This window comes from Somniosus microcephalus, chromosome 5 (assembly GCF_052327205.1).
Source record: "Somniosus microcephalus isolate GS21.2 chromosome 5, FLI_Smic_1.0, whole genome shotgun sequence".
Taxonomy (NCBI): domain Eukaryota; kingdom Metazoa; phylum Chordata; class Chondrichthyes; order Squaliformes; family Somniosidae; genus Somniosus; species Somniosus microcephalus.
The window spans coordinates 71,285,303-71,703,770 of record NC_140991.1 but is presented as its reverse complement, the minus strand read 5'-3'; the positions used below and the strand labels follow the sequence as shown (position 1 = coordinate 71,703,770).

Here is a 418,468-nt window from a genome sequence, read left to right as displayed (position 1 = left end):
GCTCCCAAACTGACCCGACTCCAACCGGTGGGACAGGTAGTTAAGGCAGTTACGAGCCTGTTAACTGCCTTGATAATACTATTTTGCTAGAGGTTTCCCATTTTCATTCCTCTGGCTCCTGTTTTCCGTCATGTCAGAAACAGTCCAGCTGCGAGGAGACGAGTTGGTGGAGGACATGATCTGTAGTCATTATTGGTGCAGAACTTTAAAAGCACTCCTGTAACATGGCTGGCATTCAAATGCAACAACTTTGTTGGAGGTTTGGGATAAGATTTTGCAAATCTACTGACCTTGTGACTGGTCAAGCTGACACACATCTGCTGTTTGAACTGATTGGAATAATTTCAGGCCACTTTGAGTGTGTGCTTGCAAGCTTCTTGCCTCAACTGAAATCTATAGCAATGGGATGGGAACCATTTACATCCTCTCATCCTGGTCGTCAGATTCGGAGGAAGAGCAGCGCGGCTTAGTACTGCCGGATGAACAAGTGACCCAGCACACAGGCTCCTTGGAGGAAGATGAAGAGGACGAGGAGGAGGATGAGTAGGAGGATGGAGAGCGACACCTTGCGGGGCCGGATGTGGCCAATCCAGTAGCAGGCGACCACATTGATGGCCATCAGGCAAGGAATGCACTCATCACATAAGCTAACGCTTCAACCACAGGTGGCTGGCACATGGAGATGAATATAAGTCCGACAGTCTCAAACCCCAGGCATCATCTGTCCAATAAATGGTGCTTTGCGCTCAGTGTCACCACCAACATTCTGCATGGAGATCGCCCTGAGCCCTCACTTTTGAACTTCCATGTCCCACAACACAGAGGCCACACTTTAGGTGATCTCAGTAGATCATTAAACCTTTTTCGACACTAAACCCATGTGTGTCTGCACACAGACCTCGAGCTCACCTCCTCAGCAATTTGCAGTCAAGCTGTCTTGGTTTGCTGAGGAGGCCTCCTCCTTCCATTTCCAGGGAAGAGAAGCTCCTGACGTCCTCTAACTCCCTCAACAAGAGCATGGAGAGAGCCCTCATTGAACCTGGATGCAGCCTTAGCTTTTGGGGCTGCCATTCCTGCAGCTCCCACCACCTTTAAGAGAAAAAAGCATTAATATTACTAAGCAAATGATTGGAACAGATCTGGCATCTTTTTCATTTCATAGTCAGATAATAAAGTCATATATCAAAACATCATGAATCTCTTTCTGCAATAATATGACCAGCAATATCATTCCTTAAATTTTGCTCAGAACAGATGCTGTCAACTCCCCTTTCAAGATAATAAGGCACCAAGCCATGCCAATGACATTTGTATGCAAAGGGGACATGGCCCCTTTAAATTTTCAAACAAACAACGCGCCATCAGACGCGAGAAACTGATATCCTGCAAGTAATTGCCTGGAGGGACCCGCATGTCGGCCGTAATGGAGCCAAAATCAGAAGTGCTGGGAGGCGGCAGCCAGGTGCGGGTCCGAAAGCTGCCGAACAGCGGGCCCGCCCTCAACCCGCATCTGTTATTAAAATTGAGCCCCTAGTCTCAGTCGTTTTGTCTGAGCTGAGAGCAGACAGAGATTGAACTAGCCTTATTAAGTTAATTGAAACAGAATTTTTCTTTAATTTGATGAATTTGACATATCTTTGTTGGGATTAGGGTAAAATTAGAAAAGAAAGCTGCACAGTAAAGACAGAAAATACTACCTATTATCCAGTTTACTTCAAAAAATTACCAGAGGGCTTGCATCTGCTGCCTGTAATTTGCAGACAGAACTGATTATTTTTCCTAAATAACAACAGAAAAGGCTGGAAATACTCAGCAGGCCAGGCAACATCCGTGGAGAGAGAAACAGAGTTAACGGGGTAGATTTTCCTGGAGCCGTCAGGCGGGGTTTCAGGCGTGTGGGGGAGGGGGAAATCCCGAATTCGGGTGTCCCGACACCATCCCACCCAAAACCCGCCTCCACGTAAGTTTCACAGGAGGCGGGTACCTGGCCCACACTGGGACCTGCCGACCCGAGGCGGGAAGGGATTAGTGCCAATTAACTGCCTGTTAACAGGTAGTTAACAGGCAGTTTTTAGCCTAATCCCTATTTTGAGGGGTGTCATGTGGGATTCCCGACGGCTCCAAACCACGCCAGGTTAGAGCAGTCGGGCCATCGGGTTGAAGGAGTTGGAGGGGTCGCGATGTCGGTGCTCAGGTGAGTGATGGGTGCATAAGTGCAAAGGTAAGTGTGTTTGGTGTGTCTAAAGTTTGTGAAGAAGTTTAAATTACCTGTACTTACCTTAACAGCCTTTCTTCCTCTAGGTTTCGGGAGTCCATCATTCAGCCGGCACTGAAAGCAAAATGGCTGCGATCTGTCAAAAGTGACAGCCTTCAGCTTTCATTGCCGGTGAGAGTTCTAACTGAGTCTGTGTAGAAGGACTCAGGTTAGAAGTCAGACTGTCAGTGTTTGACAGCTTCAAGCAGCTGTGAAACACTGATTTTCATCTGTCAAGAACTCTTGACAGATGAAATTTCAGTCTGTGATGTCACCTGTTGCCGGGTGGCCCTTAATTGGCCTGCTGAGCCCGCTAGGCGGGCTCAACAAGGTCAATCAAGGGAAAATCGCGCGGATTGGCCGGACGTCGATGTAGGCGGGACTAAAACCCGAAAGTTGTAGTCCCGCCTCCTTCCCGACAGCTTAAGGAAAATCGACCCCAACGTTTCAGGTCGAAACCCTTCTTCAGAACTGAGAAAAAAGCAGGAATTGAAACAGATTAAAAAGCAAGTTAGGGGGCTGGGAAATGGGGGAGGGGGTGAAAGAACAAAAGGGAAGTACTGTGAGAGGTGACAAGACATTAAGAGATATTCAAGGCGAGATGAGATGGTAATAGGACAGGTAAAGAGACAAAGGATGGCTCTAGATGAAGTGTGAAATGCGCTGGCAGAATGAAAGACAGCTGCCATGTGAGAGAGAAAAAAAAAGGAAAAGGAAATGTGTTTTTTTATTTAGAATTACTGTACACAAAAATGCTCTAAGGTATTAAGATAAATTTTATAGCAGCAAAATGGGAGTTTTATTACACAAAAATTAACTTCACAATGAATCATAAAATAGTATGCAACATATTTTGGGTGTCATAGAGTCATGGGGGGAATTTTGCCGGCGCTCAGGGGGCGGGTTTGGAGGCGGGACCGGTGGCGAAATTGCAAAGATTGACAGCGGGTCACAAACCCGCTGTCAAGCAGCCTCCAAACAATCTTCCCGGATGTCAGGTCCCCGATTTGCACATGGACCTGACACCTAGCAGTGGGAAGAGGATTATAGGCACTTAACTGCTCATTAACAGGTTGCTAACAGGCATTTAAGAGGCTTTTTCCAATTTTGACAGGTCTACTGTGGGCTTCCCGATGTCCGGACACCACGCCAGGGTAAGTGTGGCGTGCTGTGGATGTAGTGTAATGTTTCTTCATTGATGACAGCTGCAGAAGTGGTGTGAAGGATCCAATGGTACACTGTTGAGGTTCAGAGGTAAGAAAATGTTGGGAAAATCATTTTTAATGTATTTAGTCTTGTCTGCAGGTAACAAGTTTTGAAGTGATTATGTAGTCCCACCTCATTGGGAGAACCTCTTTCACCAGTGACAGATCGCTTCTGCAACCTCACCAGCAGCTGCCATCTGTTCTAGCCTAAGGAGGGAGTCACTGGAGAGCCTGGGGGCAAGGGCTCACCTTTGTACAGTGATTGTCAGTGTTTGCAGCACCTCAATGCAGTCAGACACTGAAAAATCACCTTTCAAAAAAAATTGTGTGTGGCCCCTTTAAGAAAACCGGCAGATGACGTGTCATCAACTGATGTCATCTGACATCGGCTTTCTCTTAATTGGCCGGCAAGCCCACAGGGCGGGCTTAACCAGGCCAATTGATGCAAAATATCGTCTGTGCGTTGGACGTCGTTGGGGGGGGGGGGATCAGAAATGGAATGCAGCTGTCCCACCACCAAGCCGCATCGAAAGGGAAAATCCAGCCCATAGAGTCATACGGCAGAGAAGGAGGCCATTCGGCCCATCGAGTCCATGCCAGCTCTCTGTAGAGCAATCCAGTCAGTCCCATTCCCCCGCTCCATCCCCGTAGCCTGCAAGTTTATTTCCCTCAAGTGCCTATCCAGTCTCCCCTTGAAAACATTGAGTGTCTCCGCTTCCACCACTTCCGTCAGCAGCGAGTTCCAGGTCCTCACCACTCGCTTTGTAAATAAGCTTTTCCCTCTTATCCCCCCTGTATCTCTTGCCCAAAACTGTAAATCTGTGTCCCCTAGTCCTTGTACCATCAACTAATGGGAACAGCCATTCCCAGTCTAGCCCATCCAAACCAGTCATAATCTTGTACACCTCTATCAAATCACCCCTCAACCTTCTTTGCTCTAATGAAAACAAATCCAGCTTCTCCAAACTGTCCTTGTAGCTAAGATCCCCCATCCCCGGAATCATTCTGCTAAATCTCCTCTGCACCCTCTCAAGGGCCTTCATATCCTTCCTAAAGTGTGGTGACCAGAACTGGATGCAATACTCCAGTTGTGGCCTAACCAGTGCTTTATAAAGGTTCAGCATAACTTCTATACTTTTGTACTTAATACCTCTATTTATGAAGCCCAAGATCCCATATGCTTTGTTAACCACTCTCTCAATATGTCCTGCCACCTTCAGGGACCTATGCACGTTAACTCCCAGGTCCCTCTGTCCCTGCACACTCTTTAAAGCTGTGCCATTAAGTGTATATTGCCTCTCCCTGTTCCTTCTGCCAAAATGCATCATCTCATAATTCTCTGTATTAGATTCCATCTGCCACCTGTCTGCCCACTCAGCTAGCCTTTCTATATCCTGCTGCAGTCGATTGGTATCATCCTCAGTTTGCCACACCCCCAAGTTTGGTGTCATCGGCAAATTTAGAAATTCTACTCTGTATTCCAATATCCAGGTCATTTATTTATATCAAAAAAAGCAGTGGCCCCAGCACTGACCCTTGGGGAACACCACTGTCTACCATCCTCCAGTCTGAAAAACAGCCATTTACCACAACTCGCTGTTTTCTGTCATTAAGCCAATTCCTTACCCAAGCTGCCACTGATCCACATATTGCATGAGCCTCAATTTTGTTAACCAGCCTTCTATGTGGTACTTTGTCAAACGCCTTCCATATAGACAATGGTTTCACCACAGACCCAATTCACGTACGGACCGGGATCAAGCAAAGCTGTGTCATTGCACCAACGCTCTTCTCGATCTTCCTTGCTGCAATGCTCCATCTCACCCTCAATAAGCTCCCCACTGGAGTGGAGCTAATTTACAGAACAAACGGGAAACTTTAAACCTCCGTTACCTCCAGTCCAGATCCAAGGTAGTCCCATCCTCTTGTCGTCGAATTACAGTATGCAGACGATGCTTGCGTCTGCGCTAACTCGGAGGTCGAACTCCAAACCATCGTCACACCTTCACCGAAGCGTACGAGAGAATGGGCCTTACACTAAACATCTGTAAGACAAAGGTCCTCTACCAACCTGGCCCGACCACACAGTACTGCCCCCCGATTATCAAAATTCAAGATGAGGCCTTGGACAACGTGGACCACTTTCCATACCTCGGGAGCCAACAAGGGCAGACATCGATGACGAAGTCCAACACTGCCTTCAGTGTGCCAGTGCAGCCTTCGGTTGCCTGAGGAAGAGATTGTTTGAAGACCAGGACCTCAAATCTGGCACTAAGCTCACAGTCTACAGAGCAGCAGTGATACCCGCCCTGCTGTATGCCTCAGAGACATGGACCATGTACAGCAGGCACCTCAAAGCACTGGAGAGGTACCACCAATGCTGCCTCCGCAAGATCCTGCAAATCCATTGGCAGGATAGGCGCACCAACGTCAGTGTTCTTGCTCAGGCCACATCCTCAATATCGAAGCTTTGACCACGCTCGATCAGCTCCGATAGACGGGTCCCATCGTCTGCTTGCCTGATACGAGACTCCCAAAACAAGCGCTCTACTTGGAGCTCCGGCACGGTAAGAGAGCCCCAGGTGGGCAGAGGAAACACTTCAAGGACACCCTCAAAGCCTCCTTGAAAAAGTGCAACATCCCCACTGACCCCTGTGAATCCCTGGCCGAAGATTGCACAAAGTGGAGGAGAAGCATCCGGGAAGGTGCCGAACACCTCGAGTCTCTTCGCCGGGAGCAAGCGGAAGCCAAGTGCAAGCAGTGCAAGGAGCGCATGTCAACCCAAGCACCCCACCCACCCGCCCCTTCAACCACCGTCTGCCCCACCTGTGACAAAAACTGTAGGTCCCACATTGGACTCATCAGTCACCTGAGAACTCATTTTTAATGTGGAAGCAAGTCATCCACGGTTCCGAGGGACTGCCTAAGAAGAAGAAGAGACAACATCCATTGCATTCCCTTCATCAGTCCTAACTTAACATAATTAATGTAAGTAGAGAAAAAGTACTAGAGAAGCTAATGGGACTAAAAGCCGACAAATCCCTTGGACCTGATGGCCTACATCTAAAAGAGGTGGCTGAGGAGATAGTGGATGCATTGGTTTTGATCTTCCAAAATTCCCTAGATTCTGGAATGGTCCCAGCGGATTGGAAGGTCACAAATGTAACACCGCTATTCAAGAAAGGAGGGAGAGAAAACAGGGAACTACAGGCCAGTTAGCCTGACTTCAGTCGTCGGGAAAATGCTGGAATCCATTGTTAAGGAAGTGGTGTCAAGTCACTTACAAAATCATAACATGATTAGGTAGAGTCAACATGGTTTTTTAAAGGGAAATCGTGTTTGACAAATTTATTAGAGCTTTTTGAGGATGTAACTAGCAGGGTAGATAAACGGGAACCAGTGGATGTAGTATATTTGGATTTCCAAAAGGCATTCGATAAGGTGCCACATAAAATGTTATTACACAAGATTAGGGCTCATGGGGTTAGGGTTAATATAGCAGCGTGGATATAGGATTGGTTAATGGACAGAAAACAGAGAGTAGGGATAAATGGATCTTTTTCAGGTTGGCAGGCTGTAACTAGTGGGGTGCTGCAAGGATCAGTGTTGGGGCCTCAGCTATTTGCAATCTATATTAATGACCTAGATGAAGGGACCGAGTGTAATGTATTCAAGTTTGCTGATGATACAAAGCTAGGTGGGACAGTAAGCTGTGAGGAGAACACAAAGAGTCTGCAAAGGGATATAGATAGACTAAGTGAGTGGGCAGTAAGGTGGCAGATGGAGTATAATGTAGGGAAATGTAAGTTATCCACTTTGGTAGGAAGATTAGAAAAACAGAATATTTTTTAAATGGTGAGAAACTTTCAAATGTTGACGTTCAGAGAGATTCGGGTGTCCTCGTGCAAGAAACATAGAAGATAGGAGCAGGAGTAGACCTTTCGGCCTCTCGAGCCTGCTCCGCCAACCAATGCGATCGTGGCTGATCATCCAAATTCAGTACCCTGTTCCTGCTTTCTCCCCATATTCCATGATCCCCTTAGCCTTAAGAAATATATCTAACTCCTTCTTGAATATATTTAATGAATTGGCCTCAACTGTCTTCTGTGGTAGAGAATTCCACAGGTTCACCACTCTCTGGGTGAAGAAATTCCTCCTCATCTCAGTCCTAAATGGCTTACCCCTTATCCTTAGACTGTGACCCCTGGTTCTGGACTCCCCCGCCATCGGCAACAGCCTTCCTGCATCTAGTTTGTTTAGTCCTGTTAGAATTTTATAAGTTTCAATGAGATCCCCTCTCATTCTTCTAAACTGTAGCGAATATAAGCCTAATCGACCCAATTCTCTTCATACGCCATTCCTGCCATCCCAGGTATCAGTCTGGTGAATCTTCGCTGCACTCCCTCCATGGCAAGAACATCCTTCCTCAGATAAGGCGACCAAAACTGCACACAATACTCAAGGTCTGGTCTCACCAAGGCCCTGTACAACTGCAGCAAGACATCCTTGCTCCTGTACTCGAATCCTCTCGCTATGAAGGCCAGCATACCATTTGCCTTCTTAACCGCCTGCTGCAAGTGCATGCTTACCTTCAGCGACTGGTGCACAAGGACACCCAAGTCTCGTTGCACTTCCCCTTCTCCCAATCTATTGCCGTTCAGATAATAGTCTGCCTTCCTATTTTTGCCACCAAAGTGGATAACATCGCATTTATCCACATTATACTGCATCTGCCATGCATCTGCCCAATCGCCCAACCTGTCCAAATTGTATTGGAGTTTCTCTGCATCCTCCTCACAGTACACACGCCCGCCCAGCTTGGTGTCGTCTGCAAATTTGGAGATATTACATCTAGTTACCTCGTCTAGATCATTAATATATAGTGTGAATAACTGCGGTCCTAGCACCGATCCCTACAGTACCCTACTAGTAACTGCCTTCCACTTGGAAAAAGACCCGTTTATTCCAACTCTTTGCTTTCTGTCTGCCAACCAGTTTTCTATCCAAGTCAGTGCCTTACCCCCAATCCCATGTGCTTTAACTTTGCACGCTAGTCTCTTATGCAGGACCTTATCAAAAGCCTTCTGAAAGTCCAAATACACCACATCCACTGGTTCTCCCTTATCTATTCTACCAGTTACATCCTCAAAAGATTCCAGTAGATTAGTCAAGCATGATTTACCTTTTGTAAATCCATGTTGACTTTGTCCGATCCTATCACTGTTTTCCAAGTGCTCTGCTATTAAATCTTTTATAATGGGCTCTAGCATTTTCCCCACTACCGATGTCAGGCTTACTGGTCTATAATTCCCTGTTTTTTCTCTACCACCTTTTTTAAATAGTGGGGTTATATTAGCTACCCTCCAATCCATGGGAACTGTTCCAGAGCCTGTAGAATTTTGGAAGATGACCAACAATGCATCTACTATTTCTAGGGCCAATTCCTTATAACCCTAGGACGTAGATTATCAGGCCCTGGTGATTTATTGGCCTTCAATCCCATCAATTTCCCTATCACCATTTCCCTACAAATACTGATTTCATTCAGGTCCTCCCTCTCATTAGACCCTATGTTCCCCGACATCTCTGGGAGTTTATTTGTGTCCTCCTTTGTGAAGACAGAACCAAAGTATGTATTTAATTGGTCTGCCATGTCTTTGTTCACCATTATAATTCCCCTGATTCTGATTGCAAGGGACCTGCCCTTGACTTTACCAATCTTTTTCTCTTCACATATCTATAGAAGCTTTTACAGTCAGGTTTTATGTTCCCTGAAAGCTTACTCTCATATTCTATTTTCCCCCTCTTAATTAATCCCTTTGTCACATTTGCTGAATCCTAAACTGCTCCCAATCATCAGGTTTGCTGCTTTTTCTGGCCAATTTATATGTCCACTCCTTGCATCTTATGCTATCCCTAATTTCCCTTTTTAACCACGGTTGAGTCACCTTTTTTGTTTTATTTTTATGCCAAACAGGGATGAACAAATTCTGTAGTTCATCCATGCGATTTTTAAATGTTTGCCATTGCCTATTCACCGTCAACCCTTTAAGTAAAATTCCCCAATCCATCCTACCCAACTCGCGCCTCATACCATCATAGTTTCCTTTATTTAAATTCAGTACCCAAGTCTCAGAATCAACTACTTCACTCTCCATTTTAATGAAGAATTCATATTATAATCGCTCCTCCCCAAGGGGCCTTGCACAACAAGATTGCTAATTAATCCTTTCTCATTACATAATACCCAGTCTAAGGTGGCCTGATCTCTAGTTGGTTCCTCGACATATTGGTCCAGGAAACCATTTCGTATACACTCTAGGAATTCCTCTTCCACAGTATTGTTACTAATTTGGTTAGACCAATCTATATGTAAATTAAAGTCACCCATGATAACTGCTGTGCCCTTATTGCATGCATCTCTAATTTCCCATTTAATGCCATCCCCAACCTCAGCATTACTGTTTGGGGGTCTGTATACAACTCCCACCAATGTTTTCTGCCCCTTGGTATTTCTCAGCTCTACCCATACAGATCCCACATCATCAGAGCTAATATCCTTCCTTACTATTGTGTTAATCTCCTCTTTAACCAGCAATGCTACCCCGCCGCCTTTTCCTTTTTGCCTGTCCTTCCTGAATATTGAATACCCCTGGATGTTGAATTCCCAGCCTTGGCCATCCTGGAGCCATGTCTCCGTAATCCCAATTATATCACATCCGTTCACATCTATTTGCGCAGCTAATTCATCCACCTTATTATGAATGCTCCTCGCATTAAGACACAAAGCCTTCAGGCTTGTTTTTTTAACACTCTTAGACCTTTTAGAATTATTGTTTATAGCGGCCATGTTTGATTACACTCTTGATTTCTCTGACTTCCACTTTTGCTTTTCTCCTTCCTGTCTTTTGCTTCTATCCTTGCTCCCCTTTCATCTGTCTCCATGCACAGGATCCCAACCCCCTGCCATTTTAGTTTAAACCCTCCCCAACAGCACTAGCAAACATTCCCCCTAGGACATCGGTCCCAATCCTGCCCAGGTGCAAACTGTCCAGTTTGTACTGGTCCCACCTCCCCCAGAACCAGTTCCAATGTCCCAGGAATTTGAATCCCTCCCCCTTGCACCATTCTTCTAGCCACGTATTCATCTGAAATATCCTTCTATTTCTACTCTGACTAGCACATGGCACTGGTAGCAATCCTGAGATTACTACCTTTGAGGTCCTATTTTTTAATTTACCTCCTAACTCCCTATATTCAGCTTCTAGAACCTCATCCCATTTTTTATCTATATTGTTGGTACCTATATGCACCACGACAACTGGCTGTTCACCCTCGCCCACCAGAATGCCCTGCAGCCGCTCTGAGACATCCTTGACCCTTGCACCAGGGAGGCAACATACCATCCTGGAGTCTCATTTGCGGCCGCAGAAATGCCTATCTATTCCCCTTACAATAGAATCCCCTATCCCCTATCACTATAGCTCTCCCACTCTTTTTCCTCCCGTCCCATGCAGCAGAACCACCCATGGTGCCAGGATGTTGGTTGCTGTTACCTTCCCCCGATAAGGCATCCTCCCCAACAATATCCAAAGCAGTATATCTGTTTGAGAGGGGTATGTATCCATTCACAGCTCCAGCGCCACAATGCGGTCTGCCAGTAGCTGTAGCTGGATACACTTCCCGCGCACATTGTCGTCAGGGACACAGGAAGAGTCCCTGATTTCCCACATAGTGCAGGAGGAGCATGCCATGGGGCCGAGCTTTGCTGCCATGACTTACCCTTTAATTAATTTAAATTAAATCAATACCACCAATTATACTACAATTAAATGATATACTCAAGGGCCCTTGTTTCCTAGCACTCCCTGCTACACAACAGAGACCTTAGAAACTATAACCGCAAAATTAAGACCTTCTAAACTTTATAAACTATGAACCTTAACTGTCAAACTATAGAGTAGTATAAGTACTCACCCAATCAGCTGCTTTCTCCTGCCCGTGTCACGTTTTGAATCGTGACGTGGCTCTGGAACGCCGCCGCCGGTCTGTGAGATTGGTAAGTCTCTGTAAAAAAGTCCACGAAAGTGAGTTTAAATACTCACTGAACCTCCGCTCTCACTGCTCCCAACACTGGCCTCTGAAACACAGAAAGCTAGCATGCAGGTACAGCAAGCAATAAGGAAGGCAAATGGCACGTCGGCCTTTATTGCAAGGGGGTTGGAGTATAAGAGTAAGGAAGCCTTGCTACAATTGTACAGGGCCTTGGTGAGACCACACCTGAAGTACTGTGCACAGTTTTGATCTCCTTATCTAAGGAAGGATATACTTGCCTTGGAGGCAGTGCAACGAAGGTTCACTAGATTGATTCCTGGGATGAGACGGCTCTCCTATGATGAGAGATTGTGTAGAATGGGCTTATACTCTCTGGAGTTTAGGAGAATGAGAGGTGATCTCATTAAAACATACAAGATTCTGAAGGGGATTGACAGGGTAGACGCTGAGAGGTTGTTCCCCCTGGCTGGAGAGTCTAGAACTAGGGGGCATAGTCTCAGGATAAGGGGTTGGCCATTTAAGACTGAGATGAGGAAGAATTTCTTTACTCAGTGGGTTGTGAATCTTTGGAATTCTCTGCCCCAGAGAGTTGTGAATGCTGAGTCTTTGAGTATATTCAAGGCTGAGATAGATAGATTTTTGGACTCTAGGGGAATGGGGCAGGAAAGTGGAGTTGAGGTTGATGATCAGCCATGATCTTATTGAATGGCGGAGCAGGCTCGAGGGGCTATATGGCCTACTCCTGCTCTTATTTCTTATGTTCTTATGTTCTAATCCTCTCTGTTACTTCATCAAAAAATTCAATTAGATTAGTCAAACACGATCTGCCTTTTACAAATCCGTGTTGGCTCTCCGTAAATTAGCTTAAATCTCTCCAAGTGCCCGTTAATTTTTTCCTTGATTATTGTTTCTAAAACTTTACCCACCACTGATGTTAAACTGACCGGCCTATAGTTACTAGGATTGTCCTTACACCCTTTCTTGAACAATGGTGTCACATTTGCCACTATCCAATCCTTAGGCACCTCCCCCACATCTAGGGAAGATTGGAAAATTATGGCAAGCCCTTCCGCTATCTCCTCCCCCAATTCCCTTAGCAACCTGGGATGCAAGCCATCTGGACCAGGCAACTTGTCCACTCTATGCATACTCAGCCTTTCTAGTACATCCTGTCTATCAATTTTCACCCCTTCCATTGTTTCTACCTTTTCCACTTCTATCGATATTTTGTCAGCATCCACCTCCTTATAAACACCGATACAAAGTACTTGACAAAGTGTTTTGACCTGAAACGTTGACTCTATTTCTCTCTCCACAGATGTTGCCTGGCCTGCTGAGTTTTTCCAGCATTTTCTGTTGTTATTTTGGATTTCCAGCATCTGCAGTATTTTGCTATCGATACAATGTACTCATTGAATATTCTAGCCTTGCTCTGTGTCTCTAAGCACATATCACCTTCTTTGTCTCTAATAGGCCCCACCCCGCCTCTTACTACCCGCTTACTGTTTACATGCCGGTAGAAGATTTTTGGGTTCCCTTTTATGTTAACCGCCATTCTCTCTTTGCCAATCTTATTTTCATCTTCACTTCCCCTCTCAACTTATTGTATTTGCTCTGGTTCTCCCTTGAAGAATCCACCTGACATGCATCATACACCCTCTTTTTTTGTTTCATCATCTTCTCTATCTCCCTCGTCATCCAAGGAGGCCTTGCTTTGGTTCCCTTACCCTTCCCTCTTGTTGGAATGTATCTAGCCTGTACTTGAAACATCTCCTTAAAGATCACCCATTGTTCCGTTACAGTTTTTCCTGTCAGTCTTTGGTTCCATTTTACCCTGGCTAGATCCTTTCATATCCCATTGAAGTTAGCCCTATTCCAGTTTAGAAGTTCCACTCTAGATTGTTTCTTCCTCCTCTCCATTGCTAATCTAAATCTTATGATACAATGATCACTCGTACCCAAGTATTCTCCCACAGACACTTGGTCGACCTGGCCCACCTCATTCCCCAGCACCAGCTCTAGCAATGCCTCCTTCCTAGTTGGGCCAAGAACATATCGGTCAAGGAAATTCTCCTGAACACATTCCAGAAATTCCACCCCCCCTCCTTTCCCTTTACCCTAGCATTATCCCAATCGATATTTGGGTAATTAAAGTCCCCCAATATCACCAGTCTATAGGTCTTGCATATCTCTGTGGTTTCCCTGCAAATTTGCTCCTCTACCTCCCTCTCACTATTTGGAGGCCTGTAGAATACCCCAACAGCGTGATCATACCCTTTTTACTCCTCAACTCTAACCAAATTCATACTGTCCTTGTCCCCTCAAGAACATCCTCCCTTTCCAACACTGCAATGTCTTCCTTAATCAGCACTGGCACCCCACCTCCCTTTTTTCCTTCCCTATCTTTTCTGAATACCTTGTACCCTTGAATATTAAGTGCCTAGTCCTCACCATTTTTAAGCCACGTTTCCGTTATTGCCACAACATCATTTTGCCACATGACTAATTGTGCTTGTAGCTCACCAACCTTATTCACCACACTTTGTGCGTTTACGTACATGCATTCTAAACCCATTTATGCAACTTATTCCTCTTTTCTACTCCTATATGTTGGTGCCCATCCCCCTGCCAAGCTAGTTTAAACCCTCCCTAACAGCACTAGCAAACCTCCCTGCAAGAATATTGGTCCCGGCTCTGCTACACATTGGATATTTAAGGAGTTAATTAGTCTTCACATCAAACTAGGTCAAGTTTGAAGATTCTTACAGAATTCAGTCACACCTTTATATTTTGTTTAGTGCAAACCTATTACATTATACTTAATTGTTTTCAAACCTTGTTAATATGTGTTTTTGCATTCATAGCAACCTACATTTTATAGTACCTTTAATGTAATTACATGACACACAGCTCTTCACATAGGAGAGCAAGGACATCAAGCAGGAAATAAAGACCTAGAAGAGATGACTGAATGCATGTTTAAAAAGATGAGGAGACTTTTAAAAGCAGGAAAACAAAACTAGCAAGAGTTTTAAGGAGGGAATTCCAGAGAGTAGGACCGAGATCGCTGAAGGCTCTGGCATGAAAGAGCTGTGGCAAAAGAGGGGATGCACACAGGAGGCCAGAGTGAGAGGACCATAGGACACAGTTTGGCTGCAAGTTATAGAGGTAGGGAAGTATGATGCCATGAAGGTGAAGGATTTTGAGCTATTTGATATGGACTTTTTGGTGCCTGCTCTTAAGGAAGATTGAGTAAGGCGTAATTTTTTAAAATTCGTTCTTGGGATGTGGGCGTCGCTGGCAAGGCCTGCATTTATTGTCCATCCCTAATTGCCCTTGAGAAGGTGGTGGTGAGCTGCCTTCTTCAACCGCTGCAGTCCATGTGGTGAAGGTACTCCCACAGTGCTGTTAGGGAGGGAGTTCCAGGATTTTGACCCAGCGACAATGAAGGAGCGGTGATATATTTCCAAGTCAGGATGGTGTGTGACTTGGAGGGGAACTTGGAGGTGATGGTGTTCATATGCACCTGCTGCTCTTATCCTTCTAGGTGGTAGAGATCACAGTTTTGGGAGGTGCTGCCAAAGAAGCCTTGACGAGTTGCTGCAGTGCATCTTGTAGATGGTACACATTGCAGCCACGGTGTGCCGGTGGTAGAGGGAGTGAATGTCTAAGGTGGTGGATGGGGTCCCAATCAATTGTTGGAGCTGCATTCATCCAGACAAGTGGAGAGTATTCCATCACACTCCTGACTTGTGCTTTGTGGAAAGGCTTTGGGGAGTCAGGAGGTGAGACACTCGTCATAGAATACCCCACCTCTGACCTGTTCTTGCAGCCACAGTATTTATATTGAAGGGATAATTACAAGTCCTAGCCCTGTTCGGGCTACCCCAGATCAGGCGTACTCCGCAGACGTTCACCTTCAACTAAAGTTAGAGATAGCCAAATTCTATAAGATGCTTAATTGGGTCTAAAGGTCCAGGCTATCTCTCCCTAAAGGAAAGGAATGAACTGAAGATATTACCGTTCTCCAGATAGCACTTTTAATAAGTTTAACTAGAGTGTAACCTTCCAGATATTATGAGGGTCCGGAATACCCCCCAGAACTCTGCAACTCTTCACCAAAGAACGTACAGAGATTTGAGTTTGTGAGTTTATACAGAAATACTTTGTGAGACAATTCTAAAGATATATAACTTTATTAAAGAACCGACATGTAGTTAACAGCTGGTGAGTCCATCGCAACACTACAGTTCAAAAACAAGTAGCTTATATTTCTTATTTCTCAGAGATCCTTATTTTCAAATCTTAACTTTGTTACACTTCTACATTTCTTACTTATTTCTACATCCAGATTATCCACCAAAATCAAATTGTAGTACCGTTTGATCCCCGAGACTCAAAGTTAAAAACTTACAGATGGTGCCTGTGAAGTTGAGAAACGCTTGGCCTGTTCAGCGACTTCTGACTTTCTGTTTGAAAATGTCTATTTTTTATACCCTTTTTGCAGTGGTTTATTCTTTGAAGTTCTCTGCTAAGCTAATTGTCTTTATTAATACCGCTGTTGAATGCTTTCTATCTTACTGTCAGTTCAACTATTGCATGCATAATTATGTCTCTACCTTTAGGTGTTCCAAAAACTATCACAAAAACAATATCACAGCAATGGTTTCTGTTTGATGCCATTCTTACAAAATGCTTTTATTCAATTCTTAATATTGGCTTAACTGGTTTTTAGCAGATGTTGAGTCTCCTTACTGCTCCAAGTTCAATACAAACACAATGGGGTCGATTTTCATTGACCTGTGGAGTCGGGATTGGAAGCATGCGGGGGGTTAAAGTCCTGAATTCGGGGGTCCCGACACCATCCCGCTCCCAACCCACCTCCATGTAAATTTCAAAGGAGGCGGGTACCCACCCCACATTGGGACCCACCTACCCGAGGCTGGAAGGGATTAGTGCCAATTAACTGCCTGTTAACAGGTAGTTAACAGGCAGTTTTTAGCTTAATCCCTATTTTAAAGCTTGAAGTGTGGGATTTCCAATGGCTCCAAACCACGCCAAGTTAGAGGAGTCAGGCCGTCGGGTTGAAGGACTTGGAGGGGTCGAGATGTCAGTGTTCAGGTGAGTGATGGGTGCATGAGTGCAAAGGTAAGTGTGTTTGGTGTGTCTAAAGTGTGTAAAGAAGTTTAAATTACTTGTACTTACCTTTTCAGCCTTTCTTCCTCTAGGTTTTGGGAGTCCATCATCTAACCAGCACAGAAAGCAGAATGGCTGCGAACTGTCAAAAGTGACCGCCTGCAGCTTTCTGTGCTGGTGAGATTTCTAACTGAGTCTGTGTAGAAGGACTCAGGTTAGAAGTAAGACTGTCAGTGTTTGACAGCTGTGAAACACTGATATTTCATCTGTCAAAACGTCTTGACAGATGAAATTTCAGTCTGTGACGTCACCTGTTGCCGGGTGGCCCTTAATTGGCCTGCTGAGCCCGCTGGGTGGGCTCAACAAGGTCAATCAAGTTAAAATCGCGTGGATTGGTTGCATCTCGATGGAGGCGGGACTACAACCCCGAAAGTTGTAGTCCCGCCTCCTTCCCGACTTCTGAATGAAAATCACCCCCAATGTAATTGCTTGGTGTATCTATTGAAGTCATATCTTCAAAGTGTTCTTGTTGGTATCATATTTACTATGTATATATTAAAGACACTTTGACTGAGTGTTTACTTGTTTTCTAGCTATCTCAATTGGTTGCATATGTAATCTTATGTTTCCTGTCTTCCAAGTTTAACATAAAAACTATTTGACCATCAGGTGTTTCTTTTACTTGATGTCATCTTTTCAAAGGCACATGCCTCTTTTAATGTTTGTGTTTCTGTTCAATGTGTTAGCTTATAACACCTGGGTCTTCCATTGTGTTATTCCCAAACTCCAGACCCTCTGGAATCGCCAAACTGCCATTTCAATAGGGTCATTGTTTTAGTATATTTAACTAATTGCCATTTCAAAGCTTGTTTGGTTTTTATAACTTTGTTATCAAACCATCCCATCTCAGAAGCCTGTTTTCAGTTTGCAGCCTGTGTATATCATGTATTAATAAATACAACCCAGTATATCATGTATTAATAAATATCAGAATTCTGTTCATATTATGGTGTATCTTTCTGAAATATGGCTTGTTCCCTCACAATATGACTGGTTCAGTTAAGTTTCTGGTCAATGGTGACCCCTAGGATGTTGATGGTGGGGGTTTCGGCAGTCGTAATGACGTTGAACATCAAGGGGCAGTAGTTAGACTCTCTCTTGTTGGAGATAGTCATTGCCTGGAAGAGCAGAAACTGTCTGCATGATGCTTGCCCAGGAACCATAAAATAGATAAAGAAATGAACTTCAAATCTTGAATTAGCAGGGTGAATGCTTGGTAAAAGAGCATATTTGATTAATAAGTGCCTTGGGACATTTTATTACGTTGAAGGCGCTACATAAGTACAAGTTGTTGTTAAAAGTATGAACAGCAAATGAGGGATAACTCATACAGCCAATATAATCCAAACAAAATTACAGGTAAACTAAATTGGGATCGATTGCCTACCACGGAACAGATCACTGTATCCAGATACCAATTGAGGACCATAATTGTTATGCTTGGCCAAAATCAGAAAGGATGCTGGAGCTTGTTATTGCTCAAAGCTGCTTTGAGAGAGAATGCACTGTATACTCCAAGGACATTTACTCATTCTGCTGACAATGAGAGAAAACTAAGGGAAAAAGATAAAATAGCTGTCTGCTGGACCAAGAGAACTGAGAGGAAAACAATAAGCTATTCTGCACAGTAACAGACCTTAGAAACGAAGGATATAAAACACACATGCTCACAGCAAATAGTAGGAGACCACAGAAGCGTTCAAAGAAGTAGTCGACGAAGAATTACTACAGTAACAATTCAATTGTCACCTGTTTGCAAAAGCATTTTGGAATACAATGGACCAAGTAATCAGCCACAGGGTTGCATTAATCCATTGATGTCCGTACTGACAACCCATCTAGGTCCTGTACTGTATTCCAAAATGCTGTTGCAAACAGGTGACAATTGAATTGTTACATTAGCAATCAGGTAGGACAGGATAGTTTGGCAGTGTGTTCAATTCCTATGCATCCTTTTTGAAATACGTTTCATTAGCAGCTGTATTTTGTGAGGGTAAACATTATTTTGAATTCTATGAAGGGTGTACAGTCTAATGCAGTTACAAATTACATTCTTTATAATCTTTAGTTCCAATATATCTTCTAAGGATTTTGTGTATTAAATGGCCTGCCAATTTTCTGTAAGAGAACCTGAGTATCTAATCCCACATGTATATAATGATAAAAAGGAGAAAGAGATAATACAGGTTGAGCATCCAAAATCCGGAGTTTCGGAATCCAGCATGTTCCGGAATCCGGAATCCGGGACGATTGGTGGCAGGGTCATCCGGAATCTGTAAAATGTTCAGGAATCCGCACACCCTGTCAAACCATTTCCGCCGCCAGCCGGGCCCAGTGAAAAGTCAAAAAATGAAATCCAACTACTGTACAGTGACAAATATTGCAAGAATAAAAACACCAATCCTACCTATTCCAGGCCAGGTCTTCACAGTCACCGCACCGCTGCTCCTGGGTCCACAGCAACTCTGCACAGCACACAAGTCGCTTTGGCCAGACTCAACCCCAGGTGACCCACTTACATCCCATGATTAGACCCCACCCAACCTGACTCCATTGCTGTGGTGTTTTTCCCGATTTAAAGATCTGCGCAGGTAAAGATTGTGAATTTGTGTTGTCATTGCAAACATGTCAAAAAGGCCAACAGATACCCCAATGGGTTCAGATAAAGGAAAGAGGAAGCATAGTTCACTTTCAATTGCCAAGAAGGTTGAGTTACTTCAGAGATTAGATAGAGGTGCTTCAGTGAGAAGATTGAGTGAGGAGTATGGTGTTGGACTCTCCACCATCTATGATATTAGAAAACAGAAAGAACAGCTCATGAAGTTTTATGCGGAAAGTGTTGTTCATAAGGAAATGAGTAAGAGGAAAAGTATGCATAAGCCGAAATGTGACCATCGCATGGAAGCTGGCCTTGAGGAAAACTGCAAAATATACTTGTTGCTAGACCATTGCTCAGCACATTTCGATTTTGAGCTTTTGGTAAAGGATAATGTCCATGGAATCTACTTACCTCCAAATGTTACATCACTGATACAGCCAATGGACCAAGGAATTTTGAGATCGATGAAGTGTCTGTACAAAAACGAGTTTATGAGGTGTTTACTTAATGCTGTGAACACAGGCATGGGAATAAAAGCATTCTCAAAAACTTTCTCTATCAAGGACGCCATATGGACAGCTGCGGATGCATGGACCTTGGTAACTGCAAACACCTTGGTCAATGCTTGGCATAACATTTGGCCATCAACTATGTTTGCTGACGATGATGCTGATGATGCTCCTCAGGACTTTCAAGGCTTTCGTGTGTCCAGGGAGAAAGCAATGATTGCTCAACTTTTAGATTATGCAAGAGGGCTGACTTGCAAAGCTGCGCAGGAATTGAATGAGGACGATGTCGCAGAAGTCATGGACATAGACAACGATGCTCCCATTGTGCATGCAGTGACAGATGAAGAAATCACGCAGAGGGTTTCCATCCAGAAGAAAAGGATGATAGCAGTGAGGATGATGATGATGCCTGTGATCAAGTCAAAAAAGTGCCGATTGACAAAGCAATCAATCTTTGTCAAGAATTAATTCATGCCTTAGAGCAACGAAGCTTCATAAGTGAAGAAGAAATACTGCAGGTCTACAGAATTCAAGAAAGATTAGTGAAAGAAAAGCCCAAATTATTTAAACAAACAACAATATTAAATATCTTTCAAAAGATGTCGCAACAGAAGGCCCAAGATCTACAGCGTGCAACTATACCAGTAATTTCCACATTTGATAATCCTATTGCTGGCCCATCATCAGCCCCAGACATCATAGCTGAGCCCTCTACCTCAAACACAACCTCCAGCCAATTGTAAATGTACCTGTTTATTTTTACTCTGTTTAACAAATAAAAGCCTTCATTTACTGTATTATATTTCATAACTTAACTGTTTTACAACTAAAAACCTTTAGTATATTTCATGCTTTGAGTACTGTACATTCCTTTTCAAATTTGAAGATGCTAGCAAAAGATACAGGCCGGGAAGCTCACATTAAGTACAGTTACAGAATACTGCAAAAACAAGAGAGGGAGGCTTACCGTGTGTTGCGAAGAAGTGAGGACTACAAGGCCTGCGAGTAGAAGAACTACAAGGTGACGTCCAAAAACCGAAAATATCGCAACCTGGGCCCAGGCATTTCTGGACTCGGAACGTGTTTCTGATGTCCGAAGTCCAGAAACGCAGAAGTCCGGAAAAACACGAAAACCGGCTCGGCCTCGGTCCCAAGGTTGCTGGATTCAGGACACTCACCCTGTACACCATAGTCAAAAATACTCTATTTTTGTTGCAGTCAGGTCAAAACTTTGGATGTTTTTGCTGCAAAGTATAATTGGAGTGAATATTGTTTATTCAATAACAGCAACAACAACTTGCATTTATATAGCACTTTTAAAGTAGGAAACATCCTAAAGCACTTCACAGAAATGTAATCAAACAATGGACATTGAAATAAAGAAGTAAATATTCAAAGTGTGACCAGGAATCCAAAACTAATCCTACGGGCCTGCCGCTGACTGTACCATCTACTTCAATTAGCTATCCAATTTTCCCTTAAAAGATGCAATGGTTGCTGTCACAACCATTACCTGTGGCAAAGTATTCCATATTCCAGCAACACTCTGTGTAAAGACATTTTTGCCTAACCTCTCTCCTCACTCTCAGTGACAATATTTAATAGATAATCATCACTGACTCCCCAAGCAGAGGAAATAGCCTTTCCTTATTCACTTTATCAAAATCTTTCAGAATTTTAAAAACTTCTATTAACTCTCCTCTTAGTCTTCTCTGTACCAATGTAAATAGTCCCAATATCTCAAGTCTCTTATCATAACTCTTCATAACTAGTTTCCTATCCCTGGTATCATCCTGGTGAATCTATACTGTACACTCTGTATGGCTTTAGTATGTTTTCTATATCTTTTCTATAACTGCATAAGGTACTCTAACTGCAAGCTAACCAATATTTTGTACAATTTTATTATCACTTCTTTATTCGTACTCTATTTATAAAGTCCAAAATGCTGTTTGCCTTCTTATGACTTTATCTACCTCGACTCACATGTCAGGGAATGGTATATTTGAACCCCTAGGTCTCTTTGTTCATGCACACACTTCAGTGTCTTTCTATTTAGTGTACACTCCCATTCCTTGGTTTTACCCCCAAAATGTATTAGCCTATGCTTCTCCACATTAAGTTGCATCTGCCCTCTGTCTGCCCATTCCACTAACCTGTCTGTTTCCTCCTGAAGTCTTTTATAATCCTCCTCGTGGTTTGCAAAGCTCCTACTTTTGCGTTGTTAGCAAATTTTGAGATTCTGGTCCCTGTGTTCAAGTTCAAATCATCTATATATACCGAGGACAAAAGTTGGCCCAGCACTGATCCCTGGTGTACACCACTTTCAACTATTCTTCAATCCAAACAAAACCTATTGACCCTGCTTGTTTCCTGTTAATCGACCAATTTATCCACATTGCTATACTTCCTCTTATAGCATACACCTGAATCTTTCTAAGATGTACCTTACTGAACACCTTCTGAAAATCCATATATCACATCTACTGTATTCCCTGTATCTATCAAGTTGATTGTTTCTTCAAAAAAACTCGACTCAATTTATCGAACAGTATTTGCCTTTACCAAATGTGGATTGACTCCTGGATCAACCTATGCACTTCTAAATCTCTTCTGTACCCTCTCCAGAGCCTTTATGTCCTTCCTAAAGTGTGGTGCCCAGAATTGGACACAATACTCCAGCTGGGGCCGAACAAATGTTTTATATAGGTTTAGCATAACTTCCTGGCTTTTGTACTCACTGGGCTCGATTTTACCAGGCCCGAGGAGGAGGGTTTGGAGGCGTGTGAGTTGTCAAAATCGCAAAAAATGGTGGGTGGGTCCAATCCCACCTCCAGCCTGCCTCTGAGCAATTTTCCCACATTCGTGGCTTCAGACCCCGTTTCCATCCCGCCTCCAAGAGGCGGGATAGTCCCTTAAGGTCCTTAACAACCAGTTAATTGCCTCTATAATCCTATTTTGAGAGGCCTTTCTGATTTTAACACATTTCCCCCATCCTGCACATCTCCTTTGGAACATGGCAGTTAATCCTGGCAGCCTCGCAAGTGGATTGCTTACTAACAGCTGCAGCTACATCAGTAAAAAGGAGTTTTCACCAATGATCATTTGCAGGTGGCAGAACTTTGTTGTCTCAGGCCTAGGGAACTTTTAGTAGGTCTACTCATTGTTGTGGAAGTTTGGAGCCTGACACCCATCTCCAGTGTGACCTCCTGGGAAACTCCATCTCCCCACCTTGATTGAGCGCTTCCTCAACTGAATTATATACCAGAAGCATGGGAACCATTTATTTCCTTTCCCCCTGGACATCAGATTTGGATGAAGACCAGCCGCGGCAGCAGCAGAACCATGAACAACAGCAGCACCAACAGCAGGAGCAACAACAAAAGTGCCAAGCTGCTGCTCACCCACCTGAAGCTGCAGAGGCCAGAAGGTGCCAGCGCGCGACCACATTGCTGCCCGGGATGCAAGGGAGGCACTCATGTTGGCCAGATTTGCTTAGCCTGCACAATTAAACACTTTTGCCTTGCACCTTCTTACCAGAGCATCGACAATGGACAAGAACCTGCCGATTCCTACCACTCTGACCACCATACTGACAATTGCAAGTCACCCTAAGCCCTCAATGTGGAAGTCCCATTTGCGAAATGACACAGGCCACAACTGCAACAGTTTGCCATCAAATCTATTTATCATCACATTTCAAGGATGGCTTGTCAAAAATCACTACAACAGAACACCCAAGTGACTACCCTTGTGACTACTTGTGCTTTATATTCCTCTTACACGTGCTCCTACGTGGTGTTTCTCCTGTGGCTTCAGCAGATGTGGAGCCCCTTGCTCACTTTCTTGCTGCTCCTGCCTCGACACCTTTAGCAGCCGTCCTCTGGGGTTGCGAACCTGTGAGGGCTCAGCAACAGTCTATTGCTCCTGCGGTTGTGCAGGGGCTGAGATGCCCATCTCAGTTGGGTGAGGACTCTGGTGGGGCTCTGACCGAGGGCTTTGCAGTGGCATGGTCGTGTGAGCGCTTGGAGAGGAGCCCCCACTTACTTGTTGTCTGCCATGGGTCAGCCCCACTTCAGAGCTAGCAAGTGACTTGACAGCACCTTGCTGCACTTCAGGGGGGCCATGAGGACCTGTTTCTGCACTGGAAGTCCTGCTCCAGAGGACTTCCATGAAGGTCTGGTTTCTATGCTCAATAGCTGACCATCGCTCCTCAAAAGATGTCAGTCTATTCTGAACAATGACCATGTTTCCAATACCCTGGCAACTAAGCTCCTCCATGGCCATAGCCATCCTCTCCTCTACTGTAGCCATCCTCTCCTCTACGGTAGCCAGCATTACCACGGAGGTAGCCATCCTTTCCACGGAGGTTGCCATCCTTTCCGTGGTGATGCATTCATGCGCCAATGCCTCCACAAATGCTCAGCTCATGTTCATGATGGACTCCTGCATTCGCTCCACACTCACACCGAACCTGGAGACAAAACCCGCCAAAGACTCCTGCACCTGTTCCTGGAGTTCCAGCACCGCTCTCCTTCTGGATGGACCCAGAGGCACAGGGTCCACATGCAGCTGAGCCAAGCTGGCAGAGTCCTGTGCCCTCCGACGAGGACTCTCCACTGCTCCGCCATCTGCTGATGCTCACTTGTGCTTTGTGATACACCAGGTGACAACACTACTCTATCTCGCAAAGGTCCCACCGAGGTGTGAGTGTCTGCGTTGGTGCTGGGTGCGCTGAATTCTGCTGACGCAGCGCCCTCAGAGGTTGCACCTTCCTCTGAGGAGTCTTGAGGCTCAGGCTGTTCCTCCTGGACAGTGGGGACGGGGGCACTCGATGGTCCTGTGGGGGAGTAAAGGAAAGAGTTAGAGATGTGAGGTAAAGGTTGCATGCACATTGAATTGTGCAGATGATCATAAGTCAATCTGTTAGAGAATCAGAATCATTATCAGTCACTCATGCAATGTCAATGAGAGAGATGCAAAGCTATTCTGTCACCAGCTTGCTGTGATGCACCCGTCTGTCCGTCCCCCACTTGCGTCCGGCAATCTCCAGCGACGCCTCCGCTGAAGTGGTGAGCTGGGCTACTGAGGGTGGCCCTTCTCCTGTCATGGCTCTTTCCCTCTTATTGCGGGCTCTCTTTTCCTGCAATGAGGGACACAAGTGGAGTTTGAGTGAGAATGATAGGGAGTGTGAGGGCTGCATGGTCGAATAGTTAAGTGAATGTGACCAGAGAGAGAGAGGGAATGGGTAAGGGTGCAGGGATATAAGGGTCAAGTGGAATGTGGAGGAAGAGGTTGGCAAAGCAGAGTGCTGGTGATGAGAGGCAATGGGGATCCGATTGAGGCTGATGGGAAAGTCATACTCACTTTTCCTGTGCGGAGAAGGGCATGAAACCTCTTCCTGCACTGCAGCCAGGTTCTGCTGCACATAGAAATTGCTTTTACCTCTTGGGCCACTTGCAGCCACAAAACCTTAGTGCGCTGGGGAGGCTTTTTCCTCCCTGAGGAAGGGAAGAGCACCTCCTTATTTGCTCTTGCTCCCTCCGCCAGAGCGTGGAGGGAGGCCTCATCGAATCTTGGAGCACACTTTGGTCTATTGGTGGACATAAATGCTGAAGGAAGCGCTCAGAACAATGGGCATAAAGTTTAAAGGCTGAAAAAGAAGCAAGGCTGCTTGCAGGCCTTAAAGCCAGCAGCATTGATGACATCATCATAGGCGACTTCCTGTATGAAAAGGCTCATTGGGCCAGGGGTTTCCACACGCTGGAAATCAAGTGCCCAATTGGGGCAAAATCGCACTTTTGTCCCACTTCACATTGAAGTCGGGATCCTGACGCGACAACCACCTGACACGCCCCCAGCCTGTCTCCAATGGCAAAATCGAGCCCTATGCCTCTATTTATCAAGCCCAGGATCCCATATGCTTTATTAACTGCTTTGTTAACCTGTCCTGCCACCTTCAAAGATTTGTGCACAAGCACCCCCAAGTTTCTCTGTTCTTGTAACCCTTTAAAATTGTACCATTTAGTGTGTACGGTCTCTCCCCATTCTTCCTACTCAAATATATCACCTCACACTTCTCTGTATTGAATTTCATCTGCCATGTGTCTGCCCATTCCACCAGCCTGTCTATGTCTTCTTGAAGTCTATTACTAGCTTCCTCACTGTTTACTACACTTCCAAGTTTCGTGTCATCTACAAATTTCGAAATTGTGCCCTGCACATAGAAACATAGAAACATAGAAGATAGGAGCAGGAGTAGGCCATTCGGCCCCTCGAGCCTGCTCTGCCATTCAATGCGATCATGGCTGATCATCCGGATTCAGTACCCGGTCCCTGCTTTCTCCCCATATCCCTTGATCTCTTTAGCCTTAAGAAATATATCCAACTCCTTCTTGAATATATTTAATGAACTGGCCTCCACCGCCTTCTGTGGTAGAGAATTCCACAGGTTCACCACTCTCTGGGTGAAGAAATTCATCCTCATTTCTGTCCTAAATGGCCTACCCTTTATCCTTAGATTGTGTCCCTTGGTTCTGGACTCCCCGACCATTGGGAACATCCTTCCTGCATCTAGTCTGTCCAGTCCTGTCAGAATTTTATAAGTTTCAATGAGATCACCTCTCATTCTTCTAAATTCCAGCGAGTACAAGCCCAATCGACCCAATCTCTCCTCATACTTCATTCCTGCCATCCCAGGTATCAGCCTGGTGAATCTTCGCTGAACTCCTTACATGGCAAGAACATCCTTCCTCAGATAAGGCGACCAAAACTGCACACAATACTCAAGATGTGGTCTCACCAAGGCCCTGTACAACTGCAGCAAGACATCCTTGTTCCTGTACTCAAACCCTCTCGCAACGAAGGCCAACATACCATTTGCCTTCTTAACCGCCTGCTGCACCTGCATGCTTACCTTCAGCAACTGGTGCACAAGGACACCCAGGTCTCGTTGCACTTCCCCTTCTCCCAATCTATTGTCATTTAGATAATAATCTGCCTTCCTATTTTTGCCACCAAAGTGGACAACCTCACATTTATTCACGTTATATTGCATCTGCCATGTTTCTGCCCAATCACCCAACATGTCCAAATCATCCTGGAGTTTCCCGATATCCTCCTCACAGCACACACGCCCACCCAGCTTTGTGTCGTCTGCAAATTTGGAGATGTTACATCTAGTTCCCTTGTCTAGATCATTAATATATATTGTGAATAGCTGGGGTCCAAGGACCGATCCCTGTGGCACCCCACTAGCCACTGCCTGCCACTCGGAAAAAGACCCGTTTATTCTAACTCTTTGCTTTCTGTCTGCCAACCAGTTCTCTATCCAAGTCAATACCTTGCCCCCAATCCCATGTGCCTTAACTTTACACGCTAATCTCTTATGTGGGACCTTATCGAAGGCCTTCTGAAAGTCCAGATACACCACATCCACTGGTTCTCCCTTATCTATTTTACCAGTTACATCCTCAAAAAATTCCAGTAGATTAGTCAAGCACAATTTACCTTTTGTGAATCCATGTTGACTTTGTCCGATCCTGTCACTGTTTTCCAAGTGCTCTGCTATTACATCTTTTATAATGGACTCTAGCATTTTCCCCACTACCGATGTCTGGCTGTAATTCCCCGTTTTCTCTCTACCACCTTTTTTGAATAGTGGGGTAACATTAGCTACCCTCCAATCCATGGGTACTGTTCCAGATTCCATCGAATGTTGGAAGATGATCAGCAATGCATCTACTATTTCTAGGGCCACTTCCTTAAGCACCCTAGGATGTAGATTATCAGGCCCTGGGGATTTATTGGCCTTCAATCCAATCAATTTCCCTAACACCACTTCCCTACAAATACTGATTTCTGTCAGTTCCTCCCTTTTTTCAGACCCTATGTTCCCCGGCATCTCTGGGAGATTATTTGTTTCCTCCTTTGTGAAGACAGAACCAATATATGTATTTAGTTGGTCTGCCATTTCTTTGTTCCCCATTATAAATTCCCCTGTTTCTGACTGCAAGGGACCTACGCTTGACTTCACCAATCTTTTTCTCTTCACATATCTATAGAAGCTTTTACAGTCAGTTTTTATGTTCCCTGCAAGCTTACTCTCATATTCTATTTTCCCCATCTTAATTAATCCCTTTGTCCTCCTTTGTTGCATCCTAAATTGCTCCCAATCCTCAGGATTATTGCTTTTTCTGGCCAATTTATATGTCCTCTCCTTGGATCTTATGCTATCCCTAATTTCCCTTGTTAGCCACGGTTGAGTCACCTTTTTTGTTTTATTTTTATGCCAAACAGGGATGAACAAATTCTGTAGTTCATCCATGCAGAATGTTTGCCATTGCCTATCCACCGTCAACCCTTTGAGTGACATTCCCCAATCAATCCTACCCAACTCGCGCCTCAGACCATCGTAGTTTCCTTTATTTAAATTCAGGACCCTAGTCTCTGAGTCAACTACTTCATTCTCCATCTTAATGAAGAATTCGATCATATTATGATCGCTCCGACCCAAGGGGCCTCGTACAACAAGATTGCTAATTAATCCTTTCTTATTACACAATACCCAGTCTAAGATGGCCTGATCTCTGGTTGGTTCCTCGACATATTGGTCCAGGAAACCATCCCATAAACATTCCAGGAATTCCTCCTCCACAGTATTGTTACTAATTTGGTTAGCCCAATCTATATGTAGATTAAAGTCACCCATGATGACTGCTGTGCCCTTATTGCACGCTTCTTTAATTTCCCTTTTAATGCCATCCCCAACCTCCACCTTACTGTTTGGAGGTCTATATACCACTCCCACTAACGTTTTCTGCCCCTTGGTATTTCTCAATTCTACCCATAGAGATTCCACATCATCAGAGCTAATATCCTTTCTTACAATTGTGTTAATCCCTTCTTTAACCACCAAGTCCAAGTCATAAATGTATATCAGAAACAGTAGTGGTCCTAGTACTGAATCTTGGGGAACGCCACTGTATAGCTCCCTCAAGTTCCAGTCCAAAAAACAGCCATTCACCACAACTCTGTTTTCTATCCCTTAGCCAATTTTATATCCATGCTGCTACTGCCCCTTTTATTCCATGGGCTTCAATTTTACTAACAAGACTCATATGTGATACTTTATCAAAGGCCTTTTGAAAGTCCATATACACAACATCAACTGCGCTGCCCTCATCCACCCTCTCTGTTACCTCATCAAAATACTCAATCATATGCTGATCTAGCTTCTCCTTAATTGCATCTATACTATTCACCTCAACCATTCCCTATGGTAGCAAGTTCCACATTTTCACCACTCTCTGGGTAAAGAAGTTTCTTTGAATTCCCTATTTGATTTCTTGGTGCCAACTTATATTGATGACCTCTAGCTTTGCTCTTCCCCATAAGTGGAAACACTCTTTTTCTGTCTACTCTATCAAAACCTTTCATAATTTTAAAGATGTCTATTAGGTCACCCCTCAGCCTTCTCTTTTCAAGAGAAAAGAGACCCAGGCTGTTCATCCTTTCTTGATAGATATAACCTCGCAGTTCTGGTATTATCCTTGTAAATTTTTTTGCACCTTCTCGAGTGCCTCTATATCATTTTTATAATATGATGACCAGAACTGTACACAGTACTCCAAGTGTGGTTTAACCAAGTTCAATCTGGAACTCTTCTCATTGGAGAGAAGGAGACTGGGAGAAGATGTAATTGTATACATCCTTCAGCCTTATTAATTCAGGCAGGATGTAAGATAACATTACTTTATTGAGAGAGAATATTATGGAATTAATGTATAGGGGCAAATAGTTTATATCTCTTTAAGGTAATTTTGGAAATGTATCTTAAAGAAAAGAATTACCAGATAAAACTGCTAGTACAGCAGGAGACAGACTAATTGGACTCTGGTCTCTTCTAGCGTGACTTTTTCTATGTTTCTGTTACTACTGCTATGGTAATACTCCTTTGAGGGAAGCATTTTAATTACAAGAACTGTGAAAATTATCAGCTGCTTCTAAAGTGTTGCTCACTGATGATTTTTTCAGTTTTGAAAATGTCTCCGTGGGTCAGGCTATATTCCTCCCTCCTTCCTTGCCCTATAAGGATTTCATTTGGCAAAGCACTCCCTATGGCTGAGAGGGCAGGCCATCATTTTTAGGAGGTCCGTGATTACATTCTACTTGCAGAGGTATTCCCCTCCTGTTCGGAGCTGTCTCAACTCTACTTGACACCACACACAGCAGCATGGGTCAGATCAGAACTCAACCAAGGGAGAGAATTGAAGCTGTGCCCCTCCACTCTATAGCATTGCCCGTTAGTGCTCCAAATTACTGTACCTAAACATGCTGCATCTTGCTGAAAATAAATGCAAGTTTCTGCTATCACTGTACCATCTAATATCCAGCAGTCATTAGTATCACCTTTCACTGCTCAACAACACATTAAAAAGTAAACACTGAAAATATCTTTAATAGCTCTTATAGAAATCCCTCCAGTTTGTGACAGATAAAATACATTTGCACTGATGAACTTTCCATTTTTCCAGATAAGAACGATGACGCCAGTGTAATGAAACTAGGTCCATCCAATTTCAAACTACAAGAGTTTCGATATCGTATAGCTTCATATGAATTTGTAGATATATCTATGTGCTGGGATTTTTTAAATGGTAACCATGATGCTGCTTTGTTAAGTATTCCTTAACAAGTGACTTTCAGGATCATCAATCCATTTGAGGGATAATCCACAACAGGTTCGAATCCGGCCTCGGGTGACTGTCTGTGTGGAGTTTGCACATTCTCCCCGTGTTTGCGTGGGTTTCCTCCGGGTGCTCCGGTTTCCTCCCACAGTCCAAAGATGTGCGGGTTAGGTTGATTGGCTATGATAAAAAATTGACCCTTAGTGTTAGGGGGATTAAATACGTGGGGTTACGGAGATAGGGTGGGATATGTGTTGGTGTAGGGGTTAAGGGGATCGGGTGCAAGCTCGATGGGCCGAAATGGCCTCTATCTGCACTGTGGGGTTTCTGTGATTCTGTGATTCTGTGAGAAGACTGTTTTCCATAGATTGGCAATATGTATGCAATAAATTTGCAATGTGATTTGTAAGTTATACTGCACATATTGGGATTGATTTTGACTTCTGAGCAACCGACCAATGATGCACGCTGGCCAGCCTCCCGCATTCGAAGTAAAGAGGCGGCCGCGATTTTGAGGCCCTGGCCTCATTTACGTCAGGCCAGCAAGCAGCGGGCACCAAATCTTTAGAAGTTATCGTTCAGGTAACTGTTAAGACATTGCTAGATATAGTAACAAAAGCAAGATACTGCAGATGCTGGAAATCTGAAACCAAAACACAAAGTGCTGGAAACACAGCAGATCAGTCAGCATCTGTGGAAAGAGCAGAACGTCATAAAGATAGGCATTCCTGGAACAGAAGTGGCACTGAATTAAATAATAGGAACAAAAAGCAGGTTCCACACCCGGAACTTTAACTTGTCTATTCATTCCACAAATACCGTGTGACCTGCTGAGTGTTTCCAGTATTTACTGATTTTTTGTTCCAATCATAATATGATGGTTTGGTTAGGTGGACACCACAATATAATAGATATTCTAAGGTTTGGTAATAAAATATTTCACATTTTATTGTAAATCTTTCTAATATTTGCTTGTGCTGAGATCATTGAACAATAAATTCTTCAGTTTTCTAACTAAACTTGTCGTCTTACATGTGAACAGTCATTGATTTATTTGAAGTCTGTTGTCTTTTTGTCACCAGAGATAAACCAAACTCTTTCTCTGGATCAGCGGTCAGATCAACTCAGTTATGAGAATTATACACCAACCCTTTATGGTCTTTTGTCCTTACAGATGCTGACTGACCTGCATTTCCAACATTTGCATTATTTTCTTTTTATTTGACAGGTCGAGAATATGTACTCAAGGATTGGTCAGAAACATCCATTCAGATTGAACTCTCAGCCAGAACCTCCAATGCCCATCTGTTACAATTTTGTTCCTCCCTAGCCTTATTTATTGGGCCGTATATTCCGATCCCTATGGGTGTGTACGCGCTGTGTACACACCTGTCGTGATATCGGAAATGCCGGTTTTAGGCATGCCAAGCGCATGCGCTGAAAACCGGCATTTCCGATCTGTCAAGAATCCTCTTGACAGATCAGACGCCTGCCCTGGAGAAGGGCCTCTGCGGACGGAGTGTTCCGCTTTCTGGAGAACCTCCGCCCACAGAAAACCCTTAGAAATCTTATGCCTGGTAAAAGCAGGTGTAACGCCTGCTTTTACCAGCATAAGATTTGAAAAAAAGTAAAAAATCAATTTTTTTTCACTCATTTATCATTTAAAAATACTTTAAAAAGGGTAAGTTTATTTTTAGCTCTGTAAAAAACTTTAATTATTTTTTTTGAAAAATTAAATTTTTGTTTAAAATATAAAATTTTTTGTAATTTCAACTAATTTTAAAAATGTGATTAAAAAATGTATTTAATGTTTTACAGTGTTTTTGAGGTGATCTCCATTCATATATTTGACAGGTCTATCTGTCAAGTGTATGAAGGGAGATTCCCTCTTTGATTGGCTCCCCATGGCCCACGTGATCCCAGGGACACTTGCGAACCGCATGGGCCTCGAGGATACGTGGGCCCTGCACATTTTGAGTTGGAGAGGCCCAGGAGCTGAAGTGTCCGGACCTCGGGAGGCCTCAGGTAAGTCCGTAGATTTTTTCCAGATCGGAGCCCTCCGCATGCGGGAAGCCTCCGATTGGAAAATATGGCCCATTATGTTGATCTTCCACTACAGGTGAGCTAAAATTAAAAGTAAAGTGACTAAAACAAAACAAAAAAAACATGAAATTTGAAGGTATACACTTGTTTTATTTTATTTTAGGCCAATTGAAGCTTTTAAGACCGCAATAGATAGATTTTTATTAAGTACGCATATCAAGGGATATAGAGCAAAGATGGGTAAATGGAGTTGAGGTGCAGCTTAGCCATGATCTAATTGAATGGCAGAGCAAACTGGAGGGGCTGAGTGGCCTGCACCTGTTCCTAACACCAAAATGGAAGTCTCTATCATTTAGAGTAAATACAGTCACAAATAAGTCGAATATGCAATTCAGGAGAAATCTCTTTACCCAAAGAGTGGTAAGAATGTGAAACGTGCTACAAGGAGGATTTGAGGCGAATAGCATAGATGCATTTAAAGGGAAGCTAGATAAGTACATGAGGGAGAAAGGAATAGAAGGATATGCTGATAGGGTTAAGAACATAAGAACATAAGAATTAGGAGCAGGAGTAGGCCATTTGGCCCTTCGAGGCTGCTCCGCCATTCAATAAGATCATGGCTGACCTTCTATCTCATCTCCACTTTGCTGAACTATCCCCATATCTGTTGATTCCCTGAATATTCAAAAATCTATCGATCTCTATCTTGAATATACTCAACGACTGAGCCTCCACAGCCCTCTGGGGTAGAGAATTCCAAAGAATCACCACCCTCTGAGTGAAGAAATTTCTCCTCATCTCAGTCCTAAATGGCCGTCCTCTTATTCTGGGATATAGTGTCCGGCGATAAGTCAGGGGGTGCTACCGAAGATTGCGGCCGGGGCATGAGTGGGACGCTGCGCACGGCAGTGATGTTGTGGCAAAGCCACCAAGAGACTCTTGCAGTAATGTATATAATTGCCTTTAACATGGACTTGTTACCTTTAAGTGTTTGCTCTGTATAAACAGCGTGGGTTCGGTAAAATGGCGATCCAACGCGATGACATCATCACGCAGGTCACGTGACGTTCCCAACGGGGGGAAATGTGATGACGTCATGACGTCAGAGGGGAGAGACGTTCCCCCTCAGTCCTCGTGGAACCAGTTGGTGTACAGACCTGTATAGAGTTTCTCCTGCGTTTTTGTTTGTAACTTTTACTAGTGCATTAAACCACGTTTGGTTAACTGCTAGTTTCAGTCTCAGTACTTTCGTTAGGAGTTCAAGCACTCCTACATTGGTGACCCCGAATCCTCACGGACGTTCTTCGCGGCGGAAACAGAACGCAGAGCCATGATGGAAGCCAACGCAGTGGCTTTGAAGCTCCCCCAATTTTGGGAACAACAGGCGGCCTCCTGGTTCGTACAAGCGGAGGCGCAGTTCGAGCTCCGCAATGTCGTGCAGGATCAGACCCGTTATCTTTACGTGGTCTCCACACTCGACAGCTCGACGGCGTCGAGGATCATCAGCCTACTGGAGAACCCCCCGGCCACCAACAAGTATGTCGCCATTAAGGCACGGCTAATGCAGGTATTCGGCCTTACAAAGGCAGAGCGCGCACGCCGCCTACTCACGCTGCCCGGGTTAGGAGACTCCAGACCTTCAGAGTTGATGAGCCAGATGCTCACACTCTTGGGGTCTGAACCGCAATGTTTCCTGTTCCGCGAACTGTTCCTCAGTCAACTGCCCGAACAGGTGCAGGTGGCCCTCGCCAGATCGAACGCCGGGGATGGCATAGCGCTCGCCGAAGAGACGGATAAAATATACGCGGCCCGACAACAAAACTGCGTCATCGCGAGACGCCCCGCCCCAAAGGGCCTGCCTCGACGCCTCCAACAACCGGTTTCTGTTATTACCACGCTCGGTTTGGCGTGAAGGCCAGAAGCTGCCGTCCGCCTTGCAGTTTCATGCCCAAAACACCTAACAAGCAACTGCGCGTCAAGAACACCAACTCCGGGGCGTGCCCCGCGGCCACGATGGCGATCGGCGATTCCGGGAAACTACTTTACTTAACCGACTCCATCTCGGGCCGTCATTTTTTGTGTGACACAGGGGCGCAGTGCAGCATCCTTCCCGCGTCAGTCCTCGACCTTTGGTCCGGCAGGCGTGGTTCTCCCCTCCAAGCTGCCAACGGGGGTGCGATTCGTACTTGCGGGACACGGCGGGTCCAGGTCTGCTTCAGTGGTCAACGCTTTATATGGGACTTCGTCACCGCCAAAATTTCACAGGCACTCCTAGGCACCAACTTTTTATGCGCCAACGGCCTGTTGGTTGATTAAAAAAATCGTCGGCTCATTCACGCCGCCACGTTCGACTGTATTCCATGTGCGCGCGGCACAGTTGCACCGCACTCGGTCTCCTATGCTCGGCCACCCCCCGATGTTTTCTCCCGCCTCCTCGGGGACTTTCCAGAGCTGACTAAGCCCACATTCTCGGCTTCGACCGCCAAACATAGGGTGGAGCACCATATAACGACGACCAGCTCTCCCGCCTACGCCAGGGCACGGCGGCTAGAGCCCAGCAAGCTCACGGCTGCTAAGGCGGAGTTCGCCGTCATGGAAAAGTTGGGGATTATTCGCCGGTCGAATAGTCCCTGGTCTTCGCCTCTCCACATCGTCCCTAAGCCCGGGGGTGGATGGCGGCCCTGCGGTGACTACCGCCACCTCAATGATGTCACGACCCCCAACCGGTACCCCATACCGCACATACAGGATTTCTCCGCACACTTGGCGGGGAATTCGATCTTCTCCAAGGTCGACCTCATCCATGGGTACCATCAGGTACTGGTGCATCCCCAGGACGTCCAAAAGACGTTGGAGTTCCTCCGCATGCCTTTCAGACTTAAAAACGCGGCGCAGGCATTCCAACGCCTAATGGATTCGGTGCTGCAGGATCTCAAATTTTTGTTCGTCTATCTGGATGACATACTGATCACCAGCGCCACAAAGGAGGACCATCTCAAGCATCTGCGCATTCTCTTTCGTCGCCTTCAGCAGCACGGCCTCATTGTCAACCCGGCCAAATGCCACTTCGGCCTGCAGCAAATCGACTTCTTAGGCCACCGCATCACTTCAGAGGGGGCAATGCCGCTTCGGGCTAAGGTGGAGGTGATCGCCGCATTCCCGCGGCCGCTGTCCGTGAAGGCACTCCAGGAGTTCCTGGGTATGGTAAATTTTTACCATCGTTTTGTTCCCAGGGCTGCACAGCTCATGCGGCTGCTCTATGAGGCCCTCAGAGGGAAGCCGAGAAAGGAGCCCGTAGTTTGGACGCTGGAATTGGACCGCGCTTTCGGGGACATGAAGACCGCCCTAGTGAATGCGACAATGTTGGCACACCCCCTGCCAGGAGCCACCATCGCTCTCGCGACTGACGCGTCGGACTACGCCATAGGGGCTGATGTGCCTTCAATAACCACAAAACTAGAAGTTATAGACTTTAACAAGTTGGCTTTTAATCACTAAGATCAGAGCTAACATCTCAACACACTGACTGGCTCACAGGAATGAGTCATACAGATCCTGGGATCTTTAAGTAAGTCAGGGAAGAGGAAGTGAAACTATACACCGTGTGGGGGAGGGTAATATACATGAGTGCAAAACGAATACAGGCAAGACAAGCAGATTTCATTACAGGGGCCGTCCAAGAGCAATGGGTCGACGGCACGTGGCAACCACTGGCGTTTTTTAGCCGCCAGCTGCGACGGCACGAATGCCAGTACAGTACCTTCGACAGGGAGCTGTTGGCATTGTTTTTGGCCATTCGCCATTTTCATTTTCTGCTTGAAGGGTGCCACTTCACTGCGTTTGTCGACCACAAACCGCTGACATTCGCGATGGCCAAGACTGCCGAACCGTGGTCGGCTCGACAGCAGCGACAGCTTACATTTATTTCTGAATTTACAACCGACATCCGGCACATGGCCGGCAAGGACAACGTGGTAGCGGATTGCCTTTACCGCGCCACCATCCAAGCCGTGCAATTGGGGATCGATTATGCGAGAATGGCGGCCGACCAAGCTGCCGACCCGGACACTCAAGCCTTTCATTCTGACTCCGCCAGCCTTCAACTGAAGAATGTGCCGTTCCATTCGGCGGGCACCACTTTACTCTGTGACGTCTCCTTGGGAGACCCCCGTCCGATTGTTCCGTCCACCTGGCGTTGGAAAGTTTTTGACGCCATACACGGACTTTTGCATCCTGGTGTGAGGGCATCGCAGAAGTTGCTAGCATCCAAATTCGTCTGGAGAGGGCTGCGCAAGGACATCATCGACTGGGCGAACACATGTGTGGTTTGTCAACGAGCCAAAGTACAACGACACGTCAGGGCCCCCTTGGCCACCTTCGAGGTACCGGAGCGTTGGTTCGACCACGTCCACGTCGACGTTGTGGGGCCACTCCCACCATCGCGGGGTTTCACACACCTCCTGGCGATGGTGGATCACACCACGAGATGGCCAGAGGTGGTTCCCCTGACGTCTACCACCTCTGCGGATGTCGCTCGAGCCTTTATCTCGTCATGGGTAGCACGCTTTGGGGTTCCGATGGATATTTCGTCCGACCGCGGCCCACAATTCTCATCTGAGCTTTGGAACGCGGTGGCCTCAGCCTTAGGCACCAAACTCCATTGCACCACGGCCTACCACCCGCAGGCGAATGGGCTGTGTGAGCGTTTTCATCGTTCATTGAAGGCGTCGCTCAGGGCCAGCCTCCTGGACGCGGCATGGGTCGATAAACTGCCTTATGCTGGGGTTGCACATGGCGCCAAAGGAGGACCTGCAGGCTTTGGCCGCGGAAATGGTTTACGGCCAGCCACTCCGGGTACCAGGCGAATTCGTGCCATCCCCTACACAGCCATGGTCCACAGCCAGTCAGCGGGAAGCCCACCGGGAAGCGGCCCAGTGCTTCAGGCCAGTTCTGATGTCGCAACGTGGTTTTCCTGCCTCCCACATTCCAGTGGGGTTGATGAAGGCCAAATTCGTGTTCGTTTGTCAAGACGCCTATCGCAGCCCGCTCCAGCCTCCGTATACGGGTCCTTTCCGGGTTTTACAGACAGGGGCTAAGACTTTTTTGGTCGACCTCGGGGGCAGGCCAGACCACATCTCCATCGATCGCCTCAAGCCCGCGCACTTGGACCTTGAACAGCCAGTCGAGCCCACTCAGCCACCGCGTAGGGGTCGACCGCAGGCTGCTGCACCTGACCAGGCCGCTATACCCTCCAGCTCACCAGCTGCTCAGCGTTTTCCTCTCCGGGAATTTAGGAGTCGTTCAAACAGGCTTGTCCGGCCTCCTCTGCGATTGACTTTCCTTATTAAAGACAATTCTGGGGGGGCGTATGTGGCAAAGCCACCAAGAGACTCTTGCAGTAATGTATATAATTGCCTTTAACAGGGGCTTGTTACCTTTAAGTGTTTGCTCTGCATAAACAGCGCAGGTTCAGTAAAATGGCAATCCAGCACGATGACGTCATTGCGCAGGTCACGTGACGTTCCCAACGGCGGGAAACGTGATGACGTCATGACGTCAGAGAGGAGAGGCGTTCCCCCTCAGTCCTCGTACAACCAGTTGGTGTACAGACCTGTATAGAGTTTCTCCTGCGTTTTTCTTTGTAACTTTTACTAGTGCATTAAACCACGTTTGGTTAACTGCTAGTTTCAGTCTCAGTACTTTCGTTAGGAGTTCAAGCACTCCTACAACGTCATCTCCGGAGGCGCAGCGCTGCGGGCGCTATTGGTTACTGCCGCCACTAATCACCTGCTGAATTACACGTATGGTTACTGTATTGCCCTTGTTACAAGTGCCTCTAATTTCCTGATTTATACTCTGCCTTACATTACAACTGTTTGGAGGCCTATAAACAACTCCCGCCAATGTTTTCTGCCCTTCGCTGTTTCTTAGCTCCACCCAAACTGATTCTGCTTCTTGGTTTTCGGAGCTAAGATCCTTTCTCCCTACTGACTTTATCCCATCCTTTATTATCAGGGTTACCCCTCCTCCTTTTCCATTTTGCCTAAAAGTTATGTATCCTGGTTAGACAAAGAGGGTGAGAGGAGGTGATTGTGGAGCATAAACATCGTCATATGCCAATTGGGCCGAATGGCCTATTTCTGTGCTGTAGACTGGATGTAATATGGAATTTTGATGTAAAAAGGTAGCATATTGCAATGCACCTCTCAGTCTGAAAATACACCGCTTCATGTGTTTAAATGGGGAAAGCCACCAGTCTCACTTTTTTAAAACATTTCTGATGGTTAATCTGCCTGCCAACATTCCCTGGATGTAAAGAGCCGAAGGGATCAATTTTCCCTCGCCACGCTCCTCTCTCCAACCCTCCCTTTCTGCTTTCACTTCACGAAATGGGCCACGTGGAAGAGGCTGTTCACGTGACCGGCTCGCGGTCTGTTTTCCCCATCGCCTAGCAACCGCCCAGGGGCCTCAGTGTTGGGAGTCAAGATTCGAGGGAAGCCTTCGCAGCCGGGTCAGTGTCCGCAGGGAAGGCTCAGTACCCGCGGAGAGCCCGTCCGGTGCCCGCAGAGGCGGCGATCAATGCGTAATTGATTCATTTATTCTCGGATGATTCCTTCTTGCCGCACGGTAGGACACGTCTGGTGCCGGTGCCGAGGCCTTTGACGGAGCCTGCGGCGATGGCGGTGCTCAGTCGGTCAGTGATGCTGGCCTGCCGCGGGCTGTCACTCTAAAACGAGGAGCAATCAGCTTCTACTAAAGAGTCATTCGTGGGACGAAAATTTCATTTCTTGCGAATGTTCCCGTTATTATAAAGATAAAGTTGTCCGAACAAGTCGCCGAGAACAATCGTTAGTTTTAAGAAAAATATTCACCCATAATGTGTAGGGTTGCTGTCGCGTTACTGAGAAAATCAGCAATACAATTAGATAACATTTTGTGTAGCCTAAGGTTGCAGGTCCTCCAGATAAATTAATTCATAGAACTTGATGAAGGATTGTTGTTGGCTACCAATATACAGTAGATTTTTTTTTGAAAGAATTGAAATGGGAATTAAACTAAAGCCACGGATATATTTACACGCTAATATCGCTGTTAAAAACCCCATAAAAAGTTAAGCCTTTTTGAATGAGGTGCAACTAGGTTTTTAACAGTGTTCAGAGCAATAACTACTGCTGAACAACCGTCTGGTCCTGAAAAACTAATTTTATAGTTGTGGAATGAATTTTCTCTATTATGATAAAAATTACTAGATTTTTAAAATGCTAACAAATGTGTTTTTTAAGTTTGTTTATGACATTTCAGCTTCTACTTTAACCTAATGTGAAGTCCCAGTCTTTATTTTGCTCCCTGTAAAATTTAAAAAAGTGAATTGAATCAGTGCTTTTTATTTCCTGGTTTGCTGTCTGTGAGAATTCTTCAATATTTAGCCAGCTGGATGACATCGCTGCTGCTGTACACTGGAGATTCCCTATAGACAGTGCTACAATCAAATTAACGTTAAAGTTTTCCCCACAGAGATTGCAAGATCTTTGTGGGCAGCTTTCTTTGGGATCAGCAGCAATCGCCATCGCTTCCCCGCTGACCGCGAATTCCAGGCCATTGAAATCACAAATAAATGGGTTCTGCTTTGAATCTGGGCTGGTAGATGTGAACGCAACGCCACCAGGACAAACACCACTAACAACTAAATGGACAAGATATAAAACAGTGATCATTGTTAGTGCGCACAACGTGGGAATAGCAATTTGGAATTTCTTTATCCTGCATTAGGCACATATATTTCAGAATATTGATCGCAACAATTTTTTGATATCTTAATGTTAGAGTTAAACAGTGGTTTTGACGATACTTGTATAAAATCAATTTTTTGCCCCCTTTAAAAAAAAAAAATCTTTTTGTTAAATTTTCTGCTCACCAAGGTAAGTGTGTCAGTGCTGGAGAATGAAACACTTTGGGGCTAAATTGGATATGTGATGCAAGCGGTACACCAATTTTGTGCTGCCTGCTCATTACCATGATTGCATGATTGTAGCGTGCAGCCAGCGCTAACCACTTTGTTGAGTAGATGTATGCCTCAGCAAGGGGCCCAAAATTGTGAGAGGCTAGCATGAGTTAAAACTAGCTTGCACTACTTAAATCTAGCCTGCACCTCTTAAAGGGGAGGCGCATTGTGGCTGGAGCAGGTGGTGGAAGACCTTGTACAAGTCACCCTGATGTGGAAAAAGACTGAATAATGGCACAACATGGGAGATAGCGTGCTCCAAAGTTCTAACATGCTGCACTGGAGGCCTTAGTGGAGGAGGTGGAAAGGAGGAGAGAAGTGTTGTATCCACAGGGTGCCAGGAGGCCCTTCAGACAAATATTCAGAAGACAATGGGAGCAGATAGCCATGGCGGTCAATGCCAGGAGTCAGATCCCAAGGACCTGGATGCAGTAGCGCAAAAAGTTCAATGACCTCACACGTGTGATCAAGGTCAGTGAATTCATCTTCAAATGCCATACCCCACCAACTGCACCACTAGCCTCAGACACTGCTCAATGCACCACACCCCCATTACTCATCCAGCAACAATCTCTATCAATCAGGACTCATACCTAACATTCATAGCTGCACCTCACCCTCACACACTTAGCACTGCTGCAAGCCTCAAACCCACATCTCACAGCTTGCACATACTGCCAGCTTTTCAACCATGACAGCCACATCACCCAAACAGATTGCACCACACTCACTGACATACTTCCCTCTCTCTTGCAGGGCAAGGTGGCGCACAACTGGAGGCAGCAGGTGCTAACCAGCAGAGGGACAGTGCGCCTGCATGTCCTTACCTCCATGGAGGAGACGGAGCTCACCATCATTGGAGCAGCCATAGCTGAGGCCATGGCCAACGGCGGGGCTGAAACCATAGAAGATGATGGTATCCTCATACCTAATCCTCCTTCTCACATCCCACTTCCCTCTCATCCCACAATCTCTTCTGATTTACAAGCTGCAGATGGTGTAAGCATGCACCTCTTGCTTCCCCCAACTCCCTCTCCCCTCACCAGCAATTCCCTTTAAGGGCCACGCAGCTGTCTCGAGGTCCTGCACAGCCGGTGAGCAGGTTTCCCAATGCAAAAGACTGTGCATGCATGGAAGTTTAAATGGACCGCGCAGCCCCAAATAAAATTGGGTGGAACATTGCTCACCACAACCTTACCCTTGTGCCTTTCTCCTTTCACATACCCAAGAAATGCCACCTGGCCAGGCAGTGATGGAAGAGCAACAGGTGGAAGAGCAACAAGACACTGCTGATGAAGAAACACCGTCACTTGATTTCACACTCGCAGCCACCAGCTCAGATATTGACACTGTGCATAATTTAGAGGTTAGCATAGAGGCGGAATCTGCATGTGGTGAGACATCGGGCATGATAGCAGCCAGGACAGGGGCAAGCGTTGTGCCGGTGCCAGCTCGCCGGAGGGTTCAAAGAGGCATGCAGGGTGTCACAGCAGTTCAGCAATTTGCCCTCCAACAGATTACTAGGATTGCTAAGGTGTCGCCCCTGGGTGGGGTGGGGGGCGGCAGATGGGGTAGGTGGCAGTGGTTCCGTGGAGCATGAACCTGCTGTCCTCTTTCAGGATGACAGCTTTTGTTGCCTAACCACTGCCCCTCTCCAGTGCCCTTGCTGTTGCCTGTCAGCCAGCCAGTCCAGTCTGCTGCCACCCATGCTGAGATGGTGAAGTACGAAGCTGGGCCTTCTAGGCCCAGAGCTGCTTGAGGTGGTCATCCAAGGCCATCTGCAGTCTCCCCCACTGAAAGCACTGCATAGGAACACTAGGACAGGCAAAGGCACATGAAAGACAGGCACTAAGAGAATGCACAAGGGTGATTAGTTTACATTTGTATGCAATATGGCATGCTTTGGTTTATAAATTTGGTTTTGAATGTTTATTTTGTGTTGGCTTTTACTTTTGCTTTGTGGCCAAGCAGATGCTGTGTTGGTCAGCGACAGAGGGAAGTTAAGGTGTGGGACTGTTGGTGAATGGGGAATTGGGGTTGTGTTTACTGGTATCGCAGTCGGATGAGTTGTTCAAGGACAGACTGGCCAAAAAGGGCCTGTCTTGGCTGCCTCCTCCCTGCCTCTTTCTCCTCCTCCTCCTCCTCCTCCTGTTTTTCCACTGCTCGCTGTATAGCTGTTGGCAAGGGCAGTGCCCTCATGGTGGCGAGGTTGTGGATCATGCAGCAGACCACCACGAATCCTGCCGGGCTCCTCCAGAGCGGTCCAGGTAGTGGACGCGTTGTTTCAGCACGCCAATGGTCTGCTCTATTGCATTTTGTGTGGCAGCTTGGGTTTCATTGTATGCATGCTGCCCACGTGTGCATGGCATGCGCACCAGAGTCATAAGCCAAATCGTCAGTGGATAGCCCTTGTCGCCCAGTAGCCACCCTTTGGTTTTCCATGGTGGCTCAAATGCAGATGGCACAGTGGACTACCACAGAATGAAGGCATTATGACTGCTGCCAGATACTGGGAATTGACCTGCATGATTCACTACCCACTACCTATGATCGCACACCAGCTGGACACTGAGGGAGTGGAATCCCTTTCAATTGTGGTACATCTCAGAGTTGACAAGGTGGCCGCAAAGTGACGTGTGTGCAATCGTCGCAAAGCTGCGTGCCTGCTCCGCCTGTTGGTCTCTGGCAAGAGAGAATGAAATGTAGTCAGCTCTCTTTGAATACAGGCCCTCAGTGACCTCCCTTATGCAACAGTGGATGGCAAACTGTGAGATGTTTGTGCAGAGTTCATGGCCAGGGTCACCTTCACAGCCACTGGCAATGCGGCCCTCGCCCTCTTCTGAGCTTGCAGTTGTGGCTGCAGCAGGTGGCAGATTTCAGTGAGGACGCCCTTACTGAAGCACAGACATCTCGCACACTGTTCCTCACTGAGGTTCAGGTAGGAGAATTGCTCCCTGAATACCCTGGGCGGATATGGCCTCCTGCTAAGAGCCCTTCTCGGCCTCCTCCTCTTCCCTCTTCTAGCAGGTTGTCCTGCTCTGCTTGGCCTCTGCTCATTCTCCCAGTCATGCCGTATTCCAAGGGGAATGCTTACTACTGCACCTGTGTCTGGGAGCAGCTGGTTTGTGCAGAAGCCTTGAAGTCAAGACAAAATCCTTCAGCACATTCACTCCCTCCACCACTGGTGTACCGTGCCTGCAGCAACTCGTCAAGGCTTCTTCGGCAGCACTTCCCAAACCCGCGACCTCTTCCACCTAGAAGGACAAGGGCAGCAGGCACATGGGAACACCACCACATCCAAGTTCCCCTCCAAGTCACACGCCATCCTGACTTGGAAGTATATCACCGTTCCTTCATCGTCGCTGGGTCAAAAGCCTGGAACTCCCTCCCTAACAGCACTGTGGGAGTACCTTCAGCACATGGACTACAGCGGTTCAAGAGGCGGCTCACCACCATCTTCTCAAGGGCATTTAGGGATGGGCAGTAAATGCTGGCCTTACCAGCGGCGTCTACATCCCATGAATGAATTAAAAAAAATGTCACGCCACTCTGTGTAGACTTTAGCAAATTTGAAGAACTCTAGAAAGCACCAAACACTTGTACAATCATAGCAACAGCCTGCAGAAATCAGTCAGCAACTACGCTGAAAGTAGTTGATGATCCCTTTACAAGCGCTGGTGGGAAGTCCTTCCTGCTTCTGAACACATGTTCAGATCTGCAAGCTTAAGAGAGGGCATTAGCTGGAGCATTGAGCTCCAAAATGGCAGCGCTGGCATCAAATCAGTGTTACTTCTTCTTAGGCGGTCCCTCGGAACCAAGGATGACTTGCTTCCACACTAAAAATGAGTTCGCAGGTGACTGATGAGTCCAATGCGGGACCTACAATCTCTGTCACAGGTGGGGCAGATGGTGGTCGAAGGGGCAGGTGGGTGGGGTGCTTGAGTTGACGTGCACTCCTTCCGCTGTTTGCGCTTGGCTTCCGCTTGCTCCCGGCGAAGAGACTCGAGGTGTTCGGCGCCTTCCTGGATGCTTCTCCTCCACTTTGTGCGATCTTGGGCCAGGGACTCCCAGGTGTCGGTGGGGATGTTGCACTTTTTCAAGGAGGCTTTGAGGGTGTCCTTGAAGTGTTTCCTCTGCCCACCTGGGGCTCTCTTGCCGTGTCGGAGCTCTGAGTAGAGCGCTTATTTTGGAAGTCTCGTATCAGGCATGCGGACAATGTGGGCCGTCCATCGGAGCTGGTCGAGCGTGGTGAAAGCTTCGACGCTAGGGATGTTGGCCTGAGCGAGAACTCTGACGTTGGTGCGCCTATCCTGCCAATGGATTTGCAGGATCTTGCGGAGGCAGCATTGGTGGTATTTCTCCAGTGCTTTGAGGTGCCTGCTGTACATGGCCCATGCCTCTGAAGAATACAGGAGGGCGGGTATCGCTACTGCTCGGTAGATCATGAGCTTGGTGCTGGGTTTGAGGTCCTGGTCTTCAAACACTCTCTTCCTCAGGCCACCGAAGGCTGCACTGGCACACTGAAGGTGGTGTTGGACTTCGTAATTGACGTCTGCCTTGTTGACAGTAGGCTCCCGAGGTATGGAAAGTGGTCTACATTGTCCAAGGCCTCGTCATGGATTTTGATAATCGGGGGCAGTACTGTGTGGCAGGGGCAGGTTGGTAGAGGACCTTTGTCTTACGGATGTTTAGTGTAAGGCCCATGCTCTCGTACACTTCGGTGAAGGTGTTGATGATGGTTTGGAGTTCGGCCTCAGAGTGTGCGCAGACGCAAGCGTCATCTGCATACTGTAATTCGATGCCAGCAGATGGGACTGAAAGGATTGTTACTAGTCCTAGCCCCTTTCAGGCTACCCCAGATCAGGCGTATTCCCCAGACGTACACCTTCAACTAAAGTTAGAGGTAGCCAAATCCTAAAGACGCTTAATTGGGTCTAAAGGTTCAGACTATCTCTCCCTAAAGGAAAGGAACGACCTGAAGATGTTACCATCCTCCAGATAGCACTTTTAATAAGTTTAACTAGACTGTAACCTTCCGGATATTATGAGGGTCCTGAAAACTCCTCCAGAATTCTGCAACTCCTCACCAAAGAGTGTACAGATATTGAGTTCGCGAGTTTGATACAGAAGTACTATGTGAGACAATTCTAAAAAAATATAGATTTATTAAAGAACCGACATGTAACTTACAGCTGATGATTCAGTTGCAACATTAACAGTTCCAAATACAAATAGCTTACAATTCTTAATATCAGAGATCCTTATTCTCAAATCTTAACTTTGTTACATTTTTACATTTCTTAGTCTTATCCCAGAATATCCACCAAAATCAAATACCTTTGATATCCGAGATGCAAAGAGTTAAAAACTTACAGAGCCTGTCTCTGAAGCGTGAGAATCGCTTTGCCTTTTTCAGCGAATCTAGCTTGCCATTTGAAAGTTCTATATTTTTACCCTTTTTGCAGTGGTATATCCTTTGAAGTTTTCTGCTGATGTAAGCTAATTATCTCTAGTCATTTTTCTGTTGACTCCTTCTATTCTTACAGTCAGTTCAGCTTGTAGCTTGCAGAATTATGTCTGCTGTGTAGGTGTCTCAAGCTTATCATAAAAACAATGTGACAGCAGTGGTTCTATTTGATGTCATTTTTATCAAAGTCTCCTGTTTGTATCTTTTGCATTTAGAACAACTCAAGTGGTTGTACCACAGACTCGTCTCTCCATGTTTTATTTGATGTCATTTTTACAAAGGCACATGTTTCTTAAATCTTTCTGTGTTTCTTTCCGAAGTGTTGGTTTATAACACTTAAACTGGGTATGGCTATTGCGTTCTTTCCAAACTGCAGACTTCCTGGAACCTCCAACCTGCTGCTTCAATAAGGCTATTGTTTAGAAACATAGAAGATAGGAGCAGGAGTAGGCCATTCGGCCCCTCGAGCCTACTCCGCCATTCAATGCGATCATGGCTGATCATCCAAATTCAGGACCCTGTCCCTGCTTTCTCCTCATATCCCTTGATCCCCTTAGCCTTAGAAATATATCTAACTCCTTCTTGAATATATTTAATGAATTGGCCTCAACTGTCTTCTGTGGTAGAGAATTTCACAGGTTCACCACTCTCTGGGTGAAGAAATTCCTCCTCATCTTAGTTCTAATTGGCTTACCCCTTATCCTTAGACTGTGGCCCCTGGTTCTGGAATCCCTCACCATCGGGAACAGCCTTCCTGCATCTAGTCTGTCTCGTCCTGTTAGAATTTTATAAGTTTCAATGAGATCCCCTCTCATTCTTCTAAACTCTAGCGAATATAAGCCTAATCGACCCAATCGCTCTTCATACGCCATTCCTGCCATCCCAGGTATCAGTCTGGTGAATCTTTGCTGCACTTCCTCCATGGCAAGAACATCCTATCTCAGATAAGGCGACCAAAACTGCACACAGTACTCAAGGTGTGGTCTCACCAAGGCCCTGTACAACTGCAGCAAGACATCCTTGCTCCTGTACTTGAATCCTCTCGCTATGAAGGCCAGCATACCATTTGCCTTCTGAACCACCTGCTGCACGTGCATGCTCACCTTCAGCGACTGGTGCACAAGGACACCCAGGTCTCGTTGCACTTCCCCTTTTCCCAATTTATTGCCGTTCAGATAATAATCTGCCTTCCTGTTTATGCCACCAAAGTGGATAACCTCGCATTTATCCACATTATACTGCATCTGCCATGCATCTGCCCAATCGCCCAACCTATCTTATCTCAGAAGCCTGTATGCTGTTTACATCTTTTGATTGTTAAGGCTTCCAGACTTCCAGACCCAGTATGTCATGTTTTAATAAAGTCAAAATTCTGTTCATAGGATGGTGTATTTTTCTGAATATGGCTATTCCTTCACAGGGCAACCTTGGATCTGGACTGGAGGCGACGGAGGTTGAACAGTTTCCCGTTTGTTCTGTTGATTAGCTCCACTCCAGCGGGGAGCTTACTGAGGGTGAAATAGAGCATTGCAGCCAGGAAGATCGAGAAGAGTGTTGGTGCGATGACACAGCCTTGCTTGACCCCGGTCCGTACATGAATTGGGTCTGTGGTGGATCCGTTGGTCAGGATCACGGCTTGCATGTCATCATGAAACAGGTGGAGGATGGTGACAAACTTTTGAGGGCAGCCGAATTTGAGGAGGACACTCCATAATCCCTCACGGTTGACGGTGTCGAAGGCCTTTGTGAGGTCAACATAGAAACATAGAAAAATAGAAGATAGGAGCAGGAGTAGGCCATTCGGCCCTTCGAGCCTGCTCCGCCATTCAATGAGATCATGGCTGATCATCCAAATTCAGTACCCTGTCCCTGCCTTCTCCCCATATCCCTTGATCCCTTTAGCCTCAAGAAATATATCCAACTCTTTCTTGAATATTTTAATGAACTGGCCTCCACCGCCCTCTGTGGCAGAGAATTCCACAGGTTCACCACTCTCTGGGTGAAGAAATTCCTCCTCATTTCAGTCCTAAATGGCTTACCCCTTATCCTTAGCCTGTGACCCCTGGTTCTGGACTCCCCGGCCATCATAAACATCCTTCCTGCATCTAGTCTGTCCAGGCCTGACAGAATTTTATAAGTTTCGATGAGATCCCCTCTCAATCTTCTAAACTCCAGTGAGTATAAGCCCAATCGACACAATCTCTCCTCGTACGTCATTCCTGCCATCCCAGGTATCAGCCTGGTGAATCTTCGCTGCACTCCTTCCATGGCAAGAACGTCCTTCCTCAGGTAAGGCGACCAAAACTGCACACAATACTCAAGCTGCAGTCTCACCAAGGCCCTGTACAACTGTAGCAAGACATCCTTGTTCCTGTACTCGAACCCTCTTGCTACGAAGGCCAACATACCATTTGCCTTCTTAACCGCCTGCTGCACCTGCATGCTTACCTTCAGCGACTGGTGCACAAGAACACCCAGGTCTCTTTGCACTTCCCCTTCTCCCAATCTATTGCCATTCAAATAATAATCTGCCTTCCTGTTTTTGCCACCAAAGTGGATAACCTCACATTTATCCACATTATAGTGCATTTGCCATGTTTCTGCCCAATCACCCAATCTGTCCAAATCGTACTGGAGTTTCACGACATCCTCCTCACAGCTTACCCTCCCACCCAGCTTTGTGTCGTCTGCAAATTTGGAGATATTACATCCAATTCCCTCGTCCAGATCATTAATATATATTGTGAACAGCTGGGGTCCTAGGACCGATCCTTGCGGTACCCCACTAGTCACTGCCTGCCACTCGGAAAATGACCCGTTTATTCCAACTCTTTGCTTTCTGTCCGCCAACCAGTTCTCTATCCAAGTCAATACCTTGCCCCCAATCCCATGTGCCTTAATTTTGCACGCTAATCTCTTATGTGGGACCTTATCAAAGAAGGCCACGTACAGCGGTTGGTGCTGTTCCCTGCATTTCTCTTATAGTTGATGCACGGTGAAGATCATGTCCATTGTGCCCCTTAGTGGGTGGAATCCGAATTGTGACTCGGGGAGGAGCTCTTCAGCCACTGGGAGAAGGCGATTGAGGAGGATTCTTGCGATGACTTTCCCTGTGGCAGACAGCAGGGAGACTCCTCTGTAATTACCGCAATCAAACTTGTCACCTTTCTTGAAGATGGTCACGATTACGGCGTCTCTGAGATCCCTTGGCATGCTCTCATCCTTCTAAATAAGAGAAATGAGTTCATGTATTCACGCCAATAGTGCTTCTCCACCATGTTTTAGTGCCTCAGCGGGGATTCCATCTGCTCCTGAGACCATGTTGTTCTTCAGTTGTCGGATGGCCTTTCAGCCTCATGCCGGGCTGGGGTTGTGCTGAGGTGGTGGCAGGTAGCATGCTGTGGGATGGAGTTTAGGACAGTCGCGTCGAAGACAGAGTCTCGGTCAAGGAGATCTTCGAAGTGCTCCTTCTAGTGGGCACTGACTGCCTCTCTATTCTTTATGAGTACCTCTCTGTTCTTGGCCCGCAGTGGGGTAGGACCTTGGGTGCTTGGGCCGTAGGTTGTCTTGACTGTGCTAAAGAATCCACGCACGTCGTGGTTGTCGGCTAGCTGCTGGATCTCCTGCGCTTTCTCCACCCACCATCTGTTCTTTGGGTCGCGAGTTTTTTGTTGGACCTCGGCGTTCAGGCATCTGTAGAGCTGCTTTCTTGCTCTCGAGTTCTGTTGAGGTTTCCAGATCAGGAATGCCTTGCACTTGCGGCTTATTAGCTCCTGGTTGTTCTCGTTGAACCAGTCTTGGTGTTTCCTGGTCGAGTGACCCAGCGTTTCATCACAGGTGCTGATTATGGAGGCCTTGAGTGCAGACCAGGCGCTGTGGACACTCTGGGCAGGATTTTCATTGGGCCGTGGAGGCGGGATTGGAGGCGTGTGGGGGGGTTAAAATCTAGAAATCGGGGGGCACGAACCCATCCCGCCCCAACCCACCGCCATGCCAGTTTCAAAGGAGGCGGATACCCGACCTGTGCTGGGACCCGCCTCCCCGAGGCGGGAAGGGGATTAGTGCCAATTAACTGCCTGTTAACAGGTAGTTAACAGGCAGTTTTTAGCCTAATCTCTATTTTTATTGCTGAAGTGTGGGATTCCCGACGGCTCCAAACCACGCCAAGGTAGCGAGGCGGACTGTCGGGCTGAAGGGCTTGGAGGGTTCGAGATGTCCGGTGTTCAGGTGAGTGATGGGTGCATGAGTGCAAAGGCAAGTGTGTTTGGTGTGTGTAAAGTGTTTAAAAAAGTTTTACTTACCTTTACTTACCTTTATAGCCTTCCTTCCTTCAGGTCCCGGGAGTCCCTCATCTCACCGGCACAGAAAGCAGAATGGCCGCGAGCTGTCAAAAGTTGCAGCATTCAGCTTTCTGTTCTGGAGAGATATCTAAATCAGCCTGAGAGGAAGGAATTAACTTGGAGTACAGATTGTCAGTGTGTTTCAGCTTCAAAGAGCTGTCAAACACTGATATTTCATCTGTCAAAAGTTCTTGAGAGATGAAATGTCAATCTGTGACGTTGCCAGGTGGCCCTTAATTGGCCTGCTGAGCCCGCTGGGCGGGCTCAACAAGGCCAATCAAGTGAAAATCGCGTGGGTTGGCCAAACTCGATGGAGGCGGGACTACAACCCCGAAAGTTGTAGTCCCGCCTCCATCACGCCTCCAGTATCAAAATCCAGCCCTTTAAGTCAGCATGTGACGTCACCACTCCTCCATTTTTCTTTGCAGGGCGTTACTACTTAACTGCTACTGGGCTCACAAAAATGGAGGATGCTGCAGGACCCGGTACCAGCTGGTGGAAGAGCGGTGGCCGCCACTTTCTCGACATTACGCCGTGCTAACGGGTGGCGCAAACCACCCAAATTTCTAAGCCACTGCTTTTTGTGGGAGTGATTTCCACACTTCTACCACCCTTTTGCGTGAAGAACTGTTTCTTGAAGTTGAACAGCATGGAGACAGTTGTGGGATCATGGGAGATGGTGGAGCAACAGAGTTGGACATCATCAACATACATTGGAATCTATTCCCATGCCTGTGGATGACGTATTTGAGGGGTACTATGTAAATGAGGAAAAGGATGGGCAGAGGATAGAACTTTGAGGCCAGCAGAGGATTATGGTGCTGAGATGGGAGGAGACGCCATTGCTAGAGATGCTCTGACTTTGTTTGGATATGTAGGAATGGAATCATGAAAAAGTAAGTCCACAGAGCTGGATAATGGAGGATGATGGTATAGTTGGCTGTATTAAATACTGCAAGGACAAGGAGGGCTAATCCACCACAGTCAAGGTCACAGAGGATGACATTTGTGACTTTGGCCAGGGCTGTCTCGTTGCAGAATGTGGAACATAATGGAATGAAAATACATAAAGTGCAACTGCCAACTCTCAGTTTGGACTTCTGCTATGCAAAGGAATTTTTGCCCCCATCAATATTGTGTGTATCTGTGTCCCCAGGCCAAATTGGGTCCGTTGAGTATAAAACAGAGATATTCATTGAGCTCAATCCTTTTATCAACTCTTGTTCTCATAGGGTTATTGAAAGTGATCGGCAATATCAACCTTGATTGATAATTTGTTAAAAATGGGAAAACTGAGTTCCCCATATCACCTAGTGGATAAAGACACCAGTTTTAAAAGCTGTTACATTGGTCATGTCACTTTGTCTCAATGCCTCTCATCACATTGGCATCCACTTCATAAATGAATAAGGAAGAAATTTACGAGCATTTTTGAACTAATATTCAACAACAACCTGCATTTATATAGCTGCTGCCCTTGTCCTTCTAGGCGGTAGAGGTCGCGGGTTTGGGAGGTGCTGCCGAAGAAGCCTTGGCGAGTTGCTGCAGTGCATCTTGTAGATGGTACACACTGCAGCCACGGTAAACCGGTGGTGGAGGGAGTGAATGTTTAAAGTGGTGGATGGGGTGCCAATCAAGCGGGCTGCTTTGTCCTGGATGGTGTCGAGCTTCTTATTCCTTCAGTTATTATGCCAGAGTTTACTGTAGCGGTGTTAGTTAATTTGCCCTTGCCCTATGACCTTTTGCACTGGAAGTTGCTGTAAATTAGGGATCCAAACAACGCGGCGCCCTCCACAGAGCATGTGGGACCTGTGTGAACAGCGCAAGCAACTGTGTGTCTCATTAACCAATCAGATTGATGTATTGTTAATGAACAGGGCAGTCTGAACCAGGAAGTTAGAATAATGAATTCAGTGTCAAATCGGGTACAGAAAGTGAAACAGACAAGGAAAGAAAGATTGGATTAATAGAGAGAGAAAGAAAGAAACAGAAAGAAAACGTTTTTAAAAATTATTGCTTGTAACTTTCCAATTTTGTTTTGAATGCCTTGTGCACGTTTTCTCTTTATTGGAATAACTGCATAGAAAGGTAAATGTGTAAGGATAAAAAAAACCTCCATTTTTGTTGTATTTGGAGACATCGGGGCAAGGTCTATTGTGGCAACATCACCAGTGTAATAATGTTCTGTTCTCATTTGATAGTTCTCAATGATTTTAAATGGGTTTAATTTATCTGATGTTTTAGACACACTGTCAAGATTCCATAACCTTCCCACTGGCATCCTTTCTCCTTCCCACCTACATGCAATGTTTGGGTTTCCCCCAATCCCACTTGTGTAGGGAATCTCCTATTTCCTAGCTGACGCTCTCATCGTAGCACAATGGAAACCATCTGCCACAATAAACTATTTATGCCAAATATGCATTACTGAATATTCTGATTTTGTGAGATTGTATATACTGCACGATTCTGCCTTTTACAGTGAATCATGGACCTGGTGCTTTGAATATTTCCAATTGATTAAGTGGGTGGAGAAATACTAGCAGCGAATGGGCGACCGAGCGAATTTTATCCTTGGCATCATGTTTTAGGGGTGAAACAGTTTTATGTATATAGCCGCTTAAACAAAAGTACAGTGACATTTCTATGACACACTTTCTACAATGACAAATCAAATACAATGATTATAGAGGTTTTGTGTTTTACCGAATGCTCCCTTTTAGCTTTATGTGACTGTTTTGCAATACAAATTAATTGTATTCTTACAGGATCAGTATTTGCTCTTTAAATCCATGTCCACTGAATTTCCATGCAAAAGCATGCCACAAATCAAGTAATATATATTTGTTTTATATGGTTATAATCTATAATAGTGAAATCTAGCATAGGTATTATTAAGAAAAAAGACATGCATATATATAGCACCTTTCACAACCTCAGGACGTCCCAAAGCACTTTACAGCCAATTAAGTACCCTTTGAAGTGTAGTGATTGTTGTAATAAGAACATAAGAACATAAGAAATAGGAGCAGGAGTAGGCCAATCGGCCCCTCGAGCCTGCTCCGCCATTCAATAAGATCATGGCTGATCTGATCCTAACCGCCAATTTACTGTCACAGAACCATCTCCTGAATCTAACAGAATTAGACACACGAAATAGGAGCAGGATCAGGCTACACGGCCCCTGGGCCCGCTCCGCTACCCACAGGGCCATGTCCGATCTGAACCTAGACTCATGTCCAAATTCCTGCCCGCTCCCCGTAACCCTTAATTCCCTTTACTTCTAGGAAACTGTCTATTTCTGTTTTAAATTTGTGTAATGATGTAGCTTCTACAGCTTTTTGGGGCAGCATATTCCATGGACCTACCACCCTCTGAGTGAAGTAGTTCATCCTCAGTTTTGAAAGAGCAGCCCCTTATTCTAAGACTATGCCCCCTAGTTCTAGTTTCACCCATCATCGGGAACATCCTCCCCGCATCCACCCGATCCAACCCCTTCACAATCTTATATGTTTCAATAAGATCGCCTCTCATTCTTCTGAACTCCAATGAGTAGAGTCCCAATCTACTCAACCTCTCCTCATATGTCCATCCCCTCATTCCCGGGATTAACTGAGTGAACCTTCTTTGTACTGACTCGAGAGCAAGTATGTCTTTTCTTAAGTATGGACACCAAAACTGTATGCAGTATTCCAGGTGCGGTGTCACCAATACCTTGTACAACTGAAGCAATACCTCCCTATTTTTATATTCTATCCCCCTAGCAATGAAAGCCAACATTCCATTGGCCTTCTTAATCACTTGCTGCACCTGCATACTAACCTTTTGGGTTTCGTGCACCAGGACCCCCAGATCCCTTTGTACTTCAATACTTTCCAGTTTCCTGCCATTAAGATAATAACTTGCTCTACGATTTTTCCTGCCAAAGTGCATAACCTCACACTTTCCAGTATTGTATTCCATCTGCCAAATCTCTGCCCACTTACTTAGCCTGTCTATGTCCCCTTGCAGGTTTTTTATGTCCTCCTCACTCACTACTTTCCCTCCCATCTTAGTATCATCTGCAAACTTTGATATGTTACACTCGGTCCCCTCCTCCAAATCGTTAATATAGATTGTAAAGAGTTGGGGACCCAGCACTGACCCCTGCGGAACACCACTAGTTACTGATTGCCAGTCTGAGAATGAACCATTTATCCCAACTCTCTGCCTTCTGTTAGATAGCCAATCCTCTATCCATGCCAGAATATTACCCCCAATCCCGTGATTTTTTTATCTTAAGCAATAATCTTTTGTGTGGCACCTTGTCAAATGCCTTTTGGAAGTCTAAATACACTACATCCACTGGTTCCCCTTTATCCACCCTATATGTTACTTCCTCAAAGAACTCCAGCAAATTTGTCAAACATGACTTCCCCTTCATAAAACCATGCTGACTTTGTCCTATTAAATTATGATTATCCAAATGTCCTGTTACTGTCTCCTTAATAATGGACTCCAAAATTTTACCTACCACAGATGTTAGGCTAACCGGTCTATAGTTTCCAGCCTTCTGTCTACTGCCCTTTTTAAATAAGGGTGTTACATTAGCAGTTTTCCAGTCTGCCGGGACCTTTGCTGAGTCCAGGGAGTTTTGGAAAATTATTACCAATGCATCCACAATCCCTACCGCCACTTCCCTCAAGACCCTAGGATGTAAGCCATCAGGTCCAGGTGATTTATCCACCTTGAGTCCCATTATTTTACCGAGTACCACTTCCTTAGTGATTTTGATCGTGTTTAGCTCCTCCCCCCCTATAGCCCCCTGTTTGTCCAGTGTTGGGATATTCTTAGTGTCCTCTACTGTAAAGACTGATACAAAATATTCATTCAGTGTTTTTGCCATCTCCATATTTCCCACCATTAATTTCCCGGCCTCATCCTCTAAGGGACCAACATTTACTTTAGCCACCCTTTTTCTTTTTATATAACTGTAAAAACTCTTACTATCTGTTTTTATATTTTTTGCTAATTTACTTTCATAATCTATCTTCCCTTTCTTAATCAATCTTTTTGTTATTTTTTGCTGTCTTTTAAAGTTTTCCCAATCCTCTATCCTCCCACTAGATTTGGCTACCTTATATGCCCTTGTTTTTATTCAAATACTATCCTTAATTTCTTTACTTAGCCACGGATGGCTGTCTTTTCTTTTACACCCTTTTCTTCTCAGTGGAATATATATTTTTTGGAAGTTGTAAATTAACTCCTTAAATGTACACCACTGATCATGTATCGTCTTACCCTTTAATCTATTTTCCCAATCCACTCTACTCAATTCCACTCTCATACCTTCATAGTCTCCTTTATTCAAGCTTAGCACGCTTGTTTGAGATCCAACCTTCTCACCCTCTAATTGAATATGGAATTCAACCATGTTATGGTCACTCACTCCAAGGGGATCCTTTACTAGGACATTTTTAATTAATCCTGTCTCATTACACAGGACCAGATCTAAGGTTGCTTGCCCCCTGGTCGGTTCAGTTACATACTGCTCAAGAAACCCGTCCCTAATACACTCAATGAACTCATCCTCAAGGCAGCCCTGCTCAATTTGATTTGTCCAATTAATATGATAGTTAAAATCCCCCATAATTTTAGATGTTCCCTTATTACAAGCCTCAACTATTTCCTGATTGATACTCCGTCCAACAGAGTTGCAACTGTTCGGAGGCCTATAGACTACGCCTACTAGTGTTTTTTTCCCCTTATTATTCCTTACCTCCACCCAAACTGTTTCATTATCCTGATCTTTTGACCCAATATAATTTCTCTGTATTACAGTGATTCCTTCCTTTATTAACATAGCCACCCCACCTCCCCTTCCTTCCTGCCTGTCCTTCCTGATCGTTAAATAACCTGGTATGTTTAATTCCCAGGCATTGTCACCCTGCAGCCATGTTTCTGTAATGGCCACAAGATCATACCCATATGTAGTTATTTGTGCCATTAACTCGTCTATTTTGTTACGAATGCTACGTGCATTCAGATAGAGAACTTTCAAATATGTTTTGTGACACTTAGTTCCTGCTTTTGCCCTTTTTATTACTTTACCTTTTACTCCATACCTTCTGCCCCTTCCTGACACACTCTGGTTTTTAATTTCCCCACTGCTACCTAATTCTATGACCTCTGTTGTCATTTTTATTATTTGCTCTCTCGGAACCTCCCCCCCACTAGTTAGTTTAAAGCCCTCTCTACAGCCCTAGTTATATGATCCGCCAGGACTCTAGTCCCAGCACTGGCCAAGTGAAGCCCGTCCCAACGGAACAGCTCCCTCCTGCCCCAGTACTGGTGCCAGTGTCCCAGGAAGCAAAACCCATTTCTCCCACACCAGTCTTTGAGCCACGCATTTAACTCTAATTTTATTTGTCCTAGCCAAATTCGCTCGTGGCTCAGGTAATAATCCAGAGATTATTACCCTTGAGGTTCTGTTTTTTAATTTGACCCCTAGCTGCTCATACTCCTTTAACAGAACTGGCTTCCTGGTCCTATCTACGTCGTTTGTACCAACATGGACCACGACAACTGGATCCACCCCCTCCCACTGCAAGTTTCTTTCCAGCCCAGAGGAGATGTCCTTAACCCTGGCACCAGGTAGGCAACACAGCCTTCGGGACTCTCGCTCTCGGCTGCAGAGAACTCTATCTATCCCCCTAATAATACTATCCCCTACCACTACAACATTTCTATTTACTCCCCCCTCTTGAATTGCCCCCCGTTCCACGGTGCTGTGGCCAGGTTGCTCATCCTCCCTGCAGTCCCTGCTCCTGTCCCCACAGGGAGTAAGAACCTCGAACCTGTTGGACAAGAACAAGGGCTGTGGCTCCTCCAGCTCTACCTCCTGGATCCCCGTACCTGCCTCACTCGTAGTCACACCGTCCTGTCCCTGACCATGGGCTACATCTGAATTAATTAACTTCATAGATGTGACCACCTCCTGATACACAGATTCCAGGTACTTCTCCCCCTCCTTGATGTGTCGCAGTGTCTGAAGCTCAGACTCCAGCTCATCAACACGGAGCTGGAGTTCCTGTAGCAGCAGACACTTGTCACAGACGTAATCACCGTGAGCCTCAATGGGGTTCACCGGCTCCCACATCTCGCAACAGTAACACATCACCTGCTCCATTCTATGTAATTCATGAAATTTTTTATTGTTAGTTATGGACACCCTCTGCCCGATTTTAGATGCTAGTATCGCCTTTAATTAATTGGATTTAAATTAAATCAATCCCTCTAGTTACACCAGTTAAATGGTTTACCAACAGTCACTCTGCACCAGAAAGGCCTTATTAACTACAACCCACAGAGTTAAAGTTTGAAAAGAGCACCTAACACCCCACTTACCCTAATTCACACATACCCAAACTCACAGCACTCTTTGATGACTCGCACTCAGTGCTTGCTCGCACTAGGACTGGTCTTTTTATACTGTTTGTTTGTTTACAGCCAAATGAGTCACCCCTGCTGATTGGTTAGAAAACTGGTTTCCACTGCCTGCTGTGCCAATTTACTCCTACTGCAGTGTAACCTTGTTTTACTCTTCTTAAACCAACAGAATCCCAAATATTTAACTTTTCCCCTTTACTTAAACTGCTTAAGTAATCTTATCAAGAATGATTTAAAGAGAAATAACAATTAAAGAACTCTCACACTTACCCAAACTCAGAGCACTCTTTGATGACTCGCACTCAATGTAGGAAATGTGGCAGCCAATGTGGCAGCCAATCTGCTCAGAGCAAGGTCCTACAAACTGTGATGTGATAATGACCAGATAATCTGTTTTAATGATGTTGGTTGAGGGATAAATATCGGGCGGGACACCGGGAACACTCCCCTGCTCTTCTTCGAAATGGAATCATAGAATGATACAGCACAGAAGGAGGCCATTTGGCCCATTGTGCCTGTGGCAGCTCTTTGAAAGAACTATTCAATTAGTTACACTCCGCTGCTCTTTCCCCATAGCCCTGCAATTTTTCCCCTTCAAGTTCCAATTCCCTTTTGAAAGTTATTAATGAATCTGCTTTCACCACCCTTTCAGTGCATTCCAGATCAGAAACAACTTGCTGCATAAAATTTTTTTCCCGCATCTTACCTCTAGTTCTTTTGCCAATCAGCTTAAATCTGTGTTCTCTGGTTACCAACCCTTCTCAGTGGAAACAGTTTCTCCTTATTTACTCGATCAAAACCCAGTGCCATGGGATCTTTTACATCCCATGGTGGGCAGATGCGACCTCAGTTTAATGAGTCATCTGAAAGACAGCACCTCAGTACTGCGCTGAGGTGTTAGCCTAGATTTTGTGCTCAAGTCTCTGGCGTGGGACTTGAACGCACAACCTTCTGATTCAGAGGCGAGAGTGCTACTGCTGTGCCATAACTGACACCTGATATTAGTAGAATGCTTGTGTTTCTATTTATAATGCTGACCACTGCATACTTGCAGCAATTATTCGTTAATTATAGGATGATCTCATGCATTGAAAGAAAAATACGAATACAACATTTTCCCATTATAATTGTATCAAAGCTTTAATATTTCAAGGTGTAGCAGCACGGTGGCATAGTGGTTAGCACTGTTGCCTCACAGCGCCAGGGACCCGGGTTCGAATCCGGCCTCGGATGACTGTCTGTGTGGAGTTTGCACATTCTCCCCGTGTTTGCGTGGGTTTACTCCGGGTGCTCCGGTTTCCTCCCACAGTCCAAAGATGTGCAGGTTAGGTTGATTGGCTATGATAAATTGACCCTTAGTGTTAGGGGGATTAAATACGTGGGGTTACGGGGATAGGGTGGGATATGTGTCGGTGCAGGCTCGATGGGCCGAAATGGCCTCTATCTGCACTGTGGGTTTCTGTGATTCTGTGTGCACTCGTTTTCATTTATGAATATCAGAATCCATGTAGAACTCCATGTCACTAGCCCTTAAACAGAGGTTTTTTCCATTTACATTATGGGGACTTTTATGAAGTACTCTTCATGTATCGAATAGATTGAAAATTAAAAATTTAAGACATACTGCATCTGTGTAAATTCTCTGAAGCCTATCTGTATTTTTCTTTTACATAGGATGGGTAAGAAACAAAAGAAGGAAGTTGAGCCATCTCCAAAAGAGACAGTAAGTTACAGTCTTAAATATAAAAGCCTGCAAATAATCATTAGCCACTCAGTGAAATATTTCATATTGTGACTATTTGTTTAAAACTTTTCACTGACTGATACCTGAGACGAGAATATGATAAACGTAGATCCACATTTATTTGAATTTTGTTTTCTACAAAAGCCAAATTACAGATGATTATTTGCCCTATCAGTAAACAAATGGTTGCAGTTATTATTTAGAGAACTGGACAAACTCACTGAGCCATCAGGGAAATTTCTTCTTATATTTATGAATGGTGTAAACAGCAAGAGACTCAATAGATATTTATAGAACACCACTCCTCATTTCTCCAGCTGGAAAGAGTTTTTTCCAATTATTCTCAACTTTGTGTCTATTCCATGCATGTTAATTTCTTTTTAAAAGCCTCATGTGGAACTTTATTAAATACCTTCAAATTATACCTATTAGATAACCCCCATTCCATTACTTCACAACCTACTCAAATAATTCATATGGCGAGCCCCATTATTTCTAAATCATCACTGCACGAGTTCCTCAGGGAAGTGTACTCAGCCCAACCATCTTCAGCTGCTTCAGTTGCACCAGCACTCATAAAGCTTGACACTATCCAAGACAGAGCAGTAGGTTTGAATGGTGCCCCACTACTGGACTCAATATCCATCTCCTCCACAGTAACACCATGGCTACAGTATGTATGAGCTACAGGATGCAGTGTAATAACTCTTCAAGATTGCTTCGACAACACCTCCCTGCTCTGTGACCTCTACCACCAAGAAGAACAAGAGCAGCAAAGTTGTTCTCAAGCACCATCACGTTCAAGTTTCCCTCCAAGCCACGCACCATTCTCACTAGGGCATATATCGCTGTTCCTTCATCAGCTTTGGGTCAGAATCTTGGCATTCCCTATCTAATACCATTGTGGGATTACAAGCAGATTGGCCACCATTACCTTCTGAGGGCAACTAGGAATGGGGCATAAATAGGCCTTTTCAACATCGCCCAGATCCCAAGAACACAGTTGGGTTTTGAGGAGGTATTTAAAGGGGGAGAAAGATGGAGGGGTTTAGGGAGGGATTTCCAAAGAGTAGAATGGCTGAGTGCTGTGCTGCCAATAGTTGGCTGGAGGAGAAGGGAGCGATTGGGGAAAGCACAAGAAGCTGGAGTCAGAGAAATTGAGAATTTTGGGTGAAAGTTAGGGTAGGGCAAGGCCATGGAAGGATTTAAATACATGGATGAGGATTTTAAATTTCCTGTGTTGGAAAACAGGGAGCCAGTGTAGTTGAGTGAGGACATGGATGATGGACAAGCGGCACTAGTGTGGGACAGGATATGTGTGGTAGAGTTTCTGACAAACTGGAGTTTATGGAGGGTGGAGGATGGGAGGCCAGTAAGCAAGTGTTAGGGGTGATCGAGTCTGGAGACAATGAAGGCATGTTTGAGAGTTTCAACAATGGAGTTACTGAGGTAAGTAGGGAGGGAGGCTGGCAATTTTGCAAAGGTGTGCAGTATGCAGTCTTTGTGAAGGTCATGATATGGAATCTAAAGCTCAGCTCAAGGTCAAACAGAACTCTTAAGTTGCAAATAGTGAGGTTCAGTCTGAAAGAGTAGCTATAGAGGGGGATGGAATCTGTGGCAAAGGAGTGGAGTTTGTGATGGAGACTGAATACGATAGCTTTGGTCTTCCTACTGTTGAGCTGGAGGAAGTTGTGATTCATCCAGGACTGATGACCAGATCATCAGTTTGACAACACAGAGCTAGTTGTGGGGGTGGGTGGGAGGGGGTGGGGGCTAAAGGAAGTGGTGAAGAGGTAGAGGTAGATGGATGTCATTTGCATACTTGTGGAAGCTGACCCCATCTCTGCAGATGCCACTGAGGGTAACATGTAGATGAGGAAGAGGAGGGGCCAAGGTTAGATCATGGAGACTCTGGAGGTGACTGTGCAGGTTTGGGAAGAGAAGCCATTCCTAGAGATGCTTTGGTTACGTTCAAATAATTAGGACTACCAAGTGAGGGTAGAACACAAGGTCCTTGGTTCCATTCCCTGCAGGGCCAAGTTAGCTGACCTCAGTTGGGGCAAAAATAAAGGTGCTAAAATTGGTCTTGGCGTCCCTGGGCTAGGGTCAGTGGGGCAGAGAAGGAGGAGGAGGAATCACTTATTGTTCCCTCTTCTGATACTAGCGCTCTGCTGGAAAATAGGCTTGGATATAATTATATGCATAGTCAAAAAGCTCAATAACATTCACTGTCCAAGCTCTCACAAAATGGGCGAAGTACTAGAAGGCTGCCAATGCCTGTGGAACTGTATTCTAGGAAGAATAAGCTCCTTCAAGAGAGAAGGGGAAAATATTGGAGAGGAAAAACATTCTGGAGAGATTAATCAGTAAAGAGAACAACTTCACACTGATTAGAACCAGAATAGCACTAAGCTTGCTTAGCCACACATAGGTATTGTGATAAGACAAATATCCATTTATCATGATCGAACGTTTGTATTCTCTGAGGAATAGCTTATAATTGATTCCAGATAAGAATATTTGACTGAAGCATAATGTCAATCCAAGCACAGAATCTTAATATGCCTAGCTGCTTGTTCCCATTGTATAGAGTTTCATGATATATAGGATCCAGTTATGTTTTTTAAATGATCAGCATGATGCACTTTGTGAACTTACTGCCAAAGTTTACTTAGAGACACCAGCACATTTTCAAAATGTTTGCTTCCATTCAAATATGGGCTATTTTTTTCATTTATAAAGATTTTTAAGGTGGATAAATGTTTAGGTTTTAGAAATTTAGGTTTATATTTCTTGCTGGCAAACTACTTCATTTATCACAAATGCCAGGATTAAACTATAGCAACATTTAAAATTTTTGCACAGGAAACAGAATAAAACATTTCATTCTCTGCATTGTTTTAGTTTTGCTATAAAACATCAGAGGTTACAGAAATAATTTTTACTGATTTTTCTGTGCATTTTGGAAATTATAATGAAAATTGTAAAAGAGCTAGGGGGAAAAATTCAGTTGGTTTGCGCCTCCTGTTAGCGCCTTAAGAGGGCGCGGCAATGTTTGCGCCACTCGCGAAATTAACGGCAGATCGTGACGTCAGTCGAGTGCGCAACGCCCTGGTAGTGCCCCGGACCAGATATTGAATGGCGCCCCCTGCCTTACCGCCTGCTGCTAGCAACGACAGGTTGAGGGGAGTGTTTTGCAGTCAGAAAGGGACTGGCTATTTAAAAGCGACCGCTTCCTGCCTTTTTTTGTTGGTGACATTTTTGCACCACGCATTCTGAGAGAGAGAGAGAGAGATATCTGGAGAGATTCAACGCTTTGTGAAGGAGTTTTGGGTACTGAGCAGCACTTTGCAGGTTCATTTTGATTTGCCCTTGTATCGATTTAGAAGAGACTGTGGGGGCTGCACTCTGAGCTCTTTCCCTGGGGGTCTCTATTGTTCTTTCCAGCAGATTTGATGTACAGGTCTCTCCAGGCCAAGATTCAAGGCTGCAATGAGCAGGATATGGATGGAGAGCAAAATCAATCCTCCCCTTTAAGATAAAAACAGAAAATGCTGGAGAAACTCAGCAGGTCAAGCAGCATCTGTGAAGAGAGAAACAGAGTTAATGTTTCAGGTCGATCACCTTTCGTCAGAACTCCCCTTTAAGAACTGGCCGGCGCCATTGTGTCTGTGTTCCATTGCTGACTGACATCACATGAGCTTCGCCAGCGCTCTGAGGTAGCGCCTCGCTCCTCGGCCTTTGCGCCTTAAGACAGGTGTGAAGCACCTGATTTAGCACTCCAATCACCTCCAGGGGCGATAAAAACCAAGTTTGCCGTCAGAGGCAATAATTAGCGCCAGGCGCTAAACTTTGCGCACGGCCGATAATGGCGCCCCAAACGGGGCGATACTGATTTTTTTCCCCCACAGTGTTATCCAGTAGCTCTGATTCATTTTGAACTAATCCTATTTGCTCATGGATGCCATTCTGAACAGGAAAATATGAATTAAATTGACAGGTTATATCTTCTAATCTTCTACTACACATCTTACTGAAATGATTTTTAGCATATACAGTAATAAGGCATCTAAATCAAGATTTTCATCTGATAGATGCTTTAAACATGTGTTTTAGTTTTAGTGGATGATGGATAATATTACACCAAACATGTTTATTCACTTCTTCAAGTATTATTAAAAACTACACAAAATATGAACTCTGCTCTCTTCCACAGTTTAATTCGCTTATTATCGAAAGCAAAAACGTACACACAGTTGTGCTTATGCTGGATTCACCAGAGGATGAAATTTTGCTTAAAGCCTGTGAAGCCATATACAAATTTGCCGAAAAAGGTTGGTTTGTTTTCATTGACGTTTGTCTTATTGAATGTTGATACTGCAAGACATTCACCATGTAACAGTCCATGTTACAGTTTTGAATACTTACTTTATCATTGCATTCCTTTTTGCATTGAATTTATAGAAATAAACTTAAATTAAATATATGCTTTAATTTGGATGTTTTGGTATTTTTTTAAGGAAAATACTTGCAAGTATTTCCTACCTGGTGGCATTTTCAAATGATTTTCCTTTTTTAAATCCACTATATATTTTATATTTTTGTAAGTTAAAATGTAATTTAAAATCAAATTCCAAATGAGGTAATACTGCAGCTAGAAGCTCTCCATGAAAAGTGGAAGGCGTTCTGGTCTTCCTAGTGGATGAAAGTTTGAGGCTGGCAGTTGCCATTTTACTTTTTGTGGGCTGAGAAAAATAAGATTTTGCATAATAATCAATAGTGGCAAAATTTATTTTAAAAAGAATTTATATGGATTACTGCTACATAATTTAGAAAGTAGGAAACTTATTACACAATTATTTGAGTTGCAGAAGCATTATATAAAAATACAGAGAGGCCAGGGATGGGTAACTATTGATTTTTAGGGTATGATTAATCAGGGATAACAGATGCTCAAGCAGGGCTTGCTACTTTAACATTCCCTCTCATTTCTACTCTGACCTCTCCAACTTTGGGCTCCTGTAATGGTGTGCTAACCCCCCCACTCCCGCGCCCCTAAGCTTACCTGCTTCTCTGAGATCGGACTCACCCCCGCCCCCTTGCACAGAAATGAAGAATTGGTTACAGTAGTATAAGAGGATTTTGATCTTTATCCCCAAAACAACAACAACTTGCATTTATACGGAGCCTTTAATGTAGTAAAATGTCCCAAGGCGTTTCACAGGAGCATTAGCAAACAAAATTTGACACCATGCCAGATATTAGGGCAGATGACCAAAAGCTTGGTCAAAGAGGTAGGTTTTAAGGAGCATCTTGAAGGAGGACAGAGAGGTAGAGAGGCAGAGAAGATTAGGGAGCGAATTCCAGAGCTTTAGGCCCAGGCAGCTGAAGGCACGGCCGCCAATGGTGGAGCAATTAAAATCGGAGATGCTCAAGAGGCCAGAATTGGAGGAGCGCAGAGATCTCGGAGGGTTGTAGGGCTGGAGGACATTACAGAGAGGGAGGTGCAAGGCCAAGGAGGTATTTGAAAACAAGGATGAAAATTTTAAAATGGAGGCTTTGCTGGACCGGGAACGAGCACAGGGCTGATGGGTAAATGGTACTTGGTGCGAGTTAGGAGCAGCAGAGTTTTGGATGAGCTCAACTTTATCAAGTGCTCCACTTCCTTCTTAGAGCACTAACCCTGAATATTGGGGCGCTGCGTTCTGCCGTGCTACGCACTGGGCCACAGAGCGCACTGTAAAGAGGGCAAGTAAGGGTTTGCACAAGGGTCATTAGTTAATATTTTTATTGTAGATATGTGGTTACTGATTGTGTATAAATTTATTATTGGAATGTTGCAGAAATGGTGCTGTGTCTCATTCAGCTTTGGGGTGTGGTATGGAATGAGAAATTGATGGGATGATGGGGACTGGATGAGCAACTGGGAAGTGGTCTCGAATTCATTGGAACCGCAGTCTGATGAGGTGGTCACAAGGCCGATGGAGTGGCTGGATCCTCCGTCGCTGCTGTTCATGCTCCTGTTCCTCCTCCTCTTCCTCGTTCTCCTTCTCCTCTTCCTCATCCTGAGGTGTGGAGATGCCGGTGTTGGACTGGGGTGGACAAATGTAAGAAGTCACACAACACCAGGTTATAGTCCAACAGTTTTATTTGAAATCACAAGCTTTCGGAGCGCTGCTCCTTCGTCAGGTGAAGTGGAGCGATGCATAAAGACACAGCTTATATAGTCAGAGAATAATGCCAGATGATTACAGGTAATCTTTCTAACTGCCATTTATCACACCTCGGCAGAGAGATAATCACAGCAATCAAAGGTGTGAATGGTGTCCAAACAGGTCAGTCAGGAAAACATTACATCAAAGAACAATGAGGTGGGGTCACAAGGGGTCAAATGTTGCAGATGCTGGGGTCTGTATGAAAAACAAAAAACAGACAAAAAACATTTTTTTTGCTGGAAATCACAGCAGGTCCGGCCGCATCTGTGTAGAGAGAACCAGCCAACGACAACTCGAGTCTGGATGACCCTATGTCAGGTGGGGTTACATGTAGTGTGACATGAACCCAAGATCCCGGTTGAGGCCGTCCTCATGAGTGCGGAACTTGGCTATCAGTTTCTGCTCTACGATTTTGCGTTGTCGTGTGTCTCGAAGGCTGCCTTGGAGAATGCTTACCCGAAGATCGGAGGCTGAATGTCCTTGACTGCTGAAGTGTTCCCTGACTGGGAGGGAACACTTCTGCCTGGCGATTGTTGCGCGGTGTCCGTTCATCCGTTGTCGCAGTGTCTGCATGGTCTCACCGACGTACCATGCTCCGGGGCATCCTTTCCTGCAACGTATGAGGTAGACAACGTTGGCCAAGTCGCATGAGTATGTACCATGTACCTGGTGGGTGGTGTCCTCACGTGTGATGATGGTATCTGTGTTGATGATCTGGCATGTCTTGCAGAGGTTGCCATGGCAGTGTTGTGTGGTGTCGTGGTCGCTGTTCTCCTGAAAGCTGGGTAATTTGCTGCGAACGATGGTCTGTTTGAGGTTAGGTGGCTGTTTGAAGGTGAGTAGTGGAGGCATGGGGATGGCCTTAGCGAGGTGTTCGTCGTCATCGATGACATGTTGAAGGCTGCGAAGAACATGGCGTAGTTTCTCCGCTCCGGGGAAGTACTGGACGACGAAGGGTACTCTGTTGGTTATGTCCCGTGTTTGTCTTCTGAGGAGGTCTATGCGATTTTTTGCTGTGGCCCGTCGCTGAAAGATGGGCCGTCGGAACTGTCGATCAATGAGTCGAGCATCATATCCCGTTCTTACGAGGGCGTCTTTCAGTGACGGGCCACAGCAAAAAATCGCATAGACCTCCTCAGAAGACAAACACGGGACACAACCAACAGAGTACCCTTCGTCATCCAGTACTTCCCCGGAGCGGAGAAACTACGCCATGTTCTTCGCAGCCTTCAACATGTCATCGATGACGACGAACACCTCACTAAGGCCATCCCCATGCCTCCACTACTCGCCTTCAAACAGCCGCCTAACCTCAAACAGACCATCGTTTGCAGCAAATTACCCAGCTTTCAGGAGAACAGCGACCACGACACCACACAACCCTGCCACAGCAACCTCTGCAAGACATGCCAGATCATCAACACAGATACCATCATCACACGTGAGGACACCACCCACCAGGTACATGGCACATACTCATGTGACTCGGCCAACGTTGTCTACCTCATACGTTGCAGGAAAGGATGCCCCGGAGCATGGTACATCGGCGAGACCATGCAGACACTACGACAACGGATGAACGGACACCGTGCAACAATCGCCAGGCAGGAGTGTTCCCTCCCAGTCGGGGAACACTTCAGCAGTCAAGGACATTCAGCCTCCGATCTTCGGGTAAGCATTCTCCAAGGAGGCCTTCGAGACACACGACAACGCAAAATCGTAGAGCAGAAACTGATAGCCAAGTTCCGCACTCATGAGGACGGCCTCAACCGGGATCTTGGGTTCATGTCACGCTACATGTAACCCCACCTAACATAGGGTCATCCAGACTCGAGTCGTCATTGGCTGGTTCTCTCTACACAGATGCGGCCAGACCTGCTGTGATTTCCAGCAAAAAAAATGTTTTTTTGTCTGTTTTTTGTTTTTCATACAGACCCCAGCATCTGCAACATTTGACCCCTTGTGACCCCACCTCATTGTTCTTTGATGTAATGTTTTCCTGACTGACCTGTTTGGACACCATTCACACCTTTGATTGCTGTGATTATCTCTCTGCCGAGGTGTGATAAATGGCAGTTAGAAAGATTACCTGTAATCATCTGGCATTATTCTCTGACTATATAAGCTGTGTCTTTATGCATCGCTCCACTTCACCTGACGAAGGAGCAGCGCTCCGAAAGCTTGTGATTTCAAATAAAACTGTTGGACTATAACCTGGTGTTGTGTGACTTCTTACATTCTTCCTGAGGTGGTGTGGCTATGCCTGGTGGCAATGGCTGCACCCTCGTGATGGCCAAGTTGTGCAGCATGCAGCAAACAACGATGTAAAGGGATACCCGCTCAACCGAGTACTGGAGGGCTCCTCCTGAACGGTCAAGGCAGCGAAACCGTTGCTTGAGCACTCCGATAGTCTGCTCAGTGATGTTCCTGGTGGCAGCATGCCTCTCATTGTATGAGTGTTGGGCACGAGTTCTGGGGTTGCGGAGGGGAGTCATGAGCCAGGTGGAGAGCGGCTACCCTTCATCTCCCAGAAGCCATCCGCAAGCTTGATGTGGTGGCTGGAAGAGTGCTGGCACAGGATGAAGGCATCGTGGCTGCTGCCATTGACGGTGAGGATGCGCTTGTGTGGTCGCACACCAACTGCACCTTAAGTGAGTGGTAGCCTTTGCGGTTACGGAATACCTCAGGATTGTTATGAGGTGCCTGCAAAGCGTCATGGGTGCAATCAATGGTGCCGTGCACCATGGGGACGCCCGCTATCCTGGAAAAGCCACATGCATGCTCGCGCTGCTTGTGGGAGATCCAGGAGCTAATAAGCCGCAAGCGCAAGGCATTCCTGATCTGGAAACAGCAACAGAGCTCGAGAGCAAGAAAGCAGCTCTACAGACTCCTGAAGGCCGAGGTCCAACAAAAAACTCGCGACCTAAAGAACAGATGGTGGGTGGAGAAAGCGCAGGAGATCCAGCAGCTAGCCGACAACCACGACGTGCGTGGATTCTTTAGCGCAGTCAAGACCACCTATGACCCAAGCACCCAAGGTCCTACCCCACTGCAGGCCAAGAACGGAGAGGTACTCATCAAGGATAGAGAGGCAGTCAGTGCCCGCTGGAAGGACCACTTCAAAGATCTCCTTAACCGAACCTCTGTCTTCGACGTGAGTGTCCGCAACTCCGTCCTGCAGCATGCTACCCGCCACCACCTCAGCACAACCCCAGCCCGGCATGAGGTTGAAAAGGCCATCTGACAACTGAAGAACAACAAGGCCTCAGGAGCAGATGGAATCGCCACCGAGGCGCTAAAACATGGCGGAGAATAAATGAACTCATTTCTCTTATTTGGAAGGAGGAGAGCATGCCAGGGGATCTCAGAGATGCCGTAATCGTGACCATCTTCACGAAAGGTGACAAGTTCGATTGTGGTAATTACATAGGAGTCTACCTGCTGTCTGCCACAGGGAAAGTCATCGCAAGAATCCTCCTCAATCGCCTTCTCCCAGTGGCTGAAGAGCTCCTCCCAGAGTCGCAATGCGGATTCCGCCCACTAAGGGGCACAATGGACATGATCTTCACCACGCGTCAACTACAAGAGAAATGCAGGGAATAGCACCAACCGCTGTACATGGCCTTCTTTGACCTCACAAAGGCCTTCGACACCATCAACCGTGAGGGATTATGGAGTGTCCTCCTCAAATTCGGCTGCCCTCAAAAGTTTGTCACCATCCTCCGCCTGATTCACGACGACATGCAAGTCGTGATCTTGACCAACGGATCCACCATAGACCCAATTCACGTACGGACCAGGGTCAAGCAAGGCTGTGTCATCGCACCAACGCTCTTCTTGATCTTCCTGGCTGCATTGCTCCATCGCACCCTCAGTAAGCTCCCCACTGGAGTGGAGCTAATCTACAGAGCAAATGGGAAACTGTTCAACCTCCGTCACCTCCAGTCCAGATCCAAGGTCGACCCATCCTCTGTCATCGAATTACAGTATGCAGACAACGCTTGCCTCTGCGCACACTCTGAACTCCAAACCATCGTCAACACCTTCACCGAAACGTACGAGAGCATGGGCCTTACACTAAACATCCGTAAGACAAAGGTCCTCTACCAACCTGCCCCCGTCACACAGTACTGCTTCCCAATTATCAAAATCCACCACGAGGCCTTGGACAACATAGACCACTTTCCATACCTCGGGAGCCTACTGTCAACAAGGGCAGACATCAATGACGAAGTCCAACACCGCCTTCAGTGTGCCAGTGCAACATTCGGCCGCCTGAGGAAGAGTGCGTTTGAAGACCAGGACCTCAAACCCAGCACCAAGCTCATGGTCTACAGAGCAGTAGTGATACGTGCCCTCCTGAATGCTTCAGAGACATGAACCATGTACAGCAGGCACCTCAAAGCACTGGAGAGGTACCACCAATGCTGCCTCCGCAAGATCCTGCAAATCGAACGTCAGTGTTCTCGCTCAGGCCAACATCCCCAGCACTGAAGCTTTGACCACGCTCGATCAGCTCCGATGGACGGGCCACATCGCCCGCATGCCTGATACGAGACTCCCAAAACAAGCACTCTCCTCGGAGCTCCGACACGGCAAGAGAGCCCCAGGTGGGCAGAGGAAACGCTTCAAGGACACCCTCAAAGCCTCCTTGAAAAAGTGCAACATCCCCACCGACACCTGGGAATCCCTGGCCCAAGACCGCACAAAGTGGAGGAGAAGCATCTGGGAAGGCGCCAAACACCTCGAGTCTCTTCACTGGGAGCAAGCGGAAGCCAAGCACAAACAGCGCAAGGAGCGCATGTCAACCCAAGCACCCCACCCACCCGCCCCTTCAACCACCATCTGCCCCACCTGTGACAGAGACTGTAGGTCCCGCATTGGACTCATCAGTCACCTGAGAACTCATTTTTAGTGTGGAAGCAAGTCATCCTTGGTTCCGAGGGACTGCCTAAGAAGAAGAAGAAGACTCAGATGGTCTACTCAGTCATGTTCCTGGTGGCAGCATGTCTCTCATTGTATGAGTGTTAAGCGGAATGGAGTCATGAGCCAGGTGGAGAGCAGATACCTCTCATCTCCCAGAAGCCATCCGCAAGCTTGATGTGGTGGCTGGAAGAGAGCTGGCACACCGGTCTGGCGCAGGATGAAGGCATTGTGGCTGATGCCAGGATAGCGGACATTGACGGTGAAGATGCACTGTGTGTGGTCGCACACCAACTGCACCTTAAGTGAGTAGTAGCCTTTGCGGTTACGGAATACCTCAGGATTGTTATGAAGTGCCTGCAAAGCGATGTGGGTACAGTCAATGGCGCCCTGCACCATGGGGAAGCCCGCTATCCTGGCAAAGCCACATGCACGCTCGCGCTGCTTCTCTCTGATCATGGGGAAGGAAATGTAGTCCCTTCTTCTTCTGTAGAGAGCATCTGTGACCTCACAGATGCAGCAATGGACAGCGAACTGTGATATGTTAGATATGTCTCCTGTTGTACACTGGAAGGATCTGCTGGCATAGATATTGAGGGCGACGGTGACCTTGACTGCCACTGAGAGAGACGTGCTCCTGATGTGAGGCTCGAGGTCTGGCAGCAGGAGGTGGCAGAGCTCTGTGACCACGCCCTTGGTGAAGCGGAGCCTTCTAAGACACTGCTCCTCAGTGAGATTGATGTAGGAGAAATGCTGCTGGAATACCCTGAGAGAGTAAGGCCTCCTGTTGAGAGCCCTGTTGGCCCTCCTTCCTCTGGCCACATTTTTCAATCTTTTTCGCTGCCTCCGATGGTGACGCTGGCGGGTGAGGTCCAGTACCAGTACAGCCCCCATTAAATGATGGAAATGTTGCACTATCAAATGTAACCCAACTGAAAGTGATAATTTTTCTCAGCCAGAATACTCCTTCAAGTTGAGAACGCTCAGATTGCTCAAAATGCCTGTTTGCTTTTGTCAAACTGACAAGGCAGCATTCTTTGCCATCTAAAAAAAAAGGAAGTTGCCTCCTTTATATCGTGCTCCTCCAGCGCTCATCCAACTACATTCCGGCTCCTCTACCTGTTGTTGCTAATGGCAGGCACTCAGGCAGGGGTTGAGAGTGAATTTCAGAGCCGGGATGCTGCGCCCCCGGATGACGTCATGATCTCCGGGCGCAGGAGATCGTGGCGCTAGTGATTACTGCCGCCGCAAACCTCCACCTCAATTTTGTGGTGGGCGTCGGTACTATCGCTGCACCCGGTCGCAAAGCTGGTAGCACCCCGTTAGTGCCCCCCCCGTAGGGGTTAACGGGGGGCGCTAAGGTGCCCAATTTCTCCCCTGATGTGTCCACTTGCAGGCTAGACCAGAACTTTGTATAGGTGCCATAAATATAAGATAGTGACTAATAAATCCAATAAGAAATTCAGGAGAAACTTCTTTACCCAGAGGGTGGTTAGAATGTGGAACTCGCTACCACAGGGAGTAGTTGAGACGAATAGCGTAGTGCATTTAAGGGGAACCTAGATAAACACATGAAGGAGAAAGGAATAGAAGGATATGTTGATGGGGTTAGATGAATAAGGGTGGAAGGAGGCTCGTATGGAGCATAAACACTGGCATGGACCCATTGAGCTGAATGGCCTGTTTCTCTACTGTAAATACTATGTAAAACTATGCTTTTTGTTTTGGACGGGTGCTAAGGCCATGTACAGGGTACAGAAGAGAATCATTAAGATGATACTAGGAATAAGAGCCTTAGTTATGAGAAGAGACTAGAGAAACTGTGGCTTTTTTCATTAGAACAGAGAATGTTAGGAGAAATCTGTAGGTAACTGGCCTATTTAAATCATTGTTAGCAATTTCAATCAAAATGTTCTTCATTTAACAAAGCAGCCAGTGGTTTGTCATTGATTGTTCAGCATTGTCCAAAGATGTGCAGGTTAGGTTGATTTGGGTTGATTTGGCTATGATAAATTGACCCTTAGTGTTAGGGGATTAAATACGTGGGGTTACGGGGATAGGGTGGGATATGTGTCGGTGCAGGCTCGATGGGCCGAAATGGCCTCTATCTGCACTGTGAGGATTCTGTGATTCTGTGATTGACTAATGGCATGTGTGAATACACCTACAGGAAAAAAGAGAAAATAAAATAAAAGATTAAAAGTGGGAAGAAAATTAAAAGTAAGGTACATTACATGCTGAGATGAGACTTGCCTCATTGACATACTGTATTCCACAGACAGAAGAACCTTTTGCTGACCAATTGTTCAAAACTAATGTTTTCATTTAGTCAATATTACAGTTGCAAATAAAAGTAACCACCTCAACATAAAAATGTTAATTTTCTTTGTCAATAAAATTGATGTTTACAGCTTGATATTTTAAGTATGATGACCAGGTTCTAAAGTGCCAATTTGAATTAAACTACTTCATCATCTAATCATTCGACACTGCAGAGTAGAGTAGATTAAAGCATATAAACAATAAAACAGTAATCGCCTCCTACCTCCAGCACCCCCCGCCCCCCCCCCCCCCGGCCTCGTGTCCTCTCCACTTCTCCCCATCTCACCTGAAGGAGGTAACGGATAGTGGGGATCAGTTCCGTGAGTACTGACAGTGCTCTGATGTCTCATCCAACAACAACAGCTTGCATTTATATAACACCTTTAACATAGTAAAACATCCCAAGGCGCTTCACAGGAGCGTTGTCAAACAAAATTTGACACCGAGCCACATAAGGAGATATTAGGCCAGGTAACCAATAGTTTAGTCAAAGAGGTAGGTTTTAAGGAGTACTTTAAAGGAGGAGAGAGGGGAAGAGAAACAGATAGGTTTAGGGAGGGAATTCCTGAGCTTAGGGCCTAGATAGCAGAAGGCACAGCCGCCAATGGTAAAGCATTTAAAATTGGGGAAGCTCAAGAGGCCACAATTAGTGGAGCGTAGAGATCTTGGAGGGTTGTAGAGCTGCAGAAGGTTACTGAGATAGCGAGGGGCAAGACCATGAAGGCATTTGAAAACAAGGGTGAGAATTTTTAAATTGAGGTGCTGCCGGATCGGGAGCCAATGTAAGTTAGCGAGCACAGAGGTGATGGGTGAAGGGGACTTGGTGCGAGTTAGTATATGGGCAGCAGAGTTTTGTATGAGCTAAATTTTACGGAGGGTGCAGGCTGGGAGGTCAGCCAGGCAAACATTGGAATAGTCATGTCTAGAGGTAACAAAGACATTGATGAGAGTTTCAATGGCAGGTTACCTGAGGCAGGGGCAGAGACGCCCATTCTTCATGTGTGACCCTGAACAGAGAGTCTTGAAAGGTTATTTTACCATAGGGGGCATTAAGTCTAAATGCCAAATTATGCCAATATGTAGAAACAACAGGGCTGATTTTCCTTCTCCCTTCTCTCTATATTGGGTGCCAGACAGGCGCAGCATTCTTGAAGTGTACTGCACCTGCGAAGGTCACGGATTACTCAGATATCTTGCTTTAGACCATTCCAAAATATCTTGGCACACCCCCTGGGAACTGGGGGGTGAAACAGGAGTGCAACTGCAGGCTTGAGTGGGCTGCAGCTATGCTTCTAGCCACCAACCTTAAGACCTTGGATCTGAATATCCTGCCGGAAGGAAAAGAACAGGAACTTGCCAGCTGTTGATGTCCTCTTTGGGTTTCTCTTGGGCCATCTCAAACACTCCGGTGTGAGGAGATCTCTGCACAAGTCCCATCTTCAGCACCCATGTGTTTGGGTGACCACGGATGGACATAGAGGAAAGTGCGGCATGAGTACTGGAGTGCACCTTCTCACGCAGGCCAAGTTATGGCCATTTGAAAAAGCTGTGGAAATCGTGGGGCAGCACAGCGGGGGGGAGACCTGATGGCTTTTCCTTTACATAATTTCTGCGACCTGACCTCAGAATCAGCAATGAGGAAAATAACCCCATATAATTTCATATATTAATGTTTAGACTGGTAAACATTTAAAAGACAGAATATGCTTGAATCTTGCCAAATCACTTCACAGGCTGTTTTTAATTATAATATATTTATTAGTATATTTAAATTGGTAGAATTAAATTGTTAATTTTTAACATTGACACAATGGATAATGATGATGGTGCTTTTTGTTATAGGGGATGAAAACAAAATAAACCTCCTGGCGCTTGGAGCTATTCCAAGATTGGCGAAATTAATACCCCACGATGACAAACAAATCCATATGTATGCTACCATGGCATTTGGAGTGATGGCTACTCATAGTAAGTATCTATAACCAGTTTTAATGTTTTTAATAAAGGGAAAACAAGGTAATGAACCAAAGCCCACAGTGCAGGGCACCACCAAAATTGAAAAAAGTGAAAGAGAAGACAAGCTAAATCAGGAAATAGCAACTAGATGATGCCAAGCTTGGCTTTAAAATCCCAAAGATTGTAGGAGAAAGGAAAGACTGTTAGAGGTAAGTAGTTCTACAGTTTTGGGTCCAGAGAAAGAATGATTGAGTAGAAGACTGTACGATGAATCTTGATTCTGTCACAGTTATGATGTAGGTAGGAGGCATAATTTTAGTTTAGAATAAACAAAAAAGAAGGCTGAGAGAAGCACTGAACATAGTAATATTGTTATAATAGAAAGGAAGAGATGCAGGAAAAGTAGAGAGATAGAGGAGGCAAGATGTGATAGAGGAATTGCCTATCAGACAACAAGTTTTTTGTGAGAGATGCTAGTTGATCAGGGTTTAAGTCATGAACGAACTTCAGCTTAATGAGAGTTGAGTGTTATTGAGAGGAAACGAACACCCTGAAATTGCATGATTTGGGGTGGAGCAAATAATTGTCATACAATCCTGACAGAACCCATATCCATCAGGTTTTTGCCCCTCATGACTTATGGGACAAATTGTGCTGCAATTTACCCAGGTGGATTGATCACCTTAACCAAGCTGCCCCTGTTTTCGGCAAGGGGAATCCAAAAAATTACGGCATCAGTATTCTTCGGTTCAATTTATGCTTTGGGATTTTACTTTCGGAGCAGTAAGGTGCCGCCCTGACTTCCACTACCTCAACAAGGCAGAACTCCCCGTTGCACCTCTACAGGCATGGGCACACACTCTGAATATTCTAATACACTGTCCCCAGGATTTAGGATTAGTAGCAGGCCACAGTGGTGGGTGGAACCCACCCCGCCACCGCCCCCCCGCCTTCCACACTTCTGTCCCCGGGAGCTGCATTGCAGGATTTCAGTCCCAGAAGTGTTTGACATCAAAAAGCAAAAACGAGGTGCATGGAGGCAGTAAGGAGATATTGGAGTTCTATTTGAGGTCAGAGGAATGAATGAGGCCAATAATGTTAGTTAATGAAAAAACTAAGGGGGCAAAATTGGGTCGCACCCCCTTTGGGGCGCTAACTTCGCTGGGGTGCTACGGAAAAGTTGGCGCCCCGCGCCCAAAATTCACTGGTAGCGCACCAAGAGGGAGGCGGGACGCTACTGGAAGCGCCCCGCCTCCCTCTTGGGGCGCTGCGAGTGAATACGTGCGGTACTGCAGGCTTTCCTCCTCTTATTAAAGGGGCGGGGCCTAGCGCAACGCGACCCGGGGCCCAGCTGGGCCACCAGGGATCAGAGTGCCGGTAAAAGAGCCCGGCACTCAGGAGGACTGCCAGGCTCACGGACCGCAGCCAGCACCCCGCGGGGCTTCACAGAAGGCCGGGGACAGCAACGGGGGCAGGTGCTGGCAGGCAGCCAGCAACAAAAATGGCCGCCCGGCACCTCCCCTTTAATTTGCGCTGTCCCGGCCGCAGGTAGGCCCCCTTGACTCTGTCGGACATAGCATCCGGCGGTAAGTCGGGGCGCTACCGAAGATCGCGGCCAGGGCGCGAGTGGGGTGCTAATGGTTACCGCCGCCGCTAACCTCCCGCTGAATTTCACAGGAGGCGTTAGCGGCGCCGTGCTCAGGCGCTAGTTGCTTTGCGCCCCGTTAGTGCCCTAGGGCGCTAATGGGAGGCGCAAATCAACCGAATTTTCCCCCCTAAGGCTGTAGCCATCAAAGGTAAGAGGTGGTAGTCATTGGTTAGCCTTGTGAGAGACATGAGAATATTGAAAAACTGAAGAAAGAAGAATTTCATGGTTGCATTGAAGGACACGGAGAAGACCACAATATATATAGTGATTCAGCTACTACACTGAGAGGACTGAAGTTTGTGTGCATTGAGGATTTGCAATTTGAAGGAAGTTCATGAATGTAGAGTAAAATCATTAGCAAAAGGGTAGCAGGGTTGGGATATGATATGAAGAAGGAACAGATAGATTGGGAGAGAATGCAGAGCCATAAGAATCTAAGTGCTGAACAAAGAGTAAGAGAATGAACCATTAATGAGCACCCTAGGTGTAGTGTATGTACTTTGCAGAAGGAACTATATTCTGCAGCCCCTGTATACTGCAGTACCAATAGTGACCACCCCGGTATATAAGCCTGTGTAGTAACTTTTGCATAGTAGTTCCCGTTTGTCTCCACTCAGTAAAGACCTGTTAAAGCCAACTCCTGCAGTCCGTGTCTCAATTACACACGGAGATAATACTGGCGACGAGCAGACCCGAACTTACCTACAGTCTGCACCACCTCATGGGGATCCATCCCTGAAGCGAAGTTGCCAGAGGTCGAGGCCAGAAGGAAGAAAGAAAAAAACCAAACAGAAGAAACGGGCGTCGACCGTGGGCAACTGCCTCTGATTCATTGGAGTTGAAGATTTGCAGGAGAGGCTGTCGAGAGCGGGGCTTGGTTATCCTGTCGATGGTGTTACAGCTAATCGGGCTGGTGGCAGGTAGTACACTGATCCTTCCTGGGCTGCGGCGGGCTAGAGCTCGATCGGGTGGCTTTTCAACGGGGCCGAGCAGCGTTGTCGGGAAGAGGAGAGAGAGAGAGAGGGTGGAGCACACAGGGCGCGGCCGGTACTACGAAGCCGGGCAGTGTACAGACCCGAGAAGAGGGAGGAAAGTGTCCCATAGGGTTGCTCCGACGATGGGGAAGATAAAAGAAATTAGAAGCGCAGAAAGCCGCGAGGAGCTGCAGTTTGCCACGGGAACCGCGGAGAGCGGCGTTAGCAGCAGCGCGGGGGGGAAGTGCGCGAAGACCATAGGGCGTCGCCATCAAGGCATAAAACGCCAGCAACAGCGCTAGCAGCGGCGGAGAAGACGGAAAGCGCAGGAGGCGCCATTTTGTTAAATCGGGGAAAAAGGCAAAGCGCGGGAGGCGCCATCTTAGATTTCCAAGATGCCGAAGACTGGCAATATCACTGCCTTCGATAATGCAATAGAAGACTGGACCACGTATGTGGAAAGAGTCGAAGTATATTGCGAGGCAAACGAAGTAGCCGATGAGAAAAAGGCATCGGTACTGCTAAACTTAATGGGCGCATGAACATACGGCCTATTGCGGAACCTGATTACTCCAGCCAAACCGATGGCGAAGAGTTTTAACGAAATTGTTGATATCCTAGAGGAACACCTAAATCCTACACCGCTGCTGATAGCAGAAAGATTTAAATTCCACAGGAGAAATCAGCATAAAGATGAGAGCAATGCTGATTACCTTATGGAACTACGCAAGCTATCAAAGCACTGCCAGTTCAGAGCAGGACTGACAGATACTCTACGGGACAAATTTTCTGTGGACTCCTGAGTGAAGGAATCCAGAAGAGGTTACTCTCAGAGAAAGAGCTGACGTTAGATAAGGCTTTCAGCGTGGCAGTATCGTACAAAGCAGCAGCAAGGGGAGCTGCGGAAATACAGCAAAAGCCACAGGATATCGGCACCCATGAAATGACACGGGGATTTGAAAAATGTTATCGCTGCGGCAGAACAACCCATGACCAGAAGGACTGCTGGTCCAAGGACAAAATATGCAGGCAATGCGGAAAGATGGGACACATTGCACGAGTTTGCAGGTCTGGGAAGAAGACTAATGACAACAAAAAGGCTACTAAGGAACAGTACAGGAAAGTACAAAAGATGACGGACAGTAGTTCCGAAGACCAGATGAGCGATAGTGAATCCGGGAACAAGAGACTAAGCTGTCTCAAACTTCACAACGTAATCGCAAAAGAGGATCACCGAACCATTTGGGTCACCCTCACGATAGCAGGGTCCCAAGTCAAAATGGAATTGGATACAGGATCAGCCCTGACCGCCATGAATCGACGAGACTACGAGCGGCTATTCTCACACATACCCTTGAAAGAGACATCCATTGTCTTGAAGACGTATACGGGGCAAAAAGTATACCCTAGAGGGAAAATAAGGGTGCCTGTCGAATACAACGGCAAGTAAATACAGAAATTGTATCTGTACATACTGCAAGATGGTGGACCACCGTTATTAGGACGTGAATGGATCAGAAAGATAAGTTTAGACTGGCACTCCATTCAGGCACTGACGGTGGCTGGTAAAAAGGACGACGACGGCACACCTGGACGATTGTCAAAAATCTTAGCTAACGCCAAAGAGGTATTTCAACAAGAACTGGGAACTCTTAAAGGCGTAACCGCCTCGATAAAAATAGAAGAGAATGCAATTCCCAAGTTTTTCAAAGCAAGACCGGTACCATATGCAATTCGCCCAGCTGTCGAGGCAGAGCTGGAGAATCTGGAGAATGCAGGCGTGTTATCTAAGGTAGACTGGAGCGAGTGGGTGACACCCATCGTTCCTGTCATGAAGAAAACGTTAAACAATAAGTCTGAGGAGCCAAGGAAGGTTCGCATCTGTGGGGGCTTCAAGGTGACGGTGAACCCAGTCCTTCACACAGTACAATATCCTCTCCCGAGGATAGAAGATATTTTTGCCTCACTATCTGGAGGGAAGCGTTTTACAAAAATTGACCTAGCACAAGCATATTTGCAGATGGAGGTTGAAGAATCCTCTCGGAAGTATCTCACGATAAACACTCACAAAGGTCTTTACCAGTATAATCGACTGGTATTCGGAGTAGCATCAGCTCCGGCGATATGGCAAAGAGCGATGGAACAAGTCCTGCAAGGGATTCCGGGGACTCAGTGTTACTTGGACGACATCCTAGTGACAGGTGAAGATGACAGTGAACACCTTGCCAACCTAGAGCAGGTGCTCACTAGACTAAGAGAACATGGGCTACGAGCCAATCGCCCCAAGTGCGAGTTTTTTAAGAAACAGATATCGTATTGTGGCCACGTGATTGATGAAGAGGGGTTACATAAGTCCCCTGACAAAATTGAAGCGGTAGTTAAGGCTCCAGCGCCTGAAAATGTGTCGCAACTGAGGTCATTCCTCGGATTGGTGAATTACCACCATAAGTTTTTGCCGAATTTGTCCACAATTCTGCACCCACTGAACGCCCTACTACAAACTGGAGTAGCATGGAAATGGAGCGATGAATGTAAGCGGGCCTTTCAGAAGAGTAAAGACCTAATCACTTCAAGAGAAGTATTGGCTCACTACAACCCATCACTACCGATAAGACTGGCGTGTGATGCGTCTCCCTATGGCGTTGGAGCGGTACTGTCACATAAATTCCTTGATGGTTCAGAGAGGCCGATAGCTTTTGCGTCACGCTCGTTAACTTCAGCCGAGCGTAACTACGCCCAGATTGACAGAGAGGGCCTCAGCCTGGTGTGGGGGGTGAAGAAGTTCAATCACTACCTGCACGGTCAGAAATTTACTCTACTAACTGATCATCAACCTCTTGTCTCCATTTTCAACCCTCAGAAGGGCATCCCGTTTCCCGTTCGCCATCCCCTGCCCGGACATGACCAGTGCCACGGTCATTAAATGTCTGAACGACCTCTTCACCCTGTTCGGTTTCCCCAGCTATATCCATAGCGACCGGGGCTCATCGTTTATGAGCGACGAACTCCGTCAGTACCTGCTAACTAGGGGTATTGCCACAAGCAGGACCACCAGTTACAACCCCCGGGGGAACGGACAGGTGGAAAGAGAAAATGCGACAGTTTGGAAGGCCGCCCTGCTAGCCTTAAAGTCTAGGGGCCTTCCAACCTCCCGCTGGCAGGATGTGCTCCCCGATGCGCTCCACTCTATTCGGTCACTGCTCTGCACTGCCACTAACGCCACCCCTCATGAGAAAATGTTTGTCTTCCCAAGGAAGTCCACATCGGGGACATCGCTACCGCCATGGCTGACGTCCCCAGGGCCGGTCCTACTGAGAAGGCACGTGAGGACCCATAAAACGGACCCCCTGGTCGAGAGGGTCGACCTCCTCCACGCCAACCCCCAGTATGCTTACATTGCATACCCGGACGGGCGGGAGGACACAGTCTCCATAAGAGACCTTGCACCCTCGGGGGCCGCAGTAACCCACTACTCACTACCACCCCCCCCCCACGATCCGATATCCAGCCCCAGCAGACGGCAGGCCTGGGCCCAGCGACCCGCTCGCCAGCTACGAGGACAACACGCCTGTGCCACAGCCTACGCGGGACTCGACGCCGGAAGCTCCACTACCCCTGCCGTCGCCACGCCGATCACAGCGGCAGACAAGACCTCCGGAGAGACTCCAATACACTGGCCTAGAAATTGAGTTGACGCCGCGCCAGGGCTTTAGCGCCAGAAATTTAGCGCCGGCGCTAATTCCCTTGCGCGCGCCAAAAATTCAGTAGCGCCGCGCCCAGACGGCTGCCGGCGCTACTGGCGGGCGTGAGCGCCTCCCAATGGGCGCTGACTGCCGCATTGCGGCGCTAATCCGGCGCTGCGGGACCCGATGCGGTGCGGCAGGCTGGGGAAGTGCAGGCCTCCTCCTTCAGTTAAGGAGGAGCTGCCTGCACCCGCCTGCTGTCCGTTCAAATATTGAAAAAAATGAGCCCGGCACCTCGGACAAGTGCCGGGCTTGCAGGCCAGACGCATCTGTTCCGCGGGGGGGGGGTGGAGGAGTCCGGGGAGGGAGGTGCGGGCAGGCGGCCGGCGGGAAAGCGGCCGGCCGCCGCGCGACCTTAATGCGCCGGCGCTAACTCGGGGAAGACTCGGTTGCCAGAGTCTTAGTTGCGGCTGCCACGGGCGAGGCGGCCGCAACTGAATTTCGGCGCTGGGGCCCGTCGGCATGGCAACCGGGACGCTGCGCACACCGATGACGTCATCGGTGCCGGCGCAGCGCTACCGGCTTAACGCCGACGGAAGGGCCCCACTCAATTTCCCAACTGGCCATAACTCCGGCGCTAGGCCCTCTAGCGCCTCAAATGCGGCGCTAAGGCTACTCAATTTCTAGGCCACTAACTTTTAATACACTTCACCCCGCCGGACTCAATTTTAAACAAGGGGTGAATGTGGTAAACCACTGTTTGTATTCCACTGTGTAGATGCCTGGACATGCCTCGGCTGACTCCTCCCACAAGTCCTAGTATAAAGGTGACTGCTCCCCAGCCCCCTTTGTATTCTGGACCGGTCGACCACTCGAGGCAGACCTTCATTCTTTTGTTAATAAAAGCCTTTAGTTACTCTCTTAACTCTCAGTCTTTTATGAGTAATTGATAGCGCATCACCGATAATGACAACACAACGGCTACAGAGGTGGTCCCTTTTCCTAGGGGCACACCAATATGACATCGAGTACAAAGGAACTAAACAGCATGGGAATGCTGATGGATTGTCGCGCCTACCGTTGCCGACGGTGGAAGAAGCACCTGCAGTGGATCCAGTGGAGATATTCCACTCGACCATAGTCGAATGTCTACCTGTGACGAATGCAAACATAGAAAAGGAAACACGAAATGACCCGACACTCTCCTGGGTCTATGATTTAACGGTGAAGGGATGGCCATCACATGGCGAACCACTGTTGCCAGCATTCTCGCCGAGAAGAGAACAGCTGTCAGTGTGCAGAGGAACCTTGATGGGTGGATCCAGAGTAGTAATTCCACCCAAATTGAAGGATAGAGTGCTCAATGAGCTTCATGAGGGTCATCTGGGAGGGGTAAAAATGAAGAACCTAGCCAGGGCGTTCGTGTGGTGGCCGGGAATCGATAGAGAAATCGAAGAGATGACCAAGAGCTGTACAGGATGCCAGAAGGTCCAAAACGCCCCACCACAAGCCCTTCTACATCCATGGGAGTGGCCCTCATCTCCATGGCAAAGGGTGCACATTGATTTTGCTGGTCCATTTATGGACTCGATGTTTTTAATCAAATCAAAAAATCAAATCAAATCAACTTTTATTGTCATTGTTAGTGCACAAGTGCAGTACAACGAAATGTAGGCTTGCGGCTCCCGAGAGTGTACATTTGGATTAAGACATTTGAACATTCAACATACATTTGGCTTGTAGTATATTAACATAAATATGACCATAATAAAGTGCATTGGCAGATGTGCAGGCTTTAGAGTTTATTTGTGGAGTTCAGTAGGATGACAGCCCTGGGAAAGAAGCTGTTCCTAAATCTGGTCGTACGGGTGCGAATGCATCTGTAGCGTCTCCCAGATGGTAGGAGGGTGAACAGACTGTGGCTGGGGTGGTAGGGTCTTTGATGATGGACCGTGACCTCCATAGACAGCGTTTCTGGTATATGTGCTCTATGGTCGGTAGCCGGGTGCCGGTAATGCGTTGGGCAGTTTTGACTACCCACTGCAGGGCTTTCCGGTCATAGTAGCTACAGCTGCCATACCATACTGTGATACAGTTTGTCAGGATGCTCTCTATAGTGCAGCGGTAAAAGTTAGAGAGGATCAGGGGTGACAGATTACATCCCTTCAGCCTCCTTAAGAAATATAGGCGCTGCTGGGCCTTCTTCACCAGAGAGGAGGTGTTGAGGGACCATGAGAGGTCTTCCGTGATGTGGATGCACATTCAAAGTGGCCAGAGGTAATAAAAATGTGACCACACACGGCAAATCCTGACTGTCAATGCCCGCTATCCTGGCAGCAGCCACGATGCCTTCATCTTGCGCCAGACCGGTGTGCCAGATCTATTCCAGCCACCACATCAAGCTTGCGGCTGGCTGCTGGGAGACAAGGGCTATCCGCTCTCCTCCTGGCTCATGACTCCCCTCTACAACCCCAACGCTCCTGCCCAGCATTCATATAATGAGAGCCATGCCACCACCAGGAACATTGTTGAGCAGACCATTGGAGTGCTCAAGCAACGGTTCCGCTGCCTTGACCGCTCGAGAGGAGCCCTCCAGTACTCGGCTGAGCGGGTGTCACTTTTCATCATCGCCTGCTGCATGCTGCACAACTTGGCCATTATGAGAGCACAGCCATTGCCACTAGGCATAACTCCGCCACCTCAGGAGGAAGAGGACGAGGAGGAGGAGGAGGAACAGGAGGACGAACAGCAGCGACGGAGGAGGCAGCCACTCAATCGGCGTTTTGTAAGGTCGGTCCGTAATTGCCTCATCAGACTTAGTTTCCAGTGACTTTGAGTCCTCTTTCCTGTTGCTGAGCACGTCGCCATCTTTCCATCGCTTTGTGATTCTATACCACTGCAACATTCCATTAATAAATTTATCAAAAGCCATTAACCACATATATACAACAACAATATTGACTAACCACACTTGTGCAAAGCCTTGCCTCCCCACTTTACAGTCGCTTTTCCTAATCTAGTGCTCCTACGTAGTGTCTCCCCAGTGGCTGCAGCAGGGCTGGTGGAAGGCTGCTGAGTGTCAGTGCCAGAGACTACAGATGGCCTTGCAGAATGCCCTCGACCAGCTCTGGGCCTGGAAGGCCCGGCTGTACACTGTAGCGCCTCAGGCTGGGCGGCGGCAGTCTGGGCTGGCTTGTTGACAGGCAGCGACAAGTGCAATGGCGGAGTGGCAATGGTGGGATTAGGAATGCTGTCATCCTGAGAGAGGACAGCAGGTTCCTGCTCCACTGAACCGCTCCCACTCCCCCGGGGCAGCACCTCAGCATCCCTACCAATCTGCTGGAGTACAGATTGCTGGCCTGCTGCGATACCGTGAGATCCCTAGTGGACTGTGGCGGACCCAGCGACAATGGCAGCAGTCAGAGCTTTTGTGGCATCAAGATGAGACTGCATGAGAGCAGTCTGAGATTCAATGGCAGCAACCATTGACTGCATTACAGCACTAAGACGTTGCATCACTTCCGCCTGTGCTGCAATGGAAGCTGCCACATCGCCCATAACACGCGTCATGAGGTCTGGATTTGCACGGTCTCTCTGTGAGTCCACTATCCTCTGCACAGTGGAAATGATGGGCTCCATGGTGTGCACAGGACTCTGTGCAATGTTGGAAGCGGACTCCTCCACGCTCTTTACCATTGTCAAGAGACGCTTGGGCACCCTTGCCATCGCACCAATCATCTTGGTGTGCATGGCCATCACCCTTCTTGTGAATGCCTCTCCATCGAGGTCCTCATCGGAGTCCTCTGTAGCAGAATTCGTGTGTGAACTCGCCCTACCAAGCTACCCTTTTCTCCTGGCCTTGCTGCAGCCCGCTCATCCCTGGTGCATCACCCAGTGCAGACCCCTCTACTAAACTTGCACCTAAAGTGTGCGTAGTGCCAGTATGAGGTGATGCAGTGCTTTGCTCCTTCTACTCTTCTCCTTCCTCACTCTCACTGTGGGGCTCAGGGATAGGCTCGTCATCTGGTTGATTATCTGAAAGCATAAAGGTACAACACTTGCGTTAAGGCGAGGGCAGGGGGCAGGAATGGAGCAAGGAATGCAGACATTCTCAGGAGGTGGAAAGTGAGAAAGGTTTGTGGTGTGTAGGGTAAGTGGGATGAGAGTAGGAGAGGGGCTGAAGATACCGTTTTTGCCCCCAACGGGGTCGACGTCGCCGACGGCCACGGTGCCCACCACCTGCTGCTCAATGAGTCGCAGCACTTGCTCAAGGTCTGAGAGCTGCTGGAGCTGCGCATCACCCCCGTCTGTTCTCTGCTGCTCCCTCCTATTGTGAGCCATCTTGGCCTGCAAGAGAAGCAAATGTGTTTGAGTCAGAGTCCAGCTATGTGTTTGGGAGATATGCCTGCTGTCGATGCATAGCTGTGATTGTAGGTAAGGTGTGATTGGAGTCAAGGCGTGAGATAGAAACATAGAAACATAGAAGATAGGAGCAGGAGTAGGCCATTCGGCCCTTCGAGCCTGCTCCGCCATTCAATGAGATCATGGCTGATCATCCAAATTCAGTACCCTGTCCCTGCCTTCTCCCCATATCCCTTGATCCCTTTGGCCTTAAGAAATATATCCAACTCTTTTTTGAATATATTTAATGAACTGGCCTCCAGCGCCCTCTGTGGCAGAGAATTCCACAGGTTCACCACTCTCTGGGTGAAGAAATTCCTCCTCATTTCAGTCCTAAATGGCTTACCCCTTATCCTTAGACTATGACCCCTGGTCCTGGACTCCCCGGCCATCATAAACATCCTTCCTGCATCTAGTCTGTCCAGGCCTGACAGAATTTTATAGGTTTCGATGAGATCCCCTCTCAATCTTCTAAACTCCAGTGAGTATAATCCCAATCGACACAATCTCTCCTCATACGTCATTCCTGCCATCCCAGGTATCAGCCTGGTGAATCTTCGCTGCACTCCTTCCATGGCAAGAACGTCCTTCCTCAGGTAAGGCGACCAAAACTGCACACAATACTCAAGGTGCGGTCTCACCAAGGCCCTGTACAACTGTAGCAAGACATCCTTGTTCCTGTACTCGAACCCTCTTGCTACGAAGGCCAACATACCATTTGCCTTCTTAACCGCCTGCTGCACCTGCATGCTTCAGCGACTGGTGCACAAGACCACCCAGGTCTCTTTGCACTTCCCCTTCTCCCAATCTATTGCCATTCAAATAATCTGCCTTCCTGTTTTTGCCACCAAAGTGGATAACCTCACATTTCTGATGCGCTATCAATTACTCATAAAAGACTGAGAGTTAGAAGAGTAACTAAAGGCTTTTATTAACAACAGAATGGAGGTCTGCCTCGCGTGGTCGACCGGTCCAGGATACAAAGGGCTGGGGAGCAGTCACCTTTATACTAGGACCTGTGGGAGGAGTCAGCCGAGGCATGTCCAGGCATGTACACAGTGGAATACAAACAGGACAAACAGGAATACAAACAGTGGTTTACCACATTCACCCCTTGTTTAAAATTGAGTCCGGCGGGGTGAAGTGTATTAAAAGTTAGTGTATTGGAGTCTCTCCGGAGGTCTTGTCTGCCGCTGTGATCGGCGTGGCGACGGCAGGGGTAGTGAAGCTTCCGGCGTCGAGTCCAGCGTAGGCTGTGGCACAGGCGTGTCGTCCTCGTAGATGTCGAGCGGGTCGCGGGGCCCAGGCCTGCCGTCTGCTGGGGCTGGATATCGGATCGTGGGGGGGGGGTGGTAGTGGGTAGTGGGTTACTGCGGCCCCCGAGGGTGCAAGGTCTCTTATGGAGACTGTGTCCTCCCGCCCGTCCGGGTATGCGATGTAAGCATACTGGGGGTTGGCGTGGAGGAGGTCGACCCCCTCGACCAGGGGGTCCGTTTTATGGGTCCTCACGTGTCTTCTCAGTAGGACCGGCCCTGGGGACGTCAGCCATGGCGGTAGCGATGTCCCCGATGTGGACTTCCTTGGGAAGACAAACATTTTCTCATGAGGGGTGGCGTTAGTGGCAGTGCAGAGCAGTGACCGAATAGAGTGGAGCGCATCGGGGAGCACATCCTGCCAGCGGGAGGTTGGAAGGCCCCTAGACTTTAAGGCTAGCAGGACGGCCTTCCAAACTGTCGCATTTTCTCTTTCCACCTGTCCGTTCCCCCGGGGGTTGTAACTGGTGGTCCTGCTTGTGGCAATACCCCTAGTTAGCAGGTACTGGCAGAGTTCGTCGCTCATAAACGATGAGCCCCGGTCGCTATGGATATAGCTGGGGAAGCCGAACAGGGTGAAGAGGTTGTTCAGACATTTAATGACCGTGGCACTGGTCATGTCCAGGCAGGGGAAGGCGAACGGGAAACGGGAGTACTCATCAATAATATTGAGGAAGTACACATTGCGGTCGGAGGAGGGGAGAGGCCCTTTAAAACCAACGCTCAGGCGCTCGAAGGGGCGAGTGGCTTTTATCAGGTGGGCCCTGTCTGGTCTATAAAAGTGCAGTTTGCACTCAGCGCAGACTTGGCAGTTCCTGGTCATGGTCCTGACCTCCTCAATAGAGTAAGGCAGGTTGCGGGCCTTGATGAGGTGGAAGAACCTGGTGACCCCCGGGTGGCAGAGGTCATTGTGGAGGGCCCGCAGTCTATCGATCTGCGCGCTGGCGCAGGTGCCACGCGATAGTGCATCCGGGGGTTCATTTAGCTTCCCGGGCCGGTACAAGATCTCGTAGTTGTAGGTGGAAAGTTCGATTCTCCACCTCAAGATCTTGTCATTTTTGATTTTGCCCCTCTGCTTGTTGTTAAACATAAAAGCAACTGAACGCTGGTCAGTGAGCAGGGTAAATCGTTTTCCGGCCAGGTAGTGCCTCCAATGACGCACAGCCTCCACAATCGTCTGGGCCTCCTTCTCAACAGCGGAGTGTCTGGTCTCCGGGCCTTGGAGGGTTCGTGAAAAGAAGGCCACGGGTCTCCCCGCCTGATTGAGGGTAGCGGCCAGGGCAAAGTCGGACGCGTCGCTTTCCACCTGGAAGGGGATGGATTCGTCCACTGCGTGCATGGTGGCTTTGGCAATGTCCTCCTTGATACGGTGGAAGGCTAAGCGGGCCTCTGCCGTCAAGGGAAAAGAGGTGGACTTGATCAGCGGACGGGCCTTGTCCGCATAGTAGGGGACCCACTGGGCGTAATAGGAGAAAAACCCTAGGCACCTCTTCAGGGCCTTGAGGCAGTGGGGCAGTGGAAGTTCCATAAGGGGACGCATCCGGTCGGGGTCGGGGCCGATGACTCCGTGTTCCACAACACAGCCAAGGATGGCGAGGCGGTTTGTGTGGAATATGCACTTCTCCTTGTTATATGTCAGGTTTAGGAGTTGGGCGGTGCGGAGGAATTTTTCGAGGTTTGCGTCATGGTCCTGCAAGTCACGGCCGCAGATGGTCACATTGTCCAGATATGGGAAAGTGGCCTGCAACGCATTTTGATCTACCATCCGGTCCATCTCCCTTTGGAAGACGGAGACCCCGTTGGTGACGCCAAAGGGAACCCTAAGGAAGTGATAGAGGCGGCCGTTTGCCTCAAAGGCAGTGTACTGGCGGTCCTCAGGGCGGATGGGGAGCTGGTGGTACGCTGATTTCAGGTCAATGGTCGAGAAGACGCGGTACTGCGCGATCTGGTTGACCATATCAGCTATACGGGGGAGTGGGTAGGCGTCCAGCAGGGTGTAGCGATTTATTGTCTGGCTGTAGTCGATGACCAGGCGCTGCTTCTCGCCGGTCTTAACGACCACAACCTGGGCTCGCCAGGGGCTGGTGCTGCCCTCAATAATCCCTTCTTTCAGGAGCCGCTCCACTTCGGTTTTAATGAAAACCCTGTCCCCGGCACTGTATCGCCTGCTCTTTGTGGCGATGGGCTTACAGTCGGGGGTGAGGTTAGCAAACAGTGGTGGGGGGGTGACTCTGAGTGTGGAGAGGTTGCACCTGGTGCGCGGCGGGCAATTTGGAAGCTGCTGGCTGCGGACTGTGAGTGGGGGTAGGGGTCCACCGTACGCCATCGTAACACTTTTAAGGTGGCACTGAAAATCTAACCCCAGCAGGACGGCAGCGCAGAGGTCAGGCAGGACCAGAAGTTTAAAATGATCGTACATGGTCCCGTCTACTACGAGTGTCACCACGCAGTAGCCGCCGATGTCCGCCGACTGGGACTCGGAGGCCATAGAAATCCGCTGTTGCGCAGGCAGGACTGGGAGAGAGCAACGCCGCACCGTGTCGGGGTGGATGAAGCTCTCCGTGCTCCCAGAGTCAAAAAGGCAGATTGTATCGTGACCATTTACCTTAATGTCCATTGTGGAACTGGCCAGTTGGTGCGGTCTCGCTTGGTCCAGTGTAACGGATGCCAGCGTAGGGGTCGGTGTGTCGCTGCGGGTATCAGATGAGGCGGTGTCGGGGGCCTGCTGCGTCCCGGCTGTCGTCCAAGATGGCGGCGTCCATGATGCCCATGTGGCTGGAGGCGTCCAAAATGGCTGCTGTACCGGTGATTCGCACACGGCCGGGGAGGTCCAAGATGGCGGCCTGCATGGCCCACACGCGGCGCTGCTGGGGTTCGGGGTGGCTTTGGCCCTGCAGACGCTAGCGTAGTGTCCCTTCTTCCCGCAGCCCGAGCAGATCGCGTTTTTCGCCGGGCAGCGCGCTCTGGGGTGTTTTGCCTGGCCACAGAAGTAGCATTTCTGGCCTTGGGGCACTGCCGTCTGGCCTTGGGACACTGCTGCGGTAGTTGGGCTGTTGGGGTGTGGCTGGGGTGGCACGGCGCTATGAGGCGGTCCTACCGTGTCCCAGGCTGTCATTCCCCGCGGCGTCCACGGTGCAGAGGAGTAGGCATCCATGCCCTGGTAGGTTGCATCCAACGATAGTGCGAGTTCAGAGGCCTTGTTGAGGTCGAGGTTACTCTGCTCCAACAGTCGCTGTCGGGTGTAATTGGATCTGTGGCCCGCTACAAAAGCGTCCCGGATAAGTTCCTCTGTGTACACGGCGGCCTTTACATCCTTACAACCACAGGCCCGGCCAAGCACAGACAGTGCCTGAAGGTATTCCACGGTCGATTCCCCAGGTTGTTGTTTACGACTCCCCAGGAGGTGCCTGGCGTACACTTCGTTCACTGGGCGCGTGTACTGGTCCTTGAGGAGCTTGATAGCGTCCGCGTACGAGGTCGCGTCTTGGATGACCGATTACACTCGGTGGTTCACTTTGGAGGTCAGGACATCCAGTTTGTCCTCGTCCGATTTGATTGCTTCGGAGGCGGTCAGGAATTTTTCGAAACACTTAAGCCAGTGAGTAAACTTGGTGGATGAGTCCGCCTCCCGATGATCTAAGTCCAGGCATGCTGGTGTGAGGATCTTCTCCATTATAAAAATGTTGTTAATAAAATTGATGTGCTATCAATTACTCATAAAAAACTGAGAGTTAGAAGAGTAACTGAAGGCTTTTATTAACAACAGAATGGAGGTCTGCCTCGCGTGGTCGACCGGTCCAGGATACAAAGGGCTGGGGAGCAGTCACCTTTATACTAGGACCTGTGGGAGGAGTCAGCCGAGGCATGTCCAGGCATGTACACAGTGGAATACAAACAGGACAAACAGGAATACAAACAGTGGTTTACCACATCCACATTATAGTGCATTTGCCATGTTTCTGCCCAATCACCCAATCTGTCCAAATCGTACTGGAGTTTCACGACATCCTCCTCACAGCTTACCCTCCCACCCAGCTTTGTATCGTCTGCAAATTTGGAGATATTACATCCAATTCCCTCGTCCAGATCATTAATATATATTGTGAACAGCTGGGGTCCTAGGACCGATCCTTGCGGTACCCCACTAGTCACTGCCTGCCACTCGGAAAACGACCCGTTTATTCCAACTCTTTGCTTTCTGTCCGCCAACCAGTTCCCTATCCAAGTCAATACCTTGCCCCCAATCCCATGTGCCTTAATTTTGCACGGTAATCTCTTATGTGGGACCTTATCGAAAGCCTTCTGAAAGTCCAAATACACTGGTTCTCCCTTATCTATTTTACCAGTTACAGCCTCAAAAAATTCCAGTAGATTAGTCAAGCATGATTTTCCTTTTGTAAATCCATGTTGACTTTGTCCGATCCTGTCACTGCTTACCAAGTGCTCTGCTATTACATCTTTTATAATAGATTCTAGCATTTTCCCCACTACCGATGTCAGGCTTACCGGTCTATAATTCCCTGCTTTTTCTCTACCACCTTTTTTGAATAGTGGGGTAACATTTGCTACCCTCCAATCCATGGGTACTGTTCCAGAGTCTATCGAGTTCTGGAAGATGACCAGCAATTAGGGTTGCAAAATTCTGGGAATTTTTAAAAGAGGAAACTTTCCATGGGAATTTTCGGGAATTTATAGGAATTTTGGGAATTTATGGGAATTTTGAGTTTTTTTGCACACTGATGGTTTTTGTCTCTGACCCTTATATTATCTTTGTCATCAAAATAGACATACTGTTCCATACAAATAAAAACAGGCTTTCAAAACTTTATTTAGGTTATAATTTTGAACTTTATTGAACCCCCACAAAAAAGACCCATCTAAAATCAAATAAAAAGAGCGTCAGCTTATTTAGCCTGTAATTTGTCCTTATTTTGTCCCTTTGAGTCTTCTACTCATGAGCCTTCTGAGTCTTCTACTCCTCATTGCTCCTCCTGATTCTCTGACTCTGGCTCTGACGTGTCCATTTCCTCCTCTGTGTCAGTGTCTAGCTGTGTGGTGGACACTTCTGTATCTGGCTCAATAAGTTGTAGGTTCGCCCGGATAGCCACCAGCTTCTCCACTCTCTTGTTAGTCAGCCTGTTGCGCACCTTTGTATGCGTATTCCCAAAAAGTGACCAGTTTCGTTCAGAGGCCGCTGATGAAGGTGGGATTTGGAGTATCACCGATGCAATAGGTGACAGGGCCTCAGATGCACAAAGTCCCTTCCACCAGGTATGTGCACTGATATGCTTGCATGATTCCCATATCCCATCCCCATTCCAAAGACCTTGCTTGGTAGAGAACTTTGCCAGACTTCCCAGAACTTTGCCCACATCCAGATTGAGATGGTGTGAGAGGGTAGAAATCACACTGTAAGCGCTGTTGATCTGTTCTCCAGAAAGTATTGGTCTCCCAACATGCTTTGGGTCCAGCATGTATGCTGCAGCATGAATCGGCTTGACTCAAAATTCTTGACGCGTCTGTATGAATTGAACAATTGCCTTCTCCTCTGCTTTGAGCAGCAGGGATGTGGGTAGGGCAATGCTGATTTGTTCTTTTAAATCAGTAAAAAGCCTGAGAACATCTGACAAGACAGCGTCATCTCCTTCAATCTGAGCAATTGCAGATGCTACTGGTGAGAGTAGTTTAAGGCTGCTAACCACTCTCTCCCAAAACACATCATCCAGCAGTATTTTCTTGATGGTGGTTTCCATATCCCCAGACTGGGATATTGCCATTTCTTGCAGCGACTCCTTACCCCCCAGAAGGCTGTTGTACATTATGACAACACCACCCCATCTAGTGTTGTTGGGCAGCTTCAGTGTGGTGTTCTTGTTCTTTGTCATTTGCTTGGAGTTGTAGGTTGCTGCAACTACCTGTTTTCCCCTGACATACTTAACAACTTGCTTGGCTCTCTTGTACAGTGCTTCCATGGTTCTCAAACCCATGATGTCCTTGAGGAGCAGGTTAAGCCCATGAGCTGCGCACCCAATAAACGTAATATGAGGGTAGGCCTCCTCCACTTGAGCCCAAGCAGCCTTCATATTCGCAGCATTGTCAGTAACTACTGCAAAGACCTTTTGTGATCCAAGATCGTTGGATAAATGCTGCTGCATCTTTGTGGCATTCTTTACATATGGCTTTCTACAGTGTTTGCACATGTACACAGTCTTTCCATCTTTAATGCCTGGGGTAAAATGCTTCCACACATCCGACGGTAAACGTGGCATTGTTCTATGCAGAGAAATAAAGGGCATTCATCTCTGTGTCGAACTGCGGTCGATCAGCACGATTGCAACAGGGTGAGTACATTTTTGCTGATGCTCCATGTGATGGAAGCATGACCTGCCCTGTACACACACGACGCGACATCACCAATAGTGTATTATTTTGTATATTTTAAATTGAAGGACAACAGAGTTCAACAAGTAACTGGTTTATTTGGTGTAAAGTCTGATTTACTTACTGCATCATCACAACATCAGCAGAAAACAAAGTGACTTCCCTCAGGACCCCTAACCTGGATCTTAAAAAAACTATAGCAGTCTTACAGATGCCTGCAGGCCAATCACAATTCAATATGCAAATATTACAAATAGAGGGAGCGAGTCGCTCATCCACTCATCCAACCAATCAGGACACATTTGTTCACAGTCACACACAAAACTTGTAATTATTAAAACAAGCCAAGTAAGAAGATAAACATATATTGATTAAGAAATTCCTTAATAATTAAGATTCCATCTCTGTTAGTAATTTTAAGAGAGGACCTGTGGGGAAAAAAAAGAAAGAAATACAAAAAAAACAATATTATGCTAGCATGTGCTTTTTTGGTCAAAATTCCCAAAATTCCCAAGCTAAACTTCCCGTGGAAAATTTCCGGAAATTTACCGGAAATTTACCGGAAACTTTCCACCCCTTTGCAACCCTACCAGCAATGCATCTACTATTTCTAGGGCCACTTCCTTAAGTACCCTGGGATGTAGATTATCAGGCCCTGGGGATTTATCGGCCTTCAGTCCCATCAATTTTCCTAACACCATTTCCCTACAAATACTGATTTCTTTCAGTTCCACCCTTTCATCAGGCCCTATGTTCCCCGGCATCACTGGGAGGTTATTTGTGTCCTCCTTTGTGAAGACAGAACCAAAGTATGAATTTAGTTGGTCTGCCATTTCTTTGTTTCCCATTATAAATTCCCCTGATTCTGACTGTAAGGGACCTACGCTTGACTTCACCAATCTTTTTCTCTTCACATATCTATAAAAGCTTTTACAGTCAGTTTTTATGTTCCATGCTAGCTTACTCTCATATTCTATTTTCCCTTTCTTAATTAATCCCTTTGTCCTCCTTTGTTGAATCCTAAACTGCTCCCAATCCTCAGGATTATTGCTTTTTCTGGCCAATTTATATGTCGTCTCCTTGGATCTTATGCTATCCCTAATTTCCCTTGTTAGCCACGGTTGAGTCACCTTTTTTGTTTTATTTTTATGCCAAACTGGGATGAACAAATTCTGTAGCTCATCCATTCGGTCTTTGAATGTTTGCCATTGCCTATCCACCGTCAACCCTTTGAGTGCCATTCCCCAATCAATCCTACCCAACTCGCTCCTCAGACCATCGTAGTTTCCTTTATTTACGTTGAGGACCCTAGTCTCTGAGTCATCTACTTCATTCTCCATCTTAATGAAGAATTCTATCATATTATGATCGCTCAGACCCAAGGGGCCTCGTACAACAAGATTGCTAATTAATCCTTTCTCGTTACATAATACCCAGTCTAAGATGGCCTGATCTCTGGTTGGTTCCTCGACATATTGGTCCAGGAAACCATCCCGTACACACTCCAGGAATTCCTCCTCCACAGTGTTGTTACTAATTTGGTTGGCCCAATCTATATGTAGATTAAAGTCACCCATGATGACTGCTGTGCCCTTATTGCACGCTTCTTTAATTTCCCTTTTAATGCCACCCCAACCTCTGCCTTACTGTTTGGAGGTCTATATACCACTCCCACTAATGTTTTTTTCCCCTTAGTATTTCTCAGTTCTACCCATACAGATTCCACATCATCAGAGCTAATATCCTTCATTACAATTGTATTAATCCCTTCTTTAACCAGTAATGCTACCCCACCTCCCTTTCCTTTTTGCCTATCTTTCCTGAATATCGAATACCCCTGGATGTTGAGTTCCCAGTCTTGGCCTTCCTTGAGCCACGTTTCCGTAATCCCAACCAAATCATATTCGTTTACCTCTATTTGCGCAGCCAATTCGTCCACCTTATTACAAATGCTCCTCGCATTAAGACACAAAGCCTTCAGGCTTGTTTTTTTAACGCTCTTAGACCTATTAGAATTATTATTTACTGTGGCCATGTTTGATTTAAACCGTTGATTTCTCTGACTGCCACTTTTGTTTTTCTCCTTCCTATCTTTTGCTTTTATCCCTGTTTCCCTTTCCTCTGTCTCCCTGCTCAGGTTCCCAACCCCCTGCCATTTTAGTTTAAACCCCCCTGAACAGTGCCAGCAAACCTCCCCGCAAGGATATTTGTCCCGCTCTGGTTCAGGTGCAACCCGTCCGACTTGTACAAGTCCCACCTTCCCCAGAAGCAGGCCCAGTGATCCAGGAAACTAAAGCCCTCCCTCCTGCACCAACTCTTTAGCCACGCATTCATCTGCTCTATCCTCCTATTCCTATACTCACTAGCACGTGGCACCAGGAGTAATCCAGAGATTACAACCTTTGAGGTCCTGCTCTTTAATCTGCTACCTAGCTCCCTAAATTCTTGCTGCAGGACCTCATCCCTCTTCCTACCCATGTCATTGGTCCCAATGTGAACCACGACCTCTGCCTGTTCACCCTCCCCCTTCAGAATGCCCTGCAGCCGTTCAGTGACATCCTTGACCCTGGCACCAGGGAGGCAACAAACCATCCTGGAGTCACGTCTACGGCCACAGAAACGCCTATCTGTTCCCCTTACGATAGAATCCCCTACCACTATTACTCTCCCACTCTTTTTCCTCCCTTGATGTGAGTTTGAGTAAGTGAAGATGTTTGGTGGGTGTGTGTTGGTGGTGTGGTTGGTTGCGCAGACTGAGGTTCAGATGCTGATATGTAGGAGCTGTTGAAGCATGTACTCACCTTGACCACCCGACTGAAGTCGTTGAATTTCTTGCGGCACTGTGTCAGGCTGCGTTCCACCACATTACTGGCCAAGACCTCCTGGGCCACTTCCCTCCACATTGCCCTGAACACTTGAGGCGATGGCCTCCTTCCAGTGGCTGGGAACAGCATTGCCCTCCTTCACTCCACTCCAGCCACCAATGCCTCCAATGCCACGTCTGTGAACCGACGAGCTCTCTCCTTGGGAATGGGAACAGCCACACCCATCGGGGGATTCACTTGCTCACAGGTCTCCTCAAAGCCAGCAATGCGGAAATTGAGCATCTTCACAATCCCCTTTAAGAGCTGGAAGGAACCAGTGTGAAGGATCATTGCTGAATGCATTGCACCTGAAACTCATTAGCGCTCTGCTGTTAGCACCCCTGTAGTGCCCTACTGAGATCATTAGCGCTTGATTTAGCACCCCACTCCATTCCGTGGGGCGCTAACACTCAATTTAGTAGAAGTTCAGAATCCTTAGCGCCTGGTGCTAAATTTTCAAAATTTCAAAAGTTAGCACCCCAAACGGAGCGATACCCAATTTCACCCCCCTAGTTTCTACATGGGATTCCCAAAGAATCTCACGCCCTTTCGGTGCAGCCAGTCCACCCCTGGTCTTATGTGCACATTTAGAACCAATTTTTGCGAGACAAAGAATTTTTAAAAAACAACACACTAATAGGTTATACGAAATAACAACAAAAAATGCTGGAAACACTCAGCAGGCCAGGCAGCATCCATGGAGAGAGAAACAGAGTTAACGTTTCACGTCGATGACCCTTCGTCAGAACTGGAAAAAGTTGGAGATGTAACAGGTTTTAAGCAGGTGCAGAGGCAGGGAAAGGGGGGGAGGGGAGGAAGGAATTAAAGGCACAGTCTGTGCTAGGATTGAAGGCAGGAGAGATTAAATGTTGCAAATGGGGATGGCAGAATCAACAGCTGCCACCTGAAAAAATGGGGGGGTTATAGTCTGAAATTGTTGAACTCAGTGTTGAGTCCAGAAGGCTGTAAAGTGCCTAACCGAGAGATGAGGTGCTGTTCCTCGAGCTTACGTTGAGCTTCATTGGAACAGTGTAAAAGGCCGAGGACAGTGAGGTCTGAGTGGGAGTGGAGCGGAGAATTAAAGTGACAGGTGACCGGAAGCTCATGGTCACCCTTACCGACTGAATGGAGGTGTTCCGCAAATGTAGAGGAGACCGCATCGTGAGTAGCGAATACAGTATACTAAATTGCAAGAAGTACAAGTAAATTGCTGTTTCACCTGGAAGGGGTGTTTGGAGCCCTGGACAGTGGGAAGGGAGGAGATAAAAGGGCAGGTGTTGCATCTCCTGCACTTGCATGGGAAGGTGCCGTGGGGAGGGGAGGGGCTGTTGGGGGTGATTGAGGAGTGGACCTGGGTGTTGCGGAGGGAGCGGTCCCTTCGGAATGCTGAAAGGGGAGGTGAGGGGAAGATGCATTTGGTGGTGGGATCACTTTGGAGGTGATGGAAATGGCGGAGGATGATCGTTGAATGTGGAGGCTGGTGGGGTGAAAGGTGAGGACAAGAGGAACCCTATCGTGGTTCTGGGAGGGAGAAAGGAGTGAGAGCAGAAGTGCGGGTAATGTAACGGACACAGTCGAGCCCCATGCCCACCATGGTAGAGGGGACTCCTCGGTTGAGAAAATAGGGAGACATATCGGTATGGCAGGTGGCATCATCAGAACAGATGCGGCGGAGACGGAGAAACTGGGAGAATGGAATAGAGTTCTTACAGGAAGTGGGGTGGGAGGAAGTGTAGTCCAGGTAGCTGTGGGAGTCAGTAGGCTTGTAGTGGATGTTTGTCGATAGCCTATCGCCAGAAATGGAGACAGAGAAGTCAAGGAAGGGAAGAGAAGAGTCGGAGATGGACCATGTGAAGGTGAGGGAAGGTTGGAAATTGGAAGCAAAGTGAATGAAATTTTCCAGTTCAGGGCGAGAGCAGGAAACGGCACCAATACAGTCATCAATGTACCGGAAAAAGAGGTGAGGGAGGGGACCTGAGTAGGACTGGAACAAAGAATGTTCCACATATCCCACGAAAAGGCAGGCATAGCTTGGGCCCATGCGGGTTCCCATAGCAACACCTTTAATTTGGAGGAAGTGAGTGGAGTCAAAGGAGAAGTTGTTCAATGTGAGAACAAGTTCAGCCAGGTGGAGGAGGGTGGTGGTAGATGGGGACTGGTTGGGCCTCTGTTCAAGGAAGAAGCGGCGCGCCCTCAGGCCGTCCTGGTGGGGGATGGAGGTGTAGAGGGCTTGGACGTCCATAGTGAAAAGGAGACGGTTGGGGCCGGGAAACTGGAAACTGTTAAAGTGGCGGAGGGCGTCAGAAGAGTCGCGAATGTAGGTGGGAAGAGACTGGACAAAGGGAGAAAAAATAGAGTCGAGATAGGAAGAAATCAGTTCCGTGGGGCAAGAACAGGCTGAAACGATGGGTCTGCCAAGGCAGCCCTGTTTGTGGATCTTGGGAAGGAGGTAGAAGCGGGCTGTGCGGGGTTTGGGGACTATGAGCTTGACAGCCATGGAGGGAAGATCTCCAGAGGAGATGAGGTCAGTGACAGTCTTGGAAACAATGGCTTGATGTTTGGTAGTGAGGTCATGGTCCAGGGGGAGGTAGGAGGAGGCGTCAGAGAGTTGGCGTTCAGCCTCCGCACGGTAGAAGTCGGTTCACCAAACAACAATGGCACCACCCTTGTCAGCAGGTTTAATGACAATGTTAGGGTTGGATTGGAGAAAACGGAATGCTGCAAGTTCAGAGGGAGGTAGGTTGGAGTGAGTGAGAGGAGCAGAGAAATTGAGACAGCCGATGTCACGCCGGCAGTTAACAATGAAAAGATCTAGAGAGGGTAAGAGGCCAGATGAAGGGGTCCAGGTAGAACGAGAATTCTGAAAGCGGGAGAAAGGGTCAGCCGTGCGGGGGGAAGACTCCTGGCCAAAGAAGTGGGCACGGAGACGAAGGCGATGGAAAAAGAGCTCAGCATCGTGCCGAGCTCGAAATTCATTGAGATGGGGGCGTAAGGGGATGAAGCTCAGGCCTTTGCTGAGGACTGAACGTTCGGGGTCAGAGAGGGGAAGGTCAGAGGGGATAGTGAAAACACGACATAGGGTGAGATTGGAAGAAGGGATGGGGTCAGAGGAAAGTGAAGGGGAAAAAGGCTCCGTAGGTGTGTTGGTGTCCAAGAGCTGTCGAAGCCTGCGATCCTTGACATCTGAAAGGAAGAAAAAATGTTTTTTGTTGAAGCGCCGGATGAGTCGAAGGATGAAATGGAACTGTGGACCAGGACAGCTTTGGGATAGAGTGCATCAGTGCTGTTAAAGAGAGAAGTCGAGAGTGTTCATGTGGCGGCGCATGGCGTTGAGCGTGGATCTCAGGATGCGGCGAGAGCAGCAGCTCGAGGAACGCTGAATATCTTGGCGATATTTGTAATCCTGGGTGGATCCGAAACATGAGGGGTGGAATTTCAGTTGGAATCCACGTGGAATAAGTCGGAACCGGAGACAGTTGCTGAGGAAAGAGATGTACAGTGTCCTATTATATATTCCATTTGTTTAGCACATTAGATGTAACACCCTAGAAGTGCATTGTCTTATAGTAGAAGGGATAGTCAACTGGTCTGTGATATTACTAGAGGGTTCTGTGAAAGAGCTCAAAGGCTAACTAATTAGGTGTTGTGAAATCATAGAATCATAGAATAGTACAGCACAAAAGGAGACTGTTATAAATCTCATCATTCATCAAGAAACTACTCGTGAAATAACTCTGGACGGCCAGCTGGTGGCGTCGTCCAAGGAGTATAACTCCTCGGGCATCGGCCCCATCTTGCCAGGGACATTTTGTAAGACAAGGAACTAGTGAAGTACAACTAGAACTCCATGTTCTGAAACAAGTTGATTAAAGCCTTGCTTTATGCTCAAACCAAGTGCGTAGTGAGTTTTATTACGTCAATTTAATCAACTTGATATCGACTCCGCGCTTTGGGTGATTCGGGAACAGCCAGCTACGACTCGAACCGTAAAAGGGAACTCAGACAAGTAATCGATCCATCATGGAGAAACTACTCAGACCTGCCCGTCTCAACCTGGACCCGAATTCACTTACAGCTGCTAAGGTATGGAAACACTGGTATCATACCTTTAGCAACTTCCTTGAGGAGTGTGGTGAGAATGTTCCTAACAAGTTACGAATGCTTGCTAATTATGTATCCCCTCATGTGTTTGATTATATCGAAGACTGTGTAGACTATGATGCCGCTATCCAAATACTACAGCAGCTATATGTCAAGTCCCCAAATGAAATTTTTGCTCTGCATCTACTGGTCACAACTCGACAACAACCCAGGGAATCACTTGACGAATTCCTTCAGAAACTTCGCAGGCTCAGCAAGGATTGTAATCTTAAAGCTGTTACAGCTGAGCAGTACCAGGAGCAGTTAATTTGTGATTCCTTTATTAATGGGATTAAGTCTCCCTTCATACGTCAGCATCTGTGGGAGAATAAAACCCTCAAGTTACAGGCTGCCTATGACTAGGCATTTTCTCTGGACTTAGCAAAGAGGAATGCAGACACCTGTCTTTCAGCACGTGCACGGGCTGCTGCTATCACTTTTAGTGACTCTTTCGACAGGCCTCCGGCGGAAGCCCTCATGGATGACGACTCCAACCCGGCTGATGACAACCCTACCCTAGAAACCTACACTGATGACGACCCCGCCCTAGTGGCATCTTGGCAATCTGGAAGGAAGTGTTTCTTCTGTGGAGGTGCGTTCCATTATAGGAAATTTTGTCCTGCTCGTAATGCGACCTGCAATCATTGCAGCAAGAAAGGTCACTTTTCTAAGGTATGCCAGTCAAGAGCCGCTGTTAGTAAGAAAGGCCACTTTTCTAAGGTATACCGGTCGAGAGCTCCTGTTAGTTTTGCAGCTACTATCTATAAAACTGCTCCTCCCCCAAGAGCCACTACTAAGGTTACAGCTGCAATCTATAAAACTGCTCCTCCCCCAAGAACCACTACTAAGGTTACAGCTGTCAAGGATAAAACTGCCCCTCCTCCCATCACAGCTGTTTTCCCCCAAAGTCTGTCCCATGCAGCCACGAAGGTTTTGGTAAATGGACACATTTTGAGTGCACTAATCGACTCATGCAGCTCTGACAGCTTCATTAGTGAGCGGGCTGTCAGTAAGTTAAAACTGCGTATTTACCACTTGGACAGGGAAATTGCAATGGCTCTGATGACACTGACCACCAATTCTTCCGGCTTTTGTCTTGTCGACCTTATTCTCAATGGCCGCACTTATTTCTCCACCCGGCTCGGGGTGCTCAAGAACCTATGCAGTGATGTGCTGCTGGGACAGGATTTCCAGAACAACACAAAAGACTCACTTTCGAGTTTGGAGGGTCAAAGCCGGAGCTTACTATTTCCAAAGTACCGTTTTGTGCACTTTCGGCGGCTTCGCTCAAGAGTCCTCCTTGTTTGCCAATCTTTCCCCCCGATGTAAGCCCATAGTCACTAAATCACGACGTTTCAGCCAAGATGATCGATCCTTTATTGAGACAGAAATCTCTCGCCTTCTAGCTGACGGTATCATTGAGCCATGTTCATATTCCTGGCAGCCTCAATTCGTCATTGTTAAAAATCCTCTGAAGCAACACAAGAAACGTCTTTGCATCGATTACTCGCAAACTATTAACCAGTATACCGACCTGGATGCCTACCCACTACCACGCATCGATGACATGGTCAATAACCTTGCCAACTACAAGATATTTTCAACTTTTGATTTAAAGAGCGGATACCAATGGTCGGCTTTACCAGTTTTGTCGCCTTCCATTTGGGGTCACCAACGGGGTGGCCGTCTTTCAACGGGCAATGGATAGCCTAGTCAAACAGGAGAACTTAACGGACACTTTTCCATATCTGGATAATATCACCATTGCTGGTCATGACCAGAAGGAGCATGATGCCAACCTCCGGAAATTTTTTGACGTTCTCCGTCGTCGCAACTTAACCAAATCTGTGAAATCAGTACCATCAGTCAACATCCTTGGCTACTGGGTGGGCAACGGTGTCATCAAACCGGATCCGGAGCGACTTCGTCCGATTCAGGAGCTCCCTCCCCCTACGAATCTCGGCTCTCCCAGTCGGGCACTCGGCATGTTCGCCTATTATGCGAAATGGATACCCCACTTCTCCGACAAGATCCAGCTCCTGCTTCACGCAAAGTCATTTCCATTAGAGGCAACGGCTATTTCAGATTTCAACCTCCTCAAGCGACAACTGGAAAAAGCCATGCTTCGTTCCATTGATGAAAATCTTCCTTTCGTGCTCGAGTGCGATGCATCGGATGTGGCGATCTCTGCTACCTTGAATCAAGGTGGTCGACCCGTTGCATTTCTGTCCAGAACTTTGCAGGGTAGCGAGCTCCATTACCTTCCTGTCGAGAAGGAGGCTACGGCCATCATCGAAGCGGTACGTAAATGGAGTCATTTTCTCGCTCGTTGCCATTTCACACTTATAACCGATCAGTGCTCCGTGGCCTTTATGCTGGATAACCGGAAACGCACTAAGATCAAGAATAACAAAATACAACTCTGGAGGATAGAATTGGCCGCCTTTGGATACACCATACATTATCGACCCGGCAAAGAGAATGTGGCCCCGGATACCCTCACGCGGGCATTCTGCTCTTCTATGTCAACTTCGACTCTGGCAGATCTTCATACTGACTTATGCTATCCTGGCGTTACCTGTATGTTGCACTTTGTGCGATCTAAAAATCTCCCATTTTCTACGGAAGATGTGAAAAGAATGTGCTCCTCCTGTAGAATTTGTGCGGAATTAAAACCGCAATTCTTCCGTCCATCGGATGGCTCGCTCATACACGCTATGCAGCCTATGCAGTGACTCAGCATTAACTTTAAAGGGCCATTGCCTTTCTCAACGTGAAACACCTACTTACTGACTATGGTGGACGAATATTCACGCTTTCCCTTTGCTTTCCCCTGTCCCAATATGCTTACTTCCACAGTGATCAAATGCCTTGATCAAGTCTTTTCCCTTTGCGGTACGGCCAATTTCATCCACTCTGATCGGGGTCCCTCCTTCATGTCAAGCGAACTCAAAAGTTATCTCTCCCAACGGGGAATCGCCACAAGTAAAACAACACCATACCATACCATCGCTAACGGACAGGTTGAGAGATACAACGCTATCATTTGGAACGCTGTTCGTCTTGCGCTGAGGTCACGCAACCTACCAGACCAGCAGTGGGAAACTATGCTCCCTGACATGTTGCATTCCATCAGGTCTCTCCTTTCTACGTCTACGAATGTCACACCTCACGAGCGATTCTTCAGCTTCCAGCATCGCTCCACCCATGGGACGTCTCTACCGTCACGGTTGGCAGCTCCCGGCCCCGTGCTGCTCCGAAGATTCATCCGTTCATCTATAACCAATCCTCTCGTCAACGAGATAGAACTCACGGTCGTCAACCCCACGTACGCGCACGTGCGGTACCCTGATGGCCGGGAGCCCACCGTTTCGCTCCGGGACCTGGCTCCCTGTCTGGCCGGTTCTACGGACCCAACCGATAGAGGGACCCACGGGGATGATGCCGACACTCTGCGCTCCCCCGAAGATGACGCTCTACCTGGAGCATCGAGAGATCTGCCAGCTGCCCCACCGGATCCACTCGGAGAGCAGAACGCTCCCCGTGGGATGGCCACCCGAGGCCAGGACGCCGGTCAATCCCCGGCTATCCAACAGGATGAAGCCAGTTCTGCGCCTGTGGGGACCCGCACCCGGAGTCACCGATCTCCCCAGCCTCCCTCAGGTCGATCGGAGCAACACAGCCCCTGTCGATCCACCGGTACGGATCAAGCGGCCCAGGGACCAAGGCACGGTCTGGGGAGACGTGCCTTCTAGCCATAAAGAAAAATCTAAAAGACTGCGGCTATTTGTGGTCCGCCGGATCCGCTAAGAGGAAGTCGTCGGACTTCCAAATCTTTTAGGTAGGAAGAATGTTATAAATCTCATCATTCATCAAGAAACTGCTCATGAAATAACGCTGGATGGCCAGCTGGTGGCGCCGTCCAAGGAGTATAAATACTCAGGCATCGGCCCCAGCTTGCCAGGGACATTTTGTAAGACAAGGAACTAGTGAAGTACAACTAGACCGCCAAGTTCTGAAACAAGTTGATTATAGCCTTGCTTTATGCTTAAACCAAGTGCGTAGTGAGTTTTATTACGTCAGAGACCATTTGGCCCATCACGTCTGTGCCGGCTCTTTCGAGGAGCAATCCAGTTAGTCCCACTCCCCTGCTCTTTTCCCATATTCCTGTAATTTTTTCTCCTTCAAGTAGTTATCCAATTCCTTTCTGAAGGCTACTGTTGAATCTGTATCCGCCACCCTACCAGGCAATGCATTCCAAATCTTAACCACTCGTTACATTAAAAAAGTTTTTCCTAATGCCACCTCTGGTTCTTTTGCCAATCACCTTAAATCTGTGCCCTCTCACTATCGACCCTTCAGCCATTGGAAACCATTTCATAAGATCATAACATAAGAATATAACATAAGAAATAGGAGCAGGAATAGGCCACTTGGGCCCTCGAGCCTACTCTGCCATTCAGTAAGATCATGGCTGATCTTGGGCTCAAAGCCACTTCCCTGCCTGCTCCCCATAACCCTTCACTCCCTTATCTTGCAAAAATCTGTCTATCTCCACCTTAAATGTATTTAATGACCCAGCCTCCACAGCTCCCTGCGGCAGAGAATTCCACAGATTTATGACCCTCTGAGAGAAGAAATTCCTCCTCATCTCAGTTCTAAAAGGGTGACCCTTTATTATGAAACTATGCCCCCGAGTTCTAGATTTCCCCATGAGGGGAAACATCCTCTCTGCATCTACCTTGTCGAGCCCCCTCAGTATCTTATATATTTCAATAAGATAACCTCGCATTCTTCTAAATTCCAATGAGTATAGGCCCAACCTGCTCAACCTTTCCTCATAAGTCAACCCCCTCATCTCTGGAATTAACCTAGTGAATCATCTCTGAACTGCCTCCAATGCAAGTATATTCTTCCTTAAATAAGGAGACCAAAACTGTACGCAGTGCTCAAGGTGTAGCAGGACTTCCCTGCTTTTATACTCCAACCCCCTTGCAATAAAGGCCAACATTCCATTTGCCTTTTTGATTACTTGCTGTACCTGCATGCTAACTTTTTGTGTTGCATGCACAAGGACCTCCAGGTCCCTCTGAACTGTAGCATTTTGTAATCTCCATTTAAATAATAATTTGCTTTTTTATTTGTCCTGCCAAAGTGGATAACCTCGCACTTTCCCACATTATACTCCACCTGCCAAATGTTTGCCCACTCACTTAGCCTGTCTATATCCCTTTGCAGATTATTTGCGTCCTCTGCACAACTCCACCCATCTTTGTATCATCTGCAAACTTGGCTACATTACACTCGGTCCCTTCATCCAAGTCATTAATATAGATTGTAAATAGTTGAGGCCCCAGCACCCATCCCTGTGGCAGCCCACTAGTTGCTGTTTGCCAACCGGTAAATGACCCATTTATCCCGACTCTCTGCTTTCTGTTAGTTAGCCAATTCTCTATCCATGCTAATATGTTACCCCCAACTCCGTGAACTCTTATCTTGTGCAGTAAACTTTTATGTGGCACCTTATCGAATGCCTTCTGGAAATCCAAATACACCACACCCACTGGCTCACCTTTGTCCACCCTGCTCGTTACATCCTCAAAGAGCTCCAGCAAATTTGTTAAACATGATTTTCCTTTCGTAAAACTCTTTATTTACTCTATCGTTTTTGCAATAATTCAATTGGCAGTGGTGTAAACTAGACCCAGTGGTGGTTAAATGTCACTATTGATTCAGACAAGTACCAATATAACTTGCCAGCAGGTGTGATGTTGAACCCCACCCAATTGCAGCCCCTCCCCATACCTAGCGCAGCTACCTCACTCAATTGTTGCTTTGTTTCAATTCAGCAAATTACTCAATGGAGGAAATTGCATGTACGGATATCGCCCCAGTAAGATCTCCCAGTTATACTGCTCAATGCTGCCTGGGTGGATTCAATACATTATCGGCAGATTATGGTGCCAGATCTCAGTATAACCATGGCATTCATTTTATAGAGCTTGTGGGCAGTCTAGCGATTGTGTCTAAAATAGTGTTTTTGTATTACAGGTCCTGTCCACCAGTAATGTATAATTTTGGCATCTACCTAAATTGATAAGAATTTACATTAAAAAATCTACACCCTTGAAAAAAAGTAAGAGGATCAACACAGGTCATTATTTCAAAGTGAATCAGGAAACTGAGTCCAGAAAATGTAAATGAGAAATATTAGCCCAGATTTGAACTTGGGTCCCACAGAAATGGTCCCCAGCAAGGTAAATCAGGAATGGAGAAGGGGAAATCGGTAAAAGTTTACAATTTTGGTGGGGGGTGGGGAGTGAGCCTGGGGCTGGGGAGCCTAGGAGCAGGAGTAGGCCATTCAGTCCCTCAAGCCAGCTCTGCCATTCACTTAGAACTTGGCTAATCTACACCTCAACTCCATTTACCTGCCTTGTTCCATATCCCTTAATACCCTTACCCAACAAAAAATCTAGGTGAAAAAATTGTGGGGGAGGGGAACTTATTGGATTGGTCTTCGAAAGATCCGGTGCAAACTCAATGGGCTGAATGGCCTCCTTCTGTGCTGTACTATCCTATCTTAATCCTCCATGATTTTAAACTACTCTATCAAATCTCCTCAGCCTTCTCTGCTCCAAGGAGCACAACCCCGGCTGCTCTAGTCTATCCACGTAACTGTAATCCCTCATCCCTGGAGCCATTCTAGTAAATCCCTTCTGTATCCTCTCCAAAGCATTCACGTCCTTCCTAAAGTGTGGGGCCCAGAATTGGACACAATACTCCAGCGAGGTCGAACAAGTGCTTTATATAGGTTTAGCATAACTTCCTGGCTTTTGTACTCTATGCCTCTATTTATGAAGCCCAGGATCCCATATTCTTTATTAACTGCTTTGTTAACCTGTCTTGCCACCTTCAAAGATTTGTGCACAAGTACCCCCAGGTCTCCCTGTTCTTGCACCCCCTTCAAAATTATACCTTTTAATGTCTATGGTCTCTCTTCATTCTTACCAAAATATATCACCTCTGTGTTGACTTTCATCTGCCATGTGTGCGCCCATTCCACCAGTCTGTCTATGTATTCTTGAAGCCTATGAGTATCTTCCTCGTTTTATTACACTTCCAAGTTTCGTGTCATCTGCAAATTTCTAAATAACCCCAAGTCAAGTCATTAATGTATATCAAAAACAGCAGTGGTCCCAGTACTGAACCTTGGGGAATGCTACTGTATACCTCCCTCCAATCTGTTTTCTATCCCTTAGCTATTTTGTATCCATGCTGCTATCAAGGGATATGGGGATAGGGCAGGAAAGTGGGGTTGAAGTCGAAGATCAGCCATGATCTTATTGAATGGCGGAGCAGGCTCGAGGGGCTGTATGGCCTACTCCTGCTCCTAATTCTTATGTTCTTATGCTACTGTCCCTTTTATCCCATGGGCTTCAATTTTGCTAAAAAAACTAAGATGTGGAACTTTATCAAATGCTTTTTAAAAGTCCATATACACATCAACTTCACTGCCCTAATCCACCGTCTCTGTTACCTTATCAAAAAACTCAATCAAGTTAGTCAAACACGATTTCCCCTTAAAAAATCCATGCTTTATTAGTCCATGCTTGTCCAAATGGCTGTTAATTTTCTCCCGGATTATTGTTTCTGAAGGCTTCCCCACCATCGACATTAAACTGACAGGCCTGTAATTGCCAGGTTTATCCTTCTCCCTATTTTGAACAAGGGTGTAACATTTGCAATCCTCCAGTCCTTTGGCACCACTCCAGTATCTAAGGAGGATTGGAAGATTGCAGCCAGCACCTCTGCAATTTCTACCTTTACTTCTTTCAGCAACCTAGGATGCATCCCACCCAGACCAGGAGACATAGCCACTTTAATTACCGCCAGCCTGTCTAGTACCTCCTCTTTATCTATTTTCATCTCATCCAGTATCCCAGCAACCTCCTCGTTTATCATAGCTTTGGCAAGGTCCTCTTCCTTGGTAAACACTGATGCAAAGTACTCATTTAGTACCTCAGCCATGCCTTCTGCCTCCACCAATAGTTCCCCATTTATTGAAATTATATTGATTTTTTTAAAGTATGTGTCAAAAAGAATTGTTGGTTCTGTTTTTGCTATATCTTGTGTTTATTTAAGGTACTCCCCAGTTTACAGAATATCTAAAATTTGGGTAAAAATATTTTTCTTTGTAGGAGATGCCCTGGTTTTCAATGTTGATTTCTCCCTCTCTTTTCCGACCATGAAACACTGGGTCTCCCCACACATCAGGAAGTTACTTTGATGTTGGTTACAGGTGTGCCAGGAATCAATTTCATATAGAAACCTGGAAATCAGCATCCAGATCCTGGATATTGGCCTAGATGCCTTTAAGCCAGCAAAAGCTAGTACCAGCTAAGTGTACACACCAGTAAAGGGAAGTGTAGGCAGCTTAATAGGTGTGTAGGCAAGTTAAAAGTTACTAGCATTTGTACAGTAAAGTCCATTGTTCATTTTGTTTATCCTATAGTGGTAATTTAGAAAAAATCATTTGGCTTTCATTATCTAGTAACTTTTTAAAAAATCTATCTTTAAGAGCTTTCTTTGAAATTGTGCTAATGTCCTATATTTAGGTGGTATGCAATTATAGTTAGGTTAGTATTAATTATGCACACTCGCACTCTTTGGCCCTGATATTAACTTCAAGGTGCATTAGGGGCGGGGAGGGGGTGGTGGTGGTCTGATATCGCGTGGGAAACCTGGAAGTAATTTCAGTGTGCCTGTCTGTGAATCTTAATGCAGGCAAATATAATTTTACTTCCAGGTTTGGTGTTGAATGCACAGCAGCGGGCGTGGTATGGACCCACATGATGCAATTTCAATTGAGTATTTAAAGGGCCAATCCAAAGATGGAAGTTGGAGGAGTTGGGAGGTTTGGCACAGAGACAGTAATTGCAAAATAAGGATCGGGACAGTCAAAGGCTGTGCCCTGCTTTAATGATGCTGCCTTGATGTACTGCTGGGGGCATTAAAGAGTTGGAGAGAGATACTCTTGCTGAGCAATGGGAGGAAGAAAATTGCTGCTGCTACAAAGAAGGCATGGCTGGAGATGGCGCTGGAGATCAGTAGCAGGAGCATTGTGCCATGCTCCTGACTTCAGTGCAGCAAGCACTTTAATGACCTAACCAGGTCAGGAAAGGTGAGTACAGTTAAACATTCACAATTCACAATTCACAATTCAAATCGCTTTATTGGCATGATAAGTTACATCTTATGTTGCCAAAGCATCAAAATACATTTATGGTTTAGCACATAAACGCAGTTCTATTCATACAGTGTATAAACAGGTATATCCCTGAGTGTATAAATATACATTCGCATTGTTTATATATATTCTTTTCTTAGTTTACTGGTTGTCCCTCTGTTCATGGCAAGCTGTAACATAGTGTGCCGCCAGTGTTACACAGCTTCTCTCCTCTCCCAGTAGGAATGGGAGTTTTTGGTTGTCATTCAGATTTCTGAAATCAGGGCATATTTGTGAGAATTTTTGGTAGAAATTCTCCCTGATGCCCTGATATTTTCCGCAGGCTGTGAGGAAGTGCATCTCTGTCTCCACTACTCCCTGACTGCAGTGAGAGCATATCCTGTCTTCTCTTGGCAGCCTGGTCTGCCTGTGTCTGCCTTTTTCGATCGCTAGGCTATGTTCGCTAAGTCTGTACCTTGTCAAGGTTCTTCTCAGTTTGTTATCCTTTACCATGGTCAGGTAATCAGCTATGTTGTATTGTCTGTTTAGGGACAAGTAGCAATTGAGTTTGCTTTGGGTTTTTGTTGTTTCTGCCCAATATGTCAGATATTTTTCCTTTTGCTTAGCGACGATTGTGTTGGGTCGAATTCTTTGTGTTACCCTGTCACTGTCCTGGGGCTACATCCTGCTGTGCGCATCACCAACACTCCCCCCTCCCCCACCACTCTGCCTTGTCAAGCCTATTCCATCACATCACTCCTAATACCCACTTACCTTGCAAGCACACCCATCCTTCTCTTTCTATGCACTTCCTCACATCCCCATCTGTAAATCCACCACTGCCACTCATCCTGATCCTTATGCATTTTAATGCCTCTCCCTCACCCTCACCAAATGCACTGCATCCATCAGGTGAAATACATGCCATTACAGCCACTCTTTCCTGTTGCAGGAGAAGAGAGCTCAAAACACGAAGGAGAGGGAGAGAATAGGAGGTGGTCCTCCACAGATCTCACTGCTGACAACTGCAGAGGAGGAAGTCTGGAGATCAGTAGTGTCTCAGCGTCCCTGACCATCGGAGATGGGGACTTCCCAGCTACCTGGTGACAGAATTAAATGTTATCGACCCACATGTCATATAACACTCGGTCATGTTGACTTGATTTCAGCAGCGAGTAAAATATGATCATCTTCATACTGCTAAGTTGCAATAATCTTACCTAGCCAGTACTAATTCATATTTTTTCTCTTCACCAGGGCCTTCATGCATGCAGCAGCCATCGGTGGACCTCGCAGATGACGATTCCTCAGAGGAGCTGATTCCTTCTGAGGTTGCACCGGCACAGGACTCATGCCTACCATGCACCAGCACAGATACTCGCACTTCGGAGGGTCCAGTTAGACAGATATTTGGAATTTCACCTGGTGACTCACAACTCACAAGTTAACAAGAGCAGACAGTGGTGACAGAGAAAACTATGGAGATTCCGTGTCAGAGGGCACAGCCCTCGCCAAGCCTGGCTCAGCTGGACACAGATGCTATATCCCGGGGACCGTCGATGATAGGATAATCATTGAGCAGCAGCAGAAAATCTGCGATGTACTGACGGGCCTTCCACGCACACTGTCCACGATTGCAGAGAGAATGGAGGAGTTCACCTCAAGCATGAGTGGGTTGATGTCACAGGGCATAGCTAGAATGACCAGCTCTGTGGAACATCAATCGTGACAATCAAATGAATCCATGCAGCCTTTGACCATGGCCTTGCAGATTCTAGATGCCAACATGTCTGGCGCCTTAAATAGATTGACAGGCTCCTTAGCCTTGGCCTTACAGTGCGTCACTGATCTGCATCAAGCTGGTCTCCAGCAGAATGGTAGGAGTGAATTACAGCTGGCCCATGAGAGGGATAATGGCGAAAGGGGACATGAAATAGGGAACTCCACTCAAAGCACCCTCACTTCTTACCCGTTGTGCACCCCTCAGTCAGTACCCGACATGCTTCCTCCTCTCCAGATGGCCAAGTCTGCACAGGTGCAGGTGGAGCAGTCTTTGGCGGGGCTCTCATGGGCTCCAAAACCCAGAGTCTCAGCAGTCACATCAGGTATCTAAGGAGCCTGCTTCTACCTCTGCTGATGCCATGGGGGTTGCATTACATAGGAGCGTTAGGGAAAAGGAAGACTAAAGTTTTGTAGTTGCACAAGGTTATGCACATGGATGTATGAGAAAATGTTATGTTGTGAAGTCTCCATACTTCGGTAGAATCGCAAAAAATGTATTACTTTGCACCATTTTACTGTATTGCCCATTCTTGGTTGCTGGGTGGCAACTCGCCTTTTCAGTTGTTTGTTGATGAATGCGAAGACATGAATTGACGGGGACCAATGGGGGTTGTGGAATAAGTGGTTGGTAGCAGGACTGCTTTGTGTCAGTGGGATTGGGGGTTGTAACGATCAATAACATGTCATTCTATAGTGGACACTAGGTGGAGCCGTAGAGCTGTGTAGAGCTGGATATAGCTGTATGTATAAGACTACACTACCCAGCTGTATATATATTAAGACTACATTACCCATGAGGCACTAGGCTACCCACAAGGCAACAGTCAAGATGGAAGCCTCCACAGATACTGTACCAGTCCACATGGCTCAATAAAGTAACTAGCAAAAGCTAGCTGTGTTCATAATAAGAATGTCTAGTTATTAATGAACATAACATGGTACCAGGGTGGTGAAGATCTGCTGAAAATTGTGAAAAGCGACATGGAGAATTTGAATCTCACAGAAAAAATCGACTACAACTGGCAGACTTTTAAACAGCAATTCGAACTCTACATTGCAGCCATCGGATTCGGTACGAAGCCAGACGCAAGGAAGATAGCGTTGCTGCTTACGGTTGCAGGCCCACAGGCGATAGAGGTATTTAGTACATTTGTATTTAATCCAGAGGAGAACAGAGAAAAATTAGAAGATGTGCTAAAAAAAATTTGATGCACATTGCTCTCCCAAAAAGAATGAGACCTATGAAAGATACATCTTCTGTTCTCGGACACAGCAGCAAAATGAGACTTTTGATAGCTTTATAACTGATCTGAAACTGAAAGCACAGACATGTAATTTCTCTGAGCTCAAAGCATCCATGATTCGTGACCAGATTGTGTTTGGTATTCATGATAAAAAAAGTCAGGGAACGTCTGTTGAGAGAAACCGAACTAAATTTGGAAAATGCGGTGAAAATATGCCAAGCCAGCGAGCTAGCTCGAAATCACGCGAAGACTTTCAGTGAAATCAATAATGATGCGAATGTAATGAGTGATAATGCTGCTGTCGGTGCTGTGTCCTACAAGGGGAAGAAACGTGGGCAGAACAGAAATGAAAAGCAATCGGAGGATGAAATTTTTAATTGTAAACGCTGTGGTTACAAACACCAGTTAAGACAATGCCCAGCGTTTGGAAAAATGTGCACAAAGTGTAATGGAAAGAATCACTTTGCCAAACAATGCTTTTCAAAAGTAAAAACAACGAAAGGGCAACAAGTTAATGTGATTGAGGACACTGATTTAAGTGAGACATTTTTTGTAGGAATGGTGTCATGTGACGATATCAAAAAAGATACAGAAAATGTGCAGCCCTCAGAAATGGACAATGCTGAACATAAAGTCAATGCAGTAAAAGTGGACAAATGGATGATCCCACTGCAGATAAATGGAGCATTAGTTACATTGAAACTGGACACTGGGGCAAAAGCAAACTTAATCAGTATGAGTGACATAAAAAATATGAAAGAAAAGCCCAAAATACAGAAAAAGTCAGTACTACTGAAGAGCTATAATGGACAGAAAATAGATAGCTTAGGTGTATGCAGACTTAAAGTGACAGTCAAAGACAAAGTGCATCATCTCATGTTTTCTGTTGTGGCTGAAAGACTTGATTCGATACTAGGTGACAAAGCTTGTGAAGACTTAGAACTGGTCAAGAGAGTCTACCATATAAACTGTGCCATAAGCAGACCAGATGACTCAGGTGATGAAGCAGAGAGCCCATCAAGGATGAAAAGGCCAAAGGGTATCCATGTCTTCAAAAAGCCTAGTTTCTCCAAGAAGAAAGAAAAAGACTTTAAGGTCAAAGAGAAGCCAAAGGAAGAAAAGCACAAAGAGGAAAAACACAAGGAGAAAAAGTCCAAAGATATAACCGCAGCAGATGTTGTTAAGCAGTGGAAAGAGAAAAAGAAAAAGAAGAAGCCTGCACCAGAGCAGGAAGCAGTTCCGGTGGATACTCCGTCTTTCCTCAGGCCAATCTTTGGTGTTCCATTAGCCGAGGCTGCTGAGAGGACTATGCTGTATGATGGGATCCAGCTGCCAGCAGTTTTTCGAGAGTGCATTGACTACATTGAGAGTTATGGCATGAAGAGTGAAGGAAACACTGAAACCCTCTCCAAGCAAAGATCGCAAGGAGACCTCGATCTATACAAGAGCAGATCGATGACAATGCCGCAACTGCATCTTGTCATTCACCGCCAGAACAATCTCATGAAGACACATCAGACTTACCCATGTTCAGAAGATCCACACGTGAAGTAAAAAAGCCTGATAGACTTAATCTTTGAGTACAATGTAAAGCTTTGAAAATGTGTTGACTGTTTTGAAAATGTTTATGTTTATAGAGCACTAACAAAAGTGTTACTGATATTATCTTTATTGTTTTCTTGAAAGTTGATTGATATTGATTTTGTTACACCTCAAAGAAAGGGGGATGTAACGATCAATAACATGTCATTCTATAGTGGACACTAGGTGGAGCCGTAGAGCTGTGTAGAGCTGGATATAGCTGTATGTATAAGACTACACTACCCAGCTGTATATATATTAAAACTACATTACCCATGAGGCACTAGGCTACCCACAAGGCAACAGTCAAGATGGAAGCCTCTACAGATACTGTACCTAGTCCACATGGCTCAATAAAGTAACTAGCAAAAGCTAGCTGTGTTCATAATAAGAATGTCTAGTTATTAATTAACATAACGGGTGGGGGTATGAGAGTGGCCATTGGATGTGGTTGTTACATGGGTCCAGTACCGGTAACTAACTGAACCTTACAGCTATAAGGGAATTCCTGGCATCCCGGGCAACAATGTGAGTGGCTGGTGCTGCAATGGGGGGCGCCATCTTCCTCCTCCTTCTCTTGCTCTTCCTCCTCTTTGGATTCATCCACAGACGATATGTGCTCAGCATCTTGTTCCTCCTGCAGGTCCAACCCTCGATGCTGTGCAATGTTGTGCAGAGTGTAGCACACTACCTGGCTGGTGAGTACTGAAGGGTGCCTCCAGATCTGTCCAGGAACCTGAAGCGCATCTTGAGCATGCTGATCATTTGCTCAATGACACATTTGGTTGTCAACTGACTTTTGTTGTACCACTCTTGGACTTCATTAGTTGGGTTTTTCATGGATGTCATCAGCCAAGTTTGAAGTGTGTATCCTTTGTCTCCTCGCAGGCACCCCTTAAGTCTGCTTGCAGATCCAGAGGTCAGGGAGCTTGGACTGCAGCAGGATGAAAGCCTCATGACAGCTCCCCGGGAATCTGGTGCACACCTGCTTAAACTTTTTCTTGTGGTTGCACACCAGCTGCACATTGATGGGGTGGAACCCCTTGCGGTTTATGAATACTCTTGGTTGATCTTGGGGTGTGCAGACTGCCATGTGTGTGCAGTCGATGATGCCCTGCATCTGCGGGAAGCCATCTAGAGACGCAAACCCAAGCGTTGACTAATTCTGACTGGCATTATCACAGGCTAAGTTGACATAATTGCTGGACCTGGCAAACATCCCATCAGTGACCTGCCTTATGCATTTGTGTGCAGCGAACTGGGAGATACTGAACATGTCTCTGGTCGTGTCCTAGAAGGATTTGGAGGCAAAAGATTGAGGGCAGTGGTCACTTTCACAGCCACTGGTAATGCATGGCCAGCAGGGAGCAGGTCTTCTAGGAGGCTGCAGATGTCTGCTACCACCTGAAGCAACACCTATGCCTACAGAAGCACTGCTCTTCCGGGAGGTCTAGGAAGCTAAGCCTCTGCCTGTACACCCTGTTACGTGGGTATTGCATCCTGCGAGCTCAATCTCTCTGCTGCTCCCCTCTCTGCTCAGCACCTGCAGGTCTCTCAACATCTGGCTGTTGCTGCTGCTAATGGTCACCTTGCTCATCGGCCGAGGTCCAATCTAAGGCAGCCAAGGCGCCATGCATCCTGATCTGAGCCTGAAAACCTCCAAAGTGTAGACACTAACCTCTCACCACAAGTACCCTGAACAAACCCTTTCTCAGTAGTAGGTAAGAAAGCAGCTGTGAGCACCGAGTATTTATTGCAGTATTTGCCTGATTTTTAATAAGCCCCATGAATTATCATTTTGTTCTCACATTGGTTTCAATGGCTAGTTTCATGAAGCCCGGGAAACCCATGGAAGCGCCGTTAAATTCAATTCTATGTTGAAATATCGCTACAATGGAGCGATTAACATATTTAAATTAGTAACCTCCCTCTCTGGAGGGGGTTACATGCAACCTGCCGAACGAGCCTGTATTAAACCCGGAAGTCAACGTGTCGGAGCTGGTTTCCAGACGCGATCACATTTTTGGCCACTTTAACCCGGCACCTAAACCCATGGGCTGCTTCACATTAAAATTCCCCCCTTTGTCTCTTTTTGATCATTTGTAACACCTTTGAGTAAAGTAGCCTTTGTTTGCAGCAGTTCTGCTTTGGTAAAGTGAGCAAAAATACTTAAAGCAGTTCATGCATTTTTCTCCATGCTGATGTTTTTATTTTTTTTCAGGTGAAGTTCGAAAATCAATGAGGCAGCTGGATTTTCTACCATCAATTATTGCATGTCTAGCTCCAGATGGTAATTTTAAATTTCACTTATTATTAGGAATCCACAAATAGCATAATTCTGAGAAATAACATTCCAAAGAGAAAGAATGTGGTTCTGTCTAGATAATTGCTTACATTAACTAACCTATGCTCTGCCAGCAAAAACATCTTGACATCAACTACAAAATTATAATCTAGACTGCTTTTGTTACTAATTAGTACTTTTTGACTACAAAACTCATTTTAAACAGATTCTACTCAATGTTTTAAAAGAAGTTATAGTCAAAGCTATATAATTATCAACCTCCAAAGTTTTTATAATGCCCATATTTTTATTTATATGGATCCTCCGTGTAGCCTTTCATTCCACTTGTTGATGCAGGGTAGACTGGAGTGGAGTTACTAAAATGACATACGAGAAGATAAGGAATAATCAAAGATGAGGAAAGGCCAGTCAGCCCATCAAGCTTGTCCTTCTCGTATTTTAACTTGACCAGTCTAGCATCCGGCTGTGTCTTGAACTCCTGAATGGTTTTTATTGTACTTGGCAGATCATTCCAAATGTTTATCACCCCTGGCGTAAAGAAATTTTTCTAAGACCTGTTTTAAATTTACTATTCAATAAGATTAGTTAAGGCAATAAATCTAAATTGAAGTAATATTACCTTTTTATATAGTTAATATACATTGTTACAATATTAACTCGGAGACACGTTGGGAGCGTTTGTGTGGGAAACCCGGAAGAAAGTTCAGTGCGCCTGTCAGTAGCTTTTTCACTCAGCCAGCTCGTTAGAATTTTACTACCGGGTTTGGCGTCCAGTGTGCAGCAGCAGGCGTGATGAGCACCTACATGACGTGATCTCAACTCCAGTATTTAAAGGGCCAATCGAAAGATGGAATTTGGAGGAATTGGAGTTGGATACAACAGAAGAAGAAGTTTAAGAATGCATTCCAGATGGGCAAAGGCTGCACTGATGCCTCGCTTGATGTGCTGCTGGGGTCAGGGAAGAGCCAGAGAGAGATACTGTTCCCCAGCAATGGGAGGAAGAAACCTGTTGCTGACACCAAGAAGACATGGCTCAAGGTGGCCCTGGAGATCAGCAGCAGGAGCGCTGTGCCATGCTCATGGATTCAGTGCAGGCAGCGCTTTAATGACCTAACCAGGTCTGGAAAGGTGAGTACAGTTGCACATTTTCCTACATCCTGCTGTGCACATCACCCCACCCTCTCACTCTGCCTTGTCCAGCCTACTCCATCACATCATTCCTCACACCCACTTACAGTGCAAGCACACCCATCCTTCTCTTTCTATGCACTTTCTCACATCCCCATCTATCCCTCCACCACTGCCACTCACCCTGATCCTTATGCAATGTGATGCCTCTCCCTGATAGTCACCCTCACCAAATGCACTGCATCCATCAGGTGAACACACGCCATTACAGTCAGTCATAGATCTGTTCTTTCCCTTGTTGCAGGAGAAGAGACCACAGAACACGAGGGAACGGGAAAGAACCAGAGGTGGGCCTCCACAGATTTTCCAGCTCACAAATGCAGAAGACAGGACATCGCGCTGGAGACCAGTGGAGTTATGATGTTCCTGGCCGTTGGAGATGGGGAGACGGGGACCTACCAGCTACTTGGTGACACAATTAAATATCAATGACCCACATGTCATACGGCACTAACTAGTAAAATTGAAGTCAATGGGAATCGGGGAAAACTGTCCACTGGCTGGAGTCATACCTAGCAAAAAGGAAGATGGTTGTGGTTGTTGGAGGCCAATCACCTCAGCCCAGGACATCGCTGCAGGAGTTCCTCGGGGCAGTGTCTTAGGCTCAACCATCTTCAGCTGCTTCATCAATGACCTTCCCTCCATCATAATGTCAGAAGTGGGGATGTTCGCTGATGATTGCACAGTGTTCAGTTCCATTCGCAACTCCTCAGATAATGAAGCAGTCCATGCCTGCATGTAGCAAGACCTGGACGACATTCAGACTTGGGGTGATAAGTGGCAAGTAACATTTGTGCCAGGCAACGACAATCTCCAACAAGAGAAAGCCTAACCACCTGCCCTTGACATTCAATGGCATTACCATTGCCGAATTCCCTACCATCAACATCCTGGAGGTCACAATTGACCAGAGCTTAACTGGACTGAGATAGTTAGATTTTTGGCCTCTAGTGGAAACAAGGGATATGGAGATCGGGTGGCAAAGTGAAGTTGAGGTCTAAGATCAGCCATGATCTTATTGAATGCCGGAGCAGGCTCAAAGGGCCATATGGCCTACTCCTGCTCCTATTTCTTATGTTCTTATGGACCAGCCACATAAATACTATGGCTACAAAAGCAGGTCAGAGGCTGGGTATTCTGTGACGAGTGACTCACCTCAACTATAAGAAAAGATATACTTGCTCTCGAGGCAGTTCAGAGAAGGTTCACTCGGTTGATTCCGGAGATGAGGGGGTTGACGTATGAGGAAAGGTTAAGTAGGTTGGGTCTCTACTCATTGGAGTTCAGAAGAATGAGAGGCGATCTTATCGAAACATATAAGATTGTGAGGGGGCTTGATCGGGTGGATTCGGTGAGGATGTTTCCACTGATGGGTGAGACTAGAACTAGGGGGCATAATCTTAGAATAAGGGGCTGCCGTTTCAAAACTGAGATGAGGAGAAACTTCTTCACTCAGAGGGTAGTAAATCTATGGAATTTGCTACCCCAGAGAGCTGTGGAAGCTGCAACATTAAATACATTTAAAACGGAGATAGACAGTTACCTAGCAGATAAGGGAATTAGGGGTTACGGGGAGAGGGCAGGGAAGTGGACGTGAGTCTAGGTTCGGATCAGCCATGATCCTATTGAATGGCGGAGCAGGCCCGAGGGGCCGTATGGCCCACTCCTGCTCCTACTTCTTATGTTCTTATATTCTTACTGACTCCCTAAACCTTTCCACCATCTACAAGGCGCAAGTCAGGAGTGTGATGGAATATTCTCCACTTGCCTGGATGAGTGCAGCTCCAACAACACTCAAGAAGCTCGACAACATCCAGGACAAAGCAGCCTGCTTGATTGGCACCCCATCCACCACCTTAAACATTCATTCCCTCCACCACCAGTGCACCTTGATGGCAGTGTGTACCATCTACAAGATGCACTGCAGTAGCTCGCCAAGGCTTCTTCAACAGCACCTTCCAAACCTGCAAACTCTACTACCTAGAAGGCCAAGGACAGCAGGCGCATGGGAATACCACCGCTTCCAAGTTCCCCTCCAAGTCACACAACAAATTAACTTAGAAATATATCGCCGTTCCTTCATCGTCGCTGGGTCAAAATCCTGGAACTCCATCCCTAACAGCACTGTGGGAGTACCTTCACCACACGGACTGCAACGGTTCAAGAAGGTGGCTCACCACCACCTTCTCGAGGGCAATTAGGGATGGACAATAAATGCTGGCCTTGCCAGCGACGCCCACATCCGATGAACGAATTAAAAAAAATTTGGGGCACACACTTTAGGAAGGATGTCATGGCCTTACAGAGGCTGCAGAAGAGATTTACTAGAACGGTACCATGGATGGGGGACTTCAGTTATGTGGAGGCGCTGGAGAGACTGGGATTGTTCTCATAAGAGCAGATTTGATAGAGGTGTTAAAAATAATGAAGGATTTGATATAAAGAGAAATTGTTTCCTGTGGTAGAAGGGTTGATAACCAGATGACATAGATTTAAGGTGATTGGCAAAAGAACTAGAGGCGACATGAGGAAACATTTTTTTACACGGCGAGTTGTTGTGATCTGGAATGCACTTCCTGAAACGGTGGTGGATGCAGATTTAATAGTAACATTCAAAAGGGAATTGGATAAATACTTGAAGGGAAAACATTTATGGGGCTATGGGGAAAGAGCAGGGGAGTGGGATTAATTGGATAGCTCTTCGAAAGAGCAGGCACAGGCACGATGGGCTGAATCACCTCCTGTGCTGCATCATTCTGTCATTCTATGATTTATTATCCAAGCAGTGTGCGGCCTCCTTATTCTTCCTACCAAAATGCACCACCTCACACTTATCTATATTGAAATTCATTTGCCAATTACATGCCTATTCTGCAAGTTTATTAATGTCTTTTTGTGATTTGTCACAATCTTCCTCAGTATTAACTATACTCCCCAATTTGTTGCCGTCCTATACTCCCCAATTTGTTGCCGTCAGCAAAGTTTGCGACTCCCAAGACCAAATCGTTAATGTAAATTGTGAACAACAGTGGTCCCAGCACCGAGCTCTGTGGAACACCACTTTCCATTTTCTTCCAGTCTGAGTAGCTACGCTTAACCCCTAATCTGTTTTCTGTTTTGTAGCCAGCTTTCTATTCATTCTGCTACTTGTCCCCTGACTCCAACTTAGTCATGTGTCTACTATGCGGTCCTTATTGAAGACCTTTTGAAAATCCAAGTATATTACATCTGCATTATCCTTGTCTGCCCTTTCTGTTACTTTTTCAAAGAATTCAGTAAGGTTGGTCAAGCATGACCTTCCCTTTTGAAATCTGTGCTGACTACTCTTCATTATATTTTCAGTTTTTCTATCACATCTTTGAGTAAAGATTCCATTATCTTTCCTCCCACTGACATTAAGCTAAATGGTATATAATTCTCGGGACTTGTTCAATCTCCAGTTTTAAATAAAGGAATAACATTCTTCTTCTTCTTAGGCAGTCCCTTGGAACCGAGGATGACTTGCTTCCACATTAAAAATGAGTTTGCAGGTGACTGATTAGTCCAATGCGGGACCTACAGTCTCTGTCACAGGTGGGGCAGACGGTGGTTGAAGGGGCGGGTGGGTGGGGTGCTTGGGTTGACGTGCGCTCCTTGCGCTGCCTGCGTTTGGCTTCTGCTTGCTCGCAGCGAAGAGACTCGAGGTGTTCGGTGCCTTCCCGGATGCTTCTCCTCCCAGGTGTCAGTGGGGATGTTACACTTTTTCAAGGAGGCTTTGAGGGTGTCCTTGAAGCGTTTCCTCTGCCCACCTAGGGCTCTCTTGCCGTGCCGGAGCTCCGAGTAGAGCGCTTGTTTTGGGAGTCTCATATCGGGCATGCAGACAATGTGACCCGTCCATCGGAGCTGATTGGGCGTGGTCAAAGCTTCGATGCTGGGGATGTTGGCCTGAGCAAGAACACTGACATTGGTGCGCCTATCCTGCCAATGGATTTGCAGGATCTTGCGGAGGCAGCGTTGGTGGTACCTCTCCAGTGCTTTGAGGTGCCTGCTGTACATGGTCCATGTCTCTGAGGCATACAACAGGGCGGGTATCACTGCTGCCCTGTAGACCATGAGCTTAGTGCCGGGTTTGAGGTCCTGGTCTTCAAACACTCTCTTCCTCAGGCGGCTGAAGGCTGCACTGGCACACTGAAGGTGGTGTTGGACTTCGTCGTCGACGTCTGCCCTTGTTGACAGTAGGCTCCCGAGGTATGGAAAGTGGTCCAATTTGTCCAAGGCCTTGTCGTGGATTTTGATAAAGGAATAACATTAGCTGTCTGCCAGTCCTCTGGCACTATTAGGCAAACTAACTATTCAATACTTCTGCCATTCGTTGTCATTATCTGTGAGTTTATCTTGTACATCCCTTAGTGATCCTATCCCTATCCTGATTTTTCTTTTGTTATTTATGCATCTGTAGAATACTTTACTATTTCTTTTTATATTCATTGATAATGTAATTTTGTAGTTCCTCTTTGCTTTCCTAATTTCTTTTTTACTTCTTCCTATCCTTTTCATATTGCCTTTTATCATCCTCTCCTTTATTGTCTATGTACTTTTCTTTAGTTTCAATTTTGCCCTTATGTCTTTATTCATCCATGTTATTTCATAGTGTCATAGAGTTATACAGCACAGAAAGAGGCCCTTCGGCCCATCGTGCCTGCGCCAGCCATCAAGCCCTGTCTATTCTAATCCCATTTTCCAGCACTTGGTCCGTAGCCTTGTATGCTATGGCGTTTGAAGTGCCCATCTAAATGCTTCTTGAATGTTGTGAGGGCTCCTGCCTCTACCACCCTTTCAGGCAGTGAGTTCCAGACTCCAACCACCCTCTGGATGAAGAAGTTTTTCCTCAAATCCCCTCTAAACCTCCTGCCCCTTACCTTGAAACTATGCCCCCTGGTTACTGACCCTTCTACTAAGGGGAAAAGTTCCTTTCTATCTACGCTATCTATGCCCCTCATAATTTTGTATACCTCAATCAGGTCCCCCCTCAGCCTTCTCTGCTCTAAGGAAAACAACCCCAGCCTGTCCAGTCTCTCTTCATAGCTGAAATGCTCCAGCCCAGGTAACATCTTGGTGAATCTCCTCTGCACCCTCTCCAATGCAATCACATCCTTCCTATAGTGTGGCGACCAGAACTGCACACAGTATTCCAGCTGTGGCCTAACTAGCATTTTGTACAGCTCCATCATAACCTCCCTGCTCTTATATTCTATGCCTCGGCTAATGAAGGCAAGTATCCCATATGCCTTTTTAACCACCTTATCTACTTGTCCTGCTGCCTTCAGGGATCTATGTACATGCACACCAAGGTCCCTCTGATCCTCTGTCCTTCCTAGGGTCGTGCCATTCATTGTCTTGCCTTGTTAGTCCTCCCAAAATGCATCACCTCACACTTTTCAGGTTTAAATTCCATTTGCCACTGTTCTGCCCATCTGACCAACCGTCTATATCGTCCTGTAGCCTGAGGCTTCCCTCCACCAATTTTTGTGTCATCTGTGAACTTACTGATCATACCTCCTACATTCATATCTAAATCATTAATGTACACTACAAACAGAAAGGGACCCAGCACCGATCCCTGCAGTACACCACTGGACACAGACTTCCAGTCACAAAAACAAACTTCGACCATCACCCTTTGCCTCCTGCCACTAAGCCAATTTTGGATCCAATGTGCCAAATTGCCCTGGATCCCTTGGGCCCTTCTTACCTTCTTGACCAGTCTCCCATGCGGGACTTTGTCAAAAACCTTACTGAAGTCGATGTAGACTACATCAACTGCACTACCCTCATCCACACACCTAGTCACCCCGTCGAAAAATTCAGTCAAATTGGTTAGACATGATCTCCCCCTGACAAAGCCATGCTGACTATCCTTGATTAATCCTTGCCTCTCCAAGTGGAGACTAATTCTGTCACTCAGAATTTTTTCCAATAATTTCCCTACCACTGATGTTAGGCTCACTGGCCTGTAATTCCCTGGTTTATCCCTACTACCCTTCTTGAATAATGGTACTACGTTAGCTGTCCTCCAGTCCTCTGGCACCTCCCCTGTGGCCAGAGAGGTTCTGAAAATTTGTGTCAGAGCCCCTGCAATCTCCTCCCTTGCCTCACACAGCAGCCTGGGATACATCTCGTCTTGGCCTGGGGATTTATCCACTTTTAAGCCCACTAAAACCGCTAGTACCTCCTCCCTCTTAATACTAATTTGTTCAAGTATATCACAATCCCCCTGCCTGATTTCTATGCCTACATCGTCCTGCTCCATATTGAACACAGATGCAAAATATTAATTTAAAACCTCACCTACATCTTCCGGCTCTACACACAGATTGCCACTTTGGTCCCTAATGGGCCCTACTCTTTCCCTGGTTATCCTCTTGCCCTTAATATACTTATAAAACACCTTGGGATTTTCCTTTATTTTACCCGCCAATGTTTTTTCATGCCCCCTCTTCGCTCTCCTAATTTCTTTTTTAAGTACCCCCCTGCACTTTCTATGCTCCTCTAGGGCTTCTACTGTTTTTAGTCCTTTGTATCTGCCAAACGCCTCCTTTTTTTCCCTAATCCATTCTTGTATATCCCTGGACATCCAGGGTTCTCTTGACTTGTTGGTCCCACCCTTGACCTTTACGGGAACATGTTGGCGCTGTACTCTCTCTATTTCCTTTCTGAATGACTCACACTGCTCTGATGTGGATTTTCCTACAAGTAGCTGATCCCAGTCCACTTTGGCCAGATCCTGCCTTATATTAAAGTCGGCCTTCCCCCAATTTAGAACCTTTATTTCCGGTCCATCTTTGTCCTTTTCCATGACTACCTTAAATCTCACCGAATTATGGTCACTGCCACCAAAATGCTCTCCTACTGACAGTTCTACCACTTGCCCGGCTACATTCCCTAGAATTATGTCCAGTACTGCCCCCTCTCTTGTAGGACTTTCTACATGCTGGCTCAAAAAGCTCTCCTGGATGCACTTTAAGAATTCTGCACCCTCTAAGCCTTTCACACTCTGACTATCCCAGTTAATATTGGGGAAGTTGAAATCCCCTACTATTATTACCCTATTATTTCTACACTTCTCTGAGATTTGCCTACATATCTGTTCCTCTATCTCCCCCTGATTGTTTGGGGCCTATAGTACACTCCCAGCAAAGTGCTTGCCCCCTTTTTGTTTTTAAGTTCTACCCATGTGGCCTCATTAGAGGAACCTGCTAAGATATCATCCCTCCTTACTGCAGTAATTGACTCCTTGATTAATATTGCGACACCCCCTCCTCTTTTACACTTCCCTCTGTCTTGCCTGAAGATTCTATACCCTGGAATATTGAGCTGCCAGTTCTGCCCCTCCCTCAACCATGTCTCTGTATTAGGAACAATATCATACTCCCATGTGTTCATCAACACCTTCAATTCACCTGCCTTACTCGCAAGACTCCTTGCATTGAAATAAATGCCATTATTGGCTAGTTTGTTCTTAGTTTTTCGAGGAATATATGTCGCCTGAACCCTATTGATCAACATTTTAAATATTTCACACTGCTGTTCTGTCTCTTTGTTTGTCAACAATTTTTTCCAGTTTACCTTCCATTTACTGAGATCCCTTCTCATCTCAAAATTAGCTTTTTTCCAATATATTACTTTGGTCTTTGTCTTACTTATGTTTTTCTTAATCATTATTTTTAACCTTATTACGTTATGATCGCTGTTGCCTAGATGTTTCCCTACGCTTACTTCTCTTATCTGCTCTGGTTTACTTTGCATTGCTAGATCCAGCTGTGATTCCTCTCTGGTTGGGCTTCTTACATGTTGATAAGAAAGGAGTCCTGAAACACTTTAAAAACTTAATTCCCTTTTCCCCTTTCCCTACCTCTTTACAGTTCATTTGGGGGTAGTTGAAATCTCCCATGATCATTATACTATGGGGGGAAATTGGCTCATGCCCTCTTTGGTGCGATAACTTAGCCGGGGCGCTACTTTTACGGCCTCAATAAAATTCAATGGCAGCGCCCCAAGCAGGAGGCGGGGCGCTACTGGAATTGCTCCCCCCTCCCTCTTGGGGCGCTCCCATGGAATATCGCGGCACTATGTGCAGCAGTACCACGTGCCTCCCTCCCCTGACTAAAGGGGAAGGGCCTAACGCAGCACGCCCCGGGGACCTGCTGGCCCACCAGGGAGTGGGGTGCCAGCAAAAGAGCCCGGCACACAAGAGGAGCGCCAGGCTGACGGATTGTGGCCGGCACCCCGCAGTAGGAGGCCAGGGGGGCAGGTGCTGGCAGGTGGCCCTAAAGAAAAATGTCCGCCCAGCACCTGCCCTTTAATTATCGCCGCCCCGGCCGCCAAAACGTCCCCCTGACCCTGTCGGACATAGAGTCCGGCGGTAGCTTAGGAGCCACAAGCCAAGTTTGCGGCCGGGCTGCAAGCGGGGCGCTGCGCACAGCGATGATGTCATCGATGAATTTTGCGGGAGGCATTAGCGGCGCCGCGCCCAGGCGCTAGTTGCTTTGCGCTCCGTTAGCGCCCCTAACGGGAGGCACAAAGCAACCGAATTTTTCCCCCTATGCTTTTTACTCCTTTCAAAGATTTGTTTACATATTTCTTCCTCCACTATTCCATCACCCCCGACACCATCTCACCTTCTCCCGGCACCTTCTCACATAAGCGCAGGTGATGCAACACCTGTCCTTTCACCTCCTCCCTGCCCACCATCCAGGGTCCCAAACACTCCTTCCAGGTGAAACAGTGATCTACTTGTACTTCTTCCAGCTTAGTATACTGTATTTGCCACTCACTATGTAGTCTCCTCTATACTGGGGAGACCAAACGCAGATTGGGTGACACTTTGCATAACACCTCCGTTCAGTCCACAAACGGGACCCTGAGCTTTCGGTCACTTACCACTTTAATTCTCCATCCCATTCCCACTCTGACCTCTCTTTCCTCTGGCTCCTACATTGTTTCAATGAAGCTCAATGCAAGCTCGAGGTACAGCACCTCCATCTTTCGATTAGGGGCTTTATAGCCTTTGGGCCTAAACATTGAATTGAACAACTTTAGATCATAACCACTGCTCCCATTTTCTCAGACAGCAGATGCTGGTAATGGTTCTGTGGTTACCAATTACACCTCCTCTAGACCTATCTTTGTTTCTTTATTATCCCATTCCGGGGTACAGAATCTTCAGGCGAGACAGAGGGGGAGGTATAAGAGGCGGGGGTGTCGCAATATTAATTAAGGAGTCAATTACTGCAGTAAGGAGGGATGATATATTAGCAGGTTCCTCTAATGAGGCCATATGGGTGGAGCTTAAAAACAAAAAGGGGGCAAGCACTTTGCTGGGAGTGTACTATAGGCCTCCAAATAGTCAGGGGGAGATAGAGGAACAGATATGTAGGCAAATCTCAGAGAAATGTGCAAATAATAGGGTAATAATAATGGGGGATTTCAACTTCCCCAATATTAACTGGGATAGTCAGAGTGTGAAAGGCTCAGAGGGTGTAGAATTCTTAAAGTGCATCCAGGAGAGCTTTTTGAGCCAGCATGTAGAAAGTCCTACAAGAGAGGGGGCGGTACTGGACCTAATTCTAGGGAATGTGGCCGGCCAAGTGGAAAAAGTGCTAGTAGGTGAGCACTTTGGTGACAGTGACCATAATATGGTAAGATTTAAGGTGGTCATGGAAAAGGACAGGGATGGGCCGGAAATAAAGGTTCTAAATTGGGGGAAGGCCGATTTTAATAGGATAAGGCAGGATCTGGCCAAAATGGACTGGGATCAGCTACTTGTAGGAAAATCCGCATCGGAGCAATGGGAGGCTTTCAGAAGGGAGATTGAGATCATACAATGGCAACATGTTCCCGTAAAGGTCAAGGGTGGTTCCAAAAACCACAGGGAACCTTGGATGTCAGGGGATATACGAGAATGGATTAGGAAAAAAAGGAGGGCTTTTGGCAGATACGAAAGGCTAAAGACGGAGGAAGCCCTAGAGGAGTACAAAAAGTGCAGGGGGATACTTAAAAAAGAAATTAGGAGATCAAGGAGGGGCCATGAAATAACACTGGCGAGCAAAATAAAGGAAAATCCTAAGATGTTTTATAAGTATATTAAGGGTAAGAGGATAACTAGGGAAAAAATAGGGCTCATTAGGGACAAAAGTGGCAATCTGTGTGTGGAGCCGGAAGATGTAGGAGGGGTTCTAAATGAATTTTTTGCATCTGTTTTCACTATGGAGAAGGACGATGTAGACATAGAAATAGGGCGGGGGGACTGTGATATGCTCGAACATATTAACATCGAGAGGGAGGAGGTATTGGCGGTTTTAGCTGGCCTAAAAATGGATAAATCCCCAGGCCCGGATGAAATGTATCCCAGGCTGCTGTGTGAGGCAAAGGAAGAGATTGCGGGGGCTCTAACACATATATTCAGGACCTCTCTGGCCACAGGGGATGTGCCAGAGGACTGGAGAACCGCTAATGTAGTACCATTATTCAAGAAGGGTAGTAGGGAAAAACCGGAGAACTACAGGCCAGTGAGCCTAACATCAGCGGTAGGAAAATTATTGGAAAAAATTCTGAGGGACAAAATTTGTCTCCACTTGGAGAGGCAAGGATTAATCAGGGATAGTCAACATGGCTTTGTCAAGGGAAGATCATGTCTGACTAATTTGATTGAATTTTTTGAGGGGGTGACTAGGTGTGTGGATGAGGGTAACGCAGTGGATGTGGTATACATGGATTTCAGTAAGGCCTTCGATAAAGTCCCGCACAGGAGACTGGTCAAGAAGGTAAGAGCCCATGGAATCCAGGGTGCCTTGGCACATTGGATACAAAACTGGCTTAGTGGCAGAAGGCAGAGGGTGATGGTCGAAGGTTGTTTTTGTGACTGGAAGCCTGTGGCCAGTGGGGTACCACAGGGATCGGTGCTGGGTCCCTTGCTGTTTGTGGTCTACATTAATGACTTGGATATGAATGTAAAAGGTATGATCAGTAAGTTCACGGATGATACAAAAATTGGTAGGGTGGTAAATAGCGAGGAGGGTAGCCTCAGTCTGCAGGACGATATAGATGGGTTGGTCAGATGGGCGGAACAGTGGCAAATGGAATTCAACCCAGAAAAGTGCGAGGTGATGCACTTTGGGGGGACTAACAAGGCAAGGGAATACACAATGAATGGAAAGACCCTAGGCAAGACGGAGGGTCAGAGGGATCTGGGTGTGCAAGTACACAGATCCCTGAAGGCGGCGGAACAGGTGGATAAGGTGGTAAAAAAGGCATATGGGATACTTGCCTTCATTAGCCGAGGCATTGAATATAAGAGCAAGGAGGTTATGATGGAGCTGTATAAAACACTGGTTAGGCCACAGCTGGAATACTGTGTGCAATTCTGGTCGCCACACTACAGGAAGGATGTGATCGCGTTAGAGAGGGTGCAGAGGAGGTTCACCAGGATGTTACCAGGGCTGGAGCGCTTCAGCTATGAAGAGAGATTGGGCAGATTGGGTTTGTTTTCCTTGGAGCAGAGGAGGCTGAGGGGGGACATGATTGAGGTGTACAAAATTATGAGGGGCATAGATAGGATGGATGCTGAGGAGCTTTTTCCCTTAGTAGAGGGGTCAATAACTAGGGGGCATAGATTCAAGGTAAAGGGCGGGAGGTTTAGAGGGGATTTGAGAAAGAACTTTTTCACCCAGAGGGTGGTTGGAGTCTGGAACTCACTGCCTGAAAGGATTGTGGAGGCAGGAACCCTCACAACATTTAAGCAGCATTTGGATGAGCACTTGAAATGCCATAGCATACAAGGCTATGGACCAAATGCTGGAATATGGGATTAGATTAGACAGGGCTTGATGGCCGGCGCGGACACGATGGGCCTCTATCCGTGCTGTATAACTCTATGACTCTATGACTCTATTACCATCTTCCTTTTGCCTTGCATTGTCTCCGTTTTGTCATTTAATCACTCCTGCCCTCCATCCTATCACAGAACTTCACTTATATTCTTTCCTCCCCCTCACCCGCTACCCGCACCTATTTTTCCCTGGCTCTGTGCTTGCTTATAAACTGTTAAATCTCTAACTTCTTCCAGTTCTGATGAAAGGTCATCGACCTGAAATGTTGGGCTCAATTTTAACTCAGCTGTCAGGCGGGCTTTGAGGCGTGTGGGGGGTTAAAATCGCAAAACCTGGGGGTCGGGACCCCCCCGCCTGGTTCCCGACACCTAGCTATTTTAACCCAGGCGTGTCTGATAGTCCCGAAATAGTCCCGGTCTTTTGGGCCCTTAAACAGCACTAATTGGCCTTTATAATCCCATTTTAACAGGCCCTTGCCTGTTTAACCCTTTTCCCACATAAAACATGCCTGGTGGGGATCACGCCTGTGAAACCTGGCGTGAGCACTATTAGCTTGCTGACTATCAGCTGCAGGTCAACCATTAAAGAGGGGATTTGATCAGTCATCATTTGCAGGTGGCAGGACTTTGTTGTCTCAGGACTGGGGCAACTTTTACCAGGCTTAACCACACCTGTGGAAGGTTGGAGCCTCACACACTTCTCCAGTGTGACCTCCTGCGAAACCCCTCTCGCCACCCTCACTCAGCGCTTCCTCAACTGAGGCATCTACCAGAAGCATGGGAGGCCTTTTTTTCCTTCCCTTCTTGGCATTAGAGGACCTCCAGCACCAGGTGCAGCAGCAGCAGAACCAGGAACAACAGCAGCACCAGCAACAGCAGCAGCAACAGGAGCGACAAGCTGCTGCTCAACCACCTGAGGCAGCACAGGCCAGAAGGGGCCAGCGCATGGAAGCCCGTCGGCGCAGGAGATACCCCACAAACAGAGTCTACAGACACAGGGTCAGCTACCTCAACATGACTGAGCAGCAGTGCCAAAGGCGGCTCCGACTTTCGTGACAGGTAGTGACTGACATCTGCACAATGATACAGCAAGACCTGCTGCCCAGAGGACCAGGTGGACACTCCTTACCAGTGGCCATCAAAGTCACCACCGCACTCAACTTTTTTGCCTCAGGCTCATTCCAGGGATCATCAGCAGACATCAGTGGCATCTCCCAGTCGGCCGCACACACTTGCATCCCGCAGGTAGCTGATGCCCTCTTTGCCCTCACGCACAATCACATCCATTTCACCAGGGATCGCGCAAATGTGACGGTGCGAGCGGTTGGATTAGCTCATCTGGCAGACTTTCCAAGAGTGTAGGGCATCATTGACTGCACACATGTGGCCCTTAGGGCACCCCATCGCAATCCAGGTATTTTTGTCAACCGCAAGGGCTTCCACTCCCTTAACGTTCAGCTGGTGTGTGACCACAAGAAGGAGATTTTGCATGTTTGTGCCAAGTACCCTGGCAGTTGCCATGACTCCTTCATACTGCGCCAGTCTAGTGTGCCTCCGCTATTCAGGCCACCAGACCAACTTCACGGATGGCTACTTGGAGACAAGGGCTATCCCCTGAGGACTTGGCTAATGACGCTGTTGAGGAGGCCAGCCAACGAAGCTGAGGAGCGCTACAACTCCAGCCACATTTCCACCAGATCCAGAATCGAGCAAACCATTAGCTCGCTGAAGATGCGCTTCAGATGCCTGGATAGATCAGGTGGAGCCCTACAGTACACAGCAGCCAGGGTCTCCAGAATCGTCGTGGTTTGCTGTGCACTCCACAACATGGCACAGTGTCATGGCTTGCAGATTCCTGAGGACCAAGTGGCTCCTCACATACCCTCCTCAGATGATGATGAGGAGGAGGAGGAGGGCGAAAACGAGCATTCTGCAGAGGCCCATCAACCAGCGGCAGCATTACACGAGAACATTGCTGCCCAGGATGCAAGGAACGCAGTCATCCTGGCCAGATTTGCTTAGCCTAGTAAATCAAACTCTTTTGCCTCGCAGCTTCTTACCTGAGTATCGACAATGGCCAAACCACGCGGATTCCGAGCTATTTGACCAGCATCCTGACAACTGCAAGTAATCCTAAGCCCTCAATGTGAAAGCTCCATTCACGAAATGACACACGCCAGAACTGCAGCAGTTGCCATCAGAATTTTTATGCAAAACAAACAACTGATGGCATTTTTACAAAATACACAACATTTCACCCAAGTGACTACCCTTGTGACTATTTGTGCTTTATTTTCCTCTTGCGCGTGCTCCTACGTAGTGGTTCCCCTGTGGCTTCAGCAGATGTGGAGGCCCCTTGCTCACTTTCCTGCTGCTCTTGTCTCGACACCTTTGGCGGGCGTCCTCTGGGGTGGCGAGCCTGTGAGGGCTCGTCAGCAGTCTGCTGCTCCTGCGGCTGTGCAGGGGTTGAGACGTCTATCTCACTTGGGTGTGGACTCCGGCGGGGCTCTGACCGAGGGCTCTGCAGTGGCATGGAAGTGTGAGCGCTTGGAGAGGAGCCCCCACTTCCTTGAGGTCTGCCACTAACCTCCCTTTCATGGGTCAGGTCCCCCTCAGTGCCTGCAAGTGGCTTGAGAGCACCTTGCTGCACATTAGGGGGGCCATGGGGACCCGTATCTGCAATGGCAGTCCTACTCAGAAGGACTTCTATGAAGGTCTGGTTTCTCTGTTCAATAGATGCCCATCGCTCCTCAAGAGATGTCATTCTATTCTGAACACTAACCATGTTTTCCATACCCTGGCGACTAACCTCCTCCATGGCCGTAGCCCTCCTCTCCTCTACCGTAGCCATTCTCTCCTCTACGGTAACCAGCCTTACCACGGAGGCAGCAATCATTTCCACGTAGGTAGCCATCCTTTCCGTGTTGATGCGTTCATGCGCCACTGACTCCACAAAGGCTCTGCTCATGTTCACTCTGGACTCCTCCATTCACTCCACACTCGCAGCAACCCTGGAGACAAAACCTGCCAGAGACTCCTGCATCTGTGCATGGAGTTCCATCACCTCTGATCTTACGGATGGACCCAGAGGCACAGGGTCGACATGCAGCTGAGCCGAACTGGCAGAATCCTGTGCCCTCCGACGAGGACTCTCCACTGCTGTCCCTGTCTCCACAATCTGCTGATGCTCACTTGTGAGCTGTGATATACCAGATGACAACTCTACTCTATGTCCCGAAGGTCCCACCGAGATGTGAGTGTCTGCGCTGGTGCTGGGTGTGCTTATTTCTGCTGACGCGCCCTCAGAGGTTGCAGATTCCTCTGAGGAGTCTGGCATCTCAGGCTCTTTCTCCTGCAGAGTGGGGACGGGGGCTCTCGATGGTCCTGTGGGGGAGTCAAGGAAAAAGTTAGAGATGTGATGCCAAGGTTACATGCACATTGCATTTTGCAGATGATCATAAGTCCATATGATGTAGCTTCAGAATCATTATCGGAGACTCATGCAATGCCAATGAGAGAGATGGAAAACTATTCTGTCACCAGCTTGCGGGGATGCAGCTGTCTGTCCTTCCCTAACTTCCGCATCTCTGTCAGCCCCGACAATCTCCAGGACGCCTTCCTCCCAGGGGGTGAGCTGGGCTAATGAGGGTGGCCCTTCTCCTGTCCTGGCTCGCTCTCTCCTGTTGTGAGCTCTCTTCTCCTGCAATGAGGGAGACACGTGGAGGTTGAGTGAGAATAAAGGAGTGAGTGTAGAGATTGCATAGCATAGATACTTAGAAGGAGACAAAGCTGGAGTGAGGTTGCAAGATAAGGGCCCTCCCTGTGTGTTGTCAGTTGTGTTCAAAGCATCAGAGTGAGAGGGAGTGTGAGGGCTGCATGATCGAGTAGTTAGGTGAATGTGAGCATAGAGAGAGAGGGAATGGCTAAGGGTGCATGGATGTGAGTGTCAAGTGGGATGTGGAGGAAGAGATTGCTAAAGCTGAGTGCTGGTGAGGAAAGGCAATGGGGATCAGATTGAGGGTGATGGAAACTTCATACTTTTCCAGTGCGATGAAGGTCATGGAATCTTTTCCTGCACTACATCCAGGTGCGCCATGTGAGCCCCAATGAGTTGACTTCCCCAGCCACCTGTAGCCACACAGCCTTGGTCTGACTGGGAGGCCTCTTCCTCCCTGAAGAAGGGAACAGGACCTCCCTGTGGGCCCTAGCACCATCCAGCAATGCCTGGAGTGAAGCCTCATCAAATTTTGGGGCAGCTCTTGCCCTCCCGCTGGCCATTGCTCCTGCAGGCTCCCGTGCCATCTTAATGGTAAAGTTTGGAAGCCTGCAGAGGATGCAGGGCTTGCTGTGGACCTTAAAAGCAGCAGCAATGATGACGTCATATTCTGCGACTTTCTGACTGGAAATACTCAATTGCCAAGGGTTCCCACACGTTGGAAATCAATTGGCCAATTGAGTTAAAATTGCATCAATCTCACAGACCCATTTAGATTTGTGTGGGAAACACTAAATTCGGGGAACCCGATAATTCCCCGCACCTGAGTTAAAATTGACCCCGTTAACTTTGTTTCTCTAGCCACAGATGCTGCCTGACCTGCTGCATCTTTCCAGCATTTTCTGTTTTTATTTCAGATTTCCACACATCTGCAGTATTTTGCTTTTGTTAAGCTATTCTAATCTTTCCTTATAGTTCATTCCCTTTACAGGTGGCATCATTCTTTCTGTATTTCTTCCCGCTCTAACTAATGCATGTGTATTCCTTTTGAAATGTGGCAACCAGAAATGCATGCAGTATTGCAAGTGAGGTCTGACTAGTGCATTGTAAACCTTACCATAACCTCTGTTGTGCTGCATTGTTCTAGCTATCTATCCCCAAAACTCTATTTGCTTCTGTACATTGTCTTGACATTGAAAGTGATTAATCTACTATCACTCCCAGGTCCTTTTCTAAGTTTTCGTGTGCTATTTCCCCCCCCCCCCCCCCAATATTGTAGTAAACAACTGCTTATATTTTCTTCCAAAATGCGATACTTTACATTTGTCAATAGGAAATGTAATTTGCCATTTATCTGTCCCATTACATAACTGAGCTAAATCCTTCTGCAGCAATCTACACAGCATTCCCTATTTTAATGCTGTCTGGAAGTTTAACAAGCTTATAATTGGTTTCTGTATCCACGTTATTTATTATGTACATAAGGAACAAGAAATGGCTATTCACTGCCTGCTGCAGAACTCTATCTAGTACCTCCCCCCACTGTGACATTGTGCCTAACCGAATCTAACAGGATTTCCTTACAACTAAATTACTCAACATCATTATTAGTAGTCTTAAAGACCAGTCATGAACTGGATGTTTTGTTATTTTTTAATGTGTCTGTTGAGTATTTCCAACTGTTAGCAAGTATTCACTGGCAATAGAGAGAGAGAGAGGAAGCCACATCAGATCTCAAAATTTACTTCTGGACTGCTTGTTTGACATCCAGGATTCTGAAGGAACTAGATAATGCAGACAAGCTGTTTCATCTTGTATAGAACAGTAGAACCAGAGGAACAGGCTTCCTAGGGAGCCAGTGAAAGCTGATAGTGTTGATTCATTCAAATGCAAATTAGATAGATTGCTTTCAGAAAATAATATTTTGGGATGCAGTATGTGAATAATTTCAGATATGACATATGGTAAGTGTAGAATGCTTGGAAGGAGAAGACAATTTTGGATCTCTGGTTGCCAAAGCTTTCCACACAGGGGATTTCCTCACCTCATGTCTGGGTCTGTTGTAGACTAATTGATGGAGATTGATTGCATTAATCAACAGCTCCATTATTGTTGTATCATGTGATTACTAGGAGAGTAGAACACGGACTAGAATACGCCCTGTTCCTGGGACTAGGGACAGGGTCACTGGCAAGGCTTGGAAGCTAAGCAGAGCCAGGCCTGGTTAGTACCTGGAGGGGTGACCATCAGGGAAGACCAGGTGCAGAAGGTCACGGAAGGAACCCCGAGGAGGGGTGGTTGGTGAGAAAGTCACAGGAGGGGCGGCTGGTGAGCAGGCCCGGGTGTTGGGCTGAAGATTGTCGGACAGGAGGAATGGTGGAAATGGAATGGCGGCGCGCACAGACGCAGCAGCTTTGCTTCTCCCAGGACAGTGCTATTTACGTTTAATGTTAATGTTATTTGTACTGGACTCATGGGAGCTTGCAAGATCACATTTCGTTGTGCATTGTACAATGACAATAAAGTTGAATTATTATTATAGATTGACCCTGTTCTTTTTTTTATATAGCAATTCGTATGTTCCTATCCAGTATTGGATGAGTCTTCTTCCAGTTAAACATTGGAAAGATAGAATTCATCATCTTCAGCCCCCACCAAAAACTCTGCTTCCTTGCCACTGATTTAATCTCCTTCCCTGGCTACTGTCTTGGGCTGAACCAGACTGTTTGCAACCTTGGTGTCCTGTTCAACTCTGAGTTAAGCTTCCAACTCAGTATCCTCTCCAATAGCATTGCCCACCTCTGCCCTCTCACAGCCCAGCTCCCATGCAAACCTTCATACATGCTTTTATTACTTCCAGACTTGATTACACCAATGTTCTCCTTGCTGGTTTCCTATGCTTCAGCCTCCATAAACTTAAGCTTGTCTTGTGGGCAAGTGTAATGTCATCCACTTTGGACCCAAGAAAGATAAATTGTCGTATTTTCTAGATTGTGAGAAACTAGCAGTTGTAGAGGATTTGGGAGTACTGTATTCAGTTTTGGCCACCGCACCTCAGAAAGTATATATTGGCTTTGGAGGAGGTGCAGCGCAGAACGAGCCAGTGCTTAGAGGGTTAAATTATGAGGAAAGGTTGCATAAATTTGGCTTCTATTCCCTTGAGTATAGAAGATTGAGGTGTTTAAAATGTTAAAAGGCTTTGATAGGGTAGACACAAAGGGGTCGATTTTCGTTCAGGTGCGGGGAATTGGCGGTTTCCCCGAATATAGTGATTCTGACACGATTGTAAATGGGTCTGTGAGATTGATGCAAATTTAACACAATTGGTCAATTGATTTCCAGCGTGTGGGAAGCCTTGGCAATTGAGTATTTCCAGTCAGAAAGTCGCAGAATATGACGTCATCATTGCTGCTGCTTTTAGGGTTCACAGCAAGCCTTGCTTCCTCTGCAGGCTTCCAACCTTCCACATTAAGATGGCACAGGAGCCTGCAGGAGGAACGGCCAGCAGGAGGGCCAGATCTGCACCCAAGTTTGATGAGGCTTCACTACAGGCATTATTGGATGGTGCTAGGGCCCACAGGGAGGTCCTCTTCCCTTCTTGAAGGAGGAAGAGGCCTCCCAGCCAGACCAAGGCTGTGTGGCTAGAGGTGGCAGGTCAAGTCAACTCATTGGGGCTAACACGAAGAACGTGGTTGCAGTGCAGGAAAAGATTCCATGACCTTCTTCGCACTGGAAAAGTAAGTACTGTATGATGTTTCCATCACCCTCAATCTGATCCCCATTGCCTTTCCTCACCAGCACTCAGCTTTAGCAATCTCTTCCTGCACATCCCACTAGACACTCACATCCATGCACCCTTAGCCATTCCCTCTCTCTCTATGCTCACATTCACAGAACTATGCCACCATGCAGCCCTCACACTCCCTCTCACTCTGATGCTTTGAACACAACTGACAACACACAGGGAGGGCCCTTGGTCTTGCAACCTCACTCCATCTTTGTCTCCTTCTAAGTATCTATGCTATGCAATCTCTGCACTCATTCCTCCATTCTCGCTCAACCTCCACTTATCTCCCTCATTGGAGGAGAAGAGAGCTCACAACAGGAGAGAGCGAGCCAGGACAGGAGGAGGGCCGCCCTCATTAGCCCAGCTCACCCCCTGGGAGGAAGGCGTCTTGGAGATTGCCGGGGCTGACTGAGATGTGGACGTTGGGGAAGGACAGGCAGGAGCATCCCCACAAGCTGGTGACAGAATAGTTTTCCATCTCATTGGCATTGCATGAGTCGCTGATAATGATTCTGAAGCTACATCATATGGACTTATGATCATAGAAACATAGAAGATAGGAGCAGGAGTAGGCCATTCGGCCCCTCGAGCCTGCTCTGCCATTCAATGCGATCATGGCTGATCATCCAAATTCAGTACGATAGCAAAATACTGCAGATGTTGGAAATCCGAAATAACAACAGAAAATGCTGGAAAAACTCAGCAGGTCAGGCAACATCCGTGGAGAGAAATTTGAGTTGACGTTTCGGGTTGGACCCTTCTTCAAAACTGGAAAGAAAAGAAACTAGATCGGAGGCAGGGCTGCGATCGGACAAAAGAATAAAAGAAACAAAAGAAGTAAAAGAGATTAGAAGCTAGACGAGATGGTAATAGGCTGGGATTAGATGTAAAGTGTACTGGCAGGGCAAAAGATAGCTGCCAGGTGTGAGAGAGAAACAAAAGGAAAGGGGGGGGGGAAAAGGAGTGGAACAATTACAAGAGAAAATGAAATGGGGGCCGAGCTTATGATCTGAAATTGTTGAACTCGATATTGAGTCCGGAGGGGCGTTGGTGTCCAAGAGTTGATGAAGCTTGCGATCCTTGACATCGGAAAGGAAGAAGAAAAGTTTTTTGTTGAAGCGTCGGATGAGTCGAAGGATGAAATGGAACTGTGGACCCGGACAGCTTTGAGATAGAGTGCGCCGGTGTTGCTGAAGAGAGAAGTCGAGTGTGTTCATGTGGCGCCGCATGGCGTTGAGCGTGGATCTCAGGATGCGGCGAGAGCAGTAGTTCGAGGAACGATGAATATCTTGGAGATATTTGGAATCCTGGGTGGATCCGAAGCACGAAGGGTGGAAGTTTAGTTGGAATCCACGTGGAGTAAGTCGGAACCGGAGACAGTTGCTGAGGAAAATGATGTGGCTGTGAAACCGAGTCTTGGCAGATACCTGATCAAACATGAGAAGGGAAACTGAAAGTAATGAAGATGAACAAGGTTGAAGAGCCAAACGGAGATCCCGTCGAAGAGAAGATCTCAACGCCCCTCCGGAACCTTCTTCCCCTTCACTTTCCTCTGACCCCCCTTCTCCCAATCCCACCCCCTGCCGCGTTTTCACTATCCCCTCTGACCTTCCACTCTCTGACCCTGAACGATCAGTCCTCAGCAAAGGCCTGAGCTTCATCCCCTTACGCCCCCACCTCAATGAATTTCGAGCTCGGCACGATGTTGAGCTCTTTTTCCGCCGCCTTCGTCTCCGTGCCCACTTCACTGGCCAGGAGTCTTCCCCCCGCACAACTGACCCTTTCTCCCGCTTGCAGAATTCCCGTTCTACCTGGACCCCTCCCCCTGGCCTCTTACCCTCTCTAGATCTTTTCATCGCTAACTGCCGCCGTGACATCGGCCGTCTCCATTTCTCTGCTCCCCTCACTCACTCCAACCTACCTCCCTCTGAACTTGCAGCACTCCATTCTCTTAGATCCAACCCTGACATTGTCATTAAACCCGCTGACAAGGGTGGTGCTGTTGTTGTTTGGCGTACTGACCTCGACCTAGCGGAAGCTGAACGCCAACTCTCCGACACCTCCTCCTACCTCCACCTGGACCATGACCCCACTACCGAACATCAAACCACCGTTTCCAAGACTGTCACTGACCTCATCTCCTCTGGAGATCTTCCCCCTGCTGCCACCAACCTCATAGTTCCCCAACCCCGCACAGCCCGCTTCTACCTCCTTCCCAAGATCCACAAACAGGACTGCCCTGGTAGACCCATCGTTTCAGCCTGTTCTTGCCCTACAGAACTTATCTCTTCCTATCTTGACTCTATCTTTTCTCCCCTTGTCCAGTCTCTTCCCACCTACATCCGCGACTCTTCGGACGCCCTCCGCCACTTTAACAGTTTCCAGTTTCCTGGCCCCAACCGCTTCCTTTTCACCATGGACGTACAATCCCTCTACACCTCCATCCCCCACCCGGATGGCCTGAGGGCGCTCCGCTTCTTCCTTGAACAGAGGCCCGACCAGTCCCCATCCACCACGACCCTCCTCCGCCTGGCTGAACTTGTTCTCACATTGAACAACTTCTCCTTTAACTCCACTCATTTCCTCCAAATCAAAGGTGTTGCCATGGGTACCCGCATGGGTCCTAGCTATGCCTGCCTTTTCGTGGGCTATGTGGAACAATCTTTGTTCCAGTCCTACTCGGGTCCCCTCCCTCACCTCTTTTTCCGATACATTGATGACTGTATCGGTGCCGTTTCCTGCTCTCGCCCCGAACTTGACAATTTCATTCACTTTGCCTCCAATTTCCACCCTTCCCTCACCTTCACATGGTCCATCTCGGACTCTTCCCTTCCCTTCCTCGACTTCTCCGTCTCCATCTCTGGGGATAGGTTATCGACCAATATTTACTACAAGCCCACTGACTCCCACAGCTACCTGGACTACACTTCCTCCCACCCCGCTTCCTGTAAGGACTCTATTCCATTCTCCCAGTTTCTCCGCCTCCGCCGTATCTGCTCCGACGACGCCACCTTCCACACCAGTGCTTCAGACATGTCTTCCTTTTTCCGCAACCGAGGATTCCCCTCTACTGTGGTTGACACTGCCCTCGACCGTGTCAGTTCTATCTCCCGCACTTCTGCCCTCACCCCTGCCCCTCCCTCCCGGAACCACGATAGGGTTCCCCTTGTCCTCACCTTTCACCCCACCAGCCTCCACATTCAACGGATCATCCTCCGGCATTTCCGCTACCTCCAAAGTGATCCCACCACCAAACGTATCTTCCCCTCCCCTCCCCTTTCAGCATTCCGCAGGGACCGCTCCCTCCGAGACACCCTAGTCCACTCCTCTATCACCCCAAACAGCCCTTCCTCTTCGCCTGGCACCTTCCCGTGCAAGCGGAGGAGATGTAACACCTGCCCCTATACCTCCCCCCTTCCCACTGTCCAGGGCCCCAAACACCCCTTCCAGGTGAAACAGCGATTTACTTGTACTTCTCGCAATCTAGTATACTGTATTCGCTGCTCACGATGCGGTCTCCTCTACATTGGGGAGACCAAACGCAGATTGGGTGACCGCTTTGCGGAACACCTCCGTTCAGTCCATAAGGGTGACCCCGAGCTTCCGGTCGCCTGTCATTTTAATTCACCGCTCCATTCCCACTCGGACCTCACCGTCCTTGGCCTCTTGTATTGTTCCACGGAAGCTCAACGTAAACTCGAGGAACAGCACCTCATCTTCCGATTAGGCAGTCTGCAGCCTTCCGGACTCAATATCGAGTTCAACAATTTCAGATCATAAGCTCGGCCCCCATTTCATTTTCTCTTGTAATTGTTCCACTCCTTTTCCCCCTCCCCCCCTTTCCTTTTGTTTCTCTCTCACACCTGGCAGCTATCTTTTGCCCTGCCAGTACACTTTACACCTAATCCCAGCCTATTACCATCTCGTCGAGCTTCTAATCTCTTTTACTTCTTTTGTTTCTTTTATTCTTTTGTCCGATCGCAGCCCTGCCTCCGATCTAGTTTCTTTTCTTTCCAGTTTTGAAGAACGGTCCAACCCGAAACGTCAACTCAAATTTCTCTCCACGGATGTTGCCTGACCTGCTGAGTTTTTCCAGCATTTTCTGTTGTTAATCCAAATTCAGTACCCTGTCCTTGCTTTCTCCCCATATCCCTTGATCCCTTTAGCCTTAAGAAATATATCCAACTCCTTCTTGAATATATTTAATGAATTGGCCTCTACTGCCTTCTGTGGTAGAGAATTCCACAGGTTCACCACTCTCTGGGTGAAGAAATTCCTCCTCATTTCTGCCCTAAATGGCTTACCCCTTATCCTTAGACTATGACCCCCCTGGTTCTGGACTCCCCGACCATCGGGAACATCCTTCCTGCATCTAGTCTGTCCAGTCCTGTCAGAATTTTATAAGTTTCAATGAGATCCCCTCTCATTCTTCTAAACTCCAGCGAGTATAAGCCCAATCGACCCAATCTCTCCTCATACGTCATCCCTGCCATCCCAGGTATCAGCCTGGTGAATCTTCGCTGAACTCCCTCCATGGCAAGAACATCCTTCCTCAGATAAGGTGACCAAAACTGCACACAATACTCAAGATGTGGTCTCACCAAGGCCCTGTACAACTGCAGCAAGACATCCTTGTTCCTGTACTCAAACTCTCTCGCTACGAAGGCCAACATACCATTGGCCTTCTTAACCGCCTGCTGCACCTGCATGCTTACCTTCAGCGACTGGTGCACAAGGACACCCAGGTCTCATTGCACTTCCCCTTCTCCCAATCTATTGCCATTCAGATAATAATCTGCCTTCCTGTTTTTGACACCAAAGTGGATAACCTCGCCTTTATCCACGTTATATTGCATTTGCCATGCTTCTGCCCAATCACCCAACCTGTCCAAATCATACTGGAGTTTCTCGGCATCCTCCTCACAGCACACACGCCCACCCAGCTTTGTGTCGTCTGCAAACTTGGAGATATTACATCTAGTTCCCTTGTCCAGATCATTACTATATATTGTGAACAGCTGGGGTCCAAGGACCGATCCCTGCGGTACCCCACTAGTCACTGCCTGCCACTCTTTGCTTTCTGTCTGCTAACCAGTTCTCTATCCAAGTCAATACCTTGCCCCCAATCCCATGTGCCTCAACTTTACATGGTAATCTCTTATGCGGGACCTTATCGAAAGCCTTTTGAAAGTCCAAATACACCACATCCACTGGTTCTCCCTTATCTGTTTTACCAGCTACATCCTCAAAAAATTCCAGTAAATTAGTCAAGCATGATTTACCTTTTGTAAATCCATGTTGACTTTGTCCGATCCTGTCAGTGTTTTCCAAGTGCTCTGCTATTACATCTTTTATAATGGACTCTAGCATTTTCCCCACTACCGATGTCAGGCTTACCGGTCTATAATTCCCCATTTTTTCTCTACCACCATTTTTAAATAGTGGGGTAACATTAGCTACCCTCCAATCCATGGGTACTGTTCCAGATTCCATTGAATGTTGGAAGATGATCAGCAATGCATCTACTATTTCTAGGGCTACTTCCTTAAGTACCCTAGGATGTAGATTATCAGTCCCTGGGGATTTATCGGCCTTCAATCCCGTCAATTTCCCTAACACCATTTCCCTACAAATACTGATTTATTTCAGTTCCTCCCTTTCATCAGACCCCATGTTCCCCGACATCTCTGGGAGGTTATTTGTGTCCTCCTTTGTTCCCCATTATAAATTCCCCTGATTCTGACTGCAAGGGACCTACACTTGACTTCACCAATCTTTTTCTCTTCGCACATCTATAAAAGCTTTTACAGTCAGTTTTTATGTTCCCTGAAAGCTGACACTCATATTCTATTTTCCCCTTCTTAATTAATCCCTTTGTCCTCCTTTGTTGAATCCTAAACTGCTCCCAATCCTCAGGTTTACTGCTTTTTCTGGCCAATTTATATGTCCTCTCCTTGGATCTTATGCTATCCCTAATTTCCCTTGTTAGCCACGGTTGAGTCACCTTTTTTGTTTTATTTTTATGCCAAACTGGGATGAACAAATTCTGTAGTTCATCCATGCGGTCTTTGAATGTTTGCCATTGCCTATCCACCATCAACCCTTTGAGTGACATTCCCCAATCAATCCTACCCAACTCGCGCCTCATACCATCGTAGTTTCCTTTATTTAAATTCAGGACCCTAGTCTCTGAGTCAACTACTTCACTCTCCATCTTAATGAAGAATTCTATCATATTATGATCGCTCCGACCCAAGGGGCCTCGTACAACAAGATTGCTAATTAATCCTTTCTCATTACATAATACCCAGTCTAAGATGGCCTGATCTCTAGTTGGTTCCTTGACATATTGGTCCAGGAAACCACCCCGTAAACACTCCAGGAATTCCTCCTCCACAGTATTGTTACTAATATGGTTAGCCCAATCTATATGTAGATTAAAGTCACCCATGATGATTGCTGTGCCCTTATTGCACGCTTCTCTAGTTTCCCTTTTAATGCCATCCCCAACCTCCGCATTACTGTTTGGAGATCTATTTACCACTCCCACTAACGTTTTCTGCCCCTTGGTATTTCTCAGTTCTACCATTACAGATTCCACATCATCAGAGCTAATATCCTTCCTTACAATTGTGTTAATCCCCTCTTTAACCAGCAATGCTACCCCACCTCCATTTCCTTTTTGCCTATCTTTCCTGAATATTGAATACCCCTGGCCACCCTGGAGCCATGTTTCCGTAATCCCAATCAAATCATATTCGTTTACCTCTATTTGCGCGGCTAATTCATCCACCTTATTACGAATGCTCCTCGCATTAAGACACAAAGCCTTCAGGCTTGTTTTTTAACGCCCTTAGACTTATTAGAATTATTATTTACTGTGGCCTTGTTTGATTTAAACCGTTGATTTCTCTGACTGCCACTTTTGTTTTTCTCCTTCCTATCTTTTGCTTTTATCCTTGATTCCCTTTCCTCTGTCTCCCCGCTCAGGTTCCCAACCCCCTGCCATTTTAGTTTAAATCCTCCCCCAGAGCACTAGCAAACACTCCCCCTAGGACATCGGTCCTGGCCCTACCCAGGTGCAAACCGTCCGGTTTGTACTGGTCCCACCTCCCCCAGAACCGGTTCCAATGTCCCAGGAATTTGAATCCCTGCCCCTTGCACCATTCCTCTAGCCACGTATTCAGCTGAAATATCCTTCTATTTCTATTCTGACTAGCATGTGGCACTGGTAGCAATCCTGAGATTACTACCTTTGAGGTCCTATTTTTTAATTTACCTCCTAACTCCCTATATTCAGCTTTTAGGACCTCATCCCGTTTTTTACCTATATCGTTGGTACCTATATGCACCACGACAACTGGCTGTTCACCCTCCCCTTCTAAAATGTTCTGCAGCCGCTCTGAGACATCCTTGACCCTTGCACCAGGGAGGCAACACACCATTCCGGAGTCTCGTTTGCGGCCGCAGAAACGCCTATCTATTCCCCTTACAATAGAATCGCCTATTACTATAGCTCTACCCCTCTTTTCCCTCCCATCCTGTGCAGCAGAACTACCCCTGGTGCCAGGAAGTTGGCTGCTGCTGCCTTCCTCTGATAAACATAAGAACATAAGAAATAGGAGCAGGAGTAGGCCAATCGGCCCCTCGAGCCTGCTCCGCCATTCAATAAGATCATGGCTGATCTGATCCTAACCGCCAATCTACTATCACAGAACCATCTCCTGAATCGAACAGAATTAGACACATGAAATAGGAGCAGGATCAGGCTACACGGCCCCTGGGCCCGCTCCGCTACCCACAGGGCCATGTCCGATCCGAACCTAGACTCATGTCCAAATTCCTGCCCGCTCCCCGTAACCCTTAATTCCCTTTACTTCTAGGAAACTGTCTATTTCTGTTTTAAATTTATGTAATGATGTAGCTTCTACAGCTTTTTGGGGCAGCATATTCCATGGACCCACCACCCTCTGAGTGAAGTAGTTCCTCCTCATCTCAGTTTTGAAAGAGCAGCCCCTTATTCTAAGACTATGCCCCCTAGTTCTAGTTTCACCCATCATCGGGAACATCCTCCCCGCATCCACCCGATCCAACCCCTTCACAATCTTATATGTTTCAATAAGATCACCTCTCATTCTTCTGAACTCCAATGAGTAGAGTCCCAATCTACTCAACCTCTCCTCATATGTCCATCCCCTCATCCCCGGGATTAACCGAGTGAACCTTCTTTGTACTGACTCGAGAGCAAGTATGTCCTTTCTTAAGTATGGACACCAAAACTGTACGCAGTATTCCAGGTGCGGTCTCACCAATACCTTGTACAACTGAAGCAATACCTCCCTATTTTTATATTCTATCCCCCTAGCAATGAAAGCCAACATTCCATTGGCCTTCTTAATCACTTGCTGCACCTGCATACTAACCTTTTGAGTTTTGTGCACCAGGACCCCCAGATCCCTTTGTACTTCAGTACTTTCCAGTTTCTTGCCATTAAGATAATAACTTGCTCTACGATTTTCCCTGCCAAAGTGCATAACCTCACACTTTGCAGTATTGTATTCCATCTGCCAAATCTCTGCCCACTTACTTAGCCTGTCTATGTCCCCTTGCAGGTTTTTTATGTCCTCCTCACTCACTACTTTCCCTCCCATCTTAGTATCATCTGCAAACTTTGATATGTTACACTCGGTCCCCTCCTCCAAATCATTAATAGAGATTGTAAAGAGTTGGGGACCCAGCACTAACCCCTGCGGAACACCACTAGTTACTGATTGCCAGTCTGAGAATGAACCATTTATCCCAACTCTCTGCCTTCTGTTAGATAGCCAATCCTCTATCCATGCCAGAATATTACCCCCAATTCCGTGATTTTTTATCTTAAGCAATAATCTTTTGTGTGGCACCTTGTCAAATGCCTTTTGGAAGTCTAAATACACTACGTCCACTGGTTTCCCTTTATCCACCCTATATGTTACTTCCTCAAAGAACTCCAGCAAATTTGTCAAACATGACTTCCCCTTCATAAAACCATGCTGACTTTGTCCTATTAAATTATGATTATCCAAATGTCCTGTTACTGTCTCCTTAATAATGGACTCCAAAATTTTACCTACCACAGATGTTAGGCTAACTGGTCTATAGTTTCCAGCCTTTTGTCTACTGCCCTTTTTAAATAAGGGTGTTACATTAGCAGTTTTCCAGTCTGCCGGGACCTTTGCTGAGTCCAGGGAGTTTTGGAAAATTATTACTAATGCATCCACAATCCCTACCGCCACTTCCCTCAAGACCCTAGGATGTAAGCCATCAGGTCCAGGTGATTTATCCGCCTTGAGTCCCATTATTTTACCGAGTACCACTTCCTTAGTGATTTTGATCGTGTTTAGCTCCTCCCCCCCTATAGCCCCCTGTTTGTCCAGTGTTGGGATATTCTTAGTGTCCTCTATTGTAAAGACTGATACAAAATATTCATTCAGTGTTTTTGCCATCTCCATATTTCCCACCATTAATTTCCCGGCCTCATCCTCTAAGGGACCAACATTTACTTTAGCCACCCTTTTTCTTTTTATATAACTGTAAAAACTCTTACTATCTGTTTTTATATTTTTTGCTAATTTACTTTCATAATCTATCTTCCCTTTCTTAATTAATCTTTTTGTTATTTTTTGCTGTCTTTTAAAGTTTTCCCAATCCTCTATCCTCCCACTAGATTTGGCTACCTTATATGCCCTTGTTTTTAGTCGAATACTATCCTTAATTTCTTTACTTAGCCACGGATGGCTGTCTTTTCTTTTACACCCTTTTCTTCTCAGTGGAATATATTTTTTTTGGAAGTTGTAAAATAATTCCTTAAATGTACACCACTGATCATGTATCGTCTTACCCTTTAATCTATTTTCCCAATCCACTCTACTCAATTCCGCTCTCATACCTTCATAGTCTCCTTTATTCAGGCTTAGCATGCTTGTTTGAGATCCAACCTTCTCACCCTCTAATTGAATATGGAATTCAACCATGTTATGGTCACTCATTCCAAGGGGATCCTTTACTAGGACATTTTTAATTAATCCTGTCTCGTTACACAGGACCAGATCTAAGGTTGCTTGCCCCCTGGTCGGTTCAGTTACATACTGCTCAAGAAACCCATCCCTAATACACTAAATGAACTCATCCTCAAGGCAGCCCTGCCCAATTTGATTTGTCCAATTAATATGATAGTTAAAATCCCCCATAATTATAGATGTTCCCTTATTACAAGCCTCAACTATTTCCTGATTGATACTCCATCCAACAGAGTTGCAACTGTTCGGAGGCCTATAGACTACGCCCACTAGTGTTTTTTTCCCCTTATTATTCCTTATCTCCACCCAAACTGTTTCATTATCCTGATCTTTTGACCCAATATCATTTCTCTGTATTACAGTGATTCCTTCCTTTATTAACAGAGCCACCCCACCTCCCCTTCCTTCCTGCCTGTCCTTCCTGATCGTTAAATAACCTGGTATGTTTAATTCCCAGGCATTGTCACCCTGCAGCCATGTTTCTGTAATGGCCACAAGATCATACCCATATGTAGTTATTTGTGCCATTAACTCGTCTATTTTGTTACGAATGCTACGTGCATTCAGATAGAGAACTTTCAAAGATGTTTTGTGACACTTAGTTCCTGCTTTTGCCCTTTTTATTACTTTACCTTTTACTCCGTACCTTCTGCCCCTTCCTGACACGCTCTGGTTTTTAATTTCCCCACTGCTACCTAAGTCTATGACCTTCTCTGTTGTCATTTTTATTATTTGCTCTCTAGGAACCTCCCCCCCACTAGTTAGTTTAAAGCCCTCTCTACAGCCCTAGTTATATGATCCGCCAGGACTCTAGCCCCAGCACTGGCCAAGTGAAGCCCATCCCAACGGAACAGCTCCCTCCTGCCCCAGTACTGGTGCCAGTGTCCCAGGAAGCAAAACCCATTTCTCCCACACCAGTCTTTGAGCCACGCATTTAACTCTCTAATTTTATTTGTCCTAGCCAAATTCGCTCGTGGCTCAGGTAATAATCCAGAGATTATTACCCTTGAGGTTCTGTCTTTTAATTTGACCCCTAGCTGCTCATACTCCTTTAACAGAACCGGCTTCCTAGTCCTATCTATGTCGTTTGTACCAACATGGACCACGACAACTGGATCCACCCCCTCCCACTGCAAGTTTCTTTCCAGCCCAGAGGAGATGTCCTTAACCCTGGCACCGGGTAGGCAACACAGCCTACGGGACTCTCGCTCTCGGCTGCAGAGAACTCTATCTATCCCCCTAATAATACTATCCCCTACCACTACAACATTTCTATTTACTCCCCCCTCTTGAATGGCCCCCCGTTCCACGGTGCTGTGGCCAGGTTGCTCATCCTCCCTGCAGTCCCTGCTCCTGTCCCCACAGGGAGTAAGAACCTCGAACCTTTTGGACAAGAGCAAGGGCTGCGGCTCCTCCAACACTACCTCCTGGATCCCCGTACCTGCCTCACTCGTAGTCACACCGTCCTGGCCATTCCCCTCAACAGTATTCAAAGTGGTATATCTGTTTGAGAGGGGATGTCCACATGGGACTCCTGCACTACCTGCCTGCGACTACTACTCTGCCTGTTTGTCACCCATTCCCTTTCTGCCTGTGCAACCTTTGCCTGCGGTGTGACCAACTGCTTAAACGTGATATCCACGACGTCCTCAGCATCGCGAATGGTCCAGTATGTATCCAATCGCAGCTCCAGCGCTGCAATGCGGTCTGCCAATAGCTGCAGCTGGACACACTTCCTGCACACATGGTTGTCAGGGACACAGGAAGTGTCCCTGAGTTCCCACATAGCACAGGAGGAGCATACCACAGGGCCGAGTTCTCCTGCCATGACTTACCCTTTAATTAATTCAAATTAAATTAAATCAAATCAATCCCACCAATTACACTACAGTTAAATGATATAATTAAGGGCCCTGGTTTACCAACAGTCCCCTCTACACCATAGAGAACTTAGAAACTATAAACCACAGAGTTTAAGTTTAAAAAAGAGAGAAATACTCACCAACCAATCACTTACCTGCTTTCTGGTGATGTCACGCTTCGATTACTTTTTACTTCTCTCCCTCCCTCTGAGATTGGTAAGCCTACCTGGTCCTCGCCACCTCTTTTAAGCCTCGCCGCCGCCTCATTTCCCGCAGGTCCGCTGCCGCCGCTCTGAGGCCTACCTGGTCCTCGCCGCCTCTTTTAAGCCTCATCGCCGCCTCGTTTCCCGCAGGTCTGGCTCCGCCGCTCTGAGGCCTACCTGGTCCTCGCCGCCTCTTTTAAGCCTCGCCGCCGCCTCATTTCCCGCTGGTCCGCCGCCGCCGCTCATCTGCAGAATGCAATGTGCATGTAACCTTGGCATCACATCTCGAACTTTTCCCTTCACTCCCCCACAGGACCATCGAGAGCCCCCGTCCCCACTCTGCAGGAGGAAGAGCCTGAGCAGCCAGACTCCTCAGAGGAATCTGCAACCTCTGAGGGCGCAGCATCATCAGCAATAAGCGCACCCAGCACCAGCGCAGACACTCACACCTCGGCGGGACCTTCGGGACATAGAGTAGAGTTGTCACCTGGTGTATCACAGCTCACAAGTGAGCATCAGCAGATTGTGGAGACAGGGACAGCAGTGGAGCGTCCTCATCGGAGGGCGCAGGACTCTGCCAGCTCGGCTCAGCTGCATGTCGACCCTCTGCCTCTGGGTCCATCCGTAAGATCAGAGGTGATGGAACTCCATGCACAGATGCAGGAGTCTCTGGCAGGTTTTGTCTCTAGGGTCGCTGCGAGTGTGGAGCGAATGGAGGAATCCACAGCGAACATGAGCAGAGCCTTTGTGGAGTCATAGGCGCATGAATGCATCACCACGGAAAGGATGGCAACCTATGTGGAAAGGATGGCTACAGTAGAGGAGAGGATGGCTACGGCCATGGAGGAGCTAAGTCGCCAGAGTGTTGAAAACATGGTGAGTGTTCAGAATAGACTGACATCTCTGGAGGAGCGATGGTGAGCTATTGAACAGAGAAACCAGACCTTCATGGCAGGCCCTCTGAGTGGGACTGCCATTGTAGAAACGGGTCCCCATGGCCCCCCTGATGTGCAGCAAGCTGCTCTCAAGCCACTTGCAGGCAGTGAGGGGGACCTGACCCATGAGAGGGAGGTTGGTGGCAGACTTCAAGGAAGTGGGGGCTCCTCTCCAAGTGCTCACACTTCCATGCCACTGCAGAGCCCTCGGTCAGAGCCCCGCTGGAGTCCATACCCAACGGTGATAGAGGTCTCAACCCCTGCATAGCCGCAGGAGCAGCAGACTGCTGGTGAGCCCTCACAGGCTCGCCATCCCAGAGGACGCCCGCCAAAGGTGTTGAGACAGGAGCAGCAGGAAAGTGAGCAAGGGGCCTCCACATCTGCTGAAGCCACAGGGGAACCACTACGTAGGAGCACGCGTAAGAGGAAAATAAAGCACTAATAGTCACAAGGGTAGTCACTTGGGTGAAATGTGTTTATTTTAAAAATGCCATCAGTTGGTTATTGTAAATAAAATTGCTGATGGCAACTTCTGCAGTTGTGGCGTGTGTCATTTCGCGAATGGGGCTGGAGGTCCTCTAATGCCAAGAGGGGAAGGAAAAAAAGGCCTCCCATTATTATGTCCGTGTATAATTGAGACACGGACTGCAGGAGTTGATTATAACAAGTCTTTACTGAATGGAGACAACCTGGAAACTGAAACTACAGAAGCCTGCTAGGGCCTTTTATACAGGGGTGGTGACTGCCGGTACTGCAGTCTGAGACCAGTTATTCCCTTAAAGGTACATACACAACAATTCCTCCCCTTTTAGATAAACAGTACATAACATTCATTTAACAACTAAATAATAACTAATTACAATTACAATTACGGTTGCTAGATACATTGGTTGAAGTTAAGCAATTATAAGTTCAGTCTTTGAGGAGGCTTCCTGATTCTGTCTGGATAACGCCTCTTTGGGATATCAGGTTCTTCTGGCAAGGTTGCGTCGGGATCAATGTCATTGTTTGGTTCGTCTGCTTCCAATATCACCGATTCTGCGGTAGATGCAATTGGTACTTCGGTTTCATCGCCAGGTGTATCAGATCGTGGTGTGGAGTTGACGTTTTCCAGTGACTCTAGAATCTGGTCAGCATGGCGTCTTACAATGCTCTCTCCAACGTCCACGGTATACATTAGAGGTCCTTGCCGTGTACAGATCGTTCCTGGCTGCCATTTCTCTGTGCGGTAGTCCCGGTCCAAAACTGGTTGACCTATCTAAAAACTCCTGGTCGGCCTTTCATTCATATTCTGAAACTGCCTGTTCTCCACATCTCTTCTGACGTTTGGCTTAACCAAATCCAAGCGGCATCGTAGTCTTCGATTGAAGAACATCATGGCTGGAGTTTGGTTGGTAACCGCATGTGTCGCATTCCGGTAGGCAAACAAGAAGTTATCCACCTTGTGTTGTAGGGGTATATCTTCATTACACATTGCCTTGATAGCCTTCTTGAATGTTTGAACAAACCTCTCGGCCAATCCATTAGTGGCTGGATGATATGGGGCGGATGTGTAATGCTTAACACCATTGTTCTTTAAGAACCTCCGGAACTCTTCAGACACAAACTGTGGTCCATTGTCAGAGCAAATCTGTTCAGGCAGCCCATTCCTGGCGAATATGGTTCGTAAGACTGTGATAGTTTTTTCTGTGGTGGCTGAGGACATTTTTATTACCTCTGGCCACTTTGAATGTGCATCCACCGCAATTAAAAACATCGAGTCCATAAAGGGACCCGCAAAATCAATGTGCACCCTTTGCCATGGAGATGAGGGCCACTCCCATGGATGTAGAGGGGCTTGTGGTGGGGCGTTTTGGACCTTCTGGCATCCTGTACAGCTCTTGGTCATCTCTTCGATTTCTCTATCGATTCCCGGCCACCACACAAACGCTCTGGCTAAGTTCTTCATTTTTACCCCTCCCAGATGACCTTCATGAAGCTCATTGAGCACTCTGACCTTCAATTTGGGTGGAATTACTACTCTGGATCCACACATCAAGGTTCCTCTGCACACTGACAGCTGTTCTCTTCTCGGCGAGAATGCTGGCAGCAGTGGTTTGCCATGTGCTGGCCATCCCTTCACCGTTAAATCATAGACCCAGGAGAGTGTCGGGTCATTTCGTGTTTCCTTTTCTATGTTTGCATTCGTCACAGGGAGACATTCGACTATAGTCGAGTGGAATAACTCCACTGGATCCACTGCCAGTTCTTCTTCCACCGTCGGCAACGGTAGGCGCGACAATCCATCAGCATTCCCATGCTGTTTAGTTCCTTTGTACTCGATGTCATATTGGTGTGCCCCTAGGAAAAGGGACCACCTCTGTAGCCGTTGTGCCGTCATTATCGGTACGCCCTTCTGAGGGTTGAAAATGGAGACGAGAGGTTGATGATCAGTTAGTAGAGTAAATTTCTGACCGTGCAGGTAGTGATTGAACTTCTTCACCCCCCACACCAGGCTGAGGGCCTCTCTGTCAATCTGGGCGTAGTTACACTCGGCTGAAGTTAACGAGCGTGACGCAAAAGCTATCGGCCTCTCTGAACCATCAAGGAATTTATGTGACAGTACCGCCCCAACACCGTAGGGAGACGCATCACACGCCAGTCTTATCGGTAGCGATGGGTTGTAGTGAGCCAATACTTCTCTTGAAGTGATTAGGTCCTTACTCTTCTGAAAGGCCCGCTTACATTCATCGCTCCATTTCCATGCTACTCCCGTTCGTAGTAGGGCGTTCAGTGGATGCAGAATTGTGGACAAATTCGGCAAAAACTTATGGTAGTAATTCACCAATCCGAGGAATGACCTCAGTTGCGACACATTTTCAGGCGTTGGAGCCTTAACTACCGCTTCAATTTTGTCAGGGGACTTATGCAACCCCTCTTCATCAATCACGTGGCCACAATACGATATCTGTTACTTAAAAAACTCACACTTAGGGCGATTGGCTCGTAGCCCATGTTCACGTAGTCTAGTGAGCACCTGCTCTAGGTTGGCAAGGTGTTCACTGTCATCTTCACCTGTCACTAGGATGTCGTCCAAGTAACACTGAGTCCCCGGAATCCCTTGCAGGACTTGTTCCATCGCTCTTTGCCATATCGCCGGAGCTGATGCTACTCCGAATACCAGTCGATTATACTGGTAAAGACCTTTGTGAGTGTTTATCGTGAGATACTTCCTAGAGGATTCTTCAACCTCCATCTGCAAATATGCTTGTGCTAGGTCAATTTTTGTAAAACGCTTCCCTCCAGATAGTGAGGCGAAGATATCTTCTATCCTTGGAAGAGGATATTGTACTGTGTGAAGGACTGGGTTCACCGTCACCTTGAAGTCCACAGAGATGCGAACCTTCCTTGGCTCCCCAGACTTATTGTTTAACGTTTTCTTCATGACAGGAACGATGGGTGTCGCCCACTCGCTCCAGTCTACCTTAGATAACACGCCTGCCTTCTCCAGATTCTCTAGCTCTGCCTCGATGGCTGGGCGAATTGCATATGGTACCGGTCTTGCTTTGAAAAACTTGGGAATTGCATTCTCTTCTATTTTTATCGAGGCGGTTAAGCCTTTAAGAGTGCCCAGTTCTTGTTGAAATACCTCTTTGGCGTCAGCTAAGATTGTTGACAATCGTCCAGGAGTGACGTCGTCATCCTTTTTACCAGCCACCGTCAGTGCCTGAATGGAGTGCCAGTCTAAACTTATCTTTCTGATCCATTCACATCCCAATAACGGTGGTCCACCATCTTGCAGAATGTAGAGATACAATTTCCGTATTTTCTTGCCGTTGTATTCGACAGGCACCCTTATTTTCCCTCTGGGGTATACTTTTTGCCCCATATACGTCCTCAAGACAATGGATGTCTCTCTCAAGGGTATGTGTGAGAATAGCCACTCGTAGTCTCGTCGATTCATGACGGTTAGAGCTGATCCTGTATCCAATTCCATTTTGACTTGGGACCCTGCTATCGTGAGGGTGACCCAAATGGTTCGGTGATCCTCTTTTGTGATTACGTTTTGAAGTTTGAGACAGCTTAGTCTCTTGTTCCCGGATTCACTATCGCTCATCTGGTCTTCATAACTACTGTCCGTCATCTTTTGTACTTTCCTGTACGGTTCCTTAGTAGCCTTTTTGTTGTCGTTGGTCTTCTTCCCAGACCTGCAAACTCGTGCAATGTGTCCCATCTTTCCGCATTGCCTGCATATTTTGTCCTTGGACCAGCAGTCCTTCTGGTCATGGTTTGTTCTGCCGCAGCGATAACATTTTGCAAATCCCCGTGTCATTTCGTGGGTGCCGTATTCCTGTGGCTTTTGTTGTATTTCCGCAGCTCCCCTTGCTGCTGCTTCGTACAATACTGCCACGCTGAAAGCCTTATCTAGCGTCAGCTCTTTCTCTGAGAGTAACCTCTTCTGGGTTCCTTCACTCAGGAGTCCACAGACAAATTTGTCCCGTAAGGTATCTGCCAGTCCTGCTCCGAACTGGCAGTGCTTTGATAGCTTGCGTAGTTCCGTAAGGTAATCAACATTGCTCTCATTTTTATGCTGATTTCTCCTGTGGAATTTAAATCTTTCTGCTATCAGCAGCGGTGTAGGATTTAGGTGTTCCTGTAGGATAGCAACAATTTCGTTAAAACTCTTCGCCTTCGGTTTGGCTGGAGTAATCAGGTCCCGCAATAGGCCGTATGTTCTTGCGCCCATTAAATTTAGCAATACCGATGCCTTTTTCTCATCGGCTATTTCATTTGCCTCGCAATATACCTCGACTCTTTCCACATACGTGGTCCAGTCTTCTATTGCATTATCGAAGGCAGTGCTATCACCAGTCTTTGGCATCTTGAAAATCTAAGATGGCGTCTCCCGCACTTTTCCTTCTTCCCCGCCGAGTTAAGATGGCGCCTCCCGCGCTTTCCCGCCGCTGCCGCTGGTGCCAACGCTGTTGGTGGCGATTATATTTATTTTACTATCGTGTAATGGCGACGCCCTATGGTCTTCGCGCCTCCCCGATCGCTGCTGCCAACGCCGCTCTCCGCGGTATTTTTATTTTTCTATCGCGCTTCAATATTTGCTCCGTTAATTGAAGAACCGTTCCCGTCGTGGAGCGGACCCTCTGGGACACTTCCCTCCCTCTTCTTAGGTCCGAACGCTGCCCGGCTGCGAAGCACCGGCCGCGCCCTGTGTGCTCCACCCTCTCTCTCTCTCTTTGCTTCCCGACTCGCTGCCCAGCCCCGTTGCAGAGCCACCCGATCGAGCTCTAGCCCGCCGCAGCCCAGGAAGGATCAGTGCACTACCTGCCACCAGCCCGATTAGCTGGGAAACCACAGACTGGAGACCAAGCCTGGCTCTCGACAGTCTCTCCTGCACTTTTCAATTCGATGATTTGGAGGGCGGTTGCCCACGGTCGACGCCCGTTTCTCAAGTTTCTTTGGATTTTTTTTTTTTCTTTCTTCTGGCTTCGACCTTCAATAACGTCGTCTGAGGTGCTGCCGAGTTGCAGGTAAGTTCGTTTCTTACTCGTCGCCAGTATTATGTCCGTGTATAATTGAGACACGGACTGCAGGAGTTGATTATAACAAGTCTTTACTGAATGGAGACAACCTGGAAACTGAAACTACAGAAGCCTGCTAGGGCCTTTTATACAGGGGTGGTGACTGCCGGTACTGCAGTCTGAGACCAGTTATTCCCTTAAAGGTACATACACAACACCCATGCTTCTGGTAGGTGCCTCAGTTGAGGAAGCGCTGAGTGAGGGTGGCGAGAGGGGTCTTGCAGGAGGTCACATTGGAGAAGTGTGTGAGGCTCCAAACTTCCACAGCTGTGGTTATGCCTTCTAAAAGTTCCCCCAGGCCTGAGACAGCAAAGTCCTGCCACCTGCAAATGATGACTGATCAAATATCCTCTTTAATGTTGGACCTGCAGCTGATAGTCAGCAAGCCAATAGTGTTCACGCCAGGTTTCACAGGCGTCATCCCCACCAGGTGCGTTTTGCATGGGAAAAGGGTTAAACAGGCAAGGGCCTGTTAAAATGGGATTATAAAGGCCAGTCAGTGCTGCTTAAGGGCCCTAAGGACCAATCCCGCCTGTTGCAGGCGAGACTGATTCAGGTCAATCAGACACACCTAGGTTAAAATGGCGTGGAGGTTGGAACCAGGCGGGGGGGGGGTCGCGACCCCTAAGTTTTGCGATTTTAACCCCCCGCACGCCTAAAAGCCTGCCTCACGGCCCAATGAAAATCAAGGCCAAAGGAACTACAGGAAACTTTGTGATATCCAGCACCGACGGGACCGGCGTGTTGCCGATCTATCAAAACTGCCGGACATACAAAGTTAATGTTGAAGCAAACGGAGGTTTTTATCTCCGTATCTGACAACAAACACTGTTGCTTAGCAACCGCTTCTAAAGAGTCGGCTGCAGCTGCAAGCATCTCTAGCTGAAGCTGTTGCTCTAGCTACAGACCTTGTAGTGGCTGACTGGGAAATAAAAAGAACGAGATCTAAAAAAACTTACAGAAAACGGTTCCTGATTTTTGCCGTTAGATCGAGTATTCCGGACATACAACCTCCGGATAAACCAAAGTTTCCTGTATTTCCTCTGGTGAGGTAATCAAGGACAAGGGGACAATCTTAAAATTATAGCTAGGGCTTTCATGACCAAAGTCAAGAAGCAGTCTTTCACACAAAGTGTAGAAGAAATCTGGAATTCTCTCCCCCAAATGGCTGTGGATGCCGGGACAATTGGAACTTTCAAGACTGAGATAGATAGATTTTTGTTAGGGAAGTGTATCAAGGGATATGGAGAAAAAGCAGGTAAATTAAGTTGAGTTACATATCAGCCATGATCTAATTGAATGATGGAGCAGGCTCGAGGGGCTGAATCACCTACACCTGTTCCTGATGTTCCTGAACTCTGATGCTAATATCGTATTCCCCCCACTCTTGTCATTGCTGACCGATATTGGCGCCCTGTCTCCAAAGGCCTTCAATTTAAAATTCATAGCCTTGTGTTTAAATACCTCCATGGCCTCTCCCCTCCCTATTTTGTAACCTCCACCACCCTCTCTGTTCCTCAGAGTTCAGCCCCTTGTGTTTCTCCCTTCTTGCATCCCACCACTAGTGGCCACACCTTCAGCTACCTAAGTTTCCACTCCCTGAAATTCCCTTCTTAAAACCCTCTTTGACAAAGATTTTGGTCATCCCTCCTAATATCTTCTTTGATTTATTGTCTGTTTTTCTCATGCCTCTATGAAGCTCCTTGGAATTTTTTTCTACACTAAAAATGCTGTATGAATGCAAATTATTTTGTTGCATGGAACAGATGCAATACAAAGAAATTCCCTTCGTTGACGTCGTTCTGGCCCCCTTGCACCTCCAGCACACACTATCCCTCTGTGTTGCACAAAATGTACAACCCCGGTTAACACATTCAGTAGCTGTTGAAGAAATCCATGATTGGAATACATGAATATCCCCAGAAATGAAATGCATGCTAATAGGCTCACTACTGACTGACAGTCCTGAATGGTAGTGGGCGTTTGACATGGGTTTTAGTGATGATATTGTCATCCAGGAGTGAGAAGGATGCTGATACAAATTATGGACATCAGAAAGCATGGAGTAATATATTTTTTAAAACATTCAGCCCACACCTTCCACAGACCATTTGCAAATTTTCCTACAATGGACTCCTGAGAGAAAATACTACATTGGTACTGATCCCCAAATATAATCAAATAAAATTCTCCATGATTTCAGTCACCCCTTGGCTCCCAGGCTCCCCGCCTCCCCCACATATACAATCGACCATGGAGCATTTTATCATCTCAGTATGTACCTAACTGATTTTGCTGGATTTCTGTTCCATATACAGGGTATGAGAAAAAGAAATGCTTCTAATCTCTGATTTCATTCGTTTCTCAGTAATGATATGTCATCAAAATAGAAATATTTCATCTGGATGGGTCTCTTCTGATGGGGAGACCTGACATTTTAGAAACATAGAAACATAGAAGATAGGAGCAGGAGTAGGCCATTCGGACCCTCGAGCCTGCTACGCCATTCAGTGAGATCATGGCTGATTTTGTGCCTCCTTTAGTTGTTTTCAGACATCTCAAAACAACATATTGAGTAATTTTAGTAACATTCTTGTGAGGGAGACATGTTGGTGAGTCAGCACAGAGAGCTTTACTTTGCACTTGACCTATACTATACCAGATGTGGAAATATCAATGTTAATGCTTGGTCCCAAGTGTGGAAACTGTGGGTTAGAAATTCATCTACTTACTGCCACTCTGTAGCGCCATGAAATGGTGGGAGCGACACTGTTGGCAGTGATGGCCTTGGTGATGTGGTCCCACATCGTTCTTCCTGGCCTCTGGGTAGATAATCTCACTTGCAGTGTTGACCCCCTGCGCAAAGCTGGAGTACTGCATGTGAGACCCTGGGTGCTCCTTCCTTGGCTTGTTGCTGAGCCATTTGTGTTAGTGCTGAAGCACTTTTACCATTTTTTTAGGTGTGGAAGTCAATTCAGATTTAAGAGCTGAAGACTGCCATTTGGGAATTATTTTTAATGTCTATGTTTTTTTTGAAAGGCAGTAATTGCTAAAAAATGTATTTTTTCAATTGATTTTAATTTTTATTAGTTTTGATTGCATTGCCTCTTTAATTCATAGCCCATTTAATTGCTCACAGCCTCGCTCACAGAGGCTGTAAGAAGCAGCAAAGCCAACTGGATGGGTAATTCAGGTTGGAGGCCTCCATTAATGCCATCAGGAGGATGTTGAATGGTAAATTAGTGCTGCACTCCACATCGCCAACCTCCTGAGCCAATTTTTCAATGGCAGCGATTTTTTCCCCCTGTATCTCTCTTCAGCACTGACATATCCCATCTTGAGTGCTAGAAATCATCTAGACTATAATGAAGAAAATGAAATATGCACACGTGGCATTGCTCACGGGTAGCCTGAGGTCTGGAACATAGTTGTGATATTTAGCTGTTAGATTTGGCCTCCCTGTAAGGTCACTGCTCCGTGGAAAAAGTAGCCTAAAAAAGCAAATCCAGGTAATCGTAGCTCTTTTAAACTCTTGCGGTCAATCAGAGGGCAATTTTAACTGCTGTTAAATTTCTGGCTCCAGGTCAGAAGAACTCATCATGAATGAGTAAGATTCTATTTTATTCAGATTTTTAAGTTTAAGATGTTTTTGCATCTGTAACAAAGTGTGACACTTTGAACTGTGACAGACAGAGGGAGAGAGAAAGATTTGTTATTGTTTCTTTTGCCTTTTCTACAGAAGATATTGTTGTCCATGAACTTGCTACACTGTGCCTAGCTTCCATGTCTATCGATTTCACCAGTAAAGTGGAAATTTATGAGAAAGGTGGAATGGAACCACTCATTAATCTTCTTTCAAGCCCTGATCCTGATGTTCAAAAGAATTCCATTGAGTGTATTTCAAATTTGGTTAAGGTAGTATCTCTTTTTCTCCATTTATGATTGATAAGTATATTCTCAGACTTAAAGCTATATCACTGATTTTCTTAATTCAACAAATATAATCAATATATGAAACCACTTAAAAAATTCAAATGTCATGAGGGTTACTATTATGACTATTTGCAAAGTAATCCCAAACCAAGCCAATCCGAACTCATCTAATTTAAGTTATGGTATGGATTAATAAGGAAGACATCTATTGATCAGATTCTAGTAATTATTTCAACATAACATATTTTTGCAAAGTTTGAGTTGCTTAAAAAAACAGCTATCTTTATTAGCATTTTCTGCAGTTCATGGATGCATTTTTTTTTTAAAGAGTGACTGGTAAATATCCTCAATGAATCGCAGGTTGCTCCATTTTATGCCAGGCACAAGCCTGTTTCATTTCAATACTGTTGTATATTCCTCTGCTGTCACTTGCAGAATGATGATGTCTGAATTGCAGAATTCAAAAGAGTCTCAAGTCCAAATGTTGCTTCCAGATATACCATGCTCTGCATAAAGTAATCTCAAACTATCAAATATGACCAACAAGAGTCCAGCATAATAAACACAGATTGAAGAGAGCCAAACTGGTTATAAAAATGGTAGATTACATAGGGAAGAGTTAAATGCATTTAACTTTTTACTCGTATAACAAATCTCATTGGATGCCAAATCAGGCTCATTTTACAAATAAAAACCACTCCTGAGATTATCGCTGCCAATGACCTCTGGTTGCAGAGGAGAACTGAGCCTTTAAATAGTGACTGGGAAATTGTGTCACGCAGGTGGGCAGCACACCCGCAGATGTGTCAATATGATGAGGATCCCGGCAGCTTCATTTAAATGACACCTGGCAGTTAAAATCGGCCAGGTTTCTATGTCTAATGGCACATTCCCATCTCGGGTAAAAATCGGAGCCCAGGTATCAAAATTAGAAAAATATTAGTAAATGACCTAGACACTGGATTGTGCCTGAAAACTGGCATGCAGTGGGTGGAGCGTGGACTGGCACCAGTTACTATCAATGCAGGCAGTGTCTGTGCTGCCTGCTAATTACAATCATTCATGCGTGCAGCCAACGCTACCCACGCTATTTGCTGCATGCCTATCAGGAAGGGGGGGGTGCGATATTGGGAGTTCAGGATGCTACTTAAAGGAAGCCAGCACCTCTTAAAAGGGAGGTGCATTTTGGCTGCAAAGACTGGAACAAGTTGAGGAAGAAATGGCTGAAGGAGTGAGCGAGTGAGTGGACATCATGGTTCTCTTATGCAGCACTGGTGCAGGTAGGGGAGAGAAGGAGGGACTTCATTTTTACCCCAGGATTCAGGTAACTCGCCTTGCAGAAAAAAATCAATGATTTAACCAGGGTTGTTAAGGAAAGAAGACTGTTAAAATACTTTCTGATCACAGCTGCACCACTCACAGCCTCATTAATTACAACACTGCCCTCCCCTACTATCTTGCACTGTCCTGCAAACACTGCACCAAACTTCTCTAGATTTCCTTTTCCTCATGTGTGCACACTTGGTTGGTTCCGGGGATGGGGGATCTTAGCTACAAGGACAGGTTGGAGAAGCTGGATTTGTTTTCATTAGAGCAAAGGAGGTTGAGGGGTGATTTGATAGAGGTGTACAAGCTTATGACGGGTTTGGATAGGCTAGTCGGGGAAAGGCTGTTCCCACTAGTTGATGGTACAAGGACTAGGGGACACAGATTTAAGGTTTGGGATACAGGGGGATGTGAGGGAAAACTTTTTTACGCAGCGAGTGGTGAGGACCTGGAACTCGCTGCTGACAGAAGTGGTGGAAGCGGAGACACTCAGGGCTAGATTTTCAGTTGCTAGCGCCAGCAGTTAGCGCCTTAAGAGAAGTGATTTTCGGGCGCTATGCGTGTAGCGCCCGTGCGCAGCGCAGTTTGCGCCCCGCCCCAAATTAAGTTGCCCGTTAGCGCCGGCGCAAAGTTTAGCGCCCGCCCGGATGCGCGCGCAGAAAATGACGTCACATCCTCGTGCAACGCCCTTTGGCCGCCCCGATTCCAAACTTCAGTCGGACCGCCCCATTGTGCGGCTGGCGGCCGGAGCGTTTGGAAAAAGGAACGCAACACAACCAGCGCGGGCCCCGGGGGGCGCAAATTAAAGGGGACGTGCTCTCCAGTATAAAGGCCAGCCTTTTTTCAGAAAACACTCTTGTGCAACGCATTTCTGGAGACACAACAAGGAGGATAGCTAACTGGTTTCAAGCAGCAAGAGCTCAGGTATTTTTGGACTCAGGCCAGAGTGCTGCAAGTGGCCTTTTGGAAATTTGAGTGTTTGCCAGGATTTGATGGGGGTTGCATGGGGTGCCAACGCGGAGCTGCAGCTCCATGTCCGTAGGGCTCGCAGACGCATTGTGAGAGGGGCAGCCCTAGCTAGAGGCAGAGGGGGCTACAGGCGTCGGCCACGTAGGCCTTACCCAGTCAGGCTATACCGCCAGCAGCGCTCCTACCTAAACATGAGTGCCGCGCGATGTGTTAAAAGGCTCCGATTCCGAAAGGAGGTGATTGCAGAGATCTGCCACCTGCTTCGCCGAGATCTGCGGCCAAAGCTCAGGTGCAGGACGTCTCTGTCGGTGGAAGTGAAGGTGACGGTGGCATTGAACTTCTATGCCACCGGCTCCTTCCAATACGCTGCTGGGGACATAGCAAACATCTCCCAGTACGGCACGCATCGCTGCATCCGCCAGGTGACCGAAGCACTGTTCAGAAGGAGAAGCCAATTCATCTCCTTCCCCATGGCCCTGGAGAGCCAGCATCAGCGCGCATTGGGATTTTCCAGACTCGGGGAATTCCCGTTGGTGCAGGGCGCCATTGACTGTACGCATGTGGCTTTGCGGGCCCCTCTGGAGCATGGCGAGCAGTATCGCAACAGGAAGGGCTACCATTCTCTGAATGTGCAGCTGGTGTGTGACCACAAGCAGCGCATCATGGCAGTCAATGCCAGCTTCCCAGGCAGCAGCCACGATGCCTTTATCCTGCGGCAGAGTACTGTGCATGACATGTTCCAGGCACAGCCTCCCCCAAGAGGATGGCTACTCGGGGACAAAGGCTATCCTTTGTGCACCTGGCTCATGACCCCGCTCCGCGCGCCCAGGACCGCTGCTGAAGAGGCCTACAACGAGAGCCATCAAACCACCCGCAACATCATCGAGCAAACTATTGGGGTCCTCAAGCAGCGGTTCCGCTGCCTTGATCGCTCCGGAGGAGCTCTCCAGTATTCGCCGGACCGGGTCTCCCAATTTGTGGTGGTTTGCTGCATGCTACACAACCTGGCTATCCGCAGGACTCAGGCACTGCCACCTGACGTTGGACCAGCACCTCAGGAGGAGGAGCAGGAGGAGCATGAGGAGGAGGAGGAGGAGGAGCAGGAGTACGTTCCCAGGAGGGAGCGACCAGGGCCAAGGGCCGCACGACGCCACCTTATTACACGGTACTTCTAAGCCCCCTGTCAGGGAATGGCCAGGGGCCATGAGGGAAGATGAATGCAGCCGCTCCGCAAGCCCTCAGCCGGCGAAGCCAACAAACACTAAGAAGAACAACCATGGAGACTGCATGAATAAAGATAATTTTTTATTACACAAAAATGAAAAGCCCTTCCCACATGAATCCCCAAAAACAATAAACGGGCCCCACAAAAAGCCCAACAAACGACTCACTCCCACAAACTGGGGAGGAGTCACTCCACCTTTCTTCAAACCGGGCCTCAACGTCGGCCTAACGCAAAAAATAAGCCCTCCAACAACACAACCATGGGCAAAATAAAGATGGCCACCGCCATATAAAAGGAAAGCTGGCCACACCCTCTACTGAGTGGCCCGCGAGGGCGAGACCTTGCCCAGCCTTTTGCCTCCCCTGCCCGGCCTGCTGCTCCTTCGCAAGCTCTGCCCAGTGGCTGCTGCGAGGCTGGGGGAAGGCGCCTGAGGCTCAGATGCCCTTCCGCCAGATGCCGCTGGGGGGCGGCCTACACGGCGTTTGGGCCTCGAGGGGCCGTCTGCTGAGTGGTGCACCTGAGCCTGGCCACCATCAGCTGCAGCCGCTTGCCCTTGACGCCCCAGTGGGGGAATGGCGGCGACGGATGGCGCAATGTGGGCCAGCTGGCGTCTGGGATGCGCTGGCTGGTGCTGTGGCGCGGTGGCACTCGGCCGGGCCCGCACTGCAGGATCCGCAACAATCAGCCGAGGGGCGGCTTGCTGGGATGGTCCAGCGCGGCGGCTGCCCTGGCGATGCCTGCCTGAGACAGCGCGTGTGGCAGCAGTGAGTGCCCCTGTTGTCCTGGTGTGCGCGCGCATCACATCCGCCAGGGTCTTGACGGCATCAGTCAGCATGCGGCCACTCGCGGCAGTTGCTGCCCCGAACTCGCGCACACTGGTCGCCAGCGACTCGATGGCCTCAGGCATGCGCCCCACCACGCTCATGAGCTCCGTGTGGCGCCGGTCCGAATCCTCGGTCATCTTATCCAGCTTCCGCACCTCCTCCGAGGTGAAGGTGTCCGGACTGGAGTCGCGACTCTCCCGCTGGGGAGGAGGGGGCCGAACTAGGGGACCCTTGCCACGTTGGTGGCGGCGAGTGTGCCGATCAGCAGCACTCCCCTCTGATCCTTCCCCCCTTTGGGGGGAAGGCCGCGGGCCACGCGCACGGCTCCTGGGTGGCTGGACGCCACTGGTCCCAGAAGCTGCATTGCCCTGCGACAGTTCCTCCAGGCACTCGTCCAGTGAGGAGGTGTCAAGCATTTCCTCCTCTCCTGCGGGACGTGACTGTTCCCCCGATGGTCCGGCTTGCTCCTCCTCCTCCTCCTGGTCGGAGGTGCTGTCACTGGCAGCTTCAGGGTCCTGGTCGTCACCAGCTGAAAGCAGGAATGCACAAGAGTAGCTTCAGAGTGTGGAGACGGCATCAGCGAGGGAGTTAGGACTGGTGGCATTCAGCGCATTGGTGGGACAGTGGCAAAGGAGGTAGCTCGGATGGGCCAGTGCGACGCGAGAGGGCCAAAAGGCGAGGTCCTTACCATTGCCGGGCAGTGGAGGGTCGGATACTCCGCACGCTGTGGGGACGATCACACGGGCTCCCATGAGCACACACACGCGCTCCTCCAGCCGAGTGAGCTTCTGCAGCTTGGCGCGGCCACCCCTGGCACGGGCCTGGCGATTAAAGGCTACTTTAGCCTGCAAGAGAAAGGACGGGCTGTAAGTGCGCAGTGTAGCCCTGATGTAGTGTGCACTGCCTCCCATGGTGGAATAGCTTGGCCAGAGTGAAGCCCTGATGTAGTGTGCACTGCCTCCCATGGTGGAATAGCTTGGCCAGAGTGAAGCCCTGATGTAGTGTGCACTGCCTCCCATGGTGGAATAGCTTGGACAGAGTGAAGCCCTGATGTAGTGTGCACTGCCTCCCATGGTGGAATAGCTTGGACAGAGTGAAGCCCTGATGTAGTGTGCACAGCCTCCCATGGTGGAATAGCTTGGCCAGCGTGTAGAGTGCCGAATGGCCAATTGATGCTCATGACTGTCCCAATGCTGCTGGCTGAGGGCTGGCCAATAGGACTTTCAGCTCCCTTTGCCCATCATGTCAGGTGTACGTGCAAGAATGAGGAGGAGACTGGAAAGGGTACTCACCCTGACAATCCTGGTCAGGTCGTTGTATTTTTTACGACATTGTTTGTGGGTTCTGGGGGCATCACCGGTGAACGTCACCCTCTGGGCGATCTGCTTCCAGGCTTTGGTGTAGTCGTGGTGGGTTGGATTCCTCCCACTTTCTGGGAACAAGATCTTGCGCCTCACCTCCAGAGCTGTGACCATTATGTCCAGATCACCCTCTGAGAAGCGCAGGGCACGCTGACGGGCCTTCTCTGGCGTTGCCATGACTCCCTGGGGCTGAGCAGCAGTGTTGAGGCCTCTTTGCAAGGCTGCAGTGTGCAGGGCGTGGCAGCAGACCAATTCGTCCCTTCCCCCTTTAAGAGCTGGTCGGCGCCACGGGGTCTGCTGTCAGTCCAAAAATGACCGCACCCGCGCTGCGCCCCGCCTGGGCGCTATCCCTCTGGACCGCCGGCTTAGCGCCTAAAGATAGTAGTGGAACGCCTCTTTTAGCGCTCCACCAACCTCTTAGGGCGAAGCCACTGAATTCCCGGCAACGGGGCGCTACTTTGGGGCGGGCGCTAACTTCGGGCGGGCGCTAAGGTTAGCGCCCCAAAACTGCCTATACTGAAAATCTAGCCCTCAGTGTTTTCAAGGGGAGACTGGATAGGCACTTGAGGGAAATAAACTTGCAGGGCGATGGGGATAGATCGGGGGAATTGGACTGACTGATCGCTCCACAGTGAGCCGGCACGGACTCAATGGGCTGAATGGCTTCCTTCTGTGCCGTTATGACTCTATGACTTACCACTATTGCAACTCTCAGTTACCAACAACTTATACACAGATTAGCGGCTATTTCACCATGACAGCTACATTCTCCAAACACCTCACAAGAGTCTCACTAACACACTACCTCGTTATTGCAGCAGGTCTCGCACAGTACAGGGCAACAGGTTGCCACCGTAGGAGGAAGAGCCCATCTGCACACCATCTCTTCCCACCCCTGCTTAAGACAGCGTCCTGGCCATCATGAGAAGGGGCAGAATGGAGTCCGTGGTCACTGGCAATGCTGGAGTAGCAGGGTTACTTTATATTCTTTGGGGGGAAAATTAGGTTGATTTGCGCCTCGGGACGCAAAGCAACTAGTGCCTGGGCGCAGCGCCGCCAATGCCTCCCGCGAAATTCAGCAGGAGGCTAGCGGTGGCGGTAACCGTTAGCACCCCATGGCACTGCGCCTCCGGCGATGACCTCATCGCCGTGCGCAGCGCCCCACTCACGCCCCGGCTGCAAACTTTGGTAGCGCCGCCTGACGCTATGTCCGACAGGGTCAGGGGGGCCTACCTGCGGCCGGGGCGGCGCAGATTAAAGGGGAGGTGCCGGGCGGCCATTTTTGTTACTGGCCCCCTGCCAGCACCTCCCCCAGTTGCTGTCCCCGGCCTTCTGTGCTGCCCCACCGCGGGGTGCCGGCTGCGCTCCGTGAGCCCGGCACTCTGAATCCCTGGTGGCCCAGCTGGGCCCCGGGTTGCGCTACGCAAGGCCCCTCCCCTTTAATAAGGGGAGAAAGGCCTGCAGTACCGCGGTGATATTCACTCGCAACGCCCCAAGAGGGAGGCGGGGCACTTCCAGTAGAGCCCCGCCTCCCTCTTAGGGTGCTACCGGTGAATTTCGGGCAAGGCAGTGCTAATTTTTTCAGGGCGTTAAAAGTAGCGAAGTTAACGCCCCAAAGGGAGCGCGACCCAATTTTTCCCCCTTTGTCTCTTCTGACTTCTCACTCACCCCACGCACTCTGCATGACAAGCTGCACATGCTTTCAACAGCCACTTCTCTATCTTTCTGTTCTCCCTCACACCACAATCTAATCCTTGTCCCTTTCTTTCATTTCAACTGCTGAGAATGTTAACTCGGCTCACCCAGTGGACGAGGAGCACAGTGTTCCTGAAGATGTACTTTCACTTGATCTAACTCTCACAAGTGCCAGCTCAGATACTGACACCACACGTACTTTAGAAGCTAGGTTAGAGAAGGGATTTGCACGTGGTGACTCACCAGGCACATGTGCGCAGAACCTAGGGCAGGGGGATAGGATGCCACAGGTGCCAGCTCGCCAAAGAGCGAGGTTGCATACTAGTTCTGCTGCAGAGGACTCATGCTGACTTTGAGGGCCCAGGCTATCGAAGAAGGCTCATGGACATACACCAGGAAATGCTAGATGCATGGGAGAGGCACCTCCTGTCCTCTCTCAGGATGACAGCATGCCTGTACCTCCGCCAGTGCCCTTGCTGGTGCCTTTCAGCTAGCCAGCCCAGACTGCTGCAGCCCACGCCTAGGCCCAGAGTTGCTCGAGGTTGTCCTCCAAGGCCATTTGAAGTGTCCTCAATGGAAGCTCAGCAGCCATAAATCTCCCAAGTTGTAGCCACTGGGGATGCACCTCATAGGAGTACCTGGATAGGAAAACAAGCACACAAAACAGGCACTAAAGGGTGATCAGTCACTTTTTTGTCAATGCTGAAAGGACTTGTTTGATAAATTTGTTTTTTGATCTGGATTTGGTGTTGGTATTTGTCTTTGTAGTGAAGTGAGGTCAAGCCCCATACGTTTGCAGTGAAGGAAGGCAATCGGATGGTGGTAAGGACTGTTGGTGAATGGTAAATTACGTGTGATTACATAGGATATACGGCACAGAAACCGGCCATTCAGCGCAACCAGTCCATGCTGGCGTTTATGCTCCACGCGAGCCTCCTCCCGTCTTTCCTCATTTAAATCTATCAGCATAACACTGTATTCCCTTCTCCCTCATATGCTTGTCTAGCCTCCCTTTAAATGCATCTATACTTTTCGCTTCAACCACTCCCTATGGTAGAGAGTTCCACATTCTCACCACTCTTTGGGTAAAGAACTTTCTTCTGAATTCCCTATTGGATTTCTTGGTGACTATTTTATATTGATGACCTCTAGTTATGCTCTTCCCCACAAGTGGAAACATTCTCTCTGTATCCACTCTATCAAAACATTTCATAATTTTAAAGACCTCTATTAGGTCACCCCTCAGCCTTTTTTCAAGAGAAAAGAGACCCAGCCTGTTCATCCTTTCCTGATATGTATACCCTCGCATTTCTGGTATCATCCTTGTAAATCTTCTCTGCATCCTCTCCAGTGCCTCCATATCCTTTTTATAATATGGCGACCAGAACTGTACGCAGTACTGTTAAGTGTGGTCTCACCAAGGTTCGATACAGGTTTAGCAGAACTTCCCTAAATTTAAAAAAAAATTCATTTATGGGATCAGGGCGTTGCTGGCAATGCAAGCATTTATTGCCCATCCCTAGTTGCCCTTGAGAAGGTGGTGGTGAGCCGCCTTCTTGAACCGCTGCAGTCCGTGTGGTGATGGTACTCCCACAGTGCTGTTAAGTAGGGAGTTCCAGGATTTTGACCCAGCGACGATGAAGGATCGGCGATATACTTCTAATTCAGGATGGTGTGTGACTTGGAGGGGAACTTGGAGGTGATGGTGTTCCATGCGCCTGCTGCCCTTGTCCTTCTAGGTGGAAGAGGTCGCAGGTTTGGGAGGTGCTGCCGAAGAAGCCTTGGCGAGTTGCTGCAGTGCATCTTGTAGATGGTACACACTGCAGCCACGGTACGCCGGTGGTAGAGGGAGTGAATGTTTAAGGTGGTGGATGGGGTGCCAATCAAACAGGCTGCTTTGTCCTGGATGGTGTCGAGCTTCTTGAGTGTTGTTGGAGCTGCACTCATCCAGGCAAGTGGAGAGTATTCCATCACACTCCTTATTTGTGCCTTGTAGATGGTAGAAAGGCTTTGGGGAGTCAGGAGGTGAGACACTTGCCGCAAAATATCTAGCCTCTGACCTGCTCTTGTTGCCACAGTATTTTTGTGGCTGGTCCAGTTAAGTTTCTGGTTAATGGTGACCCCCAAGATGTTGATAGTGGGGGATTCGGCGATGGTAATGCCATTGAATGTCAAGGGGAGGTGGTTAGACTCTCGCTTGTTGGAGATAGTAATTGCCTGGCACTTCTGTGGCGCGAATGTTACTTGCCACTTATCAACCCAAGCCTGAACGTTGTCCAGGTCTTGTTGCATGCGGGCATGGACTGCTTCATTATCTGTGGAGTTACGAATGGCGCTGAACACTGTGCAGTCATCAATGAACATCCCCATTTCTGACCTTATGTTGGAGGGAAGGTCATTGATGAAGCAGCTGAAGATGGTTGGGCCTAGGACACTGCCCTGAGGAACTCCTGCAGCGAAGTCCTGGGGCTGTGATGATTGACCTTCAACCACCACAACCATCTTCCTTTGTGCTAGGTATGACTCCAGCCAGTGGAGCATTTTCCCCCTGATTCCCATTGACTTCAGTTTTACTAGGGCTCCTTGATGCCAGACTTGGTCAAATGCTGCCTTGATGTCAAGGGCAGTCACTCTCACCTCACATCTGGAATTCAGCTCCTTTGTTCATGTTTGGACCAAGGCTGTAATGAGGTCGGGAGCCGAGTGGTCTTGGCGGAACCCAAACTGGGCATCAGTGAGCAGGTTATTGGTGAATAAGTGCCGCTTGATAGCACTGTCGATGACACCTTCTATCACTTTGCTGATGATTGAAAGTAGACTGATGGGGCGGTAATTGTCTGGGTTGGATTTGTCCTGCTTTTTGTGGACAGGAAATACCTGGGCAGTTTTCCACATTGTCGAATAGATGCCAGTGTTGTAGCTGTACTGGAACAGCTTGGCTAGAGGCACAGCTAGTTCTGGAGCACAAGTCTTCAGCACGATAGTCGGGATGTTGTCGGGGTCCATAGCCTTTGCTGTATCCAGTGCGGTCAGCCGTTTTTTGATATCACGTGGAGTGAATCAAAATGGCTGAAGAATGGTTTCTGTGATGGTGGGGACTTCGGGAGTAGGCCGATATGGATCTTCCACTCGGCACTTCTGGCTGAAGTTGTTTGCAAACCTAGGGGGAGAAATTGGGTGAGTAGCGCCACCTGTTAGCGCCTAAAGAGGCAGTCAGTGGCTGTAGCGCCACTGGCTGTGCCTCCTGCGATATTCAGCAGGGGTGCTAATGGTGGCGTTAGCCTGTTGCGCTGCGCCGCCACCGATGACGTCATCGGTGTGCGCAGCGCCCCATTAGCGCCCCGTTCGCGATATTTGGTAGCGAACGCCGCTGTAGCGCCGTTTGCTACCCGCGCCCGGTTCACGGGGCCTTGCTGTGCCGGCAGCGGCGCAAGTTAAGGTGGAGGTGCGGGGCAGCCGCCAAAAAAGGCGGCCGCCTGCCAGCACCTCCGTCCCCGGCCTCCTGACCCCCCCCCCCCCAACCCCCCCGCGGCATTGCCGGCTGTTTCCCGAGAGTCCGGCACTTCTCCTCGGTGCCGGGCTCTTTTGCCGGCACTCGCGATCGGGGATCGCGCTGTTGCAGGCCCCTCCCCCTTAACAATGGGAGGAAGACCTGCAGTACCGCAGCGTGCCGTGCCGCAGCGTGTGGCGCTGCGGCACGTTGCGCTGCGATATTCAGTTTCTGCGCCCTAAGAGGGATGCGGAGCGCCTCGAGCCGCGCCCCGTGTCCCTCGAGGGTTTCTGAAACTGAATTTCTGGCGATCGGTATTACTCCCAATGCAGTGCAAAAATCAGCGCCCAGGCGAACTTGGCGCCAGTTTGGCGCCTCAACCCAATTTCTAGGCCCTAGTCTTTTGCACTCACCACCATCATTGACGATGGGGATATTCTTGGAGCCTCCTCCTCCCATTAGTTGTTCAATGGTCCACCACCATTCACGACTGGATGTGGCAGGACTGCAGAGCTTTGATCTGATTCGTTGATTGTGGGACCATTTAGCTCTGTCTATAGCATGCTGCTTCTACTTTTTAGCATGCACTGTGTTGCAGCTTCCCCAGGTTGGCACCTTATTTTTAGGTATGCCTGGTGCTGCTCCTGGCATGCTCTTCTACACTCGTCGTTGAACCAGGGTTGGTCCCCTGGCTTGGTGGTAATGGTAGAGTGAGGGATATGCCGGGCCATGAGGTTACAGATTGTGGTGGAATACAATTCTGCTGCTGCTGATGGCCCACAGCGCCTCATGCATGCCCAGTTTTGAGCTGCTAGATCTGTTCTGAATCTATCCCATTTAGCACGGTGGTAGTACCACACAACACGATGGAGGGTGTTCTCAGTGTGAAGATGGGACTTCGTCTCCACAATGACTGTGCGGTGGTCACTGCTGCCAATGTTGTCATGGACAGATGCATCTGCGACAGGTAGCTTGGGGAGGACGAGGTCAAGTAGGTTTTTCCCTCTTGTTGGTTCACTGACCACCTGTCACAGGCCCAGACTGGCAGTTATGTCCTTCAGGATTCAGTCAGCTCGGTCAGTAGAGGTGCTACCGAGCCACTCTTGGTGATGGACATTGAAGTCCCCCACCCAGAGTACATTCTGTGCCCTTGCTACTCTGTGCTTCTTCCAAGTGGTGTTCAACATGGAGGAGTACTGATTCATCAGCTGAGGGAGGGCGGTAGGTGGTAATCAGCAGGAGGTTTCCTGGCCCATGCTTGACCTGAAGCCATGAGACTTCAATTGTATACCTCTAGAAATAAATCCTCGTGCTTGGTTTGCATTTTTTATGGCCTTGCTAACCTGTTTCGCAACTTTTAGTGATTTGTGTATTTGTACTCCGAGATCCCTTTGTTCCTCTACCCTACCTAGACTTACACCCTCCAAGTAATAAGTGACATCCCTATTCTTCCTATCAAAATATAATACCTCATATTTATCTGTGTTGAACTTCATTTGCCAATTATATGCACATTCTGCAAGTTTATTAATGTCCTCCTGTAATTTGTTGCAGTCCACCTCAGTATTGACTATCCCCCCAATTTGGTGTCATCCGCACATTTAGAAATTGTATTTTTGATTCCAAAGTCTAAATCGTTAATGTAAATTGTGAACAACAGTGGTCCCAGCATCGATCGTTGTGGAACACCACTACCCACCTTCTGCCACTGTGAATAGCTACCGTTTACCTCTACTCTCTGCTTTCTGTCTTGAAGCCAGCTAGCTATCCATTCTGCTGCTTGTCCCTTGACTCCGCATTTTCTGACCTTGTTCATCAGTCTATAAATGGGAGGGTTGATTTAGTTGAAGCGCTCTTCGATGATCTTGCCTCTGAGCTTGGATAAATGGGGATTCTGGTGGTTGCTGCCTCTCCTCCTCTTCTTCTTCCTCCTGCTCCTCCACCTGTACTTGTTGCTGCCCAGCAGGTGGTAAGGGCTGGTTCCTCATGGTGGCAAAGCTGTGGAGCATGTAGTAGGTGACGTCAAATCTGGATACCCACTCGGGTGTACTGCAAAGCTCCTCCGGAATTGTCCAGGCAGCAGAAGCGTTGCCTGACTATGCCGATTGTTTGCTTGATGATGTTCCTTGTGGCATTATGGGTCTCACTGTAAGTGTGCTCTGCATCTGTGCACGGATTCATGATGGGAGCCATGCACTGTGTCTGGAGGGGATAACCAAATGCTCTCTCGTTCGGCTTCGCTCTGTCAATAGGGAAGGAGATGTAGGTGTTTCTCCTGACACATGTGAATGGTGAGATGTTGCTGTGACCTGATGCAGCTTGAAAGGAGTACGTGGCATAAAAGCTGAGGGCCACAGTGACCTTGACAGCCACAGGTAGTGCTAGCCATGCTCTGGGCTGAAGTTTGGTTGTGGCTGCAGCAGCCAACATAGCTCGGTGACAGACACCTTAGTGAAGCTGATGTAGGAAAATTGCTCCCTGAAGACCCTTTGGGGAAATGGCCTCCTATTCCGTGCCTTCCTCCTCCCTCTTCTACAGCAGCTTCTACTGCTCTGTGGTGTCTTCCTTGCTGTTTCCCTTAGTCCTCCAGCACCAAAGGCAGCCCTATGAGACCACCTATGTCTGCAACCAGACTATTTGTGAAGCAAAGAGCAACAACAGTGCAAGAGCAGCAAAACCTCTCTCTGTGCAGACTACGTGATAGAACATGGCAGCAAATGCCTAGAAGCCAAGCAGTAGCCAGAAATAATAAACCAGCAACTCACCTGTAAGTGCCTTTAAATAGGGCCTTCCTGCCGGTTAGCGCCATGTTGTGCTGTGTGAGGTCAGCAGGTGACAACTGAAGCACTGGGGTGACCAAAAATGGAAATCGGGTCCTGCAAGAAGCAAGACCCTAAGTTACAAACCTTATGCAGAGCTTAGCATGCGCTCCTGCCGCCAGCGTGACATCCTGTACCAACATGGCAGGCGGTGCGCTTCTGGCCGCAAGTGTGCTCACACTGACTTCCTGCCATATTGGGGGGCATAGTAGGCTCCATAGTGCCTGAAAAATGGACAGTATGCGGCCAAATTTCTAGGCCAGTATCCTTTTACACTGTCTTACTCCAATCATTTATCACAGTGACATTTCCATTTCCAACAATAACCATCTTTCTGAGACTGACAAGTTATTGGCAGTTTTGTGGTATGCACTCAGAACTGAATTAATGGGTTAAACACATTTAATTTGACTTTAAGTCATTATAACGGAGACTTTCAGGCCGCAAAATTCAGCACCTTAGCGGTGGTAGTTAAGGCCGGTTTTGAAAGAAAAAAGGCATCCGCCTCGCTTCCGCCCACTTCTGGCGCAGTCCGCACTGTGCTCCATCTTGGTGAGGGTGATAGCGTGGGTGGGACATGTGTGCACCGGCAGCATACTGAGTAGGCAGATCGTGACGTCAGTCAGTGTGTAATGCTGATTTGACGCACGATCTGCCATTTTGGACATCACCGCTCCATTCAACGCCCTCCCCTTAGTATGCGTTCAGCTGCACGAGAGACACCCCACCAGCGCTATTTAAAGGGAAATATCCAACTTACAAGTAAGTTGATTATTTCTCTTGTACTGGCTCTTGCAGAGTTTGTATGAATACTCAGTTGCTGGAAGACATTTCAAAAGTTGTTAAAGTGTGCAGGAAGTGCTGCTGAACGTTGGGAAGGCGTTGGCTGCTACTGGAAGGCCTCTGAGTACCCCACTTGCTCCCAGTCATGGGGGCTCTACTTGCAGTCCCCCTCGCTTTGCAGCATGTCAGGGAGATGGAGCAGAGTCAGCAAAGAAGATAAACTGCTCGCAGAGGAAGGGGGAGGAGGACTCTCAGCAGGAGACTTTACCCACCTAGGGTCTTCAGGGAGCACGTCTCCTACCTGCACCTAAGCCAGGAGCAGGGTGTTCGACAGCTCCGCTTCACCAAGGAGGTGATCACAGAAACCCTTTCGCCCTTAGAACCAGACCTGCAACCTCGAGAGCAGCGATGCCTCTGCCAGTGGTCCTCAAGGTGACTGTTACCCTGAATTTTTTCACCAGCGGATCCTTCCAGGCTGGAACAGATGACATAGCAAACATCTCAACGTCCATCGCTGCATCCAGGAAGTCACAGAGGCTCTGTACTCCAGCAGAAGGGACTTCATTGTCTTCTCTCTAAACAGAGAGAAGCAGGAGGAGCGCGTACATGGCTTTGCCAGGATATCAGGCTTCCCCATGGTGCAGGGCACCATCGATTGCACACAGGTGGCTTTGCGGGCGCTGCATATCAATGGTGAGATGTTCTGTAACTGCAAAGGGTACCACTCACTTAATGGGCAGTTGGTGTGCGACCACGCCCAGCCCATCTTGCTCACCAACCAGTATTCGGTGCTGAGTACTGGTGGGGGCGATGGTTCCTCTGGGAAGTGGAGCCAGAGCCAAGTCCACAGTACTATGGAAGGCTCAGCTGCACAGGTGGAGGGGGTGGGTGGCGGGGGTGGAAGAGGAGAGGGAGAGCAATAGTGATAGTGGATTCAATAGTTGGGGAGCAGACAGGTGTTTCTGCGGCCGCAGACGTGACTCCAGGATGGTATGTTGCCTCCCTGGTTCCAGGGTCAAGGATGTCACTGAATGGCTGCAGGGCGTTCTGAGGGGGGAGGGTAAACAGCCAGAGGTCGTGGTCCATATTGGTACCAACGACATAGGTAGAAAGAGGGATGAGGTCCTGCAGGCAGAGTTTAGGGAGCTAGGAAAGAGGTTAAAAAGCAGGACCTCAAAGGTAGTAATCTCCGGATTACTATCAGTGCCACGTGCTAGTGAATACAGAAATAGGAAGATAGAGCAGATGAATGCGTGGCTGGAGAGATGGTGCAGGAGGGAGGGCTTTAGATTCCTGAGGAATTGGAACCGTTTCTGGGGGAGGTGGGACCTCTACAAGCCAGACGGGTTGCACCTCCATGAGAATGGGACCAATATCCTCGTGGGAGGGTTTGCTAGTGCTGTTGGGGAGGGTTTAAACTAGCTTGGCAGGGGGATGGGAACTTGAGGGTAGAAGCAGAAGGGAGAAAAGCTAAGTTGGAAATAGATGATAGGGGTTCAGATAAAGGGGTATTTAGGAAGGCAAAGAGAAAGGAGAAGGCAATAGAGCAGGGCAACGACAGGGGTAACGATAACCAGAATGTATCAGGAAGGGGCAGAGCGTACAAGCATAAGAGTGCACTAGAAAATAGAGTCAGAGTAAGGCAAAATGATAAGGTAAAATTAAAGGCTCTTTATCTGAATGCACGCAGCATTCGTAACAAGATAGAGGAGTTGATGGCACAAATAGAAATTACAGAGACATGGTTGCAAGGTGACCAAGGCTGGGAACTGAATATTCAGGGATATTTGACATTTCGGAAGGATAGGCAGAAAGGAAAAGGAGGTGGGGTAGCTCTGTTAATAAAGGATGAGATCACTGCAGTGGTGAGGAATGATATTGGCTCAGAAGCTCAAGATGTAGAATCAGTTTGGGTGGAGATAAGAAATAGTAAGGGTAAGAAGTCACTGGTGGGAGTAGTATATAGGCCCCCAAACAGTAGCTATACTGTAGGACAGAGTATAAATCAAGAAATAATGGGGGCTTGTAAGAAAGGTACTGCAATAATCATGGGCGATTTTAATCATCATATAGATTGGACAAATCAAATTGGCAAGGGTAGCCTTGAGGACGAGGTCATAGAGTTTATTCGGGATGGTTTCTTAGAAATACGTTGAGGAACCAACCAGGGACCAAGCTATTTTAGATCTGGTAATGTGTAATGAGACAGGATTAATTAATGATCTCATAGTAAAGGATCCCCTAGGAAAGAGTGATCATAGCATGGTAGAATTTCATATTTGAGGGTGAGGAACTTGGGTCTGAAACTAGTGTCCTAAACTTAAATAAAGGCAATTACAAGGGTATGAGGACAGAGTTGGCTAAAGTGGACTGGGAAAATAGATTAAAGGGTAAGATGGTAGATCAGCAATGGCAGACATTTAAGGAGATATTTCATAAATCTCAGCAAAGGTGTATTCCAGTGAGAAAGAAAGACTCTACGAGAAGGATGCGCCATCCATGGCTAACTAAGGAAGTTAAGGATGGTATCAATTTGAAAGAAAAGGCACACAATGTTGCGAAGATTAGTAGTAGGCCAGAGGATTGGGAAATTTCTAGAAACCAGCAAAGGATAACTAAAAAAATTATAAAGAGGGAGAAGATAGAGTATGAGAGTAAACTAGCAAATAATATAAAAACAGACAGTAAGAGCTTCTACAGGTATATAAAAAGGAAGAGAGTAGCTAAAGTAAACGTTGGTCCCTTAGAGGATGAGACTGGGGAATTAATGGGAAATAGAGAAATGGCAGAGACTCAACAATTATTTTGGATTGGTCTTCACGGTAGAAGACACTAAAAACATCCCAATAATAATAGATAATCAAGGGGCTATAGGGAGGGAGGAACTTAAAACAATCTCTATCACTAGAGAAAAAGTACTAGGCAAACTAATGGGGCTAAAGGACGACAAGTCCCCTGGACCTGATGGCCTGCATCCTAGGTTCTTAAAAGAAGTGGCTACAATGATAGTGGATGCGTTGGTTGTAATCTACCAAAATTCCCTGGATTCTGGAAAGGTCCCAGTGGATTGGAAAACCGTAAATGTAACGCCACTATTCAAGAAAAGAAGGAGACAGAAAGCAGGAAACTATAGGCCAGTTAGCCTAACATCTGTCATTGGGAAAATGCTGGAATCCATTATTAAGGAGGTAATAGCAGGACATTTAGAAAATCATAAGACAATCAAGCAGAGTCAACATGGTTTTATGAAAGGGAAAACGTGTTTGACAAATTTGCTAGAGTTCTTTGAGAATGTAACAAAAAGGGTGGATAAAGGGGAACCAGTGGATGTGGTGTACTTGGATTTCCAGAAGGCATTCGATAAGGTGCCACATAAAAGGTTACTGCACAAGATAAGAGCGCACGGGGTTGGAGGTAATATTTTGGCATGGATAGGGGATTGGCTAACTAACAGAAAACAGAGAGTTGGGATAAATGGGTCATTTTCAGGTTGGCAACCAGTAACTAGTAGGGTGCCACAGGGATCGGTGCTGGGGCCTCAACTATCTACAATCTATATTAATGACTTGGATGAAGGGACCGAGTGTACTGTAGCCAAATTTGCTGATCATACAAAGATAGGTGGGTTAGCAAGTTGTGAGGAGGACTCAAAGAGTCTGCAAAGGGATATAGATAGGATAAGTGAGTGGGCAAAAATTTGGCAGATGGAGTACAATGTGGGAAAATGTAAGGTTATCCACTTTGGAAGGAAGAATGAAAAAGCAAATGATTATTTAAATGGAGTGAGACTACAAAATGCTGCGGTACAGAGGGATCTGGGGGTTCCTAGTACATGAAACAAACTTAGCATGCAGGTACAGCAAGTAATTAGGAAGGCTAATGGAATGTTGGCCTTTATTGCAAGGGGTATGGAGTATAAAAGTAGGCAAGTTTTGATGCAACTTTACAGGGCGCTGATGAGACCGCACCTGGAGTAATGAGAAAGGGCTAATCAATAATCTTGTGGTAAAGGGGCCTGTAGGGACAAGTGACCATAATATGATTGAATTTTACATTAAGTTTGAGAGTGATGTAGTCCAATCTGAAACTAAGGTCTTCAATCTAAACAGAGGAAACTACAAGGGTATGAGGGACAAGTTGGCCATGGTAGATTGGGAGACAACACTAAAAGGTATGAAGGTGGACATACAATGGCTAACATTCAAGGAAATAATGCATAATTTGCAACAAACATATATTCTTCTAGGGCATAAAAACCCAAAAGGAAAAGTGAGCCAACCATGGCTAAAAAAAAAACTAAAGCAAGTATTAAGTCAAAGGAGGAAGCTTATAAAGTTGCCAGAAAAAGTGGTCAGCCTGAGGATTGGGATCTTTTTAGAAATCAGCAAAGGGGGACCAAGAAATTGATAAAGGGAAAATGGAATATGAGCACAAACTAGCGAAAAATATTAAAATGGATTGTAAAAGCTTCTATAGGTATGTGAAAAGGAAAAGACTGGCGAAGGTAAATGTAGGTCCTTTACAGTCAGAGATGGGAGAATTTATAATGGGGAATGAGGAACTGGCAGAGAAATTAAATAAATACTTTGTTTCTGTCTTCACGGAGAAAGACACAAAGAACCTCCCAGAAATACGAGAAAGCCAAGGGTGTGGCGAGAATGAGGAACTTAAAGAAATTATTATTAGTAAAAAAACAGTACTAGCAAAATTAAAGGGACTAAAAGTGGATAAACCCCAAGGACCGGATGACCGACATCCTAGGGTTTTGAAAGAGGTGGCCATTGGGATAGTGGACGCATTGGTTGTCATCTTCCAAAATTCTATAGATTCTGGAACAGTTCCTGCACATTGGAGGATAGCAAATGTAACCCCGCTATTTAAGAAAGGAGGGAGAGAGAAAACGGGGAACTACAGACCTGTTAGCCTCACATCAATAGTTGGGAAAATGCTGGAATCTATTATAAAGGGTGCAATAACTGGGCACTTAGCAACTAATAGTAAGATTGGGCAGAGTCAACATGGATTTATGAAAGGGAAATCCTGTTTGACAAACCTATTGGAGTTCTTTGAGGATGTAACTAGTGGAGTAGACAAAGGGGAACCGGTAGATGTGGTATCTGGATTTTCAGAAGGCCTTTGATAAGGTCCCACACAAGAGGTTGGTGAACAAAATTAGGGCACATGGAATTGGGGGTAATATACTAGCATGGATTGAGAATTGGTTAACAGACAGAAAACAAAGAGTAGGGATAAACGGGTCTTTTTCAGGATGGTTGCAGGCTGTGACTAGTGGGGTACCGCAAGGATTGGTGCTTGGGCCCCAGCTATTCACAACCTATATCAATGATTTGAATGAGGGGACTAAATGTAACATTTCCAAATTTGCTGATGATACAAAGCAAATGGTGAAAGATTGGGGAATGCAGATGCTCAAAGGGACCTGGGTGTCCTTGTACATGAGTCACTGAGAGTGAATGTGCAGGTGCAGCAAGCCATTAGGAAGACAAATGGCATGCTGGCCTTCATTACAAGAGGATTTGAGTACAGCAGTAAAGAAATCTTACTCTAATTATATAGGGCCTTGGTGAGGCCACACCTGGAGTATTGTGTACAATTGTGGTCTCCTTACCTAAGGAAGGATATACTTGCCATAGAGGGAGTGCAACAAAGGTTCACGAGATTGATTCCTGTGATGGCGGGACTGTCGTATGAGAAGAGATTGAGTAAACTAGGCATGTATTCTCTTGAATTCAGAAGAATGAGAGGGGATCTCATTGAAGCATACAAAATTATTACAGGGCTTGATAGGATGGATGCTGGGAGAATGTTTCCCTTGTCTGGGGAGTCTAGAACCAGGGGCCACAGCCTCAGGATAAAGGGAAGGCCATTCAGGACTGAGTTGAGAAGAAATTTCTTCACACAGAGGGTGGTGAATCTTTGGAATTCTCTACCCCAGAGGGCTGTGGAGGCGCAGTCATTGGGTATATTCAAAACAGAAGTTGATTAATTTCTGACTAGTAAAGGCATCAAGGGATATGGTGATAGGGCCGGTGAATGGAGTTGAGGCAGAAGATCAGCCATGATCTCATTGAATGGCTGGTGGAAGGCTGCTGACTTTCAGTGGGTGAGACTGCAGTTGGCCTTGCAGGATGACCTTGAGCAGCTCTGGGCCTAGAAGGCCCGGCTGTAGACTGCATCACCTCGGGATGGGTCGCAGCAGTCTGGGCTGGCTGACTGACGGGCAACAGCAAGGGCACTGGCGGAGTGGCAGCGGTGGAAGTACGAATGCTGACATTCTGAGAGAGGACAGCAGGTTCCTGCTCCGCGGAGCCACTGGCACAACCCCCAGGGTGGCGCCTCAGCAATCCTAGTAATCTGTTGGACGACAGATTGCTGGACTGCTGTGAAACCCTGCAAGCCCCTTTCCACACTGGTAAACGCAACCACGATGGCAGCAGTCTAAGCTTCCACTGCAGCACTCAGACGTTGCATCACTTCCGCTTGTGCTGCAATGGAAGCTGAGATATTGCCTATCAGACCCTGCATCATGGTTGGGTCCACAAGTGTTCTAATGGAGTTTCCCATCACTTCCATCTGGAAATCATGGGTCCCAAGCTCTGCGCAAAGCCCTGTGCAAGATTGGAGCCGGACTCCTCCATGCTCCTTGACAGTGACAATAGGCTCTCTGGCTGGCCTGCCAGTGCACCAAGCATTTCTAGGTGCATGCCCATCACCTTCCTTCTGAAGGCCGCCCCATCGAAGTCCTCATCTGAGTCCTCTGGAGCTGGCGTCTGCGTTATCCTTTCCCCCTGACCTGGCTGCAGGCCACTTGTGCCTGGTGACTCACCACATGTAGATCCCGCTTTTATACTACCCTCTAAAATATGCGCAGTGCCATTTTCTGAGCTGGTGGCTGCGAGTGTACAATCGAGTGACGGTGTGTCTTCTTCTCCATCACTCTCCTCCGCTTGTTCTTCCTGCATTTGCTGGGCTGGTTGGAGTTCTTGGATATCTGAAAGGAGAAAGGCACAAGGGTAGGGTTGTGGTGAGGGGAGGGGGGAAAGAAAGATGTGCATGCTTACACCATCAGCAGCTTGTAAGTGAGAAGGGATTCTGGGATGACGGGTAAGTGAGATGTGAGAAAGAGGATTAGGTATGAGCATACCATCATCATCAATGCTTTTAGCCTCGCCGATCGCCACAGCCTCAGTGATGGCCCCTCCAATGATTTCTAGCACTGTCTCCTCCAGCTGGGTCAGGATCTGCAGTCGTGCCTGCCCCCCGCCTAATGTGCGACCTCACCGTCTGGCATGCTGGCACCTGCGCTATCCTTTCCCCCCTGCCCTGGCTCCTGGGCACAGTGTCTCACCACATGCAGATCCCTCCTCTATCCTCTATCCTAGCCGCTAAAATTTTTGCACCGTCAATCTCTGAGCTGGTGGCTGCGAGTGTACAATCGAGTAACAGTGTTTCCTCATCTTCCTCCTCTGACTGAGAAGATTCCAATTCTTGGGTATTTGAAATGGAAAAGGGACAATGGTTGGTTTGTGGTCAGGGGAGTGGAGAAAGAAAGAAGTGCATACTGAAGCTTGTGAGTCAGAAGAGATTGTGGGATGAGGGAGGAGTGGGATGAGTGAAGTTGGATTAGGTATGCAGATACGATGCCCTTCCCATGATGGCCAACACTTTCTGCTCCATGGTGGTTAAAACATGCAGGCGTGCTTGTCCTCCTCCAGTTCTTTCCCGCTGCTTCCTGTTATGCGCCACCTTCTCCTGCAAAAAAAAGGGAAGTATGTCACTGAGTGTCCTGCAATATGTTTGGGTGATGTGTCTGTCATGGTTGAATAGCTTCCTGTGTTTGTGAGATGTGAGTTGTGGGTGCAAGGCTTGCAACAGTGCTATGTGTGTGAGGGTGAGGTAAAGAATATGAATTGAAGGGTTGAGTACTGATTGACAGAGATTGTTGCTAGGTGGGTGATGGGGGTGCAGTGAACGGAGCAGTGGATAAGGCTAGTTGTGCAGTTGGTAGGATATGCCATTTGAAGATGAACTCACTTACCTTGACAACATGCATGTTCTTGGAGCAACACTACTGGCATTGACCTCAGCCGCTACTTCTTCCCACTGTCTCCTGAGCATATGTCTTCCTGCGGATAAAGGATGTCTCTCCTTCTCTTCACACTTTGCTCTAAGACCTTCAATGCATTGTCCGATAACCTTGGAGCTCGCTCTCCCACCACTCCTTGCAACCACAATGCACCTCACCTTTAAGAGGTGCAGGCCGCCTTTAAGTAGTACCAGCCACTCACGTTATCGGGCTCCCTGCTAATGCGTGCAGCCAATGAACAGCACAGGTAGCGCTGGCTGCATGCAGCAATCCTATAAAACAGCAGACAGCACGAATTTAACATGCTGATGGGTTAATCGGGTACCGTGATCCCCACGTCATTTTTCAGGGGTTAGCCAATTTAACCTGCATATATCTTACTGTTATCGATGACCATGAAATTGAACTAAAAATAACAATAATGTATGACTTTTAATAATTGAGAGATACAGTGTGCAGCTTTAAATTCAAACACAGTAAATACAGTTACAAAGTATAGGTGTAAATAGGTTTCACATCGATAAAATTAAATTTGTAGCTTTTAAACTTATGTTCATCAACGAATTAAAATCATGGAGATTATTTTATTCTTGACGACTTTTTCCTAGGACTTTGTGAGTCGTACTTCATTTAATGAAATTAATGGAATTTTTTCTCTGCTGGACTTACTGAACTCTGAATACCCTGTCATCCAGCACTTGGCACTGCAAACTCTAATAACCATCTCCAGTGATGCAGAGAGCAGAATGGCACTGTGTCAGCATGAAGCCCATGAAAGCCTTCTGCAGCTTCTTGCGACGCCGGTAATAAAATCTGTGCAGTAAATTATTGTAAATTTTGTATTGGATAAATGTGCTCAGTGTTTGATCCAACTGTTAACAATGTGATGCAGTTGTGAAAGTAGTCTCAGTTCTTTCTTGAGCAACTGCGATATCATATGGTAGGCATTACCATAATGACCAACATGCAATACTAAATATAAATGAAAATCAGTACCCTTTGTCATGTGGCAACATCATAAAATTAATTATTGATTCCATATGTCCTATATAAACAGCTACTGTTGGCTCAAAATTCTTTTCCAAAGTGTTTTATGTTCTCCTGCCCCCACTCAGACAAAACGTATGATAAGTTTGAGCCACTTGCCATTGTGGAAAATAGTAGTGCAGTGAGACACCACATTAGGAATTCATTCATTCACTTGAAGTGAGATGGCGCATTAGCTTAACTTCCCCTTTTCTGAATAGAATGTGAACAAATCTTGAAGCTTCATTGTATATGTCTATAAAAGGAAGGAAGGAAGGAGAGACCAGTTAGCCTGACATCAGTAGTAGGGAAAATGCTAGAATTTATTATTAAGGACGTGGTAACAGGGCACTTAGAAAATCGTAACAGGATTGGGCAGAGTTAACACGGATTTATGAAAGGGAAATCGTGTTTGACAAATCTGTTGGAGTTTTTTGAGGTTGTAACTAGCAGAATAGATAAGGGGGAACCAGTGGATGTGGTGTATTTGGATTTTCAGAAGGCATTCGACAAGGTGCCACACAAGAGGTTACTAAACAAAATTAGGGCTCATGGGATTGGGGGTAATATACTAGCATGGATTGAGGATTGGTTAACGGACAGAAAACAGAAATTAGGAATAAACGGATAATTTTTGGGTTGGCAGGCTGTAAACAGCGGGGTACCGCAATGATCAGTGCTTGGGCCTCATCTATTCACTATCTACATCAATGATTTGGATGAGGGGACCAAATGTAATATATCCAAGTTTGCTGATGATACAAAGCTGGATGGGAATGTAAGTTGTGAGGAGGATGCAAGGAGGCTTCAAGGGGATATAGACAGGCTAAGTGAGTGGGCAAGATCATGGCAAATGGAATATAATGTGGAGAAATGTGGAGTTATCCACTTTGGTAGGAAAAATAGAAAAGCAGAGTATTTTTTAAATGGTGAGAGATTGCGAAATGTTGGTGTTCAGAGGGACCTGGGTGTCCTTGTACACGAATCACTGAAAGTTAACATGCAGGTACAGCAAGCAATTAGGAAAGCAAATGGTATGTTGGCCTTTATTACAAGAGGAATTGAGTATAAGAGTAAAGACGTTTTACTGCAATTATATAGGGCCCTGGTGAGACCACATCTGGAGTATTATGTACAGTTTTGGCCTCCTTACTTAAGGAAGAATGTACTTGCCATAGAGGGAGTGCAACAAAGGTTCACCAAACTGGTTCCTGGGATGGGGGGGATTGTCCTATGAGGAGAGCTGGGTAGACTAGGCCTATATTCTCTAGAGTTTAGAAGAATGAGAGGTGAACTCATTGAAAGGTACAAAATTCTTACAGGGCTTGACCAGGCAGATGCAGGGAGGATGTTTCCCCGGGCTGGGGAGTCTAGAACCAGGGGTCACAGTTTCAGAATAAGGGGTCTGCCATTTAGGACTGAGATGAGGAGAAATTTCTTCACTCAGAGGGTGGTGAATCTTTGGAATTCTTGACCCCAGAGGGCAGTGAGGCTCAATCGTTGAGTATATTCAAGACAGAGAGCAATAGATTTTTGTATACTAAGGGAATCAAGTGATATGGGGGTAGTGCGAGATGGTGGAGTTGAGGTAGAAGATTAGCCATGATCTTATTGAATGGCGGAGAAGGCTCGAAGGATCGAATGGCCTACTCCTGCTCCTATTTCTTATGTTCTTAATCCCTCCCTTGAAATTTTAGTAATGTTACCTCTGTAAGGGGAAGCACTTGATTATATGCCTGTTAGGATAGGCTTGCCTGGCCCTGTATTTCAGTAAATCCATTTCATAACCAGTAATTATCATGTGAAAGTTTTGTATTTATTTCCCTTGATGTTATTGTTTTGATTTAATTCTGTTATTTTAGTTAGAGTTTGCTTTAAAAATCAGTTTGGGAGGGCTATCCCCTTTCTGGAAATTGTACTGGTATTGCCTTCTTAATAGGAATTAATGTGTTCATGTGGAGCTGTACTTGCCTGGCCATTCCTTTAAACTAACCTATCACAAACTAGGATCCTTATATACTCTACTGTGGTATCAACTGGCTCTCTGAACACCTTCTGTGACTGGTGGGCAAAATATAACATTTTTGTTTTGATTTCCTTGGGGTTTTACCATTTTGCTTTAATTTTGTTACATTTTTGTGGAAAATCAGTTAGGGTGGGCCAACCCAATAAAAGCTCACTGAAATTTTAGTGGTGTTGCCCTTTTAAGAGTGGCACTTGATTTTGGACGCTTTGGACTGGGTATACTTGGCTCTGTAATTAAACCGGTCTATCTAAACTATGATCTTTTCATCACATGGTTGGGTGTACAAATCAGGTGAGGCATATGATTATAGTCCACTGGTCTATTTAAGATAGGATTCTTATGAAATTTGCTTTGGTGAAAACCAGCTCACTGGCCGCTTTGCGTGACCAGTGGGCACATGTGGAATTATGTCATAGAATTACAATTCACTTCCAATTACAGGTGATCTTTGTTTCTGCTAGAGTTTACTTTGCCTGATTCAGTGGAATTTAATGTTTCTGTTATACAAACTCCAAAAAATGTTTTACAGAGTAAAAAAGACAGACATTATTTGTAATTTATGTTTCCCAATTTTGCGCTAATATCAAGAATATTTAACCATTTTTGCACAACACTGCTAATATCCTTAGTACAATATTTTAATTGTATGTGATTGCGTTTAATTTTTTTCTCTCCCCAGGAATTTAGTGATCTTCATGCAGATGCATTGCTTGTACTGGCAAACTGTCTGGAAGAGGAAGACAATGTGATGCTTATCCGTGAATCAGGAGCCCTGGAAAAGTTTTTGTTATTTGTAACTACAGCCACTTTTCCAGAGGCACAGAAGCACGCAACTAAAGCAATAACAAGATCAGCTCGCAACAGTATGTCAGAACTTAATTTTGCAAAATACATTTACGATGCATTATTACCTAAATTGAAGCAATTGAAAGTTTCTATAGGTTATTATTTAGTGTTAAAACTTAAAGATCAAAAATGTTTCTTAGAACTCTAGGTTGATACAGTAGATAATGGCCCAGAAATTCGGGTCCCAACGCGTGAGTACGGACGGAGTACTCACGCGTGGACCTGATGGAAGTGCCGGAATCTTGCATGCACTACGCATGCGCGGGAAACCGGCATTTCCGATCCTCTGAACCAAGGGGTTCAGAGGTCGAACGCATGCGCGCAGGAGTCTGCGCGTGCGCGTTGAACTTCCTTTTTTTTTCCAGGTTTGCCCGTGCGTGAAGGCCTCCACTTTTTACACTTGAAAAAAGCAGACGTAAGGACTTAATTTTAAAAGGTAAGTGGTCTAATAATTAGAATTAGAATTTTTTTCCCACAGGTTTATTATTTTTAAAGACTTTACAGTAAGGTAAGTGTATTTTTAGCCCCGATTTTTTATTAAATTATTTTTTTCAAAAATTTAATTTATTGTTTAAAACAGTTATTTAAAGTTATTTATAGTTCATTTAAATAGTTCTTACTGTCAAACTCATGAATGAACTTTTGCATCCTCCGATTGGTTGCCCAGTGCTCACGTGATCCCAGCCGACGCATCGCACTAAGTACGCCGCTGGGACACACAAGCACAGCGCGCCGGGAGCTGAACCGGGCCATAGACAGGAAATCCACGCAGGCCCAGGCTTCAACTGTCGGCGCGCTAGGTAAGTGTAGGTCGGGGGCTTGCACCCGCGGGAAGCCCCCGACACGAATTTCTGGGCCATTGTTTATTTTTTGTCTGCCTTCACTGATATGTGTAATATAGTATAGTAGATTTTTGTATGAAAAGTAAATAATTACTAATAGGAAATATCAAAGACATAAATTTATGCAGAAATTTTTAGAAAGTGCTGCCCCCTGGATGAGAAATCTCTTGTATGTTCACTTTTTAAACTTTTTGGTAGTTTAATGCTAACTGTCCACTTGAAATAATTTGCAAGTTTGGCCTTATGTGCATCATGTGCTTAGGCTGCTGCACTCCCTAACTTAAAATAAAATGACAACGGCAATGCCTCACTTACCACACTCTGCGGCCTCCTCCCTTCTACTTAGTTGTGTGCTGCTGCTAATGTATGTTTCAGGGCAGAACATGATTTAACATTTGTACACTGCACAGTTTGTAGTCACACCACAAAACATGACCGAAAAACATTCTAAGTGCAACGAGAGAAATAGAATCAAGCCTTTACTTTATTCTTGAAATTTGTCACTTTCTTTTGTCAGTATATTAAAAACCTATTTTACCAAAGTCATTGATGATTTGGTCTATTTCACAGATATTTAACGATGTACTTGAAAAGACCACTTTACAACAAATGGCTTAAACATAGAGGGGAAAAAATTGGGTTGCTTTGCGCCTCCCGTTAGCGCCCTAAGAGGGCGCTAACGGGGTGCAAAGCAACTAGCACCCGGGCGTGGCAGCGCCCATGCCTCCCGTGAAATTCAGCGGGAGGTTAGCGGTGGCGCTAACCGGTAGTGCCCCACGGCGCTGCGCTGCCGGCGATGACGTCATTGCCGTGCGCAGCGCCCTGCTCACGCCCCAGCCACGATCTTCAGGAGCGCCCCCTGACTTACCGCCGGACACTATGTCTGACGGGGTCGGGGGCCTACTTGCGGCCAGGCAGGTGCAATTTAAAGGAGAAGTGCGGGGTGGCCATTTTTGTTGCTGGCCGCCTGCCGGCACCTGCCTACGCTCCCGTCCCGGCCTCCTGAACCGCAGCCCCCACCCCCCGCGGTGTGCCGGCTGCACTCCAAGAACCCGGCACTTCTCTTGAGTGCCGGGCTCTTTTGCCAGCACTCCCGATCCCCAGGGGCCCAGCTAGCCCCCGTGGGCCCAGCTGGGCCCTGGGTCGCGCTGCGCAAGGCCCCTCCCCTTTAAGAAGGGGAGGAAGGCCTGCAATACCACGGCACGTAGCGCCGCGATATTGATTTGCAGCGCCCCAAGAGGGATGGGGGATGCTTCCAGTAGTGCCCCGCTTCCCTCTTGGGGCGCAACCATTCAAGTGCCGGTGCGGGGGCGCTACTTTTTCCGGGGCGCTAAAAGTAGGGGCGCTACTCAATTTTTAGCCCAGACAATTTTAATGAAAAGTTAGACAAATATGTAATAAATCAATGGCCCTTATTTTCCGATGCCTATGGGTGTGTACGAGGTGTGTACACACTCGTAGGGACATCGGAAATGCCGGTTTCAGGCATGCGAAGCGCATGCGCTGAAAACCAGCATTTCCGATCTGTCAAGATCGCACGCCTGCCCTGGAGAAGAGCCTCTGCGGGTGGAGAGTTCCACTTTCTGCAGAACCTCCACCCGCTGAAATCACTTAAAAACCTTACGCCTGGTAAAAGCAGGTATAAGGCCTGCTTTTACCAGCATAAGAGTTTTAAAAAGTTTAAAAAAAAATTTCACTCATTTATAATTTTAAAATACTTTTAACAAAGGTAAGTTTATTTTTAGGCCTGTAAAAAACTTGAATTTCTTTTTCAAAAAATTACATTTTTGTTTAAAATATTTAATATTATGTAATTTTAACTAATTTTAAAAACATGATTTAAAAAAAAAGTATTTAATGTTTTGATGTCTTTTTTCAGTAATCCCCATTCATACTTTTGACAGGGGGATTCTTTTCTCCCATTGGCCCGCTTGGCCCACGTGATCCCAGGGACGCTTGCGAACCGCATGCACCCCTGGGATACGAGGGCCCTGCACATTTCGTCGTGGAGTGGCCCAGGATCAGAAATGGACGGACCTTGGGAGCCCTCAGGTAAGGGCGTAGATTTTTTCCCGATAGGAGGCACCGCACGCAGGAAGCCTCCTATTGGAAATTACGGGCCAATAACTTGCATTAAACTAAAAATTTGCAAGCACCTTTGAAGGGATAACCAGTGGGCACTGTCAGTCTGGGTGGAACTGTATATGGTTGAAAATTTTAATACAATTCAATGGAATTCCTTCCCCCAACACACGGGGATTGTAACTGGACATGTACCACGAGAAATCAGAGTGTGCACTGTTCACTAAGTATGATGCGAAGACAATGCTTCCCTTTCATACAAAGAAAGAAACAGTCCAGAAACTGGTACAAGTTGCAAGAAGGTACCTGTGGCCCTGGTTGTGGTTACCCATTTTGTGAATACCAGCAGCAGCTCTTATGTCCTTTTTTCCTTTCTATTTCTGTTGCTGTAACATTTCTTGCTAAGAATTTGTTCATGTTATCACAGTGCTAAAGCATATTTTTTCTGCAGCATAGTGTCAAATGAGATGTTAAAGAATCAGAATTCAAATCTTACTTTAAGTACTGTCATATTTGCATCCTGCTGCCATTTTTAAACTATACCACTGAGGAAGAAGAGCCACCCGTGGTGCCAGTCCACAAAGTAACTGTTCCTCTAGGTACAATTGCTTTCAGAGAAAATAACAACTACTAACTGCAGAACTGCCTGTGCAGTGCCACATTAAGGGACATAGGAACATTAGGAACAAGAGTAGGCTTTTGAGCCCCTCGATCATTCAATTTGATCATGGATGATCTGCACCTCCATTTATCAACCTCAGCTCCATATCCCTTGATACACAAAAATCTATCTATCTATCTCAGTCTTGAAAGCTCCCAGCCTTTTGGGGGAGAGATTTCCAGATTTCAAAACCTTTTGTATGAAAAATTGTTTCCTCGTTGCGCTTCTGAATGGCCTAACTCTAATTTTAAGTTTACGTCCCCTTATTCTTGATTCCTCCACCAGAGGAAATAGTTTCTCCGTATCTACCCTATCAAATCCTTTTAACATTTAAAAACCTCAATCAGATCACCCCTCAATCTTCTATACTCAAGGGAATGCAAGCCAAGTTTATGCAACTTGTCTTCATAATTTTACCCTCTAAGCCCTGCTATGATTATGAATTACCTGCCTCTTCCTCTGTAGTAAAGTTATATAGAAATCCTATGTTACAGTTAACAGGGAACTAATAATAATCTCCTGTTGCTGGCATCCGCACAATTAAAGGAAAATTGTACTGCAGTAGAAAGCATTTTCAAAGCAAAGTAATTACTCCTATTAACTTAAAATAGTACATAAACAGTTTTAAAAAGTAATCTACAATTGTGTCCGAACCTGGTCACTGGTTCGTCGATCTTCCACGCTGACTCCACCCAGTCTACGTCAACTTCATTCCACCACAGGATCGCAGACTTTAACTTTGACTTTCTCATATTGACTCCTCCATATCTCCAGTTTACAACCAGGACACATGCTCCTAATCTTTGCCATGCCAATGTAACCTGAATTCCCTCTGCGACCATTCAAATGTCTATAAACCTACTACTTCTGTCTCCCTTCTTTTTCTCTTGGGCCCTTATCTCTTGCCTCCTTCCCTTCCTGTTATTCACTCATGCCACCTTTCATTTTTCATGTCTCAGATACTTTGCCCGCCACCCACCCCCCCACCCCCCCAATTCCTGCCCCAACCCATCACTATGGTCTCTCAAGCTACAAGGACATCAGCTTTTTAAAGGGACAATATCCTTATCAGCAATTGCTAATCTTGCCAACTTCATTCCCGTACCGTTTACCCCACCTTGTACCGCCCTCTTGGACTCTGCAGTGGATCAACAATCACTGTCCCTCTTTGCATTCACTAATGAACAAGGTCTTTGCCATTCATGATCTTATTGCAAATGTCACTCCATTATTTAAGAAGGGAGGGAGGGAGAAACCAGGTAACCACAGACCCGTCAGTTTAACATCAGTTGTGGGGAAATTACTGAAATCTATCATCAGGGACAGAGGCCGCGATTTCGCCAGCAGAGGCGAGATCGCGGCAGAAGAGGTTGTTGGCGGGTACCGGTCCCAGTCCCGTTCCTGGCTGCAGCCACTTGGCAAAAAGGATTTTCCATTAATAGGGCTTGTTAAGCCCGCCCTGCGGGGTTGCCGGCCAATTAAAAGGAAGCGGGTCTGATGACGTCATTTGATGACGCGTCATCAGCCGGTTTCCTTAAAGGGACCATGGCCGCATTCATTTTGACAGTTGTGCTCTCAGTGTTCTACAGCATTGAGGTGCTGCAAACACTGACAAGCACTGCACAAAGGTGCACGGCTGCAACCAGGCTCTCCCATGACTCCCTCCATATGCTTATGGAAGGAGTCACAGCACGCAGGGAGGTTCTCTTCCCTTCCAATGGGCGGAAGACACCTCCCCAGGAGACCAACGCAGCCTGGTTGCACATTGCACAGGAGGGCACAAGCAGGGATGTCGTCAGGAGGACCAGGCTGCAGTGATCAGGAAACGTTACTGCCAAGCCACACTCAACCTCATCCTGCTGTGCCACTCATCACATCCCCATCACTCTGCCTTCCCTACCATACTTCTGCACATCTTTACTCACACCAACTTACCTTGCACCTCCACCCATCCCTCTCTATCTACATTATCACTTCCCCATCTCACTAGCCACCCCTCACACTCCTACTGCAAGCATGCCAACTAAGAACACAAAAGGGTAGGCACTTGGGTGGTTTATCCAATGGTCATGTGAAGTTTCTGTTAATGTACTGTCAAACATTGACATCTTTATTTTGAACACTTTGCGTTCTTGGACAGATTTGTGTGCACCTTTGGAAGTGGCTTAGTGAGTTGCAGAGAATGGTGAGACATAACGTCCCTGCCCCCACAATGGTGATGAGTGAGAAAGGAATGGCTTGGACATTGTAGGGATGCTTTATTGTGCTGGCGTGGGGTGGTGCCAACCTGGTGCATCATGTGGCCGTCAGGGTGTACAGTGTTAAGTGAAGCAAATCTGGACATGATAAGGCCATCGCTGGCATGGGTGATGATGCCTTGTGTCCAGTGCAGCATCAGCTGATTGCGGAGAAGGTTGGTGTGGATGTTGGTGATGTTGGTCTGCCTGATGATGTTGGTGTTGGGGCTGATTGTGTGGGGATTCTGAGGACCAAGGTGAGATTTTTTCAAGGACACCGATGTTGCTGGAATAGATGGCAGCGGAAGTTGAGATGACAGAAGTGACCTGTCAGTGGTGAGAGAGCTTGCTCCAAGGAGGTGACAGTTTACTCCAAACACTCCCAAACTACATACAGCTCAAAAGTTTCTTCCAAGTCATGAAGGCTCAAGCTTCTGACATTGGAAAGTGACCAGATGTGAAATGGAAGCTTTCATACCACTTTTGCAGCTGTCACCTATTCACAGCAATGGGGAGACATAGAGAACCCAACTGACTTACCTGATGGGTGGAGGTGCAAGGTAAGTTGATCTCCGAACGACGTGAACCCCATTAAAAATGTGGTAAAATAGAAAAAGGCTGGCAAAATAGTAGTAAACAAGCAGTTAAGTATCTTAAATGCCTCCCTCCCCGCTTGGTGTCGGGTCTGTTCTGAAATCGCAGACCCGACACTCTGCAAACTTGCATGGAGGTGGGTTCGCAGCGGGTTCCCAACCCGCTGTCAATCATTTCGATTTTGACAGTGAACCCGCCTCCAAACCCGCCCTCTGAGCGCCGGCAAATTTCTGCCCAGAGTGACTGAACACTTGGACAAGTAAGAGCTGATTAAAGAGAGTAAGCATGGATCTGTGAAGGGTAGATCATGCCTGACTAGTGAATTTTTTTTGAGGAGGTCACTAGCATGGTGGATAGAGGAGCGTCTATGGATGCTATCCATATGGCCTTCCTGAAGACATTTGATAAAGTTTCACTCAGAGATTAGTAGCAAAACTGAAAGAGCATGGAATTGGAGGTAACCATGTGACAAGGATTGTTAATTGGTTGGGAGGTCGGAGTCAATGAGTAGGGATAAAGGGAAAGTTCTGTGATTGGCAGAATATGACAAGTGGTGTTCTGCAGGGATCTGTACTGTTATGATCATGTTAATAACTTGGTTGAAGGAATAGAGAGTTGTACATCCAAATTTGCAGATGAGGCTCAGTAAGTTGTGCAGATGGGCACAGGAAGTTACAAAGGGACATAGACAGACTAAATGAGTAGGAAAAGTTATGGCTAATGGAGTTCAATGTGGGCAAGTATGGGGTTATCCAATTTCGATCCGAGAAACACAACTCAGAATATTTTCTTAATGATGAGAGACTAGGAGCTATGGAGAAACAAAGGGATTTTGGAGTCCATGTATGCAATTCACTAAAAGTTAGTGCACAGGTGCAAAAAGCAATCAAAAAGGCTAATAAGAACATAAGAAATAGGAGCAGGAGTAGGCCATTCGGCCCCTCGAGCCTGCTCCACCATTCAATATGATCATGGCTGACCTGATCTTGGCCTCAACTCCACTTTTCTGCCTGTTCCCCATAACTCTTGACTTGCCTGTAGTTCAAAAATCTGTCTATCTCAGCCTTGAATATATTCAGTGACTCAGCCTCCATAGCTCTCTGGGGTAGAGAATTCCAAAGATTCACAACCCTCTGAGGGAAGAAATTTTTCCTCAGCTACGTTTTAAATGGGCGACCCCTCATTCTGAAACTATGTCCCCTAGTTCTAGATTCCCCCACGAGGGGAAACACCCTCTCAGCATCTACCCTGTCAAGCTCTCTCAGAATCTTATATGTTTCAATAAGATCACCTCTCATTGTTCTAAACTCGAATGAGTATAGGCCCAACCTGCTCAACCTTTCCTCATAAGACAACCCCTTCATCCCAGGAATCAACCTAGTGAACCTTTTCTGAACTGCCTCCAATGCAAGTATATCCCTCCTTAAATAAGGAGACCAAAACTGTACGCAGTACTCTAGGTGTGACCTCACCAATGCCCTATACAGTTGTACCAAGACTTCCCTACTTTTATACTCCATCCCCCTTGCAATAAATGCTAACATTCCATTACCTTCCTAATTACTTGCTGTACCTGCATGCTAACTTTTTGTGTTTCATGTACGAGGATACCCAGATCCCTCTGTACTGCAGCATTCTGTAGTCTCTCTCCATTTAAATAATATTTTGCTTTTCTGTTCTTCCTACAAAAGTGGATAACCTCACATTTTCCCACATTATACTCCATCTGTCAAATTTTTGCCCACTCACTTAACCTATCTATATCCCTCTGCAGACACTTTAGGCTCGAATTTCCAAGCCCCGTGGAGGCGGGTTTGGAGGCAGGAGTGGTAGGAAAATTGCAGAATCGGGGGGCAGGAACCCATCCCGCCCCTAACCCGCTTCCGTGCCAATGTCCCAGGAGGCGGGTATCCGACCTGTGCTGGGAGCCGCCTCCCCAAGGCGGGAAGGGGATTAGTGCCAATTAACTGCCTGTTAACAGGTAGTTAACAGGCAGTTTTTTGCCTAATCCCTATTTTTAGCCCTGAAGTGTGGGCTTCCTGATGGCTCCGAACCACGCCAAGTTGGCGAGGCGGACCGTCGGTCTGAAGGGGTTGGAGGGGTCGAGATGTCCGTTGTGCAGGTGAGTGATGGGTGCATGTGTGCAGAGGTAAGTGTGTGAGGTAAGTGTAAAGTGTTTTAATAAGTTTTACTTACCTTTACTTTCGCATTCAGGCTTCCTTCCTTCAGTTCTCGGGAGTCCCTCAGTTCACCGGCACAGAAAGCAGAATGGGCGCTGAACTGTCAAAAGCTGCAGCATTCTGCTTTCTGGTCTGGAGAGATCTCTAACTGAGTCTGAGTAGAAGTACTCAAGTTAGAAGACAGATTGTCAGTGTTTGACAGCTTCACAGAGCTGTCAAACGCTGATTTTTCATCTGTCAAAAGCTCGTGACAGATGAAATGTCAATTGCTGACGTCACCAGTAACCAGGTGTCCCTTAATTGGCCTGCTGAGCCTGCTGGGCGGGCTTAACAAGGTCGATCAAGGGAAAATAGCGTGGGTTGGCCACAAGTCGATGGAGGCAGGACTACAACCAAAAAGTGGGAGTCCCGCCTCCATCACGTCCCCATTGATAAATTCGAGCCCTTTGTGTCCTCCTCACAACTTGCTTTCCCACCCGTCAGCAAATTTGGCTGCAGTACACTCGGTCCCTTCATTCAAGTCATTAATATAGATTGTAAATAGCAGAGGCCCCAGCACTGATCCCTGTGGCACCTCACTAGTTACAGTTTGCCAACCTGAAAATGACCCATTTATCCCAACTCTCTGGCCGCGATTTTCTCATCGGTGTCGGGATGGGGGCGGGTCAGCTGGTTTCCGGGTTCCAGTCCCGCCCCCAGCTTCCTCCGCTCTGCAGACATGATTTTCCCTTTATTGGCCTTGTTACCGGCGAATTAACAGGAAGTGGGTCTGATGACGTCATCATCCGGTTTCCTTAAAGGGACCATGCACGATTTTATTTTGACAGTTGATTTTTCAGTGTTTGACAGCATTGAAGTGCTGAAAACATAAGAACATAAGAACATAAGAAATAGGAGCAGGAGTAGGCCAGTCGGCCCCTCGAGCCTGCTCCGCCATTCAATAAGATCATGGCTGATCTGATCCTAACCGCCAATCCACTATCACAGAACCATCTCCTGAATCTAACAGAATTAGACACACGAAATAGGAGCAGGATCAGGCTACACGGCCCCTGGGCCCGCTCCGCTACCCACAGGGCCATGACCGATCCGAACCTAGACTCATGTCCAAATTCCTGCCCGCTCCCCGTAACCCTTAATTCCCTTTACTTCTAGGAAACTGTCTATTTCTGTTTTAAATTTATGTAATGATGTAGCTTCTACAGCTTTTTGGGGCAGCATATTCCATGGACCTACCACCCTCTGAGTGAAGTAGTTCCTCCTCATCTCAGTTTTGAAAGAGCAGCCCCTTATTCTAAGACTGTGCCCCCTAGTTCTAGTTTCACCCATCATCGGGAACATCTTCCCCGCGTCCACCCGATCCGACCCCTTCACAATCTTATATGTTTCAATAAGATCGCCTCTCATTCTTCTGAACTCCAATGAGTAGAGTCCCAATCTACTCAACCTCTCCTCATATGTTCATCCCCTCATCCCCGGGATTAACCGAGTGAACCTTCTTTGTACTGACTAGAGAGCAAGTGTGTCCTTTCTTAAGTATGGACACCAAAACTGTACGCAGTATTCCAGGTGCGGCCTCACCAATACCTTGTACAACTGAAGCAATACCTCCCTATTTTTATATTCTATCCCCCTAGCAATGAAAGCCAACATTCCATTGGCCTTCTTAATCACTTGCTGCACCTGCATACTAACCTTTTGAGTTTCGTGCACCAGGACCCCCAGATCCCTTTGTACTTCAGTACTTTCCAGTTTCTTGCCATTAAGATAATAACTTGCTCTACGATTTTTCCTGCCAAAGTGCATAACCTCACACTTTCCAGTATTATATTCCATCTGCCAAATCTCTGCCCACTTACTTAGCCTGTCGATGTCCCCTTGCAGGTTTTTTATGTCCTCCTCACTCACTACTTTCCCTCCCATCTTAGTATCATCTGCAAACTTTGATATGTTACACTCGGTCCCCTCCTCCAAATTGTTAATATAGATTGTAAAGAGTTGGGGACCCAGCACTGACCCCTGCGGAACACCACTAGTTACTGATTGCCAGTCTGAGAATGAACCATTTATCCCAACTCTCTGCCTTCTGTTAGATAGCCAATCCTCTATCCATGCCAGAATATTACCCCCAATCCCGTGATTTTTTATCTTAAGCAATAATCTTTTGTGTGGCACCTTGTCAAATGCCTTTTGGAAGTCTAAATACACTACGTCCACTGGTTCCCCTTTATCCACCCTATACGTTACTTCCTCAAAGAACTCCAGCAAATTTGTCAAACATGACTTCCCCTTCATAAAACCATGCTGACTTTGTCCTATTAAATTATGATTATCCAAATGTCCTGTTACTGTCTCCTTAATAATGGACTCCAAAATTTTACCTACCACAGATGTTAGGCTCACCGGTCTATAGTTTCCAGCCTTCTGTCTACTGCCCTTTTTAAATAAGGGTGTTACATTAGCAGTTTTCCAGTCTGCCGGGACCTTTGCTGAGTCCAGGGAGATTGGAAAATTATTACCAATGCATCCACAATCCCTACCGCCACTTCCCTCAAGACCCTAGGATGTAAGCCATCAGGTCCAGGGGATTTATCCGCCTTGAGTCCCATTATTTTACCGAGTACCACTTCCTTAGTGATTTTGATCGTGTTTAGCTCCTCCCCCCCTTTAGCCCCCTGTTTGTCCAGTGTTGGGATATTCTTAGTGTCTTCTACTGTAAAGACTGATGTAAAATATTCATTCAGTGTTTTTGCCATCTCCATATTTCCCACCATTAATTTCCCGGTCTCATCCTCTAAGGGACCAACATTTACTTTAGCCACCCTTTTTCTTTTTATATAACTATAAAAACTCTTACTATCTGTTTTTATATTTTTTGCTAATTTACTTTCATAATCTATCTTCCCTTTCTTAATCAATCTTTTTGTTATTTTTTGCTGTCTTTTAAAGTTTTCCCAATCCTCTATCCTCCCACTAGATTTGGCTACCTTATATGCCCTTGTTTTTAGTCGAATACTATCCTTAATTTCTTTACTTAGCCATGGATGGCTGTCTTTTCTTTTACACCCTTTTCTTCTCAGTGGAATATATTTTTTTGGAAGTTGTAAAATAACTCCTTGAATGTACACCACTGATCATGTATCGTCTTACCCTTTAATCTGTTTTCCCAATCCACTCTACTCAATTCTGCTCTCATACCTTCATAGTCTCCTTTATTCAAGCTTAGCACGCTTGTTTGAGATCCAACCTTCTCACCCTCTAATTGAATATGGAATTCAACCATGTTATGGTCACTCACTCCAAGGGGATCCTTTACTAGGACATTTTTAATTAATCCTGTCTCGTTACACAGGACCAGATCTAAGGTTGCTTGCCCCCTGGTCGGTTCAGTTACATACTGCTCAAGAAACCCATCCCTAATACACTCAATGAACTCATCCTCAAGGCTGCTCTGCCCAATTTGATTTGTCCAATTAATATGATAGTTGAAATCCCCCATAATTATAGATGTTCCCTTATTACAAGCCTCAACTATTTCCTGATTGATACTCCGTCCAACAGAGTTGCCACTGTTCGGAGGCCTAGAGACTACGCCCACTAGTGTTTTTTTCCCCTTATTATTCCTTACCTCCACCCAAACTGTTTCATTATCCTGATCTTTTGACCCAATATCATTTCTCTGTATTACAGTGATTCCTTCCTTTATTAACATAGCCACCCCACCTCCCCTTCCTCCCTGCCTGTCCTTCCTGATCGTTAAATAAGCTGGTATGTTTTATTCCCAGGCATTGTCACCCTGCAGCCATGTTTCTGTAATGGCCACAAGATCATACCCATATGTAGTTATTTGTGCCATTAACTCATCTATTTTGTTACGAATGCTACGTGCATTCAGATAGAGAACTTTCAAAGCTGTTTTGTGACACTTGGTTCCTGCTTTTGCCCTTTTTATTACTTTACCTTTTACTCCATACCTTCTGCCCCTTCCTGACACGCTCTGGTTTTTAATTTCCCCACTGCTACCTAAGTCTATTACCTTCTCTGTTGTCATTTTTATTATTTGCTCTCTAGGAACCTCCCCCCCCACTAGTTAGTTTAAAGCCCTCTCTACAGCCCTAGTTATATGATCCGCCAGGACTCTAGTCCCAGCACTGGCCAAGTGAAGCCCGTCCCAACGGAACAGCTCCCTCCTGCCCCAGTACTGGTGCCAGTGTCCCAGGAAGCAAAACCCATTTCTCCCACACCATTCTTTGAGCCACGCATTTAACTCTCTAATTTTATTTGTCCTAGCCAAATTCGCTCGTGGCTCAGGTAATAATCCAGAGATTATTACCCTTGTGGTTCTGCTTTTTAATTTGGCCCCTAGCTGCTCAAACTCCCTCAGCAGAACCTCCTTCCTTGTCCTATCTATGTCGTTGGTACCAACATGGACCACGACAACTGGATCCTCCCCCTCCCACTCCAAGTTTCTCTCCAGTCCAGAGGAGATGTCCTTAACCCTGGCACCGGGTAGGCAACACAGCCTTCGGGACTCTCACTCTCGGCTGCAAAGAACTCTATCTATCCCCCTAACGATACTATCCCCTACCACTACAACATTTCTTTTAACTCCCCCCACTTGACTGGCCCCCTGCTCCACGGTGCTGTGGCCAGGTTGCTCATCCTCCCTGCAGTCCCTGCTCCTGTCCCCACAGGGAGTAAGAGCCTCGAACCTGTTGGACAAGTGCAAGGGCTGCGGCTCCTCCAACACTACCTCCTGGATCCCCGTACCTGCCTCACTTCTAGTCACACCATCCTGACCCTGGCCACGGACTACATCTGAATTAATTAATCTAATTGGTGTGACTACCTCGTGATACACAGAGTCCAGGTAACTCTCCCGCTCCCTGATGTGTCTCAGTGTTTGAAGCTCGGTCTCCAGCTCTTCAACACGGAGCCGGAGTTCCTCGAGCAGCCAACACTTACTGCAAATGTGATCACCGTGAGCATCAATGGTGTTCACCAGCTCCCACATATTGCAGCAGCAACACATCACCTGATCTCCCATTCTATGTAATTAATTACATTTATTAATATTATTCTTAAATATCCTCTGCCGATTCTAGATGGTGTATATCACACCTTAGAAACTATAAACCAAAGAGATTTAAGCTTAAAAGGGAGAAATACTTACCAACCAATCACTTACCCGCTTTCTGGTGACGTCACACTTGGATTACTTTTTACCTCTCTCCTTCTAGACTGAAGTTCAGAGACTGGTACACCTTACCTAGTCTCTGGGGACTTTTATACCCCGCTCTGCCGCTCAGGTTTCCCGCCGACGCTGTGAGGCCTTACCTGGTCTCTGGGACTTTTATACCCTGCTCTGCCGCTCAGGTTTCCCGCCGATGCTGTGAGGCCTTACCTGGTCTCTGGGGACTTTTATACCCCGCTCTGCCGCTCAGGTTTCCCGCCGACGCTGTGAGGCCTTACCTGGTCTCTGGGGACTTTTATACCCCGCTCTGCCGCTCAGGTTTCCCGCCAACGCTGTGAGGCCTTACCAGGTAAACACTGACAATCACTGCACAAAGGGGAACTCTTACACTAGGGCTCTCCAAGGACTCCCTCCATATGCTTATGGAGGGAGTCACAGCACACAGAGAGGTTCTCTTCCCTTCCAAGGGTGGAAGAGACCTCCCCAGGACACCAACTTACCTTGCAGCTCCACCCAACCTCTCTATCTACTTTATCACTTCCCCATCTCACTAGCCACCCCTCACACTCACCCTCATTCTACTGCAAGCATACCAACTAACAACACACAAGGGTGGGCACTTGAGAGGTTTAGCCAATGTCCATGTGAAGTTTTTGGTAAAATGTTGTCTTACAGTGACATCTCTTTTTCAAAAAGTGCCCCTTATTGGAGATCTGAGCGTACACTGAGAAGTGTCTTACTGAGTTCCAGTGATTGTTCAGTCATAACTCCCCCTGCCCCCCCCCCCCCCCCGCTATAGTGATGTGTGTGCATGGAATGGGTTGGACATTAAAGGGATGCTTCACGGTGCTGGTGTGGGATGGTGTCAACTTCGCGCATCATGTGACAGCCAGGGTTTACAGCATCAAGTGAAGAAAGTCTGGCCATGGTGATGCCATCGCTGGCCTCCCGGCAAGCAATTTTATCAAGGGCTGATGCCCTGTTTCCAGTGCAGCATCAGGTGATGGTGGCGAAGGTTGGTGATGTTGGTGTTGGGAATGATTGTGGAAGGATTCGGAGGACCAAGGTCTGATTGTTTCATTGGCTCCGATGTTGCTGGAATAGATGGCAGCGGCAGGTGAGATGACAGAAGCGATCTGTCACTGGTGAGAGAGGTTCTCCCAATGAGGTGGCACTGGACATACAGTCGGATTTAAAAACTTGTAAGCTAAAGAAATCTGTATTAAAAATGCAGTAACCAACATTTTCCTTGCTCTGAAACTCACCATGTGCAACATGACATCCTTGACACCAGCTCTGCAGCTGTCATCTTTTCACAAACATCAGACCAGACTCACAACACGCCACACTTACCTGGCGTGTTGTCTGAATGTCGTAAAACCCGACCCAGAAGCTGGAAAATCGAAAAATACTGTGAAAACTGCTCACAAGTACCTGTTAATAGGCAGTTAATTGCCTTTAATCCATTTCCCGCCGCTAGGTGTCAGGTCTATTCGCAAATCGGGGACCCAACACTTGGGAAGGTTGTGTGGAGGCGGGTTGACAGTGGGTGCGAAACCCGCCGGCAATCAAAACGACTTTAACCTCTGACCCGCCTCCAAACCCGCCCTCTGAGCGCTGGCAAAATCGCAGCCTCTGTTTTCTGTTAGTTAGCCAATCCACTATCCATGCTAATATATTACCCACAGCACCATGAGCTCTTATCTTGTGCAATAATCTTTTATGTGGCACCTGATCGAATGCCTTTTGGAAATCCAAATACACTACATCTACTGTTTCCCCTTTATCCACCCTGCTCGTTACATCTTCAAAGAACTCTAATAAATTTGTCAAACACGAGTTCCCTTTCATAAAACCATGTTGACTCTGCTTGATTGTATTATGATTTTCTAAATGTCCTGCGACTTTAATGGATTCTAGCATTTTCCCAATGACAGATGTTAGGCTAACTGGCCTATAGTTTGCTGCTTTCTGTCTCCCTCCTTTCTTTAATAGGAGCATTACATTTACAGTTTTCCAATCCACTGGGACCTTTCCAGAATCTAGGGAATTTTGGAAGATTACAACCAATGCATCCACTATCTCTGCAGCCAATTCTTCTAAGACCCTAGGATGCAGGCCATGTCCAGGGGACTTGTCCACCTTTAGTCCCATTAGTTTGCCTAGTACTTTTTCTCTAGTGATAGTGATTGTTTTAAGTTCCTCTCTCCCTTTTGCCCCTTTATTTTCCACTATTATTGGGATGCTTTTAGTGTCTTCTACAAAATATTTGTTCAAAGTCTCTGCCATTTCCGTGTTTCCCATTATTAATTCCCCAGGCTCATCCTCTAAGGGACCAATGTTTACTTTAGCTACTCTCTTCCTTTTTATATACTTGTAGAAGCTCTTACTGTCTGTTTTTATATTTCTTGCTAGTTTACTCTCATAATCTATTTTCTCACTCTTTTTTTAGTCATCTTTTGCAAGTTTCTAAAAATTTCCCAATCTTCTGGCCTACCACTAATCTTCACAACATTGTATGACTTTTCTTTCAATTTGATACCATCTTTAACTTCCTTAGTTAGCCACGGATGGTGCACCCTTCTCGTAGAGTCTTTCTTTCTCACTGGAATATATCTTTGTTGAGAGTTATGAAATATCTCCTTCAAAGTCTGCTACTGCTTATCTACCGTCTTATCTTTTAATCTATTTTCCTAGTCTACTTTAGCCAACTCTGTCTTCATACCTTTGTAATTGCCTTTATTTAAGTTTAAGACACTAGTTTCAGACCCAAGTTTCTCACCCTCAAACTGAATGTGAAATTCTATCATATTATGATCACTCTTCCCTGGAGGATCTTTTACTATGAGATCATTCATTAATCCTGTCTCATTACACATTACCAGATCTAAAATAGCCTGTTCCCTGGTTGGTTCCACAACGTACTGTTCTAAATAAGTGTCCTGAATACACTCTATGAACTCGTCCTCAAGGCTACCTTTGCCAATTTGATTTGCCCAATCTATATGAAGATTTAAATCACCCACGATTATTGCAGTACCTTTCTTACAAGCCCCCATTATTTCTTGATTTATACTCTGTCCTACAGTGTAGCTACTGTTAGGGGGCCTATAGACTACTCCCACCAGTGATTTCTTTCCCTTATTATTTTTTTATCTCCACCCAAACTGATTCTATATCTTGATCTTCCGAGCCAAGATCATTTCTCACTACTGTACTGTTATCATCCTTTATTAACAGAGCTACCCCACCTCCTTTTTCCTTTCTGCCTATCCTTCTGAAATGTCAAATACCCCTGAATATTCAGTTCCCAGCCTTGGTCACCTTGCAACCATGTCTCTGTAATGGCTATCAGATCATACCTATTTATTTCTATTTGTGCCGTCAAGTCATCTATCTTGTTGCGAATGCTGCGTGCATTCAGATAAAGAGCCTTTAATTTTGTCTTTTTACCACTTTTCCCTACTCTGACACTATTTGCTTATGCACTCTTATGCTTGTACGCTCTGTCCCTTCCTGTCACACTCTGGTTATTATTACCCCTATCGCTACCCTGCACTATTGCCTTGTCCTTTCTCTTTAACTTTCAAAGTCTCCCCTCACCTGAACTATCCCCCCCCAACCCCCACGATTTAGTTTAAAGCCCTATCTACAGCCCTAGTTATTCGATTTTCCTGGACACTGGTCCCAGCGCAGTTCAAATGAAGCCCAACGGAACAGCTCCCTCTTTCCCCAGTACTGGTGCCAGTCCCCATGAATCGAAACCCATTTCTCCCACACCAATCCTTGAACCATGCATTCAACTCTCTGATCTTTTTGACCCTATGCCAATTTGCTTGTGGCTCAGGTAGTAATCCAGAGATTATTACCTTTGTGGTTCTGCTTTTTAATTTGGCCCCTAGCTGCTCATACTCCCTCAGCAGAACCTCTTTCTTAGTCCTACCTATGTCATTGCTACCTATGTGGACCACGACAACTGGATTCTTCCCCTCCCACTGCAAGTTCCTCTCCAGCCCAGAGGAGATGTCCTTAACCCTGGCACCGGGCAGGCAACACAGCATTCGGGACTCACGCTCTCAGATGCAGAGAACAGTATCTATCCCTCTAACTATATTGTCCCCTACCACTACTACATTCCTTTTTACTCCCCCAACTTGAATGGCCCCCTCTACCACGGTGCTGTGGTCAGTTTGCTCATTCTCCCTGCAGTCCCTGCTCTCGTCCACACAGGCTGCATGAAGCAGGACACTGGTCCCAGCACGGTTCAAGTGAAGTCCGTCCCAAGTGCAAAGGCTGAGGCTCCTCCATTGCTACCTTCTGGATCCCCATACCTGTCTCACTCATAGTCACACCTTCTTGTCCCTGACCATGGCTCAAAACTGAAGTATTTAACCTAAGGGGTGTGACTGCCTCCTGGAACAAAGTGTCCAGGTAACTTCCTCCCTGATGTATCGCAGTGTCCGAAGCTTGGACTCCAGCTCATCAACTCTGAGCCGAAGTTCCTCGAGCTGCAGACACTTACTGCAGATGTGGTTGCTGTGGATCACACTGGGGTCCACCAGCTCCCACATGCTACAGTTGCAACACATCACCTGCCCTGCCATCTCTATTGTATTTTCTTTAACTAATTAGGTTTTCAAGTTTTGAAATACTCAATTGTCTATTAATAGTTTTTAATCCAGGTAATAACCTTGTTTAATTTATTAAATATACTTATATCTTTAGGTCTTTACTGTAACTTAGCTCACAGTCCTAATTTAACCCTAGTTGTTTATATTTTTTTATGTATCAAGCAGCACCTCTTACCCCCACCTCACCAAATTCCCTCACTCACCAAATTCCTGAGTTTAGTAGAAGCAGTGCTCCGTAGAACTGGACTCCTTGCTACTTACCTCTGAAACGTTGGCCTTTATCTCAAGGGAGTTGGAATTCAAAAGTTAGAAAGTTATGCTTCAGTTGCACAGAACCTTGGTCAGACCCCATCTGGAGTATTGTGTTCAGTTTTGGGCACTGCACTTTAGGAAAGATATATTGGCCTTGGAGGAGGTACAGTGCAGATTCCCCAGAATGATACTGGGGCTTAAACGGTTACATTATGAGGACAGGTTACATGAATTTAGTTTGTATTCCCTTGAGTTTAGAAGGTTGAAAGGTAATTTAAACACCATTGACCTGCCTCAGCCCATCTGTTGCTGAAACTCTCATCCATGCATTTGTCACCATCACACATGGCTATTCCAATGCTCTCTTGACCGACCTCCCACCCTCAGTAAACTTCAGTTCATCCAAATTTCTGCTGTCCATATCCTATCCTACAGCAAGTCCCTACTCACCCATCACTCCTGTCCTTGCTGACCTACATTGGCTTCTGGTCCTCAAACACCTCCAATTTAAAATTCTCATCCATATGTTTAAATCTCTTCACTGTTTTGTGCCTCCCAATCTGTGTAACTTCCTCCAGGCCTACAAACCCCCAGAACTCTGCATTCCCCTAACACTAGCACCTTGTGCATCCCTCCCCGCAACCATTGGCAGTTGTGCCTTCAGCTGTCTGGGACGCATGCTCTGGAATTCCCTTCCTAAACCCCTCAGCCTCTTCACCTCCCTCTCCTCCTTTAACACCTTCCTTAACATTCAACTCTTTGTCACCTTTCATAATATTTCCTCCTTTGGCTCAGTGTCCAATTTTGTCTGATTATGCCTCTGTGTAGTTCTTTGGGATGTTTTTCTACGTTAAAGGTGCTATATAAATGCAAGTTGTTTGTCACCTCCAGACTCAACTATTCCAATTGCTCTCCTAGCCTGCCTACCATCCACCACCCTCCATAAACTTCAGCTCATCCCATATTCTATCCCATACCAAGTCCCACTCACCCGTCCTCCCTGACCTACATTGGTTCCCAGCCCCCAATGTCTCAAATTTAAAATTCTTATTGGCCCAGAAATTCCATTCGCAGGGCTGCGATCCGGAAAAATCTGCGCCTGGACCGGAGGGCTTCCGGGACGCACAGAATTCCATTGCTGTGCCTCTTCAAACTGCCGGTGTGCAGGGCACGCGTACCCCAGGGGCGCAGGTAGTTCGCAGCGTCCCTGGGATCACGTGGGCCACGGGGAGCCAATCTGAGCAGAGAATCTCCATTCATAGATTTGACAGGAAGACCTGTTAAATCTATGAATAGAGATCAGCCCCAAAACATAAGTAAAACTTTAAATACATTTTTTTTAATCACATTTTTAAAATGACTATATAAATTACATAAATTAACTATAAACAAAAATGTAAATTTTTGAAAAAAATAATTAAAGTTTTTAACGGGGCTAAATATAAACTTACCTTTCTTTAAAGTATTTTAAAATGATAAATCAGTGGAAAAAATGTTTTTCTTTTACTTTCTTCACCTCTTACCTTGTTAAAAGCAGGCCTTGCACCTGCTTTTCCAGATGCAGCTGTTTCAGACTTACCTGGACTGAAGCAACTGCTGAAAAAAACGGAAGTTCCACCCGTACGTGCTGCCTATCCGGCGCAGGCGTTTGACCGGAAGTTCCGGTTTCCAGCGCATGTACAGTGCATGCGTAAAACTGGCACTTCCGGTGGCCCTACGGGTGAGTACACAGCGCGTACACACCCATAGGGAACGGAATTTATGGGCCATTATATTTAAATCACTTCATGGCCTCACTCCACCCTATGTCTGTAACGTCCTCCAGCTATAACCCCTGAGAACTCCGTCTTCCTCCAGCACTGGCCTCTTACGCATTCTCACCCTTCCCCCCCTGCCACGCTTCGCCCCACCTTTGATGGCGGTGCCTTCAATTGTCTAGGCCCTATTCTCTGAAATGCTCTCCCTAAACCTCTCCATCTCTCCACCTCCCTCTCCTCCTTTAAGACCTTCCTTAAAACCCACCTATTTGACCAAGCTTTAGTCACCCTTGCTTCTATGGTTCGATGTCCATTTTTTTCAGATTACACTTTTGTGATGTGCCTTGGAATGTTTTTCTACATTAATGGTGCTAAATATAAGGGGGGCTAAATTGGATAACCCCTGAAAATGGGTGTGGGGTTCGTAATGTGCTGTTAGCCCGCGCCCGTTTGATGTAATGCAGGCAGCGCACCATCTTCGTGTTACCTGCACGTTATCATGATTTCTGCATGCAGCTAGTGCTAACCGCACTGTTGATTGGCTGCACATATTAGCAGGGGGCCCAAAATCATAACTTGCTAGCATGACTTAAAGCTAGGCTGCACTGTTTAAAGTTAGCCTTCACCTCTTAAAGTGGAGGTGCATTGTGGCTGGAGCAGGTGCTTGGAGTCCTTTGTAAGCTGAATCTGACCTGGGAAAGAGAGAAAAATGGCTGAACATGGAAGAGAGTGGCACCAAGATTTTCTGACGCTGCACTGGAGGCCTTGACAGAGGAGGTGAAAAGGAGGAGAGATGTCCTGTATCCACAGGGGGGCAGGAGACCCTACAGACACATGGTGAGAAGGCAGCAGGAGCAGATAGCCGCGGTGGTCAGTGCCAGGAGTTTAGGGGGAAGTGGGAAGCGACCAGGAGTTTACCTGGATGCAGTGCCCCAAGAAGTTTAATGACCTCACACGAGTGGTCAAGGTCAATGAATGCATCTTTAAATACCATACCCAACCAACTGCACCACTAGTCTCAGCCACTGCTCAATTCACCGAACCTCCATCACTCACCTACCAACAATCTCTATCAATCAGGACTCATACCTAACATTCATAGCTTCACCTCACCCTCACAGACTTAGCACTGTTGCAAGCCTCACATCTCACAGCTTGCACACACTACCAGCTATTCAACCATGACAGCCACATCACCCAAATCGATTGCATGACACTCACTAGCACACTTCCCTCTCTCTTGCAGGACAAGATGGCGCACAACCGAAGGCAGCAGGGGGACAGGCACAACTGCATGTTCTAACCCCCATGGAGGAGATGGTGCTGGCCATTATCATAACAGCCATTTCTGAGGCCGTGGCTAGCAGCGGGGCTGAATCCATTAAAGATGACGGTACCCGCATACCTAATCCTTCTTCTCACTTCCCACTTCCCCCTCATCCCACAGTCTCTTCTGATTTACAAGCTGCAGATGGTGTAAACATGCACTTCTTGCTTTCCCTTCTTCCCTCACCACAACCTTACCCTTGCCCCTTTTTTCTTTCAGAAATTCAAGAACCTCAACAGGGCCACACAGTGGAGGAAGAACAAGAAGACAGTGATGATGAAGAAACACCATCACTCGATTTCACACTCTCAGCCACCAGCTCAGGTGCTGACACGTACAGGATAGCATAGCGGTGGGATCTGCACGTGGTGAGCTCGCCGGAGAGTGAGGTTGCACACGAGTTCTGCTGCAGAGGCCTCAAATGAGGACTTTGATGGGCTACCCTGCAGAAGAAAGCTGATGGGTCTACATACTGAAATGCTTGGTGCAATGGGTAGCCTGCCAGAAAGCCTGCGTTCAATGTCAGGGAGCTTGGAGGAGTCTGGTACCAACTTGCAAGCTCAGACTGCTGCCATCATGGCTGTGGATACCAGTGTTCAGGGTTTCACAGCAGTCCAGCAATCTGTCCTCCAACAGATTACTAGGATTGCTGAGGCACCGCCCAGGGGAGTGGCAGTGGCTCCATAAGTTGCACTTTATTATGGTCATATTTATGCTAATATATATGTACAAATGTATGTTGAAATGTTTAAGTGTCCTAATCCAAATTGTACACTCTCGGGAGCCGCAAGCCTACATTTCGTTGTACTGCACTTGTGCACTAACAATGACAATAAAAGTTGATTTGATTTGATTTGACAAGAGATTATTGCACAAAATCAGTGCTCATGGAATTGGAGGTAATATATTAGCATAGATTGAGGATTGGTTAATGGACAGAAAACAAAGAGTTAGGAATAAACGGGTCATTTTCAGGTTGGCAGGCTGTAACTTGTGGGGTACCGCAAAGATCAGTGCTTGGGCCTCAGCTATTTACAATCTGTATCAATGACTTAGATGAGGGGACTGAGTGTAATGTATCCAAGTTTGCTGACAATATAAAGTTAGGTGGGAAAGTAAGCTGTGAGGAGGACAAAAAGAGGCTGCAAAGGGATAGAGACAAGTTAAGTGGTTGGGCAAGAACATGGCAGATGGAATATAATGTGGGGAAGTGTGAAGTTATCCACTTTGGTAGGAAAAATAGAAAAGCAGAATATTTTTTTAAATGGTGAGAGACTAGTCGTCAGAGGGACCTGGGTGCCCTTGCACACAAATCATAGGAAGCTAACATGTAGGTACAGCAAGCAATTAGAAAAGCAAATGGTATGTTAGCCTTTATTACAAAGCGATTGGAGTATAAGAGTAAAGAAGTTTATATTACAATTATATAGGGCCTTGGTGAGACCACACCTGGAGTACCATGTACAGTTTTGGTCTCCTTACGTAAGGAAGGATATACTTGCCTTAGAGGGAGTGCAACAAAGGTTCACTAGACTGGTTCCTGGGATCAGGGGATTTTCCTATGAAGAGAGAGTGAGTAGACTAGGCCTATATTCCCTAGAGTTTAGAAGAATGAGAGGTAATCTCATTAAAACATATAGGGCTAAAAATTCAGTTTGGGGCGCCAAGCTCGCCTAGGCGCCGGAATTACCGCTGCGCGCGGAGCCACTTGCGCCATCAGGATATTCAGTTTCAGCGCCCCAAATGGAAGCCGGCCGCTAAACAAGGCTTTCGGCGCCCCGCTTGGGGCACTGAAACTGAATATCGGCGCGCAAAGTGCCACAGCGCCACCCGCTGCGGCACGGCAGGCTGCGGTACTGCAGGCCTTCCTCCCACTGTTAAGGGGGAGGTGCCTGCAACAGCGCGATCCCCGCTCGCGAGTGCCGGCAAATGAGCCCGGCACCAAGGAGAAGTGCCGGGCTCTCGGGAAACAGCCGGCAATGCCGCGGGGGGGGGGGGGGTTGTAGGGGGCCGGGGATGGAGGTGCGGGCAGGCGGCCGCCGAAAAAGCGGCCGGCCGCACCTCCACCTTAACTCGCCCCACTACCGCCACAGGTAGGCCCCTGTGTACCGGTCGCTATTTGCGGCCGGCGCGGAAGAGGCGGGCGCGACCTAATATGGCACTTGGGGCGGTAGCGGGGCGCTGCGCACACCGATGACGTCATCGGTGGCGGCGCAGCGCTACAGGCTAACGCCGCCATTAGCGCCCCGCTAAATATCGCGGTGGTTGTGGCCAGTGGCGCTAAAGCCTCTGAGTGGCCTCTTTGGGCGCAAACTGGTGGCGCAAGCAACTGAATTTCTAGGCCATAAAATTCTTAAGGGGCTTGACAGGTGATGCTGGGAGGATGGGGGTGATTTTGCCAATGGAGAGCATTTGGAGGCAGGACTCCCACTTGTCGGGTTTCAGTCTCGCCTCCAACAACTTCTGGCCAACCCACGCTATTTTCCCTTGATTGACCTTTTTAAGCCTGCCCAGCGGGCTTAGCAGGCCAATTAAGGGAAAGCCGGTTGCAGAGCACGTCAACGTGAATTGTCATCATTTGACAGCTCTATGAAGCTATCAAACAGTGACAGTCTCTATAGTTTGATGAGGTCTTGAACACAAGACCCCATCAAACTTCTTTCTTTTACAGGTTGTTGCATCTGTGAATGCAACGGCCACCTGTCATTCCCAACGCAGAGGTTCGAGACTCTCCGCATGCACACCGGCTGAAGCCTGCAGGAAGAAACAAAGGTAAGTACACTTTGAATAACACTTTGCACTTACCTCAGATACTCACCTCTACACTCTTGGAACCATCACTTACCTTCACAGCACACTTTTGCACCCCCGCAGACCCCCTACTCACCTCGCTGAGATGGCGGGTTTCGGAGCCTTCGGGAAGCCCGCACTTGTGAGGGCAAAAAGGGGATAATACTATTTTCTGCCTGTTAACAGGCAGTTAATAGGCTTTATTCTCTTCCCGCCTCCAAGGAGACGGGACCCGGCGCGGGACGGCTACCCATCTCCTAGGTGGACGTGCGCGTACGTGGGGTTGATGTCCGTGAGTGCTACCTCGTCGACGAGAGGATCGTTCTTAGATGATCGGACGAATCTTCGGAGCAGCACGGGGCTGGGAGCTGCCAACCATGACGGTAGAGACGTCCCATGGGTGGAGCGATGCTGGAAGCTGAAGAATCGCTCATGAGGTGTGACATTGGTAGACGTAGAAAGGAGAGACCTGATGGAATGCAACACATCAGGGAGCATAGTTTCCCACTGCTGGTCTGGTAGGTTGCGTGACCTCAGCGCAAGACGAACAGCGTTCCAAATGATAGCGTTGTATCTCTCAACCTGTCCTTTACCGATGGGATGGTACGCTGTCGTTTTACTTGTGGCGATTCCCCGTTGGGAGAGAGAACTTTTGAGTTCGCTTGACATGAAGGAGGGACCCCGATCAGAGTGGATGAAATTGGCCGTACCGCAAAGGGAAAAGACTTGATCAAGGCATTTGATCACTGTGGAAGTAAGCATATTGGGACAGGGGAAAGCAAAGGGAAAGCGTGAATATTCGTCCACCATAGTCAGTAAGTAGGTGTTTCGCGTTGAGGAAGGCAATGGCCCTTTAAAGTCAATGCTGAGTCGCTGCATAGGCTGCATAGCGTGTATGAGCGAGCCATCCGATGGACGGAAGAATTGCGGTTTTAATTCCGCACAAATTCTACTGGAGGAGCACGTTCTTTTTACATCTTCCGTAGAAAATGGGAGATTTTTAGATCGCACAAAGTGCAACATACGGTTAATGCCAGGATGGCATAAGTCAGTATGAAGATCTGCCAGAGTCGAAGTTGACATAGAAGAGCAGAATGCCCACGTGAGGGTATCCGGGGCCACATTCTCTTTGCCAGGTTGATAATGCATGGTGTATCCAAAGGCGGCCAATTCCATCCTCCAGAGTTGTATTTTGTTATTCTTGATCTTAGTGCGTTTCCGGTTATCCAGCATAAAGGCCACGGAGCGCTGATCGGTTATAAGTGTGAAATGGCGACGAGCGAGAAAATGACTCCATTTACGTACCACTTCGATGATGGCCGTAGCCTCCTTCTCGACAGAAAGATAATGGAGCTTGCTACCCTGCAAAGTTCTGGACAGAAATGCAACGGGTCGACCACCTTGATTCAAGGTAGCAGAGATCGACACATCCGTTGCATCTCACTTGACCACGAAAGGAAGATTTTCATCAATGGAACGAAGCGTGGCTTTTTCCAGTTGTCGCTTGAGGAGGTTGAAAGCTGAAATAGCCGTTGCCTCCAATGGAAATGACTTTGTGTGAAGCAGGGGCTGGATCTTGTTGGAGAAGTGGGGTATCCATTTCGCATAATAGGCGAACATGCAAGTGCCTGACGAAGAGAGCCGAGATTCGTAGGGGCAGGGAGCTCCTGAAGCGGATGAAGTCGCTCCGGATCCGGTTTGATGACACCGTTGCCCACCCAGTAGCCAAGGATGTTGACTGATGGTACTGATTTCACAGATTTGGACTCATTTAAGGTTAAGTTGCGACGACGGAGAACGTCAAAAAATTTCTGGAGGTTGGCATCATGCTCCTTCTGGTCATGACCAGCAATGGTGATATTATCCAGATATGGAAAAGTGTCCATTAAGTTCTCCTATTTGACTCGGCTATCCATTGCTCGTTGAAAGACGGCCACCCCATTGGTGACCCCAAATGGAAGGCGACAAAACTGGTAAAGCCGACCATTGGCCTCAAAGGCCGTATACTTTTTGTCAGAGTCCTTTAACGGTACTTGATGATATACGCTCTTTAAATCAAAAGTTGAAAATACCTTGTATTTGGCAAGGTTATTGACCATGTCATCGATGCGTGGTAGTGGGTAGGCATCCAGGTCAGTATACTGATTACGAGTAATCGATGCAAAGATGTTTCTTGTGTTGCTTCAGAGGATTTTTAACAACGGTGACTTGAGCCCGCCAGGAAGATGAACATGGCTCAATGATACCGTCAGCTAGAAGGCGAGAGATTTCTGTCTCGATAAAGGATCAATCATCTTGGCTGAAATGTCGTGATTTAGTGATTATGGGCTTACATCGGGGGGAAAGATTGGCAAACAAGGAGGGCTCGTTGAGCGAAGCCGCCGAAAGTGCACAAAACGGTACTTTGGAAATAGTAAGCTTCGGCTTTGACCCTCGAAACTCAAATGTGAGCCTTTTGTGTTGTTTCTGGAAATCCTGTCCCAGGAGCACATCACTGCATAAGTTCTTGAGCATCCCGAGCCGGGTGGAGAAATAAGTGCGGCCATTGAGAATAAGGTCGACAAGACAAAAGCCAGAAGAATTGGTGGTCAGTGTCATCGGAGCCATTGCAATTTCCCTGTCTGAGGGGTAAATATGCAGTTTTAACTTACTGAGAGCCCACTCACTAATGAAGCTGTCAGAGCTGCATGAGTTGATTAGTGCACTCAAAATGTGTCCATTTACCAAAACCGTCGTGGCTGCATGGGACAGACTTTGGGGAAAAACAGCTGTGATGGGAGGAGGGGCAGTTTTACCCTTGACAGCTGTAACCTTAGTAGTGGTTCTTAGGGGAGGAGCAGTTTTATAGATTGCAGCTGTAACCTTAGTAGTGGCTCTTGGGGGAGGAGCAGTTTTATAGATAGTAGCTGCAAAACTAACAGGAGCTCTCGACCGGTATACCTTAGAAAAGTGGCCTTTCTTACTAACAGCGGCTCTTGACTGGCATACCTTAGAAAAGTGACCTTTCTTGCTGCAATGATTGCAGGTTGCGTTACGAGCACGACAAAATTTCCTATAATGGAACGCACCTCCACAGAAGAAACACTTCCTTCCAGATTGCCAAGATGCAGCTAGGGTGGGGTCGTCATAGTGTAGGTTTCTAGGGTAGGGTTGTCATCAGCCAGGTTGGAGTCGTCATCCGTGAAGGCTTCCGCCCGAGGCCTATCGAAAGAGTCACTAAAAGTGATAGCAGCATCCCGTGCACGTGGTGAAAGATAGGTGTCTGCATTCGTCTTTGCTAAGTCCAGAGAACATGCCTGGCCATAGGCAGCCTGTAACTTGAGGGTTTTATTCTCCAACAGACGCTGACGTATGAAGGGAGACGCAATCCCATTAATAAAGGAATCACAAATTAACTGCTCCTGGTACTGCTCAGCTGTAACAGCTTTAAGATTACAATCCTTGCTGAGCCTGCGAAGTTTCTGAAGGAATTCGTCAAGTGATTCCCAGGGTTGTTGTCGAGTTGTGGCCAGTAGATGCCGAGCAAATATTTCATTTGGGGACTTGACATATAGCTGCTGTAGTATTTGGATAGCGGCATCATAGTCTACACAGTCTTCGATATAATCAAACACATGAGGGGATACATAATTAGCAAGCATTCGTAACTTGTTAGGAACATTCTCGCCACACTCCTCAAGGAAGTTGCTAAAAGTACGATACCAGTGTTTCCATACCTTAGCGGCTGTAAGTGAATTCGGGTCCAGGTCGATTACTTGTCTGAGTTCCCTTCTACGGTTCGAGTCGTAGCTGGCTGTCCCCGAATCACCCAAAGAGTGGAGTCGATATCAAGTTGATTAAATTGACGTATTAAAACTCACTACGCACTTGGTTTGAGCATAAAGCAAGGCTTTAATCAACTTGTTTCAGAACATGGAGGTCTAGTTGTACTTCACTAGTTCCTTGTCTTACAAAATGTCCCTGGCAAGCTGGGCCCACGCCCGAGTATTTATACTCCTTGGACGGCGCCACCAGCTGGCCGTCCAGTGTTATTTCACGATTAGTTTGTTGATGAATGTTGAGATTTATAACACCTCCGTTGGGGAAGCGCTTAGTTCAAGTGGGGAGAGGGTCTTCTAAGGCGGTCCCACAGTTGAGAGATTGAAGCTGCAGCACCTCCGACTTCGGTAGGCCTGCTAAAAGTGCTGAAAGACCTTTGGAACAAATGTTCTGCCACCTGCAACTGCTCCCTGATGAAAGCTCCGTTTTAATGGTGGAGCTGCAGCTGTGAGGAGGCCACCCACTTGTCAACCCACCAGGGTTAGCTGGCATGGTTTAGGAGGGTCATGCAACACACTGGAAATGTGGTAAAATAACAAAGGCCTGTCAAAATAGGATTATAGAGGCCCTTAACTACTATTTAAGGGTCTTAACTACCTCTCACGACTGATGGAGGCGGGACTGAATCGCACCCATCAAACCCACCTCTGGCAAAATTGTACGGAGGCGGGTTGGAGGCGGGTTCCGAACCCGCCCTCAGTTTTTGCCATTTTGCCAACTATCCCGCCTCCAAACCCGCCTCCTCGGGGCTGGGAAAATCGCCCCTTTAAGGGACTCAAGGGATATGGGGATAGTGTGGGAAGGTGAAGTTAAGGTAGAAAATCAGCCACGATCTTATTGAATGGCGGAGCAGGCTCGAAGGGCTGAATGGCCTACTCCTGCTCCTATTTCTTATGTTCTTATTAAAGGCACACAGAAGACAGGCACTAAGGGAATGCACAAGGGTGATTAGTTTCATTTTGTATGCAGTATGGCATGGTTATAAATTTGTTTTGAATGTATATTTTGTGTTGGCTTTTATTTTTGGATTGTGGCCAAGAGGACGATATGATGGTCAATGACAGGAAGATGGTAAGGAGTGTGGGACTGTTGGTAAATGGGGAATTGAGGTTGAGGTTACTGTTATCGCACTTGAATTAATTCTTCACGTACAGCCCAGGCAGAAAGGAGCTGTCTAGGTTGCAACCTCCCTTCCTCTTTCTCCTCCTCCTCTTCCTCCTCCTCTCCTCCTCATGCTCCTGCTCCTCAGCTTCTCACCTGATAGGTTGTGGCAAGAGCTGTTTCCGCATGATGGCAAGGTTGTGCAGCATGCAGCACACCATCACAAATCTTGAAACCCGCTCAGCCGAGTACTGCAGGGCTCCTCCAGGCAGCGGAATTGTTGCTTCAGCATGCCAATGGTCTGCTCTATCTCAAACCGGAGTCATCAGCCATGTTGCCAGCAGAGATCCCTTTGGTTTGCCGTGGTGGCTGAAATATAGCTGGCACAGCTGACTGCCGCAGAATGAAGGTATCATGACTGTTGCCAGGATACCGGGAATTGAATTGCATGATGCGCTGCCTATGGTCACACACCAGCTGCACGTTGAGGGAGTAGAATCGCTTTTGGTTCCGGTACATGGCGGCGCCTGCAAAGCAATGTGCGTGCAGTCAGTAGCACCTTGCACAATAGGGAAGCCTGCGAACCTTGCAAACCCTTGCAAATCCGCCTGCATCTCTCTGGCAAGAGGGAATGAGATGAAATTGTCTCCCATTATGCAACAGTGGACTGCAAACTGCGAGATGTTGCTAATATCTCCAATACCAGCCTAGAAGGAGCCAGACGCATAAACGTTCATTTCCATGGTCACCTTCACAGACACTGACAGTGTGGTCCTTGCCCTGCTCTGAGGTTACAGTTGTGGCTGCAGCAGTTGGCAGATTTCAGTGAGGACCTCCTTAGTGAAGCACAGACATCTCAAACATTGGTTGTCACTGAGGTTCCGGTAGGAGAATTACTCCCTGGACAGATATGACTTCCTACTAAGAACCCTTCTCCCCCTCCTCCTCCTCCCTCTTCTAGTAGCTTGCCCTGCTCTGTGTGGTCTCTATTCATTCTTCAAGTCATGCTCGATTCCAAAAGGAAGGTCTACTAGTGCACCCATGTCTGGGAGCAACTGGTTTGTGCAGAAGCCTTGAAGTCAGCAAAAAATACTTCAGCACCTGCCACACCACTCCCTGTACACTTTTTGAAGTTTGAAACAACTATGGAAAGCACCAAAAATGTGTTTAATTGTAACAACAGACAGAAGAAATCGACCAGCAACTAACCTGTAAGTAATTGATGATCCCTTTAAATAGTGCTGGTGCGGGGTCCTTCATGCTACTTAACATGTGTTCAGCTGTGCGAGATTAAGAGAGGGCGTCAGCTGGAGCATGGAGCGCCAAAATGGCAGTGCTGGCGTCAAATCAGCGTTGCATGCTGATTGATGTCGTTTTCTGCCTGATCTGCATACTTCCGGCTGACGTTAACTGCACAGGTACTTATGCCTTTATCAAGATGGCATCTGGCGCGCTTCACATCAGAAGTGTGTGTGCGTGCGCTGCAGATGCCATTTTGGTACTCATAGCGCCCAAAAAATGGGCACTACCGAGACCAATTTCTCGCCCAAGTTGTTTTTGTTCTTGCCATTGCACAGTAGAGATTGATTCACTAACAGCTGAATTTTATTAATTAACTAGCTCCGTTTGTTCTGTGTTTAGCAGCTAGTAACTCGTCATCTAGCTTTTCATTAACTTTTCAGATCATACTCCATACAGTCCATTAGCAGTGTCACTCATCATTTCTTTCCAATTTAAGCAATGTTTTGTTTATTTCTATTCAGACTGCTAGAAGTGAAGTTGGCTCTTCAAGATGGTGACTAAAATGGCTCTCTTACATGTGAGCCTGCACCCTCTACAAAGTCAGTTCAATACTATTTTTGTATTAGTGGTTGGATGCTGATGACACTTTTTAATTTAGCAGCAAATGCAATGTAAATAAATCAGTGTTCCTGCCAACGGAGCCAATGTCCACCATCAAAGTGGATGATTTTCAGCCGAGTCTCCGGCACTACCACCATTTCAACAACTAGTGTAACCGCTATTACTGGAGGTGGAGGTAGTGAGAAAACATTGCTGCGAATAGGTTAAACAGCTGCAGTGGTCCTTCCTGACTTGTACAGCGAAGCAAAATGCTTTTATTATTGCTGACTTGTATGACCTTTCCCTGGTATTGGGGTTGATAATGGCTCCAGCATCTTAAAACGGAACATGTACAATCTTGTATGAGCGCAGTTGTATAAGTGGAATTGACTTCAAATTTTGTTTGATAACACTCCTGTGAAGGGCCTTGAGAAGTTTTACTACGTTAAAGGCACTATATAAATGCAAGTTGTTCCTCAGTATAAATGGGGTGGTTTCCACAGCAACAGGAGTGACAGCCAATTTTGGTGAGTTGCTCATGGAAGCAAGATATGCAGGAGGGAGAGGAAAGAGCTTGGTGAGCCTGAATGTTAATATGCTAACACAATGCTACAGAGTCAGGTTTGAATCCCTCTCTACTCAGTTCTTCATCTGAGCTGTATTGACTTTGAAGGTGCTGAGCATAGACTGGCAGTTCCTACCAGAAAGGAGGGAAAATTAAAGCAGAAAGTCATGCCTGGCCAGTTTTTTGAGCCAGCTATAGGGGACATTGGGCTGGATTTTCTGACTCCCACAGGTGCATACGAGGTGTGTACGCATCCGTAGGGGCCTCGCAAGCGCATGTGCTGAAAACCAGCACTTGCGATCTGTCAAGAGAATCCGCCTGCCTGGGAAAGTGCCTCTGCGGGTGGAGAGTTGCACTTTTTGCACAACTTCCGCCCGCTGAAAGGCCATAGAATTCTTACGCCTGGTAAAAGCAGGCATAAGGCCTGCTTTTACCAGCTTAAGAGTGTTGAAAAATAGAAAAATGTAATTTGATAACTCATTTATAAAGTAAAAATACTCAAAAAGGTAAGTTTATTTTTAGCCCCGTAAAAACATGTAATTTTTTTTCAAAAATTTTTTTTTTAATTAAATGGAATTTTAATTATGTAATTAATGTTTTTAAATGTTTTAGTGTGCTTTTAAATGTGATCCCCATTCATACTTTTGACAGTTCTGTGCATAGAGACCTGTCAAATTTATGAAGGGGGATTCCCTTCTTTGATTGGTTCGCCTGGCCCACGTGATCCCAGGAGCGCCCCTGGGATACGTGGGCCTCTGCCCGCGTGGACCCGGAGAGGCCTAAGATCACAAGCCTCGGGATCTACGGAACTAGCAGGTAGGTTCATAGATTTTTTTCCGATCGGAGGCATCCGCACGCAGGAAGCCTCCGATTGGAAATTCTGGGCCAATGTAAGCAGCCTGAGAGCAGGAGCTGTGAGCATTGTTGCAGAGGTAGCAGGCCAGAGGGATAAATATTAAAATAAAGATACAGAACAGGAGGAAAACCTACCCAAAATTACCCCCAAAAAAAGAAAGTTTAAAAAAATGCAGCGTAAATGCAACTAATTTCAAGGTAACTGAGCCAAGCTCAGTCCCAATTTGAGCAGGATACCAGCTCTGAAAATTTGTGTGGAGAATCTTATTACTGTGTTACAAAGGTTGCTGACCTGTCAGATCCATGGCTGGAGCTCATATGTGTAATTTAAAGCCATATGTTTGACGCGGATAATATTTTGGGCAAAACATGTTTCTTTCTGTACATGAAACAAGTCAAAACTGGAAAGAGTCTTCTAATTTTAACAGTTTGCGTTACTACAAAGGTCTCCAGCAAGATACAGTGTTATCAAATGTCCTCTAATGTAGGCATGTTACAATTTAATTAGCTCACATAAAATAGAGGACCACAGAGTAACATCTGTGTTTCAAATAACATCTTTGTTTTCTACAGTCTGCCCTTTAGCTAATGAGCAAGTGTTTTTAGTTTAGGCAGACAATAAGGCTGAAAATATTGTGTGACGATATTAACTCTTCAAGGACCATTTGCAGAAAAAAATCCTGTGGATTAGTAAATATTTGAAATTGGGCCCCATGGCTCCCTGTCCTCAACAAGTAACATGTGTTTATATTACGATTTTGTATTTATTGGAAATAAGCCGGTAGGATCTTAATTGTAATGACAGTGGTTGTAATTTTGCCCTATAATTTTCAGAATAATGGATATTTGGGAATGATTGCAGATAATTTAATTAAGCTTTCCATCTGACATCATAAATTGTAGGTTGTAACTGAATGGCCGCCTTCTGTTCTATACTATTCTATCGTCTGATCTTCAAGTTTACACTACTGCCTTGAAATCACTCCAGAGCTTGCTATTTTTCTACATAAGTAAACATATTCACTTAATGGGATGATTTTCACTTTGTTTGGGTCAGTCAATGGCTTTTATTGCAGATGCCAGTGTAGTTTGTAGTGTTAGTGCATGATGTTCGTAGTGAACATTTACTGAATGTTTTTGTATTACTGCAGGTTTTCAAGGAAGTTTGGTTAACAGGAAATTCTAGCCAGTATATGCACAGTTGTATGCTTACATTTAAAGAATGCTGCTCTACAGTCAAGAAATGCACTTTGTGTGATGTACATTTTTAAAATTTCCTTAATATAATTCAGTAAAGTTTATTGAATATCTTAACAATAATTGCAGATGGTAGACAATATGCTTGTCTTTTGCAAAGTGTGCAGAAATTTCAGAACTGAAGGTGCTAGCATGGAGGGTTATAGCCAGAAAAAAAGTCAATATTATAGTTCAGATATGGCAGAATGCTTTCTGCTGCTGAGCGTCTTTGCTCATAGAATCAGAAATTTATGGCACAGAAGGAGGCTATTCGGCCCATCGTGTCTGTGCCTGCTGGAAAAGAGCTATCCAGCCTAATCCCACTTTCCAGTGCCTGCTGAAAAAGAGCTATCCAGCCTAATCCCACTTTCCAGCTCTTGGTCCGTAACCTTGTAGGTTACGAGACTTTAAGTGCATATCCAAGTACTTTTTAAATGTGATGAGCATTTCTGCCTCTACCACACTTTCAGACACCGAGTTCCAGACCTCCCATCTCCCTCTGGGTGAAAAGATTTCTCCTCAACTCCCCTCTAATCATTCTACCCATTACTTTAAATCTACGCCCCCTGGTTATTGACCTCTCTGCTAGGGGAAATAGGTCCTTCCGATCCACTCTATCTAGGCCCCTTATAATTTTATACACCTCAATCAAGCCTCCCCTCAGCCTCCTCTGTTCCAAAGAAAACAACACCAGCCTATCCAATCTTTCCTCAAAGCTAAAATTCTCCAGTCCTGGCAACATACTCGTAAATCTCCTCTGTACCCTCTCTAGTGCAATCACGTCTTTCCTGTAATGTGGTGACCAGAACTGTACACAGAACTCTAGCTGTGGCCTATCTAGTGTTTTGTACTGTTCAATCATAACCTCCCTGTTCTTATATTCTATGCCTTGGCTAATTAAGGAAAGTATCCCGTATGCCTTCTTAACCACCTTATCTACCTGTCCTGCTACCTTCAGGGATCTGTGGACATGCACTCCAATGCCCCTCTGTTCCTCTACACTTCTCAATATCCTACCATTTATTGTGTATTCCCTTTCCTTGTTAGCCCTCCCAAATGCAATACCTCACACCTCTCCGGATTGAATTCTATTTGCCACTTTTCTGCTCACCTGACTTGTCCATTGATATCTTCCTGCAGTCTACGGCTTTCTTCCTCACTATCAACTACACGGCCAATTTTTGTATCATCTGCAAACTTCTTAATCATGCCCCCTACATTAATGTCTAAACCATTGATGTATACCACCAAAAGCAAGGGACCTAGTTCTGAGCCCTGCGGAACCCCACTGGAAACAGCTTTCCAGTCACACAAACTTCCGTCGACGATTACCCTTTGCTTCCTGCCACTGAGCCAATTTTAGATCCAACTTGCCACATTCCCTTGGATTGCATGGGCTTTTACTTTTCTAACCAGTCTGCCATGTGGGACCTTGTCAAAAGCCTTGCTAAAATCCATGCAGACTACATCAAACGCACTACCCTCATCAACCCTCCTTGTTACCTCCTCAAAAAATTCAATTAGTCAGACATGACATTGCTTTAACACATCCATGCTGACTGTCCTTGATTAATCCGTGCCTTTCTAAATGACGATTAATACTGTCCCTCAGAATTTTTTGCAACAATTTGCCCACCACCGAGGTTAGGCTAACTGGCCTGTAATTACTTGGTCTATCCCTTTCTCCCTTTTTGAACAATGGTAAAACATTAGCAGTCCTCCAGTGCTCTGGCACCACACCTGTAGCCAGAGAGGATTGAAAAATGATGGTCAGACCCTCCGCTATTTCCTCCCTTATTTCTCTTAACAGCCTGGGTTACATTTCACCCGGGCCTGGTTATTTATCCACTTTCAAAGATGCTAAACTCCTTAATACTTTCTCTCTCACTATGTTTATCTTATCTAATATTTCACATTCCCCCTCCTTAACTACAGTGTCTGCATCATCCCTCTCTTGTGAAGACAGACGCAAAGTATTCATTAAGAACCATACCCACGTCTTCCGCCTCCACACACAAGCTTCCTTTCTGGTCTCTAATAGGCCCTATTCTCTCTTTAGTTATCCTCTTTATGTATTTATAAAACAGCTTTGATTTTACTTGCCAATGTTTTTTCTTGCCGTCTTTGCTTTCCTAATTTCCTTTTTAATTTCACCCCTGCACTTTCTATAGTCCTCTAGGCTTTCTGCAGTATTTAGCTCTTGGTATTTGACATAAGCTTCCCTTTTTTGCCTTATCCTACCCTGTATGTCCCTTGAGATCCAGGGGGCTCTAGATTTGGGAGTCCCACCCCATTTCTTTGTGGGAACATATTTGCTCTGAACCCTCCCTATCTCCTCCTTGAATGTCTCCCACTGCTCAGACACTGATTATAGTGCACTTTTGCTAAATTACATCTCAGCTTAGTAAAAGTGACCTGGGATGAAATATTTCCATTCATCACTGCCTGTGACTGAGATCGGTTTCAGTGTCATTTCCCTTCCCCCAGACCTCATTGTATTGTGTACTGGAATGTGCTGTATTGTATACTGGAATGTGCTGGAATGTGCTGTGTGTAGGGCTCCGCCCATACCTGGCCCCGTTTGTAAGCTAGCTTCAGTCTAGCCCCAATCTCCAGAAGGACGACATCTCTCTCGCTTACGTGTTTCGTTCTAAGTTAATAAAAGCCTTGTTTTGTTCTGCTACCTTTGAGTCTCGGAATTATTGAGGCACATCAATTTTATTAACTTATTTTTTCAACACTATGGATCAACTCCTGAAACCCGAACGTTTGGATTTGGATCAACATGCTCCGGACGCATCAGCACGCTTCGGACACTGGTTTGAGTGTATGGAATTCTTCCTGGACAATTCCGCAGCCGTCAAAGACGCTACGGACGCTGCTAGGATGAGACTCGAAATTCTGCGGAATTGGGTAAGCCACCGGGTTTACCCCCTCATCCAAGACGCCGAGACGTACCTGGCCGCCTGCGACATCTTAAAGGCGCATTACCAGCAGCCTACGAATGAGGTGTATGCTAGGCACCTGCTCGCCACCCGCGCACAGCGACCTGGGGAATCGGTGGAGGAGTTCCTAAGCACCCTGAAAATGCTTGGCAAAGACTGCAAGTGCCGAGATGTAAAAGCCGCGGTGTACACTGACGAGCTTGTTCGCGATGCCTTCATCACAGGCCTCAGCTCCACTTACATCCGGCAAAGACTGCTGGAAAAAACGGGGTTGGACCTGAAACAGGCTGCGGACACCGCGCGATCCCTGGATGTGGCCCAGAGAAACTCGGACGCCTACTCTTCAGCCCGCGCCGTCCACGCCGCCATGTGTGCACCGAGGGCGCCGCCATCTTGGAAGGCATCTTCCCCGCCCGACAGCCCGACACCGGCTGGGCCCCGCTCTCCCCCCAGAAGCCCTACGACAGCCGCGACGCGTCAGGGACCCAACTGCTACTTCTGCGGGCAGCCAAAGCACACCAGAAACCTGTGCCCGGCGAAAGGCACCACCTGCTTTAAGTGTGGTAAGAAGGGGCACTTCGGGAAGGTGTGCAGAGGGAACCCCGCCGGAAAACCCGCCACCGCCGCGGGAGCGGCCATCTTGGACGCCATCTTGCCCGACCTCGTGGGGTCCGCCATCTTGTGAGCAGACAGCGTGGACGCCATCTTGTATCGATCAGGGCCCTACAGTGGCATCGGTCACAGTGGACCAGACCAGGCCGCACCCGCTATCCAGATCAATGGTGGACATCGAGGTAAACGGGTGCCGGGTTAAATGCTTAATTGACAGTGGAAGCACGGAGAGCTTTATCCACCCAGAACTGGCACAACAACTCTCCCTAAAGGTGGTCCCTACTCAGGGTACCATCTCTATGGCTGACAAAACCCAGACATCGACCATTCTGGGTTACTGCACGGTACAATTGTGCGTTAACGGAACTGTATATGATAATTTTAAAGTATTAATCATGAAGAACCTATGTGCGAGCGTGATCTTGGGCCTGGATTTCCAGTGCAACCACCAAAGCATCACGCTCAAGTACGGTGGGTCCCAGCCGCCCCTCACAGTGTGCGGTCTGGCCACCCTGAAGGTAAAGCCGCCTTCGCTATTCGCGAACCTTACCCCTAACTGCCGGCCAATAGCGACCAAAAGCAGGAGGTACAGCTGGGAGGACAGGCGGTTTATCGCGACCGAGGTAGACAGGCTCCTGAAAGAGCGCATTATTGAACGCAGCAACAGCCCGTGGCGCGCCCAAGTGGTAGTGGTAAGGGGTAGCGAGAAGAAACGGATGGTGATCGACTATAGTCAAACGATCAACAGGTACACCCTACTAGACGCCTACCCGCTACCCCGCATATCAGAAATGGTGAACCAAATCGCCCAATACCGGGTGTTCTCCACCATCGACCTCAAGTCAGCGTACCACCAGCTCCCTTTCAGACCAGAGGACCGCCCGTACACCGCCTTCGAGGCGAACGGACGCCTCTACCAATTCCTCAGAGTCCCCTTTGGGGTGACGAATGGGGTCTCGGTCTTCCAGAGGGAGATGGACCGCATGGTCGATGACCACCACTTGCAGGCAACCTTCCCCTACCTCGACAACGTCACCATCTGCGGTCACAACCAGCAGGATCACGACTCGAACCTCGAGAGGTTCCTGAAAACCGCACAAAAACTCAACCTCACCTACAACGAGGACAAGTGCGTTTACAACACCACGCGCCTCTGCATACTAGGCAGCGTGGTGGAGAATGGGGAAATCGGACCAGACCCCGACCGATTGCGCCCCCTACGGGAGCTGCCCCTGCCCAACACTCCCAAAGCACTGAAAAGATGCCTGGGGTTATTTTCTTATTATTCCCAATGGGTCCCCAACTACTCCGACAAAGCCCGCCCCCTCTTGAAAGCATCCTCTTTCCCGCTCTCTGCTGAGGCCCACGCCGCCTTCAAAAGCATTAAGCAGGATATTGAGCGGGCCACGCTACAGGCAGTGGACGAGAACACTCCATTTCAAGTGGAAAGTGATGCGTCTGACTTCGCCTTGGCGGCCACCCTCAACCAGGCGGGGCGGCCCGTAGCTTTCTTCTCGAGGACCCTCCAAAGGGCCCGAGATCAGACACTCCTCCGTGGAAAAGGAGGCCCAAGCCATCGTGGAGGCAGTGCGCCACTGGCGCCACTACCTAGCCGGCAAACGCTTCACCCTACTTACCGACCAGCGGTCGGTAGCGTTTATGTTCAATAATAAACAGAGGGGGAAGATTAAAAATGATAAGATTCTTAGGTGGCGGATCGAGCTCTCCACCTTCGAGTACGACATCATTTACCGGCCAGGGGCCCTTAACGAATCCCCTGACGCCCTCTCACGAGGGATGTGTGCCAGCGCCACCGGGGATCGGCTACAGACCCTCCACAACGACCTCTGCCACCCAGGGGTCACGCGGCTGTTCCACTTCATAAAGTCCCGTAACTTACCCTACTCGATTGAGGAAGTTCGGTCCCTGACCAGGAACTGCCGCACTTGCGCTGAGTGCAAGCCTCGGTTCTACCGCCCAGATAGAGCCCACTTAATCAAAGCTACACGGCCCTTTGAGCGGCTCAGCTTAGATTTCAAGGGCCCCCTCCCGTCCGTCGACCGCAATGTTTACTTCCTGAACATTGTGGACGAATACTCCCGGTTCCCATTCGCCTTCCCCTGCCCAGACATGACCAGCGCCACGGTCATTAAATGCCTCAACAGCCTGTTCTGCCTGTTCGGTATGCCGAGCTACATCCATACGGATAGGGGGTCGTCCTTCATGAGTGAAGAGCTACGCCAGTACATGCTGTCCAGGGGGATCGCCACGAGCCGTACCACCAGCTACAACCCCCGGGGTAACGGCCAAGTGGAGCGAGAGAACGGGACAGTATGGAAAGCAGTCACTCTAGCTCTAAGGACCAAGGGCCTCCCTATCTCCCGCTGGCAGGAAGTCCTCTCGGATGTGCTCCATTCGATATGGTCGCTATTGTGTACAGCCACTAATACCACGCCTCATGAACGAATGTTTGTCTTTCCCCGGAAATCCACCTCAGGCGTATCCATGCCGTCATGGCTCTCCACCCCAGGTCCGGTACTCATGCGAAGGCATGTGAGGGGCCACAAGACGGACCCTCTCGTGGAGCCAGTACACCTACTCCACGCCAACCCCCAATATGCATATGTCCGGCACGCCGACGGAAGGGAGGACACCGTGTCCATAAAAGACGTCGCCCCAGCCGGCATCGACAACAACCACGGCAATAGCGGCAACGACGATCACAGCAACTCTTACCCACCCACTACTCTTTCATCACCCCCGGAAGAACACCGACCCACGGCACCCCCACCAACTACCCCTTCAACAACCCTGGCGGCACCCCCGGCAGAGACCCAGGAGGCTACCGGGGACACCCAGCCGACACCCGCGGCACCGCAACAGCCACGTCGGTCGCAGAGGACTATCAAACCCCCGAACAGACTAAATCTATAGAAGGGGTGAATGTGATGAAATATTTCCATTCATCACTGCCTGTGACTGAGATCGGTTTCGCTTCCCCCAGACCTCATTGTATTGTGTACTGGAATGTGCTGTATTGTATACTGGAATGTGCTGGAATGTGCTGTGTGTAGGGCTCCTCCCATACCTGGCCCCGTTTGTAAGCTAGCTTCAGTCTAGCCCCAATCTCCAGAAGGACGACATCTCTCTCGCCTCCGTGTTTCGTTCTAAGTTAATAAAAGCCTTGTTTTGTTCTGCTACCTTCGAGTCTCGGAATTATTGAGGCACATCATGACCTTTATTCAATTGAGAACTATTACCCCTGATCTATCTTTGTCCTTTTCCATAACTACGCTAAATCTAACTGAATTATGATCACTATCACCAAAATGCTCTCTCACTGATACCCCTTCTACCTGCCCAGCTTCATTCCCTAAAAATATTAGCGTAGTTGAAATCCCCTACTATTACTGCCCGAGATTGTTTTTGCACTTCTCAGAAATGTTCTCTTCAATCTCCCTCTGACTATTTGGGGGTCTATAGTACACTCCCAGCAGTGTAATTGCTCTTTTTTTGTTCTTCAGTTCAACCCATATGGTCTCATTTGATGATCCTTCTAACAGATCATCCCTCCTCACAGCTGTAATTGTTTCTTTAACCAATATTGCGACCCCCTCCTTTTTTATCCCTTTCTCTATCTCGTCTGAAAACCCTGTAACCAGGAATGTTGAGCTGCCATTCCTGCCCTTCTTTCAACCATGTTTCAGTAATAGCTATGATATCATACTTCCACATGTCTGTCTGTGCCCTCAGCTCATCTGCCTTATTAACTAGACTCCTTGCATTGAAGTATATACCATTAAGCACTGCCAAACCCCTTTGTTGTCTATTTTCTAGCCTTTGTTTCCTCTGCCTTCCAAACTCACTTACTAATTTACTGCTGTCCATTTCCAGCTTTGCTTCTCTCCCTTCTGAATCTATGCTCAGGTTCCCATCACCCTGACAAGCTAGTTTAAACCCTCCCCAACAGCACTAGCAAACCTCCTCGCGAGGATATTGATCCCGGCTCTGTTGAGGTGCAACCTGTCCAGCTTATACAGGTCCTCCAGAATCGATCCCAATGCCCCAGGAATCAAAAGCACTGCCTCCTGCACATTCTCTCCAGCCACGCATTCATCTGCTCGATCCTCCTATTTCTGTACTCACTAGCATTTGGGACCGGGAGTAATCTGGAGATTACTATCTTGGAGGTCCTGCTGAAAAATCTCTTTCCTAGCTCCCTAAACTCTGCCTGCAGGACCCCATCCCCCCATCCCTCTTCCCACCTATGTCATTGGTACCAATATGGACCTCTGGCCATTCAACCCCCCCACCCCCTCCTCTCCTCCAAATGTCCTGCAGCCGTTCAGACATCCTTGCTCCTGGCACCAGGAGGCAACATACATCCTGGAGTCACATCTACAGTCGCAGAAACGCCTGTCTGTTCCCCTAACTATTGAATCTCCCATCACTATTGCCTTTCTGACCTTCCGTCTCCGCCCCCCCCCTACACAGCTGAGCCTCCCATGGTGCCGTGGACTTGGCTCTGGCTGTACTCCCCAGAGGAACAATCGCCCTCACTAGTACTCAGAACAGAATACCGGTTGGAGAGCAAGATGCACTCCAGGAACTCCTGCACTGCCTGCTTGGCCCTCCTTGTCTATCTGGCAGTCACCCATTCCTTCACTGCCTGAAAACTCTTCAGCTGCAGGGTGACCACCTCCTGAAACATGCTATCCACGAAGCTCTCAGCCTCACGGTTGCACTGCAGTGACACCAGCTGCTGCTCAAGCTCCGAAATTCATGTGAGAAACCGCCTTCCTCCTCTCCACCGATTCCTACTATCACCAAATTCTTCTACTCGGCTTGCGATCCACTCCGATTGCGATATTACCCAGCTCTGTCTTCAGTCACTGTGCTTTTACAAACTAGTGCCTAATATATACCTATTGAATCAAGCAAGTTACAACTGCTAACTCAGCTTCTAGCTCACAGCTTTTACTACCTAATCAAGCAACCACTTCACCAACTTGAAGAAACTGGGACCCCTGCCTCATAAGGAATGATGGCTTGTGACTTTGTACAAAGAGCCGAGACCTGAGCTCTGTAATGTCAATAACTGTAAATAAAATGTTCAAATTTTAAAAAAATCAAGCAACCACTTACAGCTGATAGCTGTTAACTGCTAACCGCCACTGACCATGCAGGTTCTTTTATGTTACAAGACAAAGTTAAATTCCAATCTGATGATTACTTACCTAACTTACCTTATACCTACCAATGAATTTCTCTTCTCCACCAATTCCTACTATCACCAAATTCTTCCACTCTGCTTGCGATCCACTCCGATTGCGATATTACCCAGCTCTGTGCTCAAGCTCTCTTTGCTATTGATTTTATTAAGTTATGTACCATCTGCTGGCTTGTACAAAAAATGTCTGATTTAAGAGTGATGCAAGGTACTATTTTTGAAGATTTAAAGGCCCTATATATCTCATTAACTCAGTCACTTTTTCATACTTTTCATTTGTTTTTACAGTTATTAGACGTACAGGAAACTTTCTGGTATCCGGCACGGACGGGACCGACGTGCTGGTTCATCAACAGTTCCGGATAACCGAACGCTATAGTAAAAGATACGGAGCTCAGAGCTCCGTATAAAGCAACAAACCCTGCTTCAAAACAATCGGCACAAGTTGCAAGCGTCTCTGTAGCTTAGCAACAGCTTCAGCTACACCCTTGCACAGCAACAAATGGAGTAAAAAAAGTAATAAAAGTAAAAAAAGTTACCTGAACCGACTCCTGAATTTTGCTGGTGGATAGAGCGTTCTGGTTATTTAGGGGCCGGTTAATCGAAAGTTTCCTGTATCTATTTTTATGGCTTTTTTGTTTTGAAACTTTCCTTGATTTGTCTCTTCTTAATGATATAAGGTGAAATTAGACAGATTTTCCATCTAGATGGTGTGGAAAAAGCACTGGTCGTGCTTTTAGGAACCAACAATGACGGAGTCAGAATAGCAGCTTGTGAAGCAGTGTCAGTTATGTGTGAGGATGCAGCTAGCAAAGAGTCTTTCAGAACCGAAGGTAAGTATGAATGATATAATAATATTATTCAAAGGTAAAATTATTTTTCTATGAACAGTAAATCCTCTAATAGACAACTGCATGTGTGTAATGTTAAAACTAGATTTCTAAAATATTCTTTGCAGAAGGTATTCTTCGCTTGGTTTCACTACTGACGAGTGACAATGCAGAAATAAAAGAGGCTGCAGCCCTAGCGCTAGCAAATCTAACAACTGCTAATTCCAGCAATGCTAGGTAAGCATTTTTATTATTAATTCTATACCTACTTGACATCAACAACAACAATAACAACTTGTATTTATATAGCGCCTTTAATGTAGTATAATGTCCCAAGGCGCTGCACAGGAGTATTTTAAGACAAAAAATTTGACACAGAGCCACATAAGGAGAAATTAGGGCAGGTGACCAAAAGCTTGGTCAAAGAGGTCGGTTTTAAGAAGTGTCTTAAAGGAGGAAAGAGAGGTAGCGAGGCAGAGAGGTTTAGGCAGGGAACTCCAGAGCTTAGGGCCTAGGCAACAGAAGGCACGGCCACCAAATGTTGAGCGATTATAATCAGGGATGCTCAAGAGGGCAGAATTAAAGGAGCGCAGATATCTCGGGGAGTTGTGGGGCTGAAGAAGATTACAGAGATAGGAAGGGGCGAGGCCATGGATGTCATTTGTGACTTTGATGAGAGCCGTTTCAGTACTGTGGCAAGGGCGGAAACCTGATTGGAGAGATTCAAACATGAAATTGCGGGAAAGATGGGCACGGAATTGGGAGGCGACAACATGTTCAAGGACTTTGGAGAGGAAAGGGAGGTTGGAGATGGGGCGATAGTTTGCAAGGACGGAGAGGTCTCAAGGGTTGGTTTTTTTGAGGAGAGGGGTGATGACGGCAGATTTGAGGGAGAGGGGGACAGTACCTGAGGAGAGAGAACCGTTAAAAATATCAGCTAACATAGGAGCCAGAAAAGGAAGTTTCATGCAGATTTTGGCCTGTAAATTTTGGTGTTCATTAAGAAGAGGAATAGGAGTGTTAAGGAATGGAACAATTATCCATTTTGCACACCCAAAAATTACACTATGTGACTATTAGCGTACAAATATTTAATATGTCCAAAATTCTTTAGTCTGCAGTTTTATTTTAAATGGGATTTAAACAAAGGAGTTTTTTACTAAAGTTTCAAGCTAATATTTGCACACCATAATTTCAAGGCCCCAGTATTAGCACAAATCACTGTCAAGCCAGGTATGTCATGATCAGATGCAGACTAAGGGCTGAAATTCCAGAGTTGGAAGAGGGTGGAAAGGAGAATTCTGGTTGGGGATGGGTAGGGGTAAGCATTTGGGGCTGAATCTGGTTCTGCTGAGATTCTACCCTGTCCAAAGTGCAACCTTAAATTCCAGTGAGGAAGAAGGCACATCTTCTGCCCGCCTACACATCAGGCAAGTTCCTGGGCTACATGCAAATTCTGCCCATTTCCCCCAGTTTAAGGCTTCATTGGAGTTTCAATTGGGACCTTTGGATAGGCCCTAGATCTTGCCAGACCTACAAGATTTATCCCAGAGGAAGTCAGTTACGTTTATTTAAATACTGTATGGATCCTTTAAGAGCTAAAAAATGACTTGCCTTATTTTTTATTCGGCTAGCAGTAGGGTTGTGGGTTGCTCCGCCATCTGCTGGTAGACTGGCAAAGCCGCCTTTGTGCCCTTACAGGAATGGATACAGGCCAGATCAAGTCAATAACCCTATCTCCGCAATTTGGGATAGGATCAGTGGCCATATGTATGGACAGACGGGAGTCCTGCTCCACTGCACTTGTGCCAGCACAGCAGAACTCCAGAATTTCAGTTTCTAAAGTTCCATCTACAGTGGTCTAACAAGGTGCCTTAATCCCAATCACAAAAGAGTATCCCCATTACATCAATGTGAATTATTCCCTCTCTGGCTCCAGCTGCCTTTACCATGTTATGGACAGGTTGTATTATGGGGCTATGTCCACATGCCGTTTGGAGTGTCCAAATGTATGTTACATAGGATCATTGCAGTCAACAGTTTCTGCTGAATTTAAACTTTAGTCCCAGAAGTGAACATAAGAACATAAGAAGTAGGAGCAGGAGTAGGCCATACGGCCCCTCGGGCCTGCTCCGCCATTCAATAGAATCATGGCTGATCCGAACCTAGACTCACGTCCACTTCCCTGCCCGCTCCCCGTAACCCTTAATTCCCTTATCAGCTAGGAAACTGAATATAGTAATCTGGGATGTTATGATTAAGGTTATCCACCAGGTGGTGCTGTAGCCAATGCTGCTACTAAGGTCAGAGGTTTGCTTCCTGTTAAGGTCAGGGGTTTGCTTCCTGCATAGGTCAGCACAAGGTGGAATGCCAGGATGCTGATGCAGGCTGTAAACGTGTTTCCCAGTTGTTAATAAAGTACTCGTGTTAATTCTACGATATTGCCTCTTTGAGTCCTTGTTCCACTTAATGGATTTATCACATTTGGCGATGAGGCAACTTAAGGACCCTGCATAAAGAAGAAAAGTCTGCCGGGACGTTTAAACAACAAAATCATGAGCTAAAGTTAGCTACAAGTTGGAAGAGAGCATGGCTGCCATGGTAGGAACGGTTTCCGCTTTTGATATTCAAGCACAAACCTGGGAAGAATACTGTGAAGTGTTGGGTTATTTTTTCGAAGCAAATGAAATAAATGATGCTGGAAAAAGGAAAGCCATTCTGCTTAGTTCAGTGGGAAGCCAAACCTACAGTTTGATGAAAAATCTGCTCAGTCCTGAGAAGCCTGGAGACAAATCATTTGTTGAATTAGTGGCTGTGCTAAAAGAACATTTCAACCCTAAGCCTAGTGAGATTGTACAGCGGTTCAAGTTTAATTCAAGGAACAGGAAAGAGGAAGAGAGCGTAATGGACTATGTAGCGGTGTTGCGTAAATTAGCACAAGATTGCAATTATGGGAACAACCTGAAGGAAATGCTGCGAGATAGGCTAGTTTGCGGAATTATGGACAACCGAATGCAGCGTAGATTATTATCCGAGACTGGGCTTACTTATGAAAAAGCATTGGAACTTGCTCAAGCCATAGAGACAGCGAACCGAGGTGTAAAAGAAATACAGGGTTCAGACAGGGCTAATGCTACGCAAGTTGCAGGTCAGGTTGTTGTGCACAAGTTGAACATGCGTCAGAAACCACAACGTGAGCATGTGAAGGCATGTTATAGATGCAAGGGCGATCACCTGGCGAGTGAATGCCGGTTTCTGGAGGAAAAGTGCTACAAGTGTGGGAAACAAGGACACATAAAACGAGCTTGCAGGGCGAAATCACCTGTGGAGGAATCCAAACCAAAAGGGGGAGGACAGCAAAACTAAGGGAGAGAAGTGAAAAAACATGGAGCACACCACATCAGCGGGGAAGCTGAGGAAGAAGAGGACATGTTCATAATGTATAGCATGTTAGAGAACATTCCAAAAGTGGCTCCTATCATATTGCAACTGACAGTAAATGACTCTAAGGTGAACTTTGAAGTGGATACAGGGTGCGGCGTGACCATAATGAACAAGGCAGAGTACTCAAAATTGTGGAACCGTGCAAAAGTTCCAGAGTTAAAGCCTTGCTCCCTGCATCTTAAAACATATACAGGTGAACGAGTAGCGACATTAGGAACAGCTAAGGTAACTGTGCAACACAGGGACACAGTAGAACAGCTACCTGTAGTTATAGTATCGGGTACCGGACCAAACCTGTTAGGTCGGGGCTGGATAAAAGAACTTAAATTAGACTGGGGAGCAGTACATCAAATAGATGCGGGCAAACAGTTGACTTTGCAAGAAGTGTTGAGTGAACATGAGAGTGTGTTCAAGGAGGAACTTGGCACATTTAATGGCCCCCCCAGCTAAGATTTATGTAGACAAGGAGGCACCACCAAGGTTTTTTAAACAACGACCTGTGCCTTATGCCATGAAGCCAAAGGTAGAGGCTGAGCTTGACCGTCTATTGAGAGAGAACATACTGGAGCCGGTGAAATGTTCGGAATGGGCAGCTCCCATAGTACCTGTGTTAAAACTGGACAATTCGGTAAGACTCTGTGGAGACTATAAATTGACTGTCAATCGGGTGTTCAAACTAGAGCAGTATCCTATTCCCAAAACAGAGGATCTCTTTGCAAACCTGGCTGGAGGAAAGAAATTCACAAAGTTGGATATGAGTCATGCTTACTTGCAGATTACACTGGATGATGAATCAAAGAAGTATGTCACCATAAATACACACAAGGGCTTGTTTACATATAACCGCTTACCGTTTGGTGTCTCATCTAGTCCAGCTATCTTCCAGAGGACAATCGAAGGTGTACTGCAAGGGATTCCACATGTTTCCATCTATCTGGATGACATTCTGGTGACGGGAAGAACCGACCAGGAGCATCTGAGCACTCTGCGAGAGGTACTACAGAGATTGGAGACGGCAGGGTTCCGGCTCAAGAGGAGTAAGTGCACTTTTTCCTGGGGAATGAGGCAGTGTTCCTGGGACACAGAGTGGACGCCACTGGGCTCCATCCACTCAAGGAGAAGGTACAAGCACTGCAGGACGCCCCTGCTCCGACAAATCTAGTCAAGACATGCAGCACTTGTCAGGAACACCGGAAGGCACCAGCAGCGGCTCCTCTCCACCCCTGGGAGTGGCCGGATAAACCATGGAGAAGATTGCACTTAGATTATGCAGGTCCATTCATGGGGAAGATGTTCCTCATAATCATTGATGCACATTCCAAATGGATGGATGTTTATCCTGTAAATTCTGCTTCCGCCACTACTTCTATAGACTGCCTGCATCGGAGCTTCAGTAATCAAGGGCTACCGGAGATCGTGGTGAGTGACAATGCTACTTGTTTTGTGAGTACAGAGACAAAAGAGTTCTTGAGAAAAAATGGCATAGTGCAGGTGACCTCGGCTCCATATCATCCGTCCTCGAATGGACTTGCGGAGAGAGCCGTACAAACATTTAAGGAGATGATGAAAAAAGTGCAGAAGGGAGTTTAGCAGCCAAAGTGTCATGGGTTCTGTTCAGCTACAGAATAACACCTCAATCCACCACAGGACTCTCTCCTGCTGAGATGTTATTAGGTCGTAGACTACGCTCCACTCTTGACCTTGTCCACCCAGACCTAAAAAGGAAAATGGAAAACAGACAAAACAAACAAAAAGAGAACCATGACAAAAGAACAAAGAGCCGAAGTTTTGGAGAAGGAGATGCGATCCTTACCAGGAATTTCAGTTATGGACCAAAGTGGATTCCTGGCTTCATAGACTCAATGACAGGTCCAGTATCATACAAGGTCATGTTGGGAGATGGTAGGGTAGTACGCAGACATGTAGATCAGATACTTCCCAGACAAGGAGAAATTGAAATGAAGGTTCCAGATGCAATGACTGAAGACATGGTTGCCCCCAGTTATCCAAGTGCATCTGTGGTGCCACCACCAGGGACAGAGATAATTCCACAGGAACCTATCCATCAAGAGGAAACTATCGTTGCAGAGTCAGATACTCTGAGCACTGCTCAGGAGCAGCTGGTGGCTTCACCACAAACAAGCAGGGACTTTACTGTTAGACGTTCACAAAGGACTCACAAGCCACCAGAGAGATTGATACTGAACTGTTAGATTCGTCAAGTATGGAACATGATGAATGGAGACTCCTTATGTGACCCTCAGGAATGGTTGTTTGTTAAGAAATTCATACTGAAATCTTAAGGGGGGAGGGATATAGTAATCTGGGATGTTATGATTAAGGTTATCCACCAGGTGGTGCTGTAGCCAATGCTGCTACTAAGGTCAGAGGTTTGCTTCCTGTTAAGGTCAGGGGTTTGCTTCCTGCATAGGTCAGCACAAGGTGGAATGCCAGGATGCTGATGCAGCCTGTCTGTAAACGTGTTTCCCAGTTGTTAATAAAGTACTCGTGTTAATTCTACGATATCGCCTCTTTGAGTCCTTGTTCCACTTAATGGATTTATCACACTGTCTATCTCCGTTTTAAATTTATTTAATGTTGCAGCTTCCACAGCTCTCTGAGGTAGCAAATTCCATAGATTTACCACCCTCTGAATGAAGAAGTTTCTCCTCATCTCAGTTTTGAAAGGGCAGCCCCTTATTCTAAGACTATGCCCCCTAGTTCTAGTCTCACCCATCAGTGGAAACATCCTCACCGCATCCACCCGATCAAGCCCCCTCACAATCTTATATGTTTCGATAAGATCGCCTCTCATTCTTCTGAATTCCAATGAGTAGAGGCCCAACCTACTCAACCTTTCCTCATAAGTCAACCCCCTCATCTCCGGAATCAACCGAGTGTACCTTCTCTGAACTGCCTCGAGAGCAAGTATATCTTTTCTTAAATATGGAAACCAAAAAAGTGAAAGGACAATATGCTCAACTTCTATACCAGTTAACACCCTTGTTAATGTACTTTGTACTGCTTAAAAATGTAAGAACCCTGAGCATGGGTTGAGATTTGGGGCTCAGACTCAAAATTGCTTTGCAGCTCAAAGAAAAAGTGAAACAGAGAAAGGTTGTGTTACATAGGATCAGGAGTAGGCCATTCAGCCCCTTGAGCCTGCCCCACCATTCAATTAGATCATGGCTGATCAAAACCTCAACTCAATTACTCACCTTGGCTCCCTATTCCTTGATACACTTACCTGACAAAAACCTATCAATCTGTTTTGAAAGCTCCAATTGTCCCAACATCCATGGACTTTTGGGAGAGAATTCCATATTTCTACTACCCTTTGCATGAAAAATGCTTCCTGATTTCCCTCTTAAATGGACTAGCTTTAATTTTAACATTAAGGCCTAGAAATTCAGTATTGCCACGTTTGGGGCGCTACAGTCGAGCGTGCGCTAAATTTAGCGCCCGACGCAACTTAGCGCCACCTTCACCGAAATTGTGTTGCATTGCCCCAAGAGGTTGCTGCTGCGCTAAAGCAGGCAGTGCACGACTATCCTAAGGCGCTAAGCTGGCGAGCCAAGGCGCTACCACCGAGGGCGGGCGCAGCACAGGTGCGGCGAGTTAGCGATTGCAGGCAGACACGCTGGCGCCAGTCACCTCTTAAAGGGGGAGGGTCGATTTGGCTTGCAGCCACGCCCTGCACATTGGAGCCCTGATTCTAGGCCTGGACAGACCTGCTGCGACATCGTTACGCCTACGACCATGGAGAAGGCCAGGGAGCGAGCGCAGCGCTTCAGTGAGGGGGCCCTGAAGGTTCTGGTTGGCGCAGTGGAGCGCAGGCGACCTATCCTCTTTCCTGACAGTGGCAGGAGGCCGCTGCCCAGCGAATATAGAAAAGCTTGGAGGGAGGTGGCACACAGAGTGACCTCCAGCAGCATGGTCCCTAGGACACCAACGCAATGCAGGAAGAAGTTCAACGACCTCACTTGGGTTGTCAGGGTGAGTACCCTTTCCAGTATCCTCTTCATCCCTGCATGTGCACCTCACTTTATGGCCAAAGGGTCCTGAAAGCCCCAATGCCCAGCCCTCATCCAACACCTATGGGACTCTCATGAAAATCACATGCACATTCACCACTTTACACACTGTCAGGGCTATTCGACCATGGGAGGCAGTGCAGCCAAGATCAGGGCTTGACACTGTCAGGGCTATTTCACCATGGGAGACAATGCAGGCAAGATCAGGGCTTCACACTGCCAGGGGTATTCCACCATGGGAGGCAGTGCAGCCAAGATCAGGGCTTGACACTGTCAGGGCTATTCCACCATGGGAGGCAGTGCAGGCAAGATCAGGGCTTCACACTGTACTCAGAGCCCGTCCTTTCTCTTGCAGGGCAAGCTGGCCCACAATAGGAGGCAGCAGCAACGGACCAGGGGAGGCCGTCCTGAACTTAAAGACCTCAGCGATCTGGAGCAGCGAGTGGAGCAGATTATGGCAGGCCGGCTGATTGGCCCCGTCGCCACTGGAGATGCCGACCCTGTTCTGGACAGCAATGGTAAGGTCATCACCTTTTTGACCTCTCTCTTTCCACTTGTGCCTCAACCCAGCATCCTTTGCCACTATCGAACCAATGCAGTGCATTGCAACACTCATGCCTTCCTCACTGCTGCCCTGTCCTCACACTAAAGCAACTCTTGTACCTCCCTGCTTTCAGATGCTGATTCGCCAGGTGAGGAGGCGGGCCCTCAAGCTGGCACTGTGAGTGAATCGGAAGGCGAGGAGGAGGAAGAGGAAGCCGGAGCATCAGTGCCACCCTCAGCCGAGGCAGCCCATGGCCGTGATGGGGACACGTCTTCCCTGGAGGGGAGCAGGGGGGAAGGGCCTGAGGAGGGTGAAGCTCCGGGGCCCAGCGGGCTGCAGCAACGCGGGGGGGGGTAGGGAAGCTCGGCGGCCTTCTCCCCAGAGGGTGAGTGTGGCCTCCAGTCCTGCTACAGTGAGCGCAGAGGAGGTGCGGCTCCTTGGTGAAATGGGCGTCCAGGCGGAGCGCAGGCACACTGAGCTCATGGCTGCAGTGGCAAGGATGCCTGACTCCATAGAGTCACTGGCAAGGAGTGTACAGGAATTCGGGGCAGCACAGGCAAGGAGTCTGCAGGACTTCGGGGCAGCACAGGCAAGGAGTCTGCAGGACTTCGGTGCAGCACAGGCGAGTCTGCAGGACTTCGGTGCAGCACAGGCGGCTTCCAGCCAAGTGCTTAGTCGTGCCATGCAGTCACTGACTGGTCTGATGCAGACACAGATCAGGGCCACACGAGCACTAACTGCTGCCACCCTCGCTGGATCGGCCAGGATTCGCCGGGGCCCTCGCCGCGCCGCAGCAGGCCAGCAGTCTGTGCTTCAGCAGATTGCTGCGCATGCTTCAGTGCTGCCCCGTGCGAGTGCCAGTGTCTCGTCCGACCAGGGAGTGCCTGTGCTCTGTCAGGTTGGCAGCATTCCTGCTGCCAACACTGTCACTCCTCCACTGCAGCTGCCACCACCCGTAGGACAGACTGCTGCCGCCCAAGCAGAGTTGGAGCAGTCAGCAGCCGGGCCCTCCAGGCCCAGAGCTGGTCCAGGCCGTCCCCCAAGGGCATCTGCCGACTCACTATCTGACCCTCAGCAGCCTTCCCCCAGCCTTGCTGCAGCCACTGGGGTCCCATTGCGGAGGAGCTGCAGGACGGGAAGGGGCCAATCTCGCAAGCGAGGCAAATCACCCTCGCAGGCCAAAAAGTAGGAGGTGTGGCAAAATGTTGTGTTTTTTTTTTGTGAAGGCCGAGGATCATGGTAATTTTTGTTTAACTCTTTTGTTCATTGTCTCCAGGTTGTGAGAGCCAGTTATGTGTCTGACTGTTTTTTGGGGGGTTTCTCTGTATTTGTTTGTCATGCGGGAAGGGCACAGAGTTTGTTAAATAAATAATTCTCTTTATTCAGATTGTGCATGTTTGCACTTTGAACGATTTTTGTTGCCTTGACCGGCTCAGGGTTTGCGGAGCGGCTCCATTCATGTTCTTTCAATGGCACAAGCCATTCCCTGAGAGGGGGCCTAGAACCGACTTGCAATAAGCCACTGACGGACGGCCCTTGCACTTTGTGCCTCCCTCCCGTCTTGGTGCTCCTCCTCCTCCTCCTCCTCTGGTGGTCCTCCAATGTCTGCTGGCAGTGACTGAGTCCTGAGGATAGCCAGGTTGTGCAGCATGCAGCACACTACAACAAAATGGGAGACTCGCTCAGGCGAGTACTGTAGGGCTCCCCCGGAATGGTCCAGACAGCGGAACCGTTGCTTTAGCATGCCGATTGTGTGCTCAATGATGTTCCTGGTCGCTTGATGGCTGTCATTGTATCGCTCTTCAGCAGGGGTGGTGGGCGCACGGAGCGGGGTCATCAGCCAGGTGCACAAAGGATAGCCCTTGTCCCCGAGAAGCCAGCCTCCTGGGTGAGCCGGGTCTTCGAAAATGTCTGCCACAGAAGTCTGGCGCAGGATGAAGGCGTCGTGGCTGCTGCCTGGAAAGCGGGCATTGACAGCTAGTATGAGCTGCCTGTGGTCACTCACCAACTACACGTACAACGAATGGTACCCCTTCCGGTTGCGGTAATCCTCGGCATTTTCTAGAGTCGCCCGCAAAGCCGCATGCGTGCAGTCAATGGCGCCTTGGACCATGGGGAAGCCCGCTATTCTTGCAAATCCCATTGCACGCTCTTGCTGCTTGTCCAGGGTCATGGGGAAGGAAATGTACTGACGTCTCCTTTTGAAGAGGGCATTCGTGACCTGGCGGATGCAGCAATGCACCGCGAACTGGGAGCTTGGATCTGTGGGAGAGCAGCAGCGCGACCGGCGGCACTTAAAACCGGCGGGTTCAGCAGAGGCGAGGTCAGAGAGCTTGGACCTGTGGGAGAGCAGCAGCGCAACCGGCGGCACTTAAAACCGGCGGGTTCAGCAGAGGCGAGGTCAGAGAGCTTGGACCTGTGGGAGAGCAGCAGCGCGACCGGCGGCACTTAAAACCGGCGGGTTCAGCAGAGGCGAGGTCAGAGAGCTTGGACCTGTGGGAGAGCAGCAGCGCGACCGGCGGCACTTAAAACCGGCGGGTTCAGCAGAGGCGAGGTCAGAGAGCTTGGACCTGTGGGAGAGCAGCAGCGCGACCGGCGGCACTTAAAACCGGCGGGTTCAGCAGAGGCGAGGTCAGAGAGCTTGGACCTGTGGGAGAGCAGCAGCGCGACCGGCGGCACTTAAAACCGGCGGGTTCAGCAGAGGCGAGGTCAGAGAGCTTGGACCTGTGGGAGAGCAGCAGCGCGACCGGCGGCACTTAAAACCGGCGGGTTCAGCAGAGGCGAGGTCAGAGAGCTTGGACCTGTGGGAGAGCAGCAGCGCGACCGGCGGCACTTAAAACCGGCGGGTTCAGCAGAGGCGAGGTCAGAGAGCTTGGACCTGTGGGAGAGCAGCAGCGCGACCGGCGGCACTCAAAACCGGCGGGTTCAGCAGAGGCGAGGTCAGAGAGCTTGGACCTGTGGGAGAGCAGCAGCGCGACCGGCGGCACTTAAAACCGGCGGGTTCAGCAGAGGCATACCAAATCAACAGCAGAGGAGAGAGGTAAAAAGTAATCAGAGTGTGACGTCATCAGGGAGCAGGTAAGTGATTGGTTGGTGAGTATTTCTCTTTTTTAAACTTAAACTCTGTAGTTTATAGTTACTAGGGTCTTTTCTGGTGTAGCAGGGACTGTTGGTAGACTATACAAGCGCCTTAGAGATATTTTTAATTGGTGATAGTAAATTAATTTAAATTAAGTAAAGGGAAGGTCATGCCAGGTGAGCCCAGCCCCGTGATATGCTCCTCTTGCTCTATGTGGGAATTCAGGGACACTGCCGGTGCCCCTGATGACCACGTGTGCCAGAGATGCATCCATCTGCAGCTACTAGCAAACCGCATTGAGGCGCTGGAGCTGCGGGTGGATGGGTTGTTGAGCATTCACGATGCTGAGAGGTTCGTGGATAACACGTTTAGTGAGTTGGTCACACCGCAGGGAAGGGCTGCACAGGAAGATAGGAAATGGGTGACCACCAGGAGGAGCAATAGAAGCAGGCAGGTAGTGCAGGAGACCCCTGTGACCATTCCCCTCTCAAACAGGTATGCCGCTTTGGATACTGTTGAGGGGGATGACTCACCAGGGGAAGGCAGCAGCAGCCAACTTCCTGGCACTGGGGGTGCTCCTGCTGCCCAGGAAGGGGGGAAAAAGAGTGGGAGAGCAATAGTGGTAGGGGATTCTATAGTAAGGGGAACAGATAAGCGTTTCTGTGGCCGTAGACATGAATCCAGGATGGTTTGTTGCCTCCCTGGTGCCAGGGTCAAGGATATCACTGAGCGGCTGCAGGGCATTCTGGAGGGGGAGGGTGAACAGCCAGAGGTCGTGGTCCACATTGGTACCAACGACATAGGTAAAAAGAGGGATGAGGTCCTGCAGCAAGAATTTAGGGAGCTAGGTGAAGGATTAAAGAGCAGGACCTCAAAGGTTGTAATCTCTGGATTACTCCCGGTGCCACGTGCTAGTGAGTATAGGAATGGGAAGATAGAACAGATGAATGCGTGGCTAAAGGGATGGTGCAGGAGGGAGGGCTTTAGTTTCCTGGATCACTGGGTCTGCTTCTGGGAAAGGTGGGACTTGTACAAGTCGGACGGTTTACACCTGAACCAGAGGGGAACCAATATCCTTGCGGGGAGGTTTGCTAGCACTGCTGGGGGGGGTTTAAACTAACTTGGCAGGGGGATGGGGTACAGAGTGGAGCTATAGCAGGGGGTGATTTACAGCCAAATACAGAGAAAAAAACAAGGCAGAGCAAATATGCGAAGGCAAAAGGGAATATGGCAGGGCTGGAAGGCATTTATTTTAATGCAAGGAGTCTTGCAAATAAGGTGGACGAACTGAAGTTGTTGTTGAACACATGGGAGTACGATATTGTTGCTATCACGGAGACATGGTTGAGGGAGGGTCAGGACTGGCAGCTCAATATTCCGGGGTATAGAATCTTCAGGCGAGATAGAGGGGGGTGTAAAAGGGGAGGGGGTGTTGCAATATTAATTAAGGAGTCAATTACTGCTGTAAGGAGGGATGATATATTAGCGGGTTCCTCTAATGAGGCCATATGGGTAGAACTTAAAAACAAAAAGGGGGCAAGCACTTTGCTGGGAGTGTACTATAGGCCCCCAAACAGTCAGGGGGAGATAGAGGAACAGATATGTAGGCAAATCTCAGAAAAGTGCGAAAATAATAGGGTAATAATAGTGGGGGATTTCAACTTCCCCAATATAAATTGGGATAGTCAGAGTGTGAAAGGCTTAGAGGGTGCAGAATTCTTAAAGTGCATCCAGGAGAGCTTTTTGAGCCAACATGTAGAAAGTCCTACAAGAGAGGGGGCGATACTGGACCTAATTCTGGGGAATGTAGCCAGGCAAGTGGTGGAAGTGTCAGTAGGAGAGCATTTTGGCGATAGTGACCATAATTCGGTGAGATTTAAGGTGGTCATGGAAAAAGACAAAGACGGCCTGGAAATAAGGGTTCTAAATTGGGGGAAGGCCAATTTTAATATGATAAGGCAGGATCTGGCCAAAGTGGACTGGGAGCAGCTACTTATAGGAAAATCCACATCAAGACAGTGGGAGACTTTCAGAAGGGAAATAGAGAGAGTACAACGCCAACATGTTCCTGTAAAGGTCAAGGGTGGGACCAACAAGCAAAGGGAACCTTGGATGACAAGGGATATACAAAAATGCATTAGAAATAAAAGGGGGGCTTTTGGCAGTTACAAAAGACTAAAGACGGAAGAAGCCCTAGAGGAGTATAAAAAGTGCAGGGGCATACTTAAAAAAGAAATTAGGAGGGCGAGGAGGGGCCATGAAATAACACTGGCGAGCAAAATAAAGGAAAATCCTAAGATGTTTTATAAGTATATTAAGGGCAAGAGGATAACCAGGGAAAGGGTAGGGCCCATTAGGGACCAAAGTGACAATCTGTGTGTAGAGCCAGATGATGTAGGCGGGGTTTTAAATGAATTTTTTGCATCTGTGTTCACTGTGGAGAGAGACGATGCAGACATAGAAATCGGGCAAGGGGACTGTGACATACTTGAACATATTAGCATCGAGAGGGAGGAGGTGCTAGCGGTTTTAGCAAGCCAAAACGTGGATAAATCCCCAGGCCCGGACGAGATGTATCCCAGGCTGCTGTTGGAGGCAAAGGAGGAGATTGCAGGGGCTCTGACACAAATTTTCAGAACCTCTCTGGCCACAGGGGATGTACCAGAGGACTGGAGAACAGCTAATGTAGTACCATTATACAAGAAGGGTAGCAGGGATAAACCAGGGAATTACAGGCCAGTGAGCCTAACATCTGTGGTAGGGAAATTATTGGAAAAAATTCTGAGGGACAAAATTAGTCTCCACTTGGAGAGGCAAGGATTAATCGGGGATAGTCAGCATGGCTTTGTCAAGGGTAAATCATGTCTGACAAATCTGATTGAATTTTTCGAGGGGGTGACTAGGGGGGTGGATGAGGGAAATGCTGTGGATGTGGTTTACATGGACTTCAGTAAAGCTTTTGACAAAGTCCCGCATAGGAGACTGGTCAAGAAGGTAAGAGCCCATGGGATCCAGGGTGCCTTGGCGCGTTGGATCCTAAACTGGCTGAGTGGCAGGAGGCAGAAGGTGATGGTCGAAGGATGCTTTTGTGACTGGAAGCCTGCGTCCAGTGGGGTACCTCAGGGATCGGTGCTGGGTCCCTTGTTGTTTGTGATCTACATAAATGATTTGGATGAGAATGTAAAAGGTATGATCAGTAAGTTCGCAGATGACACGAAAATTGGTGGGGTGGTAAATTGCGAGGAGGAAAGCCTCAGGCTACAGGACGATATAAACGGGTTGGTCAGATGGGCGGAAAAGTGGCAAATGGAATTTAACCCTGAAAAGTGCGAGGTGATGCATTTTGGACGGACAAATAAGGCAAGGGAATACACAATGAGTGGTAGGACCCTAGGAAGTACAGAGGGTCAGAGGGACCTTGGTGTACATGTACATAGATCTCTGAAGGCAGCGGAACAGGTAGATAAGGTGGTTAAAAAGGCATATGGGATACTTGCCTTCATTAGCCGAGGCATAGAATATAAGAGCAGGGAGGTTATGATGGAGCTGTACAAAACGCTGGTGAGGCCACAGCTGGAGTACTGTGTGCAGTTCTGGTCGCCTCACTATAGGAAGGATGTGATTGCTTTGGAGAGGGTGCAGAGAAGATTCACCAGGATGTTACCTGGGATGGAGCGCCTCAGCTATGAAGAAAGACTAAACAGGCTGGGGTTGTTTTCCTTGGAGCAAAGAAGGCTGAGGGGGGACCTGATTGAGGTGTACAAAATGATGAGGGGCATAGACAGGGTAGATAAAGAGGAACTTTTCCCCTTAGTAGGGGGGTCAATAACAAGGGGGCATAGATTCAGGGTAAGGGGCAGGAGATTTAGAGGGGATTTGAGGAGGAACTTTTTCACCCAGAGGGTGGTTGGAATCTGGAACTCACTGCCTGAAAGGGTGGTAGAGGCAGGAACCCTCACAACATTCAAGAAGCATTTGGATGAGCACTTGAAATGCCATTGCATACAAGGCTATGGACCAAATGCTGGAAAATGGGATTAGACAGGACAGGGGTGGATGGGCGGCGCGGACACGATGGGCCGAAGGGCCTCTTTCTGTGCTGTAAAACTCTATGACTCTATGACTCTATGACATTGGCAATGTCCCCAGTAGCGGATTGGAAGGAGCCGGTGGCATAGAAGTTGAGAGCCACTGTCACCTTCACTGCCACCGACAGAGACGTCCTGCTCCTCAGCTGAGGCTGCAGATCTCTCTGAAGCAGGTGGCAGATCTCAGTGACCACCTCCCTTCTGAATCGAAGCCTCCGAATGCACTGCTCCTCAGACATGTTGAGGTAGGAGAAGTGCTGGCGGTATACCCTGGGAGGGTAAGGCCTCCTGTGCCGACGCCTGTTGGCCCTCCTCCATCTGGCTATGATTGGCACTCTCTCTCGGCGTCTCTGAGCCCTTTCAATGCAATGGAGAAACCCAACGTTTCCACCCATTGCAGCCCCCATTATATGTGGCCACTCAAGGCTATGGCACTGAAAAATCTATCCAACTGCAAAGCTCTGGGCTGAAGCCAGAAGTACCTGTGCGAGTGCTGAGTCAAAGCAGAAAGCTCTCTCCCTTTGTCTCTCTGCAAATCTCTCTCTCTCACACACAGAAGGAATGGTCCAAAATGGCTACCACAAAGAATGCAGGAAGAGTCCCCTTTAAATAGCGCCCCCCCAGCCCCACAGCGACTGGGAACCGTTCCATTCAACCAGTCACTGCGAGCACCAGGCAGAAAGAAGGGGAGCGCCACTGAAGTTCCGGTTCGGGCCGCACCAAGGGCGTTGCACCATGAAATGATGTCAGGATCTGCGCGCACAGCTGAGCGGGCATTGCGGTTTTGCGCCGCCGCTAATTCTTCACTCAAGTTCCCGAGAGGCGCAGATCGTGCCGCGCCCGGGTGCTAGCCGCTTCGCGCCCCACTTATCGCCCTCTTAAGGCGCTAGCGGCTGGCGCTACCAACTGAATTTCTAGGCCTATGTCTCCTTGTTCTTGATTCCACCACCAGAGGAAACAGTTTCTCTGTATCTACCCTATCGAATCAATTTAACATTTTAAACACCTCAATCAGATTACTCCTCAATCTTCTAAACTCAAGGGAATACAAGCCAAGTTTGTGCAACCTGTCCTCATAATTTAACCCTTTTAGCCCAAGTATCATTCTGGTGAATCTGCCGCACCACATCCAAGGCCAATATATCCTTGCTAAGGTGCGGTGCCCAAAGCTGAACACAGTACTCCAGATGGGATCTGACCAAGGCTCTGTACAACTGAGCATAACTTCCTTCCCTTTGTCCTCCAGCCCCCTTGAGACAAAGGCCCATATTCCATTAGCCTTTCTGATTTATTTTTGTACCTCTCTACTAGTTTTAAATGATTTGTGTACTTGGACTCCCAAATCTCTTTATCCTTCTACAGTACCTAGTTTGTCACTATTTAGAAAACACTCCAGTTTATCTTTCTTACGTCCAAAGTGGACCTCACACTTGCCCACATTGAACTCCATCTGTCATAGCTTTGCCCATTCACTTAATCTAGCTATTGTGGCGGAACCACTAAAGGACTCAGCTCGTTTGTATATAATTCCCTTTAACAACATGTTAGCTACAGCCTGAATCTGTATCTAAAATTTCTCTTCATCTACCTCAACGACATCCTCATCGCCAGCCCTAGCAAAGAGGAGCACTTCTGCCATCTGCACACCCTCTTTACATGACTCAGTCAACACGGTTTGATTATCAACCCGGCCAAGTGCCAGTTCGGCCTGCAGCGGATTGATTTCTTGGGCCACCGCATCACATCAGACGGCGCAATTCTCTTACAGACGAAGGTTGAGGCGGTTACATCTTTCCTGCGCCCGCAGACCGTCAAGGCCCTACAAGAGTTCCTCGGGATGGTCAATTTGTATCACCGGTTCGTCCCTAAGGCGTGTCTGCTTATGCAGCCCTTGTACGAGGCCCTCAAGGCCAAGTCCGGTAAGGATCCGATCAGCTGGACGGCCGAGATGGACCAGGCGTTTGTCGACACTAGAGGCGCCTTGGCCAACGCAACCATGCTGGCGCACCCGCTTCCAGGTGCCACCATCGCCCTTACCACCGATACGTCGGTCTACGCAATCGGCGCAGTGCAGGAACAGTGGGTGAATGGGACATGGCAACCACTGGCGTTTTTCAGCCGTCAACTACAGCGAAGCGAAAGAAAGTACAGCACTTTCGACCGGGAGTTGCTGGCCCTTTTTCTAGCCATCCGCCATTTCCGGTTCTTACTAGAGGGACGTCCGTTCACGGCTTTTGTAGACCACAAGCCACTAACATTTGCTATGGCCAAGACCGCCGAGCCATGGTCAGCTCGGCAACAACGTCACCTGACGTTCATTTCAGAATTCACCACGGACATTCAGCATTTGTCCGGTAAAGACAACCTGGTGGCGGATTGCCTCTCCTGCGCGCTTGTTCATGCAGTCCATCTCGGAATCGACTATGCCCTAATGGCTGTGGATCAAGCCTCGGACCCAGAGGTCCAATCATACAGAACCAGCCCCTCTAGCTTCCGAGCTGCCGACGTCAAATTCCATGCCGCAGGCACCACGCTACTTTGCGACGTCTCCATGGGAGCTCCCCGCTCTATCGTACCAGTCGCCTGGCGCCAAAAAGTGTTCGACGCCATACACGGGTTGTCACACCCTGGCATGAAGGCCTCGCAAAGGCTGATGTCAAAATTCATCTGGAGGGGTATGCACATGGATGTCCGTGACTGGGCCAACACCTGCGTGGTCTGCCAAAAGGCCAAGGTACAGCGTCATGTAAAAGCTCCATTGGCCACTTTCGCTGTTCCGGATTTTCGGTTCGACCACGTGAATGTAGACCTCGTGCGGCCGCTTCCACCTTCTCAAGGTTTTACACACATCCTCGCAATGGTGGACCGCACCACTAGATGGCCAGAGGCAGTTCCTTTGGTTGCCACCACTTCGGCAGACGTAGCCAGAGCTTTCATCTCCTCTTGGGTTGCTCGTTTCGGGGTACCGGCGGAAATCTCTGCTGATCGTGGACCGCAGTTTTCCTCTGAGCTCTGGAACGCTGTGGCTCAGGGGCTCGGCACCAAACTACATCGCACCACCGCCTATCATCCACAGGCGAACGGCCTGTGCGAGCGATTCCACAGGTCGCTCAAAGCCGCTCTGCGGGCCAGTCTTCAAGGCATGGGATGGGTGGACAGACTTCCATGGGTCCTTTTAGGTCTTCGTACAGCGCCTAAAGAAGATTTGCAATCGTCCTCGGCAGAACTCGTATATGGCCAGCCACTACGAGTACCAGGGGATTTCCTCCCATCTCCAACAGAGCCATGGTCCGCATCCCAGCAACTCATCAGCCACCAGGAGGCAGCCAGATGTTTCGCTCCAGTGCCTACGTCGCATCACGGCTTACAGAGCTCCCATGTCCCAGCTGAGCTGAAGAGCGCCGAGTATGTGTTTATCCGCCACAACGCTCACCGGGATCCGCTTAAACCCCCTTACACTGGTCCCTTCCGCGTCATAGAGCCGGGAGACAAAACCTTTTTGGTCGATATCGGCGGTAAACCGGACCACATTTCGGTTGACCGGTTGAAGCCGGCACACTTAGACCTGGACCGCCCAGTCGAGATCACTCAACCGCCAAAACGTGGCCGACCGCCCACAGTCGCCGTGCCAGATCCACCACAACTGCCCGCCAGCTCGACCACCGTTCGTCAGTTTCCACTTCAGGGTTACGGAAGTCGCTCGGACAGGCTCGTCAGGCCTCCTCGCCGTCTCACTTTTGCTGTTAAAGACAATTCTGGGGGGGCGCATGTGGCGGAGCCACTAAAGGACTCAGATCGTTTGTATATAATTCCCTTTAACAACATGTTAGCTACAGCCTGAATCTGTATCTTTATTTATACTGTTTACTTGTACAGAGTGTGATTACTTTAACAGCGCGGGTAAACGCGATGATGTCACGCCATTCATCACGTGATCCCCCACTGGCGGGAAGAACGTGATGACGTCATGACGTCAACCACGGGACCGCCCGAGCAGTCCTCGTGGAGCCTCCGAACTGAGCAGACTTACACTCGATGTTCTCCTGTAGTTACTTGTTTAAACCTGTTTTGTTTGATCGCCTGAGTGGACCTCAGTCTTTGGATAGGAACTAGACATTCCTACACTATGTCCCTTTGCAACTTTCTGCTCCCATTTGCACTGCTCACTGTCCCTCCTAATTTAGTGTCCTTTCCAAACTTGGATATACAACTCTCTGGCCTAGAAATTCACTTTGGGCCCGCCAGCTGGCGTGCGCCCAAAAGTTAGCGCTGAGCGCGGAGCCAGTTGCGCCCGTCAGATATTCAGTTTTTGCACCCCAAGTCAGAACCGGGCGCTATTCCAGGGTGTGCCCGCCCCCGCTTGGGGCGCTGAAACTGAATTTCAGCGCTCTAGGCGCCGCTGCGCCACCCGCCGCAGAGCGGCAGGCTGCGGTACTGCAGGCCTCCTCCTTCTCTTAAGGGGGAGGTGCCTGCAACGGGGAGATCGCCGCTGGATAGTGCCGGCAAATGAGCCCAGCACCACGGAGAAGTGCCGGGTTCGCGGAAAGCAGCCGGCAATGCCGCAGGGGGGGGGGGGGTGGAGGAGGCCGGGGAAGGAGGTGCGGACAGGTGGCCGCCGAAAAAGCGGCCGGCCGCACCTCCACCTTAAAGCGCCCCACTAAGGCTACAGGACGGCCCCGTTTTCTGATCGCTGTTTGCGGCCACTGCAGAAGAGGCGGCCGCAACTAAATATGGCGGTCGGGCCGGTAGCGGGGCGGTAGCGGGGCACTGCGCACACCAATGACATCATCGGTGGCGGCGCAGCGCTACTGGCTAACGCCACCATTACCGCAGCGCTGAATATCGGCGAAAGCTCAGCAAGTGGCGCAAAAGCCCTCTTTGGGCGAAAACTGGGCACAAAGCCTACTGAATTTCTAGCCCTCTATTCTTTCATCCAAATCATTAATAAATATGGTGAAAAGTTGAGGTCCTAGAACAGATACCTGGGATCAGATCCCTGGGAACACTACTTGTCACATCCTGCCAAATTGAGTACATGCCTCCTGTTCCGTGCACTCTTATTTTTGCCAATACTCTTTTGTGTGGAACCTTATCGAATGCCTTCTGGAAATCCATATAGATAACATCCATAGACACTCCCTTATCTGCCTTATTAGTGACCTCCTTAAAAAATTCAACTATAGGAAACTTTCTGGTGTCCAGCACGGACAGGACCGACGTGTTGCCGGTTCATCAACAATGCCGGACAACCGAACGTTATAGTAAAAGATACGGAGCTCAGAGCTCCGTATAAAGCAACAAACCCTGTTGCTTAGCTTCAAAACAATCGGCACAAGTTGCAAGCATCTCTGTAACTTAGCAACAGCTTCAGCTACACCCTTGCACAGCAACAAATGGAGTAAAAAAAGTAACTAAAAGTAAAAAAAGTTATCTGAACCGACTCCTGAATTTTGCCGGTGGATAGAGCATTCCGGTTATTTAGGAGCCGGTTAATCGAAAGTTTCCTGTAGATTAGTCAGACATTAGATAGGCTGTACTTTTTTCCAATAAATGCAAGAAGCTCATGGAATTCTTTGTTACTAAGATTGAGTCAACTCGTTCAGCTGCCTCTGCTGCCTCGTTCTGAACCCACATCTTTCTCTAGTTTCTCTTCCATCTCCCCTCATGCCCTCTCTGAGCTAATCTTGTCCCACCTCCTGCTCTCTTGGCCCTAATCCCACTAAAATGCTGACCACCCAACTTCCCTTCCTGATCCTCATGCTTGTTGACATCGTAAATAGTTCCCTCTCCTCCGGTATTGTCCCCCTCCCTTTCAAATCTGCCATCATCTCCCCCTCCTCGAAAAACTCACCTTGACCCCTCTGTCCTTGCAAACTACCACCCCATCTCCAACCTCCCTTTCCTCGCCAAAGTCCTTGAACGTGTTGTCACTTCCCAAATCCGTGCCCATCGTTCTTGCAACCTATGTTTGAACCTCTCCAATCAAGTTTCTGCCCTAGCCACAGCACTGAAATGACCATAATCAAAGAGTAATCAAATGACTGAGAGGTCACATCCTCTGTAACAGTGACCATAGTGTACTATCCTCCCCTCATTCTTCTTGATCTCTGCGGCCTTTGACACTGTCAACCACGTCATCCTCCTCCAATGCCTCTGCTCTGTTGTCCAGCTAAGTGGGACTGCCCTTGCCTGGTTCCACTATTACCTATCTAGCCATAACCAGGAACCTCCTGCAATGGCTTTTCTCCCTGACCCAAAACCTATACCCAAGCATCCATCCTTTGTCTCCTCCTATTTCTCATCTACATGCTGCCCCTCGTTGACATCTTCCAAAGACATGACGTCAGGTTCAACATATATGCTGATGACACCCAGCTCTACTTCACTACCACCTCTCTCGACCACTCCATGCTTCTTTGTGGTCAGCCTGCTTGTCCAATATCCAGTCCTGAATGAGCCTCAATTTCTCCCAGTTAAACATTGGAAAGACCAAAGCCATTGTCTTTGGCCCCCATCACCAACTCCGTTCCCTCATCACCGATTCCATCCCCCTCCCTGATGACTGTCGGTTGAACCAGACTGTTTGCAACCACAGTGTCCTATTTGACCCTGAGATGAGCTTCCTACCACATATCCTCTCCACCTTAAAGACCACCTACTTCCACCTCCATAACATCACCCATATCCACCCCTGCCTCACCCATCTGCTGCTGAAACCCCATCCATACTTTTGTTACCTCCAGACTTGACTATTCCAAAGCTCTCCTGGCTGACCTCCCATCTCCCACCCTCCATAAACTTGAGCTCATCCAAACCTCTGCTGCCAGTATTCTAACTAAGATCAAGTCCCGATCACCCATCATCCTTGTGCTCGCTGTGGACATTGGCCCCCAGTTCACCAACGCCTCAAATTTAAAATTGTCATCCTCATGTTTAAATCCGTCCATGGCCTTGCCACTCCCTATGTCTGTTACCTCCTCTTGCCCTACAACCTCCAACTCTGTTCTTCCAACTCTGGCCTCTTACACATGCTCCACTCCCTTCGCCCCATCATTGGCAGGTGTGCATTCAGCCATCTAAGCCCTAAGCTCTGGAATTCCCTCCCTTAACCTCTCCACCTCTCCTCCTTTAACACCCCTTTAAAACCTGCCTTTAGTCACCCGTCTTAATGTATCCTTCTTTGGTTTGGTGTCTATTTCTTGTCTCTTTATGCTCCTGTGAAGCATTTAGGGACATTTCCCTATGTTAAAGGCACTAAATACATACAAGCTGTTGTTGATTATAACCACAATATGCAAAATAACAGAGAATGTTTATTTAAAGATGAAGAGAAATCCGGGGTAAGTACGAGACATGGGAGAGATGAGCTTCCTTGTGCCAAGTGACTGTTTATCAACCTTGACCTTTCTTACAAATAGTAATCTCTTACTACATAGATGTTTCCGAGGTAACTAGTTATTTTTTTTAATTTATTTTGAAAATGATTTTGTTTACAGGGTTCATTATGGAGCCCAGTTATTATTTCTCTAGCAAAGGGTGCTCTAGTGATGTCTACTGAAGGAGATAGAGTGTGTCTTCTTTCTTCCATAAAACATAGAACAAAGATGAGACAAAACACATTGGCCTAGAAATTCAGTATAGCCACTTTTGGGGCGGTAAAGTCGGGCGGGCGCTAAAGTTTGCGCCCGCCGGAAAGTGGAGGCCACTTCGCCGATATTCAGTAGCTTTGGCCAAGGAGTTTGCTCGAGCGCTAAAACTGGCGTTGCACCCCTATCTTTAGGCGCTAAGCCGGCGGTGCAGACTGATACCGCCGAGGCCGGGCGCAGTGCAGGTGCGGTCATGTTTTGATTGACAGCAGACACCCTGGCACCGGCCAGCTCTTAAAGGGGGAAGGGTCGACTTGGTCTGCTGCCACGCCCTGGATACTGCAGCCCTCCAGCTAGGCCTAAACACTGCTGCTGGAGAGAAATAGCGCCAGCAACGATGCAGAGGGCCCGTGAGCGAGCGCAGCGCTTCTCTGCCCATGATTTGAAGGTGCTGCTTAGGGGTTTGGAGAAGAGAAGAGATATCTTGTGCCCGGACAGTGGCAAGAAGGCTCCCAAGAGGCTGTACAGGAGAGCCTGGAGGGAAATCGCCCAGAGGGTCACAGCCAACAGCGATGTCCCCAGGACTGGTGACCAATGCCGGAAAAAGTTTAACGACCTCACTCGGTTGGTCAGGGTGAGTACCCTTTCCATTGTCCTCCTCATCCTTGCATGTGCACCTCACATTATGGGCAAAGGGACCTCAAAGGCCTAATGGCCAGCCCTCCCCCAGCAGCTATGGCACTGGCATGAACATCAATAGCACTTTCTGCACTTTACACACTGGCCAAGCTATTCCACCATGGGAGGCAGTGCACACAACAACAGGGCACCACACTGGCCAAGCTATTCCACCATGGGAGGCAGTGCACACAACAACAGGGCACCACACTGGCCAAGCTATTCCACCATGGGAGGCAGTGCACACAACAACAGGGCACCACACTGTACTTAGAGGCCGTCCTTTCTCTTGCAGGCCAAGCTGGCCCAGAATCTGAAGAGCCAGACTGTCACCGGGGGAGGCCGTGCCCAGTTCCAGGAGCTCAGTGACCTGGAGGAGCGCGTGGGTCGACTCATGGGTGCCCGGGTGATTGGTCCCGTTGCCATTGGAGATGCCGACCCTGTGCTGGGCCCCAATGGTAAGGACATGAGCGTTTGGACCTCTCTCGTTCCCCTTGCGCTTCAGATCTACATCCTTTGCCACTGTCCGACCAATGCGCATAATGCCACCACTCATGCCTCCCTCGCTGACGCCCTGTCCTCACTCTAAAGCTACTCTTGTGCCTTCCTGCTTTCAGCTGGTGAGGAGGAGGTCCCTGAGGCTGCGAGTGTCAGTCCCTCGGAAGAGGAGGACGACGAGGAGCAAGAGGAAGGCGGCACATCGGGGGAACCCTCATCCGCGCCAGGGGATGGCAATGGAGGGGACACGTCTTGCCTGGAGGAGAGCCAGGGGGAAGTGTTGCAGGGGAGTGCAGTTGCTGGGCCCAGTGGCATCCTGCCACGCGGGAAGGGTCGGGCAGCTCGGCGGCCTTCTCCCCAGAGGGAGAGTCCGGCCTCCAGTCCGGACACGGTCCTCGCCCAGGAGGTGCGCCTCCTTGATCAAATGTCCGCGGACTCGGAACGTCGGCACACCGAGTTCATGGGGGTTGTGGGACGGTTGCCTGAGGCCATTGAGTCCCTGGCTCATAGTGTGGCCGATTTCGGGGCCTCACAGGCCAGGGGTTTAGAAGAACTCGCGGCAGCACAGGCCAGGGGTCACGAACAATTCGGGGCAGCAGAGGCCAGGGGTCACGAAGAATTCAGGGCATCACAGGACGCGAGTCGGGCCGATTTCAGGGCAGCACAGGCAGCGAGTGCAGAGTTGATGAGTGGTGCCGTGCAGTCACTGGCTGGTCTGATGCGGGCACAGACCAGGGCAGTACGGGCACTCACTGCTGTCACACTCGCTGTGTCACGCACGCATCGCCAGGGCACCCGCCGCGCTGCTGCAGCACAGCGGTCTGGGCTTCACCAGATTGCTGCGCTTGCTGCAGTGCCAGCCCGGCCGACTGCCAGTGTCTCTGGCGACCAGCGAACGCCTGCCATCAGCCAGCTTGCCCCCATTGCTGCAGCCGCCACTGCCACTGCCCCAGCAAAGCTGCGACGAGCTGCTGGAGAGACTGATGCTGCCCAGCCACAGCTGCAGCAGTCAGCAGCCGGCCCCTCCAGGGCCAGAGCTCGTCTAGGCCGACCCCCAAGGGCATCTGCCGTCACGCATTGTGCCCCTCAGGAGCCTTCCCCCAGCCTTGCAACACCCACAGGGCCCAGGTTGAGGCGGAGCAGCAGGTCGGCCAGGGGCCGGAAAAGCCTGGACAAGGACTCGCCCTCTCGGCACACAAAGTAGAGTGTGTTGCCAAATGTTTTTTTATATGGGTGTGTTTGTGTTCTGTATGGGGGGGGTTTATTTTGGTAAGGCCGAAGATGAAGGCAAATGTTTTTTTATATGGGGGTGTTTGTGTTCTGTATGGGGGGGGTTTATTTTGGTAAGGCCGAAGATGAAGGCAAATGTTTTTTTATATGGGGGTGTTTGTGTTCTGTATGGGGGGGTTTATTTTGGTAAGGCCGAAGATGAAGGCCATTTGGATGGACAAGTTATGTTATTCCTCCCCAGGTTGTGGGAGTGAGATATGTTTTTGACTGTTTTTTGGGGGTCTTGTCTGTTTTTGGGTTTCATGTGGGAAGGGCCCTGAGTTTGTTAAATAAAGCTTTTTATTTATTCAGCTTGTCCATGTGTGATGTTTCAAGTGGTTGTTGCGTTAACCGGCTGAGGGCTTGCGGAGCGGCTGCATTCAGGTGCGTTCATTGCCACAAGCCATTCCCTGACAGGGGGCCTAGAAGTGTCGTTCAATAAGCCGCCGCGGACGGCCCTTGGACCTTGTGGCTCCCTCCTGGGCTGGTACTCCTCCTCCTCCTCCTCCTCCTCCTCATGGTCCTCCTGCTCATCCTCCTGAGGTGGTGGTCCAACGTGAGGTGGCAGTGCCTGAGTCCTGCGGATAGCCAGGTTGTGCAGCATGCAGCAAACGACGACGAACTGGGAGACTCTATCCGGCGAATACTGTAGAGATCCGCCGGAGCGATCCAGGCAGCGGAACCGTTGCTTGAGGATGCCAATCGTTTGCTCTATGATGTTCCTTGTGGCTTGATGGCTTTCGTTGTATGCCTCCTCAGCAGGGGTCCTGGGCGCGCGGAGTGGGGTCATGAGCCATGTACACAAAGGATAGCCTTTGTCCCCGATAAGCCATCCTCTTGGGGGAGGCTGTGCCTGGAACATGTCAGCCACAGTAGTCTGGCGCAGGATAAATGCATTGTGGCTGCTTCCTGGAAAGCGGGCATTGACAGCTAGGATGCGCTGCCTGTGGTCACACACCAGCTGTACATTGAGGGAATGGTAGCCCTTCCGGTTGCGGTAATCCTCGGCATTGTCAATAGGTGCCCGCATAGCCACATGCGTGCAGTCAATGGCGCCCTGCACCATGGGGAAGTCGGCGATCCTCGCAAATCCGACTGCACGCTGCTCCTGCCTCTCTAGGGTCATGGGGAAGGAGATGAATTGGTGTCTCCTTGCGAAAAGGGCATCGGTGACCTGCCGGATGCAGCGATGCACGGCGAACTGGGAGATGTTCGCTATGTCCCCAGCAGCGGCTTGGAAGGAGCCGCTTGCATAAAAGTTCAGAGCCACCGTGACCTTCACTTCCACCGACAGAGACGTCCTGCACATCAGCTGTGGACGCAGATCTCTGTGAAGCAGCTGGCAGATCTCTGCAACCACCTCCCTTCTGAAGCGCAGCCTCTTAACACAATGCGCGGCAGTCATGGTGAGATAGGACACCTGCTGGCGGTATTCCCTGAGTGGGTAAGGCCTACGTTGCCGACGCCTGATGGCCCCTCTGCATCTAGGCATGGCTGCCCCTCTCACACAGCGTCTGCGAGCCCTTCGCACATAATGCTGGAACTGAGGGTTGGAACCCCATGCAGCCCCCATAATATACTTGCAAACAGTGAAATCACAATGAGACAAATTTGCAAGCTCTGGCCAGAAGCCAAAAATACCTCTCCTATGTTGGCCCAATTCAGTAAGGTCTCTTCCTTGGTCTCTGTCCAGAAATCCGTAGCACTAAAGTCATTGCAGCAAAATGGCTGGCCTTTATAGTTCAGTCTAAGTGCCCTTTAATTAGCGCTCCCCGAGGCCCGCAGGGCCTCTGCTGCGTTCCACTTCACAGTTCTTAACAGCGCCACGCCCACATTGGGCGGGCGCCACTGAAGTTCCGGTTTGGGGCGCACAAATGGCGTTGCACGACGAAATGACGTCATAAGCTGCGCGCGCAGCTGAGCGCGCGCAAACACTTTGCGCCGGCGCTAAATGTCAACTGAAGTTGGGCGTAGGCGCAGATCGGTCTGCGCCCGGGCGCTAAGTGCCTAGCGCTCAAAATCTACCCCTCTTATGGCGCTAACGGCTGGCGAACGCAACTGAATTTCTAGGCCATTGACATTGGGATAGGAAACAGATGTTTTACCGAGTCAATGGAAGACCTGTACAGATCACAGAGGAACCCTGTAATTGTGATTATTTTCAAATAATGAGATCTCTAAATAAATATTTACTTGAGATACATATGGAGATAAAAGTTTCCCCAAGAGGTACCTTTTTAATTCTGACCAAGTTTAAGAAGAAAAGCTTGTTTCTAATATTTATTTCATTTGAAACAGTGCTGTGTTTGATGCTGATGGCGTGAAGCCATTGGTGAAATTGCTGGCTAATTCAAGAGATGGCACTGTTGCCAATGCTGCTATTGCAATGACTAACCTAGCCCTACAGGAACCTATACGCGCCAGTATTCAGAGTTATGGGGCTATGACTGCCATCGTGGAACCACTGAAGTCTAGCAACACTCTGGTGCAGAGCAAGGCTGCACTACTTGTAGCTTCATTAGCTTGTGATACAAATGGAAGAACAGAGGTAAGAATTAGTTCAAAGCTGCAAAAACTAAATAGTGATAATATTCAGAATGTTGAATATAATTATAAATATAAAAGCATTACTTGTAAAATCCTGCACAACTTGTAAGAAATTCCAAATATATCAGGGTATATAACACTCTATAAAAGTGCAATGGATTTGGTGTGTTCCTATGATTCTCAATATTATATGGCTCTTGGGATAGAAAATGGAGGGAAAGTATTTCTTCTCATAGGCAGAAAAACATAAATGGAGAGCCAGCATGGATACATAATGTTCTTGGGGAAAGGCCAGGAGTACAGATATTCCTGGAGGTGGTGTCCAGAGCATAGACATTCCTAGGATCATGGCTGAGATTGAGGCATTCTTTGAATTGCAACTGACCATCCTGGAGACTAAGGTAGACAAAGACATTTTTAATGTTAAAGCCAGGGTTGAAAGAAATGTATCTGAAGCTGAGACAGGTAGTAGAGGTGTTTGCAGGAATGAGGCTGTTAGCTGAGGTGTTCCTGAGGTTGAGTCCAGGAGCAGAGATGTTCCTGGAACAAGGCAGAGAGTGCACTTATAACTGGGGTTGAAGCCATAAGTCATAGAGTCATAATGGCACAGAAGGAGGCCATTCGGCCCATCAAGTCCGTGCCAGCTCTCTGTAGAGCAATCTAGTCAGTCCCATTCCCCCGCTTTATCCCCGTAGCCCTGCAAGTTTATTTCCCTCAAATGCCTATCCAGTCTCCTCTTGAAAACATTGAGTGTCTCCACTTCCACCACTTCTGTCGGCAGCGAATTCCAGGTCATTACCACTCGCTGCGTAAAACAGTTTTCCCTCACATCCCCCCTGTATCTCTTGCCCAAAACCTTAAATCTGTGTCCCCTAGTCCTTGTACCATCAACTAGTGGGAACAGCTTTTACCCGTCTAGCCTATCCAAACCCATCATAATCTTGTACACCTCTATCAAATCACCCCTCAACCTCCTTTGATCTAATGAAAACAAATCCAGCTTCTCCAACCTGTCCTTGTAGCTAAGATTCCCCCATCCCCAGAACCATTCTGATAAACCTCCTCTGCACCCTCAAAAGGGCCTTTGCATTGTTCCTAAAGTGTGGTGACCAGAACTGAATGCAATGCTCCAGTTGTGGCCTAACAAGCACTTTATAAAGGTTCAGCATAACCTCTCTACTTTTGTACTCAATACCTCTATTTATGAAGCCCAAGATCCCATATGCTTTGTTAACCACTCCCTCAATATGCCCTGCCACCTTCAGGGACCTATGCACATTAACTCCCTGGTCCCTTTGTCCCTGCACACTTTTTAAAACTGTCCCATTAAGTGTATATTGCCTCTCTCTGTTCCTTCTGCTAAAATGCATCACCTCACACTTCTCTGTATTAAATTCCATCTGCCACTTGTCTTCCCATTCTGCTAGCCTTTCTATGTCCTATTGCAGTTGATTGGTATCATCATCACTGTTTGCCACACCCCCAAGTTTGGTGTCACAATTGCCACTTTCTAATCCTCAGGACCTTCCCCGCATCTAGGGAAGATTAGAAAATTATGGCAAGCCCTTCCGCTATCTCCTCCCCCCAATTCCCTTAGCAACCTGGGATGCAAGCCATCTGGACCAGGCGACTTGTCCACTCTAAGTATACCCAGCCTTTCTAGTACATCCTGTCTATCAATTTTCACCCCTTCCAATGTTTCTACCTTTCCCACTTTGTCAGCATCCATCTCCTTAGTAAAGACCGATACAAAGTACTCATCGAGTATTCCAGCCTTGCCCTGCGCCTCTATGCATATATCACCTTCTTTGTCTCTAATAGGCCCCACCCCGCCTCTTACTACCCGCTTACTGTTTACGTGCCTGTAGAAGATTTTTGGGTTCCTTTAGAAGTGTATGCATTTCTGGGGCCAAGGCAAGAAGAGCAGACATTTGTGGTGCCAAGGCTAGCATGAAGCCCACTTGGGCCTGAGGCAAGTTGAGGCCTTTCTTAGGCTGAGACCAGGAGTGCAGGCATTTCTGGATCGGGGTGGGTGAGGAAACAGAAACCTTTCAGGAACGAGGATCAGTGGAAATGGATGACAGAGTGGGACCCCAGGAATTTCATGGCCTTAGAACATAACTAAACCAACAGAGCCAACTGATAGACATTTTTCATGGAAAAATCGACCATATCATCAATTTGAATACCCAAAACATTGGTAAAAATCCCAGATTACCCCCCTCCCATTTAATAAAAACATAATTTGGGCCGTATTTTGCGACCCCTACGGGTGCGTACGAGGTGTGTACGCGCCCGTAGGGGCCGCGCAAGTTCCGGGTTTAGGCATGCGAAGCGCATGCGCTAAAACTGGAACTTGCGATCTGTCAGGAATTCTGTTGACAGATCCTCTGCATCCCCGGGAGATGGGCCTCAGTGGGTGGAGAGTTGTGCTATTTGCCCAACTTCCACCCGCTGAATGCCTGTGAAATTCTTACGCCTGGTATAAGCAGGCCTACCAGCATAAGAGTTTAAAAAAATAGAAAATTAAAATGTTATCACTTATTTATACATTAAAAGCCCTGCCCAATAAGGTAAATTTATTTTTAGCCCCGTTAAAAACATATATTAAAAAAAAATTTGAATGAAATTTTCATTTAAAATATTTAATTAAAAGGCATTTTAATTAATTTTAAATATGTAATTAAAAAAATGTATTTCATGTGTTCGTGTATTTTTTAAGTGATCTCCATGGAAGTTCCGTACATATGTAAAATTCCCTTTTATTGGTTGGGCCGGCCCACGTGATCCCAGGGGTGCTAGTGAACCCTGGAAGAGGCCCAGGATCACAAGCCTCCATACCCCCCGGGCCACCAGGTAAATGCGTAGATTTTTTACACGTCGGAGGCATCCGCCCGCGGGAAGCCTCCGATCGCAAATTTTGGGCCAGTGTTTATATAGCTCATTGCTTTATCTGCATTTTCATTGATGCATTATTTTTGTTGCTGTTGGGGCCTGATTTCTTGCATGGCAAAATATTTGACTTCTTTCTTCCAATTGCTATTTGACATGCAGCAAACAAAGTAGGCAGATTTGTAATTCCTTTGGGGGTTCCAATGACATTCCTAGATTTAAACATAGAAACATAGAAGATAGGAGCAGGAGTAGTCCATTCGGCCCCTCGAGCCTGCTCTGCCATTTAATGAGATCATGGCTGATCATCCAAATTCAGTACCCTGTCCCTGCTTTCTCCCCATATCCCTTGATCCCTTTAGCCTTAAGAAATATATCCAACTCCTTCTTAAATATATTTAATGATTTGGCCTCAGCTGCCTTTTGTGGTAGAGAATGCCACAGGTCCACCACACTCTGGGTGCAGAAATTCCTCCTCATTTCTGTCCTAAATGGCTTACCCCTTATCTTTAGACTGTGACCCCTGGTTCTGGACTCCCCTGCCATTGGGAACATCCTCCCTGCATCTAGTCTGTCTAGTCCTGTTAGAATTTTATAAGTTTCAATGAGATCCCCTCTCATTCTTCTAAACTCCAGCGAATATAAGCCCAATCGACCCAATCTCTCCTCATACGCCATTCCTGCCATCCCTGGTATCAGTCTGATAAATCTTCGCTGCACTCCCTCCACGGCAAGAACATCCTTCCTCAGATAAGGCGACCAAAACTGCACACAATACTCAAGGTGTGGTCTCACCAAGGCCCTTTACAACTGCAGCAAGACATCCTTGCTCCTGTACTCGGATCCTCTCGCTATGAAGGCCAACATACCATTTGCCTTCTTAACCGCCTGCTGCACCTGCATGCTTACCTTCAGCGACTGGTGCACAAGGACACCAAGGTCTCGTTGCACTTCCCTTCTCCCAATCTATTGCTGTTCAGATAATAATCTGCCTTCCTGTTTTTGCCACCAAAGTGGATAACCTCGCATTTATCCACATTGGGCAGATGCATGGCAGATGCAGTATAATCACCCAACCTGTCCAAATCATACTGGAGTTTCTCGGCATCCTCCTCACAGCACACACGCCCACCCAGCTTTGTGTCATCTGCAAACTTGGAGATATTACATCTAGTTCCCTTGTCTAGATCATTAATATATATTGTGCATAGCTGGGGTCCTAACACCGATCCCTGCGGTACCCCACTGGTCACTGCTTGCCACTCAGAAAAAGATCCGTTTATTCCAACTCTTTGCTTCCTGTCTGCCAACCAGTTCTCTATCCAAGTCAGTACCTTACCCCCAATCCCATGTGCTTTAATTTTACATGCTAATCTCTTATGGGGGACCTTATCGAAAGCCTTCTGAAAGTCCAAATACACCACATCCACTGGTTCTCCCTTATCTATTCTACAAGTTACATCCTCAAAAAATTCCAGTAGATTAGTCAAGCATGATTTACCTTTTGTAAATCCATGTTGACTTTGTCCGATCCTGTCACTGTTTTCCAAGTGCTCTGCTATTACATCTTTTATAATGGACTCTAGCATTTTCCCCACTACCGATGTCAGGCTTACCGGTCTATAATTCCCCGTTTTCTCTCTACCACCTTTTTTAAATAGTGGGGTAACATTAGCTACACTCCAATCCATGGGAACTGTGCCAGAGTCTATAGAATTTTGGAAGATGACCAGCAATGCATCTACTATTTCTAGGGCCACTTCCTTAAGTACACTAGGATGAAGGTTATCAGGCCCTGGGGATTTATTGGCCTTCAATCCCGTCAATTTCCCTAACACCATTTCCCTACAAATACTGATTTCATTCAGTTCCTCCCTCTCTTTAGACCCTATGTTCCCCGACATCTCTGGGAGGTTATTTATGTCCTCCTTTGTGAAGACAGAATCAAAGTATGTATTTAATTGGTCAGCCATTTCTTTGTTCCCCATTATAAATTCCCCTGATTCTGACTGCATGGGACCTACGCTTGACTTCACCAATCTTTTTCTCTTCACATATCTGTAAAAGCTTTTACAGTCAGTTTTATGTTCCCTGAAAGCTTACTCTCATACTCTATTTTCCCCCTCTTAATTAATCCTTTTGTCCTCTGCTGAATCCTAAACTGCTCTCAATCCTCAGGTTTGCTGCTTTTTCTGGCCAATGTATATGTCCTCTCCTTGGATCTTATGCTATCCCTAATTTCCTTTGTTAGCCACGGTTGCACCACCTTTTTTGTTTTATTTTTACACCAGACAGGGATGAACAAATTCTGTAGTTCATCCATGCGATCTTTAAATGTTTGCCATTGCCTATCCACCATCAACCCTTTAAGTAACATTCCCCAACCCATCCTAGCCAACTCGCAACTCATACCATCGTAGTTTCCTTTATTTAAATTCAGGACCCTAGTCTCTGAGTCAACTACTTCACTCTCCATCTTAATGAAGAATTCCATCATATTATGATCGCTCCTCCCCAAGGGGCCTCGCACAACAAGATTGCTAATCAATCCTTTCTCATTACATAATACCCAGTCTAAGATGGCCTGATTGCTAGTTGGTTCCTCAACATATTCGCCCAGGAAACCATCCCATATACACTCTAGGAATTCCTCCTCCACTGTATTGTTACTAATTTGGTTAGCCCAATCTATATGTAGATTAAAGTCACCCATGATAACTGCTATACCCTTATTGCACGCATCTCTAATTTCCTGTTTAATGCCATCCCCAACCTCAGCATTACTGTTTGGGGGTCTGTATACAACTCCCACGAATGTTTTCTGCCCCTTGGTATTTCTTAGCTCTACCCATACAGATTCCACATCATCAGAGCTAATATCCTTCCTATAAGGAATCACTATAAGACAGAGAAATAATATTGGGTCAAAAGAGCAGGATAGTGAAACAGTATGGGTGGAGATAAGGAATAATAAGGGGAAAAAAACACTAGTGGGTGTAGTCTATAGGCCTCCGAACAGTTGCAACTCTGTTGGACGGAGTATTAATCAGGAAATAGTTGAGGCTTGTAATAAGGGAACAGCTATAATTATGGGGGATTTTAATTATCATATTAACTGGACAAATCAAATTGGGCCGAGCAGCCTTGAGGATGAGTTCATTGAGTGTATTAGGGATGGGTTTCTTGAGCAGTATGTAACTGAACTGACCAGGGGGCAAGCAACCTTAGGTTTGGTCCTGTGTAATGAGACAGGATTAATTAAAAATGTCCTAGTAAAGGATCCCCTTGGAATGAGTGACCATAACATGGTTGAATTCCATATTCAATTAGAGGGTGAGAAGGTTGGATCTCAAACAAGCGTGCTGAGCTTGAATAAAGGAGACTATGAAGGTATGAGAGCGGAATTGATTAGAGTGGACTGGGAAAATAGATTAAAGGGTAAGACGGTACATGATCAGTGGTGTACATTTAAGGAGTTATTTTACAACTTCCAAAAAATATATATTCCACTGAGGAAAAAAGAGTGTAAAAGAAAAGATAGCCATCCGTGGCTAAGTAAAGTAATTAAGGATAGTATCCGACTAAAAACAAGGGCATATAAGGTAGCCAAATCTAGTGGGAGGATGGAAGATTGGGAAGTCTTTAAAAGACAGCAAAAAATAACTAAAAGATTGATTAAGAAAGGGAAGATAGATTATGAAAGTAAATTAGCAAAAAATATAAAAACAGACAGCAAAAGTTTCTATAGTTATATAAAAAGAAAAAGGGTGGCTAAAGTAAATGTTGGTCCCTTAGAGGATGAGACCGGGAAATTAATGGTGGGAAACATGGAGATGGCAAAAACACTGAACAATTATTTTGTATCAGTCTTTACAGTAGAGGACACTAAGAATATCCCAACACTGGACAAACAGGGGGCTCTAGGGGGGGAGGAACTAAATACGATTAAAATCACTAAGGAAGTGGTACTTGGTAAAATAATGGGACTCAAGGCGGATAAGTCCCCTGGACCTGATGGCTTGCATCCTATGGTCTTGAGGGAAGTGGCGGTAGGGATTGTGGATGCATTGGTAATAATTTTCCAAAACTCCCTGGACTCAGCAAAGGTCCCGGCAGATTGGAAAACTGCTAATGTAACACCCTTATTTAAAAAGGGTAGTAGGCAGAAGGCTGGAAACTATAGACCTGTTAGCCTAACATCTGTGGTTGGTAAAATGTTAGAGTCCATTATTAAGGAGACAGTAACGGGACATTTGGATAAACATAATTTAATAGGACAAACTCAGCATGGTTTCATGAAGGGGAAGTCATGTTTGACAAATTTACTTGAGTTTTTTGAGGAAGTAACATACAGGGTGGATAAAGGGGAACCAGTGGACGTAGTGTATTTAGACTTCCAAAAGGCATTTGACAAGGTGCCACACAAAAGATTATTGCTCAAGATAAAAAATCACGGGATTGGGGGTAATATTCTGGCATGGGTGGAGGATTGGCTCTCTAACAGAAAGCAGAGAGTTGGGATAAATGGTTCGTTCTCAGATTGGCAACCAGTAACTAGTGGTGTTCTGCAGGGATCAGTGCTGGGTCCCCAACTCTTTACAATCTATATTAACGATTTGGAGGAGGGGACCGAGTGTAACATATCAAAGTTTGCAGATGATACAAAGATGGGACGGAAAGTAGTGAGTGAGGAGGACATAAAAAACCTGCAAAGGGACATAGACAGGCTAAGTAAGTGGGCAGAGATTTGGCAGATGGAATACAATACTGGAAAGTGTGAGGTTATGCACTTTGGCAGGAAAAATCATAGAGCAAGTTATTATCTTAATGGCAAGAAACTGGAAAGTACTGTAGTACAAAGGGATCTGGGGGTCCTGGTGCACGAAACTCAAAAAGTTAGTATGCAGGTGCAGCAAGTGATCAAGAAGGCCAATGGAATGTTGGCTTTTATTGCTAGGGGAATGGAATATAAAAACAGGGAGGTATTGCTGCAGTTGTACAAGGTATTGGTGAGACCGCACCTGGAATACTGCATACAGTTTTGGTGTCCATACTTAAGAAAAGACATACTTGCTCTCGAGTCAGTACAAAGAAGGTTCACTCGGTTAATCCCGGGGATGAGGGGGTGGTCATATGAGGAGAGGTTGAGTAGATTGGGACTCTACTCATTGGAGTTCAGAAGAATGAGAGGCGATCTTATTGAAACATATAAGATTGTGAAGAGGCTTGATCGGGTGGATGCGGTGAGGATGTTCCCAATGAAGGGTGAAACTAGAACTAGGGGACATAATCTTAAAATAAGGGGCTGCTCTTTCAAAACTGAGATGAGGAGAAACTTCTTCACTCAGAGGGTGGTAGGTTTGTGGAATTTGCTGCCCCAGAAAGCTGTGGAAGCTACATCATTAAATAAATTTAAAACAGAAATAGATAGTTTCCTAGAGGTAAAGGGAATTAAGGGTTACGGGGAGTGGGCAGGAAATTGGACATGAGTCTAGGTTCGGAATGGTCATGGCCCTGTGGGTAGTGGAGTGGGCCCAGGGGCCGTGTAGCCTGGTTCTGCTCCTACTGTGTTCTAATTCTGTGTTAGATTTCAGGAGATGGTTTTATTCCTGTTCCTGGCTGGGGTGGAGATTGCCTTTACAGAAGGTAAGTACTGTAGAAAATATAGGGACAGAGTGATCTCCTGGAAGTATTTCGATCACCTAGATGGGTCGGAGAGGAATTTCCCAGATTTTTTTCTCCCAAATTGGCCATGGGGTCTTTTATCTGGTTTTTTGCCTCTCCTGGGAGATCACATGTTAATCTCCTCTTTAACCAGCAATGCTACCCCACCTCCTTTTCCTTTTTTCCTGTCCTTCCTGAATATTGAATACCCCTGGATGTTGAATTCCCAGCCTTGGTCACCCTGGAGCCATGTCTCCGTAATCCCAATTATATCATATCCGTTTACAACTATTTGCGCAGCTAATTCATCCACCTTATTACGAATGCTCCTCACATGAAGACACAAAGCCTTCAGGCTTGTTTTTTTAACACTCTTAGTCCTTTTAGAATTATTATTTACTGTGGCCCTGTTTGACTTACACAGTTGATTTACTTTTGCTTTTCTCCTTCCTGTCTTTTGCTTCTATCCTTGCTTCCCTTTCCTCTGTCTCCCTGCACAGGTTCCCAACTCCCTTCCATTTTAGTTTAAACCCTCCCCAACAGCACTAGCAAACACTCCTCCTCGGACATCGGTCCCGGTCCTGCCCAGGTGCAAACTGTCCAGTTTGTACTCGTCCCACCTCCCTCAGAACCGGTTCCAATGTCCCAGGAATTTGAATCCCTCCCCCTTGCACCATTCCTCTAGCCACGTATTCATCTGAAATATCCTTCTATTTCTACTCTGACTAGCACATGGCACTGGTAGCAATCCTGAGATTACTACCTTTGAGGTCCTATTTTTAAATTTACCTCCTAACTCCCTATATTCAACTTTTAGAACCTCATCCCATTTTTTACCTATATCGTTGATACCTATATGCACCACAACAGCTGGCTGTTCACCCTCCCCCTCCAGAATGCCCTGCAGCCGCTCCGAGACATCCTTGACCCTTGCACCAGGGAGGCAACATACCATCCTGGAGTCTCATTTGCGGAGGAGGATTTGGAGGAGGAACAGCAGTTCTTGAGGAAATAAGAAAGGCAGGTGCAACTATACATAATGCTTTATGTACGCACACATTCTTACCCCAGAATTCCCATTTACTGGTCCAGATTGTCCTTCCTGAATATGTTAGAGGAGTCCTGCCTTCAACATCTCCTCTTCACAAAGGAGGCTGCCACGTACCAAACCATCTCCTGAAGGTCGAGTTGAAGACAGCTTACATCAAAGAGGCAGCTCTTCCCCGCCGGTTTGAAGACCACCACTGCATTAAGCTTTTATGCCTCTGAATACTTCAAAGCCATCACTAGCAATCTATGTTAAATCAGTTTTTTAGCTGTTCAAGGTGCATCAAACAAGTGACAGAGGCTTTGTTTACAAAGGATGACATGTTTGTCACTTTCCTTTCAGAGAGAAGACAGGGTACAGGACTTTTTCCAGGTGGCAAGGTTCCCCCAAGAGTGCAGAGCACTGCAAATGGCAACCATGTTCTTTATAGACTGTTGAGCTTGGCTGCCACCTCCTTACAGGCATGGTGTCATGCTGTCCTGTGGGGAAGGTGGCTTGGAGTGCCAAACAACACAACACTCCTTGTACCTGCAGCACATCTATTTTGCTAGTCATCAAACAGGGTTAAATGGTCTTTGCCTACTTGCCTATAGACTCAATTTCTTGCTTCCACATTGGGTTTCCTTTCATTTCATTTTCTCCTGCCATGGCCTTGACAAAGGCTGAAATATATTTAAAATCCATTTTGAGCCTTTATAAAAGCTAAAAAAATATTTGACTGAAATGCAGCCAATTTCTTTACATTTAAGTTGCTACCCAGATTCCAACCTCCCGCCCCAATAGGCAGCTGTCAGTGCAAGGCCAGAGCTCATGTTAATTATTCAAATGAAGTGACCCTTGAAAATTTTAGGCAGCCAGGTCAATGTGTGCTTCAATTTGCCAGAATCACAAAATTAGCCCTTATAGCTAAGTCTGTGATTTGTGACAAAAACTAACTTTGAAAGCAGCTCTTGGAGATTAAACAAATCTTTGAGCTTTGGAGATTAAACAAATATATAAAACTATTTGTCACAGGAGTTAGAAATTGTCTCAGATTCAGAACTGAAAAGGGTAGAAGTCACATATCTTTTAAATATCAGGTGAATTGAGCCTTATATTCCCACTGAAAGTCAACAGATGATAGTTATTTTCTGACTGGCATTTTTAACTTTTTTGTCTGTGTAAAAACTGGCTATTGGATATAAATAAGACTCATTTCTAACAGAGTCTGTTTTCACAGCTGAGAAATGCTGGTGGATTAGAGCCACTTGTTGAATTGCTGAATTCTGATAACGATGAAGTGAGGCGCAATGCATGCTGGGCTGTACTTGTCTGTGGAAAAGATGAGCCCACAACGACTGAACTTTGTAAACTGGGGTAAGTATGGAGAACAATAAGCAGCTATAATTGGATGCTAAGTGTCAGGAAACAAAAATTAATACAACATCCTTTCCAATTCCATGAATCTTTGAAGTGATTTGTCATAACAAGTCAACTATAGTGCACAACACTGCTTAGGAGATGTTTTAGATTATAAATGCCCTTTAGATAGCTTTTATCGCTCCAGTTCCTTCATAATCTTCTGGGCATTTATGCAAGCTTTTCTCCCCAGGAAGCAGCATTAAAATTGCCTTTCTTGGCTTCTGCCCAGTGCATGCAGTAATTATATTTTACTGCATCTGTTAGTCATGAAAGATAATCACTTTATACAGGTGGAATAAACATTCCTGTGTTTTTGTAAAGTCTGTGTTCTGTTATTCTCTAGTAAGTGCTGTGTAACAGTTTCAGTTTCATTTATTTTAATGGAAACATATACAGGTAGTAAGAATTTGTGATCATGTTCAACAAGGAGCAGTCGCCACTAACGCAGTATGGATTATATTGATTATAGTATTGACTGAGATTTACTCATATCAGTCTATCATAAATTCAACTTAAATCAATTGTAAATTTATATTGCATTAGGTAATAAAATGTAAGTGTGATGATTAAAAACTGATGGCATAATTTTTTAAAATAATTTTACCTATTTGTCATTTATTTTCTTGGCCATCTCGCTAAGAAAAATAGGTGGTCTGCCTGCTTTCAGGCCTCTGCCTATGCTGTAATGTACTCCAGCATGATTCCCTCTTTGATTTTCCATCCTCCCTAAGGGGAAGGAAACATATGACCTTACCTAGCTAGTTTGCTGTCCAAGTCATGTTTAGTTAGGTCCAATATGAGTTGGTCCCTTAATCATCTGAAAATGCTCAATAAAGCACCAGTGGCATGTCTGATACCACTTAGACTGCATTTAGACAGCCATTTTTTGGTATCTTGGAGCACAAAGTTTGGATGTCTGATTGAGCCAATTAGAATAGTTTGGAGCAGGTAAATGTTACTTTGGATTGGCATCCTGGTCGGAAGGTACAGACTTCATCTGAGTTCGTGCCAAGATATTTAGTGCCACAGAGTGCCATGTCCTATTTAAGGGGCTAAGCATTGCCATCAGCTTAAGGGAGGATGTACTATGCTACTAGTTAAAAAGTGAAAATGCTTTGGTGGATGGGGAAGATTCGTCAATCAGAAGGACAGAAACACCTATCACTAAACTCAGTTTGAAAAGACCCCATCATCAGTTCAGTAGAGATGTAAGTCCAACATCAGCTCCAAATTGTACAACTCTCAGAAAGGCTGTCAGGATGGAAGATAGTCACATGGCTCACCTATATTTCTGTCAACTAGTGATGTTTCATCCAAATGGAAAACAGCAAACATCACAATTTTTCATTCACTATAGTTTCCATGAGCTTTCATACAGTTGTCAGTGGGGATACTGGTCTGTAGTTAAGTGGATGTGACTTGGATTCCTCTTTAATAGGTACAATGTGTTCTGCTTTCCACTTGGATGGACAACATTGGCAGGGAGTAGTTGAAATAGATGATTTAGGGAAACAGCCAGTTCTTCAAATAAGCTTTCGAGAACCAGAACAATTGCATTATCAGGCTTATTAGTGGATTAACTTATCTTAATGTTTGCAGTTTACTTTATACATTTATTTAAAAAAAATATTTGTGCTTATTGAGATGAGGGACTCAAATTCTGGGGAATGAAAGCATCCAGTAATCCCATGGTCAGATACAATGTAGAACTTTAATTGCCCTCAAAATGTGCCTAAATTTGACTCATAAAAGAGCATTCTTAATGCATTAACATGACTTTCATTTCCAACATTCCTGTTCAGCCATTGAGTGAGTCTCATGAGGTGGTATTGACTTTGTTGAGTTTGAAGAAAGAACTCACATCATCCACTAACTTGGATTGGACTTCCCAAATTCAGTTTACTTGGAACCCTTAACATCCATCCAAGAGGCTTCTCAAACTGTTTTCAACTATGTTTATTTTTGGCTGAAAGTCCAGTACAATAGGTGAAAGGACAACTTTCATAACCAACGTGTCACCCAGTCTTCCAGTTTGCTTTCTAAGTAGGTAATCTCTTTTTATATTTCATTTTACTGCACAGAGCTTTGGAAATCCTGCAAGAGATAAACCAGTCCTCACGTTACCAGAATCATTTTAGTGATGCAGCTGTGAACAGACTGCTTGACCATAACGCAACTCTCAAATATACTCTGACTGGCTACTTGTCATCCAGCGATATCATCACAGATGGTTTCTATGATCCTGGCCGGGTAAATTTTAATTATCTATCTCGCTTTGAGCTAATAAACAACTAATTCAATGAAAAATAAGTGACCTAGGGCCCTGTTCTCTGCTGTGACTTGAGGTTAGTTCATAGGTAAACCCAGTAGAAGATAGCAAAACTTAAATTGGCAGCAGCAACTACAACTGCATGTCAGAATCTGAGTTCTCTGATGTCAAACTGGAGAAAGAGCTTTAGCAGTTAAAGTCATTTTAATATTAATTGTTACAAAGTTTGTTGTAAAGTTGTTGCTGCCAACTGGATCATGTCCTGATCTGTATTAACATGACCAGTGATTGCCTGCCCGCCCTTTATTTAACTGGACTTAAAATAACATAAATGCAGTAATGTTGCAAGGTTTACAGAATGAGCAGCATTGCCAATGTTTGTATTTAGTGCAAAGATGCAGAAAGCAGACAGCTGAAAGGAAGTACAAACTACAAAGAACACTGACTTTTTTTTATTCATTCAAGAGATGTAGGCATTGCTGGCAAGACCAGTATTTATTGCCCATCCCTAATTGCCCTTGAGAAGGTGGTAGTGAGTCGCCTTCTTGAGTGTCCGTGTGGTGAAGGTACTCCCACAGTGCTGTTGGAGAGGGAGTTCCAGGATTTTGACCTAGCGACAATGAAGGAATGGTGATAAATTTCCAAGAATATCCCCATCCTCAATGATGGTGGAGCCCAGCACGTGAGTGCAAAAGACGAGGCTGAAGCGTTTGCAACCATCTTCAGCCAGAAGTGCCGAGTGGATGATCCATATCGGCCTCCACCTGAGGTCCTCGCCATCATAGAAGCCAGTCTTCAGCCAATTCGATTCACTCCACGTGATATCAAGAAACGGCTGAGCGCACTGGATACAGCAAAGACTATGGGGCCCAACAACGTCCCGGCTATCCACAAAAAGCAGGACAAATCCAACCTGGCCAATTACCGCCCCATCAGTCTACTCTCAATCATCAGCAAAGTGATGGAAGGTGTCATCGACAGTGCTATCAAGCGGCACTTACCAATAACCTGCTCACTGATGCCCAGTTTGGGTTCCACCAAGACCACTCGGCTCCTGACCTCATTACAGCCTTGGTCCAAACATGGACAAAGGAGCTGAATTTCAGAGGTGAGGTGAGAGTGACTGCCCTTGACATCAAGGCAGCATTTGACCGAGTCTGGCATCAAGGAGCCCTAGTAAAACTGAAGTCAATGGGAATTGGGGGGGAAATGCTTCACTGGCTGGTGTCATACCTAGCACAAAGGAAGATGGTTGTGATGGTTGAAGGTCAATCATCTCAGCCCCAGGACATCGCTGCAGGAGTTCCTCAGGGCAGTGTCATAGGCCCAGCTGTTTCATCAATGACCTTCCCTCCAACATAAGGTCAGAAATGGGGATGTTCGCTGATGACTGCGCAGTGTTCAGCGCCATTCACAACTCCTCAGATGATGAAGTAGTCCATACCCGCATGCAACAAGACTTGGACGATGTTCAGGCTTGAACTGCTAAGTGTCAGGTAACATTCGCGCCATAGAAGTGCCAGGCAATGACTATCTCCAACAAGCGAGAGTCTAACCGCCTCCCCTTGACATTCAATGGCATTACCATTGCCGAATCCCCCACCATCAACACCCTGGCAGTCAACATTGACCAGAAACTTAACTGGACCAGCCACATAAATACTGAGGCAACAAGAGCAGGTCAGAGGCTGGGTATTCTGTGGCAAGTGTCTCACCTCCTGACTCCCCAAAGCCTTTCCACCATTTACAAGGCACAAGTCAGGAGTGTGATGGAATACTCTCCACTTGCCTGGATGAGTGCAGCTCCAGCAACACTCAAGAAGCTCGACGCCATTCAGGACAAAGCAGCTCGCTTGATTGGCACCCCATCCACCACAATAAACATTCACTCCCTCCATCACTGGCGTACCGTGGCTGCAGTGTGTACCATCCACAAGATGCACTGCAGCAACCCACCAAGGCTTCTTCGGCAGCACCTCCCAAACCCACAACCTCTTCCACCTAGAAGGACAAGGGCAGCAGTGCATGGGAACACCACCACCTCCAAGTTCCCCTCCAAGTCACACACCATCTTGACTTAGAAGTATATCGCCGATCCTTCATTGTCGCTGGGTCAAAATCCTGGAACTCCCTCCCAAACAGCACTGTGGGAGTACCTTCACCACACGGACTGCAGCAGTTTAAGAAGGCGGCTCACCACCACCTTCTCAAGGGCAATTAGGGATGGACAATAAATGCTGGCCTTGCCAGCGACGCCCACATCCCATAAACTTGGAGGGGAATTTGCAGATGATGGTGTTCCCATGCATCTGGTGTCCTTGTCCTTCTAGGTGGTTGAGCTTGTGGGTTTGGGAGCTGCTGTCGAAGAAGCCTTGGTGAGTTGCTACAGTGCATCTTATAGATGGTACTCACTGCAGCCACGTTGCGCTGGTGGGGGATGGGATACCGATCAAGCGGGCTGCTTTGTCCTGAATGGTGTTGCGCTACCTTAGTGTTGTTGGAGCTGCACTCATCCAGGCACATGGAAAGTATTCCATCACACTCCTGACTTGTGCCTTGTAGATGGTGGAAAGACTTTGGGGAGTCAGGAGATGAGTCACTCGCTGCAGAATGCCCAGCCTCTGACCTGCTCTTGCAGCCACAGTATTTATGTGGCTGGTCCAGTTAAGTTTCTGGTCAGTGGTGATCCCCAGGATGTTGATGATGGGGAAATTTGACAATGGTAATGCCATTGAATGTCAAGGGGAGGTGGTTAGACACTCTCTTGTTCGAAATGGTCATTACCTGGCACTTGTGAGTCCTGCCACGTCCCTGCCATCAGTGAGTGTCTGACACTTCAGGATCAATATCCTAGATATGACTGCAAAACACCCTATCAATGCTTGTAGTAAATCCAGGAAGATGGTCCGTAAGATGTGCCATCTCATGCTGCCAGAACTAGAGGAGCAATCTACAGTGAGCATTGCTTTGCCTGTTGCTCTTACAGTGACCACTGCCCACTGACTCCCACAGCTACCTGGACTACACTTCTTCCTACACCGCTTCCTGTAAGGACTCTATCCCATTCTCCCAGTTTCTTCGTCTCTGCCGTATCTGCTCTGACGATGCCGCCTTCCATACTAGTGCTTCCGACATGTCTTCCTTTTTCCTCAACCGAGGATTCCCCTCTACTGTGGTTGACATGGCCCTTGACTGTGTCCATTCTATTTCCCGCACTTCTGCTCTCACCCCTTCCCCTCCCTCCCGGAACCACGATAGGGTTCCCCTTGTCCTCACCTTTCACCCCACCAGCCTCCACATTCAACGGATCAACCTCCGCCATTTCCGCCACCTCCAGCGTGATCCCACCACCAAACATATCTTCCCCTCACCTCCCCTTTCAGCATTCCGAAGGGACCACTCCCTCCGCGACACCCTGGTCCACTCCTCTATCACCCCCAACACCGCTTCCCCTTCACCCGGCACCTTCCTGTGCAAGCGCAGGAGATGCAACACGTGCCCTTTTACTGTCCAGGACCCCAAACACTCCTTCCAGGTGAAACAGTGATTTACTTGTACTTCTTGCAATTCAGTATACTGTATTCTCTGCTCATGGTGCGGTCTCCTCTACATTGGGGAGACCAAACGCAGATTGGGTGACTGCTTTGAAGAACACCTCCATTCAGTCCGTAAGAGTGACCCCGAGCTTCCGGTCGCCTGTCACTTTCATTCTCCACTCCAGTCCCACTCAGACCTCACCATCCTCGGCCTCTTACACTGTTCCAAAGAAGCTCAACGTAAGCTCGAGGAACAGCACCTCATCTTTCGATTAGGCACTTTACAGCCTTCTGGACTCAACATCAAGTTCAACAATTTCAGATCATAACCTCTGCTCCTATCTTTTTTTTCCATTTTTTTTCTCTCTCTCTCACATGGCAGCTGTCTTTCATGCTGCCAGTGCCATTTACACTTCATCTAGAGCCATCTTTTGTTTCTTAATTTGTCCCATTACCATCTCCTTTTGTCTTGCACCATCATCCTTTTTGTCTCTTAATCTCTCCTGCCTTCCATCCTATCACAGACCTTCCCTTTTGTTCTTTCCTCCCCTCCCCGCTTTCCCTGCCCCTGCACGTGCTTAAAAAATTGTTCCATCTCCAACTTTTTCCAGTTCTGATGAAGGGTCATCGACCTGAAACGTTAACTCTGTTTCTCTCTCCACAGATGCTGCCTGACCTGTTTTTATTACTGAATATTTATGCTTTCGGGTCATTTTAGTATCAGGCTGTTATGAGCCATTATTTTATGCAGCAATTAATCCAGAAAATCACAGAACCTCTGCTATAGCGCAGCCAGTGCATATACTTGAGCAGAACACATCCTGCCAGTAAGGCTTCTTTGATATTGCCATTTCCCAAACCCATAATTGATTGCATATATATTTGGACTCCATCAAGCCATGTCCAACTGTATGGAAATAGAAAAGAATATCACTCAGTTAATATGTAGTTTGTGATACCATCTTAAACATTGTCCATATTGTCAGCTATCTGTGAGGTGCCACGACTCCTGCATCCTGCGGCAATCCAACATTCAAGATCAGTTTCATACAAATTGGCCAGAAAAAGCAATAATCCTGAGGATTGGGAGCAGTTTAGGATTCAGCAAAGGAGGACAAAGGGATTAATTAAGAGGGGGGAAATAGAGTATGAGAGTAAGCTTGCAGGAAACATAAAAACTGACTATAAAAGCTTCTATAGATATGTGAAGAGAAAAAGATTGGTGAAGTCAAGCGTAGGTCCCTTGCAGTCAGAATCAGGGGAATTTATAATGGGGAACAAAGAAATGGCAGACCAATTAAATGCATACTTTGGTTCTGTCTTCACAAAGGAGGACACAGATAACCTCCCATAGATGTCAGGGAACATAGGGTCTAATGAGAGGGAGGAACTGAATGAAATCAGTATTTGTAGGGAAATGGTGTTAGGGAAATTGAGGGGATTGAAGGCCGATAAATCCCCAGGGCCTGATAATCTACATCCTAGGGTACTTAAGGAAGTGGCCCTAGAAATAGTAGATGCATTGCTGGACATCTTCCAAAATTCTATAGTTTCTGGAACAGTCCCCATGGATTGGAGGGTAGCTAATGTTACCCCACTATTTAAAAAAGGTGGTAGAGAGAAAACGGGGAATTATAGACCGGTAAGCCTGACATCGGTAGTGGGGAAAATGCTAGAGTCCATTATAAAAGATGTAATAGCAAAGCACTTGGAAAACAGTGACAGGATCGGACAAAGTCAACATGGATTTACAAAAGGTAAATTCTGCTTGACTAATCTACTGGAATTTTTTGAGGATGTAACTGGTAGAATAGATAAGGGAGAAGCAGTGGATGTGGTGTACTTGGACTTTCAGAAGGCTTTCGATAAGGTCCCGCATAAGAGATTAGCGTGTAAAGTTAAGGCACATGGGATTGGGGCAAGGTACTGACTTGGATAGATAACTCCTTGGCAGACAGGAAGCAAAGAGTTGGAATAAACGGCTCTTTTTCCGCGTGGCAGGCAGTGACTAGTGGGGTACCACAGGGATTGGTCCCAGGACCCCAGCTATTCACAATATATATTAATGATCTAGACGAGGGAACTAGATGTAATATCTCCAAGTTTGCAGACGACACAAAGCTGGGTGGGCGTGTGTGTTGTGAGGAGGATGCCGAGAAACTCCAGTATGATTTGGACAGGTTGGGTGATTGGGCAGATGCATGGCAGATGCAGTATAGTGTGGATAAATGCGAGGTTATCCACTTTGGTGTCAAAAACAGGAATGCAGATTATTATCTGAATGGCAATAGATTGGGAGAAGGGGAAATGCAATGAGACCTGGGTGTCCTTGTGCACCAGTCGCTGAAGATAAGCATGCAGGTGCAGCAGGCGGTTAAGAAGGCAAATGGTATGTTGGCCTTCGTAGCGAGAGGGTTCGAGTACAGGAACAAGGATGTCTTGCTGCAGTTGTACAGGTCTTGGTGAGACCTCACCTTGAGTATTGTGTGCAGTTTTGATCACCTTATCTGAGGAAGGATGTTCTTGCCATGGAGGGAGTGCAGCAAAGATTCACCAGACTGATACCTGGAATGGCAGGAATGACATATGAGGAGAGAGTGGGTCGATTGGGCTTATACTCGCTGGAGTTTAGAAGAATGAGAGGGGATCTCATTGAAACTTATAAAATTCTAACAGGACTAGACAGACTAGATGCAGGAAGGATGTTCCCGATGGCGGGGGAGTCCAGAACCAGGGGTCACAGTCTAAGGATAGGGGTAAGCCATTTAGGACTGAGATGAGGAGGAATTTCTTCACCCAAAGAGTGGTGAACCTGTGGAATTCTCTACCACAAAAGGCAGTTGAGGCCAATTCATTAAATATATTCAAGAAGGAGTTAGATATATTTCTTAAGGCTAAAGGGATCAAGGGGTATGGGGAGAAGGCAGGGACAGGGTACTGAGTTTGGATGATCAGCCATGATCTCATTGAATGGCGGAGCAGGCTCGAGGGGCCGAATGGCCTACTGCTGCTCCTATCTTCTCTGTTTCTATGTAAGTTTCAAGGAGATGATTAGCTGAATGGATGGCTACTAGTGGATTCTGAGTTTCATCTTTGACCATGCCTGATGTTGCCATTTGGTGTGATAACCAACTGGGTTGAGTCGTGCTACAATGAGACCCACACTGAAGCCAGTGTACTCAGTAAGCACTGTTTTTGGAGTCTTGAATCAATTGTTCCATTGCATGGATTACTTGAGGGGCACATCACAAAAAATGGGTGCAAGATATTAAACTTGTATTGCATGTTCCATATTATCACACTTGATCAGCATGCAGAACATGCCTCTATATGCAAATAGCCCTAAAAGCCCTGCTCAGGGCTCAGGTCTCAGGGCTGACTAGAGATTTTGTTGTTTCTTCTTGCATGGGTTCAGAGCTGTGCAAACCAGATACTCATTTATACCTCTAATTTCAAAAGAGTCGTCCATAGAATCTTTTTTTATTCGCTTATGGGATCTGGGCGTCGCTGGCAAGACCAGTATTTATTGCCCATCCCTAGTTGCCCTTGAGAAGGTGGTGGTGAGCCGCCTTCTTGAACCGCTGCACTCCGTGTGCTGAAGGTACTCCCACATTGCTGTTAGGTAGGAAGTTCCAGGATTTTGACCCAGCGACGATGAAGGATCGGCGACATACTTCTAAGTCAGGATGGTGTGTGACTTGGAGGGGAACTTGGAGGTGATGGCGTTCCCATGCGCCTGCTGCCCTTGTCCTTCTAGGTGGAAGAGGTTGTGGGTTTGGGAGGTGCTGTTGAAGAAGCCTTGGTGAGTTGCTGCAGTGCATCTTGTAGACGGTACACACTGCAGCCACGATACGCTGGTGGTGGAGGGAGTGAATGTTTAAGGTGGTGGATGGGGCGCCAATCAAATGGGCTGCTTTGTCCTGGATGGTGTCGAGCTTCTTGAGTGTTGTTGCAGCTGCACGCATCCAGGCAAGTGGAGAGTATTCCATCACACTCCTTACTTGTGCCTTGTAGATGGTAGAAAGGCTTTGGGGAGTCAGGAGGTGAGACACTCGCTGCAGAATACCTAACCTACAGCACAGAAACAGGGCAGTCAGCCCAACTGGTCTATGCCAGTGTTTATACTCCACACAAGCCTCCTCCCACTTTAATTTCCTCTACCCACCCTGACTCTGTATCCCTCTATCCTTCATCTATGCATCAAGCCTCCCCTTAAATGCAGCAGTGCTATCTGCTTCATCCACTCCATGTGGCAGCAATTCTACATTCTCACCATTGTCTGTGTAAAGAAATTTCTCCTAAATTATTTATTTGATCCGTTACTGGATATTTTATATTTATGTCCCTTTGTTCTGGACTCACCCACAAGTGGAAACAGTTGCTCGACATCCACCTTATTTAACCCTTTCATAATTTTAAAGACCTCTATTAAGTCTCCACTTAGTCTTTTCTTTTCCAGAGAAAAGAGCCCCACCCTACTCAATCTTTCCTGTTAGTTGCATCCTCTCAATTTTGGTAACATCCTTGTAAATCTTTCCTGCACTTTCTCTAGTGCTTTTAATAAACTTTTTGTAGCGTGGAGACCAGAATAGCGCATGGTATGCCAAGTGTGGTCTAACCAAGATTCGATATAGATTCCCTGCTTTTGTATTGTATTCCTCTAGAAATGAACCCCAGTACTTTGTTTTCACTCTTTATGGCCTACTTTTAGTGATTTAAATATCTGTATTCACAGATCTCTTTGCTCCTCTACCCCATTTAGTTTTATACATACATAGATACATAGAAGATAGGAGCAGGAGTAGGCCATTCGGCCCTTCGAGCCTGCTCCGCCATTCAATGAGATCATGGCTGATCATCCAAATTCAGTACCTGCCTTCTCCCCATATCCCTTGATCCCTTTAGCCTTAAGAAATATATCCAACTCTTTCTTGAATATACCTTCCAAGGAATAAGTGGCCTCCTTATTCCTCCTACCAAAATGAACCGCCTCACTCTTCACTATATTGAATTTCATTTGCCATTTATCCACCCACTCTGCAAGCCTGTATTTTGGTGCAGTCCTTCGCATTTTTAGCTATAGCCCCCAATTTGGCATCATCTGCAAATTGCAGCACCATACCTCCAATTTCTGAGTCCACGTCATTTATCTAAATGCTGAACTACAGTCTTGTGAGAAAAAGGATCAACTGTTGCATCCTGTATGCAGGCACTGTATTGCAAACCAGAGGACAGGGCCTCAGACAGTGGTTGGGCGTGAATCAGAAAGGACCTCTGAGGTTGATTGAGTCCTGCATTCCTTCTCTGAAGCTCCACTCTTTTCCCCCAAAGTGTCAAAAGTTGGCCTTGACAGCTTCCTGCACTCAGACACCCAAAGCACCCAGAGTGGCTGTATGTGCTTACGTACATTGTAGTTATTCCCTCAGAGATTGAGATTGCAATTTGCATGATACAAGCATTCATCTGTGAGAGCCCTTACTCCATGCTTCTAGTCAGTTGAACTACAGTTATGTCCTGCATTCCATACCACCTAGGTACCATTTAAAATGCACCATGGAGTTGAATGATTTTTTTAAAATACCCATAGTATATTTCAGCATCCTCTCTTCTAATGGATCTGAACAGAGATTTGCATCCCTTTGTAATACAGTAATACAGGAGTGGCAGCAGGTGAATTGGACTTCTGAAAACTTCCCTTTCTGAAGGTTGTCTGGATGCATCCCCTGACCGTAAGCATTGCTACCATGACTGATTAATTGTGCTCTTCTGATGAAAGTGAGGTGCTTATTCTACTAGGACTATTGGATGTGCTCAAAGGAAGGGACAGTGAAGGTGGCTGTGATGTTCAGAGAGTACTGTCACTCCAGACTTCCTGTGCTCACTTGGATTGCCTTCATCTGTTGAGAAAGCACAAGGAAATGTTTTTAATTAACTAGGCTGTTTGCTATTTAATGCAACATAACTGGCTGCAATATACTTGCAGGCATAGCACTACAATTGATGCATAGGAGCTGGCATGTATTTGAAGATTGAACTACTGTCCTCTTTTCCGGCTCCATTGCAGCACATATACATATCTGTCTGTGGCTGACAGCTCCCCAACTTGGGTGGGTTCAACTGGAGTCAGGGTATTCTGTCCAACATATTTCAGCATCTGCTGTTTCTAAGGGGGCAATTGATTCTCACAGATGTAGCACCACCCATTCCTGGATGGGATGTCACCTTGCGCCCTGATGTATGTCACCTTGGCCTGCAACAAACAGAAATATGGCAAGATCACTATAAGCATATTATAGTGTGCTCCTCTGTCCTGTCACATCTTGCAGGGCGTATTGTACACTCTCTGATGACTCTCTATGGGCTAAAAATTCAGGGACTTTCCGCCACCCGTTACTGACAAAAAACAGTGAAAAGAGAGCAGCCACCACTCTTTCACCAGCTGGTAGCGGGTCCCACGACGCCCTCCATTTTCCCAGGCTCAGTAGTGCTGCCGGTAAGATCCATCAGCCTACAAATTAAAATGAGGGAGAGGTGACGTCACATGCCAATTTAATGTCACCACGGCTAACTTGGACCTTTGTGCTGAATTCAGCGCTGGGACCTAAACTCGCCATGTAAACCTAGCGTGCAGCAGATTGACAGAGGCACTGTCAGCACCTCATAAGGGGACACACACATCTTTCAGGTAAGTTTGGATTTAAGCTTTTGGACTGGGATTTTTTGATTTTATTGAAGTAGTGGCTTGCTGCAGTAGATGTTAAATGTTTTTTAAGTGTGTACGGAGTGCTGCTGGACGCTTGCAAGGCCATGAATAGTAAAGGAAGGCCTCTGAGAAGACAGAAAATGCTGCAAATACTCAGCAGGTCATGCAACATCTGTGGAGAGAGAAACAGAGTTCACGTCTCAGGAAAAGATGCTACCTGACCTGCTGAGTATTTGCAGCATTTTATGCTGTCATTTCAGATTTACAGCATCCGCTCGCAGAGGGAAGCAGGGGGGAAGCAGAAGAGGGGGAAACAGAAGTGGAGGAGGCAGAAGAGGAGGAAGCAGAAGGAAGGATACAACCAGACAAACCCTTTCTGGCCAGGATATCTGGGATGGAATCATCCGCCTACGGTACCAGTGACCACAACCCCAATTCCCCTTTCAACATTAACCCCACACCTTCCCTTCCCTCTGTTACTGATCATCACAGCGTCCTCTTGGCCACGATGCTGAAATAAAAGCCACCACAAAGGAAACTTTCCAATCCAACTTTGTGTATCTATCCATCCAACATGGCATCAAGAAATCAACTCATCACCCTTATGCATTCTCTTAGTGACTGTCATGTGTGTGCCTTTGCCTATCCCACGCAGTGCTATCCCAGTGGCTGAGGCATTGACTGGTGGAAGGCTGCTGACTTTCAATGGGGGACACTGCAAATGGCCTTGTTGGCTGACCTTGAGGAACTGGTGGCTGGGAGTCTCAAATTGAGTGATGGTGTTTCTTCTTCTTCTTCACTCTCCTCTCGCTCTTCTTGGTCATCCACTGGCTGGACAGGCTGCATTTCTTGGGTGTGTGAAATGAGGAAGGCTCAAGGATGGAGTTGTGGTGAGGGGAGGGCGGAAAGGAAGAGGTGCATGCCAGAAGGAGGCTAACGTATGAGGATACCAGCATCTTGTATCCATTCTGCCCTGCTGCTGGTCAAGGGCTCAGCTATGCCCTGCAAAGAATGGCCTGCACCTTCTCCTCCAAGGGGGTGAGGTGAGACTAGGAATAGGAGATGTGCCTCGTGATTGGTACAGTTTGTTGGTAGGTGAGTGATGGGGGGCATTAAGCAGTGCATTAAGCTGTGTGTGAGGCTAGTGGTGCAGTTGGTAGGAGACGGCTTTTGAAGATGCATTCACTGACCTTGACCAGTGGTCTGAGGTCATGAAGCTTCTTTGGCGCTGGAGCCACGTGGTGGGGGAAACACTGCTGGCAGTGACAACCTCGGTGATGTGGTCCCACATCGTTCTTTCTGGAGGGCCTCCTGGCCCCTGTGGGTAGAGGACCTCTCTTGCAGTGTTGACCCCCTGCACAAAGCTGGAGTGCTGAGTTGCGAGACCCTGGGTGCCCCTTCCCTAACTTGCTGAGCTATTTGTGTTAGTGCTGAAGCACTTTTCCATTTTTTGGAATTCAGCTTTAAGAGCTGAAGACTCCCATTTGGGATTTCTTTTTAATTTTAATTTTTTTTGAAAAGCAGTAAGGGCTGATAACTGCCTTTTTTCACTTTATTTTTATTAGTTCAGAAGACATTGCCCTTTTAATTTCCCACAATGCCTAGCAAACTCTATTGCCTCACTTCCAGAAGCTATTGGAAGCTGAAATGCCACTCCTTGGACAGGAACTTTGACTCCCATGCCTGCACTAACGCCACCAGGAAGGCATTACATGGTAAGTTAGCGCTGGGATAAAAATCTTCAGCCCCCAGCGCAAATTTTTCACTAGTAGCACTTCATCCATTTTCAGTGGCCATTAACCCGAGGCCACGATGACACCGGCATCTCTTGTGGCGGCCACGAATTTTTAGAATTGATAGTGGTCAGAAAAGCAGAGTTCTTTTATACACAGGCCCTGAATGGCACCAATCTTGGAACTCAGCAGCTGTGGGTAGCCTTGAGTGAATCATAGAACCACAGAAATTTATGGCACAGAAGGAAGCCATTCAGCCCATCGTGTCTGTGCCAGCCGACAAAGAGCTATCCAGCCTAATCCCACTTTTCAGCTCTTGGTCTGTAGCCCTGTAGGTTACGGCACTTCAAGTGCATATCCAAGTACTTTTTAAATGCGATGAGGGTTTCTGCCTCTACCACCCTTTCAAGCAGTGAGTTCCAGACTCCCACCACCCTCTGCGTAAAAAAAAGTTCTCCTCAACTCCCCTCTAATCCTTCTACCAATTACTTTAAATCTACACCTCCTGGTTATTGACCTCTCTGCTAAGGGAAATAGGTCCTTCCAATCCACTCTAGGCCACTCATAATTTTATACACCTCAATTAAATCTCCCCTCAGCCTCCTCTGTTCCAAAGAAAACACCAGCCTATCAAATCTTTCCTCATAGCTAAAATTCTCCAGTGCTGGCAACATCCTCGTAAATCTTCTCTGTACCCTCTCTAGTGCAGTCACATCTTCCCTGTAATATGGTGACGAGAACTGTACGTAGTACTCTAGCTGTGGTTTAACTAGTGTTTTATACAGTTCAAGCAATACCTCCCTGCTCTTATATTCTATGCCTTGGCTAATAAAGGAAAGCATCCCATATGCCTTCTTAACCACCTTATCTACCTGTCCTGCTATCTTCAAGGATCTGTGGACATGTACTCCAAGGCCCCTCTGTTCCTCTGTATCCTACCATTTATTGTGTATTCCCTTGCCTTGTTAGCCCTCCTCAAATGCAATACCTCACACCTCTCCAGATTGAATTCTATTTGCCACTTTTCTGCTCACCTGACTTGTCCATTGATATCTTCCTGCAGTCTACAGCTTTCTTCCTCACTATCAACTACGCGGCCAATTTTTGTATCATCTACAAACTTCTTAATCATGCCCCCTACATTGAAGTCTAAATCATTGATATATACCACAAAAAGCAAGCGACCTAGTACTGAGCCCTGTGGAACCCCACTGGAAACAGCTTTCCAATCACAAAAACCTCCGTTGACCATTACCCTTTGCTTCTTGCCACTGAGCCAATTTTGGATCCAACTTGCCACTTTCCCTTGGATCCCATGGGCATTTACTTTTCTAACCATGTAGCCATGTAGGACCTTGTCAAAAGCCTTGCTAAAATCCATGTAGACTACATGAAACGCGCTACTATCATCGAACCCCCTTCTTACATCCTAAAAAATTCAGTCAAGTTCGTCAGACACGACCTTCCCTTAAGAAATCCACGTGGACTGTCCTTGATTAATCCGTGCCTTTCTAAATGATGAATAATACTGTGCCTCTGAATTTTTTTCAATAATTTGCCCACCATCGAGGTTAGACTGACTGGCCTGTGATTACTTGGTCTGTTCCTTTTTAAATAACGGTACTACCTTAGCAGTCCTCCGGCACCACACCTGTAGCCAGAGAGGATTGGAAAATGGTAGTCAGATCCTCCACTATTTCCTCTCGCTCCTCTTAAAAGCCTGGGATACATTTCATCCGGGCTGGATGATTTATCTACTTTCAAAGATGCTAAACCCCTTAATATTTCCTCTCTCACCATGTTTATCTCATCTAATATTTCAAACTCCTCCTCCTTAACTACAATGTTTGCATCGTCCCTCTCTTTTGTGAAGCCAGATGCAAAGTATTCATTAAGAACCATACCCACGTCTTCCGCCTCAACACATAGATGTTGTGAGCCTGTCAGCCAGCTTGTTCCTGCTCCTCTGCTGCTACATAGACTTGCTTCTTGTCTCTTCTGCTGTGTGCTTAATTGGATGCTTCCTACTTGAAGCCTAAGATCTGGATAGTCTATCCCCATTCCCCACACCCTAAAGCCAGTGCAGATATGGCAAGCATGGGCGGAAAAGAACTCAGAATGGTGCAGCACTGAGTCTTTGCCCACCATGCTGTTGTTAATCATTGCCAGGCTTTGATCATTTCCATTTCTATGGCATTTTACAAACTTTATTGACATTTTTGGATACCATAATCTATCCAAGTATTTTCCCTCCTGTGGTTTGTAACAATATTTGTGCCAAAGAGATATTTGTATTTCATAAACTGACTAATATACAAAAAGGGCTAGTTTTCCTCTCCCTCTATGTCTGGGCTTCTGGATTTTACTGGTTCAGGTCATTACCGCCCCTCTCCCCCCTATGGCCAGATACTCCCGGAGCACAGGCTAGAAACAAAATCCGCAGCAGTGGCAATTGTCACTGGCAGCAAGCTACATAAAAGAAAGGTACATAACTTTTTCTGAGCTCCATCTTTATATTCCCTGCCCATTTCTGATCGTCCAATTGCAGAGAGGCTGGGTGCAAGGCCTAAGGCCCACTTCTACTGACTAACACTCAAAATGGGTGCTCTACCAGCATTGGGGAGGTCAGTGAGATGGGAGGCAAGATTATGTCCTCTTCTGCCTCACAAGTATGGCTGCCCTTTGCTTGTACCTGCTGCAGAACAAACACTGTACAAGAAAGTCCAGAAGCTCGTAAATGGGGTGGAGACCTGGCAATGGTTCTTCACCCTTTTATTCCACTCCTTTGAACTGAATGTTGGAAAGGGCGAGCTTACAGGAAATCCCACAGATGATGTCACATAGTCATTGACTCTTTCTCTACTTCCTCTACTGTGAAGAGGGATACAAAGTGACATGAATCAGTCATTCATGAAAGAAAGACTTATGAAATAATACTGAGTGGCCTATGGGTGGCGCTGTCCAGGGAGAGTATAAATACTCGGGCACGGGCCCAGCTTGCGCAGGACATTCTTAACAGGAACTAGTGAAGGACACAACTAGACCTCCATGTTGTAAAACAGTTGATTAAAGCTTTGTTTAACGCTTTAGACCAAGTGCCTAGTAGTTTTCTTACGTCAGTCATCCTGTCCTCATTTGCATCTCCCCACTTATTTTTCAACGGGCCTTGGCAGCGATAATACTCATAGGGTGAGTGAACAGAAAAGCTAGCAGAACACAGCACCTTCAGCATAGTAAAACATGCCAAGGAACTTCACAGGAGCATTATCAAATAAAAATTTGACACCGAGCCACATAAAGAGATATTAGGACAGGTGACCAAAAGCTTTTTCAAAGAGGTAGGTCTTAAGGTGTGTCTTAAAGGAGGAGAGGTAGAGAGCTTTCGGGAGGGAATTCCAGAACTTAGGGCCTAGGCAGCTGTAAGCACGACAGAGCGGGGCGATGGAAATTGTGTGTGCGCAAGAGGCCAGAATTGGAGGAGCGCAGAGATCTCGGAGAGATGGAGGGGGTTACAGAGATAGGAGGGGCGAGGCACCTGAGGGATTTACACACAAGGGTGAGAATTTTAAATTTGAGGTGTTGCCAGACCAGGAGCCAATGTAGGTCAGCGAGCACGGGGGTGAACAGGACTTGATGCGAGTTAGTATACGGGCCGCAGAGTCTTGGATGAGCTGAAATTTGTGGAAGGTGGGGGGCCAGCCCAGAGAGCATCGGAATAGTTGCCTCTGGAGGTAACAAAGGTATTTCAGCAGCAGGTGGGCTGAGGAAACTGGAAATAGTACAAGATGTCTACCATATATTCCTGACCTCCCAAAAGGTGGGAAAAACCATGCTCCTAGACCATATATTTCAGGCCAAGCTACAAATTGTGTTCTTAAATGGCCTCTGATTATTCTACACACCATTTCCCCCATGGAGTTCTGTCTAACCATTATGGAAATATGATTGGATGGTATGAACTACAATGGAGTGCTGCAGTAGATATGCCTTGTCCAAACAGTGCCTGACATCTAAAATCAAAAGCTGGCTTTTCCCAATAGGCCAAATCCTTTTTCAACTGCTCAGCAATCAATTATTTCTATCACCTGGATGGATGGGAAATTGGATGGATGGGAAATGTATGCTGTCTGATGAGTCATTTATCTAGTTCAGACCTGAAACAAAGCCTTATCAGAATTTCATGTTGTCTGACACTCCTTTGCTGACTGTAGCAATCATAGATAATTAGCACATGTCTGCCGCCTATCCAGCATTGTGTATTTACTCTACCCGCAGGCTCTCATGAGAAAGGAAAATCTTGACAGAAACAATGGCTATGGCTCTATTTTAGAAAAATCCAAGTAGATTAGTCTAGCTACAGTTCCACATGAACAAATACAGCACAGAAATAGTTTATAGCATGATAAAGGATAGAGGCAGCATTCATCATAGACAGATCCTCTATACAGCTTTCTCTGGATTACATTGTGCAAGCCAAAGGGTTTGCAACCGCACACCATAAAGCACGTCAGCCATCAGAAACCTAGAGCCTGCTTGAGGAGAGTATGCACTTGATGCATCATGCAGATGACAATGTCCATGCCAGTGTGCAATCTGGGAATAACCGATTGCAAAGTGACATGGTAATATGCTATTATGCAATTTGGTTGGGCACAGTTAGTTGAGCAGATTGGTTCTCCATCAATTTGTTCATTATACTAATGTAAAACCAACAATTTTCCTCCACTTTGTTGGGATATTGTCATTCAGAGCTCTCAAATCCCGTGACGGATATTCTGTGTATTCTGGATCCAGCATCCAGTTCTGAGAACCTGATCCCCAATCCAGAGTACTACCCGTGAATGTCAAAGCACCACAGGCAGTATCTTGTACATCTGCAAGCAGAATAGTGACATGGTACTCTTTTACACAGTGAGTTTTGCTCCATTTAATTTATTCATGCCAATTGCAATAAATAAATTATTTCTTCTACTTAAATATTGCATCTAATGTGTGCATTTGGAAGACTTCACTAATATAATGTAATCAAAAAAATTGTTCTTTGCATATATTGGGGTGTACACCAATATTAGTACAACTCATCAGTATTCATTATGATGCCTCTATATACTGCAGAATAGTGTGCACATCATTTTAAGCAAGAACAACTTGGTCTTCTGTAGTGCTCCTCACATAAAATAAAATGTCATAGTTCTTTTGAAGATGGGAGGGGAGAGGTGGATAAATCACACAGATCACAGAATCACAGAAACCCCACAGTGCAGATAGAGGCCATTTCGGCCCATCGAGCCTGCACCGACACATATCCCACCCGATCCCCGTAACCCCTACACCAACACATATCCCACCCTATCCCTGTAACCCCACGTATTTAATCCCCCTAACACTAAGGGTCAATTTATCATAGCCAATCAACCTAACCCGCACATCTTTGGACTGTGGGAGGAAACCGGAGCACCCGGAGAAAACCCACGCAAACACAGGGAGAATGTGCAAACTCCACACACAGTCGCCCGAGGCTGGATTCGAACCCGGGTCTCTGGCGCTGTGAGGCAACAGTGCTAACCACTATGCCACCGTGCTGCCCATCTAACTAAGCACGTAGTAAATGGGTGAGGGACTTTGAAGGCATGGTTAGAGTTAGTAGGCTGTTGAAGAAAGGGAGAGAATTAAGATGACAAAGTGGCTTAGGGAGAAAGTTCCAGAGGGCAAAGGCCATAATGGCTTAAGGATCAGCTTCTGATGGAAGAGAGGAGACGGGAACAACCAGAAATTCAGAATAATGGTTTAGCCTGAGATTTATGGCTAGAGAATGTTTCCCAAAGAAAGTGTGGAGCATTTGTGGAGATATTTGGAAACAAGGTTGAGGATCTTCAAGTCAATTTGCTAGAACATTTTTTAAGGGCGTAAAAAAAAACCAGAAGCTGCAGTACAACTGCTCACAGAGGTTGAGTTGACTGTAAAGTTTATTTTTATAGGTAAAAGCAGACCAGAAGGTCTTGACTCTCGAAGAACTCAGTAATGAGGAATTGAACCAGCACCGGCCAATACTGCTAATTAATGCAAAAAGAACAGATGGGTAAGTTAAATTTAATTTTAGTACTCCCACTTCAAAGATCAAATTGTTACTTAATATTTAGAATGATAAAGGGGGTCAGTTGGAAACCACGATGGTGGTCTAAGTTTTACATTTTTTAGCATTCACACCAATTGCTGGTGAGGAGACATTCAGTGCAGAATTCCACCTCCCCCCGCCGCCCCCCCCCCCCCCCCCCCCACCCCACCACCCATATATAACATTAAATTTCACTGCAGTGATATCATGAATGGGAAGTTTTAACTATGGATCCCATTTGTGAAGTTGCCAGATAGAATCTTAGGTCTAGAAATTCACTGGGGGGCGCCAGCCTCACCAGGGCGCCGGAAGTAGCGCCCCGGAAGAAGTCGCGGCCACCCGCCGCAAATTCAGTTTGCGCGCTCCAGAGGGAAGCGCGGCGCTACTCGAGGCGTCCCGCATCCCTCTTGGGGCGCTGCAACTGAAGTTCGCAGCGCAACGTGCCGCAGCGCCACACGCTGCGGCACGGCGCGCTGCGGTACTGCAGGCCTTCCTCCCCTTCTTAAAGGGGAAAGGCCTGCTGCAGCACGCTCGAAGAGCGCAAATGCCGGCAAAAGAGCCTGGCACCGAGGAGAAGTGCTGGGCTCTTGGGACAAAGCCGGCACTCCGCTAGGGGGGGGCTTAGGAGGCCGGGGACGGCGGCGCGGAGAGGTGTTGGCAGGCGGCCAGCAAAAAAAATGGCCGCCCCGCACCTCAGCGCCTCTACCGCCGCAGGTAGGCCCCCCTGAGCCGGTCGCAAATTGTGACCGGCGTTAAAGCAGGGGGCACTACTAAATTTCGTGATCGGGGTGGTAGCGGAGCGCTGCGCACACCGATGACGTCATCGGTAGCGGCGCAGCACTAACGGCTAGCACCGCCATTAGCATCCCGCTAAATTTAGCGGGAGGCGTGGCCAGTGGCATAAAACCCACTAAGTGCCCTCTTAGGGCGCTAACGGGTGGCGCAGCCCACTGAATTTCTAGGCCTTGATTTTAACCGCCCGGCAGGAAAGGGGCAAAGCAGGTGGTTAAAATGATGATTGCGTGCTTCTGGTCGCATTCACAATGCGCTTCTGTCTGCCGCCATTTTAACCACGCAGTTTTTTGATTAGGGAGAGGCGCTTACCACAGCCAGGCGGAGGCCTCATGAATAATTAAAAATGGGATCCTATGATACAATTAGAACCCCGACGCCATTTGAACTAAAAATTGCAGAAGTGGCACCAAGCTGGACCCGCCAGTAAAACCTAATGGATTGGTGTCTCAGAGCCACTGAAGCTGCATTTAAAGGGGCACTCAGCTGTAACTTGAAGGAAGAGGAGCAGCAGCAACTTCAGCAACCAGCAGCTGTGTTTATCAGAAGACAACAGGTGGAAGGTCTGCTCGTAGCCAGCCATACCCAGCACACAAGATGCACAGCCAACAGTTAGTTTCTTGGAACTACCTGGAGAGCAGTGCCTCAGAAGGCTGCACTTCTCCAGACCTCAGCAACCTGCACCAGAGGGGCATGTTTTGCCAGTGGGTATCAATGTCACTACAGGCTTTAATTTCTTTGCCACCTCCAGTCAGCTACAGGCCACATCACCCAGTCTGCAGTACACAGCTGCATTAAGCAGGTCACTGATGCCCTGTTCGGCAGTACATCACCTTCCCCATTGACCTCAATAGTCAACAGGACAAAGGTTGAACAGTCCTTGTTACACCTTTCATGAGCCTCTTCATTAAAGAACATTGAAAGTATTGAGACAACTTCTGTACAGAATCAGATGCTGGTATTAAACCACACCGCAGACCAAAGTGTATACAGGACTCCTTTCTCACTTGGTACTAAGAAGTCTAACAAAAATAGAATCACTGCTGGATCTTGTAGTGGATAATGAACCAGAACAGATAGGCAAAGTAAGAGTAGGAGTGTATCTTAATAGTAGGGATCATAACATAGTATGGTTCATTAGGATCAAGAGTGACTTAGGTAATAGATTGGAAAATAGCAAATTATGAGGAAATGAGGGTGGAAATGAAGGTAAACTGGGAGAAAATCTTGAAAAACAAAGAGACAGAAAAACAGTGGGGAACCTTTAAAAGGGTAATCAATAGAGTTAAAGAGAAAAGTATTCCACTAAAAGCCAAAAACAAGCAAGCTACTTATGGGGCACCGTGGTTGAATAAAGATCTAAAGGGAACTATGGCCTAGAAATTCAGTATAGCCACTTTTGGGGCGGTAAAGTCGGGCGGCCGCTAAAGTTTGCGCCCGGCGCAAAGTCGCGCCCCCTTCGCCGATATTCAGTCGCATCGCCCCAAGAGGTTGCTGCTGCGCTAAAACAGGCGATGCACGACTATCTTTAGGCGCTAAGCCGGCGGTGCTGAGCGATACCCCCGAGGCCGGGCGCAGCGCCGGTGCGGCGAGTTCTTGATTGACGGCAGACACTCTGGCGCCGGTCAGCTCTTAAAGGGGGAGGGTGGATTTGTTTGCCTACCACGCCCTGCACACTGCAGCCCTCAACCTAGGCCTGACCACTTCAGCTTCACCTGCACAACGCCCAGGGCTATGGAGAAGGCCAGGGAGAGAGCGCAGCGCTTCAGCGACGGTGACCGGAGGCTGCTGGTTGGCAGAGTGGAGTGCAGGCGCCATGTTCTGTTCCCAGAAGGTGGCAAGAGGCCGCTGCCCAGCGCCTACCGGAAAGCCTGGAGGGAGGTCTCCAACAGGGTGTCTTCCAACAGCGTGGTTGCCAGGACTCCTGTGCAATGCCGGAAGAAGTTCAACGACCTCACTCGGGTTGTCAGGGTGAGTACCCTTTCCAGTGTCCTCCTCATCCTTGCATGTGCACCTCACTTTATGGGCAAAGGGACCTGAAAGCCCTAATGGCCAGCCCTCATCCAGCAGCTATGGGACTGGCATGAAAATCACTTGCACATTCAGCACTTTACACACTGTACAAGCTATTCGACCATGGGAGGCATTGCAGACAAGATCAGGGCTACACACTGTACAAGCTATTCGACCATGGGAGGCAGTGCAGACAAGATCAGGGCTACACACTGTACAAGCTATTCGACCATGGGAGGCATTGCAGACAAGATCAGGGCTACACACTGTACAAGCTATTCGACCATGGGAGGCAGTGCAGACAAGATCAGGGCTACACACTGTACTTAGAGGCCATCCTTTCTCTTGCAGGCCAAGGTGACGCACAACCGGCGCAACCGAACTGAGACCGGGGGAGGCCGTCCTGACCTCAAAGAGCTCTCCGACCTCGACCAGCGTGTGGCGCGCATCATGGCAGGCCGGCTGATTGGCCCCGTCGCCAGTGGAGATGCCGACCCTGTTCTGGGCACCAATGGTAAGGGCATCACCTTTTGGACCTCTCTCGTTCCACTTGCGCATGAGATCAGCATCCTTTGCCACTGTCTGACCAATGCGGTGAATGGCAGCACTCATGCCTCCCTCGCTGCCGCCCTGTCCTCACTCTAAAGCTACTCTTGTGTCTTCCTGCTTTCAGATGGTGAATCGCCAGGTGAGGCGGCGGGCCCTCAAGCTGCCACTGTCAGCGCTTCCAAATTAGAGGAGGAGGAAGAGGAAGCCGGCCCATCAGTACCACCCTCAGCCGTGCCAGCCCATGGCGATGTAGGGGACACGTCTTCCCTGGAGGGGAGCCGGGGGGAAGGGTCGGAGGAGAGTGAAGCTCCGGGGCCCAGCGGCCTGCAGCAACGCGGGAGGGGTGGGGAAGCTCGGCGGACTTCTCCCCAGAGGGTGAGTGCGGCCTCCAGTCCTGCGACGGTCAGCGCAGAGGAGGTGCGCCTCCTAGAGGAAATGGCCGTCCAGGCTGAGCGCAGGCACACTGAGCTCATGGCTGCAGTGGCAAGGATGCCTGACTCCATAGAGTCTCTGTCAAGGAGTGTGCAGCAATTCGGAGCAGCACAGGCCAGGAGTCTGCAACAATTCAGTGCAGCACAGGCCAGGAGTCTGGAACAATTCAGTGCAGCACAGGCCAGGAGTCTGCAGGACTTCGCGGCAGCACAGTCGGCTTCTAGCCAAGTGCTCAGTCGTGCCGTCCATTCACTGGCTGGTGTCATGCGGACACAGACCAGGGCCACACGGGCACTAACTGCTGCCACCCTCGCTGGATCAGCCAGGCATCGCTAGGGCACCCACCGCGCAGCAGCAGCCCAGCAGTCTGTCCTTCAGCTGTTTGCTGCGCATGCTGCAGTGCTGGCCCGTGCGAGTGCCACTGTATCAGGCGACCAGCGAGCACCTGCGATCTGCCAGGTTGGCACCATTCCTGCAGCCGACACTGCCACTCCGCCATTGCAGCTGCCACGAGCCGCTGGACAGACTGCTGCCGCCCAGCCAGAGTTGGAGCAGTCAGCAGCCGGCCACTCCAAGGCCAGAGCTGGTGCAGGCCGACCCCCAAGGGCATCTGCCGTCACGCCATCTGCCCCTCAGCAGCCTTCCCCCAGCCTTGCTGCAGCCACTGGGCTCCGATTGAGGAGGAGCTGCAGGGCGGGCAGGGGCCAGGCAAGGATGCGAAAGGCATCGCCCTTGCAGGGCAAAAAGTAGAAGGTATGCTCAAATGCCTGTTGTGTTTTTGTAAGGCCGAGACTGGTGTCTTTCTTTCTTTTTGTAAGGCCGAGACTGGTGCAGTTGTGTTTTTGTAAGGCCGAGACTGGTGTCTTTCTTTTTGTAAGGCCGAGACTGGTAGTTTTGTGTTTTTGGAGGGGGCTTCTCCACATGAGCATGTAATGTGGGAAGGGCAGAGGTTTTCAATAAATTATTGTTGTTAAATTGCACTGTGCATGGTCGGCGACGGGCGGCCCTTGCACTTTCTGCCTCCCTCCTGTGCTGGTCCTCCTCCTCCTCCTCCTCCTCCTCCTCCTGAGGTGGTCCTCCAATCTCTGGTGGCAGTGGCGGAGTCCTGCGGATAGCCAGGTTGTGCAGCATGCAGCAAACGACCACGAAATGGGAGACTCGCTCCGGCGAATATTGTAGGGCTCCACCGGAACGATCCAGACAGCGGAACCGTTGCTTCAGGACGCCGATTGTTTGTTCGATGATGTTCCTGGTCGCTTGATGGCTCTCGTTGTATCCCTCTGCAGCAGGGGTGCTGGGCGCACGGAGCGGGGTCATCAGCCAGGTACACAAAGGATAGCCTTTGTCCCCGATAAGCCATCCTCGTGGGTGAGGCTGTGCCTGGAACATGTCTGCCACAGAAGTCTGTCGCAGGATGAAGGCATCGTGGCTGCTGCCTGGAAAGCGGGCATTGACAGCTAGGATGAGCTGCCTGTGGTCACACACCAGCTGGACGTTCAGCGAATGGTAGCCCTTCCGGTTGCGGTAATCCTCGGCATTCTCCAGAGGTGCCCGCAAAGCCACATGCGTGCAGTCAATGGCGCCCTGCACCATGGGGAAGCCCGTGAATGCTGCAAAGCCCATTGCACGCTGTTGCTGCTTGGCAAGGGCCATGGAGAAGGAGATGAACTGACGTCTCCTTTTGAAAAGGGCATTGGTCACCTGGCGGATGCAGCAATGCACGGCGAACTGGGAGATGTTGGCAATGTCCCCAGTAGCGGATTGGAAGGAGCTGGTGGCATAGAAGTTGAGAGCCACCGTCACCTTCACTGCCACCGACAGAGACGTCCTGCACCTCAGCTGTGGCTGCAGATCACCGCCAAGCAGCTGGCAGATCTCTGTGACCACGTCCCTTCTGAATCGCAGCCTCCGAACACACTGCTCCTCAGACGTGTTGAGATAGGAGAACTGCTGGCGGTATACCCTGGGTGGGTAAGGCCTCCTTTCCCGACACCTGTTGCCCCCTCTCCGTCTAGCCAGGGCTGCCACTCTCTCACGGCGTCTGTGAGCCCTTTGGATGTAATTGAGAAAGCCAGCGTTGCCACCCATTGCAGCCCCCATAATATGCTGGCAAACAATGAGATGTCAATGAAGGCAAAGACTAGTGGAAAGCTGTGGCCTGAAGCCAGAAGTACCTGTCCGAGTGTTGGGCCAAAGCAGAAAGCTATCTACCTTGGTCTCTCTCCAAAGATCCGTTTCTCAAGAAGGAGTGCTGCGAAATGGCAGCCTTTTATAGTGCAGGAGGAGTGCCCTTTAATTTGCGCCCCCCGCGCCCCGCATCGGCTGAGCACCGTTCCACTCTAACAGTCGCTAGGGGCGCCAGGCGCACAATGGGGCGTCGCCACTGAAGTTCCGGCTGGGGGTGCACAAAGGGCGTTGCACGAGGAAATGACGTCATGATCTGCGCGCGCAAAGACTTTGCGCCGCCGCTAAATCTCTAGTGAAGTTGGGGCGAGGCGCAGATCGCGCTGCGCCCGGGCACTAGCCGCCTAGCGCCCGACATCTACTCCTCCTAAGGCGCTAACGGCTGGCGCAACCAACTGAATTTCTAGGCCAATGAATCTAAAGAAAAAGACATATAAGAAGTACTTAGATACTAAAGCTGGGGGGGACAAAAGGGAATACAAAGAACTGAGGAGAGAAGTTAAAAAAAAGCATCAGGAAGGCAAAGAGAAATTACTAAATCAAATTATCAAGAAATATAAAAAGAAATAATAAAATGTTCTCTTCACACATAAATAACAAAAGGAAAACTAAAGTAGGGATAGGGCCGCTAAAGGATGAGCAAGATAAACTCACAGGTAATGACAGAAATGGCAGGTGTATTGAATAACTACTTCGTCTCAGTTTTTACTAAAGAAGGTAACAAAGTCAACACTTTACTAGAGGATGAATGTAAAAAGAATATCAATGCAGTTGGGATAGAAAGGGAGAAAATAATTGACAAAGTAGCAAAACTAAAGAGGCTAAAACCCCAGGTCCGGATGATATGCACCCATGCATACGCACAGAAACTAGGGAGGAGATAGCAGAGGCACTAGTTTATATATACAAAAATTACATAAAAGAGGGGGTAGTGTCAGAGGACTGGCAGACAGCTAATGTTGTTTCTATGTGTCAGCTGTGGCTCAGTGGGTAGCACTCTCTCCTCTGAGTCATAAGGTTGTGGGTTCAAGTTCCACTCTAGGGACTTGAACACAAAAATCTAGGCTGACACTCCAGTGCAGTGCTGAGGGAGTGCTTCACTGTCGGAGGTGCCGTCTTTCGAATGAGACGTTAAACCAAGGCCCTGTCTGCTCCCTCAGGTGGATGTAAAAGATCCCATGGCACTATTTCGAAGAAGAGCAGGGGAGTTATCCCCGGTGTCCTGGCCAATATGTATCCCTCAATCAACATAACAAAAAACAGTTATCTGGTTATTATCACATTGCTGTTTGTGGGAGCTTGCTGTGCGCAAATTGGCTGCTGCGTTTCCTACATTACAACAGTGATTACACTTCAAAAGTACTTCATTGGCTGTAGAGTGCTTTGAGATGTCCGGTGGTCATGAAAGGTGCTATATAAACGCAAGTCTTTCTTTCTATATACAAAAAGGGTGATAGAACAAAACCTGGGAACTATAGATGTCAGCATAACGTCAGTGATGGGAAAGATACTGAAATCTATACTAAAAGAAAGAAGTGCATCTAGAAACAGAAAATATAATAAAAAATAGTCAACATGGAATCCGAAAGGCTAAGTCATGCTTAACTAACCTGATAAAATTCTTTGAAGAGGTAATGGAAAGAGTAGACAAGGGTAATGCAGTAGATATCATATACTTGGATTTTCAAAAGGCCTTTGATAAGGTACCATACAGTAGACACATGACAAAGGTTAGGGCATGTGAAGTCAGGGACAAATAGCTGAATGGATAGCAAATTGGCTATAAATAGAAAACAGAAAGTAGGGGTAAAGGGTAGTTATTCAGATTGGAGGAAGGTAGAAAGCAGTGTTCCACCATGATCACTGCTGGACCGCTGTTATTCATAATTTACATTAATGATTTGGAGTTAGGAATAAGTAACTCAATATCAGTATGCTTTCTCAATGAAATATTAAGGGGCTTAGAAGCTTTGAAAGTGGATAAATCCCCAGGCTCGGATGAAATGTATCCCAGGCTGTTAAGAGAAACAAAAGAGGAAATAGCAGAGGCTCTGACCATCATTTTCCAATCCTCTCTGGCTACAGGTTTGGTGCTGGAGGACTGGAGGACTGCTAATGTTGTACCTTTGTTTAAAAAGGGAAAAAGGGATAGACCAAGTAATTACAGGCCAGCCAGCCTAACCTTGGTGGTGGGAAAATTATTGGAAAAAGTTCAGAGGGACAGGATAAATCTTCATTTAGAAAGACATGGATTAATCAAGGACAGTCAGCATGGATTTGTTAAGGGAAGGTCGTGTCTAACTAGCTTGATTGAATTTTTTGAGGAGGTAACAAAGAGGGTCAATGAGGGTAGTGCGTTTGATGTAGTGTATATGGATTTTAGCAAGGCTTTTGATAAGGTCCCACATGGCAGACTGGTCACGAAAGTGAAAGCCCACAGGATCCAGGGCAAAGTGGCAAGTTGGATCCAAAATTGGCTCAGAGACAGGAAGCAAAGGGTAATGGTTGATGGGTGTGTTTGTGGCTAGAAGGCTGTTTCCAGTGGGGTTCCGTAGGGCTCAGTACTAGGTCGCTTGCTTTTTGTGGAATATATCAATGATTTAGACTTGAATGTAGGGGGTATGATTAAGAAGTTTGCCAATGATACTAAAATCGGCTGTGTGGTTGATAATGAAGAAGAAAGCTGTAGACTGCAGGAAGATATCAATGAACTGGTCAGGTGGGCGGAACAGTGGCAAATGGAATTCAATCCGGAGAAGTGTGAGGTAATGCATTTGGAGAGTGCTTACAAGGCAAGGGAATGCACATTAAATGGTAGGACACTGAGAAGTGTAGAGGAACAAATGGACCTTGGAGTGCAGGTCCACAGATCTCCGAAGCTAGCAGGCCAAGTAAATAAGGTAGTTAAGAAGGCATACGGAATACTTGCCTTTATTAGCCGAGGCATAGAATACAAGAGCAGGGGGGCTATGCTTAAACTGTATAAAACACTAGTTAGGCCTCAGCTAGAGTACTGCGTGTAGTTCTGGTCACCACATTACAGGAAAGATGTGATTGCACTGGAGAGGGTACAGAGGAGATTTACAAGGATGTTGCCTGGACTGGAGAATTTTAGCTATGAGGAAAGATTGGATAGGCTGGGTTTGTTTTCTTTGGAACAGAGGAGGCTGCGGGGAGACCTTATTGAGGTGTATAAAATTATGAGGGGCCTCGATAGAATGGATAGGAAGGATCTATGGGGGAGAAATTCAGTTGGCTGCGCCACCCGTTAGCGCCTTAAGAGGGGGCGCTAAGTGGGTCGCAAACCAACTCGCGCCCGGGCGCGGCACTGCCCACGCCTCCCGCTAAATTCCGCGGGATGTTATTGGTGGCGCTAACCGTTAGCGCTGCGCCGCTGCCGTCATCGGCAGCGCCCCCTGATTTACCGCCGGACGCTATGTCTGACAGGGTCAGGGTGGCGTACCTGCGGCCGGGGAGGCGCGAATTAAAGGCAAGGTGCGGGGCGGCCATTTTTGTTGTTGGCCGCCTGCCAGCACCTGCCTGCACTCCCGTCCCCGGCCTCCTGAACCCCACCCCCCCCGCAGAGTGCCGGCTGCGCTCCAAGAGCCCGGCACTTCTCCTCGATGCCGGGCTCTTTTGCCTGCACTCCCGATCCTCGGGGGCCCAGCTGGACCCCAGATCGTGCTGCACAAGGCCCCTCCCCTTTAAGAAGGGGAGGAAGGCCTGCAATACCGCAGCGCGACGTGCCGCAGCGTGTGGCGCTGCGGCACGTTGTGCCATGATATTCACTCGCAGCGCCCCAAGAGGGATGCGGGGCGCCTCCAGTAGCGCCGCGCTTCCCTTTGGGACGCAACCACTCAATTTCCGGTGCGGGGGCGCGAATGTTTTTAGCGCCCTGGCGAGGCTGGCACCCCAAACGGGGCTATACTCAATTTCTCCCCTTATGTGTCTTAGCAGAGGGGTCAACAACCAGGGAGCATAGATTTAAAGTAATTGGTAGGAGGTTTAGAGGGGATTTGAGGGGAAATTACCTTACCCAGAGGGTGGTGGGGGACTAGAACTCACTGCCTGAAAGGGTGGTAGTGGCAGAAACCCTCACCACATTTAAAAAGAGCTTGGATGTGCACTTGAAGTGCCATAACCTACAAGGCTATAGACCAAGTGCTGGAAAGTGGGATTAGGGTGGATAGCTCTTTGATGGCCGGCGCAGACACGATGGGCCGAAATGGCCTCCTTCCGTGCTGTAAATTTCTATGATTCTATGATCAAAATTTGCAGATGATACAAAACTGGAGGAGGGTGGGGTGGTTATAGCTAACAGTGAGGAAGAATACAGCATAATACAAGAAGACATTAGAAAACATGCAGACTGGGCAGGTAAGTGGCAATTGAACTTTAACATAGATAAATGTGAGGTGATACACTTTGGTAGGAAAAATAGAAACATCACCTCCACCTTAGAAAATAAGAAACTGAATGAGGTCAAAGAGCAAAGGGATATAGCAATACAGGTGAACAAATCATTAAAAGCAGCATTGCAAGTCATCAAAGCAATTAAAAATGCTAACTGGGATTTATTTCTAGGGGTATAGAATCTAAAGTAGTGAAGTTATGTTAAACTTGTACAGGACCCCGGTCAGGCCGAACTTGGAGTACTATGCACAGTTCTGGTCTCCATACTATAAAAAAGACATTGAAGCCCTGGAGAAAGTGCAAAAAGAATTTACAAGGATGGTACCAGAACTGAGAGATTACAGTTATCGGGAAAGATTGAACGGGTTGGGGCGTTTTTCTTTAGAAAAAGGAGAAGACTTAGAGGAATTGCTTCCAATTTCCACCCTTCCCTCACCTTCACATGGACCATTTCCGACTCTTCCCTTCTCTTCCCTTCCTTGACTTCTCTGTCTCCATTTCAGGCGATATGCTATCGACAAACATCCACTACAAGCCTACTGACTCCCACAGCTACCTGGACGACACTTCCTCCCACCCTGCTTCCTGTAAGGACTCTATTCCATTCTCCCAGTTTCTCCGTCTCCGCCGCATCTGTTCTGACGATGCCACCTTCCATACCAGTGCTTCCGATATGTCTTCCCTTTTCCTCAACCGAGGATTCCCCTCTACCGTAGTTGACATGGCCCTTGACCATGTCCGTTCTATTTCCCGCACTTCTGCTCTCACCCCTTCCCCTCCCTATCGGAACCACGATAGTGTTCCCCTTGTCCTCACCTTTCACCCCACCAGCCTCCACATTCAATGGATTAACCTCCGCCATTTCCACCACCTCCAACGTGATCCCACCACCAAACACATCTTCCCCTCACCTCCCCTTTCAGCATTCTGAAGGGACTGCTCCCTCCGCAACACCCTAGTCCACTCCTCAATCACCCGCAACAGCCCCTCCTCTCCCGACGGCACCTTCCCATGCAAGCGCAGGAGATGCAACACCTGCCCTTTTACCTCCTCCCTTCCCACTGTCCAGGGCCCCAAACACCCCTTCCAGGTGAAACAGCGATTTACTTGTACTTCTTGCAATTTAGTATACTGTATTCACTGCTCACGATGCGGTCTCCTCTACATTGGGGAGTCCAAATGCAGATTGGGTGACCGCTTTGCGGAACACCTCTGTTCAGTCCGTAAGTGTGACCCTGAGCTTCCGGTCACTTGTCACTTTAATTCTTTGCTCCACTCCCACTCTGACCTCTCTGTCCTCGGCCTCCTACACTGTTCCAATGAAGCTCAATGCAAGCTCGAGGAACAGCACCCCATCTTTCGATTAGGCATTTTACAGCCTTCTGGACTCAACATTGAGTTCAACAATTTCAGACTATAACCCCCGCCCCCATTTTTTCAGGCGGCAGCTGTTGATGATTCTGCCATTCCCACTTGCAACATTTAGGGTAAAAATTCGGTTATTTTGCGCCTCCCGTTAGCGCCCCGTGGCGCGGCGCTGCTCCGCCGGCGATGACGTCATCGCCGTGTGCAACGCCCCGCTCGCGCCCCGGCTGCGATCTTTGGGAGCGCCCCCTGACTTACCGCTGGACGCTATGTCCGATTCGGTCAGGAAGCCTACCTGTGGCCGGGGAGGCGCAATTTAAAGGCGAGGTGCAGGGTGGCCGTTTTTGTTGCTGGCCGCCTGCCAGCACCTGCCTGCGTTCCCGTCCCCGGCCTCCTGAAACCCCACCCCGCGGAGTGCCCAGCTGGGCCCAAGGTTGCGCTGTGCAAGGACACTCCCCTGGTGGAAGGCGACGTGGCATGGCGCTGCGGCACGTAGCACCGCGATATTGACTCGCAGCGGCCCAAGAGGGATGCCAGGCACTTCCAGTAGCGCCCCATTTCCCTCTTGGGGTGCAGCCACTCAATTTCCGCTGCGGGGACACTAATTTTTCCGGCGAAAAGTAGCGCCCCGGCGATGTTAGCGCCCCGGCGATGTTAGCGCCCCAAATATTTAGCCCTTAATCTCTCCTGCCTTCCATCCTAGCACAGACTATCCATTTAGTTCTTTCCTCCCCTTCACCTCCCCCTCCTTTCCCTGCTTAAAATCTGTTACATCCCTAACCTTTTTCCAGTTCTGACGAAGGGTCACAGACCTGAAACGTTAACTCTGTTTCTCTCTCCACGGATGCTGCCTGGCCTGCTGAGTATTTCCAGCATTTTCTGTTGTTATTTAAGACTTAGAGGAAACATGACAGAGGTGTTTAAATTATGAATGGGTTGGACAGGGTAGATGTGAAGGGAATGTTTCCACTTGAGAGAGAATCCAAAACTAGGGGCCATAAATACAAGATTGTTACTAATATATCCAGTAGGGAAATAAGGATAAATTTCTTTTCTCAGAGAGTGGTTAGAATGTGGAACTCGCTACCACAGGAAGTAGTTGAGACAGATAGCTTAGAAAGTAGACAGATACATGAGAGATAAGGGAATAGAAAGATAGGCTGAAATGAGGTAGATAGAATGGGAGGAGATTCCTGTGGAGTATAAACAGCAGCACAGACTAGTTGGGCCGAATGGCCTGTTTCTGTGCTGTATATTCAATGTAATTCTATGTAAGTGCCAAAAGTGATAACGGTGATTAAGTTAGTGGCAAACATAATTTCTCAGCCAAGTAATCAACCCATAGTGCGCTACATAAGTTAAAGAACATAAGAAATAGGAGCAGGAGTAGGCCATTTGGCCCTTCGAGCCTGCTCCGCCATTCAATAAGATCATGGCTGATCTTCTGCCTCACCTACACTTTCCTGAACTATCCCCATACCCCTTGATTCCCTTAATATTCAAAACTCTATCGCTCTCTGTCTTGCATATACTCAATGAAAATTCCAAAGAGTCACCACCCTCTGAGTGAAGAAATTTCTCCTCATCTCAGTCCTAAATGGCCGACCTCTTATTCTGAGTTTGTGACCACTGGTTTTAGACTCCCCAGCCAGGGGAAACATCCTCCCTGAATCTACCCTGTCAAGCCCTGTAAGAATTTTGTATGTTTCAATAAGATCACCTCTCATTCTTCTAAATTCTAGGGAATATAGGCCTAGTCTACTCAATCTCTCCTCATAGGACAATCCCCCCCATCCCAGGAACCAGTTTGGTGAACCTTCGTTGCACTCCCTCTATGGCAAGTATATCCTTCCTTAGGTAAGGAGACCAAAACTGCACAATACTCCTGGTGTGGTCTCGCCAGGGCCCTATATAATTGCAGTAAGACGTCTTTACTCTTATACTCAAATCCTCTTGTAATAAAGGCCAACATACCATTTGCTTTCCTAATTGCTTGCTGTTACCTGCATGTTAACTTTCAGTGATTCATGTACAAGGACACTCAGGTCACTCTGAACACCAACATTTCCCAATCTCTCACCATTTAAAAAATACTCTGCTTTTCTATTTTTCCTACCAAAGTGGATAACTTCACATTTCTCCACATTCCATTTGCCATGTTCTTGCCCACTCACTTAGCCTGTCTATATCCCCTTGAAGCCTCCTTGCATCCTCCTCACAACTTACATTCCCACCCAGCTTTGTATCATCAGCAAACTTGGATATATTACATTTGGTCCCTTCATCCAAATCATTGATGTAGATTGTGAATAGCTGCAACCCAAGCACTGATCCTTGCGGTATCCTACTAGTTACAGCCTGCCAGCCCGAAAATGACCTGTTTATTCCTACTCTCTGTTTTCTGTCCGTTAACCAATCCTCAATCCATGTTTTGCTAACTGTACTACATGGGCTCCCTTATTGGCCTTAGTAAAGTTGGTGGAGGGCTGATGTTCTCATGGTATCATCTGGAGATGTTTGTGGCAGGTGACTTCTGGGTGTTCGAGTATGTGAGGACCTGGCTGCAGACTGCTGTACCTCGATTGCTGCCTGGATAGTCCGGCCCCTTTAAGGGGCTGCAGGCCCTTTCAAAAAACCGTGCATGCGCGGCTTTTTGCATTGAATAGCCAGCAAGCTGGCTGTGTGGTAGATCCAGAGAGCTGTGGGGCCACGCAGCTTAAAGTTAACAGTGGCACTGACATGTAGAGAGATGGCAAGACGAACTTCACTTCTACTAATCTGCGGGAGAACAGACTGCAGAAGATGAGTTACTCCTTAAAAGCGCCTATCCATGTGGTTCACCAACCTGTCTCTCCAACATGGAGTCCAGAGCCTGAATGGCAGCTGTTTGAGCTTACAGCAAAGCTACAAAGCATTTAAACATAGACTCCTGTTGTGAGGGCCTGACTGGAGGTGACCACACTCTCCATGTAGACTGCAGCGTGCTGATGCCAAGTGAGATGACACCACACTGGCTGGAAGTGGACTCCTCCACTCTCTCAGCCATAACACTGAAATTCCTTGGCAGGCCTTCCAATACCTCCTTTAACTGCTTGTGTGACGTCAGCAATTATCTTTTCATGGCTATCCCCTCATCCCTGTCCTCCTTAGCAGAGCTGGGAAAGAACATTTCACTACAGCGAGCTGTCACCTGTGCTGTCCCTGCCAGCAGTATCTGCTGGTGCTGAATGTTTCACCATGTGCAGAACCCTCTGCCTCACTATCTAACCCATGCGGAGTGCCAATGTCTAAGCTGGTGCTTGGGAGAGATGGAGCGGCTGAGGGAACATCGTCAGGAGGATTATCTCCCGCCAAGACCTAAGAATAAGAGAAAAAGGACAAGAGTTAGGATGGCAGGTTTAAGCTTGACATTTGCAGTTTACAGTCTTAAGAATGCAGCTTTAAGTTTTAACGTTTACTGTATATTTGCTGAGGTGAATAAAGGGTTACAGGTAATATGTAGACACCCTGCAGAGATAAGCTGCCAGCCTCTGCTTCCCTGATACTGATGGCTCTGCCTGGGCCACTGATGCCCAGGGCTTCTTGCTCTGCTTGGGTGAGGGTAATGATGTTGGTGACTCCACCCCTGTCCTCTCCCTTACATTATGTGCTGTTTTCTTCTGCAGAAAGAGAGTTAGTGAGTGGCACTTTAAAAGGAAAGTGGAGATATGTATGGCAAGTGGTGTGAGGAGGGAAAAAAAGCAAAATGTAATGAGGATGGGGAGGTGATGAATGTAACGGCAAGTGTGTGTAATGTGAGGTAAAGAAGGAGTGCTGGGAGGAGTTGGTGGTTGTGCAAATGGTAGTATGTGAGAAGAGAATGGTGTTAGTATGTGGTGAGAAGAGAGCAAAGGAAGAGTTGAGTGTGTCTGGAATGAGATAGAGAAGTGTTGCAGTGTGCCCTTGTGATTGGATGTTTTAAGGATGTGATGGAGGGGAGGGGATTATTGAATGTGGTAGGGGAGGGGGTGAAAGGAGTGTTGTCAGGGCTGTTGAGAGAGGGAATTATTGAATGCGGTAGGGGAGGGGGTGAAAGGAGTGTTGTCAGGGCTGTTGAGGGAGGTAAAGAAGTCAAGAACTGTACTCACCCTTTCTGCTCTTATGTGGTCATTGAACCTCTTTCTGCATTGAAACCAGGACTTGGGGTGATCCTGATGGCACTGACCTCCAGACCTGCTTTATGGTGGCCTTGGCGATGCTCTTGCGGGTGCTGGGGAAGAGTACCTCCCTCCTTGACCTTTGTCCACAAGGACCTCCACAGAGGCATCAGAAAAGTGTGTGGGGGGTGGGGGGGGCAAACTTTCTACTCGTCTCTGTAGACAGGCTTTCTTCCAGTGTTCTTCAATGAAAAATCCAAGTGGAGGAAGCAACCCCTCTTTAAGAGAAGCATTCCTGCTTTAAATAGGCCTCATGAGTCGTGCCGGAAATTGCACGCAGCATGTGGGTGGGCTGCCCAATTCCCGATGTGATTGGGATGGCAGCCCGTCAGTCAAATGGAAATATGGCCCAGGTGTTAAATTGCCCGGGCCTCACGCCGACAACGTCATGGGGGGGTGGGGAGGGGTTCTCACTTGTTCCGCCCGCCCCATTTGTGCCTCGAGTTAAATCGACCTGTAAATGTCTGCAGATCAACACCCTATCTGGTGCAACATGACAATTTACAGATTGGTTCCTGGATCCACTAAAAACTTGCATCATTGATGCGGCTTGTGGGTCTGAGGAGTCCTGAAGATAGGAAGCAAACTAATTCTAAAAAAAAAGTGGGTCTAAAATCTGTGTACCAGACATCCCAGAAGAAGTGCCAAGATTCTACCATCTATGACCTCTGGCGCTGACCCTGTCAAAGCATCTATTATCAGTGAGCGGGCACCAGATATAAATATACCTGCTGAATGCCCACACTACTTGGGGCACAGCTTGTGCATCTGCCAGACAGGGGAATCCACAAAATAATTGGAGCAGGTGGCCACAGAGAGCTTAAAAATGTTAAAAATCTTCAAAGGTCCAGGCCAAGACCCAGGCCTGGACCGCCAAGTGAATCCCAAATCTGCGAGTTGGCAGACCACTAAGCACTTGGTATATTGGTCTGCTGATCTTCCGCCAGGCCGGAATAAGAAAACTCCTGGCCTGTGCATCCCCTTCTTGTTAAATCCGTGAATCTTGATGTATGGTGTCCTTCAATAAATCAACAGAGACTGCAGAGGAACAATCAACAGGTGTTTACTGGATGAGGGTTACTCTAAAACTACAGTACAAATCCCTACTCAGGGTTTATATACAGGTGTGGTCACTGCCAGTACTACAGTATACAGGAGCTGTAAAAAGTAGTTCTCCCCTTAAAGGTACATACACTACAATTCCTCCCCTTTTAGATTAACAGTACCATAACATTCATTTAACAATTAACACTTTTAACATGCAACATTAACTGAAAATAGTCCATTTATAAATTCAGTCTTTGGGGCGGCTTCCTGATCCTTTCTGGATAGCGCCTTTCCTGAGTGTCTTGCTCTTGGTGCGGAGGCGATTCTGGCCCCCTGTCGTCGGTTGGTTCATCAGCTTCTGATGCTACTGTTTCTGGGGTACATGCTACCGGTATGTCGGGTTCATCACCAGGTACGTATGGGCGAGACATGGGGTTGACTCGTTCCTGTGACTCTAGGATCTGGTCAACATGGCGTCTCACAATGTTCTCCCCAACATCCACTGTGTACATTAGTGGCCCCTGCCGTGTGCATATCGTCCCTGGTTGCCATTTCTCTATTCGGTAGTCGCGGGCCAAGACTGGTTGCCCTACATTGAAGCTCCTTGTCGGCTTCTCATTGATGTGCTGGAATTGCTTATTCTCAACATCTCTTCGTACATTTGGTCTGAGCAAATCCATATGAGATCTCAACCTTCGGTTAAAGAACATCATGGCCGGGGTCTGGTTGATGACTGCATGTGTCGCATTTCTGTAGGCTAACAGGAAATTGTCCACCTTGTGCTGCAGTGGAATGTCGTCATCGCACATGGCCCTTACTGCTTTCTTAAAGGTTTGTACGAACCTCTCAGCCAATCCATTTGTGGCTGGATGATACGGGGCGGATACGTAATGCTTTACCCCATTCCTCTTCATAAATCTTCGAAACTCCTCGGACACAAACTGTGGTCCGTTATCAGAGCAAATCTGCTCTGGCAAGCCGTTTTGGCAAATATGGTCCGTAGGACTGCAATAGTTTTCTCCGTGGTGGTGGTGGAGGACATTTTGATCACATCAGGCCATTTCGAGTGCGCATCCACGGCTATTAAAAACATTGAGTCCATGAATGGACCAGCAAAATCAATATGCACCCGTTGCCATGGAGATGAGGGCCACTCCCATGGGTGTAGAGGGGCATGTGGTGGTGCATTTTGGACCTTCTGGCATCCTGAGCAGCTCTTTGTCAGGTCCTCGATTTGCTGATCGATCCCCGGCCACCACACATAAGCCCTAGCAAGGCTTTTCATTTTCACCCCTCCCAGATGGCCTTCGTGAAGCTCATTAAGCACTCTCTCCCTTAACTTGGGTGGAATTACCACTCGGGATCCACACATCAAGGTCCCCTGACATACTGACAGCTGTTCTCTTCTGGGTGAGAATGCTGGCAACAGTGAGTCACCATGTGTTGGCCATCCCTTCACCGTCAAGTCATATACCCGAGACAGTGTCGGGTCATTTCGGGTCTCCTCTATATCCGCGTTAGTTACAGGCAAGCGTTCAATTATAGTCGAATGAAATATTTCGACAGAGTCCACTGCTGGTGCTTCCTCCGCAGTAGGCAGTGGCAGGCGTGATAGCCCATCAGCGTTTCCATGCTGTTTCGTGCCCTTATACTCGATTTCATATTGGTTCGCCCCTAGAAAAAGGGACCATCTTTGTAGCCGTTGCGCAATCATCACCGGAACGCCCTTCTGTGGATTAAAGATGGAGACAAGTGGTTGGTGGTCAGTCAGCAAGGTGAACTTCTGCCCGTGCAGATAGTGGTTGAACTTTTTCACTCCCCACACTAGGCTGAGGGCCTCCCTGTCAATCTGGGCGTAGTTACGCTCGGCTGAGGTTAGTGATCGTGACGCAAAGGCTATTGGCCTCCCTGAGCCGTCCGAGAATTTGTGCGACAGCACCACTCCAATGCCATAGGGTGATGCATCACACGCCAACCTAATTGGTAGTGCTGGGTTGAAATGAGCCAACACCTCTTTTGATGTGATCAATTCTTTGCTCTTCTGGAAAGCTCGTTTACATTCGTCATTCCACTTCCATGGTACCCCCGTTTGCAGTAGGGTGTTCAGTGGGTGTAGTACGGTAGACAAATTTGGCAAGAACTTATGGTAGTAGTTCACCAGCCCGAGGAACGACCTCAGTTGTGACACATTTTCCAGTGCTGGAGCCTTGACTACTGCCTCAATCTTTTCAGGGGACTTATGTAACCCCTCTTCATCAATAACGTGGCCACAATACGAGATCTGCTTCTGGAAAAACTCGCATTTGTGGCGATTAGCTCGGAGCCCATATTCCTTCAATCTAGTGAGCACCTGCTCCAGGTTGGCAAGGTGATCACTGTCATTTTCGCCCGTGACCAGGATGTCATCCAAATAACACTGGGTCCCTGGAATCCCTTGCAGGACTTGATCCATTGCCCTTTGCCAAATAGCCGGAGCTGATGCTACCCCGAACAACAGCCGGTTGTACTGGTAGAGACCTTTATGAGTGTTGATCGTGAGGTACTGTTTCGAGGCTTCTTCTACCTCCATTTGCAGGTACGCCTGGGCCAGATCAATCTTAGTGAAGCGTTTCCCTCCAGATAGCGAGGCGAAAATATCTTCAATCCGCGGAAGCGGATATTGTACCGTGTGAAGGACTGGGTTCACTGTCACCTTAAAGTCCCCACAGATGCGAACCTTCTTTGGTTCCCCAGGCGTATTACTCAATGACCTCTTCATTACAGGAATGATGGGTGTAGCCCACTCGCTCCAGTCCACTTTGGACAGTACTCCTGAACGTTCCAAACCTTCCAGCTCTGCTTCGACGGCTGGGCGGATCGCATAAGGCACCGGTCTGGCCTTAAAAAACTTTGGGCTTGCATTTTCCTCTATTTTGATCGTCGCTATTATGCCTTTTAGTGTTCCGAGTTCCTCCTGGAACACTTCTTGTGCGTCAGTTAGCATTTTTGACAGTCGTCCAGGTGTGACGTCGTCATCCTTTTTGGCATCTACAGTCAGTGCTTGTATGGAATGCCAATCTAGCTGTATCTTTCGGATCCATTCACGTCCTAGTAGTGGTGGTCCTCCCTCTGGCAATACATATAGGTCCATTTTTGGTGTTTCCTTGCCGTTATATATAACGTTCACCCTTATTTTTCCTTTGGGGTAGACTTTTTGCCCCGTGTACGTCTTCAAGACGATCTCTGTATCTCTCAAGGGTATATGTGAGAATAGCCGCTTGTAGTCCCTTCGGTTTATGACTGTTAGGGCTGATCCTGTGTCCAATTCCATTTTCACTTGGACTCCGGCTATCTTGAGCGTGACCCAGATAGTTTGGTGATCCTCCGTTTTGATCACATTATGTAGTTTCAGACAACCCAGCTCCTTGCTTCCGGAGTCTGTATCCCTTTTCTGTTCATCTGAACTACTCTCCGTCACCTTATGTACCTTCTTGTACTTCTCCTGTGGAGATTTCTTGCTGCTGGTTTTCTTTTCCGACCTGCAGACTCTTGCTATGTGTCCTACTTTTCCACACTGTCTGCACACTTGGTCCTTGAACCAGCAATCCTTATGGTCGTGTGTTGTTCTGCCGCAGCGATAGCACCTCACTGTTCCGTATGCCATTTCATTTGTGCCATATTCTTGCGGTCTCTGTTGTATCTCAGCCGCGCCCCGTGTTGCTGCTTCGTGTGATACTGCCATGCTGAAAACCTTGTCCAGCGTAAGATCCTTTTCTGATAGAAGCCGTTTCTGGGTTCCTTCACTTTGAAGCACACACACGAACTTGTCCCTTAAAGTATCTGCTAGTCCCGTTCCAAACTGGCAGTGTTTCGATAGCTTGCGCAGTTCCGTTAAATACTCAGCATTACTTTCATCTTTATGCTGGTTCCTTTTGTGAAACTTAAATCTTTCTGCTATCAGCAGCGGTGTGGAGTTTAAGTGGTCCCGTAGGATTGACACTGTTTTCAAAATTCTTTTCCGCTGGTTTCTCTGGGGTTACTAGGTTTCGCAGTAAGCCATACGTTTTTGCACCCATTGAATTCAACAATACCAGCGCTTTCTTGTCATCTGGCACTTCATTCACCTTGCAGTACACTTCAATGCGTTCGACATATGTCGTCCAATCTTCGACTTCATTGTCGAACGCTGTGATACTGCCACTCTTCGGCATTTTTTTTTTTGGTGTGGTTAGACCGGCTCAAAATGGCGTCTCCCGCGCTCTCCCTTCTTCTCCGCTGGCTCAAAATGGCGTCTCCCGCGCTTTCCTTTCTTCCCGCGCTCTCCCTTCTTCTCCGCTGCGGCTAAAAAAAATGGCGTCTCCCTTCTTCTCCGCGGACGCTGCTCGGCCCTTGAACACTGGCTGCGCTCTGCGCGTTTTCCTGCGTGCCACTCTCGTTGACGCCGCTCGGTCCTGAACCCCAGCTGCGCCCTGTGCGCTTTACCCTCTCTCGTTGACGCCGCTCGGTCTTCAACCCCGGCTGCGCCCTGTGCGCTTTACCCTCTCTCTTACATAGAAACATAGAAGATAGGAGCAGGAGTAGGCCATTCAGCCCTTCGAGCCTGCTCCGCCATTCAATGAGATCATGGCTGATCATCCAAATTCAGTACCCTGTCCCTGCCTTCTCCCCATATCCCTTGATCCCTTTAGCCTCAAGAAATATATCCAACTCTTTCTTGAATATTTTAATGAACTGGCCTCCACCACCCTCTGTGGCAGAGAATTCCACAGGTTCACCACTCTCTGGGTGAAGAAATTCCTCCTCATTTCAGTCCTAAATGGCTTACCCCTTATCCTTAGACTATGACGCCTGGTTCTGGACTCCCCGGCCATCAGAAACATCCTTTCTGCATCTAGTCTGTCCAGACCTGACAGAATTTTATAGGTTTCGATGAGATCCCCTCTCAATCTTCTAAACTCCAGTGAGTATAAGCCCAATTGACACAATCTCTCCTCATACGTCATTCCTGCCATCCCAGGTATCAGCCTGGTGAATCTTCGCTGCACTCCCTCCATGGCAAGAACGTCCTTCCTCAGGTAAGGTGACCAAAACTGCACACAATACTCAAGGTGCGGTCTCACCAAGGCCCTGTACAACTGCAGCAAGACATCCTTGTTCTTGTACTCGAACCCTCTTGCTACGAAGGCCAACATACCATTTGCCTTCTTAACCGCCTGCTGCACCTGCATGCTTACCTTCAGCGACTGGTGCACAATAACACCCAGGTCTCTTTGCACTTCCCCTTCTCCCAATCTATTGCCATTCAAATAATAATCTGCCTTCCTGTTTTTGCCACCAAAGCGGATAACCTCACATTTATCCACATTATAGTGCATTTGCCATGTTTCTGCCCAATCACCCAACCTGTCCAAATCGTACTGGAGTTTCATGACATCCTCCTCACAGCATACCCTCCCACCCAGCTTTGTGTCGTCTGCAAATTTGGAGATATTACATCCAATTCCCTCGTCCAGATCATTAATATATATTGTGAACAGCTGGGGTCCTAGGACCGATCCTTGCGGTACCCCACTAGTCACTGCCTGCCACTCGGAAAACGACCTGTTTATTCCAACTCTGCTTTCTGTCCGCCAACCAGTTCTCTATCCAAGTCAATACCTTGCCCCCAATCCCATGTGCCTTAATTTTGCACGCTAACCTCTTATGCGGGACCTTATCGATAGCCTTCTGAAAGTCCAAATACACCACATCCACTGGTTCTCCCTTATCTATTTTACCAGTTACATCCTCAAAGAATTCCAGTAGATTAGTCAAGCATGATTTACCTTTTGTAAATCCATGTTGACTTTGTCCGATCCTGTCACTGCTTTCCAAGTGCTCTGCTATTACATCTTTTATAATGGACTCTAGCATTTTCCCCACTACCGATGTCAGGCTTACCGGTCTATAATTCCCCGCTTTTTCTCTGCCACCTTTTTTGAATAGTGGGGTAACATTAGCTACCCTCCAATCCATGGGTACTGTTCCAGAGTCTATCGAGTTCTGGAAGATGACCAGCAATGCATCTACTATTTCTAGGGCCACTTCCTTAAGTACCCTGGGATGTAGATTATCAGGCCCTGGGGATTTATCGGCCTTCAGTCCCATCAATTTTCCTAACACCATTTCCCTACAAATACTGATTTCTTTCAGTTCCACCCTTTCATCAGACCCTATGTTCCGCGGTATTTCTGGGAGGTTATTTGTGTCCTCCTTTGTGAAGACAGAACCAAAATATGTATTTAGTTGGTCCGCCATTTCTTTGCTCCCCATTATAAATTCCCCCGATTCTGACTGCAAGGGACCTACGCTTGACTTCACCAATCTTTTTCTCTTTACATATCTATAAAAGCTTTTACAGTCAGTTTTTATGTTCCCTGCAAGCTTACTCTCATATTCTATTTTCCCTTTCTTAATTAATCCCTTTGTCCTCCTTTGTTGAATCCTAAACTGCTCCCAATCCTCAGGATTATTGCTTTTTCTGGCCAATTTGTATGTCCTCTCCTTGGATCTTATGCTATCCCTAATTTCCCTTGTTAGCCACGGTTGAGTCACCTTTTTTGTTTTCTTTTTATGCCGAACTGGGATGAACAACTTCTGTAGTTCATCCATTCGGTCTTTGAATGTTTGCCATTGCCTATCCACCGTCAACCCTTTGAGTGCCATTCCCCAATCAATCCTACCCAACTCGCTCCTCAGACCATCGTAGTTTCCTTTATTTAAATTGAGGACCCTAGTTTCTGAGTCAACTACTTCATTCTCCATCTTAATGAAGAATTCGATCATATTATGATCGCTCCGACCCAAGGGGCCTCGTACAACAAGATTGCTAATTAATCCTTTCTCGTTACATAATACCCAGTCTAAGATGGCCTGATCTCTGGTTGGTTCCTCGACATATTGGTCCAGGAAACCATCCCGTAAACACTCCAGGAATTCCTCCTCCACAGTATTGTTACTAATTTGGTTAGCCCAATCTATATGTAGATTAAAGTCACCCATGATGACTGCTGTGCCCTTATTGCACGCTTCTTTAATTTCCCTTTTAATGCCATCCCCAACCTCCGCCTTACTGTTTGGAGGTCTATATACCACTCCCACTAATGTTTTTTTCCCCTTAGTATTTCTCAATTCTACCCATACAGATTCCACCTCATCAGAGCTAATATCCTTCATTACAATTGTGTTAATCCCTTCTTTAACCAGTAAAGCTACCCCTCCTCCCTTTCCTTTTTGCCTATCTTTCCTGAATATCTTACCCCGTCGACGCTGCTCGGCCTTTTTCTGTGCCGTCGGTCGGCTTCCGCCGCCGCTGTCCGGGAAGGGTCTGCGCCGTACCTGCTGCCAGCCCGCTGCGCTAGATCGTTGCGACTGGAGAACCAAGCCCAGCTCTCCACAGCCTCCACTGCGATGTTCAAGTCCTCTCTGGATGGTCGACACCCGCACTTCTGGACTCGGCCTTCCCCTTTCACTGCTCTCCAGGAGCGAATCCCTGGGAGGTGATGCAGAGTTGCAGGTAGGTTTGAATCCACTCGTCGCCAATGTTAAATCCGTGAATCTTGATGTATGGTGTCCTTCAATAAATCGACAGAGACTGCAGAGGCACAATCAACAGGTGTTTACTGGATGAGGGTTACTCTAAAACTAACAGTACAAATCCCTACTCAGGATTTATATACAGGTGTGGTCACTGCCGGTACTACAGTATACAGGAGCTGTAAAAAGTAGTTCTCCCCTTAAAGGTACATACACTACACTTCTCATGCCAGTATCCTTGTTTAGGATGGACAGAGGCTCCTGGTGGATCTGGGACCTCGCTCAATTTGCAGCCCTTCTGATGCACTCAAGCTACACTTAACAGCAGAATTTTGGCCTCTGTATCTCTTCATTTTCTGACACTTTATAGATAGCTAGAAGGCTTTATGCTGAAAGTACTCCCCTATCCAAGGGCATGCTTTGATTCTCCTTCGAATGTTTACTTTAAATTAAAAATAATTATAATGTACGCTTTTTAATGCTTTGGTTGTTACTTGGTATAATGTTAGACATCAGAAACAAAAATCTTTTTGATTGCCAGAAAACTTGCAGGATATGAAACTTTGTCCTGTGTCTTAAATAGCTTTACTCAAAATTCTAACACTTTTTGAACTGAATATTATAATAATTGCTGTTATTTTCCTTTTCCTCCCATGTAAATGAAAATTATTGAATTTAATATCTTATTTTGCAGACTTCCAGGAATATTAACTGAAGACAAACTCGATGTTCCGTTAACTGTCAGTAGTCGCCTTACTTCTAGCAGAATGGCCATCAGAGATAAACCATCTAGGTCTGTCTAGTTTTTTTTTTTAAACTGTTGTTTTTCTAAAGATTTAAAACTAATTATCTTCAGATGAATGGTTGTGAAACTATAACTTAATCAACATTTCCGGGTGATAACCTGAGTTCCTAGCATCAAAAATCTATAGCTGCTAACCTCGCATTCTCTGAGCAAGCTGTCCATGTTTTGGATTTGTCCACACTACTCACACGGTGCTTTTTTTTTGTTTGATTATACCTCTATGAAGTGCCTTAGGATGTTTTTCTACTTTAAAGGTGCTATATAAATGCTGTTGTTGTTCTTGTTGTTACCGATGCTTGTTCTAGGCACTTTAAAATTCACCCACTGCACTTTGCGAGCTATCATTTCTGTGTACACGCGATATTTCAGCACAAGCGCAGAACAGCAAATGCACAATGCATTGCGAGGTGTTAAACGACACCTGGGTTTCCCACTTGAACGTTGGCAAGTATGAATAATAGTTTTAGGCAGAATTTTAGTAGCTAACAGCCTTTTCTCAACAAAAGATGCACCTATTGGGCCAACAGCATTGTTTAAACTAATATCAACGTTTAATTCTGGCTAAAGTGCATTATCTTGAAACATTATTACATCTTTTAAAACAAGTGATCATTTTAAATAGAGAAAATTCACCGGATAGGGCAGTTTTTTGAGGGAGAATCTTTAGTTTGTGGTGCATAGTGTAGTCCTTCACAATCTTCATCTTCCATATTATGATTGAAAACAATTATAACAAGCTCGAGGAACAGCACCTCATCTTTTGATTAGGCACTTTACAGCCTTCTGGACTCAACATAGAGTTCAACAATTTCAGATCGTAACCTGGCCCCTATCATATACATATATATATATATTTATTTTTATCCACACTTTTTAATTGTGCCTTCTGTTCTTCTCTCTCACATGGCAGCTGTCTTCCATTCTGCCAGCACAATTTACACTTCATCTAGAGCCAGCCTTTGTTTCTTAACCTGTCCCATTACCATCTCCTTTTGCCTTGAATATCTCTTAATGTCTTTTAACCTCTCCTGCCTTCTATCCTATCACAGACCTTTCCTTTTGTTCTTTCATCCCCTCCCCCATTTCCCAGCCCCTACACTTGCTTAAAAATCTGTTCCATTTCCTGCTTTTTTCCAGTTCTGACGAAAGGTCATCGACCTGAAATGTTAACTCTGTTTCTCTCTTCACAGATGCTGCCTGACCTGCTGAGTATCTCCAGCATTTTCTGTTTTTATTTCAGATTTCCAGCATCTGCAGTATTTTCTTTTTGAATTATAACACGCTACCTTCTTGTGCATAAAAAGCTAATTGCAAGGCTACAGGCTGAGTGTGAGACTGTTAGTTAAGTGCATTGGTGGCGCACCAAGATGCACCCAGCCTACCCAATGAGTATTCAAATATACAGGACACTGAACATTTTTCAGAGCAGATGGAAGTGTCTTTGAAAAGGCTATTTATTTGTAGTCAGCATAAGTAGTATTTTCTCCGGTGTTTGCTTTAGAAATGCTAACTTGACCTGGTGTTTTATCATACGTTTTCAGTTGAAACCAAAATCTAGAAGTTGATAACAATGCACAAGTCCATAGTTGCCAGTGGTCCATGATTTGCACAGACTGTACGCATTTTGGCCTGTTTGTGCTGCTTGACTCTGGGCTCAAAAACTCACTGATCCAACAACTTTTTAAATCAGCCTTAAATTGCCTTTTAATCCATCGTGCGTTACCTCTGCTGTGCATGCACCATATTCATTGGTCTCATCAGTCTTCAGATTATTCCACACAAACAATATTTGGAAGTTGTTTGGAAACATTGCCAAGTATACACACTCAAATTTGTTAACATCAATGCCAACCCAGCAGCTGTAATTTGGTAGGATACTGACAAGCTAGGCTTTATCTTGTACAAGCAGCTAATTATGCTACTAGCCCTAAATTCATCTAATCTTGGGATCGCTGGTAACGGGTTATTTGTCAATGCTAATAGGCAGTGACTGTGGTAGGGAGGTACAATCAGAAAATGACCCGACAACCTGTGAGAAACAACCTAAAACTTATTCCTATTTATAGTAAGATTGTGAAGATATTATTGTAGACTATGGTAATTTAATAACTGATTAAAATAAATACAGTGCAGTCACCCCTAGTTTTGTTCAACATCCAAAAGAGCAGTTCTGTAATGCTTTGCAGAGAGACCTCCAACTTGGTGTCGGCATAATGCAGTCGGGTTCTCGGCTTTGAATGGAAATATTCTGTGTAGTTTTAAACATCTTCCTGATTATGTTTCCTTGTCTACTGTCAAAAACTAAGGGCTAAAAGTTGAGTAGCGCCCCAATTGAGACGCTAACTTCGCCGGTGCGCTAAAAGTAGCGCCCCGGAAAAATTAGCGCCCCCGCACTGGAAATTGAGTGGTTGCGCCCCAAGAGGGAAGCGGGGCGCTACTGGAAGTGCCCCGCATCCCTCTTGGGGCGTTGTGAGTCAATATTGCGGCATTATGTGCCGCAGCGCCACACGCTGCGGCACGTTGCGCCGCGGTATTGCAGGCCTTCCTCCCCTTCTTAAAGGGGAGGGGCCTTGTGCAACGCGACCTGGGGCCCAGCTGAGCCCTCGGGGATCGGGAGTGCAGACAAAAGAGCCCGGCACCCAAGAGAAGTGCTGGGCTCTTGGAGCGCAGCCGGCACTCCACGGGGTGGGGTTTCAGGAGGCCAGGGACGGGAGCGCAGGCAGGTGCTGGCAGGCGGCCAGCAACAAAAACGGCCACCCCGCACCTCGCCTTTAAATTGCGCCTCCCCGGCCGCAGGTACGCCCCCCTGACCCCGCCAGACATAGCGTCCGGCGGTAAATCAGGGGGCGCTCCCGAAGATCATGGCCGGGGTGTGAGCGGGGCGCTGCGCACACCAATGATGTCATCGCCAGCGGCGCAGCGCCACAGGGCGCTACCGGTTAGCGCCACCACTAACCTCCCGCTGAATTTTGCGGGAGGCGTGGGCAGTGCCGCGCCCGGGCACTAGTTGGTTTGCGCCCCACTTAGCGGCCTCTTAAGGCGCTAACGGGAGGCGCAACCAACTGAATTTTTCCCCCTAAATGTATTGTTTCCAACTTCCTGCATTTGGAGTGGACAGTCGGTTTTCTCAATCTCTAGTCATGCAGCAGCTTCTGGCTCTGGTTGCAGTCACTGTATAAAGTATAGTGGTTTGCCTCTTCTGCGCCCGTGCGCTGAAGCTCACTTGTGCTGAAACTCGCACCAGAGGTGGACTGCTGTCTGGGTTTCTCTCTCCTTAATGTCGCTGAACTCTATCTCAGTCTTTCTCTCCTTAATGCTGAATCACAATACACTTGAAAATGCTGCAAAAAGCACTAAAACAGTGTTAAAAATCAATACCTTATTGGAGAGGACATTCCTCCAGACCCCCCCTCGGAAAACTATTTACACCATTAGAGTTCATTTCCTGCAGCAAATATTTCTAAGTCCACCACTGGACAAATTGCACTTTTGTGTACTTCAGGTACTCCCCCTGTAATATAACTGATGGAATATGGGCATAACATCACCTTAAGTTATGACAAGTTCATGTCCCAATGCACTCCATTGTGACTACTTACATAGAAGATACAACATGCAAACAGGCCACTCTGCCCAATCAGTTCATGTCGACATTTACCCTCCATGAAAGCATGAAGTCCTAATCACATTTACCTACCCTGTTCCCATATTCCATTTTCCTTCATGCACTTATCCAATCTAATCTTGAATGTTGACGTAGTTTCTGCCTCAACCACTAACCCTGGTAGTGAATTCCACCTAAGAGTAGTTTGCTTACCTTCTCAGCCACATTTCATATGTGGCTCAGAAAGCTGAGAAAACATAAGAAATTCCTCTCTCCACAGAGTTCCAGACTGCATCTATATTATTAATGAGGAGATATCAGGCACCTCTCCACAAGGACAGTTATTCCTTTGCCTGCCTAGCATTATTCTGAAAGATGATTTAGAGTTCCAGTGACAAAAGCCTTGGTACAGGTTGCCTGCCCTTCCTCTCTGCTGCAGGTGCTGTATACTTCAGGAAGACAAGGGAGGACAAAAATAACAAAGAAAATTACAGGCCCGGGTAAAGGAGGAGGGAATAAAGGTACTCTAAAGACATTTTTTAAATGATAATCAAAAAGCCTGATTTTAAATTACAAAAAGGTTTTTTTCTTTCAGCGCATATTAAGCATGTTTGTAACAATTTAAATGTATTCTTAGTTTTGAGAATCATCCATCATGCTTTTCTGATTCGCTCAAACTACAACTATCCATTATCTGTGCTAGACAGGTAGGAAAAGCTACCAATTATGAAGCATATCTTTCATATATCACTTGTGAGGTCACTGGGTTTCAGTTTTCTCAAATAGAATGAGACCCAAAAACACCAATAAAAATCGTGAAATCCAATGCATGAAAAGAATTTTAACATATTCTGTCGTTGTAAAGCAGTGGTCATAGTACTAGGCCTTTATTCAGGGTTGGCTTTCAGCTGTATGTTTGAAGCTGCTCATCGGCTTTTCTGAGTTTTAATGGTTGGCATGTATGAAAATCTTTAGATATAGTTATCCATAGATATAATTATTGCTAAAGTGTAATGACAGAAATTTGAGCAAAATGGATCCTTAAATTAACCCTAGTGGTCAAAATTAACAGACTGGGCTGGATTTTTACTCGGAGGCGGGGAGGGAGTAGGGGGTGGGGGGCGGGAGATCAAAGACTGGATTATGGTTGGGAAACCTGGAAGAACGGGCTTCCCTCAGGTACTGCTGAATTTAACAGCAGGACTTGATTAACATTTCTTTTCTCTGTTTGCTGGCCGCAGCCAGCCAGATTGAGAGGCTGGCTGACTGTCGGGCAGGTAGTTCTTTGACACCAGGCCGCAGCTGGGAAGCGGAGAGGAAGGAGGGAGGAATCAGGGAGGCCGGGGGTGCGAAGGAAGATGTGAGTCGTTGCATGCTGATTGATGTCATGATCTGCCTGCTCTGCATCCTGCCAGCAGACGTTGCGTGTGTGCACGCTTACCCCTTTACAAATATGGCGTCCATGCACTTCCCATCGTAAGTGTGCGCGCATGCCGCGGATGCTATTTTGGACGCTTAAGGTGCCTTGTAATGTCCAAAAAATTAGTTGTAAAATTCTTACATCTGTGCACATTTTCTGTCTACAAAACTTCACTCTCTGTTACATTTTTGTCATTTTAATGTCAAATGTTCCATTATAAATTCCAGTGTCTACATTTTGGATTTTGCCTATGTAAACTTGTCACGCTGCAATTATACCTTCCCAACAGTGTTGAATCTGTAGCGCCTCAGTTTTACATTTCCCAGCTTTTCGACCTGTACTGGAGAAAAACTCCTATGGTCCAACCAACTCTACTTCTCTGTGTTTCAAATTACACATAGTTATGCTGTCTAGCTATACATATAATAATATAAATTCAAAGTATATTATAAAAGTAAAGACAATGTATGACTTTAAAATAGGGATTGAATCTCCACACCCTTGTCCAATTATATACCATTCTATAATCCCATTTCACTTGTAGACGACACTTGGCGGGTTCTCCCACTCGTCCACTGTAATTTTGCCAGAAAAGCCATGGACACACCAGAAAAACGATGGACAAATTAGAAAACCCCAGCAGAATTTCACCCCTTTGCTCTTAACTCCCTGCATACTATACCACAGGAGATTGATTATTCTTAAATGAAAAATGTTTGATATAAAAAAAAAGTAATTACCTGTTATCCATTTTGTCATTCAAAAAGAATAATTCGCCTATCCAGTGTTCCCAGTAGGGAGCAGCATTCACAGGTAGTGGATCTTGAGAAATCATGGGTGCACAGCGTATGGTTTTCTGAGATGCAAGTGAAACTTCTGCTGGGAGTGCCTGATTGCCCCCTATAAAATAAATTTACATATTCTATATGATGGTACACATTGACAATTTTTTTAATTATATTTTTACCCTGCTCCCGACCTCCTGCACCCCCCCCCCCTTTAACTGGGGTGGGGTGAATGGACTTGGTTCTAGTCTTTTCCCCAGCTGCCATCCATACTTTTCCACAGTTATGCAAAAGAAGGCGTGTTGCTATTAAAAAAAATTAAAAACTTGTACTTGTATAGTGCCTTTCACATCGTCAGGTCATCCCAAAAACACTTTATAAATCATTGGATTACTGAACTTTTGAAACTCACTCAGTCTTTATGTAGACAAATGTGACTGCAAATTTTTGCATAGCAAAGTCCCTCAAACAGCAAATAAATGAATGACTAGATCATTTACTTTTTGGTGATGTTGATTGAGGGAGGAAAGTTGGCCAGATCACAATGAAAACTCCATGTTCCTTTTCAAATAGTACCAGGAGAACTTTTTCATCTACCTGAACTTGAAGACAGGGCTTCTGTTCAACATCTCATCCAAGATAATGAAGCAGCCCATGCTTGCATGCAGCAAGATCTCGATAACATCCAGGCATGAGCTGATAGTGGCAAGTAATATTTGCGGCACACGCGTGCCATGTAATGACCATCGCCAACAACAGAGAGTCTAATCATCTCCCTTTGATATTCAATGGCATTATCAACTTATCATCACTATCCTGGGAGTCACCACAGACCATAAACTCAACTGGACCAGCCACATAAAATCTGTGGCTACTAGAGCAGGTCAACGGCTGGGTATTCTGCAGCGAGTGGCTTACCTCGTGACTCCCCAAAGCCTCTCCATCACCTACAAGGCACAAGTCAGGAGTGTGATGGAATGTTCTCCACATGCCTGGATGGGTACAGATGCACACTCAAAAAGCTCGACAACATTCAAGACAAAGCAATCCACTTGATCAGCACATAATCCACTAGCCCAAATGACCACCCCCTCCACCATCAGGGTACCGTGGCTGCAGTATATGCTATCTACAGGATGCATTGCAGCAACTCACCATGGATTCTTCTGCAACACCTCCCAAACTTGTGACTTCCACCAGTTAGAAGGACAAGGGCAGCAGGTCCAAGTTCCCCCGACTTGGACCTATACTGCTGTTCCTTCACCGTTGCTGGGTTAAAATCCTGAAACTCCCTGCCTAACAGCACTGTGAGAGGACCTTCACCACACGGACTGCAGCAGTTCAAGAAGAAGGCTCACTACCACATTCTCAGGGCAACTTGGGATGGGCAATAAATGCCGGCCTTGCTAGCAACACCCACCACCTGAGTATCAATTTTTTTTTTAATTGAGTAGAGAGGAATGGTGGTTGTGAGGCCCACAGGAATGTTCCAGGCTGGGTTCATGGCCTGGAACACTCTAAGCGACAAAGGTTTGGCCACGAAGAAATCAGTCTTCTAACAGAGGAGGTCAATTTCGTGGTGATGTTTGAAGCTGGTCCTACTGGCTTCACCTTCAAATGGCTGGTAAGTGCTGCATTTTGCCACCCTCCCCATTTTGCCTGGGCGGCTCAGTGGGAACTCACAGTGCATGAACACCTGCCTATATTATATGAAAATGGCCTGACCCTGGAAACCTCAGTGGGGTGCAATTCTCACTCCATCATAGTTATGAAAGAGGCTCGTGAATTTTTGACCACATCATCTTTAACAAGTGCCCAAATATTTTTTTTTATCACATACAGCAAAGGAAAGAGCAGAGGAAAAAGAGAAGAGGAAAAACTGAAAGAGGAAGAATTACTCCAAACCAAGGCTGAGGAGGAAGAGAAAAACAAACCATGGGAATCACCTTATGACATACTTTTCGATGCTTACCTCAGTGAAATTACAAGAAATATTTTACCACTCCCCAGCACAAGAGAACAAGTTGTGTCCCTTGCAGTGTAAGTACTTTTCTACACAATTTTGAGTGTAAGCTGGAATACATTTAAAAAGTCCAAACAAGTAATATTTTTGAATCAGGTTTCTGATTCATAAAACTTGACCTGAGCTTCAATTGGTTATTTCATGGATATAGTTACGTAGAGAGACTACAGAAGCTCCTCAGAGCAGTAAAGTTATAAGGGAGATTTAATAGAAATGATCAAAATTATGAGGGGTTATGATAGCACTTCCACTGACTGGTGGCTCAGTAATCAGTGGACACAGATTTAAGTTAATTGGCAAAAGAACTTGAAGGAAGATGAGGAGAATTTTTTTTACGCAGCTGTTCTGATCTGGAATGCGCTGCCTGAAAGGGTGGTGGAAGCAGATTCAATAGTAAAATTCAAAAGAGAATTGGATAAATATTTGAAGGGAAAAAGTTTAAACAGGACTATGGGGCAAGAGCAGGGGAGTGGAGATTGGATAGGTCTACCAAAAAGCCGGCACAGCCTTCTGTGCTGTATCATTCTATGATTCTATGAACAGCTGCTAGCGTGAAACCTTGATCAAAGATTCTCAACTATAGGGCACCCAACCTTTATAAGATGAATGGTCAGATGTCACAACTCGTGTAAAAAAATGTCACCTCTGCTTGTTTTGCCTTTGCCAATCATCTAAAATCTGTGTCCTCTGGTCACTGACCCTTCTGCCACTGGAGACAGTTTCTCCTTATTTACTCTATCAAAACCATTGGCAGGTTGGCTATTTAAATACTCTGAGGCTTCGTGCGTCATATTTAACCTGTCTTCCAGGTTTAACCCTGGCTGGCTGGGTTTCCTGAGCCTTGGGAAACCCAGCAGCTAAAGGGAGGCAAGGAATGCTTCGTGGAAAAGGTGTGCCTTTACAGCACTGTTTGTGCTACCAGAAGGAGCAGGAGTGCTTCCTGCCAGCCCACCAAGCTTACCTACTTCCCTGCCCACACGCCATCAGGCCCCCCCTTCCCCCACCCAAGGGATCGGCAACCACCCTCTCCCCCCAAGCTCTGGACACCGCCCCCACTCACCCCCCCCCCCCTCGGTATCTGACTAACCCAGCTGCATGCTCCCTACCTCCTCTTGGGTTGCGGCCTCCTCCGCAGTGTTCCCCACCCAACAGGGAGCCAAGCCTGTCAATCAGACTGGTTTCTGGGTGGGGAACCTGCTGGAAAAAAAAGGCACACATTTACTCCACAGTGTCAGGAGAAACCCGGACCGAGTTTCCTGGCCAAAACTCCTTTTCCACCCCCCCCACCCCAGCTCACAAGACCTGCCCCAGTGAATATCAGGGCCTTTGATTCCACCAATAACTAATAGGAACTCACTAAAATTGCACTGATAACTACTACTAATATTGGTAACACTCAGATTCTACTCATAACCAACAGTAATATAACTCACTGATGGTCTCTATGTAACTCGTAGTAATAGGTGTAATACCTCAATATCCTACCTGTAACTCGTAGTAATCTATAACCTGCTGATATTCACCCTGAAACTACAACCAGAATCCCCCTGCACTGTACAATTTGTGGTCAGGCCTGATCTTTCTCCCTATCTCCTTGGACTCTGGTTTGGACTCTGTTTTTCTGTGAGGGTGACAACTCTAAACTGGGAGCTTCAGTCAGAGTCGATCTGTACTTGGACTTCACACGTCAAAACCAGCCGGCACAGACTGACCTGAGTCAAACCAAGAGATTGCACAAAGGACAGCAGGCTCATTATTTCAGGCACTTCTCACAGACCACGTCGTCCTAAACTCAGCTCACTGCTAACATTTCTAAACCACTCCCTGGGCTTGGACTCAATAAAGGAGAGTTTTCATAGAATGATTACAGCACAGGAGGAGGCCTTTCGGCCACCTGTGCCTGTGCCAGGGCTGGCACTCTCTCTTGTAACCCCATTTTCTTAAGATCTTTTTATATTCCTCCTTTTCAAACATTTATCTCATTCCCAATAAATGATGTTCTAGTCTCTACCTCGATAGCCACTTATGATCACTTGTGCAGCCCATGATCTAATAGCCCTCAGTTCCTGCTCCCTTCCCCTTTGTTTCTTCCAGTGAGAGTTCTTGATCTCCGTCCCCTTGTTCCCCATTCACCCACCAGTGGTAAAAAAAAAATCACTATTTACCCAGTGGAGGTTTGAGGAGGTTTCACTCACCCCTTTACTGGCTGCTCATCTCACGTCACGGCTCCAACTCACCACATTGGTGCTGCTCCTGGCTCTGCAGGAAATGTTGGTCCCCAGGTCCAGCACTTTCCCTTTCCCCCCCACCCGAGCCCCAATCCCCCTCATGTCCAGCCCCCTTCTCTCCCCTGATCCCCAGTCTCCATCTCTCCCCATTTCACAGTCTTCCTGTGAAATGGGAAGAGCTGTGGCTCAGTAGGTAGCACACTTGCTTCTGAGTCTGAAGGTTGTAGGTTCAAGTCCCACTCCAAGGACTTGAGTATATAAATCTAGGCTGACACTCCAGTGCAGTGCTGAGGGAGTGCTGCACTGTTGGAGGTGCTGTCTTTCGGATGAGACGTTAAATTGAGACCCTGTCTGCTCTCTCAGGTGGATGTAAAAGATCCCATGGCACTATTTTGAAGAAGAGCAGGGGAGTTATCCCCAGTGTCCTGGCCAATATTTATCCCTCAATCAACATCACTAAAACAGATCATCTGGTCATTATCACATTGCTGTTTGTGGGAGCTTGCTGTGTGCAAATTGGCTGCTGCGTATCCCACATTACAACAGCGACTGCACTCCAAAAGTACTTCATTTGCTGTAAAGCCCTTTGAGACGTCCGGTGGTCGTGAAAGGCGCTATATGAATGCAAGCCTTTCTTTCTTTCCCTCTATCCTCTGAACCCCCATTCCCCAGGCTCCCCTGACCCCCAGGAGAGAGTGCCATTTAAATTGGCAGAGTTTCCAGCTGTCATTTCCGGACAGGCTGCCCGTCCGTGAGGCTGCTTTCCTACCTGGGAGTTGAACTTCCTTCTTCATCTCTATTCTCACATAACTCAGTTGAAATAGTTTTGATTTTGATAGGAAGGCCCCACAAGGAAAATGTATGCCTCCCCTGTTACAGGCTCTTCCGACACCCTGCCGGAACCCCCTTACTCACATTTACTTGAGTGCTGGTAGTGGCCATGGGTTGCCCTATTTTCCAGAGGCTGGCAGTCGATTCCCATCTACACCCTGCCTGGAACAGACGGGAAATGGACTGAAGGAATTTTAGTGAGTCCCATGGAGTTAAAGTAGCCCAAGCCTAATGATGTGCCTCAATAAATCCGAGACTCGATGTTAGCGAAACAAAACAAGGCTTTTATTGACTTAGAAGGTAACACACAGGAGAGAGGTATCTTCCATCCAGAGGTCTGCCGTACTGGATGTGCTGCAGGCTGGGCCAGCTTACATAGGGGCCAGGTATGGGCGGAGCCCTACACATAGTACAATACAATGGTGAGGAAACGGAACAGAGGTAAGGGAAATGAAACTGAAACCAACCACAGTCACAGGCAGTGATGAATGGAATATTTCATCACATTCACCCCTTCTATAGATTTAGTCTGTTTGGGGGTTTGATAGTCCTCTGCGACCGACGTGGCTGTTGTGGTGTCGCGGGTGTCGGCTGGGTGTCCCCGGTGGCCTCCTGGGTCTCTGCCGGGGGTGCCGCCAGGGTTGTTGAAGGGGTAGTTGGTGGGGGTGCCGTTGGTCGATGTTCTTCCGGGGGTGATGAAAGAGTAGTGGGTGGGTAAGAGTTGCTGTGATCGTTGTTGCTGCTATTGTCGTGGTTGTTGTCGTTACTGGCTGGGGCGACGTCTTTTATGGACACGGTGTCCTCCCTTCCGTCGGCGTGCCGGACATACGCGTATTCGGAGTTGGCGTGGAGTAGGTGCACTGGCTCCACAAGAGGGTCTGTCTTGTGGCCCCTCACATGCCTTCGCACGAATACCGGACCTGGGGTGGAGAGCCATGACGGCATGGATACGCCTGAGGTGGATTTCCGGGGAAAGACAAACATTCGTTCATGAGGCGTGGCATTAGTGGCAGTACACAATAGCGACCGTATCGAATGGAGCACATCTGGGAGGACTTCCTGCCAGCGGGAGATAGGGAGGCCCTTGGTCCTTAGAGCTAGAGTGACTGCTTTCCATACTGTCCCGTTCTCTCGCTCCACTTGACCGTTACCCCGGGGGTTGTAGCTGGTGGTACGGCTCGTGGCGATCCCCCTGGACACCATGTACTGGCGTAGCTCTTCACTCATGAAGGACGCCCCCCTATCCGTATGGATGTAGCTCGGCATACCGAACAGGCAGAACAGGCTGTTGAGGCATTTAATGACCGTGGCGCTGGTCATGTCTGGGCAGGGGAAGGCGAATGGGAACCGGGAGTATTCGTCCACAATGTTCAGGAAGTAAACATTGCGGTCGACGGACGGGAGGGGGCCCTTGAAATCTAAGCTGAGCCGCTCAAAGGGCCGTGTAGCTTTGATTAAGTGGGCTCTATCTGGGCGGTAGAACCGAGGCTTGCACTCAGCGCAAGTGCGGCAGTTCCTGGTCAGAGACCGAACTTCCTCAATCGAGTAGGGTAAGTTGCGGGACTTTATGAAGTGGAACAGCCGCGTGACCCCTGGGTGGCAGAGGTCGTTGTGGAGGGTCTGTAGCCGATCCCCGGTGGCGCTGGCACACATCCCTCGTGAGAGGGCGTTAGGGGATTCGTTAAGGGCCCCTGGCCGGTAAATGATGTCGTACTCGAAGGTGGAGAGCTCGATCCGCCACCTAAGAATCTTATCATTTTTAATCTTCCCCCTCTGTTTATTATTGAACATAAACGCTACCGACCGCTGGTCGGTAAGTAGGGTGAAGCGTTTGCCGGCTAGGTAGTGGCGCCAGTGGCGCACTGCCGCCACGATGGCTTGGGCCTCCTTTTCCACGGAGGAGTGTCTGATCTCGGGCCCTTGGAGGGTCCTCGAGAAGAAAGCTACGGGCCGCCCCGCCTGGTTGAGGGTGGCCGCCAAGGCAAAGTCAGACGCATCACTTTCCACTTGAAATGGAGTGTTCTCGTCCACTGCCTGTAGCGTGGCCCGCTCAATATCCTGCTTAATGCTTTTGAAGGCGGCGTGGGCCTCAGCAGAGAGCGGAAAAGAGGATGCTTTCAAGAGGGGGCGGGCTTTGTCGGAGTAGTTGGGGACCCATTGGGAATAATAAGAAAATAACCCCAGGCACCTTTTCAGGGCTTTGGGAGTGTTGGGCAGGGGCAGCTCCCGTAGGGGGCGCAATCGGTCGGGGTCTGGTCCGATTTCCCCATTCTCCACCACGCTGCCTAGTATGCAGAGGCGCGTGGTGTTGAAAACGCACTTGTCCTCGTTGTAAGTGAGGTTGAGTTTTTGTGCGGTTTTCAGGAACCTCTCGAGGTTCGAGTCGTGATCCTGCTGGTTGTGACCGCAGATGGTGACGTTGTCGAGGTAGGGGAAGGTTGCCTGCAAGTGGTGGTCATCGACCATGCGGTCCATCTCCCTCTGGAAGACTGAGACCCCATTCGTCACCCCAAAGGGGACTCTGAGGAATTGGTAGAGGCGTTCGTTCGCCTCGAAGGCGGTGTACGGGCGGTCGTCTGGTCTGATAGGGAGCTGGTGGTACGCTGACTTGAGGTCGATGGTGGAGAACACCCGGTATTGGCCGATTTGGTTCACCATTTCTGATATGCAGGGTAGCGGGTAGGCGTCTAGTTGGGTGTACCTGTTGATCGTTTGGCTATAGTCGATCACCATCCGTTTCTTCTCGCTACCCCTTACCACTACCACTTGGGCGCGCCACGGGCTGTTGCTGCGTTCAATAATGCGCTCTTTCAGGAGCCTGTCTACCTCGGTCGCGATAAACCGCCTGTCCTCCCAGCTGTACCTCCTGCTTTTGGTCGCTATTGGCCGGCAGTTAGGGGTAAGGTTCGCGAATAGCGAAGGCGGCTTTACCTTCAGGGTAGCCAGACCGCATACTGTGAGGGGCGGCTGGGACCCACCATACTTGAGCGTGATGCTTTGGTGGTTGCACTGGAAATCCAGGCCCAAGATCACGCTCGCACATAGATTCTTCATGATTAATACTTTAAAATTATCGTATACAGTTCCGTTAACGGACAATTGTACCGTGCAGTAACCCAGAATGGTCGATGTCTGGGTTTTATCAGCCATAGAGATGGTACCCCGAGTAGGGACCACCTTTAGGGAGAGTTGTTGTGCCAGTTCAGGGTGGATAAAACTCTCTGTGCTTCCACTGTCAATTAAACATTTAACCCCGCACCCGTTTACCTCGATGTCCACCATTGATTTGGATAGCGGGTGCGGCCTGGTCTGGTCCACTGTGACCGATGCCACTGTAGGGCCCTGATCGAGACAAGATGGCGTCCACGCTGTCTGCTCATAAGATGGCGGACCCCACGAGGTCGGGCAAGATGGTATCCAAGATGGCCGCTCCCACGGCGCACACGTGGCGGTGGCGGGTTTTCCGGCAGGGTTCCCTCTGCACACCTTCCCGAAGTGCCCCTTCTTACCGCACTTAAAGCAGGTGGTGCCTTTCGCCGGGCACAGGTTTCTGGTGTGCTTTGGCTGCCCGCAGAAGTAGCAGTTGGGTCCCCGACGCGTCGTGGCTGTCGTAGGGCTTCTGGGGGGAGAGCGGGGCCCCGACGGTGTCGGGCTGCCGGGCGGGGAAGATGCTTTCCAAGATGGCAGCGCCCTTGGTGCACACGTGGCGGCGTGGACGGCGCGGGCTGAAGAGTAGGCGTCCGAGTTTCTCTGGGCCACATCCAGGGATCGCGCTGTGTCCACAGCCTGTTTCAGGTCCAATCCCGTTTTTTCCAGCAGTCTCTGCCGGATGTAAGTGGAGCTGAGGCCTGTGATAAAGGCATCGCGAACAAGCTCGTCAGTGTACACTGCGGCTTTTACATCTTGGCACTTGCAGTCTTTGCCAAGCGTTTTCAGGGTGCCTAGGAACTCCTCCACCGATTCCCCAGGTCGCTGTGCGCGAGTAGCGAGCAGATGCCTAGCATACACCTCATTCATAGGCTGCTGGTAATGCGCTTTTAAGATGTCGCAGGCGGCCGGGTACGTGTCAGCGTCTTGGATGAGGGGGTAAACCCGGTGGCTTACCCAATTCCGCAGAATTCCGAGTTTCATACTCGCAGCGTCCGTAGCGCCTTTGACGGCTGCGGAATTGTCCAGGAAGAATTCCATACACATAAACCAGTGTCCGAAGCGTGCCGATGCGTCCGAAGCATGCTGGTCCAAATCCAAACGTTCGGGTTTCAAGAGTTGATCCATTGTGTTGAAAATTAAGTCAATAAAATTGATGTGCCTCAATAAATCCGAGACTCGATGTTAGCGAAACAAAACAAGGCTTTTATTGACTTAGAAGGTAACACACAGGAGAGAGGTATCTTCCATCCAGAGGTCTGCCGTACTGGATGTGCTGCAGGCTGGGCCAGCTTACATAGGGGCCAGGTATGGGCGGAGCCCTACACATAGTACAATACAATGGTGAGGAAATGGAACAGAGGTAAGGGAAATGAAACTGAAACCAACCACAGTCACAGGCAGTGATGAATGGAATATTTCATCACACCTAATTTCTGCTGCAGCGGGTGCGTTTCCAATGCACCTCGCCACCCATGTGCCCAAAGCTCGCCCAGAATTAAAATTAGGGCCTTTATTTCTCAGGAGTCCTTCCTCTTGTCCAGCATCTTCTCTAGCTCCCAGGGCTTTAGTCGTTCATCTGCTTTTCCCCCCCCCCACATTCTCCAGACATCTGATGCTTGCGAGACTGCCTTCTCAGCCATTTGAGTTCATGTTTTAGAGCCCATTAATTATATTTTAAAATCCTTCTGAGCAAGTGCTAGAAACCAATTTCTTAACAATTTCTTGAACATCTGTACATTTTCCATTTGTTACCAGTTTTCAGGTGCCCGGCATTTCTAACACCAATTCTTTATAAGTGCCATTGCAGTCTTTCCTTACATTTTAAATTTACATCAGTAAAACTCCGGAGTGAGGTTGAAATAATTCAACATTGCATCATTCTACATGGGAAAACTGTCCCACTTTGCTCTAGCCTGCTAATAATTCAAAAGCCCTTTGTGATCTCCTTTCTTAAAATTTAGCATTAGGCTGTATTTATCAGATTTATTGGTTTCCACTCCACCCTCTGCCATTTAAAAATAGTCAGAATAATATCTGTTATGGATTCACAGACAGCTAGGCTCCAGTTTCCACTGTGAAGCGTGTTACATCTTAACTTGAACTGTTTCAAAATTGCTAAAGATACAGAAAAATGTCCTATTTGACACAGGTTAAAAATTTTGAAGGTAAAATATATGAAAGTTAACTATGAAGTAAAGATTTGATATATTAAGTTTTTTGATCATAGTCTATTTTCTTTGCTATATGATTGCTACCTGCGGCTCTCTGCATTGACTATGAGGGGAACCAGCCAGTGCTCAGGAATTTCAATGTACCCATGCCGCTACAGATTAGCCTACTTCCAAGTAACAGTTTGTCTCATTTAGTGGCACTCTCATCCCTGAGGTCAGTGAGAAGAGTATTAGAGAGTTGAGTCTGGAGGTGACAAAGCATAGCTAAGGGCTTTAGTAGCAGTGGAAGTGAGATAATGGCAGAGGCATGCAATTTAGTGGAGGTGGAAATAAACGTTCTTGTTGATGGATAGGATATGGGCTTAAAACTCAGCTCATGGTCAAATACAGCACCAAGGCTACCCACTATCATAGAGTCATAGGCCTAGAAATTGACTATAGCCCCGTTTGGGGCGCCAGCCTCACCAGGGCGCTAAAAATAGCGCCCCGGAAGCAGTCGCGGCCGCCCGCCGGAAATTCAGTTGGAGCGCCCCAAAGGGAAGCGCGGCGCTACTGGAGGCGCCCCGCATCCCTCTTGGGGGCGCTGCAACTGAATATCGCTGCGCAACGTGCTGCAGCGCCACACGCTGCGGCACGTCGCGCTGCAGTACTGCAGGCCTTCCTCCCCTTCTTAAAGGGGAGGGGCCTTGTTCTGCGCGATCTGGGGCCCAGCTGGGCCCCCGAGGATCGCGAGTGCCGGCAAAAGAGCCCGGCACCGAGGAGAAGTGCCGGGCTCTTGGAACGCAGTCGGGGGGGGGGGTGCTCAGGAGGCCGGGGACGGCAGCGCGGAGAGGTGCTGGCAGGCGGCCAGCAACAAAAACGGCCGCCCCGCACCTCCTTTAATTTGCGCCTCCACCGCCGCAGGTAGGCCCCCCTGAACCGGTCGCACATAGCGTCCGGCGTTAAATCAGGGGGCGCATCTAAATATCGCGGCCGGGGCATCAGCGGGGCGCTGCGCACACCGATGACATCATCGGTAGCGGCGCAGCGCTAACGGCTAGCACCACCACTAGTGTCCCGCTAAATTTAGCGGGAGGTGTGGCCAGTGGCTTGCGACCCACTTAGCGCCCTCTTAAGGCGCTAACGGGTGGCGCAGCCCACTGAATTTCTCGACCATAGAGTTATACAGCACAGAAAGGGGCCCTTCGGCCCCTCGTGTCCGCGCTAGCCATCAAGCCCTGTCTATTCTAATCCCATTTTCCAGCACTTGGTCCGTAGCCTTGTATGCTATGGCGTTTCAAGTGCTCATCTAAATGCTTCTTGAATGTTGTGAGGGTTCCTGCCTCTACCACCCTTTCAGGCAGTGAGTTCCAGATTCCAACCACCCTCTGGGTGAAAAAGTTTTTCCTCAAAGCCCCTCTAAACCTCCTGCCCCTTACCTTGAAACTATGGCCCCTGGTTATTGACCCCTCTACTAAGGGAAAAAGTTCCTTTCTATCTACCCTATCTATGCCCCTCATAATTTTGTACGCCTCAATCAGGTCCCCTATCAGTTTCAGCCTGAGCATATAGCCAAAGAGGGGATTGTAGTCAGGGGAAAGAGTACAGAGGTTTTGAAGGAAGCTGAATAAGTTGCTGCAATCTTTCCAATTTGTAATTGAAGAAAGTTCTACCTCATCCACAATCTGAGCCCCGATTTTAACGTGGGACATGAATGGGGTGGGCGGGGTGCGGGAATGAAGAGAAACCCCCTCGAAGAGTTCATTTTGAGGCCTGGGCCATTTAACTCTCTGGCCTCATTTGCATGTCAGGTTGCTGACTCCCACCCGAAGCCAGCGGCAATGACGCACCACCGGCTTCAGGCGGAAGACGAAATTCGCAGGTGGGTCAGGCCGCTGCCAGGGGTTCAGGAAACAGTCCTCGGCAAGGTAATTGATGAAGGGGGTGGAGTTGGGATCGGTAAGGTTCGTGTTTGGGATGGCGGGGGGGAGGAAAGAGAAGCCCGGGGCAAGGGAGGCTGAAGGTATTCTTGTGGGGCAAGGAGGAGCACCTATAAAAAGTTTTTTTTTTAAATAACTTACATGGGCCTCCTTTAGCCAGGATGCAACCTGCCAGCAGCTTTCATTGATTGGTTCAAGACTGTGTGGCCTGTAGTCAGCCTGCAGTTAAAATGGCGCATGTGTCCCAATGACATCATCGGGATGCGACCACCACTTAAATTAGGCCTCTACTCATCTGGGTGGGCAAGCTTCCCCTGGCTGAATTCAGGCAAGTTAAGATGTGGGGGCGGAAGTGTCTTGGAAACACAGCGCAAACTCCCTTCCACCCCCACCATCTTAATCCTTCTGCGCAGGGCCCAGTTATCCCAGGGGCGCATGCGGTTCGCTTAGACAGCTTAGACCTGTCAAAAGTATGAATGGAGATCACTCCAAAAACACATCAACGTTAAATAAATAAAAATTTTAATCAAGTTTTTAAAATTAGTTGAAATTACATTGGCCCAGAAATTTGGGTTGGAGGCTTCCCGCGGGCGCAACCCCCGACCTGCACTTACATATTGCGCCTGCCGTTGTGCTGTTGGCCCGCGTGGGATTCCGATCCTGGGCCTCCTCCAGCTGCCGGTGTGCAGGGCACGCGTATCCCAGGGGCGCAAATAGTTCGCAGCGTCCCCTGGGATCACGTGGGCCATGGGGAGCCAATCAGAGCAGGGAATCTCCATTCATAGATTTGACAGGAAGACCTGTCAAATCTATGAATAGAGATCGGCCCCAAAACCGAAGTAAAACTTCAAATAATTTTTTTTTTTTAAATCACATTTTTTTAAATAACTATAAATGACAAATTAACTATTTTAAACAAAAATTTAAATTTTTGAAAAAATTAATTAAAGTTTTTAACAGGGCTAAAAATAAATTTGCCTTTCTTTAAAGTATTTAAAAATTATAAACCTGTGGAAAAAATGTTTCAATTTTACTTAATTCATCCTCTTACCTTGTGCATGCTTTTTTCACGCGCAGCTGCAAGGGACTTACCCACACGGAGAAACCTGTAAAAAAAAATGGGAAGTTCCAGGTCTACGCGCTGCCTCTCCAGCGCACGCGTTTGACCTGTGAACCTCTTCCTTCAAAGGAACAGAAGTTCTGGTTTCCAGAACCGAATATATTTTAAACAAAAATTTAATTTTTTGAAAACAAAATTAGCTTTTTATGGGGCTAAAAGCATTTTAAAATTATAAATGAGAGAAAAAAAATTATATATTTTTACTATTTTAAACTCTTATGCTGGTAAAAGCAGGCCTTACGCCTTACCAGGCGTAAGATTTTTAAGGGATTTCAGCGGGCGGAGGTTCTGCAGAAAGCAGAACACTCCACCCGCAGAGGCCCTTCTCCAGGGCAGGCGTGCAATCTGTCAAGAGGATTCTTAACAGATTGGAAGTACCGTTTGATGTGCCATCAATAACTCAAAGACAAGGAATTAAAGGATTCAACTGAAGGCTTTTAATCACTAAGAACATTGCATGTCTTTCCACATTGGATTCGTCTGGCAGAAATGACTCATACAGCTCTTGAGACCTTTATATGACAAAAGACAGGGGCGGAGCCAATACACACAATAGGAAAAAGGGGGCAGTACACACAATACAATGCAGGTAAAACACAGCGGCTGATGAAGGCATATATTTCATCACATTCACCCCTTCTACAGATTTAGTCTGTCCGGGGGTGTGATAGTCCTTCCTGAACGTCGCAACAGTACCTCGGGTTCCGACCGGGAGTCCGTGGTGCCCTCCTGGGCATGCCCCTGTGCTGGGGGTGTTGCAGGTACTTCTGGGGGTGGTGAGGATACCTCTGGGGATGGTAGAGGTTCTTCTGGGGGTGGTGAGGATGGGTCGTCGTCGCTTCCTGCTGAGGCGAGGTCCTTTATGGACACGGCGTCCTCACGCCCGTCGGCGTGCTTGACGTACGCGTACTGTGGGTTTGCGTGGAGTAGGTGTACTGCCTCCACGAGGGGATCCGTTTTGTGGCCCCTCACATGCATCCATAATAGGACTGTCCCTGGGGTGGAGAGCCACGAAGGTAGGGACACTCCTGAGGTTGATTTGCGGGGAAAAACAAACATCTTCTCGTGAGGAGTGGCGTTAGTAGCAGTACACAGTAGCGACCTTATCGAGTGGAGTACGTCTGGGAGGACCTCTTGCCAGCGGGAGGTAGGGAGGCCTTTAGACCTTAGTGCTAACGTGACCGCCTTCCACACCGTCGCGTTTTCCCTCTCCACTTGCCCATTACCCCGGGGGTTATAACTAGTGGTCCGACTCGTGGCTATCCCCTTCGACAGCAGGTATTGGCGCAGTTCGTCGCTCATGAACGACGCCCCCCTGTCAGTGTGGATGTAGTTAGGCATGCCGAACGTGCAAAACAGGCTGCCGAGGCACTTGATGACCGTGGCACTGGTCATGTCTGGGCAGGGGTAGGCGAATGGGAAGCGGGAGTACTCGTCCACAATGTTGAGAAAGTACACATTGCGGTCGGTGGAGGGGAGTGGTCCCTTGAAATCTAAGCTCAGGCGCTCGAATGGCCGTGTAGCTTTGATCAGGTGGGCTCGGTCGGGCCTGAAAAAACAGGGCTTGCATTCCGCACAGGTGCGGCAGTCCCTGGTCATAGACCGGACCTCCTCGATGGAATAGGGCAGGTTACGGGATTTTATAAAGTGGAATAGCCGGGTGACCCCCGGGTGGCAGAGGCCATTGTGGAGGCCCTGTAGCCTGTCTCCCTGGATGCTGGCACACATCCCTCGTGATAGGGCGTCGGGGGATTCGTTGAGGGCCCCCGGCCTATAATGTCGTACTCAAACGTGGAGAGTTCGATCCGCCACCTGAGAATTTTGTCGTTCTTGATCTTCCCCCTCTGTTTGTTGTTAAACATGAAGACTACCGACCGCTGGTCGGTAAGCAGGGTGAAGCGTTTGCCGGCTAGGTAGTGCCTCCAGTGCCGCACTGCCTCCACTATGGCCTGGGCCTCCTTCTCTACCGAGGAGTGCCTGATCTCGGGCCCTTGGAGGGTTCTTGAGAAAAAGGCTACGGGCCGCCCATCCTGGTTGAGGGTGGCTGCTAAAGCGAAGTCGGACGCATCGCTTTCGACCTGGAAAGGGATGTTTTCGTCCACTGCCTGCAGCGCGGCCTTCTCAATGTCGTGTTTAATGCTGTTGACGGCGGCGTGGGCCTCGGCCGTGAGCGGGAAGGACGTTGATTTCAGGAGGGGATGGGCCTTGTCGGAATAATTGGGGACCCATTGGGCGTAATAGGAGAAAAACCCCAGGCACCTTTTCAGGGCCTTGGGAGTGTTTGGTAGGGGTAGCTCCCGTAGGGGGCGCAATCGGGCGGGGTCCGGACCGATTTCCCCGTTTTCCACCACGCAGCCCAGGATACAGAGGCGCGTGGTGCTAAAGACACACTTATCCTCGTTGTAGGTGAGATTGAGTCTGAGGGCAGTTTTCAGAAATCTCGCGAGGTTCGAGTCGTGGTCTTGCTGGTCGTGGCCGCAGATGGTGACGTTGTCTAGGTATGGATAGGTGGCTGTTAACTGGTTCTCATCGACCATGCGGTCCATCTCCCGCTGGAAGACCGAGACCCCATTCGTTACCCCAAAGGGGACTCTGAGGAAGTGGTAGAGGCGTCCGTTCGCCTTGAAGGCGGTGTATGGACGGTCCTCCGGCCTAATGGGGAACTGGTGGTATGCCGATTTTAGGTCGATGGTGGAAAACACCCGGTATTGCGCGATTTGGTTAACCATATCCGCTATGCGGGGCAGAGGGTAGGCGTCTAGCTGGGTGTATAGATTAACCGTCTGGCTATAATCTATCACCATCCGCTTCTTTTCGCTACCCTTAACTACTACTACCTGGGCGCGCCACGGGCTGGTACTGCATTCAATGATACCCTCCCGCTTGAGTCTTTCTACTTCCGACGCAATGAACCGTCTGTCCTCCCAGCTGTACCGCCTACTCTTGGTCGCTATGGGTCAACAGTTGGGTGCGAGGTTGGCGAACAGAGAGGGCGGCTTGACCTTCAGGGTAGCCAGACCGCACACTGTGAGGGGCGGCTGGGACCCACCGTAGGTGAGCGTGATACTTTGGTGGTGGCACTGGAAGTCCAGACCCAAGATCACGCTCACACAGAGATCTGGCATTATCAATAGTTTAAAATCTCTGTAATCAGTGCCTTTTACCGACAACATAACCGCGCAGAAACCTGTAATTTTTGAGGTATGGGTCTTATCAGCCATGGCGATTTTGCCCTGTGTAGGGACTATCGTTAGTGAAAGTCGTTTTACCAGGCTAGGATGAATAAAGCTTTCGGTGCTCCCGCAGTCAATCAAGCACTTAACCTTGTTCCCGTTTACCTCTATGTCCATCATCGATCTAGACAACGGATGCGGCCTTGATTGATCCACCGTGATCGAGGCCACCAGTAGGTCCTGGAGGTCCGTGTAGTCGGGACAAGATGGTGGACAAGATGGCGTCCAAGATGGCCGCCCCCACGGCGCGCACGCAGCGGTGGCGGAGTTGGAGGCGGGGTTCCCTCTGCAGACTTTGCTGAAATGTCCTTTCTTCCCGCATTTAAAACGGGTAGTGCCCTTCGCTGGGCACAGATGCCTGGAGTGTTTGTCCTGGCCGCAGAAGTAGCATTTCGGGCCCCGATGCATCGCGGCAGTAGTGGGGCTCCTGGGTGGAGGCTGGGGCTCCGATGGTGCTGGGCTGGCCTGAGACCTGGGAGGTGAAGATGGCTTCCAAGATGGCGGCCCCCACGAGGCGGAGTGGGCCGCGTGGCCTGAGGAACAGGATTCAGAGTTCCTCTGGGCCATATCCAGCAATCGCGCTATGCCCATAGCCTGTTTTAAGTCCAGTCCCTCCTTTTCAAACAGTTTCTGCCGAATGTAATTTGAACTGAGGCCCGCAATAAAGGAGTCTCGGATCAGCTCCTCCGTGTACACGATGGCAGACACGGCCTTACAGTTACAGTCTCTGCCCAGTACTTTTAGGCTTAGCATGAAGTCCTCTAGTGACTCACCATGCCGCTGCGTGCGAGTAGTCAGAAGATGCCTGGCGTACACCTCGTTTATTGGCCGCACGTAGTGGGCCTTCAGAATGGTGCAGGCATCCCCGTAGCTGGTGGCATCTCGGATGAGAGGGGAGACCCGATGACTCACCCAGTTTCGCAGGATTCCCAGTTTCACGTCTCCGGTGGCGGTCGCGGCTGCGATGTCGGTGGCTGAGCTTTCGATGAAAAATTCGAAGCATTGGAACCAGTGTCCGAACTGTGTGGCTGCGTCTGAGGCATGGGGGTCCAGATCCAAGCGCTCTGGTTTCAGAAGTCGATCCAGCTTGGTGTTTTAGTGATTAAAATTGATGTGCCATCAATGACTCAAAGACAAGGAATTAAAGGATTCAACTGAAGGCTTTTAATCACTAAGAACATTGCATGTCTTTCCACATCGGATTCGTCTGGCAGAAATGACTCATACAGCTCTTGAGACCTTTATATGACAAAAGACAGGGGCGGAGCCAATACACACAATAGGAAAAAGGGGGCGGTACACACAATACAATGCAGGTAAAACACAGGGGCTGATGAAGGCATATATTTCATCAGACCGTTTTCAGCGCATGCGCTTCGCATGCCTAAAACCGACACTTGCGAGGTCCCTACAGGTGTGTACACAGCTCGTACACACCCATAGGGATCGGAAAATACGGGCCATTGTTTTAAGGACATTAGAAAGCATGGAACGTTAGAAAAAAAAGGAAATTCTTCTCATGAATCCCACATTGAAACTGCGTAAGTTGTTTTGTGAATATGCAAGATATATTCAGGTACATTTCAACATGTACCCTAGCAAATTGGAAGAACTTGGAAAAATTAGTGATTAAATTGTTTCAAGCCTTTTTTCCCTTAATCTGTCTGTGTTCAGTCTGTGTCAGTATACATGCTTCTCCTCCTGCCCTGGATAGTAACATCCAGAGTACCCCAAGGTTCTATCCTTGGCCTATTCCTTTTCCTTGTTCATGTTACCCCTTGGTCCTATAGAAACATAGAAACTTAGAAGATAGGAGCAGGAGTAGGCCATTCGGACCCTCGAGCCTGCTCTGCCATTCAATGAGATCATGGCTGATCATCCAAATTCAGTAACCTGTCCCTGCTTTCTCCCTATATCCCTTGATCCCTTTAGCCTCAAGAAATATATCCAACTCCTTCTTGAATATATTTAATGAATTGGCCTCAACTGCCCTGTGTGGCAGAGAATTCCACAGGTTCACCACTCTCTGGGTGAAGAAATTCCTCCTCATCTCAGTCCTAAATGGCTTACCCCTTATCCTTAGACTGTGACCCCTGATTCTGGACTCCCCCGCCATCGGGAACATCCTTCCTGCATCTAATCTGTCTAGTCCTATTAGAATTTTATAAGTTTCAATGAGATCACCTCTCATTCTTCTAAACTCTAGCGAATATAAGCATAATTGACCCAATCTCTCCTTATACGTCATTCCTGCCATCCCAGGTATCAGGCTGGTAAATCTTCGCTGCACTCTCTCCATGGCAAGAACATCCTTTCTCAGATAAGGCGACCAAAACTGCACACAATACTCAAGGTGTGGTCTCACCAAGGCCCTGTACAACTGCAGCAAGTCATCCTTGCTCCTGTACTCGAATCCTCTCGCTATGAAGGCCAACATACCATTTGTCTTCTTAACCGCCTGCTGCACCTGCATGCTTACCTTCAGCGACTGGTGCACAAGGACACCCAGGTCTCATTACACTTCCCCCTTTCCTAATCTAGTGCCGTTCAGATAATAATCTGTCTTCCTGTTTTTGCCACCAAAGTGGATAACCTCGCATTTATCCACATTATACTGCATTTGCCATGCATCTGCCCAATCACCCAACCTGTCCAAATCATACTGGAGTTTCTCTGCATCCTCCTCACGGCACACACGCCCACCCAGCTTTGTGTCATCTGCAAACTTGGAGATATTACATCTAGTTCCCTCGTCTAGATCATTTATATATATTGTGAATAGCTGGGGTCCTAGCACCGATCCCCGCGGTACCCCACAAGTCACTGCCTGGACCTCAGAAAAAGACCCATTTATTCCAACACTTTGCTTCCTGTCTGCCAACCAGTTCTCTATCCAAGACAGTACCATACCCCCAATCCGATGTGCTTTAACTTTATACGCTAATCTCTTATGCGGGACATTATCAAAAGCCTTCTGAAAGTCCAAATACACCACATCCACTGGTTCTCCCTTATCTATTCTACAAGTTACATCCTCAAAAAATTCCAGTAGATTAGTCAAGCATGATTTATCTTTTGTAAATCCATGTTGACTTTGTCCAATCCTGTCACTGTTTTCCAAGTGCTCTGCTATAACATCTTTTATAATGGACTCTAGCATTTTCCCCACTACCGATGTCAGGCTTAATTCCCCGTTTTCTCTCTACCACCCTTTTTAAATAGTGGGGTTACATTAGCTATCCTCCAATCCATGGGAACTGTTCCAGAGTCTATAGAATTTTGGAAGATGACCAGCAATGCATCTACTATTTCTAGGGCCACTTCCTTAAGTACCCTAGGATGTAGATTATCAGGCCCTGGGGATTTATCGGCCTTCAATCCCGTCAATTTCCCTAACACTATTTCCCTACAAATACTGATTTCATTCAATTCCTCCCTCTCATTAGACCCTATGTTCCCCGACATCTCTGGGAGGTTATTTGTGTCCTCCTTTGTGAAGACAGAACCAAAGTATGTATTTAATTGGTCTGCCATTTCTTTGTTCCCCATTATAAATTCCCCTGATTCTGACTGCAAGGGACCTACGCTTGACTTCACCAATCATTTTCTCTTCACATATCTATAGAAGCTTTTATAGTCAGTTTTTATGTTCCCTGAAAGCTTACTCTCATAATCTATTTTCCCCCTCTTAATTAATCCCTTTGTCCTCCTTTGCTGAATCCTAAACTGTTCCCAATCCTCAGGTTTGCTGCTTTTTCTGGCCAAATTATATGTCCTCTCCTTGGATCTTATGCTATCCCTAATTTCCCTTGTTAGCCACAGTTGAGTCACCTTTTTTGTTTTATTTTTATGCCAAACGGGGATGAACAAATTCTGTAGTTCATCCATGCGATCTTTAAATGTTTGCCATTGCCTATCCACCATCAACCCTTTAAGTAACATTCCCCAATCCATCCTAGCCAACTCGTGCCTCATACCATCGTAGTTTCCTTTATTTAAATTCAGGACCCTAGTCTCTGAGTCAACTACTTCACTCTCCATTTTAATGAAGAATTCCATCATATTATGATCGCTCCTCCCCAAGGGGCCTCGCACAACAACATTGCTAATTAATCCTTTCTCATTACATAATACCCAGTCTAAGATGGCCTGATCTCTAGTTGGTTCCTCGATATATTGGTCCAGGAAACCATCCCGTATACACTCTAGGAATTCCTCCTCCACAGTATTGTTACTAATTTGGTTAGCCCAATCTTTATGTAGATTAAAGTCACCCACGATAACTGCTGTGCCCTTATTGCACGCGTCTCTAATTTCCCGTTTTATGCCATCTGCAACCTCAGCATTACTGTTTGGGGGTCTGTATACAACTCCCACTAATGTTTTCTGCCCCTCGGTATTTCTCAGCTCTGCCCATACAGATTCCACATCCTCAGAGCTAATATCCTTCCTTACTATTGTGTTAACCTCCTCTTTAACCAGCAATGCTACCCCACCTCCTTTTCCTTTTTTCCTGTCCTTCCTGAATATTGAATACCCCTGGATGTTGAATTCCCAGTCTTGGTCACCCTGGAGCCATGTCTCCGTAATCCCAATCATATCATAATCGGCAATTGTTTTTTTTACCCTGTTTAATTTTCAATACTAGGTTTGTTGCTGAAAAGATGGGTGGACCTATAGATAAGGATAAGTTTTATGAATTCAACTGGGAACTTCACATTGCTGAACTGAAATTTGAATTAAAATCCAACATCATCCCTATTGGGAAAATTCAGAAAGGAATCTACTACCACAGAGCCCTTCTATTCAAGGTAGAAATTATGTTGCCTTTTCTAGTAAACAATTAAATTGCTCTTTCATATAGTTTCCAAAGTAAAGTAATTTAAAGTATCTGTAATAACTTGCTTGATAAACCCATTTTTTTTCTTCAGGCTTTAGCAGATAGAATAGGGATCAGTTGTAGTCTTGTTCGTGGAGAGTACAACCGAGCCTGGAATAAAGTCATGTTGATTGACCACTCTCCTCAAGATACTACTGGGCTTCTCATTCCACCAAAGGCATACATAGTAGATCTCGTGCACCAAGTCGGCAACTTGATGAGGATTGACAGTCCAGATGCAGCACACTATAAAAGTTGTACTGGTTGTTCCCATACACATTGTAAATGTTGCAAACAATTGTCTTGGTACCTAGATCACCTTGAGAAAAACACATAAGTTGCTAAATTCTCTGCATTCAACAACCTTGAAAAACATAAACACATAACAAAATGTTGCTGCAAAATCATAAATGCCATATTAAAATGGACCATCAAGTCACTATTCAAATATATCTTCTATGTTATTTCTTTATCACTTGGTGTAATTGCCTTGTTTCTGAATAAGAATATTTGACTATAGTTGACATGCTTGTATGTTACTTGATTTTCATAAAGACAAACTCAATGCCTCTTCTGCCTGTTAGCATTCCCACAAATTGAGTATGTGTGTTATTTTACTTTATAAATTGTATACCAAATAATAAAGTAATATTGTAATCATAGAACCATTTCTTATTGAAAAAACATTATTAATGTCCATTCTCCTATTACTGAATGTTTTAAAAACATGAGTCAAACAGTTGTAGTTTATATTATCTTTTCTTGTGCTACAGTTCAGAACTGAATTCATAGCCTACATCTTAAAGATGCAGGGAGAATCATCTAGCTGTAGGTAAATTCACCACTAAGTTTTAGCCAAATAGAAAATTGCATTATGGACATTTTGAGTCATTATCCTTTGCTAAACTGATCAGAAATCTATTTCTGCAGTCACAAAATCCACCAATTTAGCAATTTGTTGGTGAATGGATCCTGTCTACTGTGGACTCAACCCAGTTGTCCACTATGAGTACAGAGTTTCTGTACATATGGAATTTAGATTTAATGATGCAACATCTAAAAATCATGTCTTCTGTAACACAGAAAAAAGTCACCAGGAATTCCCTTGATTAGCCACTGTAACTTTAGTGAAAGCTCCATTTATGCGGTGTATCTAGGGTTTCTGCGATTTTCCGCCGAAGTTACGTTGGTCAGTTGGGAGAACCTCTGAGGAAATTCTTATGCTGTCTCAGCTTGCTGCATGCAAGATCAGACTGCTGCCATCGTGGCTGGGTTTACAAGTATGGAAAGGGGCTTGCACGGTCTCACAGCAGTCCAGCAATCTGTGCTCCAATTGATGGCTACGAATGCTGAGGCGCCATCCTGGGGGAGTGGCAGTGGCTCCGTGGAGCAAGAACCTGCTGTCCTCTCTCAGGATGACAGCATTCCTACTCCCACCACTGGTACTCCGCCAGTGCCTTTGCTGCTGCCTGACGTCCAGCCAGTCCAGAGTGCTGCCGCCCATGCTGAGGTGGGGCAGTCTACTACTGGGCCTTCTCAGCCCAGAGCTCCTCAACGTTGTCTTGCAAGGCCATCTGCACTCTCGCCCACAGAAAGTCAGCAGCCTTCCACCAGCCATGCTACAGCCACTGGGGTAGCACTTTGTAGGGGCAAAAGAGTAGGCAAAGGAACACGAAATACTAAGGGAATGCACAAGGGTGATTAGTTGATGTGTAGTATTGGAATTGTAAAAATAGTGGATCAGGAAGGGACAGAGAGAGTAACAAAGATAATAAGGCATCAGTGACTAAGGTGACATCAGGGAAAAAGAGAAATAAGTCAAAGCTAAAGGCACTATATCTGAATGCGCAAAGCATTGTGGGTGTACCTACAGCATATGGACTGCAGCGGTTCAAGAAGGTGGCTCACCACCATCTTCTCAAGGGCAATTAGGGATGGGCACTAAATGCAGGCCTAGCCAGCGACGCTCACATCCCAATGAATAAAAAAAAAAATTCACAACAAAATAGATGAATTAATAGCGCAGATAGAGATGAACAGGATTGATCCAATAGCCATAACCGAGATGTGGTTGTAAAGTGACCAAGGTTGGGAACTAAATATTCCAGAATACATAACTTTTAGAAGGGATAGGCAAAATGGAAACGGTGGAGGGGTAGCCCTGATAATACATGATGGGATAAAGATAGTAGAGAGAAAGGATCTTAGCTCTGAAAATCAAGATGTAGAATCAGTTTGGGTGGAGCTAAGAAACAGCAAGAGACAGAAAACATTGGTGGGAGTTGTTTATAGGTCTACAAACAATAGTTATGTAGGGCAGAGTATAAATCAGGAAATTAGAGGCACATGTAACAAGAGTAATACAGTAATCATGGACTTTAATCTACATATAGACTGGGCAAACCAAATTTGCAGTAATAGTGTGGAGGACCAATTCATGGAATGTATGCAAGATAGTTTTCTAGATCAGTATGTTGAGGAACCAACTAGGGAACAGGCCATCTTGGATCTAGTATTGTGCAATGAGAAAGGGTTAATTAATAACCTTGTAGTAAAGGGGCCTTTACATAGAAACATAGAAGATAGGAGCAGGAGTAGGCCATTCGGCCCCTCGAGCCTGTTCCGCCATTTAATGAGATCATGGCTGATCATCCAAATTCAGTACCTTGTCCCTGCTTTCTCCCCATATCCCTTGATCCCTTTAACCTTAAGAAATATATCTAACTCCTTCTTGAATTTAATAAGTTGGCCTCAACTGCCTTCTGTGGTAGAGAATTCCACAGGTTCAACACTTTAGGGAAGAGTGACCATAATATGATAGAATTTTATATTGAGTTGGAAAGTGACTTAGTTAAATCTGAAAATAAGGTCTTAAATCTAAACAAAGCAAACTACGTAGGTATGAGGGGTGAGTTGGCTAAGGTAGATTGGAAAACTACATTAAAAGGTATGACAGTGGACGAGCAATGGCTAGCATTTAAAGAATTAATACATAATTTACAACAAATATACATTCCTTTAAGACACAAAAACCCAACAGGTAAAGTAATCCAACCATGGCTAACAAGAGAAGTTAAAGATAGTATTAGATCAAAGGAAAAGGCTTATAATGCTGCCAAAAAGTAGTAAGCCTGAGGATTGGGAGGATTTTAGAATTCAGCAAAGGAGGACCAAGAAATTGATAAAGAAATGGAAAATAGAATATGAGAGTAAACTAGCAAGAGACATAAAAACTGACTGTAAAAGCTTCTATAGGTATATAAAAAGGAAAAGATTAGCAAAAGTAAATGTGGGTCCCTACAGGCTGAGACAAGAGAAATTATAAAGGGGAATAAGGAAATGGCAGAGAAATTAAACAAATAATTTGTGTCTGTCTTCATGGAAGAAGACGCAAAAAACTTCCCAGAAATAGTGGACAACCAAGGGTCGAACGAGAATGAGGAACTGAAAGATATTAGTAAAAAAGTAGTACTGGAGAAATTAATCAGACTGAAAGCTGATAAATCCCCTGGACCTGATGGCCTACATCAAAGGGCTGGATTTTGTCAGCCCCGAGGAGATGGGTATGCAGGCGGGACTGCCGGTAAAGTTGCAGAATGTGGGGGCAGATGGCAAACCCGCCACCATCCTGCCTCCGTGCCTTTTTGCCAGGAGGCGGGAAGCCGTCCTGCCCCGGGTCCTGTCTCCTCGAGGCAGGAAAGGGATTAAACAGGCAGAAAAAAGGATTCGTCCCATTTTACCTGTTGAAGTGCAAGCTTCCCAACCTCGGAGAACCCTGCCAGGGTGGAGGAGTCGAGTAGGATGTCTGCGGGGGTTGGAGGGGTTGGAAAGTGCAATGTAGAGGTGAGTGATGGGTGCAAGTGTGGAGTGGTAAGTATGTGAGGCAAGTGTAAAGTGTTATAAAATGTTCACTTACCTTTGTTTCTGCCTACAGCCTTCAGCCGCGGTGGTTCCGGAGTCCCGACATCTTCGTTGTAGATTTCACAGACTGGCTGTTGGATCCTTCGAACCAACAGTCATCAGATTTCTACAAACTAGAAAGGTTTGATGAGTCCTGAACACAAGGTCTGATCAAATTACACAGAAAGTCAGTGTTTGACAGCTTCACAGAGCTGTCAAATGCTGACATTTCTTCTTTCAAGAAGTCTTGACAGATGGCATGTCAAACGTTGACGTGCTTTGTCAGTGACTTCCCCCTAATTGGCCTGCTGAGCCCGCAGGGCGGGCTTAACAAGGTCAATCAGGGGAAAATCCCACTGGTTGGCCAGAGGCTGATGGAGGCGGGACTGAGACCCAACAAGCAGCAGTCCCGCCTCCAGCACGTCTCCATTCACAAAATCCAGCCCCTAGAATTTTGAAAGAGTTGGCTAGAGAGATAGTGGATGCATTGATTGTCATTTTCCAAAATTCCATAGATTCTAGAATGGTTCTCGCGGATTGGAAGGTAGCAAATGTAACCCCACTATTTAAGAAAGGAGGGAGAGAGTAAACGGGGAACTACAGACCAGTTAGCCTGACATCAATAGTAGGGAAAATGCTAGAATCTATTATTAAGGACGTGGTAACAGGGTACTTAGAAAATAATAATGGGATTGGGTAGTGTCAACACGGATTTATGAAAGGGAAATTGTGTTTGACAAATCTGTTGGAGTTTTTTGAAGTTGTAACTAGCAGAATAGATAAGGGAGAACCAGTGGATGTGGTGTATTTGGATTTTCAGAAGGCATTCAATAAGGTGCCACATAAGAGGTTATTAAACAAAATTAGGGCTCATGGGATTGGGGGTAATATACTGAGGGGACAGGATGAACAGCCAGAGGTCGTTGTCCATATCGGTACCAATGACATAGGCAGACAGAGGGATGAGGTCCTGCAGGCAGACTATAGGGAGCTAGGAGAGAGATTAAAAAGCAGGAGCTCAAAGGTAGTAATCTCCGGATTACTCCTGGTGCCACGTGCTAGTGAGTACAGGAATAGAAGGATAGAACAGATGAATGCGTGGCTGGAGAGATGGTGCAGGAGGGACGGCTTTAGATTCCTGAGGCATTGGGACCATTTCTGGGGAAGGTGGGACCTGTGCAAGCCGGATGGGTTACACCTCAACAGAGCCAGGACCAATATTCTCGTGGGGAGGTTTGCTAGTGCTGCTGGGAAGGGTTTAAACTAGCTTAGCGGGGGGATGGGCACCAGCATATAGGAGTAGAAAAGAGGAATAAGGTGCATAAAAGAGTGAGTGTGTTGGATAGTACTAGAGAAGAAAGTAGTACTAGAGGCGGAAATAGTACCTTATGAGATAGGAGAAGACTAAGAAAGACTATGAAAAATTCAAAAATCGGTTTAGAATGCATGTACGTAAACACACAAAGTGTGGGGAAAAAGGTTGGTGAGTTACAAGCATAATTAGCCGTGTGGCAATATGATGTGGCAATAACAGAAACGTGGCTTAAAAACAGTGAGGACTGGGCACTTAATATTCAAGGGTACAAGGTGTTCAGAAAAGATAGGGAAGGAAAAAAGGGAGGTGGGGTGGCAGTGCTGATTAAGGAAGACATTGTAGTGTTGGAAAGGGAGGATGTTCTTGAGGAGACAAGGACAGAATCCATTTGGTTAGAGTTAAGGAGCAAAAAGAGTATGCTTACGCTATTGGGGGTATTCTACAGGCCTCCAAATAGTGAGAGGGAGGTAGAGGAGCAAATCTGCAGGGAAATCACAAGAGCTATAGAGTTATGATATTGGGGGGACTTTAATTAGCCAAATATCAATTGGGATAATGCTACGGTAAAGGGAAAGGAGGGGGAGGAATTTTTGAAATGTGTTCAGGAGAATTTCCTTGACCAGTATGTTCTTGGCCCAACTAGGAAGGAGGCATTGCTGGATCTGGTGCTGGGCAATGAGGTGGGCCAGGTCGACCAAGTGTCTGTGGGAGAACACTTGGGTACAAGTGATCATCGTATCATAAGATTTAGATTAGCAATGGAGAGGAGCAAAGAACAATCTAGATTGGAACTTCTAAACTGGAATAGGGCTAACTTCAATGGGTTACGAAAGGATCTAGCTATAGTAAAATGGAACCAAAGACCGACAGGAAAAACTGTAACGGAACAATGGGAGATCTTTAAGGAGGAGATGTTCCAAGTACAGGCTAGGTACATTCCAACAAGAGGGAAGAGTAAGGGAACCAAAGCAAGGGCTCCTTGGATGACGAGGGAGATAGAGAAGATGATGAAACAAAAAAAGAGGGTGTATGATTAATGTCAAGTGAATTCTTCAAGGGAGAACCAGACAAATACAATAAGTTGAGAGGGGAAGTGAAGATGAAAATAAGATTGACAGACAGAATATGAGAGTAGAATGGAGGTTAATATAAAAGGGAACCCAAAAATCTTCTACCGGCATGTAAACAGTAAGCGGGTAGTAAGAGGTGGGGTGGGGCCTATTTGAGACAAAGAAGGTGATATGCACTTAGAGGCGCAGGGCAAGGCTAGAATAATCAATGAGTACTTTGTATCGGTGTTTACTAAGGAGGTGGATGCTAACAAAATATTGGTAGAAGTGGAAAAGGTAGAAGCAATGGAAGGGGTGAAAATTGATAGACAGGATGTACTAGAAAGGCTGGGTATGCTTAGAGTGGATAAGTCACCTGGTCCAGATGACTTGCATCCCAGGTTGCTAAGGGAATTGGGGGAGGAGATAGCGGAAGGGTTTGCCATAATTTTCCAATCTTCCCTAGATGCAGGGGAGGTCCCTGAGGATTGGAAAGTGGCAAATGTGACACCATTGTTCAAGAAAGGGTGTAAGGACAATCCTAGGAGCTACAGGCCAGTCAGTTTAACACCAGTGGTGGGTAAAGTTTTAGAACAATAATCATGGAAAAACTTAACGGGTACTTGGAGAGGTTTAAGCTAATTAAGCAGATCGTGTTTGACTAATCTAATTGAATTTTTTGATGAAGTAACAGAGAGGATGGATGAAGGGAATGCAATGGATGTTGTCTACATGGATTTTCAGAAGGCGTTTGACAAAGTACCACATAGAAGGCTAGTTAACAAAATTGAGGCTCACCGAATAGGTGGGATAGTGGCAGCTTGGATAAGGAATTGACTTAACAACAGAAAACAGCGAGTTGTGGTAAACGGCAGTTTTTCAGACTGGAGGATGGTAGACAGTGGTATTCTCCAAGGGTCAGTGCTGGGGCCACTGCTTTTTTTGATATATATAAATGACCTGGATATTGGAATACAGAGTAGAATTTCTAAATTTGCCGATGACACCAAACTTGGGGGTGTGGCAAACAGTGATGATGATACCAATCGACTGAAACAGGACATAGAAAGGCTAGCAGAGTGGGCAGACAAGTGGCAGATGGAATTTAATACAGAGAAGTGTGAGGTGATGCATTTTGGCAGAAGGAACAGGGAGAGGCAATATACACTTAATGGCATCATTTTAAAGAGTGTGCAGGGACGGAGGGACCTGGGAGTTAATGTACATAGGTCCATGAAGGTGGCGGGACATATTGAGAGAGTGGTTAACAAAGCATATGGGATCTTGGGCTTCATAAATAGAGGTATTGAGTACAAAAGTAGAGAAGTTATGCTGAACCTTTATAAAGCGCTGGTTAGGCCACAACTGGAGTATTGCGTCCAGTTCTGGTCACCACACTTTAGGAAGGATGTGAAGGCCCTTGAGAGGGTGCAGAGGAGATTTACTGGAATGGTTCAGGGGATGGGGAATGTTAGCTACAAGGACAGGTTGGAGAAGCTGGATTTGTTTTCATTAGAGCAAAGGAGGTTGAGGGGTGATTTGATAGAGGTGTATAAGATTATGATGGGTTTGGATAGGCTAGACAGAGAAAGGCTGTTCCAACTAGTTGATGGTAGAAGCACTAGGGGACACAGATTTAAGGTTTTGGGCAAGAGATACAGGGGGAATGCGAGGAAAAGCTTTTTTACGCAGCGAGTGGCGAGGACCTGGAACTCGATGCTGACGGAAGTGGTGGAAGCGGACACACTCCATGTTTTCAAGGGGAGACTGGATAGGCACTTGAGGGAAATAAACTTGCAGGGCTACAGGATAGAGTGGGGGAATGTGACTGACTGGATTGCTCTACAGTGAGCCGGCACAGACTCGATGGGCAGAATGGCCTCCTTCTATGCCGCTATGATTCTATGATTAGCATGGGACAGAAAACAGAGAGTAGGAATAAATGGGTCATTTTCAGGTTGGCAGTCCATAACTAGTGGTGTGCTGCAAGGATCAGTGCTTGGGCCTCAGCTATTCACAATCTACATCAATGATTTGGATGAGGGGACCAAATGTAATATATCCAAGTTTGCTGATGATACAAAACTGGGTCGGAATGTAAATTCTGAGGAGGATGTAAGGAGGCTTCAAGGGGATATAGACAGGCTAAGTGAGTGGGCAAGAACATGGCAAATGGAAAATAATGTGGAGAAATGTGAAGTTATCCACTTTGGCAGGAAAAATAGAAAAGCAGAGTATTTTTTAAATGGTGAGAGATTGGGAAATGTTGGTGTTCAGAGGGACCTGGGTGTCCTTGCCTTTATTACAAGAGGATTTGAGTATAAGAGTAAAGACGTCTTACTGCAATTATATAGGGCCCTGGTGAAACCACACCTGGAGTATTGTGTACAGTTTTGGTCTCCTTACCGAAGGAAGGATATACTTGCCATAGAGGGAGTGCAATGAATGTTCACCAGACTGGTTCCTGGGATGGGGGGGATTGTGCTATGAGGACAGATTGAGTAGACTAGGCCTATATTCTCTGGAGTTTAGAAGAATGAGAGGTAATCTCATTTAAACATACAAAATTTTTACAGGGCTTGCCAGGGTAGATGCAGGGAGGATGTTTCCCCTGGCTGGGGAGTCTAGAACCAGGGTTCACAGTCTCAGAATAAGGGGTCGGCCATTTAGGACTGAGATGAGGAGAAATTTCTTCACTCAGAGGGTTGTGAATCTTTGGAATTCTCTACCCCAGAGGGCTGTGAAGTATATTCAAGTGATCGATAGATTTTTGAATATTAAGAGAATCAAGGGATATGGGGATAGTTCAGGAAAGTGGAGATGAGGTAGAGGATCAGACATGATCTTATTGAATGGAGGAGCAGGCTCGAAGGGCCAAATGTCCTATTCCTGCTCCTATTTCTTATGTTCTTATGTGAGAAAACCAACATGAGGGAAAAACCGACTTGACCTCGTCCTCACCAATTTACCTGTCGCAGATGCATCTGTCCATGACAGCATTGGTAGCAGTTACCACCGCACATTCCTTGTGGAGACAAAGTCCCGTCTTCACACTGAGGACACCCTCCATCATGTTGTGTGGCACTACCACCATGCTAAATGGATAGAGTCAGAACAGATCTAGCAGCTCAAATCTGGGCCTGCATGAGGCACTGTGGGCCATCAGCAGCAGACTTGTATTCCACCACAATCTCTAACCTCATGGCCTGGCATATCCTTCACTCTACCATTACCATCAACCAGGTGACCAACCCTGGTTCAATGAGGAGTGCAGAAGAGCATGCCAGGAGCAGCACCAGGCATACCTAAAAATGAGGGGCCAACCTGGGGAAGCTGCAACACATGCATGCTAAACAGCGGAAGCAGCATGCTATAGTCAGAGCTAAGCGATCCCACAATCAACGGATCAGGTCAAAGATCTGTAGTCCTGCCACATCCAGTCGTGAATGGTGGTGGACAATTAAACAGCTAATGGGAGGAGGAGGTTCCATGAATATCCCCATCCTCAATGATGGTGGAACCCAGCATGTGAGTGTGAAAGACAAGGCTGAAGCGTTTGCAACCATCTTTAGCCAGAAGTGCCGAGTGGATGATCCATATCGGCCTCCTCCTGAGGTCCCCACCATCACAGAAGCCAGTCTTCAGCCAATTCGATTCACTCCACGTGATATCAAGAAACAGCTGAGTGCACTGGATACAGCAAAGGCTATGGGCCCCGACAACAACCCGGCTGTCGTGCTGAAGACTTGTGCTCCAGAACTAGCCGCATCTCTAGCCAAGCTGTTCCAGTACAACTACAACACTGGCGTCTATCCGACAATGTGGAAAACTGCCCAGTTGTGTCCGGTCCACAAAAAGCAGGACAAATCCAATCCGGTCAAGTACCGCCCCATCAATCTACACTCAATCATCAGCACAGTGATGGAAGGTGTCGTCGACAGTGCTATCAAGCGGTACTTACTCACCAATAACCTACTCACTGATGCTCACATTGGGTTCCGCCAGGACCACTCGGCTCCAGACCTCATTGCAGCCTTGGTCCAAACATGGACAAAAGAGCTGAATTCCAGAGGTGAGGTGAGAGTGACTGCCCTTGACATCAAGGCAGCATTTGACTGAGTGTGGCATCAAGGAGCCCTAGTAAAACTGAAGTCAATGCGAATTAGTGGAAAAACTCGCCACTGGCTGGAGTCATACCTAGTACAAAGGAAGATGGTTGTGGTTGTTAGAGGTCAATTGTCTCAGCCCCAGGACATCGCTGCAGGAGTTCCTCAGGGCAGTGTCCTAGGCCCAGCTGCTTCATCAATGACCTTCCCTCCAACATAAGGTCAGAAGTGGGGATGTTCGCTGATGATTGCAGTGTTCAGTTCCATTTGCAACTCCTCCGATAATGAAGCAGTCCATGCACACATGCTGCAAGACCTGGATGACATTTCGCACCACACAAGTGCATGGCAATGACTATCTCCAACAAGCTAGAGTCCAACTACCGCCTTGACATTCAACAGCATTACCATCGCCGAATCCCCCGCCATCAACATCCTGGGGGTCACCATTGACCAGAAACTTAACTGGACCAGCCACATAAATACTGTGGTAACAATAGCGGGTCAGAGGCTGGTATTCTGTGGCGAGTGTCTCACCTCCTGACTCCCCAAAGCCTTTCCACCATCTACAAGGCACAAGTCAGGAGTGTAATGGAATACGATGCATGTGCCTGGATGAGTGCAGCTCCAACAACACTAAGGTAGCTCGACACCATCCAGCACAAAGCAGCCCGCTTGATTTGCACCCCATCCACCACCTTAAACATTCACTTCCTCCACCACCAGCGCAATGTGGCTGCAGTGTGTACCATCTACAAGATGCACGTAAGCAACTCGCCAAGGCTTCTTCGACAGCAGCTCCCAAACCCACGAGCTCAACCACAGGGCAAGGACACCAGACACATGGGAACACCATCACCTGCAAGTTCCCCTCCAAGTGACACACCATCCTGACATATATCACCGATCCTTTATTGTCGCTGAGTCAAAATCCTGGAACTCCCTTCCTAACAGCACTGTGGGAGTACCTTCACCCACATTGACTGCAGCGGTTCAAGAATGCGGCTCACCACCACCTCCACAAGGGCAATTAGGGATGGGCAATAAAAGCTGACCTTGCCGGTGACGTCCACATCCCAGGAATGAATTTTTAAAAAAGGACTGCACCCTCATGATGGCCAAGTTGTGGAGAATGCAGCAGACCACCACGAAATGGTACCGCTCCGGCAGTCAAGGCAGCGGAACCGTTCCTTCAGAACTCAGGTGGTGTGCTTGATGAGGTTCCTCATGGCAGCATGGCTCTCATTATATGATTGCTGGCCACGAGTGGTGGGGTTGCGGAGGGGAATGATCAGCCAGGTGTGGAGGAGTGGATAGCCCTGGTTTCCGAGCAGCCACCCTCTGGTTTGATGTGGTGGCTGGAAGATTGCAGACACTTCGGACTGGTGCAGGATGGAGGAATCATGACTGCTGCCAGGATAGTGGATTGGCAGTTAGGATCAGATCAGCCATGGTCTTATTGAATGGCGGAGCAGGCTCGAGGGGCCGATTGGCCTACTCCTGCTCCTATTTCTTATGTTCTTATGATACTGTGCATTCACCATCATCATGCGCTGGGCATGGTCGCATACCAACTGCACATTAAGTGAGTGGTAGCCTTTGCGGTTGCGTTATATCTCAGGATTGATACGCGGTGTCTGTAAAGCCGCCTGTGTGCAGTCGATTGCACCCTGCACGATGGGGAAGCCTTATATCCAGGCAAAGCCAACATGCCCACTCCTCCTGCTTCTCTCTGTTCAGAGAGAAGACAATGAAGTCCCTTCTGCTGGAGTACAGAGCCTCTGTGACCTCCTGGATGCAGCGATGGACGGCAAACTGGGAGATGTTAGCTATGTTGCCTGCTCCAGACTGGAAGGATCCAGTGGCAAAAAATTGAGGCCGACGGTGACCTTGAGGGCCGCTGGCAGCGCCGTCACAAGGCTGCAGGTCTGGTTTAAGGAGGTGGCAGAGTTCTGTGACCACCTCCTTGGTGAAGCAGAGCCTCCTAATACACTGCTCCTGGCTTAAGTGCAGGTAGGAGAAGTGCTCCCTGAAAACCCTAGGTGGATAAAGCCTCCTGCTGAGAGCCCTCCTGCCCCTCCTCCTCCTCCCTCTGCGAGCAGATTGTCCGCTTCTTCGCTGCCTCTGCCCCATCTCCCTGTCATACTCCAGCGCAAGTAGAGCCCCCATGACTAGGAGCAAGTGGATCAGAACCCTTTAAATCAGAAACAAGGTGTTCTCCACTTGCAGCACCACTCCCTGTCACCACCACTCCGTCACCTCACCAAATTTAAATAATTGTAGAAAGCTCCAAGCAGTTGCACAAACCTGCACAAACCTACACAGAGCCAGTAAAAAACAAAAAGCAAGTCACCTGCAAGTTGTTGCTTGGCCCGTTGATGGAGCAGTGATATCGAAAATGGCAGGTCGTGCGTCAAATCAGCGTTGCACACTGATTGACGTCAAGATCTGCCTCATTACCATTTCTCCAGCGAGCGCAGGCAATGGCCATGCCACCGGCCTACCCAAAATTGTTGCCATTGTCATCCTTTAATGGGGGTCCCATCTCACAGATCATTTAAAGTGTTTGAAACTGATCAATGGATCAGTGCATTCCATTCAATTACAAATGTCCTGCGAGTCTGTTTATGGTTTAATAAAAAAACAAAAAATGCTGGAAATACTCAGCAGGTTAGGCAGCGTCTGAGCAGTGCTTCCTCCCAGCCCACTAAGCTTACCTGCTTCCCTGCCCACCATCACACCCACCCTCCCCACCCCCCCCTCACAATCAGATCTGACCCCACCCCCACCCCTCGGGATCACCATCCCCGAGATCGGAAACCCCCTCCCCACCCCCGGGATCCAACACGTGCCCCCCCCCCCCCCCGCGGCAATCAAACCACAACCACCGCCCCCCCCCCACCACCCCCGGGATCGGCCACACTCCCCCCACGGTATCAGCCCCCCCCAGCTACCACTAACCCAGCTGCAGGGTCCCTACCTGCTCCTGGGCTGCAGCCTCCTCCGGAGTGTTCCCCGCCTAACAGGGAGCCATGCTTGTCAATCAGGCTGGCTTCTGGGTAGGGAACTTGCTGTAACAAAAAAGGCTCATGCTATGGAGTCAAAAAGGCACAGCTAGCGAGCCCAACCAGAACTCCTTCCCCACCACTCACAAAACCCATCCCAGTCAAGATCGGGACTAGAGTTACAAGGGTGGAGCTGATGCATGAAGGGTGGAATTTAAGTTGGAATCCACATGGAATAAGTCAGAGCCGGAGACAGTTGCTGAGGAAAGAGATGTGTCTGTGAAAGCAAGTTTTATTAGATACCTGATCAAACAAGAAGGGAAACAGAAAGCAATGAAGGTGAACAAGGTAAAAGAGACAAACTGAAATCCTGTTGGAGAGAAGATCTTCTTCAAGTGGGCATTCCTGGAAGAGAAGTGGCAGTGAATTATGCACTAAAACAAAAGCAAAATACTGCGAATGCTGGAAATCTGAAATAAAAACAGAAAATGCTGGAAAAACTCAGCAGGTCACCAGATTTTCAGCATCCACTGTATTTTGCTTTTGTTATAGTATATGTTTGTTTGGCAGTTGTATTGGTGTATGCAAACTCCATTTTGAATACTGTGAATATCTGACCACCGAAATGTAGTTATGAGAAATACAATTGCCCTTTGTTCTGCGATATCTTCAGTTAGAGAAGTTAGAGTTATATCTTGGGCAGCACAGCACAAAGCTAGAAGATATACAGAGCTAGTCAGCAACTCAATAGTAGTATTCAACCAAGTAAGACGTAAAGGAACAACATTTTTAGGCCATCTGCTAAATTTCAGTTTTAACTTCTTTACTAATAGTAAAGAAATACTTGTATTTATGTACTCCCTTATCACATTGTCAGAACATCTAAAAGCATGTCGCACGTGGAATGATAAAAAGCACTGAAAAGAATGACCAGTTCATCCGCTTTTTGGTCATTTTAATTGATAGAAGAATGTTGGATGAGACGTCAGGAAAATTCCTACTCTTCTTGAATAATGTCATAGGATCTTTAATATCTCATCCAGAGGATGGCACCTTCAACAATTAAGCATTCTCCTGGTACGGCACTAGAATTGCAGCCTAGGGAATGTACTCAAATCCTGGTATTGAACTTGAACCCACTAGCTTCTGACCTAGTGGTGCACTGACAGCAACTAAGTTGAGCCAAACTAAGTTGTATCTGGCACTTTAAGACAGGACAGAAACAATTATACATAGGCTGCATAATTCATATTTTAAAATCCAGTACGTATACATACTTACAGACATGTGTATATTTCCATCAATTGCAGAATCCCACAATATAGTTAATCTTTTTCTTAGTTGGTCCTTGTCAGGGGATAGTGCTGATCCTTTTCCCTATTTTTGGTTATTAAGGTAAAGTAAAACAAGCATATGCGAGTCTCTCAACATTCAGCCAAGAAGCTGCATCATTGTATCAATTTATAATCTTGAAACTATACTCCAACTTCAATTAAAAGGCACAGTTTATATGACTCCTACCATTTGCATACAGCACAATTTTCTGTAACCTGTGCAAATTCTGCAGTTGTAATGGATTTTTCCACACCAAAAATTAATTTGTTGAACCACATTTATTTATGAATCTCCACCGATGCTAATAAAACCATTCAATCGCACTTTATGACCTTAAGTCACTCCTATTGTGACACGTTTAACATACATGGCCAAGTGAAAACAGGTTCAAAATCTGTTGGGGGAAAAATTCGATATCGACCATTTTGGGGCGCTCCACTTTATGACCTTAAGTCACTCCTATTCTTAGGACGCTAACGTCAGAGAACAGGACAGAGACTTCAGCAACACTGCACATTCGGCCGCATTCACATGCTCCTTCCCTCCCTTAAAGGGAAGGGCCATCACTATAGGCTCTGCAATTTAAAAAGTACCTACCTGGACCACCAAGGCAGCCACGATCCCACACGATCAGCCTGGCACTCAAGCAGAGTGCCGGGCTGATCGATCACGGGAAGGAACCCACGAAAAAAAACTAGAACAGGAAAGGTTAAGTTTTTTTCCCACTTGCCTCGGCCACCTCTCCTTTAATCATCGCCCCCCCCTCCCCCCGAAGCAGCCGGCCGCCTGTGCACACCTCCTGCAGCTGTCGGTGTTTTCGACTGGCGCTGCTTCAGGGGGCGGAAGTCGATTTCGGGTCCCGGGCGCAACCGAGGTGATGCGCACGGCAATGCCATATCGCCGCCACAAATCTCCCACTGAATATGGTAGGAGTCGATGTCAGCGCCACACCCGGTCCGAAAGCCATTTGCGCACCCACAGGGGTGTTAATGGGAGGTGCAAAAGCACCCAATTTCACCCCCATTAGGTTTCTGAGCAAAAGTCGACATAACTGCAGTGCAGCCTGGAAATAGATGCATCTGGTTATCTCAAATATTTTTGTGTGGCTAACAATGGCTACATTTGTGATTACCAAGATACATCATGTTTTCATTTATTACTTTTGAAGTTGAAATGGAAAATATCTAGAACACACAGATAAATTTAATACAAATATTCAAGATTCCCTGGATTCTATTCAAGCCATAGGCATGCAGCTGCAATGCTTGATATCACAATCAATTAAAAATAAGATTCACAATCTTTTCTATAAGTACCAGTGAATTCCCTGTGAGGATGCTCATACTGAATTGAACAAAAAGGTTTTGTTTTATAACAATAGGCATTGTGGCACAGTTCACTGTATTGTTTTCTGTCTTGTTGACTTACCAAAGAATGTTTGGACTCTGTTTTCTTCTTCATTGTGTCTTTCCAGTTGTTTACTTTCCCTCCTCTCTCAATCTTTGCCTTGCTATCCTTTCTTTCTGTTGTGCTTTTGCATTTGATATTTACCCGTCATGGTTTTCTGGGGTCTGCCGGGTGGATAGGGAATGGGATGGTCTACTGGTCTGGGCAGGTAGGTACAGAATGGAAAGATCACTAGTGTGGCCAGGTTGCTAGGAAAGCAAAGGTCAACATTTTGGCAGGTCGGTTTTGAACTGGGGAGTCTGGACAGACAGGTAGGGAAAAGGAAAAATTACACAAAAATGGAAGAGATTGTGAAACATTGTACCCCTAGCTAAACTATTCCTGTACAGCTATAATACAACAACGTATGCCCTGTCCACAAAATCAGGTTATAGTCCAACAGCTTTATTTGAAATCACAAGCTTTCGGAGCGCTGCTCCTTCGTCAGGTGACCTGATGAAGGAGCAGCGCTCCGAAAGCTTGTGATTTCAAATAAAGCTGTTGGACTATAACCTGGTGTTGTGTGACTTCTTACATTTGTCCACCTCAGTCCAACTCCGGCATCTCCACACCCTGTCCACAAAAAGCAAGGCAAATCCAACCAGACAAATGACTGCCCCCATCAGCCTACTCCCAAACATCAGCCAAGTGATGGAAGGAGTCATTAACAGTACCTTCAAGTGGCACTTACTCACCAATAACCAGCTCACCAATGCTCAATTTGGGTTCTTCCAGGACCACTATTTCCAGACATTATTGCAGCCTTGGTCCAAACATGGACACAAGAGCTGAGTTCCAGAGGTGATGTGCGAGTGACTGCCCTTGACATCAGCAGCATTTGAACAAGAAGCCCTAGTAAAATTGAAGTCAATGGGGATCAGGGACAAACTCTCCACTGGCTGGAGTCATACTTGGCACAACAACAACAACAACAACTTGTATTTATATAGTGCCTTTAACTTAGTAAAACATTCCAAGGCGCTTCACAGATTATAAGACCAAAAAAAAATGGTTGTTGGAGGCCAATCATCTCAGCTGCAGGACATCGCTGCAGGAATTTCTGAGGGCACCATCCTACAGCCAACTGTCTTCAGCTGCTTATATAATAGCAAAATACTGTGGATGCTGGAAATTTGAAATAACAACAGAAAACACTGGAAAAACTCAGCAGGCCAGGCAGCATCTGTGGCGAGAGAAACAGAGTTAACGTTTCAGGTCTGGGACCCTTCATCAGAACTGGAAAAAGCTGGATATGTAACAGATATTAAGCAGGTGCAGAGACAGGAGGGGAGGAAGGAAGTGAAGGAACATACTGTGCTTTTGTAAGAGGCAGGAAAGATAAAGGCCCAGAAATTCGGGTCGGGGGCTTCCCACGGGTGCAAGCCCCCGACCTACACTTACATATCGCGCTGACATTTGAAGACTGGGCCTGCGTGGATTTCCGGTCTGTGGCCCGGTTCAGCTCCCGGCGCGCTGTGCGTGCATGATCCAGCGGTGTACTTAGTGCAATGAGCTGGCTGGGATCACGTGAGCACTGGGCAACCAATGGGAGTTTACAAAAGTCCATTCATGAGTTAGACATAAGACCTGTCAAACTCATGCAAACTCTGGGCGCCCAAAACACTACTTAAACTTTAAATAAAAGTTTTAAAAAATTCCAATTATTAAATTAACTATTAATAACTTTAAAAAAACTATTTTAAACAATTATTCAAAATTCTGCCAAAATTTTTTTTTCAAGAAATCGGGTCCAAAAATACACTTACCTTACTGTAAATTCTTTAAAAATAATAAACCTGTGGAAAAAAAATTCTAACTTTAATTATTAGACCACTTACCTTTTAAAACTAAGTCCTTACGTCTGCTTTTTACATTCGTAAAAAGTGGAGGCCTTCACGCACGGACAAACCTGTCAAAAAAAATGAAGTTCAACGCATACGCGCTGCCTCAAACGTCGCTAGGGAACCGCCTCTTAACCCCTTGGTGGTTCAGAGGAGAGGAAATGCCGGTTTTCCGTACATGCGCTGTGCATGCTGAAATCCGGCACTTCCAATGGGCCCACGCGTGAGTACCCCGTCCGTACTCACGCGTTGAGACCGGAATTACTGGGCCAAAATGTTGCAAATGGGAATGGCAAAATCATACAGCATGAAAAATAGGGGCAGGGGTTATATTTTGAAATTGTTGAACTCAATGTTGAGGCCAGATGGCTTTAAAGTGCCTAATTGAAAGATGAGGTGTTGTTCCTCGAGCTTACGTTGAGCTACATTGGAACAATGTAATAGGCCGAGGACAGAGAGATCAGAGTGGGAGTGAAGCGGTCAATTAAAATGACAGGCGACCTGAAGCTCAGGGTCACCCTTACGGACTGAACGGAGATGTTCCGCAAAGCGGTCGCCCAATCTGCGTTTGGTCTCCCCAATGTAGAGGAGACCGCATCGTGAGCAGCGAATACAGTATACTAAATTGCAAGAAGTACAAGTAAATCGCTGTTTCACCTGGAAGGGGTGTTTGGGGCCCTGGACAGTGGGAAGGGAGTGTAGGATTCGCAAAATTGGACTTTATATTAATAAGGGTCAAATGGCAGAAGAGGCCGTGTTTTTAAAGGCTGTTTTAAAAGCCCAGAAAAAGGGGCATACAAAATGGCCACCATACCATGTGATCAGCTTATTGGTACACTTTAAAATGGTTCCTGCGCAATCTCAGACAGATTTGTGGATTCAACCCACAGTAAGTTCTGGAAGCCGTTTCAGAGAGAACGAAACCAGACCCACACATATACATATGGATTAGATGCAGATCTAGTCAAGATCGGCCTGGAGACAGAGGCCATCAAAATGTTGCCCCAGACAAAAGGGGACAATTTCATATTCATGAGAACAGCACCCAGGACTAGATAACGAGATCAGCAGGCCATTAAAGACAATGGAGGTAATTCCAAACCAGAGATGGGCCTGTTACCAGCCGTTTAAGACATTTTAAGATATAATGGCTACCCCACTGTGCTCACAGCCCGCCAAAAATAAAACAAAGACTAACCTGATTTTGGGCGGGAAGTGAAGCCTCTGGAATAAGGGTATAACTGGAGACACAGTTGGAGGGGGTGTGGAAGCGAGTTGGAACGCAGACAGTTGCAAGCCTGCAGCTTGAGCTCAGACACACAGCTTGAACCCAGACACCCAGAAGAAGAAGCAGGCAATCGCAGGAGGAAGAAGAAAGCCAACATCGAGAAGGCCGTCTCGAAACCGGCGTTCCGCCCCGGGGAAGCACATCGGGAGATCATCGACCGTCCCCGGGCCATTGCCGGAACGAGAGGCCATCGACCCAACTTGGGAGAAGAGACAAAAAATAAAGGTCCCAAGCGAAGAAACCTTCCAGCCACCCCGGCTCGGGAGAAGAGAGGAAAGGAACCTGAAGAAGCGAAGGGAGCCAGCCCAAGGCTCCTCTAACCAGGGTCGAGCCGACGATCCTCGACCCCGCCGACATCCAGGCCCGCCGGTGTCCAGCCGCCCCCGACCCCCACCTCAGGAGAGAGGTGTGGCGCAGCTTGCAGGAGCTCCACGATCCACGTGGAGACGAAACGCCCGAAAGGACCAAACACAGACTCGATTTCAAAACCTTGCACTTCCTAGTGGGATTGGTGAGCATGTTTCTGGCCCTTCACAATCAGATCTAGATAGGTTTAATAAGGGGCTGGTTTTAAGGGTACAATTAACATGAGTTGTTGTCCCTCGATGTTCCGTGTGTTTCCTTATTTCATAATGATCTTTGTAGAGTATAAGATGCCTGTATTTGCTTTAGTTAGTACTGTGTCGTTATGATTTGTTTATGTGTTTTTCCCTCCCATGTACTCCCTTAGCTGCTTGCATTTGATTTGATAATTTTCCTTATGCAATAAAATTTCATTTTGTTTCATCAAACTTGGTCTACAAGAGTTTTCTCTACATTGTAGTTCCTGCGCCTAAGTCCAGAGTACAGAATCTAAGGGGCGAGTGGGTCGAACCACTCAAGGTTTACTGTGCAAGACAGAGAGGCCTCTAGAGAGAGAAACCTCAGGGAAACCTCTCGAGGACAAAACCCCTTACAGGAGGAGGTAAAAGGGCATGTGTTACATCTCCTGCGCTTGCACGGGAAGGTGCCAGGCGAAGGGGGAAGGGCTGTTAGGGGTGATTGAGGAGGGGTGATTGAGGAGTGAACCAGGGTGTCGTGGAGGGAGCGGTCCCTTTGGAATGTTGAAAGAGGAGGTGAGGAGAAGATGCGTTTGGTGGTGGGACCACGGAGGTGGCGGAAATGGCTGAGGATGATCCGTTGAATGTGGAGGCTGGTGGGGTGAAAGGTGAGGACAAGGGGAACCCTATCATGGTTCTGGGAGGGAGGGGAAGGGGTGAGAGCAGAAGTGTGGGAAATGGAATGGACACGGTCAAGGGCCGTGTCAACCACTGTAGAGGGGAATCCTCGGTTGAGGAAAAAGGGAGACATGTCGGAAGCACTGGTATGGAAGGTGGCATCAGAACAGATGCGGCGGAGACGGAGAAACTGGGAGAATGGAATAGAATCCTTACAGGAAGCAGGGTGGGAGGAAGTGTAGTCCAGGTAGCTGTGGGAGTCAGTGGGCTTGTAGTGAATGTTTGTCGAAAGCCGATCGCCAGAAATGGAGACGGAGAAATCAAGGGAGGGAAGAGAAGAGTCGGAGATGGACCATGTGAAGGTGAGGGAAGGGTGGAAATTGGAAGTAAAGTGAATTAACTTATCAAGTTCAGGGCGAGAGCAGGAGACGGCACCGATACAGTCATCGATGTACCGGAAAAAGAGGTGAGGGAGGGGACCTGAGTAGGACTGGAACAAAGAATGTTCCACATATTCCATGAAAAGGCAGGCATAGCTAGGGCCCAAGCGGGTTCCCATAGCAACACTTTTAATTTGGAGGAAGTGAGTGGAGTCAGAGGAGAAGTTGTTCAATGTGAGAACAAGATCAGCCAGGCGGAGGAGGGTGGTGGTGGATGGGGACTGGTTGGGCCACTGTTCAAGGAAGAAGTGGAGCGCCCTCAGGCCGTCCTGGTGGGGGATGGAGGTGCAGAGGGATTGGACGTCCAGTGAAAAGGAGACGGTTGGGGCCAGGAAACTGGAAACTATTAAAGAGATGGAGGGCGTCGGAAGAGTCGCGAATGTAGGTGGGAAGAGACTGGACAAGGGGAGAAAAAATAGAGTCGAGATAGGAAGTGATAAGTTCCGTGGGGCAAGAACAGGCTGAAACGTTGGGTCTACCAGGGCAGTCCTGTTTGTGGATCTTGAGAAGGAGGTAGAAGCGGGCTGTGCGGGGTTGGGGAACTATGAGGTTGGCGGCCATGGAGGGAAGATCTCCAGAGGAGATGAGGTCAGTGACAGTCTTGGAAACAATGGCCTGATGTTTGCTAGTGGGGTCATGGTCCAGGCGGAGGTAGGAGGAGGTGTCAGAGAGTTGGTGTTCAGCTTCCGCACGGTAGAGGTCGGTTCACCAAACAACAACAGCACCACCCTTATCAGCAGGTTTAATGATAATGTTAGGGTTGGATCGGAGAGAACGGAGTGCTGCAGGTTCAGAGGGAGGTAGGTTGGAGTGAGAGAGGGGAGCAGAGAAATTGAGACGGCCGATGTCACGTCGGCAGTTAGCAATGAAAAGATCTAGAGAGGGTAAGAGGCCAGAGGGGTCCAGGTAGAACGAGAATTTTGAAAGCGGGAGAAAGGATCAGCTGTGCGGGGGGGGTCTTCAGCTGCTTTATCAATGACCTTCCCTCCATTATAAAGTCAGAAGTGGGGCTGATAATTGCAGTGTTCCGATCCATTCGCAATTCCTCAGATAATGAAGTAGTCCGTGCCTGCATGCAGCAAGACCTGGACAACATTCAGACTTGGGCTGATAAGTGGCAAGTAATATTCACACCACACAAGTGCCAGGCAATGACCATCTCCAACAAGGACAGAGCTTCAACATCTCTCCTTGACATTCGATGGCATTACCATCATCAAATCCCCCACCATCAACAGCCTTGAGGTCACCATTGACCAGTCACTCAACTGGACTAGCCACATAAATACTGTGGCCACTAGAGCAGGTCCGAAGCTGGAGATTCTGCGCTGAGTGGCTCACCACCAGACCCACCAGACTCTCCAAAGAATCTCTACCACCTATAAGGCACAAGTCAGGAGTGTGATGGAATACTTTCCACTTGCTTGGATGGGTGCAGCTGCAAAACACTAAAAAATGTCAATACCATCCAGGACAAAGCAGTCCACTTAATCAGTAGCTCACCAATTAGCCTAAACATTCACCCCTGCACTACTGGCATGTCGTGGCTGCAGTGTGTAGTATCTACAGGATGCACTGCAGCAACTCACCAAAGCTTCCAAGGAAACTCCTCTGAAAACCGCAACGTCCACCAACCAGAAGGACAAGTAAAGTAAAGGTGCATGGAAACGCCATCACCTCCAAGTTCCCCTCGAAGTCACACACCATGCTGACTTGGATATATATTGCCATTCCTTCATCATCGCTGGGTCAAGATCTTGCAACTCCCTATCTAACAGCATTGTGGGAGACACCTTCACAACGTGGACTGCTGCGGTTGAAGATGGCTCACCAGGACCTTCTCAAGATCGACATCCCAAGAATGAATAAAAAACATGCATGGATAATAGGTTACCAAACAATGCATGTGTAATTGGACCACATTGTAAGGGAAAGAAATAGACAAGAGAGCCAAGGTTAAGAAATGAGGCTGAAGGCAAGAAAACAGAGTGGGTCCCAGACCCTATGACACAGATGGACCCATGGAAAGAAACAGTACTGTGCAAATTTGAAATTCAATACAATGAATTCTGTGGGTACATTTAATGATTTTAAGGTGAATTATGTATTTTTATAGGTGCCAGGTTTTAACTGTTATTTATAGGTTGTATAATTTAGCGTGATCAGAAGCCACTGAGGAAGAATAAATTCAGTAGTTTGATTGGTAGAAATTCCAGCTATTCAAAAGGAATTGCTTTTCTGCGAATTTACCAAGGTATGAACAAAAAAAGCGGAACCAAAGAAATTACTTCAAATATTTTAAAAATCATTTGGCCACCATCTTGTACTCTGATGGAATTGAATAAATCAGTACTAGAAATGGGGTTTGTAACATAATGGCCCAGAAATTCGGGTCAGGGGCTTGCCCGCAGGTGCAAGCCCCCGACCTGCACTTACCTAGCGCGCCGGCCGTTGAACTGTGGGCCCACGTGGGATTCCGATCCTGGGCCTGCTCCAACTGCCGGCGCGCAGTGCTTGCGTATCCCAGGGGCGCAGTTAGTTCGATGCGTCCCCTGGGATCATGTGGGCGATGGAGAGCCAATGGTAGCAGGGAATGCTTCATTCATAAGTTTGACAGGAAGAGCTGTCAAACCTATAAATACTAATAAGCCCCAAAACATCACTAAAACTTCAAATAATTTTTTTTTTTAAATCACATTTTAAAAATAACTATAAATTCCATGAAATAACTATTTTAAACAATAATTTAAATTTTTGAAAAAATTAATTACATTTTCTAATGGGGCTAAAAGTAAACTTACTTTTCTTTAAAGTATTTAAAAATAATAAACCTGTGGAAAAAATGTTTTAATTTTAATTAATTCATCACTTACCTTGTTAAAGTGTAACTGCTGGAGACTTACCCTCCCGGAGAAACCTGCAAAAAAAACGTAAGTTCAATGCGCACGCGCTGCCTCTCCGGCGCACGCGTTCCACCTGTCAACCCCTTCTTTCAGGGGAATGGAAGTTCCGGTTTCCCGCGCATGTGCAGTGCATGCACGAAACCGGCACTTCCGTTGGGCCTACGGGTGAGTACCCAGTGCGTACTCACACGTTGGGACCCGAATTTCTGGGCCAATAAATACATAAAAATTACAAAATTTATAAGACAATGATTATATTTGCATGAGTAGTAGCAGTTTGGATGTTTAAAATGTATCTAACAATGTTTTCTGTCAAAGCTCTGTGCCTGAGAAATCTTGGGCTCAAATTCATAGGGCTATCCAAAACAATCACTGTTGGCGGTACGAAGGCAAGGAAGCAAGGCGACAACAACGACACCGCCCACCCCACCCCAGATACAACTTTACCATTTTTTTAATGCTCGATAGCGAGACTGCCATTCACAGAGCATGCCGAAACTTGCAGTTTGTATACTCCGCACTTCCCCTGTGGCTCTTATCCTTCTGTTCAGCCAATGGAGCAGCACTAACAGCATTAATAGTCAAGGAAACAATTTTTAGGAGCAGTGAAGTTAACTGGAATTTATATAAAACATTTTTTCTTGGGGGGAGGAAGCTATCAGAATAATAGTCTTGTACAGCATGTAATGCAATCTTATTGTAATACACTACCCATATAAGTCATTAGTGACCATTCATACTATGTACATAATTATATAATCCAGTGTTTTCACTCAACCAGTATTCCAGAGGAGATAATTCCCAATGACATTTTCAGCAGTAAATGAAATGAAGATCAATTTTGGAATTGATTACTTCACCAATAAGAATTACGGCAGCTTTTATTTTCCCTTTCTTAGCTCAGAGATTCTGTAGTCTCTATTCCATAGATCATAAATTGATTGCAGTGGGAATTGACCTGTGTCCATCCTCACTTTGTAACACTGACCATTCAGTACCAACACTATTTGTATTTAACATAGAAAAACATCCCAAGGCACTTCATCGAGAGCAAAAGTAGCAGGTTCCTTTGTGTGACGGTAAGGAAAGGTTGTCCACCTGTCATATTGGTCATAGTGGAAGTGTAACGTAGCCAGGCGTATGCAAGAGGGAAAAGGGGTGAAAAAAAGGATTTCAGCTCTTCTATAGAACATGAATAATTTTTAGTTTCTTTAATAGATGCAAATATATATTTAACACACACATTAACCAGTAATAAAACAACATATTATCTCAGAGTAGACCTGGTGGATTATTCAGAATCCTAGCTCAATGACAGTTTTTTCAGTGAAAGTTATTCATGTTATTAAAATATACATAAAGTTAATTTCTTGATGAACAACTGTAGGTACTTGCACTTCAACACATGCACTGCCATTCAGTGGGAGAGCATAATTGTGTTTAAGAAGCCTTTTAAATATGGGGAGAGAGAAAGAGAGGCCAAGGAATTTGGGGAGGGAGTTCCAAGGAGTAGGGCTAAAGTGGCTGAAGGCGCTGCACCACCTCAAAAACAGGCAAGATTGATGGGATGAAAATCTTCTCAGGCAACTGCAGCAACAATTCTTCGTGGGTGTGAGCAACAAAACTGTCTCTGATTTGGCACTTTCACAAATATAGTAGATGCTTTAAATGCAAATGTCACAGTGATCTATAAAAGGTGCTCTTATGAAGTTGGGGTTAAAGAATATTTTCCATAGTGTGTAGGAAGCGATATCTGTAAACTATGCTGTACATGGCTTTAGTATGCTTTCGCTACTGGCACTGGGTGCAAAAGGTGGAAAAATATCCATATCCCAACAATGACATTCCTTACTTTGATCAGACTAATTCAAAGTCTTGATGCTTCGATGTTCCATGTGTTTGGGCAACAGGATTCTGATCTGAACCTATGATTGCGCTCATACTGACTTTCTGATACTTCCTGTTGGAAGAGGCATCATATGGAAGGACAACTGCTTCCTTACAGAGAGGGAGTCCAAATGAAATGTCCATGGGAAATGACAAGCCTATGTTCTGCAACTCCTAGCACCTGCTTCATGAATGGCAACAGCAGGGACCAGGAAACAGATTGCTTGCCAGTTTTTGTGGATAGAGAGAGAATGGGCTGGGAAAACAAAAAAAATTGTTATTTGAAAAGTTGTCGTAACTAAACTGGCGCTAAGACCTAACAAAAGTTTTCATTTATACTTAAAAATATTGTACAATATATTCACCTCCTTTCATGCATAAAGTAATGAAAACTGTTGCCATTATTTGTCAAATAAAGCTGTTATGTTAGATTATGAAAACACTTCTTTTATAAAGTAGAAGCTTGTGTCAACTTGTTCCATTCCACCAATTATGTTCAGGTGCCACTCATCCATAAAACACAACACACCCGTACAAACTGCTAGTGCCCAGATCCTAAATAGACCTTTGAACCCAACTACATAGAAATGGAAAATCCGCACACGTAAAGCAGACTGGAAATAGTTTGCTCTACTAATCTTTTATTTACAAAAAAGTCAGAAAAAACCTGACAGAGCTTATTTCTAAATACATATTTGTTTAACAGAGTATTGGCTTTAAAATTCTTGTAGGGCTGCTCCAGGGAGGAAGAGTGGTGGAGCAGAACTCAAGTCAGCCCAAGCAGGCAGGCTCAGACCCCACGAAAAATTACAGGGATGCGGTCATTTGAATATATGGGATGGGGACTTCATGCGAGCAAGGATGCTTCAGCAGCCCCTGGAATTTCAGAGTGGCCCATGCCACTCCTGATGGGGAAGTGGATGCCTAAGAAGGTCCCAACGAAAAAGTGAGTCTTATTCAACTTTGGCTGCTAATGGAGTCAGGGAGCATTTTTTTTAAAAAGGGAGTCGATCCCCTCGGTGGCTGTTGAGGATTTGAGCTCTTTCCAAGGGCCTCAGTGGGATTCAAGCCAGCTCTTAGGCGGCGAGTTTCACTGAATCTTATAAGAGCATGCTGGGTGGAATTATCTGGGTAGTCTGAGAACTCCACCAGACACATCCACTTGGTGTGTGCAGGTGGAGGGGGGGAAGAGGAGCGGGGGAGGGGTGCAGGCAGAAGATTTATCTTCTTCCCCCACCCCCACACCAAAATTTAAAGGGACACTTGGTCATTGGGCCCTTCTCCAGCGTCCTCTTCACCATCAGAGTGGCATGGCGCTGCTCTGATCCTCTTCGCCGTCGGAGTGGCATGGCGCTGCTCTGATATTCCAGGTGCTGGTTTGGGGCAAGGACTGCTGAAGCATCCTTACTGGCATGAATCCTGGCAGAACTGGGTCACGCCGCATAGGTCCTGGGCGGAAATCTTCTTTTTGTCCTCCTGCAAAGTAGGAAATTCAACCAGGAATTTATGATCAAAATGTTAATACTCAGCTATAACCTAGCTTCACAACATAATAAAGATTTAGCAGTGGCCCTTTTCATTGGTATTGGTAGCCAAATTTGGTGTCAACAAAATGTTGCCATACTAAATATGATTTTGGGCTGCAATATTTTTAGTGAGCAGTCTTCAACCAATTTTAGCCATTTCTTGCAGTTTTGCATCAAGCCTGGTTCAAAGTTCATGATGTAATGATTAGTTATTAGTCGGAACATGTCATGCATGGATGCCTCTTCCACAAATTGCTCGTGATAACGTCCTACAGAGGCCTTTGAACCCATCTCCTCAGCACTGAAGAACTCAAAACAAGCAAAGCAGAGTGGAAATCGTTCACTTTACTAATCTTTGTGTAAGATTAAAGGTCAGAAATAACCTGACTGAGTTTTTATTAACTAATCTTACAGTCAGTTCACCTGAAAGGCTCTAGGTAATAACAACTTGTATTTACATAACATCTTCAAAATAAAAAACAGCCCAGGGTGCTTTGCAGAGGGAGAAGAAAAAAACAAATGAGAACAGATACGATGCCGAGCAATGGAGGGAGCAATGAGGAGGGGTGACTGAAAATTGGTCAAAAAAGATTTTGAGAAGGTTTTTAAAGGCGGAGAGACAGGTGTAGGGGTTTAGGGAGGGAGTTACAGAGCATAGGGAAAACATAGCTGAAGGATCTGCCACCCATACTGATGTGAAGTGAGAAAAGGGTGTACAAAAGGCCATAGTCAGAGGGCTGAGGGGTGCAGGAGGGGATAGAAGGCTGGAGGCAGTTGCAAAGATAGAGTGGGGTAAGGCCATGGATGGATTTGAAAATGAGAATGAGGATTTTAAATTTAATAGATTGAGCGACTTGGAGATAATATAACTTACCAAGGACTGGGTGATAGGCAAGCATGTCTTTGTGCAGGACAGGATACAGGCAGCTATATTTTGGACCAGTATAACACTTTTCCCCTTACGGTCCCGATCTCTTGCTTCTCTCCCACCGCCCCCAGGTTCTTCGATGGCCCCGATCTCTTGCTTTCCTCCCCACCCCCTCGGTGCCTCGACAGCCCCAATCTCTTGCTTCCATCCCACAACCCCCGATCTCTTGCTTCCCAACACCCCGCCCCCCCAACCCGGTCCCTCGACGGCCCCAATCTCTCGCTTGCCCCCCATAGCTCACCCCCGCCATCCCTCGACGGCCCCAATCTCTCGCTTGCCCCCCATAGCTCACCCCCGCCATCCCGCGACAGCCCCAATCTCTCGCTTGCCCCCCATAGCTCACCCCCGCCATCCCTCGACGGCCCCAATCTCTTGCTTGCCCCCCATACCTCACCCCCGCCATCCCTCGACGGCCCCAATCTCTTGCTTGCCCCCCACACCTCACCCCCGCCATCCCTCGATGGCCCCGAACACTTGCTTCCCCCCTACCCCCAATCCTCCGGGGACCAGCACTGACCCCCCACCCAATCCCTCCCTCCTCTGTGCGGCCTAGTGCCGCAAGCCTACCCACCCGCAGCCAGCCAGCCAGCCTCTCAATCTGGCTTGCTGCGGGTGGGAAACAGAGGCTTCAGATGCAAATAAGGCCCTGCCGTTAAAGTCGGCAGGGCCTGTAGGAAATCTGTTCTCCCGAGTTTCCCGCCCGCATCGGAGCCCCTCTGCACCCATCCTGCCTTCCCCATGGAAAGCAAACCCATAGCGACTCCATCCCTCTCCCTGGCAACTGTCTGAGGCTGAACCGTTCACAACCTTGGTGTCATATTTGACCCCGAGATGAGTTTCCGACCACATATCCACGTCATCACTAAGGCCGCCTATTTCCACCTCCATAACATCGCCGGACTCTGCCCTTGCCTCAGCTCATCTGCTGCTTAAACCCTCATCCATGTTTCTGTTACTTCTAGACTTAGGCCTAGAAATTCAGTTAGGGGCGCCCAGCTCGCCTGGGCGCCGGAATTACCGCTGCGCGTGGAGCCACTTGCGCTAGCGGGATATTCAGTTTCAGCGCCCCAAGTGGAAGCCGGCCACTAAACAAGGGTTTCGGCGCCCCGCTTGGGGCGCTGAAACTGAATATCGGCGTGCAAAGTGCCGCAGCGCCACCCGCTGCGGCACGGCAGCCTGCGGTACTGCAGGCCTTCCTCTCACTCTTAAGGGGGAGGTGCCTGCAACAGCGCGATCCCCGCTCGCGAGTGCCGGCAAATGAGCCCGGCACCAAGGAGAAGTGCCGGGCTCTCTGGAAACAGCCGGCAATGCCGCGGGGGGGGGGGGGGGGGGGGGGGGTGTAGGAGGCCGGGGACGGAGGTGCGGGCAAACGGCCGCCGAAAAAGCGTCCGGCCGCACCTCCACCTTAACTCGCCCCACTACCGGCACAGGTAGGCCCCTGTGTACCGGTCGATGTTTGCGGCCGGCGCGGAGGAGGCGGCAGCAACCAAATATGGCCAGCGGGGCGATAGCGGGGCGCTGCGCACACCGATGACGTCATCGGTGGCGGTGCAGCGCTACAGGCTAACGCCGCCATTAGCGCTCCGCTAAATATCGCGGTAGGTTTGGACAGTGGCGCAAAAGCCCTCTTTGGGCGCAAACTGGTGGCGCAGGCCACTGAATTTCTAGGCCTTAGTGTTTCAAAGCACTCCTGGCTGCCTCCCACATTCTACCCTCTGTAAACTTGAGCTCATCCAAAACACTGCTGCCCATGTCCTAACTCACCCCAAGACCCATTCACCCATCACTCCTGTGCTCGCTAACCTACATTGGCTCCCAATTAAGCAATGCCTCGATTTAAAAATTCTCATCCTTGTTTTTAAATATCTCCATGGCCTCGCCCCTCCCTATTTTAGTACTCTCCTCCAGCCTTACAACCCTCCGAGAATCTGCGCTCCTCCAATTCCGGCCTCTTGAGCATCCCCGATTTTAATCGCTCAACCACTGGCAGCTGTGCCTTCAGCTGCCAAGGCCCTAAGCTCTGGAATTCCCTCCATAAACCTCTCCGCCCCGCTACCTCTCTTTCTTCATTTTAGACGCTCCTTAAAACCTACCTCCATCTGCCCTAATATCTCCTTATGTGGATCGGTGTTAAATTTTGTCTGATAACGCTCCTGTGAAGAGCCCTGGGACGTTTTACTACGTTAAAGGTACGATGTAAATACAAGTTGTTGTTGTTATAATGCAGTGTTTCAGTGACCTTGCTGGGACTGGTAAAGAGTTCCTGACGAGTGCACAAATTAATTAATTTGGGATTCAGATTCTGAACCATCTGTTTGAGAGGTAACACAATTTTAACTGCAGTTAAATTCATGAGTGAATATTTTTCTTGCAATATGCAGTTAACCACGATGAAGCATGGCAAAATGAATGTCTTAGCTGAGTCTTAACTTCCTCCAGCTAAACACTGAGAGAACTGAAGCCATCATCTTTGTGCCCGCCACAAATTCTGCTCCTTCGCCAACTTGCATTTACATAGCACCTTTATCAAAGTAAACCGTCCCAAGGCACTTCACAGGAGTGTTATCAGACAAAATTTGATGCCGAGGCACATAATGAGGTATTAGGACAGGTGACCAAAAGCTTGGTCAAAGAGGTAGGTTTTATGGAGCATCTTAAAGAGGGAGGTGTAGAGAGGCAGAGAGGTTTAGGGAGGGAATTTCAGAGCTTAGGTCCTCGGTAGCTGAAGGCACGGCCACCAAAAGAACATAAGAAATAAGAGCAGGAATAGGCCACTTGGCCCCTTGAGCCTGCTCCACCATTCAATAGGATCATGGTTGATCTTGGGCTCAAAGCCACTTCCCCGCCCGCTCCCCATAACCCTTCACTCCCTTATCTTGCAAAAATCTGCCAATGGTGGAGCGACAGAAATCGGGGCTGCGCAAGAGGCCGGAATTGGAGGAGCGCAGAGATCTCGGATGGTTGTAGGGCCGGAGAAGGTCACAGAGATAGGGAGAGGCGACGCCATGGAGGGATTTGAATCCAAGGATGAGAATTTTAAAATTGAGGCGTTGCCAGGAACCATGTAGGGCAGTGAGCATAGGGGTGATTGCTAATTAATGAGACATGAGGTGGTAGGAGTAGCAAGACCACAGCAAGACAGACAGTAAAGATAATAAAAGTTTTTTTCTAAAATAAAATAGAACTTTCAAATTGAAACTTATTTGCAGTAAACTAACGTGAGCAGTTGATCTGGAATTCAGTGTCAGACAGAGATATTAGAATTGAAGCAGTCATGCACAAATCCGAAGCATGCTCAGAAGGCTAATCGCAGATCACAGCGAAGATCAAAAAACAAACAGCTGAATTCAAGAGGAGGTGATTGAAGCAGGAACCACAACTGGATAATTGTGGCCCAATTTAACCCTGTCCAAATTCAGTGATTCTGTCAGATGTGACCAATTTCATCTGCCAGCTGCTTTGATATTCTATTCTGAAGTCCGTAAGGGACAGATGCTTTGCTCTCTTTAAATGTCCTTAGTCTAACACCTCTGTGCATAATTTCTGTATCTATATGAACTAACAGAGATATTACAGAAGCATGTCGGTATCAGTCCACAAAATTCCTCATTACTTGGTTTGGCTTCTGGACTGAAATACGATTGTTGTTTACAGCAAACAGAATTTAATTATAAATATCCTCCACTGGGGGAGCCTGCACTGAAAGCTATACAGGGTGCGGCAAGACAGTCATGTGTGGGATGATGCAAGCATGATCTTAGGCTTTCTTAAAGGGACATAGGCACAAAAAAGATTCCTCTATATGGTACCATAATATAGACCCAAATTCAGTGGATAGAAACATAGAAGATAGGAGCAGGAGTAGGCCATTCGGCCCTTCGAGCCTGCTCCGCCATTCAATGAGATCATGGCTGATCATCCAAATTCAGTACCCTGTCCCTGCCTTCTCCTCATATCCCTTGATCCCTTTAGCCTTAAGAAATATATCCAACTCTTTCTTGAATATATTTAATGAACTGGCCTCCACCGCCCTCTGTGGCAGAGAATTCCACAGGTTCACCACTCTCTGGGTGAAGAAATTCCTCCTCATTTCAGTCATTTGAAGAATTAGAGCTAACACACAGGGTTAGAAGCACTATAATAAAAAGAAGCAGGAGGTACCTGCAGCTTGTTTTTAACTATCCACAGTAACTGAGAAATTTACATTTTCAATATACTATTTGATCTCCCATCACATTGCTCGTGGTGAATCAGAGGCTACCCTATTTTAAAATGGCAGGAGCATTATACCATACAATGTATTAAAGTTGATTTCCTATGACAGTGCTCAGACAAAAAAGTGTCTTTTTCCTGTAACTGTCTCTTTGCTTCTATTTCACTCTGTAATGAGACCTGGATGACGTTCAGGCTTGGGCTGATAAGTGTCAGGTAACATTCACGCCACACAGGCGCCAGGCAATGACTATCTCCAACAAGCGAGAATCTAACCATCTCCCCTTGACCTTCAACGGCATTACCATCGCCGAATCCCCCACCATCAACATCCTGGGGGTCACCATTGACCAGAAACTTAACTGGATCAGCCACATAAATACTGTGGCAACAAGAGCAGGTCAGAGGCTAGGTATTCTGTGGCGAGTGTCTCACCTCCTGACTCCCCAAAGTCTTTCCACCATCTACAAGGGACAAGTAAGGAGTGTGATGGAATACTCTCCACTTGCCTGGATGAGTGCAGCTCCAACAACACTCAAGAAGCTCGACACCATCCAGGACAAAGCAGCCCGTTTGATTGGCAGCCCATCCACCACCTTAAACATTCACTCCCTCCACCACCGGCGTACCGTGGCTGCAGTGCGTACCATCTACAAGATGCACTGCAGCAACTGGCCAAGGCTTCTTCGGCAGCACCTCCGAAACCCGCGACCTCTTCCACCTAGAAGGACAGGGGCAGCAGGCGCATGGGAACACCATCACCTCCAAGTTCCCCTCCAAGTCACACACCATCCTGACTTAAAAGTATATCGCCGATCCTTCATCGTCGCTGGGTCAAAATCCTGGAACTCCCTCCCTAACAGCACTGTGGGAGTACCTTCACCACACGGACTGCAGCGGTTCAAGAGGGCGGCTCACCACCACCTTCTCAAGGGTAACTAGGGACGGGCAATAAATGCTGGCCTTGCCAGCGATGCCCAGATCCCATAAGCGAATAAAAAAAAATGAATTTTGTGCTGCTTTCTCTGTCTTTGTCTTCCACCCTTTCTGTCTGTCTCTCTCTTTGTATGACTGTGATACACTTTTCTCATTGTGGTGTCTATATTAAACTGCCCGACTCTCTGTCTCTGTGTCTCTTAGGGCGCGATCTTGCCAGCCCTGGGAAGGCGGGTATGGAGGCGGGACTGCCGGGAAAATGGCAGAATTTGGGGGCGGGTGCCCAACTCAGCCCGCTTCTGTGCCATCTTGCCAGGAGGCGGGTAGCCGTCCCATGCAGGGTCCCATCTCCTTGGTGGCGGGAAGGGATTACAGCCACTTAACTGCCTGTTAACGGGCAGAAAATAGGCTTATCACCATTTTGCCCGCACAAGTACGGGCTTCCCGAAGGCTCCGAACCCTGCCAGGGTCACTGAGGCGAGTAGTGGGTCTGCGGGGGTCGGAGGGGTGCAAAAATGTGCTGTGGAGGTGAGTAATGGGTGCAAGTATGGAGAGGTGAGTATCTGAGTGTTAGAAAAAGTGTACTTACCTTTGTTTCTTCCTGCAGGTTTCAGTCGGTGGGTATGCGGAGAGTCTCGCACCTCCGCGGTACAGATGACAGATGGCCATTGCATTCTCCAATGCAACAACCATCTCATTTCTGCAAAAGAAAGCGGTTTGATGAGGTCTTGAACTACAGAGAATGTCACTATTTAACAGCTTCACAGAGCTGTCAAACGATGACAATTCATCTGTCAAAACTTTTTGACAGATGAAATGTCATACGTTGACGTTCTCTGCAACCGGCTTTCCCTTAATTGGCCTGCTAAGCCCGCTGGGCGGGCTTAACAAGGTCAATCAAGGGAAAATAGCGTGGGCTGGCCAGAAGTTGATGGAGGCGGGACTGAAACCCGACAAGTGGGAGTCCCGCCTCCAAAGGCTCCCCATCGGAAAAATCACCCCCTTAGTCTCTCTGTAAGTTTCTCCTCCCCTCTGCCTTCTCCTTTGTACGTCTCCCATATCTCTGTGTGGCTCTCACGCATGTTCCTTTATTGCTGTACTCAATATATATCTTGGGAGAATGGGCAGATCGGGAAGCATTTAGGCTGGGTGGGTGAGTGAACAGGTAAGTCAGAAAGCACTCAAGACATATGCAAGCCAGATGGGCCATGAAACAGTCAATGTGAGAAGGCAGGCTGGGAAACACTTGTGGTATCTGGAAGGGCAAGCAGCGAGCCATGTAAGCACTTGCAGTAGACAGGTGTGCAGGTGCACTGGGAAGCATTCAGGTGGGCTGCGAAGCACTCAACAGATAAGCTGGAAACCACTTGGGTTCCACAGTCAGGCAAGCATCTGAATTGAGAAGTATTCAGGGCACAGAGAGGGTGGGTGAGCTATCAGGCTGGGAAGTGCTGAGGATGGGATTGTGAACAGGTGAGCAGGAAGAACTCCGAGAAGGTGGGCAGGTCTGGAGTGAATGGGTCGGAAGGCCAGGAAGCCAGGATTCTATGATTGTGCTGACTGAGTGGGAGACATTTGCACTCCAGCACCCCAAAAGGCCAGCAAAGGATTGAAGAGTAAGCATCTGAGAGAAAAGCATTTTACAATGATTTACAATACTGTACATGTGATTATTTGAGTAAAAATAAACATTTTATTCTCAATTGTTTGATTTTTTTTCTGGATTTTTTAATATTAATTTTACCAGTAATATTTTTAGGTAGGTGAAAAGTTCAAGATGGTGACTCAAACCAACTTCCAAAATTATTTGATTGGTTTCTACTACTTGCCAGTTTGGATTCGTAGCTTTGAAAAAAATTAGCAATTTGATGGCTCTATTTTGCTGTGTGCTTTATCCTCATTGGTACTTTCAAACTGAATCAATTGTTTTTGATTCATTTATATTTAGTCAATTGGATATTTGATAGTGTAACAGGTAAGTCCTGATTTCAGCCAATCAAACTTTTTGCCCTATGGACAGGTGATGATGCCCTGAAGTGGGGCACTTTCAGGTGTGAAATCTATGAAAGGCATGATGCAATGGATGAGCACCAGATGCAAGACTTATAATTATATATATAGATGGCTGGCTGCACAAAACTTTTTCCATAGCCCTCATTTTTTGCCTTACATTGATTTCTTCTGCAGCGAATAGACTATGTTTACATTCATACATTGTATTTGCATGACAAAATTAACTGTACAACAAACATCAGCTCAGAACAGTAGTTTCTTTTCTAATTGGCAGTGTATACAATGAAGACATTGCTGATAGACATAATGATTATCTACAACAACAACAATTTGTATTTATATAGCGCCTTTAATGTAGTAAAATGTCCCAAGGCTACTGCACAGGAGTATTTTAAGACAAAAATGTTGACACCGATCCACATAAGGATAAGTTAGGGCAGGTGACCAAAAGCTTGGTCAAAGAGGTAGGTTTTAAGGAGCATCTTCAAGGAGGAAAGAAAGGTAACGCAGCGGACAGGTTTAGGCAGGGAATTCCAGAACTTAGCGCCTAGGCAACAAAAGGCACGGCCACCAAAGGTTGAGCGATTATAATCAGGGATACTCAAGAGGGCAGAATTAGAGGAGCGCAGAAATCTCGGGGAGTTGTGGGGCTGAAGGAGATTACAGAGATAGGGAGGGGCGAGGCCATGGAGGGATTTGGAAACAAGGATGAGAATTTTGAAATCGAGGCGTTGCTTAACCGGGAGCCGATGTAGGTCAGCGAGCACAAGAGTGATGGGTGAACGGGACTTGGTGCGAGTTAGGACACGGGCAGCCGAGCTTTGGATGACCTCAAATTTACATAGTTTATCTAAGATAATAATGCTTAGCACTGTATTTTGCTTACAGTATAAGTACAATGGGCCTACATTATATATGAGTAAAGGACGTACGGTTTTATATTCAAATTCAATTTCCATAAGCAGGCTTTTCCATTCATGGAACTACTTGGACATACAGGAATTGGCAAAGCTAAATGCACTACAGAATTGCTGTGCTTGGGTAAAATGAATGCTCACGAAAACAACCATCTACTATCTCCGCCATGCACCTGGAAAACTCCCAACAATGATCAAGCAATAATTACAGACAGATAGGTTGTCAGAGATAAGACTTATCTGGAGCAAATACCTCTCTTTAGCGCTGCCTCTGTTTGTTCATATAGTCACCGCTTTCCTGGAGCAACAGTTTATAATGAGAGCAAAAGGGTTAAAACAATACTCGTTTAAACATGCACATTAAAACAAACTGGCGCTGTATTTCGGCCTAGGGTCTCCGCAATAACATGATAATCCCACATTTTGAAAGCTGCGCCGCTCCTCTCACACTCGCCCCTGCAGTCAGTGGGGAATCTGCCTGTTTTTGCCCTTTGACACACTGACAAATATGGTAAAACATGCTAATAACCCGACGACGTCAGCGAGCCAGGGGGGGAGCGTTAAGAGGCTCCGGCACCACATCGCAACTCACAGCGAACCATGGCTCGATTTGTCGCTCGTTTCTCCAAAGTTTTCTTCAGGGAAAACTTTCCCAAAGCCGTCATTGCTTCGAAGAGTCTCCAGTGGCCGCGGCATGTTCATACAAAGACGGGTAGGTCGAGCCGGGCTTGGCTTCTCCCGGGATCTGACCAGCAGCGAGGAATCTGCCTCAGTTGAAAGCTGGAGCCGGGACTGCAGCAGCTTTGAGTGGAAATTTCCACTGCGCTCAGTATGCACATTTGGTGCTCCCGGAGGAATTGCTTTTGGTAAAAAAAATAAAAGCGACTGGCCACTACATCGAATACGCTTCGTGCCTTTACAGGGGAAAATATTGCGCTTGCTGGGGTTGGAAATGTAACGAAATGTTCAGTTTTATTCCTCTCGTGCAAGCAATGTAGCGTTTTCGCGTATTGCGATGTCCCTGGTTATAAAGTTAAAATATCAAAACAAAAGCGACAAATTCGGTGCCGTGCATTTCCCAGCTCTTGTTTCAAGACTGGTAACACGATCGTATCTTAGGCTTCTGCCGTCTCGGACTGAGCGGTCAGGGATGGCTTGGCACCAACTCGGAGGAGTATTTGGCAAATGTAGGGATTTTCTTAAATATACGGAAGCGACATTCTTCTGTGCTAGTGTGGCCAAATCAAACAAATACAGCTGTCTGCACTACAACTTGAAATGCTTGGGTATTCGTGCTGGTTGAAAGATCTCTGGGAAACATTTGGTTTGACATTTGACATGCAAACATTGACCCTGTTGGGAGGTCAGAGCACCGTTTGTTCCGTTTCCCATTCAACCTGATCTTTATATTGTTGCGTAGGAACCGTTACTCCGGTCAGAGATATTGTAATAATAGGGAGCAGAAGTTACCTGCAGCCATCATGTGTTTTGATTGTGAGTTAACAACTTATTGTTTGACAATAGTGTAGTGGAAATTGAAGTTCCTAATTATAGACATGGTGTGATCACCACCATTTACAGTACAGGTGTCAGTGTCAGCCTTGGCTCAGTGGTGGCATTCTCACCTGAGTCAGAAAGCTATGGGTTCAAGGTCCACTCCGGAGAATGGAACAGATAATCCAGGCAAGCAAGGGACTGCTGCACAGTCGGCCGTGCTGTCTTTCAGATATTAAACCGAGGCCCTGTCTGCCCTCTCAAGTGGATGTAAAAGATCCCATGGTACTATTTGAAGGTCAGGGAGTTCTCCTGGTGTCATTTAGCTCAGTTCAAACAATTTGCTCTGTGCAAATTGGCAGCCACCTTTCCCTACGTTACAACAGTGACTACTCTTCAAAATACTTCATTGGCTGTGAAATGCCATAAAACATCCTGAGGTTCTGAAAGGCGGTACATAAATCCACGTTCGTTCTATCTGTTCCAGCCAGGCAGTACCTTATTTATACAGTGTTTAAATCCTACAGTACAGTAAAACCTTTTATAGAGTGAAATTATATGAAAGCAAAACAGAGTTAACGTTTGACCTGAAACGTTCTGATGAAAGGTCATCAACCTGAAACGTTAACTCTGTTTCTCTCTCCACAGATGCTGTCCGACCTGCTGAGTATTTCCTGTCGCAACAAAGGTTCACTAGATTGATTCCTGGGATGAGGGGGTTGTCCTATGATGAGAGATTGTGTAGAATGGGCCTATACTCTCTGGAGTTTAGAAGAATGAGAGGTGATCTCATTGAAACATACAAAATTCTGAAGGGGATTGACAGGGTAGATGCTGAGAGATTGTTTCCCATGGCTGGAGTGTCTAGAACTAGGGGGCATAGTCTCAGGATAAGGGGTCGGCCATTTAAGACTGAGATGAGGAGGAATTTCTTCATTCAGAGGGTTGTGAATCTTTGGAATTCTCTGCTCCAGAGGGCTGTGCATGCTGAGTCGTTGAGTATATTCAAGGCTGAGATCGATAGATTTTTGGACTCTAGGGGAATCAAGGGATATGGGGATCGGGTGGGAAAACTGAGTTGAGGTCGATGATCAGCCATGATCTTATTGAATGGCGGAGCAGGCTCGAGGGGCCATATGGCCTACTCCTCTTATTTCTTATGTTCTTATATGTTAGTAGGGACTGTGGATGCCACATTGTTTAGTTTTACACTACTGTGTAACTTATTTTAATGAAATAATTGGATAAGACAACTGCCTGGTTTTGTCTATTGGAAAATACCTAGACTCTTCCTATTGAATGTTGCAACTTCAATCACCATGAAGTCTGCGTAAATGAGAATAAAACATGTTCTTCCATTGGCACCTGCACTGTGCCTCATCACTTACAACATCAGAATCTTGTTTGTAGTTAGAAGTGGAATTTGTTATGAGGAGGCACTCAGTTTTATATCCTCAGAGAGGTTTTTGTAACTTTTGACTCAAACCTTTCTATCATCCCCTCTGCTCCTTATTCAGAGTCGTGAGTCTCCTGTGAGACCTGAATCTCACTTGCTGCCTTTCTCTCCCCAGTGTAAATAAAATTATAATTGCTTTAACCATTTTTTTAAAAATTCCTGTAATGGTGAGTTAACCAACCTTTAGGAACAGCATTTGAATCTCCCATCGTGCAATGGAGAATTATTTATTTAATAATACAGGAGAGTTAGTACTGGGGGAAAGATAAAACAAAATAAACCTTTATGCTAGAGAGACACAGAAGGACAGTCTCTGGTTTCAGTGTATTTCAGTAAAGCATAATCACGGCCTGACTTGGCATTGCCACCTGGTGAAGTATTTGCTTTGTTTTGCTGGTTTTTTTCTTTTAATTTTTTTGTTGTTTTTCTTTGTCAGCTACAGTTGCTACAGGTTAAAAATTCTATAAATTATGTTGAATACAGAGTGGTCTCACTTTTGCTGAGGATAATTTTCCATTAACATAAAAGAAGTGGTATAATCGCTACAGTTTGTAAAACAATTTTATTTGCCGTTACCAGTATGGTTAAGTTCCATCTCCATCAGTCAATACTGCCAGTCTCAATCCATAGAAGTAGTGGGAGATAGATTCAAAACTTGAATATTCAAGGTTAAGAGCTGGAACACCACATTACCAGAGCATTCTAGCCCTCTTTCCTTTTTATCAAATATCTTAAGAATAGTTCATAGCATTTATCTCATGTTTATTTTTATATAGGTTTGAGATCACTGACCCGATATGATGAAACAACTGTAAATGTTGATTGGCAAAAGAAGCTAACCCCAGAGCAATACTTTGTGACTCGAGAAAAGGGAACAGAACTGGTGAGTAGTTTTTTAAAACTCTGACTCTGAAGTATCTGGGCCAGCCTACGTAAGACCATGATTAAAAGCGTTAAACGCATTTGTTTCATGATGAAGGTGAGGGCTATTAGTGCTGTGGACTAGACTTTCCTATTTCAGTCACACAATGTCAGCATCAAGCACTCTGAGGCTAGTTATAGCACAGCCAGCTTAAAGCGTCCTCTGCTTTGGCTTAACAGCATACTTCTGCACAAGCTCAGAAGAGCTCCCCAGTGTGACATTTTTTTTCCTTTTCCTATACCAGTCATCCTGTGGCCTTTTGGAGCCAGATTGTCATTCAGTGCCAAATCTGGGACTGTTTTGTTCTGTAGGCATTCACCCACTTGAAAATGGACTGAGACAGCCTAAATGAATTCCACAAGATCAGTATGGATGAGGAATGCCATTTCAGCCATCTTCCCTTGTCCATTCAGAAAGGCCTTACATTCATCCAATTCTATTTTGTTCAGCATCGTCCAGAGACATGACGTCAGATTCCACATGTAGGCTGATGCCACCCACTCTAGGTGCCAGCCAGTGGGTAACACTGTTGCCTCTGAGTCAGAAGGCTGTGGGTTCAAGTTGCACTTGAGCACAAAATCTAGGCTGACAATTCAGTGCAGTACTGAGGGAGTGCTGCACTGTTGGATGAAATGTTAAACTGAGGCCCTTTCTGCCTTCTCAGGTGGACGTAAAAGATTCCATGGCACTATTTTGAAGAAGAGCAGGGGAGCTCGCCCCAGTGTCCTGGCCAATATTTATCCCTCAAGTAACACCTAAAAACACAGATTATCTGGTCATATATTTCATTGCTCTTGTTTTTTGTTGTTGCTGCTTCTCTTCATTGTTCATGAGTCTTGGGTTCCCTCTGGTACCTCACTCAAGTGGCTATTCTTCAAGTGTCAACCAAGACATTTGGCGTTGGCCAGATATTTGACTGTTAGGGCATCACAACTGAGCCTGATCTACCCTTCATCCAATGTGCACATTCAACCAGAGGTTAGGAGTGAGAGCCTTGGTCGGTGTTTTCTGCTGCTCCTTTCTATGAGGCCAATGAGTGCTACCCTGGTTTACATGAGCTAATTCATCATAGCCTGTGGCTCAAACCTGGGATCCTCCTAGTTTGTATGGGTTCCATAACACACCAGGTGGAGCATTTCAGTGAGCCATCAGGGAAGCTGTAGAAACATAGATTCACTGCTCATAATGTCACAGTTACACTGCAAGTTTGCCGTCTGTGTAGCAAAATCTTTTCCAATTTACCAGAACCAAGCTTGCAGTGTAATGCTGTGAGTTTCATGTGAATCATTGGCCCGGAATTTGCAGTGGGTAATAACAGTGAACGAACAGCGCAACTTCAGGATTTAGCGCATGCGCACCCTAAAGCGGAAATCCTGAAGTTGTGGTCAGTCATTCACTGCATTCCCGCGCTCCCCCCACCCCCCCCCCCATCCCCATAGCCCGTAATCAGTGAAACTGATGAAAACTTGGGATTTTCCGCAATAATATCGCTGTTAAATACCCCATTAAAAGTTAGGCCTTGTTGGATTAGGTGTAACTGGGGTTTTAACAGCGTATTGACTGCTAAACAAACTTTATGGCTCTGAAAAACTCATTTAAATTTTGTGGAGTGTCAAATTTCTCCATAATGATGAAAATTACAATTTTAAGAAACTTTAAAAAAATTCAGGTTTACCTTTTCCCCATGTGAGAGCCCCAATCTTTGTTTTGTTTTCTGTAACATTTTTAAAAATTCAGAATCAAAGGAGCTTCTTCACTTCCTGGCTCCCGGTCTGTGAGAATTCTGCATTGTGATTGGCTGCTTAGACAGCTTGTTGCCATCACAGCAGCTATGGAATTCCCACGTCACTGCACTGATCTCAACTGCATGTCAAAAAAGGCAAACTTCTCGCCACAGAGATCGTGAGATCTTTGTGGGCAGCTTTCTTCGGGGCCAGCGACGAATGCCTTTGCTTCGCCGCTGACCGCAAATTATGGGCCATTAATTTGCTATTGGTAGTGAGACTTCCTAGAAGTGGTAATGTACTCGAGCTGATGCACAACTGACTTTTTAAATTGTAAACTTTAGGGGGTCCACTGTGTCGCCTTTAAAAGTAGAAAGACATAAAATGGCTGTCGATCTTGTCAGCTTTTTTCAAACTTTATAGTGAGCAAAGTGTTGAAGAAAGCATGCAAGGAACTCTGATGTTCCCAACTGAAGAGCAAGCAATAGAACTATGGTTGTCTGTCCATGCCACTCTCAAAAAGCTCCTGATGTCGCATCGCTTGCTGTAGTTTAAACTAGGTCATAAATAATACAAAAAGCGATTGCCAGATTGGTATTGGTGACACCAATAGTACAATAGTAGCAGATTTTCCCTTGTATATAAACAAATTTCAATCAGAGATTATCAAGTTTCTCTTTGCACATGAAAAGATTTTGTATATAAACATCATATGCAAATGTAAATGAAAACTTTCTAGATAACTGCTAATCCCTGACTGGTCTGTTTATGTGGAAATGAAACATTTGTAGGCATCTGCTGCAGCATTTTGGCAAGTGATATGAGCCCACCTCACAAGAGCTAAGGTGCTTTTCCACTTGAGTTAAATTGTTCCTGTCTAGAGAGAGAGTGACCTCTGTTGCCACTGTCCCTCTTTTATATATTTTTAATCGTGTGCCAGTGTACGGATACGATATAATTGCGATTACGGAGGGTGACCAAGGCTGGGAGCTGAATATCCAAGGGTATTCAATATTTAGGAAGGACAGGCAAAAAGGAAAAGGAGGCGGGGTGACGTTGTTGGTAAAGGATGAAATCAGAGCAATAGTGAGAGGATATTGGCTCAGAAAATCAAGATGTAGAATCAGTCTGGGTGGAGCTAAGAAGCACCAAGGGGCAGAAAACATTGGTGGGAGTTGCCTATAGGCCTCCAAACAGTAGTGGTAATGTAGGGGATGGCATCAAACAGGAAGTTAGAGATGCATGTAACAAGGGTACTACAGCAATCATGGGTGACTTTAATCTACATATAGGCTGGCCAAACCAAATTAGCAATAATACTGTGGAGGATGAATTCCTGGAGTGTGTACAAGATGTTTTTTTAGACCAGTATGTTGAGGAGCCAACTAGGGAACAGGCTATCCTAGCTTGGGTATTGTGCAATGAGAAGGGGTTAATTAATAATCTTGTTGTGCAAGGTCCTTTAGGGAAGAGTGACCATAACATGATAGAATTCTTCATTAAGATGGAAAGTGAAGAAGTGCAATCCGAAATTAGGGTCCTAAATCTAAACAAAGGAAACTACGCAGGTATATGAGGAGTGAGTTGGCTATGATAGATTGGGGAGCTTCATTAAAAGGCATGATGGTGGATAGGCAATGGCTAACTTTTAAGGAACGAATGCATGAATTGCAACAGTTATACATTCCTTTCTGGCACAAAAACACAAAAGGAAAAGCGGCCCAGCCATGGCTAATAAAATAAATTAAGGATAGTATTAGATCCAAAGAGGTGTCATATAAAGTTGCCAGAAAAAGTAAAAAGCATGAGGATTGGGAGCAGTTTAGAGTTCAGCAAAAAAGACCAAGAGATTGATTAAGAGGGGAAAAATAGAGTATAAGAGTAAACTTGCAAGGAACATAAAAGTGGACTGTAAAAGCTTCTACAAGTATGTAAAAAGAAAAAGATTAGTGAAGACACATGTAGGTCCCTTACAGTCAGAAACGGGAGAATTTATAATGGGGAACAAGGTAATGGCTTGCAAATTAAACAAATATTTTGGTTCTGTCTTCACGAAAGAGGACTCAAATAACTTCTCAGAAATGCTAGGGAACCAAGGGTCCAATGAGAAGGAGGAATTAAAGGTAATTAGTATTAGTAAAAAAAAATAGTGCTGGAGATATTAATGGGACTGAAAGCTGATAAATCCCCAGAGCCTGATAATTTGCATCCCAGAGTACTAAAAGAGGTAGCCATGGAAATAGTGGATGCATTGGCTGTCATCTTCCAAAATTCTATAGATTATTGAACAGTTCCTGCAGATTGGAGGGTGGCAAATGTAACTCCACTATTTAAAAAAGGAGGGAGAGAGAAAACAGGGAACTACAGACCGGTTAGCCTAACATCAGTAGTTGGGAAAATGCTAGAGTATTATAAAGGATGTGATAACAGGACACTTAGAAAATATCAACGGGATTAGACAATACAACATGGATTTATGAAAGGGATATTGTGTTGGACAAACCTGCTGGAGTTTTTTGAGGATGTAACTGGTAGAATAGATAAGGGAGAAGCAGTGGATGTGGTGTATTTGGATTTTCAGAAGACCTTTGATAAAGTCCCACATAAGAGGTTAGTGTGCAAAATGAAAGCACATGGGATTGGGGGTAATATACTGGCATGGATTGAAAATTGGTTAACAGACAGGAAACAGAAAGTAGGAATAAATGGGTCTTTTTCAGGGTGGCAGGCGGTGACTAGTGGGGTACCGCAGGGATCGGTGCTTGGGCCCCAGCTATTCACCATGGCCCAGAAATTCGGGTCCCAACATGTGAGTACACACGGGGTACTCACGCGTAGGCCCAACGAAAGTGCCGGTTTCGTGCATGCGCGGGAAACCGGCACTTCTGTTCCCCTGAAAGAAGGGGTTCAGAAGTCGAACGCGTGCGCCGGAGAGGCAGCGCGTGCGCATTGAACTTAAGATTATTTTGCAGGTTTCTCCGGGAGGGTAAGTCTCCAGCAGTTACACTTTTAAAAAGCAGGCGCAAGGCCTGCTTTTAACAAGGTAAGTGGTGAATTAATTTAAATTAAAACATTTTTTCCACAGGTTTATTATTTTTAAATACTTTAAAGAAAGGTAAGTTTATTTTTAGCCCCGTTAGAAAATGTAATTAATTTTTTCAAAAATTTTAATTATTGTTTAAAATAGTTATTTCATGTAATTTATAGTTTATTTTAAAAATGTGATTTAAAAAAAAATTATTTGAGGTTTTAGTGATGTTTTGGGGCTTATAGTATTTATAGGTTTGACAGCTCTTCCTGTCAAACTTATGAATGAAGCATTTCCTGCTACCATTGGCTCTCCATGGCCCACGTGATCCCAGGGGACGCATCGAACTAACTGCGCCCCTGGGATACGCAAGCCCTGCGCGCTGGCAGTTGGAAGAGGCCCAGGATTGGAATCCCACGCGGGCCCACGGCTCAACGGCCAGCGCGCTAGGTAAGTGCAGGTCGGGGGCTTACACCCGTGGGAAGCCCCCGACCCGAATTTCTGGACCATTATATATCAATGATTTGGATGAGGGAACCAAATGTAATATTTCCAAGTTTGCTGACGACACAAAACTAGGTGGGATTGTGAGTTGTGAGGAGGATGCAAAGAGGCTTCAAGGCGATTTAGACAAGTTGAGTGAGTGGGCAAATACATGGCAGATGTAGTATAACGTGGATAAATGTGAAGTTATCCACTTCGGTAGAAAAAACAGAAAGGCAGAGTATTATTTAAATGGTGATAGATTGGGAAATGTTGATGTACAAAGGGACCTGGGTGTCCTTGTACACTATTCACTGAAAGCAAACATGCAGGTGCAGCAAGCAGTTAGGAAGGCAAATGGTATGTTGGCCTTCATTGCAAGAGGATTTGAGCACAGGAGCAAGGATGTCTTGCTACAGTTATAGAGGGCCTTGGTGAGACCACACCTGGAGTACTCTGTGCAGTTTTGGTCTCCTTCCCTAAGAAAGGATATACTTGCCATAGAGGGAGTGCAGCGAAGGTTCACCAGAGTGATTCCTGGGATGGCAGGTCTGTCGTATGAGGAGAGATTGGGTCGACTAGGTCTGTATTCACAAGAGTTTAGAAGAAAGAGAGGAGATCTCATTGAAATGTATAAAATTCTGACAGGACTAGACAGACTGGATGCAGGGAGGATGTTTCTCCTGGCTGGAGGGGTCTAGAACGAGGGGTCACAGTCTCAGAATACGGGGTAGGACATTTAGGACTGAGATGAGGAGAAATGTCTTCACTCTGAGGGTGGTGAACCTGTAGAATTCTTTACCACAGAAGGCTGTGGAGGCCAAGTCACTGAATATATTTAAGAAGGATATAGATAGATTTCTAGACACAAAAGGCATCAAGGGGTATGGGGAGAGAGCGGGAATATGGTCTTGAGATAGAGGATCATCCATGATCATATTGAATGGCGAAGCAGGCTCGAAGGGCAGAATGGCCTACTCCTGCTACTATTTTTCTATGTCTGTGTTTCTATGTCTGGGCTCCACTGTGTAATGTGGAAACTTGATTGCTGCTGAGTGCAAACACGGGAACTGGCTCCCCACATTTGCAGCAACTGAAGGCAGATTTGTGAATCTTGCATAACCTTTGTTCCCTGGGCACCAGGCTTTTCACAACAAGGAGTGCAGCCGATGGGGAGACAACTGTGGGTTTGCTGTCAGCTACACTCTTGACATATAAAAGCTCCTTTAGTTTCAAGGTGTTTTTATCCTCAACTGCCAACACATGATTTTGTTGCAGCTGATGGCACTCTTCAAAGTAAATTGACCAATTTCCATTTAGGTGATGGTCTCCTAATCTGCCGTTGTAATAATAACCTTCTCTATTGAACTAGCCCAGTGCATCAGTGTGCTTGTGTTGCAATGCAAACTAGTGTTATGATGAGAGCAGGCACAGCCCCAGATAAAATTTTTAGGCCAACCAAATCAAATTTCACCCTCGACATACCACGTGTGATGCCAAGAAAATAAAAAATCCTTGTGGCCTCTTTAAACAAGTTGCCAGTTTAGTGCTATTTTAAGCTGTGGGCTCATGCCCACCTGGAACTACTGTAGACTGCTAGAGAGAGGCGGCTTCAATCCTGTTTGAACTGGATTTACACCCAGATCCCGGAGGTGAAAGGACAACGTATTAACCCATTATGTCCCCCAGTTGGCTATCTCCTCATTAGAAAATTATTGTACAATGAGCTGCATATATAAATGCACATTCTTTTATATCATGCCAGTCCATGCATAGTCCTGATATAATCATGTTGAAGGAGGTTGTCTGTATGCCAGGTTATAGAAAATCACTACTTTAACTGAATATAAATATTTATATGAATCTCGAAGAGAAAAAAAAATCAAGACATGAGAGAAAATGCCATATGATATTCCAGACTTAAATTTCCTTGTCTGTACATTTATTTTCCATAGCTTTCATGTAAGCATCTTTATGCAGCGAGGGTGTAAGTTCCGTTTATGTTGGAATATAGTCAAGCCCCTGAAATATTTTGCACACCACCACAGGTGCAGATAAATACACTCCATTGATTTCTATGTATATGTAAAACTGAAAAAGTATTATTGGGTACTGCAACAGAAAAGGTCCCAATGTAATTCTATCATTTGAAATAGTTTTGGAAGGGTTATATAGTCCTAGATTCCATAGTGAAACAGTTTCATTACTGATTTTGTTATTGAGGGATTTATTATGCCCAATAACCGATGCTGGATCCTAAACAGACTTTGCAGTTAAAAACCGCAAACATTCTAAATTTAAAGAATTAAACATGCTGCTTCAGGGTTTATTTTTATTCAGTTTCTCTGTAGTAATTGTGCCTTTCAAAGTGGTAAGAATATTAAACAAAATTCTCCATAGCACAATTGGTTTATAATTCTGAGTTCCCTTCAGCAGCCTTTTACTTTCCACAGTTCAGATTATTGGTTACCAACTGTTCGCCCCTTTCTTATTTTGTTCCAGTTCCACTGTTGTTTCTGCATCATTTTCAAGTTCTTGTAGCTCCTAATGATATGGTGGAGTGACACCTCTGAGAGCTTGATAATCACTCTTGCTAATTTTGCCCATTCTCATTTGTTATAGGTCAAGAGTCAAATCTCAATAAGCATTTGTAATGGGGAAGGGGAATCACATTTAAAGAATATGGCCCGTAATTTCCGATTGGAGTCTTCCTGCGTGCGGATGGAAAAAAATCTACGCACTTACCTGAGGGCTCCCGAGGTCCGGACACTTCCGATCCTGGGCCTCTCTACAGTCGAAATGCGCAGGGCCCACGTACCCAGAGGCGCATGCGGTTCGCAAACGTCCCTAGGATCACGTGGGCCATGCCAGTCAATAGGAGAAGGGAATCTCCCTTCATACTTTTGACAGATAGACCTGTCAAAAGTATGAATGGAGATCACCCCAAAAACACAGCAAAACATTAAATACATTTTTAAAAAACCATCACATTTTTAAAATGAGTTAAAATTACATTAAATTAAAAATTTTAAACAAAAATTTAATTTTTTGAAAAAAATAATTAAAGTTTTTTACAGGGCTAAAAATAAACTTACCTTTTTTTTAAAGTATTTGTTTTAATTTATAAATGAGTGAAAAAAATTATTTTTTTAACTTGTTTTAAACTCTTATGCTGGTGAAGCAGGCCTTACACCTGCTTTTACCAGGCGTAAGATTTCTTAGGGTTTTCTGCAGGAAGCGGAACTCTCCACCCGCAGAAGCCCTTCTCCAGGGCAGGCACCCGATCTGTCAAGAGGATTCTTGACAGATTGGAAGTGCCAGTTTTCAGCGAATGCGCTTTGCATGCCTGAAACCGACATTTCCGATGTCCCTACAGGTGTGTACACAGCGCGTACACACCCATCGGCATCGGAAAATACAGGCCTATATATATTTGTTATTCCTTTATTGACATATACTTATAAATAGCTGAATGACCTGTCATTTTTATGACAGGTCATCTAGGTCACACATATTAATTGATGCAAATTAATTAATTTTCATTAAGAAACACCTGTACAGGCTATGATCACAATGACAAAATAGTACCTTACCCATTTGTTTCAGTGTCTCATCCTCCTGCATGCTAGCTTGTGATAGCTAGAGATAGAGCATGCCATATGCGCGGCTCTCCTTATTTACTTTGCTAAAAGGTGTATAACATTGTAGAGTGTTTCAGTGGCTGCCTCTCAACTCTCTGTCAGTTGCATATTACATTGAATTACATTACATAGAATATACAGCACAGAAACAGGCCATTCGGCCCAACTAGTCTGTGCTGCTGTTTATACGCCACAGGAATCTCCTCCCATTCTATCTACCTCATCTCAGCCTTTCAGCCTATCTTTCTATTCCCTTTTCTCTCATGTATTCATCTAGCTTCCTTTTGAAAGCATCTAAGCTATTTGTCTCAACGACTTCCTGTGGTGGCGAGTTCCACATTCTAACCACTCTCTGAGTAAAGAAATATCTTCTTATTTCCCTACTGGATTTATTAGTAATGATCTTGTATTCATGGCCCCTAGTTTTGGATTCTCTCACAAGTGGAAACATTCCCTTCACATCTACCCTGTCCAACCCATCTTTCCCAAAAGCTGTAATCTCTCAGTTCTGGTACCATCCTTGTAAATATTTTTTGCATTTTCTCCAGTGCTTCTATGTCCTTTTTATTGTATGGAGACCAGAACTGTGCACAGTACTCTAAGTTCGGCCTGACCAGGATCCTGTACAAGTTTAACATAACTTCACTACTTTAGATTCTATACCTTACACTAAACATCCGTAAGACAAAGGTCCTCTACCAACCTGTCCCCGTCACACAGTACTGCCCCCCAATTATCAAAATCCATGACAAAGCCTTGGACAACGTGGACCACTTTCCATTCCTCGGGAGCCGACTGTCAACAAGGGCAGACGTCGATGACGAAGTCCAACACCGCCAGTGTGCCAGTGCAGCCTTCGGTCGCCTGAGGAAGAGAGTGTTTGAAGACCAGGACCTCAAACCCGGCACCAAGCTCATGGTCTACAGAGCAGCAGTGATACCCGCCCTGCTGTATGCCTCAGAGACATGGGCAACGTACAGCAGGCACCTCAAAGCACTGGAGAGGTGCCACTAACGCTGCCTCTGCAAGATCCTGCAAATCCATTGGCAGGATAGGCGCACCAACGTCAGTGTTCTCGCTCAGGCCAACATCCCCAGCATCAAAGCTTTGACCACGCTCAATCAGCGTCAGTGTTCTCGCTCAGGCCAACATCCCCAGCATCAAAGCTTTGACCACGCTCAATCAGCTTCGATGGACGTGCCACATCGTCCGCATGCCCGATATGAGACTCCCAAAACAAGTGCTCTACTTGGAGCTCCAACACGGCAAGAGAGCCCCAGGTGGGCAGAGGAAATGCTTCACGGACACCCTCAAAGCCTCTTTGAAAAAGTGCAACATCCCCTCCAACACCTGGGAATCCCTGGCTCAAGACTGTACAAAGTGGAGGAGAAGCATCTGGGAAGGCGCCGAATACCTCGAGTCTCTGCCGGGAGCAAGCGGAAGCCAAGTGCAAGCAGCGCAAGGAGCGCACGTCAACCCAAGCACCCCACCCACCCGCCCCTTCAACCACCGTCTGCCCCACCTGTGACAGAGACTGTAGGTCCCGCATCGGACTCATCAGTCACCTGAGAACTCATTTTTAATGTGGAAGCAAGTCATCCTCGGTTCCGAGGGACTGCCTAAGAAGAGAGGAGAAGACCCCTAGAAATAAATCCCAGTTAGCATTTTTAACTGCTTTGATGACTTGCAATGCTGCTTTTAATGATTTGTTCACCTGTATCGCTAAATCCCTTTGCTCTTTGACCCCATTCAGTTTCTTATTTTCTAAGGAGTAGGTGATGTTTCTATTTTCCCTACCAAAGTGCATCACGTCCCATTTATCTATGTTAAAGTTCATTTGCCACTTACCTGCCCAGTCTGCATGTTTTCTAATGTCTTCTTCCTCACTGTTAGCTATACCCACCCCACCCCCCTCCAGTTTGGTATCATCTGCAAATTTTGATATTGAGTTACTTATTCCTAACTCCAAATCATTAATGTAAATTATGAATAACAGTGGTCCAGCACTGATCATGATGGAACACTGCTTTCTACCTTCCTCCAATCTGAATAACTACCCTGTACCCCTACTCTCTGTTTTCTATTTTTTAGCCAATTTGTTATCCATTCAGCTATTTGTCCCCGACTTCACATGCCCTAACCTTTGTCATGAGTCTACTGTGTGGTACCTTATCAAAGGCCTTTTGAAAATCCAAGTATATGACATCTACTGCGTTACCGTTGTCTATTCTTTCCGTTACCTCTTCAAAGAATTCTATCAGGTTAGTTAAGCATGACTTAGCCTTTAGGATTCCATGTTGACTATTTTGTATTATATTTTCTGTCTCTAGATGCACTTCTTTCTTTTAGTATAGAATTCAGTATCTTTCCTATCACTGACGTTAAGCTGCCATCTATAGTTCCCAGGTTTTGTTCTATCTCCCTTTTTGTATATTGAAAGAAAGAAAGACTTGCCTTTCACGACCACCGGACGTCTCAAAGCACTTTACAGCCAATTAAGTCCTTTTGAAGTTTAGTCACTGTTGTAATGTTTCTACAAGGCTGGGTTTCTATGTTGTTGTCCAGTGGCAGGAAAGCACGAATCTCTAGAGATTTCCTTTCCAATCCAACCAGAACTCATTTGGGGTTTCTAATGCAGTCCCATCCAGCTGGACAACAGTGGAGAGGTGTTGGAGGAGGAACGTGTTTGACAACTGTGTCAAAGGCTGCAGACAGGTTGAGAAGGATGAGGAGGGATAGTTTACCACTGTCACAGTAACATAGAATGTCATTTGTGACTTTGATAAGAGCTGTTCAGTACTGTGGCAGAGCAGAAACCTGATTGGAGGGATTCAAACATAGAGTTCCAGGAAAGATGAGCATGGATTCGGGAGGCAACAGCATGTTCACGGACTTTTGAAGAGGAAAGGGAGGTTGGAGATGGGGCGGTAGTTTGAAAGGACGGAGGGGTCAGTAGTTGGTTTTTTGAGGGGAGGGGTGATACTGATGACAGCAGATTTAAAGGAGAGGGGGACAGTACCTGAGGAGAGAGAACCGGTAACAATATCAACTAACATGGGAGCCAGGAAGTGAATTTGGGTGGTCAGCAGTTTAGTAGGAATAGGAATGATGGAGTAGGAGGTGGGTCTCATGGACATGATGAACTCCGAGAAGGCATGAGGGGAGATAGGAGAGAAACTAGAGAAAGATGCAAGTTCAGGGCTGGGGCAGCGAGGAACTTTAGAGGAAGTTTGGCCCGGTGGGCGAGGGGAAGGGAGGGAACCGGCAGAAACAAATGAACTGGTGAGCTTGGCCGCGATTTCTTCTACCTCAGCGGGTCCGGTGCGGCCAGGGTCGGTGGCGGGTCTCGATTTTCCGTTGATTGGGCTTGTTAAGCCCGCCCAGCATGTTTGCCGGCCAATTGAAGGAAGCGGGTCTAATGACATCACTTGATGACGCGTCATCAGCCGGTTTCCTTAAAGGGACCATGCGCAAATTTATTTTGACAGTTGTGCTGTCAGTGTTCTATAGCATTGAGGTGCTACAAACACTGACAATGACTGCACAAAAGTGCCGGTGGCACCCAGGCTCTCCCATGACTCCTTCCATATGCTTATGGAGGGAGTCACAGCTGCAGGGAGGTTCTCTTCCCTTCCAATGGGTGGAAGAGACCTCCCCAGGAGACCAACGCAGCCTGGTTGCACATTGCACAGGAGGACACAAGCAGGGATGCCATTAGGAGGACCAGGCTGCAGTGGCGCAAACTTTCAATGATCTCAGTAGATCACGAAACATTACTGCAAAGCCACACTCAACCTCATCCTGCTGTGTCACTCATCACATCCCCATCACTCTGCCTTCCCTACCATACTCCTGCACATCCTTACACCAACTAACCTTGCACCTCCACCCATCCCTCTCTATCTACATTATCACTTCTCCATCTCACGAGCCACTCCTCACACTCACCCTCATCCTCAAACTAACCTGGCAGGGGGATGGGATACGGAGTGGAGCTATAGTAGGGGGTGATGCACAGCCAAATATAGAGGAAAAAACAAGTCAGTCTGGAAGGCAGAGCAAATATGTAACAGCACAAGGGAGTATGGTAAGGCTGGATGGCATTTATTTTAATGCAAGGCGTCTTGCGAGTAAGGCAGATGAATTGAAGGTGTTGATGAACACATGGGAGTATGATATTGTTGCTATCACAGAGACATGGTTGAGGGAGGGGCAGGACTGGCAGCTCAATATTCTGGGGTATAGAATCTTCAGGCGAGACAGAGGGGGGTGTAAAAGAGGAGGGGGTGTCGCAATATTAATCAAGGAGTCAATTACTGCTGTAAGGAGGGATGATATCGTAGCAGGTTCCTCTAATGAAGCCATACGGGTAGAACTTAAAAACAAAAAGGGGGCAAGCACTTTGCTGGGAGTGTACTATAGGCCCCCAAACAGTCAGGGGGAGATAGAGGAACAGATATGTAGGCAAATCGCAGAGAAGTGTAGAAATAATAGGGTAATAATAGTAGGGGGTTTCAACTTCCCCAATATTAACTGGGATAGTCAGAGTGTGAAAGGCTTAGAGGGTGCGGAATTCTTAGTGCATCCAGGAAAGCTTTATTAGCCAGCATGTAGAAAGTCCTACAAGAGAGGGGGCGGTACTGGACCTAATTCTAGGGAATGTAGCCGGGCAAGTGGTAGAAGTGTCAGTAGGAGAGCATTTTGGTGACAGTGACCATAATTCGGTGAGATTTAAGGTAGTCATGGAAAAGGACAAAGATGGACCAGAAATAAAGGTTTGAAATTGGGGGAAGGCTGATTTTAATATGATAAGGCAGGATCTGGCCAATGTGGACTGGGATCAGCTACCTGTAGGAAAATCCATATCAGAGCAGTGGGAGTCTTTCAGAAAGGAAATAGAGAGAGTACATGTTCCCGTAAAGGTCAAGCGTGGGACCAACAAGCCCAGGGAACCCTGGATGTCAAGGGATATACAAGAATGGATTAGGAAAAAAAGGGAGGCTTTTGGCAGATACAAAGAACTAAAAACAGTGGAAGCCCTGGAGGAGTATAGACAGTGCAGGGGGGTATTTAAAAAGAAATTAGGAGAGTGAAGAGGGGGCATGAAAAAACACTGGCGGGCAAAATAAAGGAAAATCCCAAGGTGTTTTATAAGTATATTAAGGGCAAGAGGATAACCAGGGAAAGAGTAGGGCCCATTAGGGACCAAAGTGGCAATCTGTGTGTAGAGCCGGAAGATGTAGGTGAGGTTTTAAATTAATATTTTGCATCTGTGTTCACTATGCAGAAGGATGATGTAGGCATAGAAATCAGGCAGGGGGATTGTGATATACTTGAACAAATTAATATTGAGAGGGAGGAGGTACTAGCGGTTTTAGCGGGCTTAAAAGTGGATAAATCCCCAGGCCCAGACGAGATGTATCCCAGGCTGCTGTGTGAGGCAAGGGAGGAGATTGCAGGGGCTCTGACACAAATTTTCAGAACCTCTCTGGCCACAGGGGAGGTGCCAGAGGACTGGAGGACAGCTAACGTAGTACCATTATTCAAGAAGGGTAGTAGGGATAAACCAGGGAATTACAGGCCAGTGAGCCTGACATCAGTGGTAGGGAAATTATTGGAAAAAATTCTGAGGGACAGAATTAGTCTCCACTTGGAGAGGCAAGGATTAATCAAGGATAGTCAGCGTGGCTTTGTCAGGGGGAGATCATGTCTAACCAATTTGATTGAATTTTTCGAGAGTGTGACAAGGTGTGTGGATGCGGGTAGTGCAGTTGATGTAGTGTACATGGACTTCAGTAAGGCTTTTGATAAAGTCCCGCATGGGAGACTGGTCAAGAAGGTAAGAGCCCATGGGATCCAGGGCAATTTGGCACATTGGATCCAAAATTGGCTTAGTGGTAGGAGGCAGAGGGTGATGGTCGAAGGTTATTTTTGTGACTGGAAGCCTGTGTCCAGTGGTGTACCGCAGGGATCGGTGCTGGGTCCTTTGCTGTTTGTAGTGTACATTAATGATTTAGATATGAATGTAGGAGGTATGATCAGTAAGTTCACAGATGACACAAAAATTGGTGGAGTGGTAAATAGTGAGGAGGGAAGCCTCAGGCTACAGGATGATATAGACGGGTTGGTTAGATGGGCAGAACAGTGGCAAATGGAATTTAACCCTGAAAAGTGTGAGGTGATGCATTTTGGGAGAACTAACAAGGCAAGGGAATACACAATGAATGGTAGGACCCTAGGAAGGACAGAGGATCAGAGGGACCTTGGTGTGCATGTACATAGATCCCTGAAGGCAGCAGATCAGGTAGATAAGGTGGTTAAAAAGGCATATGGGATACTTGCCTTCATTAGCCGAGGCATAGAATATAAGAGCAGAGAGGTTATGATGGAGCTGTACAAAACGCTAGTTAGGCCACAGCTGGAATACTGTGTGCAGTTCTGATCACCACACTATAGGAAGGATGTGATTGCATTGGAGAGGATGCAGAGGAGATTCACCAGGATGTTACCTGGGCTGGAGCGCTTCAGCTATGAAGAGAGACTGGATAGGCTGGGGTTGTTTTCCTTAGAGCAGAGAAGGCTGAGGGGGGGCCTGATTGAGGTGTACAAAATTATGAGGGGCATAGATAGGGTAGATAGAAAGGAACTTTTCCCCTTAGTAGAGGGGTCAATAACCAGGGGGCATAGTTTCAAGGTAAGGGGCAGGAGGTTTAGAGGGGATTTGAGGAAAAACTTTTTCACCCAGAGGGTGGTTGGAATCTGGAACTCACTGCCTAAAAGGGTGGTAGAGGCAGGAACCCTCAACATTCAAGAAGCATTTAGATGAGCACTTGAAACGCCATAGCATACAAGGCTATGGACCAAGTGCTGGAAAATGGGATTAGAATAGACAGGGCTTGATGGCTGGCGTGGACACGAAGGGCCTCTTTCTATGCTATATAACTCTATGAGCTCGATTTTGTTACTGGGGCGGGCTGGGGTCGTGTAATCCGCTTTTCGTGTTAGCCACCTGATTCTAAATCGATGTGGGAGAATGAAGCGATTTTAACTTAAGTGGGCAATTGAGTTCCAGCGTGTGGGAACCCGTGGCCCAATTAGTTTTTTCAGTCGAAAACTCGTCTCCGATGACGTCATCATTGCTGCTGCATTTAAGGTCTGCAACAAGTCTTGCTTCTTCTGCAGACTGCCAACCTTTTGGCCTTTCATGTTAGAGGGACCTGGAGGCAGAATGACCAGCGACAGACCTAGGTCTGCTCCCAGGTTTGATGACGTTGCCCTGCAAGCTTTAGTGGAGGGAGCAAGAGCCAATAAAGAGGTGCTCTTCCCTTCTTCAGGGAGGAAGAACCTTCCCCAGCAGATCAAGGCTGCGTGGATCCAGGTGGCCCAGGAGGTCAACTCTTTGTCGATAACCCGCAGAACCTGGCTTCAGTGCAGGAAGAGGTTTCATGAACTTCTGCGCACTGGAAAAGTGAGTATGACTTTCCCATCACCCTCAATCTGATCCCCATTTCCTTTCCTCACCAGCACTCAGCTTTAGCAATCTCTTCCTCCACATCCCACTTGACACTGACATCCATGCACCCTTACCCACTCTCTCTCTCTCTCTATGGTCACATTCACCTAACTATTCGACTATGCAGCCCTCACACTCCCTATCACTGTGATGCTATGAAAACAACTTACAACACACAGGGAGGGCCCTTGGTCTTGCCACCTCACTCCATCTTTGTCTCCTTCTAAGCATCTATGCCATGGATTCTCTACACTCACTCCTTCATTCTCACTCAAACTCCACTTGTCTCCCTCATTGCAGGAAAAGAGAGCTCACAATAAGAGGGAAAGAGCGAGGACAGGAGGAGGGCCACCCTCAGTAGCCCAGCTCACCCCTTGGGAGGATGCGGTCCTGGAAATCGTGGGAGTGGAGGACGATGCGCAAGTGGGGGATGGACAGACGGATGCATCACAGCAAGCTGGTGACAGAATAGTTTTCCATCTCTCATTGACATTGCATGAGTTGCTGATAATGATTCTGAAGCTCTAACAGATGGACTTATGATCATCTGCAATATTCAATGTGCATGTAACCTTGGCATCACATCTCTGACTCTTTCCTTTACTCCCCCACAGGACCATTCAACAGCACCCGTCCCCACTAGCCAGGAGGAAGAGCCTGAGCATCCAGACTCCTCAGAGGAAGCTGCAACCTCTGAGGGCGCAGCGTCAGCAGAATTCAGCGCACCCAGCACCAGCGCAGACACTCACACCTCGGTGGGACCTTTGCAAGATAGAGTAGTGTTGTCACCTGGTGTATCACAGCTCACAAGTGAGCATCAGCAGATGGTGGAGACAGGGACAGCAGTGGAGAGTCCTAGTCGGAGGGCGCAGGATTCTGCCAGCTCGGCTCAGCTGCATGTCGACCCTCTGCCTCTGGGTCCATCCACAAGATCAACGGTGCTGGAACTCCAGGAACAGATGCAGGAGTCTCTGGTAGGTTTTGTCTCCAGGGTCGCTGCGAGTGGAGGGAATGGAGGAGTCCATTGCGAACATGAGCAGAGCCTTTGTGGAGTCATTGGCGCATGAATGCATCACCATGGAAAGGATGGCAACCTCCATGGAGGTGATAAGTCGCCAGAGTGCAGAAAACATGGTGAGTGTTCTGAATAGAATGACATCTCTGGAGGAGCGATGGTCATCTATTGAACAGAGAAACCAGACCTTCATGGAAGTCCTTCTGAGTAGGATTGCCAGTGCAGATACAGGTCCCCATGGCCCCCCTGATGTGCAGCAAGGTGCTCTCAAGCCACTTGCAAACACTGAGGGGGACCTGACCCATGAGAGGGAAGTTGGTGGCAGACATCAAGGAAGTGGGGGCTCCTCTCCAAGCGCTCACACTTCCATGCCACTGCAGAGCCCTCGGTCAGAGCCCCGCCAGAGTCCACACCCAACTGAGATCGGCGTCTCAACCCCTGCACATCTGCAGGAGCAACAGACTGTTGGCGAGCCCTCACAGGTTCGCAACCTCAGAGGACGCCCGCCAAAGGTGTCAAGACAGGAGCAGCAAGAAAGTGAGCAAGGGGCCTCCACATCTGCTGAAGCCACAGGGGAACCACCACGTAGGAGCACGCATAAGACAAAGATACTGCACAAATAGTCACAAGGGTAATCACTTGGGTGAAACTTGATGTTTAATGTTAAAAAGCCATCAGATGGTTACTGTAAATAAAAAATCTGATGGCTACTGCTGCAGTTGTGGCGTGTGTCATTTCGCTAATGGGACTTCTACATTGAGGGCTTAGGATTACTTGGTATATGCCTCAGTTGAGGAAGCGCTCAGTGAAGGTGGTGAGAGGGGTTTCCCAGGACGTCACACTGGAGATCGGTGTCAGGCTCCAAACTTCCACAGCTGTGGTTATGCCTTCTAAAAGTTCCCCCAGACCTGAGACAACAAAGTCCTGCCACCTGCAAATGATGGCTGATCAAATCTCCTATTTAATGGTGGAGCTGCAGCTAATAGTCAGCAATCCAATTGTGCTCCCGTCAGGTTTCACCGTCATGTTTCAGAGCAGGCGTGCTTCACGTCGGAAAAGGGTTAAAATCACCAAGGCCTTTCAAAATGGGATAATAGAGGCAATTTAGTGCTTGTTAAGGGCCTATCCCGCCTCTTGGAGACGGGGTGGAGACGGGAGCAGTAAACACGATTTCTTGAAAATTGCTTGGAGGCGGGGTTGGGCCCGCCTGCCACTTTTTGCAATTTTAACACCCCACACGCCTCCATTCCCGCCTCCACGGCCCTGTGAAATTCGAGCCCTATGACTCTGACTAGTCCAATCATACCAACCAACAACTCACAAGGGTAGGCACTTGGGTGTTTTATGCAATGTTCATGTAAAGTTTCTGTTAATGTGGTGTCAAACATTGAAACCTTTATTTTCAACACTTTGCGTTCTTGGACAGATTTGTGTGCACCTTTGGAAGTGGCTTAGTGAGTTGCCCTGAATGGTGAGACATATCGGTACCCTCCGCAATGGTGATGAGTGTGAAAGGAATGGCTTGAGCATTGTAGGGATGCTTTATGGTGTTGGTGTGGGGTGATGCCAACCTGGTGCATCATGTGGCAGTCAGGGTGTACAGCACCTGGCTATGGTGAGGCTATCCCTGGCGTCCCAGGCAGCAATATGCTCGGGTGCTGATGCCCTGTGTCCTGTGCAGCATCAGGTGATTGCGGAGAAGGTTGGTGTTGTTGTTGGTGCTGCTGGTGTGCCTGGTACTGCTTGTGTTGGGGCTGATCATGTTGGGATTCTGAGGACTAAGTTGAGATTTTTTCAAGGGCACCGATGCTGATGTAATATATGGCAGGTGAAGTTGAGATGACAGAAGCGATCTGTCAATGGTGAGAGAGGCTGTTCCATTGAGGTGACACTGGATAGAGTGTTTGCTCCAAACACTTGCAACCTGCATAAAGCTCAATCTTTCTTCCAAATGCAGTAAGCAACAGCTTCTGAGCTTGGAAAGTGAACAGCTGTGAGATGGGAACTTTTATAGCACATTTGCAGTTGTCAAGTAAAGAGATTATTTCATGGTGACACAACTCCCGACCTCCTTACCGAGCAGCGTGGAACCCATGGGTGACCTCGTAAAATGTTACGGTGAGCTCAAAATTCTCTTTAACAGGCTGTTAACAAGCTCTTAATCATCTAAATTGCCCCCCCTCCCCCGCCGCTGCCTGGTAACGGGTCTGTTAAGCGGGTCATCAAAAAACGAGGCACATTTTGTCAACTTGAAAATAATGATATTTAAAGTTGGGCAAATAATTAAAAGAGTAATTTTTGGGGGGGGGGGGGAAGAAAAATTGAAGTCTTGTCTGGCGAATATAAACATTTTTGCCTTCATAAAGGTGCATATGACTATAGGCCATGCCAGCTGCTTTTCAATGCAAAATGTTCACATAAACTGTGTCCTATACTTGTAAAAATGCAAATCAACCAATCAGGTCCCTGGAGTGTCATTTTGCATCAATTTCTGATGAGTGGACCTCAGATCTAAACCCAACATTCAAAAATTCTATAGCCTAAATTTACATCTTGGTTTTTTTCTCCAAATTATACAACTCCATTCTTTTATCTGAACTGATTGATACCTTAATTTTAACAGATGAGGTAAGGAGCATGGCTGAACATGCCTCTTAATCTTCTCTCCAAAGAAAACAAGTTCAGTTTTGTGAACCTGTCTTCATAAAGTAGAGCTCCAAGCCTGAGATTCACCCTTGCGCTTTACTCTGAACTCTTTCTCATATCTCAATGTCCTTTTGAAGGTCAAGTATCTGCTTCCTTGATCAACGTGGCCATCTGTGTGGATCTGAACTGCATAGTCTGGTTTCAGGGTTGGCTATCCAGTAATTTTGATAGTTGAAAATCAGACAGCAAATGTCAGGTAAGGATAGAGTTGGACCCTGCTGCGGTGGTTTCTACAATCAGATAGCTTACTGACACTGGTTACTAAAGTACCTTGCCTCAATGTTCACCCATTTTCACCTTACTAATTTGTTCTGGCGAAGTTCTAAAAATACTAAGTATAATGAGGCATCTGCCTTGTAGCCTTCTTCGCATGCTCAGTTAAGAAGCAGTCACTGACTACCATGATTAAATTATTTCTCTTTTCATCCCTCTTTCAGTTGCCTATGATCTGTTTAATTTTTTTAAATTCTGCCTTTGTGAAGCACTTTGGGATGTTTTTCCATTTTAAAGCTCGCTGTGCTCGCTGACCTACATTGGCTCCCAGTTAAGCAACACCTCGATTTCAAAATTCTCATCCTTGTTTTCAAATCCCTCCATGGCGTCGCCCCTCCCTATCTCTGTAATCTCCTTCAGCCCTACAACCCCCCGAGATATCTGCGCTCCTCTAATTTTGCCCTCTTGAGCATCCCTGATTATAATCACTCAATCATTGGTGGCCGTGCCTTCTGCTGCCTAGGCCCTAAGCTCTGGAATTCCCTGCCTAAAGCTCTCCGCCTCGCTACCTCTCTTTCCTCCTTTAAGACGCTCCTTAAAACCTACCTCTTTGACCAAGCTTTTGGGCACCTGCCCTAATTTCTCCTTATGTGGCTCGGTGTCAAATTTTTTGTCTTTTAATACTCCTGTGAAGTGCCTTCGGATGTTTTACTACGTTAAAGGTGCTATATAAATACAAGTTGTTGTTGTTGTTGAAGGTGCTATATAAATGCAAGTTGTTGTTGTTCATCTGGGACATTGAGGTCCCTCGGAATTATCGCATCATAACTTTACCTATATCTCCGACAATAGTAATTACCAATTCTAGTCAAAAGAAAATGAAAAACTGCAAATACTGGAAATATGAAATTAGGTGGTGACTCATGCTGCAGTACAGCTTTCTGGTACCTCACCCAAGCATCCATTCTTCATGCGTTACCCTAGGCAATGCGAATCAGCAAGCTACTTAATCATGAAGGGCATCACAGCTGAGCCTGATCCTATTTTCAACCATTCTGCATACACACTCACTTCTCAGCAGGAGCCCCTGGACAGCAATCAGTATTGCAAAGCCCCGTTGATTTTCCTCTCTTTCATTCAGGGCAATGAACTATATTTTAAAAGGTTGGAAATTGGTGCTGAGCCAGTCCTGTGTATCAGCATGGTTGCATCATGATTGCTATTTTCCATCACTGCACAAGCAAGGTGACTCGCTTAATCAGCTAACCATGTTTAGCAGGCCACCTGAGATCACAAAACTTACAACAACAAAAATGGGCCTCTAATGTCATCAGCCTTATGAAGGTCGATTTATTTCATACTTGAGTGTTATTCGTGGCGCAAGAACTGCATGTTTGCAGTTGACATCACTCCAGGAGGATGGTGGCAATGCACTTGTGCATCAGTTACGTTGACCACTTGCCGCTTGTGAGAAGCTCCTGGTACCACCAGTCCACCTACTTAATGCTCACTCGAGCATTTGTCATATGTCTAACTAGTGACTATTCACCTTGGGCGAAGGAGGATAAGCAAGGTCTCTGGGTTCTGTGACAGACTCGATGGGCCGAATGGCCTCCTTCTGTGACATAAATCTCTATGATTCTATGACTCGGTAATCCAATACTCGAGTTAGGCAGGTTTTGTAGTACTCCAGAGCACTCTTTATGATTGACTTGCCAGCTTTACTCACTAATGGAACCTGGAGAGTAGGCCTGTCACTAGGGGCTAGGATTCAGATAAACCAGATAATCTGCAGCAGGAACCTTTGCCATTTTAGTTGATTAAACTCCAACAGCACCCTAGTACACACGTTGCTATAGCCACCTAGGCTTTGGCTTTGCCTTGCTTAGGCAAGTGGAGCGTGTTTTTACGAGGCGAGAATGTGCATTCCATATCAAGCAAATAGATACGCTACCAATGTGGATCTTTCTAAAGCTTTGTTCGGAGACTTCTAAACACAGTGATGTATATCAGACACTTGGTTGACAAAAAAAGGTCAAATTTAAATACATAGAAACATAGAAGATAGGAGCAGGAGTAGGCCATTCAGCCCCTCGAGCCTGCTCCGCCATTTAATGAGATCCTGGCTGATCATCCAAATTCAGTACCCTGTCCCTGCTTTCTCCCCATATCCCTTGATCCCTTTAGCTTTAAGAAATATATCTAACTCCTTCTTGAATATATTTAATGAATTGGCCTCAACTGCCTTGTGTGGTAGAGAATTCCACAGGTTCACCACTCTCTGGGTGAAGAAATTCCTCCTCATCCCAGCCCTAAATGGCTTACCCCTTATCCTTAGACTGTGACCCCTGGTTCTGGACACCCCCGCCATCAGGAACATCCTTCCTGCATCTAGTCTGTCTAGTCCTGTTAGAATTTTATAAGTTTCAATGAGATCCCCTCTCATTCTTCTAAACTCTAGCGAATATAAGCCTAATCGACCCAATCTCTCATACGCCATTCCTGCCATCCCAGGTATCAGTCTGGTGAATCTTCACTGCACTCTCTCCATGGTAGAACATCCTTCCTCAGATAAGGTGATCAAAACTGCACACAATACTCAAGGTGTGGTCTCAGCAAGGCCCTGTACAACTTGCTCCTGTACTCGGATCCTCTCACTATGAAGGCCAACATACGATTTGCCTTCTTAACCGCCTGCAGCACCTGCATGCTTATCTTCAGCGACTGGTTCACAAGGACACCCAGGTCTCGTTGCACTTCCCCTTTTCCCAATCTATTGCCGTTCAGATAATAATCTGTCTTCCTGTTTTTGCCACCGAAGTGGATAACCTCGCATTTATCCACATTATACTGTGGATACTGCATGACTTTTCTTGCCTCCTTTGTCTATTGCCTATGGTTGAATTGATTTTTTAAGTACAGATTATGGTTTTTAATATTATAAACTTTACTGTCTTGCAGCCTTTCAGTGGAATCTATCTGAATAATACTGAGCAAGGCATGTACCATTGTGTGTGCTGCAATGCTGCACTATTCAGGTAAGCCACCAGAGCAAAGCAAAGTCTTATACAATCTGTAACCAGTATTAGATGTGGGTATATCAGGCCCTTCAGTGTCATCAGTCAGTATATGTACCAGAAAATGTTTAAACGGAAATTACTTTTTAAAAAAACAACTGATGAATAGCAGTAATGGGAATAGCTGTGCGGTAAGTCAAAGATGCCCAAGCTTTTTCTTTGTAAGCAACTTAGGTGCATATCAGTGTCTCGAGTGTCACATATAAAGTTTAAATCACTGTTTCTGCTGACTCGCATACATCTCCAGCTGTGAATACTGACAGAGCTTGGAGTTCGGATTTAGGATGTGTCCACTAATGAGGCAATAGTGCTGAGAAACCTCCAGGTCCATGAAATTCAAACCGGATAAACCAGCGAGTATATAAGTGAGATATAAGTGCAAATGGGACGTAAGACTGATGTGCCTGGTGTGATGCCCCAGATTACTACAGCTATAATAAATGATCAAGGCCACTGGTTCACGGCAGAATGAATAGAATCACAGAATACAATTTCCAAAAATTAATAAAAATCCAAGAATCAGAGATGTCAACCTGCAGTAGCTAATTCAGATACGTCAAGTATTTCAGTAAGATTTGGCAGCCCACATTTTCTCACAGCTTCTCCGTGTTTGCAAAATTCATGCCTGACTCGAAAGAGGATCAACATCACAGACAAGTAAACTTTAAAAAATGTGAGCCCACTGCATCTAATTTTTTTCAGTGTCCTGCTCTGTTTCACTTTAATATTTGTGTTTGAAGTTTTTTTAACTAAAATAAATGTAATAATCAGCAGGAAATTGAGATATCGTGCTGCTGAAGAATTTTGACCAATCAGGCACGCCGAGTGTTTGATGGACGTGCAACCAATAGAATTGTGTGCTGTTTGTATCACTGATACTGGAGTGGAAGCTGTAGGCTTTCTATTTGCTTTCTTTCAGTTTCAGTCCCTTTTATTTGTAAGCTTTATCCCCCTGAAAATCCCTCAAATCCCAAGCATGAAGCCAGCAACTCCTGAGTTTCCAAATGAAGAAAAACTGGTGTCATCGGTCGTGATTAGTAATCCCTCGATATTTAGGCCACAGAGCTTGGGATTTTCATGAACATCTGCTGTTCATCTCTTTTCTTCCTTCGCCTGCCCTTGCCATCAACTGAAGACCATCAAGAGCTTGCTGAGATAGAGAAAATGAATACAAACCAAGTGAATGTGGAGGTCCTGGAGAACCTGTTGTTCATGAATGACAGGAAATGGTGCAAATCTACAGAGAGAGGTGAGGGGCTCAGAGATTAGTATAAAGCAAAGCGTATGGGAGGGGTATGGAGAGAGCCAGAGGATCTCTGATACAGCCAAAATACAATGTACAGAAGAGAGAGGTGTGGAGGTCAATAGTTAGTATGAAGCACAGGATGTGGTTGTGTGGCTCCTACATCCCCAGTTGTATCGAGGTAGGGTTATATTTTCCAATTGGTAAAATTCACACATGAATGCTTGATGTATTCCTACTACATTCCTGTGTGAGCTATTTTGGGCACTGTCACGGGTTACTGACCTGCATAAAAATAGCTCACAGAAAAATGTACAAGTCGTCATGTACGGCCATGGCTTCAGCCATCTAGACCCAAAGCTCTGGAATTCACTTCCTCTCTCCACCTGTCTTCCATCAAGACCCTCCTTAAAACCCACCTCTTTGACTAAGCTTTTGGTCACCCTTCCTAATATCCCCTTCTCTGGCCCTGCATCCACTTTTGTCCAATTGCGCTTCTGAGAAGTGCTTTGAGATTCTTTTCTACATTATAGGTACTATATAAATGCAAGTTGTTGTTGTTAAGCATTGGTATTTGAACTTCACTGAATGGAAAATATATCCCATAATCCTAGTATAACATTTTCTGTGTTGACATCTCTGGGAATCTCATGTAATAAGAACAGGATTGACATAAACCAGTGGTCTTGATTAGAGGGAATAGCATCCCTTTGCATTTTATAGACAAGGCAACCCATTTTCCATTTTCATTAAATGTGATTCTCCAATGTCAGTAAAAATCCAAGAATTCTATATAATAAAACAATTGGTAAGTCAGTAACTAGAGGGCATAAACGTTAAGACCTTCACCAAAAAGAGGCTAAGATTTTTTTTATGCAGCAAGCTGATAGGAGATGAATGTTCTACCGGAAACAATGTTGGAAGCAGAATTAATAATAGCTTTTGAAAGGGAAGTGGATAAATATTTGAAAAAGAAAGATTTAATAGGATGTAAGGAAAGAAAAAGGAAGTGAAACTATATGGATAGCTCTTTCAGAGCACCTTGCGGGCACTAGGGGTGGAGTAGCCTCCTTCTGTGCTGTAAAGTTCCATGAAATATCAGAAATAAATCTTGAAATATCACACGTACATCTAGTGCTGGATGTAAATACATTTTTTAATTCTTTCTTGGGTTGTGAGCGTCGCATTTATTGCCAATCCCTTGCTGCCCTGAGAAGATGGTGGTGAGCCTTCTTGTTGAACCGCTGGGTTGCGGTTTTGATACAGCTGAGTGGCTTGCTGGGCCACTTCAGAGAGCAGTTAAGACTCAACCACGTTGGAGTGGGACTGGAGTCACATATAGGTAAGGACGGCAGGTTTTCTTCCCTAAAGGACATTAATGAACCAGTTAGGTTTTTATGACAATCCGGCAGCTTTATGGACATTTTTACTGATAACAGCTTTTATTTCCAGATTTTTTTTTTAACTGATTTCAAATTCTCAAACTGTCATGGTGCGATTTGAACTCATATTCCCTGGATTATTAGTCCAGGGCTCAGGATAATTTGTCCAGTAGAATAACATAACCAATACACTACCATACATACACTAGTTGATGGATTGTGTATAATTGGATTAATTTCAAGCTGATTCAGTACCTTTTTCCATTTTTTATTTTAAAGTGTTTAATCATTTGCATGAAAATTGCAATATTACAGTAGAACTCTCTTCATCTAATCTTAGTTTATTTGTGAATGATTGAATCAGGAGCGTTATTGATACTGTGTTTGTGGTAATGAAATTGTTACATTTTATATGGTTAACAATAGCTCTGAAACCAAGTATGATTCTGGCACTGGTTGGCCTTCTTTCTGGCAAATCCATGGTACAGTGGATAGTGATGAAACCAATACCAATGCACTGCGCCGCACAGACAACTCCATGGGATCGACTGGAACAGAAGTTATTTGCAAAAAGGTAGATATAAACAGTCTGAATCCAGTTCTGCCAATCTTCTATCGAAATTCCTTGACGTGGTTAAAACACCAAATTTCCTGTCCATATAAACCATCAGGAAAATTCACTTCCACTCAATGAAGATAAAGGTTGGCTGCTATGAGATGGATGTCCAAAAACAAACTACTGAAAAGACCACATTCTCTCAATTTAGTAGAATGTAATTCCAGTTTTACACATTTATTTTGTTTCAAAAAGACCACCTCAGTGCTTACTTGGTTAAAATATGAGATGGTCAAAGTCAAGGTTGCAATATTATCTTTTTTAAAGTACAGTATGCTCCTAACACAGTTTAGAAGATAATGTTAGAATGTGTAAGTATGGAACTGTCTGATTTATAGCATACAGTTACTTTTAAAAATGGTTCAGAATATTTGCTGTTATTGGTGCACTGGCTCATGTCACTACACCAAAGGGTGGGGGATGCTGGGAAGCCCTCCCCATAAAACTATACATATTTAAACTGGGTAAGCACTTGCCAAGAATTTAATTTTGTGGATTTAAGTCTGCATCTAAGGCATTCTTAGCATCATGTCAAGTACACTGAACTCTGTTTTATCTTTATCATGTAGTGTGATGCGCACTTGGGCCATGTGTTTGATGATGGACCAGAACCTACAGGACATCGATTTTGCATCAATAGCGTTGCATTAACTTTCAAACCCAAATCAGTACAGTGATTTCTAACAGAATGTTAAGTAGCGATTTGTGATGTAATACCTGATTTAACCGAGACTGAGTTCCCAACCATGTCAATACCATAAATGAGTGCCACTACTTGCCTTCATTGTAGCTCCTTCTGTGTGGTACATTCACTCAAATATTTATTGTGCGTTAACAGAAAGAGCAAATTGTACCAGTGTTTGTGCCAAGATATTGGAGAGACACTCCGTAAACTTCAAGCAAAGATCGTATTTCATTTTTATGTTACACAATCTATTAACCATGTAATTTTGTAAGAAATTAATATTAAATTAATATCGAAGTGATTTTATTTTATGCAAATAATTATTAAAAAATCAAATAAAAAATGTTACATTTCTCAGATTAAAAAATAGAAAATCCTAGATATACACAGATGAAAAGAGAAAAGATGGTTTAATGTTTTGAGTAGAGATCCTTCATCAGACCCAAACCCACCTGTAATATTCTATCTTTACTCCTTTTGGAGGCTGCCTAAAATGCTGTGTCTTTCTGAATTTGCAGTTTTCCTTTTATCTCTGCTGCATTAAACTTCTGGTTTCCCAGCTTCACCTAACCCAAGTTTTAGAAGCCATGTAGATGCAGTTCTGATTAATCTGTTGGCATTTGTTGAGATGATTGCATTTCTATGCAGTATTCAAAAGGCCAACCAAAAATTAGATTTCATTTATTTGAATGTGTATTCAGACAACTGTGATTTCCTGGAGACTTCTCAATCTGCTTCCTGTTTGATGTGCTAGAGGTTAATTGTGTGACTTATAGTGTGAATAAATGTGATATGTAATTTAAAAAATCAGTTGTGACTTGACTGTATATATTTATTCCTGTAGTTCATGAATGTCATCTAATACATTAAAATGGGTGGTTACCTTGAACTATTGTGAATGACCATTGTTTTAATTCCTCTGGCTAATGTCTTTAATTGGAGCAACCTTTAATGGTGAGGCAAACATTAAAACTAGACAGGATATGTATTAATACAGTTTGTTTTAATAATCTGGTATAAGATACTCAATCACCCTTAAACAAAGAAATTATGTTAAACATATATATTATGTAAAATATATCCATAAATTGCTACAACTCTTCAATTGTAAATTGTGACTAAACTTTTAATTTGCATTCCACCACTACCTCATTGGATTCTGTCAGCAGATCAACAATCACCACCTCGCTCCAGATTTCCCTCCAGAATGTCTATTCACTTGTGAGCAAGGCCCTTGCCATCCATGACCTTATTGTGAATGATTACATTGGCATCCTGGCTTTGACTGAAACTTAGCTCATGGTGGCAAAACCTTGCTCCTTACTGAAGCCTGCCTGCCTGGATATACTTTCCACCATTATGTCCCACTGTACCTTTTTAAGGAATAATGTATTTGAACCTCCAAGTCTCTCTTTTCATCTACACCTTTCAGTGGGATCAGAGGTAACATACTCAGGACCCCACCTCAGTCATATCAAATGCACATCCTGTAACATGTGGGAACTCCAGGACGCTTCGCATGTCCTGGACAATCACGTGTGCAGGAAGTGTTGTCAGCTGGAGGAGCTCGATCCAACTTTTGGGATCCTAACTCTACCTGCTACAAGTTTGAAATGATATAGCTAAATGTTCAGGCACTGGTACCAGTAACTCCCACCCCCACAGATCCACCTCTTATCCAAGAGTAAAAGATGATGGACAGGCAGTCAGACCCTCAGTAGCAATTGAGAGACACAAAAAACAGCTCTTCCATGCTAATACACCCTCTTTGTAATAACAGGTCACTCCCTGTTAATGTTTACCTTAGGTACAATTTCCTTTTACAAAGTATTTACAGCTTTGCCTGAAATATAATACAGACAATAAAAGCTACACTACCCTTGCTCTGTGTGATATATTTGGAGGCAATCCTTTATAAATGGTCCTAAAAGCGCTCTATGCTGGCACGATACTCTTGCATCATTAAAACCTTGCCTGATCAAAAAAATGCCAATAAAGATATTTTACTTTGGTCTTAAACATTATTGAATAAAGTGCCATTAGTAACTTCCTGCAGGTTGAAATTGAAAGCAGTAAAATCGACTGGGATGTTGACAAAGGTGACATCAATCCTTCAGGCAGCTGTTAATCTTATCCCCGTTTATAACGGCTTATTACATCTTTCTCATATGAACTGAAATAAAAAGCTGTTCTATTTGAGGTCGATATAGTTATTTAGGACGGAGGACAAGTCAAAATGGATGCACTAGGATAGAAAAAAATGACAATGGGCAGCGAGGAGGTCAAAATCTAACATTGCTTACATACCTTATGGACGGCTCCTATTTAATAGTCATAATCTCACAATAAAGCTACAGGACACGTCAACTGTTTATTTTGACGTCCGAGCTACTTCACAGATTTTCCCACAAGTAATACCAAGAGAGAAAAACACTTTACTGAGGTCCAAAACGTTATTCTTTGCAACAATTCCCATAGTATAAACGGCAAGAGAATTTTAAATGTTAGCTATGAAGTTAACAAGCGATGAGAAATACTTCCATCCGAATGAAAGTATATCTCTTGTAGCAGTGAGTGCAGAAATCAATGGCTGGTCACTGTTGCCGAAAGTTGGTGCTGAGTTGAGATTAGGAATTTGCTAACATTTTCTGTTATCTGAAAGGAAAACAACCGCAAAACATAAAGGTCAACACGACCAAGGAGCAAACCTTTGATTCATTCCCATAATCATTACAATACAGGTTATATATTTTACAGTACAAACTGAAAGACAGTACAAATCCAATTCTTGGCTCAACTGGTCAAAATGTAGAAATTCCGGATTGTACTTTACAATTTCCTCAAAGCTTTCTGTATCCCACCACAGTTATTAGAAAGTAATATTTTACGGATTTTGTTTAATATCACAAGCAAAAGCAATTTGTCAATGGCGCATTTTCTCGCTGTTACGGCAGATTTATCTATTTGTAGTTTAGGTTTAGAACTGCTATCTATGAAGGAGAGCGAGGCAAGCGCTAGACGGCACTGCAGCTCCCAGCAGTGGACATGGCTGTGAAACATTCCGACACTGACTGACCGAGTGATGGAGCAGCGACTGCAGCCGGGCTTGTTTGTTCAATAAATAGGACACCGGGTGATTACACCAAAATGCGAAGGGAATCTCCTCAGGGCCGGCGTGTTCCTCCTGTATCCATAGAGACCGTTGTATCCAAATATAGGTTTAACTCCAGAGAGAAAGGGAGTGTGTCCCGTCACTTGATCTGCGGAGCAACCTGTCACCAAACACACACCCGGAGAGGCTCTTAAGTGTTTCCTTAAAAATATCACATTTCCTGCTCTAGCATCAAAATCAGAGAGTCAACACTGCTTACACTGCACCGTAATGTAATTCCCAAGTACAATCCTCTTTTTAATGTTTGCAATACAGGTGAGAACCATTTTGCCTACAAAACAGTGACTACTTTTGGAGTAATTCGTTGGCTACGAGGTGCTTTGGAGTGCCATGTGGATGTGAAAGGCACCATATAAATGCAAGTTATGTTTTCATCCAGCGCTAGTCATCGATTTCCAACTGGAGCCATCGTCACCAATGACTGAGAGGACCAAACAAACCTCGAACTTCAGCTATGTGTATTATCTAGCTGATATGTAGAGGTTGGAATGAGCATTCTTCCCATTTTTTGCACACTCTCTCCCTCTGCTATTTTGCAGTAACCATTTAGACACCCTAAGGGTCTCTGATACATTTTTCTTTTTCTAATTTCTCTCATAATTACCTCCTTTTGTCACAACATTGTCACTTCTGTCATTTAATAATCTGTCCTCCGCCTAATCGCAATCCATTCTTGTCGTTGGCCCCCTTTTCTCTGGCTCTGTTCCTCCTTAATCCCAAAATGTTCGGCTGTAACATTTCGCAGTTTTGATCAAAGAAACGTTAACACTACCTTCCTCTCTCTCTCTGCACAGATGCTGCCTGACCTGCTGAGTGTTTCCAGCAGTTACTGTTTTTATTTCAGATTTGGTTAATATGTGTTGATGCTGTACCTGCTCCGTTCTTGTTTCTTGCTTGCAGGTAACTGGCTGCAGCTCCTTGGACCTGGAATCGATCGACCACCGCGCCGTAGACTGAGGTCCCACCATAGGACTGGGGGCAGAGATTTAGCAGGAAATATGAAGGATTCAATTAATATTTACAACTGCACTCTTTTAATCGATTACTGATACACACAACACACAGAGAACCAACAAGTGGAATAAACTACCTTATAAATAATGTAGCGCTATAGTGCAATAAGAGTCAAGCTATAAACGTTCATGAGGCAGACGGATTATACCCAATCGATGCACAAGCACTTGGCATCCCTTTTGTGGCCCTTTATTAATACCCGTAAATTAATCTGAATATGCACAGTACTGATTAAATTGCGGTTAAATGAAATGAATGGGTCTCAGACTCTGGATTGCCTTTTCTGTTCAATTGCTGTAATCTCATTGCTGAGGGACAGACAGCCCCATCAATCAGCCTGGGATCTGGAGGGCACTTGTTTTACCAGAAACGAACGAATCGAGCAGGTCTTCGAAAAGTTTTTTTAAAATTCTGGAATCTGTACAATATGGTCTACTTACTTGACCGGTCTTTCTCAAAAGTGGTAGGAGAGGTCTGGTCCTAAAATAGGCCAAGGCATGGCGATCGTTCTGTGCGTTGTAAGGCGGGATGACAGTTGCGGCTCTGGGCGCCGAGTGCCTGTAATCTCTGGAGATGGAGCTCATCGCCACACCGTCCAGCAGGAAAGCTTTCTCCCGCCGCCTCAGCGCTTCTTTCGGAGGAGAGGGGGCGAAGCGAGGGGGCAGTCCACTGATCATCATCACCATGGGGACGGCTGCTGCTTTTCTTGGGGTTTTTTTTGTTATCGATGATGAGAATTCAACCCTGAGAAAGGGGCTCAGATAATCCAATAATTTAAAGAGGCGGCTGTCTGCAACCTACAGATGGATTCGATCATTATGAGCGGCTCGAAATTCAGTTTCTTAGAAACGACTATCCAATGGGAGTAAAGATGTATTTGTTTTGTGTTGCTAAAGAGACAGGTACAGGAGATTAGTAAACTAACACTTTAAAAACAAACAAAAGGTCATGACCTGAAACACTAACCCTATCGCCCTCTCCACAGGTGCCTTTGCTTTAGAACCCATAGGGAGACATTGGGCTGCACCAGTCATCAAACCAAAAAAACTAACAGAAGTGCCCCCTTTTTAGAGGGGCACAACTAATAGAAACCCAAATCATAAAAAAAGGAAACTTAACAAATTAAATAATAATGTTGCCACCTGTGTGGACTATGCACTCCAGTCCCTCCAGTGCCCACCGGACGCGGAACGCCTCAAGCCCACCGACAGACTGTCCACAGATGCTACCTGACCTGCTGAGTGTTACCAGCATTTTCTGTTTTTACCTTGAAAGCAGACTCAAGTGAATTCTGGCACATTGCATTTTTCTCCATGAGGTGAAATAACTTTTAGATTAATCTTCAATCTATTTTGAGTGCTCCCTTTTATATTTAAATTTACAAAGTCGATTAAATCTTCTTCATTTTACTGTTTACTAGGTCGAAAATAAACGATATATTTTTAATCTACTTATATCTTGATAATCCACAGAGGGTTATGGGGAGCAGGCAGGAAAGTGGAGTTGAGGTCAAGATCAGATCAGCCATGATTTTATCGAGGGGCCGAATGACCTACTGCTGCTCCTATTTCAGGTGTTCTTATGTATTTTTTAAAATTACCCTTTGACCCCTGTGCATACCATTACCAATGAATATAAGTACAGCATTAGACTTCCATTTATTTCAAGAGACTACCTGTCTGTAATGACTACCTATTTCCAGATCAACAAAATGACTTTATACATGAATGTGTGTTTAGGAACCACTTGAAGCCAGTGCTTTGGCCTAACTAAAAATTCACATGAAATGACGCAGAATGGATTCTTGTTTATGTCACATAATAATGTCTCCCACAAGAATGTGGTTATTCATTGGTGCCACTTGCACAGAGCCAACAAGAACCATTGCAGGTGTTTGCTTGGGTGAACTATCTGGAACAATGCCTAAAACTCTCCAGATCCAGCACTCCATGGGATGCACGGTATCCTGCCTGAAAAATGCACTTCCGCTGTGCCTAAATTACACTTGTCATGATCTTGTTTATGTGGCAGGGTCTGCAGTTGTTGCCTGGCTGGCATCACATTACTCACATTTGCCCCCCAATTAGTGCCCTCACACAGCCAGTGACAGCGGCTGAGAGCTTTGTGGGGCTTCACCGCCAGCTGCGCCTACTGGTATGACATTGCCTAACTGAATAATGAATTAGAAAGAAAGAACTTGTATTTTCATAGGGATGGATTTTCAATTTACTGCCCTGGCTTAAAACTGGTGTTCAGGATCAGACACCCATTTCCATTGATTTCAACACATTGAAATCAAGACTCATCAAAATCTCCTATTCCAACTTATTCTTTTCCAGAACTTCAAAATTGTGGATTTCCTACCCCCACCCTCAGTCTTTCCTTCATTTTAGAATCCTTAGGCCTAGAAATTGGGTATAGCCCCACTTGGGGTGGTAGAATTGGCGCTGCGCAAATTTTATAGTCAGACGCAACTTATCACCACCTCGCGCGATATTGGGTTGCAGCGCCCCTAAAGGTGATTGCGGCGCAAAATCAGGCGTTACACGGGACTCCTAAGGCACTAGCCTGGTGGCACTACTCAATATTGGCGCGGGTGGGCGCAGGTGCTGTCAATAATCGACGACCACGAGACTTTCAGGCGCCGGCCAGCTCTTAAAGGGGTGGGTCAGTAAGGATCAGCAGCCACACTCTGTGCCTTGTAGGCCTCAAAATCGGTGCTGGGCATTCTGTGGCATTACAAACTTTGAGAAGATGGAGAGGGTGAGGCAGAGAGTGGAGCGCTTTACCAATGGGGCATTGGATGCTTTGGTAGGCGCAGTGGAGCGCCAGCAAGCTGTGCTGTACCCCAATAATGGCAGGAGGCCTAATCAGAAGGAATACCGCAGAGCTTGGAGGGAAGTTTCTCAAAAGGTCAACTCCAACAGCATGGTGACCAGGAGCCCTGTGCAAAGCAGGAAGAAATTCAACGACCTCACTCGGGTCGTTAGGGTGAGTGGTGTTTCGGCAATCTTCTTCATCCCTCCATCTGCACCTGACTTTATGGCCAGAGGGTGCGCGATGCCCCATTTGGCCATCTGTCAGCAAGCACCCATAGCCCTTTCTGGGAACACACATGCACATTAAACTCAGGGCATCATGTAAGTGCTATTCCACCATGGGGGGCATGAGATGACAACTCAGGGCATGATGTAAGGGCTATTCCACCATAGGAGGCATGAGATGACAACTCAGGGTTATTCCACCATGGGGGGCATGAGATGACAACTCAGGGCATGATGTAAGGGCTATTCCACCATGGGGGGCATGAGATGACAACTCAGGGCATCATGTAAGGGCTATTCCACCATGGGGGGCATGAGATGACAGCTCAGGGCATCATGTTTCATCACTTCCCATCCTTTCTCCTGCAGGCCAAGCTGGCCAGGAACCGCAAAGAGCAGCTTCGGACCGGAGGAGGACGTCCTCGCCTCCAGACCCTCACGGACCTCAAGAAGAGAGTTCACCAGATTGCTGGAGGCCGGATGACTGGACCTGTCACCACTGGAGCTGCCGACCCCATTGTGCACAGCGATGGTAAGGTCATCACCTTTTTGATCTGTCTCCTTCCAATTGTTCCCCCCACCAGCATGCTTTTCACTCTGGACCCATGTCATAGCATTGCAGCAATCTTGCATCCCTTGCTGCCACCCTGTCCTTTCGCTAAAGCCACTCTTCAACCTCCCTGCTTTCAGATGCTACATCACCAGCTCGGGAGACGGGCCCTCAAGCTGCCAGTGCCACTGACTCTGGAGGCGACCAGCAGGAGGAAGCCGGAACATCCGTGCCAGCCTCAGGTGAGCCAGCCCATCTGGAGACTGGGGATTGTACTTCCCTGGAGGGGAGTGGGGGGCCGGGGTGGTGGCTCTGATGAGGAACCAGTTCCAGGAACCAGCGGGCTGCAGCAACGCAAGGGGGGTAGGGAAGCTCGGGGGCCATCTCCCCGGAGGGCGAGTCAGGCCACGATGACTGCTGCACAGAGCGCGGAAGAGGTGCGGTCCCTCGCTGAAATGAGTGCCCAGGCTCGGCTCAGGCACACTGAGCTGATGGCTGCAGTGGCAAGGGTGCCTGAATCCGTCGAGACACTGGCAAGGAGTGTCCAAGACTTCGGGGCAGCACAGGCAAGGAGTGCGCAGGACTTCGGGGCAGCACAGGCAAGGAGTGCGCAGGACTTTGGGGCAGCACTGGAAAGGACTGTCCAGGATTTCGGGGCATCACTGGAAAGGACTGTCCACGGCTTCGGGGCAGCACTGGAAAGGACTGTCCAGGGCTTCGCCGAAGCAGTGGAAAGGACTGTCCCGGCCTTCAGCGAAGCACTGGAAAGGACTGTCCAGGGCTTCACCGAAGCACTGGCACCTGCCATGCAAGTGCTGAGTGCTGCCACGCAGTCACTCGCTGGCCTCATGCAGACGCAGATTGAGGCCATGCGAGCACTGACTGCTGCCACCCTCGATGGATCAGGCAGGATTACCCGGGGCCCTTGCAGCACCACAGCAGGCCGTCAATCTGTGGACCAGCCGATTGGGGCGCATGCTGCGGTGCTGCCCCGTCAGAGTGCCAGCTGACCACGGAGCAGGTGTCCGCTCTTAGGATGTCAGCATTCCTGATGCCACCACTGGGATGTCTCCACTGCAGCTGCCACCACCTGCAGGACAGACTGCTTCCACCCATGCACAGTTGGAGCAGTCAGCATCCAGGCCCTTCAAGCCCAGAGGTCATCCACGCTGTCCCTCAGGGACTTCTGCGCTTTCGGACTCTCAGCAGGCGTCCCCCAGCCTTGATGCAGCCACTGGGGTCCAATTGCGGAGGAGCTGCAGGGAGGGAAGGGGCCGATCTCCTAACAGAAGTAGATCACCATCAAGGGGTAAAGGGTAGAGGGAGCTGCTGAGACATCTTATTTGTAGAATTCAAGGCCGTATACACCTGCTGTGAATGTTAGTAATGTTTTGGGTAGTCTGGCGGGTTTGCGAGACAGTTATGTGTTATTTTGTTAGTTATGCTTTCGGTTGCCATTGCTTTGTCATGTTGGAAGGAAGCACATTTTTGAAAATAAAGAAAAGGTTTTATTTACAATGGCCATCTATACTATTTGCAATCATTCTGGCCTTCATAGGCTTTGGGTGACTCGGACAGTTCTCTCCCAATGACACCAAGCATTCCGTCAGAGGGGCCTAGAACCGACCCCTTATGAGCCTCTGACAGACGGCCCTGCCAGTTTCTGGAACCCTCCCGTCTTCCTCCTCCTCCTCCTCC

The 418,468-nt window shown here is 46.9% G+C and overlaps 3 protein-coding genes and 1 long non-coding RNA gene across 11 annotated transcripts; 2 read left to right on the top strand and 2 right to left on the bottom strand.

The window, feature by feature from the left end:
* Positions 1-38,992: 38,992 nt before the first annotated feature.
* Positions 38,993-342,193, top strand: armc3 (armadillo repeat containing 3). 4 transcript variants are annotated; one of them, XM_085987769.1, is made up of 18 exons: positions 38,994-39,132; positions 59,461-59,509; positions 63,747-63,864; positions 74,833-74,958; positions 116,405-116,473; positions 159,415-159,590; positions 182,816-183,010; positions 185,939-186,122; positions 229,565-229,690; positions 229,816-229,924; positions 257,206-257,455; positions 268,278-268,414; positions 270,541-270,709; positions 288,679-288,779; positions 314,055-314,153; positions 321,817-322,014; positions 341,298-341,460; positions 341,581-342,193. In XM_085987769.1, exons 2-18 carry the CDS (start codon positions 59,462-59,464, stop codon positions 341,863-341,865), a joined length of 2,553 nt encoding a protein of 850 aa, XP_085843895.1. In that variant the 5' UTR covers positions 38,994-39,132; position 59,461; the 3' UTR covers positions 341,866-342,193. The 4 variants fall into 4 exon arrangements, with proteins under 4 accessions (XP_085843896.1, XP_085843895.1, XP_085843893.1 ...); XM_085987767.1 differs by having other exon boundaries at positions 229,538-229,690; XM_085987768.1 differs by having other exon boundaries at positions 39,000-39,060; positions 229,538-229,690.
* A 24,376-nt stretch (positions 342,194-366,569) lies between these two features.
* On the bottom strand, positions 366,570-378,321 carry LOC147117106 (uncharacterized). The gene is made up of 2 exons (XR_015078373.1): positions 378,046-378,321; positions 366,570-368,736 (listed from the first exon to the last, which is right to left on the bottom strand). It is a non-coding gene; the product is annotated as an uncharacterized LOC147117106 (long non-coding RNA).
* Positions 378,322-378,325: 4 nt separating this feature from the next.
* msrb2 (methionine sulfoxide reductase B2) lies at positions 378,326-409,879 on the top strand. 2 transcript variants are annotated; one of them, XM_085987771.1, is made up of 5 exons: positions 378,326-378,504; positions 381,519-381,625; positions 404,949-405,025; positions 408,116-408,263; positions 408,875-409,879. In XM_085987771.1, exons 1-5 carry the CDS (start codon positions 378,393-378,395, stop codon positions 408,980-408,982), a joined length of 552 nt encoding a protein of 183 aa, XP_085843897.1. In that variant the 5' UTR covers positions 378,326-378,392; the 3' UTR covers positions 408,983-409,879. The 2 variants fall into 2 exon arrangements, with proteins under 2 accessions (XP_085843897.1, XP_085843898.1); XM_085987772.1 differs by lacking the exon at positions 378,326-378,504 and adding an exon at positions 379,259-379,286.
* On the bottom strand, positions 407,419-414,052 carry LOC147117104 (sperm microtubule associated protein 1-like). Of its 4 annotated transcripts, XM_085987774.1 has the most exons (4): positions 413,617-414,050; positions 413,035-413,134; positions 412,067-412,262; positions 411,408-411,645 (listed from the first exon to the last, which is right to left on the bottom strand). In XM_085987774.1, the coding sequence occupies exons 1-3, from the start codon at positions 413,860-413,862 to the stop codon at positions 412,105-412,107; spliced, it is 504 nt and encodes a 167-aa protein (XP_085843900.1). In that variant the 5' UTR covers positions 413,863-414,050; the 3' UTR covers positions 411,408-411,645; positions 412,067-412,104. The 4 variants fall into 4 exon arrangements, with proteins under 4 accessions (XP_085843901.1, XP_085843900.1, XP_085843902.1 ...); XM_085987775.1 differs by lacking the exons at positions 411,408-411,645; positions 412,067-412,262 and adding an exon at positions 407,419-407,672 and having other exon boundaries at positions 413,617-414,052; XM_085987776.1 differs by lacking the exon at positions 412,067-412,262 and having other exon boundaries at positions 413,617-414,051.
* Positions 414,053-418,468: the final 4,416 nt, after the last annotated feature.

Bases quoted from the DNA above. Each gene is read 5' to 3' on its own strand.
- armc3 (XM_085987767.1), top strand. From the start codon at position 59,462: ATGGGTAAGAAACAAAAGAAGGAAGTTGAGCCATCTCCAAAAGAGACA. The intron at 186,123-229,537 runs GTATGTCAGAAC...TAATGATATAAG, and splicing joins AACAAGATCAGCTCGCAACA to GTGAAATTAGACAGATTTTC. The intron at 341,461-341,580 runs GTAGAAATTATG...TTTTTTCTTCAG, and splicing joins ACAGAGCCCTTCTATTCAAG to GCTTTAGCAGATAGAATAGG.
- msrb2 (XM_085987771.1), top strand. From the start codon at position 378,393: ATGGCTCGATTTGTCGCTCGTTTCTCCAAAGTTTTCTTCAGGGAAAAC. The intron at 378,505-381,518 runs GTAGGTCGAGCC...ATTTTTATATAG, and splicing joins GCATGTTCATACAAAGACGG to GTTTGAGATCACTGACCCGA. The intron at 381,626-404,948 runs GTGAGTAGTTTT...ACTGTCTTGCAG, and splicing joins GAGAAAAGGGAACAGAACTG to CCTTTCAGTGGAATCTATCT.
- LOC147117104 (XM_085987774.1), bottom strand. From the start codon at position 413,862: ATGGTGATGATGATCAGTGGACTGCCCCCTCGCTTCGCCCCCTCTCCT. The intron at 413,135-413,616 runs GTAAGTAGACCA...CTCTGCCCCCAG, and splicing joins TTTTGAGAAAGACCGGTCAA to TCCTATGGTGGGACCTCAGT. The intron at 412,263-413,034 runs GTACAGCATCAA...GTTTGGTGACAG, and splicing joins AAGAAACAAGAACGGAGCAG to GTTGCTCCGCAGATCAAGTG.